General features: G+C 31.0%; 5 protein-coding genes, 1 long non-coding RNA gene and 1 other non-coding gene across 16 annotated transcripts; 5 read left to right on the top strand and 2 right to left on the bottom strand.

Annotated features, from left to right (window-relative positions):
- Positions 1-9,346: 9,346 nt before the first annotated feature.
- On the top strand, positions 9,347-419,407 carry Rbp6 (RNA-binding protein 6). 10 transcript variants are annotated; one of them, XR_016192063.1, is made up of 16 exons: positions 9,348-10,437; positions 43,468-43,508; positions 206,274-206,355; positions 240,907-240,966; positions 246,969-247,053; positions 278,566-278,607; positions 306,240-306,332; positions 330,982-331,030; positions 357,502-357,584; positions 371,426-371,510; positions 376,311-376,343; positions 380,415-380,498; positions 405,846-405,908; positions 405,943-406,103; positions 412,337-412,414; positions 412,562-419,407. XR_016192063.1 is itself a non-coding variant. In XM_089229288.1 (15 exons), exons 1-15 carry the CDS (start codon positions 10,376-10,378, stop codon positions 412,596-412,598), a joined length of 1,167 nt encoding a protein of 388 aa, XP_089085414.1. In that variant the 5' UTR covers positions 9,347-10,375; the 3' UTR covers positions 412,599-419,407. The 10 variants fall into 10 exon arrangements, 6 of the variants coding, with proteins under 6 accessions (XP_089085414.1, XP_089085415.1, XP_089085417.1 ...); XR_016192064.1 differs by having other exon boundaries at positions 412,337-412,409; XR_016192061.1 differs by having other exon boundaries at positions 405,943-406,099.
- On the bottom strand, positions 311,433-311,505 carry TRNAR-UCG (transfer RNA arginine (anticodon UCG)). The gene has a single exon. It is a non-coding gene; the product is annotated as a tRNA-Arg (tRNA).
- An 8,683-nt stretch (positions 419,408-428,090) lies between the features above and the next one.
- Positions 428,091-429,962, top strand: LOC107169135 (uncharacterized). Its single transcript, XM_015518784.2, has one exon. The coding sequence runs from the start codon at positions 428,339-428,341 to the stop codon at positions 429,692-429,694; it is 1,356 nt and encodes a 451-aa protein (XP_015374270.2). The 5' UTR covers positions 428,091-428,338; the 3' UTR covers positions 429,695-429,962.
- Positions 429,963-455,973: 26,011 nt separating this feature from the next.
- LOC149055142 (uncharacterized) lies at positions 455,974-457,197 on the top strand. Its single transcript, XM_089229795.1, has 2 exons — positions 455,974-456,590; positions 456,757-457,197. Exon 1 carries the CDS (start codon positions 456,274-456,276, stop codon positions 456,580-456,582), a length of 309 nt encoding a protein of 102 aa, XP_089085921.1. The 5' UTR covers positions 455,974-456,273; the 3' UTR covers positions 456,583-456,590; positions 456,757-457,197.
- A 3,036-nt stretch (positions 457,198-460,233) lies between these two features.
- On the top strand, positions 460,234-462,060 carry LOC149055143 (uncharacterized). Its single transcript, XR_016192172.1, has 2 exons — positions 460,234-460,448; positions 461,835-462,060. It is a non-coding gene; the product is annotated as an uncharacterized LOC149055143 (long non-coding RNA).
- A 3,380-nt stretch (positions 462,061-465,440) lies between these two features.
- LOC149055144 (uncharacterized) lies at positions 465,441-470,534 on the top strand. The gene is made up of 3 exons (XM_089229768.1): positions 465,441-465,928; positions 468,452-468,602; positions 469,838-470,534. The coding sequence occupies exons 1-3, from the start codon at positions 465,649-465,651 to the stop codon at positions 470,436-470,438; spliced, it is 1,032 nt and encodes a 343-aa protein (XP_089085894.1). The 5' UTR covers positions 465,441-465,648; the 3' UTR covers positions 470,439-470,534.
- Positions 470,535-493,201: 22,667 nt separating this feature from the next.
- LOC149055145 (uncharacterized) lies at positions 493,202-493,630 on the bottom strand. Its single transcript, XM_089229517.1, has one exon. The coding sequence runs from the start codon at positions 493,628-493,630 to the stop codon at positions 493,202-493,204; it is 429 nt and encodes a 142-aa protein (XP_089085643.1).
- Between the last annotated feature and the right edge of the window lie 67,862 nt (positions 493,631-561,492).

Raw genomic sequence — 561,492 nt, forward strand, 5'->3', positions numbered from 1 at the left:
AGCTTAAAATAATTTGCAAATTTTCGTGATATTTACGTATGACGTAAAAATTCAAACTTTTAATGTTTATAAAAAAAAATTGCTTCTATATATATCTTTTATTTTTCAACTGCTACTGTAATAATATGTTGGGAGCCTTGTTTTTAATTTTCAAATCTTAGATCTAAAAGGAAAAACTTTTATGAATTTCTATCTTAGATAATTTGAACATTGCCGTAATTTTTACGTATTTAGTCAAAATTTGAACATTAAATGCTTATAAAAAAAAATCGTGCCTATGCATTTTTAATATTTTTCAACTGCTATCGTAACAATGTGTTAGGAGCCTTGTATTAAATGTTCAAGTTTTTCTAGCAAACAAATACATTTTTATCAATATCAATTTAAAAATAACTTATAATGATCGAAAATTGCGTGTTTATAAATAATTCAACTTAAGTCGCATTTTGTTGAGAACTGATTGTGCGTAAGATTTCCCGTTTTTCCCTTAATTTTTAGTCTGTTTATCCCGATTATTTAGAAAAATAGTGAGAATTACTTTTGACTCCCCAAAGTACCAACTAGATTTACTTTCTGATCGAACAAGGTAGGTACTAAAGTCGAAAATCTATGCACTTTTATTACCCCAAAACGTGATGACAGACACAAAAAAAAACACACATCATGGTAAAATCAATACATTCCTCGCTCCGCTCAGAATCTGAAATAGGTATATATATCATCAATTTATTATGATAGTTCATGATGTTCAATAAATGGTATCGTAATAGTTTAATATTATATACGAGTATATACATTCTTATGACGTTTCAAATGAATTATTAATATTAAAATAATCCCACATTTTTCGTGTTTATATGATTTTCCTTTTTTCACCATTAAGAAAAACCTTTCGTATATGATACTTTCAATACTTCCCGCAAAAACTTATTTTAATTGCGAAATTATTTAATGAAGAAAACATGAAAACATTTCTGAGAAAAGGACGAAAACAATAGAGGGAATAATTTATAACTTATACACTTTATTACCAACCGTGAGACCAATATATGCTCCGTACTAACAAAAAAAAAAAATATATATATATAATATAATAAAATGGCTGAGTTATGTGGTGTTGGGATCGCGTTTACAAGCACGGCAATGATTTTTAGAAAACGATTTTTGGATTTAAAAAAAATAAAACATTCCTTTGACTACCGCTGCTGCAATCGTTACGACAGAAATGCAAAAAAAAAACATCTACCTTAAAATTACCATGCATACATATTAAATGTGTGTCGTGTATTGAAAAAATCCGTACCTATTATTTTTATAAAAATACAACCGCAAACACACGAGTTTTGAAATATGTACGGTATTATTCCGAGACGATCAATAATGTGAAATGGCCGACGATACGAGTATGTATAATATTTATAAAAATTATAATATTCATAAATTACCCGCAGCGTGTGCATGCACACTGTGCAGCTCTATAATAATGTTATTAAACTTATTGAACGATTTCAGCAAGACGCCATGCAGGAACCCCGTTACAGCGACAGTGGTCTGAAACAATAAAAAAAAATAATCTTAGTAGGTAAGCAGTCGAAAAGCAAAAATTTCGACAAAAATTAGTCTTTTGACCAACGGCTACATACATTATATTATTATAATGAAGGTACTACATAATAAATATTATTATATGATAGAAATATCATAACGTTATGGATACGATGATGGATATAAAAGTCATTAAAAATTAAAACCGTTTTTAATCAACTATATGGCGATAATACATATAGTTATGAATTATGATGATGATTTAATAATCAAATACCTATTTATACCACGGTGTAGATTTCCATTTTCCATTAATGTGTCACGCTGCAGTGTCGCTATAGTACAATATAATATATTATTATCTACCTTGACGTTTACCTTTGATGATGTATAATAATAGTAGCATGGAACAATAGTAGCTAGTAGATAGTATAAAAAATGAATAAATAAATTAATAGATAGTAGGTAGCCGACGATTATAATGTAGGCACTACAATATTCAGCAGGAGTGTGTTCAATGATCACTCTGATCGATTACTACGAAATGTCTGTCAAACGAATTCCATCTATTTGTTTTGCCCTGAGAACAACATAATATTATTATTATATCAAGTTGCGGCAGCGTTTAAATGTCTGATCGGATGTATACATTATAATATTATATTTTAACGTCCACCGTCTCTATACATATACATGCGATACTGCAGTAGTTGAATTGCAATCATCGGAGGTAGGTACTTGCGTGTTACATTATATCATATTATGGCATTATGCGCAAACAGACAAAAATCTGCAGCAGCTTTCGAATACGGTTTTCCATTTAAATACGAGTGATTGTTCCATGTTTTCAGCCGTTTATATGGTTCAACGATTTCATCCGTGTGATTTCTACACTTGCAAGAACACAATATTTTGTTTGAACAATAATATTATTACACGCTTATTATACCTATAATATATGACGATAATCATTAAGTTATTAATTATTTCCGTGCATCAACGATGATCGAGGAGACCAACAATAATTTACCTACAACTGAGTCTGCGTGTATCTTGTTTCCGTTAAAATATTAAATATTGAAAATTCACTTTAACCTATACCCTCGTTACACATGATATAAAAATTTATATAATATGGACTATTATAACATTTACAATTAATGGTTTTGTTTATGTCGTGAAATAAATTATTATTGTATATAATTTATTAAATATTATTATGCAATCATCAATATTACCATTTTATACTATTATGAACATGTAATGCATTTATGCATTATGTCTGTTTATAGTTTATACTATATCAATTATATTAATACTGGAAAAAAATTTTGTTCGATTCACGTCAGATCATTAGTTATTACTTATTAGTTTATTACCTATTGAGGGTGGATATTCAATAACTATTTCATAAACTATTTCGTTGGTAGCAATTAATTGAAACCGTCCGACTTGTATATATATTATCTTATACTGCAGTTCATGATTGCAATAACGAGTACCTACCTACGTTGTCGTTATAAATTATAATTCGTGAAATGTAAAGTCCTACAAACAACTACAATTATTTTACAAGCTGTTGAAAATACATTTTTTGTTTGCGCGAAAAAACAACTATTTGGGAAAAATAATCATATTCATCTTATTTTACCAAGCTATAAGTTGAAAACAAATGTATAATGTATCAAATCCATCGAGTCTGAGTCACCAATCGAATTATTAATATTGTAACAATTAATATTATTTCGGAATGGCATGTGTTTATAATAAACTTCATAATATATCAAAATATAATACACGTAAGGTCAAAAACGGTGTGTGTTTTATCTTGTGTATTATTACAAACTATCTCCTGTTATAAATGTGTACCAATATCTGCAGTGTCGTACTACCGTATATTAATATATAACACATTATACGCAGTCTATATCAATGTACGAGTATACGGGGTGTTCCTTATGTTTTTATCGCAGAAGACTTGATATTCTTTGGCTTAATCTAACCCTTACAGTTAACTAATCTGAACTTAATGTGTTAAAAAATTAATTAGAGATTATAATAATTATTAAAACTATTAAAATACTAAATACAAGCATTCTAGACCATTATAGTAATAGTGATCGAATTAATATATTTACTTTATGATAAAAGTATTTAAAATAATTTCACTCAATAAATATACTTTAAAACACTATCTATATGGGAATTATAACCTTCGCTCCAACTCATAAGGTTATAGAATGTACCTATATAGTTATTAATATTAGGTTAAGGAGCATCACGAGTGTAGTGCGATAAAAGAATTATTCTGTATATAGAGTGTAACAGATATTATTACAATATCACACAGATTGCTGATCGTAATATCATATAAAATATTGTGGTTAATCGTAAAAAAACCACTGTCTGCTTGTTAGCGAAGAAATCATACAAACAAGGATGTTTAAAGTTTACATTCACCTCAGACATGCCTACATGTAACACGGGAGTCATTTATTCTGTTCAAAAACAAAACTGTATGAACAATTCATTCGTTGTAATTTAAGGCGTTTTATACGCCGAAATAAACAACAACAGGTTATTTACAGTTTAAACATAAAAACATTTTATTGTTTATACTACTATTATAAGTTATAAGTTATAAGTAGTAAATATACTACAGGTGACATAATTATCAGCTGTAAATAAAATACAATTGTAGTATCTATATACATATATACGTTTTAGTATTTTTTCGAATAAAATAAATTATTAAAAAATATATATATATAGTAAACATTCGTTTGTTTATTTTAATTCCAATTGTATGGCTAAACATTTCATTTTTGACATGGTATAGGGAGAGTATAAATAAATAAATAATTTATTAATTATTAGTATAAAATATTGCGTAGAACTGATAATTTGGAAATATTGATTCAAAAAAATTTTTGATGAACAAGAAAAACATTTTTTTTAAACAGACATTTATTTTGTAATTAAACATTGCCATAACTAACGAAAAATACAATAAAAATCTCTACGGAGTTCACGGTCACAAAAATATGTTTACAAGAGAAATAAATAACCTCATAGCAAAACTTTTGAATCTTGTGCCATCGATAGTTCAATTTATGTTTCCGCATTCCGCTATAAATGTAATTTCGAACAAATTTGTTTACAACATTTATGTACAAACTTTCACGTTATTTGTTCTTTCTTTCCTCTTTGGGATGTAAATTCAATTTCTAAATTCAATGCATTTCTCGGGTTAACATCAAATTGCATGCTAAAATAATGATACCCTTATAAATTCATACTGCAGCCGAGTATACACGTAGATGCGTGGGATAAACTTGAAAATACTTTTTATTTTTGTTCAGTTTTTGTAGATTTTAGTTTTTTCATTTCATGGCTATATAGACTACACGATTATTAAGTGGAAAATAATAATAAAAAAATAAATAGTTTCCTTCGTAATATTATATCCATTCATGCGCGTGTATTATACACGAAAGCATATACGTATATAATATATTACGCACAGCGTGCTTTGATTAAAATACAACGAATAAACTTTTTAATTCAGTTATCGTGTGTCGCGAATAGTTTTGAAATTGTACATTTGTATATTTTATATTTGTGAACATTAAATCATATTGTTTAACATTTTTGATGCAAAAATGTAGTGTTTAAGTGATATTTTCAGTCGTGGAGATGAGATATGACATAAAATATAATCTAGCCGCTCGTGGAAACGATACAAATCCTATATTCCTATATCTAACTGAGAAGAAGGCTCATCGTTTAAGCTAATTTATTTTTATGGTAATACAATAATTAACATATTATACATATAATATATATAAAAATTTATTTTCGGGGGGAGGAAAACTTCCCTATTTTCCCACCCATCACCCATTCTTTCATCAGATATTTAGTCCATTTTATAATGTTCATCGTATAACCATATATATATAAATGTTACTAGATTGCAGGACGATAAAAAGGCGTACAATGTGCCTATTTTTGTTTATATTAATTAATAATTATATACAAATGCTGCAGTAGCGACGATATTAATTTTGTAGGAAAATGTTTCTACGTTTTTAATAATAATTAAACTTGATTAAATTAAATAATGAACGGTTTGATGTATCTAAATTTTTTTTCTCAAAACAATATTCAAGTAGGCGACTCGAGGTGTGTACGCATTATTATGTCGTGTGAAATGATTTTATCAATAATAGTCGATGATCTTGTATAGGTGAATAAGTAAGCATAATAAGGTTATAGGTTGTACACACGTATAAAAAATATAGTAATATAACCTAACCGTTGGAGACGTTGTATAGTATAATACGTGATAAGTTTCACAGTGTCCTGATGATTTATTTAATGATAGTAATAATTCACATCTACCGCAGGGTTTTACAATACATAATACATAGTACCTATATTATACCAATATAATAGAACATTATTTTGTAACAATAATACATCTCTGAATCGACAGCATATTATATACATTTATACTATACATACTCTCTAGTCTCTATGTACATACAGGTTAGGTATACATATGTATGTAGAAGCTTTTAGCTCGTAAAAAAAGTTTAGCCATATACGTTAACATAATATGCGCGTATGTGCCATGTACCTAAGTATATATCTATCACACCGACGTTACACGCCGCCATTTGATACAATAGTGTAATTTTTTTATTTATCTTTTTTTTTTAGTGGGAACTAGTTTACGAGTTTAGTTCGATTGTTAGAACGAATATAAAGTATTTTGAGGGAGAGGGTGGCACGGCGCGAGGGGAATGTCGAAGCTCTATAAAAGTGCACTTAACCCTCATAAATCCCGTCATAACCCGAGACTTCTGTCAAGACGTCTAGTAATAAAATTTCGGAATCTCTGATAAATGTTCGGTATGAACGGAAACCTTTTGTACTGATTGCTGAATCACTATTATATGCACAGATAGCAATTATTCAACCGGCGAAGTTAAGCGCAGCTAGAGATTATTATTTATTTGAATATTATACATCAACTTTTTGAATAGATGTGTTTTTTCATAATACTCAAATCACGAACAAATAAAATGTGTAACATTGTAACATATATATAAATTAAATTATTCTTTTGAGAGAAAATGAAAAACGTAATACAATATATAAAGTATACCATGCCTCATATACATATATCTACAATATTAGGCATATATACCTACTTGTATTATAAATCAGAAATAGAGCGTAAATCTATCATCCCCAATGCTGAAAATGGAAAATAATAATTCTAAGTATCGAAAAGACGATTCTTATATTATTATAATATTTATTCTGTAGTATAATAATATTGTACCGCGCGTACCACCAAAAATGCGGTATACTTGTGTGTACAAATAATAATATTATACAGCATACTTATTATATGCATTATGCAATATGCATATATAGTATATATAATAATATATATTACTATTTACTAGATTAATGAATATTAGTTCGAACTTGGAACTAATAAATTAAGACCTGCAGAGACGTCCAAAAAGTTGAAATTAATGATTCTCGACAAAAGTTTATGTGTGGGTATAGTTTATCAAAATTATAAGATCTGGCTGGGACAGACGATGTGTAAAAATATCACGACGGATAGGTACCTCCCACGTTTGGGTTTATGCTGCAAAGGTTACTGATAATTTCATTTTAAACAAAATTTTTAACATGATAAATATACAATCTGCACACATAATAATATATAAATAATAAAATAACTAATGAGTGTATGATGAAATGCAAAATATTGATTCAAGACAAAAGAGCGAGAAAGACCCAACCCAGTACAGAAAAAACAACTATAAAAGTGTGTATTAAATTGTTTTGCAACGAATAAAATTAAAAAATATCTTAGATTGTGAACATTCAACGATAATAGTTGAAACTGTTTTTTTTTTATTTCCTCTCAATGATAGGTATTGTAATATTAAAACTATTTCTCACGTTTAGATTATTAAAATAATAAATGCGTAAATTATTTCCATATCATTACTATAAACATGTTATATTTTATAGTTATACGAACCTATATTCATAGTTTTATTGGATTTTGAATATTTTACTAAAGTTTCTTCAAATATATTTTAGAAAAATAACTGATTGGAAATAAATTAGAAAGATCAAAATAATAATACAATATATATAAGTGATTATTTCTAAGAAGTGTGAAGTTACTTTAGTTTGTTTGATATTTTTTGTAATAATAATAATTATTACCTATTGCAAATATTCGTCTCCATATATTATACAAATTACACGAGAAATAATAAAATAACTGGAAATAAATACGTACCTATTTACGTTAGGTTTATTTTAAAATAACAATACATAGGTAAGTTATACTTAAAATATTATGAATATCTAATTATATATTGCTGAAAATATTTATAATTGCTTCAAAACACCACTTTAAAATTCCCGGTTAAAGATCAATAACTGCTTTTCGTCAAAATTCCAACTGCTGCGGTTAGATTATCAATTCTCGTAAATGTCTTTAATAACGTATAATATTTTTCCATAATCAAATTATTTGTTCGCCAAGTTGGTTCATCCACCGACACAATATATAATGAATATCTATACAGTATGCATGCACAACTATTAACTACCTATTGATCAGCGTTTAGTATACGATAAAATACGTAACACAAGTATTAATAATCACCAACGTTTACTTAATACTTAAGAGGTATCTATTATATTTAAGCTGTGCACGAAAATCACAATATTTAAAATTTGAAATAATTGTAACGCTTCATAATCATTTTTTCAGTATCGCGCACGGACGATAATATTTTCGGTTTTTTTTCACTGGCAGTTTTCGGAATAGTGCAAAACGCATCATTGACACTTTGTTTTTAAATCATTTTCTTCGCTGATTATTACCACCATCTGAAGTACGCAACATTACAATATTTAATATAATATTATAATCATGTGATAATATATACGTTCCTCTCTGGTAATCGGGGGTATTCGAGGCAGTTTTAATTGGTGGAGAAAAAAATCCTCTTATCTAACGACTTAAGTACTGCAATATGATCATCTAAAAATCCCAAGACGTTACATTGTACCCTATCTAAATTATTGCGATTGATTATCATGACATTTTATTAGGTATATTATCATATAATTTGAAGGAATCAAATAGTTGTATAATATGATAGACAATATTGCACGAATAAGTCACATTTTTTGTCAACTCGATTTTTTAATTTGAAATGTCTACTCGTGATTTTCAAAGGGTAAAATTGCAAATAAATATAAATAAATATAAAAAGTTGCACTTTTAGGGAGGGTGCTGGTCATTTGAGGGGTGGTGGTCCGAGTACCGACCAGCCCGGCGGACAGATAGGGTTCCATGTGCTATATTATTATAATATTATAATATAATATCGACTCGTGTGCCGTTTTGGTTGCATACTCATTAAGGCGGCGTTGGTGGCGGGACGGGCGACGGCGAATACGGAGGGTCTGGCGCACGCGCTCGCTCGCCCGTGCGCGTTTCCTGTGCGAACGCATCCGCCGCCGTCGCGCGCGCGCGCACCACACGACGACACGCACACTGATGCGGGCAAGCACGCACACGATGGCAAAAATACGCGGTCACACACGCACACACACGCTCCCCACGCTGACGGCGGCGGCGGCGGTGAAGCCCCTCCACCACCGCCTCCGTTCCTCATCACCCCGCGGTCATAGCGCGCGGCAACCAGCGGCGGCGGCGGCGGCGGCGACGGTCCCAGTCACTCGCCGCACCGTTCAGTCGAACATATCCGTTTAGCGCGAACGCTCGGGAGTATACCGTGTGCGCCAAAAAAGCACACCTCCCACCAGTAGTGGTTAGTCGTAGTTTGCAGGAACAAAAAATAAATAAATAAATAAATATATATATATATATATATATATAATATTATATACGTGTATATATTATATACATATATATATAATTATAATTATTATATATATATTATACACAGCAACAACAACAACCACCCAAAATCACGTAATAATATATATATATATATATATATCACCTTTAATAATCGCCGTGTTATCAAAAAAGAATTGACGTTTTTTTAATAAATAATCGAGTGTACAGCATTACGAGACGCCGGTCGTGTCAATCGCCGACGACACCACCGCTGCCGCAACCGCCACCGCCGTCACCGCTGCCGGGTTAACCACCACTGAAACGGACACCACGTGAACAACAAATTCGTATTAAATTTCGTGTTAAATAATATATATATATATATAAATATAAAATTGTGTGTGCGCGTGCTTATATCATTTCTCTGTCTCTGTCTCTCTGTTTCCGATTCTCGGCGTGTGTGTCTCTCTCGCTGTATTCATTATACGCGGGTGTCACTCTCGGGCAGAAGAGTCTTTCGTGCCGGTCGAGTCGTTCAAATTCACAACGAAAATAAGTTATTGATACAAATTGTTTATAATTTTTTTTTCGTTTGAAATCAATCCGTTTGCTATCCGCCGGTCGTTTCGCGCCATTCGCTTTCACTGTCGCCCGACCGATTAAAATCGAAACGCACGTGAACTGTGCAGCAGCAGTGAGCGTATATCTACTGCAAATCGTCCGAAGCTCGTCCGCGGCATATCATAATAATATCAACCGGCTGGTTCGCGTGCATTACACACCCGCCAACGACACACTTATCGCGCTTCACCCTTTCGTTCGGTCGTCACCAAAAGCTATCACACACACACACATACACACACCAGCGCGCACGCGTGAGTTATCATTGTTATCGCATAATATCGTCACGATATGGAATCGCAGAGCGCACAGGACGCAGTGACCGTGGCCGCGGAGGTGCCCAACGACCCTGGGTAAGTCTAGAGTTGTCATGATAAGTTACAATGTTATTATATGGATGTGTAAATGTAAACAATAGTATAGAAAGTACCGTAAGACGTATAGTATCATAAATAGTAGTACCTAGCCGTCGCCGGGTGGCGGGATCGGCGTCACGCGACACAACCAAATATATATATATACATATATATATATACATGTGCATATTATATATATATATATCATACACATGCGTAGGTGCTGTACCTGCGCGCGCGCACCCCTAATCCTTCTCTGCACTTTTTCCACGGACCTCCACGACGAATCACTCCCCTCCCCGTTCACACCCCCATACACCTGCAGGGTCACCGACGGGGTAACCGCCGCTGCGGTCGACGGCGGGCTTTCCGATTTCTTTGGAAATCCGTTTAAATACGTATACGCCGCGGCGTGCGCCACCAATCCTCTACGACGCCGACCCGCCACCTAACCATGGCACCCTCCTCGCCACCCGGCACAGCCCCCGCACGTACACCCGGCGATACTCGGCCTGCCGCCGCCGCCGCCACCTTCGCCACCGTTTACCCAGTTCTCCGGGTGCAGGTGGAGCGGGCGGTGACTCGCGTCTGTCGGGCGCGAGGGTATTGCACCGCCGCCGAGACAGTGCGTATACATATATAATATTCTCGTTACTCGATGAAGTGAGTCAAAATATACAAATGTGTTATCATTTTAATTTTTTTTTTCTGGGTGTTTTCGTTCTCCCTTTTTAGCGTTGCCAGAACATGACGGCGAAGAAAAATAAATAATAATAAACGGAAAAATGAAACGGAGCCCTGTCCAACTATGTTCGGGGGGTGTATCGATTTGCGGTCTGGTCGAAAGTATACACGAGTCGTCTCGCGCATAATTTAGAAATATCAAATAAAACTATACGATGACCGTGACCCGTGTATCACACACATCCACATCCGCACGCACGCTGTTTCGTAGTAATAATGAGCCTAATGGCGGAATGTATGTACGATATAATATGACGTGTATATATAGGTGACCATATTATTATGATGTATTATTTGCGTTGCAGAATGCGTCTTTGGTGTGATGATAATAACAATCATTATAATACCGTTTGAGAAATATTGCGAGGAAATTAACAACAATATGAGATCCTTAACGCGATAAAACTGGACAAAATACTTGACGTGCACACGTTTATATTTTTTTGCTCACTTCTTTCACATTTCCTACACGTTTTATTATGTATCGATATTCGCTGGCGTTTCGTTAGTTGTTTTCCTTTATACAGCGGACGGAATGAAGAAAATCCGATGATAATATTTCGATATACTAATATAACTGCCGAGTATTACGGCAAAAATGATAAAACGTATTGTAGGTACGCTTATTAAGGAGATCGAACATAAAATAATCCGACGATAAACGAATACACTAACTGTTATTGCAATTTGCAGTTGTCATATATCATATCATTGATTATTGGTGCGATCTTGCTAACGGCGTTATAGTTTCGTATAAGACATTTTAATGAACGTTTCTTCGCCGATCTAAACCTTCGTTATAACTATTATATACTAAACGTCTATATTACAACTGCCGAGCTGGAAAAGATACGTCGATGCACAATTCAAATTGGATACAAACACCGTGACGTTTTTAATCATGGTATTTGTTTGTTTGTACATTACCGTCGTCGTTTACGTAACCGAGAAAACTACAACATGATATAATGTATTATATTATATTGTTAATTGTTATACCATCCGTACTTGTATATTATTGTTAAGTGCACGAAAGTCAAGCAGGCTATGATTTTCTTTTTATTGGTATAGAAGTCGTCGTATTTCGAAACCGACTTCTCGGTGCATAGAATGCATTATAATATATATCATATTGAGTATTGGCCTTTGCAAATAAAAACAATGTTTGTCTTTCTAATTGGTACAAGGTAGGTACAACGCGTGGGGGTATGTTCTATACCTACATACGAGCGGAAATACCGAAAAATATGCATTATTACTTTTAGTTTTTTTCGTTAACGATTTAAAAATAAAGCGAATTGTAAATTGTAATGCTGCCAACGGTAACGAACCGTTTGTTTGGAATCTCAAAAAAAAAAAAAAAAAAATTGTCAGAATAACGAAGGGATTTTTGTTTACCCCACGTGTAGTCTTCAGGATAATAGTATTCATACATTATGTATATTCTTTAACATAGTAGCTACTTAAATACAATATTGTACCTACGTATATGATGACGAACAGACAATGCACACTGCAGCGTAATCAACCTTTAAGATAACATTAAATTTAAATTTGTATCCTCCTGTAATTTTTGGGTCTCTGATTTAAAGGGGGTAGGTTAAATATATGTACAACACTAGTTAAGCCGACATCTCGCTGATAACTGGTCCATCGGCTTTTAAAATAAATAGACGAGGAAAAAATGAGAGAATGCCTTGTCCTCCCAATTTCGCCACTGAATGCCACTGCCTTAAGCTCGAAGCCGGACTCGCAAAAACGTGACTGCGAGGACACGTACTAATTGGATAGACAACATGACGTTCTTTCCGGTTTCTGACAATTATACCCGCGTATTATGTGAAACAAACGTATACGGTATAGTATATAGTTTATACTAGGTACATCAGTTGTATATTTTTAATATAACGGAAAGAACTATATGGTTCATGTTAGGACTATATGGAGAATGGATCTGTGTTAGCATCGTGTGTGTTATACACTTGCAATGTAAATATTTGAATAATTAATTGAAGATATTAATAATAGATTTTAATATATTCTGGCCTGGCCGCTCGTGTTCGATACATCGTGAAATCGACTGCAAACGACAACCCTGCATTGTACTCGTCGCGTGCGATGCACCACAGATAGGGTCGTAAATAAGTATTTCAACGTGTTTTTTTTTACAAACAAGGGTTCATTGTTGGGCATTTCGTTTTATCAATAGCCGTGTGTATCCAACGACCATTTTATAAATATACTATACCGTAGTGCCTTATTTTATACCTATGTCTATATGCATATTTACAACTAGGTATGCGAAGACGTTAATTTAGTGAAACCATATTACTGTATAACGAATAGATAAATATTATAATACGCATAAAACATGTGCGATTAGATCATATACGACGATAGGTTGTTCTCCTTTCGTCAAAAAAACCGTATCGACGAACTATGACGGCATGCCAGGAGACTGGTAAGTGTGCGTGTGTTTGTGTAAGCGCCCACGTGAAATTTTGCGTCATAAAAATATAAAATAATCATGATGACCAAACCGTTTAAATGTGGAACAAAACAGCGTCCAACCGACAACGATTTCCGAAAAATTCTCGTAGGTAAATTGCAAATGCTGTTGAATTAAAAAGAAGAAAAAAGGAACTATGGACCATCGTGAATTACTTGATTAAACTATGAAATGTATATAATGCATGCGGCATGCTAAACGATTGGAGTATAAAAATAAAATAAATACATTTCCTCCGAAGTTCCTGTCAGATTTATTGGAGGATTTAAAATAACGACTTTTGATAGCAGTTAAAAGTTGAAACTTACCGAATTTATAAAAATACTTTGCTGGATATCGAAATTTTTACGTTGTTATAATATATGATGAATTTCGCATACCATGTATTTGAATATAGCACGTGTTTTACCAATCTACACATTATAATATTATACAATATATTGTGAAACAAGAATAGAGCTGATACACGAATATGCAGTATGCACGCACGGTTATTTGGTACGTTTAAAAAAAAAAATTTATTTGTGAGCCTTTAATTGACTAAAAAATACATTATAATCGTTAGGATGTTATAGCTATTAAGATAAATATTCATCATTATATTAACTTTTAACCCGTAGAATAATATACGTTGTTTTTATATATCTAGTCTTTTTTCTGTTAAATAAAATCCAAATTAATTCACGAGTTAGGTATATAACTATTTGAATTTTTGATATTTATTTCCAATAAGATAAAAAAACTCAATATTTAATTTTGATTAAAAAAAAAAATTATACGAAGTACACACTCGTTTTTCATTTATCTTTGACCATATAACAATTATTTCAACATTGTAGGTACCTACATTTTTACAATTATTAGCCAACATGATATATCTATGTATCCATGTATCCATGCATCATGTTTTTGATTGAACCACAGTTATATACAATAATTATTACTGTTATATAATATTATATATTATTATAATTATTATTATTATTGTTATTGTATATATATCTGTGGATTAGACATATTATTATTTAGTATCCGTTTATCCGACTATTGATATGCAAACTATCCAAATTAATATTACTTTTTACACGATTTTTGGGGATTGTCGGATGCTATAATTATTACCTACGTTTTGTTATTTATTATTTAAAAGTTGTGATGCAATTTTTTTTACAAAACTATTTTATTTCAATAATAATTAATATTGTATAATTTAGTTGATTATTTTATACTTATCAATTTAATTAAAAAGTTATAATTAAATTTCTTCGGAGCTTTATAAAGTTAATTCATAATTTAAATATTTATATTCACGAATTTATTATTGATGATTACGATTTATATGAATTTAACACATTTGAATAAAAATAATAAAAACAAATTAAAAGTTAAATCGCATTCATCAATGAAATCTTAAAATTGAATTTAATGTCTTATTTAGAATAACATACAGTATTGTATAATATCATTTACGTCGTTAAAGCGATTACGGACCAGATTGGGTATATGCATGAAAATGGAACAACAGTCGGCTAATATATTTCTGAATAATATTATTATATTAATTAAAGAAATATTTAATCTTTGAATCAATGAGTTCTCTAGTTCTGCGTATGATAACAATATAAGAAATTACGGCGAGGAGAAAAATAGAACACGCGCAAACCTTTCTGTTTGAAAATCCGTTATCGTAAGTCATAATAATAATATTAATTATTATAATACTATTATTATTATATTATTATGTATTAGTCTAACTTATACTTACACGTCAATGCGTCATCGTGAGTTTGTCTTGAACTTATTATGGAATTTGATCGCCAATCGAATTATTGGATTTGACCCCGCCGAACGAAATATAGCGTGCGTTGTAATCTATACTACTATATAAAATGAACTCGCTTTTTTTTGTTCGGGATAAACTCCGAAATTACTTATTCAATCGTCGTGCAATTTTTTAAAAATTAAATAGGACATCACAGAGAAAGTTTAAGGCAAAAAATTAGTCCGATTAAGTTAGTAAATAATTAGTTATTATTAATTAAAATAAACGTGTAAATTGTATACCTATATATATTATTGTACATATTGTATACTGCTAATAAGTAATTACCAAGGCAGGTATTGTGCGCTCGCATCGCCTGGCAAGTATATAAAAATTGTATTTTCATGTATCAACTATATTATTGATATCGCATAATGGAACGCCAGAACAATTCAAATCATTTACTTAGATATGGCATGTTATTTAGCCAATATATAGTGGATCAGTATGCCAAAACGTTTCAAAGCAAAGTGGTACTGGTAAATTGATGCATGACTGTATAGTCTAATTATTTGGGACGAAGCGTCAATGTCCCAAAAACTTCAGTTGAAGCTTAAGATAGAACGATACGAGACTTTCGTCATAATAATAGTCCTATGGGTGGCTGCACAGTGTTGTTCTCTGGAGACTTCCGTCAGATCTTGCCTGTGGTTACAAGAGGGACAAGCGCAAGCTGATGAAGTCAACGCGTCTTTGAAAAGATCCTACTTATGGCCTTATATAAAAATATTAGAACTTAAAACTAATACAAGAGTGCTATGTACAGATCAAGATAATATAAATTTTGTCAAAGATTTACTTTTAATAGGCAAAGGCGAATTTCAAGCAACGAATGATAAAATAAATATTAAAAGTTTCTGTAAATCAGTACTCACTATAACAAAATTGATTCAAAACGCGTGTACCCGAACATTCAAAATATATCTCCTAAATCATTGAAATGGTTTCAAGAAAGGGCTATTTTGTCACCAACAAATGAGCAAGTCGACAAATTAAATGATTTGATTCTATCTAGGTTTGACGCTCAATCACAATGTACTATTCAGTTGATACAGTTTTAGAAAAAGAGGATGCAGTCCATTTCCCAAGTGAATTTCTTAATTCTTTAACGCCTTCTGGAGTCCCACCACATACACTGATTTTAAAAATAGGGGTACCTAATATTTTAATAAGAAATTTGAGCCCACCCACACTTTGCAACGGTACAAGACTACAAATCAAAAAATTGAGAAGTTCATTACTCGAGTGCATAATATTAACAGGCTGTGGTAATGGAAAAACGGTTTTAATGCCAAGAATACCAATTATACCCTCAGATTTACCTTTTAAGTATAAACGTATTCAACTCCCCGTTAAATTAGCATTTGCAATGACTATAAATAAAGCACAGGGACAAACACTTAACGTTGCTGGAATTGACCTAAGCGTTCAATGTTTTTCTCACGGTCAACTATACGTTGCCATGTCACGTGTGACATCCAAATTTAATTTTTATATATACTGGCATAATTCATATCTTTTGTTCCATCCATAGTTATATCTACAAAATGTACATACACAATTCACATACATATACATTTACCGCTACATAAAAAAAAATTTTTTTTAACATTATAAAGAATCGGCTAAATTTATATAAAAGTGGTCTAGAATAAAAAGACATCCAGAAACATCCAGAAAATAAATAGCAATTTAATATCTGAGAAATCTTGCAATAGCGAAGCATTGCCTGGTCAGCTAGTTACTATAATATAATAATAATATATAGCTTCCACTGAGGCTTCCACTGAGTTACATACATAATAAAAAAGTTGACGAACGGTTTTATATACATTATAATAAATACACTTCCGAGTATCAACGAAGTGGCTGACGTATAATAATATTATTTATTACATATGTTCGTATAAAAGTGTAGATCACACATACTATTATTATATTATTATACGTCGATATGATGTTATAGGTAGCAATAATAATAAAGTCGTGGTCCACCTGGACTGGTTTGTCGTCACAACTTTTCGACGATTCATATTATTTTGACGTTCCTAATGCATATTGAACATGCAATTTTATATTTTTGTTTCAACATCAAACGTCAAAAGCTATCGTTAATGGTATTTTTCTATACATACAACATACATGTGCGTAAACATTCTTAAATAATAATCATCGCCGCGTCATGATTTTTACGCATCTATTTACCTATAAGTTATAACATATACAATTACAGCTGTATAAAATAATATAATGTTTTATAACATTATTAGGTATCTATACGTAATGTACGTATACTCGAGAAATCTAACGTTTTTTAATCAACTGGCACACACACACACACACCCGCGCGCGCGCGTAATATACATAATAGTATAGATTTTTTTTATCATACGTTGTACGTACTTCAAAACGCTGTGTAAACTTCTAATGACGTGTATAATATTATATATATATATATATATATATATGATTCACAACCCGGTGGCCTTCTGCGATTGATTATAATAATAATATAGTTCATGTGAGTATCTATAGGTGCACCATACGTCGTTGCGTTATCCTAGGACCGATTTTCAGATGCATTTCCCCTACTACATTAACTATACCTATACTATGTTGGGTCGAGAGTGGAATTCGAATGCAATTTTTCCGCGTGGACTATATTATTATACGACTCCGGCAGTATACCTAATACCTATACATAATAACACACCTAATATCTAATACGATTTTGTTACTTATTTTGTTCGATATATTAAATTATTGATAAGTAGTGTGAAATTCAGCCACCGCGTTGCACGATAAATCGGTGGATTGACGAGAGACGATATCACACTCAGCTGTAATAGACAATAGTGTATATGTATATTACGTAATATTTTATTTATTAATATACTCGTAGTTATGGTTTGGTAGTCAGAGTTCTAACAAAAAAAAAAAAAAAAAATATTAAACACGAAAAACCGGTGTAAGCCGCGTGTGTTTAATACTCCGAATGTGTATCATTAGCGTGCGTATACACGCGATCCGGATGGATATATAATATGTGACAACGGATACACTTATATATAGGCCTCAATGTGGGGACGCGCAGCAGAGGGAATAATAATATCATAAGCAAGAACTTAAACACAAATATTCACTACTGCCAATAATGATAAATAAAAATAATTTAATGACGGTGAGTGGTGGGAGGAAGATTCAAACGAAAAACTAAAAAAAAACTGCCAATGCTAATTAAACATCAATTGTGCCCGGAGCTTAATCCGTGACGGACAGTCGCGCGCACTTATCGCAAATAATAATAATAATAATAATAATAATAACATATACATATAATAGATAATATTAGCTGTATGTTTTATCGACAGTAACCTACATTCCTATTGTATTTTCCTATTGTAATTTCGGCTTCAACGTGGTCATATTATGACGTTTTCCGTTCGAGTCTGCAATATTATTATATTATATTATACATCATACAAAATAAATGAAATTATTTATGTCTTCTATGATTTTATTACGGGTATAGAGTACCTACGCTCTTCCCTATTTTATTGTGAAGAAATACGAAAAAAGTGATAAAGATTAAACGTTTACTGCAGTTGACGTTCACAACAAAATGTTTTCTTCCAATTATTTTATTATTATTATTATTTATTATTGTTTCCGACTAAAACACGACCAGGGATCACTATATTTTGTGTTAACATAATATCGTTAAACGTCTCGTTCTGCCATCTCGGATGTCTTAAACCGTCTTGATTTTTAGACGTTAATGTCGTTTATTCTTCCATCGTCGTCCCGAATTCAATTAGTTTAATCGAAGCACTCCCTTTTAATTGTTTGCATAATATTAAATATGCATTGAAACGTATTTTTCGATGGGACGAGTATAAAACTACCAATTTGGCGGTTTGGACTCAAATTAAACATGACGTTTTGAGGGTATATAAATCCCTTAGGAAAGACGGCAATGCGAGGGTAAACTGCTTTTAAAAATCTTGAGAGTCCTAATTCCTTCGAAAGGTTTGCAGGCCAACTAATTTTAAGCTGTCTTTATAATATCGTCTTCATTTCTCGATATATTTAACGTCATTTATATATTATTGTAGTTTTGCGTTTGATATAATATTATGATGTGCGCGTGGGATTCTTATGTTGTTATTGTAATAAAAAATTACTCGGAATCGTACGACAACACGAGCGCACAATTAGTTCTGTAACAACGAAAATCGATCATGTGACGTCTCGTTCTGAAGGCGAATTGAAAATATTGAGTTCAACGGATGGAAACTATTAAGAGCTCAGAAAAAAAGAAAACAATAAATTAAAGCAAACAAATAAATTTGCATGAATCACGATAATGGATATGGATATTCTTATAGTTTGATTATATTAAAAGAGAAAAATGAAACGATTGACGCTGCGTCTCATCATATATTCACTCGCTCCTCATATACCTATTCGTCCTGCTGCAACCTGGAACCCTGATTCCAATGAGACAAGAAATTCTAGAAGTGTTTGTCAAGTTTATAAACCCGAGTACTTTATAAGCTTTGACGAAATTTCATCTTAAAGATTTTTATATACAGGTACTATCGCGCCGTCTACATCTACGTATATGTGTTTATTATATTGAACTTGTAAACTATATTCTCATAGGGCAATGCTGGTCGATTTTGCAGGGAAAACACAGAAACGTAGTAAATAAAGAAAAAAAAAAATGAAATTCTTCCCTATTTCAAGTATTATTATTCTCGGAAAACAAAACCATCCATTTTCAAAACAAACAAATATAATATTTTTTTAACGTATAACATATTACGTATAACGTATTCATATTACATACTTTATACTTATATTTATTTATTTTTTATCGTAACAATATTACCTATATTATTACGAGCTCTGTGTATAAATATCACGTGGTTTTTTCCTAGCATTAAAGTTTTCTCAACAATTACATTTCGTATTTATTTATTTTATTTATTCTTCAAGAAGATATTATAGCGGGACGTTGATCTTACTCTGTTCCACGTACCTAAAGGGGTTAGTTACAGTTTTAAGCCGAGTTTCGATATCTTTTAAATTTAATTTTATGTAAAATTACAGTTTTTACATTTAAGCATTGTAAATAATAGTATTGTGAAAATCCACCGTGCGTTCCTGACCATAGTTAGCATAAAAACATAAACTATAGATATAAAATTAAATTATATAAATTTAAAGTAAATAAATAAAAAATGGTAAAAAAATAATAGAAAACGATATAATATGCATAAATAATCGTACATGATGTTCATGTGAAAATGTTTTTCTTTTTTTTAAATTACGTCTCTTTACACGACCCATACCGTGATCGGTTGATGTTCTTCAGAATTCAATAAAACGATTTTTTATCCCCATTACGTTGTGTAATATATGGTATCGTGTTTCGTTGACTCTCTCTCAGGACCGATATTTAGACCTTTGCGTCCTATAATAATAATAATAATAGTAATAATAATTTTAAACCACTTAATATTTTACTGGTAAATTACTTGGAAATGTAATAAAATATTATGTCAAGTCTAGGTAGAATTCCGGTATACGCGGATAGTAATATTATCAGGCCGAATCCGATGGCTTTGACGGAGATGATATAATATACACGCCATGCAAACACGAAACAGTAGTTATGGTATAGTTTAAATACGAACGATTAAATGTGTATATTAAACTTCTAAAATTACGCAATGCAGTTGAATTATTGTATTAATATAGCTAAGTACCTATGACAATTATATAAAAAAAAAAACTAACTAACGTTATTATATACATATATATAATATAAATATAATATAATATGTATATTTATTTTGTACATATAATATAATATATCAATGTACGTCCCATTACGTGATAATTATTACGCAATTTAAAACCAAAGGAATCTCAAGGGCTACACAACTTGATTGCGCAGATATATTTTAGCTATAATACCTTTGACGAAAATCCCTAGTATGATAACTCGTTTGCGCACACATTTTCCTTCTTACTTTAAGAGGCTTAGGATAATGATGAAGTTTTTTCTGGATTCATACATTGATCTTCGTAGTAATTTTACATCTTTATGTTCTAAGTTTGTTGTAAAATTCTCTAAGAATATTACTCTTAATGAGTGTCGGTTAATATTATAGTTTTGTTTAATTTATTAACAATAACATTCCGGCAGGACATTTTTTATTAGTACATCTAAAATTTGAATATCAACTCATTAGAACACGTATTTACTTAATTTTATAATCACCTATATTATACTGAATCATAATTACTGAAACTGTAAAAGTAATGAGGTATACGAAAAATCTAAAATGATATAATCTACACTATCGGTGATAAGATAATATTGCAATCAAATATGTAATAGTTATTATTGCAAACTGTAGCGATACACCTAAACATGTGTGTGAATGTGTCGTTGTGCGCAAACGAGTGATCCGTTTTCAGGTAAACGTCAAATTTCGTTGTGCCCAAGCGAGTTGTCGATTTTCAGGTCAAATATTTTGAATGTGCGCAAACGAGTTGCAGCAATCTCTAGTATCTTGGTGTAATGTATTTTATAATTTCATAGAAATATTTTGGAAATATATCGTAGGTATAGCAGGTTAGTCAGTAGTTGTATGTGTACTTGCTACGTTGGGCGATGACGCACTTTCGTTTATTATTATCATTGTTTAATGGTTCGCGTTCGTGAAACAACGACAGCGTAATAGGCAGTAACAACTTTAATTAAAGTAACGGAAACTGTTTCCATTAAAATATTATCATAGCCAGAAAGTGAAATGTTTCCATCTTATTGAAAACTTTTTTCGCGTTTTTTTTTACCCTCCTCCCCTCTATACAAACAAAATCGTATATCTTTACCGTTTTCTGGAACTCACTAAATTTGTTTTGCTCGATGGTAATTCATTTACTCGGATTTTGCTTTTCGTTTGAGTTTTCTGTATCTCATCTTGTACTATATAAAATTATAATATTAATAAATTAGTATATTCTCGTATATTATATTATTATTATTATTAATTTAAATAAATAAGCCTTGGCGTCTATGACCATTGGCATATAAGAAGTTTAAGGTTATTATATTATTGTATACGCCGCGATTCGGTAAACTCTGCACGAGAAACGCACTGACGACTCGCAATTATTATTAATGATTTCCCCCTTCGAAACACGTCAAACCTTTGATAATTCTATGCGGTGGTTGATATCAAGCGATCAGTATCAATTGATTGTTCATTATGACAAGTGTACGAGAGATTTAACACGATCGGTATCCAATATGCATGTGCGATTCGGTCACGTACGTGATTCGGTCGACTGCAGTACCTATATCATTACATAACTGTTACACTGCACTATACATGTATACATTATCCCGCTCGCACTTTATTGTTGCACTTATTAGAACCGAATAATGCATGTACCTAATAATCGTTGAGTTAAAGCATATCCGAATGACTGAAATGTATAGGACGTGATTCAACAAGCGCGATGATTGAAATGGGGATCATTTTCAATTTATGCAAATTTTGATTTTTGGAATTTTTTAGTATAATCTTAGTCCTAATCTACAATGATCATATATTTTACTACAATAATCGATTTTGAATATAAATATCTTCTATATACCTTCTATATTTGAGGAATTCTCTGTAGAGATGTAATTCTTTTTTTCAACGAGAACTAATATATTTTTACTACATAAATAACAATGCAGAGGATTTTTTGAAAATTGGTATGAATCTAAATCATAATTCAAATAGCTATCTATGTAATTAATATGTATTCAAGTATTTTTATGATAATATTATAGTATTACAAAATAGTTTTGTTATGTAATAATAGTGGAACCAGTACATATTATATCCTCATATATGCTTACTGAAATACTGAATCACTTTAATATATACCTATATTTGAATTCGCTTTCACGTTATGAGAAATGAAGAGAGTATAGCAGCAGCACACGTCAATATTATTAACACCGAAACGATGATATTGTTACAATGCGTAAGAATATTTTTGACCGTACATCGAAGGATTAAAAAATCAAACACCCGAACCTAATGATAAACTCCAATGATGTAGTGATAGTGTACAATATATTATAAGTATGCATTATGGTACCTATATATAATATACTACTACACGGGAGTCGAGCACGTTGTAGACATTCTTGTCACATTTTTTTTTTACCAACATTAATGTTAAATATTAAAATGTCTTATTTAGATAAATAACCTAACCTTGGGGCGCGCATAAAGGTAAATCGTTGGTATTTTATGTGTGCGCAATTGCTATAGGCACCGTACATAATGCATATAAATATATAAACAATATAATATATATATATATATATAAGATTACGTACATATTTTTTTTTTTTCAAAATTATTAAGGCTTCAACAACACAGGTTTTTAGCCTACTTTAGTTAAAATTTATACAAGAAAAAGAAAGGAAAATATATATACGTATACATTAAATTTTGGAATACATTTTACTACATTATTATAGGTAGTTATTATTTACAATGGGTATTTAGTGTTTATATTATGGAAAAATGTACTGATTGCAACTGTGTTTTCATCTTTGAAGGCTTGATAGAGTGATGCTGGATTTTGGAGTATCTTGCGTGCTTCAGTGAATTTGGGGCAGATGATTACGATATGTTCAATTGATAGAGTTACGTTGCAAGTATCGCATATGGATGCTGGTTCTTTTTTGATGAGATGTACATGGGTTAAGAAAGAGTGGCCTATTTTGGCTCGAACGTACATATTATATTGTCGTTATATGTACACTGCGCTACAGCAGACTGCAGTGATAGGTACCAAAGTAAATATAAGTAAAGTAATGAAATAGGTATACATTATTATGCATAACTGCTACAGATAATTTCTTGCGATCTCTAAAGTTGACTAGTTAGAAGAAAACAGATTTCATAAAACGACTTGCAAATGCTTGACCATATGCAATATCGTGCGTAGAGTAGTCTTCAGCACTGAAAATCGTGCTGTGCATACTTATAAAGTTATAAACAATATAATATATTATTATACTTACGATTTTTTTATCAAATATTACTGTCAACATAATACGTGTGAGGACTGAGAATGTGAAGTACATTAAATTGTGCTTCTGCCGCGGTTTTGGACAAACGTCATCTTGAGCGCGAAAGAAGGACTAGTGTAAAAGTTACACGTGTATGATCTCTATGTATTACTGTTTAATATTTTTATTATTTTTTTTTTTATAAGAAATATATATCTGTTCTAACTGCTCTCTGTTTAATATTAAAATTAAGACGGTACGCTATTTCTGTATTAAACATAATACTGAGTGGCCTGCAATCAAACTATTTTATTTAGCTCCTATCGTTCCTATTAGGTATTTTAGTTTTCACTTTAACATTTTTACCAACACATTTTATTATTACTTAAACAACAGATTTTTTCATCAACCAAAATAAATATACAAAATACTTAAATATTATATATTATATAGTAAAATAAATCATTTTTAAAGGCATAAATTATATATTATTCGTGACAATAATTAATAATAATGATTATCTAATTCCAATGCTATGATAGCAGTATATATGTACGGCATACTAATAAATAACAATATTAACAATAATTATTCTAATACTATTGTCTATTATACACTATTACACTAATAATAATAATAATAATAATACAATTTAAAAACAATAGAATTACTAAATTAGTGTTTTTGAGGTTTATGAGTGCCTTTTTAGATCAACTCTGATTGTCGTGCGGGCGACCTTGTGTGAGTCGACGATGTTTGGAAGATACAGATGAATGATAATGTTGTGCACTTAATGTCATGCACTTGTACTCCTTTTGATTTGGTTAATTATTGCACTTAAAACTTGTTCGCTAATATTTTTATTGTATTTTTTATATAGTGGTGATTGGGAAATAAGAAGTCATTGGAGATACCATGATTCTGATAAACCAGGAGACATTATAATCAAGGGGGATTTCAATCAAGTTTTTGATGTAATTATATACTTGGGTAATGCGTAGTTATTTAATTTTTAGTGAAAAATCAATACTACGAGTATCTCATTTACAAAGAACTAATTTTGAAAATGGTCCTGCAGCTTTGATTTGTTCGAGTTTTTTAATTTACGTTGTTGACTCGCATTGTCCTCCGTATTTTATTAAATCAATAACATTGTCCGTCTCGACGACATTGTTTTCCCAGAAAAATCAAATCTGATTAAACGTCATTCTCTCAGTTCGCTGTATCATTATAATATAATATACAATAATACGATGAGCAGAGCTGTCACAGGGCTCGTTTAAGTTGATTTAAAAAACTCCGTTAGTGAATATTACGGCATAATATATTGGTCCTGGAAAAGTCATAAATTTTTTAAATATTTATGCCAAAAATAGATAAATATATATATATATTTATTTTATATACGTATAGGTACTAGGTACACGATATAAAAAACCTCGACGATCGTTTGCGATTTTTACGATAAACGATAAACGATAAGTTATATTATACATGGCTATATATTATTATCATTGTTATAACTATATGAGCATTGTGCGACTTCTCGGAACGTGTATAAGTAAAAAAAAAATAAAAATAGTAAAAAAATATATCAGTCACGCTCACTTCTTTCTCAAATGTTCGAAAAATTTATTTTTTATAACGTACAATATATTATAAATTATAAATTATAAATTATAATACTTCATGTTTTCATAGTAATATGGTTTTATTTTTCCAACGACAGCTTTATGGCTATGTAGGTCTTAATTATTTTTTAAAACCCTTATCGATGCATTTTCTTACAATCAACACGTTTGTAGTAATTTTTGTTGCACCCTATCAAAAAAATATCATTGATCAGTTATTATACACTGCAGATATTGAGATATGTATACTTTGTTGTTTTTACCGGCTACGCAAGAAAAAAATCCTTCGTGCAAACTAAAACACTTTTGTACCCTCAATATACTTACCTGTGTACAAAATAATGTTTGTACTTATGTAAAAAAAATAATTTTCCCGAGAGGAAAAAGAGCGAAATTCCAAGAAAAACACATCCGAGCAACATATTGTTTTACAAAAATAGGTGTACATAATATTATATAGTAATACGACGTGTTATCGACACGTGCGAGTTCCTGTTTTGTTTTGTTTTCTTTTATGCCGTTATATGTTATCGAGACCCCCCTCCCCCTTCGACAAAATCGTTAAAAGTTTCTCAATTATACTGTTAGAAGTATAATATTTTTTATGCACAAACGGTACCTACTTCGAACCGCTATTGAAAATGCATGCACAGAGTTTCTCACCGCGTGTTTGTCCTTGTATTACACACCCCGTCCACCTATACTATACGTACATAATAGTCCACTACGTACGCTTATTAGTATAAGGTTAACGTGTTTATTAGTTTATGACTGCAGCCTAAGCTCTAAAAATATATATTTCAATAATTGTAAACCTATCTACTTACTGCAAATCAGCGATATTAAAATACTAGAATGAAGTTATAACAAACGTTTACATAAATAAAAAAATCAACTCTTTATCGGTAATAATGTTATTGCAAACACGAATTCTGCAATATTTAAATTTTATTCTGAGTTCAAATAAAACAAAATAATGTTTTATCGATTTTTATGATCATTGTGCTGACATCTAACTCAAAGCAGTAATTTTCCAAAACCACTATAAAAATATCAAACGTATTGAAGAAATGTCATTGATCAGGACATAATCGCACTGCAGCAGATTGAAGTAGGTACCAATATACTTATGTATATAATAATCAATTCATCGTTTAACAAACTCAAAAATGTTATAAAAACGATCAAAAAATGGAATACTGCACCTTCTAATTTCAACAGACATCGAAATCATCCGCACCAGAATCATACACTTTTCTATTTCTTACCTACTTATATTATTTGATTAGCAATAAGGAATCCAACCAATATGCAAATCTTGCCACACTTCATTAATCATTAAACACATAGTGGAGGAGTGCTCACAATATTCTACAATTCGCACCGACCTCAACGTGCCTGCACCATAGCAGAAGCACTGGGTGAAAGTCAAACTCCAAAAATAATAGCATTTTTAAGTACCATCACTAATATCGTTAAAAAATCGTAACTTTAAAATTCGTATATTATTATATATTATGTAACATCTAATCTTAAGAAAAATACCTATCATGTAAAAATTAATGTCAGGCTAATAACCTAAATTGTTGGAGCCTTATTTCTTTCAAATAATAATGATAAAAAATCAATTATTTAAAACAATATTATTAGTAATATAATTGAGTGCATGGCGATAGCTCCTAAATTTAATGTGTTAAGCACCCTTAACAGTTTATTGTACTCTCCGAGTCGCGACGACGCCAATGTTGCAGTCAAATACGCGCTTTTGACGGGCCGTAGTAGTACATATTGTCTGCGGTGCTCGAGAAAGGATTTTAAAAGGAATTCTTTTTTTCGCAAGCCAAGCCACTTACCTTGCAACTGAAATTTCATTGTTGTTTTAATATTATACTATATAAATTGATGATGTCGGAGAGACGCTCATTGCCGCCGCTGCCGCCGGTTAATGACTACGATATCACAATATTAAGTGTGTGGGTACTCCAACGCGTGTTACAGCACGCATAGCAGAATATTTTATAATAAAATATACTATCGGCACTCAGCTCGCGGCCGTGCATTATATTATCACATCCGCCAATCCTCGGGGCGTGCATTGGAAAACCCGTCAACTGAGTATTCCTATACTCTGGAATAAAGATCGAAAGATGGAAAAAAAACAACTGACGTTCTCAAGGGATTTTTTTTTAGTTAAACATCAAGAACCGTGCTTTATATAACCACTCTTACCTGTTTGGAAATGTGCACTCCGGGAAATGCGTGAATGACGTTTCCGTAGGTACATGAATATTCTTGTGCTCCAATCTCCGCTGGGACTAGGACTTGCGTTGCGGAACGTGTTCGGTGGGCAATTTTGTTTGCTGAAACTTACAATAGACATCGTGTGACGAAGTGTTCAGTGTAGTATTGTGCGCGAATAATACCGAGATAATTGCATACACAAACTTTATTTTGCTTCAAACTTCATATTTTGTTGTAGTAGGTATCTAATAAAAAAAATTATCTTTGACTGTAATGATATTATGGTATAGATACGTACATTTAGATATTTTATTATTATTGCATAGATTTGTCGTTGTTTTTCTCACCAATACTTACTATATGTAGCTAATAATTTAATTGACACGTATTCGTATATTATACTCTGTTAATTTATTCATATTATATTTAGCTGATTTAATATCATATATATATTTTCAAAATATAACCGTAAAAGAACGAATTTTCTACAAAATACACATCATATTATTATGAGAGGTTATTCTTTTTAGTCAAATCTATTTAATTAGTGGGCACCTAGCACATGTGCATCATATTATAATATACTATTTTATGTACCTAGCATTATGACGTTCAGTAGAACCATTTAGGCGAGGGGGAAAGCTAGTTAATTTTATCTTTGTACAAAAAAAAAATGAATAAAAAAACTAAAACGTTTAAAATAAAACTAACGAGGCCATGAACTTGGTTCTATTTTATAATAATTACTCCTATACGAAACAGTGTTCAAATTAATTACTAAACTGACTTATATAGGTATCCCATATTATGTATTTATATTAGATCTGTATTACACCAACGTATAATACAATATCGTTATTGTTTTATCGAATCTGTATTGTAATCGCGTCACAATATTTTTAGCGATTTTCGGGCGCTTGGGATTTAATAATAATAATATAATATGACGTTTCATACACATCGCTATATTTCACAGTAACTTATATATTATGTGTCCCGACGACACGCGGGACCATTATTCTCGAGACGAGCTATATTCGGAACAGTGCCTGTCCGCTGCAATCGCGGCACCCGGTGAGATTAATGTGTGGCGCGCGCGGCGGCACTGCACCAACCGCGTAGAGAACATCGCGCGCATCGTATATATATATATGTATATGACAGACGCGTTGATGAAGCGGCGTGTAATGGTCGACCGCGGGGGATGTGGCACGGGGAAAAATAAATCGGCCGCGAAGTCGTGCCGCGGTGCATTTATACTCATACACATTATATTATATTATATGTATCATATAACGTGCATGATGAGTCTGGTATATAGTCAAAGGTTCTCTGTTCGGCACCGGAGATCTGCGCGACTATAACATTCTATTAATGTTGTGTAAGTACGAGTTTTATTTTCGTCGTTAATATTAATAAGTATAGCCCGTCCGACGACGGTCCAGGCGCGTTGTTGTAGTGATGATGTACCTACCCTCGTAAATGAGTATATATTTATTATAATTATTTATTTATATACGTGCATTATTTACCTATTATCAAACGGATAGGTACTTATATTCTACACACTTATTACATCTGAAGTGTGATACGCGTCATATGTAGGTCGAGTATATATGTATGCATAATATTATGTTTGCCGACCGGCCTATAGTATAGTTATATTATGGTCGAGATCAAAATAGGAGAATGTGTACGGTGTAGAAGCGTCGCCCGAAATACGTCCGATTTTCAAAACTCTATTATAGATACCTTTGTATAATTGCCCAAATGCGTTCGCGTTGTTATAGCTGATATTTGTTTACGATATAATGTTATACTACCAGTACTTTAATTAAAAATCATTTCAAATTCATTCACAATTTCAATTATTTATGTATCTAATTTCCAAAACGTTAGATCGGTAAACGTAAACCTGAAAATAATACATTCTTTAAGCACAATATAGTATAATAATTCAAAACAATTGATTACTACAAAGTTATGATGTAACTATCAATAATAAAAGAATATTATAATTTTAAACTGATAAAATTAATGAAAATATTAAATTGCAATTTAAAAAATCACAAATTACAAGTACCTACAAATGTTTGAAAAGTAACCGTGAGTTCTCCTCATATCACGGTATACCCTAGGTATGAATTACTTTAATATGGGTAAAATATACCATTATATGGGCTATGCAATATAAAAATAATTATTAGTTTGGGACGCGCATACGAGCCAATATTCTTGTACGCAACCGGATAATCCCCCCAAAGTTTCAAACGAACATTTACAGTTTCCCTGAGTAATTCATTTTACAAATCACTTGTACATTTTTTGGTTTTCAAGTTGAAATTAGTTGAAATATTATCATAAATTAGTATAGGTACTTATGTGCAGTCAGTGCGTCAGAAATCACTGGTCGTGTAGTAATAACGTGCGAAAAACACATTTCGATTTATATAAACGTCGTTCGAAAACCCATAATAATATACAGTTAATGATAATAACACACCCTCCACAGTCCGGTGGCGAGCAGTTACATAATAATATACGCGCTGCTGCTGCAGCAGTATGTAATATATACGGTACCAATTCGGAAGTGCGCGTTTTTTTTTTAATGCCGCTGCCGTTGAATATAATCGTATATGTCTGTGTGTGCGTGTGCGTGTGCATGAGTCTGGCGAATGTACATAAAATAGTCGGTCTCAGCTGTCCGGTCGCGAACCTAATGGACGTAGTGCGCGCGGAAACGAGCCAATACGTCACATAAAAGTGAAAAATGTACCGCCGATGATATTCGCGAAAATACTAAGCCCCGACTGCGGGTCGAGATGAATGTATATAATATTATATAAAAATATATAAAAAAAACTCGTGCGCGTTCGAACGGAGTAGCTGGCTGTGCATCGTTATTGCGGCACGACGACGGATTTTTCTGCTGTTTTCCGCAAAACAAACGGACGGTTGTTATTACAATAGGTAATAATATGTATACACAGCAATGTATAAAGTATAAACTGCGCCGTATCAGTTGTATCGGTAGATGATAAAATAATTTAATATATTATATAACGATAATACGTTTATTATAGGGCCTGTCCCTCGAACCGATCGTCGGTCGCGTAATATTTTTATCGCTCGACGATCGTCTCCAGAGTAGGTACACACTACACGCACACACCAGCTCAACACGCGTGTACCACGTGACGGTATATTATATACACAGAGGGTACTCTTCTACACTTATATATATATATATATATATATATATATGTATATATGTGTGTGTGTGTGTGTGTGTATAAATAAATAATTTCAACTACGTTTTAAAGGACGTTTGGAAAGCGATTACAATGTATACGAGACGGATTTTTACCTAAGACTGTACACAGTATGATAATAATAATATAATATCACTGGGTGAGTGAGTGTATGTGTGCATACATATAGCAATGAAATACCGGCGATAAAATGTTTCGATATGAAGTCGGGGCGGTGGCCGTATAGTGCGTCCGAACGAAGGTATGATACAGAGACAACAAAACGTTTCAGTCGTATTTTATACACTTATATATGCCAACATACAATAATAATAGTAATAATAACACCAGCCATTTATTAATATACAGGGTGGGTCACCACGGTGTTTTTCTGCTTCTCAGCGTCGGCCGCGCACGGGAAAACGCGGAAACTCTATTGCCCACCCTGTACGGATATTATATATATAACGTAAAGTGTGTGTGTGTGTGTGTGCAATATTCGTGCGCGTATTAGTGTAATACGATGCGAACACAGTCGGCTGTGCAGGGCTGGTACCGGGCTCTTTTTATGGCCGTACTTTGTTTTATTATTTTCGTTATTCGTGCCGTGTGTCTGCAGTGTAGTTGGGTACCTATAAAATATAATATATATAATATATATATATATATATATATACCTTTGTGTAAGCGACTTCTATCTAAATGCTAGATAATATTATATATTATAATATTTGCGTGCCCGAACGAAAAAAATATTTTATATTATTATTTAATAATATAATATACGCGTATTATATGCAATATAAATGGACAATGTAATGCTATTATTTACCATTATATTACTTGCATACTCGCGGCTACAACAACGACTACCGTATAATATCGCCGTGAATTAAAATCGGTGACTTGAATTTTTCATCCCTCCGATTATATTTTGTTCCGAAACAATATATCGTTTCTAATAAATTATAATTTTAAGAGGACATCTAGACGTCACACCCGCATGTGTTGTCTCCGATTTATAAATGTACAACATGGCAAACATTAGCGTTCAGTAAATTCAATTTTGTGTTCATAGATTATAATATATTAGAGCGAATACTCCGACCTATTATCGAACTTAAATTTAAGAACATTCTCTATGTGCTCTTGTTGGTTTTTTACGATACGTACATGTCGTAGGTACATACTTTTTTAAGCTATTTTATTGTTATATTTTAATATTGGATTTACCTAAAAAATCAACAAGAGAACACAGATAATGCTTTTACCTTTAAGTTTGAAAGCTACAGATCTGATGTTTAAGTAATAACACGGAATTGATTTTATTTAACTACAATTCGTGCAGGTGTAGTGCTCTCTAAAATATTATTAAAAGAAATTCGTTATTTTACTATAATAGATACCTATAGGAGTTATTATTTAATTGATAATCATTTCGTTTCGTCAAATTTACAAAAAAATAATAAAATTATAATATAGTTGGTAAAGCTCACAATCTTAAATTCGGAGGCCTGATTAAAGAATGATTTAGCGTATGTTTTATTATGTTAACATTGTCAGTTGAAAGAGCGTCAATGAGGGAAAAATTTATATCAGAGGTGGAAAAGAGATTCTTTAGATGAGATCTTTGGATGGAGAGAGATGGACAGTTTGTAAGTAGGTGTTGGAAGTCACAGTATTCTCCACCACAGTTGGGTAGGGAACAATACGTGCTACTGTTGAGTCCCAATTTAAACGAGTGGTGTGGTAGGTAGGCTGTGGCCCGTGCGTAGTCTGGTGAATTTAGTTATGGCAACGCGGCTCACCTTTAGGGATTGAATGGTTGAATAGGGATGTTTTTTTAAAAAATGACCTATAACCAAAAGCATAAGACTCTAGTAGAGAATCCTATTCCAGTTTCCATAGCTCCTGTATTCCTGTATGGGTGTGCGATGTATGGTGACTAAATCAGTATAATAGGGACACCACAGAGGGCTTGAGTAATACTGTTTGGCGGTGGAGCCAGTTAACGAATCAGCATGTTCATTACCATTTATGCCTATATATGCCCTGGAGCCCATAGGAAGGAGATGGAGAATGACTTGATTTGGAGGAATAGCAGTAATGCACGGATTTTTAGAGTTATGGGGGAGCACTTAGAAAGGAAGTGGTTGCTGACGATTGTTAAAATGCTAGCTTGAGAATCAGAGACAGTAAGGAAATATAATATATATATATTATAATATTATGTAATAATATATTTAAAATACTTTAACCACCGATTGTATAGAACTATGTGTAATCGTAGATATAGTAATATAGATATACTGCCTATACTATAGCTCCCTCGATGTGCGTGTATTGCATAATTCTTTATTTACTTATCATAACATTTGATGAGAGAGTAAGTTACGGTCAGTGTGGCGTGCTAAGGGTGAAAATTAGAAGTTATAACCTACATCCTCCCATTGTCTAATAAAGGACTTGTCTATGTCTTTAGTATTACCATCGCAATTCGTTTAAATGTATTATAAATCGTATCATCTCTCTCTTCTTTTGAAAATTCTTGGGCACGCAATCTTGTATTGTTATTAGTAATAACACTAATAACTTATTACTTATTACAATACTATATGTTCGATATACGTTGGAGGTCTCCAGTTTAACAAAAATTATCGATCTCTGATGGAGGAGGGATTAGTAGGTATATATATCACATAGGTATTGGGAACGAACACCGTCTCCGTCTGGCATTCGCGTACGCGCCGATGAGCCTCTTGCTGCATATCTATAAACTGCCAGAGAAGTTTGATGGTCCCTTAAGTCTCATTTGCAGATATCTGATATTGTCACACGTAAATAGGCGTGCTTACCGTATGCACAGAACATTACGCTCGTGAAATCGCTCGGATACCGATCCGATTTTGTCGTGCGATAATACTATGATAATATACACAAATACATTATAAACGAATCCAATCGTTGGCATTCACTCGTATGTAACTGTGTGGGTAGTAGTTATGGTAGGTTTAATGTTTGGAATTTTGAAGGAAGCGAAAAACAAATGTCACTAAAATCAACCGCACTCGATCGTGTAGTTGACGTCGTTGAGCGATCTCTACAACGATAAACGATAATAAAATTGCTTGTTTACCATACGTACAGCATACACACACATGCGCTATATTATTAGGTACCTACGTAAAATATTTTGGACCGCCGCGACCGCCGTCGTGTAGAATGTAATTACGTATATTATGATGCTTTAATCCTTACAAATATCACATCGCACCCCCTATGGCCGGAACGAGCGAAATTGTAAACATCGCCACAACAACCAACAGAGGCCATTTATACATTTTATATGTTTTTAAACAGTGATTAGCTGGGCGTATTATATGTACCTAATATTTTTAATTTTCAGTTTATTTATATTTTTTGTCTTACGCTATTACCCAACGTGTCATAAGTATATATTTTACGAATATACCAACATTGATGGATAATATGCGAAGAAAATCAATTTTAAACTTAGAGTTTCTTATTGTTATAATAAAAACAATTTGCAAACAATAATAAGGTAATTTTGTAAAAAAAGATCATGACACTTTACCTGGCCGTAATCGTTTACAACGATGAATCTTTAATTTTACATAATGTAGTTGTTTCTATAAAAACAACTACATAAAAAAAGATTTTTCTCTTGGGTTGTTTCCGATTAATATTGGTTACCCAAACATCCGTTTATAAGAACGGTTTACTTATATATAAGTAGAAAAATATTGGAGTGATTGTTCAGCGTAATACCTGCAGTTGTTGGATCTAGGGTTAATACCAATATATACCTATCAACAATATTTTATATTTTTATACGTGAGGACATTGTCTCTGATGGCGACGATATATTGTTCACGGGTGTTCTTTTGGCCGAGAATCGTTCTACTATAGCTCAAAAACACGTATATTTTTAAAATATATTTGCAATAATGAACAATAAACATTGCATTAATTATTAATATTATGGTGTGTATCTCTCGCTTTCTAAATTAAATGATTGTTGAACACGTGTATTTATGTGTTATTAATAATTATTATCATCGAATTAATTACTGTAAGGTTAAACCGATCTATAAACCACTTCCAGTTATTATACTGTTAAAACCAATATAAATTATACCTAGGTATAATAGTAAAATAATAATTAATTGACGATGGTGATAGTGCGTATACGGCACAGTAGCGGTTTATGCTGGGAATAAAAATGTTTATACCATGGTTGAAGACGTTATACCGGCGTTATAGTTGTCTTAGTCTTAATCACTCAAAACCTTCTAGTGCGTTATATGTAAATATAATATGTTACATTTTTTCATTGTTTCTTATAAGTTATATTAGGTAGTTTTAAATTATAATAAACCTACTTTCAAAAATATTCACTATTGCAACTTGAAAGTTGATGTCTATAAATTATTTTTTTCATAGAATTGAAATAGGTATTTTATGAAAATTTAAAAACTCTAAAACGTATCCATATAATATTAATAATAATAATAATAATAATATTTGGAAGTGTGTCGACACCAATCATTACCGTAGTACCATCTATATCGTTGTTGTATTAACTATTAATTAGTAATAACTATAATGAGTAATTAATGAATAATGACTGTGTCATTGACAAAACACCACCAATTTTGCAGTTGTATTAAGTTCACTACTTCAAAGTGTTTGCCAATTAACATAATATCTTAGGAAACATGTTATTATTATAATAATATTTATCGCTTCAGTTACAAACAATTTATATTGCCGTTGTGATTCCTATAAGGGTTCGTTCACATTGTTTTGTTATAATATAACATATTAATTATTATATTATATTGTTGTGTTTACATATGCGTCGCGCATGCATTATGTAATAATTGTTTTTGCACACTAAACATGTGTGACTAAACGTTTTAGGTTATCCTCCCCCCAAACATATTATAATATAGACGCTGTTTAAGAGAAGGAAAACGTGCCGAATCTAGAATTCTGCGAAAACCAACTTATAACCACCCTCGGCGTGGAAAAATATTCAGATTTTTTCGGTAAAATAATTCGTTATAATACGGATTTATCGATGTTTGGGCGAACGCTCAGAAATTTGAACAGGTTCCTAATTATAACATGATTACTAACATTCGTGCTCCAGAGTTGTAATTTATGCAACATTATAATATTATATATATTTTGATTTTAACCATTTTCATTTGACTGCTCCGCGAGTGAAAAAACTGAGTATAGGTAGGTATATTATGAATTATGATGGGTAAACTTGGCTTGTTTCACGCATGTAAACAATATGTTTAAGTACAATATTTATTATTGTAGATAATAACAACCATAGTGTTACTATATACAGCGTAGACATAATGCGTTCTTGAACGCGTAGTACCTATATTATTCAAGTCAAAATTCAACATCAAAATCTGCGGGGAGATGGCCTACACGTTTGCGCGTCCGTATAAGGTATATTTTCTCCGTGTCGCGTTATGATGTCAGGTGTGGCTTTCCGTGGAAAACCTTAAACTTAGACATCGGATCTGATGGTTGATGGGGTGGGACTGGTTCCGATCTGCGGCGACTTCATGCTATACAGTCATGACAGTCTCGAAGTCTGTCTACTCGGCGTTGCAATTTGGTGATGAATTCTATCTGATGGACGACGGCGTGCGTTACGCATTTCAGAGAACGATCACAAGCTACATACACCTCCACACCGCGATGCATAATATCACATTGTGTAGTGACGTTACTATAGAAATTAATCAGGTATAATAGATTGTTAAATTCGAATATGGACCAGGGGCGTCATTTTTTTTTATTTTTTTTTTTTGGGGGGGGGGGGGTCATGGTGTGCGGTTGCACCCCTTACTTTTACGATGTTACAATTGGCCTGCGCCTTGCTGAAGCCTAAAATAATGCACGAGCCACGAATGCACAATTATTTATATGATTAAAATCAAATTGTAATAACCGGTCTATATAATGTATATGGAAATAATTGATTGCAGGATAATATACATATACGTATATATATCTATTTTCATTTGGCCTGGTGAAATTTCAAAATGGCCTCCCGATATGTACTGGAGGCGACACGATATTATAATATTACATCCGTCCACGACACGGGTGATGCGAGTCAACTTGAGCGTCTGTTCGTATATCGACGTTCCGAGTACGATGACTGGCACCTGCACATAATATTACACAAACACGGTGTTGTTATATTTTAAAATATCATAATGACATATTGACATAACTTCGTTCAGATTCGAAATCGCAGCACCGATCAGTGCAGTTCGCGATATTATTATGATGACACGGACACGACTATCTGCCGTAAAAACAAATTAACGTCTCAAAACAAATCGTACCGAGAGTGTTTTGCACGTGCAGAGAGCGGACCGACGACAATAATTTCGTGTTATGTATACTAAACTCACGTACCTTTAATATACTAATACTATAATATTACAATATTATGTAGGTAGAACCATGTGGTATTGAAGATGATTTAAAGATAACTCGCATTTAAGTGGAAATGAAAACACCCGTCGTCTTAGCCGTCAATTGAAAATATTATCGTACACAATTTTAACCACTATTATCTGCAGACCATATAATAATATTCTATATTATTATTTATTACTAATAATACGCCGTAGAATAGAAAAAAATATTATGAAATTTTTCATTTCAGACATTTACAACAAGACATTTACACCGTTAATAACATATAATAATATATTTAAAATTGCAATTTACTAATCCAATTTATCATTAAAAATCATAGAACTATTGCGGTCATTAACGGTTTATTTTCTCGGTAGCGTTTAATTAGATGATAAACAAATATTTTATCGCAACAAAAAAAAAAAGAAAAAGAAAAAAGTAATCATAATACAAACGCTCCATAACTTTGGGAAACAAACAATGAATTATTTATATAACCTTAAAAATATTTTTAAATCTACATTAATTATGGACAAAATAATATGATTTCTGAAAAATATTGCTAAAGTTTTATTGAAAGGTTACGTAGTTTTTAATAATTAATTATTAAACAAATAACAACTAAAATAAATGAATCAATACGGAATATGACTATTATTGTTATTGAATCAAAAATGTTCATTTAGGTTTTAATATAAGTCATACAAATTTAACTTGTTTCATATTATAAAACTTCGGAATTATTGTGAACATAAAAGGTGTAATCAACAACTTTTCTTACAGTTCTCGGAAATTGTATAAAAATAATAACAATAATAAATAGTATTGATTTTAGGTATAATAATAGTTACATTGTGTTATTGTAGTAAAATAAAATATCTACCTAATAAAGTAATAATATTATGTTGGCAATAATAAGATAATATTTTCTTATAAAAAACGGCCATTGTAGTTGATATTGATTCATTCTGATCTGTGAAAAAAAACTATCTTATAGTAAACCTAAATTTGCATAGTAGGTAGTATCATACCGTTTATTTAGTCTAACTCTCGATAATGATGACTTTCAGTTTTCAAGTTTACATATTTTAAGACGATGTTTTTGATTATCCGTTTATTATACGGGATAACATAACAAACATTTTAATTATTTACCGTTTGTTAATTAAATATAATTAATTATAATTCCTATTGTTTGTTTTACTATTTTTTTTATAATAATAATTTTTTATGAACAACATAAAATTGAATAATCATCGTACGTCTGTAATGCTTACAGTTGACATAGTTTTTATACAATTGAACTTACTGATTTATCGCGTTATTATAATATAATATGATATAAATAGCTAATTGACTATTTATATGTTTAAGTATATTTTGTGTTAAAATATTGAAAGGGTGGAGCCTGTCGTGGTGTCTGACAAGTCGATTGAAAAATATTATATTCCATACAATATAATATAAGATAAGCAAATTCCGTTTGGTATCTCCAACCCTCCATTCGCCACTCCATCCGAAACAATAATCTCATGCAAACAAAACGAGGTTTCTCACAAAACTGTTTGTTCATCTTATCGATTTTTTAGTATTGTTATTATTTTCTTTCGTGGTCTGAATAGCTTTTGGACAATGTCTTCGTTTTTTTCTTTTCTTCTTTTTTTTTTTTTTTTCAAAAGGAATCGCAAGGGGAGAGAAAAGAAGCGGTGAGAGACTGCGTCTGCAAGTGGTGGATTCGGGGGGGGGGGGGCTTCCCGCAATCGGCACGCTGCGCTTGAGCTAAGCGGTAGGGTGAGTGGGATTTGGATTGCCGTCCGCGGAAAAGCGTCGCGGATGTATACACTAAAAACGGATCTCGGCCTCCGCCAAAAAACTTTTTGACAATGCGATCAAATTATACATCGCGATATATAACGTATTCGTTCATATACCAAACATCAAAACTGTGTGCGCATATAGGTAGTTATATTTATTGTTACCATTATGCTTTAAGCACCTATATAATATATTATATGATGAATTTAATTTACGGATGTCCGCTCATTCTCGGTGGTTTCCGCATTAATCCCGCTTATCGTCTAGCCATCGACAATCGGTTTGCAAAACGGTAAAAGATAAAACTATGCTGTTTGCACGGGTCGACCACGTGAATAATCGCCATTTTATAATTGTGTCGTTAGTCGTTATTATATTATACGCCATGTCGTTGTTATTACTTGTTTTTTATGTTCGCGATTTTCGGTCGGTCTGTGATGATCGCGTGATCAAAATCATTGTTTGCGCTACGCTGCCGCTGCGATTACTATAATAATATTGTATACCTTATACAATAATATTATACACTATTGCTGTCGAATGGTTGCAGTGGCACGAGTTATAGAACAATCGCGATGCATCAACGCTTTACAGTCAGTCAACAATATAAATTAAATTGAAAAATATTTGCTTGCGATAAAAACTCAAATTACTGCATCATTATACTATTATACTCGCGCATTTATACGTTAACCGTTATTGATGTCTAAATACGACCCTGGCAACTTCAATCGTTTACAAACCCAAACCAAATAATATAAAATTACCGCGTTTAGGAATATGTGCTATAGTATCACACCGACACCGGTAGATGTCAAAATATGTAACTTTAAGTTTGTCTACAATGCCAATAATGTTATCAACATCGTCATACAAAAGTATTTGTCAATAACTCGTACGTCTTTGTAGTATAGGTGATTGCACATTAAACCCAAAGTGATGATGGTTACATCTATAATGTTATTAGTTTTTAGTTATATTAAACTTAAATCAAACTTGAAAAGTAGGCCACATAATATACTCTTATAACCAATGCCCTCAGATTTAATTGTTAATCTCTCGGAGCGGTATAACGAATATTACGTCATAATAACAAGAATACATCGGGATTCGTGACACGACACCCATGTTATGATGTCCGTCGACCCATCAGGGAAGCGGTGGCGTGAAAATCCCGTCCTGGTGTTGTGAACCAGTGGCGTGAGATAATAATTATATTATTCATGTGCTTTATAGTCGTTTTGTGATTTATTCTCCTTCCCTTCTCCAAACAATATATAAGTAGGTAATAATAATCATGACAGCAGCTGCAGCAGATATAGTACCGACGACCCTCTACTATTGGCGAATAATATTATTGTCGTCGTCGTTCTGCGGAGAACAATCGCAATACTCTGCAGCCCGCACTCGACATGACAATCATACAATCACTTTAATTTCTCGCACTGTCTCTCGATTTAATAATATATTGAAATATTGTGTTTCCTGAGATCAATTATGTTTAGAATTATGCGTTTAAAATTGTTCTTATAATAAATAATTAAACTATAATATATGAAACCGTATTCCGATTGGATACGGACATACGGTACGTCGGTACTATACCTGTGCATCTTATAGTATACATCTAACATATTGCAATATATTATCATAACTTATAAGTCATAAACGATAATTTAACGACCTTACTTGAGTCTCCAAACGTCGACGGCCATTTAAATTTGTTAATCTCATACTTGATGACATTTTTTTTTTTTTGGTCCTCTTCAATAAAGTTTCTATTTTATCATATATTATAAACATAGAACTCATTGAAAACCCGTTACAACACATTTAATTGTTGAGTATTCAAAAATAACAATTACATTTGCTGATGCTGTTCGACGAGTTAACATTTTTGGCATGAAGTTTGTGTACAGTCTTAGCTGTGCATTTTATAGTGCGCGCACAGTTTCAACGCTAATTGTTGGATGACGTCCAAATTATCAGAAGATGAAAATAGTTGACAAAATGAAGGAAAACGTTTCAGTTTACCTGCGGCAAGTCCGTATTAATAATTTAAGAATATGTACTTATTTCTTTCAAATCTCCACCAAAATATATTTTCACATTTCTGTCTAATCACTGATTATTATTTTGATGTGTAATTAAAAAAAAAAAAATGTTATTTATTGGCACTTAAATACACGCACATAATAAACTAATAAACAATACGTATACAGTGCGTTTGGCGTTTCCCCAAATACACTAGTAAGAAAAAAATACTCACACACCATGAAATGATTACTTTTGAAAACTAATGAAGCCCGATTATATACAACGTGACTAATCCAATTGTCTGAAATTTCTGAAATAACTCAAAAATGTTCTTTAGAATACATCTGTGAAACAGTTAACGCTCTGACGAGTTAATGAAAATATGTTTTTGAGAACAAAAAATAAAAAACAACGCATACTTAAATATTTTAATTATTTCGAATCCAAATATATACCTACTACGTAATGTTTCCAGTCGTTCGTATTTAAAGAACATATAAGCATTGAATCTATTTGAATCACTAATATGAAACAGTTGGTTACAGACTCAGCATACGAAAGTAATAATATATCCTTTAGTATTAGACCTATAATATCATTACCCTACTGTCGTAATTTTCTTGACAGCGAAATTAACTTATTTATTTAACTCTCGAGTTATCATATAGTTATATACTAGTGGCTTTTATAATTATTAACAGTAAAAACTAAAATACATATAACATACTATTACCATAATTCTATTTATCACATTTAATACATTTATTACTATATACCTAAGTATATTACTATACATTTATCATATTGATACAAATTACTTGCACTATTTTTCTGAAATTCTTCTAGTCATATCATTTTTGAAACTAAATTCCAATTTTTTATTTCGAATAACGCGACACCTCAAATAAATGTAAACAGTGTAAGACACAGAGCCTCGGTCCTGTCTCCCACTTTCCTTATAGAAAACCCTGTTTACAAATAACCTCGCAAGTAGTTCATGATCTGTCACTATGCATATTATATATTACTATAATGTCAAATGTGTACAATTAATGTGAGCCAAATATTGGCTACTAAATATTATTATAATTTTAAACTCTTAAAATGTGACCACCATGCACCATGAATGCAATTTTTTTGAAATACCTACTTATTTGACGGTACCTGCATGTACAGTACATATACTTTTGAAACATTATACAGACCGTCCGCTATACAGATATTATGCCAACGATACTATATAATAATGTTCATTTTTTTTTTTGTTGTTGAAAGCTCCCATTCGCTGTAGTACCTATATGCATATTATATTTAGTATTATAGTATGTATTAAAATATGCACTTTGAAACGTTTTTTTTTAAATTTCTAATGATAATTTTTATTTTTGTTCCAGGAAAATGTTCATTGGCGGTCTTAGTTGGCAGACTAGTCCAGGTAATTTAAAATACAATATAATAATATTATTGCCTACAGACAACCATCGTATACATTTACGCGTTGCATTACAACTGTAATGTATAATTATTATCGTTTATGTTTATTATATGTATATGTTATATTTTATATAGCCAAAACGAATACCATTGGCCGAATTGTATAATTTATTTTTATTTTTAAACAGAAGCACGTTCGTGCTTTACCTCTAATATTATGATGCGTTATTATAGACACAACATTTAATTACCGAACGAATGATTAATGCACGTCCGTCACGAGTCACGATTATTGTTATAATATTTTATGTGTCGTTGTTTAGCCTCCCCTCCTCATTAGATCAAAATGTTTGCATTTTACATAATCATTTGAGCCAAATTCATTAGAAAAAAAAAAATTCGAAAAAAATAAATTGGATTTCACGGTATAAATACAACGGTTTGATTAACTATTTAACACGGACATTAAGCACAGTGTGCTTAAAAATATAATCAATGGTTTGAAAATAAAATATTAGGTAGGCTTCCGCGAAAAATGCTGCACGAACTCTGAAAACAACGACAGAACATTGTAGTCAACGTTTTTGTTTAATTAGGATTCGAATTCTCCACTCCTTGCATAATTCGTTTTAAACAGTTTTTTGAAGCTATACACATAGTATATAAATATATAAATATATTTCGAAAATTTAAACAAAACTTCAAATAATTTATATTAACGATGAAAGAAAAAACAAAAATGAATAATATAACTGACGAGTTATTTTGATCATAAATGTTTAACGATACGTTGTATCAGTAGCGGATGTGTGTGAAAATGCTAACGAGGGATGACGTTCGAGTGGCAATCGTAAATTGGCCACCCAATACAAATAAAAGGGTCGGAAACACAAAATCAGACCTTCAGATTTGAGAGACGTTAAAAAAGGCTAGTCAGTATTGCAATAAAGTCGATACAGCACGTCCATCGGTGGTATATTCACTGCAAAGCGATTTTTATGTCAATAAAATGAAAATGCCTATATAAGCTATAATAGGACGTAATAGAAAATGACCCGATGGCACAGTTAATTCAAGTACCGTGAATCCCACAATAGTATATACCTACTATCATTATCGGATGTCATAAAATACATGTGGTTATTTATTCAGGTATTTCGACAAATACTTAAATATTATAGATAATTGAAATAATTAGAAATTGAATATTCCGAAGCTGGATGTTATTATTTTTTATAAATGTCTATGCACAAACATAATAATATGGATTATTTTAAACTATTATTTTATTTTTGTGGATTGATAAGCGTTCAAAGTTTTAATGAAACTGCGCCCTGAAAATGTTGTATGGTGCTGAAGTATGCTCATATGAAATTTCTGCACTTCGTTATCGGAGAGTTGTACTACATAGTCCACACAATAAAATTAATATTATATTATGCGGGGATAATAATTATTATATTCGTCGATCGACGCTCCTAAAACGGTTACCGCGATGTACCAATATGTGTTATATTGTATAGATTATACATTAATCGCGACAAACGATTTATAACGAGTGCGTGTATTTTTCACATTTAAAAAACTCTGTGCCCGATTCGTGGCACCGCTTCGGTCGTAGTTGGCTGGCGTTCAAGAAATTTTCATCAATACAACACACGGTAATACGACGGCGGTGTACATGGCGAGTGCGCCGCGCACGCGTGTTCGTCCCGCTCTCGTTATTATTTTTATTTTTTGTAAATTGTCTCTTTTGTGTCGTATATAGGAGAAAAATTGGAAAGAAAGAACAAAAAAAAAAAAAAATAAGCATATACGTACACAACCTAAAACAACAATATAAAATACAAGAAATCGAGGATGGGGGAACAAATAACTCATTACAATCGTAAAGCGGCGGACGTGTTCGGAATAAGGCACGTCGTCGACGGAGAGGAAACACATACTATCTCTATACGACATTATCCTATTCTCCGTATGACAAAAAAATATACACCGTATTGGTAAAGGTATACTCATATTATATACATCATATATACTCATATATACATCTACCTTTAGTGTAATATACGTAAACGACGACGACGACGATAATAATAATATATATTATTGTATTGAGTGTGCGTGTGTGCGCAGTCGTACCTATACCATGATTATGTCATGTGCCCAAAAACGATCGGACTGAATAGTGCATATTATTACGTATGATAATAATACTATTAGTATAATATTATATCATTTTGCGTTACGCACGACGAGGATCGACCGTGACACGGCCCCAGTCCGTCTGCGTGGGCGGGTTTCGCGTCGGAAAATTGGAATATTGCGGTTTGCCGCAGTCGAGAGCCGATGCGCAGTGTTATGCTACAATGCGATAATATAATATCATATCCTATACTACAAAACGAACCAGATGACGATTTATTCTCGATATTATGATAATTGTTGTCATTTTGCCGTACTGAAATCAATAAATCATGGCATTATTTTTAAACCGGAACTGTCGAAGCTCGAGATAAGGTCAGAGCGGCGATGGTCGCTTCTATGTGTTATAAAATGTACACGACTCTATCGTCTTAACTTATTGTACCGGTCCGATAACACCAACGCGACGTTCCGAGGACGTAGGGCTATGGCGTAGTGCGTGATGACTATCGACGATCGTAGAACGAATAATATGATAATAGTGTAATCATGCCCTAGTGGCACTCAAAACATTTCGCTTTACAACGTGTAAAATAGGAATGATAAAAATATAATCGACGAACGTCGTTAATATAATAATGGAGTGTTTGGACTGTGTAGAACAAATACATACAGCCGGAACGCGTATAATATAGTGTATGCCGTGTATGGTAATATTAATTGTTCTTTGGTAACATAAATGTTGTAAGTCACCAGAAAATATTATAGAGAGACAGACAGAGATTAGATATCTTATCAATCGTTAATATAAAACCATACCCGTATACCGGTGTTTTAATAATATGATCTGATAAATCGTTTCGATCGAATTATAATGTGCCTCCTAATTATCAAGATACACGCGCGTTTATGGTCTTTATACACGACGGCTGCAGGTAAATATGCCCTCCGAGCAAAAACCGCGATCGTGTACAATCGCACAATCATTTTTGATAAATTAATCGTTATAATATTATAACGCTTATCCCACCACATTCTAGCGCACAATGAAATACCAAGTCTGAGATAATCGAGCACGATAATCCTTCGTCGCTTAACATTGTTTAAATATTTGGTCTGACAGACGAGACGGATAAAACGTAAGAATTGTGTTAAAAAACACACAGTCTTGAGTCTATGATGCTAATACGAATCTCATAGGCCTCATCGCCGTAAAAACAAGCGTAATATTCGTCGGAAAACAAAATGTTCGTTTAATCTCCCCAATCGAGTGTTACGAGAGGGTGCGCAAAAAGTAAAACTAAACTGTATATGATTGCCTAATATATTAATATTTCGTCGTATAATGCTCGTACACGCATGTCATACGAAATGGCATTATTTTGTGTGGAATAAAAGAAACCGAGCTGCAGTCCTGTAGTGACGATACAGACGAGTCAATATTCGTCCGGAACAAATAGAGAGCTAGCGCATTCCGAGCGCCACCGTTTGGTGGTGGTGGGTGGGGGGTCGGGTATTGAAGGGGGGTGGGTTAACAGTACCGGATACAATAATTTTCCTCTGGATATACATTATACACGTGCGAGCGAGCGTATTGAAAAAGTCGTGTTTCGTTTAATCTCTCGAGACGTCGTCGCGCGTCGTCGGTTTAACGTCGGTGTCCGTGGTTGTATACTTGCCGTGGCCGTGTCGTATCTTTTTTGTAAATTTCGCTTCGTCATAGCTGGTATCGTTTTCTCGACGCGTTTCGAGCAGCGCGGAATTCAAAACAATATTAACGTCGTCATGGAGCGTTCGATTGGACGCCGCCGCGGGATGTTCGCTAAATAACCACAGCAGCAGCAGCTGTAGATCGGCACCCCGCGCTTATACGACTTGCAGGCGGCGAAAAATAGTGAACCGTCTATAATATGAAATAATGTAATATTATCGAAGATGCTCCTCTGCGCAGGCTCGTCCAAAGTCCGAATTTTTAGAGTCTGAAATGACGAAATCGATATCGAGAGTAGCTAGGCTAGCCCACAGGAGTGAAAAAAAAACGCAAATATAGTAAAAAAATAAAACAAAACATTTTAAGTATTTATATTTATTATTTATACGTTCTTCGCGGCAAAGTTAAAACTAAACCGTCAAAGTAATCATCCTGCTTACCTACCCATACCAATGATAAGCTCAACCGAAAATAAGTCATTCGAGACACAATATATAGTAATACGCGCTTTACAAACTTGTAAGACGCACTCTTCGCGGCGACTTACTGCTTTTTTTAGCTCGAAATTTTTCAAAATCGTTACCACAACTACTGTGCATAACATGGCCGTTTCGCGGTACAAACCGCATGGACAGGATAACATCGGATCTCCTAGCACAATATAATAAGTCATATATATATATATATACAACAAGAAAACGATAGTATATTTTCACTATGCATGAATAATACATATAACAATAATAATGTATAACTATGATATTCGAAGAAGTTACACAATATGATGCTATACACGAACACTATGCACAGTACAATAATTGTGTAAAAATGGCGTGCCTCTGCAGTGGTGTACAAAATGGTATAAAATGTATGGTATACTATGGGAAACAAATAGCAAGAATTTATCAACGAATCGATTACATCAGAATACTATAAGTGCACGCGTGTGTGTAAACTCTCGAGTGAACTAATTGATCGAACTCGCTTATTATAATCCGTAATAGGATAACGAGACTATTGCTTGACACGTAAGACGTAACGTACCTATATGTATTATAAATTTATAAATGTATATATACACACACAATACACATACACACAAAACATATTAATAGTAATTGTAATTATTATTGTTATATTAGAATATAAATAATATAATATTAATATCGTCTTTACTCCGTAATGTTTGCATTTAATTACTTGCAACAATAGCATTGAAACATATAATATAACACGGCAGTATACAGTGTACGTAACATAGGTACATAATATGTTTAATATTTATATATTATGTGCAGTAACTCAATAACCTATACGACTATTTACCTTAACGAATTATGTTAAATTATATTGTAAGTTGGTAGGTTATATTGTATGATATGCGCACGAGAGTATAATAGCAATCATTTTATATTATAACAAGACGGAACGGAATATTATGGAAAACGTAAATTATATTATTATTGTTATAATAATATCATAGAAGAAAACGTATCCAATACTATAATATAGACTGCAGTATGGTAGGTACCTATAGTCCAAGCGAATTGATAAACGAATAATAATTATTTTACCGACGTACCACGTCGTCGTTTGAGTGCAAAAAGCTTTTCATCCCCGACACGCATCGTAGCTATCAATATGCTAATATTACAAAATAAGTGTTCCGGAAAAATCGTTATTTTTACTTTTGTGAGAAACATTTTAGGTGGGTACGGTGGTATAATTTTTTACGACCCCTCTCCCCAACCCCATTTTAGCCATCTAGGCACTATGCATGCCGTTGAGTGTTTTGATTAAATACTGATAAGAACTTAATTTTACGATGGTTTTATTGGTACACGTGTGCAGCCATAATATTACATTCTATCGTTTTCTCCGGCTACTCCCGGAGCTTGACTTTGTGGAAATGCAAATGAGTCGAGTCAGTGAATTATTTTCCCGTTTTGTGCTGATTTCCTTTTTTTTTCATTCTTAATTCCAATCTAATTTTATGTAGCGAATAATTTATTTAAATTATTTCCTCCCCACCAAATTAGACTCAAACCATCGCTGAAATGGTTTTTTCTTCTTTTTTTTTGTAACAGCAGCAGGATAAAACAAATAGAATATCAAGTCGAATATCGATCTTACGTCGTTGAACAGACATTTGTACTTTTTAGGCTTGACGTCGGTCATGGTCGATTCGGGCCTTAGAATATTTATTGTATAAGTCTTTCCAAAGGTCACTATTATATAAACGTGGTAAGTTTATAATACATAATAATATCTACCCCTGCTCTGTGCCACTATGTTACTCTTTGTTGCAGAATCTAATATTGGGTATTTATTTAAACGGTTACGACCTACACGTTCCCATACATTATGCATTCTATTTTGTACGCTATAAATATTATATTTACAACAATTTTACACATTCAACGCCTATCACATTATTAATTAATTTAATTGATAATGCTCATCGAGGAGATTATCTCCTGAATGTGTCGACGTAATTCCAAAATTGTTGGTATTTAATTTAATTCATCGAGTGCACTCATGATATTACGTTATGATTCGTGCGATATATATATATATATGTATATAATATGCTATTTAAGTTTTGTAATATAATGTGATGATGATAGCGCAATAACTAAATAATATGTTTGTATATATATTGAAGTATATTGTTATGTACGTTGTAGCATGTTGAAAAATAAATAACATCAACTGCTATGAATAAATATGTCTGTACTTTTTATTAGGGGGCTTAAAAGTATTTTTTTAACTTAGATGTCTAAAACATTCATGAAATTCCGGTTTCTACAGCTCTCAACTGAAAACTGATAGTAAGGGATTATTTTCCGGTTCCGGTTACATTGTCTTGTCAGTTCTGCGCGTTATCGCATCTATACTCAAAATGATATACGCAATAGAGTCCAACCTGCGTTGGAAATATAGGGTCAAAAAGAACCTAACTTTCCAAACTTTTGAAAAGAAAAAACGGACGAAATCTAAAATGATTTATAATAAGCAGAAATATTTCAGAATTTTATTCCCCACAATAATAACACAATTGTATCGTATCTTACGTAAATATATGGTTACATTGGGAACAATTTGATAAACTCACAAAGATCTATTATCTTATATTTTCCTGTGTCATAAATTTTTCCATTTATATTTCATGTTACATATGATATATGCCATATTCTATTTTCTATATACCACTATAAATTATTAAATCGGTTGATTGTTCAACGTATAATTAGCAACTATAGCCATTTCAATTATATTAAAATTCAAATATTTGTTTTGATTTGTTATAACTAAAAATTCATTATATAACTTTAGTAACATTTGTATAAAATTATAGCCAACAAAATGGTATTGAATTTATTTTTAATTATTTATTCATCTATTATAATAAAATATTCATTTGATATGAAATTAATTACTGGTTATTCGTACCGCATAGTTTAACAAATGAAAGTTTTTGTTTCAAGTAGGTAAATTTATGAATTACGTAAATAATATTATCTATATAGACAATTTGAAAATGAATTCAAACTATCAATATTTATTTTAAGCCAAATTATGTATATTATAATTATATTGGTAATAATTTTAACTCAACAAATTTTCCGTATAATATTACAGTGTATACGGTGAGTACCTAAGTTCTATATATAAAAAAAAAACGTAGCATAATCATTTTCCGTATTTGATTTGAATTTTTTTTGAATTTTTTAAAAGAACATGTTTAAAAACCAATATATTTTATTTATAAAGAAAATATAAGATAGGTGGGTAAAGTGCACAATAGAGGTAATTAGACATAATAATTAAATATTTAACCTAGACATTTAGGTAAAAAGACGTTTTCGTACTAATAAATTAAATTGAGTTTAATTTTATTAATTTAAAACTTATTTATTGTTATAATATTTATAAATTTAGTATAAAATATATTTTATTATAAGGCAATATTGTTTGATAATTTATTTTTGATAATGTGTTTTTTGATTGAAATCTTAGATGTTAGATCATATACTATGGATGGAGCCATGGCCTGATAGTTGAAGCACATATAAGCGACAAGTCTCTCCTTGAGATTCATTATCTGCGCATTCGCGAGTATACTCGTAGCATATTTATTCTCATGTTTTTAATTCTCCCAGGGAACTCATGAGTGATAACTAAATAAATATGCGACGAGTAGACTCGCGCATGCGCAGATAACGAATCTCAAGGAGAGACTCGTCGCTAATATGTGCTTCAAATTGTTTACACAGGCGAGATAGACCATGGCTCCATCCATAGTATATGATCTAAGATTGAAATATATGGTATTTGTTTCTTACTTTTGTGATAATATTCACTAACAAGACAAAATTAATAACAACATTATTTATTTTTAATTAATATTCATTCTACTGCTTCTGTATAACGTAAGGTGTATTTAGGGTGCTTTTTAGTTGATAATGTACTTTCCCCGTGAAAAATCGTATCAAGGACAAATGCATTACACAAATAAAGGCCAAATGCAAATTACCATATTTTGCTCTAAATACTTGTTTTATACATATTGATTTTGTAAAAATTAAAAAGCTATAGTTAAAAGTTTATGTTAACTTTATGTAGGTTGAAAGGGTTAGACTTAATTTGTTTATTTCTCTGGAATTAATAAATTTATTTTAGTATATATAGTTATATAATATATATAGTATACTATTAGTTATTTAAAGCGAATTAAATTATTGAATTAAATACAATAAAGCACCATTAACTGTATTATACAAGCTGATAATGCACTTACCCCAAATCATGGGTTGAAAATTTTATTTTTTTTAATTGCCATACAGACAACTATTAATGAAATCTGACTGGTGTGTAAAAACATAGCTTTGACATATCAAATAAAATCACAAAATAAGTCAAACCTTTCAGTCTAGATTGTAAATGTTAGGTAGAAAAAATATAAATGGTTGAATTTATATTTTTTTTTACGACGCACTTACTCCGCCTAATAACCTATATATAATGAAACATCAATAAAATATTAAAATCATTTAATAATGTCACGTTCGGAACTCGTCGATTTTGGTTTGAACGATATAGACGGCTATTACGATTAGATGTGTAAAATATTGATATGCGTATATCACACACAACTATTCGTATTGCGTTATAATTGCGCAGTTAATGCAATACTAATGAATATTGAATAGGTTTATTGATGATATACTATATACATAATTCAACAGTCATATTTTCCGAATTATGGTTATCTACAATAAGGCAACACTAGTACCTAATTTGTCCCACGTTATTATCGTTCAACACATTTTAACTGAATAAAAAGCGTAGACGAAAATCTTGTAAAACGAAATAATGAGCCACGCGGTCGACATGCGTTTTATTGGAATTTATGATGTATATATTTAAAAAAAAAAAAAACATCGAGAAAATCTGTTATCGCGTTTTATAAAAATAATGAAAACGATTTAAACGAAAACGAATGAGATTAAAATTATTATAATGAATTTGTTCGTTAACCTAGAATATAAATTAAATGTTACTCTCAATTAAAATTGAATCATAAAATCAATTTACTTTATAATTGGTTTGTGTAAATATATGCAATCGGGTTGTTAAATAAAAGAAAGTTATTGATCTCTTTTTGTCTTGTTTTTAATTTTTAATTTTTTAATTTTACATTTACAATTATTATTTAAGGAATATATTTATTCTTAAAAAAATATACCATCAGCTTGTATGTGTTACGGAGTATTTTTTTAAAGTGAATTGTCAAAATTTTTTATTTGTGTTATAATAAATAATTATTATATAACGAACGATGTTAATTAATACCAATAAATCGCATTATGTGTGAATACATACATACCTATATTATACAGCTTCTATTTGTGTGTAGACAATACAAGTTGCCTATTTTTTTTCAGATTTCATTCATTATGTACAATATGAAAGCATTTTCACTAAGAATTAATATAACCATAATTTTACGTAATTTATGCACAGTATAGCTTATCATTATTATTTAGATTTCAACAATTTATAACAATAATCATCAACCAACGTTGAATTGTGGTAACGATTAAAATTACTTAAAAGGTAACCATATTATTGTAATATTAGGTATATTATATTAGGTTATTTGTTTCAAATCCATGATCATAGATAATATATAGTGTATAAATTATGATTAATAAATACGAATGTTTTCATATGAATTGTATCGCTATCACGTGAAGTGTTAAATAGGTGTTAACTACGTCTTATCACGTTTTATACATTTCGCCTAGCGTGATCGGTTTTGTTTCTAAATTTAACATCTGAAACTATGTAATTAATTACCTATGTTATAACTACTTTAGTCCTTTAGTGGATAACATTATTATTATGGATTATAAAATTTGTTGTCGAGCCACAATCCGTCACTGTAGATCACTGGTTCCCAAACTGGGGGGCGTGTACACATTGCTGGTGGGGAGTAGCAAGCAGTTATTACGAAGTACAATTTTTATTTTAAAACTTAGAGAAAAAATATTTGAACGGAAATCTTTATCTGTTAATCGAGTATCAATAACGGATAACCGATAAAGACTATAAATGTTTGGTCGCAGCGTGTAACTTAATCGTTTTATGTCACGTTATCTGTTTAATAATTCTTGCCTTATTCCGTATATTGTATAGAATATAGAATGTATAGATAGTTTATATGTAAAGTACTCCAAAAAAGGTGATCGATTTTTTACAATTTATTGGAGGGGGCGCGAGATTTTCGAAAATCGACAAAGTGGGCCGTAGAATAGGAGAGGTTGGGAACCACTGCTGTACATAGTTAGGTTAATACGCTCTACTACGTTTATACTAGAAACGACTGCAGAATATATGACCTTAAAATATTAAAAACAAGCAAAATAATTATTATAATATGCTCTTACAGATTGGAAAATGCGTGCAAAATCGTTGATCGTCTAACTTGAAGTCCGTATATAGATGCAGCATATGAAATGAATCTTCGAAATTATTATATATATATATATATATATATATATATATATATATATATATATAATAGGTGTCTTAATGGAATGTGCAAAAATATAATCAATTCTGATCCTATATAATATAATAGCTACATCACTATTATAATGTTATATGAGAGTAATATACCGACGACTAAGTCTGAAACCACGGTAATTAAACGCTATTAATGATTGCGTGTGTGGTGCTGAACACTGCATAATAATAATAATAATAATAATAATGATATACCGTTGGCGCTGTCACCCGACTGTAGCAGCGAGATCATAATATTTAATATTACATTATATTACTATAATATGTTGTGAGGATAACGTCGTCTCACGTTTTTCTAAAAAACAGTCTGTCGCACGCTTGTGTTACACGTCTGATTTTGTTTAAATCAATCGTCGTATAATATAATATTATGCAGTTCTCAAAAACATCTCGTCTCATTATTTTCTGTACACACAAAAAAAAAAAAAAAACGAAAAAAAATACTAAAAATCAAAACGTGACAATGCACTAAATTAATAATCATATTATCTCGGGGACGAATTTTCGTCGTCAAACGTCCGAAAAAAAATAATGAAAAAAAGTTAAGAACGATATCCGATCACCGATGTGCAACACACAATAGACTGTGTTTATTCAAAGATTATGTATATAAAAAAAAGTTTACTATTGTCGAGAAGAGACGGACGAGAGAGTAAAAGTATAAAAAAAAATAGAATAATAATAAATAAATAAATAAATAAAAAACAGTAATAAAATATTATTGAAATAAAAACCGTGTAGCAAGTAAAATTGTAATTTATGCTTGGGTATTATTTTTGTTTAATCATAATTAATTGAGCCTTCCGTTTGGGAACAAAAAACAACTACACAATAACGTTAATGCCCCATCATCGGAATGCGTCTGCATACATATATAGTGCAACAACATAACGTAAAATATTATATAATATATAATATATTATACGCGCGTATGGGAACAAATGCAAAAATATATGATGGCAAAAATGCAATTACTGGTTTCCTTTCGGTATTCACATACCTATTTTGTTGTTACGTATGCACAACCATCACCACACGGTTTTCGCGTTTGTGTGTTTGCTTTTTCGTTTGCCGTCTGACGCTCATGTTTTGGTAACAAATTTCGTGCGATTGTCTAATAATGCGTGTGGAAGCGACCGCCGCCGCTGCAGACTATATATGCATCGCGAGGTAGTAAATTTTACAGAAATGATGTGCTCGTAATGAGATTTTTTTCGCCGGTCATCAATGCCGCCGTGGACAGACGATTAATGTCAACTGTGTGTGTGGTGTATTGCACGGCATCGATGGCCGAATCGCGCAGTAGAACGAAGTGAACGCCGCCGCCATAATAGCTCGAAATGGTGTTGAATTTTTTATGCGTTTCGTGACCTACATAATATAGGTAACATTATTTATCATTCTTATATTATATTCTTGGTTTCAGAGCACATCACTCTACTTTTCGAACGATATAGTGTAATAATTATTGTAAAAGTAAAACGTATAATGACATTTACTCATATTTACATAATATTCAATACGAGTGCCTCTATATAATATGATTGATACGAGCTCTGATAATATACAACGGTTGACCTAAAATCCGCAGGCAAGCAGCACGAGTTATATTATTATACATTTATAATAATGTTTAGTGCTGATTCGAATCATATTCGTTGTATATCGGGATTTTAAGTAGTATTGTACCTATTATTTTTGTGTCCGTTTTTACGACTTGCCCATACAAGAGCAGATTAAACGAAAAAAAAATCATAACCTGATAAAATATTATATTAAAGCTTGCGCTGGCCATGTGTGCTCAGAGATCATAATATTATATTATATATGTACATATGTAATAATATATAACATGTACTTAATATTGTATATTTATATATATATATATATATATATGTCGATAAACAACATTATAGTGGAGCAAAACCATGAATGAGTGATTTATCGACCACGGCGGTTGCCATCCGACACATTATTATAATACAGGTGATATCAATGACTATAAATTAATATTATCAATGGTAATTATTACGCATTGCGATATATTGTATAAGTTGTAATGACATTATGTAATTGCGTTTAACATCATAACTGTCTGTTATCTTTTGATACTTCGAGTTTAGAAATTAATATATTAAACGACATTCCGTCCACGTAAAAAATGTACTAGATGTTCTTAAAAGTATTTATTTTTTTTTCATTCTTTCGATTACAATGCACAATTTTGTTGGCACAATAGAGAAACGACGATAAATCTAACTAAACAAAAGACAAACGCGCAAATCGTCTTTCTCGCTCACAGCTAGGGCTTATGATGGTATAATATCTATATATACGTAGGTACGAGTATATGCGTCAACTTCACGAAAACGTTTTTAATTATTTTATTTAACAACTTGAAACAGGAAAAAATCTTTGAGATTTACAATTTATTTTTGTGTCCGCCTTCCACTGCTGCTGCAGCGCGTAACAGTGTTGGAACGTCGAGCGAATATAAAACGATAAATCGGACATTTATGACTGCAGAAGAATCGCAACCGATTAGAAGAAAGACATTTTTCATTTTTTTTCTTCGAAAAATACATTTATTTCACGTATTTTTTCATGAAAATCACCAAGACGATTACTACAATAAGCCGATAATGCTGTAATGCGTTTACAACATTTATGTTTTTTGCACCATATTCGATCACGTAACGATTTAATTCAAGACTTTTTTTTTGCTGCACAAAATCGTTAGCGAAATTATCGGTGGAACGGACTTTGATTTTCATTCACTACGACTATTGACAGTTACAATCAAAGAAAATACAACGTGTGCGTGTGTGTGTGGCATACTCCATTAGCGTATACAAGATGAACAATCAGCGCCGACGATTATAATAATTAACAGACTACGAACGCACTAAACACACCGACAACACAATTCCCGGTAACGACCAGTCGTTTTTTAAAGCGAGAAAAAAAATATATAAATAATAAAATATACGATGGTACCTACGTTACGTGTTATACCTATATATTATACCTATGTATACATTATAATATATTACCTACCAGCTGCAGCGGTGCAGACGCATGGCCGCCCGGATCTCAAAATAATATGTTCTCCGACTAATTTTTGAACTTGGAATTTCCGCATGATAAACCGACGACATTAAATAACAACTATAATATTGTAATACTCACAATTTATCTATACAACGGGAAACGGAGTTTTGTGACGAACAAATCATTGAAACTCGCCACGATTTTATTCGTATTATAATATATAATATATAATTAAACGACGTCGAGCAAAACTAAAAACGTATACGTATATATATTATATTTATATACAGGGCGATTGAATAAAATTGATAAAACACTCATTATTTCAAAAAGTATTGACTTTTTTCTAAATATTTTTTTACATGGTTTCAAGTTGTTAAAAAACCAACGTTTTTATTAAAAAATTATATTTTTAAATATTTTTTATCCTTATCATTTTTTAGGTTTTTTACTTTTTTGAATGACAACATAGAGTTTTAATTTCATATTCCAAAGCAGAATATTTTTCTAAGTATTTTGATGCATAAAAATCGAATTTGAGGCTAGTAGTTTATGAGTTATAAGTATTTAAAGTTTAGACAAGCGGAGTAGTGGAGAAACATTTTGCGGGGCACCCCGTACTACTCCACTCTGCCAATCTAAACTTTAAATACTTATAACTCATAGACTATACTAGCCCCAAATTCGATTTTTATATATCAAAATACTTAGAAAAATATTCTGCTTTGGAATATGAAATTAAAACTCTGTTGTCATTCAAAAAAGTAAAATACATAAAAAATGATAAGGATAAAAAATATTTAAAAATACAATTTTTTAATGAAAACGTTGGTTTTTTAACAACTTGAAACTATGTAAAAAAATATTTTGAAAAAAGTCAATACTTTTTGAAATAATGAGTGTTGTTTGAAAAATCAATCACCCTATATAATATATAAATTAAAAGATTGCTCTGAACATAAAAAATATATATGTATATATGTATATATCGGGCGTGTTATAGGTTAGTTCAGTGCGCATAACGGGGCACTTGCATAACGATCCTACTCAAACCGTACATTCATGTATGTCATACCAACCCGATTTAAGTCGGAGCCCGTCGTTTGATCAATAATATATTATAAGGACTGTTCAAGAATAAAAATTCTCGAGAACGGTTTTTTCTTTTATCTTTACATACACAATATATATTGGGATTTTCATCAATATATACTCGATAACTCCGACTGGATATAATACCAATTGAATCGTTATACCATCCGAACACGTGTATTATTGTAGTATCATTATATTATTATTATATCCCTATAGAGTCGCTTGTACGCAAAACGAAAAAAAGGAATTTACGATTTCCGGGGATTTTAATTTTCTTGGGATGTTTTCTTTTCTTTTTTTTTGTCACAAACACTGTGACATATTATAGTGGTGCATGTGTACAATTTCTATTGTAACCCAAATGTTACCTACTCTCTACTCTCACTGGGTAAACCTAGAATATGATATTTTAGAGTCTAAAATTTAGACGCAAAACGAGGAGAAACGGTTTTACACCCTCACGCGTTGTACATAAATGACTTGAGAATGTTTATACTCAAACACTATAAAATAATATTATATTGCGCATAATATAAACGTCAACACTAAATAAGTACTATAAAATAAATTCGTAAAATATAAACGGCAAAATAAAATGAATCAATATTAGAACGTCGTATGATATTATAATACCTAATATTATCTAAGTAATAATCGTAATAAAAAGTACGAGAGAAATTTTTCATTAACAATATAATTATTTTTTTTTTAAATTTAATTCTTAATTGTTCGTTGTGTACGTTTGATATAAACACGTAGCATGTGCCATCTAAAATTGTGTTACATAGTATTATCTTAATCGATCGGAAATCTTATCAACATTTTAGCTTGGTATAGTGTTATAACGGTCTGTTTTAGAGTAATGATAACAGCGCTGTCAATCGTGAAATTAATTATAAAATAACACATCTATGTACATTAATGTTCAATAGATTAGAATATTTCATAATATTTAGAGGTCATAAAACATATAATATATACTTAAAACTTATAACCTATATGTAAAATAATAATAATAATAATAATAATTTTTTCGAAGCGTAAACTCTATGGATATTAGCTTACATTAAAATATTGTTTATATTAGACTATAATCTATGCATTCAAATTTATATTAAATAAATCATTCAATTATTTTCGTTTACATACGATTCAATTGCTTAGTATACATATTTTCCTGAATTTTCAGTTTCTAATAATTAAATATATACAAGGATGAATCAATACAAACAGTCGTATTAAGACGTGTGCAGCATTTTATTTTCAATTACACCAACTTTGAAAAAATAAACGTGCTATACTGTCAGCGCACCAATATGATAAACTATAACGTTTGAATGTATAAATGTTTAACGTGCTCATTTTGATCTTAGTATTTTTAAACAAAAACTTTGGCGACAGGAACCGTTTCCGCGTCATACTACAGACATGCATATGGCATGCAGCATGCACATAATATTATGCACGTGTGAACGAAATAATATAATATTTTATATAATGTCACGGATGTGCCGAACGCAGAAACAACAACGAAAATCCACGAGCCACCGTCTCCCGGAAGACTCTAATAACGTTTAATAACGATTTCCACTGACGACACGCATATTATTATATACATAAGCATAATAATATAATCATTGTCGTTTGCGGAACTGCACGTTTTATTTTACACGATTCCGATAACTCCCTTTCGTCCTCACCGCGATGCCGTTTTCCAACGTCATATAAAATAAAATTTTTTTTTTTAAAAGGCAACGATTAATAACCATTGTATATAGCACGTAGTATATATATATATAATATTTATATAATGCCATATAATATACGCTGCATCAGTCATCGGCAGGTTAGGCCTGCATCATAGAATTCTTTTACAACACATATTTTTGTAAACGTAAATACGACAACGTGTGTTGAGGGTAAATATGAAGAACTATTTATGAAAACGCACAGACGAATCAAAGCTTATAATATGTTAGCTGAACAAACATAATATGGCAAATGAAAATAACTTATATAGGTACCTACGGACAAATATAGTGCTTTCTATGTTTTTTCTTTTTAATAAAATTGCAGATTTAAACGATAAACAGTAAAAAAGCATTAACACGTTCAAAAAATAAAAATAAATGTGATAAATATAAATGGAATTCGTGACTATATGTTTAATTTATTATCCTTATTCTTTGATCTTTAATTGTATTATTTTTTATTTAAAAATAAATACATTTTCAACTATTTACTTTTTAACACTATTTTAGATGATATGAAAACACATAGGTACGTATTATGTGATTTACCTTGTGAGAATATTATGTGTCCACAAGGTAACCTATATTTGTAGGTACTCTTATAATATTTTTATTATCAGTTCCACTTAAATCACATCATGATTATTGTACTGTTGTATGAATAAGTAAATAAGTTACCTTATGTAAAAATAAATAGCTGTTATGTAAACTCGATTGATTAAAATTGCATTGAAATTAATTAATACCCGAAACATTAATAAAATATTAATTAATACATGATCTACATGAAAATGCGCACCTGAATCTTAAATATGTAGGTACTTAATTGTACTAACTTTGAAAATTTAATTTTTTACGTGCTGCAAAATATTGCAAAGTTTGTGTAGGACGAGGAGAAAATCAAATTAATAAAGTAGGTATTTATTCAAAATTATTAATATGCATTTTAATAGAACCTGCATATACCCTTGATGTGGATAAATCATACTTCAATATTTTATTAGCTGAAAAGTTTTCCTTGTAGGTTAATTTTTGTTTTCAATTAATTTAATATTAGTTTTAATGCTTCAACTAATTTTATGCATTAACACATTTCATAGTTAAATTTGAATAATATTGTGAATTTAAATTAAACTTGTAAACCTAATTATGTAATATTATATCAACAAATTAATATAAATAATTGAATAATGAGCGTATAATATAATTTTTGCGATTCGTAAAGTTGACGTCATTAGAAAACACATAAACCGAGACCATTCTAATTATTATTAGTATTCAATCGTAACTAATATTCAAACTCAATAATAATACCAAAAATAATATTGCATATTATTATACAATACCAGTATTTCGAAATTGTAATAAATTTATGACCATACATGATAATATTATGGGTCTTTAATTAATAATTTTGTTTATTTTATAGTTATCCTCGAACTATCAGCACTATCAGTTTCAAAAATAAAAATTTATAATTTAATCAAAACAATCCGAACGATTAACATCCGCTTTATTTCAAAACGGACACATTGTCGTCTCTACTGAGTGATAGATAAAATACGATAAATTAATAACAAACAACGAATGAAACGGCGTTTTGAATCTCGAAAAGTTTTTTATTATTCGATTTTCCTGTATAGGTATAATAAATTTATATTATTATTTATTCACAGCATTACAATCAACAATGTACATTGTGTACTGGTATTAAAGTATATGTAATTACAACTTGATGTAAGACAATCAAAACCGGTGGACATAATAATGATAAATGAATTACGAAAGTATACTCGTGAAACGGTCAAATAAATAATAAAAAAAATATAATATAATTAAAACATCAACATTGTACTACTCAGCAATCGTCGCATACAATCATAGTCTCCGTTGGCCGTGTCTGTATGTTTGCATGTTGAAAAACCATAAATCGACGGTTAAAACAAAGTTTGCTTGTACAGGTTAATTATAGACCTACTATATATAGATGAAGATATCTCCAATTTCTCTGGTGAGAGGTTAAAAAGATATCTGCGGAAGACTACATCAACAATACCGCGCGTTTGCTGTCGTTGATTTTCGTAATTTATTTATTTGTAATTTTATTTTTTCGTTCTGCTTCATTGTCGTCTAACGAGTGTACCATCGCGAATTTGTCAAAACCTCTTACTCTATAGCGTACGTATTTATAGGTTATATTGTGTGCAAGTCTCAGTTTGTTAGGACGAGCGTATTAATTGACCAATTGCCCGGAGTGACGTTTTAGGCAAATATATATTGTCAGGGTAGAAGTTTAGATTCAATTAATTTTGTTTTCATAATATTATTATTAAGCATTATTTCATTTATTATTTGTTATAATTTATCCCCGTTTCCCTCACAAATTCATAAAGTAGAAGTTGTACACTGTCATCATAGTTTTCATTTTTTCTTTTGATTAAGTTTTCTATAACTCTGAAAGTTCAATTATTATTATTATTATGAAGCTCACAATAGAAACCTACTAACCTCTTCAGCGTTTGTAAGTTCAGCTAAGTGAATATAATATTATTTATCTGCATGGACAAATATCAATACGATGTACATAACAAATGCAATTAGACGAATTGTTAAATCGGTAGCGTATACAATAATATATTCCATGAAGTGCAGTGTCTGGCATATTATATATGTTCCATTATAAAACGCTGCTGATGCACCGAATAATAATAGTAATATGCTAAATAATGGAAAACGCGTTAACTGCAGTCGGTCAGTCGTCCATAGACGACGTACCTATACACAATAGTACACGAATATACGAATAATAATACATATTATAACGATATTAAAATCGAGCTCGTGTTATACTATCATTTGCGTGTAACGTGTGAAAAATCTCGTGAACATAATATTATGTGCAATACATTTCACATTTTATACGCATTTTACCGGAAGACAATTACCGGAAAAACAGGAAAACGTTTGTAATATATACCTAGGTGCGATATGGTATTGCTGCTATATATACCTACCTATATTAAATATTAAAGTGTGCAATACTAATAATATTTAATATTTACAAAAGGTTTGACACGATAATGATCGTATACTGAAAAATGTATCATGTTATTTACATATATAGGTATAGAGCGTGGACTGCTGCAGCTGTAAATTAAACGTCAACCATTATCTACCGATATTAACCAACTGTCGTCGTCGCATTAGAAACGGTTTGAAAATAAAATTTTAATAGATGCGCTTCCGTGCCGTATTTTTGGACTTAGATCAAGTCGTAAAAAAAATGTTTATGTAATAATTGAATGAATAACATTTTTTAAAACGCTGCGTTGTTTGATCATTTTGTATACGTTTCGATTTAAGTTAAGTAAAAAATATCAAATAAGCATTATAAAAATTGTATAATTGGTACTTATAAAACATACAATATTGTATAGGAATATGATGTATTAAACTATTAAAATAATAAATCTATAAAATGTCGTTAATTGACAGGGATAATTAAAATAAAACGCTTATAGGTACTAGTATAACTGCTAATTGATTTATGTATATATGTATAGGTACTTACAATGGTTATATGTAATTTTGTTGATTGCAGTATGCAGTTATTAATTATTCAAGCTCACGTTTCGAAGTTGTTTAACAGTATATGTGGTATTATTTTCTGCCGTTTAAATCAAACGGTAAATTCTTTGACATTTACTAACTAAACAGTACCTAATTATTATTATTATATACTATGTCAACACGTGCGAATTTTATACACGCTTGATTTAATTTATTTTTTAATTATCTATAGAATATGCATAGCTTGGAAGGCCAAGCCAAATGCGAATAGTGCGTACAATAGAACGTTATTATTTTGCGTCACTAAATCTATAAAGAGACCAAAGATTATTGAATAATATATGATTGTGGGTTTCTCGTTCGAAATCGTTTCACAAGCAATTGATGCGTATATAGGTATACTATTAAAATATCCTTTCAGTAAAAAAAAATACGTAGTCTAGCTGACTTATTGATTACATTGACGCGTATTGTGTATTATTAATAAAATAATAAATATGTCGCAACAATACGATTGGTGCGGTAAATCAACCACATCAGTACACCACTAAAATCAATCGATCGTCACAAAGGTATATATATATATATATATATATATATATACAGGGTGATTCTTTTACCAAACAATAATTATTCAAAAAAGTATTGACTTTTTTTCAAAATATTTTTTCCATAGTTTCAAGTTGTTAAAAAACCGACGTTTTTATTGAAAAAATATATTTTTAAATAATTTATCCTTACCATTTTTTAAGTTTTTTACTTTTTTGAATGACAACATAGTGTTTTAATTTCATATTCCAAAGCAGAATATTTTTCTAAGTATTTTGATTCATAAAAATCGAATTTAGGACGAGTAGTTTATGATGAGTTATAAGTATTTAAAGTTTAGACAAGCGTAGTAGTGGAGAAACATTTTGCGGGGTAACCCCGTACCACTCCACTCCGCCTATCTAAACTTTAAATACTTATAACTCATAAACTACTAGCCCTAAATTCGAATTTTATGAATCAAAATACTTGGAAAAATATTCTGCTTTGGAATATGAAATTAAAACTATGTTGTCATTCAAAAAAGGAAAAAACTTAAGAAATGATAAGGATAAAAAATATTTAAAAATATAATTTTTTAATAAAAACGTTGATTTTTAACAACTTGAAACCATGTAAAAAAATATTTTGAAAAAGTAAATACTTTTTTAAATAATGAGTGTTGTTTAATAAAATAATCACCCTGTATAACACCACAATTGTATCACAGTCGCATTTCGATTGGCTACGTCGCGTCGTACTTTACAACATATTAACATTTCAAAAAGTAGCGTTTATTGAAATGATTTTCGTGGTGGGCTATAATGTATAGCAACTAACAATAATGATCTAACTCCTATAGAGGTTACTATATATTTAACAGTTAAGACTGTAATTTCGGGAGGAGTTGCAGCTTACTAGGTCACCCACCTATATACGCCACTGATTTCGAACATTCGACTCTGACAGTGATGACGTAGGTGCCTATACATACGGCTTAAAAGTGCATTTTAACATTGGTGCATCAATACAGTTGTACTATTTCACGTTTGATGTTGCAGTGGTCGAGCGTCGTTTTGACCGTAAATATATATATATAGTTATTATCATTCGCATTCGGAGAGGTGGAATCGGTGAAATTGCAGCAGTTATCAAGTCCTCGTGTTCCCCTCCTTCTCCCCTAGCCTAATCTCCCCTAGTCACCTCCCCTTGGAAATTAAAACGTTTGCAGCGGTCATTTATGCGCGTCGGGTAAACGTTTTCACGGTCCGGTCGTTTGCTCTCACCGTGCCGTATTGCAAGTCTGGTTTTTATGTTATCGTCTCCGTTTTCTTCTGGAACGAATTGGACGTCGGACGTTTCACGCGTCATTTTCCGTGCGTGGCTGCTGAATGCATACTTATACACGTCGTTACCGAAAGTGGTGGGTGCGATGCAGTTTGAAAACGACATATATATACATTTACTAATACTACCCACTTACAGTACTATTTTAGTATTATCGTTACATATATACACAATAAAAACCGTTGGTCTCGGTTTAATTAAACCGTAATGCACGTCAAGGTCAACAACGTAGATGTCGATAGGCAAATTTATGCAAAAAACATGCGGTACGCCCGACGAGAGTTTTGTGTGAACAGATATTCAGCGAAAGAATAAGTCGAACATATTAATATGATGCGCCTAATCTCATATTATAAGTCGAAAAGTTGAAATAAAATAATAAATTTGAAAATAACTATACTTTGCCATCCCGGTGTAGGTTAGTTATTTAATTTTTTACAAATATTTTATTATATTGAATATCTTGAGTACACTGTGCTAACGACGAACTTCCGCGGAATCGAGTCGCCACTGATATAAATACTCCGCGTTTGACTACGGAGAATTGGTACCATTTTGCTACCTCCAAAACTAAAATAAAATAAAATATTAGAACAAAGTCAATTAAAATAGATTATTGGATGTGACGCATCAATCACGAGATTTAAGCGAGATCAATGTTCCACAATGATAAATTAAACAAAACCGTGTAAATTATTGTACCTACATGCACCGGTTCTTCACAAAATTAAGGGTGACTATATTAAAGGCCAAGCCTGCTGTTGGTGATTCGAATTATTGTCGTCCTTTGATTCAGAAAAATTTTGATTTGTTCGACATTTTATAACATAGGTACCAATAATATATTATGTTTTATTGTGAACGTTTTCCCGATATACCTATACCTGTAATGTTTTATCTTTAGCGAGACCAAACAAAAAATAATAACCCTCCCCCCCGCGTCGATCAAGTCGAACACTCGATAATCTAATGCTTTGTGTTAGACTGAAGACAGACACGACGACGGAGTTGAAAAGCCTATTATAATGTAGTAAAGACAATCGCCACTGCTGCACTCGTCTTCGTCCGCAAACTGAAGACGACCGCACCACAATAATGAATAAATACAATTTTACTGCGTTATTATTATATTATTGTCTCATCGACGTTCTCGGTCGGTGTTTCTCGCTCGCCGCCTCATTATGTCGATAGGTACTTACGTCGTTTTTTTCGGGGACGGTGTATTTTATATTTTTATGCTTACGACGAAACCGCGACGGCCCGGATAATTCGCACCGTTATTTCATAATATAATATGATATACTGTCGGACAAAAATAGGTATTTTGCGGTTCATATATATTGTTATTGTTGCGCTCAGTCAGATCTATACAACACTCCAAACACAATATACATAAATAAACATTATTATATTGGGTGACGTGATCTACGGCGCTTGGAAACAACGAGTTTTCTTACACCTCTTGTTGCGATGTTTTGTTTGAAAAATATTGTTGCTTTTGTACACGTTTACATATTGTCTGTTCGCTCACAAAATCATGATTTTCCAACGCCAATACAATAATATTGCTTGTTATTAATTTTATTTATGTAACCGGCTGGTAGCCCTGGTATGATGATTCCATCATTACCTACCAATTCATTGATTTAGCTATACTACGTTCTACATAGTACCCATCTAATAATTTACATCCGACCCAATAGTGACGATGATGAAGGTTGGAACAATTCGTGTGGAGAGGGGGGAAGAGAGGTATGAATAAATGTTGTTTTTCAAATACGGTCATCTGCAATAATATAATATTACGAATATGCAGTGAGAATAATGTAGGCTATAATAATATTTGAAATAATATTAATCTATCGAGATGCGTCCAAAGCATAAATAATAATAATAATAATAGTAATAATAGTCATGAATCTATTACTATACGGTCGTAGTGCAGGCTCGTGCAATAATAAACTAAATCTGTATAATAATAAAAGAGCGCATTCTCTGGGCCGCGGCACTATCATCGGCCGCAGCATACGTTTATTCCTGATATTCTTTAAACGTAAAATACTCTTGCCCGAGCCGTGTATATATCTATCTATATATAATATATAAGTGTAATATTATTATGTCCTCGTGCCAAATATTATTCGTGCGTCTGGACCATAATTTATGTTAGCAGTGCGCCAAAAAGCGTATATATCGTTCGCCGGAAAACGGCTCTGCTGCAGCCGAGGAAATAACAATGTGTTTTTAAAAATCCGTTCGCATATCATTATACACACTGCAATGGACACACTGTCGCTGCAGCGGGCGGCGCCGTGTACGGTAAATACGCCGCCGTGTGCGATGGCGGCTGCAGCGGTGTCGTCGATTATTAATCACTCTCCGAAACTATATTTTCATTTCACTCGTTCGATTTCATCCTTCGCACGTCCTCTGCTCACCCACGACCCATCCGCCCCGCGCGGGGTTTGGCCACTTATTATATACGTATCACTCAGGAACAGCTCCGCCGCCGCCGACGACGATAATGATATTATTATTATCGTCTACTAAATACACAGTAGCTGCACTGGTTACGCGACGACACGCACGTCTTTATTGTTTTAATAATGATAAAATATTATGCGGTTTCGCGACAATCCGACGAATTCGTTTTGTCCGACGACTGCCGACTGTGAGTATGATAGGTATAGGTACCTACTACACCACAACGAGTGAAATGTTAAAAAAAAAATTATTATTATATTATTGCGTGTATAGGGTCAATATAGAATTTACGCAATAAGGCCATTGTATAGAAAATTTGTGTAATATATTTTGTCATTTCCCAGCATTAACTAAAATAATAATATATTATAAGCTAATAAGCCTTAAACATTTTTTATGAATGCATTTTTTCTGGTGCATCAAGTACATATTACATAAACAGCGAAGGTTATGTCATTTTGATTTAAAATTATTTCTTAATTATATACTAATAAAAGTCGACGGTGTCATGAGACACTAAAAAAAAAAAAATGTAAATGTTCACATGCACATGTTGAGTGACGGACGAGCAGTAATGGTTGTTAGATATAGTGTTAGCAAGTCGTAAAAATATGATTTCACGATTAGTGTCCCAATGGATCGTCAGAAACAGGTTTTTTCATACCTATACAAAATATCATAATATATGACACTATATTTTATAATTCAGCTATTTACTTTCAAAAGTTTGAGGAAAAATAACCTGATCGTAGCAGATCGTACACTAAATTTAAATAATGAGTAGACTACGCCTCCGCCACATCGAATTCGGTGCGGTCTATGTGAATATTAAACTGATGAAGAAAAAAAAAACAGTTCGACGGTAATAATTGCTGAATATAAACGAACAGATACTGAGGTACCTGTAGTTTTAAATTCAATATTATTATGGCATCATGATTGACAGGTATAAATATAATAATTTCAAAAATTATAACTCAATGCGGAGAAACAATTGGAAAAGTGGAGAATATTGATTTTATGCATGGAACTATCGAAAGGAGTAAATAGTTTTTTTATTTCTTTTGTCCACACATAATCTAGTTCTGAAGTGTACTAGTTCATATAGGTTGATAGACCTGTACCAGACGGGGTACGAAGGTGCCACAGATGACTCCCTCTAAAAAAAAAAGAACAAATTGCCTATTCCGAAAAACAGGACAACACTATTAAAAACAACATCGCTTCCAGGGAGTGTTCCGAATCTGATCGTTTTAATAAAACAAAAAGCATTAAAATATCTTTGTCCGCGGGTTATTCGTGTTGTACGCGACTCGCAGGGCAATGATAACAACCCGTGGTGACGACGATACGCACGTCATATCTCATATTATTATTATTATTATTATTATCACCACACGACTTGTAATTCATATGAGAATAGTAATAATAATAATGTAATATATCATTGTAATACCGCATTGTACGTACGCGACGACGATTAGTTGCGCCGTTCTAATTAACGCTTCAATTAGTCCAATACGGATACCGACCGATTGTCGTCATACACTATGATGTTGTTGAAAACCGATTACTGCAACACTTAAATGCACGTACGATACACTGCTGAGCGCGCAATGCATAATATCGCCGTCTGTGGTTATATAATAATGTTGCAAGAATGTCGCTTATTATTAATGCTTCCGTGTGCAGTTGCGTTTCCGAGCAAAATATTAACGTTGACATCGGACTGGAAAAACTTCGTGTAGTTAATAATAATAATAATAATAATATCTTCTGATATAATTCAAAATACTGCACGTGACGATTTAGAAAGAACAGAAGAAAAAACTTGTTTCGGCAATCGAACAAAACGATGGGTGGCAAAACAGTATACAGTGATATTTATCATCATCATTTATTATCATCATCATCACTGCAATCGTCATATTATTATTATGACAGCGGCGTTGACGTTGGACGAGCGATGGATATTATTATAATATATGTGTTGTGCGTGGTGCGTCTGACGGATTGTCAATCGGAGCCCGTGTTCCGACATGCACAACATCGCGAGCATTTATATAATATTATTATAATGTTTTGCATAACACGCGCACATCCGACGTCAAATTTTTTATTATATCATTGTTAAATCGCTGATATAATATTATAAAATATTAACGCAACGTGCCCGTCAGATTATTATTGAAACGTAGTGTGGCCTATAGTATAATATTTTTATTTTTATTATCACCATCATCATCATCGTGATGATATTGATGTATTTCTGTACAGTGTACACTTCGATTTGTTGCCACTCGGGGCAGCATCGGCGACGCGTCGCGTTAGGTCCCGGAAGTATTTCCGCCGGACCAGTGGAAAAAAAATAAAATAATAATAATAATGGCGATACGGCGTCGTGTTTATGCAATACGAGTGCTCCGCGTATGTACGTAGGTGATTAATGATCATTGATCACGTTTATTTTTTTTCCGCACGCACTTTACGCGTGCAATCTACTGATATACAACAATAATGTACATATATATATATATAATATTATGTACACGGCGTCGGAAATGCGCGTCTCGTAAATATAAATCATATTGTGACCCAGTCGAGAACTATTATACGGTCTGCAGCTGCTGCGTTGTTGCGTGGACGACGACTGTGGTCCGCGGCATGGAAAATCATGTTTTTTAATTTTTTCAATCCACCACAATTCGTTGTGAAAAACTGAAAAACTCGTTCATTCGGTTTCTCTTCAGTATCTCTCCACCACAACTGTCACCGGCTATCCTATAATATATTATAATATTATCATCATTATCATCATGCCGAGTATAATATGACTGAACGCGTCGGGCGTATATAGTTAATCGAAAGAAAAAAATATGATTTACGAAATTTGATGAGTGAAACACATCGTCGTCTCTATACATCGATCGATTCTGACCTAAAAGCTAACCTATATAGATTAGGTTAGGCGAGGTGTGCAGAAAACCGTGCCATCTCCAAACTTCTTCAAATAATCATTTGAAACCTATTTATGTATATCATGATGCCTATATATTATAATAATATATATGCAATACACTCGTGCAAAATGTGTATAATTAATATTCATCTCTGTGCTATATATGTATACATTATATTAAATATTAATTAATTTCACCTGGAAGTGCTTGGATGTATTCGGACACATATACAATAGGTAGGTGATCGTATTGAAATGCGCAAAAAGCGTAAAATTTAGTTGAGTAATTTGTTTTACCAGCAGAAATTTCAGCTATACAAATAATATAACATTAATGCTTAACATTATTGTAAGAATGATTCTATTAAAATATAATCACAGAGATTATTTACAACATTTCACTTAGTTGTACTTGATGAAGCAGCTAGTGTATATATACTTTCTTCATTGTACACCGAAATACGTCTATGAGGCTTAATGGAATTGGATCCGAGTTATACGAGCTTCAGGGAACTTTTGCCAGCGTAGGCAGAAGATTAAATATGTAATAAATTGATTTTCACTGTATATATATATATATTATATACATAGCGATATAGTATATGGGCATGTAATAGCCCCGGCACATCATAGCGTAACTAATTGGAAAAAAAAAAAAATTTTATTACGGCATAATATCGTGTAGCTTTATGGACATGTTCAATATATAACAGAGTACTGAGAAACAACAACGCAACAAAGAGAGGGCTATTAATAAATTGCATTAGACTAAAAAAAAAAAACCAACAACAACATATTTGGGTAATTATTTTAACTGATATCAATATATCGTTATTATTTGTACCTACGCTAATTATAATATGACGTGTTCGCTAAGTGCAACCCAGTAAAAACGTGCAAACAATTAACAACGCATAAAATAATCTCCCACGATTCGCTGCAACCGTGAAATGTGTTCTTTGTATCCTGATGATAATAATAATAATAATGTAATGCAATACATGGTGTTAGGTAAACGGTCACGCCTGCTCTCCAGCACTGAGACGTTGATGTACATCGCATAGTGACGTTATTTATGGGCCATTTATTGTGATTATGTTTTAATGTACGGGTGGAAGGAAAAATTAAACGATATAGAATAAATAATACGAAAATCGTCACTTAAATCGGCATGACTCCTACGCCACCTGACTGGAACGGCCCGATTAGTCGGGGACGTGCCTTAAATCGTATTATGGTTGATTTGATTGTGTCGTTTGGCTCGTTCGAACCGTAACGAGATCTCCACCGCAGGATTGTAGACGACAAAAATATGGTGGAGCAGTTTGTAAACGATGATTTACATAAAATCATTGACGATAACTATAATATCATCAGCGTGGATGGAAGTGTGGAGGGGAGGAGGATGCAATTTATTATACCTATACCTCGTCATATTAGGTAATTACGTTTTTCGACTCCACCTTATTGGGATTATTATACACCATAGTCGTCGTGATTGGCGTGTATGACACGTTTCAAAACAATTAAAGTATAAATCAATCAATTAACGAGTGATTTCTGCAAATAAGAAACATTATTACTGCGTGTTGTGCAGCGTTTACGAAACCGCAAGCTAGGTACATAATCGATGCACACTGCACGTGCTTCGATTGGAGGTACCTACCAATAAGTAATTTACGAATTAAGGTTCTTATAATATCATTGATGTAGTCTATATTTATACACATTGATTCTAAGAAATACTTCTGAGGAGTAAATCAATTATTAATTATATTATCGAATATTTTTTAGGAACTTGAAAAAATTAATTGATAAAATTTAGATATTATTATGAATACCGTGGTTACTGGATATTCGAGTTAAATTATTGCTGTAGATATAGATTCAAAGTATTCTTTAATGTTGCAAAATTATATAACGAATAACACAAAGTTTTTCTCCGAAATAATAAGGTTATCGATCTTTTTATTTTGTTATCAATAGCACAACGATCAGACATAAAGCTTTGAAAATATCCATGTCTTATTCATGAATTCCATTTTATAATCATTAATTAACTGATATTTTGAGAAGTCGTGTAACATTGAGTGTACGGATTTAAGTGTACTTTGATCTTTTTATTCAGCTGTTATGATTATTTTACCAATAAAATATTTAATAAATGTAGGATAGTATACTAATGAATCTAATATACGAGAAACAATTTACATAAATTCAACGGTTATGTGTTTGAAGTTAATTTAAAACTATTCTACTATACAATAATGATTTATTAATTTATATATTTTGTATATTAATTATTTAAACAAAATGTTTTTTGTAGTTTTTTAGTCCAACACTCTAACGTATAATCTGCATATCAAATTAATAAATGTTCGTAATTTTTGTTGTATTAATCGTTTTAGATGGGTGATAATAAATTACTGACAGAGAATAAAGTAACTGTTATTATTTGGACAAGTATCTAAGACTAAGGTATTTAAGATACTATTCAAGATTCTAAGACAATATTAATACTGTCAAAAGGCTTTAGTAAATAGATGGTTAAAAAAAATTCTGTTATTTATGTTATGACAAGCTTCGCAATATAAATGATATTGCATTAATAATTAAAAACAAAGAACAGACTAAGTACTGATAATGTTTAAAAATATTTGTTTTAAAGAAATTATTTAAAAGTAAAGTAAAATAATATAATTGATGAAAACTGAGAAATGTGCATTATTATTAAAATAACAGTTTACCGCATATAATAGTAAACTTTTTGATCTTTCGTATAATCTGTTTGAATACGAATCTCGTTCTATTGTAAATGGCATAATGTTATTTGTCAGATGGGCATTATTGTTTTCGTGCGCAGTGGTGCTATGCACTTTAAAAGCATCTATATGAATTTTGTTTCGAAACAACTACCACTCATTTCTATCCAAAATGTTTTCAGAAAACCCATTCCGAACTGCATCATTTGTTTGGTTTAAACGAATGGAACGCTGTCTCGGCAACCCTCACAGCCGAGTACTTCTATCGATACTATCATATTATAGTTTTGGGATAATCTAGAACGAATGCTTAAGCCCAGACCGTTGAAGTGTATATAATAATTAATGTTTCAAAATGTATATATTGTCTAGAACAATCGTGTGCCCGGGACAGCGAATTATATATTATTAATAAGCAAAGTTTGTACAGGGAATAACTACGTTGTTATTGAACTCTCGTTATTGAAATAATAAAAACGAATAACCGCGTTAATTTGGCTTGAGTGTAATTTAATAAATTATTATTTACAAGTATATATTAATTATTATTACCAATTATATATTTAAATATAGGCACTCGAATAAATTCGCTTTTATTAAAAAATATACAATAACAATGGTAACTAATATGCCTATACAGCGAATAATAATATTAGTAACGTGTACCGTGGCAGTAAACCGATGAACACTCCTTCTCCACCACCACTACCACGGTTGTATGTATATAGTTACCACCAAGAAAATGCGTTAAAGCGTTGTGACGTTCGCTTCATTTCTCTCTCTACCTTGTCATTGGTTGTTCTGACGTTTCGGATATGTCTTCGATCGTATACGTCAGATTTTGATTTGTCGTACAAAGTGCCTACGCTACTATAACAGAAAACGTGTGTTCGCATAACTATATTATAATAATAATTGTTCTCTCGATTTCTCACGTTTTACCGGTTGGGAGTGTCGCGCGTTATATTATAATATTTCTGTGAATTTTATTTTTATGAAATTTAGCGATTTATCCATCAATATACTCTAAGCTTGTGTACGATGATTGCGTGCAAATAAAAAAATAAAAAACATTTGATATATGCATCAATAAAAGTATTTTAAATATTTGTGAAAACAGCGTAAGAAAAATAAATTGAAATAGGATAATAATATGTTTACTAAATAAATGTTTTACGTAAGATTTTACAATTAAAATCGAATTCACACTTGTCTTGTGCGACTTTTAGACTGTGTAACCATTTTTGCTAACGATTTCTTTCGATTCAAACGGAGTTAAAATTAATAGATGGGTTCAAGTTAGTCTTCAATAAATCTCATAAAACTATAATATCATGTTGTTTTAGATTACAAATTATTCGCATTCATTCAATTATTCAAACATCTTACCACCTTTAAAACGTCAAATATTCTGCGACCTGATTTAACACGTAATAACACTATTAACTCTCATGCTATAATATGAATATAAAATCGTCGGTTGTGGCTCGTGTACACCCTCCCCCCAACACACACACACACACACACACACACACACACACACACACACACACACACACACACTCACACACACACACACACACACACACACACACACACACACACACACACACACACACACACACACACACACACACACACACACACACACACACACACACACACACACACACACACACACATCGCGCGAAAAAAACTTATAACCTCACCGTTTCTTCTGCCGCTCAAATTCTGCAGGCAAACGATACTATCACGTTTAGGTACCTACATTTCATTTCATTATATATATATAGGAATCGACTGAAATTGTTTGTTTGCCGAATTCGTGGCACGTTTGGTACAGCGTACACACTCCATATACACGCGTTTAATGCTTATATATATATACATAGCTCGTAGGTCGTAGTCCGCGAGAGGGGTCGTTGACGAAACGGGGGTTGATGGTTGGAGGTGGGTGGAAGGATAACACCGTTTTCGGGCACAATTAACGTGGCCCGGGCAACTGCCACCGCTTCTACTACCGGAAAACCCGTAACAGCTGAGCTTTAGCTGTATTATATGTACACACAAATATATAATATATATATACATATAGACACACACAAACATATATATTGTATGTGTGTTGGACGTTGGTATATATATATACATTGTTTTCAGCGCCTGGCAACCGTTCGCGCTCCAGTGTCGACCGAGCTATACACACGTATTTTATCCTTAACCCTTTCTAGCTCGCACCGACCGTTTTGTACATATAATAGTACCTATACGCTATGTACAGCAAACATCACGTCGAATGATAACGGCCGATACAACGGCGCACACGAAAAGGCGGTTTGATCGTGTTTTCCAGATAACGCGAGGGCAATAAACCTGTACTCGCTATGCCGTTGTATCGCCGGTCTACGACCGCGGTTACGTGCGTATAACCATTATGTTTTCGGCACCTATTTTTTTTGTCCGAAAGACGCCGCCACCGCAGCTGCAGTAGTCTTCATCACTCTCCGCTTTTGTAGAGGTTCTGACACGACATTTTTTATTTGTCGGAAACAATGCTATTTGATACGACCCTTATGAGCACGAATCCCCGCAAAGTCCCTGCATGATGCGATATTTTCCTTCATACATTTTTGAATTACTACCATTTATTTTCGGTTGCTGCAGATTGCAGACTATTCGGATATTGTGATATCTCGTTCAATGCGGCGAAGGTACCTATACTGTAGTCGTAGTATACCAATAACAGTTTAGGATGTGATGATGAAGTCTATGCGTTTCGCGGAGTAAAGCGAATATTTATAAAACACACATAATAGCCATGCGCTGCAACGTTTGGTTTCCCTCCCGGGTAATAGACTGCAGCAATAGTTATAAGATTGTTTTACCCATATGGCCATATATATATATATATGTGTGTGTGTTTAGTATATATCTTCATATCTACTTCCAAACAATGAAAAAAGATGTTCACTTCTATGCATGTATACGAGTACCTAATATTTCTTATTAAATACATTTTTATCGTAAAATTTTGGTTGTGAACCGTAGAAAGTAATTTCGAAACTGCGGAATACAATATTAAATAAAGTCTACAATAATAATTTTGAAGTTACCTATAAGATTATGTTTTATTACGTTTTTTTTATGACGCGTCGAAAAGGGTCGGCTTCGAGCGTCATAGGAAAAGGTTGCAGACGGAAGCCGATTTTGTTCGAGTGGCAGAAAATGTATAACAAATCTATCGGGTTTCCGCATTACGACGTCGTGCAGTCTCGATTGTTATTCAAAATTAATAATTCAACATCGTATACATGGATTGTTCACGCAGAGCTTAAGAGGATGCCACACTCGCATAATAAGTTGTATCCGTCTTATATAAATGTAATACGTTTGGCAGAAACAATTTTGAGTTGTTAGCTTTAATATTAAAATCAACTAACTGACCTGCAGGTATAATAATATAAAATCTGTTTGTGCGTCTGTTTTCCTTGAAATATTTTAATTGCAATATGTTAATATTAAAGTCGCTTGAATATTTAAACATCATTAAAACCGACGATGTAAAAACTGAAAATGTTTCTTACCCCCGTGTTTCATGATATAGGTGAATAATTAATACTTATAATAAAGCTGACAACACAAAATAATTGGTACTGCTGGACGTAGATTTGCTACGTTCTACGTTTTAACGTTTCTAAGACGAAGACAACGCGTCGTGTGAGTGTGACATGGACGATATACCCTTTTTGTAAAATATTATCTGACGACGAAGATGTTACTATTACATTAGACTGCTTAGACTTATCCAATAAGTATTAAGTTATACACTAATTTAGCAAAATGCCAAAATGTATGATACCGTACGTATCACGTATTTAACGTAGGTTAAATATTTTACGAAAATTATGACATTATCTCAATAATAATATTCTGATCCTAAAATTTGATAGTCAGTGGATATAAACTCAAATAAACGCCAAAAGTTCGATTTTCAGTATCAATATTTGATATAGTAATATAATACCTAATTAAAACTGAGTGTATCACATTTTGAGCCGTTGGTCGAGTCGCCTATATAATATTATAAAAACTGTTGTATACGATGACTTGTATACTGGTTACGACGACTATTAGGCGTCCCTTAATTTACACTTCGAGTACGCATATTATAATAACAAGCTATAAACGACACACGAACGCGTTTCCCTTGTAGATATGTGTACAGAAAGATTAATTCAATATTAAAAATAAAAAACCATACGCAGCCCTGACTTTATAATATAACTGTGTGTTTTATCGCGTCCGATGGGAGTTTATAATTGTATATTCCATCGGTGTCAACTATGTACAAGTTTAAATAAAAATTAATTATTAATGCGCGCAATATCATTAAAATTATACATACCAGTTAATACAAGTTGTATTTTAAATTACTTTTAAAAAATTGAAACCATATAGTGAATATATATTAGTCACATTGCGTTCTCTCTATGGACATATTTATCAACCGAACATCCAAACATAATAAAATGTAATAAAATGTATTTTAAAAAATTATTGTACTGTACTTTTATACGCATTTCACCCAATATAAATTAATAAACGCATAGTTGATTGAATTAGATTATAATAATTTATAAAAATTATTTACCATACTGCAGCAGTACAATGTTTGGTATAAACAAAGGATTTTTTTTTTTTATTTAACCATCATTATTTCTATCTATTCCATTAGAAAATAAGGCAACCGCAGAAATATCAAAGTAGGGTATATAATAATATTATTAACTTCATATATTATGTAATTTGATTTGCAGTTGATTTTGAGTTCAAAAAAATTAATTTATGAGGCAATTCTACGTCGTTTGGCTTTGATGTAGTACTGCATAGAGCTTAACGTAATTTATTATAATAGGTACTATGAAATTTCATAAATTAAAATGTTAATGTAAAAAAGATTATAGTTATTCAAACTTATTTATAAATAAAACAATGTATTAAATTAGCTATTTGGATTAAAATCTATATGTACCTGCATCCAGGCTTATTTTTTTATTTATAATCGTGCCGCAGGTACACGCTCGATTGTTTAAAATGTAAATCGTCAACTGAATTACATAATACGGCTGTCTTGTGAAATTTTGCGTATTTGTGGCGTGCAACTTTTGGTATAGGTATCTTTTTATAGCCACCGATTTGTTATTTAGGTGTGATGTGTATTTTATATAGACAGTATAAGCCTCAAGAAACTGGTATGTATGCCACAACAGCGCCACTGAATTTCCATCCCGAACCAAAACCATGACTCAAAACGTATATTTTCTCCCAAAAAAATCCGCTTGTCCTTTGGCCGTTGTTTACGCTGTGCAACACTCAAACTAGTGTCCTCTGCTGGGTACACCACTTACCATTATATCACTTACACTTACATCTAACCTGGTCCGTCGGAATTTTTAAATTTATACGCTTATACCGACCCGCCGACAAAAAAAAGTCACGCGCGCGCGTGTGTGCTTGTGCGTAGGCGTTTATCCGAGGCGCGCGATAACTGCGGTGGCGAGTAGGATTGAAGGGCGGAAGCGGCATAAGTGTGTGTGTGTGTGTGTGGGTTTGGTAGGGAGGGTAGTAGTCCGGCGATGGAGAAGGTTGAAGGGATAACGGGGCGGTTTGTGTAGAGTGCGTGAATGAGAGACGCCGACGGGGTGAGACGCGAGAGGGTAAGTACGAGTAGAGCGGCCGCCGTCGGGAGGTGGCGGGGTTATTGATTTTTGGGAACGCGCGTTGCCGCCGGGGTGTACGGCATGAATGGAAGCGCGCACTGTATCCCGAAAGGATATTTTTCCTACCCTGTATAAACCGCCACCGCCACCGTCAACACCTCCACCGTCACTACTTCCACCGCAGTCACCACCCCACTCACCCACACACACGCATGCACGCCGTATTGTTACGCGCGTATATATATAAGTATATACATATATACGAAGAGTTGTTTCACCGCCGCGATATAAGTGATCCGTATATATATCCTCGGGCCTTGTGGTGCACGTCACTGCAGTTAAATCGTTATCTACTTACAAGGGCGGTCAGGTCGGTGGCTAGAGGGGTAATGGTGGTGGTGGGGTGATGGGGGGTAAGTGGACGCGAAAAGGGTGTGCGAGTTTTTAAGGTCACATTCTTTGGCACGCCGATGCACCGCTACCAATGGCACCCAATAGTACATACGACGCGCACACATGATAAAACTGTACATAGGTAGCGCAGGCACATCTCGAGACACGTCACGTCTATAAAGTGTCTAAACCACCACGACGGATTGTCCCGCACTGAGATCGATAAAAATATTATTATAATGTCGTACAAGGATGAGAGGCCGGCGAGACTAAAAATACACGCGCTCTCCGCCGCAGTTGCAGTACGACAGTCGTCGGACAACAGTATACGGTCGTTGCACTAGGAAAATTACGAATGCAATGCATATTTTCAAATATACCTATGAAAACGTCTGATCGACGGTAGGATGTGTTTATAAAATTGTATGCGTGTGCAATATATAATGGCATAGACGCTAAATGGCCACCGTCGTCACGGTCGATTAGTCCTAACCCTCGCCATAATAATGAGTGACGTGAAATCATTGCGTTATGCATTTATTGAATTTTATTTAGGTGCCTATAATATTATTTTAGACTGTACATTCGTCGTTGTTTTTTACCGGCTTAAATCGGGAGCGGAAACATAATATTGTTGTTACGTGGACACGAATTGTTTTTACACGATTCAAAAAAAAAAAACCGTTCAAACTATAATAATAACTACACCGCCCGAGTACCCACCGGCGGTATTTTCGAACTTGCTGTGCACAAATAATGTTTTGATAATTGCAATGCGTGTATACGTGTAAGTTTGATAAAAATATATTTCAAATTGGTAAAACAACATGTTGTATCACTCAATAAAAATAATAAATATAATTCATTAAAATAATTCAATTTCGAAATAGATTATTTAATAGACAACCGAATAGATTTATTAGCTATTACATATTATTTTCATTTATATTACGTTTTTAAGTAATTAAAATTCCATACACATAACTTGATACAAGAGCACTATAAAAACTTAAAAATAATTAATTTTTCTGTACGAAATATACATATTCTATATGGGTATACCTTACTTTTCAATTTTTCATGTTTATAAATATATATTATACTCACTCTATGCTATTTTATATACTCGCCTAATTTAATTGGAAGTATTAGATTTTTGTTTTTTTTTTATTATTTCTAAATCATATTGAGAAGAGTCAAATTTCGGTTTTAGTGGATCAACAAGCAAAACTAATAAACTTAACGTACGATTTATTTAAATAATTTCAACAGATATAAAATGTATTAATACATACGCCCACAGAACATTTTTTATGAGAATTCAAAGACGTTTCATAAACAGTTTAATAGCTATAATAAGCTAGATAAAATTTTAATATAGTATATAGTATCCGGTAAATATGTTGGATATAATATTTAAAAATACCGAATTCTGTGAAAAAAATCGTTTAGGACTTAAATAATTGTACGTTAAATACAGTAGATTAAAATATAATCAAAATGGATGTCTGAAATGTATTTGTTAGACATATGTTGCTTATAATTAACTATAGACCAACAATAGTTTAACTAACAAATTTTAGTTTCCAAACACTATATATAAAGCAATTGAAAAACTAGTCCATGGACTAAAACAGAGCTATCTTAAGAAACAGTTTCATTCAGACATTAAAGAAGTATAGGAAAACTGTTTTTTGTGCTCTAGACTGGATGCTGCACAATTGTTTCATCACACCACTTTCCTAGTGAAAATGTTTTAAAAGTTTTCTAAAATATTTGAAACAAAAATAAATGTCATAGAGACATAGACAAAGTTTTGATAAACATAAATTATTATACTACTATTGTCTGTATAGTTTGTCCTGAATCGTACTGAATATAATAATCTTGGTGAAAATCAAGATACACTCATCTGTATAATATGGTACGCATACGTGAGCACTTGGCAATCTTTGTATATTACAGTGACAATATTTTACAAGTTGAACGCATAAAATACATTACTATGTTTTACTTACAATTTTCATAAGTACTTACTGTTTAACAACTTTTCCTCTGTTGTCTTACGAACTGCGAGTACAATTATACACGCATAATAATTCACAATTGTGTTCAATCGATATTAAATTAATATGGAAATTTTCCACATAATTGTACCTATCGGCCACGCTACTAAAGATGAGTGTAAGCACATTGTGGATTACTGCAGTTATCAATAATTGATTAACATAATTTGTTTGCTACGATGAAGTGTCGCGGTTTCGCTGTTTCGACGATTCGACCATAGCGACGAGAGTGATAACCATGCCGATGGCTACTGCAATAACTACCACGACGTTTTATTATAATGGCGTACACTTGTTTAATAGGTAGGTCAATATATACACGTCTTGGATAACATTATTATTTACTATTATAATTAGTACCTACTTCGAACGTAGCAAAAATTTGCGCCGTTGTCGTACGCACACATTACATATTTTATATTATTATATTGAACACCAATCGGCGTCCGCAATCTCATATAAATATATTTATATCATAATAATATGCACACGTCATATTACAATCAAAAGCTTATATCATAATATATATATATATATAATATTAAGAACGACTTACGCTTTGTCGCTTCTGAACGTATTAAAAAAAAAAATGCGTAATATTATATACGCGTTTAATTTATTTTATTTTTCCAAACGTTTACGGTGAAATTGTTTTCGTATGGATGTAAAAAATAAAAATAAAATAAAGCTCATCGCGAATAAGCTCTCTCGCTGGGTTACGATCGCTTACACGAATTCAATATTATATGTAGGGACTTAATTTGAGAAATAGATATTATAATACTGCCACCGCCGCCGCCACCGTTATACGTTTGAGGTTTGCGATAAGCTCTTTATCTGGAGACCGAGGACCTTGCGCTGCGAATGACTTATGCTGCTTACTACAATAATAATATAAGCAATGTTATACTATGTGTGTATAACACTCACTTACTAATTATTACTTTGCACACAGTGCTGACTGATAAAATTCCACAATAATAATACTTCAACACAATTATTACAATAATTATTAATGACATACCGCAGTAGATTAATTAATATAATACGACTGCAGTTACGCGCACAACCCAATAAATTCAATACCTACAAAATACACACCATAACTCGTTGTTTGCACTGCTCTGCGATGTTTTGGGAAAAGCGCTACGATTGTTGAAATACTAATAGGAACAATATTTTATTATTCAACTATAGTGATTAATAATAAATAAAACTAACAATTTGTTCGACTTTTAAACATACAAAACTATTCGAAATATTGAAGGTATACCTATTATTACATATCCATTTGAAAATTTAAGAAACTACATGGAGGAATTAAAAAATGAACAATTATTGAGAATTGTTTTCAAAAACCTTATTCTGGTAAGTTTTTTTTTTTAAATGAGATGAATTTGGTATAAAAATATAATATGCGTGCATGAGCATTTTAATACATCTAAATGTTTGTTATAAATGATAAATTTTTTACGTTTATAATATATTATTATTGTATTTATTTAACATTAATTTATGTTGTAGACAATTACTATAGTCTCAATTGTGTCTATGTATGCGTATAGGTATATGTAATACATTTTCTCCACGTTTTTCCTACAAACACATATCGCTATAATTAAAAAAAAAATATTGACGAATATTTAAAAATCAATTAGAATGTGTATAGTTTACCTATTGTATGGTAACTTTTGTGATTTGCATTATTTTCGTTTAAATGCTAAATGAAAAATTAAGTGGGGCGTGCGGAAACGTGGTCACGTGTTTCATACTTTAACATCACTATGCACATTTAACTACAGTTTTTACAAATGATCATATATAAAACATACTTTATTGAACAGAAGTTATATCTATTTTTATATCTATATTATTGGCCGTTGAAATGCTGAGATGCTAAACATCAATTGTACATAAGAGTATTTTTTTTTTTACGAATATATATATATTTACTAATTCAAACGCCCCAATCAAACCCTAAACCTGGTATATTGTTAATTGTTAGTTTAGGTAGTACACACATATTTTATAGAATCAATTTTTGGCTGCTTTGAATGTGAATCTGTGTAGTGGTTTATGTTATCCTTCCAACACCTAAAATACTCGTTACGCCTCTTACTGTGCAATTTTCATTTTCGCGTAAGTAGTACTTAAACATTTCGCCTTCAAAAAGCTCTAAACAGTCTAAACCTGTTTCCGGTCTATATAAATATTTATAATCAGGAATATGGTTATCGAGAATATAACATATTTTCTCGAGGGTGCATTCGACCGGGTGCGATGACAAATAAATCCGTCAAATAGTTCAATTCTGAGAATTTATGTTCTTTCTATCACTGCTCGAGTTTTTCTATTCAATGACATGCTGTTATTGAAAAAAAAAAAGAAGAAAAGATAGAAGATAGAACAAATGATGAGGGATATATACCATGCGTATTTCGGATTTAGAATAACGATAGTAATATTATATGTGATAAAATATACCTATTACCTACATAATATTAATATGTGCTGTTTCATTTATCTCCAGAGCTAAATCTTTTAGAGCTATTTTATAGCACTAGTCATCAAAAAAAAAAAAAAAAAATTAAAATTAAAATACAAAAAACATTTTTTTCTATAATATATTATGGTTGTTATAAGTTATAATACAATAATGTATACTGAAGCAATTAAGATTACGATGTGTACATTAAAATATACACTGTATACATATAAAAATACGTATGTTATCATTCGAGGAGGTACCTATAAAATATGTATTTGTATATATATATTATGTCTGTGTATAATATTATTTCGTGTGCACGTTGCCACGTTGCTCTTTTCCTGCAGTCGGCGACCTTTATCGTTTAACAAACATGCGCAAGTTATTAGATAATTTTTAACGAACACCATCGCAACCGCCTGGGATGGTTATGCCGCAGCGGTAGGTCGACCTTTGAGGGTTATCGCGACCGGCCGTGTACGCATTCGTTTAGCACCAACGTCCGTTTCCTCCAGTAAAATATTATAATATACAATACAACGTTTCCCTCGTCTGGTCTAGTCAAAATTATTTTTGAAATGTATTGTAGGGATAGAAAAAAAACCGACGACGATCGCAATAAATCATATCAATAATCATGTTGTAATGTGTCGCGTGACGTATTAATGTCGCTCGATTTCCGCCTGATCGCTAAATTATTATTATAATGCGACGAGACACAGCGACGCTCCCATAGAAATAACTATGACGTCTCTTGCGCCGTCACATACCTACGACTCTTCTTCTGTACATTTTATACCATTACGATAATAATACTGTAATGATTATTATTCCCCCCGTAGTGAAGGAATGCGCTCAGCGTTGGTCTAAATGTGAATGCTTATTTAAACATGTATAACTAAAATACATATATATATATATATATATATACACCTACTACTGCGACGGCAGAGGATAAAAATGTAAGTACAACATTTGAAGACGAGATTCCGTACATGTATTATTATATAATCATTATTGATTTGTCGTCTGAATATCAAAACAACAATGATTATTGTGATGGTCTCTCAGAGGTCAATTAAGATTTAAGACGTGGTTTTATACCATTAAAATGCATCGCGTTGTTGTTGATATCGATTAATTTTGTGGAATATTTAACGAGAAATTAAAAATCAAATTCCATATTTGAGATCGGCTACCGTTCAATTGATTGCAAACCCATGCTTACAAATCAACGCCAATAATAATATTATGTATATTGTATACAGTTATCATATAGTTGCACATCGTCGTTATAATAATGAATATGGCAGTCGGTAGTGGGCTATTACTGCAGGTTGACGGTTGTTTATAAATCATAATAATATTATAGTTATATATTTTATATTTAATCGTTTTGGTGAAAATATTCTCTAATGAGGTTATGAATTTGACAAACCATCTGGAAATCTACCGATTGATGATGAATAATTATGAATATTTATTATTAATAATATGTATATTGTATACGATTTAAACACAATCGAAATACTTTTCGAAAAATGTTTGAATTTGTTTTACGATCTGGCCAGGAGATAAAATATTTTACAATTGAATAAAATTAATCAATCAGAATAACTTTGTACATGGTTCCATTCTGTTTGATTTTTTTTCTTTTATTCGTGACAATAATTATTTCCTTTCCGATTTAAAATCCAACACAATAAGCTCACCAACACACATTGTGTTTCTCGGTAGTCATTATGTCCGTATATGATATAATATCCATTGATAAATGGACGGTGCGGTGATAACTCCGGAAAGAAATGGTTCAGGGATAGAATTTTTCAAACAACCGAATCGATAACAATTGTTATTTATATTATATTATTTGAACTCCAGTGTGGGGGTGAGAAAAACATATCGTGAAATCGAATAAAATTAATGATGTCCACATTACCATTTTTCACTATACAAGAAAAAGACGATCGACCGAAAGGAAAAAAAAATATGATTGGTGCTAAACACAAAGGAAATAATAACGTCATATTATTATATTACCTAAGACAGTATAGTTTAGCAATACCTACTAATGTATTCACGTGTGTGCCGTTACATATTATGTATAGATGTATAATAATATAATATATTATTATAAGAATGTTCTTTACCTTTGGTCACATTACACAATAGGGTAAAATACATATTATAATACTATGTAGGTACCTACGTTATTTTTACGACTGTTAATACGAACGAATAATATAACTCTCAATCGATGCGGAACACACACACACACATACAACAGTCGAATGCGTTTAGGTGTATAATATATGGCATAAACTTATAGCATGCGCTGACGTTTTGTAAAAGACAACGCTAATATTATGAGTTATGAACCGATCAAATGCCTTTGAAATGCAAAACTAAAAATATTCAAAACAGCACTTTCACATTGTCTACGGTAAAATATACTAATATTTATAATATAATATATAACTGCGGTTATATACACAGTTTTTATGTTTGAATGGGCACCTATATAATATGGTGCCTGCACGTGAAATAAAATTGGGTAATATAGGTATATATGTAAGTCTATACTGGCGCGGCGCCTCTATCGTTAATATTATAATATACTACTATAAATCTTGGGCAAATTGTAGAGACGATTTTTAACTTTTTCAAATTAGATTATGAGAAAAAAACCAACTTGTTATGTATTCAAATATCTATAAATCAGTCCATGGAGTGCAGTTAGTTTTGTTTGATTTAAATTGGTCAATTGATGTACGAATAACTTGGTTGGAAAACAAGTTAGTGATAAGTTACCAACAAAAAAAAAAAAAAAACTAAATCGTATACTTATATTATTATGTATTTATTGAGTTTTTTTCAAATTTTTTTTAAAATGCTGTACTTTGAGAATAAAGTTCATTATATATGACTGAATTTAAACGCGAATAACTTTTTAGATATTTTTAAAAACTTCTCAGGTCATCCAATAATTACGTTAATATTACAACCAGTTAAGTTACTTAGTTACTTTAAAGCATTATTAAGTAACTGGGGTTGAGTTAAAAGTTATCGAGGGAAGTAGCTTTTAGCTTTCTAACTAGTTAGTGCGTGGGTGGCCAGCCTCGTATAACATTATATTAAACATCTCGTCCGTGTTAGTTCGGATGGCGTGGTGTCGATTTTATATAGGGCACATTATTGTTGATATCCACGAGAACAAATCGTGTATCGAAAAATAATTTTTCATTTACCAGACACCTACTTTGAGCACATGATATTATTTTAGTCGTACGCCAGTTAAATATTATACGGATGTCGTTTTTTAATTAATTTTTTTTTATAAATCGTAGGTAATGCATGACAGTATTGAACGTTATCTATCGGTGTTATATCGGATTAGACACCACTAACCCGTATAGGCGAGATAATAGTTGATTCTGATAAGAACCATTCACGGTATCATTCACATTTCTCCGAACTCTTCAGACAAACCGGGTCAAACAGTAGTTGTATATGGCGCGATGACGTACAGCAGCAGACACGTTGTGTGCAGATTTTTACTGGACGCACAGCGTTTGGGTCTGCCGCCCATCGTATGCGATCGATACGACGACGTCCCAACGAGCACGATAACACGATAGAATAATAATAATAATATATATTGCTTATCGAATAATCCGAGTATGGACCACCGTGTAGCTGTCGATAACGATTTCGACGAATCTAATGATGGCGTTTCCATTTCCACACGTGTCGACAGTGTCGTTGAGTATTATTTTCCCGACATCTGTGCGCATATAACAGCCCCGCCGTTCTTAAACTATACTAATAATAATAATTATTATTATTATCGTAGGTGCCCGTTGGAAATCGGGGTGCGAAACGGTAAGGAACGACGTTATTAAATGTATATTATTATTATTTTTTATCATCAGTCATTACCATAGACCATAGTAGGTATAATCGAAAAATATTCTGGTCGTCCGACTACGGTATAATAAGCTTTTCATTATTATTATTATTTTTTAAACTTCTAATTCTAGACTATCTCAATGTTCTTATTAATTTTTTTTCCCCAAAAGTTATTTTTTTATTTTATGTACAGTTGTTTTCGAGGAAAACCCAACCCGTAGGGACTGACACTCCTTTGGCTGTGCTTTGCATATTTTATATGGCATTTCCCTTATCAAACTCGGAAAACTTTGGCTTTCTAGTAGATTAATTTTTTACGGTTAATTACGATTGTAAAAAATTTCATTGCCTGCGAATCGCATTTGCGTGCACAACAAAAATGTAAAACAGCTAATTTGAAGATAAATATGCAGCTTCCCTACAATGCGACAGGGATAACGGCGGATGATAAAAAGTACACATTTATATTATGAACAGTTAAGTGGAGCGCATAACATTAATAAATTAGTTTATGAAATAAAATGTTGCGTATTATGTATACAAAAAGTAAAAGTATACAAATACAAATGAGTATAAAGTGATAAAGAGCGATCATTTTCCGTTTAGATAAAATTAATAAACCTCTTATATTTATAGAACACAAGCGATTGTCTTAAATTGTATTTAAAGCATTTCAAAAACTAACTAAGTTGTATAATACTTGTATTATATTATGTAACCATTAAGGCATTTCACCATCAGACTATATTTATTAATAGGTTTTCACAATATATATATAATATTGTATCTTTACTCAACATCATTAAATAAAAATTGTTATAGTTTTAATGAAAACGAGTTTGGTAAAAATATTTTTTTATTTAGTTATCGAATATTAAAAAAAAATTGAACAATCGCTCAGTGTTTTTGTAATTTCTCCTAATGAGGTGTTATAGGTCATAACTCTTCGTTTAAGATATCAGATAAAATATTATGTTCGATTTCCGTGCAACTAGAAGTAATTGCACGAGCGCAAGGTAATTTCTAATGTAGATACCTATAACAGTAATAATGATATCCGGATGAGAGAAATACTGCTCATATATATGCATGCATGCAATAGACACTCGTATATCTAATATTATTATATGTTTGGTTTAAAACCGGAGTTCTGTGCAACACATAATATATTCATTAAATATTTATTGATAATCTAATAGCTGGACCGTATAGCCTTGTTAAAGTATAGCAATTCAAAACAGCTGTTTTATAGGAAATGTATAGCTGTATAATATACGTTCAAATTTATTCTTAAATATATATGAACTAGTCTTCGAGAAATATAACTTCCAGATTTGTGCATAATATTTAATACTCACACAGCAACGCCTTTTTATTCGCCAATTGATATGACACTATTACCTCACACTACACAGCCATTATTATAGCCAAATATATTTAGGTACTCAATTATTCTAAACAACTCAGTAGACAGTCTTTGATTTAATACAGTTGTACTGCATCACGTCGAACATTATGATATCTACAAGAAGTGTATTTATCATCAAATTAGTACGTCTTATACTCTTATTATAAATAATATATTATTTACAAACGGACTATATTATTGATTTACGAATTGGTTTATCGATGCACATTTACCGGATGTACACCGTAATATAAAATATTTAATTCTTGCAAAGTAGTTTATATGTTGAAATAATTGTAGGTAGTCTATCTAATTTTTTTTAATGAAACAGATTAATTGCATTTAATTGCATTTGTTAACTAATAAATAATATTAACTATCTACTAATTGAATTGTCTTTCACGTAATTTTAAAATGAGATTATTAGTAGATTTAGAGTTTTCCTAAAACAATGAACATTTTAAAGTAAAAATACTTAACGAATGGGAATTTAAAAAAAAAAAAAAAACCAGAAGAATAGTTTACAAAGAATATAATTTTTTTATGGGACACGGACTGAACATCGAATAACGAATAACATACAAAAGGAGATACGAATGTAATTTAAAATGCACAGATAAAAATGGTATCTGAAAAAAAGGTAAATATTTGTAAATCAAAAACTTTTACTGTTTCCGCTAATCTCGAGGGACGTAACGGACATCGTCCAAAAGAATCTTCTATACCGCAATCACGTGGCATACCTACATAGGACATCATAAAATCCAGAAAATAAGTATTAGGTATAGTGCTAAACCGCAGTTGAAAAATGAATATTATAATATTATGTCAGAAGGACTTACACAGGCTGTACAGTGTTTTTTGTTATGTATGATTCATTGATGGCTGATGCATGAGCAATAATATTTTGTGATGCGGATAATAGAATGTAGGGAATCAATAATTCATCTTAATCAGTTAAATAACGGATGATAGAAATATGCGTCTTGTTATATATGTACTGCAACTGAGCTGATCTTATACCGTTCAAATATGTTTGATACAAATCAATTGATATAAACGATTACATAATATACGCAAACATCGTATTATACAATAATGTATTATTTCATAAAAAGAATCATCGAATTTGATCAAATAATAATACAGTCAACGGTGGGAGGATATGCAATATTATATTATTTTGCTATATGATAAATAATAATATACGTTTGTCGTTTATATTTTAATGAAGAGGGTTTCGAATAATACGTTACAATGAAAAATGGAAATTGTCGATATTTAATGATATTGTAGGAATGAAATAATATATACTATATTTTGTAGAAAAAGAGTCATCAGTAAAATTGAATTTCAATCGAACTTTTCATCCTTTGTCAAACAATAATACATATACATGATGCAAAACACGCGGCTATGCCATAAATTCAAGCACGCAATAAATTAATTAACTAAACTCGATGAAAAGCGCATTGTATTGTAGACCGTAAATTTTCTCGTTGCTGAATTTCTCCTCCTCTGTACACACACACATATATATATATATGTAGACACTCGGGATTAACGCAATGTGTGCGTATTTGCAATAATATAATAAATACACAATACATCAAAAACATCGTAAACTGCACACGCGATGCGTTACATTTTTTTTACCGACTATTGTTTGCTTGTTTTTTTCTCGGTTGTCTGTAGGCTGCGTCAATTTTTTACGGTCGTTCTGAATGAATGGAGCACACAGCACATGACTATAATAATAATATCTATACGCTCGGGCAACGACGGCAAATGGGGTGTCTCTGTTTTCGAAAATAATATGCTAATGATTGGTCGTTCGGTATAAACATGTATTGATTTCAGTAATATTGGACCCTGAAGTGTGCGTGTGCGTTGTACACACATGATATTATTATCAAAATATTAACGTTTCGTAATAATAGTGTATTATAATGAGTATTTACGATGTATAGGGTGATTTGTTTGTATGTACTCGACCGTCTGCCGCGGTAGTTTTCTTGGCCGCGACCTCGTGCGGAAGGAAATGTTTTTTTTTTCATTTAAATATATTTACGTGTCGAAGTATTTATGACACCGCATAGATATTTCTGATTTTATACTTCACAATTATAATGGATATTGAACTAATCGTTTTCTTTATTAATTCAATCAATCAAAGTTTGTATGAGCAAACTATAGCAATTGGGCTGTCAGAAAAAGTCCAGATCCACTACTCCGTTCGTCAAAACTGAAACTGCTATTGTCTTTGAGTTATGAAAAGCCAAAGGTATCTATAAGTATTCAATATTAAAAGTATACAGTTCCTGATTGTGAAATAAAAAATATATTAAAAACCTTGAACTACATGATGGTACGATAAGAAGTTATGATTATGTACTAAAATTATAATTATTTTATATAATGTAAATCCGATTTAGTAAGAACTATATTTAAAGTAAAAACCATTTTTGTTTCAAGAACAAAACAAAAAAAATTAACTCGGAAAAACAGTGTAGCAAACTAAACGCATCATCCCGTATAATATTATGACGTGTATAAGTCAGCTGCAGTAACGCAAGACGGTTTGTTGAGTATCGCGTGCCGGCATCGGTATATATATATATATATTAATAAATAATAATGTATAATACAACATATACGTAAGAAATAAAAAAGTACCCCGCCGTCAGTACAGTGGCCTCGCGTGGATGGCACCACGCAAATACGACGACCATGACTGTATAATAACATTATAGACGACGACGACAATAACGAGACAAAAAAATAATTTATATTTTTTTAATAACGCGAGCAAATGGGGGTGTGGGGTCCGCTGGTCGATCGCACTCCGCTTGGTTGGCTTCCCCGAGACTATACTATTATACATAACGATATTATTGAAAATAATAATAATAGTATTGTAATCCCCGACGGCGCGGTGGAGTGTTTTAATTCAATAAAAATAACAGAATCGTTTTAAAATTAAAAGCCATCGCCATCACGATGTCTGACGTTGGCTTTCATATTCCGTCATTAATAAGATATTATACAATATTGTACAATTACGATGATGTATAGATTCGTCGCAGTATACATTACATAATATAATATTATTTTTAAACTATGGCATTAAACCGTTCTTCGAATTATGCTTTTTCCCATAGACTATATTATAATAGTCTATTTTTGAATAATTGTTAGGTATCCCCACTCACAACTACTACTATCGTTAAAAAAAAATTATGCAGACAGAAAATCAATAATTGCACGAAAAACATAATATTGTGAAGGCTGTAGAGTTGTTATTCTGAGCGTATGAAAATAATCACTCTGCACTCATCCATAGTGTTGTAGGTCGTAGGAGTAAAAGATAACACATAGTTTCCTTTTAAAAAAATCCGACAGACGTTTCGACACGGCTAACATGGAAAAATGTGTACATGATGTATATATACATATTATAACGGCGCGCAAAGGTGTGTGCATCGGCAATTTTCGTCGACAACAATAAATTCAATTTCCGGTCATTACGCCCATTGAATCGAAATACGTTTCCACCGGCCTAGTTTTTAAGGTTTCACGGTCGAACGCAAGGTTAAACAAAATAATAAAAAAAATGATTTGACGTAATTGCATCGCGATTTGCGGCGGTGTGCCATGACAGGTCTGTTCGCTACATATATACCTATACCCATCACACATGGTCGAAACACGACGGATAATCAATGATTTCCATCGTAAAGAAAACTAATCCACACAAAACGCATAGGTTTACGGTCGGAATAATACGCGTTATTCGATTCCATTTATTATTATATAAATGATAATCGAAAGGACGGCGGGCCACTTGCCATTTTTGGGTGTCGCCCTATATTTATAATATAATAATTTATTGTATAAGATTTTATGTATAACGTCATACATAGTGAACACGGTTATTGTTAAAGACAAACACACTTTCGAGAACGGTAATATGACTTTCTTTGGACCCTCAAATTCGCGGCTTGATTTTTGATATGTAAATGCCCACATTAAACGGTATAAATAATTCAATACACGGACTGACTGCGTTGTTATAATTATAATTATTATTATTATTGTCGTTGTCGGTAGTCGACAATCAGGCAGACATGGCATAATATTGTATAGGTACCTAACCTACCTCTATTTCAAGTGTGTATAGGTAATATGCGATTATAGAGTCATCATTTAATCCTGTCCCATAAATTTTTTTCGAATAGGTCTTCGTTAATAGTTTCATTAACTAGCGAACGATCGTACGGCATATAATATTTTAGACAGTAAAATTAATATTACGATGTGTACTGTACATTATGCCGTTAAATATATCCAATTAAGTCGGTTTTAATAAATGGCTGTTCAAGTCAGGGTTACACCATCATATGCAATGCCATGCTATTATTACAAGTCTACACGGAGGTCAATTATGTGTCTCGAGGAAAACAATATTCGCACAATTTTTTTCCGTTCAAATGAATATCATATCCCTATAATGTATATAGATAGGTACTCGTGTTATGTACTTTTGATTTAAATATTTTACAATAATTATTTAGTCGCCGGTCTTAAATATTTCTTGGCCGTTTGAAATTCCTATTATATATATATTTTTTTATTAGTCTGCCATTCTGCCCGTTCTTAATTTTAAGTTTTAGTTGTCATATTATCATCATGTTATGTATTATGCGAAATCGATCGAAGGCGTGCGCATTTGCTGTATATATAATATATTATATACATACGTGTGAACACTACGTCCGTTATGACAGCTAAAAGCACCGCTTCTCGTCCTCCTCTTCCTCTCCCTCACCACCGCTTCCCCATAATGCGTTATTCTGCCACACGCGTTAAAAAAAACACAACTCGCAAGTCGAGACAACGGACAACAACGCGTGGTAGATTTTTAGTGAACAAAAAAAAAAAAAATGAAATCAACGCGAAAATAATATATGTCGTCGTGCGAATAAATGTTGAAATGCATCACATTCGGAAAGTACGCAAACGGTCGTGTGTGTTTTTGTGTTTCAAATATCCGAGTCTATTATTTTATTTCGCGCAGGCATTCATTCACGTGGGTTCTGTAGTCGGTAATCCTCCTCGAATACAAAAACCCCACGGCATTAACGAAACCGAAGGAAACGGCCGCATGTACGCGCGCGTATACGATGAGACATTTAGGTTTTATGAAATTCGAGATGTGGGTAGGTATATAAGTAGTCGAGGTGTAAAACGAAGGAACTAGTGTAAGCCCTACGTGAGACAAATACTCGAATGTGAATTCAAGACTTACATATACATAATAGGTGTGTGTGTACAGCTGACGAAAAAATATCGGCTTAGAACGCGTTTGATGCGCGATCTTCGTCACATTGACTAAACGTCTGTGCGTTCAATTTTACGCTTCAATAATTTGTTTATTCCAGATGAATGTGCTTATAAACATTTTGAGAAAGTTCTCTGTGAATTTATTTTAATCCGCTAAATGTGTATTATATTTCTACGTCACAGCATCGTATTAATCTTTTTAATTGCAGTTTAATTATCATAAAATAATGTTTGAATTTCACGTCAAATATTTTATTTAGTATTATATATATATATAACCGAGTCTTTCAGAATAATGTTCAAAAGTTGAGTTATTTTTTATTTTTATTTTTATAACATTAAATCGTCATAAATATTCATATTTTATGATGATGTTTTGTTCTTGAGTAGTCTTGACCAACATGAGTAAATATTAAAAATAATAAATACACTATTTTATAAAAATATAGGTACCTTTACAAATTTCAGTTAAATAATAAACAACAGTTTCACAGTTCAAACATGTATTTTAATTAATAGCATACAAAATAACAATAGTATCTACATGAATATGAATTTATTTGTGAATAATGAATATGTATATTTTAATTTCCGAAATATCTAATTTGGTATTTATGTAATTTTTGAATTCCGCTTTCGATATTAACTCCATACCCTTTTAGACCAATAAAATCGTTCAAAATATCGACCACTTTATGTATATTGGGACAAAAGCAAATGCGCATTATTGATAAATTATTCATTAACTGTACGGTTTGAAATAACAGTCCCAACTTAAAATGTATAAATAAATCATAAAAGTACATAATTCGATATTCTGACGGTTTTGTTTTAATTTTTTATGCAAATAGCTTAAAAACGAAACGAACGATGACTGTCTCCGGTTGTAAAACTAAAAATATTCTATTTACCGTCCAATTACTATGTGCGCTCGTCAGTTTTGCTCAGCCGTGTCTTAATTTTGTCCTAATTAATTAACGCTTTAATTTTTTTTTTTAAAATAAATATATATCATTTTATGTTAACAACATGACAGCGATTAACATGTCTAAATTTTAATCAAAATAACGGTGTGGTATTTATAATAATTACCTAATAAAAATGTATATTTCCTGCTTTTAGCGAACATATATTAAGTAGTCAAAACAATCAGGCTCTGATCCAGAACCCATAAAGCTTGTCAAAAGAGAAAAAAAGACAGATGGTACCATAAAAATATACTTTTTTTAAAAATTAACATCAAATAAAATACTAAAATAACCATAATAGTTATTTCAAAAAAATATAAACTGTATTTTAATAATAATTGTGTTTTAGTGTGTAATATTTATGGCGGTTTAATAATAATTTATATGGAAAATATTATTTTATTTTAAATCAAAATTATTTTTGAGTACCGATGATTTAGGGTTTACACACATATGGAGGCCTCCCTCTTCGTGTAATTAATGTTATAAATCTTTTTTTATTCGTTAACATTTATGAAATTTACTAACTGTACAAAAAAAAAAAGAATATGACTATAAAGATCTCAATATATAAAAAATAATTTAAAAATGTATTATATTCCTTTATCTTTATTGAAAAAAATGAAACTATGATGTCTTCAATTATTAATCAAACATACCTACGTTAATTTCGAATAATAAATCTTTCAAGTACGTCTACGGCGATAGGATAATGACGGTTGCATCTGCCGTCGATTTATAACAATATAATATATATATAGCTGGTAGATAAAAGACAAATAATAGTTATAGTTTAATTTGAATGACTCTCCAATAATGTCATTCAGAAAATTCAATAAGTCTTAGCCAAACGTATGCGGTATAAGCTCATGAATAATTTCAGTTGATAAAATTATTATATTATTATATAATTATTTTTGAAATAAACGTAAAACAATTATTAGTATAATATATTATAATACGTTAAAACGTAGATTTTTCAATAATTGTACGTATTTTTTTCTCCATTATTTTTCTCTCGCCGCTCTTATATACACGACAATCGTCGAGTACTTTTATCGGTATTCGACATGATGCTTATGAGTGTTGTAAAACTATAAACAGAATACAAACAGAAGAGCAGTGCGCGTAGACGCGGGCTTTGCAGGATTTATCTCAAGATAAGGATCCTCAATAAGGAAAACACGAAAAGCGCTCGGTAACTGTATATCTCGTTCGGTATTTTTCCATTTAATGCAATTACGTGTGATTTCTGGAAGACCTAATAACGTGCGCATTGTTAAGGGTAAGGGCGTGTGAGCGTCTACTGTGTATGTGTGCCGGGAAATATTTGCGTAGGGTTTCGCAAACGCCTAAGCCCTCCGCCCGACATTGAAAAGTTGCGCCACTTCCTGCGACCACTTGAACTAAAAGGGGACGACGAAAAAACAAGTTCTTACACAACCTTACACGGTATAGGCAAAGTAGGTACCGGTAGAAAAAAAATGAATGAAACTACTGTAGTACTGTTGTATATTTTTCTTTTAAACATAAACGCCGAAGTCGCCTAAAATAAAACACCTTAAGATTTGCATTATAAAGGTGGAATACGAATCCAAGTTGTTCCGAACGGCGGACATGTCGACCCGAAACGTCGTGATTTAGTGGGCCCATACAAATTACTATTATTCCCCGACTCTTGTTCCGACCCTGGGAATCGCCATAGAAAACGGTCCCATTGTGATATGTACGTTCGTAAAATATATATTATTTTATGTATATTATTAATATGCGCTGAAACAGTTTCCTCGACGTAAACATTTTCGTAATTGCGTGCATTTTCTCGTTTATGTTTGTTTGCGACGTTGTAATGAGCATAATACTTGAGTTTTGTGTTTATATTGTACGTAAAATGATATTCTGCCACGTATGGAGAACTGTCATAATTTCGCCTCGAAGAAAAAATACACGTTTCCTTTTCAACGACCGTTTATGATAATAATATTATGCAGTCCACATTGCATATTCCGCCTTGACAAAAACAAATAAATAATGATTAATATTGTATACGAGGATTACGGTATACCGCATATTATAATAACCATCGATTGACAAATACGAAATATAAATGTTAAAAGTAATTTGCGTTCGATTTGGCTTCGTATTTGATGTATTTAATGGCGGAATTAAATTTTTCAACACAATAGCATCATTGTGTATAGTATATACGTATCGTAATTACTAACCATAGAATTCAAAAATGAAAGGATAAAAATATAATACAAATATGAACATAAACGACGTTTTTTCCTCGTCTAATTTTCAACCTAACCTTTTAATTAAACATCACTGTTGTCATTTTCTTGTGAAACGATGCGTTTCGCTTTGGTTGTACATAAAAAAAAATAATAATAATGAACGCATGGTAATCACTGGTACGACGAGAGCACATGTCATGTCAGCTGCCTCCCAACCACCGAATCATCATATAGCTGGTCCTGACGTGATTTTTTGTTATTATTTACAAGTCAGTGGAATGTTCATATATATACACACACACTAGTGCGCTATACCTACGTATAATATATCGTATGAAATGTGTTGCAATATGTACTTAGGATGAATATTATACGATACACGACTGTTATATAGGTATACCACCGTCGGCGATAGACACTTGACTTTCTAATATGTAATAAGACGTTATCAGATAGAGTATATTATAGTACTTATAAAACGATGATAAGGTGCACTAAAATACAAGATTACGCTATACGGGTGGTGGCCCGAAAACGATCGTAAATTGTCGCAAGGGTAGCGAAGTAGTATTGGTTCGAGGCCAGATTATCCGGGCGAGGTATTATTATTATACCACTACCACCAACAACGCCGCCGCCAATAACGCCACGGTAACCATGGTTACTTATCCGTGGCCCAAAAGTCTCCGACAGCATCTCCCTACGATACTATCTCCCGACCATCCATCTCCCCCCACTGCTCCTGGGCTTACGTATCACCCCAACCCCTCGTATCCTTTTCTCATATCATTACGTGGGTCCGTCTAACACTCAGAAAACCACTCGCAGCCCACGTGCTGATTTACGTCCTCTTCGAATTTACAATCGGAATTGGGTAGCATTTAATATAATATATTATACGCGCGCGCGCCCACACACACACACACACACACACACACACACACACATATATATATATATATAAGCCCATTTTAGTATTTGAGTGTTCGCGAATGTTCTTGTCTTGAGACAGTAAACGCGCTAATGTGATAATGTTAAATGTATATAGGTTTTACGACGAAGTGCATCGTCATTTGAAAAACGCATGAGATAGTGCACTGGTGCAGGGATAGTGCACTCCAACCTGAAACTTCTGCAACTTAACGTTTAATTTTTCAGTTTTGTTGGCAATTTTTAAATATATTTTAAACAGGCATTTAAACACTTAAATTTAAATACATTTAAAAACAGCAATTAATTCCAAACATATTTAGAAAATTTAAAATTTAAATACTTACCTATATAATTTGCTAATGAGGCGTTTTAGGAACGAAATTTGTCATGGTAAGTCTGGTCATCATTTGTCTACATACATTTCAGTGTTATTTTATTTTTTATTTTTTTAAATAAACTAGAAATAAAAACAGTTTTTAAAAATACCTACATTAAGTTAGCATATTTACTTAATACTTGGAATATTGTAATATATATGTGTTAAACGACGTGGTGCTTTGCAATAAATTATTTTATTGTTAATATTATACTTTGTTCACACACACGTATATTATGCACATCGATTACACCCCTATATAGTCTTTGATGTGAAGTAATAAATTTAAACGAAAATCACACCCGCACGAATATTATATATAGGTACGTTAATTTTTTATGTGTAAATAATTATTTTTGCATATATTAAAAAAAAACAACTACCTATTAATCTTTTAGATATCGTAAGAATAAAATACTTTTTAAGTAGGGAATTTTTCTATTTTGAAATAAATTTTACTAGAGTGAAAAAACATTCTTGAAAAGAATGGTATTTTTCAAAACTGTAAAGTTGTCGTTAATGTTAAATACAGCTAAATTGATAAAAAAAATAACAGTAAGAGTACAAAATAATTTAAATAAAAAAGAAGACTAATTATGAATAAATATAATACAAAACCTTCTGCTTATTATTTTTGTCTCACCAAAATAAAAAGTTTTGACGCGTAAATCAAAAAACAATATTGTTTATTTAGCTTTTAATAATATTTACACCGAATAAGAAAAACTGCAACAAAATAAACTACCTAATTAATTATCGAAATAGTTTAAGTGTTATCTGCTTTTGGATTTATTTATTCCTATGCACTTTAAGAGAAAAGTTACGAATACAAAAATTGATTTTTTAAATAAATTATAACACCACATGTTTCATGTGGAGCCTCTCGTACATTGGAATACCTGAAAACGAAATAGCAGACACAATAGCCTTCGAAGCCACCTCATCTCCACTTTCCATACTAATCAACACGACATCCTCATTTGAAACGTTCAACGACATTTATCAGAAAATAATGGAAGGACTTTAGAAAATATAACAATATTAATTAGATTGTTCATAAATTACAGCGATCCGCACAAAAATAATAAACTTTAATTTAGAGCTACCGTATTATTATTACGGTATGTGTATTATGATGCTATTTTGAAAACAATTAAAAAAAAAAAAAAAAATCAACTGGATTTAACTTAATTATAACTTTAATTATTTCAAAGAGGAATAGTTTTCTTCCGATATATTTATGTGTGTTCTACGTTTTATCCACTCTTTCGATGTAATTCGTAATCCTACTCAAGAATTTCCATTAGCCTGAGTCCTTTTTTGTAGTGGCGTATACACTGCCGATACTGTTGTTGTCATTATACGATGGAGGTAAAAGAGAAAATTGGGACGGAGGTGAATTTATCGGTTACATTATTTGAGTTTTTCGGAGAGCCTTTTTTTTTTTGCATTTGGATCAGATCCAAAGACCCAGCTAGGGACGGTGAAAAACAATATAATATTTTAATCAAATCCGGGAGCTGGAACAAAAACAATGCGGGATAAATCCCGGCGGGAATTTACGACTACGGGCGACAATAAAAACCGAGAAAAAATGCTCCGGGTTTGCGTTCTCAAAATAAACTTATTTTGGAGGCAGGGTTATAGAGTATGGTTCCCGTAGAGATTCGGTAATTTTATTTGGATTTCTTCCGCGAGCCCTCGAAATTCGTCTACACGACCGAAAACCATCACATAATTTATTTATGTTAAATGTTATAGTTATAGTTGTACGCATATCGTCTCGTCTCTCGTGGTCTTTATTTTTACGACCAAACTAATCGAAAATTTCAAGCCGATTAGAGCCGATGACGATTTAACTGTTTACCGAAACTCGTTTCGAATGCGAATAGTTGTCGATGGGGTGGTGGTGTGGCGACGGTGTGTGTATGTGAGGGGGGGGGGTCATTTTATGAACCACCTACTCGGGCAGACGTTGTCTACAATAAATCGATGCTATCCTAAACAATCTACACTGTCTATTCGCATTTAATTATAATAATATGTATAATAATAATAAATGTATAGCAATACTTGCGTGGTACATTTCAAAATGTTTTTTTTTTTTTTTACTTTTTACAGTTCTCATCCGTACCACACTGTCACAGCACAATTTCGTGTGCAGTTATTATTTTATTATATTTAAGTTGTTGTTAATACCATATCGTATACCAGTGCCTAAATTTTCTAAAGGTGAAATTATCAATGCTCAAGTACGGTGTTCTCATTGAGTAATAAATATTATAATAGTCTGCTTAAACTTTTAAAAACCAATGCAGAGGAAGCTGTTGCGTCTTGTTTTATTTTTATTCCATAACCTCCTGTCATCGCTCGTCATTACGGCCCTGGAAATTGGATACTTAAATATGTGTACCTAATTGTAGCGTATTTCCAATATTCCTATGTATTAATAACATTCTATATATTATGATGAATCGATTCGTAAAGCATTATGTCTTCAATCACAACCGCAAGTGTAAATTTTTTTTTTAATAAATAACGCTTAATAATTAAATTGCTTGTCCGTTTCTATTACTACTATACAGTGATTATTATTTTTTACGCTGTTGAACATTACAGTATCCATTACTCTATACTATTCCAACACTCGAATTGTATAATACTGCGTGTACTTACTTACTATATGTAGTTTATTGTAATTTTTAATGAACGCATTGGGGTACATTTAGATGTACCTATAAAAACTGTATTTATATAGCGTCGTAAAATAATTCTAATTAATTCATGTATAGTAATTCTTCATCAAGGTTAATAATAAAATATTCAGAAATCATATTTTATGGTGATAAAATCATCTCTTCATTGTTTAAAATCGAATAGATCGCTCTTCAATTTAATAAATAATTTAACCGTCATATTCCTCTATAGAATCACTTAAAGTGATTGGCGCACAGTGCGTGGTGTCCGTAATATAGTTAACCATAACTGATTGAATAGTATAAACGAATAACAAAATGAATGCGATTCAGCCTATAACTTTTGAAGTTGTCTTGGGGTTATATTTTTAATGCATAAATGGCCATTAAATATATATGTCTGTTATATGTGCTTATATCAAATTGATTTTGTAAAATGTTCAATAAGCATTATTTATCAAATATTATTTACGATTTACATACATATTGTGTTAATGCTTATAATTGTATTTATATTTGCTTACTATTAACTGTATCAATAATTAGGTAGCTATAATATTATAATGTTTAACTACATTTTAATTTTATCAATAGAAAATAAAATATTTGTATTGGTTGAAATAACAAAAGAATTGTAGAAAACAGTTGAACAGATTGTCTACCTACTCATTTATAACACGGAATGAAAAACAATTATTTATATTTGACTTGAAAAAATATTGTCGAATTTGAAATATAGTATTAAATAATTTTGCAGACGATATCTCCATGAAAATGTTTATACTTTAGACAGTTCAAAGATGAATTCTATAGAGACTATAGAGATTAAGAATAGAAACACCTGAAGAAAAACACAAATCTTATTTCCTTTCAAAACATTATTCACCTATGCCTATATTATAATATTTGTGTATACATCATTTACCATATACGAGTATAATACTGACATGGACATTTTATAACAATTAGGTACCCAACTGAATAGGCTCGACTGCTTTAGGTTCTAGATATAGTTGACTTTTGAAATTCTTACAATAAAAACAAATCACAGTAATAGTAATCCGTCTGTAAAATGTGTTACCTGAATCGGTATACGATTGGCATTTTTATGTCGCTGAAAACGAAATGGAACCCTCGAGGACTAGTCTAGAACGTAGGTACTCATGATTTTTCGAAAAAAATCTTCTCTCCTCGAGTCTTATTAGTTTCACATCCACATCAGAAGAAAAAAAACGGAAAACGCTCTTGTACGCATCTCTTGCAGACGATTACCATGACATAAAAACAGACGATTTAAGAGAATAAATTACGAAACCTTCGATGCATAAATAGCAGGTTCGGATCGATGCCAATTCGAGCCGGATAGAATATAAAAGCAAGAAATGCTTTGCGAAAATAGATTTGACTGATACAATGTATAAATAAATATACCTACAACCTACCTATTTGCAAAATATAATTTATGTGGTTCGGTATAGTGACATTTAACTTAGTAGGTAGGACGTTTTCGTAGTTGTGTTTAATGTGTAAATTATTCTATGTATCGACCGGGCAATATATTATATTATGTTTGAGTGCAGAATCGATCGTATTGAATATTCCACAAACATTAGTAATATTGTTCTAAACAACAATTAATATAATAATTGAAAACATTTTAACAAGTGGATTACATTTTGAGTGAAAAATATTTAATACATTACACGAATGCTGGTCACACTATTATTTTACTCCGAACTAATTTACATTATCGATCTTATCGGCGGAACCTTGACTATACGATTATGTAAACACAAAATATATGTTATAAGAATTTTTCTTTCGATGATATACGCATATTATCGTAATTGCTTACATTTAAAACCGTGCCCGTGATGTAAACAGTTTTATTAAGTATATTTCCAAGTAAATTTAAAGTAAAATAGATGTTTTTTTTGCGAACTGTTAGTTCATGTAGGTAGCAGGTAAAGAAAATAACACAAACCACTTATTTCCTTTTTTTTTTTAATATCTTAAAAACTTTTTGGCGTATTTCTAGTCACGAAGGCCTTTAATGTTTATTGGAATTTTTTCGTGATTGTTTTTATATAGGCTCTGCAACTATACAGTTTAATCAAACTTTTTCGTTATTTTCAGGATTTTTGTTTTTCAAAACACGCACCTTTACTTCGTAACTCCACGTTTGGGACCTTCATAAGCAAATTAAATAAATTTAAAAATTAAACTGTTTAAACATACTTTTATATTAGCAATGGCGTTAAAATGTTGAAACATGTAATTGGGTTTAGAATAATAAATAAAAAATTGGTTTATTGCATTTTGATTTGCCACGTTATTCACCTATATCTATGTGTATACTACCTATCTACTTGCATGCTATTATTATTAGTAGAAAACTGTTTGTTTGATCAAATAATAATATTATTGTATTCTTTAATGTCTATGTCTTGAAATATTTAAATTAAAGAAACATTGTGAGCTAAATAAACATTTTTCGGTGAAATTAATTTCAAACGGCAAAAGTGCAAATCTTTATAGCACAATACCGTAAATATATAGCGAAATAATTTTGTATACCACCTTATGTTAAGTTTTAAGCGTGGTGGTTATAATTAACCATAATATTATACCTACATAAGAATACTTTTATAGTATAATATTATTAACTATAGCATATACATATAAGAACTACGTACATGATAACATAATACCATAATATACAGTGTCTAAGAAAGATTAAAAAAAAAAAAAGATGCTAATTAAACGTATCACATAAATTGTTAATATTATATGATAAGTAAATAATTTAAGAAGTATACTCGTATTAGCGAATTTTCAAAAATCATGTTTATAAAAAAGTTATAACGATTAAAAAATTAATTTAACCAAAAAATATTGTATATTAAAAAATAAACTACTTGATTTAGATAAATCTTTTTAACATCAAAATTGTTCTTATAATCAGATTCACAGTTAATAAGTTATTTATCAGTATCAAAAAATAAAAAAATGTCTTAAAAATGTAGCGCAAGTGTCTATGAATTATACGGAAAAAAAATAATATTGAATACAACAAAAGTTATTCCATTATATGTCATGATCATCGTGAGACACTCTGTATGTATACGATAGTATATTTTTAAACGGTCATCGCCGCAGCACCTGTACCATAAAAGTTACCGCGATACCAGCGGTATACGCAGCTCAAAACGACACCATAATAATATACTGTTAATATTATTTCGGAAGACGAATCGCGTGTGACGCCGACCCGACGACAGCACATAATATTATACACACTCGCCGTTGACGTTGTACATAATAATATATGTTATAATCACAGCAGTGCGTGTTTTATTATCTAAGGTAAATAGTATAGTGCGAGGGCTGTATAATAATAAATTGTGTGTGCGCGATGAGAGGGACTACGCGTTATTCGGTGTATCAAAAACACTGCGAGCAGGTAGGTAAACGTGTGTTTTTTATTAATGGATTATCAAAACGTCGTATATACGGTTTGCATTGTGTCATTAATTTACGAGACAACGCGTGTACCGGTACACATTCATTTGTACAGTATTTATTGTTATTACTATTGTCGTACATATTATTATGGTACGTAGGTACAATGTGCCGCCACGTCCCCTCGGCCACCCACCGCCGCGCCGACGCCATCTCGAATAATCATCTCGAAGTTCCGCGTGTGTATCACATATTTTAATATTATGATTTTCAAGTCGCACATAATAATATATTTCACGCCGTCTGATGGGGGCCCTCAAGCCCGCCGCAAAATCTGCTGCAGAAAGAACGTTGTTATTATTATTATTTTTTTTTTCACGAATGACGTCACGTGTGTAACCAACATATTATTGTGTTTGATTAAAAAATAATAATAATAAAAATCCCTTTTATGCAAAATGTCACGTTGTCGTCGTCGCCACCGTCGCTTTGTTTTCGTTTTTAATCACGGCTGCTCGGCTGATGCGGCAATAGACGGTACTGCAGGTACCTGCGACTTGAATCGCGCGATTCGGTTGCTCTCCTCGTGATTTATACACTTAGCGTTAGCAAGACCTATACATATATATATTATATATAACAGTAATGTACAAACAGAATCCCTTGGTGAATTTTTTTACACCTCTTGCACATTCACCGACCTCGTGCATAAGTCGAGCTACTGCAGTATACCCTCTCCCCTGAGACCGAAGTCCGACTGCGCGATAGTTCGTTGTCTTAGTCGCTGTTATTTATTATCGTACAATAATGATAATTGTAATCTTTTGTGAAAGCACGACGACTTTTAAATTTATAAACGGTAAACGAACAATATTATTACTGCGGTAAATTAATGTGTATGCGACGGCGTGCCGAACGGGTCCCAACTGCCTAAGAATAATAAACATAATGCCTGTTCTGTATATATAAGAAAAAAAAATTGAAAAATATAACTGTTTTAATTTTTTAAATTTTTGTTTCCACGCCTTTTTAGATAACGATCAAATTTCTGTATAATCGATTTTGTGATAATCCAAAAACAGTACCGTACAATATCCTTATATCTATATACATAATAATATATATACAGTCATGCAATTGAAAACAAATTTTCATGTCACTTGAACAAGTCGCTTTTTTTAAATCACACGTTTTTATAACGATTTAGATTTTATTTCAAAAAATTGTGTGATTATCGGTTTCTAAATACACTCGTAATATTATGTAACGGATTTTATAACACAATAATATTAGCATTTATCCTGTTTAAGAGATGTCGTTATTATGACGTGTTAAAATATAATTTCAATTCATAAACAAACCAGTTTAGGACTCGACAATAATAATGAGTGGTGCGTGAGAACATATTATGTTAATCGAGGTTGTTGCTCCAGTTTATTGTGATGGTCTTCAATTATACGGTTTATGCGTTGATGTTTTATAATAACGTCTATTGATTCCAGTCGTAGTTATAATATTCTAGTGATGAATCGTACAAACGTAATGAATAATGATATAATACGTTGTAAATAAGTTATTTACTTATAACTGATAGTGTGCGTAAATTAACCAAAAGCAACACAAAAAATACGGTAGCCAAATAATAGAAATATTTATTTTTATGTTTTTAAACTACGCGCGTTTGTGTTCAACGTTGTTCGAATATAGTGGGACTTATGAGACAATATTTGAAATAAACTGATATTGACAGCATATATTTAATACTCTCTTGACTCTTATCGTGACTACGTCATGACGTGCTGAACTCGAGGCCAATTATTTAAATGTAAACGACATTATTTCCGTTGAACAACTAAACAAGAGAAATACTCCGTAGTCGAGGGGTGTATTGATTTAAGAGTAAATGTATCACCCGCTAAATGATTGGTCGAGACAGCGGTGCGGGCTGAAATATTACCGTCTATTTAGTCTTTATCAATATTAATTAACGATGGACGGGATGTGTTTCGTAAATAGGGTAAAAGTGTTTTAAACAAAATATTACGAAATACGCCCGTATTCGTTTAAAAATGTATAAAAAATTTTAAGATACGACGATTTTACATTTACAATAAAACGTAAAAACAAAACAAAAGACAATCGAATATATTTTATTAATCGAATATGCTTAGCAAAATAATAACGTAACAGTTCAAATTGTATAGTAAGTTTAGAATCATAAAAACTGTACTTTCATTTGTTCAATGGTAAAATTATTAAATTAAATTAAATAACAAACAAAAAAAAAGTAAAATTACTGATGTACTTACATTTTTTGTATGTTTTTAATCGAATGCGCCTAGTGGCTATTGTAAAACGCAAATTTTCATTTGGTCACATTTTAAAAATACGACAAGAAAACTAATTTTTGCACTCATCTGCGTGCTATAATATTTTCGTTGATCGCTCAATCGCTACCCTAACATTCGTTACCCTAATATATTATAAGGAGCTTATTCAATACACGACTTGAGTAATACTTGACGCGTTTTTGGTCGAATTATAATAATATTTACCATCGACTAAAATCAAGCCGTATTACTACAACAGTAATATTATATTCCCTCGAAGTTTCATATTATTATAGGTTGTTAAAGCCACAGCTGTTTTCCCGTACAATATTTTAAAGGAATAAAATACGATTTCGATACTTGTGAGTTGTGGCCGTTGTGGGACGCGAGCTATTGTACATAGCTGGTCATAGGTACCTAATATTATCATACTATTATTATACCGGCTATTGCGCGGAACGTCATTCATTATAATATTGTGCATCGATTCGTTTTTTATTTAGTACCGAGACCAGACAATGCGCAGTAGACCTATAGAGAGCGTGGGCAGTACCTACCTCGCTCGTACTGAATTGATATTTTAATGTTATAGTTGAAATAATAAAAATATTAAATAATAATTGACAATACGACTATATTGTGACATAATAATATTATACACACACACACACACACACACACACACACTCTCAGTAATAGTGGTGTTGTACCCGTATTACGGTACAACAACTACTTGAGTCGCGTGCACTCGCCCGCGCTGCTAACAACCGTCATTGCCGCCGCCTGCAGTGTCTTATGATTATAATCTTACAAATATATTATTATATAGCTACCGTTTTGCGAGCGTTGTGTGTCCGAAGCACAGGAGGCGGTCGCGGCTGCAGCAGGATGCACGTGGAAGCCAGACAACCAGACAATCGTCTGTTATTTTCCCAGACGATCCTATTACACGCGTCGGACTTTTTTTTTCCATACATATTATACACATCTACTGTAATGCATATCTACTATCTAGTGTATATTATATTATGTTTTTAAATAATAAAGACGGGTAATGTCATGCCCTAAAAGTTCAGACTTCGTACGCACTGAATTACGTATGTATACTTTAATAATTTTCAATAATAATTGAATTAAATTCAATTGGTGGATGCGAATGCGTCTGTTGAATTAGCACTCAACAGAGAAAGGTGGAGAGACTTACTTGTGGTAGCTCAGGCCCTTCAAGGACCGTTAAGCTGAAGAAAGAATAATAATAATAATAATAATAAATAACATTGTTTCAAACGAACATTTTACTAGGTATACGTTCGTTTTTAATAGGTCAAGTACTGAGTAGTAATTATTATTGGCGACGTACATTTAATGACTTTAATCCGTCTCGACGTTCGAATGATTACCATATAATATTTAATTGTCTGATTTGATACTCTATTGTTTTAATTTTTAATAACATACCATTATTTATTGCTATTTAATCAAAAAACTTATAACATTAGAAAGTAATTCCCGGAATCTATTATGAACAAAAATTTTGCAATCATTACGTTATGTTGAAATAAATTTAGTGTAAAATGTCATTCTGGGATCAAAAAAAAAGAAGAAGAGATAATCATACTCTCTGTCAACCAGAAATCGTAATATGAGAGTTTGCAAAAAAAAAGCGGACATCGAATAATAGCTTGCGGAGCTTTGGGAAATAATGCATACTTTGGAAATACATATATACTTAAATTATAGCCATCATAATGATTATATTTTATTGTGTCTATTATCGATTGACAATTATTATTATTGCGGATCGAAAGAAAGATACTACGGGTGTTATAATATATAGTGCTCTCATTCTCGAATCAAACACTTCGTGGAGGTCCTATAGGCGTTTGATAAAGATAATTATTTTTGTTGTTTTATCGGCGCTTGTGATAAAATCGACCGTTGAATTACGACGCCCGTTTTGTTATTCGATATTTGTTTAGTAACGCGAATCTTAAACGTCGTTCGACATGTGTTGTAAGGAGAAATTCATTTTGTTATATATATACAAATATCTTAATAATACACAGAAAATGCTATCTCAATTCTTTTCTCCGGTTTATTTTGCTCTACTCTACTTTACTCTCCTCGCGAACAACACAATGTCATTTGAACACGAATGCGCGTTTAATTTTAAGCATACATATGTTATAGGTCTCTAAACGAAAACTAGAGATTCTTCAAAGAACAAACATTACATTTTTGTCGTATGAAAACACAGTAAATATTTGTATAAAATTACTAGTGAAAATATATTTTTATTTACGCAACATTGCATTGTTGAGTACTGTGCTATCTTAATAATGCAAGTTGGATTTTTCATGTCAATAGAGCATTTTTTTAAGTACTTCTGAAAGGTCAATACACTACATTTTGTGTGTTAGCTAATATCAAATATGTAATCGCGAGGAGGAGAGCTAGAGATGTTCATCGTTCATCATCATAAGTGTTTCATATTATAATATTACAGTTTGAACAGTGGTTTATGCAATGACTGAAAACGTAAAATATTTTGAAAATTTGATTTATGAAAACCGCCGAGAAGTTTACGACACGTATTGCATTCTTTATATAGCTTTACATGATATAATGTATTATGCAACGGACAGGGACGAGAGATCTCATAATATTATTGTAATATATTTTAATAAGTTACAAAACGACTATTAAAACTTGAACATTTCAAGTGTAATATATAATTGCCTGAATCGTTAGGTTCACAAATCGTCCAGCCTTAACGCGCTAGAAATGACAACAATTTTAGGTACCTAAAAAGTATATAAACATAATTGATTAGGTACAGTAATACAATATCTAATAGTTCATCATATAATTTATTATTAGATTTTTATTATATTGGCTTGATTGACACACTGCTGTTATTAATTTTTACCTCAACAATAATACATGGCGTACAAAACATCTGAGTACACGAGCATAATAATAATAATAATGTGAATTGAGCCGAATATTGTTGCACGACATTTATTTTTTATTTTTATTAGGGTATAATACAATTATTTCAGGCACAGGTATCACAAAGTTCGAAAGGTCGAATGTCATAATATTATATTATTCGATTATATGCGGCCGGGTGCGATACATATATGTCTAAAGTTTGATATTTCGGTGAGCATTGTAAAACATGAGGAAAAATAAACTATACTGACTTGCCGTCCGTATGGGGGGGGGGGGGGTCTCGATCCCTCTAAAAAAAAAGGTCACTACCTTTTTTTATACCATATTTTTTTATAAATTATATTTTGTCAAAATAAATAATATGGGCCCTGCCGACGAGACACGATGTCGATACTTTTTGTATCCATGTAAAACATCAATGATAATTAAAAATACGACTCGATAATCAAATCAAATGTAATGGCAGTATCATGATATTACCTGAACGTTGAAATACGCAATGTGTATACTTATATTGGGCTACAACTCGTTTGTGTACATTTACCTTTTAGATTCTGATCGGAGCGAGGAGTGTATTGGTTCTACAATGAAGTTTAATTCTTTTTTATTCTGTAAACACTTTTTCCCTCTCTAAAATTGCTCAAAAGTATCAAGTGTAGTATCTTTTCTGAAAGGTAGTGTTCTTGACCTGGTACTTTAGAGAGGTCATTTTTTTTTATAAGCATTTAAAGGTCAAATTTTGACTAATTACGTAAACATACGGCAATGTTCAAATAATCTTAGTTATAAATTCATAAAAGTTTTTCTTTTTATACCTATCTAAAATTTGAAAATGTAATATAAGGCGCCTAATATATTTTTACAATAGCAGTTGAAAAATAAAAGAAATACATTGTCACAATTTTTTTACAAGCATTCAAAGTTTGAATTTTGAAAACATACGTAAAAATCACGAAAATTCGCAAATTATTTTAAGCTAGATATTCATAAAAAATTTTCTTTTTAAATCTAAGATTTGAAATTTTTTAATAATCTGTAATATATTCTAGACAGATAAACCGTCTCCGCTCTCACAGAATCGTTTTTCGTATACAATTTCGCTTTTTTTTTTACCTAACTCGTTTGCACAAAAAACACAACTCGATTTCTCACATATATTTTGGCTACCTGAGACGAAAATCGTTTACAGGTAAACGACTGATTTCGTTGTGCGAAAACGAGTCGACAATTTTATTTGCAGGAAAAAAATTTTGAATGTACGCAAACGAGTTGCAGTGCCTGTATTTAGATCTATTATTTATTATTATATCTGCAGATGACATGTTAGATTGATCGATTTTTAGTGGTCGCTAAATATTTGGGAAAACGCGAGTTGGGTCCCGAGATATTTGATCCCTTAAAAAAAACACGAGTTGGGTCCACGTATTATTTTATAATACTCGAATTGGGTCCGCGGTAATATTGTCAGTGCCGGTCGCACACGCCTTCTACCGGCACTGAATATATTGTATATTATTTTAATAAGGCGTTTTAATAATTATTATCATTATTGTATAGATGTGGCATATACGTTTTTAGTAAATAGTAATAATGTAGTATGTACTATAATAATAAGTTTTATGCTTACGGCTGTAAAGTTTAACTTGGTAAATGTTTATACAAACCAAAACACTCGTTCAATTTATGACTTATGAATATTATGACTTGAAAAAAAAATTAATATAATTTTTTACTGAGTCAAGTTTATTTTATTTTATATCTTAACTTTAATTTTAATTTATTTTAGTTAATTATTTTCATTAACTTGCCCACCTTTGCATAAAATATACCGGGACCCAACTCATATACTCCAAAAAATATACCGGGACCCAACTAATGTACTCCATAAAGTATATCGGGACCCAACTCGTGCTGTTTTTAAAATCTGGCACCCAACTCGAGTTTGTCCAAATATTTTCTCTGAACCATATATGGAAGTTTTTGAGAATCATAAAAATATTTTATTTTATATGCACCCACCTACATACACTTTGAGAAATGCAATTATTGTTTTTATAACAGAATATCATATTATTTAATTATACATAATTTTTATACTGTTTCTATACGCATGTACTTCTGAGATTGCAAAAATAATGATAATTGATAGCGATAATAACAATGATAGTATATTACAATACATTATGTACAAAATCGCAGAGTGACATAATATCGAGTTTTATGAGTATGTATACGATGTATTTCACAGCTGACTGCGATATACATTCCTACACAGTTGACAGCATTTTAAATCGTTATTTAATCTGAGTTAACGATGTCGTAACATTTTAATTATTTTGACGTAAGACTCATAGAGGTGGTATATAAAATTCATCTTTTAGACATGTATAATATGTTTTTCAACGTTAAAAATATGGTCATTTGCCGTCTTGAATCTCCAAGTCTTTAGCTATAAAATTTTAGAATCGCCATTGATCAAATAAATACGTCAAAGTTGTACATCCAATCACGTTGAATAATATTAAAGGCATTATTTTCTGCTCACACATAGGTGTGAAAATAGGTTAACAATATCGCTGATCATGCGCAGTCTCTTGTGTGTTTTCTCGAAAACTTTTTCGAAATCGACATCACTATATAGCATTCAGGTTCTGCCGACGATGGCATTCCATTGCGATTAAAATATAGTACTCATTACGCGGTCTCTTTTTGCACAGCAAAAATGATCATTGTCAAAGTAAAATATGATAATATTATATTGTCATCACAGAAATACTGCTGCTCCAGTTATCATAATATACCCACACCACCTTGATACTCGTATGATATTACGATACGTCGATACATCATGCGATATAATATTATTTATAATAAATAGTATTTATATATAAAAATGTCTAATGATGTGCAATACTGTATAATATTATGTTCGTCCAATGTCCAAAGGAGCCGAGGACTTTGTTTTGTTTATAATATATATATATATATATATATATTATTGCGTACAGTATTATAGTTAAAACATGTTGATTGATATTAATTTTACGTCGAAGATCCGAGGATAATGACGACAAATTATTTATGGTCACCGACATCGATGGTATACGCAGGCTACTATATGCTAGGTATACTCGTATACGCTGCACGTCATATTTTTATGTCATGCGCACGAACGCCGGAAGCCCGTGAGGTTTTCGATGGACTTAACCCGACCGTGTTGCATATATATATTTATAATACAATATCAGTAAGTGTCTATAAATAAATATACAATAACAGTGTACAAGTCAGAGTCATCACCCGTCAATCAAATGACCGTCGCACATGCCCGCCGACCAGGTATACACACTGCATGTGCGTTCGCCCTAATGCAATATCCAATTATAGCGTTGTCTGTCAATTTTTCAATCATTTTTTTGTTCACATTCGCCCGTATCGGTTTTCGCGTTCAAGTCGTAATGATATTAATCATTATCGTTATCTTCTGACGGTTTATTTTTTGTTTTCCACCACCGGTGCTCACACAAGGTGCATTATTTTTTTATCGTGAACTCCTCAGCCAAGATGATAGGAATCTCAGGAAATTATTAGAAAGAAAGAAACGTGAAGGCATCGCACGTAGATAATATTATTACCTACTGATGATATGGATATTATAAAATGTAACATATTATCGTGATTTTAATGTTTTAAACGTTATAAAATAATAAAGTGTGATTTGAAAATTATTTCTATAAATTATAACTATTAATTATACACATTCCAATATTGTCACCTGACACTTTATATATACTGCACACGATTGATACATTTACTTAACCATCACAGCGACCGAATTCACAGTTTTCATGTATTTTTTTAAACTATTAGGTATATTGGGAAACGGGACGTACACGCGCGGCATGGGCATGTATAAATTACGTCTTATAATATGTAGGTACTCATAATACCGTAAGAGGAGATTTTCTTTTTTTTCTCTCGGTTGCACACAATCGCACGTTTTCGTCGTCAATTAAAAACCAATCAAGGCCTCTAGCCACTAAATTCCATTTTATCTTGAATATTACTCGGCTGATCTCATACGCACGTATGTTTGTGTGTATCCCTTCGTGTGACGGTCATCGATCGTTTCTCGGGCGTCATTTGCGCACACGGTTTAATGGAGATTAATATACCATTTGAAGTTATAGGAGGGTAAGGATCGTCGGTGGCAAACCCAGCTGATGGGTCTTATCCTAAACGCTCCAGACGGAGAGGAATTTCAGGAAGGCTAAACTCATCGTTGACCCCAATTACCTACGGTGGTGGTGTAACAGACTGCGTGCAGCACATTATTATTATATGATAAATATTAGCTATACGTAGTTATTGTAATATTGTATGGCTTTGGTAAATACCAACGATGACCATATCCGATACGAATTGGCGGCTGTATATATGAGCCAGCAATTATAGACTCTGCGAGAAGATTATTCGCTTAGAAATGAAATAAATTGATTTTGTGTACAACGCAGGCGCATTTTCTGGTTAAAAAAAAAAATCGAATTTTTGAAAAACGACCTATCTAAAGTGTTTGATCCGTATATTAGATTTTCAATATATTTATAAAACCGTGGGTAAAATGTGTGAAAGTGCTGAACGAGCTTTTTTTACTGTCCCGAAATGTGTTAACCAACAAAAAACGCGTAAAAAAATACACATTATATTGTAAAACCACTAGATGTAATATACCTATAGCTCCCCCAGAATCTAAAACGCTCATGACACACGTGGTCAACGGTCGTTTCATGGGAGGGGTGGGTATGTATCATCATCCATTAACTACTGGCGAAAGGTTGAGTCACACACGTTTTAATATATTATAATATATTTAGAGCTGTAAAGTGACGAACGATGGTATCATATGAGATTGTATCGTTGTTATTAATAGTAAAACGTTTGGAGGTGACGAAATGCGCAAAATATCGATTTAGTTTCGCAAATCGAGTATCTATATCTCTGTACATGTATGTGTTATATACAGCGGGATCATACACAGCGTTACAAAATCGGTTAAGGGAATTTAATGTAATCGTCGTGATTTCCGATAAATTTGTAATATATGCGAGTCTTGAAACATTGTATTGCGTACAATATTTACCTATTCTATAATGCAATACCTACGTATATCATAGGTAATACCTAGCCTAAATATTTTGTACTTGCAGCAATTTCCAATCAATCCACTATATATATATATATTATATATATATTATATGCTCTTTAGCGGCGGTGCATCATGTGTTCGATGACTGTGACGCGAGTGCACCTATCATTTTTTTCGCCGACATATCATTTTGCAGGTATTTTCGCATAATAGGTATTTGGTTGGCAATATTTTCGTCTTCTCGTCGCTACCGCGGTGTTGCCTGTATCTATGTAGCATTATTGTTATTATTATTATTATTATTTTTAGCAGCCGAGTGTAACGGAGGTCTATTACCAGTCTTGAGACTGTTCGGCTCCGCTGTGGCTGCCGAAATCATTCATCGTGTAAATATAGAACAATAGTCTCCTCGCGTGTAATAGTTGCCTCCTGCCGCCTTCGAATCCGCGACGGATGTCAGAGAACGTATTATACACAACACACACACGCACATAGGTACGATGTATATTCCGTTTTTAATTTTATCTCGTCATCCGTCGTTCTCTATATACTCCACCGGTGTCCCGTTTTGATCTGGCACGCAGACCCGTTTTCGCGCTAATGCATAAAGGTACGCAAGCGCAGCGCTCTCGCTGTTTCTCCTTCACGCGCATACCCACACAAAACTTATCATCTAAAACGCATCTATCGTATGCACGTCATACGTGCACTCGTGTATATATGCGTCGAAAACAAAGAGCGCTGATTGTATGCGACGACGGTGTGGGCTGCAAGTCTAGAAATAGTCCATCAAAAACCGTGTCCAGTATACCTAATAGTGGCAGTCGCGAATATAATACAATGGTATATATGTATATAGTCCATCATCACCCGCGGCGGAAAATATGAACTAAAAAATAGAGATTTCGTTTCAATATGAATATAATAATAATGATATTTGTTATGTATAGAGTCGTAACGCATAATTAGTATTCGACATAATATGACTTATCAGCTCTCCCGGATCTATCCGTTTCTCTGCAGTGTTCTATAAAATATTATCGTATATATTGACACGAAAAAAATCTTACAGCGTTTGTTTTCTCACACCACCGTGCACAACCAGGACGATTGGATAAAACATTATATTATTCTATTTTTCTCTAATATTTATACACGCCCAGCACGTACGCTCCTAACACACACACACACACACACACACACACACACACACACACACACACACACACACACACACACACACACACACACACACACACACACACACACACACACACACACACACACACACACACACACACACACACACACACACACACACACACACACACACACACACACACACACACACACACACACACCACACGCATATATAATGTGTGTGTAAACAAGTACGTTTGCGATCAGAATCTATCGTTGGCATTTTAAATTGGCTACGAAAACATTTTGGCCGCGACTTTACGGCGTTTGCTATTTATACAGGTAGAAGGAGCGTCGCCGTGCGGAAAAAGGTCACGTGACTGCAGCAGTATACAGCGTTACTGTATATAGAATCTATAGTATAGAGATGGACTGTACAGCCCGTATGGTTGGTTATGTGTGTGTGTGTGTGTGTGTGTGTGTGTGTGTGTGTGTGTGTGTCTAGACCTAGCTGTGGTCTATGAAGTTGAGGTTGGTTTAAGGATTAAATGTTACTGTATACTGTTATGTTATTATTGTTTTGATTAAATTATCATAATAGTATAATAATTCATAATCTGATTACGATCATACCAAAAAGTATTAGTCTGTGGCGCGTCACGCGTCTAACTATTAATTTTAAATTTAATATTACGTGTTCGGCGAATAAAATCTGCTGACTAATAAAATACGAAATAAGTTCGTAGATCGTATATTCATTAATCATTAGATATTATTAAATATGGCAAAAAAGAAATTTTACTACAGTATAGCTATGTACGAAATGCATTAAATGGATTCAATGGCGGACAGTTATTTTAGCCATTTAATGGTGATCGACCTAGTAATGCGATAATTATTTTTGAAACTGATTTGAATACGTTATTATATAATAATATCTACTTGAGATCGGTCAGTCCACTTTTCACAAGTTCACCCCAAATAACAATTTTAAAGTTGGTTTGAATATTTTAAATTTCAGAATTATTTTCAAACGTAATTATTCGGTAGGTATCTCAAGTAGATATCATAATGAATTCAGATCAATTTTCTGAAATATTTTCGCATCATTAGGTCGATAAGTATAAGAATGTAGAATGGACAAAAAGTATAATATACAAATGAGAATAAAATAAATCGTTTACAATTCACGAGCACAACGCTGAAGGAGTGACTTGCAAATGCGAGTGAGGAAGCGCTCAGCTACTTCTTTTACACATCAATAATGATCATGTATTACGTATAAATTTACAAGACCCATATATGCATGCAATTTTAAAATTGCTTACTTCGAACACTAACCCTACATTAAACCCTTAATTGACGATTTTTCCAAGACAGACCAAACTAGAAAAGGTCGGCGATGATTTTAGCACTGAAAAACAGCCTCGAAGAATACTATATTCGTTCATCAAAAAGAGTAGGTACCTATATATTATAGCTAAGGGATGGGCATGAAATCCAAATATCTGAATTCCCCGAATATCCGGTTATCCAAATCCGGATTAGAATTTTAAATTCTTATCCAGATTTCCCCGACTATCCATATTATTCGGATTTATGGATTTGGTTTTTATTTTACAATTATATTTTTAACGTATGGTAAAATAATTTTATAAAAAAAATTTCATTATAATGAAAATTTCACAATAATTTATTTACTTAATAAGTTTAATGATATCACCGATACTTAAAATGCGTTCGAAATTTAGTATACCTATGGCCGAAAATTATGTTATAGAATTAAAATAGTATCAGTATATAAAAACGAGGGGGCTAGGTAAATTGAGTCCGAGATAAGTTTGGTACATTTTGAAAGCGGTAATTTGAGTCCCGGGGAAAAATAGGTAGTAGGTAAGTTGAGTCCTGGAAAAAATAAGGCAGTAGGTAATTTGAGTCACAGGGAAAAACGATTTATATGCATTTAAAATTTAAAAATGTGCACTATAAAATAAACTACCTTATTTTTTATGGGACTCAACTCACCTACTACCTATTTTTCCCCGGGACTCAATTTACCGAGTTAGGGTCATTTGGGTACCAATTTACCAACCCCGAAAAACGAGTCATTGAATTGAAAAAATTGAGTTGAATAATCAGGATAATCCGGATATGCCCACCTTTAATATAGCTGTACTATTGTAACAAAAATGCAGCTTCGGTAAATTAATAAAATTATGAGTACGTTTAGACAATACTATAAAATCTGTCAACATGTGACGATAAAATCGATATCCGGCCAATGAAACATGAACGTACATAATATTATTGTGTAATGGTCTGTCAGTAAATACCTATACGCGTAAGATGTAATATTACGCACTCTTTACAATACAATAATAATAATAATATTATGTATTATGTATTATGCATGGCCTCGCACAACCTGCGAAATAATTACCACGTTTAATCGTGCCTATATTATCATAATATTTGGTTATAAATATTAAAATGCATATTATACAAAGGAAGCGAATAATACCTACACATAATATATATATATATACACATATAATAAATATACACCATAATAATACAATTTATTAAAATATGTATTATGCACGTATATGCCTATTATATAGATATAATGATATATTGTGTCGATCCTCCAGACATGTTTACGCTTTTATAATATATACACGCAACGACTACCCTATTATAGGGGTCAGGACCCCTTAAGTTTGACAACCTAACGAGACTAGCTTAACATTTTATATTATACGCCTTATGGCAATCGCATACGCGCTTATATTATACACTATACATACCTACCGCGCACTTGTCTCTTTTGTACTTTTAGCCCGGTCGCACGGGTACGGATATCCGGTAGTGTACTGTACATCATTAGGACCGGACGGGCGTGTTTAACTGTCAATCTCAATCGGAGGACGCGTATATAAATATATTTACGCGTGATCTCGGCGAATCTTTGATGTATACGCATTGGGTATAAATTAGACTCGACCGAGCACGCACATTATAATATTATTATTATAATACGATGTAAATATTTTCGAGTGAAAATGTAAAAAGTTAGAAAAAAATTCAATCGAACAGTATAAACCGCCGCGGTCGCAGCATTTATACCCGCATGTGCTGTCTTCGTCTTACAACAAGTGTAACATAATTAATAACATAATAAATGTAACAACATAAATAATTTTACGCACAGCAGAACTCGGTTAGCTTTGTTGGTTTGAAAACCATAGGGTGAATTGATGTTATGAAATGTAAGTGTAGGTACCTATTGTTTATACGACCTTATCATGGACTTTTTATTATATTTTATTTTTGAAGCGAGTTAGAAGTATTTTAAATTTTTTACACAAGCTACTGCCGTATGACAATTATACTCTCTCTCTCTCAATATGTCCAGTCGATGATCTCCTTAAAATTCTCCGGGACACTATATGTCAACCAATGTCTTAATCATATTGGAAATAGCATCCTATATAATCGGTACACCTGCAGTATATATTTTTTTTAACTAAGAACGGTGTAGGTGGTGAACTTTTAGCCAATAATTTGATCATCGATGTTCATCCACGCGGTTCACTGAATGAAAATAATACGCATAGGCATCCACCCCAACGGGATACACACGCTTGTGTGTATAATAGCGTTGATTATAAAAATTAGTTCTTAAAAATCAATCATAATATTATGTCTTCGTTTAATAGAATAATAATAATATAATCGGTAGGTATAGTGCACGATGAACGCGTATAAATAAAACGGTTGTAAAATAGGAAAAGTTTTTTTTTTCATCATATTGTGTTTAGGCGGAGAACGTCTTTTCGATGTTTCCAGCAAGATATTATTATTGCTTAAATGGGCTTTAAATGTCTCGGGTGAAATAAAATTGGAGTCGTTTCCACGCGACGAAACTTTTAAAATCTAGGTGTTTAACACGTCGTAATGATATTGGTGGTTTGAATTCTTGTACGAAAGTTTCTACTCGGAAAAAAGTTATAATTTTCATCACTTTATACGAACAAGTTTTTGTAAAATAATGATTTTATATTTATTGTTTACGTGAGCCTGAGAAGGGAGCAGCAGCTTATACCATCTGCAACGCAATTGCCAATTTTTACTGTATTTAATCATTAACAACAAAATAAACAAAATATTTGAATTTCCGACAAAAGTATAAAATTCTGAAATGTATAAGAAAACTACAATATTTTTATTAGGTAATTGAAAAAAAAAAACGGTCATTCCCAATGCAGTTGCTGCTGCAGCAGTAATAATATAGAAAATATACCTACTCGCAAATAATGCAAGTTTTTGTATTCGAGTCATTTAACGCGCATGTATAACTTTGGTCCGAGAATCTTTATACAAATCGTACCTGTACATATTACATGTATATATGTATAGAAGATGGCGGGTGGAGAAATCTCGTCGAGCTGCAGTAATTATTATAACAAGCTCAGGCCACGGCTTTTCTATACGTCTCTCGAACCTTTGTTCTCGTCGACTCTAATTGCTATATCCATTAAGCTCCGGCGGCGGTGGCGGCGTAAAATCTCATCCGACAAACTGTCACTAAAATAGCGTAGTATATTATTAATAAGATATATATATATATACACACACATTGTGGCGTATGCGTATAGTGCGCAGCGCATGCGCGTTCGTTCGATCGTCCCCCCGAAGGACTTTTGTTGTTGAAGTATAATTAAAAACGTTGTTCTTCACATTATCCAGCGCATATACTGAATTCATATTATTATGCACGCACATAATATTATAACAATATAATGTACCTATATATTGTGACAGTATATAAAAGAATAATGACAGCCGGGCAGAGAGATATAATTTATAGAGTGATGGAGTGAGCGAGAGAGACGTCTCTTTAATCTGGTTCTAGGATCTTTTCGTGTATATTGCATTTTCTTCGCACACGCGACTTAATTACCGAATGCGATTACGAATTATACGCAGGAATGCAGGATAACGTTTTATAATAATATACATAATAATATATGTCATGTTGTATACATAAATATATATATATATATATATATGTATGTACCTATACTAAAGCGGGCTCGTGAGCATTCTCATCGACGTCATACCGTCATCGCAGTCTACGTATGTAACCGGGTTTAATATATACATAAGATAGTAAATTAAATAATATAATATAGTAATATTATTAATACGTATACAATGTAGTACCATTGTTTTGTGCGCGCGCGTATTGTTACCAGCAATTATCGGATGCTGTTGTCGCTGCCGCCTCGGCGTCGCATCGGGTCCGGTGCGAATAATCGAAGTATATTATATGTTTTGATAACACCTATATTTATATATATATATATATATATATATATATATATATATAGTATGTACCTATTATACTATATACAATAATAATAATATTATGTGTTATATAGGCGCGCGGGTAAGCACTGCCATAGTTATATATATATATATATAATATTATTATATTACATTATTAATGATATTGTTATGGGATCGCTAGTAATACAGCGATGATAATAATATAATAATGGTACGAGGAGAAAAAAATCGAAATTAATTTTTTGTCTTAGACACGCGGACAAGTGTGTGTAGATCGCGAGCTTGTTCCGAGTACTGAATGTTATAGTCTCATTAAAAATCGTGAGTGAGCAATATAATATAGTCATGCCAGTGTGTGCGATCTTCGCGTTATTCCGAGGACGATTACAATACCTAATGATATTGTTTAACACCCGTGTAACATAATATGACGCGTTCTCGACATCGTCTCCTAGGCCCGCGTATGTTTTATTATTATAATATTATTATTAAGTAACAACAACGATATTATTTATTTTTTTACCGGTCGCGATATAATCCGTTCTCTCTTCTCGGGCACCTCCTGTACACTGTACCATTGCATCACCTCTCCACTTCCCGCAATGTAGGACTGCACACGTTGATTGTACGTACTTACGTACGTTCGGATATGTACTGACGACCTTGGGTTTGACTCTATGTTTATATATTATGTAGAAATAATAATACCGCTAGTATGCGATGTGATCGAGTTGACAACAACTGTAACGGTAAAATGTGTACAATAATAAATTATGAAATGCAATTGCGGTACTGAAGTCTTTTCGGTCAAAACTACAATATTTTTTTTTTCAAATTTGATTCCCTTTAGGACGACGAAAAAAACTATTAAGTGGTATCACAAAAGCTTATCATTCTTACATATTATATTTGACGTTATTATATTAGATATCGAATAACAGATATACACTTTTTTCATGTGGTTAATATAAAAAGATGCAATTGATTAAAAAAAATATCCCATCGCAAAAAAGTATGTTTCCTACATCGAACAATTATTAATATTTTTAAAAAGGGTGTTTTGTGGACGTTCTCGACCACTATAGTAGTTATTAGAAGGTTGTTCATCTATAATGTCTGTTTAAATAACGAAAATCAAACCATTTATTTGGTTAATATATGCACGTATAAGAAACGCTGTTGACTTTCGAATAATTAAATCTGGAATTTATAATATATTAAAATTACAATATTATTTCTGTTCAATCAAAAAAAAAGTAATGTAAGTAATTATATTAATGCGCGCTGTGTAGATGTATACCGGCCCATGATATTATAAAGCGATCTGTCGTGCAGCGCACGGAAATCGATCGAAATATTAAAATATATCAAATATGAAACTATGATAATTTCTCACCGAATTTGGCCAAAATTATTGGGTCGCAACACAAACTGTTGATGTAATAACATTGACTATATATATTATGTGACATGTGTGTGGAATCTTTCAAGATTTTTCTTTATTCTACAGTGTGTATTCCGTTTTAAAATTATTGCTTGAAATATTGAAGTTACGATGTAAAGATTACGTTAAAATTATATTAAGTTTAAACTTGTTTAATACTTCCCCCTCACACCACACACCACCATCGCCATCGCCTAAAAATTATCTTATGTCCACGCCCGATTAGATTACCTGTATATATGTGTATATATTATGACAAAATATAAAATACATTTTAATTTTTATAAATTATTGTACTATTACTATTATATAATGTGCTGTATAACATGAATACTAACAATTTTTTTCGTTTGTTTTGTCTGTTGCAGGTCAGTACCTATAAACACGTATAATATATAATGCATAGGCAACGCACTACATTATATAGGCATAATAACGCATTATTGCGCGCGGCGACGATGGCGGCCAAGGTTCTGGTAACGTTTACTTGTAATATCTACATCACATAGAATAATGTTATATACTGAGTGTATATGAATAATATACGTCTCAAAGAAAACGGCAATAGGTACCTAAAATACGAGCCGCTGGTCTGTTATATTAAATTACGATACCTAGCTAATAGCTATATTATTACAATTTATTGTATACGCCGTGCAGTGTACGTCACTATTACAATATATATATATATACACACCGTGTACTGTAAATATATTCTTACATATTATATATTGTAAGTGTACTAGAATGTAATGTTTAAATATGTACAATGCGCCCTGCAGGCTAGGTATAAGGGAGTCATGTATTATAATATAATAATTATATAATATTGACTTGATAGAAAACGCAGGTACGACCGATCGCGCGTATAATATATGCTATAAATAATAATGAAAATAATAATAATAACAATAGGCGCCACGGTCATATACAAGACCCGTTAAAAATGTAAACATAAGCTATTTTACAACAATAATTCTGACCATTGCCAACCATTCCTGTGACATCAGCCACGATTCGCAACCGTCCGCCAAGGTATACCATGTCGCATGTTATAGACAAGCTTTGAAAGATTTACATTTTTGTCCTGCACAATAGCAGCGGAACTATACTGCAGCATAACCATTAACCGCGTGTTAGGTACATGTACATAAAATACAGTACAAATTATACATATAGCTGATGCCTATATTATGGATGAAGACCGCAAAACGTACGTTAATTTACTCCACGAACGTGACACTGTATACAACTCCTGCACACTCGCTATTTAAGTGGCAAAAGCTCGAAGTATCTTCTAACACGTTTCGTCGAGGCACACGCAGTGATTTTTCATTTTTCTCGTACTGTTTTTCGGAGTTTATCATTTGGAGTAGGCCCCCAAAAGAATGTCAATTTAAAAGTGCTTTGCAGGGTCTCACATATTATAGTAATATTGTATAATATCTTTACGCGTTAGTGGTTTCGCCTTTTCGCCGTTACACGCGTTATCTTTTATAATCACGTATAAGCCGCAGGAATGACGATCAGCCATTATAATTTTATTATTACTATTATTAATATTTAGGGCCGGGATGAGGGGTTGAAAAATCAATCCCGTTGCAGATTTCGATTAAATTCCGCCTTCGTGAAACCGTTTTATAATCATATTAATAATAATGTTGTGGAACGGTTATTATATTGAATTAAAAGGAAACGCGTTTCGCAAGCAATTTTCTCGAATAAATTCCATCAGTCGGGAAAATAAATACAATTTTGTAGTTCGACGTTCAACTCGTTCAAGTTAGAGTATACTAGACGCAGAATACGGAATTTGAAATACAATTTTAACTCCAGTAAATAGCAAAAAACACAAATGGGAGGAGTTGACTTCTATCGTTCTACCACATTTAGCGAACCTGATTTTAGGACGTAGTGAATGTCTAATTCATTCGAAAAATTCTGATGATAAATAATCTAGGAAAATCGCATATTCAAGCGAACGAAACATGTCACACATTGCGATTTAAATATTATCAATAAAATATTAGATAACGAAAAAATATCACGTCTAACAATCTAGTACAGTTTATTATTATCATTGTTATACGTACACGTATATAGTAAAAATGAAATAAATTCGCCGAGTTGGCGGTTCGAGGTTAGGTGTTACTCTCGATGTACGTTTAAAACGCAACTTGTAAAATGGTATGTGGGAGCGTTAAGCTTGATGGTGACGACGAGTGGTAAATAATTAATATCATAATGCAATAGATACGGAGACAAACTTTTTTTATATATAAGACCATAAATTAGCTATTTTTCATAAATGTATACTCGTGTTCTAGAAGTATTTATTTTTTAAACAAAATCATAATTATTACCTTCGAGATTATTATTATTGTTGATACCTTCTAATTACAGTTTCGATTAAAATAAGAATGTGTATATGACATAAAATTATGTTTTTAATTAAAAAATTATTATGCCTTAAACTTTTTCTTTTTTTTGTTTAGCTTACAAAAAAAAAAAAAAATGTTTTACATATTTATAAAGATACTTAATAATAGTTTTATATTTGCTTAATCTGCTTTACAATTATAAAGCTGTAATCAACAATTATTTATGTAAAAGTTCATAGAAATGTGGGGAAAAATGTAAAGTTCACTTTCCCCTTATTTTGTCATACTTATTCGGCCATTTACTAAGTATATTCATACTGCACTTTAGACAATTCATGCCGAAATTTTCCTTTATCAGGGAGAACATACACGGAAGTGCCCTTTATAATATAATGATTACAGGTAGGTAATAAGTAAAAACTTGGTATAAATATGCATTAAAATATATAGTGTGTAGCATAAAAAATAAACCCAATGTACTCAAGTATCACTGTAATAACTTTTGTTCGAATCAATATTTTTTTTATAATAATATATAATTTTAAATTTTATCTAAAAGTTACAGCCGAAGTAGTTAACTATTATATTTATTTCTGTCACTCGCTCTGTATAGTAATATAACTATCAATATACAGGTATGCTATTCACGTGTCGAATAAGATGTATATTTTTATTATTATTATTACCATAAATTTATACTCAAACAATCGTTTTGTTAATTACGGAGCACTTATGAGCGAAATCGTTTCTAGACACGAAAAACCCCGAATATGTATATATATATACACATATCATCTTGTAGAATAAAAAATAGAAATAATGTCAAAAGAAAAAAACATACTACCTAACTATTTCCGAGACGAACATTTCGAATAACTCAATTTCGGCGGCGTGTTATTTATTTATTATTATCACCGTGTGCTGTACACACGCACACACACGCGCACACGCGTATACATCTCACGCGCTTATTTACGTCGTCGGGTGAGGTGCAGGAGAGACGTGTGGCGGCGACGCGGCGGCGGTATTCATTAAATTACAAACACGACTCGTTAACGATGCGCCTCAGACGGTAAAAAGAGAAACGGTTACAAATAGGCATTTGAGGAGGCTTGCTCGTCGGCACGTTCCCAAAAAAAAAAAAAAAAAAAAGAAATAATAGAAAAAAACGATCCGCAATTTTTCACCGTCTGCAGCGTATTATTAGCGGTTTTCCACAAACCCGAGGTGATGTCACCTCTGCATAGCGCAAATCGCCTCCAGTGAATAATATAGATGTGTGTACCTTAACCTACGAGTGTGCCAGTGAATCGAAATAATCAAAGGTAACACGTGCAGCTCGACGACGACCTTCGATTTAAATCCTCTGTGATTTTGTGTTTTTTTTTTCTCCGACTACTATAATTAATACAATACAGCTAAGCGATTATTGTTTTGTTGCGATCGGTTTTAAGATAACACTAGACGAGCACTCGCGTATCGTCACCCGCTGCATTTTGAATCGATCCAGCCGCTGCGGGAGTTTCACGGTAATATCGGTTTTTCGTCCATGAAATTTGTGACGTCGTATTACGTCGATCTGTAGCAGTGGCATGTCATACATGTGTGCGATGTGTGCAAATGCCACGGAACCTCGGCTTGAGGGGGCCCATTATTGTTCAACGTTCCACAAAAATTTGTTATTTGGTAGGTATGACGTAATTTCATCTTATTTCTTATGTAATTAATAAAAATGGCAAGTACCTTGTGGATTTGCATAAGATTTTAGAATTTTAGAATACAAATTCTTACTTTAAATTTGAATTTATATATCTATACCTATATTATTTAATAAAAAAACGAGGGGGCCTTTTTTTTAGTTTGGCATACAGGCCCATCTTCGGGATAAACCGCCACTGATCTGTAGGGTACTCACTTATACTATACAAATGTACGATTATTAATTTTTGGTCCATGTTCATTCATGACTACATATCATAACACAAAAGAGTAAGCACACTACTACCACACGAGACTGCAGGTCAGTTTATAGTCGCCGCAGTTATAACAGTATCAAAATCAATTCACAAATTTCTCATGATTTTTTGGACGAAAGATATATCGATAGGTACGTACGTTTTGGGTATCTTTTCGTTATTATTACACGCATATATTAATTATTATATACATTTGAAAAATGTTTTTCTAAACGAAAACTGTCGTTATTGCTCGAAAAACAAAATAATAATAATAATGTTTTTTAAGCGAAGTCTGCGTATTTGCGAGCGTTAAAATCGTTAATGACTCCCTCGCACTTACCCTCATTAAAGTTAACTCTGCTTGAAGGTTTCGTTCTTAATCAGTATTTATTTAACACTATATATTATATTCATTTTAATCACCGAGTCCTGGGATGCATCATACTGTTAATTACACGGATGTCAGATTCCATTTCAGTGATGCTCATGCGGCAGATTAATACATTTATATATATTATATACACTACCTACTAGAATACCTACACGACCAATGTTGTCTATAGAGGTACCTCGTTATACTTCTATAATATGTGTTGATATCTTAGAGGTTTTTCGTGTAGGTTTATGTATTTACAGCATATCGTAAAATATATTATCGTCCCGGGGATGGATATTTTCTTATGCGTCGTTATCAAAGGCGGAATATAATAATATCTAAACGAGATCTGTGGAGTGCAGCATGCGGTGGTCTGCAGCTCGGAAGTTTCAAGATGGGCGGTGGGAAATATATATTTTAGACACTATTATTATTAAAATTGTCCCCTTAAACGAGCACTTTCATTATCCCTTGTATAAACGGTTTCGACGATCGTTCTCCGCCCTCCTGCGGCGTCTCCTGTGTCGAGGATAATGTCAACGCCAAAGAAGCGCTTCTGCAGTTTTACCAAGAAACACACACGCCCACAGATTTCTATTTGCATTATCGCAAATGGCGTAGAAGTAATAAGTGATTTTTCACATATTGTTATTACTTATTATTATTATTATTGTCTATTGTTACACATCATGCAATAATGCACCAATTAGCAAAGACTCGCGTTGTTCTGGGCCGGCGCTACAAAAAGCTACAGCAGATGATATATAGTGGAAGAGAATGCGATAATAAATTGCTGACTGAAAATACCAGATTAACCAAATTTTTTAAATTTTTTAAATTATATTTACAATACGTTCGAAAATTGGATAGGTACAATGAGAAAATTAAAAAATGTTATAACATTGTTCTTCAATAGAACTCATAAAAAAAAACAATTAAATAAGTATGGTGGTAGTAAAATGTGTTAAGTCGAGAATTTACAGACTTCGTGTCGTAGATGACCTGCACCCACAAAAACGTATGTTCCACACATAGATTAGACATACATCAATATGACATTAAGTATGAGTTTTGGTGAAGGGGTGAAATATCGCAGCTGTTTAAAATGGCTACGACGGTTTATACTACTATTTTGGTATATTTTAAAATTTTAATAATAAGTTTATATTATTCTATTATTGGTGGCGTCCGCAGACATGTACGAATTATTACTATTATTATTTACTGTAGTGTTCATCCGGACAGGACGACCCGGATTTGTAAATTGTAATCAACACGATCATCCATACTTGTACATGCGAGTGTGTGTTTGTGTGTGAATCTTTTGTAATAAAATATCACGCGCACAATAGGAAGGCGAACATATAGAAAAATTCCAAAGAGCTGGTGGTTTCGCCTACCCCTCCTCATCGTCATCTTCAAAAGTCGGATATGCGGCGTAGTTATAAACTCCTTTTATACACACACACACACATATATATTTGTATTATTATTTTCGAAAATAAGAAGGATAGAATAAAAACGAACGCGTCCAAGGTGAAAAAACAGATGCTGAATTATTTACGGGGAGTTGGTTCTTTTTGAAAGGAAAAAAATCTCGAGCACAATGGCTCGAGTCTGTCTCATAATGGGGATTTTTGTCGTAGGAAAGGACTCTTTTTGAAAATTAACACGAACAAACCGAGAGATGGCGTTGCCTCGACACTCCTCCATACCACTGGTTGCTAATTAAAAAAAAAAAGAGAGGAAAAAGTATGGTACCGTTTCGAACAAACGCCGTGGCCCATTAATAAATAACGAGTCGAACTGAATAGGGATCAAAGACGTTTAGTGTGATGTAGTTTTTTATTTATTCTTTTTTTTTTTTTTTTCATGATGAACTGGAGTATGGCCAACAGCCGGTTGTACGAAATCGTTTTATGAATTAGAATAACTGTACATTATTACAATATAATATTTCAGTTTTATATTTTTATCTTACCACCCGACTTATATAACAGACACACGGCCGAGATAAAATGCACCGGGTGTATGACCGAGTGCATGACGTAACCTAACCTTATATTGTGTCGTATATTCTTCAGTGTCGGATGTTCGAACACTTCGACCACAGCGACATCGACATTCGGTTGTAAATGATTGGTTCGTGGTAGAAATCGAAGCGAAACAACGTAATTAAAACACGCTTCGTTCTTTTGATTTTTAACTGAAATTTATTACAAGCAGTTGGTGAAATATTACATAATAGCGCATATATATGTAATATATATATATATATACCATATAATATATCGTTGTTTAATTCATGAGACCGTTTCAGAGTTTTAAATTACAGCAATTGACTTAATTAATGTACAACGAACAATTATCTCATTAAATTTTCGGCCCCCATTACAAATAATAATCTACATATTATATAACAATATATTTTATCCGTGTCTCTTACTTTTAAGTACAGCGTTTAAGTTATTTGTGTATGTTAATACAATTTTAAAATGAATACTTGACTGTCGGATCGTCTAGCGCATATTATTAGAATATCATGTCTAACAACAATATGCGTGTATTAAGCTGTATTGTTTTTTTTTTTCAAAACATCTGACACTTAGACAAAAATAATGACGTAGATTGGAGACACACGTGCCATTGATTAAAATATAATATAATATAATATTTTTATATATTATTTAATCGACGGTTGAAAAACCTTTTTATAATAATATAAAATTCGATAAAACCTACTCAGGTTTCATTTACCTTGGAATTTTACAATATTATATTATTTCCCAGAACTGATAATGGTATTAAATTTAAAAAATTATAAATTATTTTTATAATCTTGTAAAAAAAAAAAATATATTATATAATTACAAAAATAAGACATGAGACATAGTTTAATGATTTGATTGTTATAATACGATTTGGTTCTCATTACCCAGAAGTCAGTAAAATGTATTATGATTTAGTTTTTTAATAATATATAATATCATTATCATAACTAATAAATAGACAGAATAATGTTTAAAAGTGTTAAATGATGCTGGTACAGTGTGTACTTTGAACTGAAGATAGTGATTTCTTTCACATCCTTAATTAATTGCTTTTTTTTCGTCTTGTAATTTAATCCGTTAATTGCACCGAATTCGAATTTTTATTTCAATTAAAAAAAAAAAAAAAAAATACTATACGGATGTATTAATTATTTTTAAAAATTTTTTTTGAGGAATGTTTTTTCGTTCAATTATATTTAATGACTGTTCGCTTGAATATATTATATATTATTTTCCCAGTCGATTAAATACAAATATTATTGTAATAATTATAATAATCATAATTATTTGTGACAGTGAAAATCAATTAATCGTTTGCTGAACATTATAAAACGAACGATCCAACCGATGCGTCCAGAAATTATAATTAATAATAATAATTTAAAAAAAAACCGTTTGATTTGCATTCGTCACGGGATTTTAATTTCGAATATAATAATAATAAATAATACGCGTGTAAAACTGCATGACGTTCACTGCAGTGCACACAATAATAATATTATATATTATAATGGGACTTAATTTATAGCCGAATGAAGAGGACAAAAAAAAAATTGTCTACGCGTTAGCGATGCATGTCCCCCCCGGAGACCGTAAAACTAAAACAACGCGCGTGTGTGCGTTAAGTGTACCACTATTTTGTAGGCTCAGCGTGCGTTATAGATTCACTACAAATCGTAATATTTTTAAATTAAACGACTCGTGAACGACGACGACGATGACGTGTGACAATAATAATATGTGTCATTTATACGGATGATGGTTATAGATTTGTTTTTTTTTTTTTAAATAGTTTTTAGATTACAGTTTACTCGCATATTATTGATATGGGTGGTACATAGTATCAACATTCATAGCTTACACAATATATTGTACTCCGTTTTAAACAAATAGTATAATTTTTCACACCAAAACTCACGCGGAAGGTTTAAAAACTGCATGGTTTCCCCATTCCAAAATACGTCGGCGTAACGTCCTGTCAGTGTGAGGGGAGAAGCTCCCCACGTCCATTTCTCGAGGTTATGTCTTTTTACCATCACGTGCAGCTGTAATCATTATAATTTTTATGTACACTATACATTTCAGTCGTTCCTAGCAGAAAATTAGAAATATTCAAAACGTCAGGTTAGGATTTTTATTCGATTCCGAATTAAGATTCTGACGATGTATTTTTATTACTCGTGAAACAGGTAATACATTATATAGGTACGCGATTATATAGAAATCGCTCCGTGTATGCGTCTTCTCGAGTTTAGAAATAATTAAATATACAATATTGTTTTACAATTACCTATTTTGTTTTTGTTAGTAGATTCGTATCGTTATTATTAATGCGTCGTGGAATCAAAATACCAAAGTCGTTTCGTTTTAAAAAGAAAATGTCTTATTATCATATTATTATTATACAGCGGTTACCTAACCTAATAATTTAAACCGATAACGGCAGCCATCATATCGTCGGTCGATATCTCCTGCTCGATTGGCGGCGGCGTGAAACCTAATATAGTTCAAAATGATTTTCGTTGTCTACTACACCAGCCGCCAGCAATGTACACCAATAATTATTATACCATATAATACCTATGCCCTGTTATGATATTAAACGCGAATATAACGCACACAATATTCTTATGATTTTCGAACTCGATCATCGTCGTTGTGCGTCACCGATCGTATATATATAGGCGCAGGATTCAACTTTCGACGTCTTTGGGGACGATTCGGTTTTTCAATGGCTCAAAACACTCATTTCCGTGGACCGCGTTTACACCAATATTATTGTACTGTTTATACTACACCTATACGATCTACCCCGTCACAATATTACACGCTGCAAGTATATATTACACATTCTCACGATTTTCGGTGATTGTCGGGTTGGTCTTGAAGCGAGCAAATTGTATTCCCTGCAAGCCGTTCGCTTGCACGTGTCAGCGGCGGACGGGTTTCCGGAAGAAGGGTCCACGAACAAATTAGTCTTAATTACGCCATTCTCGCGGCGGGCTCGAAACAACAGTGCAACGATCGTGTGCGATGATGGAGGCGCTGCGCGCAACCGCTCAATAACAATATTATAACACATTATTATTATATAATAGCAGATATACGTTATATGATGTCATATAATATCATTTATTATAATATACGAACCGTATACGATGTATAATAGAAGCAGAGCTGCAGGTACCCATCCTAAAACAGTAACTGTAGTAAACCGCGCACCTATGTAAAAACATGATGGATAAAACATAAAATCTCGATTAACATTGCGGTTTCATTGTGCGCGCAGAATCTAAAACAACAAATCCAAACATAGGGTATAATATTATGGACGGAACGGTCGTATGTAATCCGAATTATAAATCATCGTATTTATACCTATCAAAATGTAAAACTTCAGACCGGCAGCCGTTGAAAATCCGACGAATCCGAATGGAAATCGAAGTGGGTTGTCAAGAGACCGCAGTAGGTTAGTATTATAGGTATAATACTTACGTATGAGAAAATATTTTGTGTTTTCAAAAATCGTGCTAATAATAATATCGCTGTGGAAAACGCGACGTATATCTAGACCGATTCGAGTGCATTGCGTAAATCGCATTCGCTTTGTACTATTATTATTTTTGTTGTTGTTTTTGCCTTCCGCTCGCGACGACAACGACAGAGATGACGATGACGACGACGATTGCTGACCGGAACCACTCTGCTGTTTTCTCATAACGCCGAACCAACGAACAATATGTAATAATATAACAACGACGCAACGTGACGTTTAAAAGTCGCCGTCGCCGTCGTCGCGATATTGTTCAAGCAGTTTGTTTTGTCGTGACTCGAGGCTCAGAGTCATATTATTATACAATGTAATATGTATTATATTGATGTTTTATTGTATAACTCATAATATGTGAATATATTCCATGGTCAGAATCGGCTGAATCTCTCCACGCGCCATTGCAGGCTAATTCACCGACTCCCGTATTCTTTTTCAGAAAATTCAAATGCAAAAACAATTGCAGCTATAACCGAGTTCGAATTTATAAACGAATAAATCATAAAATTGCGCTAGAAAGCAAAGACTTGCGCAGGGTTCTGGTGGAAAATGTCGACGAAATGCTAAAACTAAAACGATGACAAGAAAAAAAAAATTCTTGGAAATGTTATTCAATCGCAAGAATATCTACCACGGAAATAATATGCAGTACACTAATGATTGAATAAATATAAACGAAAAGAACATAAATCAATTTAAATGTTCTTGCATTTCTCTAAGGCTATATAAGCTCGTCAATGTGGCTTGTTAAAATACGTCAACATAGCCATAAGTATATCGATAAATATTTAGCGTGTAAATATTATAATAATACCCCGGATCTGTGTTTTATACTGATAAGCTTTTTTTAAATATTTATAAGTTTATTTGGTAAACAATTTTTTTGCAACATAATCTTGTTTTTTTGGGTTTTTAAGAGCAGACGCCAGAAGAATATATTTTATTATTTTCAAATATTATAGGTACCTAAACCTATTATACTCAACTACTCCGTACAGTCCAAACCCCCTTCCATTGTACATTTTAATGAAAAAAAAACAGACTTTATTACGACTCCATAATCCATTAATTCATCGATCGATACGAATTTAATTGATATAAATCAGAAAATTATTCTTATCGTTCCTCGATATTTAAAAAAAAAAGATAGCATTTGTAAATGTTTCGGGTAAAAAAAGTTTTAAAGAGGACCAAAAACAAACTGTTTCCCTCAGGATATTTTTATGTGATGGAATTTGATATAAATAATTATTATTTGTGGTATTTAAAAATAACTGACGTTCGTTATTATAATTTTTTGTTACCAAAAGCCAAAAGTTTGATGAACATTTTTTTTATACAATATGACGTGCTCGTACCTACGTATTTAAATATTATATAATAATACAAGTAATAATATTAAAATAACGGCTCGCGTATATATTGTTTAACCGGTGGCGGTTGTTTTTAATGTGCCCCCTCCCTCCCGCACAACGCAATAAATGAGCAAATCTCAAGGTTTCTGGGACACCAACTACGCAGCGCTCGTTTAAAAAAACGCGTGACAATAATTGCAAGTAGAAATGATACGGTTTAACGACAGAGCTGCTAATTGCTATAATATGTGTATATAATTTATTGTAATATACGTTTTAATGTGTATGTATCTTTAAAAAAAAATGTTCAATCGGTTAATATTATAACAGCCATTTGTTTTTATATTCCGTGTATAATATTATACCGAATAACTAGGTATTTAATACTTGATATTGACGTAAGTAAAATAATTAATCATTATAATAGAATACAATTTGAACGCAAAATAAATTTTTCCCAAAGGTTTTCATTTGACATTTTCTCGATCGTACTGCGACGTGAATATCACTGTTTATGAATTATGATGCTATATATAAGTTATTATTATACGAACCCTCGTAACGGCAAAAATATCAATATTATATAGGTATTATCATATATATTATATGCGTAAAGATATGTTAATTTTTCTCATTCTATACGTTTACTAAAAAATTAAACATATTCTGAAAATAAGGTAGTTAATAATAATAATAATAATAATAATAGAAATAACAATAAAAACTAACATATTATCATTTTGCGTTTCCCTAATATTTTTGTTCATAATACGGTCTTGAAGTGTTTATGCATGTCATTATATACCTACTACTATTATATTATGACCTATATGTATATATTGTAAAATAATAAATTGTTAATATATCGTATTGACTTTGACACGATATTATTCCAACTCGCGTACCTGCAGCCAGACAGTATGATTACCAACCTGGTGTAATTTATTAATGTTCAAAATATTCAAACGACAATCGAAGACGACAAGTCGCGTGCGAAGACGTATTATGATTATTATTATTATTATTACTACGATATACGCGACGGTTTACTTTATTTATGTGAGGATGTATCGTTAAAATATCGCCATCACCACAGCAATCCGTCATCGTCAACGCTACAGCTTTATATAATAATAATATACAGTGTGATCACGATATAAGGTACCACTGAATACCTCAGCTGGGTGAACTTGTATTTAAATACATGTTTTCAGACTTTCAAATTTTTATGTCTCTCGGTACGCTCATGCGCAATACAACTTACTTTTTTTTAAACGGCAACCCAAATTTGTATCTGCATATTCGGGTAGAGGATTTTTGTTTAAACATTTATTGTATAAAAAGTTTTTTTCTATTTTCAAAACTGACCAAGTTAGAGTAGGTCAAAATTTGGATTCCCAGCTGAGATATTCCGTGGTACCTAATATCGTGACCACACTGTACATACTATATAGGTGTAATGCTAAACCCGTAAGCCTGTCATGGATGTGACGAATGGAGTAGTCCGCACGGGGAACGGGTGGCGGAAAATCTTCTCCCTCCTTCTCCGCCGTTCGCGAACCACTCGCGAGGAGGGTGGACCGGTCGAGAAGGGATGATGTACCTACCACTACACACATACAGCGCGCATTAGCCTCAGAAAATCTTCAACGAGTGTACACGAAATCATAATATGAATAATAATATAATGTATATGATATAGTTCCGCGATCGATTTTCTAATTGCGCCCGTTCGGTTCGCCAGCAAACTAGATTGCTGTTGCGGTCGGATAACCACCGATGGTGTGGTCTGAAGGACTGGATGAGAATTTACGGGAAACCCTATTTGGTTAGCCCAATGTCTGGTATATAATATGGAAATGGAGAAAATAAGAAACGAAAAAAAAAATTATGTATAAATTGCGTCTTCTTCAGGTCGGTATACTAGATGATATGTTATTTTTTGCACTGAGCGTAAAACGACTTCCCTGCGCCACACCATCACCTCTTGTAGTCTCACTCACACTGTATATACTTAAATATATATATATAATATACACAGTCACCGCTGGTCCTCGTCCGTCGCAATGCCGACCGACCCCAACGCTCCACCCTCATGCCCATCAATTCCCCGCAAACGACGAAGATTTTCTCCCTAAACCCTATCGCCACCCACCAACACCCTCTCTCACACATATATATATATATATGTACGTTTTCCGCGGCCGGGCCATGTGGGCTTCGGGATGCGGGTTGGTCGGCGGTGGCTTCCCTGCTCTACTTTCCGTCGACGTTCGCTAATGTTTTGTCTCGCACTCGTGCATACACACACACACACACACACACACACTCGCTGCAACTCGGGAGAGCCCGGAGAGACCGTGGGTACGACGAACGCGTGTGTTTTCCTATCCATTACCGGCGCACTTCCGTTCAAACAATGGCCTTTGGATCGCCTCCAAATGGGTGTGCGCGCTCGCATATACGTCGACGACGAGGGAGCAGGACGGATAAAGCGCACGGCGGGACGGAGAGGCGCGTAGTGTCGGATGAGAGTCGGTGCACGGCGGGTGTGGGCCGTGGTGGAGGGCGGGTGCGTTATGTACATATATATTATATCATATATACAGAGCGTGCGATGAGCATATTATATCGATTGCGTCTGCTGCAGCGTATATATTATAAGTGGGGGGATAGGGTAACGCGAGACTGTTTGTAAATATCCAATGACAACGGACCCCGTGCAAAAACCGACCGTTGTCCGGTGCGTACCGTTGTAAAACGAACCGTCAAAACTTTCACTCCTCCTAACAGCGCAGTGGCGGCGACCTTTTAATTTACAAACCGACAGGTGTCAAACAATATGCTTTACTAATAATATATTGGGAAAAATGGAGAAAAAAAAACTTGGCTCTCCGTCACCGCTGCCGCCGCCATCGTCGTATCCGTATACGAAGAATTTAACCGACAGGATTTGTTTGTTTAACGAATCACGGGCGGTGCGCAGGCGCGTCGATGAACATGGTTCGCTCGCTAACCGATAATGGGCTTTTTAACGAACCACGTCCAAAAACGCCTGTAATATGGGCCACCGGAAGTGTACGCCACCGCTGCCGCGACGACTGCCGGAAAAGGAACAGGGGTAGTCGGTAAACCGAGATACAGTGTACACCTAAATGTATATCGTTGCTCATGCCCGTCAACCAACATTCAGCCGCTGCGTAGACATACCGAAAACCTTTTAACGGTCAAAATAATGGGTTCGTTGATTTCTCCGACCTTTGCGCTCGTGACTATTATTATTGCTATTATTTTGACCATTACGTAAACCGTACGTAATGGCACGGTATAAAGTATATAATAATTTACACTGTAAATAAATGACTTATCTCTCTTAACTGGCCCGCAGTCACCGCGCGATGTGCGTGTTTATAAGCCGTCGCGCATGCGCAGAGAGGCGCCGTAAATATTTTACGAAAAATCCGTTTATATTATTTATTGCCGTGTGAACGTCTGGCAAAAACAAACGGGAGTGGCTGAGCGGTGGCTATATATATATACACACAGTCGAGTATGGTTTTAAAAGTTATTAACCGTTTGAAACTTTGATATTTTAATCCATTAGGTACACCGCACTTGAAAATAATTGTCATGTACGCGTATATATCTACAATATATTATATGCATATTATACTTCTTACGGGTTACGGACTGAGAGTTTAAAAATATTTAGATTTATGCGTTAAAAGTTTGGGCTGAGGTCTCGAGATGGAACGGCGAGAATAAATAAAGGAAAAAGGAAATAGAAAAATTTGCGTCATCTCAGTTTTTGCCCTTATTTCAAACTTTAAATGGTTACAAATCGCTCGAATCGCACTCGTTTAAATTGGATTTCAGTTCCAAAATTCTCTGCAAAATGCTAAATGTTACAGTAAACTGGAAATAAGTACTTTTTTAATCTTTCAGCCGTGAAAAAATATATTAGAAAACAAAACTCTAACAATATATATTATTTTAAATGTCATTTTTCGATAACTTTTCAAGTTTTGTAAAGCACTATAATTGACAAATATATTTCATAAAGGACCTCTGCTGTGTCATGTATATAATAAACAACAAATATTCAGATTCTTTTTTTATCTTTAAAATCTCGTTATACTCAAATTCATTTTTTTTTTTTTTTTGAATATAATATTCGCATTAAGCTCAATATAATATAATGATTTTTAGTTCATTGAAACGCGAAATTTAAATAATTCTTCATAATAATAATAATTATTATTAAACTGTTATAATAGTTATATATCAATGTAGCTATAGGTTTTTATTTTTTAGCATATTTTTAAATAATTCCAATAACGTTATTTAACTCAATTCGTATTCTCGGGTTTTGTATTTTAGAAAACTGTTTCCTATCTTTTAAACCACACTTTATATAACGCATTTTAATTAAATCATCATTAATCGTTTGTATACAAAATAAATACAAGGTTTTTGTACTAGTTGCAGGCCGATATCAAAATATATGTATGTACTACCTATGCTAAAATCAATCAAAAAAAACCTTTCTGTAGAAAGTCGAATATCGATGAAAGTCGGTATGCATAATGCTATATAGTAAAATATATTAGATGACGGTTTTCCCATTTTATTTTTCATATAGTTTCCATTCAAATTCAATCTTTTGATGTATTTTGAAGATTCATTAATTAAAAAGTTACTGTTTTTTATCTACTTACACACAAACATTAATATTTGTGAATATTTTTTTTTTCGTTATTTTCCAGAATGTATCAAAATTATACTGAATATGAAAAAATAACACCAATTAATAGATACAAAAATGTACGCTATACATACGTGCATATGCATATACACTACGTACGGTAATTAACAGACTTCAGTTACGAGCACACAAAAAAAAAACTATCGGCTGTCTGGGATATTTAATTAGGATAGTAATTATAATTACTAATTTAATTTATCACGTTCATTTAAACGGAAAAGTCCACCTAATCAATTTATTTTTTAAATATGTAAGCCGCCGTTTATAATATTCAGTCTAAAATCAACAGTTTTTTTTTTCTACTAAGGATATCTGACGAATATTATATATATTACATATATTTATTATTTACTATAATATTATTCATTTTATTGCAAATACTGTAACAGTACGACTATTACAGTAACAAAATCGTTTAACACAGGTGTGACGTATAAATTATAGTGGCGGTGAATTATAATTATTATAATGCAGGGTGAACTATCAACTATATAGTTCTCTTATGGATCGTCATAAAAGTTAACTTTTTGACATTGTTCCTAAAACTAAATTGTAATAAATTACTGAAACAACAATTATGTTACCTATACATACCTGTACCTACTACCTATGTATAATCAAATTGAACGTTGCATATATGTATATACTCAATTGACAATAGTACATGCTAGGTAGGTACATTGCATATTATGTTATAAATTATATTATGTATATGCATAATATTAAGGAACTATATAACAACAATAACGACTGACACAATAATATATATTATCTATGCAAAACAAATTGTTATGATTATGACCGATTCACACCATTTAAGAATAGTATATAGTTAGTTCTCAGTGAGTCGTGACCACTGGCACTCAAGTACTCAACAAGGCATGGAACTCTCATATAACTAATAAAATTGACGTACTTTGGGAGTCTTAGTATACACTTTGAAGGACTTTATAGTAGAACCGAGCCCTATATTGTTAATTAAATAAATTATTTAAGATACGATAATATAATTAGCTACGGTAAATAATATATCGTCGAGTTAAAACTATAAAATACCTTCCTTGAATATTTTATATTTAACAGGAATCTATCCCTGGCCACGTTACCTATGTTTGTAGAATTGCGGATACAGTAATTTTCTGCTCTACATTTATAAATCATATCATATGCATAATGTTTTGTAATTATTTGAATATAGGAGGGAATAAATGCTTAATACATTTTGTTATGTTTAAAATGACAATAATAAAAATCAATATTGTAATAGTTTATACCAAGTGTAGTTGATATTCTTAAAGTAATTAGGTTAATATTGTTATTCAGACAATGTGCAATTATATTTTAATACCATCAGAGCTTTGACATGAGCTGTGTGTGTTTGTGAATGCATATATCCATTACCCATACTTTTACATATATATAGGTACCTACTTTGAAAAAAAGTATACACATCTTTTGATAAACTACTTATATAAAATATCATATTATACGTTAGGCAATTAAAAAAGCTAATGCATAAAATGTCTCGAGTGCGTCATTGTATAGACAGGTGCATTGAAAAATATACGTATTTGTATTATGTATAATGAATGCTTTGTATACAATTTTTGAAAAAAATAAAAAATAAAACTATTATTTTATCTCTAGCCTTGTTATTCGCCATGGTGAGAGAGGTTACCGCAGCAAAAAACTTAAAAAATAAACAAATGTATACCTATTATGTATTTAGTACCTAAACACATTTTTGTCCTGCGTGTCTGCCATGTGTTATAATATAACATATACTATTGCAGTGCACTACAATGAGGTTAACGTTTGGGTTGTAAGACAAGCCCGTAGTGTTAGAAATATAATATGTTTACCTAATATGTTTTTAAATATTGATGTAGTAAATATACCTTAATATTCCGTAGACGAACAACTTACGACTTAAAATGTTTCAAAAAGTTTTATCGCATAAAAATGTGGTTCGGACAAACTTAAGTTGACGATTTTGATGTATTAGTGCACATGTTCAGGCCTTTATCTCCATATTTCTCACTTCTCAACAAACTCTTACTTTATGGTATTATGTATTAATCTATCACCATCACCATAACAGCCACTAAAGCATCCATGTACATAATATTATACGGGTTTAGTGATTAGGTACGCATAATTTTTGATTGACATTCATATTTAATATTCATAAGATTAAATAGTTCTATAATTCGATAGTAATCGTACATACCTATATTAATAATAATTATTATAAATGAATTTCGGATAAAAAAAAAAAAAAACCCGAGTCTCATAAAAAATAAATCTAACCATAGCTCCCCAACAATTATAACACTCATATCGGCACATGTGAATTCATTTAATAATATGTTTAAATTTAAGTATATTAACTTTTATTTCCGGTTGTTTTATTTTTAAACGATTACAATTATATTATTACAATACAATAACGCGAACAACGTACAGAATGGGGTGGTGCAATGGTAGGAAACGCAAGAGGTTTTTGTGCAAATTATTATTATCTCATATTTTTTATTTTTTTATTTTTTGTTGCTCCGTCGCTTTTACGATTATTACTCCGATGGCAGCCGCAACGCCTGCATTGAATTGGCTCAATTTGTCCGAAAGGGTCTTGTACATAAGGATAGTAATGGCCGATATTTCTAGAGCGGGAATGGCATGCGCAGTGAACAATAACACACCTTTAACCGTGACCAGTGTTGGAGAGAAGAAGAGAGAGGAAAAAAACGAGAAATAGATAGTGATAGAGTGAGGGGTGGGAGTGAGAGAGAAAGAGAAATGTGGTTCTGTATAGAAACAGTCGAGTTTTGGCGATAGTGGCTGAAAAATATCGTATAATATATAATAACAATATCATATATACACGAAAATGAAGAAAATATGAGACAGAGAAATAAAAACGTCACGCACTTCGAAAGCAAAACGTCCCGCGACGTTCATCCGTTATGAACTCGTATGTATAGTATATGTTATAACAGAGCTGGTCGTGTTGTCGTCATTGTGGGTAAAATACCACGACTCACCCTGTATATATATATATATATATATAAAAACTGAAGAATTATAAGTCGACCCACCCCCAACCCTGTCTGAACACGAGGCGACGGCGGTGGTGATGGCTACGGATATAACGCGACTTGTGTTTTCGAGTGCACCCGCCACCGCCGCCGTTACAAATGCGTCGGTAGTATAAATGTCTTGAGCAGAGAGAATTTTCGGAAAACTATTGTATTGCACGCGCGCAGCCACTATATACGCCTTCGCCGCCGAGTCATAAATTATTCATGTGGGCCGCCGTTGGTTTTGGAGTAAAAAAAAAAAAAAAAAATAAAAATAAAAATACCATCTAGCTCTCCGTCTGTCGCCGCGGTGGTTGTTTATTTCCAACATGTTCATATATACAATATATAACAATATATACATACACGCGTGAAATAGAGAGAGTGAAATTGAGAAAGAGACTGCAGAGGAGAGGCGGCCTACTCGCTGTGTCTACTAAAAGAGTTGTATATTATACAACACATCCGAATTATTTGCAGAGGTAGGTATTCGACGTTTTTATAGGCCGCTTTGATATATGTATACACATATATAAATATATATGTCCGTGTTTCCCCTGGAGTTTTTCCTCGCGAGATTTACATTTTTATCCATCCCGAACGACTTAATGCACATCATTATATCACTGCAGTGTATTATTATGGCGTTTTTTGGATTCGACCAATATCATTAATACTGGTTTGCAGCTGGTTCCTTACTATTATGAGCATTCTTAGTCACAAGTCGTCTGTAAATATTAAGGATAGCGAGTACCTACTGGATAAAATGTATATATAGGTTCATCTAAACTTTAAATGATTACTGTTTTACTGTTTAATTCGCAATATTCGACAAAATACCTATTATACAAAAATATTGATTTAGTATATTATGTTAACGATTTCAGAAAAACGATCTCTACTTTAAACTATGAAATTAAAATATTTACATACATTACTATTGAAAATCGAATTGATACATGTAAGATTGACCGAAAAATATGATATGAAGATGAAAAAATAAGGTAATAAATATTATAATTGTTCAATATTATAATATTATACTGCTAATAAAAAAAATTTATCTTTTTTCATGAAATATAAATAGGTACATCTATATTTTAAAAATAGGCTGAAAATAACTGAAACACATAAAAACAAATTGTATTTCACGAAAAAAAAGTATCGGGTATATATGAGGTGATACGCGAATATTGATAATTTAATATGCTATACAGTTATAATGTGCAGCGAGATCATTGGCACCCACAGCAGCTGTTCCATGGATCATCACCTACGATTTTCATCACCTATCTATATAATATCTTAACAAAATATCAATGCACCTATGTATACTATTAGTGTGTGTAAAATTTTGAAATCATCGTCAAATTTCGCATTACGCAGTAACAGTAAGATAGTAGATATAGTAGATATTATATAGATCAGTGGTTCTCAAGCTTTTTTGATTCACGGCACATTCAACACAAATGTGATGGAATAAAGTACTGTTTTCAATATTTTTACCAGCACAATATAGCAAATATTAGACATTGTTCGTGGCACATTGGTCGAGAACCACTGATATAGATTAATTACGCCACGTTTAGTATTGTAATGATTATAGATAATTATAAAAAAACTGCAATACGTAGGAATACAATAACATAACACGGTACCTATAATATACGATGCAACGGGAGATGTGTAGGTGAGACGTTATGTAAGGACGGCAACCCAATCGCACAATATGGATAGTGGGTACCTACGTACCTATATACAAAACGGTCGGACTTTAGCGCACAACGGGCTTGGGGAATCGTAGGGATTAATGAAATTATTCATGTACACAGTGGATCAACATGCCAGTGTCTGGTCGAACAAATTACTATAGGTATTTAATATAACACGTTGGATGCGGTGATCTCTATGTAGATATGCGATTCGTGTCATCGTTTCCGACGATTACATTGTTTGAGGGAGGCGTATATAATATTATAATAATGTTAAATAAAATAAAATCCAATAACAATAAGTTATAATATTATACCGTTGCAGCGGTGTTGGCTATACATCCAAAAACCTAACCTGCTGCAGGGTTTTGGATTATTTTTAGTTTATAATTGTAATTCAAGAGATTTTCGTTCCGATAGCAGTTTTTTTCTAATTTTACATATTCAATAAATTAAGCAAAGATTCAAAAGTATTTAGTACAATAATTATTAATTTTATTAATAATGTTAAACGTTTAAATGGTACCTTACACTACCTATAAAAATATCATACTCAGTTTTACGCCTTGTAAAATATTATATACAAAAGCTATTAAGTATACTGACAAGATCCCACTTGCAGTGCTTGCTGCAAGCGTGGATCAAACCTAAAACGTTAATATATTAAATCTAAAACGGCGCTATCGCTTAATCTGCTAAGCTGCCGTTTACGCGTCTCGGACATAGTTTATACACTTAAAAAGACAGATGACTAGAGAAACAAATACGTACAAAAAAAAAAGAACAAGAAAGAAAAGAAAAAAGCGACTAATAAATAATAACGCTACTTTTTTTTTTTTTTAGGTGCTCGGAGGGTGAGGAGGTTTATAATTCCCAAAAGCCAAGTGCTCTTGTGTTCGTGCGTGTGCGTGCCCCTGACCTAAACCTCTGCAGAGAGGCTTAACCAGGGTATATATAATATATTTATATATTATATTATCATATAAATATATATGTTTATAAATATAGTGCATCACCGACGTCGCATTAATCTAGCGCCGCCGTTTAAATCCCACGTCTCGCGCTCGCCGCTCCCGTATGGGAGTTTAACTAATTAAAGAGCGACTCGACAACAATCCTTTCCACCGCGTTTTATTTAATTCGCCGTCCGGTCGACGGCTCGCTCTCTGTATATAGTCGGACAAACGTATAGTGTACCTGGAAAAAAAAGTGGGGATGAAAGTAGTTTCGCATGTGCCTTATTGTCACATTTACGCGTATCCACTTCCGAATTCGAACAATTCTGCACAGACACCGGGGATCGCGGCGTCTTCGATGAGTGTCGGGCAGGGGGGGGGGTTGGTGTACAAAAATGAAGGAGAAATGAAAAAAAAATATATATATAATGTATCGGATGCTGGGCCGTTGGTCGTCCATAGCTGGCATATTCCCGGTCGAGAAAATGGCACTGGACTAAATTTAACCATCGCACTAAATTTAGAGACGATGGCGGCGACGTCGTCGTCGCGTTAGAGGTAGGAAACGATTAGAGAAAATACAGCCGCCGCTCGTGACACATGACCGTCATAACCGATCTAATGAACAGAACGCTGAGCGCGGTGGCGGAGAAAACATCGTCCCTTCCCATTCGCCACACACCCGCCGAACAGACGGTTCGAACCCGCGTGTTATTTTTTCGTCGTCATAATGTCGTCATCGTGCAGCTTTTTATTTTTCGGTGGAAATATAATATTATTATTATTATAACGAAAAATGTACTCCGTATAATATTTTATTAAAACGCAAGCGATGGCGGCGTGCTCACCGAACGTACCGCCACCGCCTAGGATAAAAAGCTTAGCGTTTCTCTCCCCCCCCCCCCCCCCCCGTTTATAATATCATATCGAGTTATACTCCTCTTTTACCGTTTTCCGCTCTCCCTTTCGCTTACCCCTTTACCACTGCGTATACGAAAACCTCAATATTACGACTTATGTTGTATCATATTATATATACACACTAGCTACTGTTCGAAGTCGAGAAAATTTCATATGAATTCTCGATCGAATCCGAAATGATACATAATATAATAATATATAATATTTATTTAGGTTGCTCTCGCCGCTGTATAATAATGTACCTATACATCATTTTTATAATACGCATTGCAGCATACGTTTCACGAGAAAAACATTCAATTTATTTTCATATATATATATTATATTGTATAATATTATATCCTATCAGAAACGTGCACTTTTCCACATATGCAGTAATAATAATAATAATAATACATAAAAGTCTTTTAAGATTTCGTATAATGACGCTCACCGGATTTCCGATTTATTCTCACAATCGCGGTGACTCTCAAACACCCCGACTCCCGCCGACTACAATATTATACGCTCGGCACCACATCACACACGGCGTGTGAGCAAATTCCAGTCCTAAGTTTTTATTTTCATATTTTATTTTTTATTTATTTTTTTTTTTTTGGTACACTGACAAAAGAAAAGAGTAATTCTCCCCTAACCCGTGGTATAGCTTCCGGCGTTCGTTTTTAAAATTAGTACTGTAGTTTTGTTTCTCGTGTCAAGTGGACCGCTATCATCAATTACCAAAGATGACACAAAACGACGTCGTCATTAATCACGATTTTTGCTGTCGGGGAAGGGATGTCCGATCGTGCATTTGCTGCAGTTCGTTCCCGCCTCTCTCGCTCCCGCCGCCCGTCAACAAACGACGTGGGATTTTTTTGTGATGTTTTCATTGAAAAAAAAAACACGGCGAGGGTCGTATTACAAAACTCGTTTTTGAATAATATTATATTAAAAAAAGGACAATTTTTCATGGAAAATGAATAAATTGAATATTTGAGCATAATAAGGCGAAGTCTTATACTCCCTGTAAAGGTAGTAGGTACTGGTGAAAATTTAGACAACTATTGGCGAGAGTTTTGTTCTAAAATTATAGTAATAATTTAGGCAATACTGGTACCTATACAGAATAAACAATTGAGCTTCATTAAAAATCGACTCCGATTGTCCGAATGAAATAAAAAAGTTTATTCTAAAGACCCCAACTTTACGTCAATAGTAATGATTTTCAATCAAATTATATTGAATTGTTTTTTCCAACACGCTATAGTAGAAATACCTACTATATTGAGCAATTACGAACCACTGCCATCGCCTCTTTCAACAAAATGTACTTCGTAATCAAAACGACACGTTTGGATTTCCGAAACGAAGTAACGAATTCTCTATAAAGGTGTGACGATTCAGCGATTTTCCCCCATTCAGCGCTAAAATTTTTAGCTTGGCGTTATATATATATGTATACGAACAATAAACCGTTTCGAAATATTTACGTTCATTAATTAGTAAACATTATACATACCTAATCCAATCGATAAATAAACGCCTATTAAGTTTTAAAGCAACTATTTCTAAAATATCATACAATTGAGTCGTGATAACTCCTACCCCGATAACTCAAGAAACTTGTTTTTTTTTCTTTTATTGCCCTAGAAACTCTTATAAAACTAAATCAACTTTAGGTATCTTGTATAATATATACGTATATCTTGAAGCGAATTGTCATCCTCCTTCAACTTCGATTTATCAAAACTACTATACTAATAGGTACAGCAGTATTATTTTTTTCCTTATTTTACGGACAATCTACAATAAAAATGATACAATGTTAAGACCGTTTTAATCTTAAAACAGTTTTAAAATGAATAGAGAATATATTTGTTTGGAAAATTTTTATAGTTATTCATGGTTTTTATAAGAAATAAATAAATATTTTGAGTGAGTGATTAGACCAATTGTATTGGTATTATACATTGACCATATTAATATTGGCTGCGAGATAGTAGTTTTCGTATTTTTTTGACATATTTTATGATATTATTATTATAATTGTAATTTTTTGTTTTTACGTAAATTATTAAAAGTACCTATAGTTATTTCACACGTTCATTTCATATATTGTGAACTCACTTTACTGAATTTCATTGGTATTATGTATTATGAGATATTCGCTTAGGATGATTTCGTTATTTTGTCCATGGACACGATAGGGTAGATGTATTACGATATATCAAAATATACAATATATTGGTGCTATTTTATGATGGTTTTAAAAATGGCTGTTAGAAAATGGTCATTCTGTTGTTAGGTTTTGTGAATTAATAATAATATTATGATTATAATGTGGAACATAACACGCTATTATCATGTCCCAATACTTCTTGTCGACATCACATGTATAATTATATATAATATATTATATATAGGTACATAATATTTGATATTATAGCAGAAACATGAGTCCTCGTCCACCAAACGTTTGTCGTCAGCATAAGTGTGTAGGAGAATACGGTACACACACAAACACCTACACGTGACTAACATCTTAATTTAGAATTTATGGGGTTGTCGCGTGCATATAGTTTTGCGCCCAAGACATTTCCAAAACTATACACACCACACTTTTCTCCCCGTCCACGGCTGGTTATTCGTTAGCGTTGATTTAAGAGACGGCTTGTTGTTACGAGCGCCGTCATAATATATACATGCACATTGTACATATATATACACATAATGTTATTTATGCTTCGGGCCGAGGGTAAGGGAAGAGACATCGCGCGTTGTACAGGCGCCCCATAAATAAATATTTAGCTGTGTGTATATAGCGCGATTGTTTGGTGGTAATAGTAATAATAAACGGACGACATCCCTTAAAAGTTAAAACTCGCGACGACGAATCATCCAACCCGCAGCTCTTCCCCCGCCGTATCAGTAAAACACTTTTTGACTCTTCGTCCTTGTCCGCAGTGAACCCTTTTCCCGGAAACCTATTCAATTTTTCATTATTGTTACTATGCGTGTACGTCAACGCAGAAAAATACATTTTCTACAGCAGTTGATGCGGGTCAACGCCACTCTGTTATCGCAGTCTCTGGTCGTATCTTTCCGTTGTTGTATTATTTTCACCTATTCAATACGCCCACACTTTTGGGGATCTCAGTTCGACCTGCATTAACGTCATCTGTGCCGCTACATGGGCGCACTTATAAGCCACAATCGCGATTTGTGTTTTTGTTCGTATTGCTGGAAATGCATCGTCGCGTCGTCACGATAATATTTTATCGTGCGAATTCCACTGAACAAATTTATCGTTCAACGCGATATCCGCTGAACGTAAACGGGTACGCATAAATTCTTAAGAGTAAAATAATATACATATCACGATAAATCAAACAATATGATTATGTTGCTGAGATATATAAAAAATACATTGCAGCGGAAAGCTCGTTTAACTTTTGAAAGTTATACATTTTTGGTATTTGAAACAGTTTTTTTGTTAATCATTTTGAGATTCCGAGCCTGTTATGATTATTCGCTGACTAAAGTTGTTTTGCATTATAATAGAACTTACTATTAATATTATAACTGGAATGGCTTGCTATAACAACAGTTGTGAATGTCTCGCTAACAACAATTGTTGTTGTCGTAGTAGTAGTAGATGTAAATTACAATATATGTATAGTATTTGTGGTGCAATACCTCGTTCAGGATTAATTTCCATTTAAGTTGTGTAAATTTGCATTTTTGAAAGAAGATTTGTAAACTTGCTGTGCATCCAATTACAAAAATTAATTGCATATTCAAATCTGACGATACTTTTAATTTGCATATACAAATTAATTGCACTTTTCAGGGAGTAAAAACTTAGGCAATATAAGTCTGAATATTTCTTTTGTTTCAATAACGCTATCAAAAGGAAACGAATTAATAAAATCCCGACCAGCATGCCGTACCTACACAATAATCTTATTATTTGCATTCGATTTCGTTAACCTTTAATAATGAAAAATTAAATTAAACATTAGCAAAACGAAAATAGTCGAGTCGAGAGTCGTATTCTGCAAGTGATATTGCAATTACATTTTTACTGAAAATCGCTTATCATAACAATACTTATACAATATACATATATATATTCTTGTGGCTTAAGTCTAACACAATAATATCATAATAGGTATCCAGGAATACACATATATCGGTATGCCTAAACATATAATATAAAAATTCGTATTCATAATGTGAGGCCTCCAGACAAAAATGACATTTATTTAAATAATAATATCATATTTTCATATTGTATAGATACCTACACGAATGGAAACGTAGTTTATTTTTCCAAACGTAATTTCCCCATCGTGCGTTTCCCCGTGGATTTTCATTGCTTCGACAGCGTATGGATATTGTTGTACACAGTAGTGTATATACATGACGTACACATATAATATAGGTTATTATATTATCTATGTACATAATATAAATAATTTAATACATAAATACATACATACACATATATATAGTACATATTACATGTTTTACAGTTGCGGAGCAGCAGCACTTTAATTTTATCATTTCGAACGGAAAAGTTCCATAATATGCCAACTCTATACAATATAATAATAATAATAACAACAAAAACAACTAAAATAATAATAAGTGTAATACACGTGTAGTGTGCTCATAATATTATATTAATATAACGTATTAATTCTTCTATACTGAAATTCACTACATTTGCATGATGCGTAGGATGTACATGCGGGAAATCCGTCATTATTTATCCTCCGTCCTTCGCCGTCGCGTTATCCAGTAAAGTTAGATATATAATATATATATATCATATAGGCTCACGAAAAAACAACGCCTCGAGTGGCTCTACATTATAACGTCATAGGTATATTGTTATGTTATAATTATTATATAGCTCCGCCGAAAACCGTCCGCAACGAGTCCGTAAACTATTAAACCGCCGCGGTATAACGTGGTTTTTATACGTCCGCGTGAGGTACCTACTTACCTAAGTACGTCTATACATCTGGCCGGCGTATATAGCTGTTTAAAGTTGAGCTATTAAACGCACTCGGTCTTCTCGCCAAGTTTTGTGTAATATATATATAATATATATTATTATATATGTATATATATAGTGAGCAGCTCTAACGTCGCGTAGTCCCACTACGGTGTGCGGCTTTTCGGCCGTCGTTTTTATATTATACACACATACCTATATATATATATTTTTTAACGAAAGCATGCGCGCGGCGTTTATATTATAAAGTTTAGAGAGTTTTGGTTTTTTCTCATCTTAATGCCGCGATGTTCGAGAACTTTGCGGAGTAAAATGGAAGAAAAAATAAGAAACGGAATCCGAAGCACCGTAGTCCGTCCACCGCCCGCGCGCTCGTCCGCCGTAGCCCCGACGGTTTTGGCCTGGCGCTTAATGAACTTTCTGGTATATATCGACCAAAGCGCGGTGTAGTGGTTTTTAATCCGAGAATCTTACACTATCGTACATATTATTATATACATATATACATTATTATTATTATATGCACGTTTTACACTGCAACGGTCGAGTATACACTGTGAACCAAGTGTGTGTCTGTATTTTACGAAATTCGTCGGCTTATGCCACCACTACTTCTATTGCAGCTGGCAAATAAATATTATTACCTACCATAATAAATTATATACATAGTATAGTATACGATTGTATTATTCCGATGCAAATAAGCCTCATTGTTTTTGTCAACTAACTTGTAAAGTATATAATATATATGTATAATATATTTGTAGCAGACAGTGGTGTGCGTATATTGATTTTTTACTTAACGAGTATACACTGCATATTTATTGTTTTTTAGTGCACGAGATTTAGACTAATACATATACGTATTATTATATGATTATATTACGTCAACGTGGCGTGGCATATTAAAGTAATAAAAAACAATTCCTTGCAATCGACTGGTATTTATTATTATTATTATTTTTGTTCAAAATGACGTGCTTCGTATGAAATTAGTCCAGATAAAATAATATACGCTGAATAATTATTATTGTTTTTATATTTGCTCCAACGATTTGTTGGTTTACATTTATTTTTTTTTATGTTGTACATCGAAATACTGTGTTGCAGTGTGTACCTAATCATAAATCATTATTCGTGTATATTTACTCGATGCGGTAATATAATACGAAATGATGTATCTATATATTATACCAACCGCTATATCACAATATCGCGTTATATATTATATAAACTGTCCTTATTGCGTAATCATATATCTTTATGCCCTCGGATTAACACCGCAGTGACGCAGTTTCTGTTCGGTAGATATAATACATTAATACTCATGAATGTACGTTGAAAAGACGTGGCCATAAGACCTACCTCCGAATTCGTGTTGGTATTAAACGCCAAAAAACAGATTAGCTTTTATTATCCTGTTGTGTGTACTATCTAGCGCGCACTTACACAGCCCACTTTTACTTGCAGATTAATCGTTTTTCAACTGTGTCGTAACTAAAAAAAAAAAACGGATGAAAAACCAGAGATTTCGAGTGATATCAACACTACATACAGTAGTAGCTCCTGATTTTTATTATATTTGAACTGATATATACATATGCAATATATAAATAGGTATATATTATACTAACAATATTATGATATCTTAACCGCGCGATTACTGCATGCGTTATTGACACGATACGAAATCGCATGGTGTGCTGCATATATAGCTTCGAAAAAGCATAATGTTGTGTACACGAAGCGCGCACAAACAAAAACACGTGACGAGGGTGCGCGTGAACATGGGTGGTTGCGCTAAACTTTATAGGACGGTGTGTATAGGCCCCGACGACGGGTATAAAGCATCATAAACGTGGCTGGAGATCGGTGGCGGAGAACGCTAATTTTCCGGTCCCGAAGTTTCAACGCCCCTTGAACGCCACCGCCGCCACTCTTTGCAGGTGACAATATTATTAGCACCAACCGCCGCCGCCGCCGCCGTAGCTATATCTTGCGCACAAAGTAATTTAAATTTCATTAACTTCACATATACGACCTGAACGCTATTCGCGAATCGTACATATATACATTTTATATATATATGTCGTATTAAAGTTCAAAACGTTATCTTTTTACTGTGTATACTGTAAATAATAAATATAGTATAGGTATATATCACGATTATATCATATGCAGTGTAAAAAATATGTGGCAACGACATGATGGAATCGTTAGATTATTCTATGATATTGCTTATTCTTTGATATACCTTGATGAAAAATAATTATTACAATAAAATACTATTATTACTTCGTTAATATCGCATAAGTCCGCATTTTCAAATGACGTGTTGCGCACAACGGTTTTTTTCGATCCGCTTCGAAAATTCGTTCACTGCCTATCATATACAATTTAATAATAATGTTAATAACACATAAATAATATACATAATAACATTATGCTAATAAATGCTCGCTGAGCGTCATAAATCCCTTGTCCGTATTATATTCGCGGAACATTATACAATTTGAAAACCAATCACTTATGGACTATGAATGACTTCGAAGAAAGACCGAGTAAGTGAGAGAGAGAGAGAGAGATAGAGAGAGTGAGAGAGAGAGACGGAGTGAAATAGCTGTTTATTATTATTTTTTTTACGACCATATTACTATTATTTTATATTTTTTTTTTCACTCACCGACTGGCTGATTCTGCTACATTTCCGAAACCTATTTTGAATAGCCTCGTAGCTGGTTTTCTAGAAAATTATTTTAACGGGATTAAAATACCAAAGCCGAAGACGTAAACGAGACTTTAAGTCTAACCCTAACGGACGGCGAGGGGAGCTAAATAACGACAAATCGTTTCTGTTTATTTAATTTATATATTCGAATTTCACCGACTACGATGCCGTTCTCGTTTAACGCGTGTGCGCGGGTGTTCTTAAACTTTTACGGCTTTTAATTCGACGTGTATACTTACGGGCTTACGGCGAACGTTTTATGATTTCATAATAACTCGATCGGAGAGTATCATTAATGTACTTATAATACCTATGTGGCTATATTATTATATTATATCTAACGACCAAACGTCGTCGTGAAATAAAGCTTGCCACACGTTCACCCCTCATTAATTAAATTATTGTGACTCGACAAACTACGTGGCAATTCACAGCACTTTTGATATTTCATCTCAACACGTATATCCTCTAAATACAATGTCAATAATAACACCATCATTTATAACGCAGTAGTAGCAGTCTTTGAAAAAAATTTAGATACTAATGTACACTAAACTCGTGATTTGATTAACAAATAAAGATAATGTACAAAGTTGGTATGTAATATTTTTTTTTTTTTTTGAGATCGAATTTATAACTCGGACACTCGAGATTTATAAAGCTCGGTGGCGCCACTAATGATTGTTTAGTAATTTATAATATTAACAATACTAATGTGAAACATTAGCGGACAATACGTCGTAGGATGAGTTATTATTATCGAATAGAATATTATACAAATAAGCCAATTTATAGAAAGTTAAGTAGTGTAATAAAATATCAAACGTTTAGTGAAACAATATCATATAAAAACTCTGAACGTTTTGGATTTAAATGATTCGATAAATTAAATTGATATATTTATATATAAATAATATTGTCGACGATCGATTATCGTGTACATTATTCATCGTGTTTGTTTTTGAACGCGTTGTATACGATAAATAATAATGATAATATGTATTATACACGCGTCTCGTCCGATTGTTATTATATTCGAGTTCGGCTAGACTGCCGCCACCTCCACAGACGCCGCCGAATTCGAGCCCTGAGTGATGTCTTGTAATTTTTCAATAATATTTTCAACGAAAAGCAGAGACGAGCCGGACAAGACGGTGGTGGGAAAGAGTTGGCCATCGTCCGTGCCAAACCGCGAGTGGACGTTGAAAAATCGTCGGGGGAAAACAAATAAGGCGACTGAAGGAATCGCATAAAAATAAAATAACTCCACCGAGGACCGACCGACATCATTACTCACTGAATTGTATTGGTATAGCAATAATAATATCAACGGGTTCAGTGCGTGTATAACTTTATATTATGTTTTATACGCGAATTTAATTTCCGATACGTCAACAACAGTCGGATAGTTCACAATAATATTATATACATATTATCCAATCCACTATTCCTTTAACCATCTATCATTTGTAATCATATATAAATGTATAATTTTTGATCATCATTGGCGAGACGACTTGATGACTGTACTTGCTACACATTGGTATTATACAGAGCGATCGAACCCTAAAGCTTTAGTAGCTATAATATACAGAGGTTTAGTAGCTATATACGTTCCTGCAGCGACGCCACTGATCAGGACTTTTCCCTCTGAATTGTTCATGAAAAATGAGGAGGGGAGACGTTTTAATTTTACGAATTACTATGAGAACTGGTGTTGGTCGAAAGGAATATAATTGTGGAGGGAGCTTAATATATACAATATATATATATATATATATACTACCTATAGCGAATAGTAGCGACCCTTTCAGTGTGTATCACCATAAGGGGTGAAAGTTTGTTCGTCGAGTGTGACAGTCGAATACTTTACCCAAACGTATAGCGGCGATTAATTATCTTCGAATTCTCTCTCGATCGGCGTCAAAAGACATACCAGCTTTTATATTGTGTATACCCATTAGCTAGTAAGACGGAAAACTGCGTATTGGTATCCGGTGTTAAATTTTGATGGTATTATGAAATTTTGCTGGCGTGGTGCTTAAAATTCCGTAAAAGTTTCCAACTAGGTGATCCATCATAACCAGCTCCAAAAAATGTTCCCAAGGGTCACACGTGGGAGTCTTTAATAACATAATATATTATATATTATAATGTGCCCGACGCGGTTATCACTTAAAACTATGTCCGAGAAATGCACAGAGTAAACGACTTTATTTCAGTGTAATTTGGATATATCTGCTGGCAACGCGTGGCCGTGATTTTAAGCCATATATATTATATATATGTATACGCCTTAACCGCTTCAGTATAGTTATAGTTAGAACTGCTTGTAGTACTTCACCATGGACCATGAACTAGGGGACTACGGGCTCATTCAAATATACTAGACTGTGTAATTTAAAAATGTCTGTATTAAATTTTGACACGAATGACCGATTTTATACAATTTATTAATATGCACATCATTCATTAAATAATTGGAATACAACTATAAATTATTTAGCTAAAAAATATAAATAGTAAGGTACTCTGCAGTAAAGTGAATTTAAGACTCTTAAGTATTCGAGTACGAATAATGAAACACCAACTAATATATAGTAGTAAAACATTGTTGTAGTTTAAAATTATATATGAAACGCCGATTGCTAATATTACCGTCTGCATTTTATAATACAATATTTTATTTTAGGTGATTTATTTTCAACTCAAAATAAAACGTTCAATAAACTATAAATACCAATAATAATCATTGTTGTATTTATTTTAAATTTACAATATTAGCTCGCATATTTTATCATATTTTATTATAGGAATCAGCGTCATATTATACATTTTCGTTTCTACCTGCGACCGTGCGCCGCGTGCACATCGCGTAAGTTGTTGACGCTAGTTTATTTTCCACGGTATTCGTTAAAAAAAAAAAAAAAAAAAAGCGTATAAGAAAAGAAATAAAGAGAAAACGAGTAGAAAAAGCCTACATGTCACTAATAATGAAAGACAATCCATTGAGTGCGCGTAAGTCTGGACGGGGTCCAAACGAAGACGTTCGAGTATTGCGGCGGCGCGGCAGTTGCTCAATGTCGATGACGTGTATCGCCGACGACAAAATATTATTATAAATAAAAATTCCCCCGCGTTCGACAAAAAAAAAAAAAAAAAAAAAAACGCAATAGATCAAAAAGTTTACGGTCTAGAAATTACGGTTGTTAAAACGTGTTATACTACAACGGTACAATACTCGTTCGTGGCGGCGGCGGTGACTTCCCGTCATTGTTGTTGTGGGTTCGGAGGACCTTTTGACCCTTTGAACGCACTGCCGCGCGCCAATACACGTGCACGCCGCATACAACTTTACCGTCCTTATATATTATTATTTTATACGGATGTAAACGCAAGGCGCGTATTAAACGATACTGTATTTTTATATTATATTGTTATCATATTTTATCATTTATATTTTCCTCATCAAATGTCCAATTTTTCGCCGTCGATCATCGGACCTGCAACAGCTCTGTCGAATATAAATAACCGCAATACTGCCGGAGACAGAAAATGACAATTATTTCATATTATTATAATTATCGTCGTCGTCGTGTCAACGAATCTTGCTCCATTCGTTCGCTTTATTCGATCGTATAATACACATATAATATCGTTTTAAGTGTTATGTCACACGTTTAATTTCGTAGTGTGCTCGTTCGTCAGTCGTCACGCAAATGATCGCACACCCTCCAGACCTATACCCGTACCCAAACCGTGACAGAAGTAGACTGTGGTACAGATGTATAGTTGTTATACATATAGATGGTTTGCTGACAAATTTTAACGCGATTTAACTGTGTCCGTCATGATTATATCGTATACGATACACATATTATCATGTTGGTTTAATAACATTTAAGACATGTATACATGTATAACATGTAGTTTGGTGAATACCATACGGGATTAATAACAATCATATAATTTGCACCTTAAATATTATGTCCGTTTAATAATCAACCGATCAATTGAAATATTCGTAATATAATATTATGATGTATTATATTATATTGTATTATAATTATAAGTATATTACCTATGTGGACGGTGTTCACGTCAAAAGACACGCAGCATTCCTCGATTATGACACATATACATATATGATATTATTATTTAAGTCGTGTATGTTGCGTTTATTTGTGTGTCTATATATAGGCATATACCCACTGATAAAGTTAAGACATAACTTCGATTTCAATTAGGGTAAACTGACGCTTATCCGTTTTTCCCGGCTCGGAACTGTTCGTAATAACGTGTATGGGTTATATATGCTTATAATTGGATTTCACATTTATAGTCATCATCGTGCTGTCGGGAATTGAAAAATATTAATTTGAATTATCACAGAAATTTTAAATAATGTTGCAGTGTGGTATATAGTAATAATAATGGTAATAATTAGGGCTAGGAAAATGATGCACTGAAAACCTATATAATAAAGGCATTAAAAATTGCCAATAAGGCAATAATTCTACAAAAAAATGCATTTTAACCAGGAAAATGTTACTAAAAATGACTTTAAAATGTGAAAGTTTAGCTGGAAAACATTTTTAATATCAAAAATAATTTATATGTCCAAACAAATAAGTTTTTAGAACTACTAAATAATACAATTTAATAAAATATTGTTATCATTGTGTCTGAAGTCCAGACAGTCAACGTATTGCGTAACCACTACTCCCCACTCTTTAATCACTTTGACAACATTTTTTTTTTCAGAAATATTTTCTGATTTGGCGTTAATATTTCTCTACGATTTCTATACGATGTATAATATATCAATACATTTTATTAAAATAAATTAATAATTTAGATAAATATGTACGCAAATGTTCTAAAAATGTCGAATATGCGTATAATTAACACAAACCAAAAGTATAAAAGCTGATAAACTGACAATTTTCTAATTTAATTAGATTATACCTAAAAATTCTGATTTTTTTTTAAAATGAAATTAAGTTTCTTGTGTCCTGTGAATCTGGTCCTAATGCTTGGCAGATTCGTTTGGAGATGTGGTATTGGTTGCAGTCTTGGTTATATTGTTGGCATTTGGCGATGAAGATTTTTAGTATTATACAACCATATACTCTCATTATTGTTATTTGTTATTTCAGCGAATCGGTCAATGTACGATAATAAACTTTTATTTTTTTCTAATTTATATATACACGCACACACTCATAGTTATTAGTTTTCCTTTACAAACCGACGTAATTTAAGGCTCGAGAGGTCTGGTGGCAAACGTTAGTTATTGTTATTTCTGTCGGAGACGAAACGGCTGGGGTAGAAAAATAAGAATCTACAGATCGTGACTTGTGTGCTGAAACCATTTTTCTATAGAACGTAAAACGAAAAATTCCAGTAGCCACACCGGGGAGGCTGTGTGAACAAATCTCGTTTTGAATCCTCGCATTGTGTTCGGACCTTTAACAAATGGACTGGCATCGGGTCAAACGGAAAATAAACACGAACATACGACATGCAATTTAATGTGAACTGTCAATAATAGCTGAATATTGGGCTTATAACGATGAACGAAAAGCCACGTACATGCGAGTATTTTTTTTAAATACTCATTGGTATATTCTATACCTAACCAACCTTATAATTTCACACACGATATTATGTCGTACTGAAAATGTTAATGATGTGCGTTTATGCATTGAGATTATATTAGTAAATGTATATTATTTAATCGTTATCAAACTGATATCACATTTTATAACATATCGAATTAATAATATACATCGTTTTATTGTTGTTTAAAATTCATCATATTTGGTTTGAACTTTATATACCTACTTAATTTATACATAACTTACAACTTCAAAAGTATATTATGTTTTGAGTAATATTCGCTAGATAATATTAGGGGTGTTGATCGATGTTATACTGTTAGAAGTCTACATTATACGAATACAACCGTCAAAACATTAAAATGCCTTTAATATTTTTAATGAAATGTCTAGGTTACCCTTTAAGTTTTAAAAGGATTTGACAGGCTTATAAAAAAGTAAAATGGTTTAGTTTTATCAAACTTTTCTCTTCGTGAATAGAAATTGAATCCGGAAACATATAGTTTATAATAAATTCAACAACCATCGCAGACGCAACATTTATCCCTGATACTCATTATAAATATTTTAAGAGGGAGTAAAACATAATAGTCTCCGCATTAAAAGTGCAATTGTTTTCTGAATACATTATTTTTAACTTTTTATCATTTTATACACTATGAAAGGTGAGAAATAAGTTTCATTTTATAGCTTAGTTATATAAAAATCGTACGTTAAACAACAAGAGTTTAATTAAATTACATTGTAATACCTTACCAGAACATTAATTTTAATATTTAGATAATTATACTGTTTAAAATTTCTTTTAACATGTGAGTTGTATATTAATGTATATTATTAAATATTTAGATATAGGGCTTGCGATATACCTATATTCATATTGGTTTTATTGAACATTTTCTTAAATTTATAAATAATAGCATGCGAGCGTAATCGATAGGTGAAATAAATTATTATAATAGGAATACAATACGCCGCTCCCCCAATCGGTATATATCGAATCGAAAAATAAATAATATTTATGTTTCTGCATTGCCTATATACCCAAGGGAATCGTACGGTAAATTTACTATGTGCAAATTATTTTCTGTTCGTTTGTTTTAATTTGTCAGACGATAAATTATTTTTTCCACTATTACTTGTGACGATTTATTTTGTAATGTCATTTATGTAGTATAAAATACTGTATTGTATATTTTATTATACACAATATGCATTACATACGTTTATATTGCGTAATATATGTTGAATACCATTCAGAAAGTCGATAAAAATACCCACAAATATCTACCAATTCACTATAATTAAATATAATATGAACAATTCTATATGGATTTATAATGATCTGTAAAATATAAAATTACTTTGAACACCATATTCAAATAATACACAATAATAAGTTTTATATTATACTTCATACGTTACGTGCATCATATATTTCCAACTATACGTATAGTATACTATTACTATACTAGCCACTCTTCAAAAGTTCAATCATTTTTTTTTCATTTTTTTTATTCACAAGTGCCACATCTAATGCTAGGTAAATATAAATATATTATATTTTTTATTTTTATTTCTCTCAAATTATAAAATATGAAATCTAAAAAAACTATCGAAATAAATATTTAACGAATCGATTCTGCATTTTATAATTAAATTACGCCTTTAGGTTTGTTATTCCGGGATGAAAATATTATTTTTCTCTCTTATAATATTGACTTTTAAAGAGTTGTTATATCTCTAAACGGTTATTGACTAGTCGCGGCGGTCGGTTGTGACGCAAAATTGTTATTTGCATGGTCTTAGAATTATAATAAATGATAATTCATCTGTGCCGTATAGCCGCCTTTAAGATTTTCACTAGTTTAGTCATTTTGTTCGTGACTTGAATAATTCTACGATAATTATGTTAGAATTGTTCTACGTGCGCTCGCACTCGGTACACGTTTAATTGGACCTAAAACGCAACGGACACACAACTCCACACAGTAACATAATAATATTAATAATATATCACAGACTCTATTAAAGTGGACCGGAATACAATGAATTGTAAGAAAAACGACGTTTTTGACAACAATAAAAAATATAATTATCACCGAATCAACCGGATTTGAATATAATAATAATAATAATAATAATAATAATATAATGGTGGTTTTCCTCTCCCGCCGACCATTACTGTTCAGAAATCTAATTAAAACGACGCGAGCTGCCACCCGGTCGCATTGTTTTGATCTTGATCCGACGTATATATAATAAATTATTAATATCATCCGTGCGCTTTTGTGATGACGGGGTTAACCGACGAGGCGGGAATAAGAAGAGTTAAACCTTTTAAAAGTTTTGAAAGAGTTTTTAGACGACAGAATCTTGATGGGCCAACATAATACACGAGCCCTTTAGACATCATCACGCACCGCCACCGTATAAAGTTTCTTTGCAGGGGCGAGTTTCCATTGAACTCTGTCCAACTGTCGCAATTCGCCCGGTTATCAGTATCGGTACACATTTTATTTCGATGCCAAGGTTTTTGGAAAATGCACTTATTGTATTATATCATATAGTGACGACTGCAATTCGCTGTAATATTAACTGCTGCAGATGCAGGCCTGCAGTGAATACACATAAATAATTATATATTTACCTGAACAGGAGAAATATGAGTTACGCGGACGGCGATGACTCAACACAGATTTATGGTAAATCGATTTGATTTATGTACCATAAGCTGAAATTAATGTATGATATTATATTAGTAACTATAAATCTAGACGAGATAGAAAGGGCATATACATAATGTAGAGAATAGATAGAAAAAAAGCCAATAACGCTAACGTCTCAACGATAGTAAAGTTTGATGTTTATAATTCATTGCACAACGATTCGTCGTTAAAATCTAAAACAAATTTACTTATGCTGCATACTACATATATAATTTAATGTAGTTAAATTATTTTGGTATTCAAGTATACTGTTTACAATTATATATATATGTATATATGTATGTATTTATTATGTATATATGCTATATGTTATTATATTACTCAATGTGGGAAGAAATATGATATGATTTGCGTATAGTATAGCCGCCATATGTAATATTTTGAATTTATTAAATTTTAAAATGCATGAAATAATGATATTGCGAGTAAAACTTAACTGCAGCAAAACAATAAGCCAAAGTATAAAGGTTCAAAATATTATTTGGCTATGAATTTCTTGACGAACAGACGCAGCGCATACCTTTACATAAAATAAAATATTCATTCTATTTGATATGAAAACCTTAAGAAAAACCACAATTTTCTGAAGTATATTTTGGTTGTGTAAATATATTAAACGATCTAAATAAATATATATTATTAAAAATTAAAGCAACCATACCTACAGCTATGAATTTAGATCAAATTAGACGGTGAAAATATCTGTGTTACCTAAATACTGTATTCAGCACAACTAGTTATTTTTATTACTACCATTATTATTATTTATTATGTGTGCAGTAAACGTTCAATGGTCATCGTTGTTTTGATATGGATGAGGCACTCGCCAGGCAATTCACTATTTGCTTGAAATTTAAATTGAGTAAAAAGTGATCCCTTTCATTATTATATTTTATCCTGCAGGTACAAAAACAAGATATACTCCCACAATATGACTGACAAAAGTTGTGTACGTCTATATTATAATCAGATCGTTACGGGTCAATGATTAGGTACCTTTATCAATGATGCGTGGTATTAATAATAAACCAACGAAGATGAAAGACATTTTTGAATAATTACTGTCAATCGAAAAAGTGAATCAAAGTTCACCATCTCTGTCGATCTATATAGTCGAATCCAAAGATTTTGGGCCCACGCGACGAGTGTAAAAATATTATTATTCGTGGAGTGCGAGGGTACAACAGTACATAATATTTCAACTGATTTATCAAAGCAATGAAGATTTTTAAGGGGTAATAACTAGGCATTTAATATGGCATGTTCATTTCGCCAAAGTATATAATAAGATTATATTTTATTAGTGTATTTTTAAGACACTTTATCGATTACCCTGGCGATTAAAATGACAGTTGTGTAAAATTAAAAAATGGTATCGAAAAAAAAATACATTAAAAAAAAAGTTTCTTCCCGGGTGCTAATATTATAATATTATTGTATATCAAAGAGCACCGGGAGAGGTCGCAGGGCATTTGCTCTCCGATCCATCATAAATATTATTACATTTACTTTCGTTATTCCATATCCATATATCATACAATCTATATAATATCAAGGTAATTGGCGACGGATAACATGCCTTAACTGTAGTTATAATATAAGTATAGTTTTGGATGTTGCATTAAAGTCATACCTGGTTACCGTAACAGTTGTTATAAAATATAAAATATCGTTCCTAATAAAAACAGCCGTTAAATATTTACGATTATTATTATTTGGTATTTTCGTGTCATTTTACCATTCTAGATTATTATTCACATATTATATAGGCTTCCAATAATATAGTTCCGGTCGTTCCAGATGCCTCTCCTTTTGGAAAATGTCAAATAAACCAAAAATCAAAATATTGATTTTCTCAATTATCATTATTATTATTTTTTTTAAATTAATATGAGGGTGGTTGTTTATAGCATTATGATAATTGACTTCCAGTCCTTGGATTCCGTCTATCTACATAAAAAAAAGCTGGTTGTGCCACTGAACGACATAATAAATCCGACCCAACCATCGAAATCCAAAACTAAACTTTCATCAGACTGTCTTTTCCTTGCGCCATTACAAATTGAATACATAATATTAATCCAAAAATCGGACTATTTTTATAATAATTATAACAAACATATAATTCAATATGACATCCTATTAGTTAAACTAATATTATACAATAACTTGCTTCTTGGAACAGTTGGACCTATTTATCCATATGATTGTCTTTTGAAAAATAATATATCATACATAGGTAATATATTATACCACGAGTGATTTTTTTTAAAGCATACAATATACTCAGATTACTGTTTGAAACATGTTTGAAGTTTAGGAATATTCTCAAAGTAATATTTATCTGTAAATTAAAACACACGAAGCTCTCGACGTGACATCCATTTTTTTCCTTGTCAGGAATTCGCATTCGGTAACTCACTTTATTATTGGAGACTAAAACAAAATATATTATATTATACCTGATATGTTTTGTAATACTTTAACAGTGTTAGATACAATTTTTGATTATTATAGTTTACACTTTAATGATTTTGCACGATCAGAGAGGAATTGATTACAGATTACGAACAAAAACTAAACAAACAATTATGTCGTTCAAGTAGGTTTTGTTGTATTCCTGACGCCTAGTGGTGCACAATTATAAAAAAAACCTTAAAAATAACAATACAATAATAATAAGACATTAACACCTAATAATAATAATAATTAATAACATAAATATTAAATGTTATTATCGTTGATTGCTCCAAAATGCTAGACGACGACGAAGACTTATTAATGAATTAGTATATAGTTTGTTATAACCTACAATTATGCAGTAGTGTTGTATGCCATGATAATAACAGTAGCAGTGTTTAGTAGAGTATAACATTGTTCGCAGGTAATTACCGTGTCATAAAAGTAGTTTTATAGAAACTTTCCGAAGGGGAGGTGAAGGGAGGGTAGTCTTTGTCGTATAATTCTCGAGGATTTGTAATTATTAAACTTTAGCGGACGGCAGGTAATATGCAACAAACGGGCAACAAGCATACTTTGCTAGAAGCAGATTAGTCGAAGTAAGTAATAGAGTGTGAGTGGGTATATATACGTGTTGTATAGGTGTAGACATAAAATCATTATAAAACACGGGTAGGCATGTGCGCGTTCACGAGACGTAAAACCGCAATAGTGAGCGTTGGAAAAAAACGAAACAGGTGGAAAAAATAAATATAACACATATAAGTACTACTCTGTTATTCATTTTGGTCGCGGCGCCGGGTTTTGCATGTATGCGAGCGAGCGCGAACCTCCGAGCCTTGCCCGTCGACCCGCACGGCACTCTCACGGGGTTCCTATCTCTCGCTCTCGAGTGCCCTTGGACCCTCGACGCCGAAATGATTTATGTGCGTGATGCATTCGGCCGAACGCGGACGGCGTTGCGGGGCGCGGGTTTTCTGCACCCCGTCCGACTACCCCCTACCTCCCTCACCAACACCACACCCGACCGTCATTATTTTCGCGCAAAAGGTGATGGAGGCTCTGGCGGTGGGGTGTGCTGGTAGAGGTGTTGGAGGCGGTGGCGATGCCGGCGCATTATGTATGTATAACGGAGTGTGCCCACCATTATGTTATAACGTAGTTGTGTACAGAATTCTAGGGGCACCGTGGGTTATTATTATTATTATTTCTTTTCCCCTCGTGTATATTATTATTATTATTATTATTAAAATATATTTCTTTTCAATTCTCGCGCCGGAAGAATTTTCGCTTTTCATTCATCCGGATTGATAGAGTGTATAAGCATCATCCGAGAATTGAATGCGGTTTCGACCTTGTACGAACGGTGCGAATATAAAAAATAAAAAAAATAAAAAAATAGCAACCCTAATTAATTAAATCCCCTTTTCTCGGTACTCAGGATGGATTATATTAAAAACATTTATATACAGTCCTACGCACGTTCATATAACTCGCGTTGGTTTGTATAAGTATAACTCTGTACACGTGCCTTGTAGGTAAAGTAGGTATACCAGAAATAGATATCGCTCGTCGGGTGACCACTTACCACGTAGAATCGGAGCTGTTGTCTGACCTGCAAAATTCGTCCATTTAAAAATAATAAACCCATAAGAAACGCATATATTATAACCAACAAATAAACTGACAAGTTGCGCGCATCACACTGTATCCTTAAAGTAAAAATGTAATTGTATTATTTTTTATTCGTTTTAGAAGTAGTTGAAATCGTCAGACGACAATAACATGTAATACGGCTTCATAATAGAAATCTACGAGACACCATAAAATATCGATTCTATCGTTGGTATAGTTAAGATATATAATATGCTATAATTTACAAATTGCTGAAATATTAATCCACGCTTATCTAGTTAATCCTATCTAATTATCCTCTTCTCGTAATAACTAGGTGGCGTATATTATAATATTGTAAGCGTGTAACACGTTGAGCCATTCGCCGGCTGCTATAACCGTATACGGACGTCTAATATTATTGGATCGGAAACAATAAACTGCGAACAAGCGATGATAAATCGGGGTTTATATAATTCACTTACCTGTATATATATTTGTATATAAATAAATACTCGAACGTATACCGGGTATCGGGGACCGCTGGCGTTTAAATATAAATCTTGCGTTGGATCTATATTATAGCACGATCGATCGGCAGTTGCACACTTTAATAACGGTAAATGATTATTCTAAAGACTCGCTGAAATCTATTATGAAGCGCAGTTAATTATTGTATCGTAGGCACAAAACGCGTGTCCAAATGCCAATTCGATCGACACATCTCGGCCGACCATCCCAGACGCTCGTGTTCACTCAATGCACGGAAACTGCATCTTTACCGAGCGGTCGTGGATAAACTAATAATACTACAATAAATTTAAAAATGTGTTAAGTAATTCAACTGTAAAAAAATACCAAGCAACTGGGTGACCATTCACAAGGGTCATTTGCCAGTTCATCCAGTGTTCTACCGAATGGTCCAAAAAATGAGACTGGCTGATCATGATATTCTAATGTTACACATAGGTACATTTTATCTTTGGGCCTTGTACAATTATATTTTGCAAACTTTCACAGATTCGTAATTTGAACACTAGGTATATTATATATTTTATGTTCAAACATTTTTATGTATTTACGTAATAGCATTTGTTATAGAAATCCGATTTAAAAAAATATATATATATATATACGACATCTGTGCAAGGGAAATCGAAATAGGTTGATTCATATTATATTCAGTACAAAAATGTGGCGTGTTTTACATTATAGAGGACATGTAATATTATTTAGTCATTTGAGACCCTAAGGGCATCACGTATAATAATAGACCTATTGTGGTTTTCAGTATGCCAAACTTCCGGTCCCTAATAACGACAACATACACTGCACCCTGCAGCGAACGATTATTGCTTAAAGTTGGTGAACGACGTATGTAGCGGGAATAACATAATAAATTTAATAGTTGGTTGAAATCCGGGTAGTTTTTCTATATTTAGATTAAATTGCAAGGTGACAATAAAAGACGGGCTGAACTGAGAGCGCAATATAATATAATAATTGAGAATTAAGTATGTATACCTATTTAATACAACAACCGTAGTTGTAATTTAACTATTTTAATTTTAATTTTACCATGTCATCGTTATAATCAAATAATATTAATATACATCATTGAATTAAGAAATACTATTTGGCCATAAAGTTGCTTGGCAGTGGGGCGACTCGCACTTATTTTAGCCTATACGTTTATAATAATATTATGAATTTTATGATACTAATATCTCTCGATGACAGCAACTACTCGTAAATATAATAATACGATATTACTATTGAGACTATAAGACGCGTGCGCGAAGACGACGATGGGCTTTATTTCCTTTTTGACGTTGGCATACACGCCCTGTGGTTGGATTTATAATAGGTACGCGTATAGGTGCACTATAATATACCTATGTCTATTGATTGATGGATCGTGTCCGGATCTCCACTGCATCAATCTATCACTCACGAGTTTCCGGACTAGAGTTGGCCGTCTAGTTGTGTACTCAAAGGTGGGCCAACGCCCTTCTGTGTTTATACCGTGCGGCCGCCACAGCTCTATACGATGGTTTTTAGAAGCTCCACATGCTTATGTCATGCGTTTAATAAGGTTTTTCAGAACTTAAGCGAGAGCACTTCAGACGGTACCCACCTTTAAAAAAAAAAAAAAAAATTTTACATAAATAATAGTGTACATGCAGTATGTCTATACACCCTATTACTTAGGTATACACGTACAAAAGCGACGGCGATTACAGGACTGTATGCTAGTATAATAATACCTATAACACATAACAATACCTACACGTATGTATCCAAAGATGAAAAGCGATGATGTAACACAAGAACGAGAACGAGAGTGAAGAAAAAAAAATCATCGAGAGAAAAAGTGTTTGGCGCAAAATAAGTGCGCCATTACTTTTATCGCCCGGGTGTTTTGGAAGAAAAAAAAACAACAAGATTTAGTGAAAATTGTACGCCCGTAATTTATCTCGAAGACGGGCCGACTAAAATCGGATCGATAAGAATATGAAAAACGATTCTTTACCGGAAGCCTGCAGTGTATGTTAGTATGCGTTCGTATATTATATTCGAGCGGACTAGTGAAAAACATGTACTTTATGTTTTATATCCAACCCTCATCTCATCGCCCGATACAGAACACAAGAACACAGTCCAGCGGTATACACCATACGTCGTTCTGCGATTCATAGATAAGTTGGAAAGAAAAAAATAGATATAGATAGATAGATAGGTTAATGTTCGGAAAGATGGGATTGAACTGGTAAATAAAATTGCCGAATTGCGTCCATCCTAGGGGTCGGACGTGAATTCTATCCCGTGGACGAATTCTATCTAGTTAAAGACAAGATATTCGTTTTTGTGTATTAGGTACAGTGCATTCGGCAGTTAATTTTTTTATTTTCACAGGTCAAAATATATTATCTTGGTGTGATATATCATACATTTCTCCTGGATTTCTCTCACCGGTTCTTTTATTTTGAATTTTTTGCCTGAAAATCATATTGTACACAAAACGGATGGATGATACTATACATGTTCATAGCGTTAATAAATATTAGAAATTTATTTAAAAATAACTGTTTTTACGGTGCACTATTATAGACAGACAGTGTAATAGAACGCTGCAATTATTTTCGTGTATGTATTTACTACACGGTTGCACTGCAAGTTTTATGCGTTGCAATTCGTGCACAAGATTGCGTAATAACTGCACTGAAATCGCACGAATATAGCAAAATACGAACCTACCTAAATAATTATAACATACACGTGTCGCGCTCGTCGGGCAATAAAAATAAAAATTACGATCTAGTTTTATTATTGTTTTCCGGGGTATAATTATTTTACTCTGTAAACTGGCGACGCGGGATATTTCGATTACAAGCATCATAAAATAATGTTATTAAGGACTCATTATTTAGTATAATGATTAATAATAAAATATGTGCGGAGATGCTATTTATATAGGTACGTTTGATTCGATCGCAGGCACTATATCGCGCACGAGGCAGGGAAATGGTTCGAACTAAAAACGAAAACGAAATCGGAAAAACTCTGTTAATATCTTATAAATTATAATCTAATATGCTCAACACCAGTATAGTCGTAGGTTGGTAATATTTTATAAAACGACCATACGAGTAAACCCTCGCAATGATCAATAATAATTGCTCGATATCTTCGCATACGACTCGATTGAAACGATTTAAATTATTGTTGGCCGAGCGAATTATATTGGCATAGATATTATTATTATTTTGACGCGTGAGGACAGATTTATTTATCTCCCAATTGAGTGTTATGATGATACGTTCTTACATCATATGCGTGTGATAATATTAATAATAGTAAAAAGTCGCGTTCGCGACTCTCACGAGTTATAATAATTTTGTGTCTGCGGCTATAACGTGCAAACTTTTACAATTTCCGCTCTTGCTTATACATATGACTCACGTCATATATATATATATATGTGGAAAAACTTATATATTTTATACGTCGCGTCGTGGTCCGAAAACGTTTTTTCATTAAATAGTGACGGACGCTTTAAGGCTCGATAGTCGGTGATATTTATGTTATTTTTTGCAGCCAAATTCATAATAGATGGGTGAGCGCAAAAAAATACCGATAAAATAAAAACGAAATGTACGCTCATAATATGGAAAGACGTTCCACTTTAAAATGTTAAAAAAGAAAATGTTTGAAAAATTGAAAATTTATAAAAAAAAAACTAGCACCGCGCTCATTGGAGAATCAAGAGCTTATACCTACTACTGATTAAGAGTTAACAGTTTTATGGGAATGAGGAGGTAAAATTGTATATTTTATTTTTCGCTTCGAATATCATATAAATATTACAATAATAATTGGTTCTTATCTGTATTATTATGTTTTGATTTTATTATTATAATATATTATAGTAATAAAATAACAGCCAATAAATGTATTCATTTCGACGTAATAATGTAAATGCGATGCATAAACACATAAGGAGCTCAAAAAATATTTTTAAAAACCATTATTAAATCGAAACGAATATTCGTATAAATATATTATACTTAGATATAAAGTCATGGTATATGTGTGAGTATATAATATTGTGTATAGTAATTCCGTTTAAACTGATTTCGGCGAAGTTTCAAACTTTCGGCAGTTTATAAGTTAAATTCGACAGGCTTTTGTTTTTTAATTATACAATCGAGAGCAAACACACGACAAATTAAAATAACTTAAACACATACGATGTAGGTGTATTCGGAAACCGGAATAAACTCAGTGATATACGAGTCGGTTAGGTTAAATGGTGTTGTATAATATATTTAATAAAATATGAGTTTGGATGTTATTGATCCCGTTGAGATATTTGTAACCAAACCCCTACGTTTTTCTTCTTTCGTATCGTCTAACACGTGAATTTATTACCTATTAGCACGCAGAAATAATCGAATACCCATTGTCGCGAATTCACCCCCCCCCTTCTATCATTGATGCTATCTCTATCTATCCATCTACTTTTATTCGTGTATAATATAATCCGAATTTATGTATGCCCTGTCGCGAGCGATTTACCGTGTCTAGGAGAATCAATCGAACATCGGCGTGATTGATTTCCCACCCTCTCCGTATATAGTCACGTTTCTCTCACTCTCCGTTTGGCGGGTCAGCCGGCGCGCGTAGCGAAATGAATTTCCGCTTTGGAAATATTGAAAATGTCTGTTCAGTGTTCTTCGTGTACACACCCGACCAAGCGATATTATTACATTTTATAATACACCATGTTCACGTGACGCTGCCAGCCAACTGTATAATATCTTTATACAATAATATATTATAATATAAAAACGTGCTCTCCGGATACACCAAACTCGGTGTGCGACGTATAAGGTAATATCCTAGTATTGGCAAAGTCAGCACTCGGCAATATTGTTTGAATTTTTTTCCTTCATATCTCCGCTTGTGTCAAACGCCATTCTCCGTGCTCCGATCTACGCCTCACCTTAAAAGTTGTGATCTGCCGACACGCTGCGCGCATGATGTTTTTCAAAATGACAAATTCGTGTTTCCATATTTATGTTACAAACTTATTATTTGAATATAACTTCTTCAACCGCTATCAATCCGCAATAATACCTTCCGGTATTTATAAATACCGTGATAAACATTGAAATCTCATTTAATTGGTTGTACGTAGATCATTTTTGTACTGTGATGTTATTAACTATTGTTCTATAATCGTTCTATTATATTATGTATATGCATATTATATAACAGGGGTGGCCACTGACCTTTATCTTAGGAGCCGAAAATTTATGAAGCTATTTTGAAGTGAGCCACTTTTGTTAAGACAGGTAGGTATGTTTATATAAAACGAAAATATATTTTTGATTTTATAACAAATAAAGCAACATTCATTTTTTACACAACACAGAGCATAATTGTTCAGGTAGTAAGATAGTAGGTATTAAGAAATGGCCAAATGATTTTACTTTTGAGGAGTGTTTTTTATATGTATTATAATATGAATTAATTTTACTCTAAGCTTAGTTTCAACTTTCAAGAGTCACACGAGACTCACTCGGAAGCCGCATGCGGCTCGTGAGCCTCGTTGTGGCCACCCCTGTTATATAAGCAATGAGCTGAACAATAAGTATACGTATATTAGGTAGGTACTCAAATATAATTTATTGTGATGGGTCGTCTACGGCAGTGGCATTCACTATTTTGAATTTCGCCGAAGGAAAAAAATACATCACACGATATTAGTATTCTGCAGTTATCACGCCTGCACCGTGCATATCTAACTGTATCCGATACACGTCATACTTATATAGAGGTGTATTTTCGTGTTGTACTGTATTATAATATAATATTAAATCTTATACAATATAAACGCCAATTTGCTCAATATAGGTCGTAGGTACATGTTCGTTTCGAAAAGTTCTATTATTTCCCGACCCTCGTCTCTCATCTCATCTCCACTCGCAATGATCACCCAATATCGCTCATCTACTATTGGGTGACCGTAGTGAGGCTGCAAGTCTGTTACCTATACACAAACACACGCATGCACGATTCCCTCCTGGTTTTGTAGCTCGTTATGTAATGTTGTAATCGCGAGTACACGTGACTCGTCGACGTCACGCACCGACCGAACAATTAATATTATATAATATTATTATTATTGTTAACAGTATTGTTATTACTATACACGTTATTATATTCGCTATACATCATGTGTGCTTATAATGTGTACAATACAATAGAACTTAGTACTAAGTATGTATATTATACAAAACGTATACGTCATGTACGACGACGATATTATAAAATGTATAGGATCTAGACGGATGTGTGGAAACTCCATTTTCACCCCAAGACGGATGGCTGGCCACGCAAACAATGCGTGCAGATTTGTGCATGCGTATGTCGAGCTTATCGCAAGAGACCAGCGTGAACCGAACCGTTCACATGCCGTTATAGGTATATTATGACACATACAACATACAATGATGATGATGTTTGAAGAACGTGTTATTGTTAGGTACTATATTATTATTCACTTTTGGATTAAAGGAAAAGGACGCAGGTAGTTCAGTAATGTTCACACAGATCCTCCACTGTTGTCGGTGAAAATTATTTGTGGCGTGAGGGTTGGACGTTAAAAGTAGGTAGGTATATATATGCTATATACTATAGATTAGCCGATAATTATGTAATAACTGTCCGCCAGCGGTGACGGTGATCAAGATGATGTTTGCCTATTAGATTCACTTATTGATGTTATTTTCACCTCCAAAGAATGTAATATTTAAATACATAGTATTAGGTATATTGGAGGACCTTGGTAATTTAGCAGTATTCTAAAAAAAAACATGCTGTAAAATATTACTATTATTATTATTATTATCGTTATCGACGAATCGATTCAGTGTTGTAACTTGCAACTCTCATTGCACTCGTGTTAAATAATTATAAGTATAATGTATCGGCGGCTTTTGACTCCTTTGCCATAATATGGCCGTTGATGCTACACCGGCGTAAGAAACTGCAATATAATATACGTATGTGCTCGCTCGCAGGACTTGTGAAATAGCGGTACACACAATAAGGCGCAGACTCTAAGTGACAGTGTAGCAGAAGAGGGAGAAAAGAATTGGCAACAGTAAGTTTCCGCTCGTTTCTATATAGGTACCGATGGGCAATGGCGGTCGTACATCTCCACCACCATGGCCGTCGTTTACACTCTCACTATAAATTACACACACACACACACAATATATATATATATAAATCCTATTTTCACACGTGATTATAGCTATTATATTATAGTAAGATGTATAATGTATATGGGTGTACCAGGTTTCGTCGGCTCGATTTGTTTTTCACCGCCAAATGCGAAATCGCTAAGTCACGTGCGACACGTAGGTCAGGTGTAGATAATACATAGTACGTTTAAAATGAAGAGCGATGTACCTATACGTATTATGATGTGATTCAGCGTTCCGCAAGGCACATATAATATCCGTTTGATAAAGTTAATAATAAACGTTTTTAATTATTTCATCGATCGATTTGTGCAGTGTTTGCCAGAAATATTTATTTTTAATTACATCAATGCATTGATATTATAACAATGACGCTTTGATGAGGTTTTGCACTAATACACCACACTATAACATTCATACGCATACAATATGAGTGGACGGAGCGCGGAAATTGTTGATTAGATCGCTTTTTATGCGAAAATATTCGAATTTTCAACTTTTTGATATCGTTGGTCATGGTGAAAACTGTACACCATGTAACTGGGACTCACCGACAGTGTCTCGTCTTTTCTGTGTATAGTAAATCATCCCCTAAACCAAATTATAGGATTTCTTTGAATTCAATATCGCTATAAAGGTCATGAAGCTAAATAACCTTATGGCATATTTGTCAAATTATTATATTATAAACTAAACTCATTGACGGTAAACACGCTGACGCATCCTTTTATCTTTGGTAATATAATAATAATAATAATTATTATTATTTATTATCATAATATAAAATATCGATAACTACGGACGCCGCTGCCGTTTGATCAATAATAATACGAATTTAGTATATTATATTAATACTATAATAATACAGAAAATGATGAAAATGTCTGTCTGTTGATTTGATTATAGGCATCCAAATAAGCGTTACCCAGATAATCACAACAGATTAATGCCAATTTTTTATAGGTACTATTAGGTATGATGATTGCAGCGATGAAGTGCCAGCGTTATTCGCCCTACGTACGCGCAGCGTCGTCTGGTACATAAGTATAACAAAAGCTGTGCACAGCTGCTCGTGGTGAACACATCGACGCGAAACAAAAGTCCCCCTCCTTTTTCGTACCATAACCGAAACCCTCTGCCGTCACCACAAGCCGTCGAAAATAAAATGAAATATACACATCGAGCGTAACGTTTTAATTAGTATACGGTTTCTGGTATTTTATGCTAAACACACACAATTTAAATTTACCCATTCATTAAAACAATTATTATTATTATTATTATTATTAATCGAGTGTGTTTGACGAGCCGTTTTCGATTGCGATTTAATCGTAACTCGCGTATTTGCATTATACGCGTACATTATGTATACCTATATACACAATACATAGTTTAATAATATATTATATGTGGGCGTTCTAATTGTTTGGTTATCGTGATTTCGTCGTGCACACACATAATTTACCATCGAAAGCTGGTATATGATATGTGTGTTGTACTTACGGTATTCGTATCACATCCCGCGAGGGTTTTCGGTGCAGTATATCCGCGAAGGAAACCGGAGTACGTCGAAACTCCATTTCCACGATCGCATCGCACATACGATACTCACGTTAAAATATATTATGCGTGCGGAGTATCCACGTGCCTGCGGTTAAAGTCGTTTCGCGTCCGTTTATTTCTCTGTACCTACATAGAAGGTGCCCCATAGCTATTATAGTCACGTATATGGCTGGATATTTGGCAACCTTTTAAGAGTTGTGGAAGAGAGAGAGAGAGAGAGAGTGTGATATGGATGTTAACAGACAGACTGCAGGGCCGGAAATAACGAAAACATTTTGGCAGTATACGCTGCCTCTCCATGGGGGAAAAAAAAAAATTGTTTATGATTCCACACATCTGTGATTCCAAGCAGGTGGAAAGCTTCGCTCCGATTTGAATGCGAGCTTGGTCCTTGGTAAAATTGGTTTTTATTTCGTACTAAGCTCAGTATACATTTTGTAATGCTATGAGATCTTGGCGCTACGAAGTATACGTTCGATTCGATTATTTCTATAATAATATTTTTTTTTTCTGAATGTAAAAATTATTAACTTTATCTCTGTTACCCTACAGCTAGTATCTACCTCGTGGAATCATTCGTTATCTGATTGTGAGTTTTGTGAAAACGCATAGGTAATACATATTTTTTGTGACCCTGGAAATAGTTAGGACTTTACCAGTAAAATAACGAAATCGATGTGACTTATATCTTCGACTTGTGCACAGCCATTATTGTGTACAATATATCTACATCGTAACGGGATGTGTATTTTATTTATGATATTAATATATTCCGTGTGGCGTGATGACATAGTAATATAATTATGTACCCTTAGCTGCCACTAACGCTAAAATTAGATACACAAACCGGAACAGTAAAGTCACCGGAACGGTAGTTTTAAACCCTTTTTCGAAATGACACAAAAGGCGAAAACGGTATTATACGAATATGACGTGTAAATTATGATATAGGTGCATGATGGTGGTGGATCAATGCGTTTTCCTCCGGCAATGTCTCACTCGCTGTACATATCAGCCCTGTTCTGCAGCGGGGCCGGTGGTGTATAATATAATATATTGCAGTTCATTTGTATTTTATTCTATTTGGCTTTCCACAAAGGTTTGTCGAGTAGGTATACGCCGTCGGTACCGACGCTCTTTTTGTTTACGTGAAAATGTTCAAATCGCGTCGCAGTCAAACGGTTTTTTTTTCCTACAGGTACCACCTGGGAAAACCATGATGTTTTCGGGAGTTATTGTCCACCGACCGACCGGTGTTGTTTACATACATAGCGTGTCCGGTGAGACATATTTTTTTGGGATATAAAACATGTTTTCAGCGTCGTGCCGGGTATCAAGTGTAATTTGTTGTCTTTTTTTTTTCGAGGGAGTGTTATATAATATTTACGTTTTTGCGGTTCGCGTGAGTGCCATGACCGTCGCAGAGACGCGGCCGGCCGCGGTGTACGTAAAACTTGTGTGGAGTGGGTACCTAATGGATGAGACGGAGAGGAATGAAGAAAAAAAAATGGTAAGAATAATAAAAATAAAAATAGAGAACCTAGGGGGAAACGTGATGCAATTTAAAGCGCCGACGGTGTGTGGCCTAATGTGAGGTTGTTCGTACTCTCTATACGCGTCTCTAACGCACAACTATAGACGATCGTAAGACGAACATATTTACGTTTTATACGTTTTTCCCCTCCACATCGATGAAAACACAACGGTCAGCCAATTTTGTCCGAACATTTTCCGAAACCCATCGCGTATAACGTTATCACTTATCAATATTGATTACATAATGTCACGTCATTTTCACAGCAGTTTGCCTCTTCCCCTTTATATACGCGCGCGTCAAAGTGTGTTCGTGGTACCCTTCCTGACATTGATCTGTCGAAATGGATAATATTATTGTTTTCTAATATATATATATATATGATTCATAATTTTGATAATTTAAAATTTAAAGCAGTGGTGATTCTATTTTTTTCTTCGATTAACTATAAAAAGCGGGCAAGTCTACTTTACAGCAGGTTACAAGTGAGTTAGGTACTGTTATGGATAGTATTAAATTTGAATTATGTGAAACAATATCATTGTAGGTATAGAAACTAATAAAATATAAATTATCATATATTCAGTTGTTCGTGCTTGAATCACAACAAAATAAAAAAATTGTACCTTGAAAAATCTAGCGAACATCTCCTAATGTTGAACAAATTTGAATTTCAAACGCTTTAAAAATTCAATTTGACTTTCCATTAAACTATATCATTGTTAAATCATTATAAACAATAATTAACATCTCTCCGCTCAGAATCTAAAATTCTAGTTTTCGTGTTTATATAACGCCCAAGATGGAAATACTTTTAAAGCATTAAAATGTTAATATTTTTAAAAGTCTCATATATATAATTTACATTAATTTTTACTTGATGAATTAGCTAATGGAATACGGTATCGTATAAATCTATACCTCGGTGAAAGTGGGCCGAACGTGCGCTCCCTCGAATAAGGTCCCGCTCAATATATATATACCTAACATAACCAGAGGGTTTGTGCGACAGGGGGTGGGCCGTGTAACTAGCCAACAATTCATAAAGGCTTTTCATTTGTTTTTTCACCACACTTATTATTACATAACATGTATTACAGTGATCTCTCAAATCACCGTCACGAGTTAATTCTAATGGTGCGACGGTACGAGTGAACGCGTGCAGTTCAGATTTTGATTGACATCCATGTGTTTTATTACAAACGGTATACGTACGTGTGTGTCATCGTCGTTTGTCTTTTATAAAAAAATCCACACACACACACATACACACATATTTATATATTATCTTTGTATTGCACACCGTAGCCGGGGGCACACCTATATACACGGCATACACAAGTCGTCGGACAGAAACGCGATGCGTTACTATTAAAAACACAAAGTCGAGTGAGAAGTGTATTTTTTTTACATATTTGGCTCCCCGACGGTGTTATAGTGCACCTATACACGTGTATGCAGTGTGCGCGCGTACGTGCGCATTATGAGTTGATTGACAGCGAAGCCACTGTGCATATATATGATGTTGCACGTCACGTGGCTGCATGCAAGAGTGGAAAAAGAAAAGAAAAAAACCGTTTCTACGCGGTAACACGATAAGTACATCTCGATTTAGAATAAATAAAAAACGGAGATGTGTGCTAGTTGAGTGTGAGACATTGTCGGTTATTTTTCGTCACATCGTCCTCACGGATCATATTATTATTTATATATATATATATATATAGGTGTATAGCGTGTATCTGATGACATCAGACTCCATACGCATCCCGTGTACTGAAAAAAAATGGAGATCAAGGTGTGAAGTAGGACGTGCTTAATAGGTACCATAATATTATATAGTATATAGTAACAAAAGATACGAAATGAATTGGATAATGGAACGAATGATTACCTATTCGTATTTTGTTGTTTGAAATTGGTTATTAATTTAAGCGGGTAGTAATTTTTTTATAATTCTACATATCGTGTACAATATTTTACAATAGTTTTTTGGTTTTATGATAGTAATATTTGTCATATCGTAATGATATTTAGTGGTTCGATTGACTAACCGTAACTATGACAATATATATATAAAATACGCGGGGCCAAGCTATACTTTTTTCAAATATATATTATACAATTATATTTAGTTATATGGAGTTACGTATGAATACGAGGTCGCAAATGGTGAATAATATTCCCTCCGTAACGTAATGACTTTTTACAACGAACAATGGGCACGCTAATTAGAATTTTTTTTTCCTTCTTCCGAATACACATTTATTTCGAAACTGAGTTATCATGGAAGCAGCAAGGAAAAAATTACCGACTTAGTTTAACAATATAATTTTTAACATCGTGGTTAAAAGGACCGAAATGTCGGGTTGCTGCAAAAGTGCGCTCGCTGCAGAACACACACTTGTGCAGACAGACACAAACACACATTACTGTCATACTGTACTATTATAATAGTGGAATAAAAAAAAAAAAAGAGAGCGAGATTAAACTCATAATGCTCTTAACGTCTCTCATGCATAATATATAAATATATATATGTGTATGTGTGTGTGTGAGCTTGTATTAATTTATGTAGGTACAGCGGTGCAGCATCGGCTTAAATTATACAACTTAAATTTATTATACGCCGGTCTGCGTGCGTGTGCCACCAACAATAAAGTTATATAGTACAAAGTAATTTCAGAAGAACTTTCACGATAAGTTCCCAATACCGACCTTGCATGAAAAAAATGACATTGTTTCATTGTATAGTGGGCCAGTGTTGTCACATTTCTATATATTATACATTATGATGTACGTGCACGATGTAATGTATCCTCATTGTTATTTCCACTATTATTTATTATTAATACTATAATCATGATCATTATCATCAACAGCCTGGCTACATGGCTTTACTCGAAATATTTACATCATTAAAACTGTTTAGCGAGGAGATGAATTAAAAAAATGTTCTGCAGGCGATCGTTTATTTAAAATGTTTGCCAAAAGTTTTAATGTGTCGTGTATTTATCGAGTTTTGAAACTATTGTAAATCTTTGTATTAAATATTTGCAAAAATGCCTTAATCAGCGTTCAGCTTTGGACCTATATAATTTATTATATACCTATATACTAATATATATATATATATATATATATATACATTATACATGTATACATTGATTGATTACATTTTGTGAAACTTGTGTTAATTAAAACCCTTATCGATAAAAATAAAAATAATAATATTGATGGAATGAAAACAAAAGTTTCATAAATTAACAGTAAAACCGGGTATATGTCAATTGCGCCAGAAATCACAGGTAAGGAAAAAAAAATTATGGGATTCAAAAAGGTTATACATCAACTGCGCCGGACGATATTTAGGTCCAAAAAAGATTATACATTAATTGCGCCGGCAATACTGAAGTTGAAAAATAAGCTGATTACACACTTGGCGATCATCGTTTATTTATATGTATTTTAATTTTTATGATTTAATTTTATGAAATTTTTATATTTTTTAAATTACACTTTATTTTATATGTTTGATAATTATATTATAATCTAATAATAGTATAATAATATGATATTTTATAATATCTTCCTGGCACAATAGATATATATTATGTATACCAAATTAATTTGTGATAAATTTATTGACGTAAAAGACGTATACCTTTTTCGTTTGGGATAAATTCACCGGCGCAAAAGATGTATAAATTTCAGGTAGTCTAGAAAAATTGGCGCAATTGACAAACACCGGTAAAACCATGCATATATTTTATATTATTATGTGTCTGATATAACATATAATATTTTATCCAAACTTTCAGATCATTTAAGATGACATACAAGCGGATTTTAAATTCAACATTTTTTTTTTTAATTGTCTATTCGACTTCAATTTTAAAATGCATTATCATACTATAACTTCAACTCACAAAATATTAATTCCTGCAAAAATATTATTATATTATATTGATGGTATTTATAATTCACAATAGTCACAATCGACATATTTTAGCTGTAATAAAGTAAGTATACATTTTATGCGTGAATTATAATATTTGTACTAACAGTTACTTCTCATTTTAGCAGCAATACGCCGCAACAGCCATCTTAAACTGAAATTAGGTAAATTATTTATTCTTTTACGGATTATATAACTCGCGTGTATAATATATTATCATATTTTATTCGAGGGTGACAATATAGATCAAGTAGAAATTAAAAATTATACTATAGTTTCTTTTTTCTACGACCTCTCCACCCCTCTCCCCCACACACACACACACACTCACATATACCGATCGATTTTATTGTATTAATAAATTGTAGAACGTCGGTGGAGTCGTCGCCCCCAGACCTACACGCGTTATCAAATTGCGAAAGTACGCACTGCAGCGATGGGAAAACAGCAATAATTAATCATTCGACACTTTCGTTGGGTAGGTTTTTACAGCTGCCACGATATAGACCCGAAATGAATTCGTTTTAAAAACGTGCCCAAAGATTGATCGATGACAAAACGTGTAATATATATATATATATATACATACATACATCTATATTATGGACATTAGGCTGTATAATATATGTAGGTGTGCCGCGATAATATTAACACCGAAATAATACCTAATACAAAATATTAATATTTTATGTGATTTTTTATTGTTACAGCATCAACAAGGTTATTAGCCTACAATTAGACTATATCGTTATATTCACAAGAGATTTTTACAATGATGTTTAAAAAAAAAAAACTAAGTTAAATTAAGTTATATTTCAATTTTTTTTTTTAAATGTGATTATTATGTGTTATTTTTATAATAATAATAATAATAATAATATGCATAGGCTATGGGCAATTGTTTTATCATAATAATGGCAGTCATAACTTCAGAATTTTATTTCTTTTTCTGAAAGGCAGTATTATTATTATTATTGTTACATATCTACTAATATTTGTGCGCTCGACGTTTATAATTATTATTATCGATCAAGCACCGAGCTGGAGATCGACGACGACGTGTGAAATTATATGTATTGTTAAATCGTATTATATTGCGTGTAGACATATTTGAGTACACCGTTAATACTGTAAAATTACACAAACAGATTTTTCTAGGCTACCTGAAATTTATACATCTTTTGCGCCGGTGGATTTATCCCAAACGAAAAAGGTATACGTCTTTTACGCCAATAAATTTATCACAAATTAATTTGGTATACATAATATATATCTATTGTGCCAGGAAGATATTATAAAATATCATATTATTATACTATTATTAGATTATAATATAATTATCAAACATATAAAATAAAGTGTAATTTAAAAAATATAAAAATTTCATAAAATTAAATCATAAAAACTAAAATACATATATAAGTAAACGATGATCGCCTAGTGTGTAATCAGCTTATTTTTCAACTTCAGTATTGCCGGCGCAATTAATGTATAATCTTTTTTGGACCTAAATATCGTCCGGCGCAGTTGATGTATAACCTTTTTGAATCCCATAATTTTTTTTCCTTACCTGTGATTTCTGGCGCAATTGACATATAGGTACTCGATACTACCTACCGTTGTGGTGAGACTTTTCTCAGCGATATGTGTAATGGGTGTGAGATTAATTAATAAAAATATCAAAAAAAGTTGCGTGTTTTCATTGCGAATATAAATTATTCCTATATTAAGTGTCGACTGTCAGCATAGATTGCATAAATTCTAAATTGTATACAAATACTATTGTGTAGTGTTTGCAGGCGCTAATTTTGATGTACCGGTGATATGGAATATAATAATCATAATAATTTAAAATATTTTCGTCATCCGATTATCATATCAACGTATTATTATCGTAAAACGAATACGCCAGTACTATGATCCGTCAGTCAACTCATAATTATAAGCTGTAAATTAGAAACCCGTAGTGAGTGTACAACATTTAAAAAAGTATGATATTATATAACAAAAAAAAATGTACCCCGAGGTAGGTATCCGTACAAACTCTCTCTCTCACACACACACACCCATCCACACACCAATATACAGAAAATCTCGGGTAACGATTTAAATCTGTGATATATTTTTAAGCTCCGACTTACTGTTGTCGAAGTCCTCTCTCTCACTCTCTCGCTCTCTTCCTTTAGCAACACAAACTTCAGCAGTGAATTCGTGGAATACTAATGTGCCGAGCCCTGCGGCACGTCGATCGGCGAGCAAAGTTACAAAACTTTTTTTCCGTGGTGTATTTTTTCCCTTTCTCCCCACGCCGCTCATCACTGCCGTTCTTCTCTTAACGATCCATCGCTGCAGTGCTACACCGACTCGACTAAAAGACAATAACAGTATATTTCGCGTCCGCTCGGACCACCAGCTATATATATATATATATATAAAATATAATAATATAATGTAGTCCGCTCTTATATATACATACATAATATATATTGTTATTCACCGCGTGACCTTGCACAAACGGATCGCCGCGCTACACTCCACCCTCCCCCACCTTGTCGACTGGAGAAAAATACTGTCTCCGGGGGTCGCAATTCCGAATATATTTATAATGCTATATATCATATGTGATAATAATGTATAATACCTATACATATAAAATATATATTGTACATGTATTACGCGTGTACCAAACGCATGCGCACACACAAGCTCACCGACCGAAGTCCTGTAGCAGAAGCAACGAGCAAAAACAGAAATTTATTACAAGTGGAAAAGCTGGAAGTTTAAAGAATATAAAAGTTTCTCTTTAACCCATAAAAGAATGTATGGCGATTATTCTTATTTGCTTTTTTCTGCCGTTTCTCTTTCTCTCTCTTCGCCGCCACTACAAGTATATACGCGCTTTACCCCCACGCGCATGTATATAATATGTATGCGCTCCTACGAGGCCGGACCCGCCGAATGCGAAAAAACAAAATCCGTTTGTTTCCGTGGCATCGGTTATACAAAGTTTTCTCTTGCACTATACTTTTATTATCATTATTATTACTATTACTATTATTTCTTTTTAAAAACGCAATTTCATCATTTTATTTGCTGATTCTCTTTCGGTGCTCTCATCCGTCTCGTCCGAAACAATATAAAAATCCGTTCAAATCCCTAGATTACAATAAACGCTATATAGATTTTGCCCCGATACGGAAAGCCGTCTCTGTATAAAAATAATAATAATAATAATAATAATATATTATTTATACCGTGCAGGGACCGGTACCTTGTCGTTCTGCTTTCACGCAGGCTTGGTGGACTAGGGGTAACGTAGTTGGTGGATGAGAAGAAAAACGTTATATATGCCATCGACGAGAACAAGGATTTGATCGAAATTCTTCAGAGCCCACGTAATGCCTTTATTTCGCAATACACTTGCCGAGCGGAATCACTTAAAAACCCGAGAAACACATTTCCCCCCCCTCTCTCACTCTCTTATTTTTCCTACTTAATTCATTTATTTTATTTTATTACCTCTATTTTCGTACGTTTGCCTAGAGATCTGTTCACTGGAAGGCAATCGATGCTACTGACATCGATGTGACTCGATGATAAACGGGCGTACTGCTAAAATAATAATCCAAGATGACAAATAACGGAGTTTAGAGAAAATGTTTTTTTTTTTTTGAAAGAAAAAACCCTAAGCGCGTTTCACGCAGAGTGAATTGTGTTTAATGAGGTCGTAAATACATTTCACGTAGTCTTTTTTTTAACGTAAATCCATTTGTATCTTTTCAAACAGTTTCTGTTTTTTATGGTATTCGCAGTAGAAGTTACGTTTTTAAAAACCTAAGTTATCCAATCCGTGACCTATATAGGGTAATATATTTTTGAATAATTAACATTATGTTGATTAATTTAATTTAATTGAGTTTTATTTGAAATCATATAACTTTGTGTGTTTTTACCACGAAATAAAATTATTTAAAAAATATAAATGTCGTGTAATCTTCTCATAGTATGGCTGCAATAAGTTGATGTTAAAATGTTTGGTAGTTAAATAAAACAAATGTAAACACAAGTGATTTTTATCTCTCGAATATCGCTATAAACTCGTTACACTTCCTCAGTTTTCATTTTGATCTAGGTACATTGTGTTATATCTTTCGAATAGCGTAATAAGTAATCACTGTTTAAACTTCATAGCGTCGATGTTCTAAAAAGTAAAACTATATAATCCGTTTTTGAAAAAAAAAGAAACGTCTCACATATAAGATGGAGTTGTGACTTGGGATGTTAGAGAGTAGGGGTAAGGGCGAATGAAAAAACTGAAACGCGCTTAGAATATGGTCGGGAAATTAAAGTAGGAGAGGGAAAAAGAAACGCACCGCGAACCTAAAATAACCGGCTGGGGCCTGGTAAAAGTTATTACCTAAAGGTTAAGTTAAATACGGCGCTGCATTAACATTTTAAATTAAAAGGTTAATTGGGGTTTTATGGTTGCTCTATTTATATATATATATATATATATAAATACATGAGTTGCGTCGCGGTCAGAATTTTATATGTCTATATTGTGAAGTAATAAAAATAAGAAAAACCTTCTACTCCTCCCTACTTGTCCACTTCTCGCCAGATGTGATGGCGATCACGGTGGAAGAGAAAATTGTTTGCACCACAGTAGATGTTCACATAATATTTACATATTAAATGACAGATTTGTCGAAGGCAGTCGCGATCTGTTTGACTCGAAGAAAAATATATATTGCTTACTCGAAGTCAAAACGCGTTTCAGTCAATATTATGTACGAGACGCGTGTTTATCTTAAGGGTGACAATAAAACATTATTCTGAGAAGCTATTATAAGTGCGTTTGTATTGTCTTTTTGTACCCATATTGTATACGTACGTATATACTAGGTACACGAAAGTCAAACGCTATTTTACACAAAATAAACGGTGTTTTTTTTTTCATTTCTCCTTCTGTTTTCTTGGTTCTAAATTTATTTTTGGGTAACATGTGTCGGAAATTGTTGACATTTATGTAAACTTTAAAAGTCTCCCATAATACAAGACCAAACTTTCGGTAGTTTCGCATTAAGGGCCTTATTTTTATCCATGGTTTTAATCTGATGTCCGTGACTGAAAAATTTACACACCGCTAAACACATTGTTCGGATTTTAAATCAGACGCGATTTTTTTTGTTTTCCATAACGCACTCCTACACAAGCGCAAATATCGTAAAATGTTTAGCGCTCCAGCTTAGCATCATGTATAGTTTCGCCGATTTAACTCTATATGTTATAAAATATTGTGTTTGTAGAACTACACACGTGCGCGAAAAAATAATTCCAAAATATATATTTTTATTGCGGTCGTGTATAGACTGCGGCAGTGTGATGTATACCTACTGCATGCACACTTTCGTACATTAAAGACATTTGATATACATTATGTGATGTTTGGTTCACCGTACCGTCGTCCATACATTTACTCGATTACGACGCGCGGTAAAAACCGTTTACCTTATACCTATATATAATATAATATATACCTATCCAATATTTACAAGGTATAAAATCGTTCGTTTTGCGCGTCCACGTCACGTATATAACAATATAACAGCAGGCGTACATCGATGGTGGGGTGAGGGGGATCGATCGTTCGTCTTCTCCGAGCTTTCAGTTTTGGTGTGTGTGTGTGTGTGTGTTTGAGGGGGGGGGGGGTTAATCGATCGAGAGGCGCCGAAAGTGAAACCGAAACGGCGGCGATGTATTTCGTTTCCGACTTATACTATACACTGCACTGTAAATATATGGAACCCCGCCCAAACAACGCGCAGTTGTAAAATGTTTACGACGGGTAGAACATTATATATTATATATAAGTGTATAAAAGGCGTGGTCGGCGGAAGGGGTGCTGCGGTCGGAGGGGGTGAAAAACACGTACGCGCGTCTCTCTCCGGGCCGGTTTCGCCATAAATACTTGATGAACGGAAGTGCATTGACAAGTATCCGGTGGCGGCGTCGTCGACGCGGTGGTGGTGTACGTACGCACACGTATACAGTTTATCAAGTAATTTCCAGAGAGTTTGACGTCTCACTTTACGACAGTGAGTCGGACACACTGCGCCCGAAGGGAGGGGACAGATGGTTAATGTACTTCGGCCGACAATCCGCGCCCTGTACATACATCACGAGCGATCGCGCGCGCGCTTTTGATATCGGATTTTGACGCGACGACCGCTTCGTAGCGTTTCCGTGTTAAACTATGTACAGGACCAGTACGTTATATATATATATATAGGTTTACCGTTTTCTTATCTTAAGTCACACGTCTGAGCGCTTTCCGTTACTCTGCGGATAGAATAATAATAATAATATATTATCGTCGACTCACCTACCGAGTGTGATGCAGCACCGCGTTCACATGTATGTATTATACATTATATATCTTGTCACATTATATATACACATATATATATATATTGCAGGTACACGGGTATTATTGCTATTGTATGTGTATTATACATGTGTGATGTGTTGCAGATTCGGATTGAATATCATTCCTCGTTTGCGTTATATGACGGGATCGTGGATCCATAAATTATACTTATTTGTGTGTGTGTGTGTGTGTGTGTATAATATTATACCGACGCGTGAAACACGCAATATCGTTGTACGACATCGCGATATGGCGTTCGTGAATGAAAAACGAAGGGGTGAGGAACTGAAAAGTAAAAGTAAAATATACCTCAAGACATTGTTGTCGTATCACATAACGTAGCATACCGTATACAGATTAAATCGAATTCAACGAGAATATATAATATTATGTTATCTTTTTGTGTTTTATTTTTGATACCGTTCTCAAAACGGATCAGAACAAATACATTCGGATGTTTATGATACGTTTTTATGACCATAATAGAACATGCGATGTGTGATGCGCATTCGATAGGGCCGGACGTCTAAATGTATATGATACACGCAGTTAGTTTTTTTTAGTAATTATGTACTGCAGAAAGAAAAGATGACCCAAGCAGTTTTAATGAACCTTCGCATTTACGTCTAATGGATTTACATTCGTCGTATTTTTTTTACAGCGTGAGTTTCGTATTACTTAACGTCAAACTTTGCGAAAGAGATGAGTGTTTGAGGATAATAATTTAAAATAATAATAATATCATTATTATGGATGATTGTTTTACCCGAGCGAGGATGAAATTAAAAGGTATTGTTCACTGCAACAGTCATAACTTATGACTCATAAGTACGCGTCTTGTCATAATATTAAACAGAATTTCGTGCATTCAATTAAATATTATAACCATTTGCCATAAGGATTATAATATAGAACGATATATATTTTAGTATTTTTATCATACCCATTACAGGCTGCTGCAATTTGGAAAGCAGTTCTATTTTTTATTCTTTCAGAACCACAATTTCAATTTTGAAATGCTCATATACACGGATTACTATTATATGTCACGTTAATATTAAAAAAGAAAAAAAAGCTCGTATAGTAATTTATTTGGTGACTTTGAATAGAGTAATATCATTACTATATTATTCTCTCTGCAGCAGTTATACCTATAGTTATCGTCTGCGTGGAAATCCCTCGGAAAATCCTATAAGAGTTCAACGAAAAATAAAGCCGGCCGGTAAATCTTATTTTTGGCGGAAAATTTTCCTACCGACGAAATAATTTTTTACCCGACATTGCAACCGTGATCTTAAATTATTTCTTGCCGTAGATACGCATATATATTCTCTTTATTGTAATAACAATATATAACTACTTTATAATATAATATAGACACGTTGCTGATAATAAAAACAAAATGTTTGTTGTGTTATTATTATATATATGACGCGATAAGGTGCTTCACCCCATAAGAGTTTTAGCTTATCGCCGTCACGTAAAAAGTATGTCATATTATTATTATTATTATTATGTACACGATAATAATAAAATAATAATCTACATGTTGGTGTGTATAATGTTATACAGAAAATTGGATCGTAGCTCGAACGCGTACATTGTCTCTCACACACGACGTGTTTACCGAGATTGCAGCGCGTTTATAAATTGTACATAATACACATGAGATATACATATATTATACGCGTTGAAAACAAATTGACTGTCTCCTAACTGCTCCGGTGACAGGATAACAATGACTGCGCGGCAAACATCAGCTTAAATTTTAAAGCTCGGCAAACATCGTGAAAAGGTAGAGGTTTTTCACAAACAAAAGGTTAGCGGTTGGCGGGTGCGGGTCGTAAACATTACGGTGGCACGAGCAGAAAAAAGATAATAATAACGATTGCGAAAAATAAAATAACAATAAACGATAACAATGAAAGCTCCCGTGTACGGCTGTGCTGTGCCTAGGTAGGTATACAATATTATAATAGTAGCAGGTAGATATATAATGGGAAATATAATATCGCGTGGCGTATACATTATACTCTGCTGTAGCAGTATATAATAATATTGTATTATATATTATACGACGGGGCTCAGTAAAACCGCCCGTAATGTCTTGTAAATTCGTAAATACGTATAAATTTCAACGACCCACACCGAGCGCACACACGCCATATTATAATATTATTATCTTTGCACATACTACCCAGACACACGGGCACATAGACATGCATACAAACGTCGTACACGTATATGTGTGAGTGTGTGTGTGTGTGTGGGCTGTAGTTCTAAGAGGGTAACAGGAATTTAATGAACGGTCGGACCGGCCAAATATGTCTCCCTTTATTATTAATATACCCGAAATGCATAAGCTGTTAAATCAATTTAGGGTCAACTGCTGCTTTTGGTGCGGCTGTGGGTGATGTTAAGATATAACGGCAAGAAATTCATTTGTGCGGTTTGTATGCACAACGCCCCCGCAGCAAAAACTAATATTATGCAAAATTATACAGAGTGATTCGGCATACATACGATTTTAACTCGACTGCAGATATAATGATATACTGCATCCTTGGAATTTGATATCTCTACGTATCGCTAAACACACCACCCCTAACAATAAATACATTGTTTTTCATCGGTGTATTGTGAACGATATTTTAATAACGCGTTCGATTTATAATGTTTACCCGCGAGTGATAACGTTAAAGCAACCGAGACGATAATGATACGTGACAGCCGGTCCTGCTGCGGTGTGCAGATAGAACAGAATAATAATATAATTATTATGATATTTTGGTGAGAAATATCGTATATGTACATATATAATACGTAACTAACAAAAGCGAAGTGCTCGCCACCGCCGCAGTGGTCCTATAAAAGTTCATCGTCGATGAACATCGTCTCTGCTGAGATCGTATAAAATGCAAACAGTGGCGTCTTTGGAGTTTAGGTGCTCGCCCGATAGTGCAGCAGTTTATGATATGATAGAGATATTAGAAAAAAAAATCAGTTGAAGGACCGCTAATCAGTTCACGCTAATAGCTGCACGCATTGGTAAGATAACTTTCGACGTTATTTATTTTCCGTTTTAATAAAAATCATCGGACCGCATATTGCGTCTGTATACACTTCATAGCGTCGTTATACCTTCTATTACTTGTTATTTATGTCTTTCGTATTATTATTATACTCGAGTTTTTAAAACCCTTCTTGAATTTTTTTTAGTTAATAATAACGTATATTATTTATTTACGGTTATTATTCACCGTTTTTACGACGCTGCTGTGCGGCGGCATGCGTGACTTTCGATTTTATTGATACAATGCAAAATAGTGTTGCGATATTGACTTCGTATATTCTATAGGTAGTTTGATTTTCTAAGAATAATCGATTTTACTGTAAATAAATTCTCTTCTGTATCATTATTTATTTTTAAACGCATAATAATTCCTTGGTTGTTAACATTAATTTAAAAAAAAAAACTAAAAATATAGATCATTAAATGTCGTAGTTATGCGTTATAAAAACCTTAAGATTAAACAATATATTATCATATCATTATGTATATACTATATAATAGTATGTCATAACGTATAATAAATTGCCAAATTAAATTGGTTTGAAGTAAAATGAGTATAAAATACATACAGTGAAGCTCGGTTGAAGTGTACATAATAAGTTGAGTAAAAAACGGTTTTTTTTATTTGTTCCGTCAAAAATGCCAGTATCGCGTTTTTCCCCTCTGGTCCGGATGTGATGGTCAACGGTTTTGATGGTGGTCGGGGACGGTGGTAGATGTCTTTCAGACTCGACTGATCCGTTTTGAACTTTTCCCGTACACTTTTTAATATAATAAATAGGTCCGTTGTATTTGTCAAAAAGTTTGACGGCAAAATATATATTAGAATATTATACATTTTTTTTCACCGTACCCTCTTTTGTCAGCCAAGATTTAATATCGGCCGTTAGTTGATGGATGACGGTTGCGTGTTACTCGCGATCTACATTCAAGTTTGGTGGGGAGGGGGAAATACACATATATAGGCTTCTAAATGTTATACGTATATAAAACATTAAAGCACCGGTGCTTCGGGCTTGTGTGAACCTGCATCATAAAAACCATAATATTAATAGAAGAACACATGTTTTGAATTATTATTAGTCAATGGCGTTCTGGCGGCATGTCAAAAATCAAACTAAAGCACCTACTGTTGAATATTTCACCGTCAACGTCATTAATTAAACACGGTATAACATTATAGTAATAAAGCTCGAATAATTTTTTTTTAATATTATTATATATGATGCAATGTGACGGAAAAATTAAATTAATTTTAAGTAGTACAACTATTACGAAAGACTTAAAATCGAAAACAGCTTTACTCTTGACTTTATAATATTTAAATTAAATGTATAATTTTATTTTTTTATTTTCACGGTAGTCAATCGTTTAAAATATTTAAACTGCAATTTCGTTTACGAAAATATAAGATACAGTTAATGTAATAATACAGCATAAATATATTTTAATACGAAAAGATGTAAACTCCATTAAAATGCGTCCTTTGCTTGGCGCTCAAAAGTCACGGACTCTAAGACTTTGAAAAGTTATTTTTCTTTCGTTTCTGGGTAAGGTTGGTTTTGTGAAATATTAATTCAAACCGAACTGTTAAAATATCATTTATTATATAAGATATATTATTATTATACATCATGGACTTTTGATATCATATATTATTATATTATTATATTATTATACTCGAGAGTGACGTGCGATGACGTTTAATAATGATAATATCATTATGATGACACGGCGATATAGGAAAAAGAATCTCTCAGAATTCGATGGGGATGGTTCACCATTGGTGCATCGTTTTATGATGAAATATTATAACATTATATATTACATTATACTTAATAACGGACCATACACGTTTTCGATAACTTTTTAATAACGTAACGATATCCTGTAAAACGCAGAGAAGTTAGATTAAAATATTTTTATCATTGTATCGAACATAATATTATAATGTATGAAATGAAAAACTCGCACTTTGATGTCGTTATAGGCGCGTGTCTATACACCGTTGACATCGAAACGAGGTGTCGCCGACGAGCAGTGAAGCGTTTCGTCTCGGTGTATGAATTCCATCGATGGCGTTGGCGTGTAACCTACGTAAATAAGAGGCCAATCGCTTTTTATTTTGTTATTACTATTATTATTATTGTGTTATGTATAGGCGTCAAAATTCGCCTGTCGCACGAAACTTCCACTCCCTGCACCTTCACCAAGACGTGGAAGAGAAAAAGAAAGAAAAAATACGAACCCGTCCAATTAAAGCCAACATAATTTATACGACGGCGACACCGAGTCATTTATTAAAGGCGACGGCCTCCATGTAATTTCATTTTGCGCGAGCCATGTCGGTGTTCTCTTTTATTTTCACGTCTTTAGCTTAAAATGCCACCGTTTCTTATTGCTCACGTGTGTATTTATATAATATTATTTTATAATCCAGCATAGCATCCCGAATGGAGTAGCTGCAAATACTGTCCGCGGGCAAGACATCGTGATTTGCACGCCGTCGCGCGTCGTCTCGCGTTCTTGCGGCTGAGAAAATATTTTAAAATTTTAAAATATATTATTATTATTGTTTATACCATTTGAAATCGAAAACAAACATAAAGCGACTTTGTGGTTCGTTTAGAAGGCAGCACAGCGCATGTAAAAGAAAAAAACAGATAGAGAGAGATTGCTGATCATCGAATGAGGAGAGGGTGATGGAGAGGCTCGAACGATTCTGACGAGGCGGCGGCGGTGGCGGTCTGTTTGTTTGTTTTGCGCGCCGACGGCGGCAACGGAAAGTTTCTATCGCCTCGCCGCGCCGCCGTGGTTGCAGACGGACCGAAAAACAACAACATGGAAAATGATATCTACTCCGCCACCATCACCCTTCCACCCGAATCCGCGCTCTGCTGCTGTAACCCGGCCCACACGCCTTCCAGGACGGCATTTGGAATTTAAACGACGACGGTGGCAAAAAAAACACCCTCCCCTCCGACCGCACTCTTCCTAACAAACCCTCTTACCTCTCCTAGCACCACCAATTGATCGAGAGAAGAAATATTATTATATATATATATTTCGAGCGACGAGCGCGCGCGTGTGGGTTTAATGATGTTTCGGCAAAATTGGAACGTGGAAAAACTTTGTAAGCACAACACACGACCCCCTTCCCCCTCCCACACACTCACACACATACATAAATAAATTTCACACAGTGTTATAATATATATATTATATAAATCGAGCGTCGTTTTACACATAAATCATAATTGGAACTCTAATCCAATAAAAAATTAATATCAAACTCGCCGTGAAATATGTGGGGCATGTAAGCGTACGGGCGAGCCGTGTACATGATATGTATTATTGTACAGCGTGCCGAGAAAAAAAAATTACTTTATTACTACAAAATCTCGTTACCGTAAGTTACTGTGCGGGGGTATTTTTTCTCACTCATTCTCGAGCCGTTGTTTTTATATTTTATTCGTGGTCGGTCGTCGTCAATAATCCGATACCATTTGATTATAATTATTATTGTTATTACAATATTCATACGGTAACTATTCTTATACTCCCTCTTTCTTTCTCTTTACTCGTTTAATATTTCAAACGATATCAACTTTCGGGATTTAATTCACGGTTATCGATAGTAATTTCCGTAAACGCAGACTTGTATATAATTTTATTTGGAACGACATTGTGCGATTCTTTTGGTTCGAATAACAAACGCCGGATCTGATATGGCAATTAATATTTGTGTTAGTTATTATTGCGTTTATATTTTTTTATTTTAAACCACTATAATGTTATAGTAAACTAAACGTTCACCTGGTCTTCGAAAAATATGGAAATAAAAAATCAAACATATTGAGTTTCCATGTTTATAAAACTGTAGCCCAAAATCAAGGCGATTATAAGGATTATAAGAATATTTGCTCGTTCATTTCTTTCCAATATATTGGCGCATATCGCAATTAATATAATAAGTATTTTATTAAAGAAAAGATATATTATTAACCATTGTGTGCGATTTGTAAATTGATATTCAAATCTATAATTCATTTGACCAAAAATGACACAGATTTATTAGAAAAACTGTTGGTTTAGATGACAAAATAATTAGGGCACGATATCACAATAACAATAATAATTTTAATCACTGTTTTATAAGACACGTCGTGTTCTGTACGTCTGTATATTGTACACGTCCATCGGTACATGTCTTCGATGACATAATAATAATATTGTAATTTATTATGCTATTATTATCGCGATATTTGCGGATGAAGAATCGCGGCGATTTTCGTTCAAACATGTGCTTGCGCCCCGGAAATACTGATAAGGGATGATAAATGATCGAGAGGTATCCCGCGTGCGTTGACTACTGAAGAGGGGTAAAAAAAAATCCTTTCCGGAATTGAAAAATGTAACCCATCGGACGGGCGTCTAATTCGGAATAACTGCTACTACGCCATAATAATATACAGATAGGTACTGTACATATATATCATAAATGCCCCAGCAAGGATGAAGCTCCGGGAAGGGGAGGAGGCGCACAAACGTTGTATACGTCGTATGTGTCGCACATAAATATCGTCCCATCCCCCCACACTTCACCCGCTCCTGTTAATAAAAATTGCGATACCTTTATTCGTGTATATATATTATAATATGTATGTGTGTGTCCCCAGCGCGTTTATGATTTGTTACCAGTTAAGTCCATTTAAACGTATCAAAGCGCACGCGCAAAAGCTTTAACCCCGATTTATTATTATTATTATTATTATTATATTATAATATATACGAACGCGCCAGTACGAAATCATAAATATACTTTTTTTTCGGGTTTACGCGCGTGGAACAATAATTTCACCCAGACGACAAAAAAATATAATATAATAACGGTGATTTTTTTCTGATCTACCTTTTTATTTATTTCTACGTGATACTCTCTATTCCACCTCATCGTGAGTATAATAACTACATTATTTAATATACCTACCTTTCCATCTTTCCATCCCCTACACCACTCGACCACAGAAGCTGTTATACTAAACTGAACTACAACTACACCTATTTTATGTACGCATATACCTATACTATACTATGGAGTATAAACTACGACGTATATATAGCACAATAGCACTATATTATCCGGAATACGTTAACCGAAGACTGTTGGCTGCATGCTTACCAATAATCAATAGGTTTGAATAGACATTGTACTATTCATATTATTATATTATAAGCGTACTAAAATACTAAATACACTAATAAAATTATATTTTGTGTAAGTCAAAAGTCAAGGAAAAAACACCACCATGTGTTGATATTCTATATTTCATAATATTTAATTATAAAATTGCCGATTGGCGTTTATAAATAAATAATAATAATAATAGGTATCTAAATCACAGAATACAAAAGAAAATATAAAATCTAATTCTTATCCAAAAATCATTAATTCCTCCAAGTGTTCCAAATGAACAGTATCTCCAGGTGCAAGTGGCCAATGTGTACAGATGAGTAACACCACTCCCTAGACCTTCCCCGATCAATAAAAAAACTTACTAATATGGATTTTGTTTTAAAATTAAAATTCATATAAGGACTTAAGGTTATCATAATATTCAATGAAGATATTAATTGGATTGTTCAGTGATTGATTAGTATCAGTTTAAAATCGAGACTTCGAAGAAATTAACATGTACGGTATAAGGTACCAGCGAAACGTACTGAATCATATCAGACTCGGACTTAGATACGAGTCTGATACGTTACGTACCAACCAATATGTATTATATATTTATCGATACTTATGATATTCTTCTAGGAAATCTGGTATAATTCAAGGATCTTACGGTTTTCCGCACATAATATATATTGGAAATCGTTAGATCCTTGTCTTCTTGATACATACCATAATAGTGTATTACAATAGATATTCTAATAACATAAATAATAACCCTTCTCTTCATCTCTTGGAATACTATGACTGATTAAAATATGTAAATATAATTGTGCCACTTATGTACATTTCATAAAAACGAAAAAATGTACAACGCCGTAATAACACGAAGAGTAGTCGTTGACTACTTTTCGGTTTCGTCGAAGTAACCAGATTCGGGGAAAATAAACGGTCCAAAGTGAAATACATGCCATGTGAACTGTCTTGGGAAATCAACCGATAAAATATTATTATACATTCCATTTTAGAGCCACATTAAACTAAGGAAAAAACCAAAATAAAATATTTCAAACGAAAAGAGCCGTACGATGACATTAAACGTAAATAGTACGGACGTTAAAAAACTGAGTGCAAACACTACAATAGGAATATTAATAATTTATAATGAAATCAAAATATCTTTGATACACTAAATGTGTATCATGTACCATGATACTTTTTTTCAGTATCTTTCCCAACCCTGAATGACATGCGTATGCGTATGCGTTTATTTAGTTTATTAGTTATTTTTGCACGGTACAAGACGATAAAATGTATAAATAATTTAAAGCAATTTTTGGTGTCCCAGTTAATTTTTCCTGAAAATATAATTGGTCAAAATTATTATTTATTAGTAATCGGCATTCAAAAACAATTCAACTCACTTAATAAGACACTAGATACTTAAAACTGCTGGGACTACATCTAGCTAACGCTTCATTTTTTAAACCCTGACATCGTTGTGCTTTGGTCAGCGTCTGTTTTGTTTGAAAAATCTATATCTATAATAATATTATTTTATATAACGTTCGTTGAGTAATAATATTATTCATCCGACGACCGGTCACCCCGTGTTTTGCTTCTTGGAACACTTCGCACGATCGTGGTAATAATAACAATAATGGTATTATTTAGTCGTGGCCCAATTGTGCACGTGTATAATATTACATTATTTATCGACCGATACCTAAAAGTTCGCTCGTGGTGAAGTTATTCGAGTTCCGAAAAGTCAATTTTAACTACCTATCCAGATACCTAGTATTCCTGGAATTTTGAAGTAGCATTTTCATTGAAATCGATTTTCCAATTACGATTTCAGTTCGTTTAAATAATTATATTATTACTAGTGAACCCGACAGACAGACAGTTGTCCTGCGTGATATTACATGCGATTAAGATATTAAACCTAGTATGAAATGAAAGACAAATAATATAATTATTTCATTATTTTTTATTTTGAAATAACATTACTTTGTCTAAAAACAAATCGTTATAATCAATAATATTTGTTTAATTTTATTTTAATCCGAGTTGATGAACAATATTTTTAGTCAACTCCTGAGGAGTATAAATGAATAAACTTGACGGTCTTCCAATGCGAGAACTCGCCACATATACCTAATTAGCCATGTGAAAATACTGGATTTTCTATATCCAACCCACAAATCGACATTGTTTGACCTTGTGACTTAGAATAGTCATGAAAAATGCCAAGCGAATTGGAAATTGCAGATGTCTGAATGGAATGGATGAGTCTGAATGGATCAATGGGATTCGTGGCAGGAGAACAACTTTACCTTCAAATTTATCGTTCAAAATTGTAGCTTCAAGAAAATTACGTGAACACTGTAGATGTGGTCATTGACAGAAATAATTACATAACAGCCGATCTAGCTTTTGATATTTAAAAATATTTAATTTAGTTGAAACAAAAATTTGAATGTTTCCAATAATTATTCAAATGTCCATAATTATATGAATAGAATACACCTCGATAGTGGACAACATTATAACTTTTTTAAACTTTTTTTAAACTGATCCGTGTAATGCAATCACAAATTCAGTCACCAGTTTCCGTTTAGGATAATACCAATCATGATTTAAAGCCAAGATCGATGTGGTAAAAATAAAATTGTTTCGAGTGTATAGTTAGAGCGACAGTGTTGTTCCTTTACCGTTATAACACCCTCTATATAAAATTATCACACAGATTTAAACGAAAAAAAAACTCTTTATCGACTAAATGCTAATATGTACATTCTCCTTTCGTTTAGTATTTAGAAATTACACATTTTATAGAATTAATTCTGATCATTTAGTTTTGACCCATTATATTTAATCATTTGATCATTATTGAAGTGCCTACCTACAAGATCACTGAATAAAAATCTTAGCAAATACATTAGTTATATTATAGTTTTTTTTCGGACTCGTTGTTGGTATAACCAGAGAGTCGGGAATGAGACTAACTCATTGATATACACATAATACGATTGTATTTAATATAGACTATATATATTGTAGTGTGTTTGTGTAATACTCTTCGAGACCCATAAAATAAATTAAACAATAATTTCGATTTCCCATTGCGCATTGCCGCCGCAGTTATAGTGCATTCGAATGGCGTTCGCTGCGTATAACGAAACACAATTTGTCCGTATACGCGATAATCGATTTTTGTAAAATAAAAAAATATTAATAATATAAAATAAATATGATTTATCTGTCTAGCATTCGTCGATTAATTTTTTATATGCAATACAATATTTGTATACGGTCACGTGTAATAATGATATTGACACAATATTAATACTATTGTATAATAATTATTAATTATTAATAATTATAAGTCTGTAATGCAATTTGTATAATGGGTTGAATGCCAATCCATCCGAATCAAAATATTATGATAATCATTATAATTGTAATCTACGATTGTTGTTGTTTTTAAGTTTTCATCAGATGTTAAATATTAATAAATTATAGAAGCTTAATATGCAAGTATTAAAAACGTAAAATGTTATCCTCAAACTATTTGTGAAAGCGACTTCGCTACACATAGACACCTGAAAAATGTAAAATGTGAAAAATGTACGACACCTAAACAATAAAATATAATATATAATATATACTTTAATAAATAGTGCATATTAGGTATTTATATATTTATAACGCGCGACCTGCAACTATAATTCGATTTCACTAACTGGAAAATATTCTTGACTAAATTCTACTGATTCTGGGGTTGTCTATTGTGACTTCACCTCCCCCAAAAAAAATATTCGAGACATCAAGACAATAATAATATGTTGCTGTATATGATAATTGTGTAGAAATGACGTGAAATAATGACTGCGGGTACAGATATTAGTTTAATGGAAATTCCATTCGTGGAATATGAATTCGCAAACAAGTTACCTAGCACGAATAATTACTGAATAATATAATTTACCTATTTATTAGTTGATGAATGAGTGTGTGTTGTGCCTTGTGCGTGCTTCAAAATCGTTTAGTAACACGTCGTACTTGAATGCGAGAACTCAACATATTTTATGAGTCAGGTCATGACTAGACAAACAAGCATGGCAGCAAAATGTCGTACTGTTCATGAAGTGTGCGCCAGACATGTAAATCATGAAAAATATATAATGTAAAATACATTCTAAAATATTACTATCTTGAATTCTTGATCAACGCTCCAATACAATAATATATTTTATATTCCAAGTACTGTTGTATTTTATTCCAATCAGTCGCCGTTTTTTCCAAGTCTCTGGAGCACATGTGCAGTGACAGGGAAAATACGTAATTTTGCTGGTATTATGCCTGCTTAAGCTCCTCTCACACTGCGTTGATGGCAGCATATTTCTTTTGTCCAGCGAATCACTACCGCCGCCGCCGCCGCTACCGTTGCAACTTGCAACGTGTGAGTACCTTTATTTAGTCATGAGTCCGATATTCGTGTTCCGTTAGTGAGTTGGTCTATGTGCGTTATTCGTTTTTATCTTAGTCGTATTAAAATTAACTTCCATTTGCACCTCTAACAATTAAATCTCCACTGCGCCGGCCAGTCGTGCGACGCTGTGACATTTCACTGCAGCGGTAACACCGTACAGGTTTGCCGACGTTTGGCTGACATCAGACGAACCGGTCCAAATTTAAGACGCACGTGTAAAAAATCAAAAGCTTTTATGATAAATTCTTGGATGGTGTCACGAAGAATTAAGATAATATACTAAATTGTTTTATGTAATACGTGGATGGTGTCTATCATCCGTCGCCGTCGTCCTTGCGTCGAGCAAAATGTGCGATCTTCGTCAATCTACAACTTACTAACGGTACACACATAAATATTATATTTTATTCAGACCTCCACAATTGAAACTCGTGTGGATATGTTATGGACGTTATGGTGTACAAGTACAGGGCAAATATTCCAAAATGAAAGGCTTATAAGTTATAATCAATGCCTTCTCCCTCCCTTTCCTAACTATATCTTCCGAACCACAACCTATAAATTCTAAAAATATCATAAACTATTTATTTTGAAACTTTACTCCAAATTCAGAAACCTCTATTGCAACCACAAAAATCCCCTCGTTCACAACCTATTAATAAACTTTAATTCTGGAAACTCCCCCCACTCCCCACCAAAGAAAAGAGAAGCCTCAGGCTCAGTATCAAGACCTAATTTAATAAACACCGTAACCACATAAATTCACGCCAAAGTGCCGTCACCTGTAGAATTCCTATAATTTAAATATAATAATATAGTCAAAATAAACAACCATTTAAATACAGCTACTTTAACTATATATTTTACGTTACCAGTTATTATAATAGGGTAAATATTATAAAAGCATTGTAAAAATACTTGATGTACTGGAACAATTATATTAATAAATTAAAAAATAATAATATGGCTAAACTATTTATTTTATAGTATAAGTGGCCATTATTTTGTAATTTATAGTAATACAACTATTATAATACGTATTGCTATTTAAACCATAAGTGTAGTGTACTTAGCAACTTCAATAATTTTATAGCAGTCCCTAAGATATTTATTTTTGATAGTTGAAATGAATGTAAATTCTGTTAACTGAATTAAAAATGTTTTTCCATGGGTATTGATATAATAATAGTTCTTTTACCACGCCATTCAGTATATATATTTATAATGTAAATAAATAAATCATTTACACTTATTGTACAATATAATAGTATTATATAATAATTATTATTTTGATACGTATACCCACTGCATTGATTTTAGAATTTTTGTAGTTCAAAAATTCAAATTATTTGTATAAGCTTTACAAGAAAGTTATAAAATATGTGTAATACACGATATAGATCTTAATTATTGATATCGATTTACAACTGAGCCTTATGCAAAAGATTGATATTATTTATTAATAATATCGTTTCGATTAAACTTATTTGAAAAAAACAATCTAAACTGACACCAAACGATCGTGTTTTTTTGTGTTGCCCGAAGTTTTCGTTTTCGGCGATTTTGATTTCATGCATAAGTTCGTAGAGGAAACATTCTACGACATAATATTCGTTCCTTTGACGATCGTCTAGAAACCTAATACAGTTTCCATATTAAAATAACCATCTTGGTTGATGTGCGAGAACTGTGCATACTCGTATTATTTTTCTCGTAATATTATTTTGTCGTTGGTACTTTTTAGAACATCACTTTTTAAGTCTTATTTTTCGAAACGTTCCTTCAAATAATATTATTATTTGATTGGGTGCACAATGCAATCATCAAAATTCCGTGCATTGGAGAATTTTAAAATATTTTTTTATACAACAGTGATATAAAAATAATAAAACTCCTAAAAATATATCTTTCGTTATTATTCAAATCAAATATATTATAATATAAAACTAAAAGTTAGCTGAAAACTGTCTTTCAGGTGTAAGTATACATATTTCAATATGCGTCAATGCATCAAAATTATTTGGACGGTAATAATAATTAATATGGATAACACATCTATTTCTAAATTTATTAATCTTGTAATAATGTTTACATATAATGTATATCATTCTTTTCAAAATACCCCAATACCCCATAGGTAAATAATATTATGTTAAAAATCATCAAATAACCAGAATTTGAATTTGTTTGAAATAATTACTGATTACCATGAGGGGGGAAGGGATATCAATTATGTTAAACTTTGTCAAATAAAACGATTTCAAAAATGATTGGTTTCTCGGAAACATTGTGAACAGTACAATTTTTGTTTTTCGGGGGAAACATAAATAGGTAAATACTGTAGTTTGTATTGCTGCAGGCCGACCATGTAATCGATTTTAATTTCGGAAATGCATTATATTTAATAATATGTATGCAAGTTTTTTAACTAATACGTTTTTGCTAACATTTATAATTCTGGGAATATCAAACGGTCGAATGTGATGATGCTCTTGGAAAATAATATTTTATCCATATCCATAATAATATTATAATTTAATATAGTCTGTATTTTAGTGTTCTTGGTAAAACAAGAATATTAGATTAAATTGGAATAATATATCACTAAATACTTTGTCAGTGATACAATTATCCGATCATAAATAAATCGGACAACTGTCTTTTTTCCTGCTTGATCATTCGGCAGTTACAAAATAATCGAACGTAAACATCGACAATATTATTATACTTTGACGTGATATTCTCCATGCGCTGGAGGTGCGGTGTTTTAATTAGCTATGATGAGGGGATTAATATTTTATCCAAAGTTATTAAAGTTTATCGTGAGAAAAAAAGGCAAATGAATTTGACACTTAGACCTGTCACATCATGATCACGAAACTGTAAAGGTGATTTTTCTCGAATATTAATTACACATACATAGTTATTATAATTATGCTAGTATCAAATTCATTTTTTTTTTTGGTGGTGGTGTCGCAATTGTGACAAGATTTGGAAATCATTGCGTCGTATATGCGTCGTGCTGTTGTCTCTCAACTAAAGCTCCGATGCAGACAGGCTGACGTGCAGCGTGCGTATTCGGAGCGATACTTATATGAATAGACTGAGAGTGAGCGGTGATGATCAAGGGAAAGGCTTTTGTGGAGATACATAAATCGTGTGCAACTGTATGAATCTATAAGGGATGTAAAGTATTTATATACGTTTTCTATGTGAGGAAATGCTAACGTTTCTCTAGAGATTCCACCATCTTATATTCATATTTCTACCGACGGGTTTATCAGGGAATCAGTGTTACTTCTCCATTGCTCTACTACTGCCACTTTTGCCTAACGCATATTGTGCATGCGTACTCCTTGAGTATATACATTATTCTGTGTATTTCACTTAAAAAATAACATGAAAGGTTTCAAACAGATAACTCATCATTAAAATGGGAATTTTCGTGGGAGATTTAGGATAGGTATTAAATTTAGACATTTAATAAATGTACGTAAAAGGAAGAATATTTTTTCAGTATCTTAAATTTAGGGCGATGGTTTATTTTTATTCATTGCTATTTAGACAGTAAACATTTAAAAAAAGGGCAGCATATGGAACCGAGTCTCGCAATAAAACTTTAGAGCAATATATGTATATACCTATAATTAGAATAAATTGAGTTCCCAGTTGTTTTAAGGAATATACTATTTGAGTTTCATGAAATATGAGATAATATAATATTTATTGAGTCTCTGTTCAAATACTAACCTACTAAATCTATTAAACTTAAAAAAAATCATCTTTCTTACCATTTTTACAGACTTAATACAAATATTATGTTTTTTATGTTAATTTTGTAAAATTTGAATAATGTACTATAGTACTGGTATATAGAAATCGGCTGCTTAAAATATAATATAACTATTAATTAGAATAATATATAATGTATTATAATTTATAATATTATTATAATTACTCATTCATTACTTGCTTATAAATAAATAAGCATATGTTATGACTAAATTGAATTCTTTATATTTATAAAAATTTATGAGATTAACTTTGTATATATTCAAATTTTACTGTAGAATATATTTCTGTCCAAAATAATCATCGGACTTAATTGGACTTAATTGGTATATTTTTGTTTATAGTATATTACCAAGACTCAATGTTAATATTATTTTTTTCTTACTCTAGTATGGTTAATACAAATCGTTAAAAAGTTAATTTTTGTTAAGGGTTTTTGAGGAAATAACAATAAGAGATATAATTTGCAGGGTTGTTTGTTTTTCGGATATGTGTATTATGGCTGATATTATTTCCTAGTTTATGCGGGAAAAAGAAAGAAAAACAAGTGCAATCTTTTGAACTTTTCAAAAATGATAGCACCAAAAACATTGTCGTAAATCATAATTTTTTTGAGTCACTTAGCCTATATGAAGTGATACGTTGAAATATACAAAGTTCATTCGTTTTTGGAAAGGTTTGGGGAAACTAAACTTAACTAGATTCATACCTATTATTTAATCACATATTATGTGTAAAATTAATATAAATTGTAGTACCTACTACCTTTATTGTTTAGAAAGTCAGTGTTAATTACTATGATACTACCATTTGTATACTGATGTGGTTATTTATTAATTTGTTTCAGAATCATTGAGAGAGTATTTCAGTAAGTTTGGAGAGATAACTGAAGTGATGGTTATGAAAGATCCAACAACTCGCCGATCAAGGTAAAATTTAACTATTTGATTATTACTAGCAAATTTTTTTTATATTTATTTTAAATAGCTTTAATTATTGGAAACACACAAAGCAATTGCTTTTCTATTATTTACCGAAATAATAAACATATATAGTAATAATTTATTGTATAATTAACTGAAATATTCACATTGATGCACTATTATAACATAATGTTGTAGATATAGAAGTAATATAGATCTTATCAATTATCAAGTTGATCTGGTTAGGATCTATATTAAAATAAGTGGTCCCTGTTCCGTGTGATATTCATATTGGATTTAAATATTAAAATATTAGTATTTTGCGTATATTTTGTATATTATATCATTTAAACTAAATCAAAATGTCTACATTTGTATATTGTATTTATCATTATATTATATGGTTCATATTTGAAAAATTGTTTTTATATAGATTCATGAAAATCCCTGAGTATTTAAATTAAACGCATTATTCCCATACCATTTATACGCAATGTTCATGTAGATAGATATATATATACATACTACATTTAGTAATATAATGCAATATATATTTATATTAAGCAATCTATAAACTATTAATCGGATTCAAATATAAATCATAATACCTCGGAATATCGTTCGTGATTATAAATATATAATAATAACACTTTTTAGGAACATAAAACATTTTTTTTTAAAAATATTTTAATAGTATTACAACAATAATATTACGTGTTGCGATAGTCGTATATTTTGAATACATTTATATTTTTGTATAAATAGGTAGTTTAATTTTAAATTATAATAAAAAATCTTTTAAATTATACCTACTGTACAAAAAAAAAAAAATATGCATAGATTCATTAAATTAGATTCTTTTAAACAGCACACTTACATCTAATGTCGATTAAATAAAATATAGTTTTTTTTAAACAAAAGTTAGTTACCTTAAAATTTTTAGACTTGATTGTAATATATATGCAGTTTTATATTGATATAAGACAACGTATAATATTATATTATACCGTTCAACCATTTAAAATTGCACTTATTGTTCTTAAAAGTATTATACAATTTAATCTTCATGTAGGTTTTTTTATGTTATAGAAAGTACTACTTGTACAATAATCACTTGTATTGCACTTTTGGGACTCATCATAAATTAATTATATTCGAATATTTATTGTTAGGCATATTTCAACTGAATAATAATCATCTTGTTGTCGATGCGGGAAAGTTTTATCCTACATCTGAATACATAAAAATAGGTATTATTTTTTTTTCATCAAGGGAAAAGTTTATAATTCATTTAATAAAAAAGAATTGAAAATTCCAAGTTTGGAATAAAAAAAAAAATCCACCCATTTGAATGTTATTAATAACATGTATAGATTTAGAGTTGACAATTGCTTGAGTTTAAATTGAGTGTGGTGTAAATTGATGGGCTGTAAAAGAAAAAAATGTGTTGAAGTTGAAAGTTTTTTTTTTAGTTTCTCAGGGATTTACGTTTTTCAATTTAAACTCTAATGAATTGTATAACTTTCCTCATATATTTTTGGGAATATTTCTGAGCCATAAAAGTTAAACTTCAAATGGGAATGCCAAATTTATATAGTGAATATATTATTATTGCTTGGAAACAATTTTATGAGGGTCCATTTTATATTGCACAAAATCAAAAGTAATTCGTAAACTATCTGATGATAATTAATTTTTAATTGCTTTTAGTTGTTGTATTGAGTTTTGTTGTAGTAAAAGATAAGGAAATAGGTTATTTATTATTTTGTTTTATAGTATTTTTGGTACTCATTATAAATAATATATTTTATAGTTTAACAGTAAAGCTAGTTAAATAATTTTATGAACTATAAATATAAAAATAAATTTATAATTATGGTTTTGTACCATAATATTTTTTTTGGTCAATACAATACATACATTACTGAGAGTTAAAACATTTAGGTTGGCCTTTTTATATAGTATAAATTCTACTATTATACTACTATTATACTGTATAATATTAGGGTTCCACAAAACATAGCACTGGTAGTTACTATAAGATCAATCATATTACGTAAATATTAGAATAATTATATATTCAAGAATCATTTTATATTTTATCTATCTCTGAATTATTACAATATGACACATTTTCAAAATATAAAAAAGTACATAAATTATTACTTATACATTATGTATATCAGTTGATAATTGATTTGTAGACTATTATAGTGAAATAATGATGTGTATAAATAGTAATTAAATTTGTCTGCTTAGAGCAGTTTATAATTTTCATGACAAATATTCAAAAATATTTAAAAATACTTAATATTATTATAATACGAGTATATTTTCATGTTTATAATAAATGAAATCATTAGAATTAATTAATAGGAACGTATATTCTTTCTGCGAGACTAACAAGAGGATCGAAAGTGGATGAGGTAATGAAAAAAAGAGAAATTATAAACTGTTGAGTTGGTTTTATAATTAAATAAAAATTAACTGCGAGTTTTATATTAATTACGTCAACATTGCCACAAGTTTATTCTCTCAGGGGACACTATTCAAAGAAGGAGGCGGAGGATTAATAAGAATGAAATTAATATTTAAAAAAAAGAAATAGCAGTAAGTTGAGCGAGAAAAAATTGCTATAGCTATTTATCGTGAACGACGAGCTCTTCAAAATTGTTTATTTGATTTATAATCTATCCAAGCGATAGTTTTTGAAAATGTATCAATGTAGATCCTACAATTTCATGTTTGTCATTGCCATTTATTATGAAAATAATTCATTAGTCCAAGATAATTATAATGGTCTTATGGTCTTTGTAATAAAATATTTCAATGAAGTAGTATACTATGAGAATATAAACTGTGGTTATTTAACTATTAAAGCGTGTTTATTTAAATATTTAAAGCAATATGTTATCCTAAACTATAAAATTCTTAAATGAAACAATTGATAGGTATAATATACAATATTTTTTTTAGGTATGATTTATTAATTAAATTATATAATAACCATCCCTGGTAACTCTCTCGTCACTATAAGCGAAAATGGTGCAGAGACCAACTAAACCCTTAATGAAAATAGCAAAAAAATAAAAAAAGAATAATTGTATGAAATAAAATAATTAAAAGTTAAAAGCGACATCGGTGGGTGGCTTCTTCATTCAAAAATTTCAATTTTCTTTTTGCCAATTAGCTCATACTCTTATTGTGCCAATTATATACAGATTGTGTATATTATAAATAAAGAAAAAAATGTATATTATTATTTTATCTTTTCTATATAATTCTTAAACTCTTGTTCTTATTGTAAATCAGTAATTTACAGATTGCAAAATGTTCATCTTTAAAAAAAATAAATAATAAATAATAATATTTGATTTCAATCGTGGTATTTTTTTTAAGAAATGTATAAATGTATATTAATAGAAAAATAAAATTCCATCTATCAATATTTTAGATTCTGAGTGAAGTGATTTTTTTTTTTTTTAAATAACCCTCGGCAACTTGGCCATTGGGATAAGATACATACATTTTTTTTTTTTGAAAGGTGTTACATAATAATGATTGAAAAGGTTTAATAAATATCTATAATATTATATGAGTATAATTATAATAAGGTTTGTCTAAATTATATGAGTATAATTTTAATAAGGTTGTGTTTTGTCAAATGGTTAAATAAGTTTGTCCAGTCCTGTCTCCTGGAGGAACATGAATATGTCAGGTGATTGCAGAACAGGTCCCAGTATGTCGTATAAATCGCTGGATAGATGATTGTGATTTCTTGAATCGAGGTATGTAAGACATTCCGTGAGAATGTATTATATTGTTAGTTCGACCCCGCACGCCATACACGAGGGGGGCTCATCTCGGGATATTAGGTAGCCATGTGTTATTCTGGTGTGGCCTATTCTGTTGATGATATTGTGTTGATGATGGTTTCCTTTTTCCTATCACGATGATAGTTAGGCCAGTGAAAAACAGAGTGAAGTGATGAATGTATTGGTTTTACAATGCTTGCAATATTTTACTTTTTTTTGTGCCTTTCATCGTTGAACAATGGAAATACCTAAAAAATCGAAATTGAGTATGATTTTTGGGTAGAATATCAGTTGCCATGTGTTGAAAGTAGATATTACAATTACCTATACTTTTTAGAATTAACGCGAATAACATGAATATTTTTTTTTTGTGTTTGTTTTTTGTTGTAATTTAAAATAGAATATTAGCATCTAAAATAAATTATGGGTATTTTTAAAAAAATATTCATATTAATTTTTATAGACATCATATATATCGGAAAATATTTTGGTTCTTTTTGGTTTATTTATAGGTGTGCGAAACTTTTTTATTTAAGATTCTGAGTGGAGCGATAAATGTATTGATTTTACCATAATGTGTGTTTTTATTTTAATTTTTTTTTTGTGTCTGTTATCACATTTTGGGGCAGTAAAAGTGCTTTGATTTTTGACTTCAGTACCTCGTTCGATCAGAGAGTAAATCTAGTTGGAACTTTGAGGGGTCAAAAGTAAAAAATTTTTAATAATTTTCTAAATAATCGAGAAAAACAAACTAAAAATTAAGGGAAAAACGGGAAATTTTACGCACAATCAGTTTTTGACAAAATCGATTTTGGTTTTTGATGTAACTTTAAAACAAATGACCATAGATACATAATGTATAATATATCCTAGACAGATAAACAGTCTTCGCTCAGAATCGTTTTTCGTATATAATGGTATAATATCATTGGATTCAAATTTAATTCCATCCATTACAGTAACCCACTTGTAACCTACTGTACAGCAGAGTGACATCCACTTTCCCGCTTTTAGATTCTGAACGAATTGATGAATGTATTGATTTTACAATGATTTGTGTTTTTTGTTTTTGTGTTTGTGTACAGCATAACTAGTCGAAATAATGCTTCAATTTTAAACTTTGGGGGTGGTTTTTGATGTAAAAGTGAATATCCTTGGTGCATTATAGAGGTAAAAAGTAAACATTTTCCAACAGTTTTCAAAAAAATTGAGAAAAACAAAAAAAAAAAATGACAGAAAAACGGGAATTTTTACGCAAAACCAGTTTTTGACCAAATTGATTTATTTATATGGTTTTAATTCAAAAACTAATCACTGTAAATACTTGAAATTCACCAAATGTTTATGTTAGTGTTATCTATATACAGTTCAATTTTCAAAAATTTTTGTTAGTAAAAATTGTTTTGTTAAATAATAAAGTTTGAAATCTTAATTCAAGATCCCTTTATACATTTTTCTTATAGCCACCTAAAATTATCGAGAATTGATTTATTTATATTTATAGACATCTCAAGTTCAAATTTTAACAAATCTAATGATTACTTGGTTATATTTAAAAAAATATTATTTGTTGAGACAGCTTTTTTTAACATTGATATAATTATTAAATATACCATTGATGATTTCAAAATGTTTTCATTTATTTGAAACTAACAATTTTCTAATAAATTATAATATAATGCATTAATAGTTAATAGTTTACTCGTCTTCTGTAACTAATGCTTGTATTGAAGATGATGAGTTCTTGAATAGTGTATAACAATTAGTATAGAAATATAAACATTATACATAATTATAAATAGAAAAAAACAAAATTAAAATAAAATACATTTAATAATAGTAACATGTACAACTGAGAACATAGCATGTGTTTAAGATATGGTGTACTTATATTAATTATACATTAATGATTAATGTAATTTTAATATTTTAAACTTAAAATGGTAATAGTTTTTGAAGAGATTAATATTAATTATTAAATCTTTACAAAGAGTAATTGCAGTATTTAATGTGCTTTTAATATTAAAAGATTTATAACATCTAGGTATATTTATATTTACATTTTTTCTAAATCTAGTTTTAAGGTTATGGATACATATTGGTACAACACTCCTATGCTTATATTAAGTAATAATAATTTTTTTTTTAAATAACTTTTCAAAATTAAATGTATTTAACTCATTGTTTATAGTATTAGTAAATGTGTAATTAGGTAACTTTAATATAAATTTATTTATTTTATTTATAGTTGTTATTAGTTTTTTAGAGGATATTTATAAGCACAACTCCAAATCTCAATTCTATAAGTATTACTGACTGAACTAATGAGATATAAATTATTCTTAATTGTATTTTATTAAGTATAGATCTAAAATTACGAAAAATATAAGAACATTTACGGCATAATAATGATTTAGTAGTATTAAAAATAACATTTGCTTTAGTTTATACATATTCTATATTTTTATCATGAACAAGAATAACTGTATCATCAGCAAAGCAAATTATTTATGTTTCTGTATTAATATTAAGTAAATCATTTATATATAGGATAAATAATAATGAACCTCAGACTGTTCCTTGTGGATCACCGTGCTTGACTGGTAAAGATTGACTTAGTTTATCATTAATATTGTGACTATTTTATATCTGTCACTTAGATATGAGCTAATTAGATTATATGAAATACTTCGAATTTCAGCATAATTTAATTTCCTAAGTAATACTTGGTGATTCACACAATCAAATGCCTTCTTATAACATCCAGGAATATACTATTACTTTATTATTCTGGTCTATATGTTCATGTACATATTTATTCAGGAAAAAGTAAGCATTACTTGTAGATTTTCCCTTTAGAAATCCAAACTGTTATGTTAATTAGAGAAAAATGTGTTTTTGTCTAGAAATTATGTAATTCTATTTTTAATACATTTTTCAAAGATTTTTGACAAGCTTAAGGATAAGGGGATTGATCTATAGTTACTACACAATAATTTATCTCCTCGTTTATGTATAGGAGTAACCATACATTTTTTCAAAAAAGTTGAATATATACCTGAAGATGTAGATAAATTAAATACTATCATTAGTGGAAAGGATAAACTATCAGCAGTATTTTTAAGTATAAAATTAGTAATTCTATTTATCATTTATTATATTGTGTTTACTAAATGTATTTCATGTATTAATAAAATTGTTGTATTACATGTAACATCATGTATTATAATATAAATATTATGCATGTTTAAAAGATTATACCAATTAACTTTATTAATATTCTCATTTATGAGCTTTATATCTACTCTATTATTCTTTTCACTCTTCTTAATGCTATTAATATTGATAGAATTTAATTGATGACAAAATTGGATTATTGTTCCATAGTGACCCATTATATTACATTCCAATATAAATTAATGTATGCAATATATATCGATGTTTTTAATGAGTATTCGATCGATGCAAGATTTATTATGATCTTTCGCATTACTAACGCTTATACAAAATATGAGATATATTCAGAAATATAGGGCGACAGACCATGATAACACATGATCAAAGTTGTATTGTTTCTGTTATATATTTTGCATCCTGTAAAACTGAATGAAACTTAATATTATATTGTTATGTATTATGTTATATTATACCTATACACGAGCCAAAAGTTTTGTTCCATATAATTTAAATGATTTACTAAAAAGTTTCGTATTCATAATTTCAAAATTATTTTACGCGTTTGTTCGTGTGTAATTGTGTAAAAACTTTCGATTTCATACCTCTGCCACATTAGCGTCGTTTATATATTTAACTTTTCACATATTTTATTGCACAGTACGCCAAAGTATATTATTCTCTCAGAGATACTATATTGGAAACGACGTCTTGAAACTCGGAGGAAAATCAGTACAACAACACTATGGTAGGGTATTCCAGCAAGATTAAAAATAGTGGATTTCAAATAACTATATAGGATACCACAATTCAGTTCGAAATTCTCTTGTACCAATATAGCGTATCTTGTTAGTTTGGTTGAATGGTTTCCTGTTGAGAATACCTTTTATCAGATTTTCAGTGCATTCTTGTTCATACAATAGCATGACAAACAAAATGTTGGTCTTAGATAAAAACGATAGGTAATAAATAATAATAATGATAATAAAAATATAAATGTATAACATTATCATCTGACTTTTTTTTTTAAACATTGGAAAACAAGCAGGAAACATGTATTAAAATTATCCACATATTTATAAATAAACCTAATAGATATTTAACTATCTTTTATAATAAATAAATCATTTTAACAAGTATACATATATATATATATATATACAGGGTGATTTTTTTATCATGAACCACTCATTATTTCAAAAAGTATCAATGTTTTTTAAAATATTTTTTTACAAAGTTTCATATTGTTAAAAACACAACGTTTTTATGAAAAAATTATATTTTTAAATATTTTTTATCCTTATAATTTTTTAAGTTTTTTACTTTTTTGAATGGCAACCTACAGTTTTAATTTCATATTCCAAAGCAAAATATTTTTCTAAGTATTTTGATATGTAAAAATCGAATTTTGGACGAGTAGTTCATGAGTTATAAGTATTTAAAGTTTAGACAAGCGGAGTAGTGGACAAACATTTTGCGGGGTAACCCCGTACCACTCCACTCCGCCAATCTAAACTTTAAATACTTATAACTCATAAACTACTCTTCCAAAATTCGACTTTTACGTATCAAAATACTTAGAAAAATATTCTGCTTTGGGATATGAAATTAAAACTCTAGGTTGCCATTCAAAAAAGTAAAAAACTTAAAAAATTATAAGGTTAAAAAATATTAAAAAATATAATTTTTTCATAAAAACGTTGTTTTTTTAACAACATGAAACATGAAACTTTGTAAAAAAATATTTTCAAAAACATTGATACTTTTTGAAATAATGAGTGGTTCATGATAAAAAAATCGCCCTGTATAAATTATGAATCAGTTAGTATAACTACATTTAATAAATTGTTTTAAATTTTTACTGTATTTTAAATCTCAAATCCAGATTATCTGTGTTCCTTAATAGTATTTTTAAGTATATTTATTACTTGTGTTGATTATTTTACTCATTTTATCTTAAAATTAGATTTTAAATTACAATTTAAAATAAATACATAACTTAAAAATATGGTATGCGCTACGCAGTAATATCGACAAGAATTAAATTAATTAAATTTGTCCTATTTTAACCTTACTTATTAGTGTGTGAAATATTTTTCAAAAGATTTAATTCTTATACTTACTGACTAGCCTATAGCTAAGTACCTATATAGGTATATGATTTATAAAATATATTTCTCCCATCTGATATATGATTAGTTTCACGTAAATATAAAAATTTCTATGGTACTAATTATTCAGCTAAAACCAATCAAATTTTTACAATCAGAGAATTCTCAAATATCAATAACTAAATATTTATATCAATGATGTTCATGAATTTTTATAATATAATATTACATTTTATGCTAATTTTAATTCTTTTATCAACTACCCAATAATGATATAATATGTGTACCTAATAATATAGTTGAACGCATTTGAACAACTGATATGATATTACATACATGAGTGAGCTGTATTTATTTAAATACCTTATTTAAGGATTAGTTGACAAATCAATTGAATTACTCTGAATGTTTTATTAGTATATATATATAGGTGTGTGTGTGTGTGTGTGACATGTGTGTGTACATTTTATATTGTATACATTAAATTTAATCTGAACTAAGTTTTGCAAGGGTACGATCACGGCGAGTTGTCCTTTCGAGGTAGGGCGTCATCGTCGTCTTAGTCTATTCTGGAGTAGCTGCGAAATGGTTAGGACACTTTTTAATTAACTCCACAATTGTTGACCATTCTTGTATACCATGTGTATGTGACCTGTAGGTAAATAATTTTTCTATAGCTAAAAATTAGTATCTTATTATTCTACATCATTGAACATATTATTGTTATGTATGTTTATACCACAGTGCAGCAGGGATGACAATATACTTTTAATAATTTAATAAAAGCATTCTAAAAATATATATTATTTTATTATAATGTACAAACCAATTAATAAAATTCCTACAACAATATCATATATAAACCATTGTAAATAATTATGAGGATATTCTTGTAATAGTATCAAAATTAGAACATCAGCCAGTCTCATTGCCTCCACATTTGCCTGTCCCCGTTGCTATGTATTATATATATACGTATAGAAGCGGTCACTATACTTAAACTGTGTTTTAATATGAAATGATGAGTGAATAGAAACGGTTTCTTTTATGATAATAATGATTATTGTAATAATTTTCATAACTTTGAGTATTAGGTGCTCGGCAGTGGGCTTTGGTTCAGCAGCAGCAGGTGATTCGGGAAAGTTAGTCTAAACGAACCGTTTGTTGTGGAGTTGTATTACCGCTGAGAGAGCATCGCAGGATTATTATTATCATTATCTTTGTTGTTATTATTATTATTATTCGTTATACTCGCAAACAGTGTAGTGGTGTGCTGGTGTTTTGTTGTATTATAGTATGACCCTTTAGGCTGCTGTGGTGGCGGAATGCGATTTACGATCGTCGTCAAACGATTATACGCACTCTCACTCACGATGTAATATAGGTAGTATTATATTATAGAACAGGGGGTTGTTATATTGTTATTGTTTGTTTAACTCCAATTGAAATATTATACTGCAACGACCTTCACAAATATAATTAATACGATTAATATTAATCATTAGCCAAACCACTCAACCCAGTCCCTATAACTGTTTTATACATCGTTTTTTTTCTTCTAGTCATAGGTATAGTTTTTGGAATAAAATTACAACGCAGAGCTGCAATATTATAGTATATATTTATATAAACTATAAATATATAATATGAAAACGTTAAACAGGATTTTTCCTATACTTTGTAATTAATTAACATTTATGACCGTTGATAAATTAAGTGAATACTAACTATTTACTATGTGCTCTGACAGTCAACTTTGATTTACAATTTTTCAGTATCTTAAAAGTAAATAATTAAAATTTTAGCATAATATAATTTTCAGGCCTCACACATATTTGATTATTTCCATAAACCATTAAACATGTTTCACGTTTAAGTTTTGAAAAAGACCTAAGTTATATTGTTTAACTGCTTGTCAAAATTCTGTAATAAAGAAATATATCGTGTTTTACCAGTAATGGAAATTCACATACCAGCGCATTGCGTTTTATACATACCACGATAATAGAATGTGTATGGATCAAATAAATCAAGTCATCACGTTAAATAGCCAATAGTATTTGATACAAAATGCTTTTACCGTTAAATGAATAAATTATTAAATTATAATGCTCACTAAACAACCATGTATCGACTTGAATTATTTACTTTTTACTTCAGGACTTAAAGGTGTACGCGCTAGCTACTACCTTAGAGCTTCGTTATCAATTATATGGTTATTTTCGTTAGTACGTGGTATAATAATATATCAAGAACTAGCTTCAAGTTAAATAATATACATTGTGCTTTCCTTGACGTCGTTATTTTATTAACATAATATAACCCTGTTGGAACGGAGTCGTATTCTTGTGATATTCTAAGTAGATTAAATTATTAATGTTTGGATCAATACTCCGATAAAACAAGTATATTATGGTACCATAATAATACGGTGAATTGTAGTTTATAATAACCCTTGTAAACTAACAACTATTCTTGGAAATTATATCGCAGCATAGACCATAGTGAAATTCAATAACATTTTATAAAATATATGTTATTGAAATTAATTTCAAGTTTTAAATTGCAATACTTTCAGAGAACCAAAAATATTATTCTAGATGTTTGAAAAGCTATTTTTTATTATTGAAATATTTTAAGTTTATTTTTTTACTGCTTCATGTTTATATTATTTATTTAGATTTTAAATGATATATCACGCCGTATTACTATTTACCATACCCAAACCAAAATAAGTGATTTTTATAACGAATTTTGAGTTCAGAAGTTTGACTTATGATAGGAAGTACTCGTAATTTAAATCTCTAGGCACATAATAAGTGCACAGTGTTTAGTAAGTCTAAAACACGTTTAGATTCTCGTTTATGGTTTATTTAGAAAAACTCCACAAAATATAATAATATAATGTAATTATGATAGATTCTTTTGAACTGCTTCTAATATTAAAATGTGTATACATTACGGTCTTTAAGACTACATCTAATAATAAACTATTGTACACATATATTTTACTCTTATTAATTTATAGTAAAAATAACAATAACTAAGTCTTAAAAGACAATTAGTTGAGTGAGGCATAATGCTGACGGTTATATAAATTTCAAAAGACACTTCAATTGGAAGCGCTTTATATATACACTCATGTACTATACATACAATGAAATACAACATAAAATGTTAATGTTAATATATATAAAAGAATACTATTTATAATAATTATATTTTAGTTGATTTTATTATTCAATTTTTATTTTGACATTAGAACAATAAAATGCTATTAAAATGTTTTTAATAGTCGATCATTGGAAATAATGACATTATTTCGCGCTCATTTTAGACTTAAAAAATGATTCGAAAAACCCCTTTCCTTGATGCTACATTCCCAGCCCATTGTATTAGAGCCTGTTGTTTTTACACTCAACGCAACAAAAAAATATTTTAAATTGTCACAATTGCAAGCGTAGACGACACCAAAGGGGGTTTGTCTGACACGACATCCACTGTCCGCCACTGTTTCTAAAATGTTTTTTCACAGACCCACAATCGATGATGAGACTACGAAATTTTCTGTTGACCTTCGACGTAATGAGTTGACGTAATCGCGTTATATAAAAAAAAAATATAATAACAAAAATTGCAAAAATTGTAGAGGAAATGTGTAAGAATAAATATAGATGAGAAAGAACTACCTCCCATGCATCTTCTACGGTATTCTTGCAATATTAACCGAAGCGTGAAAACTTTATACGCCCTGAATGAAATGCAAATTACAAATGCACTTTTCGCTTCGAAACTCAAATCGGCTTAGACTTGAATTATTTAAAGGGGAAATGTATGACAGTTTTTCAGATGACACTCCAACCAGATTTATTTTCTTGTTTTCAATGAACACTACTCACGTAAATGTCAAAATAACTGCTTAAGCGTATAACTGAGTTCGGTATTTAAATTTATTTAATAAATATTTCTACATATTGTATTGTGTTCTTAAATTTTATCCATTTTTAACATACTCGTGATTTTTGATAAGTTGATAATAACATTAATTCATACAGTTGCAATGACTATTATGCTTTTAAAATAATTACAATCTGCTTCTTTTTACATTCAACTAAAAAAAAAGCGGGTGAGTCGTGGACATTACTCTGCTGTACATTAGGTTACAAGTGGGTTACTGTAATTGATAGAATTAAATTTGAATCCAATGAATATCATTGTATACGAAAAACGATTCTGAGCGGAGACGGTTTATCTGTCTAGGATATATTATAGATTATTATTACTTATTAAAATATTTGATTTTCCGTTGGACATTTTTTTTTTTTTATATAAACTTATAAGGAATCTTGAATAAAATTTTTAAACTTTTCTACCCAACAAATAAATTCTTATCGATATTAATTTAAATAAAAATTAATAATTATCAAACATTTTATATGACTATAAATAGATCAACTTAAGTCAAAATTGTTTGAAAATGATATGGTGGATAGAATATACTTATATAAACATTCGGTGAAAATTTCATGTATCGATGGTTATTTGTTTTAAAATTACATTTAAAAACCAAAATCGATTTTGTCGAAAATTGATTGTGCGTAAAATTTCCCGTTTTTCCGTAATTTTAGTTTGTTTATCCCAATTATTAAGAAAATTTTGACCCCTCAAAGTACCAACTAGATTCATTTTCTGATCGAACGAGGTGCTGAAGTCGAAAATCGAAGCCCGTTTACAGGCCCAAAACGTGATGACAGACAAAAAAATGTCTAGTCTTATTGAGATAATCAAATACTCAATCACATTCTATTGAAACTATAAGAATATGTGTGGACGTTTGTTAGATCAGAGCATTATCATGGTTTTTGTACTATGTTTATTTTCAGTTTCGTATTTCATTTTATGTAGGTACTTAAGTGTTTGATGTACATTTCAACAAAAATATAATTTTATCTAGAAATAGAAGTACTTTTAATTTCAATGTTTTTTTTTAAATTTATTACATTTCAGTATTTCACTGTACAGCCTTTGATGTAATATAATACTTTGTTGTTAAATAGTGTTTCATTGGAATAAATAATTAGACAACAATTAAATCCCAGCTCGACATATTCTCTGTAATAGAATACACATCAATCCGACAATTTAAGATGGTGGGCAATTGATTTAGTTCTCGATTTATAAGTCAATCTGATGTTGTTAAATCTATATTTGGCAGCAGAGGAGTAGTAGTGTTCATACAGATCCTCCTTTGCTATCGGTTTAAACAGAAAAAAAAATCTATATTTGAGGTTGGTATTCAATTTTTAAATTTTATGACAGTATCTTCATTACTTTTACATATTAATTACCTATTTGTTTTATAACGAATTGTTTTAATATTTTCGAAAATTAGATAATTTGTTTTCAAGTATTTTGCTCTATAGGTTATTTTTTCTTAAATTTTAGATTTCAAAGAACATAAAAATAATTTTTTTAAATTCCATATGTACAGATCATATACTCATGTGAGCAATTATTATGAGTAGAAAGATATTGTTAGTGCCACATATATCTCTCAGAAACACGTGTATTATATATTAATATTATATTGTGATTTTAATTTAAAAAAATGTTCAGCGGGTATTCTTCGAATGATCAATATTATAAGTACCTGCTATAATTTTTAATTTTTTTTTTTAAAAGTTATATATTTCATTAATGTAACTTTTTAAGATCATATACTATATATTCTTATCGTAATTATTGTGTTATATGCCTAGATCGTTTTTATAACTGTTAAAATATGAATTGTACAAGTATTAGTTATTCACAATGTTTTATAGAGAGCCGCATTGTTTATGTACCCATATCTCTATCTTAAAACAATATTATAATTTCGAGGAATACGTGTTTCATGCCCTAGGGATGGCTCTCTATATAATATATCATATATATTTATATTATATGTAGGACGTAGGTATTGTATACGCTCGCGTAGGGGGGGGGGAGTTCGTTCAAGGTATCTAAATAGTGTTTGATAGCAAGGTAAACTATGGGAGGGGGTACAGCGTCTAAACGACGACTACGACGAGATGGTTAAAGATTACACGATCGAGAATAAGACGTGCTGCAAGAGGGTCGCTACGGGACCCGACAGGACCACCATACTACTGCTTCACGATAATAGCTGGTATAACAATATTATAATAATATAATTGTTGCGCTCACCTGGCGGCGATGTTGTTGTGTTTATTATTTACGATCGCTAAGTCCGTGATAGTTTGTTCCACATTTTCCTCCCCACCAATTCCTTTTATCTCGTTATTCATCCTACCACCACCGTCCGTAGTTATATGTACACAATTAATATATACGTTTATTGCGTTGTGTCCCTGTGGCCGAATTTACGCATCGCCGCTGAACAATGGTACACACACATGTAGGTAGGTATATAATATAATAATATCAAACTGCTGCATTTGTAGTGATATATATATAGTCGGCAAAACGTATATACACATACACACACACACTCACTTATAATATGCATATATTATTTATTATAGTTATAAACTGTATATATTATAAGCGGACGAGGAGCTAAACCTACTCGGGAAGGGTGTGTGTCGTGATAGTTGGAAGAGAACATGGTGAAGGGTTTATGGGGAGCACGAATTGCCCTTCCACCGGCGGTTACGACGATGACACCTAGATATGATGCGTGGGGATGTCAGGATAGATAAAGCCAATGTTGGACATGTCAAAAAAACATAGGTTTAATGCATATTCATGCAGACGTTATAATGTTTGATTGGTGGCACAAAACTGCTACAACCACTTCCTACATGCTATTCCATAGCGTTCCTGTCACCAGTGGTGTGGAGCGCACTTCGATTATAATATAAAATATAATAATGGGTATAGGGATTTAGGTATAATATGTTTAATACGAAAATATAATGTACAACAGTCACAGTTTACTAATATATATTATTATAGTTATTTTATTTATTCTGAATTTTTTTTACATCAATCTATTATTATAATAACGAATAGTGTTGATCTATATTAAACAGATTAAAAACATACAGTAATCACGGCCGTTGATTGTTGAGAAAAAGGTTAGGTTATACGCTAAAATAATTAATATACATACAAGTTGAAAATAATATGAAAAATTGCTTTCATTGATCAATAATCTGGCACTAAACGCATTATATAAGTAAAATTTGAGAATTTAAAATATAATGTTACACATAAATAATCGGCCCCATTAAATGTTTATAAGTTGTTTAAGGAACTGCTTAGGTACACGCATTTGACTTGATTGTTGACGTGTTTCACATTTTGTATACCGATATGCAATGTACAAATCAAGTTTTGAGTTATGTTTCACAGGCTACGTGTGGAGAAAACTGGGCCTCACTTAGCTTGTTATTCACTATAATAATAATAATATAGAAATGCGAAAATATTTTTAATATTATTAATTATAATTATATAACCATTTTCCCTCTTATTGGTCTTAAACATGTTGAAATAATATAATATGCTTTTATTAAAATATAAAATATCTACAAAGTAAACCATGTGATTAGAATATAATTTGCCAAAAATATATTTATATACATGGTGATTCTTTTATCAAACAAAACTCATTATTTAAAAAAGTATTGACTTTTTTCAAAATATTTTTTTACATAGTTTCAATTTGTTAAAAAAAACTAACTTTTTATTAAAAAATTATATTTTTAAATATTTTTGATCCTTATCGTTTTTTAAGTTTTTACTTTTTTGAATGGCAACATAGAGTTTTAATTTCATATTCCAAAGCAGAATATTTTTCTAAGTATTTACTATTTTGATTCATAAAAATCGAATTTAGGGCTAGTAGTTTATGAGTTATAAGTATTTAAAGTTTTGATTGGCAGAGTGGAGTGGTACGTGGTTACCCCGCAAAATGTTAGTCCACTACTCCGCTTGTCTATACTTTAAATACTTATAACTCATTAACTACTTGTCCTAAATTCGATTTTTATGAATCAAAATACTTAGAAAAATATTCTGCTTTGGAATATGAAATTAAAACTCTATGTTGTCATTCAAAAAGATAAAAAACTTAAAAAACGATAAGGATAAAAAATATTTAAAAATATAATTTTTTAATAAAAACGTCAGTTTTTTAACAACTTGAAACTGTGTAAAAAAATATTTTGAAAAAAGACAATACTTTTTTAAACAATGAGTGTTGTTTAATAAAAGAATCACCCTGTATACCATAGACATATAAAATGATTTTTACTTAGTTTTAATACGATAATTAAATTAATAACATATCTTATAACACATTTTGTAACATATAAGTCAAACGCCTTTTTTAGCGTATTCAATACATTTTATAACTTGGGATATTTTTTTTTATAACCCATAATCTTTCCTAACTTTGAAAATAAATAGAGAATCATATGAAAACGATCCTAAGTAATATTATATTTTTGATAAATGCTGCGACAGTGTCGACTTAGTTGTATACGTTCTTTGATGATACTTGTGTCATCTTAAAACTTGGGTATTATATTTTCAAAGCAAATAATAACAGTTTATGTTTGTAATAAATCATTAGAATTCTATGATCTATCGTAAGATGCGATCACTAGAACATATTTTATATAGTAATTAACCAGTTTGCATTGTTTGTATATAATATAAATAATAATTAATTATATTCTACATTGTTATACATTTCGTAAAAATTTCGAATGAATGATGAATAATTATAATGTAGGTATCTGCTTTAATGCGTATAGGTAAAATATTTGTGTTTTTTCTTGTTTTTCAAGAACGTTGTAAGGAAATGACGTCAAATTTATTAAAATAATTTTATATTTTAACCTTATTTGATTTATAAACTAGACTTATTTTTTAATTATATAACCTTTTATTTTGCTTATGGTGTATAATACTTAAACTAACTAGTATTATTCCCATAAAATTTATCCTAGATTACATTCAAAGAAAATCATATAATTACCATAGATGAAGAATTTATGCATTTTTATATAATAATAATAACCATATGTACTCAAATAACAGTTTCTTAGAAATTATTCAAACGTTTTGTTTTAAATTACTTTTGTAGTATTCATTCAATTTAAGTCTAAGCCTTGTAGATTCATCTCTTTTCAAGTTAATAATATCAAGCATGACGTTGCCTAGCATGTACTTCAGCCATATAGATAGAAAACAATTTGTTCTTTAAGCTTAAAATTCAGTTTTTTAGATAGGGATTTAAAAATGTGTCGTTATATTTCGAATTAAATGTCATATACATGGACATACAATTATTGGAAGTGTATACTCCGAAAATAAAATGCATGGCATAATTTTATTTTTCAACTTTTTTCATACACAACTCAGTTGGCAAAAATGATTTAGTTCAAGTTTATTCCATTTAAACGGTTTATCAATAATTTTAATTTTCTATACATTTATAAAAACAGTTTGACACGCTAAACGCTTAAAAAACTAATGTGGATAGAGAAAAATAGGTATGTATTCTGCATTTGTGTACTGTATTTCTGTTGGTTAATACATTTTTACTTCTAGAGCTATATTAATGATACAGTTTGTTTGGATAAAAATCATAGTTTTGATTTAATGAATATATATATATATGTTTAAACTCTAATCAGAGCGATGCCTGTGTTTGTTTTAAAATTATGTGTTTCTAAAGACATTTTTTTTATACCAATGAAACTAACCCAGTCTTCATTAGTGAGGATAGTTTATGCTATAAAATTGAATCAATTCTGTACTTCAGTTAGTATTTACACTGTTCTAATAATTGAGTCTACATGTAAGTTAATATAGTTGATATTATAAGTTTTAATATTATAAAAAATATGATTTATCTGATAGTTTCATCAAAATCTAAGCGAACCTACTGAATTCCTGGAAGAAAAATAAATTGCTCAGGATTAGATAGGTAATGATAGAAATTTTCCATTTTCAATCGTTTATATTATAGGGATCGTTGAATTCAAAATTTAACGTATTCTTTACTGAGGTAACATACCACCTACTGAATAACGACAAATACTTAAAACCTGCAGCTACACATCATCTAAACAACTTCTCGGTTTTTAATATTAAAATATTCCTTCCATGTACTTTAAACTGTATTATTTATCTTAAATGTTGGAAATATTTAATGAAAAACATTGTCGGTATTGTGATGTATAAATATAAGCATGGATTGTATTAAAAAAATAAAATTAAGTTTACATAAATAAATTAGTGTAAGAAACCCATCTACCTATATAAATATTAATTTTAGATTCAGAGCGGAGCGAGGAATGTATTAGTTTTACAATAATGTTTATTTCTTTTTCTTTTTTATACTGTAAACATATTTTTTCCCTCTAAACTTGCTCAAAAGTATCAAGTGTAGCATGTATTCTGAAAAGTAATGTTCTAAAACTGAAACTTTAGTGAGGTCATTTTTCGATTTTTGAAACGGTTCTCGAAATGAAAGAGGTTAAATGAAAAAAATTTTGTTGTGTTGAACATTTTAGCAATTTTTGAGCTATTTGTAGACATTTTAATTTTGGGAGTTTTTTGTTGTAATTCAGTTAACAACATTCGAAAAACTTGAAATTTGGGTTGTTGCCTTACTTAGACATGATAAAATTTTCAAAACATTTGAGCGACTTTTGAGCTTTTTCTGTTTTTTCATTTTTATAATATTTTCTAATTATAATTACCTACATATATAAATTACCTCTTTATATAAATCGTTTTTAAGCTGTTCTCATAACGCTTTGTTTATCACCATAGAAACGAATAAAATTAAATAAAAAAGAGATTCCCTCGTTCGTTCAGAATCGTTTTTTATCGAATGAAATAATTGCATTCAAATCGAATAGGTACAGTAAAATTACACTATCCTGTCCGAGGGCCGAAGTGACGATGGACAAACATCCACCACCGAAATGCTGACCTACTTTTTTATTTATTTTATATGGATAAAAAAATTACTTTTATTTCTTAATTTTCACCAAGTTAAATGAAAATATCCAATTTCGATGTAAGTGATATATAAATTCAGATTCCTTGAAAATAAGAGGAAGAATATTAAAATAAACCTAACTGAATAAAACGAAAACAGTATAAATCACTGATTTTGAGGTGTAAGAACAGCGCGCTGAGATAAAATACCGTAGATCTTAAGATTTATGAGCCTCTTAACTTAAAAGTAATAATTATATAACTTTTGAAAACATTTGTTTTGGTGATGTTGTATACAATTTAAATGGGAATAGAAAGTTTTTTTTAATTTAAAATCATGAATTATGATTTACTGTAATATTCTACGTAAATATAAAAAATAAATTAAATATTTTTCTATTCATAATAAAGTGTATATTAAATTATTTCTATTATCCCTGTAAGATGTTGCATGGAATTGGATTTATAAGTAAATGCTTATAGTATGATTAATGTACCATTCATTTTAAAATTTTATAATATTATTGGCTATACTATTGTCATGTCATTAATGACTACACAATATTTTATGATTTTGTGGAATTACTTTCATTGGGTAGTTCGATAGTTTCACAAGTATTACACCATTAATGTTATTAAACTGAACATTATATAACTTTTATTATTAATGATTTCAATTTATATACTAAAATCAAATATATTTTTATACTATATAATAATATATAAATGCACAAATTTTATACATTGAGTAAAGAAAAAAAACGATAAAAAATTTCATATACTTAAGGATAATCTTGTTAGCAAAATACTGTACCTGAAGATTTTACTTAGTTAACTGTCGTAACAGTCTGTTATGTGTAACTCATATAAATATTTTTTCGATAAATTATAGGCTATAAAATCTTCAATAACAAATGTGTTAACAAAAACTCTGTAACAGATATATTTTTAATGTATGTTAGTTTAATGAAGTTAATTTAAATTCATGTTTTAATAACATATTGTGATAAATATTGCATTATGTTGTTTAATTATTCGACTTTTTGGTCAGTTTACACCATATATTTTAGTCTACCATTCTTTCTATCATCTGCTAGATGTTTTAGTTCAGTGTGTCAGTACACCAATTTTGTCATTTTTATTGAACCCAATCTATGGTGAATTTTATATAATGTGCCATTTGATAGTTTTTGATATATATAGTATATACATATATATAGTATATATATATATATTATATATAATCGGAATTAGTTTGGGAAAAAATTATCAATTAGTACGAATTGGTGTAATCCGGTTTTGGTGTAATTTGGTACAGATTGTAATGCGTAAAAAAAATCTTTTATCTATTTAAAATATAATCGATATCAATTTCCACTAAAATTTGAGAAAATTCAATAAAAAATTCAATATTTTAAGACAATAAATTAATTATAATGATACTGTAAGTTGTAACCAATAGCAACAACAGCTATACTTTATTTTAAGTTGTACCACATTACACACATGGAGGGTAATCTTATCAAAATCGGTTGATTAGTTTTAAAGTAGATTGTTCGTAAAAACATTATATTCGAGATTTTTTATATACATACGACATAATAAACATTTTATTTGTAATATAAATCGAAATCATTAATCTAGATAAAAACTATTCTATGTTAAAAGTGAGACTAAGTCACATACATTGATCAAAATCTTATGAAAATTGGTTGAATAGTTTCGGAGTGCATCACAGACACACCCGACGTACACACAATTTTTATATACATATTTATTATAAATTATACACAAATGTTTTTACTGTTCACATTAATGCGATGTTCTATACATATGAAGTTAACCCACCCGAGTACTGACTAATGAGTTTTATAACGAGGGTAACTAGCGTGATATTGAAAGTTTGTAATTGGGTAAAAATAATTATAAACTTTAGGTTCTATCCGAAGCGTATAGTCATTACACATGAGGGTTTTCGTCCGTTAATCATGTAATTTAAGGCAGTCCGCATAAACGCCATAATCATATTAAGGCATACTAATGTTTTATCGATTTAACGCTGGTTTTTATGACGACCCGAGTATTAATAATAAATATTAACTACCAGTTATTATCGTTAATATCGTTATTTCATATAATTATTATATTTTTACGATAAAAATTATAACCGTGATTTTAAACAACTTTTATGACTTACACACACACACATATATAGGTGTATAATAATCGTATACAATTGTGTACAATCCAAACAAATATACGAATATCGTAAGTCTTTACTAACAGTAAATACTAACGATTAGCTATTTATAATATCATCCTACACTTGTACATAATATTATGATACATACAGGTATTATAAATCATAATTAATTTCATGTTTCTGTACAATTTTGCGCCTTACCCTCGTTCAAGGCTCAAAAAAATTAGCGAAGATAATCGGTTTGTTGTAAACATTTTATTTAAAAAAAAATGGTTCAAAACGTTATTTTTCAATAAAAGCTCCGAACTTGCTACATAATAGCTTGTGAACCCCGTGTACGCTGCAGTCCCAATCGTTTCTGCCTTGCGTCAAGGTTTCATCTACAATTTAAAACATACTATTTTGCTTTGTAAGTGTGGGCTATGATAGAATTGAGAAAACAGTTGTTTTTAATTCGTTTTTACCACTGAAAACATAAGCGTTTGTTTAACTCGTTAAAAAGCTCCACGTGCGATATAATCTTATATAATAGCCTCCGTCGCGTTCTTCTCTCGCTCAATGATTACAAGTTTGACACCCGTGGTAAATCAACATCTGTTATATGATATACATGTACATAATAAAGTTATATAATATGTATATGTATATATATATATATATTTATACGTGTATACTCAAGCAAATAAACTAATTTTATAAAATTCATCCATCCAAGAGTAAAATCGTTGCTTGGGATTAATAATTTCAGCAATATAATCTAATTGCTATTACTATTATTGCTACTTTTGACACCTCTCGCCCCCAAAGTACCAACTAGATTCATTTCTAATCGAACGAGGTACTGAAGTCGAAAATCGAAGCACGTTTACTACCCTAAAACGTGATGAAATACAATCACATCACGGTAAAATCAATGCATTCCTCACTCCGCTCAGAATCTAAAATAGTTATTATAGAAAGCTAAATAACTAATTTAAACAGTATAATATTTTATTTTGCAAACTGATTGTACAATCAGCTAGCAACAATTATAATATCAGAAGCATGAATTCAGTCGATTAAAACGTTATTCTGAATCGATGAGTTTTCCTCTCTACCAAACAAACTTATTATCTAACGTTTTTCACAGTGCAGGATATTGTATGATAATATTATTCCTGTTAACCGCACCGACGGTCACCAACTACGACGTGATCCTCGGACCTATCTCAATTTTCTCCCCCACTGCCGACATTGTTCATGGAGTTAACTACGGTATGTCATCATAATGCTAACTGGTAGTGTGTCTTGGATGGTGTCAGCTACAGCAGTCAGCGAGGGTGGATTATTGTCGTAGCACAGTTGGTGGGCAAATTAAGCCAATTTGGCTCTCGGACGGGCGATCAGACTAATTTTCGGTGACAATACTCGGATCATCCCGTAATGAAATCCTTCGAATTTCGCAGACGTAGCGTAGTCCCACGGGCGTGAATATATGTTAGGAAGGGTGGTTGGAGTGAAGGGCTTTCGGTTCCGGTCGACTAATACTCTCGAACGGTTATGTCACTAAGTCCCCAAGTCCTGCATCGTCAATGTTGTTCATGGTCTACGACTATCGTTCGCCTTTTATTTACGATGGAGACCGTTAATATTTGATTTTGCCAATGTAACAGTGGTGGAATGGTATTCTATATCCACCAACCAGCATCTCGGCATTTTTCCGAGTGGATTTGGTTCATTAATTCTCGAAGCCTAGAGGAGAGGAGAAAACCAACGGCAGTCTTATATATATATCATACGGTGCATTATATAATATTATTATGATAATTATATATATATATATATATATAAATTATGGAAGTGCTGCACAGGTTCATTTCCGGTTCAGCAGCGCAATCAACTCTCGGGCCGCTGCTACCACCTATATACCACCGCCAGCGGCATCCAAGTCCAACGGCAGTCATCGCAAGGGTTCCTTTTGCGTGCGATATTACGTCCATCCAACCGACGAATCGGTTATTATTATTATTTCCCCATGTTTACCCTCCTGCAATAATTTTCCTAATCCTATAAATATATATATATATATATATATATATAATATACTGTCAAGTTCTGTGCACTACCTACCTACTTGAAGAGAGGCTGTGAATAGACCGAAACATCATCCACTGTAATTTTCTCCTATTTACGATTAATTTCCAATATCCGAGTTTGCCTTCTATGTTTTTCACGCGTTTACTATGGTCTACAACTCGCCGTCGGATACGCTTCTATATAACGCGTTTTTTTTTCTACCGTGTATACATAATAATCATATAAAAGTCTTAAATATTCAATATCACAAAATATAATATGTATATTTTCGTTAATTTTTAATATTAATACTAGCTCGTCCCCTCCCTGCTGATTTCATCAATACCTATATTATATGTATTATATATATATATATATATATAATATATTTAATTATCAAGCCCACATATACATTAATATATTGTATAAGACTACCAACGGTTAAAGATCATAACAATCTTATTACGAAATGTGAAAGTGTATTACTTAAATTATATTCAATTTTATTTTATCGATGTTAAATAATAAAGTGTAAAATGTATAATTCTTAATACCTGTCCTGTTCTATAACGATGTTTAAGTTTAAGTAAAACAAAACTATTGAACCATATTCAGTCTTACGACTAATTTATGAAATAATAAATTATTTAAAGAAGTGTCGATTATAATCAATCCGATCAAACATCCGTGAAAATACATAGGATATATTAACACTCCTATCTGCATACATACATAATATTACATATTATGCACTCATATATAGATATCTATTTACAAACATATATACCTACTTATAATTTTTTTTTTTTTAATCAATTATCCCGCGGCAACTTAGGCCATTGGGAAGGGGGTGGTACTGTAGGTTTATGGAACGGTAAGGTGTGTTACACGTGTGTGAGTGTTGGCAGAATTTTTATTGGGGCACTCGTAAGTTTCTGCCATGCCCCAGAGTGGGGGATGGCGGCTACTTATAATTATTATAGTTGTACACTTACATATTTCGTAATATAATTTTTAAGAGTTTTAACTGCTGGTAATCGGATACAATATATCATACAATAAATGTGTGCTTGATAATTAAATATATTTATTACTTATGCATATATGCCTGAAAACCTACGAAAACATACTACTATTATATATATTTTGTATATCGTTTGTGGCACTAATAAACTTACTTTATCGGTTGTCTTTAAAAGATATTTAACAAACTTTGGCAATTACAACTTCCTTTTTAATTACACATAAGTTGCATGTTTAGAGTTGAACTATGTTGTAATGCATCACATCGATTTCTTATAACTAAATAGCAACAAATAATTGCTTTCAGCCAAATGGTATATTGCAATTATATTTACAATGGAATGTGTTGTTTTGTGGAAATTTGGAATTATAACTATCTAGAAAATATAATATATATTTTTTTTAATTTAAAATTGTTTACATTTTTTTCTGATAAACATTTAATAAGAAATTATAAAATCCATACTTCCTTATACTTGTATCACATTAGTATCTATTTAATTAAGTAACGCAAAGACAAATATTGTTTAGGGGATTTGTTTTTGACTAGGTGTGCATTGTAAAGATTACGCACAACTTAATAACGGATGGTACAAAAATATTTGTTTTTTTTCCTCTTCTATATATTGCAATTGCAAGGGCTTGACATAAATTATTAATTCCAGTGTACGCATATTATTGTAACAGTGATGGTGAATAATATATGTATATATTGTATATATAATGAATGCGAATATCAAGTGACCAAAATGGGTCGGTAGAAAACGCCTATTTGGATTTTGAAGTACGGCGTAGGATGCGTGGGTGAGAAGAACTGTGATGAAGGGGCGAGAGTAGCTCAGACTGGTCGTTTTAAAGCATTAGCATTTGAAAGAGGAAGTCTGGAAATAGTGGTGCAGTGGTGGCGTACACGTATATACGCGCATATAACGCTGGCGCACGCATACGCATTTTGATGAAAACCCTGCAGTGCACCGGCAAGCTCTTCTACACCACACAAACACACACACACACACACACACACACACACACACACACACACACACACACACACACACACACACACACACACACACACACACACACACACACACACACACACACACACACACACACACACACACACACACACACACACACACACACACACACACACACACACACACACACACACACACACACACACACACACACACACACACACACACACACACACACACACACACACACACACACACACACACACACACATCTAAATTGTGTATATAGTGCACAAACTCTTATACCTTTATGTATTATAAAACGGATATATATTTATAGTCCACCGTTTCATGGAGTACTCGAAATTCTCACGGGCTTTCGTGAACAATTGCTACAAGTCAATTGAATTGTAAAAAAAGCCATTATGACGTAATATATTGAATAGAATATAGGGCAGATAAGGTGGATTTTTCGAGTATCATAGTTGTGTGAAGCCGAGGTGCTCACTGGGTATATCAATTGAATAAACTGGTCAATTTGACGTCGTTATACTGCTGCAATACTCTTGTTTCTAAAACAATGTATTATAATTTATAATATAAACGTGCTTAGTGTACGTTTTTGTCTTGCAAGGTACATGCAGATTTTGTCGATATCCCATTATCTATCTATATTCTATACTAAACCACCAATTATTATTTTTATCAATTCGTTTTGTTTTTAAATCGTTGAAAAAGTACTTCTAGAGTATTGTACTTGCATTGATGCCTGTCTATTTTCTCTCAATTTGACCCTCGTGTATTTTTACGAAACAAAAACATTATACTCCTAAATCTCTATTTTATGTAATAAATTCAACGCACTACCGCTCTACAAACTTGTACAAACTCTTTTTCTACTTTAATTATATGCAATTTTTTATCGCTTTATATTTTATACATACGTTCCATATTATATATTATATACTTTTACTGTAAATAAATAGTATAAAACCAATTGTATCGCAGAACAATGCAAAAGTCGATTACTTTGTTCTCAAAACTTAAATATTTTATCAAACAAACGATGAATTATTCATTTGGCGAAAGGACAAACTTTCGTGTTGCCCCTAGTGACCGATCAATGGCATTAATTCTGCTTAAGAAATTTTTAAATCGTCTTAAGAATTCACCATATCCCTTAGATTTATTTAAAATCTATGATATTAACTGTGCAGTGTACCTGTCCTACCTATACTAAAAGAACTTTAACAAAAGTATTATTTTATAAATTATTATTATATTAGCTGATACCCGTGCAATTCGTTGCCCGTTAAAAATACCAACTCAATATGACATAAAATTTGTATTTAATTCGGCGTTTAATACCCGGTGTTGCCAGTGATGTATAAAACTTCCCCTGAATTTATATCATCTTAATTTCCATAAAAGAGGTTTAACAAAGTCATTTAAAATAGGTACAGGACGAAAATTACTGCATTTAACTATAATAATTTTGAATTTTTGAAAGTAATTGATTCATGACAGTGGACAGTCGGACAGAAGTGTAGTGAAATTGCCTATATAAGGCGCCGTGTTACCATAATTGTATATTATGTATTTAATTTTTTTGAGCAATATTATCATACTGCAATATTATATCAGATTGATACAATGTATTATGTTTTCACATATAAATCTAAAATCAAAAACTAAATGTAGTATTAAAAAAACTCAAATGTACCTAATAGAAATATCTATTATTTCATGTCTTGGCATTTTTTTTTCGCGATGTCTACAAAATATGTACATTGCGCATATTATAATGAACACTACGCTTTTGATTATTTTTATGCTGTCTGCAATCAGACAGGGGAGAAGAGAATATAAATACAAACGTTATTTTGTGCTCGAATTAGACAACTTGTGTGTGGTGCCAAGTGCATAGTGCATACATATGATAAATACATTTCACACACATAGTATATGTAAAGATATAGATATAAATATAAAGTAAAATGTACTGAAGGCTCTTCTAAACAAGCGTTAAAGTAAGGGTGAAATGTGAAACGCTGAACTCAATTTTTGTATTACCATCTCCCTATCCTATCCAATGATGGTATAATGATTATCTGAATAATGCATTTTACAAGGGCATTCGGTGAATCCTTACGACTTACGAGTGAATAGAGAAAACGTAACCCATTGGTGAGGCCGTAGTTTTTTTGTTTACTTGAATGTCTATATATTACATCTATTCTATAATATATTGCGTTTGAACTTAGAACTTCTATCGTTTGTTCACCTCACTTGAGATGGGATAAAAAAAAAAATAAGAAGAAGGAAAATTGTGGTAATAAACTTGCAAAGAATTGGTATGACTCTCTGAAAATATTTTAAAATTTAAATGTCTGCATATTTTTATTTATTTTTTTCATATCTATTTTTATCGATTTTATTCAATTTGTAATGTATTTAAATCAATTGCAACGAGTCACATCTCTTCATATATAGGTTATATCGATGAAATTTGATTTTCCTTTTTTTCATGTATGTGTTATTGGATTTATAAAAATATTTTTATCAGAAATTAAAGTAGAATTGAAAATACATGGTTAATACAAAATTCCATTGATATAATGTATTTTTGATTTTTTGTATATTTTTTGTTATACATTTGAATGTAAAAATATATAATTATCAGAATATTATTGCACTTCACTAATAAATTTTATTTTATTCAAACGAAGTAATTTTTTGTTTCCTATACATCGAAAATTTAATATGGTTTTATTAAATAATGGATATATTCATATTATGTAATTTCTACTCGGATATATTATAAATTAATTTATAAATACAAAATGTAAAATCAATTAAACTTTTAACTTCTATGTAGTATTAAATATGTTTAATAATAAGCTATTTGTATCCTATGACAAAACATAGTTGAAAAAATGACTAGAAATTGTATAGTACTTAAGAAATTAATAAAAAACCTATCACCATTTGTATTCAAACGTCATAACATTATATATATAATATATATGTATATATAATATTGATGTCACTATTGACTTACGTATTTTATTTGTACCGTTTTATCATCATGCTTTGCATAGAAATTGTAAACCCATCCACTATTTAAATTAAAGAATAGGAATATTTTAAGAAAGTTGGGTATTCGTGAAAAATAAGAAAGTCACATGATTATTTAAAAAAAATTATATTTAAAAAAATCGATTAGTCTATACGTTGCTAAATCTCTTAAATTCTATTAAAAATAATGGTTATAATTTAAATATTCTAAATGAACTAAAAAAATAACATATAATAATTCATTACATACATGTAAATCATTTGCATTTTGAAACTATACATAGTTATAATACAACTATTGTTATTACTACAGCATTAAAATTTTAACCTCGTCAAATTATTATTTTTGTATATATTCGTACTCAACGATTATATATATATTTTCTTATTACCTAGTTATGATTATAAGTGAATACAAATTTTCTATTAATTTTAATATACATGTTCAACATTTTAAATACGGTGCTTATTAATTATTATACATTTTTATTTTACATAAATCGTCTTAAATCATAAACTTGGGAAAAATAATGAATATTTTTGTCTGCATAATTTACATTAGTAAGTAGATGAACAAAAATATCTCAAAACTTTATTTTATATAGCTATAGATTATTATTATGTCTAAGTCTAACACGGTGGGATGAATGCTTTATAAAACACGCACATATCATATTTTTTTTATACATTTACAAGGTATTTTGTTTACATACTTTATATGACGACGAAAGTTGTGGAAAAACGGTGTATAATAATAATAACAATAATATTTTCCCCTCCCGATCAACCAACGCGCATAATATTTTACAATATTTTCTAAAGATATTGATAAATCACAGTGGTTATATTATATCTTATATTATTCATCGTTGGTCACGAGCGTTGTCGTCTATAGAAACCCTCCAAACACGGGCACCGTATTAACGTATATTATATACATACCCACGAAATGCGTGTTATATAATATTATTATATATACCTTTAAACATTATATGCATATACTATGTACGTGAAATACCCATACGGCGTATTCGTATACATAATACGATGGAAGGGGCATGTCATCATTGGTGAATATGTGGATAGATCTCGGTGAGGTGGAGTGGTAGTGTGAAAAGGGTATACATGGGACGATTTATCAGCGAGATAGAATTCGAAGCTGAAAACCATTAGAATCAATCAAAAGTATACAGTTGTAGTGTGTGGTAGGAAGAAGTGGAGAATAGGAATACACACTCGCACTCACACGTGCAAAACCCTAAGTACGATTTTGGTGGTGGATTGATGGGGGGGAGCAGATTTGAAAGCGATCAAACACGTCTGTGGCAAAACTGTCTCCCCGCGAAAACGTCGAGCGATCGGTGGCGCATGCGCGCGTTCTTGACGTGGAGGTGAGCAGCACACATACACCCACAACATGCATACTCATGCACACAAATGTTATGCGTAACGATGGGTAGGTGTGGGTGGGAGACGCGTGCCTATACACTGAACTCGAAACGGACAGCCGACAATTATTCATCGCGTGGCGAAGGTTTAAGGGTGTTTCGAGCGCATTGCCACGCGCACGTCACCTGTCCCGCTAGCGCCAAACCAAATGTGTTTCTCTTGTCGTTCAAGTTCCGAGTGCATTAACACACACGCACTCGTGCTTGCACGTCGACACCGCAGGCATCACTCCGACCTGGGCCGACCGATCGCGTTTGCTAACGGATAGATGGAATGCCCATAAGCTGCGTGGTGGTGGAAAGGGTTGTTATTCGTTCGTTTACAGTGAGTCTGTGACTGTGACAACAGCAGTGGCGTGTGACGTATTGATTGTTCTATTTTACACCCCACTCACTCCTCTCTCCAGAACATAATAACATATTATTATTGTATTATACGCCTTTACCTCAACCAATCGATTTTCTATGGGCCTACCTACCTAGTACCTATACCTAATCATACCTACTTGTATCTATTATTTTATATTATACATATTATTTGCCACGATTACGTGATGTTTAACTTTCGTACACTCATAATCATTATATTGTTATATTGTATAGTATACTTATCATATGGATCCATATATTATATAATTAATGCGTATAATAATGTCATTAGATGGTGGCGATGGTTATATTATGATATATCGAGCTGGTTCCTAGGGATTAACCAACATGGCAACATATTACGTTGTATATTATATAATATGAAATTGTAAGGGGTAGTAAAGTATAGCTTATCCTCTCATTTCTATATCGTATTTGTAAATTGTAACCTATTCCAAGGTAGATTTGAGATTGAATATTTTTATTGTGTTTGTATTCTGATAATATAGCGTCATTATAATACTATAATACACTCTTAGGAAGAAGAAATGTACCTTTTAAAAAGAATATAATATGTAATTTTATTTACAGTTAATCATTGTAAACTTTACAATAACCAAGAATATTTAGCCTAACAATATATACTTAAAATTGTATGGTTTCTTTAATGAATATTTAATATCCTTCCCTTTTAATGTGCTGTCTTATATATATGAATACCTACCTACTCTGCGTCTATAATACGGTGATCTATTATATAAATAGTAATATTTTGTATTCGGTTTATTTTTATAGTACATAACTACCTGATTACGGTGACTTAAATGTAAATATAATTTATGTTATACGTTTATTACAATCCGTGTACTTATACCAAGGACGTGCGTTTACTTCTCCTCAATCGGCCGTCCTGAAATTGTATATTGAATGAAATATAAACTTTTTTCTGGTCTACGGTCTATGGTTAGGTTAAATGCGAGACGAAATTTGATCTCCTCCGTCGAGCAACCTACCAAGAATGTCTGAAAACTTTAAGAAACTTAGGTACAAAATCTCTTAGTCTTGTTAAATTGTGCGGTATAATAATATATACCTATGCCAGTATTTCAATATATTATATAATATAAATGCATGCATATGACATATCCTGTGGAAGGGAAGCCATAATTTAATTTTTTTTCATAACTTAACTCAAACGAAATTGAAACATATATATTTTGTGGTTTTATAATTATTTATGTACATTTAGGTATTTACAATTATTCATATCACTCTCAACTCGTGAGATTGAAAATTAAATAAATATGACTTTAAAAAATACAATTAATCAATTAATCAAATTAATCTAATTGCACACTACAATTGTGTCCAATATATTTAACATTTTCTAACCACAATCAAATTAATAAAGGATCGAAAATGTTAGCACATTATTTATGGAGTTGGAAATAATATTATAGTTTGTGTGACATAAACTGTTGTGTCATGTTATCAAATTCTTGATGTAATTTTAAATACATCATTATTTTTTATATATATTATATTAAATAATTTACTTAACACCTTTACCAAAAAACATCGATTCGCAGGAGATAGTTTTTATCCAACTGTGGTTGCAACCATTAATATGTCGATTTGTATAATAAAATCATAATACTATCAATGAATTGTAATTCAAGTGCAAAATGTTCTAACCTGTTATGAAGTTAAAATAATCAAATGATGAAAATACAATTTTGAACTCAATTAAAGATTTGTCTGGAAAAACCAACATCCCTGAATATGATATGTTGTATATCATTAGCTAACTTGAAAAACTTAATTTTATCTAGATTTAATAACGAAATATTTCTTTATTTAAATCTGCATTTTAAATTGTAATGATCTCAGCTTTGATTATTTATTTAATAAAATCGTTTTGTTAAAGTAATATTATAATATTATCGGTATTACATGAGTCTACATAAAAACACGAATAAAACTCACATTTTTTAACATTGTATTTTACGTTAAATACAGATGTTTACAAATCTATAGTGAATAATATAAGATCGGATAAAATTGATTGACTTTCATCTGAATGTTGTACACACCGATTATTAGTTCTACTGATGAGCGCATTATAAATTCATTTTTTTATTTTTTTGTCCAAGTAACCTTCGTTGTGGTTTTGGGTCTTGAACACGTATTCAAAAATCCCCCAAGGGTCATGAATCGAGTATAATTCGCTTTGTCCGCCGGTCTTCGTTCGACCATCGTCTGGGTCATTGTCTGAAATATTATTATTTACGCCAGTATAGAACATAATATAAGTACAAAAAAAAAAAAAAATAGCACACAGACCCCCAAAACACGTATACGCAAGTATAAAATATATTTTATATAATATACACTGTTTTGTATGCTGTGTCAGTGTGTCATATTGATGGTATTCTCATAAAATACTGTTTGGTGCGGTGTGTGTGTTTAATCTTGCGTTAAAAATATCGTCGAGTGCATGTACTAGAGGTGGTATATATAAGAACGCGCGTGTGTAGGGAAATTTCCTGGTCACAATCGATTTGCAAAAAAAAAAAAGTAAATAAATATATGTATGTATAATATATAACCCCTTTCCCATCGCCAATTTTTTTCTCTCCACGTGAAAAAAATATTTATGTATAAATAGAGTCGTAGGGTTGGTAGACGGAAAATGTATATATGTATAATAAATAATATAAAGTGGAAAAATTCCGCATCGGTACGCACGCCGATGAGGCATTGAGATCGCTCCGCCGAGCGTACGGATTTCCCGTCCCGTTCGATTCCCGGTGTGATGTGATCTAAATAATAAACGGGCCCACATTACCATAATATTGACCTAGGTGGCGGTGGCAGGAGGGATATATTCACTTGGTTCCGTGTACGCAATATGTGTGTATGACGAGCTGTATGTGATGTAAATAATATTATTATATATAAAATATATTCTGCGGGGGTGATTCAGCAGCACGCGTTTTTCCGCCGAGGGTTTTCGGTGGTGTATGATGGCGTTCGGGACAAAAATTAGACGAAAATTATTATTATTATAAATTATAATACGACGTTTGCAATATCATAGACATATATATATGAGTATACTACTACTATACAACTACGCTATACGCATATTATCTTAATGATTTACGTTTTAAGTTGTACGACTTTCCGGTTAAAACACAAAAATAAATTGTTTTCTCGTTTTTATTTTTAAATTTATATACCTAAATAAAAATCTTTAAATAAAACCATTGTTGTGAGCATAGTTGTGATTGTACGTTATAAATGGGGTTTCAGCCGTGTTGCTGTAGCTGATCAGACCGCTGGAAACGAAAACGAGCTGAAATATGTGTCAAGGTAGGAAACATATTAACGGAATAGGTTTTTGGAGTGTGTTTTGTGATTTTTACGACACCGGGAAATTCAATTAGCTATACCATTTATACGAAAAAATATACAAAACTGATCATTTTACATACCAAATGTAATCATTTATATTATAAACAGATAAAAATGATAATATATTATATGCGTGTATATACACATCATAATTCACTTATGTGTATATAAATGTATGTGTTATTTGTATTAGTATCGATTTTAGCTAATCGAATATTCCTGGCGTTTTGTTTTTAGTTAATTTTTGTGTTTTCAAAAATTTTTATTATTTTTATTTTTAATTTTTAGCTGGGATTTTGATTTGTTGGGGGCTAGGTAAATTGAGTCCGAGATAAGTTTGGTACATTTTGAAAGCGGTAAATTGAGTCCCGGGTAAAAATAGGTAGTAGGTAAGTGGAGTCCCAGAAAAAATAAGGCAGTAGGTAATTTGAGTCCCAGGGAAAAACGATTTATATGCATTTAAAATTTAAAAATGTGTACTATAAAATTTTTATTTGTGTTTTGTGGACAATTCATTGACTGCATGTATATGATTTTGTAAATAGCAACATGCATTTTTATTGCATAAAAAATAATTATATAATTAATAAAAATGCATGTTGCTATTTTCAAAATCATATACATGCAGTCAATGAATGTCCACAAATCACAAATAAAAATTTTATAATGCATATTTTTAAATTTTAAATGCATATAAATCGTTTTTCCCTGGGACTCAAATTACCTACTACCTTATTTTTTCTGGGACTCAACTTACTTACTACCTATTTTTACATGGGACTCAATTTACCGAGTTAGGGTCATTGGGACTCAATTTACCAACCCCGATTTGTTGGTGTACCGTTGCGTATTTAGAATATTAATTGTTTTATCTTCAACCTGCAGGTTGATATCGCTTTTGATGTATTTGAATATAATTAAATAAAATGGCTGCCATTTTGATTTGTTTTTTTGTTTTATTATTTTTGTTAAAATGTTACCAAATTACCAAGTTTTCTAATTATATTGTTTTTTACGTTGCTCTTGACATAAAAGTAATATATATATATATATATATATTTCGTGTGATCTAAATAAAATAATCTTGACAGTGCATGTTTTTTTAAAATCATTATTGGTTCTTTACATTTAATGATTATTATAATATATCGCATGTGCACTATGGGGTTTCTAAAAAATTAAATAAAACAGTTAAATAACTTTTATCACTCATATTTTGGTATTGATTTAGGTTTATTATGAATCCCAGAACAATAGAATTAATCAACTAAATTTTTTCAGTTTTTAGATTATTTATTATAAGTAGTATAATATGTGGCTGTGGTTTTCATAAGTATATTCGTATGTTTAAGATATTTTAGTTATTTTTTGTTAAATACTTTCAATGTTTTTTATTATTTTTAACCGTGGGCACATTAAAATAGAAAACTTTTATTTTCAATTATTATTTTCAGTGCTTATCACGTTAGGTAATATATCGTAAATTAAAAAAAAAGTACGTCGTCGTCTAAACATGCTTAGTCAAAGAATCAGGTTTAAGTTTTTGGATGGTGTTATTTTAATTTTGTATTGTAGTTTTACTTAAATATTCTTACATTAGTGCATAAGTCTAAGATATCGATAGGGAATTCTAAAGGTATAAATATAGGTATAAGTATTAAGTAAGAAAACACTATAAGCAGATTTTTGCTTATGAATTTATACATAACATCTATACATCAAGACACATCCTTTTTTGTTATAAGACAGTTTTTTTTCAATAGCAATTAGTATAAAGTATCTTGTCTAGTAGTTTTAAAAACTCTACGACGTTGTTTTCCTTGATTTCCTTTATCATGAGTATTATTTCTGTTAAAATGTATAATTCATTCATAAAACATCATTATTCTGTTATTCTTGCTGACATCGTTCTTTGAAAATCTAATCTTATGATTTTTTTTAAGGTATAGTTTATAATTTACACCCCACATTCTAATAGTATTACACATTCGTGTTTTATAATAATTTATATATATATATATATATAGTTTACATATTTTTCAATACCAAATGGGAAATCTTTAATAATCGCAAATTTAAAACAAAATGCATTAAATATTTAATATTGAATGTTTAGTTAGTATTGAAGATTAATTTTTGTTTTAATAAATTTTAAAATTTAAGTATACTAATTAATTTTGTCGATATAACTAGATATCATTTGAACGAAAAAAATTCGGTTAATCATTCGGCATATGATACTATTAATAACCTATAGCTATATCTTAGCTGCATTAACAATCACTGCTGTGGTGATCATTCGATTCTCGATGCGTACTAGTAACACGCTGTCCCGGACCTTATTTATTATTTAATCATGTGCCTATATACACGATTGTACCAGATACGATGTACTTATTAGATATATAATATTTTAATAAGAATATGGTAGAGTGAAAAATAATTATTTGTAAGTGTGTGTGATGAACCTTGTTATAATGGCAAAAGCGATAACGACGATAATAATAATAATAATAATAGTAATAATAATTACAGTACCTAGTATGACAATTTTTTGACCTTAGTTTTTGGTTATCATAAGAGCTGACGACAAAGGGGATCGTATATACATTTTCGATAACATACATTTATATACATATACACACACACACACACACACACACACACACACACACACACACACACACACACACACACACACACACACACACACACACACACACACACACACACACACACACACACACACACACACACACACACACACACACACATATTATATGAGGACGGTCGTTGTTGCCCCTGAGTGTTGGTGTTCCAGACCAATTGGTGGAAAGTAGAAGGGGCATTTTGCGGGCAGGGAGTAAGGAGTAAAAGGGATTTTGTGGTGGTGTTCGAATTTAATACCTCGCCAAGTTACCACGTAATCTAGTTCGGATGCGCGGGAACAGTTTCCGCGACGGTGGTAACGTTTTCACAAATAATACGTTCCATGCTAAAACCGAACATAAATCAACCGTTTCGCCCCGTTTACTGCATCCCTTCACGTGTGTTCTGCCGCCGTTGCACAAGTCTATCACACCTTCTCGCACCCCCTTAACCCACCTTCTACTATCTTCACCACCGCCCTCGTCTACTCCAGTGCTGCATCCTATCCGTTCCCTTTTTATATGATTTAAGGCCCAAACCCTTTATTGTATATGGTTTTGCATCATTTATATTATGTTATACATCTCACCGCCATTTGATTTGCCACATAGCCCTTTGCTTTTTACACTGACCTCACAGAAGCTCGTACCACTTGCTATGGTCGACACAGTGATCAGTGAAAAAGTAAACGGCTATTTAGAAAATTAAACGTTATCCGCTGTCCACTCAGTCTCAACTGTTTTAGTCATCATCTACAAAACATTAGACCATCAGTTAAATAGACGATATATAAAGTTGAGTGGTTAGGGTTGGAAATGGAATAATAAAATTGTTAGAAAATAAATTTGAATATTTGAATTATTGCATAATATACGATAGGTTCTATAATATTCACCAAGTTAATAAATTACAGTAACAGATTATGATATTTTAAAAATATCATATTAAATGTATTAGTATGCAAAGATATGGACTACCTGTACATTTTTAAAAATAATTTAATTGATAATATAACACATTAAAAACAATACACAATACAAAAAAAAAAAAATTTTTTTCATACATTGTTATCTACAAAATATGATTTATTGTCTGAATTAACATACTTAATGAATTAAATTAATTTGATTTGATTTTATGAAAATATGTTTCAATCTTAAGTCATCAATAAAATATTATAGGTGCAGCGTTATCTTAAGGTAATCTAATTACAGTAGGGTCTCGATAATCCGAACGAGATTGGGGAAAGGGGTCGTTCGGATTAGCGATTTGTTCGGATTACCTATGGCTTAAAAAAAAAACATCAATTTTATTTTTATTTAAAATATGAAATTTTATTTTTATTTGTATTAATCGTGTAAAAACTCGTTATTTCAAAAGACATTGAATACATAAAAATATTAATATTAATTATGAACTTTACCATTTAAAATATTGATTTTTTTTTGTACATTGGTTCCCGTTATGAATTGGTAGCCTTGTCCCACATAATTGAAAAACTTTATTACCGGAAAATATTATTTACAAATACATACATAATATGTACATATTATGTAGTATGTACATATTATGGCGATAAGATAATTCTCAAGCCCGTTCGGATTACCGCGTCTTTCGGATTAGCCTGTGTTCGGATAATCGAGACCCTACTGTATTGGCAGTTTAAAAATATAAAGAAAGTAATTTAAATAAGTCTGTATTGTTTGAAAAATTGAATATATGGTTATGGAACATAATACATCTTAATCTTTAGTATAAACTGTACCATAAACATATTTTTAAACACTTTATTATACAAAGAATATTTTTAAAATTAAACTGAAGTTGAGTACAAGATTCTATAGTTCATTCCAGCAACACTTTGGTTGTTTTTCTAAAACAAAAATTTAAATATTTAACATATTACATAATATAACATTTAATGGTAACATTATTTACATAAATATTAAGTATCATACACATAATATAAGGGCACATTTTTCCTAATAAAGTATAATTTTTATCAATTAAGTTTAATTGTTTGACGATAATAATACTAACAATTAAATTAAATTTTAGAATAAAAGTTTCTTCTAACAGAATCGTAGAAAGAAATGATTTTTCATGCTTTTCTCGTTTCCTTGTATTTACTTATATTATAACATATTCAAACTACTTATTTCATAGAATAACATTTTTGAATTTAACATTTTGGCCATTATAAATATTTAGTGTTGATGTAGATATAAATTATATTAATATTCCATTTAACTATATTTAAGCTTGTATTTTATAATGTTTATATACACATAATTTTATATACTTGTATACAAATATTATTTTTTATTATTAGAATAAATGAAGTTACATACTGTTAATAAAACTGGCATGGAACGCAAAACAAAACTTTGATAGATAATTCGTTTAGAATTTTATTTGAATAATATGTTAAATGAACTATATTATAGAGTAAGAAACCTGATTTAAATTTCACGAAAGAGTTAATCAAAGGAATGATAGTCTGTAATCACGGTGTGAAAGATTAAATATTCAAAGTAAATTACGTGAGGGAATGAAGGAATTATGGAAGATGTTTTAAATTTAATAATATGTAGATGTATGAAATTAAAACAATTGCGATGTAGTTTCTGCGATAAAATATTATAACTGAGATTAACTAGTGTACGTATAAATAATAAAGAGCTGCTGTATCGTAAGAAAATGTAATACTTAAAATTCAAAGTTGATGCGAAGGTATATAGAGTAAAGAGTTTATAAAATTAATACTATAACGCTATGACATTATGATTTATAGAGAGTGTATATTCGTACAAATAATATCAATATGACATGATAAAAAAAAAAAAAAAATGTAGAAATCAATTTAAAAGAGGTAAAATACAAGAGGCTAAATATTCGAAATTAAAAAAAAACTAATTATGATTTTATTATTATTATTTAGTATATTGTAAGGAATATAATTAGACAATTGGATACTTGCACAGAAATATAAGATAGTTAAGGAAGTTGTATTCTGTAAAAATGTAATTTATGTGTTGCTATAAATGTGTATATAATAATTATAGTAATTATAAATTATTAAAAATTACAAGTTTAAATATTTAATTGTATTTAAATCAAAATATTAGTATTAAACATCAGGCAGGTGTGGTGCAGATAGTGTTTTATGAAAGCGATTGCTTTTAAATTTACATTGCATGGGGTTAAACTGAGGAGGAGAGCTGAAGAAAATACAAACATTATACAGATTTTATAGATTTTTACTAACAATATACACGAACGACTTAAAAAAATTATAATTTTGTTTACAGGGGTTTCGGGTTCGTCACTTTCGCAGATCCGTCCAGTGTGGACAAAGTTCTGGCACAAGGATCACACGAGTTAGATGGCAAAAAAGTAAGTAAACACTCTGTTTCTTTTTATTAATCTATACTAATAATACTATACTATACTATTAAGATTTCAAAGAACCGTGAGCATAAATATAATACGAGCTCAATATTTTCAACTAATAGAAAATATTTATTTTTTTAATTTAATCGGTTAATTATTTGAATGTTTCCTTAAACTACATTGTATCCATTTAAAAAACAATATTATTGTTTTAAAATAATGTAGTAGATAATTATGTAATATAATACGTATACACATTGAATTGATGTATCTTGAGTTGAAATAAAAAAAAATATCACATTATTTTAAGATCAAAATCCATCAGATAAATTTTACATTATACATTCTGTGAAAGAACAAAATGAACATTGGTAATCCCATTTTATTTATTTTTGAATGCTTTTTTTTTGTACTTGCAAATTGCCTATTTAAAAATACAATATTTTCTCGATTGCTATCTCGGGAGGTTTTTATATTCAATATGACAAAATAATGATGTCGATGGAAACATTACGAAATAATATTTAAATAATTCTATACGAGCGACAGTATGTTTTGTTTTCCAATCGTTGTCTCTCGGTTTTTGATTGCGGGTTATAGTTAAGCTCGTTTGTTTCCATGAGTGTACCAAAATTCATAATATTAAATCAGCTATGCATGAGCTAATAACATTATATAATACCAGCTTTTATATTATAATAAAGAATATGTATTGCTTTATTTTGTGTCACTTTTATAAAGTATTTATAATTTATATACTCGTTGGTAGAGCTGGGTTAGCCATTTCGACGGAAATCGGATTATAACGCCACCGTGCCTCACTATATAATAAAATAGAATAAGATTTGTAAACCCAAAATCGAGACTGTAATTCGCGTTCGATATAAATGACGTTTATACTCATGTAAAAAGCTGATCATGATTTCGTGGTTTTAAATAAAAGTAGTGAGTATGTAAAACGCAACCACGCGACTAGCTGCTTTGAATTATTATTTTGTTAGATATCGACCAATGTTAAGTAAAAAAAAAAACAAAGTGAGTATACGAAATAAAACCTAGTAGGTGTATATTTATACAATAAACTGTACGTAGTCACGTGCAAAAACCTATATAGTATTACCGTCTTAGCGTTACTTCGATTGCAATTCAATAGCCTTGGTGGTTCAATAGTTGGTTCTAGCTACCCCTCGTCATGTCAGGTGGGCTGTGATGATGGACTAGTTGATGTGGGGCAGTTGTGAGGGGTAGAGAATGAGATTAGCTCGTTTAAGTAAAGACCCGGCTGGCAGTCGCCACTCTTTCACTGCGTTCGGGCATACAATACTTCACGCAACTCAACGTCACCGTGAGAATTTCTTCACGTGACGGACTGGCGACTTTCCGGCCGGTTTGATCCCCACCCGTCACCAAACCCTCAAGCTGTTTCTTTCATCGCTATTGTATATTATATTCTTCTTCTATTTCTTCTTCTTCTTCTTTTCTCCCGCTATAGTTTCAGCGATTACCACCCCTATCCCCCTAGGTTTTCCCGCTTGCGTTTTCAATCATCGTTCCTCTCTGCTCAGTTTTGGAAGCTGGTACTTGCCTTTTTTTACTCACGAGTGTTTTCACTTCACAGTCTATTACCAGCGTGGAATAATACCATTATTAAGTGCCACCGAAGATTTTTAATACGTTCGAGTACACAGTCGTCGAAGCGCCTTGTCGGTTATTTTTTAAAACCTACCTCCCTCCCTGGTTATTTATCAGACGAGTGCGTTGTTATGGCTGATTTATTAAGAGCTTTTAAATAAAATAATAAAATAATGAAATATAGATGTATTTTTAAGTACTATAAATTATTTTCTGGTGAGTATTTAGAACTCACAAAATATCATCTGTTGTGATATAAGTTCACTCACAACCCGGGGCTCCGTATGGCATTTGGCTATAAGTTACAAAATATAGTTATATCTTTTACTTAAGATTCATTTATTTTTTATTTTTTATATAATGTTTTTTTCGATCTGTTTCAAAGTAAATAATAAGAACAACTGAGGTAATAGACACATATTCATTTTAAATTATAAATTATAAATTATCTATACAGTACAATTGTATTGTATATATTCACTGAGATCGGATTAATTAATGTTATCAAAGAAACCTTTGCAAAACTTTTGTGAGAATTGTAAACTTTGTATGTTCTACTTTGAACTGCGCTATTAACCATGGATTGACAGTTCATTTGTAATCAGTGGCCAGCCTGAAATGGACACAAATAGATTGATTTTGAGGAGATCTTGTAGCATGTACAAGTGATTGAATGCCGTAGATAGAAAACATATATAGTGCATTTTACAGAATTTTATAAGGTATATATTATAGTAGGTTGGAATAATTGGTTTATTTTAGAACCCAATAACCAGAATTTAAGCTTTCTAACTAGTAGTACTTAGTACAAACTTTTATAACCACAACACAATAAATTAATTAATTTTTAATTACAAAAGTATTCACCCTTAACTTTGAAAAATAAATATATTTTAATTTGTTTTTAATAAATATATGTTGGATGATATCAATCCAATTACAAATATTAGACAATTCTGTAGGTAATTGGTACATATTCTATTAAAATAAGTACATATTAAATGAAAAATGAAGAATGAATACATCGGAGAACCGAATATGATTGGGGTAATTAGAACCAAGACACTTAACTGGCTAGGTGACACATACTAAGGTTTAACACTATTGTAAAATAAGTACTGAATTGTAAACCAAGATGGAAGATACTTTTAGGAAGACCTAAAAAATGATATTGTAATACAATATCAAAGGATCTTCTATGATTAGAGTGAAAAACTAAAGGAAAACTATGAGGAGGTATTAGTGGATAGAGAGATGTAAAAGGAAGTGTCTTTTGAATTGTTTTTGGCGATTAAATTATAATTGATTGTAGGTATTTTATGCTTACTGAGATAGTTATGATAATTTAACAATAGGTATTAATTTTAAATTTATATTTTGACAGTCAATATTTTTTAATTTAACACATTTTTTATTTGATACACAGAATAAACTTTATATTATGCGTTTAATATAAATTAATTTATAAGTTTTAATTGAATAGTAACAGTTTTAAGCAAATAGCTTTTTTTTTTTAGATAAAATTTTCATTTTTATTTTTTTGTGAAAAATAAATAAATTATTACTTACGAAATAATACACTATAAACATCAGAAAATTTTTAATTTGGCCAATTTAACTATTATACAGACGCCATTTATAGACACGTGTAGGACTATAATTCTTGATTGGATTAAGTGTTAGTATCTTTAAATTGAAATGCTACAGTATAATATGTGAGGAGATTAACGGGTAGCTGGGAGAGGCGAGTAGAGGGTGGATTGAAGTTGCTGCTGTTGTACGATTGTAGTGGATGACAAAACATTAGACGTTCGTAAATCTAATTGAAGCTGGTAGCTCCGTTCACCAATGAACAAAATGGTGTACGGATGGCATGAGCAGATTGATGTGGATGGGAAAAAAGAAAAGTCAAAGTGGCAAGATAGAGGGTAGAAAAAATATAGGGTCTTACTAAAGTCCGAGAGATCAATTAATTAAAAGAGACACACGGTGACTGTGACGGCAGTGGAAAAAAGTGTGGTGGTAGCGCGAGGAGCTTTTCGAGATATAGTAATTCATTTGGTATTTTTCAGCATGGACGGTAGGGACGTAAGAGATTATTCTATACGGTTGTGTGGTAGCAAGGTCGTATGACGTTGTTTGGAGTCACGGTCGATTATTACCACACTGGTGGTAGTAGTAGTGATGCCAACCCACCGCAGAAACGACAGTTTGATTAAAAAACCCACCCCTGTCCTTAGATACATGAACTTTTGTAGACTAACCTTTACTTTTTTCCTATCCCCTCGACCGCTGTTAGGGTTCTATACCTACCCAGTCACCAAATGTCACACAATCTGGTGCCGGCGATGAGAAAAATGACATTTGTTATCAACTACCTTATACCTATCTACGTTCCCTTTTCGTTAATAATAACTTATTATAGTGACTTTTATATCGGAAATTGATTTCGTTTCACCACCAATGGGCATTTAGACTCGGCCTACACGTTTTCATTTGTGAATATTGCAAGGAGAAAAAAATATTAACTGACTCTACGTCATTTTACCACTGTGTATTTTATTATTATTATTATCTATTTAATTAAATACAAATCCATTTCAAGATAAAACAAATATAAAAAATAGACTATTTCTTTTCAACTGTTCACCATGGACACATTGATTACGCTTGAGTAAACTACCAAGTTTTTACCCCTTACAATTATGTAAGGAATTTCCAAGTATTTTTTACGGACCATTTTCTAATCAAAAAGTATCATCGGTCGTCTTGATTCTCGGCCGTCGATATTATTTCTACTTTATTGTTTCAACCTGAATTATTAATTATAGTTAATTATAATGAATAATTTTGGAAGAGTGGTACAGTTTTCAGTAAAATACGAAAGCAATGGTCTTTTAATAACTTACTATTAACGATTGTTATTTTTTAAAGTTAAATGTTGATAATATGGATGTGGCGTGACTGAAACCCGTAATGTTTAAAAATAACATTTGCGGTTTCATGTAACTATATTGCAATGACCACGTTGAAGATTTGTATTGTACATACGATTTGTTTTGCAAATCTAATTTAAATATTTATGAACTAATTTCTGTGAGTTTTTTCCGGACGACGTGCATTCATATTAAAATACAGTTAACAATATAATATATATATATATTTTAACTGTAAATATACCCTTGGAAACATAGGCCATGGAGCTTAAAAGCAAAAATAATTAATTCCATAACAATATAATATTATGTAGATAACTAATACTTTTAATATTGTGTATAATTATAATCAAATACATTTTGGAACTTAGTAATGTACCATATTATATCAATATTTTTATTTGGAATACAATTGAGAATGCAATTTATACCCTACCTCATTCTCCCCCCCCCCATGAAAAAAATAACAATTTATGATTATAATAATATTTATAAATGTAGTTATTTACATTTACCGGAATAATGGTAAACTATATGATCGTAGTTGTTGCGATTGTCTACAACACATAAACTGCTTATTCTTCTTCAGTAATCAACCCTAAGGTTGGTTTTACAGCATTCTCCCTTGCTTCCTCCATTCTTCTCTGTTACTGGCCATTCTCTTCAGTTCTTTGTAGGTTCTCAATCCGGCATCTCAAATAATTTTTTTGATTAACATTGTTCTAGGACGTCCCCTGCCTCTCTTGCCTTCTATTTATCCTTCCAATATTCTGTGGTGTAGTTCCTCCTGGTGTCTTACAGTGTGTCCAATAATTCTCCATCTTCTTTCTTTAATTGATCTTAATAATCCTCTAGGTTCACTTATTTCATTGAGTACACTGTCATTGGTACGAAACTCAGTCCAGCACCACATTTTGAAGCTTTCTAAATATCTTTCTTTTGCTTTGTTTATCACCCAGGACTCTGACCCATATAGGGCCACGCTCCACACAAACACTTTAACTATTATTTTTCTTATATGGGTACTTATCTTTTTGGAGCATGGTAATTCCTTACGGTTCATAAATGTGGTTTTCGCTTGCGCTATCCTAGCTCTAATTTATTTAGTGGCCTTTCCATCCTGAGTGATTAGACTGCCTAGATATTTGTAGCTATTTACTTGTTCTATGGAGTTATTAAGACTGTATACAATTATCCGATCCAGATATATACAGGGTGATTCTTTTATCAAACAACACTCATTATTTCAAAAACTATTGAATTTTTTCAAATTTTTTTTTTTTCAAAATTTTGGAACCATCTTGTTCTAGAACTATATATTTTTTAAATATTTTCACCCTTATATTTTTCAGGCTAACTATTATCAACTTTTGATTTTCAAATGACAACCTATACTTAAAATTTGATAAACTAAAAAGGCTATTTTTTCAATGAATTTTCACGTTTAAATTTTCATTTTTCGTCAATTCGTTTACAAGATATAGCCTCCCAAAGTTAGGTGGTTTTGAGTGGTGTTTGTGTGTTATAGGTGTATGTTAGGTGGTATTTACACACAAACACCATATAAGTGTTGTTTGATAAAATAATCACCCTGTATATATTTTTTTTTGTATATATTATTAATATTAAATCATATGTTCTTCATGCATATAATTTCCGGTTGAGGAGGAAACATTATTAATGATAAAAACTATTATTCTACTCTGATACATACCATGATAATACAGAAGGGTGTCAGAAATTACCATATGTTTTTTTTTACTGTGTTCCTCAAACCTTTTTCTTTGGTGTACGATGTTATACGTCTGTTTAGCGACGTCACTTACAAAGGTTTTGGAGTTGGACGAACGTGTGTTAAATTGGGTCGTGAAATGCGCTATTTAGATAATGATCACCGTGTCGCCGAAGGGGTCAATTTTACACCACTGCTCAGACGTTTTCAAGCTTCTTCCGTGAAGATATCGTTTGTAATTAATAAACCCTAGATTGATCGTGTCCAAGACAGACATTTATCATTAAAATCGTAAACTATAGTGCCGCCCATTATTATTTCGTTGCCTTAACGTGTCGTTCAACTTGGAATGGCAACGATAGATACAATCTTCCGGATAACAATACTGCGTATATTATTATAATTTTCACAAAATAGTATTCAAAACCCAATAATATTTGCGTTAAATCAGAAACATACAATATAACTAGAACTAGCTAGGGCTAGCTAGGTATTTTTATTATTTTTAAAATACATTAGGTATTTAAAGTATAATTATGTTGGAAAACTGTAGTGAATACCATTTACCGGTTGCTATAATAAAGAATATTCTACTGACTTGCAATATTTTTTTAAACTCATTATTATGTTGCTCTTGTTAAAAACTTTCTGGAAAATAATAGCTCATACGAGATCAACTTCCATACCACTATTTAAACTATTTCGTAACTTATTGTCACTATTGTCAGCTTCACAAACAGAACTTTTTTGCATATATTTAGAAACGTGCGGGGATGTTTTGAACTTAAAATCATTAATGTATCAGGTTATTTCCGACTAAAATTTAGGCAGGTTTCACTTGATTATTATTATCAGACAATACTGCTATGGAAAAGTAAAACCAAACACATTTCATCTGTCAAACTGTCGAGCCAAAAACTTTCGACAGTATGAACATCGCGTTAAGTATAGCTGTATAACATGCTGTTTGTGGTTTTACCATCCCTTTAGTGCTGTAGAAAGTTTACTAATTTAAACGAGAAGAGACCACGACTTTATTTAAAATAATTTACCAGTATTCTTTTTTATTCTTATTGTTATGCTAATAGTCAATTTAAAATGAATATTAAAGTACAATTTATTTAAAAGAATAAACTCTGCCAGTGAGAGTATTATAAAATAGAATTACGGTTAAACTTTTCACAAATTATGAAAACATTGTTTTTATTCATTTAGAATCCGTCGAGTTCATACCAATTTATACTTTCAAGAACAGCAACTGAAAACGTTGTCAATAATTAAAAACGAAATATCATTAGGTACTTATTAATAATGTTTAATGAGGATTGTATGAGATACGTGAATACAGTTAATTGCGTTAGTGTGATCATTATAATAACGTATAATATATTATTATATTGTAAAACTAATAGTTACGTATTCAATTCTAAAATCTGCCCTAATGCAGTTAAAGGCATAGACAAATAGCATTTTTTTATCGTAATAACTTTGATATATTTTTCCTTTCCTCATGTTGTCGAACGAAACTCCTTACCTCATTCTCTTCCGCTTTGAACAAAAAACGATTTACCCACGAAACTCATTTTTCTATAACACATCCATAATACAAACGACTTACATATAACATATAATACGTAATAATAATAATACGATTCAAGAAAAAGAAAATATTGCCTCAACAATAATCTGAAGTCTTGAACACAATTGACCGATTTTCACATTTTCTATCAACGTGTAATATTTATTTATGTCTTATGAGAAGAATAAAGTGATAAAAGGAGAAGTTCTTATTTATATGTATACTTATAAGTTATAATAATAATATAGTTTCGCATGTGAATTTCGTAGATCCCAGTTGTTATTTATAATAAACTTGGCTACGCGCGTTGGATTCATCGTGCCGGGAAAATTTAGTATGTCTGCTTTACGCTTGGCGTTTCGCTGTCCAATGACGTGTGCCATTCCGCATCAATAGGTAGTAGACTGTGATTTCGCAGATATTTCGCGTATGCATTATTTACGTTCAAGAGAACACAATGGCTGAGAGTAAGATTTTGTAGCCTATAAAAATGCGATAAAATAACTGCCACGACATGCGATTTTCCGTGGAAAAATCACAACTTAGTCAACGACACTAGAATATTATGCATAATAAAATATTGTATATTACGTACACGAAATTCGATCCAATATCTCATTATTATTATTTCATAGCAATAAACACTTGTTGTATAATTTGCTTAACAAAATAGAATCGCGTATATTATTTATTCGTTGTATTTCTACTACCTACATTAAAACTAACGTAAAGATATCTAATTAATACTTTTTTGTAAAAATGTGCAATCAATTACACCGAAAAAAATGTTTGTTATATCAAAGGGTCATAACTAAAATTATAACCATAACTAAGTATAAGTGATAACTGGTAAGTATATTATGTGGTCTGTCATAATCGTATCGTTATTTGTTTTAATATTTTTGTTGATTGCGTCAAACTGTGGGTCTATAAAATCTTTTATTAGAATTTTTTTTTTCTACAGAATTACATTCTACAACAATATTTGATTCAAATAAAGTAGTATTATTACAATTTAAAGCAGTTAAAATATAGCTACAAGTGTTGATTTCTTATACTATTTACTATCAAGTCGCAAAAAGCTAATAAAACTGTTGAAACTTAGGTTCTCCTTGGATTTGAATGAAATAGTGCGATTTATATTTATATACAGTGAGTTACTAACAGATTATACTTACTGTAAGTCAAGCATAAAATTCAAGTTATATAACCCGAGTTTGATCGATTAAAAAAGTGTGTTTGATTTTGATTTTAATATTTCTGTATATTATTTTCGTTTTAAGTTGAAAAGACGTTATAGTCGTTTTTTTGGAGCCGTAATACCGCTTATAATTTGGAAATATTTCGTGGAATCAAACCTTAAATGAGTTATACACACAATCAATTTATCTTATTATTAATTATTATACATCTCTAAGGCCTGCTAAGCCGTTTTATTACAAAGAGCTAAACACTGATACTGAATAGATGCACTTGATAGCATTTAACTCGAGCTCCAATTAAATTTTAAGCAACTTAACAAAGTTGTCTTGTTTCATCATATTATTTTCTTCCCTTAAATGAAGACATTCCTAAATTTAATCTTAATCTCGTCTCATAACTTTTAATTGACTTAAGTAAGTGCCGTTTTCTATACGCTATAAACTGTTTGTAGTAAATATACATTATAAATCCTAACCACATGACTATCACCGCAAAAGTTATATTTCTGATGAATTATTTTTAGTGAAAATGTTTTATATTTGTGTTTACTCTCCAGCATTGCTATGTTAAATATTCCTCCAGCCATCTTCTATACTGTATTTTTGAAAATTAACGCATTTATAAATCGAAATCATTTTTTTCCATACGCCTTTGTAGTGTTTAAGAACATAATCAGTTTTGAAGGTAAAATTTGGTGTAGATAAATATTATAGTTACTAACCGTCGTTATAGTTGAAATCGTAAATTGGACCTTACACCCCAACTAAATTACTTAATTCTTGTGGTATGCATACATTTTACATTATAATATAGATAATAGATAATAATATTATTATATTGTACTGAATATTCGTTTTAGTGCTTGTGTTAATATCGTGATAAGGACGCAATGGGGATTCGTTCGTTGGACACCCAAAAATCGTTTGGGGTATAATGTTAAAGGTATGAAATAATCATGTTGTTACATTACCTTTGCAGGAGCTTAAATAGTATAATTCTAGATATTTAATCCGGACTCAAATGACCGAATGACATGCGATACAATGTTATATTTACATATACGTAACGTGTCTTAATATTAGGTAGGTATAATTTAGGCACTACATAGTTTCGGAGAGAGATAGATGCAAGAGTATTACATTTGTTAACCACACAATAATTATTGATGATGAAGGTAAAAAAAAATCGCCACCGCGGTTATTCATTTAGGGATACACGTGATCCTGTCGCTGATATAATTGGACGTTGTGATGGTGGGGAGATAGGTATTTTATATGTTGATTGTCGGAATAATTCGAAAAACTATCGGTACCACAGGAGAACACATAATATTTGTCCAAACAATTTTTATGGATTTAAAAATGTGTTATCGATAGACTAATAATAGTTATACGTTCGCTGTTAAGGATTACCTATGTTATACCAATATAAAATTATAATATTACAGTTCAACTTATGACAAATAGCAACTGGTCAGCAGGCTGATATAGAACTATAACAATAAAAAAAATTTAAAAAACTATAACGAAATTTAATCATTATTATTATTATGGTATTTGTTTCGAATAAAATAGCTATTGAACCCTGATCGGTCTCCGGCCGATACCTTGTTGAAAAATGGAAACATATCGTCCTTTCTTGTCTCATTACAGTATTGCTCAGGTAATTTTATATGCAATTATATACCAGTAAAATCTCACGTAGGTATGTGATTACGAAACCCGACTACGAAAATACCTAGCAGTCGTATAAAATATGAACGTGGTTAGAGCGGTGTGCATTTAATATATGTGACCAATGCGTTATTATTATTTTATGGGTCGTTTATTATTTTGATATAAAACCGAAATACACTAATATGGTAATATTACACTGGAATGCACCGCGTATTATATGTGCTCTCTTCTCGGCATTCGCATATAATAATAACATCCATATACCACATGTATATCATAATAACGGCTCGCGATATTTGTAATATAATTTGTGCTTTATATAATATAATATTATTATTATTGTACATGACTACCACTGCTACCGATACTGAAACATTATTTTGCAAACCGATACGAGCGAATTCGAATTTGAAATTTAATTTCCGCCTCATCCGTCACCCCTTCGCCGACAACGCTGCCTCCTACCGCTGTACCCTGTAGAGCAGCTATTATCCCATCTCATTTCACTGCGTTCTCCATCATACACACGCATGATATTAACTCATTTGTTTAAGCCAATATCTATTATTGCTGTTGTTATTGTTTTTGCTGTTGTCGTCGTTGTTATTATTGTCATGGATGTTGATTTACCGACACGATGCCGCTGCATGCATGGTAATAGCATTATAATAGATGCATTGGAATTTTGCCAGTTATATGGCTGTTATTGGATATAAAGTTTTTTTTAAAATATAAAACATTACTTCGGCGATAGATTATAATATAAACTATCCATTGGTTTAGTCGAAATTCGTTTGACAATTAATAATAATTTACGCATTGCCTGACTATACAACACCATCGACTGTCGAAATCGTTAAATCTGATTTTTAATATTCTCAATAATATATTGTATCCATTAGATATCACATAAGTACTTTATATTATAATAATATGTTAAATTCGTTTTGAATAATATACATAATTTAGGACCACCAATTAAATGTATTTTGAAATATTAGGTACTAAATTAATTATATGAATATATTTCCTAGATTTTGCTACAACAATATATTAAAATATTATAGACTAAAATTATTATCCACATTTTGAATCTATTGAATAGTAATTGCATAATAATTCTGTATTTATCCATATTATAGTTATATCTCTCATGTTAGTATTGTTTATTTTCATATGTTTTAAATTATTAACTACGTTATAATAATAGTTGATTCATTGTTTTTAAATTAAGTCTTATTACTTCCAATAGCATCGTCTTAATTGATTATTCGTTTGGACATCTAACTATCAAACTTGATAAATTTTAATATAAATATTCTATATAAATTATTATATCTATGAGTAAATTAAATTAATAGCTATAAAGGAAAGCAACGCTATTGTATCGATTCACAATTATTATGCTAAAATATCTTAAGCTATACGTTCATTACAATTTTTAATATTTTAAAGGTATTTTATAGCTTTAATTTTTATTTTCATTTATTATTGTGCACTGTATTGGAAAATGTAAATTAAAAAAATTTTTTTTAAATTTCAAAAAAATATCTTTTAACTGCATACGCTGTGATTGTAAAAAATCGAGTTGATTGAAGAAAAAAAGGTGCGACGTCAACATCATTATGCCCTGTAAACATTTAACGAAAAACATGGAATTTTGATCGTAATATTGACAAACCACACGAGCGTAAAGTCTTTGTTTGTCATTTGATGTATTTTATAACAAAGTACTCGTTATTTTACAATGGTTCAGTTTTAAAAAAAGTAAAGTTATCAACAGTATTATTTTAACAATATTTAAGAATTATTGTTGAAATTTACAACCACGTTGTATTATATTATATATTTTACTTTTTTATTAAAAATATCTTACTCTAGGTATATGATAATTAATAATTAAAATTATTTTTAAATGGATGAAAGAATCCCTCTTCATCAATCAACTTAATACCTAGGTATCACTCTAAACAAATGGCTAACCTGGGCAAATCATACAAAAAATAAACGTAAACAACTTAACTCCCGCCTCCATTTATTCCGACCTCTTCTAAAATCAAAAATAAAATATTAATTTACAAATCTATCATAAGACCAATATGGACCTATGGTATTCAAATATGGGGCCCAGCGAAACCAGCTAACATCCGTCCCATCCAAGTCTTCCAATCCATCTCATTAAGACTCTTAACCGGTGCTCCGTGGCATATCACAAATTCAGCTCTCCATAACGACCTAAAACTTCCAACAGTTAATGAACTTGCTAAAAGCTACTATAAAAAATTCCATTCCAAATTAATTAATCATTCTAACCCCTTTATCAAAAACATGTCTTTTCTTACACTACCTCTTAATATTCCTTGAAGGTTAAAATGAAATTGGGCTAGAGACCTTCTAATCTAATAAAAAAAAAAAAAGTAATTAAAAATAAAATAATAAAATAAATTTCAAAGCCCGAACTCAAATTTTCTGAGGTTCTGTCACTGGACAGTCTCCTCTTCATGTGTGACATGTCTTCTTTAAATCACTCATCATTGTTACTTATTGTTTTATGTGTAAACAGATTGTAATATATTTTTAATAAAAAAAAAAAAAAATGGATGAAATAATTTAACTAATATGTATCAACTTGCACAGAAAAAAAGTCATGGTAAATTGTATATAAATCGTATAATATTATGGTATTTGATTGATATTTTACACTCTATATTTTATTTTATACTTGTATAATAGTGTTTGGCATTAAAATAAAGTATGCTGAAATATCCGTTTTCATATTGTTATTCATCCATGAATAGTGAAGTATAATGGATATTTTAAATGAATCCATTCACGAAATTGAGTCAAGATTAATTGCCTACTCAAGTCAGTAAAAATCGTTCAACTTGTATATTATTATTATTATTTTCAGCAATATTCATAATACATAATAATTTCATTTTTCATTACATGTCCCTATTTCATAACGTCACGCTCACTGTCCAGTCCATAATATTATCTGCCAAGTGCCGGGCTGTCTCCAAACCGGTAACTGCAGTTTTTTCAACTCTACCCGCATAATGTATATCTACTATTAAATGTCTAAAAACGTCACCGTCTCTGCGATTTATATTATATATATTATAATAATATCCCGAATAGAATATTCACATAAAATAATATTTACCATCTTATATAATGTAAGTCATCCGAGTCTCGTATATTTCTCTCTCTCTTTCTTTTTCTCGCTGTCTATCTCACTCGCTCACTCGGTATGGGTTCGCCGTGTCTTAGCAATAAAACCCTTGATGGAAGATTTGGGGGTACGGTGAAACCGAGCCAGATGACGTAGACGGATGGTGACGACCAAAGGAATTTTAGTTATGCTAATAAGACTGGGATAAATTTCGTCCCTTTTACATAAAATATGGGAATGTTTGCGTCGTCGTCCTCGCACCGCCTCGTCTTTTACTCTGAGCGTACATTATAAGGCGGCCGTTGGGGATGACGACGGAAAAAATGAAATTAAAAAAAAAACATAAATAAATGCATCGACTATGATATATGTATATCGTAGACGGCCGGACAGACCGACAGACAAGTGAGCATCACGCCGTGTATCGTTCAAATTATGATACCGACATGAAATGCATACCACCGCCATTCGATCGAACTCCCTCTGGAGTCACTGCAGCTTGGGAGCGGTGGATTTACGCATAAATTAAAGATTAATTCATACGTGATTGGGCGTGAGGAGCCGTCAAAAATGCCACCACTGGGTAATGTTTTTATCCTGTTATAATGTTAAAATATAACATTGGCACTTTTGGCATTTGTCCGTTAAACAGTCGTTAACTAGGACAGAGAATTATAATTTATTCAAGAATCAATTAGTTATAGTGTGCATACTTGTGTTACCACGAAAAAAAATTATATACAATTTAGCCTTTTTTTAATTCAATACCGTATATAATTGAATTTATACACGTCATAAACACCCTGTGATTACTAAAAAAAAAGATAAATGTAAATCAAATTTTAGTAAGAAAAATCTATATTACTATAAGTCATGTTTTCAAAGTACATAAAAAAAATAAATAAAAAACTACGTCTGGAATTCTTGTCCATTAGAATTCATGGATGTAAAATAATTTGAGAACGTGCGTATTTGAATATAAACAGTAAAATACCGAAAAACGGCTTTACATTTTTTTACTGTGTTGTATGTTTAGTACTTATATATATAATAAAATATAAATATAATATGAATATAAATACATATTCATGTAATTCCTGAATTGAAATACTTGAAATTTTTTAAAATAAACAAAGAAAAATTGTTTTGTTTAAATATAATATTAATGATATATCTGATAACTTGTGATGAAAAGTTACCATTTTTTTAGTACAAAATACTCACTATTTTTTGTACAACTTTCCGTCAGCACCACAAGAGTAAACCGATTAATTCATCAAAAAAGTTTTTGAAAAAAAAAAAAACTATTATTTCGGACATTTAATCCCGTTTGCCATTAATTTATTGTCGACCGTGAAACGGTTTGAAAAGTGCAGTTATGTATTATATATAGAGATGCCTCGTCGGTTTTTAGTAAATTGAATTGCCGGCGGCGACGGTGACCGACAAAAAAAAAAGTATACGTCGTTTATTTGGTCCAACCGGCATTTTCTATACAATTTCAGTTAGGGTAAGCGAAACTTTTCGGCCCCGAATTCCGCGAGTTATGGTCTCGACCAGGGATCCGACATAAATAACGGGTATGCAATAATAGCCAGTGCAGCGGCAGCGTGATTGAAAAAAAGCAGCCGTTTTCCTTTGGGTCCCTTTCGTGTCATTTGTCACCCGAGCACGATATAGTGGCGGCGGCGGCGGTAGTGGCAGCGCAGCGGCCGTTACTTGAAACGCTTTTTAGGCGTCTAACTTTTGGGGAGCCAAAAGTAAAACTTTACATGAGCCCCCTGCGGAGGCACCGATCAATTTGCCTCCGAACCCTCTCCCAACCATGATTTCCCCTGACCTCCTTCACGTTCTCATCTCGTCCTTCCATCCACTTGACCAAGTTCAACGCGCATCGCTTTTCAAACCATAGCCGCGTCGCCGTTGCTATCCCCGTGCCGACGCGCCGGTGGTAAAAGGTTTTGTGCGTGGTTCGTTTCTCATTGTTCTCCGTTCTCTAATTTATGGTTCAGCCATTGAAATTGACGTTTAAAATAAAACGGGATACCTTAACGCGGGGGAGTGCAAAAAAATAAAAATAAAAAATACACGGATAAAGGAAAAAAACTGTCTCAAGTATAATAAAAACGGTCGAGAGCGTTAGTGCGAGAGTGATGGAGTAGAATAAAATAAAGAGTGAGAGAGAAAAGTATCGTTACTGTAAAACGTATTTGAAACATATTTAAACGGATAAATGCGTCGCAACAAAAAAACCTTTTAACCTTTCCAAAGCGGTACAAAGAGGTGCCCGGTAGTAGTGTGCTTTTACGTTCGAATGTGTAGTGCTAGCAATTATCTAGGTAGAAAAATATGTATTACCCAAATAATGGTTTGTGCACTATACTTCCAGATGAGAAGCGTTCGAACCATTGTATGTTTTCAACCATGGAATTGTGTATTAGCGAGTTTTCTTTTCTTTTAATGCAAATAACGTGTTCTCTATCTCTGGTAGGCTTTGAATTTACTACATACCTCGTTTAAAAATTTCCAATTGAATGTTCTTATAGTCGTTTTCGAAAAAACAATAACAACCTATATCAGTGTAAGCAATATACGATACGTAGGTTCAAAAGATGATTAAAAATCTATTTAAAAATAAAATAGACAACTCGGTTTTAAATTTAAAAAAGTAAATAGGTTCTCTGTAAAACTAAAATGATAACGATTTTAAATAAATGGTCATGAATTTTTTTGTGAGAAAATAGTTTGAAAGCAGATAATGTACATTATGATACTATTTGTTTTAGTACCACAAGTAGATCTGCGTTAAAAAGTGTAAAACTATAGTGTATACGTGTACTACGTGTACTTATCTAATTATTTTTGTGTTCTGTCACTAGGGTATTGTGCGTTCAATCATTTGCAACTTTTATTAAAGTAAAAAGTATTTTATTAAATTACTATTGCATTATAACAATCAATAATTTTATAGGTACTTATTAAACAGTTATTTTCGTATTCGGCCTATTATTTTTTAATGTAATCTGTAGATTCTTGTTTATTGCCTCGTTGTGCGCATATACGATTTTATACACTATTAATCTCTAATAACTTTTTAGGGAAATAATAATTCAAATATCACAAAACTACAATTCTAGCTGTTTTATTTCGTGATTATCAATTATGCAGTATTAGAATAAAATAGGTGTTTTAGATGATTAATTACACAAAAAAAAGACTTGACGAATCGTATGAACTACGAAATTACATTAACAATGTCAAAAAAACATGTGAATAAAAGCATATGGCTGAAAAACTATATAATTCATTGCATTTAGATTGTTGTTTATTAAATGTATTCAAATTATGTTTTTGAATTAATTATTCAACTTGTATGGTCCAAAAACCCCAGCGTTAACCATGAATATACATTTTTTTTCTGTTTCAGTTTTATTGAAAATATGATAAATTGTTGATACTGTTATGTTGAAGCATTTCAATTTTTAAATAGCAGTCACTATACGTGCCGTTTAAAAATTAAAAATAATCTATATGTTACACACATAACGCACATTTTTTTTAAACCAGCTCGTGCCAGGTGCATTGATAATTACTAGGTGGATGTAGGATGTGTAATCACAACTTATTTTTGTAAAACATTTTCTTTGGCCTGCTGAAAACTAAGTTGATGCGTTGATATTTGTTTTAAATCTGATATCGAATCTGTATTTTGAATTATAATTGTTTTCATTTATAACTTATTATATATATATAACTTATATATATATATATATATATATATATATATATATATATATATAACTTATTATAAGTTATTAATTAATTTATAACTACCAAAAGACAATCAATTACAGTAATATAATTCATTGTATAAAAGAAAAAAAAAATTCAAATACTATAGTTCCAAATCATTTATATTTTAAATCTCATCGCTTATCCACTAAAATAATCATTTTAGAATAGCCTGTAAGTATTTTGGCACTAACAATTATTATAAAATTGAAAAGATGTACTTGGATTATGACTTATACTGATATTCTCATACGCGCAAACATTATGTTTCAAACGTTTTGATAATTTTATGTCACGTTCGACGGGTTAACATTTTACAATATTACTATAATAAATGTTGGTTATATGTTTTAGATTAAATTTTTTTTTATTGATGAAAATTTGTTATTTTTTGAATACTAGATACCATTTTAAATTTTTTAATTATATCTCAGATCTCTTTCAGCAGGTTCTTTGTAGAAAGTTTTTTTTTTTTAACTGTTTAGTAAAAGATGTCATTGTTTAAACGTAATTGTATTTTTAAAACGACTGCAATCAACTAACAATAATCATATCATGATTAATAATCATTGTAATGTATTGTGTGGCATCCAATTGTCGTCGATATGTTGTGTGAAATGCGGGAATGCGCATGAGTGTTATCCAAGCAATTAATTGGTTCAATAGTTTTTCAAAATTAATTCACGATTACCGCGAGGGAAACCGACATCACCACCATAACGATCTACATAGAATAGAGATTGCTAGTACGGTCGGAGAGTGTGTAATAATTTCGCGAATTCGGGAGACGGAGAGATGCGGATCAGTGGCGACATGGTACGGTGGGGATAGTGGTTGTTAAAGTTTTACCGAAATGGTAGAGGGGGTGAAAAGCACAGGAAAATCCTACGATTAAATCGCTCGCGCGCTCGTCTAGTTTGTTACGCAATCATTAGTGGAATAATAAATCACCCCCGACGACTGGCTTCTAGCCACCCATCCCCTAGCAGAGCGTATAACCACCTTCCCGCCCAACCGTTTCACACCACGATTCCGGTACTCTCCCGTCCACCATCTATGCCTGGTCTCGTGACCTAGGTCCCGAGACCTGTCCGCCGCAAGCTCTTCCATCAGAATAACCCGCGTATCCACTTCTTAATTGCTTGATAAACGATTCTCCTGCTGTAATGGTTGTGATGCTGGAGTTTAGTGGTGGTTGGAACGTATGGTAGAAGGGTAAAAAGGATAGGGAGGTTTGGTGGCTCTAATTCGTTGTCTACTCCGTTGCCCCCCGCTTCACTCACCCCTGCTACATGGGTCGATGCGGCGACAACGACGCTATTTACTATTTTATGCGCGTTTTCGTCCCACGTCATCCCGAGCTACAAAATTCCATGAACAATTATTTTGTCGTTAGGGTCGACCGAAAAACAATATTATATTATATGCCATACAACCGCAGACGTGCGTGATACACGCTGCAGTGAAAAAACTGTGATTTGTATTGTTGTTGTTTTAAACGAACGGACCTCATGTTGAACGGATCATTGTTTTATATACAATGCATGGCTATCGTTATACGGTTTAAATAATTATCATACTACCGCGTATTTCTCGAACGAACCGACCCCATAATTGTTGTGAAAATTTTGAGCAAGTGTTGAGCTTCTGAACAAGAAGATATGTTAGTTCTAGTGGTCGCACGAGATTATCTGCAATCCCTAAATGTGGTTAAACTCTCTTCCCCCGAAAATCCCACTAACATTGCGATTGCTTTCTCCCAAAATGTTTAAATTTTACTTCGGTGTAAAAAAATATTTTAAATACTTATTGAATAATTTTTCTGCCTAATGTTTATTGTATATTATATTTGTGTATATATATTTTTTTCTCTTTCTCCTTAAGCACCTATTACAATACAAATGTATGTACAGTGGCATGCTCAAGAGAGAGGGGTGTTAGGGATTATATCCTCTTTATGGTATTTTTTTTTCCGACACACAGAAAACAACTTATTAGTTATTAGAGCTGTTTTAGAAAAAAGTTATTGTAAAATGTATTATTATATTTATAGCATCCCCTCCCGTTGAAAAATTCTGGGCACTCCACTGTGAATGAATAATAATATATAATGTTGTACAATGGATATAATATTAAGACGTTGTTCTCATATCTTTCTTTACAAACAGTATTATATAAACCAAACATTTTTTTGAATGTATTTACTGTCATAAATATACATAGTTAGATAACACCAAATTATAACTACTTCCATTCTTGTATATAACACCATTTATCTGGTACAATATTACTTTAAACAATTAATTTCAATTTTTTAAGATTTACACACACACGCACACATATATATATATATATATATATTAAATATTAAGACACAATTAAAGTTAGACAGTATTATTATAGTTAAGTGTATATACTATAAATAATTTATAGTCTAATGAATAATATAGATAAATGTACAATGGTTGTGGCTGATTAGTTGCCTGCATCATGACTTGCGATATAAAATAAAATAAATAAAAATAACTATTATAGTTGGTAAATATTGAAAAGGAGTGCTAGTTAGATTATATGCAGGGTGAAATCAAATTGTCGGGAAAGAATGATAATATAAAAGGTGTAAAAATATTAGCTCAAGATGTAAAAACGTCATTGTTAATGTGGTGATATAGATGGGTGAAGAGTGAGTTAGTCGTATTTTCATGAAAAAAAAACTTTCTGTTCGGGGATGGGAAATCTGAAGTGTTTACGTTTGCGTCAGGTGTTCCCTCGACCCTCGATGATAGTGACGTGGTGGTGGAAGTATCAACTGAGTTTGAATGTAAATTCAAGCGGAAAACAGTGTTTTGATTCTCCGGTAACGTCTGCGTTGACGAAAGTGAATGATTATTTTCCTCGTATACTTTGAAGCCTTTTGTCGGTATTTACAGTTTTTAACAAGGGCCTCGTTTTTATTTTTATTATTTATCCTCAAACGGGCTTTAAAATTTGATGGAAATCGAAGTTATAATACACCATATTCTACTCGATTAACGTACAGTTGGTAGATTTACATAACGTACATAGCTGGCTGCTATAATCCATCCAATATTAAAAGCTACGTTGGCATTACATCTTAATAATAGTTCACCAAGATATCATATTAAAACATTAGCAAAAAATTTCCACTGCTCTCTTCCAAACTCATCAGGCGCAATTCACTATAACCTACTTACTCACCCAACTCATCGTCGATTAAAACGAGGTCGTCCCCACGACCTCCTACACTAAGCCACCTCTCAACATCCAAATCTTCACCCTACACATGTGCTTCTTCCAGATCACTCTTCGACTTCAGATACTTAAATTTATACTACTGTAAATATGTATATATCAGAATATTATTTTAATCTTAAAATTACCAATTGTTAATATTATCCTTAGTACTTTAAAAATATTTTAATATTTTAATTATCATGTTATAATATTAAAACTATTATGTAAACTGTAAAATATCCATAGATTTAGATAGCTTTAGGCTATATAAAAATAATAAAAAATAAAAATAAAATAATAGTTCACATTTTATATTTTATAAGTCATCTGATATGAGCTGTAAAACAACATTATTAATATCGTATATATATAAACTCATATATTTTGTATAAATGAATTGTCAATGTGCTTTTTTGCATAATCATTGACCCCGAGCACGTGTATTTGTATGGAGATAAACGGAACAAAAAATTTTGTCCCTGTTATTCATTATTAGTTAATATACTTTCAGTTTATTATTTACTCTATAGGTGGTATTACGAGTATTAGTTTTTATAAGCAATACGCAATTTAAGAGTTAATTCTTATTATTTACAAACTGATTAAGTATATACCTACACCCCAGACCACAGTCTTATTATATATTGTTATAAATTATAATGCTTAATGAATACGAAATTAAAACCATGCTTTGTACCGGTGCGTATCACTGCACATCACGTTCGAAGACTGATAAAGTTTGATAAAGTTTGTGCATAAATATAAATATATATGTTTATGTGGAATACCACGTCTTTGAGTATAGTAAATTCTTCATCTGAGAGTTTAAAGATATTAACAACACGCATGTACGATTCAGATGTAAATCATATTTCTTCATAATACAATGATTATCTTATTGAACTTTTAAAATCAACTTTCGTTATAATTATTTTACAATAGGTACGTATATTTTTGAACAACGATAAAAATATTATACGGAAAAAACACTATCTATTCTGTAATCTAACCTTTGCTACCTATGTACGTATAATGATTGATTAAAAAAAAATAAAAAATATATAACATAAATATTTAATTGTGAAGGCAAATAAAATTCATACATTTTAATAAACATGTATACTACTAATGCTTACGAATTTAAAATATTTAAATGATTTAAACTAAAGTTGGGCACTTACATTAATCTAAATGCTCGTCAATCGCCAATGCAATCTCGGAATATCTGTGAAACATAATTCAAACGTCAAAACTGCTGAGCAAGTGGAAAATGAATTAGTGTTTGAATCAAAATTGTAACTAAATAAATGCATGTTTTTTTATGTAATGTTGGTTGTAGCGATTAGTTTAAGTCCCTAAGAAAATGTTTTGTTTTTTTGAATCGCCTTTCCTAAAAAGAGAATCTTTTACTCAATGATATTGTTTCATCAATATAATAATATAATTAAAAAATTAAAAAATTAACTTAATTTTCCTATCCGTAAAATTATGTAAATGTTCATTATATATATATATATGTATATACAAGGTGTAACAGAAAGAACTGACTAAAAATAAAATAAAAATATACTAATCAAACCTATGACAAAAATTGTTAATATTATATAATGATTAAATAATTTAAGATATATTCTCATTCAGCAAATTCCCAAAAATCATATTTTTTTTAAAGTTATTAGTTACCAAATTAATTTTATCAAAAAAATATTGATATTTTAAAAAATTATAAAAAATAAACTACTTGACTTAGATAAATCTTTTTACCATCAAAATTATTTTTATAATCAGATTCACAAATTAGCTATTTTGAATTTATCTAAAAAAAAATTAAATCAAATTTTAAATTTTTTATATTCAATACTAAAAAATTAAAATTAAAATAAATCAATTTTACATATAGCCCTAGCGTCTTTTAATGATAAATAAAAAAAAGTTAAAAATATTAATTTTAATTTCTGTTACACCTTGTACATATATATATATATATATGTATTAAGGTATGGAGTGCATGCATTTTGTAAGAGTTCATTATCTTATTATGAAAAACATATTTTCTGAATTTTTGAGAATTTCGAACTTTGTCGTCAATCGAACTCACACACATCTCTCACATACGTATTGTCCACTACCAATATCATATTATCGTGGTTTTAAAATACCAAGGTGCTAAGGTATTCCATGCATGCGTGCATCCAAATTGCCTATGTGTTTTGCCTTGTAATCAATATGGTGGCAGTAGTACTGGAAATTCCTTTTATTTCAATATATAACAGCGGTTCATTTAACTTTGCTTTCGGAGTATAGATCCTTTTACGTGGCGTTCAAACATGTTCACGTATAATTGTGTATGTGCGTGTTCTTATTATTACGGTTTTTTTGACTATTATATTAAATGGTTGATTTTTTTTTTGTAATTTTTGGTTCAACTTAAAGCATCTCCCTCCTTTTCTACCATATTTCTTTTCAAGTGGTTCGCCCAAGATCTGATGACAACGACGCGGTTGATTCTTCTCGATAAGCCACGTGTCACCACCAAATAATTTAAATCACTCGTGCTTAAGCAACAATGATCAGAGTTAATTCGTACCAAGGAGTAGAACAAAATATTGATTGACACTCTTCTATTACCTTGTGTCTAAATTCAACTTAAATTAAATAAATAAAAATTGTACGTGCTTTTTTGATTTAGATTCTAGATGAATGAAACTTCATAAAATCTTCCTTTTTATCGCGCACGAAGTTTTATAATAAAGTATTTTAGTAGGGAAATTTAACTTTTCTTGCGTTGGTCTTAACTTGAATGTGATAAGAATTAATAATTCACTTTAAATGCCAAGGACCTATTGAATATTCGTTTTTCAATCCATATGAACAAAATAAATGATATCGTCTTTGACAAAGACTAAGGAATTGGATCGAAAATAACGTGATCGATATTCGATAGTATCAGTTTTCTGAGAGCTCAGGTCAGGTGTATGTTTAAGTATGATAAAGGAGAATGTTGGTCGTTGTCGATTTATGGTTACATTTTTTTTCCAAAAGAAAACGAATATAACTTTCTAAGTCTCCGAGAAATTGGCACCAAACACTTTCTTCTGACGGTTTTATTCCCTATTTATTGAGGCATTTAACGTCGGGTTTATAGCCGGATTTACTAAGATTGTTCCATGAAATACTATTTCTACATTCTGAATCAACATATTTTAATATAAAAGTTACGATTATAATTTTTCAAAACAACTGTATAGCTATAAATGGCGAGTATAATAAAGCAATTTTCATTATAAAAGTAATCTTTTCCAAATAACAATAAATATATTTTACATCCTTACCAGATTTGTTTTATATTTTATGTGGATTTGTGTAGACCTTTATGTTTATTAATAATAATTATAATAATTAAAAATAAATAATTAACTAACAATACACAATAATTATCATTGTTCCTAGCTAAACATAAAGTATAATGATAAATTAAATTAATAATAAATTTACAATTTACAATAAACTATAATTTAATAAAAACTTTAATAGAATTGGTATTAAAAAATTTGAAAAAATGTAATATGTTTACCAGTAACGATACTAAATTGATCTGTTAAAACTTCATCGTTATTATTAATACTCGAAACCCGTTTTCCATTGTTTACACAAGTTGGAACCATAAATTCGGATAATTAATGTAGGAACGCATGGTGGTGTTATGGTGGCTCAAGGTGATGTTGGCATTAATTTAATTAATTACCGGTAATATTGCGTGCATTATTCAAATTGTTTTATCAAGCTGTGATAAATAATAACAATAATCTATGTGTGCTTTTTTACGGTTTACTAGACGCGCGCAACCAAAATAAAAACGATAATCGATATTTGCGTATCATTAAAATGAAATCCAAAATGTCATATATATATATATATATATATATATATGTATAATCCATATAGCCATACGTGTGATGATCAAACGAAGTTGATTTAAGAGCTCTAGAAATAAAACATTAAAAAAACATCCAATTATTATTATTATTTTTATTTTTTTTGAGTTTTCACTCGTCGTGTTTTTACAAGCAATTTGATTTAGTGGACCTATACAGCGTCCGTATATTATGTTTTGTTTAGTCCACCATTTGACTGTAGCCGTTCGACGGTCGTGTCAATGTAATAATGCGGCAGCTATTGCGTTGTTATTAATTCGTATACTACAGTTGGCTTACTTTAGAACGCGTAAAATTATTTAATATACCCTATAATATGAACCCGTCAGTTATAAGCTGAATAAAATTAGACTGTTAAAATAAAAACTTTTACAATAATATCATTGTTAAACAAAACCAGCGTCCTTTTTGCCATCACTATCACCGTTAATGATAATAATTTACACTCATAATTAAGCGTAGGTAATGTTTAATGTCAAAATAATATTTTAAACACATATTTTTTGGCCCACAATAATTATTACCCCTGAGCTTAACATACTTAGGTCACCATCATCAAAAAGGAAGTGTCCTCGACGACGGTGTTAGGTATATTATGAAAAGCTCATATCCGATGTCGTGCGATATTTTCTCATTTTTCGGAGCAAACTTTCGGCAGAGCACACATTGTGGTGCGTTTTGACTACCTCTCCCTTCGTTTGCCAAACACCACTATCCTATATAATATATATAATATAATACAAAACACACACACACACACACACACACACACACACACGCTTACATCCAACACACCCGTATAATACTCATACCTACCTTAAAACGATCCACTGGCAAAACGCTTTAAGGTCATATTTCATTTTGAATTATTATATACCACTAGCAGCAGTAAAGATATGGTGTGTGTGTGTGTGTGTGTGTGTGTGTGTGTGAGAGAGAGAGAGAGAGAGAGCTCACGCACTGGTAACCGGGTTTTAATACGGTCACTGCAGGTACCATTGCTGCTACAGTTGATGGAAGAAGAGGGGGAAAGGTTATATCTCGGCTAACCATTCACGATATTACTATTTCGGACTTAAAAGGAAACTTTAGTGAATTGCTTATTTTTTATTTATTTTTTTTTTTTTGTATTATTTATATCTAACTGAAAATCAAAATTTATTATATAATAATTCACTATTTTTAACCTTTCTAAATCATAATACTGAAATATTTTTTTTATTTTTTAAGACACTTAATATTGATAAAGTCCAATAGAAATTTTAAAGTTCTGTTTTCACATCCAATGAAGATTAATAATACATAAGTATATTTTTTAAATTACTTGCTATGAAGTCAATTCACAGTTATCCTATAGTTTATTTTCTAGTTATTTGTACTGCATAATTTATGGAAATAATAAATTTTCATGATATATCACTTATTGCTTAAAACTATGCTTGTATAAATTTAAATAATAGGATTATAAAAATGATTATAAAAATGATTACATTATTTATGAGATCACGTATAGGTACTGAAGATATTAACTTAATCCTTTAACTCGTTTTTAATTAAATATAATATGTTATATTCACAATTACTCTAACATTTATTTTTAATTTTATCATTTAAAATGCTTGTTTAAATCTTTATGATAAATAACCGCATTTTAATAACATTAAGAAACTGTTATGATACATTATTTAAAATAGTTTAAATATTTCTTTATGTTGAATGATAAACACAATATTTTACAAAAGTAAATGTTAAATAATTGAAGATAAAAATATGATTTGTTTTTTCATTGTTTATTATATAAGTAATTTTAATTAAATTGGGTTTTATGGTACATAGGTACATCCTAAAAGGCAATTTTCTATTTCCATATATTAAAAATGTTTTTGTTTGTTCTTAAGATTGGTCGCATAGTTGGTTATTTGGAAATTTCTAAATCCTTTCAGTATTTTTTAAAATATAACGCAGCCATGTTGTCATAAACTCTTAAGAAAATAGCTTAAAATATATCTTATTTGTATTCCAATATATTCAATATAATATTTAGATAAATTATTAAATTATTAAAAAACTTTAATTGCAGTAGATAGATTAACAAATAAATATTGTTCTCAGGATAAATGTTAAGAATAAGACACCTACTTTTAATAAAAAAAACTTGATTGTTTTAATTTATTCTGTAAAACAAAAACTTTCTTGACAATAAAAAAATATAATTTATTTCAAAGATTCCAAACCTTATATTATTTAGACTAATTAAAATAATTAAAAGATTTATTTTATGAAATAATAATATGTATTTAAAGTATAATATTATACTTGCTGAGATTAATTTTTTTTTTGCTTAACCTAAAAATCATTAAAATTTAAGTATTTAAATTCAAACTTATAAAAAGTTTTTATGTGTAGTATACCCAACGTCATACTTTATAATATAAAATATAATTTCGTCACTATTCGTATTTTTTATTTTATTTTCTAAAATAAAACTAATGTTGTTTAAACTTTTAACAAACCCAAAGTAACATCTTGAAAAAATGATTCATCTTATAAGGCAGTATATGAAAAAGTTAAGCAGTAGAGCATAAAAACATTTTGGGAAAGTGTTTAAGACATAAAAAAAAAACCTTTAACGTTATAATATCATAACGAAAATATATTGTCCATAACTTTGAAAGTCGTAATAGATCAAAATGTCAAATATTATTCATTCAATGATAGAAAAAAAGATTACTTTAAAAAGCAACATCAAAACCATATATTTTACAGAAAATTGATATTCCAAAAGAGTTATTAATTTTCTCACCATGTGCCTATAGTTGTCCTAATTTGTGCCTGATTCTGAACAATGCAACTATAATACTGATCCATTAAGTAAAATATATGCACTTTTTTGTTAGTTGAAAAATGTGTACTCAGTTCTGAAAGTTAGCACTGTATTTTTATTTTTATTTTTTACTGTACAATAGCTGTGAAAATTTCTAAAAATGATATTCATTTACGTATGTCTAGGTGTATAAGATTAGGTTAGGTTAAGATAAAAAGTTTACAAATTTTAATAAAATATACATTTTATGTACGATATATACTAAAATATTTTCTCTAATATATTGATATAATTAAATGTGTAGGTATGTATTATAATATGATAGATATGTACAATAATTAACGGTATTATACTGTTATGTATACCTAGCCGTATCCGAATATCGAAATTTTTTTATTCACACAACAAGGCGTAGGGAAAAAGAATGATAATCTATTAAGCCTTATTATTTTGAAGAGGAAACGTGACATTTGCAAACATGTGTGGCTGTACGATAAATTAGTGAACTGTTTTTATATGTAGTATTCCAGTGACCCGGGTAATGAGACACTGGAGCTGTAATGGCATTGGCGCTGGCGGTGTATAATATAACGAAAAAATGTATACACCCACACACACACACACATACATATATATATATATATATATATATATCAACATGCATATTATGCATATATACTAGACGAGGCCTTTTGTTCGAGTATACGGCATAGCCTTTACAGTGTGCATAACTAGACGTGCACACTTGACAATACTGCCGACTCGACAAATTTGCTCTCTCTCTCTGTTCGGTTTGAGCTGTGGAACAATTGAGGAGTGCATGCACACTGTCATGTTTCAGAGTAGAGGGTGTTGCCATAGCCACAGGTCGAGTACTCTCTGTCGTCGCCTTTTTATACATACATATATATACATGTCTCCATAAAGTAGGGCGGAACTTGACGTTTTCGCTTTAAAAAAAAAATTCCAATGAGTTATGCATAAAAAAATCTCTGAAATTCCACGCGTATTAGAGGATAGGTAGGTACTGAGAAAAATCCACTTGGCGCCCAAAGACACAGCTTTCAAGTGCCCACTCGTGTAGACATCGAGGGAAATTTTCTTTTGTCAGTTATTTCGACGTAGCCCACTTGAATGAGTCATTTCAAATAAGTTCATTATGCTCTCTACCCCAGACGGTTTTTATTTTTAGGAACTATACCGTAATAAAGGCCACCAAAGCCTTTTCTCTTTTCGTGTAAAATTATTCTTTTAGATATCATCCGTGCATTTATAATTGATTTTTTTTTGCGCGTATCACCTATAATACAATAAAATATTATGTTTAATCGTATATAAATACACTATACAACATTAAATTAAATATAGGAGCTTTCTTTTACTAAATTTGAAAATAACAGGATAGAAATAAATAATTTTACGTCATGTATAATGCTGTTTAAAATCATTAATATTATAATATTTTAACATTATAGAACAAATTCTAAAACTTAATGATAAATACGGTTTGAATAATAAATTACAAATAAATATAAATTAACAAAAAAATTAAATTATGTAGATATTTTGAGTTTGAACAATAATTTATAATTTTAACCTTATATTTAGATGTTTCCCAAAATACATAAAATCTATTCTTATTAAATAGTTATTATTTGGCGTTCACCAGAAACAACTAAAACACATTTGTGATTATACATGTCTTTAAGCGCTTTTAACTACCAACACTTTTAACGATTATAAATCACGAAATATTTTGGTCAAAATTAGACATATAAAAATTAAAAATATAGTATATCGTTCTTATCATAGTTACAGCTACACACAATTCCAATAAAAAAAAACACAATCATATAACTATTAACATTGATAATAAATAATATACCTTGTACATTAAGTTATTAAGAGTAAATTAACAATATTTTCAGTTTAGCTTAATAATATTTCTATGGTTCTTTGTATTATGTTAGGTAATTAACTACGCAACAAAATGTAGATTTAAACTTTAATTTATATATTTTATAATTTAAAAATTAATAAAATACATTTAGGATATTATAAGATTGTAGTATTTTCTTTATAATAATAGAATAAAAATTGAAAATAATGAACGACTTGCATAATACAATTTACAATCGAAAATAAAGAGCTCGTCATTATAATGAATATTCTATTTAGTCCCTAAATTATGTGTACATGATTAATGATAATTGGAAAATTGAAAAATATTACATATTTTTATAACGGGTAAAATTAATAATTAATTAATGTATATAAATGTGCATAATCTGAAATAAACAAACCATTATGTACATGTTATAATCTTTCTAGTTTTGCTTGTTTGTGCATTATGATACCTAACAATAATTATGCTTCATTTTGGAAAATGTTAAATGCTTTATTCCATACAAACTGAATTAAAATGACTGAAATGTCTGCATACACTAGTGTTCGAATTGTTTCCGATCGCGAATTGTCCTGATCCTTTTGTGCACTTTTCGTTTTGGTCGGATACGGATTTCTTTTTTTTTTTTTATCGTTTTAATCCCGCGGGCGCGTTTCCGATGCACCACGCCCGGATGTCAGTTATTTACTTCCGGTTGGGTTCAACATAAAGGACGCAATCAAGTCACGGTGAACAACACCCCCAACGCCCAGCCTCGCACTAAATTGTTAAAGGTCTTTCGAGTCATTACAAAAAGAAAGAAAAAAAAAGCGATCGTTTACGGCCGCCACCGCTGATCGAATATGAGAAAAACGACGACAGTGACTGTTTCTACCAATGAGATTGCGTCAGATAATCACCGATAGTCTTTCCAAAGACGTTCGTATTAATTCCACATCGGCTTCCGTAATCGGATATATTCTAGAAAGTTGTTATCAGTGATGAACACCGGTGAAAAGTTGCTGTCATTCACAGGAGTCACGTTTTCCCAGCCCCTTTGTGTACGCCAGTTTTCCAATTATTAAACTAGTCTTTTTGTGATGGTTTTAACTATTTATCTCTGCGTTTTTCAAATCCTCTTCTCCTTGTTCTTATATACTAGCCTTGGAAGACGCCTATGGAAACTACGGTGACTTTCGCATGCTCTCGAGTTGTTCAAACGCAATATTTATAAAAAGGTTATAAAGGGAAATCCAAGGCGGTGCCGCGGTGGCGTAAAACTTAATCTTCTCGGTTTGTCGTGCACCTATAATTATTATTTCTTAATTTTAACCCAACGGTACCAATGTCTCTCGAACCGAAGTGATCTCTTACGAATTCTTACGGGATTTTCATTTTAGCTACTCAAATTTATTCTTACGCAATTAGCATTCTCTATTGGACACAAATAAGTTATTTGCTCGTTATAAATATTTATTGGTTTTGATCGGAACAACGATTTTAAGCATATAATGATTTTGATTTTGCTCAATACGATTTCAAGTTTAAATTCGACTTTTTTAGATTTTTATTATTATTATCATTATTGACTTTAAATGTGGGTATTAATAATTAATATACTTATAGCTTTTTGTGGCTATATACTTAACCTTTAATATATTAGATACAGATATGAACAAACTATTTATTTTTTAACTATTTTTTATACGAGTTACTAAATAATATGTGATTTATTGAATGGGTACGAATTATTATATTATATTGTATTGTAATGACTACTGAATACGAATACCTGACTAAGATTTTAGTTTTTAACTGCTTAATTGTGAATTACAACATTTTGTATTATATCTATGTATTTATTAATAAATTCCTTAATTTTTTTTTACAGATCGATCCGAAAGTGGCATTTCCGCGACGAGCACATCCAAAGGTAAGTGAAAAATTATCATTATTTTCTTTAGTTTATTGTCTTTTATTATATCATATTAAAAAAAAATTAGTTGAACATTTTTTCGGATAAAACTAAAAATAAAATTATAAGAGTGATATTTAAGTATGTTAGTGAAACAAAAAACCATTTATTTTCCTCTCTAATTTATAGTTATTGAAAAAATTTTATTAACTCATCTCTATCATATAAACGAAACGTTTTGCGTAAAATTGCTTCCGCAATCATGTTTTTATGCCCGCAATGTGACTACCTACCTATTCAAATTCATTTGGTATTGAATAAGTGAAGATTCAAATGACGTATTCGTATAAAGATACTACTGACGTTATTAAAATGAATATATTATAATATAAAAATTACCACCTTTAAAATTTTTGTTTTTTTCATTAGCTTTTAATATAAACTATTGTAACTCAAAAAATGTTTAAAAAAAAAAGAATGGCTATAAAATCTATAAAATCTTAAATCAATCAAATAAGTTATATAAATTATAAATAATACAATTAAGGTTTAATAACCTTATAATATTATTTTTAAAGTTATAGGTTATCTAATTTACATTAATTTTCAATTTTTAAAATCGTATATATTGTTGAGAGTACATAAACACAGTAGAATGCTTACAATAAATTATAAATTAATACAAAACTTTAAGACACGAAACAGTGAGGACTTATAACTTATAATGAATACAATAGTAAACTATATGTGGCTAGCGTTTTAACTAACAATTTAACGGAGAAATAGTCACCCACTAATGATGAAGTGTCGTCGCTATATTCGTTTAATCAAGTAAATATTTTTAACATTTTAATTATTTGAGTTTGAGAATGAGTTAGACTAAAATATTGATATAGACATATTATTATTATAAAAATACCATATAATAATCGCATAGACAATTTCGGCGTAATAATGGCATTTGCCAGTCCATAAAGTGAAACCAAAATATTTATTATAAATCTTTTAAAGTGTAGTGTTATTTATTTTCACCCACATTAATATTATTTCTTATTGTTTTATAATGTGAATCGATAATATTGGGTAACCTATGGCAATACGTAATACGGTTAGAAATTCACCAGAAACATAACAATATATGTATTTTAAATAGGTTTATAGTGAGTATACAAAATCTTTATCTTAATCCAACTGTACTTTGGCTATGCATCATAATATTACGCACATTCCCTTACATAATGTATAACAAAAACGTACGAAAAACCTGTACAAAGGGTTACTTACACTTGACGAGCTAAGAGATATGTAGTTTGGAAAGAAAAAGTATGAATTATTTAACCAACGTGATCTTCCTACTGAATACATCGTATATATACATATATATTATTATTTATATTTTCCTATTAGTCGTATTTTCTTAGACAAGAATAATGCAGTGTACATATATTCTAGTTATATAGGTTAGTACTTAATAATTTGGCATGTAAAAATAATATATGAATTAAATCATGTCGTTTGCTATACTTATGTACAATGATAAATTTTTTCCATTTTTTTATCTACACAATAATTAATAGTTAAGAAAAATATTGTTTATCCCCCCACTATACTCGTATAAATAATGTTGAATGTTTATGGTGCAGATATTGAATGTTATATAATATATTATATTTGATAGGTACTTCGGTGTAGTTGGAAAATAATACTATAATACTCGCCGTGTTGTACTGTAAACTACGATACGTTAGTATCTATTTCTACTTACGTAAAAATCTAATTACTGTGGTTGGTGTAATGTATCGTTTTGTGAATAATATTAAAATAAAATGCATTTTCCTAAATAAATTGTCCTAATAAGAACTAGCTAATTTAGCGCGTGAATAATTTATCCATGTACTAATATACTTTTAATGGTCTTGCATTTCCCTATAAACATATAACACTGCTACAGTTATTATTTTATGACTGCAATGTGTCGTGGCGTATTCAAAAACAATGAAATTCGTAATGTAGACAAAATTAAAGGAAAAAGAGTTTAAATAAATGCACTTATATGTATAATATTGAATATGAATATTTTTTTTTGCTCTTTACAAAGACAATAGAACGATATTCGAATGTCGTTCGTGTGCATTTTGCAAAAGGGGTTTCTGCTCAAGGGAGCTAGTAGTCACCGAGGTTCGTCATGCACATATTGCCAATATTCCGAAATGCTGCTGGGCGTACATACATAATACTGTAGGTGGATTTCTTGGATACCTCGTTTTTATTGAAAAGTTCAAAAGCCGGATGACTCGTTGTGTTCTAGTTTAAAAGAACTAATAAAAATAAACCAGAAATTTCATACAAATAAAAAGCGCGCGTGTGTGTGCGTCAAATCCACACAATGGTTAAAAATAAAAATAAAACACCAACAGTTTTCCATTTGTATATACGTTCTAAATGTAATTTATCCTCAATTTCACGCAAGAGGTTATTCAAATATGGTATTATTTTTTTTTACGTCTAATATCGGATGTTTTATTCACAATGACCATATTGCTGGGAATTTTTATTGTCGACGTAGCTTGCGCCTTCATCCATCCAGCACCTCCGTTTAGCGGTTTTATCATATATATATATATATAGTACATACAACACTGCAGTATACATATTATATATATATATATTTTTCTAGTCTGCGTCTTTCAATTTATTTCTTCGGCACAGCAACCAAAGTGGAAATTGCTTGTTAATAAATTAAACCCTTAGTAATTCTTTTTTTGTGCACGCCTCCGCGCCGTACAGTTCGAATTTCGCTTCTTTTCTTTTATTTTCTTTTATTTATTTATTTTTATTTTATTTTATTATTTTTTTTTTTTTTGGCGGGCCAAGACACGAAAACGGAAATTATTACCGAGCAATATAAATTCCATCGGAACATTACACGACCGTCGCTGATAATAAATCACCGGTTGTTGTCAAGACGAGATACAATTAATATGATATTTTTTCCTCTTCGTTGCCGTCGTCTTCTTCTAAAATTAATACTGGCGAATAATGTTATGACGGGGATACGAACAAAAATAATCCGACTGCCACACGACCTCACGGGTGCTGCCGCCGCCGCCGTCACCGCTAACTCGTTTCTAACACGCCTTTGGTTCGAGTGAATCATTGTTCAGCCAGGCACTATATACATTGTTTAATTTAATGGGACATTGTAGTTTTGAACTTTAGCTTAATATGACAGCTATTAAGTTTCGTTTTATTGACCTTTGTAAAACCATCCTATAACCTTTATAATATTATATCGGGACCAGTCTCGCATTTCGTCTGTATCTCATATTTAAACTGCAAGTACAAGTTACATACACATTATTCACACACTTTACATTATATAGGTACGACTTCTATAAAACCCGCATAATATAATATAATGAACATACTCGTATTGTATTAATAAATAGCCATGCAAAATATATTAATCGTACATTTAATTTTCCTCGTAATATTTATATTATTATAATATGTGAATTAGTAAATTGCTTATTTGTGAGAATGGTTAGTTAGTTATTAGCTCAAAATTTCTGGTTGAAAATTTTTTTTTTATCGTTTATTTAAATATATACAATCTGAAATGTTGTTTTACAATAAGTGCATGTGATGGACTGGTTGAAAATTATTTATTTATTTTAATTAAAACTAAATTATAGTTTGAGGTATTTTTTTTTTTTAAATCCAAAATAAACAATGTATAATATACCTTCTGATGTTGATTGTGACAAATTTTTAATTCAGATCAATCTGATACGGTGATTTTCGTTTCAGGATATATCAATCAATGATTATAAGCTTTCTTCATCCTCAGTCTAAAATATTAATACTTATTTCGTTATTTCAAAGGTTGTAGTTTAAAAAAAACAATTACCTATTATAAATAATATGATAACATATGGAAAATGTCTTCTTTCTCGCTGAAAATAGATACGCATTAAACGCATTGTACCATCACAGGTACCTATGCAATCTCGACAATCTTTAGTTTTTTTTGAATTTTACATCGGCGTCCTTATAGTAATTATATTATTTCAACAGACCTTTTTCATCAGCTGATATATAGTTAAATTTATAAAAATACAAACTTTGCAGCAATAGTTCTCTGCTAGGGCTTCGTTCCTGTGTAATTTAACACTTCCCGTGTAGCCGACAACCTGCAACCTTATACAGTGTTGAGAATATCTGATAGGATTTAAATTTATGATGTAACCTAACTATAATAATTTTAGTTATCACATCACAAGTATTTCAACATAAAAGTATAGCTATGTCATTCCATACAATTTAAAAAAGTAATTTTGTTTCATGCATATTTTATCATTTTTATTTTTATGATATTATTTTGTTGGTTTAACACAAACTGCTTAATTTTAGTGAAATGTGTTCTAAATTATACCTACTATATTTACATTAAGAATTTCTTTTTGGAAGAATAGGAGAATTTTCTGTGTAAACATCCAAATTATTCAACGAATATGATTCGAAATGTCATACAATTTTATAATTAAATTTTAGTCTTTTATAATATAAACAAGAATGTTTTTAAAGTCCTTTGATGTCATTTAAAGCTTTATCATTGGTAAACGACCATTACTTTGAAATTTCACTCTGTGTCTATTTTGTCGATCTTTGAGTACTAAATCCTTTTCATGTCAGTCTAATTGGAACTATTGAAGTATGTTGAGAAAAATACCTACAGTGTATTAAGATGGCCAACCTGAATGAAAGTTGTTTTCATTTTAATTAATGTAGATACTTACAAATTCTTTTCACATTGGCCACATCTTAAAAGCAAATAAGTTGATTTGAAATACATTTTAAAAGCTATATTTTAGTAGATTATAATTATGTTTTTAAAATAACACTTCAATTCAATTTTATTTTTGTTGAATTCCGTTAATATTGAAACAAAATAATAATATTCTGTTATAAAGTGTCGTTATTGGGTGGCTTCTTTTTTTCACGCGTCACACATGACAAAATTGTACATCCGCATACATGCTTATTGTACCTAAACTTAATTTACAGATTGTGTGTTTTAAAATAAAGTTATAAAAAATAAAAATATGGTACTACCTCTATCATAATCGTTCATTAGTCATCACTAAGTACTATACGTAAATATGGATAACATTTCTTTATTATAGAAGGTACTAAGTTGTAGAATTAAAAATTATCTCTAATATTATAATAGTTGTACCTATTAGCTACTTATCAATATATTAATTTATAAAGTACCTATATAATATATTAACACATAGTCATAAAATCAATGGATTCTTCGCTGCTTCCTTTACTAAAATTAAAAAAATAATATTAATAAAATATCTTTGTTAGGTTTTAGTACATGTTATAAAAAGTTTCTAGTATACCCACTTACAAGCCAAAGACCATTCCTCTCTTTTGATCGTTGCGTCGTGCGTCAGTCAGTTAAATCCCAAAATATTATAACGATAAGGCTGGTGGCGGGGTTGTGCTGTTAGTTTTCACGACGGGGATGGATGGTGAAAGCTCACGATTATCAGGAATGTGATTATGAAGAATATGTTTTTTTTTTTACTTTAGAAAAATCTGTACTCGTCGTAAACAAATTTCACTGATGATGAAGACGCGTTGATACATAATCAACGTGTCCTCTTCTCGAACGAAACCGCGATGCATCTACTTGGTTAACTATACCTATTATCTTTTTCGTTCTGCAGTGCAATAGTGGCGGGAGGTGTCTACACGTAGACATTAGTATTGTTATCATTCGTTTAGCTACCTCGAGCCGCACGCAAGCGTGTTTTGTCTACGTTTTATAATAATTAAAAACTCGTGCGCTACTGTTTGATGATAATAATAATAATACATGTTATATATACATCTACGAGAATTATGAACACATGCGCAAACACCGACGACCCGAATGCGTTTATTATGCACACAATAAATACTGAGCGCGCGTGTATTAAAAATCATACACACGCATTGTGTTATCGTTGGCGTATTGTACATACGCTTTAGACGAACAACGAACGACTCGAAGTTTATAAACTTTCGACATTCCCTGCTCTACACACACCCGTCCATTCGCACAAACACACCCATTACCCCCACCCACCCACACATACGCGTATATATTATGTACACGCGCTGCTGCGACTGATGGGATGACGGTGGTAGCGAAATGGTTTTTGCGGGGGAGGTGAGGGTGCAGGTCTGGGGATGGAATAAATTGCTCGTAAGTCATACTGTGTTCCTGTACGAGACATTTCATTATTATAATATAAATTATTATAAGCACACAAGCGCGCGAGCGCGACTTTATCGTTGTGTTTGCGCTCACATCGTCGTCAGAGTTCTTTGTGCGCTCTGTATGTGTACGTCACCCGCGACCGAAAACTTTGTTCCGGTTTATCTGATACGCGACTAGGTAACTCATACCCCGCCGCGCACGCAAAACAATAATAATAATGATTATTATAATATTATAGATGTATTATAATTTATAATAATATAACATCGCGTATCTCGGGTGATGTAGACGTAACGTTTTGGGCCCGACATCGTGTATATAATGTAGGCACAATCTACATAATATAATTTAACATATTAAGTTCTATATATTACTTATATGCAATATATGCATATTATTATAATATATGATTATTATATCACTGGCCTACGCGCCGTTAAATTCAATATTATTCTTCTCGGTTCGTGAGTCAAAGCCAGTTTAATCCGAAGGATTGTTATTGCGCATTAATCGCTTGCGTTCGTCTAACATAATTATACCCACCTGCGCTCCTCTATATATGCTCGGCGCGTGTTCAGTGCACCCTTGACTTTATATATTATGTATAATAATATAATAATAATAATCATTTAATATTTTGTTACCCGCATTCCACCGTTCTTCTTTGAGAATTCGATATCCCACCGTCGGATGCTGATGTCACGTTTTTTATTCATATATAGACCATACAGTCATCGTCTATCTATCAGAAGTACAAATTAGCGTCCGGACTTATACCCCGTCGTTGATTATGCACTACAATAAACAGCATTGTTCGGTTTTAAAAAAAAATACATTAAAGTCACCATAACATTTGTTTACGAAGTAATATATTATTATTTCATTTTTAGAGTAATTTTTCATATGATTCTATAAAAAACGATACATTTGCATATCATACACGTGTGTGCAATATTTATATGTTCAAGAGAAATACATGTTCGTCGACCGAATTTGTATATTATATGACTGTGGCGGAAAATCAAAACGCCCGTGACATTTCGTATTTTATATGCGTGTTGTGTAAACTCCCGGAATCTATAATTCTTTGACTTCTTAGATTTATTCCGTACATTTCCACTGAACCACCACCATTGTCCAACCAATAATTCACAAAAAGTTACTTGAGTCAATGAAATCCGACTTGCTTATTCGAAGTCATTTACAAACAATGTTAACGACCGATATCGCTAATGACGCTGGCCAAGAAAGTTTCAGTTCAGCGAACACTGTTCTTACTCTTTACTTTTGACTTTGGAGTTTTTGTTCGGATTTACGATAATTTATAAAATAGTTGCGTATTTTCTTGATTTTTTTTAATGGTTTTACCAACTAACCGTAGAGATATATTTCTCAAGTATTAAGTAAGTTATAAAAAATATTTTATATAGAAACCATTCAAACGTAATTATTTCCTTTAAGTTTATACAACAGTACAACACTATAGCTACACCAAATTATTATGTTGCTTTAATTGCCCTGAAATGAAATGTTTTGTAGTTGAGAGCGGTTGGTGTTCTTACATAGAAATGAATTCTCACTTATGCATGTACAGAGTCGACACATTTATTAATTTGTTTCTAAACAATTTTTATTTTTTATTTTAATTAAGCCTCAACAACAAAGGTTATTGGCTATAAACATTAATATTTTTTAACACAAGTATAAAGCATTAATAATAATTATATATACATAACAATAATAATAATATAAAAAAATGAGATTGAAATATCTCTAGATTATATTAGTTGGTATATTTTAGTTAATTTTAAATAATTAATTAATTTTTCTATGTTGTTTGGCTGTAGACTTAGAGCTTCTTCCAGGTTGTCTTCTATAATTTTTATTATTATTCATCTACAGAAATCGATTAGGGTTTTAACGTAGGATAAATAATTATATTATATTCCTGTAGTTAAAACTTAAAACCCATTTAATAATAACACCTACAGTGAAAAGGTTTTTGTTCGTAGATCCAAGTTTATTGTAATAAAAAATATACAATATAATATATGAATTAAAATCCGTCATGCTATGTAATTATTTTAAACACCAGAATCCTTAACATTATGACCATTTAGTATATTATATTTTACAGTTTAATAAACTCAACAATTCAACATGGTATACTTAACTATGGTTTGATTGTATTTCAATTTCACACTAAACATCAATTTGATAATTGATATTCCTTGCAAAAGTTTGTTGAAATATATTGATAGACATTCACTTATTTAAATTTTTTAGAAATTAAACTAATATATTATTGTGTATCTTATCAAACAAAATATATTTTTTATTGTTATAATTTTCAATAAAGACTCTTATCTATACTATTATTTTAAATATGCGATAAAAAAGTTTAATTTTAACTAATTTATTTCACGTATTATTATTATTTGACTTAATTCAACTTAACTAAGTAATACTTAAATAAAGTTTAATAAATTCTCTAGGTAAAATTATGCAAAACAAAATTATAGCTTATTAAGATATGAAATTGCTGTATAACACGTGACCTAAAAATATATTAGAAAATGCGTTTAAATTAGTGTTATACGGTTCAATAAAAACTTTTGTTTGTTTTCACATCGTAATCTGTATTAATTAATGAGGATGAATTATATTTTAAAATACATAGTTAGATATGATAAAATTTTATTTATTACATTTTGTTCAAACAATTTTTTTTATCAAGAAGGTTTTTTTTAGATTCGTTATTTAATATTTAATATTATAAAAAAAATTATTTTTTAAACAAAATTTAATTTGACCATTGAAATTTGGTTTTAGTTTAAAGTTCAAGTTGTATGGTTGTTTATTCATTTTTTTTGTTTTAGGAAACTATCACATGTGGTCAAGACCATTTAATGAAAGTTTTTGGATATCTCACAATTTACATAATCCCATTAATGTTAATTTGGTATTTTATTGGGTATTTCTTGTCTAGATAGGTTTAAGTATTTGACAATATATAACTATAATGACTTACTTAAAACGAATTTAATATATGTATATTTAAAACTAATTAGTAATTTATTTTTAACCTTTTAGACGATATTTTTTCTGATAAAATTCTTGTTATTTCTATAAAAATCGTAAATTTCTACATATTATATGATACAACAAAATCCATTAGGAATATTCAAAAACATTTTGTTGGTGAACTGTTGGATCGTGTCAAAAATTGAAAGTATTTTAGAATTGCTACCACCATGAATATATTATTTAAGACTCCTACTCTGCCCTTAACCCAGGATCAGTTAATCAACGATAATTTTAATGGAACTCGAAGTTCCTCTTAACCCTCTCCCCAACTTCACTAGACTGTAAACATAAGATTTATTCCATAATCATCGAAAATACCCTTTTCGTAAAATTCATTTTAAATGTATCGATTTACACTAATTTCAGTACGCGAAATCCACGACAATAACGTAAATAAAAAATAATGTTATTTCAGGGAGACGTAAATTGACTTTGAATGTACATAGCGTGTCAAACTGTAACCAAACGCAAACTTAAAAATTACTCATTGTAGTGAAGTTTACAAACGTAAATCGCTGATTCGATATTTTTTAAAAAACTTATTCATTTCATTGTAATTCGAATTCAATTTTTTGTTTTTAACAAAATGGCATTTAATCTGTTGTACGAAATTATAAAATATCTATTTTATGCAGTTCTATACTTTTTTACGCTTACTTGAATTATCTTACACCTGTTCTCGTTTTATAGGTACTGTTATTATTGTTGTTATTACGTAAATGCCAATAGTATTAACACCCCAAAACATTTGTGGTGATCAATTTAAAAAAAAATGTTTAATATGAAAAAATAATATAAAGTTTAGTTGTTTATAATCATCTAGTAACAATTTATAGTAAATAAGTACGTATTATTTGAAACTCAACTAACAATAAAAGGTGCAATTAATGTACAATAGTACTTTAATAATATAATGTTTGATCATTCCATAAAATCACGCATTATGAATGTAACATTAATTTTGAACTCAGTAAAAATACAAAAAAAAATGGACGACGCTGAAATCTTACACAAAATATAGTTTTGAACAATTTTCAATTATATCAAGTTTGAAATAATTAATTCTCTAATAACTGCAGCACGCGTAATACTTTTGTTTCTCTCTTATAACAATAATAATAATGAAAAAAAAAAAAAACAAAAAAATAATAACAATAATAATATTAATAATAGGAATCTTTGTCATTTATATGGGTAGAAATTAATTTCCAGCAAGCTTTCCGTGATTTCGTACATTCTTTTTTGTTTCCGGTCGGTTCACCCTTCAACACACGCCTACACGCGATATTATTATTACCCACCCGAGGCGACCCGTATACGATTCGTATTCGGGCACTCTGATTTAGAACACCGCCGCCATGATGTAACCATAAGGCGCGTTCCAGAATAAATGACCAACACGAAATCCCGAGTAGGTAGTTTAATTAAATTCTGACGTAAAGCATATTATTTTATTTTACTGGACGACACAATATAGCCGTAATAAGCACTGTGTCTACGGACACGCGCGCTCTCAATCGATCTCAGCCAATCTCCCGATAATATTAACTATACTATAATAAGACTATAAAATATTTATAGTAATATTATTATTATTATATTAAGTATTGCTGCCATTTTGAAAGTAGGTATTCCAAGTACATTAAATTATAAATAATATTATTGTATACACTTGCAGTGTTCACAAACGCGTCGAACATTGATTCTGGTATGTCTGACCGCAACTTGAACAAGAAATTATGGCTTTAAAAGCTAAGCCCATGATTCAAGGATGTAAACTTTATCTATTATTACTAAAAGAAATGCAATTTTTACTAAAATATGTACCTAGTCTAAAAAATTAACAATATCTATACCTATAATAATCAGGTATTCCATGTTATTACACATTATAATGCACATTTTAATGTATTTAAGTAAAATATTTTATATTTGCGTGTAAAAAACTATAGACCATAGTTTATATAATATAATAAGTACCACGTGATGACCGATACCTATACCGTTATGAAGTCGTTAATATTCTGTACAACTGTGTAAAAATAAAAATAGGTGATTAACATAATTACTATATTATTGTTATAATTATTACCATAATAATAATAAAATTACCTACCACCTTAATATTTCACTCAGATTACACCTTCATAGAAATAAAATAAATTAATAGACCACATACATTCATAATACATAACTATTTATTAACGGTAAATGTCTTATATGGATAGACAAGCGTGTGCTTTAAACAATGAGTGTCCGAAAATATACGAGGCCTGAAAAATAAGTCCATACACTTAGTCTTTACCCCTAAATCCCAACCACTACGCGATAAAATGCGTCGTGTTTATACAACGAAAATGTATTCATCATCGTTCGACAGTTGATATTAAAACCGCCACGCCATGTTTCACCGACGGTTTTTCGATTTCAGCGTATCGGTTAGGTTAGCGCATCGTGTTTCTTAGTAGTGTTATTCGTATTTGTATTAATATTATTATTTATTATTATTATTATTATTATTATTATTATTATTATGGTAGTTTTTCGTTGTTCGTCTAATACTGTTTGTATACGAGACATGCCGTTCATTATAATATACTCTATATATTATTTTTAAAAAAAATTACAATATTACAGAATTATAGAGAAAGGGACCTATAAATAATAGCGATGTCTATTCAACGATTAATGATAAATTGATAACATAGTAATATATTATATACCATAATATATGTATGTATGCGCATAGACGCGTTGCCGAGTAGACGTAGGTACACGTCACACACGAATCCGATGGCCCAGACGAAAAACATCCCGGCGGCGGTGTCGCGTAGCCTAGGGGATTTCGCAACAAATTAGGCACATCAACATTAATTACGTTTGCGTCCGGGGCCCGTTACGCGCCCGTCAAATTCCGAATTCAAACTAGATTATTCCGTGCCACCCCGACCCAGCCTTCATCCTCACCCACAACCCATTGCGACGCACTATCCACCACCCGCCAGTTCACTAGCGCTTTAATTACTCTACGGAACGCACTCGTTCTACCCCTGTCACTAGTCTACTTCCACAATTGTGGTATATTATTATATTACCATCGCGAACCCCGCAGTGGCTTAAAATTGAAGGCTAGAAAATTTTAAATCGTTTTCACTGTTCTGTGGAAGTATGAGGTAAATATGTGCGTAAGGCGTATCTATATACTGTAATTTACATGATGGCATGCTCATATTATATTATAGGTAATCAAATGTGCCATTACGTTTGCTTGGAAATTACATTTTTGCTTTTTAAATATTGTATTATAAAGTTATTAATCATTATATCTAATTTAAAATACTATATAATGTATAGCAATAATAATAAAAAAATGTTTGAATTGTATACATTTATTATTTTAGTGGCATAAGTCATATTAATATAATAGTTTAATGCAAAAAGTATTATGTGAGCATGTGGAAATTTACACATAATGTTGTATAATTCATTCTATATAAATGTAACACTTACATTCTTAAATTAGAAAAATTTCGAATTTATTGAAGAATATTTCTATTTGATACGACGACGTTAAAATATAGGTAGGTACACACTGAGTGAACATTTTAATACCTATTTGTCAACAACGTCCATACATTGTTCGTGGTTATTCGCACTGGAATTGTTTTATAAAAATTATTAACACTATATTATGTACCTCCGATACAGAACACATTAAAATGCATTAATAAAAATAATGTTATAACGTAACTGCTAACTGCAGTTTTGTAAATAACGACGCTCTGTAATTATTTACAGTTTTAATTTTATGATAGCAATTTTGGTATATTATTATACCACAATAAATTGGATTGGGTGGGTCGTTTTAAAAATGTATATTAATCATAACTCGTTTTGGGGTTTATGAATACAGTTTCGGACTCACCCGTATTATATTATATTATACGTTACATGAGGAAATGTGCATTTTTTTCGTGTCGCATTATACATAAACCAGCCGGGTTGGAAGCCAAGCAAAAAGGTCGATCAACTGGACCGTAAACGAACACAAAGGTCCGTTTGGATAACTTTACGCGTGTCCAAGTTTTATGTTATTTTGTTTATTTATTTATTTTTTTTACCACCCCGTCAGCTCTTCTGCCAATCGGATATCGAGAAATACGTACATGCATAAAAGCGCCACGTATGCGTAAAAAATAACGTAGATCAAAAAGAATGGATATTTTTTTTTCTGGTGAAACTATTTTCCAAATTCATCGAACATAGCATTATATATATTATCCATCAACTAAATTAAAAAATAGTTCTTTCAAAATAGTTGTGTTCGTTCAATATTGTTTTGTACATGCAAATCTTTTGTGTTTAGATCATTTGACTGCGTTAATTTACAAAATATAAAATATCAGTGTGCAACCAGCTTTTAATTTACAAAATTTAAAGTATAATAAAAATGTACAATTATAACATATAGACTTTGAAACCTTTGAAAGTATGGTTAGGCCTTCAGACAGGGTAGTTAATGGAGCGTAATTAGAAGTAGTACCTACTGGTTTTTTGTGTTCTTACATTTCGTTTAATAGCTACAACAATCTTATATAATATTATACAATATTATACATCCAAACCCATCTATTGTCTTCTTCCAACGATCGAACCAAATAAGTACCTACTTCAAACGACCAACTTGGTTTTCATAACAATCAAAAAATCAAACATCTAGACATCTAGTCCATAAAATATTCTACTCACTGAAAAGTTCATTTTATGTGCAGTGGTGTAATCTTAGACATGGCTCGAGCCTTTGATAAAATGTGGCACCTATCTAAGCCTAAATTTTGGACTAAAATCTATGTATCCGATTTATAAAACATCATATACTATCAAATGTTAAAATCTTACTACAACGGATAGCTTCATATTACAAAACTCCTGACTGGTACCTGTTTAATATTATAATTCCTCACTTGTGCTAATTGTAAAATAATTATTATAGACAGATGATAGATTTTAAAATAATAAAGAAAATTAAATTCGGGGTTATTCGAAATCTTACAAACATACGTCGTGACGGTTGTTATTATTATTACAATATATACAGAACTTTTTTTAACTGTTATTAAAATACTTAAATATTATTATTATTGACATGTGACAATTATTGAACCAGCCCTATATATTGTATACTAGTATACTACACCAACACTGCTCTTTATTAATATCCTGGAAATATTCATTTCCTAGTTCTAACGTATTTGAATGATTCAACGAGCCTTATGTAGGTGTGTACCACTTTTATATCAATATATATATACACAATTTACATGTGTATATGCGTATGTATATGTATGTTTGTGTATATAAAATATATTATATTTGTTATTGCATGCGGTGGTTTAGAAAGTACTGATATTAAAGTCTCGGGCAATTGAGCATTTGAAGACTTATATTATTGTAAATATAGGACATAAGTACATTGGTATGTAGAAGTATATATGTTTTCCTTTTATACGCCGATAAGGACGCAAACCCAAACTCACACAAATAATTCAAATATACTGCATAGTGCATATAGTATATAAGTTGTCGGCACATGAAAATATTATTTTGTAAATATTATTAAATACGTAGGTAAATAAGGAAAATGTTATCATTATTATTATTATTATTATTATAACATTTACTTTTAAAATATTACATAAAATGTTATTATTTATATAATTTTACTTTATCGTTTTAATCTCGCGAAGTATCTTATATTAAGATATTATAGAGAAATACTTTGAAAATAAATCATAGTGTTATAAACCTATATTAAAAACGCAAATGTAAAAATTTAAGCACCTTACTCGTAATAATTGGTCAGATAATGTTTTAGATTATAAATACTTTTATGAACATTTCAACTGCATGTGGCTTGTGGCTGATCCAAACGGTTTCATACTTTTAATTAAGTATATATAGTTCTATATTCCATTAATTTTTACATCCGCTAAAGGATGCAAGAAACCTTAGTCAAAAAATGAACTATGAAATGTTCAATATGCTAAATAATACATAATGAAATATAATAGTTTGGCATTGGATTTATTCAGCTGAGGTAAATATTAGAAAAATAATATATGTATATCTTATATTATGGTATAATATATTATTATATAAGAATAATGAGCGCAATAATAACATGTATATGAGTACAATGGAAATAATATAAATGTAAGAGCGCGTGATACAGATTAGGGGTTTTTCTAAACCAATTTGTTTTTATATCGCAAAATGTATATAATTTGTATTTAATTATTTAATTTTTGAAACTTTTAACATTAATATTTAGTAGCTTTAAAATATATATTATAAACCATATAAATCAATGGAATACAAATTATTATAAAATGTAACATCTAATAAGCTAAAAGTTTTTAAACGAAAATAATAACATACAGAAACACAAAATTACAAACCTAACTAAAAAAATATAATACACTTTTTGAAAAAAAAAAAAACCGGCAACAGTACATTTGTATACACTTAATAATATTAGACGCCACCGCCGCCTACTCCTTTCCAACCACCGAGTAAAGCCGGCGAACGTGCAGTTGTTTTTTCGAAATGCAAATCTCCAGCCTGTTGGGGTGAATGGAGGAGTGTAAGGAATGCGCAAGAAGCAAGCGGTTTATTATTGTAATTTTTTTTTTTAATCTCAAACGGCGGATGATGCGCCTAGCTGTACCGGCATCTGTTTTTCGTTAGATATTCCCCGACGGGGTTTTCGCACGCATATAAATGACTTATTAAACGATTTGCTCGCCATGGCTGACACAAGTCACGGTAACTTATAGGTAACTCGTGTATGTATAAAATATTATTATTTAGAGAAGATGTATGGTGTATTTGTTGATACAACGAAAGGGCTACACGGTCAGGGTTGACTCGCTGGTTCAAAGGTCTTACAGAATTATATAATAACACGCAGTGATCTGCTCAAATTAGTGAACCGTGGGACGTTGCGGTGGTGTAGATATATTAATATTATGTTAAAGTGCTACCGATATACGAATTTAGATGGGGAATATAATATTTAGATATGACAAGTAAATTATTTCCGGTCGACCACGTTCAGAAACTCATCGCGGGGATTATTTCGCTACAAACAAATTACAAATATTCATATAATATGTAAGCCTCGGCGGAGGTGTAAACAACAATTTATAATACAGTACGTTCATTTCTCAAGTATTCATGTATAATGTTATAAAATAATATAGAGTATTGCAGTTAGTAATATACAAAAAATACTGAATAATTATTCATTTTATTTTCATTTTATTTTTTATAATACAATATTATAATAATTATTATAGTATGTGATTTTCTCCGGAAAACGCTACTGTAGGGAAATTTTAAAATTAACCACTTTAGCAAAGTAGGTACATGCTTTATTATATTATGCTTCAGTATTCGATTTTCAATACTGCAGACGGCGCAAGTGGAACTTGCCTCGTTTTTTTTCGATATTTTCAGCACCACAGACTCAAAAGTGGTTTTGTAGAAAATCTATAAAAAATAAAATCTCCCCTCGGTTGAAAAAAAAACCCTCTTGAAATAAAAAAAGGAGGGAAAATGTAATCGTGGGCTCCCTCCGCCAATTAAATATTGCCACGAATATCGGTCGTACCGCCGTGACAACATCCACGATGGAAATGTTACCTATAATATTATATATTATTATTATATGTACACACCACCGATCCCGAGCGTATAAGACCGATGGTGGTTAGGGTGTGGCTGCTGGATGGGTCTCCATCACCCACTCTTACGCGTCAAGCGTATACCTATAGTATAAGCACGTGGATAGGTATATATTATATTTATATTGGTATTAAAATACTATACATGAGCTTCGATACTCTCGTGAATTCGCGATAATAATTAATAGTTCCCTCTATACAAGATATAATAATATAGATACGTGCGTGTATCGCAATGGTAATACTTATGATATGTATATATTATTATAATCACTATTATTGTGGATAACTCGTGCGACACCGTCATCATCGCGATAATAATTCTCGCGGAGGAACTGATATCGCGTTCAACCGTCATCGTCGGTGTGTTGTACCCACCCACCCACCCATTCAACCCCTCTATACGACTTTTAGTGAAAAGTTCTTCTCTCCCGGCAGAATATCATAATAATTCGCTCTATCGCGGCGATCGTGTATTACTGCGGCAAACGCGGCGATCGCGTGATGTAAGCTCCGTCGAATATGATAATAACAACAATAATAATAATTTTGGTGGGTTTGGTGTGTGGTAATATTATTATAAATTATTTTCTTTGATGCATAAAATATTAATGCGAGTCGTCGTCCAGCGCGTCGCCGTTGCAGCTGAAAGTGCACGCTCAGACATCGATCGAGCTGCGGTATGAAATAAAAATATTCACTTATGCCGTACATAATAATGTAAAATATTACCCTATGTACGTACATAACTTACCGGTGTGTATAATTTGTAACCACTAACGTATCATATTATATTATAATATCATAGTACTGTTGTGTGTCACTACAAATGACTGTACATCTACTATATACGTTAGAACAGATATTATTGCTATAACTGTCCACTCCTTACTCGGTAGACCGACATAAAATATGTATTGCATATAATAACAACAATAATGTTATCATCGATTGCACGATAATACGTATTGTGATTGTGTAGTGAGTGCGCGCCGCCGTAAACTTGCAAACAGTTCTGCATTTCACTTTGATTTTGTTGTAACGTCGAAATTGCGTTTGAATAATACATTATTATTACAACATTTACAACTATAGTTGTACTCGTATATAGTTGTATTTTTAAATTCTATTAGTCGTATCAACAGTTGCAATTTTGTAGATATTATATTAACGTTCTCTTAATTTTTAATATTTATAAAGCAGAACTTATTAACAAGTTATAACACTAATCATTTAAGAACACACACACACACACTGTGCTAATGGCCTAGTTTTCGGAAGTAAATTATTTCTATAAAAAGATAATTAAATCACGAATTACGAATTATTAAAAAATTATAAATTTTATAACTCTTCACGTTTGCCTTTCTTTAACATGCAACAATAAATAATTACTTTGATTGTTCATACATAAGAACTGTTTATTTTTATTTCTTCATTAATAGTGTTATTTCTATATTATTTATTTAAACAACAAATTAATTATTTATTCAAAATAATCTGGGAATGTATATTTAACGTTTGAAAATATTTTAATAAAAATATGTTGAATATTTGTTTTTAAATTGATTTCGAGATTACCAAACTAACAGATAAGAATATTATTTGTAATTAACTTTTTAAACTTTCTTTGTTCAAGCATTTATAATTTGTATATATATATATATATATATATTTGTATATATTTCAATTTTATTTATTTTCCTCATTCCTTTCGCAATTGTTTGAAACTAATGAGTTCCTTTTGTTATATATATATTTATATATATATAACACCAATGATATTTCGTACGCTGAAATGAACGTTTACTTTCCATTTATATAAACCCTTTTAATAATCATTAAACTTTTTCTTCTCGGAAGAGCTCAATATTATAAACACAGCAAAATAATATTTAAATTTCAAACGATTTTTATTTTATTTGTTGTAATTATAATTATTATTATCATTGTGCTGACTTTGACTGAAAAACTGAAATATTAATGAAATTTCGTACAAAGTGGATTACATATTTTCGAAGTAAATAAAAATCTATTTTTTTGATGAAATTCAATTCGATATCGCGTATCATAAATTATAATATGAAATAGACTAATTATTATGACAGTGAAAAATAAAATGTATTGCAATTACAATTTTTTTTTACGTCATGTTTGGGTGTAAATAGCAAATAATGTAAATATATTATGTAATACGGGCATAGCCGTTTTCGACCAAAAACGTACCCTTCCCTTTTCGGCCGATTCACTTTTCGACCAAATTTAAAAAAAGTCTATTCCCTTTTCGACCAAAATTGTACCCTTTCCTTTTCGGCCGATTCACTTTTCGACCAAATTTAAAAAAAACGCCAATTCCCTTTTCGACTAAAATCGTACCCTTCCCTTTTCGGCCGATTCACTTTTCGACCAAATTTAAAAAACATCGATTCCCTTTTCGACCAAAACAAAAAGTTTTGTAATATGATATGTAAAATAAAGAAAATAATTGGTAATATGTCATAATGCATATAATATTTTATAACAAATTAATGACAACAATTATATATACATATATAGGTTTTAATAATTTTCAATATGTACCTATAACATAAAATATAATACCTATATTAAACTTTTTGTATTGTATAATTTTGTTAATATAACATAAAATATAATACCTAGGTAGGTATATTAAACTTTTTGTATTGTATAATTTTGTTGTTGTATTTTTTATAAAATATTATACGCATTATGACATATTAACATAACATAGAAATAATGCTAATATATAGGTATTCTATTTTACAAAAATTATATACCAATTATTTTCTTTATTTTACATATCATATTACAAAACTTTTTGTTTTGATCGAAAAGGGAATCGATGTTTTTTAAATTTGGTCGAAAAGTGAATCGGCCGAAAAGGGAAGGGTACGATTTTAGTCGAAAAGGGAATTGGCGTTTTTTTAAAATTTGGTCGAAAAGTGAATCGGCCGAAAAGGGAAGGGTACAATTTTGGTCGAAAAGGGAATAGACTTTTTTTAAATTTGGTCGAAAAGTGAATCGGCCGAAAAGGGAAGGGTACGTTTTTGGTCGAAAACGGTCTCGCCCTGTAATACGTGTAACCACTGTAAAACCTCAATAGGCACCATGTGTAGTTGGAAATATGAATGTAATTGTTTTCACGCGATTCAAAATTCACTTTAACTTTTACCTAACCTCCATGGGTACAATTCAAATTGCACGTACTTTTCCCAAACATTATGCATATAACCCGACCGTATATATGATGTTCTTATTAATCTATAATTGGCCATTAAAACAATCACATCCCATAAATTAGAGAAGGATAACAAAAGTGCCACGTTTTATTCCAAATTCCTTTGCCGGCATATAACACACATGAAATATTTGCGGAATGATTTCGCGAAAATGAATAATATAAATTAAAAAAAAACCCGTTAAATTTAATACTATGTTTTTTTAGGTAAAAATCTCGAAACGATTATCTAAAAAAAATAATAATAGCATTAATGTTGTTGATTCGATGGAAATGAACGCGTCGTATTATAGGTATATAATAATATTTTGTATAAGTGTACGTATATTGTAGTTAATTAACGTGAACAAAATTAGTAATTGAATCAGTAATATAGGTGCAGCCTACCTATATTGGTGTATATAATGTTATAACTGACGATATAATAACACTATCGGTTTATGTATAAGTATACAGCTATACTTCTACTATAAATAAAATGCCACTCGCTGAAAAAATATATATACGACGTGCCACACACATTGGCATTTCGTATTTGTTACTCTCACTCGATTTTTTCTTCTTCTTTTATTTAAGGGAGAAGTAAAAAAAAATGCGTTTATTTTCCACCCCTCGACTGCAGTAATATATATAGTGACAACCATTGCTTAATCTGGGCATTACGATTGGACGTGGCCAAATGCTTGTATAGTATATAACTGCAGCAGCAGTAAAACCATTACACTTATACCTATCCAGTATCAATATAACATATATACTCGTATGTGCGCTATACATAGTTGTAAACTTGTAACCTAACCTGCAGCACATATACAGTGACATCCAACAATAATAACACATATACAGTGAATACGATTGTTTCAATTGGATTTTATGACTTACATAACGCCGTACTTTATATGCCTAACCATATATACATAATATTATACTCATGTATAATATAATATGAAAAATATAAGTTGAACTCGTGCGCGTTTTTTTTTTTTTTATTCCAACGTACCTATATAACCACGACACGTTAAAGTCGTAATGTCTTCTCTCACAGAACAGATATTGTACAGTAGAAATGAAATAAAACATATTATATTATAAGATTCACACGACGTTGTAGGTGGCGATTATATATTTATATATATTATTATGCGTTAAAAAGCGGTCTACTGGGTAAATATGGTGACGGACGGACACATTCATATACTGCATATGAAGGTTGAAGAGTGATTCACCAAGCATGCTCGCCCCCATTTTTTCTTTAATAATGAATAATTATTAAAAATCTTATTTTTGGAATTTTTAAATATACTCAAATACCATATTTTCAAATTCTTGAGATTTTTTGTAACACTTAAGAAGTGTTCTGCATATGGTGATACAAATTTTTGTTTTTAAATGAGAACCCCTCCCCCTATTTTACTGCAAATTATTCAGTGGATAATTTTTTTGAGAATTTTGATGTATTGAAATAAAAATTTTACTGAGTAGTTTTTGAAAGGATAAATATTAAATACTGATGACATGCGGTGACGTAAATCTTTCTGTTTCTCATCGGGGTTGAAAAAAATAATCAAAGCACAGCGACCCATTATATTCCCTTTCTACAGTATTACTGGCCCATTACCATCGTATATTTTCTTTCACAATTCATTCAAGTTGGTATTATTAATTATGCGTCGTAACTATTTAATATTATTCGCGAGCTTAAACAAATTATTTCAAGTACATTTTTTAAACGAATAGCAGGTTTTTTAATTTTATTTTAAAGTTCGCATTCGAAAGTTGTATTTTGCAGTAGGTTGGCATGAAATAATAATGCCACATCGTTCAATTTGATAAGAACGTAGTAGAGATGATTCCGATTTTTTTCTTATTCACTGGTTCAGCCGGTAAGCATATTTTACGAGACTTAAATATGGAGCCCTAAAACCTTTATATTCGTATTTATTTATTTATATATAAATAATAATAATAAAAACCTTCGTTATATACGTTTTAAAAAGAATATCGCAGATTATTTCCGAGTGCATTAGCATGAAATTCACAGGAAAAAAGCGTTTATAGAATATTATTCGCCTATATAAATAAAAAGCTGTCATTAAATTTTTAAGCCCGCGGCTCGTTTAAATTGTATCGAAAATAAATTGCGAAAAAAAAACAAAAATCCATCATTTTATCATCGTTATTCTCATTACCGGAAAAATATAAACTTATCGACATAACGTCACTTTTACGGTAGAGATAATATATCATAAACATGTTGAGATGATAAAATATTTTTAGTACATAGAATGCAATAAACAAATCATTGTGTGGGTGACACGATGTTGTTTTTAGTTATGTTTTCTTTCGTTCGAATTTAAATTCGTCCTCATTTGTAATATTTTATTTTCCTCTTGAGCTAAAACCATATCCCTATAACATTGTACAATAATATATAAATCTCAAAACGATTGATGTTTTATTATTAACATCGCGATATAAACTCAAATTTAAACTCTTCGTCAGCACATTTTTTTTTTAAGTGGTAAAACTTTTGCAATAATTTTTCCTTATGGTTTTTTTTAGCAGATTTTCATGCATAATGCAATAAATTTGCTGTGTACAACCATTGTACGATGGGCAAATCAATTTTTTTTTTTCTTGGTCTTATTGAGTACCTACTTAATATTTACGCCTGAGGCGCTATATAACTATATAATAATACATTTTATAAACCATTATTATGAACAAGTTTACCAAGTGAACACGCGCGTAAGAATGAGGCATTATAGTTACATTAGACACTTATATAAATATAATTATTATTTGATGTCGTTATACGCTTTATGCTTCGGGAAGGGATTTTCCTTCTTGTCGTGTTTTTTTTTTTTTCATAAAATATAATATCACGCGACCACGCGTCACTGACGTGTTTAGGATTTACCCGTTGATTTATAGTTAAGTAATTCACGAGTTTTCGGACGGCTTAATGACTCGCAGAATCGAGCCGAGTCCTCGATCGGTTAGGTTACAGTGGTATGGGGTGCAATTTGGTGGAAGAGCGGTGACCACAGGGTGAGCGAAACGACAGCGGGAAGAAAAAAAACATTATTAAAAACTAATTATTCAATTGTTCCGTACGTAATTTTTTTTTTTTTTACTCAAAAGATTTTTTTTCTACCTAACAGATTCATTAAAAAAATGAGTTGTTCCTAAAGTTATTAATTGAAAAGCTCGTAGCGGCGGCAACGATGGTTTGGTGGCTAAAAAGGAAGAAAAAACTTTTGAGCCTATTATTTGGATTATTTATTACGGTCGTCGTCGTCGTCGCCACCGCCGCCGCGCCGCCGACGATGCGTTCGCCACCCCTAGCCAGCCAGGCGGGCGGCCGAGGGTGCGTGTACACAGAGTGCGTGCGCCGCCGTTGCCATGGGCACACGCGGAAGTCGTCGCCGCATAGTCGTCGTCGTCGTCGTCGTCAGCGTCAGCGTCCTCGCCGTCAGCGTAAGCGTAAGCGTCGTCGTACACACAGCGCATTATTATACAGCCACTGCGCGCGTATTACTATCTCTCTCTCACTCTTTATAATATATAACATAACATAGTAATCGCCGCCCGCGCCGCCACCGTAGCGCGCGCCGCGCGACTCGCCGACGGTCAGGTGCCGCTGCCGCTGACGCTACTGCCGCGCTGCCGCTTCGCGTTTTCACCACCCCCGCGACAGCGTCGCCACCGACGACGGTGGCACCACCAGGCCAGCCCGCTAGGTGGCACCCCATTCGAGCGCGTTTCAAAGCACAGGACGGTACGGCAGCGCTCGCGGTCCCTTCGTCGTCCCGTCGGGTCTGTTGTTGTTATCGTTCGCCGTCGTCACCGCAGTCGTTCGTGTCCGTCGCACCAAAACACCACCGTTTTGACGCGATTTAATCACCGCAGCCGTCGTAAATTTTTTTCCTCTCAATTATACCGTGGTACAGTGGTCGACGTATTTCATAATTATTGTTAGAATTATAATTACAATTTAATTAAACCTGTCGTCAACGTGCTATACGCGATAACATAATAAATAACTACAGCTGCAGCTATATTATAATACCTACTTCTGCTATACCGTTGCTACCGCTTGCTATATACCACGTCTACGGTACAAGTTGCAGCTATAAGTCGCCGCCGCTGTCGCTGACGCTATATAGCGTGCTATAACATTATTATTACCCACGAGTTATCAACATCCACGTAAACACGGAACCCTGTCCGTTCGGTGGGTCCCCCCTTTTCCCCGTAGCCGTCTACGCAGCTCCTCCTCCTCCACCACCTCCGCCGCAACACCATCACCATCACCATCCGGTTCACCACCATCCTACTCATCACCAACACCACCAACACCAACAACAACACCAGCAACACCAACAGTCCGTGGTCACTGTTTGCCATCAGACTCCTAAAAACATGGTATGTAACAATAATGACAATAATATTCGTACGACGACATAATATTTTAAACGACAACCAAATAATGGTTATGTAATCACGAAAGTCATCCGTTGTCGTCGTCGTCGTCGTCGTCGTCGGGTAGTTTACTGTGTCTTATGTAATAATAATTGTACTAATGTTCAAGCGTCGGTGTGGATGTTTTTTAATTACATTTTTTACATTTTTCATAGGTTAGATTAGCCTAACCTAATGGTAATACAGTATGATTTTTTCATTAAATCTTTGATAAGTGAAGTAATTTTTCTTTTTTAGAATTTCAAAAAATGAATTTAATTTTTTACCCGTTTTTACCGCGCAAAATCACTTCCCGCACAGATAGCAGCACGGATCACTGCGAAAACTACGACTATTTGTTTTTTTTTTTGGTTTTTCCCCTTTTTCGGTCCCCGGACAATTTGATATAATTTATAGCTCCGTCCACCGACCCCAATCCACCGTTACAACCACCTCCCACTCCAACAGAACCGCCGGCACACCGTTTCGTTTCCCGGTCGGAGTTCCGCATATACAGCCCATAGGGTCGAACCCAGAGCGTTTCGGGATATCCGATATAAATGCGAAATGTTTTCCACCCACCCCTTTCATCATCACCCATTACACAACACCCCTTAACCTTCCGCCACCCACCCTCTACGCGAAGCGCGCCCATCACTTTACCCCCCCCCCCCCCAAACTATCCCAAAACAACGTTACTGAATCACCCACCACCAAGCGATATTGTGGTCGGCACGCGTAATCACGGGACCATTATAATACAAGATTCCTCTCTGTAGTATATATATATATTCTATTAAATTACATGCGTGCTGATTAATTATAATTATTATTGTCATGCCTCATGCCGTATTCGAACAAAATATTGTATCCGCTTATATTATAATAACGACAATAATATAATATGGTACCTACAATTTACACCGATCTAATGTAGGTATTACTATTACAATAATAAAAATATAATATCTGTATAATTTTATATAACTGTATAATTGGTATCGGTATTTTCAATTTTTTTTTTTTTTTAATTTTTGATTTCATAAATATTATATTAATATAACATGAGTGGATAACTTTTAGTTATTAATTTTATATATTATCGTGTCGTAATTATTATGTAATGCATCGTATAATTGTAGTAATACATATATTTATTTTGTATTACATATTGCAATTATTGGTAAGAAGTTCACAAAATAATAATAATTTTAGGTTGTATTATATGCTACGCGTTTACAAAAATCATATTTTATTTGAAATTCAAACATCGTTTTGTATAAACCATGTTATTTTATTATTAGGTTTGTAACTTACATAATATACTGTACAACACGCATTCATAACGATAACAATAAGTATAAATGTATACGCTCTATAGTTATAGAGAGTGCAGTCGTTTTGAAATACTGACGGACGCGCGCTTTAAATGCCGTAGATGGCGTAGATTTATTTATGACTGCGTCCCTCTCTCGGGTGGCTGGATAAAATATTTAAACGGAATCGTATTTCCGAGAAATGATTTAAAAACCCTCGAGAGCTAATGAATATTATATTATAATAAAGTTTAGCCGAAATCTCGTCGTTTTTTTTTCCACAACACCGTTAATATTATTATTATATATAATATATACCTACTTGGTCGAGGGGATCGGTTTGGATTACATTTTTGAAATATAAACGATCGGCTCCGTTAAAACCAACTCTGCATAGAGATAAACACATGGCTGATTGGTGTTGGAGTGATTTTCAATGCTGTCAAAACTGTACACGTACCCTTTACGGTGGCAATTACGGAACATATTTGTTTAACGTTTTGGAAATAAAATATTACTTGATAAAATATATATTATTATCTGGGCGTGCGTGCGTAAACGTGCGTGCATAATCGTGTTATAAGTAGATTTTTTTTATAATGGTTTACATTATAATACGTATACGTTTAAAACTTTTTACATGCCTGTTTAGGATAGCCTAAACTAATTGTACAAACATAATCATATTATCTACACGAATAACGAATTATTGTTATAGATATATTTTATTTTTTTAATAAATCAATATAATATATAATATACAATATTTTCTGTAATAGAATTATAATAAATCAAAATATACTATAATTATTTTATATTTGACAAATCTCAACATTCTCAACGTTATAATAATGGTATTATTCACAGGCAGGTACTGATGAGTTGTATGTATCTAATTACAATAAAAAAAAAGGATTTAACAATTCGTAAATAAGTTAGTGTAAAATACATTATTATTTCATTTTTCACAGAAATACTAATAGATGGTTATTTTGAAGTAACCAAGTATTAATAACAAACCATACCCTTAGGCCGCTTATAAGTTGTCTCGTGTGCATAACGTTGTGTATATTATATTATATTGTGGGTTCAGTGTTCGGATTTAGATTCGTTACGACTTATACGGAATTCTGTTTAAGTTTAGAATTAGATAAATACTCTTAAGTGTATTTACTATTATATTCTTAGTGAATTTACCACCAATTATAAACTATATTTTAATTCCACTTACACTAAATATATTATTTCAAAATAATACAACTATATGATTTATATTACAAAACATTTATAATTATTTTTTAAGTGACCACATAATATGATTGTACATTTGTTTAATACATTTAAACGAATATTTTAATACATTTTTGTGAAAGGATATCAGAAGTTTTTAAATTAAATAAAGGATAAACATTTCGTAAAAAAATATCGTTATTCACAATTTAACTTTAACTTTGTTCATGAAATGTAAAAAATCACATTAAATATTACGTAATAATTTTCAGATGGTGACTCGAACGAAAAAAATCTTTGTTGGTGGATTGTCGGCGCCAACAACGTTGGAAGACGTCAAAAACTACTTTGAGCAATTTGGACCGGTAAGTTTTTCCGTTTGTTTATTTGATTAATATATAGAAAAAAAAATATAATAATAATTGTGAGCTTAGAAAATAAATGTATCCAACCTAACTGATTAAATTAAATACATTGACATATAAATAGTATTCATATTTGTATCTAAACTTACTATTAAATGATAGTTGGAGATAAAGATTCCCTGCTCGCCATTATTATTACATTCTGCTCATTACCTGCGTCCTTCTTTCTAAGATTAATGTACGATAGGCGAAAATCATTACGATATTGTGCATAGTTTCGATTTTAATAATTTGTTAAGCGTCAATTATAGTTCTTAGATCGATTTTTTGAAGTATTCTATTTGTAGGTAAACTATAACTTTAACAATACCGATATTATGTACTTACGTCATTGTACAATATGTTTTAAATAATATTTACAGACATTTCGATGATAATTTACTACGCATTCATATTATAACTTGGTAGCTATTGAAATAGAACATAAAAATTTAACAAAATAAAAAGCAGTTACCTCGGTCGTAAATTAAACGAAAAACCCGTCATAAATGTGTTATGCTGGGCGGAAAGGGAAGGACTACAGCAGTATAGAAGCACCATTATCTGATTCGCGGTATAGTGGTCTCCTGCAAAAAAGGTCGGAGAGCTTTTTCTCAAAGTTATAATATATTATACGTATGTATGTACCTACGAATAATCTAATGCATGCGTAGGTATATAGGTAGGTGCGTATCATATGTAAAGTAATAATGATAATATATGGTCGGGTAAACCCACCTGCAACCCGAATGACGACGACAACGCCGCCAAATCCCAACGATAGAGATAATCATAATATTATATTGTATAAAATTAATAACTGCGATATATTATGAAAATCCTAACGCGAGTTATAATAACATACATTTCGTATTTTCGGGGCGCAAAAAAACATGCACGGTATATACCTGCAATATTATTATACAGCGCGTTATTATATTATGATATTACAATATACCACCACCGCCGTCGTGAAACGTTTTAGTGGAAAAAAAAACGAAATCCACCGCACATGCCGGTGACTATAATGTATCACAATGATATAGTTTTAGGTGGGCGACAAAATATTATAATGATAATAAAAAAAACGAAAATCTAAATCGATACGCCCCCTCCCACTCCCAGTACGACTGTAGTTTTACTAAATTATTATTATTGTCATACCTATATAGTTTATATTTGTATGATATTTTGTCATGCCTGCAGAGTGGACCCCGCGCTTAAGTTATTTAAGCCACGGGAATTTTAAGATTAGTCTTTTAAATCAGACAAATCACAAATATCATACAATAATTTATTAATAATAAATAATACTTTCATAATATATTATCTATTGTTATTCGTACTGAAAATAATTTAGAGTTTCGTAATGATCTACATTTTCCTTTTTTTTTATTCAAACATAACTCCTATTTTATCGGATCTAGAAACTAAATATCCTGAACCTCGCCGTTGAAAATTCCTAAGCCCGCTGCTACGTCCATATATATTCTACCTATCCGCGTATGCGCATGCGGTATATACCTACTTACCTACACTTACATCACAGCTGTATGAAATACTTACATATATATTTGCAGAATACGTGTTTGTGCGCTGGTGTATTCGAGCACCTGGAACGCATTATAGAACGGTTTTCTTGGTCGTGTCCCGCACTAACCGTTTTTTATTGCCGCTCGGGTTTTTGGACACGCCACCGTCTCGGCCGAGAGGAAGATAATCCTCGGCAGCGGCGGTGGCCCTCGGAGGAATTGCCGTGCCGGTCGGGGGTCGTAAAATAGGTCGGCTGAATCGCTGGAGCGGTGGCCGGGGGATTGGCAGACGGCGGTGTGGGTGGGACTAGAGGCGAGAGGAGCAGGGAGAGAATATTTATATATATGTACCTACTCTATAGGTGTGTACTACATGTACATAATATATACTACACACACATAGAGAGAGAGAGAGAGATAGGTAGAAATGCATAAGCCCAAACGAGAAACTGTTATAAATCGATTATTATGTGGCGTCAGCTGAATGAGAGTGGCAAGAAAGATAGGTGTATATGTACGTGCAGTACAAAAGTATAGCTATATCATTCAGTGGAAGGGGATCAAAAATCCCGGACGGTAATTTCTATGCACTGGGGAAATTACGGACGGAGAAAAATTATTTTAAATGACTTTTCCCGCGTTTTCTCTAGTTGTTTGTACTATTATATACTATATTCTTATTCCATCTATAGTAAATAAATATATATATATATATAAAATCTACTATACATAGATATATTATATGTACATAATATATCTATGGTCCATTGTACCTAATACATTTTTGAAAAAAAAACCTCCTATGTTTTTCGATGCAGTCACTCTTGGTTCATTTTCCAAAACGGTCGACATTCGAAACGTGTATTCCCAGAAATTTCTCTCACTTCGGGTCACAGCGATCGTAACAATAACGCAATTTATATTATGATTGATGCGCTTTTTTCCGACCGTATCATTGGAGACGTAATTTTTTTTAACAATCGGCAACACAAAATATTACATTTTACACAAATATCAAAATCAACTATTAGCAAAGCATAAGCATATACACTCGTTATTTTATTCGATTTTACTCTTAAGACAGTCTACAGTAACAATTTTGAAGGGTCAAATGGTTTCAAATGGTGATTCCTTTATCCAAGTCATGTCATTACATCCAGTAATAATTCGCATCGCTGAGATAAGTGACCGTATAAACTCACTTTTTACTATATATGTATATAAATATATAATTCAAAAAAATCTAAGTAGCTATGTGCAATTTACTACCTAATTATAGTTGCTTAGTTCGCACACTTTTTATACAGCTCACGGCATATATATTATATTTTTTTCGACATGTTAAATATTATGTTTTTACTTTTTTATGAATAGATTTTTATTTCTTATAAATAATATTATTTATCACACAATAATAATATGTGCATGGAATTTCAAGAGAATAGTTTAATATTAAATTTTATGTGATTTAATGAATTATATTTCAAAAAATTAAACGGAAACCTGTGAAAACGGAATATTTTTTTTGGTCCCAATGGTATCCGTTTTAGATAAACTTTAAACAAAAATATCTTATTTTTTGCATAGTTTTGATTTAATTTAATCAGTTAAAATACTGTGTAATGTACTTATTATACCATATTACATTGTGTATATTAATAAATTAATAATTTTTTTTTAAGGTGGTATAAGTCTATGGTTTAAACATTAAACGTTATCGTGCCGAGACAATTAATTAATAACTGTGGCATATAAATCGGTCTCTGCAGATTGCATTCCTATATACGTATTAACCTACTGCATGCCTCACGATGTATTACAATGTATGCATATATAAATATTTATATGTTGGGTCGTTCAGCTGCAGGAGTGGGTGACACACAATATTATGTAAACGGTAGAAATATTATGCTCTGCAGCATTAGCAACAGCAGTTTTACCGTATTATACAATATATAATAAGAATAAGAATAAGAATATAAGAATATATAATTTATAAGAGACATACAGTGCACCTGCAGTACAGCTTTAGTTATTATTGTAGATACCTACTACGACTGCAGTTGTAGACTTCACAATGTGATGTGCATTGTATAATCATTATTATTATTATATTATGACGGTCGGCTGCGTCTGCAGCATTGGCAAACGGGTGCGGGGCGTGGGTGGGTTTTCCGCAGTACCTACCTACACGTTGAGCATCAGTTAATTGAAAAGTTTTCGCTCGCTGGTCGTCGTCGTATATATTATTATATAGTTATATACACGTATAATGTGTATATAATATAATATGCATGCGCCCGTGTCTATGTGTATATAGCATTGAGCTCGCGTTCCTGAGGACTAAATAATTATATCTGTCGGACGGATTGCTTTTCTCGACCGTCAATCGTGAGGCCACTGCAGTAGTCTGCTGTGTGGTGGACGGTGAGGGAGAGGGGTTGTGCAGCGAAATCACCGTGGAGGCGGACGGGTCTCGACTTCGGGGACTATGCGAGTCTATATACGGAAAGCACACTCGGAAAGGTTTATATTATTATAGAGTTTCATTTGTCACGTCCGGAAATCGGAGCGGCGGGCGTCAAAAAGTTCATACAGCATCTACTTATATATATATAATATTATATTATATACCCGCGGCTCGTCCAGCACACCCGTTCCGGAAAATACCGCCTGCTGAAGTTTTGTGTATAATTCGACGATTATGTTGAATAATATATAATAATATATTTTGCGCATTTGAACTCAGTCGTCACAGTGGGAGGTTCAATTTTTTTCGCATCCAAATCGTACATTTTTATTATCATGCAAATACTACTATGAAACTAGGTGTTATCGAGATTATTCGAAAAACAACTCAGTTTTTCTCGCGACGATAATATTCATCACCCTTATCGTTATGTATTATGCTTAATATGTATTATATTATAATCGATTTTGAAAAATTCAACCCGTTGTACAATTAGTAATTACCTGTACGCATGCGGGTTTCCAATTTACATTGGTTAAGTTCGTCGCGTGGATCAACCAATAATTACACTAGTTAAATTATACTAAAAAAACGAATTGCAATCAAAATATTTCAATACTGTTTTTCATCTACTATGGTCTATGATCTACGATATAAAAAAATTATTGTATCAGTTGAATTTCAAACGTTTAAATAATTTTGTTGGTAATCATCCAACTTACTGTACTCCTGAACTATTTTCATATTTATTATTTATAAAATTATTATAACAATCAATTTTAGGTTTGAGTGTTGTGACGTTTAACAGTGAATGATAATAATAATAATATGCTAACGACACGATCAATCCGATAACAATAATATGAGCGGTGCCGATAACAATAACCAGCAGAGGTCTAATTTTAGCTAGAATATTATTGTTGTCCCCACGGCGTCGTCCGTCATGGACTGGTGGGTGAGTGCGGGAGTGGCGGGGCGTATAACGACCAAGTTGAACCTCGTTTGTCATATTCATAAACAGTATAATATCGATAAAAATCGGAAAAAATTTCCAATCAGTGTCCCTGGTGGGGGTCGAACCCACGACCCCTGGATCCGAAGTCCAGTACGCTTTCCACTGCGCCACAGGGACTACACATTTATCGATATTTATTGATTTTATATTTAAAATAGACAAAATTAAATCAATATTGTCGTGTGAAATTGAATTATGCTGCATTATTTTATTAGTCACAAGTCCACCGATTTTAATATGGCCATTTATAATCTTTATTGAAGCAAACGCTACAATATGACTATACAATATTAGACCAAACAAGTAGGTATCGACGAATAATATTTACATGTAATAATAATAATGCTTGGCGGTCATTTTTGATATTTCGTTAACCTCAAAGCTCCGAAAATCGAATAGTACCTATACTTAATTTTTATTCTGCAATGGTCAACGAATGTTAGATACGGGATACCTATCAATTGTGTTCTTTTAGAGGTCCGTTTGACACGCGTTTATAACTATTGTCTATTTACTATTATATTAGTTATAACCCAGAAACCGTCTTTTTCAAATCACAACCAACAACATAAAAAAATGGGCAAACAAAACCGGATTCAACTGCTCCCCTGAAAAGTTTATAATATATATTTTATAATTTGTATTTTATTATATCACAAAAAAATAATAAAAACTCAAAACACATACCCAGTGGTCGGGACGCTACAGATTTTTTTAGCACGTTAACGTTATGGCTACTTCACACTAAAAAAAAAGCTCGCTTCAGCTATCGTTACTTTAATTTTAAATGTAGTGCACTACTTCTAACGCTATTGTCTAAACGTAGCGCGCTACTTTTTCGCTAAATTTGTAAAAAATTGTATTATCAAAAACTACCTAGTGGTTGTATTTTATACTGATCTGACATTTATTCACTGGACGTTTGGATGGGATTTAACTACGTGAGGCAGGCGTGGATCCATAGAACATATTTACGGAGCGAGCAATTTCTTGGCTAAACTTAGAGCATAAGTTTAAATACTTAGTACTATTTTTTACATAAATACATTTTACATTTTAACATATATATCATTATATCAATAGACGATATAGCATATGGAAGGGAAAAACTTCAATCATCATTATTATAATATAAATAAACAAATTTAATCGTAATAGATATTTTGATAGTCGTCAAAAATATTATAGGTACCGATCAAATAATGAAAATTTTCGCTACGCTAACCGTACATTTTTAGCACGCTATAGTATTTCGCTATATTATAAGGCGACGCTATACGTCAATCGCTACAAATAAAGTATCGTACTATTATACTGTAGCGTCGCTACAATTAGCGTGCTACATACCTATTACGAATGGTATAGGTATATTTAATACTTTTTATTGTTTTATCAATTTCGTTCGTATGTTAAAATGTGCAAAAATAATTTGTGTTTGTCTCCTGCTCCTTGTCATCGAAAAATTCGACCTAATCATCGTAACGTTTACTGTCTATCGTGTGCTCGTTGTATATAAAAGAATACATTAGGTAGCATAGCAACACCCTCCTGAATAAACGTCCTCATCATACTATCTATTATTTGTTGTAGGATTTAACTGCTGAATACATTTTCAGTTTTTACTCAGTATAATAGTGTAGCCGTGGCGCTAAATTAATATATCATTAAATTACAGTAAATCATATTTCAGATTTTTCGCTATTTAAAATTATTGATAATTTAATGTTTTAGTTACGTTTCGATGGTCTGTTAAAACTTAAAATCAAATTAATTAATCCGTTTTTAAATTCTATACCTACTAAAATTTTATCGTTGCATCTGTTATGACTTATGACGTAAAGTTTATACATTCTTAAATAAATAATCAAATTTTATTATTCATACTATCGTCCTATCTCCTATAATAGTGTAATGTTGTACACTTATACTGAACTATACTATATATTGTAATATTATCAAATGTCTATATTTTTTTACTACTAACCTAGAGGGCGCCACAATTTTTATATCGTTATTTTCTGTCAGTATAAAACTATGATTATTGCTGGGACTGGTTAGAGTATAAAATATATTGTTGAATACCTAGGTTTAGAGTAATCTATCTTTGTGATAACGAGTCTGTTTTCGTTTTTGTTTTGAGAACTACCCGATAATACTTATAAGTACCACATTGAAATACATTCTATATAGATTTTTTTCGTGATATTTGCAGTTGGTATGTCCAGAAATGTCATTTTATTTAATGACTTATGTATATAATACGTTGTAATATGCTATTTATGCCTTTAATAAAATGCACCATATTATAATAATATAGCTGCTATTATAAAAATAATCAAAATGTACAGAAATGAGAATTGGTGCACAATATTATTGTTACAATTATTTTTTAGAACTATTATAAGAGTTTTCGCATGTTAAATTAATTCATTAAATCTAGATATGTATTTTACATATTAAGGGAACATAATTCTATTATGTAAATAACTGCTATTTTAAGTGTTTTGAAAATGTGCGTTTTAAATGGAAATTGTTTATATTTGAATGTTAATTCTAAACTTCCATTAAATTAATGTTTAATTTTATTTTATTTGTCGGAGTAAACGTTAAATTAATCTAATTGCTAAAATCGTAGACATTCGTGAGCATTTTGGCATCTTTAATAATAATTATGAATTTAGTCTTGTGTATAATACTGTGCTGCAGTTTTATTTCAATCTATTACTTGGTGAATAAAGTATAAAATATAGGTGGATAGAACTCAGGTAGTCAGTATTATAATAGCACAATAGAATTTACAATTGTAGAATAAAGTATGATATAAAATGTTCTATGGACTGGTAAAATGGTCTACAGACTACAATAACAGGTTATACAGCTGTAGCTATAATATAAAATTATAATATGTTTATTGTAGGTTTTAGTTCTATAATATTTTGATACTATATCGGAAGTAGATTTTTTTCCTATTTTTCAAGTAGAAGTACACTAATGTAACCATAATTTGACTGATCATTTATTAAATGTTTCCACGTGATATTATTTATGGATTCGTATTCCAGAGTCAATTTACAATCATTTAGACAATTATACGCACGGTTTAATTATGAAAAACTCAGTGGTAATTCGCTAATCTTTGCGTCGATAACTGCAATACTATCTAGTAATCATAGATCGTACATTGTTAAAAATTTGAAAAATTATACCTAACCTTTATATTATTATTATTAATTATTATCATTCTTGAATGCAAACGGTTCATGCTATTCTGTACACACTCGCATTATTTTATAAAATCCGCATATAATTATACATATTATACTCGATGATCGTCGTTCTAGTATCGTTTTATATTATTATTATCACCATGATCATACTATTATTTTCTGACACATCGTTGCCCACCGTATTTCAGAAAAAATAATAATATATTCATATATTATAATATCGGTATGTAGATATTATAATAAATCAACGCGAATGCCAACCAAGGGCCCGACGGCTTTTATGGGTAATAGGTATCATCTATATACACGAAGATTTCTCTCATCGCATCATAAACGACTTTCAAGAAGAATGTTTTAGAGATTCACAAAACAGCATCACGAATACCTTTCCATCACATCGGTGGTTGTGATGTATACGGATCGTTGCGTATAATAATAGTATACGGGCGCCGTGTGTAGGTATTTTTGTTATAATGTGAGTGTGCGAAAAATGCTTCCACGCGTTCGGGGTAGACCATAAATCATATAATGTGTATAGGTTAGGTTAGGTATCTGGTATATATATATATATATATATATATATATATATATATATATATATACACACATTACTGGGTACTTTGGCGTTCTTACAGGTGAGGAGGTGTGAGCTAAAGCGACGACTACTAATATCTCGAAGAAATCGTGCAAACAACTTGAGAATTTCGTAGATAGATATTTATGGTTTTCGAAAAGCGATTTTTCTATATATTATTAAACCTACCGCTAAATCATACATTTTTTTGTTTACTTTTCTGCATTGTTTAGATATTTCCGATTCCTCCGATCAAATTACATTGTTTTATCTATAAGCTGTTATGCCTCTACGCATGCGTTCTGAATCTTTACTGTATTATATAATGGAAATATTATTACGTTATATTCATTTTAAAAGGTACATTTAATTCGTTACATCATTTTACTTTGCAATATTATATTATATCTAATGCTTACATTTCTCGGCTATTCAATAATGTACAGCCTGAATGAATGTTTTCCGTGGTGTATAATAGGTACCTATATAATATACACTGTCGGTCGCTAGCTGAGTCATCGATTTCTTGGGTGGCGCGTGCGATGACCGCTATTTTTCAACGCGCGAAACCAACACTTTTAAAGTTTTTACCGGAACCAGGCGATAACCGGACACGCAGGTGAGTTATGGCGCTTAACCGTTACCACATGTAAAGTTACAAATAGCCAGAGCACCCTATGGCGCGCGCACGCGCACACACATACATTTGAGCGTTCGACCCTTACACGGTACAGACACCGGCGAACATTAAACCGGAAACGGGAATATATTTTCCTGTTTAATCCTCACACACATCGCATACCCATAGCCCATAATATAGGTACTATCTGCTGCCGTCTGTGTACATACATACCACTATTCTAGGTCCAGGAGCGGGGGGGGGGGTTGTAAACGAGCATACTTGCAACCTCTAGCTGCGTAATCTTATATAATGATATATGTATACAGAGCGAACCTCAACCATTCCGTTTGCGTATTACGTTAAACGCTGAAGTGGTAAAACGATACGCGTAACGTGCAAGTTACCTATATAATAATATACATAGGTATAGCCGTATTATATAGTTAGGCATCGTATAATATTGCGGATCAGACTTACGCGTGTTTAAACCTATTTATTTTATCTCGCCTACTCGAATGTATAAATCGAGTAAATACTACTCGATGACTTTTCAATTAGCAGAGAATATCGTGGTTACTCACTCATCACAAGTAGGTATTTTAAGTATAGACATTGCTGCAATAGTACCTACCTATGATCGGTGATTGCTTTACCGGACTGCTTGGACTTGTATAACCTCAAAGGGTTTCCTAACACAATCATTCAGAAGTAATGTAATAGTCATGTGACATGATGTACATATATTTAGTATTGTTGTGCATTATTATTGCTTTAACGCATATTCATTCTTAAATAAGTAGTATATAATATATTTTATACATTGCATATTGTATTGAATCTGCAATGTTTATAATAAAATTATTGTAGCCAATATCAGTATTGTGTGTTTGGCTAGGTTGCATTTATTACAATTATTTATATTAATTCAAAGTAAAAAATTATATTATTAATTATTATCCATGTAGGTATATATTTAATTTTAACATTGGAGATTCTCATCGTTATATAACTGCTTCTAGGTATTATATTCAATATAATAAACACAAACACACATATCATATAATAAATAAATTCATAACAAAAAGATAATATTAAAAAAGAGACATTTTTGAATTATTAACTGTTGAGATAAAACATTTGACTTAAAAAAAATGTATAAAAAAAATGTAAAATATTATATTTTCTTTTTTATGTATTCTAAAGATAATATTGGTGATACTAATAATTTAATCCTCAAGTACTGAAATAATTCATTTTTTTTACAGTAAGTCATTCAACTGTTCACTGCAATGTCATATTTATCTCATTATTTTCTGAAGTATTATTTTTAACCATAACCAATTCGTTAATAAATATTTGAGTCTGTTGAAAATAATCGTGCTTATACCATGGTAGGTACACACAAAAAGTTGGTTTGAAGGATAAAAAAAAATGAAAATGATGTAAAATACAAATAATTTAATCCGTATATTCCATATTTTGTTCTTATTATCTTAACAATCATTATTGTTGATTATTATTGTTATCATTATTATCGCCAACGAATACCTACTTTGCACTTACTACGATATACAGTAAAAAATGTCATATTAAAAAAAACTCTGTAGTGTCGTATAAATTGGTTTTGGATTGTTGGTTTAATTTTATTACGCACTAAATACAATAATATACGAGTAATATGGTACTAACGGATGTATAGCGGTAGTGTAATGGTAATGGTAATGGTACATGAGATAGTAAATGTTGATGCCCTGAGAAGGTCAAAATATTCGGGCCATTCCAATTATTCCCGGTTTCGAATATTCAATGTTAAACCTAATTTCCCAGAGTTCTATAAACTACCATTTCTCGCTCCCCCAGAACGACGCGTTCACGCTAAACTTTCCCTGTTCTTGCGCCAATGTTTATTGCACATAACATGTATCCACCCTTGCGAGCCTTACGATATAATTTCCGTAGTGTGTTTCGCGTAACCGAGTCGGGCCCGCAAGGACTTTGGCCGTTCCGGCCCGAAACTTCTCATCTAAATAGTAATATAGTAATTCTCGTACTGTTTGCCGGAAGTCGTGATCATTTTGAGGTAAATGACAATTTTGTACCTGTAGGCATCGCCGGGACAAAAGTGAAACAATAATAAACATTTTTAGTACACACTATATTTCGCACCAGTGAGTAAACTTGAAAACAAAGCATAATAATAAAGTTCATAGTTGTGACAAATGTGTATGTATATGCAATCAAAGCGTAGATCCCTATTTTTTTTTCAACCACTTCTTAAAATTCGGCGAGTTATGGAAATATTAATAATAATTTATTATATGATAGCGACGGACGAGCCGTGTGTATAGTTGTTTAATTGTTACCTTTATTTTAAATTCCAATAATAAATTGAATAAATGATGCTGTTTTAAAATCACATAATAATAACAATAATAATACAATTTTTACATCATACCTTACTATACATAGTGGATTTGCTTGAGTGCATTATTTATATTTTATGTGCGCGTGTGTAAAACGAAACATGACCTCGTGAGATTATAGTCAGTGGTGGAGAAGCTCTATGAAGACAAACTTTGATTGTTGTTCGACGGTCAGAGAGATGATAAAAACTTGGTTTCTTTAAAAGCTTTTTCTAATATTTTGAACTCAGACGGTGGATCGGAAAATACAAAATGTTAGTTTTAGTTTTATATAAGTCATCAAATGTCACTAGAAAATCATCTTTTGTATAAGAGCATAATATAGAGAAAAAAACACGCGGAGAAATAAAAATAATTGTTAAAATATTATAAAGAAAACAGTGGTAGGTATTGTGTTTCAATGCGCATAGTATTCTTAAAAGAATAATGATAATTTTTTATTTTTATTTGTCACATTTAAAAGTGGGTTCCAATAAATAGTATTGTGGTGCTGTGTGGTGCGGTGTGGTGCGGTCGTACGTTCAACTGCGGAAACACTCTGAGTGTACGTACCGGCCAGTGTTGTTAGCTTCTGGATGGGTAACCACTCGAATTTTAGTTACAAATCTTGCCACATATACTACATGTATTTTGAACAAACCGCCCCCCCCCCTAAAAACAGTTAATGACTATAGTTACTGTTGCTTATGAATATAAAAAATAAATAAATAGTATTATATATATTCATAACTTCATAAGTATTCAATATTTTACTTAATATTTTAAATTTATATATATTTTGTAAGCATTAATTGAATATTATCTTTATTTGAGTAAAGGTAAATGTAATAATTAACACAAGGTCTGTACAATGCTAGTTTCATACTTAGGTAGTAACGGTTTTTTTTAGCGTTTTGAACAAATTGAACAGATAACCTAAACTGACATAACCTTAAAAATTCCGTATAGCTACTAATAAATTTGCATAAAATATGTTTGAAAATATATAAATTTTTGTGTTTCGGGCGTATAGTTTATTTATGTGAAAATAAAGCAATAAATGTATATTCGAGGTGTGAAACATATTTTACTTAACGACTTCGCGTAATCAACGTGGGACTGTACTAATATGTTAATACAAAATTATGCATGAGCAAATAGGATTGTAATGGTCGGGGGAAACCCAAACATAGTTTTACTTCGGTGTTTTTTTTTTTATCATTATTATTATTATTATTGCTCTTTGGAGCTGTTGCTTTGGGGATTATTAAGTTCATTTGAACAGCGACAATTCACCGAAATTTATTCGATTGTATTGTTTACGCCAATGTAGAATATAAAACATTCAGGGGAAGTGTGTTTTATGCAAACGAGTACTTTTTTGTTTTGTTTTATATTTACGCCAGGTTTTAACCACTACTTGTCCACTGAAAATGAATTGTTGTTTTAAGTCTTTATCCGCATTTGTTTTCATAGGCGAAACACACAATGCGTTTCCCGTCATTTTTATTTAAATTTTCAAACTTTATCCGTCCATCTACAATACACCATCATGGAGTAAAATATATATAGTGGTGGAGTGAAAGAGGATTTCGATTCCGTGTGAGTTAGTTCTAGTGCACTCAAGAGTCAAATAGTTCGTAGAGTTAATTTATAGTTCTCATTATGTATTTAAAATTAAGTTTCATTGTATTTAACTAATCCGGTTTAATATAATTATTACTTGAATTTAAACGTTTTTCCATTGGGCCTATTTAAATTTAAGAATGTGGGATTAAAGTTTGAGTTTTAATTGTAAATAATTTCATTATTACCATGAACATCTTTCCTTATCGACTTTGCCATTCGTCAAATGAAATTGTATCCTTAGACAGGGTTTAAGTTATTTTAATCTCGTTATAGTATGAAATCACTTTGACTTGGTGACAGGATATTATGATTAAAAAATTTTAAATTGTTAAATAGAGTTTATAATTATGTAAATACATTTTATTTGGTGTGTCTAGTATTTATTTGAACTCAGGTATAATATATTTTGACTATTTTGAAACATACAGTACAGTATGTATTATTATTGTATATGCGCGTATTATAGAATCAATGCCATTCGATGGTACATGAATACATATGAATATTATATCGTATTAAGTACCTACTAATTTTGGTTATATGATACGGTTTATAATTTTCCAATCATTGTTAACAATTTATGTTAAATATAGCGTATGTATTATTCTTTAATATTGTCAATATTAGAACATTATATTATTTTTATTATAATATGGTGGAGTTGGCCGTTTGGCGTAGAAGGTTGAAACAAAGTCGATAATGTTGGTAACGTCTTATCGTACGTTGATCTTTAGATTGAAACTACAGAGAAAGTTTATGACTTTATAAACCTATTGGATAAATATATTTAAAAAAAAAAAACCATACAAATTTGTGCTATCGGGAAGATATTTATCGACTGCCTGCAAAGAACGTCCATTTTAGTTTTTTCTTGGCAATTTTCTTAGAAGTATATGAGTAATGTTCGTGATGGAATCGAAATTCTGACTTTGACAGGGTTCGCAGTATCTATTTGATCGTTTAAACGTTTGTGTTGTTGTTGTCTTCAGAAAGTCTTCTTCGCGCCGCGCTGCCGTGAGTAATATTCGGCCAACTGAATAGTCTTGTAGCGAATAAATAGACAGTGGGCGCAATGGAGAGGTTAGGGGTATTGAAACTGGTAGACAGCCACAAGCGATGATGAGCCAGTGGAAACCGTATAGTCGTCGAAGGGGTTAGCTGAGATAAAAGAATAAACGGCATTCACTCGGTCTGACACTAATGAGGAGGGCAAAACTTTGTCGGCAGTGTTGGTGGTGGCAGTGTAGTCTGTCACGGAATTGCGTCGGAAAATTGCAAAGCGTATATAAGGGCTATGAGATGAGATGACAACGGGGAGAGTACTAGGGGGTGCACCATCATCGTGCGAAACGCGTCGTTGTCGTTGTCAAGTCGGCTGAGTGCATCGTCAGCAGGAAAAGCTGCAGTGGCAGTAGTGGTAGCAGCAGCTGTATACGTATATATAGTAGTTATAGTAGTAGTAGTGACATGGCTACCATCACTTTATATAGATGTACTACACCCCTGTCCATAATAATAACATTGCACTTTAGACTTGCGTATCTCTCTTGTTCGGCCCCGCATCGACTTTATCGTCGCGAATCCTACCGCTGCTTTCGCTACCACTCCACTTATCTTTGCTCTACGTCTAATCAACTCGATGAAACACACGCACACATTATTATAATATGCAATATATGCACATGGACGGTACACTCACACGTGCACCCTCCATAAGAGCCAAGAGCCTTCAGTTTTTCATTTCATACCTATATTTTTTTCATCATATATATATTTTTTTTTTTATAACTCTTGACAATATATACAGCTACTCGCTTGAGGTGTATATTTCACTTATGAGAGTTGCACGAGTGTAATTCAAAAACCGCAATTTTGTCACGAAACGATTATAATTATTTTTAATTTTTAAATTTCAAAGTGCTAACATATTCCTACTCCACGGAACTAAATTACTACGTATAACCAACTAACACTTATTGGAGATTTTTTATTATTATTGCCACCCGATAGTGAAATATGCATGTACCTCGGCTATTTTAATTACTTAAATCCGGCGTGATAATAAGATATTTAGTCATATTAATTTTTCCGTTGAAAATGTTTGTAAAAAATAGGCTTATTTTAAAACGTGATATATATTTTGGCCACGGTTTGGTGTAAAGAATTAATTATTTACTGAAAATTATGTGATTTTAATTTAAACGCATTTTAAATAAGCACCAATTTGCAATAAAAATCAAAATCATATAGCAGTATAATGGGAAACATAAGGGAAATTATTGTATTTGTATCTAATTTCCTATTATGCTATGGTTGGTGAGGCGTCCGGCGAATATAAAACCGGGACAATATATTTGGTTGTGTCAGAAGTGTAATTAATTAAACCCGAAAGGCCAGGAGTCGAAAATAAGCATAGATTAGCATAGTAATGACGAGGTTTTATCCCCTGTATAGAGCCATGTCCACCACAAAAGGGCTACCTCTGACAATGATCTCGGTCCTAAAAGCAAAAGGACATAACACCCTCTCTTTACTTTAACATTATGACGTGTTGGTGGTTAAATCTTCCGTCCAAAAGATAAGTGATTATGAAAGGAGAACGCGTGCATGTTAATATAGCTTGTATAAATAAATGGCGTAAGTCTTGATCGTTGGCTGCCTGTCGTTATAGTGATGTATAGTACTCCACCACCCTCTTTTTCGCACAGTATATAAACATAGAAATTAATGCCAGAATAGTTTGTGGTGTCGAATATAAGTAGTTTGAGGTTAATAATTGAAGCCAACCAGCTAATTCTCATCAATACGACAAAATGCGAGAAATAGGCGAGATAGATATCTAAAATAAATACACGAGAGTTGTATCGGTCGATTTACTTTAGAAACAAAAATGTCCTAACAATTTAAAAACGTATGTTTGAGTGAATTGATTATAGGAATTAATCAAAAAAATATCAAAAGACTTCGTGAAAGATTAATTATTGAGATAAACGATGCACATGACTTTAGGAGTATACATAAAATAACTATTTCCCAAAATAAATTGTAGTATAGCCAGTATAGGTAGTATTATAAATTGCTTGGAATACAAACACGCGAGCATTCCTAAATCAATTTCTTGGCGTTCCAAGGAAAATAAGCGAGCTTGCAATGAGTGGAGGCGGAATGTACCAAGTTTTATTAAAAACTCTAGATTTTATGTTAAAAATTGTATTTTGGAATAAATTGCTTTTGAACGGCACTGGTTGAGAATATATATACTACACTGTGCAGTATGTAGCGGCTGCGGCAATAGGAGAAGCAGCTGGACCATAATGCGTGTCGTGAAATGTGATTTTTCCGGAGAGAGGGGAAACGTGAAGAAAAAACTTCCGAGTGTAAAAAACCGTGAAAATCCTCGGCGCATAGTCCGGGCGGGTGGGCGAGGCCGCAAGGGTAAACGCAGTGAGCGTGCGGATTGAAATCAGTTACAGTCGAGCGTAATATATTCAGACGGCGTCTGAAGAGTTTGCAGAGAAATGTGACGGACAGAAACGTAATTAATGATGCCCGGACGACAACGACGACGATGGAATCATTACTAATAGGTACTAGAAAGGGTGTGCGTGTGTGGTAGTCGAGTACGGAGAAGGGTTGTTTAGATGGTTGAGCGGCTGTTGTCAGTTGCAGTGGTTAGACAAAACACGAAACCGTGTCCGGTTGAAATGCCGCACTTGTGCGAGAGCCCGTGACGAAATATTCGGCGCGAGGAAACACGAAAAAAGAACGAAACATGGAAATTTCTCCCGAGGGTAATATTGTGTGGGTTGGCGTAGTAGAGACTGTCGTTGACCGGTGGGCTTTTTTAAGCCTACGAGTTTACACGGAATCCATGCTGGTGCAAAATAAAAAATAAAACAATACATAACATTGTAATATATTTTAAACAATTCAGGGGTCGAATGGTAACGATAAGGCTTCCTTGTATACGCGTACATAAACGAAATGTCGTTGTTTCTAAATACAATTCAGGTCAACCGAACATCATTATAATAATGTGTAGGTGATGTTTACAGTTCAACGCAACGTGGCAATGACCGTCTGCAATAGCATCAAATAATATTGTCGTGTGCTCCTGCATGTGCGTCGTACTAAAATAATTATATTAATTTTATTTAAACGAATATTCAGAAAAATATTTTTCATTTTTCTTTCACTTTATTGACGCGTGTCTTGAATTTTCCGTGTACCAATAACACTAAACAACATAATATTAAGTATATAATTAACAAACTTAAAATAATATCAATATTTTTTCTGCTGCTTAAATTTAAAATGTGTAATATATTATACAGTCGTTGGCTAAACAAAACACTTAATTAAACATTTGAAAACCTTCTACGTAATACGTAATTGGAAGTGATTTGAGTTTGGCGATTATTTGCATGAGCCGATAGTAATTTTTGATGATAGTATACAATTATATGTGAAAAAGAGTGAAACATTGTCAACTTTGTTTTATAGAATTCCCAAACGCATTTGGTAATTGGAGATTTCTATTGCTTTTGTTTTTGTTTTGCCTTTTTTTTCGGAAAAGGATATCGCTTTGGGAAAACATCTAAAGGTATATTATAGTTTGGTGATAACTTGTTGGCAGAAATGAAATACAATAGGAATAGCAAATATAAGCCAGTTAAAAATAACTATATATTAGGCTCCCTTGGTAGTAAATCGACACGCAATAGTTGCTGTTGGCCTCTAAAAAGTCGTATCAAAAGTCCAACTCAGCATAACATTTATTTCTGGACTATACTTATGATAGCTAAATTTATTATTATTTATTTATTTTATTCGTTCAAACAACCATATTTGTTTATATAATAAACCTATCCATGAATGAAGTTTTTTCTTCTGTGTAACTTTCGAAAACTCATTACCTAGATTAAATCCTTTTGACACAACCACCCGCAAAATTATCCTAAAGACACCTAACTAATAATTCTGAATACATAGAAGTAAATGTGCAAACATTTAATTAATAATACTATTTACTACAAAAATTTATTGTCCAGGTTAACTAATTGTATTATATTTTTTTAATTATTTGTCTGATTCGTGAATTTTATAATTATTACTATGTATTACTATAATACTTAACATTCTAAATCAGAGGTCGGCAACCTTTTTAACTACATGGGCCATAATTTGTTTCAGTTTTTTTTTATGGAGGGCCGCATACAACATTAAAATATTAAAAAATATAATTTTAACATATAATACTAATATATTTACAGATAACATTAATTATATTATTATGTGTTTAACATTGCGGTTGTCCTTATTAACTAATTTTTAATTAAAAATATTAGTAGAGAAAATTTAAAAGTTTAAAAATAATAATTAATTAATTCTTGAGTGCATTTTAATATATAAATATTAAATTACTAGTGTGATTTTTGAGATTAAATTTTTCATGCCAATTCGTTTATAACCGCTTTTATTAGGATGTTGATATCCTTAAAACAGCATTCAAATGTTCATCGCTTAATTATTAACAATATTTATTTTTTCGAAATTTAAGTATTAAGAATGTCTGCTCACAAATATATGTGCTAACAAAAGCAGTAATCATTTTTTTAGCAAAACTTTTAATGCCTTTAAAATTTATATTCGAAAGACTTGAAAAAAATATTTTTAGGTCATGATTTTCTTTAAAAGCATTTTTAAGAATATCGTTGTTTTGCAATTATATGACTTCCATCTGTAAATTAGATTCAACATCGTCAATGTCAACAGAGAAAGAGTTTTGAAACAATTTTATTTTATTCTCTTGTACATAAAAATCAGAAAATCGTATCGAAAATTCTTTTTGTAGGTTTTCAATTATATTTAAAAGATTAATTTTTGTAGTTTCCTAATGTAGAGTTGACTTGGTTGATTCTAATACAATTTACAACATACAAAATGATCCAAGTGCTGTTCATTAATATGTTTGTGTAATAATTTTAATTTCACTTGAAATGATTTTATATTTAAATACATATCTAGCAACAATATGTCTTTACCTTGCAGTTTCGCATTCAGTTTATTAAATACAGTTGTTATATCAGTTAAAAATGCCAGATTAAGAACCCATTTTTCATTTAATAATTCTGGTACATTTTTACCCTTTTTTGACATAAAAAATTTTTATTTCATTTCATAAAAAACCGTTTCAAACCATATCTTTAGAATCTAAATGATAAAGTCCAATATCCAACAAATATCAAAGTAAATAATTAAATAATCTTACCAAAAGTAAAACTGTTTGTAATGCATTTATTATTTAATTTTTTTTTTTTGTGTGTGTTAAAAATATATAATTTTAGTAGGTACATTTAACCAAAAATATTTTCATAATATAGCCTAGACTAATAAATAATTCATCATAAAAAAAAAAACCATACTGTGTTAAAAATGTCTTTTTTATGTTATTTTTTATGCAGTTTGTTTTAATGATGATTTGAAAACTCGTTGTAAAATGAGTATGTAACATATTGCTTTTGCTCAGAAATCTTCCCCCTCTGTATGCATAATTAGTCTACATGTATGCAAATGACGAGCTTCATTTGTATTTTCGTTAGGATTCACATATACTTGAGTACGTCGTTAAGTCTGTTAGCGTAGTCCGAAAGAAACGACTGTTTGGCCTGACGCAAGATAGGGAAAGTGCTGAATTTCAAATTTTGAACGATTTCATGTCTGACAAAAACTGTTTATGTGTATATATGTGTTTATTCTAAACATGTCTAAAGGGTCGGACGATAAACCATGTGAGGGTAATATAGCGCACGTTTATTTAATTGCCGATATAACTTTGTGTGTCCCAAACAACCCTCACCTCCATAATGTCCTTACAAAGAAGTTAACTGTAAATATTGATAGCTCTTTCCCAAATTTCTATAGTGATCATAATCTGTAAGGGTATCCCTAAACAAAACATATTAAATACGTATAGTTCAGGAATTAATGGCGTCGACACAAGTACTTAGTCCCCAAGTGTCAGTATGGTTTTCTTATATATATGTCTAGTGAGAGGGGGGGGGGGGGTCCAAACTTAGTATTCACCAACTTTTGTTGCTCCTATCACCATCCTTTGGTCTAGCCACAATTTTCACACCGTTTTAGAATTTGGCTTGGTACCAGCAACAGATGAGTTAGGAATTAAAATTTGTGGTGGAAAAAAATTCATTGTTGATAAAGTTTTCACACTTATAAGAGTTTTTCAGACACCGGTTTTTTTCGTTATTTTTTCATACTCATTTAAACGAGTCTTGTAGTTTGACCTATAGAGAAGATTAAGCTGTTTAAGTAAGAACAGAGGTGGTAAAATACTGATACCACGGAGCACAATAAAATCGGCTCAATGGCACGGAAACTGAATGATAACGTTTTCGGGGCACGGCGAGTTACTGGCGTCAGGAACTTTGGAGACCGGATTTCCTTTGTTTTCCGGTAGAAAAATAATGTAGAAAAAAAACAAGAGGAAAATATATAAGTATAATCATTGTTTAGTGAATATAAGAGGGACGAAAAATGTGTTCACAGCACGGAAGAGATAATTTCTAGTTTTATAAAAATTTTGCAAAGGCTATCATGGTGTCCTTGGAGAATCTTTAAAATGTTCAATTATTATATTATATAACAAAATATAATCTTGTGCGTTTTCAATTGAAAGTAATCACTACCTACCCACTTTTAATAAATTTACACATTATTCTCGAGGGGTGGTACATTTCCGACCGGAGGTTACTAAGTGCAAGATACGGAATTTACCAAGTAATATTTAGAGTTGAATGTGAATTTACTGAACTTGATGAAATGAGAAATGTTGACCCTCTAAGGTAGGTATGTTAAGTTGGGGAAATATAATTTCTTCTTTATGTTTCCGTTCATTAATATGTATTTTTATAATATAGGAATTAAAGGAAATTGAGTTTGAAAGTACATTATATATATTATAATTTATAATACGCGTAACTAATGGAATTTAGTCTATATTTAAATATATTTGACGGAACGTCTATATAATAAGATAAATAATTATTAATTTAAATCGCATTCAATAATTATTTTTATGAAATAATTTTTTTTTTTCATTCGTTTTTTAGCCACTGTATTTTTCTTATTGTGTGTTGATTTATGGTTTGTATTTGAAATTATTAATTAATTAAAAATACAATTTTCATACATTATAAACTGAACCTATTACTTTATTATTATTGAGTATCTCATTACAATTACAATATACTATACATTTTTGTTCATAAAGGTAATTTTCATATTGTATCCATTACTCACACGTATCCATTTATAATTTAAAAATTATTTCAAACTAAGTGATATGTTTCGCTATGTCTTACGAAAACTTTCTCCATTGAAATATATTTTATATCTATATTATATTTATATACAATGTTTAATTTGTGAATTTTTATCTCACAATAATTATATTATTTCAACTCTTACAGTATATATTACGGAAAATATTTATCAATTCAAAAGGTTATTTTAAGAAAATACCTAAAATATAGTAAGTTATTTGGTTTAAATACATTTAATATATCTTTCCAAAATTATTTAGTGTTGATTGTTGACGTTTATTATTGACTGTTAAAATGTTAAAATACATTTAACGGTTTGACACATTTTATAAAACTTTTTCTATAGGTAATACCTAATAATATGTATTAATATTGCTAATCAGTAGGTAATTGGATATAATTAGTTTCTTGTAGTATTCCTTAATCAGATATTAAGTTACCACGAGTCCATGAAACAATTGAATAACGCATCCAAGTAAAGTTTTGATATTCGAAGTGACTTTTGTATGTGTTATTTCTTAAATAATTTAGATTTTAACTTCCAACGAAATGCAAAGTTATACGGTTGTCCCTTCTCTGTATATATATATATATGTATGCATATAAATATTATTTTTAAAGTTCCTAAATCGCGCTGGAAGTCACGATTTACATCCTCTTAAGAAAATTAAACCAATAAATTTTAAAAGTTAAACAACTTTTCTCTAGTACCTATCGTCCGTAAGCGTATTAGTGTGAATTATGAAAATAAAAAAAATGAATGCCCCTCGGCATTAAACGAGGACCGTACTTTAAATGAAAATAATTTCTTTGTAATAAATAACTCGTTATCAAAAGCACCTCTAGCAATTGGATTTTATAAATAATAATCGCATAGTGTAGTTCTCTGATTACCTATCTGTAGAATAAAAAGTAAGCTGATCATTTTAAAACTATTTATTTTGCTATGCATACACAAATTGATCTATCGATTATGTCTAGCGATTTTTTATTTATACAGTTATATGCAATATAATTGTTTGAAGAAGATCTTTTTTTACGTTTGAAAATGAAGTGTATTATATAATACCTATATTATATAAAATAAAAAATTGGCTGTCGAATAAATAATGTGTCAGTAGTTTAAACGTCATCGTTCGGCCAACGAAGCAAAAATCGTGTACTGACGGTGGGACGGAGCCGAAAATCGAACGGTTGAATGAATTTAGTCACACATTCAAAGTTTACCAAAATAAACATTTATTATAAAGTTTTATATTTTTTTCTTCCATTCTACCGAAAAGTCGGGTCAGCAGAGACTTTTGGCGCCATCGTCCACCACAGATTCTATGCCGCACACTCGAATTCACTCACAAGGCCACAAAGCTGTATGCATTTTTCTCCTCTTGTATAATATATATATATATTTTTCTTCTTTTTGATTACAGCAACGATGTTGGATGTATTTTTTTCCCCCACTATCTCTTCGCAATTCTCGGGCATGATGCTTTTTGGAAGTTTTTGACTCGTTTCACTTAACCTTTTAGTGAAGGCCAAAAGTTACTATATAATATAATAATATATTATATAGATGTTTATGGTATCTCTACACTATTTGGCATTTAATTCTCGCTTCCTTCTCAAACTTTTAAGCGTTATTTTTGGCGTCCTATTCTTGAAAATAGATACAGCCTGACAACCTCTGCAGCCAGTCGGAACTGCTGCAGCGTTCTTCCCTGTATAAAATTGTTGTAAAAGCTGTTGCGGATAGTTGGTAATTCGTCAAGTAAAATAAAATTTAGCGTGATATAATATTATATTATTATCATGTGGATGATTTTATGTCATCGAACTTTGTAAAATGTTTTATTTTATTTTCCTATTCCTCCCCGCCCTGTTCATTAGTAAACTTGGTGGCCGTTTGGCTGTGATTTATTTGTTGAGGCACTTTTGTAACCTTATTTGTCTACCGTTTATTTAGGATGCCATCCATTAACCAATTACTGTGGACGGCTCTCTAGTGAGCGATTTATTATCTTCATAATATTAGAGCTGCTGTTAAGTCATGCATGGATCAGTTTCTGGACAAGTACAAATATACATTTTTTGCATTAATACACTGTATTACAAATTTAATCGAAAATACAACCTAAAACGTGACTACATTGAGTATTTTTGAAAATAATTAAGTTCGAAATTAAAACGGAAATTGTATGAATATTACATTTAAGATTTAAACAATATAGATAGTCAGTCGTTTATGTTTGATAATATTGGCAATAAACTGATTTAGTATTATCTTCAACGTTAATTCTATCGAATGATATTTTATACTTTCTAGAGCGTTGGGTTATACAACCCAAATCGTGACTATATTTCTTCTGAATATATAGTGTGTTTTTTTAGATAAATGTTATATAAAAATAATAATATAGTCCGTGTTGATTTTTACGTATGACACACCTACGCAATTAGCAATTTTATAATAATAATTATAATAATATATATTTTATAATTTATATTAAATATAATATTATGCATATTAATGCACTAATAAACATATAAAAATTACGGTGGTAAAAAAGACTTAGTTTTTCATTACAATTCTCGGTCTAAGCCACTGTGAATTGTCGTATTATATTATTAAAAGATATTTGTATGCCCTGAAACACCAAGAATATATTGTAATATTAACCTATCAGATTTTGTAAATGCTAATACTTACAATATCACTGATACTTTTGTTTCGCTTAAGATTGCATCATGAGATTTATAATATTTTTCTCCGTGTTTAATTTTATCCCTATTTGTGTTTCAGATTGAAGACGCGATGTTAATGTTCGACAAACAAACAAATCGACACAGAGGTAAGTTTGGTTTATTTCCCAGATCTTATTATTATATCGTATGCAGGCAGGCAGGGAAAAGAAAAATTGCTATCCGTTAAGCGTTCGTATACATATATATTTTGTTTTTTGAGAGAGGAATCCAAGAAATGATTTTTTTTTATCACCGCAAAGGTTTTGGACAAAAAAAAAAAATAATAGAATAAATGGGAAGGAAAAACGTCTTCCGACAAATTTGTTGTACGTTTGATTTATCGTCAGATTTACACAACCACGTCCGATTATTGGCCAACAAGAGCAGAAATACGGTGAGAGAAAAAATATAATATTTTCCACTGTGGGATAAGATGAGGTGGTTGAATCATCGTGTGTGATAGTGCAGACGTAAGGTGAGGAAAGAAAAAACGAATATACACCCACACACACACATACACACTACGTACACTTGCGCGTGCGACATTTTCCGTTTTGAAGGCTGTGGTTGAATAATGAGCATAGTAGGGGTGCCGCCGTAAGGATGCCTATTAAGGGATGTTATACGAAGCGTCTCTTAGGGCGGTACCAGCTTCTATAAGAATTATGACGGGATCTTCACGCGCGATACTCATCGCTTTATATAAAATACCTAGTAGGGAAAAAAATAGAAGTAGAATAAAATCCCTGTATATGACGTTAGATTATTTTTCACCCTCGCGGAGCCCGATCTCCTGCTCGATTAAGGCCAAGTTGGAACACTGCACGCCAAATAGCATTTAATTATACAATAATATGCACCGGCTATTTGTCATGAGCCGACGACGTGCAGCTTTACAGATGAACTTGAAAGCAAAAAATAAACATAGACAATTTAGTGGCACTATGAAACATTTGCGACTTAACGTTATGAACTAATTATATTACTTACGCTATAGCTACTTTTAACGACGCGGTTTTGAATTTGTTCAATTGTTGATTTATAATGATAATTATATATTTTTCACGAAAAGCAGTATTATTTTTTGAAATTTATTAGATTTTAAATTGAAAGTAAAGTTATAGAGCGACCGTAAACGTATTTAATATGGAATTGTCTAAAATGTGTGTGTGCTTTTCAGTTTTCTTTATTTCCCGTTTTAAAAGCTTGGAAATATGATATCGAGTGTTTCGATAAACTAACTTAGTCAACTCTCGATATGTAAAAAATGTCAATTTAAACTTTGATGTTGTTTTCTTAAAAGTATTCGTTTATTTTGCTTTACCATTTGATTTAAAGTTTTGACTTATTGTGAGTCACCCCTCTCTTGTAAACTTTAAGCTCAGCCAACAATAAGTTGGTTAAAACAAATTCAATTTATTCAATATCAGCTAAAATCTTTTGATTTGTTCTGATTTTTTAAATACAATTTCCCCTTGTGAGAATTATGAGAACATTTTTACTGTCTTTTATTTGTTTTTTTTTATCAATTTTTAAGTTCTTTAAATGTTATTTTTCGGTACAAGAATGAAATATTATGAATATTTCTCCTCTTTTTTTTGTGATTCTCTATAAATTATGTTGATTATATATTTTAGCGTAGGCTCTTGGGATGAAAACGTAGTGGCCCGGGTGTGTTGGCGATAAATAACTGATTGAAAGAAAGGAACTCGATCGGAGTTAATGGCTTTTTTAAGGAAAAAGCAATATTCTCGGCCGTATAATTCTTAGGGTGCGTTGGTTATTATCTTATTTCTGCGCCTTAGTCAATCCTGAGCCAATTTAATTCTCAACACTTGTGTATCTTTATTTTTTATTTACTTCTTATTTTTTTATATTTATATTTATGTAGAAAATGAAAAATAAAGGTGAATTTTAAAATACAAAAAAAAACATTTATGCGTACGATATATTATTAAAATATGAATTTAAACGGTTATGGTTTTATTTATAAGCTACCTATGTAGACCCGAGTTGAGAAAAAACACGCTGATATAAGTATATAAGTGATCGTACCTATGCTGCGTGTGTGAATGGATTTGGTTGGCAGTAGCAATGCGCTTCGAATTTAATTGGAATGAGTACTTTTCCATTTTCACTATTTGTTTTTGTCTGTGGATCGTAAATACGAAAACGAAGATTTGTGTAAGTGAAAATGCAGGAAGGATTTTTGTTTAAAAAAAAAAAGCACAGAAATGGTGAGTGAGTGTGATAGAGATGAGTGGGAGAGGAAATACTTAAGAAACTCACCGAGATTTCGCTAGATTTAAGGTTTAATTTCAGCCCTGTTTTCGGGATTAAACCATCTCGGTGCTTCACTCCGGAAAATTAGCTCGTCCCCTCCTTAATCTCGTATCATCGTATTAGTTCAAATACACATTTACCCCGATAGGAGGCTTTAAATTATTCTGGCACGAAACGACGTTTTATATCTAATAATACAGCCGTGACATGTTTTCTTTATGTTTTTTTTCGTTTATCGTAAATAATTATGGTTATTATTATTAAAATACCAAGTTTTAAATAGTTATCTATTATAATGTCTGTATATGGCGTTTTATATTACTATGATGGTCGTCTTTATTTTTGAAATATGGATAACAATAATTATTTAATCATATTTGACAGAAATGTGTTTGTGGAACAAAATTAAATTAATATAAAAATTGCTACGGGGGATGACCAAAGAAGTTTTGAGCGAAATAATATAATGGTCACACGATACATAACAATGCACATAATAAACGCGACGAATATAATAAGTAATAATAATAATAAAAATATAATATAAATGCATTTTTATTTTTTAATATAAAAGATACTTTTTACGTATATATATATGGCTAGGACAATCCGCGCGATACCAAAACGTTAGTGAGTGCGATACGGCCGGGGTCGGTCATTAGTCTTCTGCTGTCAACAGGGCTGGGGTCTCCGCTTCGCTTCCACCGCTGCCTTACCACCGTTCTCCTTCGATTTTTTTGAACCATAAACTGTACTGGTGGTAGAGCGAGAAACAGTCATGACCAGTGAGAGAGAGAGAAGGTGTGCAAACCCCTAAAACATTGGTCGTTTTTGGTAAAAACCATAGAAATCGATACGGTGGTGTGTGTGTGCGTACATAAACGTTAGCTCTAAGAGTGCGTATATACACACAAAAAGGTGCTGAAAGATTGTGCTGAATTTCTTTTTCCGGGAAACACCTTCACGTTTCTCGCTACCGATTCCGGGAAAGCACATCGATGAAACGTCGGGTAAATGGTGGAAAAATGGATTGTTATACCTCTATTTTAGTATATATACATATACATATATACGCTATTACACTCAAATATCAATATTTTATTAATTAAGTATGATGGAAATATTTATCTACCTAGTATTAATATGTTTGTTGAATGTATCATAACGTATTATAAACAACCGACGGTAATAAAAAATCCTGGAAATTGCAATAATTTTGACCATGTGTGTGATCGCTTCGATTTATTTTTATTTTTTGACTTGTAAACGCAATAGTTTTAATACTTGTGTGTATAGTCCTAGAAAGGTAATGGTACGTACTGACTGCTTGTCACCCAGGAGTTCCTACAACAAACTATATTTAAAACCATATATTGTCTAGCATTTATAGTCAACTGAAATGTTGTCCCATGATATTTTAATTCAATAACAATCCTATTCTTTGGGTTATTAATACAGAGATTCATTCCCGTGTGATACACTATAGTTCTATGTCTAGTTGAAAAATGGCCTTGCACTTAAATTTTACTACTCTTAATATGATTGCAAGCATATCCAAATTGTATTTATTTTTTATTAGATAAAAATTGTTTTTCCTTTATGTCAGTGTTTGAATTAAGATATTTTACTTTGATGTTTCTACTAACATTAATTTGTTTCAAAAGCACTGAAAATTACAATATATAATTGAATAATTATTTTTTTAAATAATTTTTATCTTGTATATACTAAACTTATACAAAATATAGAACGACCCTATAATATACGTAAAGGAGCTCTGAAATAAACTTTATTTGTTATTAGGTTATACAATTTTAAATTAACTATGTGTTTATTTAACAGTTTTCCATTAAAAATCAATAATTCTATAATTTTACAATTGTATAGTTTTTTTTTGTCCTCATTTATTATTTAGTGATATGATAGAAATTGAAAATGATTTATTTTTGAATATAACAAAACAAGTATTGTCTGCGAAAACATAATTTCAGTAGGTACCTTTAAATGACACTATTATATATCTATTGGTGAGATCAATATAATTTATTTATACTAATTAAATTTGTTTATTATCATCGTCAAATGAACCATCAAGGTTACTTACTATTGACTTGTGGCAGTGACAATATCAATTTGCTAAACATACTATTGTAACTACCGTATTATTATTAGTATTTTTTGTATTTGCACCGCATGTGAGTGTGAGGGGTGGATTCATAGTAGATTAAAATGGAGTGGCCCTTTCAACATAAATTTGTTCAACAAGACCCCGAGCTTCTCGTTCAGTCCGTATTTTATATTATTACATGGAAAGCGCACCGTAAAACCCTTCCCAACCCCGCAGATCAATTATCTATCGGAGATTTATGTTTTTCTTCTCTTTATTTCCTCTATTCTTGTCCTTTTATATCCGAGTGAATATCCGTAATTCATCCTGTTACAGGTACGTCGGATGGATTTTAAAAGTAACGGTGTGGGGGGGGGGGCGACAGTGGGAGTATTGATATTGTGAGGTGGTATTGGCGGTTGTGAGAAGTAAAGAGAGGGTTGGATTGACGGTGCGGAGACGAAAAATAAGATAAATGCACATCGGACTATCGGAGCAGACGAAAGGGCAACGATTGAAAACGATTGTCTTAAACACAAAGCGTCGTTTCAATTGCAAAAAGGAAGCCCTCGACGATAATTTGACAGGTTACGTCTGGGCCAGGCATACAAAACGCGAAAGATTTTCGTATTCCTCCCATTAATCAATCCTCGATCCTCAATGTATACTCGACAGATATTTCGACGGGCGACCAGTGTTATTTCCGTGATTAATATCTCCATCGGTTGCCTCTCCCTTTCCAGTACCTACACTTACCATTACACCTAACACATAAAACGTTCTTGTACTGATTTTCTTATCCACCGCGTACGTGTCTCACAGTTTTTCCAGTTATCGGTGAATAAAAAAAAATGCTCATGCCATCCAATCTTTGTTGCCATCGAGTTGTAAGTATATAATTTAGTATTGTACATTTTTTTTTTTTTTTTTTATCATTATTTTGTTTTTAAGAAAATCTAGCTTTTCAAAATAATCAGCTGGATTGTATATATATAAAAAAAAATTAAACCTATTTTGTTGAATATAATTTGAATAATATTTTCGGTATTTATAATAATATATTTTAATTATCTATTCTTCTGTTAGTAGGTATACAGAATCGTAGAATTCCAGTATAAATTGTATTATAAAAATATGAATTTATTTTATACCTTATGAAGTATAAATATAGGTAGGTAGTTAGGATGAATTTTACACTTAAAAAGGTTTTTTATATAGTTCGTTAGCTTTTCCAATAAAGTGTACGTCGATTTTTGAATACCTTAGTGCAATATATTTTTTGCGCTATGTATAATTTTATAAAAACGTGTTTAATATGATTTAATCATGGAATTTTGTTGGTGCAAACAAATATTTTAATTGATTCGTTCACACCAAAGTTAATTATCCACACTTAATGGAGTTTGCTTTGCCTCGTTAGTAACTCGAAAACGCAATAATTACGATAGAATCTCAACTTTATAATAATTACAGTATACAATATGCACGAATACTGAATAGTTCATATTATTTTAATAAAGTGATTTAATATTATTATTAATACTTCTGATATAATTTAACAATGAATTATAAATTTAATACAGACATTTTTCTTAAAACTTGATTAAATAAATCAATGAATGTATTCACACGTTTCTAATGATACAAAGATCTGTACCTATTTTTATTGGTTAATATTTAGTTGTTCTTTATATGTTAAAACTTCAGTTATAATATGAAACATGAACATAATTTACCACTTGAAATGTAAATAATAAATAATCACTGAGGCTTCACGGTTTTAAAAGGGTTAAGACCTTATGAATTGTTAATAAGCCATTTTCGTTTTAGTGTTTAAAATTATAATAATAATAAAACTGTATAACAAGATACAGTCGTCGTAAAAGTTATCTTTTTTTTTTCAAATAAATTGATAATTTGAATTCCTCCGTAGGAATTTCTTTTTATCGTATTTATTCAGTATTTTCGTAACAGATTGACACGTTGTGGAAAAGAATAAGAAAACATTTTTTCTGTCTTGAACAACTTTTTATTAAAACCTATACCGTATTTCCTAATATCGCTATCTAGAATGAGATTGTTCTATGAAAATGAACATGGTTGTATGGTGTTAAAAATCTCATCAACAGATAAATTTTTTCGCGACAAAAATATTATATTTAAACCTATTTGAAATGTTCAATTATTGTGTAGAAAAATATGTTTAACTCATAAAATCTTTCTTTTTAACAAAAATCACGAGTATACTTGTAAATTGTAATCAATAAAACTATTTTAATCTAGTTTCAAAATAGTTAATAAAAACAACTAGATATTGCATTTTCCAAGTTCAAAAGTCATGTCGGTTATGAATCGCGTGACGCCTATTATTACCGCGACTTAAAAGTATGAGTTTATAACGACCATCGTGTATATAGGTGCTTACTTATACATCATGGGTTTAATTTTTGGCTATTTATTTGTTTTTCGAAACAGTCATTATTATTGTCATTTCACAAATTATTATAGTTAGTTCTCTTTCTCTCTCTCTCTCTCTATATATATATATATATATACTAAACAGAGGTAGTTTACGAAAACCCGGACAATAATAATAGTTACATGTACAACATTTTACGACTTGCGATTATTTTATAGTTGTGGTGGCGATGGCGTGGAATTAATTGTTTTTTCTATATATCTGTATGTACATGATTTCGCACTGTTGACTGTTCTGTTATTATACGCGTACGTATTAAGTTTAATATATCCGTATACATGATTTATTATATACACTGTCCATGTTTGGTCGGCAGGACAATAAGTTTTGCAATATCTTATATAATATATTAAATATATATACCATGTAAGGTCGTTAATGCAATTTAATGACACGTACTGTTGAAATTGGGCAATTAATAGGGAGGGGTCATTGGTTGGGAAATGGGTTTGGGGTTGAAAAAGAATTCGGCTACATCGCGACTATATACCTACCTGCGATGTATACAATTATTAATACCGGGGGACGGGCACATAAACGTCGCCTATAGTCTACCGAGGCGTACGTCACACACAAGGCGCACACCCGCTGCTACTTATTAATGTTTCTCGTCTACCACCGGTTTACCGACCCCATCGCTCACGTACCTCAGTTCCGCAACCTTGTGTCGATCGTCTTGCGAAGGGGAAGAAGGGAAAAGTCTCTGCTGTTGCTAATAACCTTAAAATCGCGTGGAGAACAACAAGGAGAAAGTCAAACAACGAAATAGTTGTTGGATAATTTCACGTGGGCAAACGAAACAAGAGTTTACAGCGTATTATAATATTCCTTTGCGCTTTTGTCTAATGTCAACACAGTCGAAACCGCTCTGGGCACCTCTGTCGGCCGCGTCGCGCAGCGTGCTGATGCAGGTCGATGACCGTATACAATTATTATTATTATTATTATTATAAGCCGTACAATACCCATAGTAATGTCTTTAATATTATTGTCCAGTGCAGCTCTCCTAAACCTACTCTGAGCCCCGCTGAGTGTATATAATAATATATAATGTTGTAATACCTGTTATTATTTTATACTTCAAAAAGATTGTTTTTGGACCCATTTTCGCTGAAAGTAACGCAAAAGTACAATCAAGCGAATATACTGAACGCAATGACATATTATCATATAATTCTTATACTTGTGACTGATTGGTCGTGGCGAAATATATAATAATTATATACCAATATTATTATATAATACATATATATATATATAATAACTTTATATCTTATAATTATATACATTCCCCGCAAAATCATAACATCATAATATTTAATATAACAATATAATAGACGTGATTCGAATTTACGGAAAACCCTGAGTTCGGCTGAATGCATAATAATATTATGAAACGTGGTAATTTTCGATAAATCAATGTAATAATAGCGCGGGACACTGCACATTTGATAATAATACATACAACAGTATATCTAACACGTCGTCGTACATAATATATTACAAATGAACATGTTATATTATACTATATAGTTTCCAAAACTAGTGCATTAATATTATATTAATATCACAGATTATAGAAAATATAATATAATCTGATATTATATTGATTATATTATTATAGTCTTCAATGGAATATTTTGATTGGTCGCGAACATAATAATGTTATTAAGCTTAAGTTTTATTAAGCTCATTTTAAAACTAATGCGTTTGTTTTCTTTCATAGAAAAATAGTGTTATTACATCGCACGTTCTATATTATAAACCATGTTGTAAATAGTCCTTATCGTCAATAATCATGTGACGTTCGGGAAAAAGTTCGGGCGAATGGCCAGTTTGATAAAACACATTATAAAGTCCCTTAAAGGGAGATAGTAATAATAAAGCGAAAGAGAGAAAAAGAAAATCACCGCCAAGAAATTGTTTTAATTAGGTTAGAGCGGTGGTGGCAAATAAATAGCAGCTATCTACACACACCCCTGCCCACGGAAACCCCCAGCTGCGATAATTTCATTTTCGGCTCTTTAATTTATATACTTTTTGGCCATTATTACTTAATTTCTTTTTTTTCCTTTCTTTTTTTTACTTCATCCCACTACACCAGAAATAAAGTTCACCATTCCGGCAGTAGGTACTTAGTCTGATATTTTTTTCTGTATAATATGTATATTATATATATATATATATATATATATATGTATATATTAATTCATTCTACTTATTTATTCCAGACAAGACTCGGTGAAGTTTGTTTTTATTTGTTTTTTTCCAAGCCCAAGTCCAACGGTGCGGACGAATTTAATTAATGTGTACGTCGTATTTGCAGCATTGTTTGAACAACGCGCGCACATAATATTATTACACACTATTGTAAATATATCTGAGCAAAGAGTTTGTGGAAATATTGAGCTAATTACGAAGCGCGTGCGTGAATAACAGACAGTGTGCTTCCGCTATTCAAATGCTATAGCGAGTACGAGAAGTCGTCGTCGCCACCACCGCCGCCTCCGACATTGTTCATAGTATAGGTACCTAGACGCCATTTTTAGCCATCTGTTTTTTAGAGATAACTGTCTGGCTGCGTGCGTGCATTAATAACAATTAAACACAATGGAAACCCATCACTGTAGCGGTAAAATGAATATGTGTGCGAGTGCTTTAATGTCTGCATGTGTGTGTATGTGATGTCTGCGTGTAGAAATCCGTCGGCAGTGGTGACAGAACGTATACGTAAAGTGTACAGACGCCGATTCACACACATGCTCACACACAGAAACTACTCTGTTTTGGAACACGCGTTCTCCATTATCACAGACGCTTCTTGTTTTCGTAGATACGACAAAAAGCGTATTCGTATACACACACACACAGACATTAGTCCATTAGAGGTTGTTGACATAACGCGGGATCGTTACAACTTGGCACACACACACACACACACACACACACACATACACACATACACACATACATACATACATACATACATAAAGATAAGATTCCTCTTCGTCAGGAGGTGGTGACGCGTGTGCACCTAAATCCGTTTATATAACTTTTTTTTTACTTTCCAACATGTCGACATATTATTATAATATGGTTGTTTTCCTATTTTTTTCATACTCCCTTACCACCCCTTTATCGCACACTCGATTTTTTTGCCTCGCGGTACAATATTAAATATTGTCGCTCGGTCTTCAGTAAGCGACAGAAACGCTTACGAGACGGACGATTCAAAAAACGAAAAAATATTGCGAAATCGTCGTTTTTCAATATTACGAGCAATACTTTTGTCTTGGACACATAGTAACAGAGAGGGAGAAACAAGCTATAACGCGTCGGGCACATAACAAAAGAAATGTGCGGGAGCGGCGAAACGAAATAATAATAATAATAATAATAGTTATAGTAATAATAATAAAAGAAACAAACCTAAAGCCATTATTTAGAATCGCCCGGGCGCGAGCTCTTGTGTATTCTGGTTATTTTTTACGCACTTGTGTGTTTTGTGTGTGTGCGTGCGTTTTCGGTGTTTTTAGCAGCTGCTCGCCCGCTACCCCTTTACGGTCTACCCCCTCATCGGTCGTCTGGACTCCGAAAACCATCGTCCCTTATAACTACTGCCGTGCACACCGCTTTTCTGGTCAAATGGATTTGCGGCCGTTAGGGAAAACGGTATATATATAACATTGAAGGCGGTACCTCCACTCGCGTGTGTGTTGGGTAGGTATAAATATTGTGCATATAATGCGTGTTTATACATATATATATATATATATATATAGTTTTAGTTGGGAATCGTAGATAAATCACGACCTCGTTGCACGTGTTCAATGAGCGCGCACACCTGACTGGTAATATATGTATGTGTTATTTACTATAATAATATTATATTAATAATATAATATAAATATAAATATAATATTAATTATATAATATAATATAATGCACGGTGCTGACAAATCTATAGCTTAAATTATATAAGATCGTTATAATCGGTTTTTTTCCGGCTTTCGTACGTTAATGATTTTATGCAGATATAGCTCCAGCTGTTACTATTCACACAGTTCGGTTAAGATAGATTTGAAAAGTCTTCTAGTGGTCATGTATTTTGGGTATCTTCATGCCTATATTTTACTACGACTATGATGTCTATACAATGATATTATAATATTAACATTGTTTATGCATTCCGTTAATCATACTGTCGTCGCGGTTGCTCATTCCTGGTGTTTATCAAACTGGGACAGACTACCGTACATATCCGTAACGTTCGATGAAAGATTTCAAGTGGATGACGGCGACAAAAACCATAATTATAGATACGTTTTTTTTTATATCAAACGCTTACTTTTTTTTGTATATCTATACAATTATATACAATATGATACATAATACGGTTTTGTAATACTCTAATAGTATTACACGAAATTTTGTCTATTTTGCCGGCCTAGCTGGCGATTACACGCATTTCAGACTAATGACACGCACTCGGGCGATACAACTGTCGTGTTTGTGGAGAGTGGTCCTCATCATCCATGCGATATAATATATACATTGCATAGTCAAAAGTAACAGCCGAATGATAGATACACGGAAAAACCATTTGGCCGATGGAAGAAATTGACAGATGTTGGTACGCGTAATCCATTTCACTGTATTGTTGTGTGCACTTTATACACATTGCGCGCACCACCACCACTATAGTCCGCACCGACATACACAGATCGATTTACATACATCGCTATTGACGGTTTGACGTCATAGTCGACATCCCGTATGCATTTCTACGCAAATTTATAGGATTGCAGTGTACGACTGAACATCTTTGGCGCTCGAGGAAATAACGAATTTCACGCCGGGGATATTATTTTAATGACGCCGAGCCCGACCGGCAACTACCGCACATGTTGTGTATATATTATACTATTATGCAAAATAATAAAATATTCTGATGTAATGTCGTGCTCGAGTCGCGGCGAGCAGAGCGAATCCGCGGTATACTGCACTCAAAGAGAACCGCCGTCAAATGAGACGATACTCTCGCGCGGAAATATTATGTTAGGGAAAAATAATAACAATAATAATAATAAATGTAACGAATACAACATAATACCATGTAGGTACCGTTCATGTTTTCCCGGGCGGCGGGGGTGTGTGAGTATAAAGTGTGTGCAGTGTCAGAAATGAAATTGTGCATCTATATAATAATATAATATTATTATTATATATATATATACGCGATACAAATATAGGGAGGTTATATTACATAGAGTTATGAGAAATGAGGCGCTGTGTTGGACGAACGGGCACACTCATCTCGTCGGGGTGAATGGGGGAGGCTGCACGTCATGCAGGGAGGGACGGGCGTGGTCGGAGAATAAGATGTGTGCTCGGTGGTGTGGGTCGTGGGTTGTTTGAGCCGCAGCTCCCCGTGCGAGCGGAGACAAAGATCACAGAGACATCGGGCCAAAACGATTTACGGCCCGTGGGAGAAGACAGGAATGGATAGAATGAGAGAGGCAGCAACCACCACACTGCCGCTCTTGCTGGTGGATTACATTTGGCAACGGGACAAGACGCGCAAGGGGATCGGCCCGTTTTGCCATCAAATTCGTGGAAAATTGCCAACCGCGTAATATGAAAGGCGAAATTACCGGAAAATCCCATTTTCCGCGTTTGCCGTATATAAACAGCGCGAGGTAAAGGTTTTTCTCTCTTTTTTTTTTTAGTCGCTCATGCGTCCCGCTACGCTTTTCCTCTAAAATATCGGATAACAATAAATCTTAATGTCATTAAATCGCATTATTATTGTCATTATGTGTTATTGAACACCGTAACGACGCGAGACATTTACCATCGGCCTGTTGTAATTTAGTATTAAAATATTTTTCGGTTTAGGCGGTGTATAACAATCCTGTAACATTGTATAATAATATTATATTATTATAATATCGTGCTGTCGAATCGCGATTCATGGACCCGAGTCTGTCTGGACCGGTCTGTGGTAACTATAACTTTATAGCATAACCTCTTCCGCAGTCAATGCGTTCCTAGGTATACGCGTTGCATGTAATATATTATTATAATATTGCGCATTAAACGGCTATTACCGCGGTCGGTTTCTCGTCTATACACGTCCCGCAGAGGATGGTTAGTCGAGATAAACGTGCGGCCAAATATTTGCGCACTTTAAGACGTCGTTGGGTGCAATAACAAGAAGCGCGCACCGCTATTATACGAACGATAAGACTATATATATGTATAGGACATGGGTACAATACAATATATTTACAAGGGAAAGACCGTCCGAACGACCGGTCTGTTCGATTAAACAGGAACGCGCGGTATAACGGAGCAGGATAACTTTACTATACCAAGTGTCGTGGTAGTTATTGTTATTAAAAGCATAATAATTATTGCAATGAAATATCATCAAACCGCGCTCTATCGTTTAAACCTTGTTCGGGCGCCGTTTATAATTTTTATTGTTTCCGCGACACGCTGCAATAATGATACAACTATTTAAAATATTATGGTTTGTCGCCTGATTCATTCCTGCAGCCATATTAATATGTTTTTATAGTTTGTTATACACGCGTTTGGTTACGGCTTACGACGACGAGTACCATATACAGTATACCTTATAGTTCGTGGCACATAAAATATTTATTTTTCGAATTATTTAAAATCTGAAGCCAGTTTACAGTAGCAGCTACCGTGTACGTGAATAATTTAAAAGAACCGTTGTCCAGAAACTGTTTATGTTGATAAATACTTGTGCATGTAATGACCGACTAATTCAAAAACGAGCTCGTCGGGTGCAGAGGTAGTAGTTTAAACGTCATATCCGTCCGTAAAATATCATAATAATATTTTATACTGAATTAATATTAAATAACAGTGTTCTTGAGTTAAAATGTGAAATATGAAATGTAAAAATATAAAAATGAAATATAACTTGAATTCAAAAGCTATTTTTATTAAATCGTTACTGGTTCATGTTGTACGAGCATTATTAATTTGTATATAGCGCCGTTCAAACGTCGCCAACTGCTGTGCCACTAATGAATAGGAACAAAATTCAAACTATCCTATGGGTTGAGGTGGTATGGTGTTGTGTTTAATACAATAAACACACGGTTAGGTGTCAGTGAGAGGGCGAAGAGAAATTTGATAGTCGTGTGTTTAGTAGTTGTTGTGGCATTCGGAACTGGCGTGGCAGAGGGTGAGAAAAGGCCAAACCGATATATTGTTGTAGGTAGTTTTTAAGGGTGTATAAATAATGTGTGTGTTGAAAACGTCAATAAGCTCGGGAGCGGCCGTTTCTTTGCCGAGAACTCAGTTAGCAGAAGCGACGTCGTCCGCGGTATAGTGGTGATAGAAGGGGGGAGGGGTCAATATTATTTCATGTGCATGCTTAAACTCAATTTCACCCGAGTCGTAATATGGGCGTTGCCACACTGCCGAAACCATTACTTATTTTAATCCCGGTTGAAAAATCGGTAATCGTTTTTCACCCGCGGTGCATATAGATATACTACTATCTCTATAGGTACGTGTATAATATGGATTTCGCCGGATACCGCTGTCAGATATTACTTTCATCGATTGTATATTTAATAAAGTTTCTTTTACGATATTTAATAATTATTATTATTCGCCGTACGCGTGCTAAGCCATAAATAAATAACAGCCCTGCAACAAAACAGAATGAGACGATTTCTTGGTGCCGCAGTATACAGTGTTCTACAGAGTCAAACTCTGTATTAGCAAATCCATCAGTCTCCGTCTCGTCGCACCGCTATAGTAGTGCGGCCTTTTCTGAACCGTCATCATAGTTTTTTCGTTTAACTTTCAAAACGATTTCCACTGAAAAAAGCATGCCCGTGGATCGGACGAAAAGTTTTTGTCGTGGTCTCGCTGTTTAAAATATGAGAATTTGTGTTTACTTGTTTTTCGTTGGCACATCGATCGTTTTTTTTTTTTTTTTGACGACGGTCCCATGGTAAACCCTACCGGACTTCATGTTTACGTATGTTGTACATACTGCCAAAAATGATGTATATTTTGCGTAAATTTGCTTATGAATACAGTATTTTTTGTCTGGAAAGCGTAACGAAAAAAATGACGTCAAAAGTATTTCATTGTATTTTTGGTATTTCATTAAATGTTATCTATCGTCCACACCGGACACACTTTTAGTTGTCAAAACTCTTCGAAAACGTTGTATATATTCAGGAGAAAAAATGCCGTTTTGTGGAAGAAAAATACAAAATGCACCCTTTTTACCAAAAAGATGTCTATCTATCTTTATATATATATATATATGGTTTTATTTATATAGGGGAAGAGAAAAAAATGAGAGAAAGAGGGACAAAGGCAGTGAGGTTCGAATGACGACAGCTGGAAGTATCATTTCATTCCAAAAATAAATTGAATTATGTCAATTTAACGTCATTTGCAGACAATACAGACTTTTTGTAATATCTCAATGACATTTCATGATATAATTGCAATTCGGAATCTACCGTAAAACGTAATCTTATTAGATAAAAAAAAATATTTGTTTTCTTTTTGTTAAACTCATTCATGCGTATTTAATTAGTTTTTTTTCCGGTAGATAATATACTTCTCGCGTAAAACGATTGCATATTAATGAATATTTCCAATATAGTTATAACTAATAGCTAATATCATAATATTATGACCTGAATCGCAATAATTCCAGTACCTTTATTATCTTGCTACTACTATTACTTATTAGTAATCAACTTTTATTCAATCTATAAATGAATAAATGTTGAATAAAACCAGAATACAGGGATAGGATAGATCAGCAAATATATTTTAATAACTATTAATGGAAATACTATAAAGGTTTATTTCTGAGTCAAATATAATAGATATAAAAGCAAAATATACGTTATTGTGTTTATGAAGTCATGATATTTTATGAACAGTTGGTTTAAAACTTAATGCCCGAGATTATATCATCTATAATAAAAGGGCGGTAAGCGGGAGTGCTGCTAAAAAATTTAAACGTTTATTTGACCTACATCCAGGGAAAGTTATACCACGAGTGAGAATCATCCAGATAAATATAAATAAGTTATGAGAAAACCGTCAAGTTCGTCCATTTCTTTCATTAATACAATAATTTTAGTGTTTTTCCGATTTTTATTAAATTTCCAATTTTCTCCAATTATTACTATTACAATTCAATATTATGATGGCATGAGTGTTTTTATTTATAAGAAAAACTATAAGGTTTACAAAATATGTCTAATTAAAATTGAACTATACCGATAATTATAAAATCTATAAGAACGTTTATCTTGAAACTGAATAAGACACGTTGGTATAGTCGTTACAATATTATATATAAAGGTCAGAGATGATTTCCCTCACCGCTAAATATTCAAGTAAATATAATACGCAGTGAATTAATATTATTATTAATTGGTAACCTGGGAATATTAATTATTCTATATAATATCAATTAGTGTTAATTGGTGAATGAAAGATATATGATAGGGTTGCAAAAAGTACACAAAAATTCTCGTGATTCCCTTTTTAGTTTTATGTAATCATCCATAATATTTACTTAAAAGTTAAAACTAATTATTATTAAAAAACTAAAATAATGGACGAATCTAGTGAGATATGTTGTTTAATTTATAAATATTATTTATTCTTTAAGTTTTTCTAAATTAATTTAAAGATATTGAAATGCATTTCAATGCATTTAAAGTGTATTTTGTTTTTATTATTTAAATTTTAATTCATCATATAAAACAAGCAATTAATTAAACATTATCTATCTCTTTATCTAAAATACTGTTATTTATTCTCACTATCCCACTGTATGTATAATTGTTGGGGTATATTTAACGTAAACTTTGTACAACTATAGTAGTATAGTTTACGGTTTAAGGCTTTATAAATCTGAAGATAATAAATAAAAAAATAAAGGTGAAATATAAATGTAACGTAATATTATGTAGATTGCAATTACCTACGTATATTCAAACAAAATATCAGTCGAATACTTTAATAAATGGATATTTACATAATCTGCACTGATATAATGACCATTATCCACAGAATGTTGAATTATACGGATGCGCCTTCTTAATTTTTTTTTTACATATTATCTAATTAAAATAACAAAGCTTGTCGGCTGTTTGTAAGAAACCCTACTTTAGACTTACAGGTGCATGGGTTAGTACAATGTCGGTAATACGCGGACATACAAAAGGATCAGAGTAATGAGTGTCGGATGAGACACTTATATCGGAACAATAGAACAGCTTGGTAAAGAGGATGATAGTTATTACTCACCATGGATGGTAAGTGGATGAGTTGGAGGGGTTGAGCTCTGACGACGTAGGGTTGGAATATCTATCGTCCGGTCAGCTTTAACTCTCGGTGGTCTCGCGTCGTAGGTATACCTATAACATTATTGAGATTCGCTAAATGAAATCGTAACAATAAATACAAAAACGCAGATCGTTTTATCCGAATAAGAAAAAACGTACTTAGACTAAAAATAAACGTAAACTAAAGTATAGAAAACGATTGGAAGAAATTCTTTTGGATGGATTTTAGTCGATTTGGGGAAAGTGTTTTAGTACTTTTATACAACCCTACTGCCAATGTGTTCTATATAAGATCGTCGGCGAAGCGTTCAATGTGTTATTTTACGTTATTTTTTTTTTCTCTCGATCAATAAATTGTAGTTGTTGTTGTTGTTCGGCCCTGGTGTTGTTTTTTTTTTATTTTTTGTTATTGTTATTTTTGTCGTCACTATTTCACGTGTTATAAAATGTATAATAAAGTTAGATACGCGATTTTTAGTGACTTAAATTGACTACGTTCTAATCGGTTAATTGTTGTTTGCAAAGTTCGTATATGTTAGATAATTATTTTAAACATTGATTTCACATTTGTAACTGATTTGTTATAAAACTTCTCAAGAATTAAATTAAATATATTTTCCCAAACTCTTAATATTCTGTGCAGCTATTTTCTGTAAAATGTCTTTAACAATAATAAATGTGAAACAAAACATCGGTTTGTTTATAAAGAACCGAAAACCGATTAATTTAAATTTTTAAACAACTACATTAGTTAATATAAAATTTATTTTGAAGTATTTGGGTTGAATTAGTTATACGATATAAGTAAGTATTATTGTCTACACAATCATAGTGATGAATTCATAGAGAGTCGTACGTCTGGCTCGTATTACCACTATTACCTAATTATTCGGTTTCGTTCTTAATTTAAAAATCGACTACACGAAATAAAATGCAATACTGTTTGGTTCCCAAAAGATGAGACAGATAGAATAAAGAAACAAACCGAGTCATAAAAAATTGCATGCTTAAAAGGAAATCAGAAAAAGAAAACATTCGGATGACCTCCTGTCTCGCAGCTGGGTGGGGACTGATGCCGTGATGCGTTCGAGTATGTAACGGAACTCAACATAATATCCTACTACATACGAATGAACGTAATTCCTGGAATTCGTTTAAATGGTTTTGCGGAATTCCAGATCCGGGGCCAACCTAACATTAATTTATATACGACGTGCGCGCCGGTTTCGACGAATATACGCAGTTGCATGGATGCGACGTTTCTCGGTCAGAAGAAAAAAACCTACACACGATCCATATAGTTTAACGGTGCGCGTGAGACGACTGCCGTTCGGTTATCGTTGGGGAGGTATTTTATTTTCATTTTTATTTTACCTGGACCACTGCAGAATATTCGTTGCCGATTTTTTTATGGTTAATGCCATGTCGAGATGACACGCAGATAAAACAACCGTAAAATCAAATTCGATATTCGAATCGGATCGATGGTCGCGCCAACAGACGGATTAATAAAACCACGCGGGTGTCGTGTGCATAAAAAATCGGTCGGGCCCGCTAACTTTAATTCCGACTTTGTAGCCACGCGCATCCCTGAATATTTAATTCGGTTTATGCTCTTATACAGTGTTTATTTCTGTGTGTTTTTTTTTTTACGACTGAAAATTCCGTGTCACACCAGGAACGTTTTATTTCAATACATATATATATATATGTATAATACCTCTCGCGTGTATATTATTATTTCCTCTCGTATTTATATAAACCTTACAGACTCTATAAAACACAAAACCCCACGTTCCTTGTCATCTTCACCAGAAAAGCCAATAAAAACCTCTGTCGCCCGCTGCGTCCCTTCCGCACAGAACTCCTAAAGTCGCTCTCTTAACGCTTCGTCGTGCAACTGACATCCACAACTTTGATTCTTACCCCTAAATAATTGCCCTCACACCGCATTTTCATCCCTTATCTTTTTGATGGCATTATAAAAATGAAAAAAAAAACCATAAAATATAAATTCATAAATCAACAATTCACCGCGATTGTACTCTAATAGACTCATCGCATTGAAAATTATAAATTCGTTGTACCGAGATAATATAATATTTTTCATTTATATCGTATAATTTTATCATTTATCATCGATCAATATGTTTGGTGGGGGTTTACCATCTCACTTCTATTTCAGTGTTCATCTTTCATCCTTTCACACATTTTTTCCAAATAACGCATCATATTATTTTATATAATATGTGAATTTGTAATTTCAAATCATAACAAAGCCAATCATAAACAATCGTGTTATTATATCATGAGTTTTTCATAAAATTAATAAATTACAATAATGTTTCCTACAACTGCATTATGGTTTGTAGTAAGTAAAACTTTAAATTTATTTAAGAAAAGTTTTTTTTTAAAGTATAAATTGTAAATCTATAACACGTTCTTTGATATAGCTCTATTTTTTTAGCGTCATAATAACTCCACGAGTTTAAATCTGTCAATTTAATAATTGGATACGTTCTTGTAACACGTATGTGGTTGTTACTTTAAAGTATTTTGTTTTACATTTATGTTTTTGTCACGATTTCACACTTTTCGCAAAGCCGTGTTCGCCGAGCGTTTATTGCGACGAAATCGTTGTATATATCGTTCTTTTCGTTCGGTTTAATGGGATATTGTGCACGAACACTGGTATTATCGCCAAAAAGATCGATTCCGCACTTTTAAAAACGTTTTAAATTGTTTTGATATGCACGTCGTGTTTTGTGAACATTGCGATGAATGCAACAAATAAGTGAAACGTAATAATTTTAACATTCGTGTAGGTATACTTGATACTTGTACATAATATAAATATATATATACATCGTCAATGGTTGATTTCGAATTTGGTGCATCTACAGCAGCTCCACATTATAATATTATAAATAAATATGTTTGTATTATAATAGTGTGCGTTATGGGTGCGCGTGAACTTTCAGATGATAATATAACACGTCTTATATGCATCCCGCGTTTCTTTAAAAAGGTTCTAAGACACCATTTCGAGTATAAAAACACTGACATTCAACACACACATTGTACACATATACCCTCGAGAGCAATATAATATAGGCGTGTTGTACGTCTCGCGCCCCGTTACCCCTCTTCGACGGAATATCTCTAATTGGGCCATCCGAATGTAAAACACGGACTCGGCACGCCAAGCACTCATCCGGCCGTTATTTAAATTGCCCGACAGTGTACACACACGCGTGCGCTTAACGGCGATTCCCGTAGGGTATATGTTGGCATGGGGAATGGCATTTGCGATGACTGTGCGGTCGTTAAGGATATATATATAATATTAAATATATATATATATAATATGTATATAATTATATATTATAGTTATGTACGCTTACTTGAAAGCCGATGTTAGTAGCTGTATGCTATATACATATATAACACTCACACGCTCGCAATTTATACAGCCGCGATGTTTTATTTAAAAGGTTGCGATTAAAAACACGGCCGTCGACAACTACTACGGTACATATATATATATATATATATACATATGGTTACTACCACGTTTACAACGCCATCAACTATACCCATAGAATAATAATAATAATATATCAGTACCTATATACGTTTAATAAACGTGTACAGCGCGGTCGGGGTAGTAGAAATAATAATTATCACGCACACTCGTCCGGCACGAAACGACGCGGCCGCCACCCCCTAAATAAGCACCCCGGACTTTTCCGAAAAATTCGGTCCGCGTGCTGCCAAACGACGATCGGTGTTTGGTGGGGTGGTGGTTGGGGGGTCGGAAAGTGGGTGTCCGGTGGAAGTAGCGGAGAGCGTGCTATCGTCGTTTCCTGGGGACCCGAACGTTCGTGCGTAACACGTTCGCGTTTACGAAATCTTTATACCGTGACCGACGTATAGTATACGCGTAATATATTATAGGTATATATCATATTAATTTGTAATATGTGCAGTGTGCACCTGTGCGGTGTATTATAATATATTATTTAGTAGTGTACATTATTGCGAGTTACGACCGTACGCGAACCCCTTAGAAACTTATGCGAACAATCGGTACCTATTATTATTATTAACGTTATTATTTTGGGTATCTGTTTCCGTCGTCGTGTGCCCGTATAAAATTCGGTAGGGTATCTCGTGATTGGGTGGGAGGGGGGACGATTAGATTGGGTCGGGGGCGTTTATATTCGCTCGGAAACCCATATCGTATTCGCCGTGAAATCGAAAACCTCCGGAGCGCAACTCATCATATATTATTATTATAACGATGAAATATCATCGTGATGCGTTTTTCACGATTTATCGAATTTTAATATGCATATATTTTACGAACGTGGTTCTATCGTTACTAAAATCCAAATTATTTATGTGATTGGTATGATACGTAAAATAAAAACCTCACATGGCTCTCTGTTTTAGATTAAAAAAATATGATCATTCTGTTTATTGAATTGTTGATCCTCTCATCGACCGATGAGAAACCATGCTCAGTCAGATACGGTTATTTTTCACAAACGGTGCAATATATAGAAATAAATGTGTGTTCATTATATTTATATACATCGTGCTATATAATGCAGAATAATAGAAGAACTTTGAGAAAATTATTTTCCTCCTTCTCGGTGGCTCTATTGAAATTTCGTAGTTTCGTGTTTTGTTTTTGGTCTTTGTCGTCCACTTATTATACCGCTTTCCGCTGCTACCAGCGTCCATCATTGGCTAACACCACAGCCACCTTCACTATAAATAGGTACTTTACTACCACTACCCCTTCTAAGTGCTAAACGCTCTCATTAAAACTGCGAGCGTAGTTGCGTCCATTGTCCCAGACGGTTAATTCTTCGACTTTTATTACCACGACCTCGACCCATGTACCTTATACTTATATATATGCGCAAGTAGTTTATTTTCATCAGTTCAGACGATTAATTGGCGTCATTTACCTCCCGCATTGAATCTCTCGAATAATCTCCGTCCGGTCCGTTTCATCTCCACCCCGCCCCCGTAAACCTACCCTGTCCACTTGCACTTAACTGAACACAATGACGGACCGCTGCCACTTTTTCAAATACCACCAAAGACGCTTAAATTCGGAGTGCGACGGACATCAGACTGTGTTTTATGAATACGCATAGGTACCTATATAATTACTGTATTGTGATAAAAAGTTGCCACCCGTTGCTGGTTTCTGAACTGGAAGAAAAAAGGTACCTATATAACGCGCTTACCCGTATAATATAATGCAGGTGATTTTTTTTTATAATCGCCAGGCATTTCTTGCTTAGTTTATGTAATAATCGTTTCGTCAGTCGATTTTGTGCGTCTATATAGTGTCGAACGCTCGTTGCCATTAACGTATTTGCAAACAAATTAAAACAAAAACGCATACAAATTTACCGAAAACATCTTTGCATACGTCTAATGTTAAAATATATATATTTGTTCTAGTAGATAATTCTTCACTTGGAATGCCTATCTAGAGTCGGTGCCCATATATAAAATTATAATTAATAACATGTAAAAAGTAAACATAATTATTCTTTTATTAAAATAATACTGTCGTTTCTTACTGGTGGACTAGTAGATATCATAATATTTAGTATCATATTATATAATATAATAGTATATTTATTTAAGATTTTTTCACATGCATCAAAATTATCGAAAATCGTTTATTATTTCGTGTTTTACCTCGTTGATTTAATAAAAATCCGTATTATAATATTATCTCATTAGATATTTAAATTTTAAATATTTTTATTGAGTCATGTGTAAAATAATTGTACATGGAAATAGTATTTGTTATAAACTTATAAATTATTACCAAGTCAGCAATTAATAATGTATATCAGGTATATATTTGTACATGAAAGATAACGGTGTAATGTAGCATAATACATTATAATATTATTTCAAGTTATGCGTGTGATATAATTTATCACACATGTTTGACCTATACAGATATTATTGTTAGGCATAAAATATAATTCGATCGGGTTTGTTTTCAGAATGAACATTTTTGTCTATATTTATAGGTAGGTACATGGCTGTATAGTGTATATATATATATATATATATATATATATATATATATATATATATATATATATATATATATATATATATAAATAAGTACATAATATTATGTTATACTTTTAAAACTTAATACCGTAAATTATGTACTTATGGTTAAAAACTTCTTAATTGCTTTAGTATTGTTAGTTAATAAATTAAAAGAGAGTAATGAAGTTCTTAGCCATGGAATCAACGCTTGGTTGAGCCCTGTGTTTCTAGTGCATAATTTCCCGTTCACGTTCCACGGAAAAAATTCTTGCGTCGGTAATGGGTAAAGTATAATATTGAAAGAAACTTACACTTCATATATATTTTTTTTTTGCACCGTTCGAAAGCCCCTAAGAATGGTTTCAATGAGTGTTTAATATCCTTTAGAGCGAAACTTTTAACTAGTGCCTCGTATGACGTCTGGATCAATTTTAATCCGAAACGAATTGCGTCAAAAACCAAATAAAATGAAAATCCTTTGAGTTTTTCTTTTCATTTATTCTTTTAATAAAATCCTTTGAGACTATCGCAACAAATCGTTTGTCGGAAAACTCTTTACAAATGCAAGCCTGAAATATTACATACAACGCGCTTTTTCATGTGTAAAAATAAACATTTTATGTGTAATGAAATTTTTTTAAATGTGATCCCTTTATCTTTATTCACAGTTCAATAATTACGATTATGAAATTGTATGATACTACATTATATTAATGGAATACGTTTCAGACAACGGTGGAGATATATATTTTTTCCTCCCTTGTGATTTGAATATCTTTTTAATTTCCACTTTACCTGCAGAACGACTTTAAATTCACTGTTCTATAGCTATATTGCTATATAGATTTATTTGAAGGTAATATATTTTTATATTTATATCTTGTAAACTCACGTATGTTTGTTTTATCCGGCAATCGTATTTTCTTCAGCCATTATTGCCATTAATATGGAAACATATAATATAATACGTTAAACGATCGAAAGAGTAGCATTAACCTCAAAGGTTTGTCTGTACATTCGCTGTATAATAATAATTTGTTAAACGGAAACGGTAAAATATAACAAACCAAAGAAAACGACACGTTCACGGTATTATAATTATAATAACATATTGTGCAGATAAAAATCAATGTGATTGCAACATCGAGTGATATGTGGACCCGTTACCAAATCAGTGTGTGAGTGTGTGTGTGTGTGTTGTGGGAGGGGTGCTCATTTGACAATTGACATAAAGGTACATTAGTGTTCCAACTAAATATTCGAATGATTTTGTGTATAATTTATAACACAATATTATAATCGTGCTTCGAATGTATCATAACAGTATGCTTTTTTTTTAAAACCGGGTAGAATCATGACAGTATGCTATACTTACACGTTTGATCACTCTAAATTTTTGTAAAACAACAATAGAAACAAATTAGCGTTTTCTCTTAGACGTCTATTCAAATAAAATATATAATATGTGTGCTGTAAGTGATATAGGGGTATGAGCATTAAACACGAAAAATTGTAAGAGGAGGGTGTGGCAGGCAGTACGTAAAACCTAATTGCATTTGGAACCGATCCAAGTATACGAAGAAACGCGGGTGCGAGAACTCCATGCTCCGTGACTGACTAATAACAAGTTTTGTCTATTGGTTAACGAGGTTATGGTGCAAAACGAGATTAGCTAAATAAGTTTAATTATTGCCGAAACTTGGTCGCCGTATTTGCGTACGTTTGTTCTGCATAACGATGGCGTCGATGCGTTTAGACGGCTTTGCGATTCATAGCACAAACCGCTATTCCAAGATATTAATAATAATGAGTAATGAGACACTGAATACGTTAGTTAAATTTGATAATCAAAATCATTAAAACCTGAAAGATATCTTGTATTTTATGTGAAATAATGCAATATTGCATCATAAATTTGGTCGAAGCGTCAATTTAAGTGGGTATCTATTTTTATTAATTTTTTTATCAGATTAATTAATGTTTTGTACTTATCTCAACATAATAAAATATTTTAATAAAAGTATTATTTAGTATAAACATGTAACGCGGAACTTAATAAGTTTAATTTTTATAACCAATAACGGTATTTTATTTTTAATGTGTTGTAAATAATTGTGGCCCATAATAAAGTACAATATTTTATCAGCAATAGTTATTTTAATACTTTTAACGGCGTGAGAGGTGTGAATATAAAGTCGTCGTCGTGTTCAAATTGTATTATTTTATATACCACCGGAGTCTCGATCGAACTTCAACCATCGTAGTAATTACAAAAAAATAGTTTTATTCACTATTGTTTTTATTTACAATATATTTTTAGTTTTGAAAACATTTTTGTGTAAATATTTCATTAGTTGAAGTAATAAAATTACATTAATACGTCGTCCAAGGTAGGTACGAAAATAACATACCGCATTCCGTACATAATAATTATATCGTACTATTAAGCATAGCAACCGCGTGTTTTTTACTAAACATATAATAGCACCGCGTCCCAATGCCGCTGCACCGCGTACGCAGCTCTTAACGCGGATAATATAAGCCACTTAGCTAATTTGCATCGAACGCGAAGGGTCGCAGTATTCGTGACTTAATTTATATAGTGTATAACGACAATTCAATTAACCACTTTATCGTCAAGTCAATGTAGTGGGAATACAACGAGAAACCGAGATTACTGCCATTCGTATATATTATTATAATATGATATGCTTCGGTGCTGTAAAATTGGAATAATTAATTAATATCGATTATTGTAATTAATATTATTACTGCTTACGATTAATACTGTAGTGTAGCGCGCAACTTTTGAGGTATTGCAGTGATTCACCCGAATCCGATCCAATTGTCCGTCGTCCACGTTATATGTTAGTGTGAGTACTTGTATGGAAATGTAATAATATTAAAGCTCCCCCTTTTTATGGTTAGTTTTTTTACCTTTCAAAATATTTGTACAGAGTATTATGTACGAAGGCTTTCTTTTCCTTTACAGTGTTATTGATATGCTAAAATTACAAATTAATAACGTCCATTACAGTCTTGGTGTATTTATGAACCACGCGTACTGAACATTCTTGTTATTATTTACATTTACCTCACCTACCACCCTGTATTCTAATTTACTGTTAGTCAACCATTATTAATGCTCATTCAACGTGTTACCTATGTATGCAATAAACATGACGTAAAAAATATTATGTGTTTACTAAGTATATCAATTTTTTTTTACAGGTTTTGGTTTCGTGACTTTCCATTCGGAAGACGTAGTAGATAAAGTCTGCGAAATACATTTCCACGAAATCAACAGTAAAATGGTGAGTTGTCTATTTATACTACAATGTCATAATAATAATATTAAAAATACAAATTTAATCCCTCATTTTATTTTTGCTTCTTCTTGTTTTTTTTTTCTATCATTCTATCAGCATACTGAACGAGGCAATCTTATTAGATGTAAAAATGTTTGATTAGTACAGTATAGGAACTTTATTGACTTACATACTTCTACGCATTTATATTATTGTATAAGTAACATGCAACTATCTGGATTTAAATTAATTATATTACATAACTGCTGTTCGACAATAAATTCATAATATATTTAAATACATATTAAATATGAGTACATTTTTTTTATTCAGATAAAATATATTATCTTCTCAAAGCCGTATAATATCTGTAATATAATTTAATGTAATGGAAATATTATAATAATACCGTAGATTGTCTTTTTCATTATCATCCGCATTTCTAATATTGTATCTTATCATCATATCTTAATTTTACCCGGGTGGAAGGTATTAAATAGCACATTAGCGCAGAAACAAAACGCTGATTACATACGCATTAGGATGGCATAATATAATACAGGGCGACTCATTTTCTACGTCACTGATGAACGATATAATAACACCCTAATATTAGGGCATGTGATGATCAGTTTGCACGACGATGTTTTATCATAAAACTCGTTTTTTGAGATTTCGATATTTTACGTAATAAAATCATAAAAAAGTGTTAATATTAGGTAATTCAAATTATACAAAATTTCCATGTGTGGATTGGTACCATTAAATTATGTATAAATTTGTTAACAAAATGTCATGTCACTTGTATATTATATAATCGCAGGTTATTATAGCTTTGCTCAGTATCTAAAATAACCGAGTATAGGTACACGATATACATCACTATACGTTGCGCGCCGCTTTTTATTCATTATATACTACATACATATTTCAGACTTAATTGCGCATTCGGAGAATTGAATACATAGGTATGACAAAATACCTACAGAGTGTAATTTGTTAGTAGGTTTTTTTTCGTATTTTCCGGTTTCCGTTCTCTTTGAATGAATATTATTCCACGAAGAACCCGACAAGCGTGTATTGTACTTGGTTGTGTATAGTCAATACGTAGGTGGAATATAATTTACCGTTCATAATAATACGTTTGCTTTTGTACCACTGGGATGTTAAAGTAAAAAATATCTTCTTGGGTGCAGAATATTGAGTCGTCGTAGTGGGTATCTTCATCCACAGTATAGTACACCTGAGTTTTGAAATAATTGTTCTCGTGGTTCCACGCGGAAAAGATAAAACGAACTGCATATTGCATAGCGTCTGTTGAATAATAAAATTGCACTTTTCCAAACACCAGAACCCTCGACAATAATGTTTGGCGACAACACGTCATGTTCTATTGTTCTCTCTATAGACGTCTATGATGCATGTATACATAAGCACATGTCCGCAGAAATAAAATTTTTTATTTTCCATAAAAAAAACCTCAAATAACAATGTATGCGCACGCACGATCCGATTAAATATATTTTCTATTAGCCATCATTCGTAACGTTACGGGGGAACAGTTATCTTTACATTACAGAGAATTCGTACATATATGATATAATATATAAATGTATATATACGCACGGTCTCTCCTATCTACATCGGTAGTCGTCTTTCAGACAAATACGAGAGCCATTTCGAATTATAATATGACATAATGTAATCCATTTTGAAAATTGTTTCATGTCCGGTACCACACAAATCCTATACCATTATATAACGCATATATATACATGTATTGCATCTAAATATCCGATTGATGTGTGACGGCTGTGGTAGTGGTGGTTTTGATAGAACTCCGATACGCACTACCAATGCAAAGTAGTCTTTCTCCTATACCCCGTTATTGACTTTGGGTTAAATAGAGGCAATACAGACGGAATGAAATGCAATTGAGAGAAGTTTAAAATCATTTTTTTGTGATCGCGTATAATATATAACATGATGGAGAAAAATCTTGTGCATATTTTTTAATGTAATATTATATTATATACATAAAACTACTTGAACCTGATGTCAGAGCACTGGTTAGTGGTTACAGTTTTTCTCTATATGTTTTCTTTCAAAACTAAATTCTCCATACATTGTCGTCGATGGAGAATGCTCCCCATTTCTGGTGAAACCGTTCATCGCGTGTGTGGTGCATCTGGAGTTGAAAGAAAGTATCAAAAAATTAAAGCCAATGTACAATATTTTCCGTAACGAGTTATTAATGTGTAAGAGCATTAACCACGAAGATCGAGTACGGTCGCCACCGGATGGCTGTAATCTTCAGGAAAGGATTGTAACAACCCTTCGTGGTATTAGTGGAAAGCTAGTCGGTGAAGTTGTTGTCGTTTTTTGTTTTCGTTTTTTTTTAGTTTTTAGTTTGTTTTTTCCCCTGCCACCCCGTCACCCCGAGTCTCAGTGGAATAATTGTTTTAATCTCTACAAAACGGCATCCGTTTAAAGTGGCGTGAGGGGCAGTGACGACGCATGGCTGGACGTGGTACAGGGGGTGTTATGCATATTACACTCACACACACATACATACTCATGCATACCGTTGTGTCCAGGCTGGGCTAATGTGCGCTATTAATTGTTTTCCGGTAATTAATGTAATGTCTGGGCTTTAATGTTTTTCGAAGGGTTAATTTAATTTTACACCGCCGACGCCACCGATATGGTTGACTAGGTGCGCATTGCTGCAGGCCGATTGGATGAGGATCGTTGAACAAGTGGGGACGCGGAGAGACCTTATCGACGCGCCCCGATCGAGTTGAAATTAATTAATCTTCCCCGTTTGACACAACTCCCGACCATGTCTGATGCATATATAGGCATTTTATGTGCGCACATAAATATGCACGCGTATATTATACTCAAGCGAGACAATATAGCGTATGCAAAAATAAAAATAACTAAATTATTATTGTTTTTTTTTTTTTTGTTGTTTGTGCTAATGACTATAACCCTGTTTGGAGGGAATAAATATGATATACTATTATACTATAAAATATACATCGGGGGTGATGTATAGGTGTGTGAGTGTGAGTGTGTTGGCTTGTAATATTAAATGTACTGTTGACCTCGTATCCATTAGGCTGGGTGTCTTGTCTTCTATGAAATATATGGACCGCTCTAGTTATTTATAATCCAAGTAACTCTCATACATTTGAAACTTAAAAATTGTTGATTAATCTGGAAATAACGAATGTTTTTCAATGAATTAAAATAAGAACAACTTACGCACAGTTAAAACAAAAATAATTGACAGTGCTGAGATGAATTTTACGGCGAATCTAAATAATTGTAATACTCCTCACACTAATCGTCATCTATGATCATTTAGATAGATAGTACCTATTATGCAGTAAATTTTTTTATTTTTTTATGAATGTATCAAATGAAGTTAAAAAATATACACACGCTTAAAAGAAAATGACGACTTTAGAGACTGTATTTAGATGAACTGATTTTAAAATAATTATATAGACAATATACTGTCGATAGATAAATAATATTGTAATATTTTATTCCGTCCTTTGAACAATAGAATTCAATCATCAATCATGATCGTTTCTATATATTTCTGTTTTCGTTCAAACATTATCTTAATAATTTCTAGAAATCAACTGGAAAACTCCGAAAACTAGAAATAACGAAAATGAATGGTTTTAAAGAGGATCGATTTCTCAATGTAATAAATTATATCTTGATTAGATTTTGATTGAAAAACCACTTTTATAAAATATTCGTGACTAACTATAAGCATTATCAAATATAATTTAATTTAATTTTGGTACCTATTTATTTTTTATTTTCATTATAATAATGTTATTATATATTATGTGCTAGTATTGAGTTAAAAAAAAACTATGTCATTACGAATGATATTACTTATTTACAGAATATACACACATTTAATAGTAGTATTGGGATATCTCAAGTTGTTGTGTGCTATGGTAATGGAACAGTGCGTCGCGTGTTATAAGGTCCGCATATTATTGTACGACTGTTGTGGTATTGCAAAGGATTCGTGAACCGTAATATATGATATATATATCAATATATTACACGAATAATTGAACGGCTGTAGTAAAGTCGCCCATATCGTTTCAGAAGCACCGGAAGAGCCTTTATTAATAATGCATACGAGAGTTGCAAAACTCATTTAGAGGGGTAGATGGATATTGTTAGGATGGTTGCGTATAGTATTATGCATATAACATGTTGTATACATTCGAATGCAAAACTATAATTTTGGTAGGTATATATGTATTAATAAAATAATTATTCTAAAAAAGTATAAAATTTGTTCCAAATACCTGACCCAATCGATATCTGATTTGCAGTTTGTTTAGCAGATTTTGTTCGAACGTTTTTTTTGTCATAATCGACATTTATAAAAATGTTCAGTTACAAAAAATTGCCTAGTAAAATAATACATATATATTTTCAAAAATAATACGCAATCGGGCGGTCCGTTTCAGATTTGAAAATGATCGGCGCGAGTGACTAATAAAATGTTCCCATAAATATTGTACTCGGAAAATATAAATCTTAGCTGTTCTATAATAATGAACCGTGCTTGGCTGTCCATTTAGTTCCACTACGTAATAATAATAATAAAAATAATAGTAATAATTGTAAACGACTATGGAACGTCGTTCAATGGATACGATAAGCGTCTTTATCGCACTCGGTCCTTTGTTTTTCTCATTTGCTTGCGTTGTGATAGTCATAATATATACAATAGCACACGAGCTGTGAAAACAAAACGGGACGAACATAATGGGTTGCACGTGTGTTTATGTGTGGGTGTAAGGGGATTGAGGGAAAGAGTTCAGAATTAAGGATACAGGTCTCTATGTCCGCAGTAGTTAAGCTCCATGTCCCCGGCATCCCCACTTTGAACTTTCGTAAAAAAACCCGGGGCGATCGTTTGTACTCTGTTTGTACCGGTTTGTACCGCAAAAATCGTCGTTTGTACCGAAAGCTGTAAAAAGTTACAAACGTTTTAAGTTGGGGGTGCTGGAGACATGCCAGCACCCCCACTTTGAGCTTTCGTAAAAAAAACCCGGGCGATCGTTTGTACTCTGTTTGTACCGGTTTGTACCGCAAAAATCGTCGTTTGTACCGAAAGCTGTAAAAAGTTACAAACGTTTTAAGTTGGGGGTGCTGGAGACATGCCAGCACCCCCACTTTGAGCTTTCGAAAAAAAAACCAGATCCATCGTTTGTACTCTGTTTGTACCGGTTTGTACCGCAAAAATCGTCGTTTGTACCGAAAGCTGCAAAAAGTTATTAACGTTTTAAGTTGGGGGTGCTGGAGACATGCCAGCACTCCCCACTTTGAGCTTTCGTAAAAAAAACATGGGCAGATCGTTTGTACTCTGTTTATACCGCAAAAGTCGTCGTTTGTACCGAAAGCTGTAAAAAGTCATAAAAGTTTCGGACACGACTACGGCATCCCCACTTTGAGGGTAGGCATAAAAATTCGGCCAAAATATAAGGATTGAGTGACTGTAAACTTAAAATACACTTATAGAATTATATTTGAAACAAAAATATAACAAAACCATTTAAAACCCATTGAAAAATAAACATTTTAAATTATTTGTTGCAAAATAAAAATAACAAATAATATATACAGGGTGCTTCTTTTAAGGGGGTACATTAATTATCTCGAAAAGTATTTACTTTTTTCAAAATATTTTTTACGTGGTTTATAGTTGTTAAAAAACCAACGTTTTTATTAAAAAATTATATTTTTAAATATTTTTTATCCTTATCATTTTTTAAGTTTTACTATATTTCAAAGCAGAATATATTTCTAAGTATTTTGATTCCTAAAAGTCGAATTTAGGACGAGTAGTTTATGAGTAATATGTAGGCTTAGGGACTTATAGCATTTGCATACTTTGTTTAATTATTGTTAAATATAGCAGAGTGCGAAATCAATTTATTTCTCGGTGCCACGATATCAGATCTAAAATTTGAATGTGCATATTTTTGCATATTTGATAAATTTTGCAGGAAAGTGCTTATTTTAACATTTTTATGCTTATTTTGCATATTTTGGCAATTTTTTTAAATTTCAAATTGAAAACTATAGATAGTTAACATGTTGAGTGCGGCACGAGTTGAACCGGGCGACTTAAAATGTACAAAAGGCAAAGCAGTCGTAAAGAAGTTAAACGACGTTTTAGGAAAAAATCCTGGTTACAAATCTTTATTAAAAATTTCAAAAATTTTAAGCGGTGAAGTTGAAGATATGGAAGGATTGCCTGAAGACTTGACAAGTAATGATCTGGTTTATTTTATGTATGCTCCAATGTCGTCTGTAGATGTCGAAAGAAGTTTTTCCGTCTATAAAAATTTACTATCAAGTAATCGTCGTAGATTCACGTTTGAAATCATCAGGAAATATCTTATTGTGCAATGCAATTTTCAAGGTAAAGAAATTAATAAAATAATAAGAATTAAAACATTTAAATATTTAAACATTATTTTATTTTTACTTTAGGATCGGAAGACACGGAAGAACACTAAAATTTAAACCAATGATCTTATAAAAATTCAATTTATTATATCATTTTCAATTCAAGTAATAATATTCTTATATAATATAAATTCTAATAAAATAAATATTTAATTTTATCACATATTTGTTATACCTATTTTTTGGGGGCCATATCTTAATACATAGGTATACGGTTATTTTTAGGTGCATATTTTAGAGCATATTTGGTCATTTTTTGGTGCATATTTGCATGCATATTTAGGTATTTTTTAGAGCTACAAGTCCCTAAGCCTATATATAAGTAATATATATACATATATATATATATATATATATATCTAACATAAAAATTAAAAATATTAATTTTTTCTAATAAATGATAAAAACATAAAGGTATCTAAAACTAGCATCTAATCGCTGTAAATTAACATTTTAAAATATTCTTTTGTAAATAAAACATAGCATTAAATTCCGTATTTTAACCCTTTCCCGCCCAATTTTTTTTTTTCAAATCTTTCGGAAAAAGTAATTTAATTCTTATCATAATAAATACAATAAAAACACGAGTAATATTAATCATATGTTAAAAACAGTGGTACCATTTGATAGAACATAAAATTGTTTATATTTAATGGGTCCATTTGGAGTCTTCGAACTATTGGTATTGGAATAACGTTTAAGAATACAATACGTAATCCAAATGGACCCAATGGGCTGGAAAGGGTAAGAAATAATAAGTTAATAAGTAACAAACAATAGTGATTTAATAAAATTGTTTTGATTTCATATAATATTATTTAAAGTTTTGAAAACCATTATCAAATAAAAAAAACGTTGTTACTTTGCTGTACAGAAGTTGTCGAGTGACAATGTATGTATTATTATTAAACTTGAATACAGTGTTAATAATTAAGTCACTTTTATTAATACGGTAATTTCGAAGTTTTATTAATATTCTTATTTCGAATGTTCATTTGAAGAATTTTGGAAATATTTGAACTTCAAACAATAATTAATCAAATTGCGCATATTATGTATTTTAATAATTGTTTAATGGCTGTAAGCGACCAACTTATGAAAACCTTTGTACCTATTACATTTTCAAGTATTTTAACTCAGCAATACAATATATATCAATATATTTTATAACAAAAAAATTGAATATTTCAAATACCTATAAATAGCTAAAAAAAATACAGAAATATTTTGAAAAGAAAATTATGTAAAGCTCATTTTTAAGCTAGGGATTCGAAATAGGTAATTTATTTTATTGATACGTTTTTTTTTTTTGCTTTGTTAAATTTTCATTCAGATTCTGGAGATTCTGTATGAATCTGCATAAGTTTGTCTTAGGTAAAGTCATTCAAAAATTATTAAAATAAATACGTGAAATTTATTTGTGTTTGAAGTTCAAATATTGACGAAATTTTATAATATATGAGAATTTGAAATTTAAATTTTACTAACAATCGTCAAAATTAAATTATTTATAAGAGAAACTTAATTATTAACAATGTAAAGGTAATAAAATTAAATACACTAATAATTTTTCTTCAGATAAGTACAATGCCGGTGTAGCAGCCTCTTAAAGAATTTAAAAATAAAATAAGATTATCAGTAGACTATACATAGTTAGGACTGTCACTGCACATCAGACTAGCAAACTAGTTCTTATCTGAACCTGTCAAAGAAAACCGATAATACGCAATTGTAATTACCATACACAAAGTACCGTATACAATACATAGAAAGGTACTGATCAAAGGTTCGTATTTTTTGACCAGTTCGGCAGGACTATTGTATTCGTTGGAACTCGTGACAATATCGTATAGCCAATCGAATACGATTGTTGTATATCAATATGTATATATATTATTTGTTATTTTTATTTTGCAACAAATAATTTAAAATGTTTATTTTTCAATGGGTTTTAAATGGTTTTGTTATAGTTTTGTGTCAAATATAATTCTATAAGTGAATTTTAAGTTTACAGTCACTCAATCCTCATTAAAATATAATACATTTTAAAACCAAGTACATTTGTTTTAATAATTGGGATATTACCAATTTCGTTTCATATTTTATTAATATCTTATAATTTTAGAGCCCCTTTTAAAAAAAAATTACGAAAAACAAATATTAAAATCGGAGGGGTTGCAAGACCAATGAACCTTCTACTCAAAGCTATATATCAATGGTGTTTAGAAAAACATTTTTCGAATTAACAAAAAATCAAAAAGTAACTAAGATCACAATAAATGTTGCGATAAGTGCGTAGGCTGAGTGGTGAAAGAGTCATATTTTGGCCGATTTTTTATGCCTACCCTCAAAGTGGGGATGCTGTAGTCGTGTCCGAAACTTTTATGACTTTTTACAGCTTTCGGTACAAACGACGACTTTTGCGGTATAAACAGAGTACAAACGATCTGCCCATGTTTTTTTTACGAAAGCTCAAAGTGGGGAGTGCTGGCATGTCTCCAGCACCCCCAACTTAAAACGTTTGTAACTTTTTACAGCTTTCGGTACAAACGACGATTTTTGCGGTACAAACCGGTACAAACAGAGTACAAACGATCGCCCGGGTTTTTTTTACGAAAGCTCAAAGTGGGGGTGCTGGCATGTCTCCAGCACCCCCAACTTAAAACGTTTGTAACTTTTTACAGCTTTCGGTACAAACGACGATTTTTGCGGTACAAACCGGTACAAACAGAGTACAAACGATCGCCCGGGTTTTTTTTACGAAAGCTCAAAGTGGGGGTGCTGGCATGTCTCCAGCACCCCCAACTTAAAACGTTTGTAACTTTTTACAGCTTTCGGTACAAACGACGATTTTTGCGGTACAAACCGGTACAAACAGAGTACAAACGATCGCCCCGGGTTTTTTTACGAAAGCTCAAAGTGGGGGTGCTGGCATGTCTCCAGCACCCCCAACTTAAAACGTTTGTAACTTTTTACAGCTTTTGGTACAAACGATGATTTTTGCGGTACAAACCGGTACAAACAGAGTACAAACGATCGCCCCGGGTTTTTTTACGAAAGTTCAAAGTGGGGATGCCGGGGACATGGACCTCAGTAGTTATCCGTATTTGAATAATATCTCAGAAATCGTGCTAAGTACCTATTAATATATATAACTATTAACTACTTATATATTTTGACGATTCTGTGCTTTTGAATTTTGTTTATCTATTCACATTTTTTAGGATAATGGAATTCGCATAGAATTTGATGAGTTGTGATGCTATGCATACAATGAATGTTGCAATATAGTTTTAGGGTCGATTGTACGAAGGGCCAAACATAAACTCCTACACGAATAATTTTTTTACCTGAATCATCATTAAATGTAAACTCCTACACCGAAAACCATTTAACATTTTTTTCTGAAAATCAAAGATACTATAATCTCCTACATGGACATTTTTGGAATTGAAAAGCTTAAAAAGCTAAAATTGATAATAATATAAAAATAATAAGTATATAAAATACAAGCACTAATAATAAATATGAATTTATACATAAACAAATACGAGGAGAAATTTTACGTTTAGAGTTAACCTCAAAAAATAAACGTAAATGATTATGACTATTGTTTTATTACATTTTTATCTATTTTTTTCAAACTATTTTTGTTTTAGGTTTTTACTTTTGTATAGTATTATGTATTTATGTTGCAGGAGTTAACACTATTTCTTATATCAGTTAACACTATATTTTATAGGAGTTCACATTATCTTTTACAGAAGTTAACACTATCTTTTTTAGGAGATTACATTACATTTGTAGGAGTTTACCATTCCCCACACGAAGTGGTACCGTAAAACAGGAGTGGCTTAATGAAAAAAAAATGGCATCCTAATACGATGTAGCCCATCGAACATTCATTATATTTTCTCTTAATGCACAAATATGTATGGTATATGATACGTCAAGAGAAATATAGAGGGAGTGAGAGACAAAGAAAGAGATTTCTTGAATAATGTGCTCATGTCACGTTCACGTATGATAGATGGCAGAGCCATATTATACGTATATTATATACAGTATGGGTACCTATGCCGTATACATATTATGGTTTGCTTGAATCGCGGTAGGTCTGTTATTAAAAGCTACCCGCAATAAAACATTTACTTTTAAAACCTCATTCCGACTGGAGGTTTTTATTTTATTTTATATTTTTTCGTTTTCATTTTACCGTTTCAGTGCGTCGGTTAACTTTCTTTTGAAATTATGATTTTCCCTTACTCCCACTCGTCACACTCGACGTCATTGCGTGTGTCCTCGATCCCAAAACGACCCTTCGCACTAGACACTATAGTATATAAGAACGTTTGCTCGTGTTGTACACTCTGAACCGCTTTGATATCGTGACGGTCGTTCGTATGTATAATGTGTTGAAGTGTGAGTGAATGTGTGTGTGCGTGTGTTTGTATTGCCAGAGCATCGGACGCGACGAGCACGCTTAACCATACATATTGTAGAGTAAACCGTACACTGCAGTATACCCTATTATAGGAAATAATCGGCTAGATCTAGAAGCACAATATAATATATTACTATGTGCATGGATGATAATATAATATTATTATTTGTAGACGCCCGATTGGTGGGTATAGTGGTTAAACAGAACGTGTAACGTTATTATTATCATCATCGCCACAATCATTCGCGTATTATAATGAATTATAGTCTGACAGTACTGTTATATATACGTGCATCTTTGTCGTGGGAGTATAGTAATAGTAAATATTTACTAATAAATATCTGGTACATATAATCATACAGGGTGATCCATGTTCCACTGGTTGCATGGAATTTTACAAGTAAATATACTTGCGTTTATAAGCGGCAAAATGTTACGATCGATTAATGTAGGTAATTAATATAGGTAAATTGTATACCTAGTTTAAATTTTAAATAGTGTCACATATCGCTACATTTTTTGCGAATAGCGATCATACCTATAGCGACCTGGAAAAAATTATTAAATATAATATATAGTAATATATAATTTGAAGGTTTTTTTTCTGCCAAAATGTAGTGTCATAATAATACTTCAAACCGTATAAAATCATTTTTACCCTTCAAAAACATAGATGCGTGACAATTTGTAGTATTGACTTAAAAACTTAGTGTTGCCTCACAAACGGAATCACCCAGTATACCTATAATAATATCATTTCAACAGTGTATATCAACACTATTATAAATTAATAATTATCTAGTGGTCACGTGGTAATGCCCTACTATTCGCAGTAGTGATGAAAGTAGACCAGGGGGTGGTGGTGTTAGCCAATGGGAATATATTTTACACTACAAACACGGGGAAGATAATCCGCAGTAAATTTAATTTGCTTCTACGATTCGAACATCGATGACGACGTGGTAGTCGTTGCCACCGAGTTAATAATGTCAATACTGTCTAGGTTTGGTTTCTCTTTCCCAACTGCCATCGTTCTGCTATTCTGCACGCTTCTCACTCAAGCACAATATATTATTTCAGATTCTCAGCGAACGACTCCTTGCCCATCCTACTCGTCGTGAGTGAATAATATTAATACCATTAAAAATAACGACGATCGTTATCGAGTCTGGTTTTACGGTGATCTCGACATTTTCATTCCATCGCATTCTGTCACGACATTAACAATTATAAGATATTATAAAGTCAATAATAATAAATAATAATAAACGCGAGACTTACACGAGCAGTACGATTAATGTATTAGACACTGATAGATGCGTTGCACACCATAGTAATATACAATATTACCTATATTTCATACGATTTTTTTTCCACTCTATAAGTCTATTAGCATTTATACGGGAAATCGTTTGGTATTCGTTGGCAGTCGTGCAAGGCGATGACTGTTACGGGCGGCATGCAGACGAATAATAACGAAAAATCGTCGCATCGATGATGAAAATAATAATATAATTACACAAATATCACTTCAAGTCAACCCATATTCAGTGCGTCATGATTATTTTTTTTTTTTTACTTCTATAAAATTACGTTAACGTTTGAACTTTACGGTGCTTGATGGGGATATATTATACGTAATCGCACGATGCTCGAAAATCCATTCACCGACCGTAAAAATGGTAATTGCAGTAACCCGTTTGTCGATAAATGCGCTCTGTGCTTGTATTATATATTATTATATGTCCTTTCTGGACGATATGTGAAAAATCAAAGGATTATGCATCATATAAATCGCAGCCGTTCTATAATAGTGTGATAACAAACACCGGTGAATTACTAATAATATGCAGTTATATACTGTGATAATCATATAGGTATATATTATGATCTATGCCATAAAATAACAATTGACAGCGCAGAATATTTGTGCACATGAATAATTATAATTAAAATGATAGGTGCTTAAATAATAATTAATAATCAATGCGTTATTAAAAGCGCTGCATTTATTTTAGCCGTAAATTGAAACAAACAATGCAAATTTAAATTCAATATTTTGTGTTAGAGATTTCAAACGTTATATGATATTTGTTATAATAATATTTCTAAAATTATATTGTTGCTACTTTTTTTCTAAAGTTGTATTGACAAACAGTCAAAGGCTTAACTTTATATCCATTTTGCTTGTACACTTTAAATCGATATATATAGTATGTTTTTATTGTTATTAATCATTCAGTCGTTCGTCATCGGTTACAGTGATCGGTCCCCTAAAAGCATCCATAATATCTTTCAAAATCACTCACTTCACGTGTATTCCCGTTCAGGGACAGGCAAGAACACATCATCACTCATTAATATACACTCAAAGTACTCTAGACGTAAATCATTTCAAATAAATGTATAGTTGGAATAATAATATATTACTCATATGCTTGGATATCGTAGTTATACGTCATAATATACATTAACATTTCGCATTGAAAATAATTTCATTTTACATTTTATGAATTACAATTCAATAAAAATATCCCAATGATGCCTAAGGTTATAATAAATATATATATATATTTGTTACGGGCAAAGTATACAATTTGGCATTTTATACATTGTCCGGACATTGGTAATATAATAATAAATATTGATATAATATGCATTTGGTATTACTCAAATAAATCGCATTGATTCTGCTGAGATGGATGATTTAGAACATAACATACTCCTCATGCAAACCCACGCATAGTGATGCTGGGTTGGGGAAAAAGACTACAGCTATACGGGGAAACAAATCTGTTTAGCTTATTTTCTAGTTTTAATTTTACTAATATGTTAACGACATGACAATTGAGTTTTAATTTTTCGTTCGTGTCCGCAGGTGGAGTGTAAAAAGGCGCAACCGAAGGAAGTGATGCTGCCGGCCAACCTGGCGAAAACGCGAGCAGCTGGCCGCGGGACTTACGGTGAGTTTATTGTTATGAAAAAACCTGGAGTGGGCTTGTGTGCCGCCAGTGGCGGGTCGCGCGTGTGCCATCACCACCATCATCACCATCGTCTGGTGGGTGGTTCACCGTCTGGCGCGCATCACCACCAACACCACGGTGTCGTCGGGGGCGCGGCTGGCGCTGTGTTGGGGGGTGGTGGCAGTGGCGTTGGCGTTGGCTTTGGCGGGGGAGGCGTGGGTGGCGGGGGCGGTGGTGGCGCGATGGTCGCGGCCACGCCAGCCACCGCGGCCATCGGCTACCGTTTCGCTCCGTACCCGCTGCCACAACAGTCGGTGGCCGCCGCCGCGGTGGCCGCCAGCCAGCAACAACAACAGCAGCAGCAGCAACTCCTCCTCCACCATAACCACCACCACCAGCACCAACAGCAGCAACACCAACAGCAATTGCACCAGCAACAGCACCACTTTCAGCAACAGCAACACCTTCACCACCACCTCCAGCAGCATCAGCCGGCGGCCGCGTCGCTCGTTCAGTTACCGATGATTGGAGCGATGCAGCAGGCGGCCGCGTGCAAACGTCTGCTGGCCGCCGCGGCCGCCGGCGTCCGATTGCCTGTATGCAACCCGCAGCCACAACAGCCACCCCCGCAGACGGTTGCGTTTAATTTCCCCGATGGTCTAGCGTTCGCCGTTCAGGGTGTGCCCGGCGCCGCCGATATTCCCGCCCTTTATCAGACCGCCACCATACCGATAACGTTTTAAACGAATGCGCTCCCCCACCCTTACCTGATTGTGAAATCAAAAATGTATACAAAGCCCACAACCCTTTTTTCGCTGCAAAAAACGACCCCTTTATTTTCCTCGATATAGTGAATTTGATCCACAGATATCCTTTTTGACTGAAGCACCAAACCAAACTCCCTAAGCCGATTACAACCTCAAATAAAAATGTAAATATTAAACGACGATCAAAACTGGTTTTCGTTATTATTGTGAGCTGTGTCCTACTTACAATATATATATATATATAGATATAGATATATATAGATACATATTTATAATAATAATAAAAGAAGATTATTATGTGTGCGATGGTATTATAATATTTTGTGCCAAATATGTGTTAATCCGGGAGAGCTTTGGGACTCTTGTAGCGAAAAAATACAAATATTTTTTCTTGCGGCCTATGTTTTACCGGTATCAAAATGGATGTGCTAGAACCGTAAGTTGACTATGTCTGATGTGGCCTGCTCTTGGTATTTGTTAATAAGTAATTGTTTTTTTTTAATTTTTTTGCTATTGTCAATATTAACCTAATTCCAGTAGCGTAGGTATTTATGTAATAATATCGTCGTTGTTGAATATTGTTTTCAACAATCGATTACATATAACATGTAATCATAATCAGTGGCGCACAGAAGTATTTTACGAACAGTACAGTTGAAAATAGTTAGTCACCCACCCTCTCAATTTTTTATTTAAAAAATATTTTTACTTATTAATATAACTATAGTTCAATGAGATTAATAATTATAAATTATAGTTTATGTTATACATTTATAAACTTCTCTGTGACACCTGCAGTAATATACAAACAACGCTTTGAGAACACATAATGCAGTTACAGCACTTGCTAACCTGCCTGGGCGCCACTGATTCATAATGACGAATCATTTACAAGTTTAGAATAGACAATTAATTATATATCCATCCAATATTAGAATATTATATTGTACCTATAAAAATTTATTATATTATATTATATTAAAACATTATACATAATATATTATATCTGTAGTATAGACAATATATATTATACATATTATTATTATCTTTTCGTGACGTTTTATGTATAAAAAAAAACAGTTATTGTAATTTAATTAATTATAATTTTGTAAACACTTAGTCAGTAGCTAGTGGTTTGACATCCCGTTTAGCTGTAACTCGTTTTTACGTTGAATTTTTGAATTTCCATTATAACAGTTATCAAAATATAACATATTTATATCGTACACACTCTAAAGAGTAAATATTCGATTCATTCTTCCAAAAAATTCTACCATATCACTTGATTACTTTTTATCAGTACCTATGTTTATCTATGTATTTAATAGTACCTAATATGTGTTTACCTATTTTTAAATACTGAAATCCTTTACATATCAAGTATTTTGAAAATTACCATTACCTAACGATTCACGCAACAATGTATCATAATATCATATGATAGTAAAATCGCACAATAGTCTAATATATTAAATTAGTGAGAGACTCGTTGTTTACGATGTAGGTAATATTATACGACGTTCTAAAATTGAACTGTTAAGTCTTCCACGCCACCGCACTTTTTCTATCTATTTGATAATAATTACAATATAATTATTTCGATAATTCGATACAATCTCAGATTATATAATATGATCTATTATTTTAAATTGTTTGAAATTATCTCCTCTTATCAAAATTGACTGATATTGATGAAATCGAAAAACAAAATAGATCGAAAAACTTGACGATTCGGGTTAAAAAGATTAAAAACTAACATTTTAAATGCGCACCTACAACTTTGTACCTACCACACATTATCTACATAGTGAGATGTAAGTAGTTGAATGTTCTACTATCTCGGCTCACGTTTTAATCTCAGCATGAATACGATGTATTATATTGTACTACCCACGTTATCGTTTGATTGTCTATTTTAAACAATTCGTTCCCACAGTATTATTTTTTGTATCAATATATATATAAGTCTCCCGTTTAAGTATTTATTTGTGTTATTTTTTTTTAGGCATTTATCATTATTTATTATTGTACATCTCGTTCAGTGAACAAAAAAAAAATAAATAAATGGTTATAGAACGATTTTTCTAAAATATGGATGTGAATAAAATGCATAGGTTTTGTGGCTTATATAAGACTCATGTGTGCCAATTTTTGTCGGTAATACGACAACCCATACACTACCCAAGCGCCTACTACTTATTCGGGTTTTCTTATTCTTATGTGTGTGTTTGTGTACAAGATATATAACGTGATTTTTATTAAAAAAAAATAAAATAAAAAAATCTCGCATAACGGACCAAACAGTTTGATGGGATTTTTTCATCATATTGTTCGACATTAATCGGCTTACGTTCTTCGAGGCATTATAAGCTCTTGCCAAAGTTCTGATCGGTATTCTTTAGACGCTTTAAAAAATATATAAACTATATTTTCCCCTTTGCCTACCCACTCGCCTCCCTAATAGATCGCGTAGGATGGATGTTATAGTTTCGCTTCACTGACAGCCCCGACTATGGGCCGGGCGCATCCGAACCATTAGTTTAGAGAGATTTCATAGCGACCGCAAAGCTAAATAAAAACGGAAAAAAAAAATTAGATTTTATTACTCCAGGTGCCAGAGGAGTAGATCTGCATGCGTATGGTATAATATGTAATATGTACCTATCACGTATTGACTGTGCACCCAAAAAATATATTAAGGATAATTTAATGAATTCAACGAAATATTGTTTTCATTCCCACCCCCTCACTTAAACGAGTGGCTGAAGCTTAATAATATAATATTGATGTTAATTTTTCTACTAGGAAAATATCAGTCTCCTACAAGATTCATAAATCTTATTTAAACTTAACATCAATAAAACAGTTCGTTTCTCTACGAAAATTTACCTTTAAAATGGAAAACGGTTGATGATAAATTTGTTTTTCGACCCAAGAATTTTGTGTGCAGGTGATAAAATAAAATAAAATTAGCATCTGTATATAAAATGAACCTTATTTTTTTTTTGAACATCACTTAATAAGCCACAAACTACGCATTTTACAACGATCCATTACGATGATAATATTGTTAAATCGATAGTCACAAACGAGTGTTGGTAATTTATATAATAAACAATGGTACATGATTTATATTATAAATAGCGTTATATTACTACCTACCTATATTACATTGTATTAGACAGAGGACGTTATAATTTTTTTATGCAGTTCTTCTGGATTAGTTTTGATTATGTTTAGTGGACATTTTCACTGTAATTATTACAACATACGTTCTATGATTAAATTATATTGTTTGTGTTTATAGATAGTGTTATTGATTATATTGTATTGCATCCCTATAAAAACGAGTCGAATCGAAAACTGCAGTATGTGTAATGGTTTCCAGTTCGACTGTACCTTAGTTACCAATTAATAAAACATTATATACATTGAAACGTGTCCATACGACCTCCGGTCATATTACAATCTTAACACGTATAGCTTTGTCATCCCGTTTTTATATTTATATTTATTTATTTTTTATTTATATACATTTAACTTCAGAATATTTTAAAAATTATTTTTTTTCTATTTTAGATATTTTATAATATTTTTCGTTCTTCGCAGAACATTAGACTTAGGTTTTTTCAACTATTATTACGTTCTTCAAAATTTAGTTAAAACTATAATTATTATTATACATACATATATACATATATGTAATACATAGTGTCTATTATAGTTTAGCTTAGTCCTGAAAGCTCTCACTCAAAATTAATTTATACGATTTCGAAACATAACTACCGCCGCGTGATCCTCCATAATACCGTCCCAAAAATTTGATTACAAAACCAAACGTTTCAAATGCACACGTTTAAATGGATCGATAAATTTTGCGATGAATGTTGTATTGACGAAACGAGTTATTTAATGTTCTTCACATAATATAATAATTGTATTGAATAATTGTGTAATGTTAAACCGATAATAATCGTATAGTTTATATTTTATTAAAATACTAATATGCGTGATTTTTTTTGATTTTTTTTAGATTTTATGTGGCCATTGGGGACCTTGCCTGACGGTGAGTACTGTTATTACTTTCAATAGATTTATACAAAGCAAATATGTACTTTTTTGTGTTTTCATCTCGCGTGTGCCATAATATCATAATATATTATTATTATTGTTAATATCATATCCTTGCAGTCTCTTTTTTACACCTGAATATAATTAATCGAACAAAGTTTAACGGGTGGTGGGGTTAGGGGTTGCTGTCCGATTTCAGCGTCATTAGTAACGTAATACGTCAAGGCTGATGTGTAACGTCGTTACAAAATAATAAACATTACCTCTACCCTCTGTACGCACAGAAACCATGACACAATAGAAAACCTATATATGATACATAGGCGAAGAGCCGATTGGTCGGATGATGATGGAGTTCCCGGTTGAGGAATGGTCGTAGGGGAAGGAAGTGTGTTTAGACAATGACAAATGGTCTCTCTCGCCCCTTACCAGCCATGAGTGGTGGGGATGGGAGAAGGGTGGTAAAATGAGGGACAAGCAGACTGGGTAAGGGGTGAATTGGTGTGGCTGGCTGACACTCACTGTTGAGTTCGCATAACAAATTATTCTAAGACACGACTAATTCCTTTATCGTGTCCGGCGTTCCCGTCGTCGTCGCAGTTCTCATTAATCCGTTCGATATGTATCGCGTCAAAACGATTCATTTTAATCATAATAATTTACAAACAAAATTATATTAATTTCGTCTGTCAGAACTATCTATATAATAGTATTTAGTGTAAATTGTACATACAATTTGAACTTTTAATTTTTGTTCAACGACAAAACGTTGTACGAAAATTCTATTTTGTGTCAAACAATCGCCGTGGTCCTTATCAGCCGATAAATAATTTATAAGCAAAAAATAAATGATATTTCATATACAACATAAAATTAATATTGTATATTCTTCTGTTTTGGGAGAAAACATTTGGGAAAAACCGAATACACACGTATTATTTGAAATTGTGAATTTATCCGCAGCCATTTTAATTACGGATAATAACTGCGTCAGCCGCTGGCTCGTTCTTTTTTCCTTTTTTTTAATTTATTTTTTTACTTTTTATTTAATCCCCTTGTCACTCCAAAGCACTAGAAGGGATATGGTGAAGCTTTTCTGGTATGCCCGACAAATGGATTCGTGTACGTCCAAACAGTCATCGCGACAGTGCCAAGACAGATGATCGTCCCCTCGAGCCGCGCACTGTCGCGTTTGCGTTGCGCGCTTATGCGGAGGGATGGAATGGGAAAAAACATTTGACATTCATCCCTCTTTTTATACCGAATTTCCGCTCATTCTGAGAAATACTCGAGATCCGACCGGGGACGACGGAATCACCATAATGAATTCGCGATATCAATCTTCGGTATACAAAATACCCCGCGAGTGCATTTGCTCGGTACGGGACTGGGTAGTAGCACTCGTCAGCGACCGACGAAATCGTGCGAAAAGTATTATTTATGATGCTCACGTTATATTATTATTGCTGTTCCTCTGTACACTGCATGTCGTATATATATGTGTGTGTGTGTGTGTGTGTGTGTGTGTGTGTGTGTGTTTACATTAGTCATACTACGCATACCACATAATATAGTGTGCATGATAAATGTATAATTGTATACATTTCGAGGCGGCGAAATAGTATTATCCTTCCGTAGAAAAACAGGACCGATAAACACCCAAAAATCGTTACTCATTTAAATAGATATTCCACTGAACTTTGATTTGTTCTCACCACGCAACAAACGTGAAAAGTATATACCTAAATATACTATATTATATAGTTTCGCGTTTCAATCGTTCATTAGGAACATCACGAGTTCGGGACCAAATATTTAGAGTTTTTTTATTTACCAAAATCTATTTTACCATTATTATTTTTTATCTTTTTGATTACACAACGTATTTTGTGAATTAAACGCTTTTTTAAACTAATGTAAAGAAATCATTATAATGGAACACTTTATTTAGCCAAATTCATTATCTTATATTTAAATTACTACCATCTATTCATTTATTCGTGTGTTCGGTACTTATATATATAGGTATTAAATTATTTTAATAATATTATAATGTTCGTTAATTTCATCTGTATTCAGATTTATAAATTATTATAAGTCGTTTAAAATGAGGAATTAAGCACGGGACGAATTACAAAGTTTGTTAGTATATTTTTTTTCATATTTAATATATTTTATAATAATATTCAAATTATGCAGCGTTATTATATATCATTATTTTGTTTTTATAAAAATCGGCTTTTATAATCTGACAATTATTTAAACGATGCGCAATTAAGAAATGTTTAATTCATTGAGATATTAATATCTCATTTGAACGTAAAAGGAATAAGATGAGATGTAATCATATTCATAAAACGTATAGTTTTGAGGTTTTCTGCAGGAGATGAAACATGAAACAACAATAAATTATCCAATTCGTACAACAAACATTATACATTTCAAGTACCTATATATATATTTCAAGAATATAAATTGAATGAAACAGTTCTCGATATTATGATTATTTTATAACGACATAAAATAATACAAAATTACAATTAACTCGTATAAGGACATTTTAACGAGTATTTATAATCTCTTTTTAAATTGAGTTTGTTGTGCTACTGTATCGGATTAAATTATTAAAAATTATGAATGTTTAAAAACAAACAGACACGCGTATTGATAATATTTTTTATTTTTGTTAGATATTAAAATAAATTTCAAAACTATGCTAATCCCCAAATAGATACTGTTTAAATAAAATACAATTTTGTGAAAGACTGTTCTTAAATAAATTTTAAAATAAAACCAATAATTATTATATATGTAAAACATACAATTATTACATACGTATAAAAGAATAGGTATTATACATCATTGATACATAAGAACACAAAAATTTTTATCACTATATAAATTGCTTCTGATAATGAATACTATTTTTAAAATATTTTTTTCACTAAATCTCAAGTTTTTTTAAATAAGTAAGATAGCTATACTTAGATAAAATTACTAAATTGTAAGTCTTTGGACTAGAGTGGGAAACTTGAGTGACATGTATTGGTCGTGGATTTTTATAATGTATACACAATGAGATGAATACAGTGAAATGTCATCCCTTTACACGTTTTCATTCAAGCGTTTTGCTCCCCTATACTTGATTTTTTTTTAAATGCTACCACTACCCTTAACAATCTGGGGGTCTCTGTAATCGATTATACGTTGCAACTATTAAAATCAGGCGTATAGTATTAAGTGCATATGCACTTAAAATAATATTTAAAAGTTTTTTGTATCGCATGAGTTCTGCAAGAACTCGTGAGTTATGATCTTAATATTTAATCTATTCATTATGTAGATGTAAATATTAAGTCTAATCATTTTCTTAATGTCTCTTAATATTATAATAATATGTAAAATATGGCTTATATTACGTGGCTTTCAAAAAATCTTTCCGTAAAAATTAAATTAATACAGTTTACGCGTACAATTTACGCAGTTTAATACATAAATGACCAAAACGACTTTTTGTTCTGAATTTCATTATTACAAACAACGATAATTTAATCAGTTCTAATTTGTCGTATTTGTATTATGCCTTGCGTTTTCGGTGCCCGAATTATTATTACTATCCAATTCATTTTGTGCAGCAGACACGGTACTTAAAATGTAAAAATAAAATAAATATTTACATATCTTTATGAATCCTAGAGATATTTATCATCATTTTGAGCGCTCACACGTGTCGGGACAACCACCCTGCATGTGTACAATATATTTTATTATTTTTATATAATATGCCGGCTGCCGACAGTATAAAAATCTAGTCGTTTCGTCGTTACTTCCGGACGTGCCACGATATAATATAATATGCAATCATGACGTTCGTCCCCGTACGATATAGATACGCTATACGTAGTCGCGCGTATACGCTCATTTCCGTTTTCAACGCGCGTTTATATTATTATTATCATCATCATTGTTATTTTTATTGTTATTATTATTGCTATCGTTTTACTTTGAACAGTTTTCCCGTGTACCTATGTAATATACTAATCACGAATGTGTATTTGTGTTTCAGGTTTTCCGGCGGCTGCGTACGCGGCTTACGCCTCTAGCCGAGGTTTTTCGGGTTACCCTAGTTTCGGACTCTCGTATCCAGCAGGTAATAACCATGCACAGGTCACTGTGCTCCCTTTTCCCGCACTGCTTGACCATCACCACAACCATCACAACACCCATCCTTTCTATATGCATGCCATGCCTCTGTGAACATAATTATTATTATTACTATTATTATTATTATTATTATTATTATTATTATTATTATTATTATATTATATTATTATTATTATTATTATTATTATTATTAATGACGACACCAATGCTCCGGGTCGAATTCGCAAAACCGAAAGTGTCATCCGTTCTGTCGGTTTCCATCGTTAAGATTTGTGCATAAGATATTTAAATTTTCAAACATAATGTCATATTGCATAATATACTCGTTGCACTATTTGCCGGACGCCTACAACGATGACTTTTTCCCTATACTCAACCCCGCGGAGTGATATCGCATCCCTCTTCAATCTATAATATTATACTAGGTATTACCTACGTATAATATCCACGTGTGTGTTTGTTTGTTTTATATTTTTCAGTGTTTGTGTGTGCGTGTGTTTGTGTTTATTGTTTGTTTCTCGGCCCCCATATCGCCATCCGCTATCGTGTGTATTGCTCGTCGTCTGGATTTCTTATATTTTTTTTTCGTTTTATTAATAATCATACTTATAAGTACTTACTCACCCTTAAGTTTTTTTTTTATCCGTAAAACAATGATGATATCATACAATTTATGAGACGTGGTTTGCGAAAGTTCGGCCCTGACGCTTGGCCGGAATATATTGCTCTCTTATCAAACATTTTGCTATTTAAACGTAAAAAAAAATACATACATAAAATGTATCACTTAAATATTACTATAAACTATCATGTGTCTATGCGCTTACTTATTATTTATTTTATTGTAATAACAATTATTTATTTTATTATGCGTTTAAAATCGGCTACCGCTAACATGATAATAATATACAAAATGTTCATGTATATATCATATATTATATACATTTACATATTTTGAGTCGTCCATAATACGTCTCGCTTTCGGTTTGTTGGTGATTTTTTGGTTTTTTTATTTTTATTATTATTCCAGGGGGGTGGGTTTATTAATTTAACGTTTCGTCGATCATCAGTATACGCATGGGACGTTATAATATCATATTATACATTGTATAATTGTTATTATTTTAATCGATTAAAAAAAAAAATCTTCGAATCAGTTTCTCACCCGATACGTATTACAATATTATATACTATACAATATTATTACCTACCTTTATCGCATATATATATATTTATCTCGTCGATATTACGTGACAATGTCGTTGTCTGTCTTAAACTGTCCATAATTTTATAATGTGTTACTCATGAAGACGACGACGATGAAGGTGACGGCGAATCGATATTAGTATATTACATAGTACATTCTAATAGAAAGGATAATATTATTCTTCACGGTATTCAAGCCGAAGGTTTTTCACGCGAGTTAAATAAATTCTAGTCATTTTTTTTTTTTAATAATAATATAACATAATATACATATTATAGTGACAGATTAGGATAATATTATAATATATAATTCCGGTAGTAAATTAAATATTATTATTATTCAAATTTGCGCGTTAGTTTAGGTTTACGTATAATAATATATAAAATATAATAATAATATAATATACGATATTAATTAAACGTACGTTTCTCGATTCAGGACTATAATATATATTATAATATTAATTATTATTATCATCGACTTTATAGCTTTAGACATTTTAAATTACGATGTTTATTAGGTTAATGCAATTATTATAATATATTATATTGTATGTTTAACAAACAAACTTAGGTTTAGCAAAACGCAATAAATAGTAGTAAATATTATATAATATTATTAATAGGACAAGTGTAAATTTACGAAAAAAAAAAAAAAAAAAAACACTGTTATTGAAACTCTTATTATTGAAAACGATATATGTTCATCGCTACGATGGTTTCTATTTATTATCATAATATTGTTTGCTTCGTTCTATTTATTTTTATTTTTAATATAATATAATTGTTTGTTTTTTTTAATCTGTTATTATTATAATTTTTTTTTCTATTCTCCGACGATGTACCTTTTTTTTGATTCTTCAAATGTGTTACAAAATAAAGTTCATGGCCGTTTGCCTATTATAATATACATATACATATTATATTATATATCGGTTTATAACCTATAAATGTCACGACTAAAATAATTAATCAAAAATTCTGTGATAAATCGCTATATACCGTTGTACATTATTTGCGTGTATTATAATATTATTATAATTCGTGTAGTAATAATCTTTTGGTTTTGTTTTATTTTGGATATATTTTTTTTATGAACCATTCTTTTTGTCTACAATTTTGTCATTAATATTTTGTTGTTACCGCGTCGAATTTTTACCCGTTAACGTTTGTCATCGCTTCGATATAGTAACACTTTTGATAGTGCCAAGTCAACTATATAAGTTTTTTTTATAAGTTTTTTTTTGTTTTTAACGATCGTTGCAATTCATGTATACTACTACTATTCTAGTGTGTGTCTGTACAACTATTTCTTGTACACAATAAAAAATGTTATTATGTATATTGCTATGAAACGGGTTAGTCAATTAATTAATAATGTCAGTCCGATAGTTCACAGTAGCATGGTACAATGTGTTTCACTACGATAAAATACATTTTATACATATTATAACGGAAAAAAAAATATACGAAAACAATAATTAATATAATATAGCATATTGTGTTATATATTATGTTTAATAGAATTGTTACACTGTTCTTTGGCCCGAGGGTCCGACTAGTCTAATTTTTTTCTTCGTTCTGTCAGAGAAGGTTCCCAGTAAAATAAATGGTTAGATGTTTTTAATGTTAAATATTAGGAAATAATATTATTTAGATTTAAGAAACTTATTTAAAACACAATATTCAGAAATATTATGTAAATGTTTATATTATACCTACTATAAACGGATGATGATGACCCAATTATACTACGTGGGATTCTCGTTGTTAAATATAATTATCCTATACTTTATGTTTGTAATTTTAAAAGTTAATTATTACTGTATTGTAATACTATAAAATAATGATAATTATTGTTTTATAACAATGTATAATATGGGCAATTTAATGTCTAATAATAAAAAATCTATTATGTTACATACAATGATTATTCTATCAAATAAATTTAAATAAATTATTGATAATATACAAATCACAAATGTTTTAATTTATGTAGGAGTACATTTTTGATTTATATCGACCAGATATACGTTCTTTAAAATTGATATATAGAGAATTATATTTCTTTAATTTTATTATATTTTTTTTTCGTTATTATTATTTCAATTTTTTCTTTCTCTCTACCGTAATACATTCCAAAGACTCATCCATTCAAAGAAGGTTTTGCATAATTCATTATTTTTTTTTTTTTTTTTAACTCCCAATCCTGGTGCTTATAAACAATTTGTTTCGATTGACGGCGTCGTCTGAAACCAACGACCGCAAAGTATACCGTACCGATTTGCATTATTTTCGTTTTTATATCATATAATACCCTTTATCTATAGATATATATCTCCCTCTCTCTCTCTCTCTCTCTCTTTCTATAAATATGTATGTATCATATATTTATGTATATAGACATACACTCAAATAATAACAATAATTTTTCAAATAATATGTTACAGTAATAATATCATAATATTATTATATTTGGCGGAGCTACTTATTATCGTATAGTTATTATAATATAATTAGTTTTTTGCCTGAGTTGTCGAATATAAAATCCAAATTAGATTTCCTCATTAGCGTAGAAGACGTGCGTAGGTACTCTTATATTATATATATGGACGTTGCTGTGTTTTATCGTAACGTACCTTCGTTGATTTGAGTTGATATTTTTTGTTGTTTTTAGATGTTATTAATTTTTGTTGTCTATATGCATTTGTTTAAAAAGTTTCAATACAATGATCACATTTTTCAAATTTTTTGTTTGTACGTTTTGTATTTTTTAACATTTTGTAGGGGTCGCCATTATCGGGACCAGACCTCGGTGCGGTATTACTCCAGCCCAATGTCATAACGGTAAACTATTCATCATTACATTTTTTATTCGATTATGTCGTTTACCAAACCATAATGTACAAAACGATAATAGTATTAGACGGTCATGCATTATTTTAATATTGTTATTATACGACCACGACACGATAGTGATATGCTCAGACGAAACGCTATATAGGCATAATAGGTGTATATAATAAATAATATAAAACTATAGCTGTACTTGCCGGGAAAGACATCCGGAGGATTAGACGATCTTGTTTTTAGTATCCCGCACCTGTGCTTTGCGTAGGATAATATTATCATTATTATTTATTATTATTATTATTATTACACATTTATGTTAACCCTTAAACGATATTAGTATATATCATTATATTATATAGGCGTAATAGTAATGCGTACGTCGTATTATATTATTACTGTAACATTATAATGAACAAATGTACCTATGATATCGTCTATACCAAACCATGATAATAATCTTATAAGCAAATCAAAGTTTTGAATACTTAACCAACTTAATTTCAGTATTACTATTGTTATTATTATTATTATAACTATATACGTTCTTTTGGATGGTAAAAACGTAATATTTTGTTTAGTCGACATATTAACATTTTTGCAACGGCCAAAACGAAATTCGATTGATACGAGGAAGTTGCAGTATAATATACTATACAAAATTGAAAATATTATATTATATCATATTGTTATGGGTGACGTCCGTCCGGTAGAGATTCCCAATAAAACCGATGTAGATGGATGAGTCTTTTGGATATTTCATTTCTTTTCTCTTTTTCCTCATATATATATATATATACACACACACACAGGATTTTTACGTATTTATTTATCTCTACTATTATTATCTTTTTTTTTATTTATTCATTTTACCAATATAACGACGCAGCTCGTTTTGGAAACGTAATTTTTTTTTTTGTTTCGATTCTTTTTTCCCGTTGTATTTGGTCTATATAAGTCATATATCTTATCCCAACTATAAACGTATAATATACGGGTTGACCCCGAACCGTACGTAAAACCGTATATGAAATGAGTATACGAATACGGTACGCATATGGAAAAAAGACAATATTTATATACAAAAACAAATGGAAGAGCGACGTAATAAAGGTGTGTGTATGCTATATCCAACCGACGGTGGTGTGCGTGGCATATCGAAGAAAACGCAGATGTTTCCTGACGATTTCTTCACCGATAGACACGAGTAAATATTCAATATTAAAATTTATACACAATATAAGTATATACTACGTATCATACTATTATTATTATTATTATTTATTTTTTTTTATTTTTTTATTTATTTTTTTAGTGGTATGAAATAATCGTCCCGTACCCAAAATTTGATTGTTTCCGTCCAATATTTAATAATAACACCTGCAGTAGAAGTCTGGCGAATAACTTTTGCGCGTTACAAATTTTATCAGTATTTCAATCTTCCTCTTTGAATAATTGAAAAGTTAAAGCTTAATCGAATTTCCGAGCCCGGAGACGTAGCTTACAAATGTAAAACTCATTGCAAATATTCCTCACTGAGTTCTTGGCCAGGTTTACACAGTATATATTATTCATATTCATATTTTATATTTGATATTTATTATTACTACTATTATTGATTATACATATCGTAGTGATTTTAGCCTAGTGGTATAATAGACTTAGTTATTATCCCGTTCGAATCAAACAAATATAATGATATTTTGTATTTATCTTGTATAGTTATTATATTACAAAGTGGCTTAAAATAGTAAAGAAAGACTTAAACGCAGTAATAATACCTAAATCCAATCGCGTGTTTACTAACCACGATATGGGTAATATAGTTTTGTGGTCGCGGTAACAATATTATTATAATAATATTATATTATTATTATTATTATTATTATATTCGTTAATGTAGTGAGCGGACTGTGATTTAATAATTTATAATTATTTTCGTTGTCGTTAAGATTTCTTATCTAGGATAAGCCAACTACACCACTGCTCGTTCCGATCCAACTGATGACATTTTATATTTTTGTAATAATATAATACTATTATGGTAAAGCGATTACCGTACATACCACAGGGAAGTCTGAACACAATATACATTACATTGCTGTTGAACGATGTATTATTGTGTTTCCCGGCGCTTTCCGTTTTTTCATTGTACGATATCGGTTTATTTCTACACTATTATTCATACAGTTGGACGTGTACAACAACGATATTTATATATATATTATTATATAATATTATTGTGTGTATTATAGTATACAAGTATTTACTTAGACCGTATAGTTACTTATATTATATTAGTACCTATATTATACATATTTTTACTTACTATTATTATTATTTTATATCATATTATTTTATTTAGTAAAATTAAATAATATTTAGTACATTAGAAAATGTAAGTGTACGACACACGCTAGTTTATTTAGACAAGTATTTTAACAATCGTAACTATTATTACAATATATATATATATATACAGCCATCTATAATTATTATTATAGTCCGTATATATATACAGCATTGAAACGTCCCCATTATCTATTACTATTTGTATTAGTTTATTTTATTATTACCATATTACTTATCTATTATTGATTATTATTATTTTCGAGTATATTATTAAGTATGTGATTAAACATTAAACTCAGAGTATCGTATTTTAATCTTAGATTATCAGTATTTCGACTACGCATAGCATAATAATATATATGTATTGTATATCTGCGTAAGTACCTACCTATTATACGTATGATACATTGTATTATTGTAGGTAGTTCATATACGACGCGTGTAGGTCCGACCGTGTAGGTGTCTTTGGACTATATAGTATGTTATATTATCGAATGTTGATTATAATATATTTATATACATATACCAAGCAACAATTTTTGTAGGTACGTAGTGTGGTTATTTAGACAACAGTGACTCGACTATGGAGGTTTGTTTGCTGTTTATGTCAGTAACAATTGATTAAAAACAATATAATTATGTTAATATAATCATTTATTGTCCGCCTTTACGGTCTACGACAGAAATGTTAAAATCGTTTACCAGCGAGGGCTTTAACATTCGCTACAATCATACAACATGGTCTTATGAAACGGGGATTTTTTTTTTATTAATTTCATTCCAGTGATGATCTATAGCTTTTTTTTTTCTTTTACACTGGTTGATAATTTTCCGTTTAGGCTTCCCGAAGTAAAAGATAAAGCTGCATACCACGGTATGTTTATTTATTCTGCACATTATTTTCAGTTAATTTATTTCGCCAGATGGCAACGATGACAAACAAATTCCGGAACACCCGGATGATTGATTATCAGTTTCTCTGCTCGCACGCTCTGCCTGGTCTCTACCGTTCAACACCCGGCGACCAATAAATGAGGAGGCGGGGCCTTCCACACACCTCCTGCCTCTCTCACTTGGTAGTAAAAAAAATCATCATCAAATCCGTGGTCATGCATTAATGTAACAGTCCGGCGACCTCGGTCGGAAAGCTTTATCCGGAAGTAATCATAAAAAATCCGATATCCGCTTCTCTCGAACAAAAAAAAAAAAATAAAATATTGCCGATCACACACACTCTCTCTCTCTCTCATACACACACACCTATACACCTACATAATAATAGAGAGGAAAAATCCTATCTCGTTCGATGTTCAGTTGATAAATGATAGTTTATATTATATACTGAGCCGGAGGGAAAAAAATATATATAATATATATATAAAAAAAGTAATTGCGATTCCGTGGTTTTATGCGTTTTACGAGCAGCGGAGAGTGGCTGGCGGGTATTGTTATGGTTTTTATGTGCCGACGTTCGTTAATGTCCACATTATTGCTAGATAAAGGGTTCCTCTGTAAAGCCCCCGCAGCAGGTCGGTTATCCAAATGCCAGTCACATTAAAAAAAAAAAATCTAAAACGAAAAAAAATATAAAACTAAAACAGAAAACGAAAAATAAAAATGAAATAAAATAAAACAAAAACGACAAACAACCGAACCTCTCGGCCCACGCACTCCGCGGAGAGCTTTAGCAGTCAGATTCTTTTTTACTTTATTTCCAGACGTTTTCCGAATTCCGCGCGTCTATATGTATATAATAATAATAATAATAATAATAATAATAATAATAATGATAATATAATGCGGGCCATCCGAGCACATGTTGGATGATTATGGTGACCTCAGCGAATAGTTTTATCGTCAGAAATATTTTTTTTTGTTTTTATTTGTTGTACATGTATTTCGCCGCGTATTATATTATTATGATAGAATAATATATTATTATATTCGCGATAGGGTTATTTGGTCGGCGGCGGGTGGGGTAGGTACCCATACTTATATAATAATAATATAAACATACACACGATGGTCGTTATTATTATATCGTTAAACTACGTTTGTATATAAGCAACTATACACGCTGTGTGTGTGTGTGTGTGTGTGTGTGTACATCGTTTTTGATTATATCAACGCGCCCACCCTCGAAACAACGTAGCACAAACTGTAACCGAGTCACCCCCTCCTACTCTCCCCGGCACCAGGATTAGCACGTTACACTTGCGGCGTTGATTCGTTTGTTGTTTGTCGCTGTTCCGTAGTGTGATTCGAGTTTTTAAGCCGTCGTGCTTCCAACGAACAGATACGATAATAATATAGTTTTCCAAAATCCATCGTCGACACTCGTACGGTGTATATTAATTAAATTGTTTAAAATAGACGGTCGGTAACACTGTAGACTTATAATCGTCCTCCGTCTGACCCGTACCTTCGCGGCCTACTTTGCGGTGCGGTCTGTTGATTTAAACGCAGAACCATAAATTGATATGACGTTACAATACACGCATATTCTGTATAGGATCGATGGAGTTTGAGGCTATAAGAAACGGTTATAAAACAGACACGATGGCCGAACAGCAGAAATCGAGTGTACGTAAACTTTTCGGCCGAGTCGGATTGCCGCGGTGTTTCCTAAAGTTTTCCCGTTTGTTTTCGTTCCGCGCTCCGAGACCGAAACAGCGGCAACGTCCTATATACGCATATCATATACAACGACGATAATAACAATCACAATAAAAACATTTGTGTTTTGTACATAACATCATAAGACTTCTTCTCTGTACATGGGCTGTTAGACGCACTCGGCGGTCTCGACGACTAGTCCGCGAAGCCATCCATACCGAAAGCCTGTGCATTATACGACTTCCCTCCTCCCCTTCCACCCAACACTTCGCCCGAAGAACGGTGGTTAACGCTTTCTGAAATCCAATCGATAGTACACTGCGCAGATCATAACAATATATTACAAATATCGCCTAGGACGAGCACACATATTCGCCGACGGTGGCGACGCGCGGAGTAGCTGCAGTCGGATGGTCGCGTTCGCGGGTGGGTGGGTATATATTTATGGTATAGGTATGTGGCAAAAGATATTATTTTCCAATCTCGAAAACCGGCACACCCGAATTTATCGCGTTGCCCGCTCGTGGTAAAACAATAACTTTTGCAGGGCGTGCATAAGTCACACACATTTTATACGCCATATATTACATACGTGCGCGGGCTCGGTGATATATGGCCGGAGAGGAGTTATCGTTTTTGCTCATTGTCACGAACGCGTCGCACAATAATCGGACGCCGCGGTATGTGCGATGTATAGTAATAATAATATATAAGTCGTCGAATTTCTTCTTTTGCAAACACTGCAATAATAATAATAATAATACCCGAACCGTATCGCCACACCAGCCGGGCGACCGCCGTTTGTTTTCGCCAACTCCAACGGAAAAGTTTTCGGAAACAATGATGACGTCTCCACCGCCTCGTCCGTCGTTCCTTTGCGAAACGAATGCCTCCGAGACCGCCTATAGACCGATAAAACTATGTGCTCACCATTATACACCTACTATACTACACTCGGTGCAGCAGTGCTGCGTTATCGCAATACGGTGCAGTGTGTGTTATTATCTATACCGTCGTCGTCGCTATTATGTTATGAATAATACAATAATACGACAATCATTGAAGGAAACCGAACGGAGCCGAAACTTTCGACCACGCGACTCTCGCGGGTCGTTATTCGCAATAGTTCAATAGTTATAATGGTTGTTATTATAATCGTATAATAATAATTAATTGGTATTATGTTAAGCTATTAACCTCGTTTCCATGGCGCGATGGCATATATGATTAATATATTATTGTACGATAAAGTGCCGCCAGTCGTCCTCAAAGAACATCTCTGCGTTCATCCTCGCTTGCTCATACATTATAATATACATAACTCTATTACTTACATCACAACCACTCTTATTAAATACTTTGTGGAAATCGGTAATTCCACTTTTAAATAATATACATATTTACATAAGTCCTGCGAAGAACTACGTTTTCCAAGAAAAAAATCCTTGTTTTACACTTCTCATAAACCCTAATATTATTATGCGACATTTCTATGGCTCTATAAAATGCAAATATCTGATTTCATTATTTCTACACCGTTTATATAATATCATTCATATTATTACTTAATTCAATAAATTACTGTAATTTCGCTGTCATGTTTTCGAAGTGAAAATTGGTGCATAATAAAATTATTATTATAAACACGCAGTCCTCATATCGCCAAACCATGTGAATTATAGATCCCCTGATATTATAATATCCTTTTGCAGCGTACATATTATATGACGAGACCCACAATCTTTACTACTATATATATTATTTAATGTTATTTTCGTAGATACGCCTCTTTACGTAGTAGGTAGGTACTTTAAATTTATGTATACGTACATTCAAACATATAATTCATGTTAATAACGCCCTAAAAAAATAGGAAATATTACATTTAAAAAGTTATTTAAAGCGATAAAAAAATGCGTTTGGGGTGGTAATGGAATCTGAATACCTACAGAATTACATATTATGTGAAATGTCTAGATGTATCAACATTTTTATTTTAAATTGGTTTTTTTTTTATGAACAATTTAAATTGTATAATATATATAATATATCGAAGCGGCAACTTTATTTTGATTCATACCTAATATGTTTTTTTTTTTTTTTTTTAATTAATGAAAAGGCTTCAACAGCTTAGGTTATTAGCCTACAGAAAGTTACAACAATGTAAAATTATAAATGTTTACAACTTCTAATATGTTTTATATACTTAACATTTGTATGTTGCACCAATAATTAAATTTATTTTACGTAATATAGGTAGGTATCTTATTAATATGAAATTTTGTCATAAAAACTTCACAATTATCTATTAATTAAATGTTTATGAGGAGAGACCATTGTTAATATAAAAATTCGTTGGGAAAAAAAATTATAAAATAACATATTAAATTATACTATATATAGGGTGTAACAGAAAGATATGACAGATTTACATGTAAATCTTACACAAATCTGTCATATCTTTCTGTTACACCCTGTATATACCATTCTTTTCAAACAAGATTTTTGTATTATTATTATTATTATTTTTTATTAAAGAAATAACCCCCGGCAACTTGGTCATTGGGATAAGATACATTTTTTTAAATGTTTTTTTGAAAGGTGTTACATAATATTATAATAATAGAAAACAATAACAAAAAATGTCTAAATTATATGAGTGTAATTATAATAAGGTTGTGTTTTTTCAAATGGTTAAATAGGTTTGTCCAGTCCTGTCTCCTGGAGGAACACGGATATGTCAGGTTTTTGTATTATTATTATCATGGTCATGGTGATATTTTCATAATTTACTCTGATTGAAAAATGATTCACGAAATCCACGAATTCAAAACTTATAAAATTCTTATACGGAAATTGCTTCTGTTGTCTTCCTGTCTGTTTATCTCTTTCTCTCTCTCTACGCAAAGTATATTTTTATAATGTACAATGCATGTCCCCCATCATCCGTATAGATGTGAATTCAGATGTATTGTTCTCTTTCTGTGTGTCCTGCGGAAGTCGAAGCGTGACTTCTATTATAATAATATTATATCCGCGTATGCGTGCATGCGAATAATGCGCGTCGCCGGAATATGCAACGTTATTAATAATAGTTATAATTATTATTGTAATATATTAACCTCCTAGCTGTCTCGCGGTCGTAGACGTATATAATATTGTTATAGGAATGATAATAATAATAACAATAACAATAATAATAATTAATACTACTACTAATACTACATTACTACTGTTACTAAGCGGTTCGCGCTGACGATTGATTTTCTCCGGATAATAATCATTAACCATACCTACTATTATTATACTATTCAAATTCCGAACACCATTATCACAGCACGGTCGAAACGTTATAAAATTTTCACAAACTCTATAACCGTATTCAGATGAATTGATTTGACTTATTCGCTGTCCTCGTTCTCTGCGCACCACTGGCCCTTTATTAATATTTCGCATGATGTGATTTACGATTTTCCCGCAATCTTCAAATGGCCGTTATATTTTTATGGGGTAAAGGCGGATATTTATAGGTAGGTAATACTTCGTGATGATATTAGGACGCACATTTTGATGGATGTATAATCGATGAATGACTACCAGAATAGAGGGGTTCGGGGGACATGTCCGCCCTTATTTATCTATTAAATTATCCTGCCACCCCGCAACATTTTCACGTAATTCGTGTTCGTTTATATATACTTTTTTTTATCTTTTTGTCGCAATCGTTGTGTTATTATTGTTCCAACTCGCAGGCTAAACATGAATTTTTGGTCCCTCTATTATATAAAATGGTGTTTTTAACTATAAATGCGATCATCGGATGGATCGTGGTGGGTAGGGAGAGTGACCAGAGTGTGAAAACTCGATGCGTGCGAATAACCAACACTCCGCACTGGGGTTTTAGGGAAATAAAATAATATAATATATGTTGTTATATTTATATTTTATAGCCTAACGACCAAATATTTATATCGTGAACAGAAAATGACTTTACTATTTAAACTACTGTTTCATTTATTTATTTTGTTATGGCACGCTTACACTTATTTTCAATCGATTTCTAACCATAATTCATTCGTAAACAGTAACCATCATTTTTTATGTAAGACCTATGTGAACGCAAATAATATTCGGGTCTATAGTTGTGGCAGTAATAAAAACACGACTCCCCCCCCTCCCTCCTGATAAAGTGTTCGTTTGTTTCGTCAATACAAATAAATGGGTTATACACGTTTGATATTATTTATTTTATGTTTGCACACACATAATGGTTCATTCTCAGAATCATTAGCCAACGATGAATAATATTTTAAATTAAACATTTTCGATTTTGATTTCGAAATTCGTGTTGGTTTCCTTATGTGAACAAATCGGCCCTGCTGTGTACTATTAATATTACATATTATCTACGATTAACAAATTAAATTTGATGTGTATAGTTATATGAGTAGAATGTGAAATAATTGTTATGTTTGTTTTGTGTACCTAATGAGACAAATATTTAAATGAAAAAAAAAGGCTGAGTTAAGCATATAGTATGTACACACTGCGAAAAGTTCAAAAAATGAAAACGATGAATTCCTAAAACCCGCTTGGGCGATATATATATTATATAAGAAGGATTCTGTTTATCGAATTTCCGTGTATATATATATATATACGTATTATGTAACTGGATCGGACTTCGCCGCCGTGTAAATAATTTCGTTCACGCGCCTCGGAAATAGCATACATATATAATATATACATATTGTGTTATTGTAGTCGACGTTTGCGATGTTTTCAGACAAATTGGGTAGACGCGCTCTCTCGCTTTACACACTCACGGCCCGTCCACCGCCCCCTCTTGACGAGCCGTGGAGGAAATTCATAATCTCGCACAGGCAGAAGCTTTTGTTTTTATTGTTATTATTTTTCTACCGATATATGCTGTATGTATACACATATAGATATATAAATACGTGTAACCTAACCTTTTTTTTTCGTCAGCGTCGAAAAACCGTTGGTGAATTATGGAGAGATACAGAGATGTACAGAGAGAGAAAGAGAGATGAAACGAAGCGAACGGACGAAAAAAAACTCCAGTCAAATATAATAACATGAAGCAATTAACAAAATGGAATTGTTAAAAATTAATTATTTATTCGGATGGTTAGGGAACCATCGGAGCGTGGCCAAAATTCGCAAAAACGCTTCGGTTGGTCCGGTGGAGGGGGGGGGACGGCAACGAAGTCGACGGAAAAAAATATGACTGAACTCCGACGGCGGCGGTTCTCTTAATCCGCATTTGAAATTATAATAATTTGCAATTAGTACTGATGCCGGTCGTGCAAAGTCGGCATTATAAATACGGCACGCGATTTTCGAACTTAACGAAAGAAACAAAAAAAAATATTAAATTTAATATTATACAATAAAGAAAAAATATGACAGATAAATCTTATAACGCGCACTAAGTCGTTCTCTTGAAATGATAACTGAAAACGCCTCGCTATTATACCAATAACTACGTTCAACGAGTGTCTAATTTTCTACGTTGATTATATCAACCGCGCATCGTTGTTATTTCATTATTTTATTTATAATACCTTCATTTGCACTTGTTCCACCCACATAACGGCGCTATCATGTCCAAGGAAATCGTTTTTACGATGAGATTGAGACATATAATGATGACAAAAAATTGTTGTTTCTAATATTGTTTGTGCACCACTGCCATAATCGTCTTAAAAATCACTAAATAAAACTGGTATATTTAGTAGGTGTCATTCCAGAATGTCGTAAAAGTGTTAAAACCATCTCCCTTTAAAATTTTTCATCTCACGAGCCCACGCATATCTTACGACGATCCCCTTTGACCAGTACGCTATACTTTATTGTATACATCTTCTACATTCTACATTTCCGAATTACTGATATTATTGTAATCATTACGTACAGCTGCCAGATAAGAGGGATCACTCGACGGTTTGTACGATCTTATACTATTATGTTACTCGAAAAGCTTTTATTTATTTTTCACAACTATATTATGGCGTCCACGCCGTTGTAGAATCGCAATGAAACAATTGTTTCTCCCTATTCTTCTTCAAGCTGCTGACGTCGGAATAAACAATTTTTGTTCGTTTCTCGTCCGTAGTACATATAAACACACACACACACACACACACACACATATATATATATATATATATATATATTATTGTTTTTTCTCGAATATAGCATTAAGTGAGCGGCAGTGACATGACACTGGCACGTCGTGAAAATTTAATCTCCCCGTAAACATATAGGTACGGCACGAATAAAACATGTCCGACTGTAGCAAACGCCGTCAACGTAACTATTATATATACACACATAAACGAGCGATTTATATACATATTTCAACGGTTGCTGTCAGAATATAATAAACTACGCGTGTTATCACATATACAGGTCGGTTGTTACCAATATAATTGTATATACAATATTTAAATGTTATTATATTCCGATGCCGACGCCGCAAACCCGAAGAGCGCGGATGACGACTGATATCGCAACAAAAGTGCAGGGCAGGTAGTCAGGTGTCTAATATATATAAAATATATATTTACACGAGTGTCGCCGCGGTATCCGAAATAATAATAATAATAATAATCCGTGTCGAAAGTCCCTACTGTTATAAAACATTAACGAAACGCGACTTTGTTAAAAAATCAAAACCCGTATTCGATCGTCGTCGCAAGAATGAATAATTCACTAGGTATAGCGTTTGCGCGAAATGCGAACTCGACGTCGCCGCCGCCGCCGCTACGATGACGCGAAAACGAAACGTCAAGAATTTTTAAAACGTGACCTCCGAAACCGTCGACTGGGGAGACCGGCGAATGACTTTAACGTGTAGAATTAGTGAACGCTGCAGCTATATCGTTGTAATATAGTCGTCGTCGTTGTGATTGTTGTTGTCGTTGTCGTCGTTGTTATTATTACTATTATATTATGTGCCGCGTGTAATATCAACGTAATTATTTTTCACCGCATCGCCGACACAGCAATTTGAATTTATATTGCGTTTTAAAGTATTTCGCGAAGGGATGCGCTCTGCAATTTACGTATATATACACGTACGCCATGACGTCGAGTCGCCGAAACGATCGTTTTAAACTCAAGTCGGGACGCGTCCCGGGTAATGTCGTTGATTTATGGAAGAAATAAATTTATAATTATAGTCCTCATATTATAATATATGACGTGTAATAACAATAACTGTGGTGTACACCGCTCTGCAGCAGTCACGACGCCGACGATATTAATTTGTGGACAACAGAAAAATTCAATCGTTTTTTTTTTCCTCGTCTATCTAGAAACACGCGTCATTCGCCTATAGCGCGGTCTTCGCTATATACGTTCCTGCAGCGTACTATTATTATGTATACATATTAATGCACCGGCTATATAATATATACCGTGTTGGGTAGTAACCGCGAATTCGTAACTAAGGGTATAGGGGGTTGATAAGTAAAAATAGACATTGCCCTTGTTCCACCCCCGCGCCCTGCCGCCATCAAATAACCGTAGTAACTTATAAATACGTTATGGCCTTAAAATTCCACCCCGGCCGATTGTTGTCTATATTTGTTGAACGCCTACTATATACAGGATGATTCTTTTATCAAACAACACTCATTGTTTAAAAAAGTATTGTCTTTTTACAAGTTGTTAAAAAACCAACGTTTTTATTAAAAAATTATATTTTTAAATATTTTTTATCCTTATCATTTTTTAAGTTTTTTACTTTTTTGAACGACAACATAGGCTTTTAATTTCATATTCCAAAGCAGAATGTTTTTCTAAGTATTTTGATTCATAAAAATCGAATTTAGGACGAGTAATTTATGAGTTATAAGTATTTAAAGTTTAGACAAGCGGAGTAGTGGAGAAACATTTTACGGGGTAACCCCGTACCACTCCACTCTGCAGAGTAGGGATTGGCATGCCAATCTAAACTTTAAATACTTATAACACATAAACTACTCGTCCTAAATTCGATTTTTATGAATCAAAATACTTAAAAAAATATTTTTCTTTGGAATATGAAACTAAAACTCTATGTTGTCATTCAAAAAAGTAAAAACTTAAAAAATGATAAAGATAAAAATATTTAAAAATATTATTTTTTTTAATAAAAACGTTGTTTTTTTAATAACTTGAAACTATGTAAAAAATATTTTGAAAAAGTCAATACTTTTTTAAATAATGAGTGTTGTTTGATAAAAGAATCGCCCTGTATATATTATGCTCGCTATACGCGGTTTAAAGGATAATTTAACGCAATAATATTATTATATACTGTATATAACATGAAGTCGCTTACATTATTATCGAATAAAACTTGTTTGGTTGCTTGGTGAAGCGGTGACGGTCGAGTTTCCGCAGGTAAATCGATTGCATTTTATATTATAACGAGCTTTTTCCCGCTCGAAACGAACATTATCAATCCGCTGACGAATGAGATCGCGAGACGGATTTATACGTTAAACGCCTTCTGTAAGATATTTTGCGTTCGACCTTTAAGAGGACGTTTCACCCGCATGTGTTGTCTCCGTCTTACAAGTGCGTAACATTACAAAAACTTTTACGCGCGGGAAAGAACCGAGAAAGATACAGTTATAACTAAGAAACGAAATTTTCATCACATAAAAAGGAGAATTTTGTCTGTGCAATATCGTTTTTATTTTTTCGATATCAGAACTACAAAAAAAGTTATTCATGCTTAAAAAACGCAAAATTAATGTATTATAAAACAATAAGAATTTTTGTTGTATAAGTGATATCGAAAAAATAAAAACGATATTGCACAGACAAAATTCACCTTTTTATGTGGTGAAAATTTCGTTTCTTAGTTATAACTGTATCTTTCTCTGTTCTTTCCCGCGCAAAACAGTTTTTGCAATGTTACGCACTTGTAAGACGGAGACAACACATGCGGGTGAAACGTCCTCTTAAGCGAATGTGCAGCGCGTAACCCTGTGCAGAATTATGCATTTGCTATTATTCACTAGTGCCCATGGTGTATGGGTGGTGGGAGGGGGAGGGGGGTGTAAGGACGGCTTTCAGGGGAACGAAATATTTTACTCTGTTACTTTTTTCACTCGCGTACGTCGTTATACCATGCAATCATAATATTATATTATATTGCTCGTAATGCGCGCCGTGTATACCTACCGAAATGTATATGACCGCTTACGCTTAGTTTGACGGCTATGACCCTACGGCTGTAAATTTTCTGCGGTGTTTATATATGTATATATAACACAATAATAATAATATGATAGGCTTGCCGTGTGTGTAAAAATTAAACTATTGTTGTATACCTGCGCTCGGCGGACGGGGGCGGTGGTGGGGTCAGTGAAGCCGGCGCGGAGATGAGGGCGCGTTTTAATAATTACCATAATGGACGGTTCGTGCGTGGCAACCGCGGTGCATACTGCTCCGTCGTGCCCGGAAGTGGTAGGGTAGATCGCGGGAAGCTGCGGGGCCGTAAAGAAAGGATTACCGCGTGCGACGGGTATATACGTATATATATTATACATATAAATATATACCTGCATGCGTCGTGTTATAATTATATATTATATAGTTGTGTGGCGTCGAGCTTTTCACCGTTCGCACGCCGTTATATCCGGTCGGGTCGGAAGGAGGATGACAAATGAACACGCACACACGCGAGTCGATTTATATTATTATTATTATTATTATTATAAACGTATAGTGTATAATATTATACGCTTATAATGTTTATTATTTATGTATAGCGAGGGTCGTTGTGCAATAGCAGCGGTGTCCGTGTGCGCGTCCCCCGTTGACCGCGTGTATAAAAGACGAACGATCGCTGCACGCCGCGCACTTCCGTTTCGCCGGCTCGTTTTTATTTTCTTTTTCTTTCTCGATGTTCATTCCGCATAACATAAATCGATAACGTCGTAAATGATAATAATAATAACAAATAACAATGCCCCGTGTTCGGGCTGCCAACAAAAATGTCATCACGGCCACGTGCAGCACCATACTATTATTAATAGTATAATAAAATTATATTATGATAATATTATCATAACGAAGCATAATGTTATATAATATTTAGCATAGTTATAATTATTATACTATTATCATACACTAATAGTAAAGCTCATCCGCGGTCGCAAATTGGCTATTTTTGTAAAATACAGAAATATTATTATGGAGGGGGGAGGGGGGTAATTTCATATCTGAACACTTATCACCATTCTGTAAGACTTACAGTGCGTAATTATAGCTGTGAGTTAGTTTCGGCTTTTTCTATTCGGTTGCTTAAAAAAAAACAAATGGTTTAACCGCGCAATGTCTGTATATATAGTTACATCTGTCTGTTCGACCCGATGCGTTTATCCCGCGGACGCGACGCGTGCCATATAATAAAGTGTATATATATATATATATATATATATATATATATATATATATATATATATATATATATTATATGAGTACGCGAGCCCATTACAACACATGTATATACATGCGTTTTTACAACACGACTACTGTAAAAATTCTTCCGGCACTTAACCCCTCACCCCACGACCATATATATATATATTTGACACACACACATTATAACACACAAACACACACACACGAGCGCGTGCGAGTGCATATATATATATATATATATGCATTATTATATCATATGAAATACGTGCGCAATGGATTCGTCGCTCGGGTGGAATACGAAATTATTGCTTTGCTAACCCCGAACACGAAACTTGGAGCACTTTGCGTGGCGCTCGGCCCAAGTGATACTACGCGTAAAATGACATATTGTGTAACGTCGCGATAATATTATTAATATTATGTTATCATAGATCGATGTGTTTAATATCGTACCTATAGTATAATATGCATGTTACGGCCTCGAATTTTTTGTGCATAATCAGGAGCGAACGACCTTTATTATAAAGGCCATATATCATGCTGCATGGTGAGAGAGGAGGCGCAATGGGTGACGAATGACGATAGCACCGTCGCAGATATCTGCAGGAGACGGTGGATGAATGTGAAGAGATGGTGTGGGACCAACGATTATATTATATATATATATATAGATGGATACATTTGGAAAGCGTCACTATACACTAAACGTATTATTTTCGACTCGGTTATCCGATTCCGTCGGTATCTAATGCGTTTTAAATAATAATATATATATATATATATATTCAAGTCTATACGCCGTTATTGATTTTTTTTTTTTATCATAACTATATAATGATTGTGATAATATGATATTCGATGTAAGTTGTTAAATAGTTATTTTTGTTATAAATCACGACTGGACCGATCGTAAAGGTACGATACGGTCTACGTGATTGGTTCAACTCGGAAACTGATAAAATGCTGTATTACATTTTTTCAAGACATTAAGTTTGTGGAAGTCTCGGACGAATTTTTTTTCACAGTCGACTACTGTTTTACCTTACGGTCAAAAATACAACCATCCTAGCTAACCTCTTCAATAAGCACCAAAACTAGATATGACCACTGCTGGTTTTTAAACACTTTATAAAGTACCATGTCTTGAAACTTTTTAAGCAGTCATTCTACCAGAAAAATAGATATTATGGAAAAAAACTTTTTTATTGTTTAACCTATATCAATTGCTTAAAGCGTTACATTTCTCTATTCACAAATAAACAAAATATTTAACAACACATTTATCACCGATTTCGTTAAACGTGTTTGTATAAATATAAACGAAAACCAATAAGCTTATCTTTAAAAAAAAAAAAAAAAACGAAAAATACTTTTAACCCTTTTAAAAACTAATAAAATATTTCAAATTCTCAGTATAATAAATTGTATAATGTCGCTTTCGTGAAAAGTCTTATACGTTACAGTAAATGCTTCTTGATATTCACACATAGGTGCATACATTACACATACACATTAATACTCGAATACTGATTTTTTTTTTTTGTTCAAAGTGTGTACGAAACGACACGGAAAGTTGTTTTATTTCATTATTGTTTCCGGCATATCGCAGGTGTTTCTACACGACTAATATATTATTTTTTCTCCTTAATATTATAATATGTGCAGAAGTACACTTATTATATTATTATTTTTTATTTATTAAATGTGTATATCGTATATAAATGCCTCATATTATATTATTAGTATGTATATATTACCGTGTTTGCATATTGTTATAGTATATTATTTTTCCCATGTATAGTATTACATTATATAGGAATGTGTGTAGTCGTATAACATTATTACTATATCTATTGTTTTTGTTATGTTTTTGCAATAGAATGTTTTGTTGTTTTAGACGCGCGTTTCGTAATTTTCCGTATCATTCATACAAGTATAAATATTATTATTGAAACAAAAGAACATTTCCTACATACCTATTATTATAATATCAGTGTAGGTATTTTATTACATATTATATAAACAAATGCTTATAAATATACAGAATGTCTCAGACGTACAAACCATCCGCTCACAGTATATATATATATTTTATGATAAAATATTTTTCTCCCATCACTAATCACCTCTGCCTAAAGCTTAAAATCTACGTAAAACTACACTGAACAGTCAGTAACTAGAATGGGAGTTTATAATTTAATTTTTAAAAAATTTACACGGATTGAGTCCTTATTATGCGTTATATTTATATATTTAATATAATTAATGAACAGTTAAGCGATGTTACACGTAAACCAATATTTTAATTTGTTTTATATCTCAAGTGGTAGGTAACACGAAGTCTTAATAACAAAAAATAACCCCTACCGATATTTCAGTATACGTAATTATACCAAAAAAATATTTTAATTAGCAAAAACAAATATTGTTCTAGCACAAACGAAACATGTCGCTTTAGTGCATAATTTTGTGGGTATGTGTTACGTTCTCATTTTCAGTAGTGCGTATGTTGACAATACCTAAAATTAAAAAATGTTTTTATGTACCTACCTATTATGTCTACACCTTTTTTTTTTGGCTGCCAATTCATGTTTTAATATCATCAATATGATAACGTACCGCATGTCGTATTGTGGTTGTAACTTTCAGTTGATCTCTGACAAACGATCATATTTTAATATTTACTCCAAACAATAATAACATCCTTTCCATATCCTTTTAGGTAGCTGTAAAAAATGTAAAGGTATTTTAAACCTAGATCGGTACCTTATAGACGTTCAAATATAATTTTAAAAAAAACCCACATAATGCATTATGTATACATAAACAAAAACCGGGGCCACAGTATTATTATTATTATTATTATTATAATTATTGTTATTATTTTATACTTTTGCGCAAGTTTACTTAATCGACCATTACGCGGTATTGCTGGTACAACAAAATATACAACATTATCTTCAATTTAAAATCAACGTGTCATTTTCGTGGTCGCGTTGTAATAATAATAATAATAATATTATTATTATTATTATGACTTTTAGGTATGATAATAATCATAATCATAATGGTAATATAATATACGGTTTGAAACAAACAATACGTGTGCCTATAATGAGGCAGTAGCCGTAAAATAAAATAATATATTTTATTTAAATATCAGTGGCTAGGCGAAATGTTATCAGACCTTTTTTTGTGGCATTTTTCATACGTTAACAGTATAAGATACAGATAGATATATTTTTGCACGTCTTCGTCCCGCGATACTAAGATACAATTTAAATCACGACGATGCATCTGACTGATCGATCGCGTGTATGGTGCACATAATATTATTATAATATACTATAACACTTTTTATACTTACTACCTACGAAATCGCGTTTATATAAACTATTAATCATAATAATATTATGTGTATCCATATAATATACTTCATTTATCACAAAAGACAAAACACATACAATAATATATTAAAATAAATAAATTTAATGATAATAATAATAATAATAATATGAAAAGTACGAATAGTACCCTTCGCTCGATATTTTTACTTTTAGACGATAACTTTCAGCGTTCCCAGCGTTGCACGTTGTATCAACGAGAACAGTAGTTTTTTTCCTTGAAGAATTCTCTATTTTTATTATTTTTTTTTAACATATTATGCAACGTTCGATGAGGATATTATAATAAAGCGTATGGGAAATGTTTTAACGGAAAAAAAGGAAAACTCCACAAAACAGTTTTTTTTTTTTTTTATCACGCTATAATATAATTTATTTTTGCTTGGCTTATCAGTGGCAGTCTGCTGTTTTTCACCTATTTTTTCTCCCATTTATATTATATAATATAATTATATAAATATCTTTCCATTGGCATCACGATGATGAATGCTTGTGTTGTTATGTGTGTATGTGTGTGCGTTATATTCAGACGCGGTATCATGATATGTTATTTGGTATGTTTTATGTAGGAACCTATTAAAATATTTTGAAGTGCCTTCAATATTTCATATTTTGCCTTCATATTTTAGGTGCCTATGATATAATTGTCACTTACTTACTTGAATGTGTGCCGTAAATTTCGCATAATACTATTATATATAATGCGAACAAACAATAATAATAATAATAATACACACGTACACTAATACTTACACCTATATGTATAATATTATACACTAATATATTTTAATTTGTGTTTTTTTTTTTTGATTAATTTTTCCCAATTACATAAACTTAAGTTTTTGTATAAAAAATTTTTTCAACATTAATTTTAGCCTAATATAATATATTAAGTATGTTGTATAGGTTATTATTGGAATAAGAAATTCAAATTTTTTTTAAACACACACATCCACACACAAGGTGGCTGTCGAACCAATGACATTATCGAAATTTACCATACCTAAAATATATATACTTACTTAATGATATATGTTAAAATGATTTGACTTGACGTTTGGTCGAACCACGGTTCAACGTGCTTTTGAAGCACTCATAATTTTAAAGTAACGACAATTTACAGCAACATTGTGTGCAGCTGGTTAATTGGATCATCCTGTACATGTTTATATACCTAATGTACTATATTTCAGTACGTGATTTAATTGAAAAATCATACGCACTGCACAGGTAAACTATTATATTACATGCGTACAATACTGATGCACGTTGAATAACCGTTGGCGGGAATTTAATCGAATACAATACGCGATGTACAATATTTTAGCCAAAATCGTGACGTCTTACGAAGAACAATATTCAGAACACAGATTTTAAAATTATCCAACCTTTCGGTTTTTCGTGAAAAAAAAAATTATACGCTTTCAATCTTACTTTGGCACTTTGATGGTTTTGCAAAATTAAAACTTCCTAAACAAACGTAAGTAAAACGTGCGTTTTAAAAATTCAAGGATGATTACTTAAAACACCTTCACTAAAATTGATATCGTGGATTATTGACTGATTTGATTCTGATATCCCCCACCCCCGGTAAAATATCTTTTGTGGAAGTTTGTCTCTCGGTGACTAATGAGTCATTAGTTGGATTAGTCATTAGTAATGACATTTTACCGTGACTCTAAAACATACCGAAATCAGCTAGTTGATTATTTTGCTTACCAGTGACTCGTGGTCACTTTAATTTAATTTTACCGGGTGGGGGTGGGTGGGGGGTGTACGACTGCATCACCAAATCTCACCGGTGCTGAATGATTTTTCAATCGTACACGTCGTAAATATTATATATGATATATATTACACTGCTGCAGTATGTGATGGATCGTATGTATAATATATTATTATACTGTACACTAGATGTGACACGTGATTTAATCGGAAAATCGGCTTAATTATCTATTTTAAAAAGTAAACGTAACCGCCGCGAAGACATCGTTACAATAACATCGTATTCGAGCTTTGCGTAAACAAAAAACATATTTAAGAAACAATAAATAAATTATACCTTGACAACAAACAATACCTATGTATGACGTTTTACCCGATCTCGTCACAAATCAGAATAATACCTATAGTTGTCCATAACAACTCGTGCGGATATCCGATTGAATCGCGTGTAGTGATAACACGATGTTTTTCTTTTGATGTCATATAAAACATTACGTAGGTATATACAAAATATATTTTATTGTGTAGTATGGTGACGATTCGTCATTATCTCTGATTTAGTCGGTCGATATGTTTACGATACTATAATATAATGATGATATTGTCGTTGTCGTTGTTGTTATTATTGTTAATAATATCATAATAAACACTAAACATAATATTATATGCCTACTAACCAAATAATTGTTGTATTATGTTTATCAAATGACCGTGCGTGTGTATTTTTCAAGTGATGAGCAATTACCACCATCAGGCAGCCGCGGTCGCCGCACAAGGTTTCGGGCCACCAGCGTCGCCGCACACCGGCGGCCCCGGCAACCCGCGGGCCGCCGCGTTCCCGCCGGCCACGTCGCCCGGCCCCGGCGCCCCGTCCACCATGGACATGTACAGCTCGAACCCGGCCGATTACGTGCAAGCAGCGTCACCGCAACCGTCCGCGTTCCCCGCGATCGCCGTCTCACGTGCGCCCATTAATTACAATCCTGTAGGTATATAGTCCGATTTGCGTAAGGGTTTGTAACGATATAAAATTTATTTTTGATTTTTATTATTTTGTTATTTTTATTTGATTTTTTTTTTTTACATTTCCCTCTTACTTGACACCAACACAACTAAAAATACTGTACATACCATATTATGCTCGACGTGTGAGTATATGAAGAGACGGACTGCGCTTTCCTCGGCACGCCCCCCCCCCACTCCCTCCAGACTACGCCATAATGAAAAGTGAGTGTCCAGTTTATCTCGGTGCTCGTAAACCACTACAAAAATATAAGAATAAAGTTGCCGAGTTCTGAAATGAACCGAACGGGCCGTGTTTTTATGGATGAGATACAATATAGAGCCTCGTCGACGCCAACAAGCATTTTTTAGCATAAAAATCATCAATACCTATGTTTAATATTCCTCCGGGCAGTTATTCACACGCCATCATTTATAATATACCCTTTATTAGTATAATATTATCAAACTCTTACTGATTGTCGATGATGGCACGAGGTATCTCTCTCTCTTTCTCTATCTTATTATGTACGCGTAGTCCGTCTTTTTTAATAACTCTGTGTTACTGCTATTACACTTTTAAGACACGATATCGTTTTTTATTTATATCGTGTATACTGAAACTTGACTGACAAACACACACACACATAACACACACACACGTACACGCATACACACAACACCCATTCGCACAGAAACCGGATATGTGTATATTTGTGTGCCCAATAACACTGTGTAGCTGCTGCCGTGTGACCGCCGACGGGGTTAGGTATCTCGTATAAAATATGCCATCCAATGGCCTGCTGAATTAATTGTTGTCGTTTTTATTATTTTTATTATTGTATTATGTGTGTGTGTGTGTGTGTGTGTACGCTATTTATATTATAGACGCCCCGCACGATTCGCACTTTCCTCAGGCACATTTCCCGCACGCCTCAAACTATTGTATTATTGTGTGTGATTATTTTTTGTACAATAAAATGTATTAAAATAAGCAATATAGGTAATATAATATATGTAATACATATTTTATCGTCGCATATTCATCGTTTAAGATATTTATGAAGTGGGTTGTCGCGTTTTCTAGTTTTTTCGTTTATATTAGATAAGTATATATCGTGCATTAGGTTATTCACATTCCACCTGATGGCTTATAATACTACTGAAAAACTGCAGTAGAAGAGACCACTTTGTGCATTTGTTTACGCGCCCCGACAGACAACATCACTTTCATAAGGTTTTTTGTTGGTTTATGTTTTATTTATTTTGCTTTACTTGTCTTGTTGTCCAAATCGCATTTAACACACAGTTAGGCAGCGTTTTTTTAATGTATTAATAATTATGAAATTGTAATTAACACTCAACCGCAACCTCAGTTTTTGACGATTGTAGTATATACGTTATAGCAGAATGTGTAGGAAGAACATATAAGATTTAAACAGCTAGTGAGTGTCTAAAAATAGAACCATTTTTGCATACGATTTTTTTTTTTTTTGCAAGTGAAATAAAAACTACCAATTGAACACAATAATATCATCTGCCACTCGATGCTGCAAGCGTATTGTATAAAGTATATATTAGACCGGTTTGGTAGTCTACCGGTTTCAACCGTTTGTAACGGTCGGATCGGGTCATCTTAACTGCCCAAACTGGAAATCATCTTTAAATTAACGTAATATTCGTTCACTAGTGTCAAAATTTGAAACTTCAAGCCCAACCCTTATAATATCACCCTCTCGATAACTCAGTCTGTTCAAATCCCTTTGAATGCTACAGCAATACGTGCTATGTCATACCCCACTAAACGCACACAGATATGTAATAAGCGCCCAACTAAGGTCTCTACCCCTGTAACCCCCTCACCATCGTGGCAGGTCTGCCGGGTAGTGTACGTTGATCATGTGTGTGCGCTCGTGTTATATTTAGTCTCGTCGGATTCCGCGCGCGCGATACATTATTCAACTTCCATCATCGCTGCCTTCGGTAGACACGATAATTAATCACTTCACCGGCGGGGTTGAGTGGTATGCTTGGTCTCCTCAAATCTTCCTAGTCTATCATATCCCTTCCCCTGGGATTCTGAAATATTATAAATTAAAACACTGCTAGTAACGTATGCTGTCGTCGTTGTTTCGACCGTTCACCTGCAAACTTTCTGACGTGTTTCGAATCGCGTCTCCGCAACAAACTATTATAAATATTTGCTCGTATTATGCACTTGCCTACCATACCCGTTGTAGTTAATACACCTCACTAAGTATACGCATGCAACACTTCTTATCCTATGCATAAAAATGCATATTTGAAACGACATATTATGTTTCAGACTATCCATCGATCGTAGGCTTGAAAAAAATTCTAGGAATAAAATTCCAATAATATGTTTTAATGTTGATGTTATTTTCCACTTTCCTCTCCCGGACTCTCGTAATAGCTCGTGCACGTATAATAATAATAATGATAATAATAATAATAATAATAATGATATAAATAAGAATAACAAGAATAATATACATTTGGTTCAACGAAGACTTTTATTATTTTCTATTCTTGTTACATTTTTACAGTTGACAACAAATAGTTTTTTCATTTAAAAAAAGTATAGCTTCGATCAAATAGCAAAAAAAACAAAATACTAGCATTTTTTTATTTTTTTTTTGATATCTTAAAAAGCTCATATATTATCCTTTTCCTTCGGCCATTATATACATCAATAAAAATATGTACATACACTCGTTATGTCACGAACAGCCCACCCATTTATATAGCATCAATTCTAGAACTCTATCCCGAATGTAATCGAGATCTGTTATCGAAAACTTTACTTTTTTATAGAAAAAAAAAATACGAGACAGGTCACAACTTATTATTATTGTCGTGTAAACTATAGAGTTGCTGATGTTGCTAAAATATTATATCCGTCTGCAGTGTTGTATTCTGGTTCGAATTGATAACATAAATAATGAAAAAAAAAAGTAGACACTAGTCAGAAATATATTTCTTTGTAAGTCTATATAATATGGAACTACAAACCCTTAGTTGGTGTAGTCTATCAAAATTTTTTTTTAGAACAAAGCAAGCTGTTAAAAATATATACTTAACATTTACAAGTTTTAAAACGGAAAATCGACTTGTGAAACTTGTGGCCATATAATTTTCGTAATTAATTTCTTACTGTATTATAATAATATAATACATTATTATGCGTTTATAGTGACGTTTATAATATATTCATTAGATATTTTAACTGTGTAGTTTTATTGTTTTTATATACTTATGATATCATATAAGTTTTTTTTTGGTTTATTCTCACTAGGTTAGGAGTTTTACATTGTTAGAAGGAAATTAAAATTGAAAGACATTTTAAGACCGAATTTTCATATTATTATAATTGATAAAAATATTGACCAATAAAATTGAATTCTCTGTGATAACAGGTCATGTCAGTCTATATAAAATCATTATATTTGCCTTTTGTTCTTCGCCGGTTGCCATATCAGCTATTGTGTGGGCAATCAATATTTTTTTATAACTTTATGCAATTTATTTCAAATTAAAATACGTAAATTATTATTAATTATATCCTGTCATACATATAAATGTATGCTGTGGTTTTACTATACATTGATATTATTTACAATGTATATTATATTGCAGTATAGTATCATAGTGCATTGCATATTATACAAGATATACCATCCAAGCACCTATTTATTCGTTATTAAACACGTAAAATAGAAATGTAATAACAATATATTATTCAATATAATGGAATTCCTTTGAGTCAAGCTTATAATATATGAATAGATCAATTCGATTGATTTTTCGCCGTCAATAGCAAACAAATAAATCATATATAATAATTCTCACCAAATTACAAACAAACATTTTTCTTGGCGCATGACTACAGTTATAACCCTTCTCTTTACGTATAGTTTCTTTGAACAATGCTAAATCATTGCTGTAATTTATTTTATACGCCCGTCTGAGTGGTTTCCTTATAAAATAATTCCCTAATAAAACCTTAACAAACTATCTAGTTTTTTTTCTAAATACTTATAGAACTACAACTGACACATATTCAAACCAGTAATAGATTTTGTAAATATTATTTTTTAGCCTCCTACTACCAACTAAAGCACACACATGCAAAATTGTTTATTTAATAAATTAATTCATTTTTACTACGATTCGTGCAACGTCGAAATGGCATTTTAAAATATTATAATAATATGGATTCATTTCCCATTCGTTAATTGAGAATAGCCCGTGCTACTTCGAAACACGCCCGTGTAGTGAAATTGCCTATACAACGTGCCGGCTAACAGATTTGAATGATATTATTAACATTATTATTATTTTTACAAAAATATTGCAATATACTATATTGTTGTTTTATAAACAAAAACTCATTTACTATAGCTGTGCGTTTCAGAGAATGGCCTACTGGTGGATTTTCCTATCTGTTTATTCAAATCCATCATATTATTTTTGTCAAGCAGTACAATTTATTATGAATAATGTAGGTAGTAAATATTATTTCGAGGAAGAAAATAAATATGAATTTTCAACTAAAAAAATTAAAGGGATAATTAACATGATAAATTGGTTCAAAAATTTGATTTTTTGATAGTATGCTTGAAAATGTACCAATTGGTAATTATTTTCTCCACGTTTAAGGAAAAGTAATTCATGCCTCATATAACTAGTCACAACTTTAAGCTGTCACTGATCTAGACATTCACTCCAAAAAAGTACCTATTGATATATAATATATATTTTATTAAATCTGACACAGTAAAATATTTATTAAGCTGAAAAATTATCTGTGTCAAATTGAATCGCAATTAAGCGTTCACTTGTTTCGATAATTTATTTCGATTTTTTTGTAAAAACTGTCTTTAACCCCACATCTTTGAGGTAATAGTCGTTGCCGTCGTCGTTGTCGTCGTCGTTCATCGCCCTGTCACCGAATAATTAAAACCCGATGTTAAATATTGAGTAATAGAATAGTAATATACACTCAAAATAAACTTGTACTTGAATAAGGTGCACAGCCTTCCGAGATGAATGTACATCGAACCATGTTCATTCTAAGATTCTTATTGTCGTCGTCATATCGTTTTTTTCCCCACTACAGAATTTACAAATAAAAAAGTTTGGAAATCATCGATTATATTATAATATAAAAATTTATTTTTTAAAATATTATCGAATTTTAATTGCACGGATTTATTTCTGGCAATGAACTGTATAATATACATAGATTGCTGTATATCGTAGGTATTGTTTTTCTGAGCTGTAGTTTTGACGGATCGTGTTTTTTTCCGTGTACACCATTACTATTATCATAAACTTACTGAATTCAACTGCAATTATTAGATTTAGTATTAGTTATAATATTGTAATTTTTTTAATTAATGTTTATTGCATCTTATATAATATATTGTAGTAAGTCTATAGTAAACAAAAATTGTAATTCATAACTATAATAACTGTATATTATACTAACCGGAAAAGTAGTTTTTTCTTTGTATATCAACAATTAATTTAATATAAGAAATGTGTTAAACAACGGAAGCTATTACATTATAACTGACTAGCAGACACAACTGTTTTTTATACTTATTTCATTAGTCTGATGGGTCAAACTTTCAGATAACTTCATAACTATGTTATTATTATGTTATATTTAAATGTAAACACTTGATTAAAAACTGACACTATAATACTATAAATTACTACGCGAATGTTTTTAATAATACGATCTCTACGTTTATGAGACTGAATCATCCCGACTTCGTGCTTAAATGAAGGCTGTCATCATTTGGAGTAACCGTCATCTGATGATTTTAAATGATGTTTTTCGAGGATATTGCAATATTACTATTAATACGTAATCATATCACAAGTTTAAAGTTCCCATACTTTATTTAAAATATAATATTGTAGATAATATCATAACAGACCTCGAAAATGTCATGTAACGTCGTGTTATCAGTGGTCGATCGTCTTTATATTTTTGGCTTCTGTATAAACAGCACACACACACAATACCTATATACATACATACATACATACATACATACATACATACATACATACATATATATATATATATATATACAAACACATAACGCCCTTTTTGTAAAAAGTAATTTTTTTATAATTCTAATTTTGTTTTAAATTTTACTAACCGGTTTTGTTTTTTTTTTTTCAGGGACCTTTGATTCCGGCCGCTTTTACCAATGGGTACCACTGAATAATGCAAGAGTCAACAAATTTCTTCCATCGTAAGGTCATTGTTGTTCATTGATAAAAATTTCATCATCCAGTCATTGTTTTTTTTTTTTTTTTAAATTCAAAAAGAATTTATAATAAATAATAATTGTGTATTTATTACAACTGTTTGTCATTCTGAATTTATTTTATTATCTTATTACAGGTTGACCGATATTAGTCGCCCCTATGCGTGTGATTGACTCAATAACTCACAACTATCACCAGAGATATAAATAAACGTCTCACTCACTCTCACTTACACCAAAGGTTTTCTTTCTCAATAATGCTATTAATAATAATAATCGTTTCTATATTATATAATAATTATAATGATTAAAAATTTAAAAAAAAACATGTTTTATTATATTAATAATGTTTATATTATGATAACAAATAAAAAAAAATTAATATATAAGATAACTACATTAAAGAAAAAATTATTATTATTATTATTATATTCGTTTTTTTTTTTAGGGTTTTTATTATTATATAAATGGAATTACCCAAAATATGTAAATTTAATAATAATAACTTAATACTTATATTATATAATAATAACTATACCTAAACTAATTATAGTCTCTGAACGATAAATCAAACAAGGAAATCGGAAAAAAAAATTGTCGCGTGTTGCTCATTATAATTATAAGGGCGCAGCCGTTTAATAATTGTAGAATAGAAAAAAAAAAACAAATCAAGACCATCTAATTAAGATCTCATAATGAATCACACACACACAATATGTAGGTAGTAGTAATAACAAATAACACTTCCGAAGATCGTCACTAGATATATCGTACATCGTAAACTATAATCATAATACTCATTTGAATAATACTATTGTCATAATATGGTATATTATAATACAATCACATTCCCGCGAATGAGGGAAATTTAAAATCTTAAACCTGATGTGATTCGACACTTGACGATTAGCTCTTCTGTTATCAAACACTGCGAAAATAATACAAAATTAACATCGTTTTGATATGTAGAGACGCAACTCGCGGAGAAATTCACCGTGTTTTTGTTATTATTATCTGATCAATTTTCATTGCCGTGAAAACTGGTTCAAAACTATATTTATTATATCTGTACAAATTTTTGACTTTCTCGTCTTTTGCTATAACAAGAAAAAAAAATCTATTTGAAAAATACGCGCCGCGAAGTAGAAAACAAATTTTTAAAACAGAAAAGTTCATCGATCAAGCACACTGCTGAACGATTTAATCGTAAATTGTTTATAAGTTTAATTTTTAGATGATCATATTAATAGTATAATAATTATTATTAACGTATTTATTATTTATTTACTATGATAATATATATATATATTGGGAAAAAATAATTACTTATCGAACCGACGGGTAATTTTTTTTATTATTATAATGGTTAAAATTATAATAATGACACAATGACGGTCACTCGTCATGAGAGTAATTTTTTTTCGTTTTTTTTTTTATGAACTATAATATAATGGGCCACAATAATATGTTTAATTCACTTTTCTCTCAAATAAAATACCGCCACCGCCTCCATCACCAATACCTCCACATTCACTACCACCGATTCGATGTGTAAATTATTTACGGTTTTAAATTTTATTTAATTTTTGCTATTTCGTCATATTTATTTATTTACGGTGATAATCAAATTTTTTGTTTTATATAATTATCATTATTTTTTGTTTTGTTTTGTTTTGTTTTTTTTTTAAACGAACAATTATTATAATAAACCAATAGACTATAATATATTATAATTATTATTATTATTACAATATGTTTGTTACGTATTTTTAAAATTATTCTTTGTCATTGATTTTTTTTTTTTCGTTTTTTCGTTTTCTTTTTTTTAATTTGTTATCAAAATATTGAATTTAATATAATTGTTGTTAAAATATTATTGTTATTACGGTTTTAAACGTATCTTTAAATTAATAATAATATAATTCGTCAATAGTTTAATTTAACATTATATATATACATATTATAATTTTTCTTCTTTTGTTTTGACTTATCTTAAATATGATTAAGTGTAATTTGTCTTTTTTTTAATACCCCCATTTCCCCCAATCCCTCGCTGCCCCATTCGAATAAATATAAATTATATTGTATTATAATATTATACAACACAATGTATTTATAATATATATGAATAATTACAATAATAATAGCTATATATAATAATATAAACGTTCTGTTTCTTTAAGCATAACACCAATAATTAGGTCCATATTTTAATTTAACGTATAGTCATTTTTACCGTGATCTAACGCATATATATTTATATTTAATGTTTTTGTATCGATCGTGTTCAAATGACGTTATGTTAAATATTTTACCTTTAACATATAAAATACAATATTTCCGGAGCGGGGAAAAAAATTACTTATGTAATTTTCACGACGCGCAGTCTTATGAAAGATCGAATTTGCGTCGTTCTTTATTGTCTATGCAACCACCATTAAGATTGTACCGACTGTGATGGGGTTGAATATGTTGATAATTGTCGAGAGGTTGAGGAATCGTGAAAAAAAAAAAATTGAAAAGTATTGTGATCGTGTAATCGGCTAAAATTTACGCAGCCAAGTACGATAATATTATGGCCACATAATATTATAATATACGACAAGTACACTCGTTTTCCACATAACAACCTGATGCACACGTGCGGTTAATTGCCACTGCAACAAATACGGCGTACGTAATATGATATGAAATTGTGCAGTGCACAATATGTCTTGTATAGTCGCCGCTACGTCGTGACGCGCATTCATTGCATTCAACCACTTGCGGCGCCACACAGGCAAGAAACCGACGACGTGTGCGTTGGGCATAAAATGCGGCGTGGTGTCTATAATCGAACTCAGGTTTTCGACCAATCAATGGCCAAAGGGGGTGGCTTTATCGTCCGATATGAAAGCTTAAAAAACAAAATAAAAATATTTAAACTCGACCTTGCAAATAAAGTCATGCCATGGAAATCACATTTGATAGGTCTATCCCACGAAGGCTTACTACATGTTTACATGTTGAGAGATACACGTCCGTATAGTATCGATGTATTGGTCTTAAACTACATCGACATCATACAAATCTCTACCACCACTACCCTCGAATGAGTACTCACACGAGCGCCGTGATTTTTGAATGAAATTTGTTGCCTGTCAAAAAAAATATTATCAAACCACCACGACTCCGAAAATTTTCATGAACCTCCCTCGCCTGTTATTTAATTAAGCGATAGTGTGCCATATCTTGTATCTACAAAAACAATATTACGAAAAATAATACCAATTATAAAAACAAGTGAAAGAAAAACCTTAGATCGCATCATGATCTGAGCATTCATCAGTTATTATATCTTTAATGGATGGCAGGCAGGAGGATTAAGGCCACCCCTTAGTCCAGCACATCGGGTGTTTTTGGTATCCAAAACGTTTTGAAACGACATTTTTATGCATGACATCATCTCTCCGCATTTAATAATTAAGCCTATAGTCAAAAGAGGTAATTGCTATCTTTCCACTTACTTTCGTTCACATATTATGTCATCCACCTAAAAAATTGTCGCAAAAAAAAAAATCAATCTTCCCTTAGAGCCAATACTATAATGTATCTTAAATTATGTGATCAGATCTAAACATTCATTTTTGTCAAATGAGAATTATTGAAAATCGAGACTTTCAGTTACGTTTTTGATTTTTGATTACATCATTCGAAATACACGTTTTACACGTAGGTGGCTTATTCTAATCCTCTTCGATAATTGATAAAACTGTTTTCAATACTATCCCATTTATATATGTATTGCAGAAACATAATTTTTAATTTGTCATTTAATACATGAGTGTCATCGTTATATTCATAACGGTGGTGTTAACATTTTAGTTAGATTCCACGAGGATGTTTGAAAATCTGACAATTCGCCTGTTCAATTCCCGGAAACGATGATGACGTTTGTTTTTTTTTTATAGATTTGATGTAATATTTCCATAAAATATTTTTATCAATTTGACGATTTAAAAATATAATGTTTATATTACATTTTAAATAAGATTTAAAACTGTTTTTCATCAACTGCTATTATACAGATAATATAATAATTCATATAGTTTGGATGGTTTCATATAACTTACTGCACAAGTAATGATTTATCATTTGATGCAGATAATAATTTAAATCGTTTCATTGTTTCCAATTTCTTACAACCATAATTATTTTTATCTCCGAGATATTTCACAATTTAGATTAAAAGACAAACACAAATCCCGTGACTTAAAATAATAAACTGGCGGCAATAAAACGAAATGTCATGTGATCATTTGAGTTAACTCTGAATCTGAATTCTGTGTATTACCATTGAAGAGTTTTGGTTTAATTTGTGATAGGTACGCCCTTCAGATAGTTTCCCATTTATTCATTCATACTGATATTCGTTGCTTTATATAATATCAATATACTTACCGATGCCACATCGCAAAAATCCCATCTTCAAAACATTCCTACATTTGATCGGAACATCTCGATTTATTCTATAATAAACGAACCGAAAAACGTTTGTATCATTTTGATATCATTAAAAAACATGATGGATGGTCTGCAAAAACAAAATATTATGTACCCCGCTAAAATTAAACAATAAAAAAAGTCATGTACTTTGTAAATAGAATAAAAGTGTAGTATTACGAACAAACAAATAATAATCATAACAACATTATTAATTACAAATATGTACTTATATTATTAACGATAAACTATATTAAAATAATATTGTGTACATATTTTCGTATCCAATTAATTTATAATAAATTTAAAATCTACTTTCGTAGAAGAATTTTGAAATATTTATTTATGTATAAATATATAATTTATTTATATATAAATTATTATTATTTATTACCTATTACATTTGTCGCTATGATTAAATAAAAATAAAATATAACATAATATAGCTATTTATAATAATAAGTTTAAATAATAATTTTTAAATACATATTAGATATATTATTATTAGGTTATAACCTATTCTAGGCACACAAACACGCGCGCATTTGTAGCATTGTGGTTCATTATAAAAAATAAATCGCTCTTGTATTGCTCTATTATAAATTATAATATACGATTGCTTTTGAAATATTAATTTATACACTTTCAAGTGATTTCGTTTATAATTATAATGGTTTTTTTCTTTTTTATTTATAACATGTGATATTCATTATTAACATTACGTAAGACTAATAAAATATGTATAAAATTAAATAATCGATATACCTTTGTATTTATCCCGTAAGTGATTCGTAAACGTATTCCCCTTTTTTGTTTTGTTTTGTTTTTTTTTTTTTTTTTTTGGTTAATGGGCCCCCGGAGAGAAATATACAACAACAATGTTTGTTTTTTATTGTAATAATAATATTATAATAGGTAAATATTACTAAATAAATAATAATAATAATTTATAGCCATTTTATTAGTATTATATGAATCATGCCGTTAGGGTTTAGACATTACATTGTAGAATTTCATGAAATGTAGCCAAGTTATTGTTTTCTTTTTGATTTGAAATTATTAAGTTATTATGTACATGATACACGTTTGTCAGCATAATTTAATATTATAATATTTACTTTACAAAAGGATAAAAGAAGCTCAATTTTTTTTTTAACACTTACGATATTTTAAATTTTGTCTTGAAACTTAAAAACTAAATACGTTTGTATCGTAAATTCTATCCCACTCCATCTATCCAATATCTACCATCTCTCTCTCTCTTTATCTATATGCATATATATATATTTTATTGTATACATAAATTTAGACGTAAATAAGTAAGTCGCACACCTATGCCATATGGTATAATATACATGTTATATCCGATTTCGACCCCATGATGAAATATGAATATATATATACATATATAATAATAATAATTATGTGAAACTTGATAATAATATTGACGGGATTTTTATATAATCTCTGTCTAGTAACAGTGGCAATTCAATACCATATCAATGCTAAACATTTGAAATTAATGTTTAGCAATTTATTATGGCAATAATTAGCGTATAGTAGTGTACACGATTTTTTTTTTTATATAATCTATATATATATATTTATATGTATAATTATATAAATTTTAAATTTTATATAATATATATATATATACATTTTATATATACATAATATTATATTCTTATGGTATGGTACCAAAAATAAATAAATAAAATATTTATAATATTATACTATGTTATGTTGCAATAAAACGCTGTGATTCTGGTGTGAAATCCAATACTGATGTGTGGGCGCGAAAGTGTGATTTTCAAGTAATTTTAAATACATTATGAACGCTGGTAAATGAACAACAATATGAAATTAATATAAATAATGCGTTGATGGTTATTGTAAAAAAAATTACCTGTTTTTTTTTACTATCGATACATTTTACAACTTATTATTGTACATCGAACCGATTTATAGTATACTATATTATAATAATAAATTATTACTATACATCTGTAACTTTATTATTGACTATTATTATTATTATTATTATTATGAATATAAAAATTATATTACCTATCGTAATTTTAATATATTATTGTAATTATTATACATTTTTTTTTTGTCCATCATACAATGTATGTAACCGCAGTGTTAGCGAAATTGTTATTGTACAACGATTTGTGTTGATTGTCGAGGTCGGGTTGAGTGTATATAAAAATGAAAAACAAAATTGACATTTTGCGTTTTTTTTTTTTTTTGTATATCATAATGAAGACCTTGGTAATCTAACAATGCCTATGTATAATATACAAACCACATAAACGTGTGTGGGACATTGCAATTTTTGAGTTAATATTTATCAATTAATCAATTCAAATTTATAACCATACTAGTTAATGACCTATATATTAAAACTCTTAAACTATACTTTCGTTATAAGAAACTAAATTGTGTTATTATATTACTATGGTTATTATTATTATTATAATAATATATTAGATTATTAATTGTTTTTTTTCTTTCGATGTCATATAATAATATTATAATACCTATAGAATAAATACTACCTGTATACCTACCTATTGTAGTGCTATTAAAATGATATGTATATATATATATATATATATAATACATAGAACCATTTATTTGAACGTTTATATTATGACCTAATGCAATTATAAAATAATATAAAATTATGTATAATAATATACACTATACATAATGACAATGATATTTTGCATTTAAAAATAATAATTTAATTTACAATATGCATATTGAATGATATTCTGAAGACGCGTTCGCCATCAAAGAAGACAAAGGACAATATATTATATTATTATGTATGATATTTTTGAGCGCGTGCGTTTCTTTTTACAGTTACCTTCGCAAATCAAATAAATAAATTTAAATTCATATAATTCACAAACTCGCAAGAGTACATCGTGCCATAATGTTATGACATTATATCACACATAACCAACACGTGCGCTTAGGTAAAACGTTAAGACGAGGGATAATAATACATAATCCATGTATATACATATAGGTATTAAAACAACAATGACGTCGTACAACCTCGGGATTTTCCGGAAAGCCGCAAGACGGACGACCGAAATCTGTGTGTGACCGCGCAGCAATAATTGCCTACTTCATACAATAAATTATACATACGTTTCATATTATATTATTATTATAATGTTGCTATCAAACGCGACATTTTAAAATGACATTGTAATATATATATATATATATATATATATAGGCGTGTAATAGTATGCATACAAATACACAATATTACGATATGATGAAATTATAATACATTCGACTCGTCCCCGACCTCGTAAATCAGACAAATCTCGGGTGCCACACATTCGATCAGTTTCCGTTTAAGTATACTTACCTTCATACACACACACGCGCGCACGTCGTCCTACATTCTACCAGTGCGTTCGATAAATTTGACGATATCCGCGTGACGACCCTGCACCGTGTGGTGGCCATGATTATAAAGTAGTGAATAATTTTGGAAAAATTTCGTGAGAAAACAAAATACGACAGCGACAAGAAACAAAACAAAACAACTTCAAAAGATAATTCCATAAAATGTGATGCTCTTTGGGCACGTCACATACGTGTGCGCGTCCGTTTGTATATTATCATTGTTATAGTTATGCTCACGCGCAACATATTACCGAAATCCGCCATGTGCAATAAAAAAAAATTTAATATACGGTAGGTAACCATTTGTAGAAAACTGTGTGTATGTGTAATGTGAATTATAATAATATTTATACACATTATTATTATTTAATGAAATTATGTTGTACGAATAACAAACACCAGACGGATCGCCGGTGGAGCTTCATTAATTATTATTATTATATTATTCGAAAGCAGTGCTTAATAACATAGTTCTTATTATAAAGTTAAAATCTCAATAACATTATATATATATATATATATATAATATGGTATAATAAATAATTTTGTACAAAATGTATTATGTATATATATATATATATATATATATATATATAATTTATACATATATAATATATATTATCTACTATGAAGTTGCTTACGTTTAAGTTCATATACAATATATTATTATATAATCATTATCAATGACCGATAACTATGATTAAAAATAAAAATATTGTTTCACGGTTAAAAATGCATTTGTGGTTTTATTGTTGTTTTCACAGATATTAACATTTTCCTGCTAACATTGTCTGAGAGTTGAATAATTAATAAATCACAAAATCATTATTAAATAAATCTGCATGCAGTTGCGTGTATTTTCTGAGGCCCAACCGCTGACCTTAATTATTTAAATTTTTATAAAGACAATTATACAATTTTGTTTATGATATAATTATATCTTTGTACCTATTGGCTTTGTTAATCTGAAAATACATTCATTTAATTATGGAATTAATTCAATTTTAATAAAAACCATTAAATATAACCAATATTTTAAAATAATATTTTGTCTCTAATAACCTACCTCTTTTAATGTAGTGGTACAAAAAAGTTTTATCAAATCTAATCATTTAAAGTTTATTGCATCAACATGTTCCCATTTAATCGTGGAAGTAATTAATTCGATTGCCGGAATAGAACTTTCTTGGTGCTTACCGTTAATATTTACCTTTTTGTTTTATAATAGATAAGTTTAAGTTAAACAAAATTAACTAAAATTGTAAAAGACAATATTCTCTGTAAGTTATAACTTATAATATCATTTAAAATTCCTTACATATATTTTACAATATTATGACCTTAATAAGGCGTAATAGTGAAGTAATTTAAACGATATTTCAATGAAAATTAAAAACAATAAAATGTACATATAATTAAATTAATTTACCAATGATACCTATATATTGATTACAAATATGAGATTATCGTGAAACTTTTATAAAAATATCTCAAAAGTATACACACATTAAATAATAATAATACACCACCTAATATATTAATTACACTATCTAGTAAAATAATTGCTGAACACGAGTTTAAAATAAAAATATTATTAAATAGAAGATAATGGAAATTTATGTACACTACACGTTTAACACATTCAAATGTACAACAATAATTTTGGCCAGAATTTCTTTACATATTACATAACCAATTTTAGTTTTAAAAACTATTATCTTAATCTTTCAAAATTTATTAAAATGTGTTCAATTAAAAATTAATTTTTTTCAAATGGCATTTAATAGAGCTTCTTTATTCACACATTTTATCAGACTTATTTTAGTTTAGAAGTAAAGCATTTAATACGATGTTAAGCTGAGAATCAATTCTGTGTATGCCAACAAGTTAATTTAACTCAGTAATAAAGATTAAACTAAGAAAAGAGGAATTCATCTTTAGGTTAAATAAACACAAATGCATTATAGATTTTTGAAAAACAGCTTAATCATACACATCACACAATATTATGATATCACCTTAAATTCAAATTTTTTGTGTTTAAACAAAAGTTATAATATTTGTATTATATTTTATTAAGGTATATAAATATAGTATACATCATATTATAAAATTTAATTATGACAAGTTAAATTAATTTACATTATTTGCTCATTGTTAACTTTTTAGGTAGGTAAATAGTAAATTTATAAATTAATAAAATTATACCTACTAAAATTTGGAGAGTATAAATTCATATATCAAATTCATCAAGCACGCTGAACAAAAATTGTTTTTCGATCTTTTACCAAAATACTTCTTTCAATGATGGTAAGTACTGAAAATACTTCATAAAGACTAATGCGATTAATTTACATTTATTATCGTATACAGTAGGTAGGTCATATAATATTATTACATTAATGGAGTACGAAAGTATAATATCGATAAAATCACAATAATTGATCGCTGACGACTTTAAATAAAAAATATAACTATGAATTTAAAATCTAAACGTATGCTAATCATAATTATTTTATTTCCGAAAGGCGATAACCAATGAATGAATTTGATAACTCGTAACGACAAATTTATAACATTTGTAACAGGAGACAAACATTAATATCTTTGAATAAGTCGACAAAAATCTTACGTTGAAACAATTCCAAAAAAACTTATGACGTATTTGGTCAAATATGCAAATTTTTTCTATAATATAAATTGTGAATTAAAAATGCTTTAATGTTAAAATTAAAATTGTTATAATATAATATTTAATATGTTAAAGTCGTTCATTGTTATTTCAGAAAAAATAGTCACCTGCTGCAATCACCATCGTATTATATTTTTCAATTAGATTTGTTCCTAATTATAATTGATTGCATTTACTCTGGAAACAATTTATTGATTTTTATTTAGACAAAAATAGTACCTATCCTTTTTAGATTGTATTAGTTTTTATTGAAATTCGGTAGATAATACAAACAAAATGTTCAATTCAAAACTATTATCGTGAAAGAAATCATAATAAGTGCACACTTAAAAACAATAATTGATCATATAATCATAATATTTAGTACATTCTATAAGGTTTCCAATGTCAGAATTTGAGTGATCCCACGTCTTTACAATTATAATATTATTCTACAGTTTCATTAAAAATATTATCGATATTCCAATGATCGTATCCAAGATTTTGGACGTTTGTCAAAGAATTATGATACCGACTGGCGTGTGGTGTAAACACTGCAAGTGGTCTGTAACCGAAAACAAAATATTGTCTTAAAATAGATATTTTACAATGTACATATTAAGTATCACGTAGAATGTATTTTAAAACCGGAACTAAAACTTATGTTGTGGGTAGAGTGTAAAACTGTTAGCCTACAATAATTTCAGTGTAGCCACCACAATGAATGGCATAGCAATAAATTATAAATCTTAACTAGATATAATATACTAAAAAAGCTGGTTGGTACCTATAAACGTGGTTTTTTCCCGCCGTTCATAGAACACCGGTAAAAATTTAAAACCGTCATCGCTGTTTTAAAATTCTCTCCATTCTACCAGTTAACGATCACGTAAAAAAAATGTATTTTATTTTCCACTTACACGTTTAACGGTTTATAATAATAGTTCTTAGACACTTCATCGACTTCTACAATAGACATCGTCAGCGGCGGTGTCTCCAGACGTCTTACTGTGCCAGCAATCGGAGGGATGTTTCGTGTCGATGACATTTTTCCCGCACAAAATATAACTTCATAACATCGTTTATGACGGTTATTGTTTTTTTTTTCCGACGATTGCGACCTGACAATGTTTGATTATTATTCACAGGTGTTAATATTTGCGAGGCCGTTACGTGCCGCCACGCCGTATAAACGCGTGCGATATTTTGCAAAATTGTTTTCAAAAATATTTGTACATGCTGCAGTGCGACACTATCTTGTTGAATTTTCAAAACAACGACAGGCCGGACGATATCGCACGACCGCCACCGTATCAGATGTCGCGGCGTTATCTGCGTGGAAATGATAAGAAAAAAAAAAGACCACCAAATTGTGCCCATAAATAACCGGTCGGACATGTCAGCCGGGACACAATACGTTGGGACGCGGTCCGATCAGAAGCGAATTATAACACTTTGAGCAGTAACGACAACGCCACTCAGCCAGCAGCGACTCTCACTGAGCAGCCGAGCGAGACTTGCGACGAAGACGCGCACTGTGGTCGTAAACGATAATATTAGTATCGAACGTACAGCGGACCAGATCATCGACGGTGACGCCATGACGACGCGCAATCACTGTGGCCACCGTGCGTTCACGTGCGCACTGCTGGCCATCGCGGCCACCTCATCGGTGTCTGTGGCTGGAAAACCTCACCAGAGTTTCACGCCGGACGATTACACGAGAGCTATGTTCGCGCAGTACTTCCCCGCGGCCGATTCCTCGAAGATGGTCGAACTCACTCCAACCGAACTCGCTGAACCGACTTCTTTCCGGTCGAGCAGGTCCGACAACCGCAAGATCACCAAATCAACGTCATTGGTCAACCACGGCCACTCGGATGATCCGCAGCCCGAAAACCACGGCGTCGACGTCCAGGCGGAGGTGGCTGCGGCGGCTGTACCGTGCAAGGCGATCGTCGCCGACAGGTCGCAAATCAACGACACATCGTCGGCGAACACCGTCGAGAAGCTGTCCGCGTTTTACGAACAGCTGAAGAGCCAACAGGAAGCGCTGGCACGTCAACAGTTCCAGCAGCAACTGTACGAGCAGCAACAGCGCAGGCAGGAACAGTTCAGGCTCGTCCAGGAGCAAATCCAACAGCAGTACTATCAACAGCAACAGCACGCCATGCTCATGTTGGACCAAATGCGCAAAAACCCTGCGTTTGTAGGCCAGTTGGCGGCGTTCGTCGACCACAAGGCCAAGTCCTTGGCCCAAAATGGGATCCCGGAAGCCGCGGCACTACCGGTAGCTGTACCGGAAGTCCCGGAAGTCACAGTAAGCGTGGAGGCCAAGAGGCCACCAACGCACCAGGAAAAGGAAAAAACCATTGAGAAACACATGGCCGTTGAACAGGACAACGACTCGGATGACTCTGGTGGCAAACGTGTGGACGCTAGACAGGTGGCCAGTCAGAAAGTCTTCTCCTCCGACCGCAAACAACATCCGGTAACATACGACGAATATAACGACAATAGCGAAGACGATACGCCGGCCTCGTTTGAAGACGAAGAGACCCATCCGATGTCGAAGAAGTTTTACACTATGGCCAACGAGTAAGACGTGGACACTTTAATATTATTATGACTCATATAAATTAACGTAAACCTTTTATCTATTAAACTATTTAAATACGTATTATCATTCCTATTACTGATATATGAATAAATGATTAAATTATTATTTTCATTAAATATTAACAGTGATATTTAAAACCATTCGATTTTGACTGCTATTTTTGTTAAGCTAATTATGTTATAACTATTATTTTTAAACATATTTTCCTACTCAATTTTACTCAAATATTTAAATATAATGACAAAATAAAATTATTGAATTATTTTGTTTACTTTAACTATAATAAAATTACGGACATTTATTGTATATTTTTATTTAATATAAAATAATATGTTATAATATAAGCTTCTGTGCTAATAAGGGTTTTGTGTTTTTGCGAAAGATTATAGATTAATTAAAATTACATATTTAATTTTGTTTTTTATTATGATGAAGGAATTTTAAATATTCCATTGAAATATAACTTACTATAAAATGTGGAATTACTAATATGAAAATACCAAAATTTGTTTTTATATTATATTACGGTATACTTACATATTATTGTTGAGTTGAAACGTATAGAAATTCTTGGTAACGAAACACTCCCCGAGAGTCAAGAAAACAAATAAAAAAAAAACCTATATATTTTAGTATTATGTAATATTACTTTATAATTTTAATGTGAATTATATTTTAAAATATTATTTATTATAATATATCAACTATGTTATGCCAAAATAATATATATTAATCTGTAAATAAAATAAATTTGTATCGATGAAAATATTATAATATGGTGTAGCTATTATTTTTGAACTAAGTTGCAGATAACAGACCTTATTTCGTGTATGATGTTTATGGCATACAGCGATTTCAACACTTATTTGCACTTTACGAGTCGTATAAACACTAAAAAATAATATATTTATATATAATATTATGATACATATTCCATTCTTTGATTCCACGTACATATCGTATTTATATTTTGTTCAAGAATTATAATATCTAATTGAAATACGCAATTGTATATACATGTAACATACTGCTTAATTTCAACTTCTTTATAATCTATTTTCGTGAAATTTTAAAAGAAAGGTAGTTGCATATTTTAATTAAACGAACTCAAACAACAAACAAAAACTAAAAAAAAAAACAATCAATACTAGTGTGGATAAACTGCCTGTGTCGATTGGTGTAACGTTTAATATGGTTATTTTAATAGAATGGATTATTATTAATTCATAGAATTCATAACCATATTATTTTTTTCATAAGTTTTGCAATAGACGTTACAATATAAATAGTATACTTTCCTGGGAATATTACATTATATTTTATTAATTTTACTGACAAAGTTAACTATACAACAAATTGCCAAACAATCGTAATTATAACAGCTTGTAGTATTACCTATTCATTAAAGAGTGATAAATATAAACGGTTATATGCAAATGTATACCTAAATAACTAATTTGTTCTAAATAAGAATCTTAAGTCAATATAATATAATGAAAATGCATACTGATGTGCAATTAATATGCTGTTTATTTTTAAAAATCTGTATAAGCTATAAAGCATTACAATTATTATTTGTTTAATTTGTATGCACATACAATTCCAACAGTGTTATGTAATAATAAACCTATCTACCTATTATATTATTTATTTTAAATGTTTTAATATCTATGCACCAGGAAAAATATATCGTTTAGGCAATTACTAAAAAATTGTAATAGCTATCGAACGGGAGACTAGCCCGTCGCAGCTATACTTAAATGTGTGATTGGTTATTTTTATCAATAAACGATTGGGGCCGGAGGAGAAGTACTGGCACCATGGTTCCTCCACTGGTTCTCGATAAAAACGGGGAGAAAAAAAAAGGCAATTACTAAAATAAAGTAATATCATAAAAAATACGACAGTACAATTATTTTCTGATACCTATCTATTTTATCACTTTATATCGAGTAACGTATTCTGGTTGTTATTTATTTTTTATTCATGTTATGCGTATTCTACTGCTAAATTTTTTTAAAAAAATGTAATAATTGTATTTCAGCATTTTATAAGCACGTGATCTATCATTTACCATTGTCTTCGTGACAATCGTTTTCGCATAAACGTTCAATAAATAGTGCACATTTGCAGAACTACTCATACCATCTACACGGAGGAATTAAACTCATAATTCGTTAATGAGGTCGTCAATGTAATCGTATATTTCCTCGTGACATTGTTCGAATCGAAAAAAAAATCTCAAGTTCCGCTTATGACTTATATTGTTTACACATTATCGTTGGTCAGTCGAAGTAGTGTTTACAGTTCCTCGCAGAGCTATGCGAAACATTCGCAGTCGACCATTGATTTGTGTACATAACAATATAATATCATTAGGTAGGTATGTTATTATTAATAACATCGACCTGGTCTACTTTTGGCGGCTAATTATTATACAACACAATAGTTACCCTTTATACTCAATATCGTATTTTTACCGTTTCGTAATTCGCGCCAGTGTTGAATGTTTAGCTTGGGGAACCGAACGAAAGGTTGCGAAACGATTTCCCGTCGGTCAGCACATTTATTTTGTTTACGCAGTCGCGCGACCGTATTTCCGTGTATATATCACAGGTGGCCGGACACACGGAACCTATACCGACATCGATCGCCGGACAGGTCAATTGTCCGCCGTGAACATCAAGTGACGTAACCTAATACAACATGAAGTTGGTCATTGTCGTGGCGTTGCTTGGGTTGGCGGCCACAGCCGTCGGCGCCTCGTCGGCGCGCGTGAAGAAGGACGTCGGGTCGAAGAACAGCAACGAACAGTGCGTGTACGCGGACGTGTCCAAGACCGGCAAGAAGACGATCGTCTGCGGTGATCCGGCGCCACCCACGCTGGCCTCCATCTTGACTAATCAGCTACAGAGACAGTCGACGACCGCCGAGGCCAGAGTCCCGTCGGAAAAGTGTTTGGACCTTCTGCACAAAACCAAACCCGCGCCGGTGTCCTTGTACTTACAACCGCAGGCCGTCCACCAACAGCCGCACTACGAACAGCTGCACGTGATTCACCATCAGGTGCCTCAGGTGCCCCAGGTGCAGTACTTGCAGCAGCCACAGCAGCCAATGGTACACTATCAGCCGACGGTCGTCTACCAAAAACCGATTGCACAAGTGCTACCTTCCAAGTCTCTGTGTTCGTTGAACAGTGGTTGCTCAGACGCCGGTTACACGGGTGGTAATTACATGAGCGGCAGTTATTTGGGCGGCGGTTATTCGGGCGGCGGTTATTCGGGCGGTGGTTACCGTATGGCCGACGGATCTTACCCAGTACTGACGAGGGCAGTAGACGATGTCGACGAGATGGTGGGCCCCGACGGATTATACGAAGATGATAACTTGCAACCGACACCTCAGAACTACATGGAGGCGGGACCGTACGAAGACGCTTCGGTTCGCAAAGGGTTCGGTGGCAGCCGCCCAAGAACAGTGGCGATGCGACCCACGCCGCTGTTCGTGCCAGCAATGTTGAGATCAGCTGACTCGTACGAATACGAGGCCGGCGCTGGTCCTGAATGGCAGCCGCAGCAGCGGTTCGTATCGGAACCTGGGTTACAGTTACCAGGCACGTACCCGCAGCAATCGTTGGTCGGCCGGTCGATGGCTACAGCGTTGGCGGAGGGTCCGTTTGACAGACGGCAGCTAGCATTAAACGGTTACATGCCTGTTCGGGCTGAGGCGATTATGCCAACACCGGACCGGTACAACTATGGCGGATACTCAAGAACAGCTGGACAACAACCGCAGCTACAGCAGCAAATGCTACAACAACAACAACTGCAACAGCAGCAACTACAACAACAACGACTGGAGCAGCAGCAACTACAGCAACAACAACTGCAACAGGAGCAATTACTGCAACAACAACAACAACAGCAACAGCCGCAGAAAGAAGTCGAACCGGTCCAGCAGCTATCCGGTGGTGAGGTCGAAGGAGTGAATGTAGCGGTGACCGCAAAAGCCGATCCAAAAGATCTAAAATCGGCTGAGCGCAAGAAAAACGTCAAAAATTAAACTCTGCGATATGGTTAATCAGTAGGTATAAAATATTTAAAAATTGTTTTCCGTGTAAATATTTTCCGCTCAACTAACTGGTTCACTAATTTTTATTGTGTCCGACTAGTCGTTAATGACCGAACAGCGGCTATGCCTTTTTTAAGATATTTATTTTACCATGTGATTTCAACATTGTTTTTTTTCTCATGCACACGGTGTTTCGATACTATAATAATTATTATTTTATAATATAGTATAATAAAATATCGTTTTATATGAAAAAAAATGTTATTATAATAATTATTAGTGATGACTATTTTTATTTTTTATTATTGTACCTATACCTATTACTGAACGTGTGTATAATTATTTTAGTTTACTCTCATCTGTATATGACAAATAAGGCTCAATAATTTATACATGATTTATCGAATCAACTGTAACACATTTTTTTTTGTATGCATAATTTTGGTCACTTATAAATAGAATATCTTAAACTCTAACACACGTATAGTTTAAAAACAATAAACTCAAAAATATTTCAGTGAATATTCCAAAAAACAAAAATACAGGTGGAACAAATAAAATATTATACCAACTGTGTTATAGGTATTTTATGCATAGTTAATTGTACATGGTGATATCTACAGGAAATAAATTAATAAATATGTATTCTAAATAGTATGACAAATACGACTTATAAAATTGATCTTTATATTTTACGAATGTTTAGCAGTTTATTATTTTGTTTTAAGTCGTTATAGTTTTTGTGTACGACACATATTTTACTTTTGGTAAGCGAAAACAGTTTTCGACCTCTCTCAACAGACTATAAATATATTATAATATTTATATTTTGAAAAAATCATTAAAATATGCGGCTACATTACTTATTTAAGCACTAACTAACTTTAGTTGTCATTCCAATTCGTCAAAAAAATAATATTGGTCAATTTTTTTATTCACGAACTGTGTTAACATAACATGTAAGGTACAATAATTAATTATAATTTATATTTAACCAGTCTATATCGATAAAGTTTATGTGCATCGTGTAAACAAACGTTTTTTAACAATTTTATTTGATCGGGACTGTGACATGGACTAGAGTAAATACCTACTATGAGCCATAGTACATTTTTAGCCCTTGACTAAAAATTAATAATAATTTTACACTGTGATGGCCAGACACCTTGTGACGCCTTTCAACTTGTAGCATAGCAAATGACCGAGTTATATCGTCGGGAGTGGTCCCAAACTCTCAAAACTCATCTACTCTGCCACACTGTCTGTAAACTACTACAAAAAAGTTCGTCATGGTAACGCCTTGAGAACTTAAATTGCATGGTAAAATATTATTATACTATACAAATGAACAAACATCAGCAATTATAATTCACATGCACTATTAAGCTGCAGTCGATGGCTTCACGGCCTTCACGGTGTTTTTCAATATAAACTGTGATTAACAAACGTTTATATCGCATTCGCTGTGTCATATTGACACTATAATTCGGCCAACCAAGATTTTGATTAATATTCGTATGACGAATACCAGAAAACACAATATAATAGAGTGCGATCTATTGGTAACGTGTAGAATTATTCTGAGTGTTTGCGAAGTAACAACCCTGACAGCGCTCCAGTATAAGTTTTTGTTTAAATTTTCATATGTTCTACTATCATATCCCATTTGATTTTAATGGTCGACATAAAATCATATGAATCTTATGTTTCAAATTTTAAAAAGCTAATATATTTTTAGAGTTTATTGAGTAGAAACACTGTATCTTTTGATAAAGTAAAAGGTGTATTTAATTGAAAATGTATAGTTTCCATAACTATTAGGTGGACCCCTAAGTTCTCTTTTGCTAAAAAAAAACATTCTTATGTATAAGGGCAAATACGTAATACTGGTCATTTTTAATTTGATAAAAAATCTCTTTTTAATATTCTCACGAACTTGAAACTTAGTCACCACTAACGATGTTGCAAATATGTTAATGCTTCGATTTTCTATAGAACTCTATAATACCGCAATTATTATTTTTGAAACTATTGGATTTTTCACTTGGAAGTTAGATCGGTATTCTTCACATTCAGCCCATATAATGGCAACCTACCTTATTACATATCCAAGTATCTAACATAATTGATTAAGCACATTTTTTCTTTAGACTGCTTTTAAAAAAATGTAATATTTTTCGTCGTACATGATTAATATTACTCGTATTATACATACTATTTTATGTCTAGACGAGTGCACGAACGGTCGAGTTTCACACACAGCTCTCGTAATATCATCTCTAATCATCGTTTCTTGAACATCCCTCTGCCTAAATTTAATGTAAAACGATGTTAGGAAACATACTATTATACTCTTTTTACCATTGGTTTGTAATATGCGTAAATTAATATTATATATTATCGAGCATTTCGTTGTTTCTAAGCTCGCACACAACTCTTTCAATCTTCCTCTCCCGGCCCAGCAACAAACACCAATGCGACCACTCGACTTGATTATACAGCATAATACGACACTTGACTGCAGTCCACACAATACGCTGTATAATATATGCGTCGTGTACATCACATACATAATAGTTGGTGCGGCGCAAACGCTGCCTGGAGCAAAACGACCGGGACGGACGTAATTCGATTTTGGCGGAATAACTGTATATTATGTAATATATATGCAGCACGTCAAAGGGTATACGAATCTCCGGGGACGAAAAAGGGTTACGACAGCCGTGATACAACGATAGTAATGTTGTAGACAGCAGCAATCGTACGTATATTATACAAAAAAAAAAAAGGAAGTGTTTGAATTTATCTGCAGCCGTTGGTATACAGGTGCACCCGGAAGACTTGTTTTACGCACATGGAAGTAACTTGTGTTGCAGCATACGGCAAAAAACAAAGAAATGTCATCAGTTGAATCTCAATGCTAGCCTGTAAACTAGGTATTTTCTAATCTTTTCGCTGATTAACGACGGTGGCCTGCATGATTTACCAAGTTTCTTGCTACCACGCACTTGATAATCATAATATTATTGACATGACCCTCCCCCCCCCTCACCGCAATATAAATGGATATTAGAGCACGCGATTCACCTATCGATTTATCTGCTTATTTTATCATCGTGTTAACTATGCACTATCGGTTATTATAACAACTTTATAATGTAACAAATGTGTAACCACATCATTCGAGTGTTAAAATAGGGGTACCAAAATTTAAGCAGGCCAATTCTTTTTCATCGTAGCAAGTAGTTAAAGGGTTGTGTATTTAATATTTTAACGAGTAAAGATATTGTTGAAAGTTGGAAATAGTGTTACTCGTATACCAATAATATACATACCCGTTATGCTATATCTACACATTATGGTTTTCATTGTAATATATTTTTCCCTAAAAAGAGACCACTATATGGCCCTACGGGGTGCCGTTTATGAGCAACTTCCGCTTCCCGTCATTTAAACTCAACCAATTTACCTATTGTATAACACTGTAAATCCAAATTTTAAATAAAAACTTTGTTAAAAAAAAAAAAAATTGTTTTTACTTTTATACAATTCTTTATCATAGAGCTTGTAAATTCTATGACAGAATAATACAGGGGGGGGGGGAAATTATACCCTGAACTTTTCCCTTCCTTGTTGCAGATTGTATTCGTATCCTTACGAAACCTAATATATATCGGAACAAAACATGGAAACACTTTACTGCACTCAACTCGATGATTAGTATTTAAAAGACGATTATCGATTAAGGCGGATCAAAAATTCTGGGTTGTCACAATCTTTTCCCAATACACCACCATCGCTATCTCACCTCTACGAGGGACCATAGTGCTTATATTTTCCGGTAATATAATCATTTTTAACAGAATGCTTACGTAAAATTGAAGTAAGCAGTGGGATTAGTAATTTCCTAAATTGCAATAATAAATCAAAACATTAATATAATGTATAATATTATGATCATTACATTTTTATTAAATTATAAATCATAGTTTTCCAAAAGTAATGGGAGTATAATAATATGTTTAATTTCCAATTGTCAATTGGTATATGTGGCCTGTATATCCGGATATAGTTAGGGATCTGTTGTTTCCCTAGTATATTTTCATCTAAAATATCTATGATATCTATACTATAAATATATAATACCCGTACACACACATTGCATATGTCATTAACAATTGTAAGAATATATTTTTGAAAATAGTGGCAAGACTAGATATTTATATTTTTCTAATGCACTACTAGGTAAATTGGTATATGAATTATGAGGACCTCGACATATCATTCTAACTACAAACGAGGTTAAACACGATAACTGTAAAAAATATATATATATTTATAATTCTGATGAATTTATTAGGAAACAAACACATGACAATATTATATCTGTAATAACTTGCAACTAATATATAAATATATAATGAATACGTTTTAATTAACTGTTTAAATTTACTGATAAATAAAGACTTAAAAATTAAAAATGTTAATTAATATTTAAAATTTCAATGTCCAGAGAAAGATTCCTTCTATATTTATCAATGACTTTAGTTTAAATAAAATATTGCTGGTAAGAAATTGAATCTTTTAAAGTTTAATAGTAATAAAATTATAATTATTTATACATCTGATAAAATAATTTGTATAAATACTCACTATATATAGAAAATGTGAAAGTTACGAGTATATATACCCATATTGTTTATAACTTTTTAGACGCTTAAATGTTTAAAAGACTGTCAAATTCAGTTTATTTCAGTTAAAACGCCAACATATGTGAGTATACAGCATATATTTTGAAGATAAATTTAGTTTGTACCTTCAACTTTATTTCACGTAGCTATACACTCACGTATATATCTTTTTAATTATTTTCAACGTGACCTGCGCGTTTTGACACTAAACAAATGTTTAATTAATGTTCAGACCAAATTGAATCACAAGTAAAAGTTGTCTAAGTTGACTACATTTTATGTTTTAATTATTTCCTTTTTATACGAGTAAGTTGTATAAACTAGATACTGAAATATTTTGAATTACTTTTTCACTTAACCTGCAATATAGCTCATTATACAATGCGTGATACTTCAAAAAAAAAAAAAAAAAAAATACATTAATGTCGCATTGCATTAGGTATAGTTGGTAATGAATGTTAGTTAATCTAACAAGATATTGTTGGTTTAATATAGTATAGCTACTTTTTAGGATTATGAGTGTAATTTAATATTATCTGAATTTATACCAAGGAGAATGGGGGCAAATTCACAAAGGTCTGCGCGACATAAGTTTTATCAGCCTAACTTAATAGGAGACATATTTTATAAGAATCAAATCAATTTACAATATTTTTAATTTGTATGTATGACGTAAATGAATCACACCCTTGTCTGTGGTTATATTATTTAAAGTGGTTAATTTATAACCAACAGATTATAGATCACAATAGGTGCATAACCTACTTTAATCATGTATATTTTTAGATCGATAGTTGTATAACTATCGATTCAATATTATGGTGTAGATTTTAGTTTATTTTGAATATACTTTTACTGTGAAATATCTTATTTCGTTTGAACATTATATTATATTATCTGGCTGAGGATTAAATATAATATCATCGTTGATTATTAGAAATAAGGAATATACACCAAGACAAAATAAATTCAAAATAAAACATTGTCAATGGGATAATGCATTTATGTACAATGTATAATATAATTAGGGTAATAAGTAATAACTAATAGTATTGTAATATAAGAACAGTCTGGCACACGCAATTTTACATCGCCTAATCAATACACAAAATATGTAGAAAACGAATAAATAATTTAGATTACATTTAAAAACACAACTCATGTCGTGCGCCATAGGCGCCATAGGTTTAATTAGAATACCTAAGTTTTAAGCGACAATCAGAACATCTCAATAATTGATTTTTAGCTGTTATTATTTATTAAACCTGTAACAAATTACAATATGACTACAATGGTGAATCCGTCGTATACGCGTGTTCCACATAAGTCATGACCGGTATGCCTTTGTGGAACTTAACGAAATCCGAAATGACTGTGGTGGCGGCTTCGGGCGCGGCCGTCGCCGTCATGTCATGCCGTAGTTGTTGACCTGCGACCGGAAGATTTCCAACTAGCACTCGCCGGTCGTCAATCTCTTCTGCAGCTCCTCTGTCTTCAACCCGTTCGACTTGTCGGCCGTCGAGTTGCAGCTGGTCGTCGACGTTTTCTACTTGCTGCGAGTCGTCTACACTTTCTACTTGTTGCGAGTCGTCGACGCTTTCTATTTGCTGCGAGTCGTCGACGCTTTCTATTTGCTGCGAGCCGTCGGCGCTTTCTATTTTCTGCGAGTCGTCGACGCTTTCTACTTGCTGTGAGTCGTAGGTGTTTGGTTCTACTTGCAGGTCGTAGCCTTGTTCGGCTTGCCGACCACTGACTTGTTGGTCGTAGTCTTGTTCGGCTTGCCGACCATCGACTTGTTGGTCGTAGTCCTGTTCGGCTTGCGGATCGTCGACCGCATGGTCGTAAACATCTTGTTCGGCTTCCCGTTCTTCGATCAATTGGTTTCCGGACTGTTTTCTCACTGCGACCGGACGATCGCCAAATCGTTGCTGCAGCAGTCGGGCCGACTGTTCGCGAAACCATTCCGGCCAGAGAAAGTCTTGACGGGAGTCTTGGATCCGTCGCATCCGATCGACGGCACGTTGACGGGCTAAGGCGTTCCAGGCCACCTGGTCGTAACCGTCGTCGAGCTGCACCGTGGGAAAACCGCCACCGCCAGACTCGTCGTCTCTGGCCGGGAATTCGCGCCGGCCAAACCGGTTTCCCGAAGCCCGCCGAACGGACCTCCCGGAATTGTGTGCAACACCGCGCCAACCGTCCACCGAGCCCATGAGCTGTTTGAGTATGCGGGACGCGTGAGAGCTCGGTGGAGGTGGTGGTGCGTCCCTGTGTCCCGGGTACATTGCCTCCACCACGGTATTGAACTTGTCCACCGTCCCGTCCACCGGCTCAAACCGGCATTTTAACGTGACGGGCACGTTGACGTACGTGGGAAGCTCGATCGTCTCGCCATGGAGCAACGACGTGTCCACACGCATACCGTTTGCTGACGCAGCGTCGGCTGCATACGATGTAGGCGCCGCTGACCGGTGGAGGTCTGCCTTTTTTTCGTACTGCTTGTACACGCCGCGTTTCGGCTTGTCGTCTACCGGAAACCGGAAGTAACCTACATCGCCGTCGCCGCCGCCGCCGCCGCCGCCATCACCGTCATCGTCGTCCGCGTCCGTTTCGCTGTCGACATCGTCATCGTTTCCGTCACCGCCGGTAAAGTCTTCGTGTCCAGGCCCACTGTTGCCTTTGTTCCTGAGGACGTCCTCGTCGTACCGCCGGTGACTAGCCGCCCGACACGGCCGCCAGTCTTTAGATCCAGCCGTGACAGCGGCGTCGGCACAGCACGTCCACACCAGCGCCGTCCACACTGCGGCCAGCATGACGGCGCGGCCGCAGCACGTTGTCCCCGTTCGTCGGAATTCGGTCGGCATATTTGCGGGTAGCGCTGAACAGTAGAACGGTATAACGTTGGTAGGTATTGTGTTATTATGTGGTACAGAGAGAGTAACGTCACCGGTACGTAATGATTAGCGTTTGACGTTAGTCGCACATCGCGCCACGAGTTTTATACATACGTCAAAACAACTATTGTTGTGTTTTTTGTCCACTTCGGACGGCTAAAACGAACCAGGAAACGACTGCGGTGCTGCAGTCTTGCCGGCTCGCCAAAACAATAACAGTGACAATATGCAAAGTCGTATTTGGCGCGGCGGCACCTAAGTGCAAACAACAAACCATATCGCATGCAAACGTCAACGCACTCGCGAACATGGCCCTACACGAGCCGTTTATAAATATTATGCATACCTACTTTTGTTATTTTCATTCGTATAATTATTCCTCGCCGGAATCCTCTCAAATTTCCAAGTGTGCGCATCACGCACGCCAGCCGAGTTTGTTGTATTTTGTTTTTGTTTTCGCCGAAAAACCAAAATAATATTATAATTTAATGTTTTGTTATATTATCATAACATAGAATGAATGAGTTCGTGAATATTAAATTTAAAAAAAAAACCAATTTTGTTTTCGACTTTTTTTTTAAAATTGCTGAAATGTCAAACGATCGTACTCATAATACCCCAAAATATGCACAGAAATATTACCGAAATAAAAACGGTTTTAAAAAAAACATAAAAAATTATAGAGATATAGCTTCTTACAACCAAATTGATAAATATTTAATTTTAAAATAATAGGTATTTTATTTTTTTTATCACATGTCTTATTAATGTATATTGTATACGTATAATATTATATATTTTTAATCACAGCTCATGTTGACTTGCACATTTTCATATATTGTTAATTGGATTAATAATATTTAAATGATCATAATTATTATAATTTATAAGTATGATCATCGTTTTAGATTCTTGGACTAGCGAAAGAACAATATGAATCTATTGATTTTATAATGTATTTTTATTTTATTTTCTCAATCAATTTTAAAATAGCCTAGAAAGCATAAAGAATATTTGTTAAAATTTTAAAATTATTATTATTATTATTATTTTTTTTTTTTTTATTAATTATCCCGCGGCAACTTAGGCCATTGGGAAGGGGGTGGTACTGTAGGATTATGGAACGGTAGGTGTGTTACACGTGGGTGAGTTTTGGCAGAATTTTTATTGGGGCACCCGTAGGTTACTGCCAATGCCCCGGAGTGGGGGATAGCGGCACTTGTTCTCCGGACACCGTGACTTGCCCGGAGAAAAATGTCACCCGACGGTCGAGGATCGAACACGGTCCGGCTGAGCTACTGACGCATTAGACCACCTCGTCCCCCTAAAATAATATTGTTTTAGTAATCATCATAATTATCAAAAATGTAACCTAATCTAACCTATGCCAAGCTCTGCTAAAAAATTAAATATAAATAAAATACAAATATTTCAATCAAAAAAATTTCGACTCATCACTCCCCTCCATACAAATCAAAACTTACTCTTCATAATGATCTGAAGGTCCTTTTTATCAAAGACGTAACCAAACAACACTACAAAAAATGTCTATACCACTTACCTCAACATACCGACCCCCTCCTCCTCATCTAAAATCTCACATCCCATTCAATTCCAAGCAATCCCCCCCGAAGGCTAAAACGACAATAGCCAGGGAACCTTCTCTAATTTTAACAATAATTTATTCTAAATTGTAATAAAATTAAACATGTCAAAGCGGCGAAGCGCTATCAATGAATAACATCTTCAAGTACACCTATCTTACCTTACCATGTAAATCCCACGCATCTACTTATTGTAACTATATGTAATAGGGGGCGTAACACGTTTCCACCAAAAGTAGACCTTTCCCTTTTCCACCAATACCCGTTTCCAGCAAAGTTATATCTTTCCCTTTTGCACCAATATCCGATACCACCAAACGAGATCTACTTAATGGGTCGGCGTAAAAGTAACACCGCCTACACTAATAATTAAACCACGGTTAATTTATCAAAATAATTTGTATATTAATATGCTTATATTAAAATCTTCAATACAGTAATAAGTTTATTGTAAAATACTAATGTTGGATTGAAAAAAAATGATATATTAGTGTATTTAGTTATGTATACATTGTATCTACTTATATGTATATAATTGGTTGATATTTTTTTTTCAATCGTAGAATATAGTAGTATACAATTGTTTTTGTAAAAACGTGGTAAATAATTTTATTTGGTGGAAACGTATATTGGTGGAAAAGGGAAAGATATACTTTTGGTGAAACGGACATCGCCCGTAATAGGTTGTTGATTTATATAAAAAAAAAAAAATGTCATTAATTGACTCAAATATGTTTACTACATATTATTATTAGTTCGTATTCGATGATGAATAATAATATAAAAATTATAGATATAGCTTCACTCAGAATATACAATATAATTTATCAACTGAAATAATTCATAGTTAAGAACTTATATTACGGTTTTTATTTAAAATTAGTTCTTAGTAAGTATACATTGTGGTAATATTGTATACAAAATCTATGTAAAACGTGTCGAGTGTAGACCTTAATAACAGTTGAAATCACGGTGAAATGGATTAAAAAATCAATAATATAATATTATGTATTTTGTGTTCTTTCACCACAAAGTTGTGTTCTAATTAGCAAGAGAAAAAAAAAGACAATTAGTGTAATGGCAAAATATTATTCCTTCTCTTTCATCCCATACAATTATCTCAACAAGAGTCTGATATCATAATCCTTGGTGTTCGTTTTAACAAAAAAATATATTTAATACCCGATTAAATATAATGTTTTTAAAAACAGTAGTATTTCTGTTCCATTTACTGAAAATCTTTAATGACTATAATGTTGAAATCTATATTTTTTAGCAGCAGATTAAAATAGTCTGAAGTATAATTTTGTATCTAATTTATGTACCTAGTTATAATAACTAATAGATTACTTTATTAGCGCTACAACTAAGCACCAATGATAAAGGAAGATTGAAAATTGCGTTAATAATTATTTTTATTTTTATTTTGAGATAAAATAATATTTCTAAAGTTCAATTTTAATTTACTTATTATAACTAGGTATATGTTACATTTTAGGCGATCGCAGAACCGTTCAATTCATTGATCAATGACTCTGTCTTAAACAGTGATTAAATGCTTATAGAAATTACTCATTATTAAATTTATTTATTGATACAACTATACTATTTTTATTAAACTCTGAATTTTGAGGTAATCAATTTATAATTTTGTGCTTAATATTATAATATTAAAAAAATTAGAAGACACTGTAAAAAAATCAAACTAATAAGATATTTTATTTTTAAAGTCATTATACACAAATTTGAAATTATATAATTATATTTGAAAATTAATACACATCTAGTTCACTTACATACATATTGACATATGTGAATTTTAAATTAAATTATTGACCAGAGCGCGTATTAAACATGGTAATATTAATTATATACTAAGGACGTCTAACTTAAATTTAAATTCCTAGTAATCGATAATACTTTATATAATTCTATAATATTATTGTTTGTTTTTTCAGCGTTTCTTACTCTTATTATTATGTAAGTATTACAAGAATATACAACATAAAAACAAATACCTACTTAAAAATAATATATTCTGGGTCAAATACTTTAGATAAATACACTAAAAATACTACATATATTAGAAAAAAAAACATATAATAATCACTTCGAGTGCCGACGGTGTAGTGGTTTTTTCTTTTCCACGGTTATCTACGAATAAGCGAAAAATCACGAAACTGGCGGTTATGATAAAATAACATGATGTGACCACCGATGTAAATAATAATAATAATAATACTTTGTAATGACGAAAACACTTTAAACTATTTTAAATTTGTTCATTAAAATAATATAATATAGTTCAGTTCATAATGCGCGACGGACAAAGATTTAACAAACTTTCATAAAATATTCGCAATAGTCTAAAATTGAAATTTTCTAAAATTATTATAATAATTATAATCTCGTGCAACTGTCGTTCATACTACTCCAAAAACAAACCAGTATTGCGGGCGTATATGCGTTCAAACCTTACAAAAATATATAATTAGTGCATTTAGTCGTAATATTGTTTGACAAACATAGTGTTTCCAACAACTGCAAACGTCATTATCAACTTAATTAATGTACAAGTATGAAGCGGCAAACTTAGCGGATTTTATCTTCTAATTAAAAATCATAACTGTATAACAATAAAGCAGTAAAAACTTTTATAATTCAAACCGAGTTTCCACTATAGCAATTATGATACTATGTGATAAACAAACGAATCTTAGTTTTCACAACCTAACGAATTTTACTTATTCGGGAAAAGCTGCAAATTCCAGCAGTTATAATAATAATATGAGTAAACATTAATTTTTTTTTTGAATTTAAATAGTTGGACATAATATACCACATAATGGTTTCGACGTAATGTTTTTGTAATATTATACTGCAATGTAATATTTATTTTATTTTAACAGAGCACGCACTTGTTGGGTATTTCGAAAATATTTTAAAATTTAAGATTAAGGTGTCTGCCATTACTATTTTTCACACTTATCATTACCGGTGAACTAACTACTGACTTTTGGTTTTTAATTAGCGAAATTATTTTATCATATTCGGAATCCTATGAAACCTGACTTATTGGGAAATATTTTTCTACAATATATAATATATAGTCAAGCATAAGTAGCGGTTTTAATTTCACTGACTACTACTTTTCACTTCTCACAACTATGAATAATATTAGATATGAATACTAAACTAAATATTGTTAGATTAGAACTTGTGTTTAATACCTATAATAATGTTTTGTTTAAGTAAAGAAAAGAAAAATGTAAGGTATGAATAAAATAACTTGGCATATAATATAAGGTAGGTACACATAAATGTATAAATAATAAATGAATAATAATAAATTGTCTGGAGAAATAGGATAAAGTACTCACAATAAGTTTTTTTTGTTTTGCAATAAATCTCTCGTCGTCGTTTAATATATTTCGTTAATATTTAAAATCCAGTTGTATTTTTTAATATCGTTTAAAATAACGAGATATTGAAACAAATTTTCAGAAGAAATTAAGAACATTAAGTATAATTGATATGTATTAATAAAATTTAATAATATTGAGATGCGAAATATAGTAAAATCGAAATTCTAATAATAGTAGTCTTCCAAGCGTTTTCAAAAATGTATTATTGCCGGAGGGCAATCAAACCGATACGAAACAATTTAATAATTTGTCCACCATATCTTATCATCGATACCGTATTTTATATTCATCAAATTAAAATATTAGTCGTCGCTTATAACTTTATGGAAATTAAATATATTTTAATCAGAAAATAATATAAACAAGATTTTCTTCAATAATAAATATGGAAAATCGTATTTAATAGAATACTGGCATGTACTGGGAAACTAGCTTCCAAATATATTAAATTAATTAATGTCTAGTTAAACGCTAACATTATTATATATTAATAATAAAATAAATAAATGATATTGTATCCAAATATACCGTTCAACAATATTATATTGATGTCTACTTCAACAGTGGAATTGTGTGTATATTATGATATAGTAGTGATCGGCTATTACATAATATGTATATAGATATTATATAACCAGTTTTCAATAAAAGTTACCACTTTCACACTTAACGAGATAAAATAATGACTGACATATGTTAGATGTGCATTTAAATTGGTTTATTATAATGAAATGGCGGAAAATCAATGTCTATTACAATGTCAATTTTTAGGTAACTATAAACCATAATAATATCAAACTAATCAAATGGCTTGTTAATAGAAGATGTTAATAAAAATGAAAGTTTCTTTATTTATTAAATAATATTTAACAAATTTTGTTCTCTATAGACTAGAACTCATTAGATTCTCAACAGTGGTTTTTGCTTACAATGCGAAAGTGAGACGAAATCTAAGGAGAAAATAATTCATAAGTCATAAGTCCTAAACATAACTATCGACACTGTTATGTGTAAAAACTAACTCTAGGCCACTCACCAGCACTACAGTTCATCCAACTTACAACTTTACAACCAATTTCATTATAAAATATTACAGACCGTAAAGTGGTTATCGCCATCATATTATTACTAGTCAACAAATCGCCGTTGACCCAGTCACGTCACTCTAGCATCGAAAAATACTCCTCGCCCAAACTGAGCTGCACCAGAGGTAGTATTTTATATTACGAAAACGGTACATCAATCATGTAAAACACGCGATAATTAACTTTCGACTGTCTTATTATATTAAATATTATAATACATACACAATGCGATCCATTTAACTGCAGGCCACATTAATTTTACAATATAATTAAATATATATTTAATTTAATATAATACAATTTTAATAATATGTAATGTTAACATTAAATTTTGATATTAAAATCATAAGATCGCACCACCCTACAAAATTTGAGATGTTTATAAACATATTTGTATTAATCTTAAAATATTATAAGATAAAAAAAATCGTTAAAAGTTTAAACAAGTGAAGAATTAATATAAAAACACAACTTTTGTGAGGTTTATCATTCCATTTTACTTGAATTATTTAAATTATATTGAATATTTGATATTTATTTTGTTAGAAAAGTATTCACATGTAAGTATGTAACTAAAAATATCTCCCTACATAGGTCGATATTAGAATAATTAAAAATATCTCCTCCCCCCAAGAATCAAGATAGGTACATTATGTGTAAATGTGTTATACCAAATAAATTGTTAATACACATTTTTAGACATTTTTAGACATTATTTTTGTTTTTTAAAACACGAATTCATTGAAAACTATTTATAAGTGAAATGGTTCATGCCGTACATTCTGCCTATGCGTTCGTATTAATAATATAATAACCAACAAGGGCGTAGCCAAAAGTGGCAGGGAACAATTTCCCAACGTTATATATTTTACATTAACTGTTACTTATGAGATTACGATATTAATTCGTTATCCGTAATTTGCTTGCCATTACAGTAAGACAATGTGAATTCTATAATATTTTAAAGGCCTTGTAATTTGTCACTAGGACTATACAGTTAGGTGTTTGACTACAATAGCATTACAATTATGCATAATATATGAATACCAGCGAATACTTCATAGTTAAATAATATTTTTTAATCGTCGTGAAAACTTCTTTGAAAGTTGTTTATTTTTTTAATACCTAGTTTTATAAAGTTGAACGCCTGTTCTCGTGCGTCAGACTGATACAAACTTGCGATTTGCAAATAATAATCAATATTATATTAAGTTTTTAATTTATAACTCCCGGTAGATACTAATAATAGCGGGAATAGCGCTCAAGTATTATATATATAAAAAAAAAAACCCGAAATCACGAACATCTAAACCGACGTATCGATCGCTTTACGTTAAAACAGCCACCGTGGCAGCTGCTGTTATTATAACATCATAATGTGTCATAAGATATACGTAGTCCGTACTCTAGTAATTAGTAATTTCCGGCGGAGACGTAAAATAATATTGCGGGCAAGAGGTTTCTCAGAAGCTAAATCGTTAGGTAACAATAAATACTTACGAGTGTATAACACTTGACAAAAGCTGATTAACTCTGTCTGCAGTCTCACCGCAAAACTAAAACACCAGCAAGTCGACACGCGTCCCGTACAGAAATCTGAATTTAGCTCAGCTGACAAAATGTTGAATATTAATATAACACATTAATGCTGTTATGCATTATCAAACTGCTGTAGATCCGCAACGAGAGTGGACCGCTTCAAAATGTACAGAGACCTATCACCTGGGTTATCATTCCATGCAATCAAATATAGGCGATAGGTATGCCACTAAATACAACGGACCTTATTGCATCACGACAGCTGGTTTATCAAAGCGACGTCAAGTGCACTGTTTTAGTAAACTATTATAGTGCGTATTGATGCACACTGAAGCCGCCGCTCAACCGAACGCGGCAAACTATGTATGATATATTATATTATACTGAGTGGTGTTCAAAACTATTTGACCAGTTTATGTGATCATAATATATTTTCTTACTTTGAGACGATCAAAAAAAAAAAAGTGAGTATAGTATTAAGTGGTAATGTAAAACCTGCATGTAAAAAAACTGATAATTAATAATAAGTAATTATTAACCGATTTTTGTGACAACGCAAAATGATTCAGATTTCATGATATAATTTTTTAATAACTGAAATAATATCGCAACCCTTGTGTTAAAGACCACTGTAGTAAACAATTATGAGAACAATGCCCGCATTTTTCAACAACATGACAATGTTTTTTTTTTTTTTATACAAAAACTTTATATTATGGAGTTAAAAAATTATTACCATAGTTGGCTTATCGTTGACTTTATTATACAAGCTACCATATAATACGTTATAATTTATCTTAAATCTCAACACATCCTTCTGTTGACACGAACAAAATGCTTATAAATAGTAAAAAATGGATATTTGTTCGACGCATGCTTATGCGAAAAGTTTACATAACAACGGAGTTTATATTTATGATCATATTGCAATGGATACCTATATTTTGTGCCTTAGATGTGTATTTGGTATTCAATAATTCGTATTGATGATGAAAAACAAACTTAAAATAATAGTTTCTATCGGTAGTGACGGAATGGGAATGGTGTGATAAATCCCCATCATAAAATATCGTAAGCTCTATCATATAAATGCGCCATTAGTGTATACATTTGAACCTGAACACCTATCTTTTACGATATTTTGATCGTACTTCGTTAACGATGAAAAAGTTTGTTTTTTTTTTATTCATAAACGTCCTTATACCTATAATTATAGACTACGGAGTTTAGGTATAGTTTTACAAAACTTGGGAACTTGGGGGTCAAAACTCACAAATCACGTAAAATATATAAATGTACGCCTCTGTGTTTATTTTAGTAACCAAATATACTATTTAATATTAGGTAGCCACTGTAAATATTAGGTACCATATTAGTAGTTGGTAGTTAGTTTTATTTCGGATACCCGTAATTTTATATTAATTATTTATATTCATAAGTTATGAACCTATTATTAAGATTATAAAAACGTATAGATTTAACATTTAACATTTTATGGTACCGATGGAACTTGAAATAATTTTTATGCAATCCATTATGACAAGGAACATAAATTTAAAATGAGAGTTTGCTGATGTGTTTCTTCAATCAAATGTGACAAGTATTCTATAAAAGGTGATTCACTATCCCCATTTTCATTCAATAATGAATTTACTCAAATTTTGATTTTTTAATATTTTCAATGACCATATTTTTAAATTCTTAAATTTGTCCACACTACTTAAAAAATATCTTGTGGTACTACGAATTTTTGTATTTTCTTATTTGAATAGAGGATAATGTTTTATTGAAATTTTTTAATACCTAATTAAAAATTTAAATAAAAGTTTGTTGAATATAAAAATGTTTGTTTAAAATACAAAAGGTCTTTAAAAATAATATTATAACAATATAAAATGGACGTAAATTGGATCTAGTATTTATTATAATATTAGAGCCATTTTTACAAAAGATGAATTTTGATAAATTAATATTAATGATAAAGATTATCAAACCACCGTTATAACTCTAATATTTTAAATAACTCAAAAACTACACATATGAATTTTGATTCTGATACGTAAAATCTTAGGAAAAGTCATCCACTGTATAGTTTACAAAACAGGTGTTCTCATTTTTTAATAACTACTTTTTTAGCATACATGGTGAATTACTCTGTATTTACTAATTAGTAATTGTGTATTATTCAAACCAAAACTAAGAGAATGTAGCTTACAATTTGGTGAGGAGATACTCTAACGTAAAAGCTAACAGTAAAATCAACTTCATCTGGCAGATTTATTTCTTTTATTACAACAAAGGACAACTCTCGTGGGAACATAACACTGTTTGCAGCCAAAGAAAATCCCTTCACGTCCATATGCTTTTAGTTACTACCAATACTTTTTCAACCAAAAGTGAAAAAGCTACATATTCACTGTTTTGTAACTACGATTATCAAATGTTGACCACATGTCAATAAATTTATCAAGACATTTTTATGACATCTTAATAGACCTTTCAATATGACCGCCATATTATCATTGCTTCAAAACTATATATTTAATCAATCAATACATTTATTTTGTGATATAATTTGGTGCATTTAAAATTTGACATTTTTATTTATGAGTGAGAGTTGACAACAAAATTGATACCTAGGTATAATTTGATTAACTATATTTTATTGGAAATTAAAGTACAAATATCTATAAATTTTTGTTTTATTAGTTCTTAAAAACATTTGAATTACTTATTCTTGTAAAAACTATGTTTGATAAGAATCCAAATGCCCGACAATCTGGTAAAATTTTTACAATAGTTTTTACTAATTAATAAAAAATTGGTTAATTTTTTTAACTAAATACGTTAAACTAGATTTACTATCTCTTTACATTTATTTAAACAACAGTAGTGAGCTTTAAACAAATTAAAACATTAACATTGTTTACAAATAATATTATGTTCATTGCATTTCTATAAAATTAAAATTTTATAAATGTGATTATAAATGTTTTGACCTACATAATTTTAAATAATTTATACTATGATTTTAAGTGAAAAAAATTTATTACTCGTTCTTAATTTTTAATTTAAAATGTTTAAATGCAATAAGATCAGAAAAACTTGATATAGATGACCGAAGTTTTTTGAAATAATTATAGATATATCATGTTTTTATAATAAATCTAATACTTGAGGTTTTATAGGCTTCATGTATTTGGAATAGTAATAAAATAAAAGTTAGTGAATATTGGACAAAAAAAGATTTTTGGTCACTTTTTCTTATTTATTCCTCATAGTTTAAAAATTATATCAAGTTATTTGTTATTTTTTTTTTATTGATCATTATAGCTTCGGCGACATAGGCCATTAGCTTTTGAAGTTTATACAATTATAAACATATACAATTTACAAAAAAATAGTTGTAAATATATATATATATATATATATATAACTTTTTTTTGTTGGTATATTAGTGGTTTAATTTAATTTTATTATCATATTATGTTTTTTCCTAAATTTAATATCTTGAGAAATGATATGATGTTTTCTGGTTGGCAGCCAGGACCGATAATCTCATATCAAGTTAGATATAAAATATGTGTATCTATTGATTATATCGTGATGCAATATATTATATTTTTTTTTTTTTTAGTACTCTTCACTAAAATATAGAATTAAAAATATTTGTGTATAGTATACAAAAAACTATCGTCTTAAAACAATAGAACATTATATTTGAGCTATAACTAATAATTATTGTTTCAAATCTGTATATTGTATTGTGGACTTTTCATGATTCACCAATGTATTTTAATATATATTGATACAATCAATTAAAATACTTTTAAACTTAACAGAATAAAAAAGTGAGCTATTTTTATCAGAATAGCTAGCCTGTAGTAATCACTAATCTGGTGAATTTAGTTTTCGACTCTAGTTCAGCTTTTTATTACATTGGATTCATTATTTTATCACTTGCTATTGTGTTTTTTAGATTCGTCATATTTTTACCAAATGAAAGCTTCTGTATATTATCATACTGAATTATAGAAAAAAAAATATTTCGGCATCAAATAAAATACATTTTTTTTAACTGTACACATATTTTTCCTTGGTTACGTTTCATACAGTTGTGCAAGAATGTCGAATGTACCTACATACTTTCTATACATAATAATATAATATACAAATAATATCATAACCGTATACACAGAGATATTAGAATGAATAATATAAATAATATTCGTTATTTTAATATAATATGAACTTTATTTGTGTGTGATAAAAATAAACAAAGCAGATAATATTGTTATGAAAGAAATTTGTATAATTTCATACGAATTTCTTTCATAAAGTTGGTGATAATATTTAAATTAACATCGCCGCAGATTTAAATGATTTTTTAAATGATATACATATAGAGAGGTATTAGAACATGACGTAAATACAGTCTGCTACAGATATTTAACTCACATGATAATTATTTCCATGATTTGCTTACATTATAATTAAGCCATTTCAATCACAGATAAATTAAATCATTCAACGTACTTCTATAATTGGTTACCTTGCAATTATTGATAATTAGAAAATATTATAAACATCAAACATTTTTATTAAAAAGAAATTTCCTACTATCGTGAATGTAAATGTGTTGTTTGATGTTGTGTCTTAATAATTATAATATTAATAATATTTTGTTACTATCTTTTCTAAATTAAAATTAGTTTTTAACATGTTTTATGAATAATATAATAAAAAATAAATTTAAATTTATACAATTTAAATTCATCAAGTATATTAGGGAAATATAATCATAGCGAACTGAGTAAAATTTAAAAATCATTCTTTTAGCAATTGTCTACGTTAAATAGTAGGTACTTATTGCATATTCTAGTTTCTTATTTCTGTAACCTTCACATCAAACATCAATATTTTTCTATTGAGAATCTTTGTTGCTCACTTTATGTCATTTCGGACAGCGAAAACTCTTGCTTGGATTTTATTTTTTTATAACACTCAAGCATAACCGTTGAAAATACTATTAAAACATTTTTGACAGTTGGTTGTATCATGATGTGTAATATACAACAACAAACAGTTGGGAAATGTCAATTTATCGTGTGGGCTGACCAATCAGCAATACATGACAAAAAAAAAAAAAAAAATAAGAATCGAAGTCGATGATGTTAATTATTCATATATCATATGTGAAACAGTGAAATACGCTGTTTACATACACTATTCAAATAAAATATTTTTGTTGAATCAATTACTTTGGTTGGACACTTTTTTGTTTTGTTCTATTTTTTTTTTTGTGTGTGTCTTGATGTTTTTTACGTAGTAGATTTAAGCGATAAGCGTCGGACAGTCTGTGTGTATAAAACGTAAAAACTATCAAAATATGAATTTTACATGTATTTAATTCATGCGTTTGTGCTATAAAACTACTTAATATACACTTTAAAAAAGGTTGTGTATACTGTATGGGAATTTAGATATACATTACTAGATTGTTGTAAAACACGAAAGAGGTTTTTTTAAAAAGTACTTGGAGAATAGTAATAAAATTACTACGTTTTCGGTGAACTCTTTTGAATTATGCACAGTACATTTTTTTTAAGAACCTATTCGTATTCATACAGAAAATAAATTATATAATAATTCACTGGGGAATAGCATTTCGTCAAAATGAAACCATCATAAAATGATGCATCGGTAACCGCGTAATATCAAACTTTGAATTTGAACTTTTTATCAAAACTATATTATATTATGAAGTCTAAGTACATTTAATCAATTTCCATATCCAAATAAAATCATAATAGAGTTTTTAAAATTAAATAATAATAATATTATGTTCGTTAAAACATACAGTATGCACCTACTTTATACATATACATACGTCATACATCGTACATTCTAGAAACTCGGATACAATTAATTATTAAATTTTAATCAAAATTAATGTGGTTACATACCAATCTTTAGTTTAGCATATATGTATCATTAAATAACTGCTGAACGATTAAAATATTATGTTATTATAATGTTATGTTTATGACTGATTAATATTCCACGGAAAAGCAAGATTTTTTTTTAATAACATATAGGTACCCATGTAGTAGTATACTCTTTAATAGTCATCAATACTCATTAATACTTAATAATAATCATCCATAACTATTAATTATTCTGAGAGATTTATGTCTTTGAGATCATCGTTTGAACAAGAATAACTGTAATTCTAGCACGGGCGCACGGCAACACGTAGGTAAGTATCATTTTACATAATGTTTGTTACAGCACTCGTGCAGATATATAAAATGTCTATATTTAATTAAAATTAGTTAGCAAACATTGTTAGGGATAAAAATAGACGACCCATTAAAAAAAATGTTAAAGAACAAGTTTAAAGTAAAAATATAAAAATAATGAAATTTTTAAAAATATTATTATTAAAAAAATAAAAAATATTGTAATTTTACAATGCTATGAAATATAACTTTGAAACAGCTGTTATCTCACCTAGTAAAATCCACTATATCTACTCTTTATTTCTTCCAACAACTATTTTTTTAATTTTCGATGTTTAATTTTGGAAAAATTATATCTAAATAATCATTATAATACTTACCCTTATCGTACAATATAAGAGCTACGCCTAACGTAATATGTTGTAGTTATTGGTTTTACATAATTCAAAGTTAAATCACAATATTGCCGTGTTTTCGATTTTTTTTAAATCCTAAATACTCGATTTATAGTATAAACTATTAGTTTATGTAAATATTTAAAATATTCATTAATAATTTTCATTAGGTATTCAAATGATTGTGTAAGTTTTGAAGTTTGGTTAGTGGGTGAGTTTATTATTACCTTGTTTAACCTAACAGAAACAAACCCCGAAGGACATTCATACACTAAATATATTGTTATAGTAAATATATCCAAATACAGCAGGTAATCAAAGTTTGGAAACTAAATGTATTTTTACGAATATTTAATCTCATAATTCATGTAATTATACAACATAGTAGTCTTCGTACTTGATTTTTGAATGGTCCGTTACTGTTTAGTGTTGTACATGCCACGATATAAGATCAGTTCGAAATGAATTTCAATTATTTTAATCGGGCATGTTATTAAGTTATCGTTCATTTTATAATAATAAAGATATTGATGATATTTTTAAGAAACAAATATATTTTACAGTATTGTACATTCGTGTATTAAAAGTCGAGACTATAAAAATGTTCATTTGAAAATCTATTCATCTCTGTATTGTATCAGTCAAGTTTAGTAAAGAATAAGAAAAACAGAAGTTTTCTTCTTATACTGCAAGAATTAAGATGGAATTTTCGGAAAAATGTTTCAAAGCAACTGAAATAACAGGAAATAATGCTTTAGACAGACGGTGTTATTTCAGTGAAATTAAAAAGTTTTTTTTTTGTGACGTTAGATTTTTGCTCACGAAAGACCTGTAATCATTATAAGTATATTGAATATTAAATTAAATTTTACTTTATATATCAAATAATACTAGAGTATCCAGATAAATATTGTAATGAACTTCGGGTAAGTATTTAATATTAAAGATTTTATTTATTTTTTAACCTTGAAAAATGAAATTAGTTTTAAGTAGAACTTAAGTGCATTATTATTATTTAAAAAACTATACTGTGATTCAATTTAATAGGGTTTTTAACGTTTTGCAAATTTTTAACCAATAGCGTAAAACCTTATTTCGCTCATATTGTATGAACTTTAACTACATTCATCATTACAGCAATAGAGGATGCAAGGGTAGTTTGTTTTAAATTAAATTTCTTTTTATTTACAATCGATTAATCGTGTTTGATGCATCAACAGCAACAGCAGCAGTACATTGTTTAAAAAAAAAGTTTTTCCTAACGAAAAAAATGAAACTATGTCAAGATAAATACATGATAAAAAGTGTGATCGTATTTAATATTTATACAAGTGCAGTATAATATGCCTGTCAACTCATATGAAATGCAGGTACACGTTGCATTCAGTTTGTAAACACAATATAGAAAAACTATATAAATACAAAACATTGGTCATCACTGATCAAATAATACAACCATTATTATCACTGTTCTATTATTTATTTTATTTTAATTAAAAGAAAAAAATATTAAATAATGATATTTAACCAACTTTTCAACTAACCTATAATATAAACACTGTTATGTGCGATTTATTTAAGTATGTGTATGTATTTAAAGTATTATAGATATAAGCATGCATGTATCTATTACTCAAAAAAGTGCATTTGTTAAATAATCTATATATTTTTAATTTAAATTTAAATTTAATTCCAGTATTACGTTCGATAGTTTTATTCAATCACGTTGTTTACGGTGTTCAATTATCACATATCCACTCTAAAATCATAGAAACGATATTAGTAACTTCCGATATCCAATGTCTGAAGTTGACGTTATTTAAACATCTAAATAGATCATACCGTACCAATCAAATAAAACTAACTTTTAGATTCTGATTTAGGACCGATGATAAATGTATTAGGTACTCTAGGAAATAAAAAATAAAAAATTATCAGTACTTGTTTTAATAATTGGGAAGACGGAAATTTTATTGATACGCTAAACCAGTGTTTAAAAAAAAATGGAATCAGTTTTTGTAGTAGGTAAATTGTAATCCATAAAAAAGTGTAATTGTAGAAACTCTAAAATATGTTCGCTAATTAATATTTATATTAATATTTATTATGGACATGATATAATTCAAATAAATCAAATTATTATGGCTTGTCTATGATATTTGTAGGAAGGCATTTGAAAATGTCGACTGATTTAGAGTTTTTTTTTTCGCATGATATAAATTGTTTGTAATAAAGATTTTTAATTTATATTAATTCCAATCAAAATATTGCAGGATTAGCATGAAGTACATTAAGTACTCCGCTCATCTAATCTTTAAATACTTACAAATATTTAACTATTTATCTGAAATATTTATAGATTTTTATATAATATTGAAATAAAAAATATATATGTTGTCATTCAAAAGAGTAAAAAATTGCCTAAAATTATAACCGCAAAAAAATATATAAAATATAATTATTTTTTCTTCTTAAAATTGTTGTTGTCTAATGACTTAAAATCACATAAAAGAATATGTTTTCTGAAATAATAAATACCTCCCGTAAAATATATCACCACACTGTAAAAGTTTGTTTAAGAATGTAACGAAGTATACATTTTTAGCACATCACGATGTAATTTCAAACAATATTCAAGTATATTATAATATGTATATCATATTTTCATTGTCAAAAGTTTGAGGTACACAGGAATTCCAAAGAAACAGAAATGAGGTGCATAACACTACATTAGCATTGTAGCACCGTTCTAGTTGTTTATATCATCTGAACTCGAAATGTAGTGATCCATCAAAATTATAAATGGTGAAATAACACTACTATAGTTATATTACGTCGTTTTACATTATAATGTCTCGTCTTATGACGCTATGGAATTGCCGTGGTTTCTTCGACGCAAATAATCAATGTTCACGTAAAATGAAATTATTTACAACATTATAATGTTGTCTTTAAACTATCGTCGTTAATGCACACTGCACGTATTATTACCTTACGTACGTACGAATAATGCATAATATAGTGTTGAGTGTGGGGGGAAGTGGGCGAGAAAATCACAGAAATCGCATTTTAAATATTATTTTCAACCAAATATTTTAAATCGCAAAATCATCTACAACTGTGGCTTGTGGATGATTTTTTCGACACTGTTGAAAGTTGTGTAATATTTACTATCAATCCAATGTAAAACCGTGTCCTGTGTCAATATTAATGTCATATTATATTATTGTTATTATCAGTAAACCAAAAATTCCTGTCACGCATACTGAGATCGTAGATTTACATTATGTTTTTATCGAATTATTGTTCTTCGTCATACCCAGTTGGAACATCATTATTTTTCTGTCCAAAAATGTTGACACTTCCTAAAATGTTTGAAAACTACCAATAGGCACTTACTCAATTTTTCAAAACTCTTATTTTATAATATGGGAGGATTTGGATTAAATTTGGCGTACTATGGTGTTTGTAATACGGTAAAAAAAGGTCATTTGGCCCTAAAAAAAAAACATATTATACACCATTTCAGAATTGTGTAAGATAATTAAAATAAAAAATTCAGTTTTGTTTAATTTTTGACAATTCACAATAATTTATGACTCCTGATTAATGATATAAATTCTAAGACATGTGTAGCTTAACAAGTGATTGTGAGGTCTGTGATTGTATATTTATCTTATTTATTATCATGGCATTATAATACGTCCATATTACAAATAATAGAGTACCTGCAGGTGTAGTAAGTTGTTTTAATAGTATCAATAGTCACTGACAACATTTTGATTGCAGTTTTAATTAAAATAAACGTTGTAAGAGGAATAACGGCCTACAATAAGGTTATGTGCCCTGTACTAGCATCACGACAACACACACCCACACACACACAAAGTATAGGTACCTAATATTAATTTGTAAACGTATTGTACCTGCTCTACAAAAAATTGATATATTTTAAATATCTATACGTAGGTATCTCATAACAATATAAGAAAAATTTTTTCTATGAAATAACTAAATGTTTTTCTGAATACGACGAACAACATTATATTTTTAAAGTTTTTCCGAAAACCATTATTTCGTATAGTATGTTCATAAAAAAAAAAAAGTCCACGGAGGAATCTGAGTCCCTGATCACTCTCCCCCCCCCCTCCTCACCGGTATATGCACCATAATATGATGTGTATGTCCGTGTAAAGGTACATACTTGATTTATCGAGTGCGCGACGGTTAAATATTATATTGTTATGGTTTGTATCGAATTACGATGAACGAGCGTCGAGTACAAATAAAATGGCCCTTCCGCATTCGTAAGACATATTATTATTATTATTATTATTTTGTTGTTGATGATAATAATAATAATTTGACGCGTAGTAGCAGTATTAATATTGTTAAAACAGCAGTGCCGGCGATCGCGCACAAATGACGCGTTATAATATTATTTTACGACGTGTTTCGATCGAGTAAAACATAAAAATATAATATAATAATATACCTGCCACGCACGTTCGACCGGGGCCATAATAATATTATCGCAGAGCACGTTATTATTATTATTATTATTATTATCGTTATTATCATTATTATTGTCTGTCGAAGTGTATCTCTCCGTCTTTTAATAAATACTATCTCAGAATAGTGTCTCGCCGTCTACCGTTCGATATCGTCGCGAGTTTGTCGTCGTCACCTACAACCGCCATGCGGCCGACCCGTTGCCTTTTCGCGATCGTCGCTCCGGCCCTGTTCATTACAATATTATTTTCGTCCACGACCTCCGCCACCACGGGCATCCGGCCACGGGCACTGGACCGGCCAGCCCAGAGGGACGTGATGCGGCACCTGCGCGCCGGCGCGCCACCGGTCCCGGTGGTCAGGCTCGGCGATAGGAACGACGCGGCCGTCAAGACGTACCTGACGAGACTGCGGGACAAGTACTCGAGCGTCCTGGACAGGCCCTGGGACAACAAGTACGCCAACCACAGAAACGTCAAACAGTGGTCGCGATAATTGTTCGAGTAAGAATAATCATTGTCATTTTTAACACGCCATCACATCCATCGTGACAGTGCAACAGTTAATGATGACGTCGACGATAATAATTGTTAATTCTATGTTACGCTAATACCGCGATATTATTATGTTATATATATATATATATATAATAATATGTATTGCCTGCAGGTCAGATGTACCCCGACTGCGATCATTTCTTGATTTCCGAGTACCATCGACAAAGAGCTTTTGATACGAAGAACCAGCTATAACCATGAAACTTACCCACGAAAATCGATCATAATTTTGTTGGTTATTATGATAATATTTTATAGTATAATAAGTATATTTTTTTATTTTTGCGATTTCAACAATATTGTTGGTGGTTGAAAAAATATGTCAAATAGAATAATGGTTTTCCAAAATTTAATTTTTTTCTACTGTCGCTTTGTACATAAACAATGAAAAAATTTGAGAACCTCTGCAGATCACTGTTAAAGATAAATACAATTTTGTGTTTTCTAGATAAAATTTATTATTTCGTCTAAAACATACATCATGCCTAATATAATATTGTCAATAATTAAATAATATGTAAAATAAACGTTTTACGCTTGTTTAATTCATAAACCTTTTGTTTCTTTTGGATTATTTTAACGTCCTGCAAAACACTTGACAGTAAAGTAAACCACATTAAGCAAAACAACCATAAGAACGACTGTTGTAAAAATGTTGGTGTCCTAACATAATACTATAGACGGTTGGTTTATTAGATTATTAGACTTAAAATTAGATCAAAATCGAACATTTCCATTTTTTATAAAATAAAAAGTTTAATATTTATTTTATGTTACACATACATAATATATAAAAGTATTAAAAATATAAACTTTACAAAAATTAAATTATGTACCTACCTAAAATAAATTTTTTTTTTTTTTTCATTTATGGTTAGGGCTTCGACAACTGAGGTCATTAGCCTGTGGAACTGTAGGGGAAGGTACTGTAAGGTTTTAACTCGTGGGTTTTTGGCAGAATTTTGAATGGGCACCCGTGGGTTTCTGCCATGCCCGGTTGGGGGCTGGTGGCCTCTCTCTCCAGACATCGCGAAATGCCCAAATAGCGATGCCGCCCGTGACTGAGATTCGAACCGGCGACTGCGTGCGTCGCAACCGACGCCTTAGTCCGCTCGGCCACTCCACCCCCTTAAAATAAATTCAATAATACATACCTACATATAATTTTTGTCACTAATTATTTGTTTAGTGGTCATAGAGTTTGATTGAGACGAAATCTACCATTTATATATTTGTTCAAAGACAAAGACAAGACAAAATATATCAAATAAATAATTACGATTAAAAGTTATATTTTTTAACACTGATAGTAACTTCTTCTATATGAAGATTGGATGTAACATAATGTACTTAGTACAATAGTAGTAATAGTACATGCGTTCAGACAGTATGTGCAGTATTCAAGCTTAGTAATTGTACCGATCAAATAATTATTGATAAAAATGATATATTATTACTAATATAATATTACATAATTTCTATAAAACTAATATTTTTGATACTTTTCTATGATAAATTAAGTACTTAATTTTTTTATCAGACCGAAAAGTGAATCAGCCAAAAAAGGAAGAGTGCAATGATGATCAAAAACATTTGCGCCCCTGCACAGAAATATAATATTATACATAGTTAATTGTATAATTTAAGTTCTAGAAATTACTCATTATGTATAAAATCAAAAAACTAATAAATTTTGCTGTCTGTTGATGTTTTTAAGTTTAATAAAAAAAATAAAATATTATGAAATAATTGGTGATAATTTCGTCTGGATAATAGTATTATAATATTACATCAAACGCACGTGCATAGTTCTCGGTGTATTCGATTATAGGCACATAACAGTTGCTGGTATTTTGGTTTTGTATAACATACAACATCCACATGTATATATGTAAGTATAAAAGTATGAAGAAATATACATATATTGATGTGTAATATAAACGTTCAGTTTGTTTTTGTTGTGACTTTTTACAATTCAGTTTAATAAATAGCATATAAATATTGAAATATGTATTATAATATGCTAATGCAAGCGTATTATGTGTAATAGAAAATTAATGTTTACGTGCAGTGTACATGGTAAATATAATTATGTTTTTATATTTTATAAAAAAATTGTAAACAAAACGCTGCACATTTATTAATAGCAAACGTATACGTAAAAAAAAAAAAAAAAAACAATGTATATTACCTATTCGGTAGTGTTGTACTAGTATACCTACCATTTGAATTCATGATTATTCATTCGAGTGAAATTGAACACGAAAACAGTTTTCGATTAAAAAACAGTTGTTACAAATGTAAGAAGTTATGACAACATCATATACATTTTTTATATACTATACAGTACTCTGTTGAACGCGTTGTGCATTTTGTTCATATTTCTGGCGTACGGACAGTTGTTAATATTTTTATTTAGTTCTGATGATTTGAATCGATTAGGTAGACTGACTATAAAAATGTGTGATTTGCTACAATGAAGTATTTTTAATCTAAAAATGTCTTTCTTCGTATACTAACATATTGTTTGCAGTGCATCAACCATAGTCTACTTTTGGTCAGATTTTCAGAACCACTGTTTACTTAACAATAAAAAGGAAGTGTTATTTTATCAAATCATAGTGGAAGGTGGAAGATTTTTTTCTTTCACGAGTGAATTACGTTGTCAGCCTCCACAATTTTACAATACATTATTTCGATTCAGCACGATGAATACATCATTTAAACCGATTCCATTGGCAATTATTAATAAATTCTGGTGCTGTTACATTTTAAAACGTATATTTTTAGTTATGTTTTGAAATTACAGAATATTGCAGGAATTCATGATATATATTTTACTAAATATGAAATGATTTATGTTTCGAAGATGAATTACAACAGCCATACAATATTGTATGATATGATAACCCAAAATTTCCAAATATACGATTTTATTTAAATATTTGATAATAGTTTGTGCATTCTTTGGAGTTTTTTTATATTGTTGAAGAGAGTGGAAAATGTCAATATTTTAAAAGCAATTTCTTTGAGCAGTTTTTTCAATTCGGTTAAACGGATAGAAAATTACATTTTGTTTACTCACTAACATTTTAAAAACAATTTAACTTAATTTTAGATGATTCTACTTTAAAAACTGTCAATCTTTTGTTTTGTAATAAAAACTTTTCTTTCAGTCAACATCATATTGTGTTTGTTTTTCCAATATATTATATTTTATATTTGTGTGATAAATAAAGCTAAATGTAAATTTTTTTGATATTTATATAAATGTGCTTATCACATCCATTATAGTGACTTACTAATTGACAAAGAACACTTGAAACCTACTATAAAGCACAGCAAGTTCTCCAGTTATTGTTGTATTAAAGAAACAGTTGTTACGATTTTCAATGTTAAAATAATTTGTGTCAAATAAAATAATCTGATCATCCATTTTGTCTTCTACGAACGTCAAACATCGTATTTTGAACTGGAAAATAAAATATTTAAAAAATACTAAATAATCTGTTGCGTTCGATTGATATATTATATAATATTTTAGTAAATATTGATTTTAATAAAGTTTGAACAATTGTATTTATCATATTCCACTCAACACTGTTTGTACAAATTTGTCAACTTACTTTAATACCAATAACGTCACCATTATGATATTTTTGTCACAATTTGATCCATTTGTGAATAATGAACATGCACAAATGTGCGATGTTATATTTTTTTTTCCGTGCGTCAAACGTGCATTAAAATACAACATTTTATTTCTACTCATCATGTTCACTACCGTTTATTGCTCTATTATAAGTAAGTAAAATTATAATGTTATATAAAATATAGATAATAACAGAAAAATAAAATACAATGTTAATGAAAATATTCGAAGTCATCAAATGATATTTGTAAACATGATTGATTTTTACACATTTAAAAAACTTAAAATCTATAATATTTTATTTTTAAATTTTTATTGGTAAAAACATTTAAATAAATAGCCTAACGTATTTAACTCAAAACGTAAAAAAATTGAGTTAGTAATTATAATTTTTCATATCAAAATAAGTGTTATAAAATTTATATCTAATAATAAACCTACAATAATATGACCTATCGGCTAATACAATATACTACCTATATGTCAATATGAATAATGGGTTACACCATTTTGTTCCCAACTCAAAAGTATTTAAAATAAATAATGCTCATAATTTTACTATTTATTTGAATAATATCCTGAATAATAATTATTAACTTATATGCATACTTATACATTACATTGTAATAATGAATCTAGAAAATAATTTATCCTATTTGTTACTTATCGCATGATTTGTATTCTGACCAATGTAATATTTTCTGAAAGATACAGTTAAAAAACATTAAGAATTAAATCATTTATTTATTTCAAGGATATTTGTATTTCGATAAGATTGTTAACGAACAAAAGGCATTTGATTTAGGTTTTGTTATATCTTTATTCAAAACAATTCTATCCGTGAAATATTCACAATTTAAATGAGCCTGGGTTAATTAAGTATTTTATATGCAAAAGGAATTTAAGATATTATGGCTGAATCTTCTAATTTGATTCACAATATAAAAAAAAATCAAATCCAAATTTCGTGTACAGTTTTGACTTTTAATAATCAAGCACCTATCTATAAAATAAAAATAAAATAACACCAGAATTTGTTTAATAAATTTATATATATAATATATACGTTTTATTTTCAAATCAATGCATTTTATAATAGGTACTAACTATATAATTCATTAAAACATAATATAATTGTTTTATGTAAATTTTTAGTATCATGCATATATTTACTATTATATATATGATTTGCTTTGTACTAACAAGGCACACTAATGATTGCCTTGGCTTAGTACGGTTAAAACGGTTATAAGTTAAAACGGTGATTGAAGAGAGGGTGGATTTGAGTTAGAATCAAATCTCTAGCACCCTAAATTATTGTATGAAGAAGCAACACATTTTTTTTGACTTTGTCTCAAATTCATTTTTTTTTCTTGTACTAACGACCATTAACGATTGGGACATTGGATATAATATGCTTTGGGTGACATGGACCAAATATAATCAAATTAGTTTTCACGTATATACCTATCTATACAATAATTTATCAGTCCCTCTAAAACCAATAATTAGTTAAAACGGTTTTTTATTTTCCGCAGATGTACCTAAAATTAATAAGTGTCACCATGGAATGCACCGAGTCACGTCATCTTGCATGTACCAGAACGCTATAGTGCACTTGGATACGTCAGACGATGACACTACAATGCAGAAAGATCAAATGGATCTAAATAACTCGTACGAATAGTAAACACATTATTAAAATAACTGCAGATCCGTTGTTAGATTATATGAAATAAATAAAAAGCTTTGTTTTTATTATTATTATTATTTTTATTATTACTATTATTGTTATAACGTAGCAATTTCTTTTTCTTTTCACTCTATTTTGTTTCTTTTTTTTATTATAATAATAATAATAACATAAAAAGATGGTGTGCGTGTGCAATATAGTGACTGTAGGTGGCACGCATTTTTCTCATTACCTGCGCACATTACTCGACCATCAAATGGCTTAACAGATTGTTGAAAAACCCTTTTCTTTCGCTAGCAGCCTGTAATTTACACACAAACGCGGCCGTTAAAAAGTGCCCACGCCACTAAGAGCTGAGTGCTGACGATAAAAAAAACTGGTGTCATGGTAAAAATTTTTTTAATATTTAATCCCCTAAGACCGTTCATTAAACACTACCAGTGATTTCACGATTAAAAAAAAAAAGTAGAAGCCGATTTTATATACAATTATATAGGTGGTTATAATTTTTATGGATGAATCCGGAATATCGTGATTGGTTAAATATGATATCTGTTTTTTATTAGACATGTATTTTAACTACAATATTGTAAATTATCCATTAAAAAAAATTATAACACTCTTAAATTTAATTTAATACGATTTATCGTATTAAAATACGAATTATCTTGTTTACATTTAACATTTATACACACATGCTATATAAAATGTAAAACATAATTTTATAATACAACGATATAGTGTTATTTTTATTTGAAGTACGTAATCAATCAATATCATTTAAATTTTTAAAGTTATGAACATATCAATAAAAAATCATATTTATCAAACTAATATGTCAACATTATATTATTTTGATTTATAGACAACTTATATTTGATATGTTTAGTTGATACGGCACATACAATTCTGGTTATCCTAAATTCCTAATTGAAAACTATTTATCAAATGTTTTGTCAGTGTAAAAGACAACAACTGCATTTTAAGACATTTTTATTTAGAAAATTCATTAGATATAGTAAATAACTTAAGTTAAGTATTCATAGGAATAATTAATAAATATCAGTATCAAATGACTTATAGTAATATCAGTTTTAAAAATACATTTAATATTTTCGAATTAAAATTTTTTTTTTTTAATCATATTATATTATTATATACCTACACAACCTTTAAATTTAATATTATTTTACATAAGCGTATGTTATGGAGGTGACATGGCTTGAGTGTTAGAAAATAAGAAGCCACCAATTAGAGGCACATAAGGTTAGGATGTTAGGCTAGGATTTTAATGTGCTAGTAAGTTCTTAAAATAGAAGATTAAGAGGAGGTAAAAATATATACAATTTTAGATGAGTAGATCACGACACCAGTACGTTTAATACGCCTTCTGGGGTCATCTGAAATAGCGTTGGTGGATAGCTCGGAAATCAGGAGATTACGATGGCTGTGTGTGCGGTTAAAGAGTGTGTGCTTTTGTAGAAAGTTTTTGCTACTTTTGGACTGTTGGAATGGCTAGATCTCTATGTAGGGTTTCGTTAGATATATAGTAGGGGGCTTTAGTTATTTGGCAGAGACATTTTGATTGGAAGATTTGGATTTTGTTTAAGTTGGACTTTTCACCGCTACCCAGAGTTGGATACTGTATGTCCAGATTTGGTCACCGTCTTCAATGGTGTTGCAGCAATGATGCCTTCATTTAGACGTGCAAACTTGTGTAAGACCTGCGTGTCTGTGCATATGTGAAAATAATCAAAAGCCCAATCGTTCGACGAATACCTCCAACACACTATATAAAAAAAAATATATATATATATATAAATTGAATATTGATAGAATAATATTCAGCACGGTTCATTCGATTGCTAATATTTTAATTTTAAAATTTTGGTTTATTAATAATAATATGTTCCCAAATTTTGACACGAATCAGAACTAGTTCTATACTTTTTAGGATAACATCGTAAACTCATATTTTTACGATTCATACTCGTAAGTGCTACCCAAACACTTCTAGTGAATTTATGATAAATATGCAGAAGGAAATTTAGGTTAAAAATTTGACGAATATTAAAAAAATTGTATTGTGTGTAATTATAACAAACATTGTTGAAACAAAAATTGACATTTATCATAGTAAACTTAAATATTATATTAATAATATAAGTTTGAAATTAAGTTGGAGAAATGTAATTAACAAAAGAGAAAACAGTTACTAAGGTAGGTACTTACGAAAAAATAAAGGCCTAAAATAATAGGTCTTGCGAAAAATGTTTCTTAAATTAACAGAAAAACTGATTTAATCAATTTTTAACAATATTTAGAGGTAGCTTAAATGAAAAATACATAAATTATGATAATAGAAATATATTCTTAAATTCATAATATATTATTATATATTATAAAGGTAATAAAATGATACAAAATTAATAATAGGTAGGTAGTGACTTATATATATATATTTTTTTAAATCAGTAACATACTAATTTTTAAGTTATTAATAATAGGTAAGGTAACAAAATACCTAAATTTAAAAATGGATACAGTTAAATTGTAATTATTAATAAAATATGTATCATGATAAAATATTTCATACGATTGTTTTTATAAAAACTACTATATTGCTGCTCTTACAAATTATATTTTTACGGAGTTGTATATTTTAGGAACAAAACAGAAAAACAAAATAAAAATAGGGGAAAGATACCCCATATCCATTTTACTACAAATAATATCTCTATTATTTTATTATTTTTTTTTTACTTTTAATTGCAATATGCAATAATATTATAAAACTTCAAAAATGACCGTAAAGTGTTAATTAAGTATAAGTAATTATTTTTAGTACAGTTAAAGGAATATCCATCTAACGTTTAGATTAATTTTCGATAGTAATATATTTATTGAATTTAGAGCGCAATTATAAAAATATAAAAATAATTATATTTGTATTATTTTATGATAACTAAATTGTATTAAGTACACGATAAAATTTTGAATTGATATTCAAGCTAAAATTTATTAAAATTCACATCCATGTTCTGATATTTATTATTTTTTTATATGTAGGCATACTGTGGTCGGTAGTGTGCCGTACTATTGGTAACACTGCCTTAGTGTTTATTATGTTATTACACAGACATCTATAATTATTATAGAAGTCTGTGTGTTATTATGTTTTATACCGATAGTGTATCAGTAGTTGAAGACTTGTAGTAGTTGTAGTAACTTATGTCTTATGTATTATGAATATTATGATACTCGTTTATGATTAATAAATGTTATTATAATTATATGAATATTCTTTCATACAATTAATTATGCCCAGAAAGAAGAGGCATTCCTACATATATATATACTATATATACTTAATACTGTTATTAAGTTCAAATAATAATTTCAATACTCGAACATGCTAATATTATTTTTACATTTTTAATTTAGACTATATTTTCGCTCTTTTATTAGGCCGGTGTCACACTTGCGGAATATCCGCAGCGGACGTTCCGCGGCAGAATTTCCGCAATATCGAAATTCATATATTTAATTACTACTGCACACATTACAGCGGAATTTCCGCACGGAAAAAAAAAACCGCTACACGTCGCGATTATTCCGCGGGATTTATTTCCGTGACGGATACCAAAATAAATCCAAACATGTTCTTTTGGGTTACCCATGTCATATTTGTAGCGGATATTCCTAGCGGAATCATATTTTATTTTATTCATCATTTGATTATTAATTCTTCAACGAGCACCATCATCATGTTAGACGTTGAATTATTAATTTCTGAAGTGCAGTTAAATCCATGTTTATGGGATTTAAGCGACAAGGAATACAGTAATCGGGAAGTAAAAAAAAAAACATGGAACCAAATAGCAAAAAATATATTTTCCGATTGGGAAACAATACATATCGGTGAACGAAAAGAAAAACGTAAGTACTTAAATCATTTTAATTTGAAATATCATATGAAATATACTATTTATAAACATGGAATTAGTACCTAATTTATTAGTCAAATTTTTAACACCATCACAATTCACAATAAATCTTTACTCTAAATAATAATATATAAGTTTTAACTTTTAACAGCTATAAATATTATAATAATAATACTATGATATTATTAAATTATATATTGTATTAACTTATAAGTATTAGTAGGATGCTTCCCAATTTAAAAATAATTAAATTCTGTTATTTTGCCACGGAACACTTCCGGCATCACTTAAGAAGTATTGGGCGAATTGATCTCTAACCTGTTGTCCAACTAAACTTCTAGATGCAGTTCCTCGTGGTTCAATAGGTAACATGTTATCAGCATTTAAAGTGTCTTCAAACTCAAAACCGTCTCTCCGTCGTATATAATTATGGAGAACTGTGGCTGCTTGAACTATAATACTTACGAAATCAGGATTTACTGCAATACACCCATAAAAAATTTCAAATTTTCTACATAGAATTCCAAAAGCGCACTCAACATTTCTTCTAGCTCTACAAAGTCTATAATTAAAAATTCGCTTGGAATAATTTAAATCACGGCTTGAATAAGGTCTTAATAAATGCTGATGAATTCCAAAAGCTTCATCTCCAATTAATACATAGGGTAATGCAGGGCCATCAGTATTTGGTAGGTTAGTCGGAGGTGGTAAATTTAACGAATTGTTGTAGAGCTGTTTTCCAAAAGTAGATTGTTTAAAAATGTTTGTATCTCCTTCACGGCCATAAGATCCTACATCCACAATTGTAAAACAGTAATTAGCATCAACAACTGCCATTAGGACAATTGAAAAAAACTTTTTATAGCAAAAATAATTTGTGCCACTATGTTGGGGAGAAACTATGCGTATATGCTTCCCATCTACTGCACCAATACAATTTGGAAAATTTGTTTTTTCGAAAAAAACATTTGAAATTTCGATCCATTTAGTGATTGTCGGTATGGGCATTTCAATGGGTTGTAAAACATTCCATAGTTGAATACATGTCGTTTTTACTATTTGACTGATAGTAGTTCTACCCATTTTAAATTGATGCTGTAAAGATGAAAAACGAGATCCGGTAACTAAGTATCTATAAAAAAAAATAAATTATTATAAATAAAATTATAAATAAATTATTTAATACTAGTAATAAGGTAGATTTCAAGTCCGCTTGAAAAATATTTTTACCTATCATTTAATGTTAAAATTGTTATGACAATGTGATTTCTTATAATTATATTAATTTATTCATATTTATATTATGTTATTAACCCTTCGTTAGGCGTGGTCTACAATTGTAGACCAGCTATAAATATTGACAATTTTAGTATTTATAAAAAACTTGTAGTGTCTTATACATTATAGTAGCTATTGTTTATCTTTACTCATAAGCGTGCGCACGGGGGAGGCAGAGGAGGCGGCTGCCTCCCCTGCGAGATTTTCCTCTACACCAAAATATAATATTATACCTACCAATTGGGGAAAATCGGGTGGGGGGGATGGGAGTCTGGACCTCCTTAGCTAAGGTATTGCCTCCCCTGCCAAGAATACCTACGCACGCTTATGTCTTTACTACTGCGTATTCAGTATCATCGTGATCGTCGAAAAGCGTTGGGTGGCAATACAAATCAACAATATTACGAGTGGTCTACAACTGTAGGCCATGCGACTTAATACGTCATATTTTTTTTATAAATTTGCATATTTAAATTTTTTTTGAATTGGGTACAGTTGTTTTTAATAATTTTAAATTTAACGAAACATAAACTGTAAGTAAATATATATATATATATATACGTAAACATTTTAATGAGTACCTATATAGATTTTCAATGCATTTTTTTAAGGTATAGGTATAATTATAATAATTATTATTTTTACATGTTGTTTCATATGAACTATAAAATCCGTTAATTATACTTTATATCAATATTATGGAATTTAGTTAACAAGAGGAAATGATTAACAAGAAAAATAAGCACCAAAACTCATATACACTATAATTTCCTATAAATAAATTACAGTTATAATACCTATATTTGTTGTTCGACGATAACTTGTACATTTTAATTTTGTTTTGGGTCTTTTGCAAACATGTCGATTTAAGATATTTTAAGTTTCAGGCCGATTGAAAGGTGATTGGGTAACTAGTTCTAAAATTAAAAATGCCATGAATGAAATTATCATAATTTCACTACTAAAAAGATAATTATATTTTCTTTAATTATTTATTGATAATTTTTGATATTTCAATGCTTATACGATTCTTTATATGCATATACGTAAATACTAACCTTTTTAATATAAAGGAAAACAATTAAAACTAATTGAATTTGTCATAAATTAAAGCGGTCTTCAAGTGTAGACCACGCGCCTAACGAAGGGTTAACATCTTTCTTATATGTATATAAAAATCCATGTCACAATACAATTATAATATTATAATATTATAATATTACTGTTTTATCTATAGTTGATGATTTACAAAAAAAATGGAAGAATGTCAAAGATTATTACAAAAAAGAAAAAAAAGAACTTCCTTCCGGATCAGCTGCTGTAAAGAAAAAAAAATATGTTTATTTTGAAATGCTCGGGTTTTTAGATAAAACTATTGAACGTAAAAGGTAATACCGTATTATAATTAGTAATATTAGAGCTAGGATTAATATGCATTGGTTTTTTTTAATTTATTTATTTTTTATAATTAATAATGTGCTAGATCCTAGATAAGTAGATAATATCTCAGTTAAGTGTATTTTACCACTATAGGTTTATTTAACTGTATTCGATTCTGAACAGAGTGATGAATGTATTGATTTTACAATGATGTGTGTTTGTTTAGGTATTAATGTTACACCAACTAGACAGAAAATCAGAAATTGAGTCTTTGACAATACATTTACTCAAACATACTAAACTGAAGTTTATATAAAAAAAAAATCTTACTCAAGAATTTATATAAGAAAAGAATATACTTCCTACAAAAAAAAGATCTAACAATAAAATTAATATTTCAGTTTAAAAAAATTTATAAATATTAAATTAATAGTATTTGATTAATTTTTGATAATTTAAAAAATAAAATAAAATATACTATATACATGATTAATTACAAAATAATAAAACACGTAAAAAAAGTTGAAATGTTTTTAAATATACTTGAAAATTTAATACAAGGATCCTTATGAGTTGTTCTTAGTGTAGTTAAAATAATCAAAAATCGTTAGTCACGAGTTTTTTTTATAAGCGTTAAAATTTAGTATAATATATATAGTTAAAATTTTTACGAAATATGTCAAAATCGCCAAAATTTGCAAGTAACTTTGAAGTTGAAAAATCATAAAATTTTTGTGTTTATATCTAAGAATAAAAAATTCAACACTAAGTTTTCCATAAGTTTTCCTTCAAGTAGCTATAGAGAAAACTCGTAGCGTCATTATAGGAAAAATGTTATGAGCGTTTAAATTTTAAATTTTTACGAAATCGTGTAACCATAACCGATATGACTTCAAACGGTTTTAAATATTTGTTATTATTCAAAAAGTATAAGTCGTAGATATTTGAAAATTTCACCAGATATTTATATTGGCATTTTCTTTACATGATTTAATTTTCAAAATGTTTTTTGGGCTATTTATAGACAACTTTATTTTCGATTTTTCTGATAATTTTTTTTTTTTTGAAGTGTCGATAAAATTTTTTTGGCTGAGTCAAAATACTTGAAAATTTAATACCTATCATTATATTCAAATTTAACACTTCTATAATATTAATATATATTAGTGATCCATACGGCACCTAATGTACAGCAAAGCGCGATACCCACTTACCCGCTTTTTTTATTTATTTTTTTTAACAGTACCATGAGCAACGTAATTTCAAATGAAAGTGTTATTGATAACCTACGAGATAACGTTATCGATAATGAAATAATCGAATCCGAAGTTTTGGAAAATGAGGTATTAACCAAGAAGACGTCAACTACAAGTCAACTTCGTAAACAAAAAATGACTGATTTTCAAAAAAGTGTGGTTGAGGTATTATCTAAAAGAAAAATGGTTAAGGACGACGAAGATTTGGATGAAGATAAATTATTTTTACTATCCCTTCTACCAACATTAAAAAAAATGCCCAGTGATAAAAAATTCGATTTCAAAATTCAAATAATGCAAATGCTAAAAAACAGTAATTTTCCAACTAATTTTAATCTACATTCAACTAATGATGCAATGAACCAGTATCCATATCCTATTCAAACCAATGTCTCTAATAACTACAGTCAAAGTACTTTCCAAAACCAGATACCTATTCATCACCAAACACCATACATTTCCAACACCGTCCCTAATATATATCATAAAATAACACCAAATTCTTCCAATCAGAATGATCTTAACTTATTTTCTCCTAGTCCACAAGATATTTCAAATCAATCAACTGGTTACATTGATATTGATTGATATTGACTGCTAAGATTGTTAAACTAAATATTTTATTTTGCTATAATTTTTTGTGTATTTAAGTTTTAAATTTATGTTGTTTGATAAAACACTAAAAAAAGGAATTATAATTTTATTTTATTCATATTATAAAATAATTTATTAATTAAACAAAATGTTGTTTTTTATTACCATATAATTTTAAAAATGATATGTGTTATTTTTTGGTGTGTGAGTACCTACACGATAAGTAGTCAATTTAATACTTCAATATTTCATCAAGAGGTAAAAATTAAAAATTATGAATAGTTTTCAAAATCGTCTGGAAAAACAAAAAAATAATGAAAAACGGGAATTTTTAGGCAAAAATTTAATACAATATTCCTCATAAGTTTGTCTATTTTTATCAAAAAAAAAATATCTCCCGGAAAGTCAAAAACAATTTTTATGAGCGTTTGAACTTCAATTTTTTACAACTTGATGTTCCATGTAGCAATTTTCTTATTCTGTTGTAATTCAAAAACGAATAATATTACCTATAGATTTATAAAATTTACACCATGTGTTTATTTTATCAATTCCTGTACTTGATAAAATGTTTAAAATATTTTGACTCGTTTTGAACTTTATACGGACATTCTTAATTTTTAATTAATTTATTTATTTTTTTGTCTATAAATAGAAATAAAATTACTTGCAAACTTTTTTAAATAAAAATCATAATATTACCTTAATGTAACTGTCAGCCGTTCTTCAATGCTAATAGTTTCTCTGAAGGTGGAGCTCGTTTCAGATATATGTGGTCTCAATAAAATCACCAACTCGTCAAATGATTTAATCGACATACGATAGTAATTAAAAAGCGATCCGGATATTTCCTCAAGTCAGAGTATAAGCAGCGGAACTCACCCAAAGTTATTCTCTGAGCATTGAGTGGGTGGACCCAATGAAGACGTTGTCGCTCAACTGTGTCAGCAGCAAGCGCAACACATACCAACTCGACGTCGTCTAAAAGTTCTAATAGTTCCATATTATATTATTTTAACACGACAAACGGCTTATTCTGTATGACAAATGAAATCAAACTGAACTATTAAAGCTACTACTGAGCTGTAGTATTAAGTTTACATTTTTGCGCCAATTCCGCTACGGAAAAAACGCAAGTGTGACACCAGCCTATACAACGCGGAAATTCTGCCGCGGAACGTCCGCTGCGGATATTCCGCAAGTGTGACACCGGCCTTAACGTTTCTTTCAAAAACAACTCAGTCACGCAATACGGTCTTTACATTTATTTACTTATATATTGTATATTTAGATATTTTTCAATTGCCAATAATCACTTATCGTATAATTAATTTTTTTTTTTTGCAAATATGTAAGTGGTTGTACGAATAACACGATCTGGTCTTTTCAACCAACTCAAAAATAAAATTGTTCAAGAGGTACGCACATTTATCAATACCTTGTAATCACTGGTATTATTGTGCATTCGAACTGTTATTATTATAGCCTATGGGTGTGGTTTTCACTGCTGTGACTCAAAAGTAATATTATATAATATTATAGAAACGGTTTTGCCTTTCAATATTCGTATACTTATTATGTATCTTACTGACCAATGTGATATTACAAAACGTATACATAAAATCAAATTTTTCGGTACAAGTTCTTTATAATTTGTATGCGAATTTCTAGAGCGACGAGTTCGAACAACAAGAGCTTTTCGAGAATATTGAGTTCGGTTCATTGACGTCGCGTAATCGGGCGTCACCCAAGTGTGTCCCGTTAATCATATCGTACCTTTTTTATAGCCCGATTGCGTCCGTGATAATATCGCAAATAATTTTGGTATATCCCATGTGTGTCCCATCTACTATTCATAACTAGTCTTTGACAACCACGTGCAGTATGTTTATGCAGCTAACAATTTTGTTTAAATATATTTGATTAAAATTTTATATTAATTTTACTTATACAGGGTGATATTTTTATCATTAACCACTCGTTATTTCAAAAAGTATCAATGTTTTTGAAAATATTTTTTTACAAAGTTTCATGTTGTTAAAAAAGAACGTTTTTATTAAAGAAATATGTTTTTTAATATTTTTTATCATTATAATTTTTTAAGTTTTTTACTTTTTTGAATGACAACCTAGAGTTTTAATTTCATATTCCAAAGCAGAATATTTTTCTTAGTATTGATACGTAAAAATTGAATTTTGGACGAGTAGTTTATGAGTTATAAGTATTTTAATTTTGGACAAGCGGAGTAGTGGACAAACATTTTGCGGGGTACCCCGTAACACTCCACTCCGGCAATCTAAACTTTAAATACTTATAACTCATAAACTACTCGTCCAAAATTCGATTTTTACGTATTAAAATACTTAGAAAAATATTCTGATTTGGAATACGAAATTAAATCTCTAGGTTGTCTTTCAAAAAAGTAAAAAAAACTTTAAAAATTATAAGGATAAAAAATATTAAAAAACATAATTTTTAATAAAAACGTTGTTTTTTTAACAACATGAAACTTTGTAAAAAAAATATTTTCAAAAACATTGATACTTTTTGAAATAATGAGTGGTTCATGATAAAAAAATCATCCTGTATATATACTTTAAAGATGTCGATGTCGTTGCCGTCGAGTATGATCAGCCAACACGGTAAGGAACTTAATATTACTATGGGATATAAAATGAGATTTCATAAAATGTTAAATGGTGATGTAAAACGATGGTGCTGTGTAAACAAAACGTGTAAAGCTTACATGAAAACAGATATGAGTGAAAAGACAATTATTGATAGTAATTTAAACCATAATCATGGAATAGAATCTGAAGGAAAAATGATGATACAAGTAATAGTAGTACAAGTAAAACGAAAAGCTCAAGTAGAACTTTGTGAACGTCCACTCAAATTAATGATGGATGTACACCTAAATAATTATATGAACTTAATAATATTAAACTTTTATAATAAATATAATTAAATGACCAAATATTTTTGGGTGTAAGCCAGTTCACCTCCTCGTGGTGCACCCTGGGTAACTCTAAACAAACTTGGGCCACATCAAAGTAGTGACCTTTTTCTCTAGGGACGCACTCGAGTGAGACCTTATTCCGGACGCATTCGGAACATTAAATAAGGGACATTTTGAGACGCACTCTGGAATTGACCACGTAATGATTATTACGTCGTAACCTATGAAGATTATAAACGCATCATGGCACACATTAGGTATCTACGATTTACTACTATAGGTACCTAGTAGACATAAGTACAGTGGAAACACTCAGAAAACAACAAATAATAATTATTATTATAGGCGTGTTGTGATCTGTAAATGTGCTTTAACATAATGTTCCATTCAATAAATATTAGAAACACCAGGTATGATAAGACAGCCATTATTATAATATTATAACTATGAACTTATTTAATACCTACAAATATAAACGGGTAATAAATGAAAATTTGACAAATTGAATGATATTATTTTTAAATTATTGTAAACCATGACTAAAATAAATTATCACACAATCATATTGTAAACAATTGGAAAGTAATCTTATATAGAAAATATACCTTTAGAATCGACAATAGCCATTTTAATTTTTAATTTTGAAAAACAAAGCAAACGTGTATTTAAATTGCATTATATCATAATAATATAATGTAATAAGAATTTACCACTTTAAAGGTTTTACAAGGTATCGCTAACAACTTAACAAGATTGTAAAATTTAAAATATATATTAATTATAAATTCAATATTATCTCAAGTATAATTCATAAAACAACAGCTTATATTTGAAATTCACCTGGTAAATAATGGTAAAATATTAAATTATTTAATGAAAAAAAATATAATAATAAAATAGAAAAGCAAGTTCTGTTTTATAGTTAATACTGTAAATATTTTACAGTCATTCTTTTATTATGATGATTTTTATTTTTTTATACATACAATAGAGAAGCAGGTATATATAAAACTTTGAGATTATAAGACAAATAATAGTACAAAACAGCGATAGCTAGGGATCTTATTTTTTATTTACGAGCGAAATGCATTGAATATAAAATATCAGCTCGAAGTTTAGATCCGTTTACATACCCGATCGGTGGTAAGTTTCCAGACTCGGCGCATAATACAAGCGGAATTATTGTTTCACTTAAACGCGGTAATTAATGAACTCGGCCCCGTCATCCAGTGCAGTGTTTACAGTGACGAAAGCGTATCTCATACGTAACCAACGCCGTGTCTGCAGCAACTTGTGTGTACGGTGTGTCAACATGACATTTAAACGGCACAAATGTGAGCTGGCGAGATCTGAATATATTAAAAACGTTTGGTTTATATAATATACGCATTGCCACTAAAACACCAGCTCCTCCCTCTCCTCTCACGGTAAACTACTTTATACATGCCTAGTATGCACTCGCAAAAGTATATTATTACATGGAAAACTTCTGAAAATCCGCGTGTTTGTTAAAATTGTCTATATACTCGTACATTATACATAAGTAACTACGTTTCAAGTATCCGTCAGCTAACCAAAAGCGCGTACTATAAAATAAATAATTATAGTTTATTTGGCCAGAATACTGCAGCTTGAACATTCTTAAAACAATAATAAGATTTATGAAAGTATGAAGTACTGCGATTAGTGCGATTATTGTGATAATGATTAATAATATTAATTATAATAAAATGTTGGTAAATTCACTACCGATGTGCCTAACGAAGTAATGACTCATATTTTGTTGTTAAATGGAAGAATCGAATGTTCGACGTAATATTTGATTATTCCCTCAATCACATATGCACTTGTCAATTTTATTTGCTTGAGCGAAACATATTTTTTGATATAGGTAAATTACAATTATCTACCTTTATAAGAGAATAATAAACATATGTATAATACACAATATGCCAACAGACCTAACACAATATACAAAAAGTAAATCCAGCGGTGAAGTGAGTCCCTGGTTCCGCTATGAAATGTCTTAAGTCGCGACTTATAGTTTTAAAATTACAACACTCTAAGACTCTGAGAGTCAGCCAAATCGGCCTGCTTAATAATGCGCTGAGTGCATACTCTTTAACACCAGTGCCAAGTATTTCGGTTTAATGGACGTGTATATCGCGCACCACGGGGTTAAAACAGATTTTCCACTACATATAAATGCTTCAACACAACATCAACAATGATATGATAACACGCATAACGTTTTGCAACCGACTGCAGCCTCAAAGCAGTATCGAATCATGTGTGAACGAATATGTTTGTGCTCTTACAATATTATTATAATTAATAAATACGTAGTCTGAACTTGTATGTCGTATAATAATAATACGACGTGTAAGAGAATCGAGATGTACGAATTTTCGAACTAAAATCCGTTTCTATTGGTACGTCGACATGGCGCAGTGAGTCGTTAAATTAGATACTTTAGTATACATGGTATTAAAACCATGTAATCGTTACAGTATAAGTCCCTGATGGGTCACCGTCTGTGTAATTTTTTTTTTTTTTGCGTATCGTTCTCACTCGATTCCAACTATGCTTTGAACAGGATTAAAGGTCTGAAAAAAATCAAATTAATAAAAATAAACTTTTTAGCAAACCTAAAATACGAACAAATTGCACTGTATGTTCGGATTGTCGCTCGAGCTTAGTATTCTATAAACATAGTTGTAACTTGTAGTTCTAGACCAAGTCGTTCGTTAATTAATTACAAGACATTTTAATAAAATAAATTTGAATATTATACATATAGACTTTTATAAAATTCCGGTATTTTAATTAGAAAACGATTTGACTTAGAACTCCAAGTTACAGCACTATATATATACAACTATAATACAATTATAAACAATGTATATATTATTCATATAGAATACTAAACTTAAGTGACAATCCCAACATACTGCATAATTTGTTCGTATTTAAGGTTTCCTAAAAAGTTTATTATTTTTAATTTAATAATATTGTGCAGATATTATATACCTATATAATGTATATATTATCTGTAACACACGATTTTGCTTAATACGTTTAAAATTTTTTTATGAATTATTGTAAATTTTAATATATTTATAACGGAAATATACCGAGTAATCTACTGATCTATTCAATGTATTATACTATGCTAATTCAACAAGAATGATATATATATATATATCATATATATGATATCTATCATTGTATAATGTACATATAGGCTCTATTCTATGATATAAGCTAGAAGCCCGGATCTGGTATCAAAAACTGGAATTATATATAAATTTATTTGTTTGGACATTTTCTTGTTAATTATCGTTCAGATATCTAGTTACTATTAAAAAATTATAAAGTTATAATAGATAAATAAAGTTCACTTACTATAGTTTTTAAATAAAATAAAAAGCAAATAGTACATATTATCATTCCTAATAAATATAATATAGTATATTATGTATTCATAAGATGAACATAATTAGAATTATTGTAAGGATAATGAAATGCTTAATTTAAATAGGTAAATGAAGATGGGCTGATCATCAACCTACAAGTTATTTTATATATGCTGGCGTAGTTGGTACACTATTAATTATAAGACAAAAGACAATAGTACAAACTATGTTAATTATTATTCTATAATGCTTTGGAAATGTTCAATTAAACACCATAATATTATTATACACTCTTTAAATTGAATTAAATAGTATAATAGCTGATTAATGTCCTCATTTAGACTGACATAATAATTATTTGGACCCGTCGATTATGTAGTTAACACGTAGAATATCTGAATATTATGTTGTCTAATCGAAATACGTGACCTACATTGTTGGTACATTATTATTATTTATCAATACAAGTTTTATGTTACCCGTATCTATGTTAAAAAATCATAGTATTCCGAATATTTGTCATTATAAAATGATTATATCTTGTACAAATAATATGTGGTAATTTTTTGGGACAATAAATGTTTTAAATATTCACACATCATAATATTATGTATATAATTTGGAGGCTTATAATTTATGCACAAAGTAAACAATGGTAAAAAAATTGTTTATTTCCTAAAATTCAATTGGAAATTATTGTATTTATATGAATAATATTTTCAATAATATCCATGCAGGGTCAGATAGTATTTAACAAAAATAATTTTGGCAAATTTAAAACGTCTATATGTATAAATACAATAGTGTATTTAATACTATACTATAATAATGAAAATATAAAGATTAAAGAACTATCTAAATTATTTCATATAATATATATCCGAAACAGATAGTGTTTTCTTTCCTTTTTTGATACTTTATTGGACTTTCGAAAAAATAACAATATCAATAATAAATAACTAAACGTTTTCGTACGCGGTCCGAAAAATTGAAAAGCCAAATCGGTTTACAAGCGTATTTGTATCGATATTATTAGTTCTTTTTCGTAAACATAAATGTATATATATATAGTATAAAACGTGTATGATATATATCACACAATCTTACACACCCACACACATATATACACGTTTCGTCCATATATAAATGAATCACCAACAATAAGTTCGCGGGAAAATATGCCATGCGGACCACCAACATCTATTTTTCTCGACAATTTTTTTTTTATTTCTTTTCTTCTAACCGTTTTTGATTGAATGTCGTTCGTTCGTGATGTGGGTACCTTTCGGGTGCCTCAAGCCTTTCCAGCCGCCGCCGACACTTCTCCGGGTTAAACGACGACGTGTCGAACGTGAAACGGTTTTGTAATCGCTACTCCTCACCGACCACCACACATCTGTATTTTCGTATTACGTCCACGACTGTACAACCCGCGTATTATACACACACAACGGCTTAACCACATATTATTTAACTATACTGTAGAGCGATGATGATTATATCGAGAATCGCAGCCGTCGTTGATATAAAAAAGAAATTTTTCTGATTTTTTTTAAAAATCTTATGCAAAATAGAGTTTTATTTTTTTCCTCCGTACTGTAGGCCACAGATACTTCAATGATCATCATATTATTATTGGACCGATATATATAATATTATCTACCTCATTTTCACCGCAGCCGTCGCCAACCTCTCGTCTGGTATCCTATAATTTCGCTATAAGCTAATAATGCGATATATTTTATCAAATTTTTGCCTTGCATTTTGATCGATAGATAGAATCAACTGAAACCACATTAAATGTAGTAATAAACAACTTTCTCATTGAAATTATATAATATCATACCTTATATCGCATCATAAAGTATTAATATCTCCCAAAGTTGCGATTTAATTAATTAAATTTCGTGTCTATACCATGTGCGAGCACATTGCGTGGTTTGTTTTTCAGAAACATACCCACTACCCACTCACAAAATACTATAAGTATTTTCGGTGTATTCATATCGTGCCAATAGCGTTCTGCACGTTTTTCAAGCTTTGAATATTTTGAACATAAATACATGATAGGTGAAACGTTATAATATAACTAGGTGAATACCATCAACTGCACTCGTAAAAACAAACGCTTACAAATTCAAAAAAATAATTAATAATATTATGATTAAAATAAATGATAAATACTTACATAGTTTTAGGTTTTTTAAATATAAGTTCAGAACACTTTATTTTATCTCTATTATCCGTTGTATCTGTCCCTTCGTGGTCCGCCAGTTAGTTACCAAGAAGTATGTTTTGATTGTGTATATTAATAGGTATTAATTTATTGTCCGAGATATTACTGTACATACATTTTATATGGAATTATAAGGCGTTGTGTTGCATTATAATACATTTAGAAATAGGAAATTTGTGTGAGCTTACCTAACTTGTTTCTCAATCAAAATCATACAGTTATATTATAATAGCACAAGTAGGTACACTGCAATTGATAATATTATAATAAACATTACAAAAACTATTTAAAAAAAAAAAAAACAAAAATGTTATGAAAAATAACGAGCGCTTCAAATACAAAATGAAAAATATAAAATTGACAAACGTTTATATACGTTTACACGCTGACGTGTGGGCTGGTGACAATAGCCGTGAAAGGCTGAAACAATCACTCGCACCTGGGACAACGGTGTATATTCATAATACGGTAATAATATAATATAGGTATATACCGAGGTAGGTGTACGCACAGGTTTGCGTATACGTTTTCCAGTAATTGTTTCAAGGGTCCGGCCCAGTCCGTATGTCTAAAACGAAACACGAACATCATTACTTTTAATATTATTATTATTATTATTTTAATATTATTATATTGTATTATTTATATCCGTTTTATCGCTCGATCGTTATGACATAATAATATTGTGGCATTCGTTTTATATGTTTTTTTTCACTTTTTACTCGCTAAAATTTGAATTGAATAAAAAAGACCGGCCACGTTATTTAACTTCAAAGTGATGAGTTACGGTCGGTTATTGTTTTTATACATCTGCGTAGACAATGCAAAATATAAAAATCATTGAAAAAATATTTGCGCGAAATGTCGATATAATGGAGTTGTGCGGTTGTCAGGAGTTTATTTCCAAAAACGGAAACGAACGATTTGAATACGAATAAAATATATTACTATGTATGTCATTTTGTGTGTCAACGTTAAACTTTGAAGTATAATATGGAATAATACAATATATTAAACACACCATGAACGACTTAAGCATTTAATGAGCTACACAGTTTTGAGTTACATAGTTTAAATATTATATAGTTTTTCATTTGTTTATGGTAATAATTACTTATGGTTACTTACTTACTTTATGGTGATAGCTTATGGTTTTAATAATTTTACGACACTGAAAAACATGATTATAGTTATTAATTAATAAAATATTCCAGTTTTCCATATAATATGATATAGTAAAATTCTTATTGATTGTTTTTTAAATTTAAATTTACTCTCATAAAATCCATAACTCAGGTTTAACTTAAAAGAGATATTATTATATATAAGTTATAAGTTATATACATTACAGCAATATATTATTATTTTATAAATAAATAAATTAAATTGAGTACCTAACAAGAATTATTCTTACGTATAGGTGAGTTCGATAATCATCATTTTTTTGTGTTGTTTATAATAACCTAAAATATATTGTCCAAGAACTTTTTACACTTGAATATAATAAATATCATATTACATAATTTATATAATTTGAAATTGATTTTGGTGTCATTAATAGATTGTGAGCAAGTGTTAAGGCTCATAATGTTACACTAGCTCGAAATTTCTTCAACACTAAATTGATCTAGACATATTATTTATGTATTAAAAGAATACTCTTGTTCATATAAAAATAAATTTCAAAATCGGTCAAATGGAAGGTGGTACTAATGATATTATATTGACACAGCAATCTGTAGTATGCCGACAACCGAGTTCCTATACCGTCTATCTATGTAAATAACAATAATTTTCCTTTTAGTTTTTCATTTACGGATTCTTCGAACAGGCGATCCTCGAATTGTCCCACGTTCAAAATATAGGTTACGATGAATTTCTTGCGTACTTATTTTTTTATTCTAAGTCCAAAAATATATCTACATTTATATACTAAAAAAAAAAATTATTAATTCTTACTGTTTTGAAAAAACGCCGTTTTGTGGCCAGCAAAACATGTATTATAAATCTGTGTTTTTTTTTTTGTTTTTGATTACATAGAAATTATTAGTTTAGAAAAGATACAGTAACATTTAAAGTTTCAACAAAATTATAACAAAATACATACAAATTCTTTTAAAATTACTAAAATTAGATGAAAATTATTAATAACATTTATTTAATGGTACAAATGAAATATAATTTATAATTATATGGATTAAAATTGTATAGTTGAACATTAAAAAAAAAAAAACTCATACCGAAAACGCTTTGAGCCAATAATTATATCGACACCTCTTAAATGGAAACCATCAATATGGTCTTATTTTTATAAGCTTTATATGATTTTAAATTTTTACTTCAAACTTTCGATAAAATTGGCTACAAATTATAATTAAAAACATAAATAATAAATAAAATCAACAATTTTCAAATCTGAAACAATTGACTACCATAATGAATACTCCTCTTTTTATGTTAATCCCTCAAGCCTCGGAAAATATTGATAAAATAACATAATATTATTTAAACATGTACTAACTAACCTACGAGTTATTAAATAATATCGTATCAAAAACTAACACAATATGATCATGATAATATTAAGATAGATACATCGTAATATTATATTTTATGTGAACGATGATACCTATTATAATATACCGCTTAGTAAATCAATTCATTAATAATATTAACACATTGATGGACAGTACTGCTATAGCAGTAATTTTTAAATTTGATGTACGTATATCACTACTGCTGTTGCAGTAGTTCAATATTCGTTTATTAAAACTCACTACTGCTATAGCAGTACTATTTTCAATGGTTTTATACGGTAGAAATTGGGCACACACATAAATATCTATATTAAATCTATACTATCAACAAAAAATGATGATATTTTTATATTCTCAAATTTTTACAATCTATCGTAAAACACGACTTTTGCAATTAGTTGCTCTAATTACGTTACGATTTTTTAATTATTTTATTAACTGAGTAACGTGTACCTATACTGCGTGTTGACAGGCAGAATCATAATATACATTATACATATTACATAATACGTGATGTAAATAATTAACGAGAAGTTTGAAAATCCGACAATTATTGTAATACAACATATAATTTGGACCAGGAGTAAAACGTCAGGCTTAGTGCTTTTTCCAGCACACGGATTATAAATGCGTAATAATTGAAGAAATAATTAATGATTTTTGTCGACTTTGGTAATATATATATAACATTTTTGATGTGTTTTGTGTTTCCCTCTCCGTTTTATTGCGTGTACATTATATTATATGGTAAATGAAATGTAACAAAAACTGCAGCTGACAATTAATGTAGTTTACTAACTATGTATAATACAATTGTTTCTAATTTTTATTTCAAATATTAAGCTAATAACAATATCCTTATTATAATAAAACATTAAAATAAAAATGATTAAAACAATTTACAAGTATACAAGCAATTTCATAAGTTTTTTGATAAATTACATAATATATTCATCAGTTATATATTATGTAAATAATTTTACACGAATAAATATTTTTATTACAACTATTTGAACTATTATTCTTCGTCCTCTTGTCTGAACACGTTCGGAAGGGGCACTGACAATAACGGTTAAAATCTCACATCAACACGTCGTATAATATGTTTGGCAGTACTACGAGATATTAATATGTACTATATTAATATCGACAGCTGACTCGTTTGGACGATCATAGTGCATGTTTACAGTCGACCATTCCAAGTCGATGAGGTTATCGACGTAGCACACGTGTTTCCGGTGACGTGAATCCGGGAGCTGCAAATGATCGTAAAACAATACTACTTAAATCAACGCAAACAATATATAGATATAATTTTAACTTACTCATAGTCATATTATAAAACTGGCGTGTAGAAGAGAGGGTGAAAAGTCCCACGTGGGTCTCTGAGTAATTACCTACCTACTAATTTTCCCAACTCCTAAAAATCAATACCTTATTGCGTTGTCTATAGCGTCATCAGCGAATACAGACATACGAACTTGTCAAATATTCTTTGGATAATGCGGGCACGATAGAATGGGTTGGTCATGAATCAAATGTTTTCACCAAATAAACGGATGAAAAACGGTTCTCAATGGTAACTATTTTTTGTTTTCTCTTTAAAATATGGATAAAAATGATGTTTTCTTGAGTTTTTGATGGCTGCACAGGTTCGAACTTATATATTTATATCTTAAGAGGTGGTTGTTTTAAGGTAAACGCTCGTTTTTTCGAAAAGTGCAAACATTTTTAAGAATATTTGTTTTACATTATTTTAAGTCATTGAAAACCAAAACTTATAAAACAATTAAATTTTCATTATTTTTATTTATTTCAAATTCACAAGAAGTATATTTGTGAATTTTAAGTATATAAATTGAATTTTAAATAAGCAGTTAATTAGGTAGATGTAATTAATAATTAAAAGTTAATAATTATTTATATTTTTCTCATTCGAAAACGGTAATATTGTGATGACTTAAGAGTTCATAACATTTAAAAACAATATGTTTTCAAACGTTAATAATATACCTACTCTTTTCCAGATGTGTCGAAATGTTCACCGTTGAAGAAAATCATCCGACGCATACAACAGTAAAGTTGTACAAGCTGTACGGTGCCTTCATTTTATCCGAACCCAACACACGGTGACACACATTTTCTCCGTGGTAACTATATGCGCAAATATAAACGACGAACTCATACACACACATATTTTCTTCGGGAAATCATCTCCACGAGGCGTGTTCACGGTATACTGCACACCAATGTTACGCATGTTTACAGACGCACATACAAAGTACTCGTCTGAACACTAATAATACATATAACATATATAATGTTATTTATATATATATATATAAATATATTATTATATATGTTATAAATAAACACGTAGGTGCCTATATGAATACTCGTGCGCTAGTCTCGAGCACTTCATTGCGATAAATTCGTGTTTAACTAAACTATAGTACCTATAATATTGTTATATATGATATATTTATATATATTATATACCCAACACATGTATATAAAACATGTACATTATTTATGTTTTATTATAGGTCATTAAGCTGATAACGATATAGGTTCTAATAAATTTATGAATACAAATAATATTTTATATCCGTCATCCGTGTATGTTACACATGGGTAAGCGAAGATATATTCAAATTTTAGAAAGGAGGGAGGATTTTATCATACTTAAATACGAAAATAAATTCTCATAAGTCATAGTTATACACCGCCTCGCACCTACTGTATGAATGTTTCGAATATTTTAGTACAATTTTCAATAAATATTATTATAATTATTGTTATAACAGTAGCTCACAAATGTGCTCCCTTTATATTATGTATATTCCTATTGAATAAGTAGGTATCAAGCCGTTCGTATTATTTAGTATAGTATGTTAAAGTTATTTAGTGAAATGTTTTTATTTCTAGGATGAAAAGAGTCGGTCATCCAAAAAAATAAGAAATATAAAATATAATTAAATATACATTCAATTATTTAAAATAGATATGAAAAAAATAATAAAACTAGAAAAAAAAATTAAAATCCTTTGTGGATACTTTGGAAATTATCGAAGGGAGTTAAACCTTTGAGTAGCCTCTTCCCCTGATTTCTTTATATGCAACCGAAAACATTTCATAATTTTCCCGTATTCAAGTCAGTATTTTGAACTATAATTTACTATAACTGAATTATAACTATATATTTGAACATGAAATGTGTGTGTTTTTGGCCATATGACCAATTGGCCATATGGCCAATCAAGCTGCATGCGAGAATTTATAGCCACGACCTCCTATAGCACTGCAATACGAGTAAAGCTTCCAATCACTGCTGACTAAATAATATTATACATAACATACATAATATAATATTTTTTAGCTGATACGTGAGAAAGAAGTACACGTCATACCATTTTTTTTAATATCAAGTAAACATTGATAATGTTTTCGTCGATTTTTTTATAGTAGCATTTTCAAGAACACTAGAATGAAGGAACGATGTTAATATTATTTTTCTTTTTTATCGTTTAACACGGACATTTTTACCAATAAACGTTTGGAAATCTCTAACAAAACATATTCGAAATCGAAACTAGTTCAAACTTTTTTTAGTGTATTCACGTATAACAAGGTAAGGATTATTGAGTTACGCATTTGACAAGGTTCAAGTAGGTTTTTACGATAACAGCTAGGTCAAATTCTTAGCCATTCAATTTGACTGTAATCGTTTCTGTTTTATATTTTAAGGCAATTCCTATTCGAAATATCATACATATCATTTCATATTTTATTTGTAATAAAAATGTCAATACCACAAACCTTTTACTATCAATAATGCATTTTATATCGTAATTTTATAAATAATAAATCAATACGTACAAACTGTAATGCTAATAAGTCCATTTTTATGGTCACATAAATATTGCTCACAAAATGGTATAATGTATATATACTACGTAATAATACACATACAAAATATATAATGTATACAATATACGTATTAAGCTAAACAAAAGTAGAAAATGTACACTTATAAATAATTTTGTTCCTCCATAATGTATAACATAAATGGTAAATAACAGACCAATTTGTCAAATCGTTATTTTATACAATTATTTATCGTTGGCCATTGCTTTAAAATGTATATTACACTAATCCTGTAGTCTGACGGGCAATGATGGATGCCAAGACTCCGTATCGACTGTATATATCAGTAAGCTCTAATTTTATAACAAAATTAAAATTTCGGCAGTCTAATAATTTTAATCCAACCATAGGAACTTAACATCCGAATTAGCAGAAACCCTAAAATAACGTGCGATGGTACTTAACGAATTTTATTTATATTATATTTGCTTAAACGAGTGAAGCAATTATTATGCAAATGTTTCCTCAGTGATAGTCAAAAGATGTGGCATTAAAAAAAAAAAAAATGCTTAGCACTTAATATATTTTTCCATGATAAAATTATAAAAGTTCTTAATTTGTCACTCACCGCGCAACCAAGTTTTCAAATTCCATGACCGTATTGGGTACAGTCTTAGAGCTTAACATTTTCACAACCAGTCGACGAGTGCCGGACTTAAACGATTTAGATTCTAGAGAATTAAAAAATATATCATCGAAATAATCAATTTAAAGCTTAAAGATTAAAACTGAAAGATGAATGATATGAGGGAGGTCTAGTAAATTAATAAAATACCCTAATACAATATTATAAGAATAATAGTTTAACCATGATGATCACTTTATCAGTTGTCTTGCATAATAATTATGATTATGAATATCCGGATTTCTTAATTTAAAATGTTTTCTATACATTAATTATCGTTCATACAATACAATGATTCTGATTTCAAAAATAAATAGTATGAAATTAATATAGAATATGAAACAGTAGCCTTCTGGCCTGTTTCGTTGAAAGTGAATGACAACACTCTGGTTAATGATATCACTTTCTCTGTTTATTTTCACATAAATATTTATAATATTCTATACAGGATACGGGACCGATTCGCTAACGCGGCAGCCAGGCTTGAGAGCGGGCTGCCGGATACGACGAATTGTCACGACGAGCTGGAAAGCTCTGTCCTATCCACAGGTTAGGGTCATATAATACATGCAACATACAATCAGGGTATGGGGCCGACCACGGTTAGTGTCTAGCTATGAAGCGACTGCTATCGTGGATCTGACCCGGGAAGGCAAGCTCTCAAAAGCGGCCGTTGGTGAATTGGGAGAACAACCTTGTATTGCGTTGCCTGTAGTTCGTATGAGGAACGTGGACCGTCTGATGATCTTATCTGGCCCGTTGACTGTGGCGTCGATTCGTACGGAAAGGGTGAGACGTTTCCCGTAAAGGGTTGCTCACGGTCCGCACGGGAAATGCTCGTTCGGGATTCTCGCCGACGTTTCTTCGGACTTGGGCTGGTCGTCGTGTCACTTCGGTGTTCCTTCTTCTCTTCTTTTCTTCGTACTGGCTGACAATATGTTCCGACAGAAGAAATTATGTTGATTGAAGAAGAAAGGTGACTATGGTCGGAAAACGACCGGTATATAACCCGTGCGCCGTACCGACTAGTAAACTATCGTGTGTGCCGCCGTGATGTTTGTGTTTCCCGTCGGTACGGATTTGTGTGCTGTTAACTGGGTTTTTCGGTTAAAGTCATGGGGAGGGTCTCATTATATTAGTCCTGATCTTCCCTATCCATGGCAGTATTTGTAAAGTTGTTAGCGTAGTTGAAGAAACTTATATTTTGTAAAATAGCTCTGACTATTGTGATTTCTTGTATGGCGTGTTCTGATTGGTTGATATTGTGTAGTCCTAATAAAGACTGTTTTAGTGAATGATGTACTGTTACAAATATTTGTTTTTTTTTTTTTAATTTAAATAAATAATTTAATCACATCAAAATATTATATATGTTTGTACTTATTAGTTATAAATATAGTTTAATGTTTAAAGACTTTATAGTGTATAAAGTAAAACCTTATAAAGGTTAATGTATGATGTAATATTATTATTGATAAAAATGAATAGATTTTATTGTTATGAACAAAGAAAAAATACAATATTCTTAAAAATATTTTCTATACAAAATGTATCAGTATCATATACGTCATATTATAATATTATGTTTTCAATAAAACTGTTTCAGACTAAATAACTATTTAAAATATTTCACAAAAAACTTTTCTTAAATGATATAACTAATCATAGTTCAATTTCACAAATATAAATACAGATACCTAAATATACATATAGACAATTTAGATAAGAATTAAAAAGCTTAAAGAAATTTTCAATAAATTATGATTAATATTGTATAATTTTTTTCTTTAACGATCGTTACTCTATAACCACAGATTATATATTTATATTATATATTATATTATAGGTATATTTATATTATATATTTTATATAATCTGTGCTAAACTGTCTAACTGTTGATTAAAGCACAATGAACAAAGATCGTTTTACATTTGCAAATTAATACAGTGTTATGTCATTACATTTCATAATATAACACAGGAAAATAGTGTTTATATTCACTTAAGTTACATTTAATTTATGTATGTATTTAACTACATATAGATTTATTATAATATGTAATGCGCATTTTTTTTTTTTACATATTTATAAATATTTTATTAATAGTCCTTATCGCTTATTTTTATTTATTTTTTTACCTTATTACATAACGTAGTTAAAAAAGTAGTTTACATTGCTAATAGATTCAGCTGATAAGCATATTTTAAAAACGCATGACAACCATTAATTACAATTTTATGAAATTTACATTTAAAACTGTATATAATTGGAATACGTTTTACAACAGTGAAAGCGAAAAAAAATCATCTTTTATGCTGCAAACAATATTGTATTAAAATATTATTTTTGAATCGACGTATTTTTAATTATTGATAGTATAATTATGAAGAATTTCAAAACCTATTTTTATTTAACATTTTATCTCCAACGCATAAATTATTATCTATTTAACTTTATACACAATGCCAATAAAATATTATACTAATATAATAATATGAACACAAAGTGAGATATCAGAGATTATTATGACAACATATTTACGAAGAAAAGAATTTGGGTGCCGTCGGCGCGTCGGGCATTTTACGCCGAGAGCGTATTAAATATTTTGTTTTAATTATATTTAACTTTGACATCCAGCATTATTTTTCAAAAAATCACAGTGCCATCATCGACTTGATCTTTTTTGGGACGTATTCCGCTATATTTAGCGATTCAAAATGTCACTAACACTATAGTTAGCTATTATTAATTTTACTGGGCAACATTATTATAATAATATAAATATATAATGGTGACGAAAACACTTTGAGCTAATTCGAATTCACTTTGCACTATAGTTATCATTCGTTAGAAATTTCAATAACACTTATTATTTTTGAAAACTCCAGGTTTTTGAGCTTAAATAATAATAATTACCTATCCGTATTTCGGATGTACGCGCATAAATGAAATGAATTAAAATGACAAATTGTTAACCGACACGAAACGGTAGCGTGTTAAATATGCGTTATATTAAATCTAAATATGAAAAATACAAAAATCATAATTAACTTATACTATAGTATGAAGAAAAAAATGTATAAAACAACACTTATTGTGTTGAATTGTGTATAATAATACGTTAGCAAATTGATGGTATTCTTGCATTGTGCCAAAACTTTGATGCCTAAGTTATTCAATTAATCACATAATAACACTTTTAAAACCATCATTTCTCATATTATTTTGAATCTCATTAACGTTAAAAAATGCTTAAACTTATGACCGTTGCATAATTATGGACCTTTTAAAATGTTAAATTTACGGTATCTATGAAAAATTAACTTTAATTTGTTTTGTCGTTTATTAATTATATAGGTTATAGCTAATATAGCGTTTAATATAAAACGTATTATTGGTATAGTTTAAAACTTTTTTTTCTGCGTAACTTTTTTGCACGATTATTAAAAAAAAATCTTTCAATTATTTATTTGAGCTCTTATAGTTTTCACTATAGATGGCCGAATCGAACATTTTGTCGGAATATACAGAGTGTACGCAGCTCTGATGTCAGAGGCTATTTTCATTCACTTCGACTTTTTATTGTTTTTTAAATAAGATTGACTGAATTACTGTATCGAGTTCAATCTCCGTCTAGCACACTTAAGGAGAGTCGACGCTGTTCTTAAAAAAATATGATACAACACCATAATAAATACCTTTACCTATAACCACAAAACTTTTGACGCTATTAGGCAATATTTTACACCATCTATCTGCCGTGGATCCAATAATATACGCGAACCCATTTCTATACCTTGAGATTTTTTTTATCAACAAGACAAAAGTGAAAAGTCACAACGTTTTATCATGCCGGTTGGCCTAAATCTCTCAGCGCATGTGAATTTTTAATACAATTCGAAAAGGTTTGCGGTGGACACTTCGATTTTCGGGGTGACCGAGCCCATATAGTATAATATAATATTATAAATTATAATATATATATACAGCAGTTTGAGAAGCGGCGTAGCGTTTTATGTAAATTGACCAATAACGATATAACGGTATCAATCAGGAATGTGCGTCTACTGGTTATAGGTGGAACTACATTTTGCAGGGCTTTGTGTCGAAATCACGTTCGTCTGTACCCTTTGCGCCCGGGGAATCGTGGCGCGTATTTCAGCCACTCGCTATTTCGATAGCTCTGCAAACAGTAATCAAATCCTTCTGCGTACACTCAAAACCATGGTAAAATTAATTTATATTCCAATGCACGCCAACGGACGGATGCCGTTAAAAGTAGAATTAATTCAATCAAAACTTTTGATCGACTACTACCTGTATATAATATGCTACGGCCGGCGGAGAGGCCTAATAAATAAATAAACAGAAGACTTCACACGGTTGGTGAAACAATTTCTTTAATATAATATTATAATAACTGGTCGGGAAATAATATTTTACGTACACACAGAAAATCGTCGCACAACACGCTGCGGCGCGTAAACATCAAACAAGTAAATATGTATCTTACGTATATATATAGGTACGACTGAGAAGAGTGCGAGCAAGTTTACATAATGATCGTTAAATTGGTTGTGGCTACACGTAAAAACATGTAGGTACCTACTCTGTGAAAATGTTGGAAATACGAGATGCAGGTAAATGTGTGTTCGGGAACGATTAAGTATCGTTGTTAACACATTGTTTTTACATTTTCGTCGTGTTTAATTGCGTGTTCAAGTAATATATCGTTAAACATAAATAATTTTTTTTAATAAAATATTGTAACCTAAATAATCTCAATTTATATATTATTATGACGTTTCATTGCATTATCTTGTCAAAACAGTTTTAATTCAATTATAAATTCGTGTCTCTAGAATCTTATCTTTGGACTTTATTTATATTAAATATCCACTTATAAATGTAACTATACCCTATAGTACTCAAATAAGAATTATGTTGACAAATTTACTAAGAATCCGAAATTGAATTTCATTAATTTACTTTGAAGGAACATTTAAATTTAAACTTCAATTTCACTATTTTCTCGCCATGCAAGTTATAAATAATATAAAATACATTATGAGATGTAAAAAACATACAGATCGCGTGTGTATGCATAAGCAATGGTTAAGTTTCGAGGAACATATTTAACTAGGTATCTTACCGTCATAAAATAATGTGAATACCTATACTGTAGTTATATGCATTTAAAATATAATATTAATAAGTTGTGATACGACAAATAATTTAGTCGAACAGCATAATTTGATGTATTAATTATCAGTTCGCAGAGAGTCAAAAACATTATTTAGACATTCATATAAAATAAAATAGCATTTTTAATACTCCAAAACAATTAGCAATAATCTAGCAAGAAATACAAATAATTGCGATATAAAATGATAATATATTATATGAATAATTTAAACATGATTAAAATGTAAAAACAAAACGAAATAACTATTTTTCGCATTTTTAAATATATTATTAAAGCTCCTAAAGGAAATTTGTGTTTCAATAATATTTTCGACCCATACTAACCAAATAGAGAATTAGTATTATAAACGAGTACCTGCTACAAATGCTACAATAGTTAATATTTACGAGTATTCTCGTGAATAATCCCATGATTCAAAAAAATAAAATTATTTCTACAAAATATTAGCATAAAAAGTAACAAATTGCCATATTAATTTTTTTATTATGTAAATTTAATAACAATACCAATCATGTATAGGTACACAATTTCAGTATAATTTAAACAAATGTACAAATTATATTTAAATTTGTATAGATATACTAAACCTACACTATTATATGGTAAGTTATAAATAACTAAATCTGACATTATTTCTAAAATGTAGGTGATTTTCGTACATAAAATCCAAATAACTTTAATTAAATTCTAACTATAATATAATGTTTACCAAAAATCTGCATCAATCTCAATAGATACATATTATACACACATAAATACTAAACATCTTATGTTTAATAAATCCTTGATTAAATACTCAACCAGAAGTATGTCCATCGACCATCAACTGATAACTATATTATAAGAAAATTGGAAAAAAAACCAACATCAACAAAATTTCAAACCAACCATAATATTTTGATGAGAAAATGTATTTAATTAATCTTAGTATTATACGTTTTATACAATTTAATTAAATCTCCAATGAAAACCATTTACATATTATATAGGAATTAACGATTGTCTATCGTATAAATACTTCTACAATATTATAATCAATCTCTAAAAAATAAATATTTTTATATTAAATTAGGCAATTTGAACTGCGTACCTAAACTCAAAACGATAAATTATTAAAATAAACGGATTAATTGCCATTCATGACGAAAAACTAGTGGTTAAGTTATTACTTTGAACACACTGGTGGTAGTACCCTATTACACCGTCATAATGATTGCGCTATCGTAGAGTTGGTGGGTGTGTGGGTCCGTTTGAAGGGTGTATACTTTAATGGCGATGCGGGATTCGTATTTCATAGGTGTGTGGTGGCCAAATATCCCAAACTGCAGTATTACGGCTTATCTGTTTATTTTAAAATCAACGCTTTTGCCTTAAACAGAGACATCAATTTCGATTTAAGCGTTAAGCGTAATGATTTTAAGGCGATACAGGCGGTTTCGACAAAACGTTAATTTAAAAAAAAAATATAGTGGTTAATACATAATTAAATTTATATTATTCACTAGCGATTTATAATTTTACTTACTACTGCAGACTATCTACTTTTGCTTGTCGTGAGATATCGATATGTTTAGCGACCAAATTTAGCTCAAACTACAATATTATATTACTATATAGCTGAATTACCCGTCGTTGCCGGGTTTATTAATTGTTGTCATCTAGTAAGGTTGAATATTGTCTTGTTAAATTAAATTTAAATAAGATTGTTTAAAAAAAATATGTCATATTATTATATTAATTGTTTATCAAACTGATTTTTTTCGTTAATATAATATTTCTCTATAAACTACATTAGCTGTAATTCCTGTTGGTGCCAAAATAACTAAACTCGCGGGCGTACTGACTCTGGATCATGTCACATACAATTGGCCATGTGAAAAACAATCTTCTCTTATATCTGCAAATTTCAAGGTTTGCCCCTGTGATTTGTTTATTATCATGGCAAAATATACTTTTACAGGAGACTGCATTCTCTTGAATTGGAAAAGATAATCTGATGGTATCATTGGTATGCGAAGAATAAGAACTGATTCACCTTTTGCAGATTCGGTCATAATAATAGCTTCAATCAAATTTTTTTTTAGACCAATATTCCGTAGACGTGTCCTATTGCAACATTTTGGTGGACTAAGATTTCTGAGAAGCATTATAGAACAACCAATTTTTAATATTAATAAATGTACTGGAAATCTAGGAGGGTTGAGTGAATTGAGAAATTCAACTGGATAATTAATTGCATCATCTACTTCCAATACTGAATTCACTGATCTATATTCCATATTTTTTGCTTTGAAAGAATCCAATAATATTTCGTTTAAGTCTCCTGCTGTATCATTTTTTGATGTTAATATAATAGCCCTCTCACATAACCAGTCCATTGATTCATCTTTGATGTTTTCGATGCCTAGATATAATTTGTCTGTAAGTTCCTTTATAGTTTTTACAACAGTACCTAATATGGCCAGCAAAGTTATTTTTTATTTTATATTTATTTCTTATTTATCCACACATAATATGAAGCAACTTGTGGGTAAACCAATGTTCTTGCAATATCATTGGTTTGACATATCAGGAAAAAAGCCTGAAGAGTAGTTGTAAGTGGATTTTCTATTCTTTCTGTGACATTATCTGCTGTAAAGAAAATACGCTATCAATTTTCTAGGTGAACATCAAGGTGAGTAAAAGCTGAATACCTATTGCGTATATGAAAACCTTAAATTTTCCAAACTGCTTAAGAACTACTGATATACCTGTCGCTTTTTTTGATGATTTCTGATAAAATTTAATTTTTCAGTCTCTATTTTTATGTACATATCTACTAAATATTGATTTAACAATGGTCCATAACGAAGCAAATGATTATTTAGTTCTTTTCTAACCATAATTCTGTATGAATAAAAGTCAGAAGCTGATACAGTTTTATTCTTAAGGGGAATTTCTTTATTTGCATCCTTTTGAGTATCATTCTGTAAAACATCTATCGAGTATCAATATTCTCCATAATAAAAAATTAGAGGGTATGAAGTGCGTTGTAGGATCTGTGTAATTCACTTATCCGTTGTAGTTGATTATCGTGGCTTTGAATGATAATATCTCTTTTTTCAAATTGCTGCCCAACTATTACTAAAGCTACTTTATTAGCCGTTGCTGCATTGGAACAGCATTTGTGTCCATTAGAAGGTTTTCTATCTGCGTTAATCACCGCCTTAAAATTAGTAGAATGTTGACTTGTATTCTCTAATGTGGTTTTAAATTCTCGAATATACTTATTTTCAGTATGCAGCATATTGTAGCTGTTTGACTAATGCTCGTTTAACTTCTGGATAAAGTAGGATTTTCCAGTTCTCGAACATAATCCTCAAAAGTGGAAAAGTTGTCACCATATGAATTGTAAGACATATTAACAAAAGTATTCCAATTATCAGAGACATACGCAACAATTGTATTTCGGATCTCCTGGCATCTTTCTTGAGTCTTATATAAATGAAAGGAAATTGAACGGAAAAGGCAGGCACCATCACCGATAATTGGTACAACTATTTGAGATGTCAACATTTCATTCAGAGTAATTTTTTCAATAGATGAAATTTTTTATAAATGAAAGTGAAAAAAATAACTGAATAATAAATAATATCTTATGTCCATATTATATTGCAAATGACTTAAAAAACCTTTATTATTAGATATTGCTTGATAGATGGCACTACTGTTGTATACTTACAACCACTTAATTTTACCTTTAGGAGTTGAATTTCCAAAAATCCTTTCTTAAAGCATGGTTAAATTATAATATTAATTCATCCTTAAAATTTCAAGCAGATCTACCCTGTGGTTTGGGCTCTACGGTGATCTCTCCGGAGGACAAATTCCTTTATATATATACTAGATAGATTATTGTACTTATCATATAATACCAATATAGTTATGTCGTGAAAAACTTACAGAATAACAGATGTATATTACGTGCGCATAACAACGAATAAAAATAGACAATCAGTGGGAAAATTTTAGCTGCAGTTAGGGTTGCCAACGGTCCTTCATCGGGGAGGATTGTCTTACATTTGTTTGATTCGTCCTACGTCCAACAATACAATAAACTTTTTGTAATACGACAATCCTATACATTTTAATATTTATATAAGTATTATTAATATTTTCACATTTCTTATCTAGATATAATGATAACTGAAAATCCCTCTTCAACCAGAATTTATATTATATCCTTGCAGTTTGCTTGTCGTAATTCTATTTTGGAGGTTTGTAAATTATCATTTTTGTTAACATTTAGTATCAAATAGATACAATTTTTTACTGCTTAAGACGAATTTACTTTTATTAATAACAGTAAGAAAAACGTATGCAGATGAAGAACCTTGTTTAAAATATAATGTCAAAGATATATATGACCCATATAAACTTTTAACTAAAAAAAATTTTTAAATGTTCATGGTCTTAACATTTGTGTCAATATTTGAGATTATGCTAATTATAAATTATTATTATGTTGCCATAATTTATTTTATTGTACTTTCTGCCTGAGTAAAAAATAGTACAAGTAATAATTTCATATAAAAATATATTGTTTATATGAATGATTAATTATTGTATATATTATATATTTTATCGAGTAAAACTGATTTTTCCATGCCTCTTATGAAAATACGAGACTGTCTAAAGAGTTTTAATTTATTTGAACTGAAAAATTAATGAAACTTATTTTTTATTATGATAAATTATACACGATTATGCAGAGCAGTAAACCAAACTAATAAACCACTCCAACAACTTATATTGCATAATATAATGCATATGACGTATTTGATATCTAAAGAAGTCTTTCAATAAATTTTAGAACGTATTGATTATAATTCACAAGTTATCTGCATTATGATATATAAACTTGTCCATTTTCTAACTATCAGAACATAATTTTATATCTAAACAAAATTGAATTGTACAATAACATATACTAATAATGTAAAAATGTAACACTTTAGTTAAAGCTAATAACCAATGTAGTTGGTGCTTAACCAATAAATATTTATATGTATAAACACGGAAATTATTAGTTTTGTTTACAAAATATTATTTGTCAGATTACCTAGGTATAGTAAGTTTTCTATTACTACCGCTTGATAATGTTTTTTATAATCATCTAGTCGAAAAATAAAGCCAGATAACTTCAAAAGATTTGACTAAATTTTTATCGAAAATACAAAGGAACCCACCAAAGTCAATCAATCATAATAATGTACAGCCAAACGCTTAATAATATAATACAACATGTAGATTACCTCGGAAAAGTGGAATTTAAATTGATTTATATTGACACAATTACCGTATTCACATATTCAAAGGTTAATTTTATTAATCGTTACCTTAGAAACTTAGAACAATATAGGTAGCGTTATATTATTATATATTATTAACGGCCAGCTTTATGTTACAATATTATGGTATGTGGCGGTATTGGTAACACACCGAATTTGTATGGCACGCCTTTTGACCACGAAACAGTCAAATTACTAATACAATATTAATAATTTATAATTATTATAATACCAAGGTTATGGACGTTTATCGGATGTTCTATTTCTCCTAATTGTATACAATGGAGAGCGAATAATGATTAACTTCATTTTCAGTATAGATAACCTTTAGTAAATGATTATGGATCTCATTTCAGATTGAAACTAATAGTTTCTGTATTATCCACGCTAATAGCTTTAAAAACTATTATAATATGAGCTATATTTTATTTTAATCAGGATAAGTAATATATTTAGTTTATTAGTACGAATATTGTATACAATAAGTATATCCTTTGTGAAATAAGGAAAAATAGTAAAGAATAAAACAAAATATATGCAAGGTTACACGATTAAGAACTATTGGTTACAATTGTCTTTATATTATATTTAATCGCAGGTATTATCTATTAGTTCATATAATACACGTGTCAATCGTATACCGAATTGGTGGATAGAATTCACACTACATTTCTCATTTCAGGGAACAAAGCGTCAATACGCATACGTCGCGCCAACAACGGCACATTAGAACATTGCACAATATTATGGCGATGATAATATGGCATAGATCATATTAATATAACGTCTAACGATATACACTGAGAATTTACTCTACACCAGAACCTTTGTTCTACTTGTCCGCTTTTTTTATATATACAATTGATTAAAATAATTTTTGAAAACCTTTTTACTACTCGGTAGGTGATAATGATATGATTTTGTAGTGTTAAATACGTATGGCATGATACCTACACATTATACATGAACTGTTGAATAAAATATATCGTATACCTTTCGTTTTAAATTATTACCATATTAAGCGTCATTGCACTGATTGGCTGGCCCTTGTGTAGCTATGCGCGACTGTACTAGTTGTGTGTTCCCCAAAACTATTAAATCATTGGGGAATTTATTATTCTAGAAATCCTAAATGATTAACGTGGCTACGTCCATTGCATAATGCAATACTGTAATATAAGGAGATTAAGTCACCACTTTTTTTTAGACTCCCGACCTGGGTTTTTCATCATAAAAATATTCTAACAATATAATATGAAGTGTCTATTCCAGTGGTTCCCAATAAGTGGTCCACGGACCTCAGGAGTCCACGTGTTGATGTTATGGGGTCCGTGGTTATGTAGTACTGAAGTGATATTTTTATTTTATTTTAGTAGAATTTTTAAACACGTATTGGTTTGAAATTCCTGGTATTTTACTCGATCACTATTGAAACTCGATTATTGTTAAAAATGTCGATAATTAATGTATTATATATTATGTAAATTATTATTTTCATTTTTATTATTAAACAAAATTGAAAAGTAAGTAATCACAAAAAGGGGTCCCCGTTCAATTTAACCTTTATAGCTAGAGGTCCATGGCTCAATACTAATTGGGAACCACTGGCCTATTCATTATTATAATTTTCAAATTATCATGCGAGCACGGTTAGTGAACACGTTGTATTCTATATTATTATAATTATGCATTAATATTGTTTTATAGTGTACTCCGCGGTATGCTCGTAGATGGGTTAGACCGCCATCGGGCTCAATCAAAATCCTAATCTTAAAGACGGTGACTATACATGAATAGGTGAGGTGTGTGGGGTTGCAGCAGCTGTACCGCAGATTTTCATCCCTTGGACTGGAACTTCAACCCCTCTCCACCGCAACATCTTCTGCTGTCAGAAACTTGTCTACCAGTACTGCCGCTAGTTGTGGTAGTTGCAGACGTTGCAGTGGTATTATTTTACTGTCAAGATTCTGACTAGGTACAATAGTATTTAGTGTGACCATATTCGAGTTCCGTTACCCCGACGGGATGCTTTTCTTATAGATTTATTTATTTTTTCTGGTTTGTATTTGGACAACACCTGGAAAAAAATTTTATTGAAAATTACCTATTATACATAAATATTTTTGTTTTGGAATGCAGAGATGAGTTGACCAAAGGGAATTATTGGTTGGAAAATCATGGATGTACACGCAATTCATATTTAAAATATCTAAAAGTGTATCTCTGGTCTCAAGTCAAAAATTTAATTTCCAAAGAATTGAAAAATTACCATATATCAAGAAACAGCGATTACTTTGGTTTGCTTATGTTGGACTGAGGTGAGAGATAGCTACAAATAAAAGTCCCGGTATACACTGGAGCACAAATTGTATAAACGACCATCTTTGATTGCAATGATATTACAATGAGTGTCGTCGTTGGCTCTCATATACGGTTAGACACGACGGTAAGTTAGATGAATACAGACTAAGGTTTACGAAAAATAATCCTATTTTTGGACTTCAATATTATTGTTACAACTTACAATTATTATAATTTATAACTCATGAATCGGATACTGTGGCAATAGACGCAATACGGCAATAATACAGTAATAATCAGCCAATAACTCGTCAGCGGCGTTTGCCTCGTATCTCGCAGTATACTAACTCGATGTTGTACGTTTGTGATTTTTCTGGCCAATATAATAAGTTTTACTATCCCGAAACGGTGTGGCGCTCAAAACAATAAAATCAAACCAATTAAAACCGCTTTACGGAGTACGTTATAACCGTCTGCTGATTCGATTGTTAAACGGACCACCGTGCGCTGATATGTGTAATAAATATACCTACCACACACACTAACTGGCTTATTGCACTGCTGTTGGAGAGAAAGATTTAACGGTGATTCATTGTAAACATTTCCAAATTCGCCGATGTTACACACCGCCACCACCACTACCACCACCACCACCACTCGATAAAAGGTTCTGACCATAATTCTACGGTTAAATACTCGTAGTACCTATCTAATACAATATAATAATGTTGTTAAGTACCTATATATCGATGAGAGAGATAATATTGTATTTTGTCGTACACCTTTTTGTTAAAGAACTGAATTAAAAAATGCTTTTTGGTTCCTGTTAATTTTTGTGCAGTTCACTTAAAATAAAATGAAATAAAACATTATATTTATACATAGGTACCTTTAAAGAATATTGTGTGTAATGTTTGAAGGATAATTTAACTAGTTATTTATTGTTAAATCGATTTGAATGTTTGTGACATGTTATTAAATGATAGCGAAAACAACCGGTTGGTAACATCTCAATTGAATCTAATTATACTTGTATCATTTTATTGTATACATTTTATCAAGTTTGTATAATGCATAGTCAACAGTCTCAATTGCAGTTATGTTGACGTACACAAAGACTGTAAATTTTCGAGGAAAACATCACAATAACTATAATAGTATAATATAAATATTTAACATAAATACAATTTCTTGGAAAAATATAATGTTTAGAGGATTTCCGTATACTTTTTGATTTCATAATTCCATAAGTTTCAAACAATAACATTATTTTTTATTTACATTAGGTACTTAAGATTTTACCTATTTGGTAATAAAAAGAAAGCTTTCACGTTATTAAAATATAAAATATCTTCTAGACTTAGAATAATATAGCTCTAAATACTGAAATATAATATCAATGATTAAGAATCCGTTTAATATTTTTTTTCAAGATGGGGAGAGGATTCTTATTTTACTGAAAATATTAATCTTATTAACAATTATTATTATTATTACTATTATTATACTTTTATAGGTGATGAATAATTAAACATTCATATCCAAACATAATTTTTTTTTGTAAAAAATTATTATTTTTAATTTGTATTATGTAGGCCAAAATATACTGTGAGACTTAAAATAATAATAATTTTAAACATTCAACATTCAACATATTTATTCTATACAAATCTTAAAATAAAATTCATAATATCATTATATTAATATAACGCAGTGTTGTATAGAAATATATCTATTTTGTCTATTCATTGCGCCATATGTAACACATTTTGATGTCAAAATTTTAGAAATTTTAGAAACATAATAACTTAGGGATTAATTATTATGACACTCAAAAACCATTAAATTAGCCACTTAAAAAAATAAGGATGTACTTATACGATGATATAGACTTGATTCATGTATGGGATAAAATAATATTATTAAATATAAACAATAATTATTTACCTACCAGCCATCAAATAAAAAGTTTTGAAGAGCCCTTAATGTTTTATGCACGTACTCTTAAATTGTATAGTCAAAATTCAAACGACACATTATTTGTACCATTTTACTATGTCATATATTCGTATATACATACGTGCAATCAAAGGATTTGAGATTTTGCCTTGACGTTGAAACGAACCACAGCGTAATAAATTGCAGAGCCAATAAACATTTTCATTTGTGTGGGCCGCTAATCATGCCTCTACTTCCGTATTACTTTTTGAAAAAAAAAAACAAACAAAAAGCAGTCGTTATACGGTTGTGTGTAGGTAACCTACTACCTACACGTGTCGTATTATATACGTATTATTGTACGCGAAAAATAAAAACCTAAAAATCTGTGACTGGACTAATAGTTGAATAGTCAAACGTAAGCGGGAAATTGTCTTATACTTTCCGGACAGTTTAACACAAAGCTCGATTACACAATTTTAAATGTAGATACGTTTAACCCTTTTATTACGCCGTTTATAAATTCAAAGGGTCCAGCAGCGGTGGGACGAGCTTTATGCTTATTTCTTGGCGAACCGACGAGATTTCGGTGGGAAGATAAATATCACGCCTTATTCCCGGGCGGGATGCACTCCGATAACATGAAAAATAATTAATTTTTGTGTTTCAAACGCCGAAAACGAGTGGACGATTTTGTTTTGAATTGATAGCGATCAGCTTTGACTGTATAACAACGTGAGTTTTTTTTTACGATTTCCAATGAATTCGTGGTTTATTTTTTATTATATAGTTCTTTTAATTGAGATTATAATCCATACACATATAATATAATATAATTATTCCAAAGACAATATAGTAACCCATATATAATTAGCGTGTTCGATATATTTGCTTGACGACAATACCGCCGTGGTCAAGAGAACGACATACTGAACTTTGGAATCTTAAGATATGTAACTATTATGTTATCCTCATAATATAGAAAATATTCCAAAAACCAATAAAAAAATATCAGTTATGATAATAATTGAAAAGTAGTTTTGAAACGCCCTTATACAAAAAATAATGATTGAAAATATTATCTTAGACATTACTTCGTTGTGATCTTCGTAACCATAATATTGATATAATATTGCTTGTGATATGTCATAGAAACAATTTCAAAATAATATTATTTCTTAATTATTTTTAATCGATGTTTAAGCTTTAAAGTAGATTTCCACCATCATAATTTAATATATAGACCTTCGTGAACTTGGCTTAACTATATACGTCACGTGTGACAGTCATAATAATAATAAACATTGGTTTGGAGTACGCTCGACTATTTTGATTTTGAGAAACCACGATTAGCTATACGTGAAAACAAACACGACGAGACCATATTATATATTAATATATTTTATCGTTAAATGTATTATAAATATTAAATATTAAATATAATCATTCTGTTAGGACGAAAAACTAATACTCACAACATTTTTAACCGACAAAACAATATGTACATAGTAAAAAAATGGGTAGGTACCTTGTCTAATAGATAAATAACAAGGTAATATTATTGTTAATAATATTGATAGCATTAAAATATTGTATACATTTATTCATCCATCCATCCATCTACGTATAGATAAATAGAATATTTTATAAAAATATCGATATTCATTTCCTGATTTCATTAAATATACTATCGATTTGTTTATAAATACAGTTTAAAATAATAATATTTATTTACACTCGTTTGCTACATAGTAAGTTGTAGATGGTAATAAGAAATCGGTAAATTCGCAAAATAACTGCGCTCTAGAACTACGAAAATAGTGCTGCCATTCATTATTTCAATAGTCAGTTGTTTAATTGTTTATAATCGATCACAAATTATGATACCTATTATAAAATTATATCATAATATACATGCCACAATACGTATGTACGAATTTTATGTACAAACAATTTATAATACCCGAATATCATAAACATTTTGCGTGACAACATTGAAAACTTGCTGTGTGTTTGGTGTAATGTTGTTTTGGAAAAAAATGTATTGCACGATATCGCCAAAAAAAAAACTCACTTCTACCGATGTGCGGCTAAGCAACAACAACTATAGAGTATAAACCTTATAAAACATTAATAATCGTTAAACTCGTATTGCGATATAAACGAAAGGAAATTGCAGGCCACGAAAACGATATACCGTATTGGTTAGATTGTATTATACGTATTATTCGATACCTATTTATATGGGTATAGCTATAAATGTAAATTATTACCTTCTGTGCAGCCGGACTTCCGCACGTATCTGAGGTATGACTATCAATCGGACGTAACGGATCTTACGTTATCAACATAAAATTATTATCACTCTCACTATACCCTCATCATTTAACATCTATGACTGGTCACTGGAATATAGTTTTAAAATTGATTGACTCTCAGTCTCAATAAAACAGGAAATTCTCATTATATACGTTCTTGATAATCAAACATTATATTATAGGTAACATCTATCAATTAATGTTCTTTGAATTGTACATATATATATATATTATGACACGCTCGCATTGCGCACTACAAACATCTACGGTTGGTGTGCACTACCCTTCTAGCTGGCAACTTATAACTCCATCTCTTGGACTTGTTTACCAATACTTATTACAATATACCAACCTATCCTTCACTGTTTAGTTGTATTTATGTTACTCACATTCCTCGGTAATGGCCTATCACCACTCACCGCGGTATATACCGGTGTAATACCTATTATCATTATTTCTTAACGAAAAGCAACTCAATATCACTACAACTGCAGGACCGATGACTTGTGAGTTTTTTATTCTCTCTCTCCCACTCATCCCCTACCTCTCTAACACAGACTCCGCGTTAGGATCGCATCACGTGGGTGGTTCAGCATCGGCGGCGGTTGTGTTTACCGGAAGGCCCGTCCCGACGTCCATCACAATCGTTGGATGGAATTTCCTGGGCGTTTCAGGGGCCGGGGTGTTGAATGGTGGACAAAAGGTACATCGACGAGTGAATTTATAGCGACCGTATAGAAGATGTGTCACGCATCTCACTATTGGGCTTTCACAAATCTAAGCCATAAGTATCGATCGTATACATATATATATATATGTGTGTGTATATATATTTTATATATAAATCCTCTCCCCGCAGTCGGCTCAACCGCCTGCCACCGTATACTATATCTGAAAATACAATCTTTTTACAGCGATTTTACCCCGCCCGTTACCTTTTTCCCGTTTCTTTTCTATTTCTTCCGTTCTCTTTCATCGCCATGCCGACAGTGCATCCTTCTCCTGCACTCTGCACACCACTATACCGTCGCCGTCCCTATCGCGATTCAGCCACCGCCACCGCCGTTGGACTTCTTGAATTCCAAAGATAAATGAACTTTGAATCCACCCGCGAACCATAGGCGCGCGTATACGTGTATGAGTAAGAGGTGTAGGAGGAGGAAGAGGAGGCACAATTAACGTGCGGCCGTTCCTGATTTATCGGTCGGCTGAATCGGTTGGATTGGTCGTCAATTTCAACGCGTGGCTTTTCCCACTCGCACGTCCGCCCGTCCGTCCGTTTGCATTGCACTCTTAACTCTGGCTCGTATCCTGCAACCCCTCCGTCATCCTCCGACCCAACCCATAACATCTCCCGCACCCTGCAACCTCGCCGTCAGATTGCCCGGTCCCGACGCCCATATAACAAGTGTTGCACCGCGATCTGTATCACACCTTTGGGGGTTTTCTTGGCACACGTTATTTCAAAATCCGCCCGATCGTTTATCAGCTGAAGCCGTTTCATATATATATATATATATATATACGTAAGTACGTATATGATTATAATAACCGATCTCGATCGCGTGTAGTGCGCGAGAATTCGCCTCCGACGATCGATAAAATAAAACGTCCGATTATATACCTCCCGTCCAGAAAATACTGTAATTTGTGAATCGAGTTTATGTTATGATAATATGATTATCGAAATCGCAGAAGATCTATGTTCGCCGCGCCATTTCACTGGGCTGTTACTATTACGTGTATTATTGTTATTATTATAAATTAATGATTATGGAGGGTAAACTCGATTACGGTATTATGGTGCGTGGTCAGCTTACGTAATATTACGACCGAGTCAATCGTATCCATCGGCCATTCGTAGAATAATATCGCGATAATAGAAAATTAGTATTTCGTTTGAGCAATTTTTTATAAACATTACAAAAATAAATAGCTATTATACTCTTATTACGTTTTTTGGTATTTTAAAATTTTTATCGAACGCGTCAGGGAATCTAAATTATTATTTTTACTAAATCGACTAAGACACATTCTGATATGCTATCAGACTTATATTTTATTTTTATTTTTCTTATTAGCTTCTGGTTTAACTACGTATGATAGCTCAACGATTATCAAAATTACAAAATATAACTGATAATTAAGGTATGCCGTATGCATTAGAAAATAATATTTGTGAACATTGTGATTTAAATGATGATAAAGGGGTTCTATATAAAATAATAATGGTTCGGAAATCATGAAAATGTACAGTTACAGATAACATATACAACAATTAAAATTATTATAATAATGTTAATGAGGTAATAAAAATTGGACTATGGAATAATTTATTTGTTTAGAATAGCTGTAACTCCTTACAGCTATTCTAAACGTGATTACAAGATTAATTAATGAAGAAAGTGTAGAAATAAATTTAACCGACGACTTATCGCTAGTGTGGGTATTATAGGAAATGGGATGGTATTGGAATCGGCGACGGAGGCATAAGAAACTTTGAGAAGGTAAGGAAAGGGAGTTTTAAGATGATGAGACGAGAATACAGTATTCGGATTTTGCGGTTTTGAATGAGACGTTTTGCTGCGTTTGAGAAGTACTTTAAATGATGGGCATCCTTCGTAATTGGAAGTATGATCGCCCATGAAAAGGGCGCATTTGACTGCACTGTCTTTTTCCTAAGTGCAAGTGTCTGAGGCGTAGTCACCCCTAAAATTCACAAAACGCGAAGGAAAGATATTGATATTAGTATATCAAGTTATTCTATGATCCACTTTCGGACTTTCCAATCTTTGACAAACATTTATCACGCAGAACGCGTGTGTATAATAGGTATAATTAAATAAATCGACCATTGATCTTTTTTGGCCATCGTCGCATTTATTAGTACTCGAAATGTATAATATGATATTTTTGCTTGGCATTAAACTGTTATGTAATGTTCGCATGATTGTTGCTGTCGCGAGTTTCGAAAAGTTAGACGTCCCAATGTTTTTCGGCGGTCTCAAGAATACGCAACTAAACAATATGTTTAAGTACAATAATTATCTTTTACAATTTCATACAATATTAAGTATTGTAATTTTATTAGATACTACGAGCTTATAACTTTTCAGAGCATGTAGAAAATTAGATAATATATAATATGACTAATAACGATCAACTTGTCTAAAGCAGATTCGCGAACCACTTTCTTGTGAATGATGGCATTCGATGTTTTTGAAATTAGATTACGAATGTAGATTAAGGGATTACGTTTAGTTTCATAAACTTAGACTCACGATGTAATTGTAATGAATATAAAGGTAGGTACGTTACAAAATTCATAAAATCGATTACTACAATGTAAATGAACAGGTTAGAAAATGTTTCTAGCATACGGTTGGTGAATTTCAGAACGGATAGGTCGGGAATGGTTAATTTTACATACGCGTTCGTCTAAAATATATATTACAGTGTAGATTCGTAATTCACAAAGTTACCTCACATTAAATATCTAATTATTTATAGCTAGCAACTAACTTGTACAGTATGAAATTTGAATTGAATTAATTTAATCCGATATTTTCTCACTAAAACTCAAATATTGTAGTTTATAATTATCGCAATATTATATGATAGCAGTAATTGTAATAATTACTTACCAAAACGAATTTAGGTATAGTAATAAATTAGAATGTGTGTATTATTGTGTGCTTTAATATGACAATCAAAATATTTCGAGTGCAAGTACCTACTATTTTCAATAAAAAAAAAAATACAACAATATATTAATATAATTTTTTTACAATTATTGGTACACTTAAATATAATAAATATGTGTGCGTTGAGATTTTACAACGGCGAGTTTAAGAACGAATGTTAAAAATAAAAATCAGCACGTGAAAATTAATGGAAGTAAATATTTTCGAATGAACAATGGTTAGAAGATGTTATAATCTCGGGACAAAACAAATAAAGTAAAGCACTCTTACTTAGATTTTTCTCTCTCGAAAATAACATTAAACTAATTGTCTCATTCAATTTAATGACGTGGCGTAATAATAGATAATGGAAAAATTGATTTAAGAGAGATTTTCATCTGTCAGTTGTTTACGTATGACAATCTAGAGCTCTACGCACCTTGGTGAGAAATTAACTCGCACATAAAGCTATAATAGTCTGTCTAGGTTTTGTGTATAACAGAATTTCAAGAACGAAGACTGTCGGGAATAATGAATTCTACTGAAACTCGTATCGTTTACTAGTATTATTATTATTGAGTATAATATATAATATATTATTTATTTACAACATAACGTATCTAAAACCGATAGTATTATGTAAATATCGTCAAGTAAGTAAACATATATAGGTACATACAATGTGTAGTAGGTAATTAATTCTGTCGTGATCGGGAAAATGATTTCATATTGGTAACTGAAAATAAAACAACGATTCATAATATTATATCATCACTCTAGGTTCTTGAAATCGAATTTTTCATAGCTAAGAAATAATTTATAACACCAAGTATTCCAATAATTTTATAAAAATAGTATTATTATCTACAAAAATCGTTTAACTTTTAACTGAAATATGTCTTAAATCAATACAGTACTCGATAAAAGTTAATATATGAGTAATGAGTATACACTATACAATATATCGTTGTTGAGCTAATGCCTAACGCCTAAGATAAAAAAAAAGTTGGAAACCGACAACCAACGATATAGTTTTATACGTATTCACTAATTCACTAGGATCGAAATTCGTGATATTTAACATAACTATGCGAGGTAACTACGTTTTTACTTTTTCTTAAACATATTTTAATTTTTTTTTTTTGGCATAATTTAATAACAAAACTATCATTGAAAATAACAATTAATTTGTATTACATTAGAAACAAATAATTCGTTCAAGACTTGTCAAGTCATCAATGTTCAATCTCACAATCAGAGGATCAGCATTCAGTATTAAAATATTCTACATCGAGTTTAAGAAAATCTAGTCATTTTACCAATTGAAGTTCTTTTCATTTAATAGAACTATCGTAAAGAAAAGTTCAATTGAAAGGGAAATTATTTCACAACGTGCATGAAAATGAAAACTACCATGACCTTTACGGTGATCTTTTATTTAAAATCATATAAAAACCATATAAGGTTAGGTTAAACTTCAATTTTATTCGTAGAGAATAAAAATTTAAAAAACAAGTTGACTATTAATATTATTATTTTAAAGAGATGTTAAACAAAGGTTAATGTCCGCTAAGAACTCTTGGTTGAAATATTATTATTTTTATGTGTACCGAACTAAATTTGTTCATAATATTATTGTTTTTTTTTTAAATAAATTGATATTATAATGTTTGGTTGATATTCATGTTTTCTACAGTTATGACTTCATAGACATACGACTGAAATGAAATAATATTTATTAATTATAAATACAATAAATGCAGCATATTACCTATTTTGTTTGTCTTTTTTAAAATCATTTAATCCGTTAAAATCTAAATATGTTGAACGACGTGGGATTAGGATTATAATGTGGTTTAACAAGGTTGTTTCAGAATATTATAGATTCTATGTTGTTATGATCCCAACACAGTTTCATCCTTAAGTTTTTGTTCAAACCTCTTCAGGCGTAATAAATGTCATTTAAGCAATTTAGATTTAATAATATGCTTAAATACACTATAGATTCTGAGCAGAGTGATGAATGTATTGATTTTACAATGATGTGTGTTTTTTTATTTTGTTTTTTTTTTTGTGTGTGTGTGTACACATTAAGTTATCGAAATAATGCTTCGATTTTCAACTTCAGTAGCTTTTCCGATTGGAAAGTGAATCTAGTTGGTGCATTGGGGAGGTAATATTTTGGATTTCCAGTACTTACTTAAAGCGCTAAGATAAAAATTAAAATAAGGAACAAGAATTTGTACGCAAAATATATTTTTGAGAAAATCGATTTTAGATATTGGCGTAACTTTAAAACAAATTACAGTTGACACGTGAAATATTCACGTACACGCATTTCCTATACATGGAAAAATTTTCAAAATATTTCAACAATTTTTAAGTTATTTATAGACATTTGAATTTTTTAGTTTTTTTAGTTTTACATTCTATAAATGTCGATAACATTTTATTCATTGGGTCAAAAAACTTGAAAATTTAAAATAAAGTTCCATGTAAGTATTTAATTCTGTAATAGAAAAATCTAAAAACTATACATGCGTAGTTTTTTTTTCATAGTTATTTTAACAATTTTAGTTATATTTCTATAATTTAAAAATATAATCTGCGGGTACCTTAAATTTCTAGAGTAAAATTTACATTCTAATTATTATGATAGGTAATGTTGTTAATGACTGAGTGAGTCGGGTACCTACATAATGAATTTGATTTGATTAATTTGGAATTTATTTTATAGGCACCTACTTTTCTTTTTTTTTTTTTTTTGAAAAAATAACAATTTAATTAATATAGTATAAAATATCGTATCCGATCAGAATGGTTTTTCGTATACAATGATATTATATCATTGAATTTAAATTTAATACCACTAATTTTTGTAACCAACTTGTAAACCACTGAACAAGGTAAAACAGAGCAAAACCCAATTATCCGATTTTTAGGTTTAACTTCTATTTATAAATTTCCGTTAGATATCAACAGTTAAAAAAAATATATACTTCTAAACAAATAAGGGTCGAGTCTATTAGCAAGAAAACAATGAAATAAAGATTTATCTATGAGCTGTATCTTAACCAATTAAAAATACACAACCACCCGCATAAATATGAAAATAACAAATTAGAACAAAAGTATTATTTTACTTGTATATATGTTGTTTCACAACAAAATAATTGCACCAAAATCGAGAAATATCATCACTGAGTTAATAATAAAACAAATTTAAATACACCACTATAATTCCAGACGAATCGTTTGTAACGTGTCGGAGACCTAGTTCAAAAGTTTATATTTTAATGATTTATTTCTTTAAAAATAACATTTAAAATGTATACACATTTACTAGTTAGGTGTTACGCATTTTGTTTATCGATGCTTTTAAACGAAGAATCTGAGCTACCTCTGAATATGGTATATTTATTTATTTATTATTAATAAACGGGTAAGAACCCTTTAAAACATTTTGATAATAGTACAGCGTAAAAATAAATTACAATGTAAAACTTACAGTAGATAATATAAGTAAACTTAATAAGCTATGTAACATTTTATCAAACAATATAAACATGGAAAAAAATCAGAAATATATAATACAGCGAATACACTGCAATTTGATAAATTTAAATTAACATGTTATATTATGTAACATACGTATCAACGTGCACCATAAATCATAATTAAACACACCATATTGATCAGTTTCATAGATATTGTATCTGGTGAACTTGGAGATTGCTTATTAAAATTTCTCAGAATCGATGACATTAGTATCCGCCTAAAGGCTATGTTAGGTGGATACCAGTATACCACTGCCAATGGCTGCAATGAGTATTCATCTATCTGTCAATGGCTCGTTCCATATTGATAAACTTGTCTAAACCCATGATATCAACAATAATTATAATTTTATAAAAATTGTTCTACGAATATTTAATATAACTAAGCCCACTAGACAGTTCTCCGAACACTCAATTCGGCAATAAACAAAGACAAAATGCATTATTTTAATTGACTGTACACTGTACAGTGTTCACGAAATAATATTAATTATTGATAAAATTATTTTCAGAAAAGCGTTTGACTGTGCTTCTCTTAGCGATCGTTATCGACAGGTTTTTAATATGTATCTATGATTCCCAGTATTCGTTCTGGTTCGGTAAAATTTTGTTCACGAGTGATATTGTGATGAGATAAATTGACAAAATAAAAATAATAATATTTAAAATCAATAAAATGCAATTCAAAACTATTGCAGCGACTTTCATAGACGATGGAAATAACGTTTAGATTTTCTCTTAAACTCCAAATTTCAACGAACACACTCCCTGGTAACCCGTGCCGTAGACTTAAAAGGCAATGGTATAGGGATATTATTCTTCAGTAAGCGAGCTGAATAAGTGCTGGATGTTGATACCAGTTAACACCTTTAAAAAGTTGAAAATTATCATTGTTATTACTGTCGCTTTATAGGGCGTTACCACTGGGTATCCTCCCTAATCACACGATTCATGTTATTTACTTTTATTTGTCACCTATCAAACCTACTCACTGTACAAAGAATATTAATTATAGATTGTATATTTACTTCAATACGAATAAAAATAAAAATGAAAAAAGATTTTCTCTAAATTTCGAGGGTTAGGCTCATTACTAAAGTGGGGAGTATGTGCGGATGTATGTATATTATATACAATATATTATAAGTGCCTTTTTTGATTTATTATTCGTAAAAACTCTGCGTGGGATGTCATCAGAGGTAACGTGTCGTTGGATATTTCTATATATTATGTTCTATTATTTCGTGATGTGTTGTCTGTAACTTCCAGCCGAGCACTGACTCGTCAGTCGATTCTACGTTGACAAAGAACGTTTTCACAACACAATAAATTAATAGCATTAATTGCGTGAATGTGTATATAGAAGATTATATGGTATTGTATTAATTGTATCCGACAAAATTATACAAAAACAATTTTTTGAGTTATACATACCAACTAAATACGTGTTATAACAATGTTTTATGTGTATGATAGCTGGTAACGAGATTATCTAATGTCCTAATTTCTTGGGCCTCTTCGTTTCGTTAGGGGTCGGTATACAGGGTGTCCTGCAAGGATTTCCCCATTGCGATATCTCACGAAATAATGGAGATATCAAAATTCTGTTTCATAATAAGATTCATAGGGATAAGAACTACAATTACTTCATTTTAAAATTTATTTGATGACATGTTTGATAACATTATGGCGTTAAATAATTCGCAATTTTTCTCGGAACTAAAAAAAATATTAAAAATCAGGAAATTAATGAAAATAAAATTTTGAAACGTCAATATTTTCAGAAAAATAAACTCTACAAAATGGCTATCTTAATTTTTTTTTTGGAAGTAATTAAATATAAAAGTATATTTTTTAACTTTTTTACCAAAACATTAAAATAAATTAAAACATGAAACAATTGTAGTTCTTAACCCTGCGAGTTTTATTACCAAACCAGAATTTCGATATCACCATTATTTCGAGAGATATTGCAATGGGTAAATCCTCATGGGACACCCTGTACACGGTGCACTATTATATAATATATTATTATTAAATAGGTAATGTACCGGCTAGGCGGCCAATCGTACAAATGATTGTGAATCGGTTGTCTGGGGGATACCGGCTGAAGAGCGCCGAGGAGTTCTGACGGCAAATCGCCATATTTATATAGCTGATGACGTGTGCATGCCTCATCGCAGAACTCTCGCGTTCATCCGACTACGATAATTATAATGATATATTATACAGCTTGTACCCTCGACAATAATTTAATATCCCTGCACGGTGTATACGTACGGAAAATAATCTGTTTCTGCTGCTGCGATTTCATACGTCGTGAGTATATTGTGCAGCGCATTAAACTGCTAAAAGCGTGGATACGATTAAGTCCGATCTCGACCGTGATAACATTCTCGCCGATGTCCAACGAATTCGTAAAAAAAATATAATATTTTACTGTGTTAATAAAAGTAATTTTTTTCCGCCACGAAACGCTTAAAAATATTATAATGAAAACCAATGGGATAAAATCAATAGAACGTAGAATATTTAAGGAATGTGTAATGTCTACGTAAAGTGGCACGCGATGTAATATTCAGTTAATTTATTTATGAAGGTACACATAAAAATAATACGCCATAATATAACATATTATTATGATGTTTTTACTAAGTGTTTTTACATTTTCAAACACTCGATCTACCGTGTAATACTACAAGTAATTTTATGAAACACAAGACCAAGAAAATAAATTTATTATAAAACAGTAAGCACTAATAAATTATATTTAGATAATCTGATTCACATTTCTCGATAAAAAAAAAAAAATGTTTCTTATAACTTGTTATATCAGTTTCAAATATTTGGTGATAGCATAAATTATTTTAGATATATATTATGGTATCTAATCATCAAATTATGCCGGTGTAATTATGAAAATTATATAATTTGTGATTCATATAATATAATTCATTTAATTATTCAGGTTTTGAGAGATTAATAATAAAGCGAATGCAAATTGCTCTGTAACGAAGAATACAATATTTGTTGGTTTTCGAAAACATATTTATATGATATATACTCATAATTTTGGTCCACTTACATGGTTTGAATTTGTTAAACGCATATAACAGTTTACAATCCAATAGATGCATGTATTACAAAAACAATATTTTTCATATTACAAACGAAAAAAAAACCCCTGTTGATAAACAATTCATTATTACTCTAGAAGTGTATCTCTGTCATCATCATTGTTATTAGCAACAACAGCAGCTGTATCATTATAGCAAAAGAAGCTTATTCGTAATCAAGTAAATTTGTTCATCTCGTCTAAACCCTCAACATAATAAATACATTTACTTTATTCACAAAAACTAATTCATCACTGTTTCTTTCTTTTTTTTTTTATTGAAAATAAACAAAACGACTTCAATTTTATTGTTTAACTGTTCAGAGAATAATAACAATATATACACACACATATATATATATACGTATACCCACCGGACACCGACCAATACTGCCGGTGGACAATGATGGATGCATATTATACGGTATAATAAACGTAATTTTGTCGTATTATATTTAGGGAAATCGCCGTGACAGGATTACTTCACAGGCCCGAACATTTTTACTGATTGCGTCGCATTGACACGAAATCAACTGGCGTATTGATTATCACCAGACATTTAGACCCTATCACTGGGGATGGAGACTAGGGGAAGGGGTAGTCGGTATATAATCGTTGGACTTTTGCGCGGCTAAAATGTGAACGGACGATGCCGCCGCCGCTCCGTCAGACGTGTCCTTTACAAATGGCGCACGGTTAATTTCGATATTAGTTTAATTAAAATGCTCGTTAACCACACGCGCGCGGTTTGGCACAAATTATCTCGTGAATTATTAGTGGGTATGTAGATGTGTACCTGTGTAGGTACCACACTGCGTGTTTCCGGAATGTACATCGATGCGATCGCGCGGCAGGACGGTTTTTGAAACGCTCTCGCAGGACATGACACAGTCAATGCTAATTGAAAACCATTCTCTACATGAGCGGGTCCAAAAACGTCAAAAGTTCTATTGTTACATATTGGAACATCGGTACATTTATTTATTCAAACCGCTCTGATAAAACTATGTGTTAAACTGCAGAGCAGCAGCCATCGATGGTCTTTAATATTAAACGAATAATATATAATTCTAAACTTTAAAAAATGTAGGTTGGTTAAAGTTAACGTTTCCAAAAAATTCATAAAAATAACAATTTTTTTTTTTTTTTGTTATTTTTAAGCTGTTCACGCTTAACCTTGTATCTACTTGGTAACAATTTTACACGCGGATATTGACATTATTGCATAAACCGTCAAAGTAATTAAGAATATTCTGTATAATCGTCAATTTTTTATCACTAAATATGTATATATGTTATATTGCTTTGAAATTCGAATTGTGTTCCTGATAAAGCTGTACAGAAAGAAGACCTAAATCTAGAAAAAATTGATTTATACTTTACGCAAGAGTGCCATGTTGACATTTGGATACTATCTTAAAAACTGAGAAGATCATTAATAATTTCACTTGAAAAGTTTCCATTCATCACTTTTTTTGTGTTTGTGAAACAAAAAGAAACTGCGAGTTTTTATAAAAAAATTATACCCTATTATATCAAATAAAATAAATTATAATTTCAACTACATTAAATGTATTTATTTTTATCATATAATTAAAACAATATTTATAGTACGAATACATACGAAAATATGAGCTCACAAAAAATAATATAAATTTATGCGAAAAAACTCTACCAATTGAATTAGTTTATAACAATTTTCGAGTAGTTAACATATATTTCATAATTATAATACATTCATCTTCTAAATGATACGATTTGAAGTAAAAATAATTGAAAGGAAAACTTATTACATTAATACTTTTAAAATAATATGTACCAATTTATTTACTTATATTATAATAAATGATTTTGAATTTCATTGACATTTCATAACTGTTGTAAAAAATTGCTCACATTTTATAAAATCAAGGCGTTTACTATTTTGTATAATTGTATCACATTTTTTCAAAATATTTTGTGTTTTATGGTCTTTTTTTTACTATTGTATTTAATATTGTTGGTATTTATTGTTAAAATTCTATTTTAATAAATACGCACAGATTCATAGACATTTTTTAATATAACAAAAGTGCGTATTACATATTTTATCTATTAATTTATAGTTAAAATAATAATTTGAATAGTATTATTGTATTTTGTTATTTGCAATTTGTAATTACAAATTAGACAAGATATGTATGGAATAAAATTATTTTGCAGCTTAGCTAGATTTATCACATTAAAGAAGATCTTTCAGAACTCATAAATAATGCACAAGTTAATCTCAAATTAACTAGCGAGTTGATATCAAAATGGTTTATGCATTCATATGCGGTAATATTTTTTTCGTTAAATTAATTATTATACGAGTTTAAAAGCAATTAGCAAATTAACTCTTAGATAATTTTTTCCATAATCACAACAACAAACGTACAACGATATGGCTAATATAAAAAAAAAAATAAATCATATCCACATTAATGCAAATTATAATCGAGGTTACGATTTTTATAATATTATTATCTATATATACAGTTGCGTAATTTATAACACTGTCGTTTACAATTTTATCGAGTACTTTTAAATCACAAAATAAAAATATAGAAACCATAAAAATAATTCGTTGTTAATATTCCTATCACACCGACACCATTCAGAAAAATTTTTACGGATAGCTGAAAAGACGCTGGCCAGTGGCCTGTATGGCTGTATATCGACTTACTCTAGTCATCTCGAATCAATATTTCTGATTCATGTAGCTGACATAACTGGTCACCTCTCATATTTCATTTCTGTAATAATTGTATTAAGTCATAAATATTAATAATTGTAAATAAACTTATTAAATTAATATGAATGTGAATAAAAAAAAAAATTAGAAAGGTCTAAAAAAACAATTCAAATCATAAATAACGTTTTTTATTGATATAAGTATATAATAGTAGGTACTATTAGATTAATATGTTAGTATTATTATATTACAATGTTTACGCGACGTCTATTTTTTTGTTTTCTTATACATTTTAACGGAGAAAAAAAGCACGTGTAGGTATATGAATAACATTTCCAGATCTCGCCAATGCAAATAACTGCTAAATCCACATGATGAACGTAGGGTACCCTTAAGGATCATAAATTACGAGGGGATGGAAAAAAAGTATAATGCACATTTTGGTCTCAGTAAATCCGTGTCTCTATATACATAGTAATTGTACAGTAACGCTCTACCTACAGAGAAAATGGCTTCAATTAAAACTAGCCCCTAAATCATAATTACAATGGTTTAGTTTATGTACGCACTTCCCTTGAGAAGCCAAGATAAAAAAAAAAAAAAGATAACCGTGTAAATTATTTTGACAGCATTGCTTAAACACAAATTAAATTATGTGTAAATCAGTGAATATATCTATTTTTACGAGTTAAACATTATTTATTTCCCCTTCGAAAGACTATATTGTTATAAAAAGACGCAAATTTGGAAAGTAAAAAAGTAAATTATAATCTAAATAGTTTCAACAGCAGTGATTTCAAATCTAACAGCATTTTACATTTTTGAAATGATTCATTTAATTTTAATTTTATGTTTTAAATTATTATTGTTATAGTCTCACTAATTTTAAAAATAAAATAAAATACACCATTATTAGTTATATGGTAGAAATAAGTAATTTATTCAGCCGTTTCAAAAATGTTCCAATTTTATCGTTCGATGATTAATTCTTATTGAATTTAAATGATGTGTTCAGTTAAAATCAAACAACTAAGAATGAAAATAAAATAAAATTCTTAAAAGTTTTTAAAACAAATTTTCACACTGCTGAACAATTGGATATTTATAGACTTTCAAATCGTCTAGTGACTGTACCTCTACCGACAAGCAATTCGGTGAAATATAACTAAAAAATTTAATTATTGTATTTATAAGTATAATAATATAGAGAAGTGTTATCAATTTTCTTGTTTTAACGATTGATTGAAATGGTGTAAATATTATTTTAGTCATGAATATTTAACCTATATTTTAGAAATATTAAACTGAAAATCATAATTGTTTGTGTATAAATTATATTGTTTTTTATTAAAAAATTAAATTATTAATTTAATATTACAGACGCATGTTTTATGTTTGTGAAATATATTTTTTGGTCTGATGTACAATGTTAATTTTTTTAAGTACTTAACGTTAAAAAGGAATATAACTCAAATATAAGCAATTTTATTTTCAAGTTTTATAGCATATTATTATATAATAGAATAACTTTACATCAAGTGTGCTTATTTTTATCCAGTTTCACAAACAAATTAAACATTTTAATTTAAAAACACTCCCTACTGTTATAATATTATACATATATAATTACAATGTTTTGTGTGAATACTAATAATTATTGTGCTATTTATGTGCATTATGTGTAATATACATATTATTTTAATATATTGTATTAAAAGGACATGATACCCGCATATGTTGTCTCCGTCTTACAAGTGCGTAACATGGCAAACTTTACGCTCAGCTGATCACATTTAGCTCGGTTGGTTTAAAAATTAGAGTGAATTGACCTCTTATAAAATTTAAAGATAAGAATATTATTTAGACAACCTCATTAGTTTTTTTACAATATTTTTATCTTGAAGCGAGTTATAACTATTTTTAGATATGCAATTATTTACAATTTTATAATACACATTGTTTTTATAAAAAATACTCTAATCAGTATAATATAACTATAGTTTGATGTTCAAAAAAAAAAAAAAACAGTACAAGAGGAGCGGTACATATTTTAAATATATTAAACTCAAATTAGTTTTAATTTCATAAAGAATTATACCGTTGTTCCGTATAATAGGTGTCTACTGCAGTAGTTGCAACGTTATATACATAAGTTTAAAGTTTTCACATACCCTCATCTAATATACTTCATCAAATTATGTATATATTGTTACTGCTTTATGTTATTTTTAATCATCTCATTTATCTTTTATAACCTAATTATTATTATTAAATACTCTGTAATTGTATGCAATTAATTTAATATCTACGTTAAGTAATATATTGTATTGTTTCTTAAACTGTAATCTATGTCCAATGACCATAGCAGCCGCAGACTTGTTCCATGTAAAAAAAAAAACTTAAAGTTAAATGATACGAAGGAACAAAGTAAATATAATGTCTTCTATGATAATCGCATATTATGGAGATTCACAACTTGAACGTAAATGACCAGTTTAGAGTGTTTACACTAATATACATTTATGTATTTAAATCGATTGTAATAGACATGATATTGTACGAGACATTGTTTATGATATCATCATTTTTACAGATTGAAAATTGAAATATGGCTATTATTAGTATTACGTTCTAAATATTGACATTTATGCGTTGGGTAGACACGAGTTCCGCGTATTAAAATGACATTTAGATAAAATTCAACAGAGAATAACTGCTATACCTAGTAAATATTCTATGTATATAAAATTAATTGTCCTGGGTGATTCATCATCGCCAAGCCGGAACCACTGTAGCTATGAGTATACATTTGGACAGTAGTTTTGTTTCTTAGTGTAGACACCCACTAAAAATGGATTTTTAAAAATTCAACCCCTACATGCAGTGGTTAAAAGGGGTAAAAGGGGGTGAAAATGAAAATAATAACCTAGTCGGAACCACTGAAGCTATGAGTATGAACTTTGAACAGTAGTTTTATTTTGTTATGAAGACACCCACGAAGAAAAGATTTTTCAAAATTCAATCCCTCCAGGGATTAAAAGGGTTATATAATATAAAGAAGAAAAATTGTCCGTTTGTTATGTCTTATGTGTAATCTCTGGAACTATTTAACTGATTTAAAATTTTTTTTTTACTATCTAAAAGCTAAACAGTTCCATGAATCTATAGGGTAAAATTTATCTTGGAAAGTGGCCCTTAATTTTTTTTATTGCAAATTTGATATTATTTATTGAAATAATAAATATAATCATAAAAATAAATATAAATATAGTTTTGTTTATTATAGGGTTGCTATTGGTCAAACAATCGAGTATGGAAGAATAAAAAATTAGCAATTTGTTATTGTGTACCAATTTTAAAAATTGTATCACTTTTATAAAGCTAAAAATGCGATAAAATATTATGATTGAATATACTTTTAGTCCTGTATTTTAAATGACTGTGTTAAAAATCTTTTATGGAGATTAAAATATGGTTAATCTATGATAATAGGTCACAGAAAGTTTTGATCTTGACTATAAAAGACGAATTAAACAAACATTTTGAATGATATAAATTTGGTATTTTTAACGGGCAACAAAGTGCATGGGGATCAGTTAGTAATATATAAACGAAATGTGTTATCGAGGTACTACACCTACCTAAGAAAATAAGATTCGAGCATAAATTAAATTATAATTAATATTATTTTTGACTGATTATTCTTATTATTACACTTGTATTGTCTCCGTGATGATTATTTGCTTTAAAAGTGATGATATTGGTTTTATCACTAGGTATTCACTATTATACAATACCGATATAATATAATGTATACAATATACTTGTATATATATATATATATATGCATATGAATATTTTTATATAATATGTTATGAGTATTATTGCGGAATAATAAAACAATGGCGTAACGCCATCATACCTTGCTAAATGTTAAGACCGAAAAGGCAAACGAATATCGTATTTTACATTATTACAGTAGTTGTATGCACCGTAGTTATATATCATATCGTATAATATTTTTTGGCGAGTGTACAAAAGCGAAGTTAGTATACATAATAATATGTAAGGCAATATATAATATAGCAACGATACTCCATTAAATTTAAAATTAATGATACTTTGCGACCAGCAAAATGGGATCCTATACCAATTTAATTGATTCATCAAGGCCAAAAACTCGTCGACGATCAGACTCGTTATAATTGTTAATAATTTGTTCACCCTTTCGGTCGCCCCACCCCGTGCTATTACACGGTTCACATGCTTTTTAAACAAAAATTAAATTTCACAACGAGTTTTCGCAATCATTCGAAACGTTGATATCACATTATTATTATATACAATACGTTATATTATAAAACACCTATAAAACTATATGCCGAATACGCTCACAAATACAATACATAACAATATTTTTCATATCGTGGTATACTAGATTAAAAAATTAAACAAAAACGGACGAACTGAAACGTTTGAAAAAAATAACATTAGGCGTATAACCAGGTATAATATATAATACACACACACACACACGTATGAGTGTGTAGTGCATGCCACTGTATACACCACGTGCATTGTCGGATGAGCTTTGAGCTTGGCAGACCGGAAAATTAAATTTATGACACCTGCATTGTTAACAATAAACCTCTTTTGCTTGGATGAAGAAAATGGGAAATGCACGTTTCCAAAAATGATTAACACATTGCCTATGCGTTTAAATGGCCGCAATCAATATGATATTGTGAATGTCATCTCCATGGATTAAAAAGTAATATGCGTCGTCATGGGTCAACGGTTTAACGAGTTAAAAATGTCATACATTGTTAAGACGTACGTATAGAGTTTTAAAAATGTTATTTGGTACTACAATAGTTGAATTTAAGAGTTATTTTTTATCTGCACAGTGTAATTTGTAAACAAATTACTAGTAATAACAATTTGACAAAATTAATATTATCAACGGATTAAAACAAACCATGTGTGTAGATTATATATTTTTATTTACACTTAAATAACACATTTATAAATAATTTTTTTAGTTAAAGAATATATTTTTACCTACCTACATGTAAAATATATAGGTCTTAAGTATGTTTAAATAATAAATGTACTAGTACACTGCACCCAAAATTATACACTCTTATGTAAAAAAAAAACGTATAGTTAAATTATTTATAGTTATGAATTTATGATATTACAAATAGGTAATAAGAGCTGAGGTATTATACATTATTAAATAATGAACTAAATTAACAAATAAAAATCACTTTTTGTCTACTTAATTTTTCATGAGCTACAAATAACTCTCATAATTTAGTTATATATTTTATATAACTAAATTACATATTAAATCTTTTCTTACATTTTCCTCCAAGTTGAGTGGAACTGTGGAATGTTAAAATAAATTTTATGATGCAAATTCATTGTCGATAATATTGTAATTTGTAGGTTAAAGAACGTGAGTGATTTCAAAATCGTCGTTACATAATCACCCGGAATTTAATCAATCTCGAATATAATTTATTATTTTGGCACCCCGTGAACCGCAAGCCGTGACTAAAAAAAAAAATTTTTAAAAATATGTATAAATATATTGAAGTCTGTGACGTTGCATCCTCGACAGTTATATAATATAAGAGAACAATGAATTATTAAAATTTAAAAGTATTCAAAGAATAATAATAAAAAAAAAGTATTCTGACACCGATGTCAGGTGTGGGTCACTTAACGCGGCGACTGTATAGCAATCAAGTGATAGAGTGCCGGCAGTCCGCAACCGTCTGTTACGCTGATGGCTGATTAATAATAATAATATAATAATTCATAATATTTATATTTTATTTCTGAACCGCATACAATTATCTATCAATATTTCACAAATTATGAATGAGATAAAATATGCACCATGGGATGTATATATTACTATCATTTTTAATTTGGTTCTATTTTACATAATATACCTTACAAAATTTAAAATTTTTCTACCCATGAATTAATGAATTACAGAAATAGCCTGATATATATTATTGTACAATAATATAGGTAATCTTGTTAAAATGTATTTAACTTAAGTTTTCAATACCACCAATAAAAAAATTAGTTAGACTTAGTTATAGGATGTATTTCATAAGTTTTTTTTTTCTAGATAGGGTTTGGAGAGTAGGATATTAATTATTATTACCTAATATTATATCAAATGAATATTGAATATTCCAACAACAAAAATTCTTGAGTGGGTTACCAGAGAGCCAGGGATGGTATACAAGAATTATTAACCCCCTTCCTCATTTATTACAGGGTATAAGTAACTGATCAAAAACAAACGGTGACGGGAAAGACATTTCTCGCAAATACGATTTAGCTGGCATAGTGTAATGTTATGTGTACAATACATAATAATACACAAAGATGGTAAATTATGTCATAACACCTGGGATTTTCCTTGTTTACCGCCATTGTTATCCGGAATCTGGATTATAATAATTATAATATTAAATAGTAAATACTAGGGTTCTTCAAAGATATCGTTATTTCGATTTAAATAAAGTTTTTTTCGAGAAACTGTATCGATGATCGTAATTATACCTATTGCACAATAATCGATAATTGAAATACATCGATGACCGACATTAAATTTAAATCTTTAATATAGCTCAAGAAATTTTATGCCAAAGCATCGTAATATTTCAGCATAATCCATTTTTTAAATAATTTTTTTATTGTTCACCAGTCATTGTTTAGAATAATATATTTAAAGATATATCGATATATCATTACTAGGGCTTAGATTTTAGAGCAACTGCTTTTTTATAAATATATGAGATCTAATTATTATACATAAATTCGTTTCATGTCATTCTCATTCCAAATAAACCAATTTATTTTGGCTTCTTTTGGCTTTTTTGTGTAAATGCTTTTTTTACTTTTTTATTGCTTTTATCAGTTATTCTAGGTGTGAAATTTGTATATTATGTTTATTATGCTATAAATAGTAATAAAACAATATTATTTAATTAATCAGTAAATACGGAATACGCAGTACGGACTAAATGGTTATATTGAATGGTTTCCTATATATGTATAAAAACATTCTGTCAGACAATAGAGTCAGCTTCACTAATAAAAATCTTGCCAAATACCTAGTATAGTGAATTCTTTTTTAATTTAAATTAATTTTTCATTCAGTTTTCCAACTAATTCGTGTTAATTTTTGATCATGCTTTATTTTTAATTTAATTTTTAAATAAATATACTTCATTTTTGCTTTTTTAAAACAATTTTTTGCTTTTTTGTTATTTATTATGCTTTAAAATCCGAGCCCTTATCATTGCTTAATTTTTTTTCGATAGCACAATATAATAATAATAATAATAGCGAATATCACATAAAACAAAACGATATTGATATAAAAAAATATATCTTTGGAGAAGCCTAATAAATACTATATGCAATCATTTATTACTCTACTATCAATGTCGGTTCAAAGAGCTGCAATAAAATAAAGTTTTTCTGCTCGACCATTAAATATAAATGTATAATATAAAAGATCCACTCAAATTGGATTTTTAAAGAATTTTTATGGTATCGAAGACGTGATTAAATTAAATACTTTAAATATTACCAAAATACTGTTTGTATTTCTTTTTTAAAATTTAAATTAAAATTAGTAATATATGACAAATAAGCAAATATTTGAAAATTCCAAAGATTATCCATATGATCAAATAGCTATATTTTAGATTATTAAGATTGCCAGTAACTTGTAAAATACTAAAACATATAGTATTATTAAAAAATCTGAAAACGGAGGGAACGTGAAAAAATAATCAAAATCATCAATTTTAAATATCGCTTTATAAGAATATTTAGTGTTGGTAAAAAAAAATTTGTTTGGGATTCTTTGCATTTTGTATTAATTTCCATTTATAAAACTAACATGTAATTGAAACATATAAGAATATAATCACTTTTATAATTTTAACACTTCAATAATTATCAATAATGTATAAAATCGTGTAGGGTAACATGAGATTATCAAATCGAAATAATTACTACTCTGTATTTTTAATGCTCTGTACATAAAATATGATGACGTCTAATGATGAATTTTAAGCATATCTATGGTGACTTCATTAAAAATTATTATATACATACTTTATTGCTCTTTAAATCATTGCAAGTTATCATCGAGAATAATATTAATGGAATCTTATAAAAACATTATAGCTACTTACTAGTTACTTGACATTATAGTGTTTATCCATACTATACTTAATTAAAAGGGCATTCAGTTTTCAATATAATATAATAATATACTAAAATCTTTCTTAACTCTTTAATAGTCAATTGATATGACGTTTTCGTATAAACCATTTGTAATACATATTTCAACCAGACAGTATGATGATTGAATGATTTTTTTCTTTCTAAAATGTTTGTGATATACTATCGTTCGTAATTGTTCAAAACAACCCATACGACTGCTGCACCTTATGAATTCAATGTATTACCAGCCACGGATGATTAGGACCATTTTAATTTCACAATTTCACTGTACAATAATGTTAGTGTTATAACTTTAAAAGTTATGACATTATTATTAGGTATTATTATTATTTCTATGCGCATATACAGTGTGGACCATTGAGTGTTTCCGTTTTTCCCATTGGGTTGAACTCGGTAAATCATGGGTGGCCCATCTAAAACATCTAAAAAATACAATTCTTACTCTATCCCTCCAACCACCATTTATCATTAACTATACGGATAGATAACATTATTATTATCATAAATAATGAGTCGTGTACTCGCCTTCTCTCGCTTCCCTTCACACCACTCACCAAACCCGACGCGACACGCGTGCCGACGGGTTCCCTATATTATGACGATAATATTAATAACAATAATGTATACGTACTGCCCGCACGTCTGCCCAGTCATCGCCACCTCCACCGCATGCCTTCACAAATCCTGTCGAATAGCAAACGAGTGTCCGGGACAAAGGGTTTGAAGTCGTAAATATAATATGCGTACCCACTCGACCATCGGCTTTTCGCCCCGAAGGGTGTGAGAATATATGCATATAGTATATTATTATCATTATTGTTTATTATATTATATGAGTTACCGGCAGAAAATTGTCTTTTAACGTCGGAAAGCCGTTGTGTTTTTGCAAAAGTTGAAGCGAGATTTGTGTTAATCCTGCAAGTTCATCGTGGATCTAAGTACTCAATATAATATTTTACCTGCAGTGATTTGCGTTGTGCACGTCCCAAATCTGTTTTATACACATACGACGTATGCTATAAGTATCGCGCGTTGAACGATTCTCAACAGTTATATTATGTTCACATACATTTTTTTTATACTAATTTTGTCATCAGAGTGAAAGTAAAGTGCAAGTTATTAAAAAGTTTTTATTAACAGACCCCAATAATCATTTTATTATTTAAAATACTGATCAAATATACCAAACGTATTTATGTCATAAGTTAGTTTGGTATGCTTTTTCTTGATACTTACAACTGTTATAATAGTAATAGTTATAATATACCTATTAAATTTATGACCTAAGGACTTTTCGACAAAATTCAACTTATAAACACAGTATAATAAAATACAATAGAGTGGTGAATATCTGTGATTTCCTGTTTTCTGATAAATTTGAAGAACATAATCCATCTCTGTATTTAATAATGTCTAACTAACACATTGAAAATACAATGTTCACTCCAATTCATGACCCTCATTGACCGTGGTATACTATATACACACCATTTATTATTGTATAAAATGTTGAAGGCTATCAATTTACATTGATTAAACTTGTTTAATGCATTAATATCTGTTCAAAAAATAAAAAATTCTAACGGTTATTCTTTATTTTTACAGGTCATAAACTCATAAATAGCTAAAGCTGCAGCTCCAAATACAAGATGTAAAAAGAATTTATAATTACTGCTGAAAACCCTTCAAAGCCAGAGGCCGATAAAATGTATTTGAATAAAATAGGATATTAATTTACAATTATTAAAATCAAAAATTTTTACGTCTCCAAAAAAAGGGCATGAAACGTCGATTGCAAAGAGTATTTCAAGTTGCCGTTTATATTCAATTTTTGTTATAATAGGTACGGTAAAAAATCATTAACACAAAAAGCACTTAAATGGTCGACAATTCTATAGAAGTAACTTAGAGATAACCATCTTTGAAATATATTCAAGAAGAACGGTCGATGGTCCTCAAGATCGCCGCTGTTAATAATAATTATACCATACTACGGCGCATATATACATATATAATATATGTAGTCGACAATTTATTTTTACAAAGTGGTTCGAAACAAAAAGTATTACCCACACCTTACCTATGCGATACTCTTGGTGAATCAAAAATTAGGAACAAGACACGAAATTTCTGCTATTTAGCAGAATATATTATTATTATGCTACTAATGGGGGGAATTTTCGATAATGATCTCCAAGAAATGTTTGAATAGATTGCGATCTAAATAATATTATGTATATATTTACTAAAAACAAATACATAAATGTGCCTAATTGACCGAATTCTATACTATTAAATACATATGTATTAGTTTTATAATTCGTTCGTAATATTTTGTGCTTTTATACTCACTATACAACTCATCACCAACAGCTGTAGCACACACGACACACGTTACATAATATGTGTATAGTATATCAGTATATTATATATGGTAAGAAAATGTAAACGATTTTCTACAGAAGATGATCACGGCTGTATAACAGAATTAATTAACAGTAATGATAAATTGTCATAAAAAAGTTAAGAATTATTTGTTGAATACAATAGTAATTATAATGATTGAAATGATAAAAAAAAAAGTTATACTTAATAATAGAAATTAAAAACAGTGTCAAGTAGATTTGTAGGAATACGTGTGCTAAATTTAGTAGGTTTGAATCGGTAAACATTTTTTATAATACTCGCATTCAACAGACACGGGGAATACATTACAGCTACCTATTTATATGATTCATAAATGTCGAAAAACAGGTACCTTATAACTATATGAAAATATTATTATATGGCTGCCAGGTTCAGGATTTAAAAATTTCATTCTAGATATGGTTATTTATAAACTTTATTAAAAATGTCTTGTTTTGGTATGCAGTATAAAATATATGCACACACATATTTACAGCGTGCATATGCAAACGAACCATACGAAGAACTATATCATACTTAATTCTTAAAACAATACAAGTGTTTTAGACGTTTAAGATATTTAATAAATAGTGTTGTAAATTAGATAGAGAGGACTTTCAATGGTTCAAACTAAGGTGCTAAATTTATGCAGTTAAAGGAATAATTGTATAATGCACCAAATTGTTCAAAGGTGACAAGTATTATTGATATTTGAATAATATGTATTTCATAATATTATTTGAAAAGATAAATTGTCGGCTTGTATATTATTTTCTACGCTTATGTCTTCTTAATGTTCTCAATAATAGATACCACACTATATTTTGGGTAATTTAAACTAGTATGTCATATTATAATAATAAATATTATAAAAGAAGATTAGTATTAATCAATGACGTTATATTATATAATATATATTATATGGGAAAATATTAAAAAATAGAAATGAAAAACAAATGTATGGAAATGTATGGAAATGTATGGATGTAATATGCAGTGTACTTTATAGGCATCCTTTAATTCGGTCCTGATTAGAACTACATAATATAATGTCAAGTTATTTTTTAACGAAAACTCAAATCTTAATATGGTTTTCATTATAATAATTAAGAAAGTTAATCGTAATTTTTAGTTATTAAAAACCGTAAAAGAAATATTCTATACAGTTGTTTCGATTTTTTTTTTATTCAATACACTCGCCATTGTGTTAACTTCTATAAAGTGAATAATATTCATAGCCTTTCTAAATAAGTCTGCAAACTATTTACTCGATGTAAAAAACAAAACGTTACAAACAACGTTTACCAGCTTTTTTGAATATAAAAACATATATATTGTATACTATTATTTTCAGCACACAGAAATTTCAAAGGGATGTGACAGTAACGGGTACATGGACCACCGTTACGGTGTCCGAAACCTTTCAGTGGGTTTTATTATTTATGTTTAAAACACATGCCCAGTGTTTGGAACGATTAACACTCGATTCGGTTTGTATTTGTTTTGTCTCTTTTATTTTTGCCATACAAAAACACCAACGTGATTTTCATTGGCCAACTCAAATGCAAAAGTTTCAAATATATAACAGTCATCTCTGGAATTTCAAAACCAGTAAAATTTATGATGTGGCACACAATTTTTTTTACTATTCTTGATATTTTGTGATCACAAGAAGATACTTTGCAGTGCAATACGTCATTTTAAACACTTAAATTTAAAAAGCTAATTAATGATTTTAACTTACTCGTAACTTTTTAGTATAAATGTTTCCTTTACACATGATTTTTCAAGTTTTTAAACAAATGTTTATTTTTTGTAAGCATTTCTGAATAAATTGAATTATTAAACATAAAAGGAGGTGAGCATGTATCATGTTGTATAAAATAACGAGTCGAGAAATTGCGATTTGATTCAAAAACATTATTTCATAACAATTATTCAGTATAATAATAGTTATGTTGATTTAAAATACTTTACATACTATTTATGCAGTTCGTATTATAATATTAACCTAAATTAAAATAAAATATAACTCTCATAATTATAATTTTTTGCATGCAATAAGTTGATTACCGCTTTATGATATTTTCAGAAGATTAATAACAAACCACCTATTATACTATAAAACTCTCTATTGCTAAACTAATCGTCGAGGACCGCAATTCTTTTATACAATTTTTCAAGATTTTTTATTTGAATTTAGTTTAGGTATATGTATCTAATGAATAGTCAGTATTAATATAGTTAATATTATGTTTGATCATAATACTATACATATTTAACAAGTCATAAATAGTAATGTATTTTTATGATGATAATTTTTTTTTAAACATTTTATTACCTGAAAGTTTGATTTACATTAAATTCCTCACATTTAATAGGAAATCTAAGAACATTTTTTGTAATTTAATTATAAACTGTTATTTTATTGTCATTTTGATAAAAAGACATCGTAAAACCATAAAATAAAATATTTGAAAACACGTCATACTCTCTGTAGTTCATCGCTGTTAGATTCAACTAAATTTTGTTTTTTATAATTTAGGCGTAGATTCGTTAAAGTTATATTATGATTAAATAGAATATGCCCAATTGACATTGTAAATTATAGAGTAATGTTCAAAAAATAAGAAGATTCAGGCCTTGAATTATTTTTTTTTTTAACTTAGTCACTACTATCGTGTATCACTACTTATATCACATTAATAAATAAGTAAATAAGTGATCATTGGAGGAAGGTGGTTATCAAGTTCTCGATAAATGAGTGTCTCTTGCTTAATATGATGAAACGATAAGTTAATAATTTTAAGTGATTAAATAACTATGTTTTTTTAAAATAATTTAGCGTGGAACAAGTAATTGGAGGTAATTTCTTTTTGTGTATTGATTAAATAGGTTGAACTTCTCATTCACCACCTTTATTGGACATTTTAAACATAATGCAGGTAGTTTATCAAAATTACTGTCTTATTTAATTATTTGTATGTGAATTTTTTTGATCTAACGATTATTTACTAGTCTGATGTTTTTATTGTTATATTATTTCTAGTTGTTTAAATTTAACTTATTTGATTTAACAGTTCTTAAAGAAAACACTTCTATAGCATAACACATGATATCTATCAACTATTATTTTTACATATATTTTTCAAACGGGAAAACGTTAATAACTTGTAATACATTTAATTAGCGAAGGTTTGTCAAATTATATGTTCTAAATGTACTGAATTCTGCACGATATCAAAAGATTCTAATTATAAATGAAAATAAGTACATTTTATTAAACATAAATTTCAGAGAAATGAGATTTCAATTATTTAAATTCGCTTGTTAAGTACCACATTCATATTTTTTTTATACCAATCCAAGAAATATAATACTAATTACTATCAAGCAGACCTTAAACGTTTTATTGACATATACCATTATTACACATGATCAAAAAAAATATATATAAAACTAAATAATCATCTCCTATATTAACCATTTAATTTGACTGAAAATATTTCATTTTATACCAATTTATATGTCTGGAACTTCATAAAATAAATTTTAATTTACATACTATTCGGTTACCTATTCAATACTTGGTAACGATGTTAAATTTTCTCATAAATTATAAATAAATATCTCAATGCAAATTAAAATTATTTTTATATTGTAATACAAATACTTTGATGCATTAATTAAAAACAAATATGCTATATAATAATATTTTTATATAAAAACTGAAAATAACCCAGTACCTACATAACCATGGCAATATCTTTGTTTACAAACTAATATTAAATTATATCAGTATACGTTTACTAAAAAAAAAAAAAAAAATAGTTAATACCAATTTATACTCAATACATATTATTCATATTTCAAATAAACTAACTGAACATTAACCGCTAGAAATGACAGACAGCGAGAAAAATACAAGTTCCTATTACACCAGTTTTAAAAAAAATTTTACATAATTGCATTTAATCTTTAAATTATTTATATCTAGATAAATCAAAATTAGCTATCTTACCGATTTACACGACCATCGAACCACAGATCTTGAACCAAAATTTGACAAAAACAGATTTAATATCTACAAAGTCACATGGTCTAGAGGATCAAAATGAAGAAGTGGATAATTTTTTTGAATCAGTATCGAACTTAACGAAAATGTTAGATGCAAAAAATAACGATAAAACCAGTAAAAATGATAACCATATACTAAATGATGTTCCATTGACAAAGGATATGGTTATAAGGTTTGAAAAAATTACTAAAAAATATTACCATGCTCATATAGTAAATTGTAAGTGTATCTATCGCATCCACATAGTGAAATCGCTAATTTCATAAACTGGATATCCATATAGTAAAATTTGTACAGATCGTGAATTTTGATAAAAATACATTGTATGGACATTAATTTAAATGGACAATACCTTCCTATATTATGTAATTTTTATAATTATTATAAAACAAAATTGTTATGTTATATTATAATAAATAATTATAATATCATATCATGATATCATAATTTATTACTAAAATATAACTATACTTTTCTATATAATTTTATGAACTAAAATATTAACAAACAATTAATTGATTGACTTGAATAATAATTAATGAATTATAGGTAGACACCTATACAGTTTTCTTCCTTATTAATCGACTCTTACAAATCGTATTATTTTATTTTTAAAACAAGCACCCCTAATTATTGAAAAAGAGTTTTTTCCTTACATGAACAAGTTTGTCTTCCTGAAATATTTTTAATAATTTATCCCGCAATCATACCAAAAATTCAACATTTTTATTAACTTGATCAGTAGTGAGAAATTCAGTTGTTTATTTTTTCAAACATTCACTACCTAAACTGAACCATCTTTTAAGTAAACCATATTTTGTTTCAAGCTTATGCAATTCTTTTTTTTAAATTATTATTTAAGTCAATCAAGTAATTATTTTGTTCATAGAACAATATAGAAAAGTATAGTTATAGTTTAGTTATAAATTATAGTATTATGATATGATATAATTATTTATTCCAAAATAACATAACAATCTTGTTTCACAAAAATTACATAAAGTACACAATATAAGGTAAGTATTGTCCGTTTCATGAAATAGATGTCCATATAATGAATTTTCGTCAAAATTCATAATCTGTGGATGCGATATATCTATACTTATATTCAATTAAATTATAATTAAAATCACAACATACCCAATAAAATAATTTTCAATCAAAATCAGATCTAAAATAGAGATGAGCTGAACAATGGATTGATTAATTAATTTATTTTGTTTTTGGAGGGGGAGAGATTTATAATGTATAATTATCTATTAACATATACCTAACCTTAAAATAATTGTTTACAATATAATACGAAAAAAAAACATTATAATTGCATTCTATTTTCTGTTTTTTATCATAATCAATACTAACAGTGCCATCGACAATATTATAATCGATTTGAAGAACGATTTCAAAGTGGAGTCGACGAATTTTCTGCGGCCAGAGGTACAGAAACCCCACATTGACGACAGCCAAACGAATACTACAGCTTTAAGAAGTGTAGTGATAAATGAAAATCAGTCCGAAAAAGTTATAACAACCACAGTATTATATGATCTAGAGGATCAACGAGAAGAAGACGTGGAGTTGGAATCAGAGAATTTTAAATCAATTTTGATTTCAACAACACCGTTACATGTAAATAATAACACGGAAAACATACCGAATGATGAGAAACTCACAAATAACGAAGTTATAAGGTTAGAAAAAAATTACGATTTATCACAAATTATATCTTTTTTTTCAATTAGCTACGACGAATTTAAATAGAATTGAGGATAAAATAGAGATTTGATAAGTGGTTCTTTAATTTTTTTAAAGCAGTTATTTATGAAATGAATATTTTGTTTACTAATGCCTGAACTTGACGTTATTTAAAATTGGTTCTTAACAGACAATATACAACGATAAATTAATCTATTAAAAGACTAATAAATAAAAATGATTGCTTTCTACAAGTCATATGATACCTGTAGCTAATATTATTATTATTAATATTATCCATACATACAGTACCATCGACAATGTTTTAATCGATATGACAAACGACGTCAAAATGGAGTTAACAACTATTGTTCCACAACCAAAAGAACACAGAGAGAACCCACAGAGAACACACAGAGAAGGCGTTCGAATGAATACTACAGCTTTAAGAAGAGAAATGCATATAAAAAAAAGACTTCAAAATAATAAACACAAATAACAATTTTAATTTTCCTTTTTGTGATATCTTGCATGCATATAAATAATTATACCTAAGCAGTTTTACAAAAAAAAAAAATGTAAGTATAGGCGATACATATCATATCATTGGAGGTATGTTTTACGAAAGTATTATATTATTATGTGACTATGTAAGAAAAGAATATGTTGGATTGAATCTATAATGTTAATGATTATTAATATCGCCAAAATTGAAACACACATTACTGACAAAGTACCGTTGATGTATAAGTATGTAGTACTGCCTACCTATTATACACAATTTCAAATACATACCTAAATCAAATAACATTTTTATGAAAATATAAATTTCGATATTTGATAATTTACTTGGTTTAGTAATATTGTTTAAAGCATACATTTTATATCTATAATTATCCATATTTTTTTTATGTAAACTTTAAAAAAAATATTGATTACTACATGATCTAATAAGTTCAAATTCAGTTTTAGATATTTAAAAGTGTTGAGTGAAACTGTAAGCGTACTTTTAATACCCCCCTCCCACCACGCAAAAATTTTCATAAAAAAATATGATAATAGAAAAAGAAACAATCTATTATTATGACGTGGAAAGATATGGGAAATATTGAATAACAGTAGGTAAGTAGAAATTTCAATTAGGTTAATTTGACATTGTAGGTATAATATGACGGTTAAATACCTAATAATATGATACTCGTACACTAGAAAAAGTATTAATAATATTTTTTGGAAAACCAACAATTATATTAATTTTCGTATCCAAATTAACGAATTTTGTATAATTACAGGCAATAAAGAGAATAAACCTTTTTTCAGTGAAAACCATTGAATATAATATAAAATTGTAGAAACGTGAAAATATTTTTTTGTCGATAAAAAGTAGTGCTAAATGATACTGTTTATTTTACTGACAAAATATTAGTTAAGTGTTATTTTTTTTTTCAGAAATAGCTAATTATTTTGAGTCGTTTTTTCTTGTTTGTATATGATTAGGTAGGATGTGATTAAAACCTAAATAAATATAACTATAAGATGGTAAAAATTATTCAGAAACATCCATTTAAAAATAATTTCTTTTTTATTTAGATAATATGCCAAAAGTAATGTATTTTTGAATAAATCAATGACAATTTTAACAAGTAATTACATTTAGAACTATTATTTTAAAGAAACTGAATATATCATTTTGAAAATAGTGTACGATAAGACTATAATTTAAAACACTACTAAAATACTTGACATATTATAAGAGAGACATAAATTATACCTAAATGAATAACATACTACTGATTAATTGAAATTAACAAGCGAGTAGTGTGCACAATATGTGGTAGTGAATTTTCAAAAGATAATACTTTTTGATAAATCTTTTACTATAGTTTTCAAAATACGTACACAAAATAAACTCAATTATTATGATGATATTATAATAGTTGTAAATTTATGAAATTTTGAAATTCTAATATTAATATTTTTGAATTATATAATAATATACCCTCTGCAACATGTGCCGTTGGGCTCACAGAGAAAATATCTAATATTACTTATTAGTGATTACTACCTAGTATTACTAGTATTTTTTTGTTTTTTGATTTTACATTATATTTTTATAAAAAATAATTGATAAAACTGCAAAATTTCAGCAATAATAATGTCGCTGTAAACTTATTTACAACTTGTTTATTTGTTTGCATGACCTGAATAGAAAAATATTACACTTTAAATTGTACATTATATATTTAATTGTGTATCAAATATGTCTAAATACCATATTTTTATGATGACTTAAATTATTTATTTATACTTGCTAAATAAAAATGAAATATTTACCACATAATTCCTTTAAAAGTTTTGAATTTAAACAATCAAGCAATTAGTTATCTGTAGTTTTCAAAGTAATTTATAGGTATAGTTATGTATTAATGTTATTACATCGCATGTTTAAAAACATAGACAGTATAAATAGGTATGTTTGTTCAAAAATCATCTGCTCCTATTCGGGTATCCGAAGAAATCCTTTTTTTATTTTTATTTGTATCAATTTTTTTTTATATTTTTGCCCTTTGAGTTCAGGATAGTAAAATATAATATAAGTTTACAAAGACGTAGTAAAATATAGTGCACTAATATTAAGTAAATAGCAAACTTACAGAATTAAACGAGTTAAACTGATTAATCAGTTAATAATATTACCACTGATATTAACACTAAACTATTGTTAGATTTACACTCTGAAACAACAACGCCTGCAACGTGGGCAGGTGGTTCGGGTAATTGTGTTTACTAAACACGTTTGCAACGGGCAGTTAAATAATAGAAGCGTACCTACAAAAATCGCCGGGCAGATTAGTGTAATATTACTCGACACGAGTAATGTTCATTAAAATGAAAAATGAATCGTCCAAGGTCGGGTAAAGCACTCTAAAGATAACAACAACTACAGTGGCGACAGTGACAGTGGAGGCGGTGGGTCCAATTACGTACGGAAACGATGAAAGTTTATTATAGCATTGATTGTAGTATATTATAAATGACATGAAACACAATAACGATTTTCAAACAAATATTACGAATCCGACAACAATTGCAACAAAAACGTCTAAAACTTAATTTTTTTGTAGCAGAGGACGCAGAAATGATTTATCGATTTGAAAATTATAGGTGTTTGGGATAGTTTCAATATCACCTAATATTGTAAATTTTTTGCAAAATTGATAGCCAGCAATAGCCATAATAATTATTGACTTTGCGCAACCGACATTGGTTCGAAATTGTGTTTCACCTTCGATATGAGCAATATCGTGGTACGGTAAATCAGTCGAGGAAGTGCCAGAAATAGAATTGCGCGTTTACAACTGCTGACGGAGGTGGAAAATCGAAGCGGTAGACGTAATAACCTGCAGAGATATAAATCATCCAGTTCATCTCGGGCATCGGCTGACGTCACGAGTTACCAAAATCCATTTAAAAATCTGTATAGCAACTTGCAACAATATACCTAACATAAAAATGAGCAATTTTTAGTTTTCAATTTTTTATAAACACCTGATAATAAGTCTTTTTTTAATAGGTGTCTTATCCTTCGATACATCTAAGTTGGTATTTACTTTACAAAATAGTATGATAGTTAAAAAAAAAATATATATATATATATAGTTTATGAAACCCTGAAAGAAAAAGATTGAAATCGTAACGATCGCCGATGCCCAAGATTAATTGGACCGAGTTATACGTCCTTTTTACTATAGATACTATACTATGCATTGAAATATATCGCGTGAAAAATAGTAAAATATTATTATGCTCATGTTATCTATTTATTAGGATTTCATCATTTGAAATCTCAAAGTCGTGTAAAAGAAACAAACAAAATGATTTATGTATAGTGTGCATGGAAAAATAGCTTACCACGGACGTGATGTCAAACCATAATAACGACAATAATTGGCTCGTTTTTTTGTGTAGTATTATAATGATGATAGTGATAATAATAATCCGCAAAAGTGTTCCGATCGAACATTTCGTCTGATTTAAGCACGACCGTCGTCTTTGGCGATGGCGGCGTGGTACAGTGGCGACGGCGGTGGCGGTGGCGACGAGTTGAATTCCAAATTTCCGGTCTAACAGGTAAAAGGGATATCAAATACTGTACTGCAGTGTCGTAACATCTAGTGTTTGGGTATATATTATTACTATATATAATATGCTTTACTGCAGTGTGTATACGTAGGTAAACGTGTGGACCCATAGATGATGCAACGTGTGGTTGAAGAACGATAATGAAAATTCCTAAACAAACGCGTGCACCTCACCGCTCTCTTATTAATTTATATTGATAAAATATCGGTACAGTGTAATGTGTGGTTTCAGAGGAAGATAATAATATATTGTGTATACATTTATATTATGAAATCGAAGGGTGAGCGGCGGCGGCTACTATTTAAACAGGCCGACAACCCCGAGGACATATATTATCATTTACTACGCCACCGACAAGCTTGGTCGTTATTTATACAATTAAAACACGTCTGGATCGCGAGACTACCCTCCGCCGCTTGCTTACAACGTATGTTTGTATGTATGTATGTATGTATGTATGTATATGTATGTATGTGTATGTGTCTGTGTGTATGTCTGTGCAATCATTATGCGCATGCGCTAGTATGCGAAGGGTTTTATACGCGCATGTGTGTCTGCGTACAGGGTTATGTTATCTCGTCTTCGGTGTTGCCACCTCCGGCGTCAGTATATATACATTTATATCTATATATATCTATATATATATTATATACGTATATACTTTAGGTAAATGTGAGACCGCAATCAAGCAGATTAGGCTCAGATGGTCGGATTAAGACGGTAAAGGGGCTTTTATTGGACTCGGTTGCGTCTACTATACTCACTGGCTCCATAGCTGTGGATCAATCGGCCCCGGACGCTATATTACGGTATATACTACGTAATATTTGAACATAATATTAAGCATATATATTTATTTATAATACATTATACAGGGTAACATGTTTTGACGTATATTTTAAATCGTTATTTTATTTTTTAAATAATAATATGTTTCTTCATGTTTCTTTGATTAATTGCAGTTATTTTGTTCATAAAATTATTAAGCTATTCTGTTTTTCGATTATTTGGTTCCCAGCAATTTTTATTATTGCCTAAAATACCTAAAAGAAAATTTTACGATATATTTTGATATGTAAACATACCTTCACAATCCGAAATGAGAATATCGTATCTATTATACGTAACAAAGAAAAAAAATATCTGAGTAAATATACAATAATAAAAACGACAACAATTGCACGTACTCGTCGAGCATACCAATTAAAAACGATCTCATACTCATTTCAAAAATTCTTATAAAAGTATATTATACATGTATATATGACTTTGTTCTTTGTAAAAGATTCATATAGTTTTTGGTCGCAAGAAATAACAATTTATAAAAAGTTATTGAACTATCACACATGCTAACTGCTGTTTGAGTACGTGATCCTAATAATGTTGTCTTTCTTCTTAGAAAATTTCATTAAATTTTGTTGAGCGTCATCGAACATCTAGTACGCTAAAAATATCGATTTCTATACCTGATATTCTTATAAAATTGATATATTGATTAATTCAATTATATCAAATTTAAATTCGAATTATTTATTACATAAACACAACATTTTATCATGCATTTAATATTTTATAGTTTGTGTTCAGAGCAGATGTATGGAATTATATTTTACTGTGGCTAAGACCATTTTGTAGACTGTTTATCTATTATATATTTATAAGTAAAATGTCTTAAATTAGTTATAATACTTCCTTCCATATACCTATAAACTATGAACAGCGTTTAGAGAGAGAAATCGGGCTATAATATAGAGAGAGAAAAAATAAATAAAGTAATAAAATACCGTTTGTTTACTGGCAAATAAAATATTGTGGACCAATAAAATCTCGTAGATCGTTGTGTTTTATTGAAAACGTCATAAATTATGATAACTGATTACCATGGACTAAGATATAGTAGACTGTAAACGACATGGTCGATGGAGGACGGCCACCAAAAGGTTCCTTGAACTGGACACCGAATGTTTCCAGCACTAACGGTGGTATTATTTGGTATCACATTTTTTGTCTTAGTCCATGTTTATACAGATGGTGTTGTTAACTATCGGTTATAATTGCGACTCTCTCCCAATTGTCTCGTATATGGTGTTATAATCATCATTATTCCTACAAATATTATGTTCATCGTGGTTATTGAGGAAACACCCACTGAATACGGAAAATATTTCATCGTTGCGACAAATCACCAAAAGAAGATTCGATAAATGGCCGATGGAACCAATATAAAACACTACAAACGATCACCATCGAAATTCTATACGTCATGCACAGTACACGCCCATTACTAAATTAATAGAACGAGCAAAGTGTATTTTACTCGCATGTGGAATCTCCGCGTAACATTTCATCGAAAAATGCCCTCAAGCCAAGCAGACAGATAGATATTTATGAGTTTATTTGCAAAGTTTTATGACACTGCGCTCACACACATACACACATGCACACATGTACACGCGCACGCGTGCGCTTGCATAACTTCGTTTTGCTATAAGATCTGAAGCGTATTGTGTGGCCGTGCGTCAACGCCGACGCCACAGGGCCGTTACCTGATATGTCTCATTATACAGACAAACTTTATTCGGCACCGAACACGATGCAGTTTATTCTAAATCAAATTTCTTAAGTTTTTCTGCTTTCTGCACAAAACACGTCCCACTCGTGGCTTCAGGGATACGAAGTCCTTAAAAATATTTTTCCATCATTTCACATTCAAACTACAAACGATCCTAATATCTATTTCTTTTGCTTTGAAAGTCTGCACAAGATAATGAGGGTCTTCAATTGTGCACCATAATGACATGGTATATATTATATTATGTGTAGGTATATAATATGAATAAACGACAAACTGTTATGGACAAGTCGTTAAATATGAATTCTCAATAATAATATATTTTTTTTTTTATTCGATCTATTTGTGTATAAATGTCTATCAAATTTTTATAATCGACAAATATTTATTATTTTGAAAACATGAAAAAAAAAAATTATAAACCAAAAATTATATCAACTATATAGTTACACTATGTGTGCATATTATTATTTAACTGAGTTTTGATTAAAAAAATAATAAATACATTTAAAAAAAATGTCTAATACGTGTGATGTTTTTTTTTTTACAAATTATTTAGAAATTATAAATACGAATGAAATAGCGAAAGATTAGCGTTCAATTTCTTGGATAATTTACTATATTATATTAAACCAGTTTCAATGAATCATAAAAAGTATAAAGAACCTTTTTTATTCGTGAACTAAAATTCTGTTTTTTTTTTTAATTTAACTTTAACAATTAGTTTCAACAATCACAATTAAAATTACAATTATGAATTACAAAATACAAATACAGTAAATACTGTTACAAATCCAATAGAAATAGTACAATATAAAATTAGATTAAAAAGCCTGAATGGTTAAAGAAAGATAATATATTTAATATGACGTTTGAAAGTATACAAATAGAATCAAAAGGGATGTTGGAGGTACTAAAAGTAGATAATAGGTGGTCACGATGTGTGGATACGCTGGAACAGATGAAGAGTAGATAGTTAATATCACAGACCATTGGGTCATTGTGTAGTGTACAGAGAGGGGAATCGTTAAGTGTCAGTTTAAAGGAATGAGAAGGAAGACGTGTCTGTCCAAACCGGTTAGGAAGAACGATGTTATGCATTTACGAGAAAGATCGAACGTACGTTTCCCCAGCCCCCCACATATCACTTTTACCAAATTTCCTTTTGCCAACATTTAGACTTTGCAGAAATTTTCTTTTATCAATATTTAGTGCGTCATTGGTTTGTATTTGTTTGACCAAACTCAGGGTGCTTTTGATGTCGGCATGCCTTGGAAAATCGGTTTTCTGTGTACGGGACTGGAGAAACGTTTTCTTAAAAACTCTCCCCCTCCTTACCACTGTAAATAATAGACTCTGCAGAAATGTTCTTTTATCAATATTTAGTGCGTCATTGGTTTGTATTTGATTGACCACACTCAGATTTTTTTGATGTCGACACGCCCCGGAAAATGAGTTTTTAACAACAATATTTATATAATATCGATATATCTATAAGTATATAATATATTATATTGTTGAAACCTGGTAAAAATTAATACAATTTTTATTTTTATAATATTCCTACTGATTTGTGTTTATTTAATGTAATATATATTTGAGAAAAAAACATTTAAAAAAAAAAACTTAATTGTAAATTCAAATAACTCCGTTCAGAACCTAAAATTAATTTATTAATAATCTTTTTCAATTATTTTTTTAAATATCAATTTAACTTTATTTTTTTGAGTACTAAAGTTTTAAATTTTGGTATCAATGTGACATTTAAATAATAATTCTATAATAGTATTTCTTCAATTTTTCGGGGTAATCAACCCTTATATCTTCCCTTATGAATTTCCGGATGATCATCCCCTAAATTTTCTGGATAATCATCCCTTATATTTTCCGGACAATTTTCACCTATATCATCCGCATAACCATCCCCTATATCTTCTATATAATCATCCCCTATATCATCCGAAAAATTATCCCCTAAAATTAACAGATAATCATCCCTTATATTTTCCAGATAATCATCCCTTATATATTCGGATTATATTCCGCTAAATTTTCCGTTTTATCTTACCCTATATCTTCCAGATAAACATCCCCCCATATCATCCAAAAATCATCCCCTAATTTTCCTCCCCTTTATTTCCCAGATAATCATCCCTTATATTGTCCAGATAATCATCCCCTCAATTTTCGGTTAATCATTCCCTAAAATTTCCGTTTTATCTTCCCCTATATCATCCGAAAAATAATCCCCTAAATTGCCCTCCCCTATATTGTCCAGATAATCATCCCCTAAAATTTCCAGATAATCATCTCCTATATTTTCGGATTATCATCTCCTAAATTTTCCAGAAAATTATCCCTCATTTTTTCTGGATAATCATCTCCTTTATATATATCTCAGAATTGATCGCATCGTGCACATTACTCTCATAAAACTGCAACGACCTAGTAACGATATGTAAAAACAAATAAATCTGGTCTTTAATTATGACATTATTATATTATGTAACTCATTATAATAGTAATATATTTGAAAAATTTGGAGCGCTAGTGAATCTTGGCTCAGAGCTGTTTAATTTAATTTGACTTTCTAGTGGACAATTTTTTTTGATAAAGGTAGACAAACATTATATAACAAATCTTGAATTAAATTTTCAAATCTTAGATTTAAAAAGAAAAACTTTAATTAATTTCTATCTAAGATAATTTGAATTTGAAATGCTTATAAAAAAATCATGCTTATGTATTTTTAATATTTTTCAACGGCTATTTTTATAATGTGTTAGAACCCTTCATTAAATTTTCAAGCTATTCTACCCAATAAATACATTTTTTATCGATATTAATAGAATAAAAAACAAAATATACAGTTGAAAAATTTAAATATCAGTTAACAAATCAAAACAAATTAAAATATTTTGAGAATTGTATTAAATATAGAAAATGCCTATATTAATATTCAGTGAAAATTCTGCTGAAAATATCTGCGGTTTTTTGTTTTAGAGTTACACCAAAATAAAAAAATTCAGTGAAAATCCTATGTTTTAACAATTTTAATTTCAAATGATTATAACAATTTAATTTTAATTTCCAGTAGACATTCCTTTTGTGATAAAGATTTACAAACTTGTAAGGAATCTTGTATTAAATTTTCAAACCTTAGATTTAAAAAGAAAATTTTATATGAATTTCTAGCCTAAAATAATTTGGGAATTTTTGTGATTTTTACGTATTTTGTCGAAATTCAAATTTTGAATACTTATAAAAAAAAAAAATTGTGACTGAATTTATTTTATTTTCAACTGCTATTGTAACAATATGTTAAGAGCCTTGTATTCAATTTTCAAGCTTTTCCACCAAACGAATACATTTTGATCGATGTCAATTTTAAAAAAACTAATAATGATCGAAAATTGCAAATACATATGAAAAGTTCAACTTAAGCCGAAAATTTTTCAAAATTGCATGGAGGATAGAATATACTTATATAACCAATCAGTGAAAATTTCATGTATCTATGGACATTTGTTTTAAAGTTACATCAAAAATCAAAATCGTTTTTGTCGAAAACTGATTGTGCGTAAAATTTTCCGTTTTCCCCTTAATTTTTAGTTTGTTTATCCCGATAATTTATAAAATAATTTATTTTTGACTCCCCAAAGTACCATCTAGATTCACTTCCGCTTCACTCAGAATCTAAAATGACGGAAAAACGGGAATTTTTAAGCCAAAGTTTTCGACCGAATCGGTTTATTTGGTTGTAATGCAAAAACTAATCATTGTAAATACTTGAAATTTTCACCAAATGTTTATATTAATTATTAGTGTTTTTTGAGTTATTTATAGACAACTGAAATTTTCGATTTTTATGAGAATTTTTTTTTAAGTGTCGGTAAAATAATTTTGGATCACCAACTTGAAAATTTAACACAATATTATTGAGTTGTTGAACTTATGAATTGTTCTTATTGTAGCTAAAAAAAATGAAAAATCGTTAGTCACAATTTTTTTTATAAGCATTTATAATTCAAATTTTTACGAAATCTGTTGAAAATTAAAGTTTTGCAAGTAATTTTGAACTTGAAAAATCATAAAATTTTTTGTGTTTATAACTGAGGATTAAAAATACAACACTAAGTTTCAAGTACCTATACAGAAAACTCGAAGCATCATTATAGGAAAAATTTTAAGTGCGTTTGAATTTTAAATTTTTACGAAATAGCGTAACGATAACGATTTATCCTCAAACGATTTTAAATATTTGTTATTATTCAAAAAGTATAAGTAGTAGATACTTGAAAATTTTACCAGTTATTTAGATTGGCATTTTATTTACATGATTTAATTTTCAAAATATTTTGAATTTTTTTGAGATATTTATAGACAACTGAAATTTTCAATTTTTCTGGACATTTTTTTTTGAAATGTCGAAAAAATTTCTGTTATCCTAAGCCAGATAACTATGGTCATAAGCTGTTTGTTAAGAGGAGGTGGCATGGATGTTAGTTTGGAACACATATTGCATGTGAGGCAAGGACTTTGTTGCTAAAAATCCCGAGTGGTCACCCATCCGGGAACTAAATATATTGTTTGAAAAGTGTTATAAACATATTTTTATATAGTACAATATTACGGAAAGTTTCATATTACTAAATCAACAAAATTTAATAAAATGTTTTTCTACACAGTAATGTACCGATATTGCCTATACAATGAGCCGTTTTAAGAATTAGTGATCAAGTGAATGGTGGTGGCAAGTATTTTTTCTCCCATGCCTAAGCAATCTATTATTATTAATTGCAGTGTGCTATTCAAATGTGATGATTAGTAATTAGATCTTAATTATTAAGTTCAATTAACTTTAAAAAATTGGAATTTCATATAATATAATACAATTAGGGTTTAAATGTAATCCAAATATCAATATAGTATGACAGAATAACTGGCGTATGGTTAGCTTATAATTATTACAATCTGTACTTATTTTATTTACATGTTTTTTTCTTTTTATCAACGATTGCACTTATATCGTTTTAATAAAAAAATCTGCAACTTGTATTTTTGTGCTCATTTAATACGTATAAGAACGGTACAGAGATGCATATATTATTATGTACATTTTAAATTTAAAATACTATATTCTGTGTGGATTCTCGTGAAGTTTTTGAATATTTTTAACAGATCTCAATAATGTATTTGATTTACTGATTTTTTTTTTAAATTTAAAATAAAATACTAGATTATTTTATGGCTTAAAATCATTTAATATTTCTTCGCATGGATAATTTGAATTTGAACACCATGCGTGATTATATCTCTATTTTATAATTATTGCGATCTGATTTTCGTTACAAATTTATAATTTTTTTTTATCAATTTGGACTTATTACAAATGGACATATTAAGAACTCTATGATATATAATTTTACAAACTGCACGAAGAGTTTTAAAATAATGTAGTAATAAAGAACCATAGAATGAATTATATTGTCATTGTTGACAAAGAACAATACATTTTCAATACCAACGCACATTGTATTAGAACAAATAATTACCTAAAGTAGTTAAGACGTCGCGCGTCACACCATATTAGAGTGTTTTAAATTTTAAATTTACTTCTGGATCCCTTAAAAGAGTTTATACGATATCCGATACCTTAAGCCGCATTCTCATTTGGACGTTTATCATAAATGGGTGGGGACTTACAATATTGTGTGTACTGTTTTTCTATATTGTTCTGCTTGTATACGTTCAAATATGCGTGCGCGTTAATTTAATATACCGTCAGCGGAATATAAATATGAGGAAGGAAAAAATAATAATAAGTACTTGTTCGGTTCAACACGCAGTCGGTACTATACATATTTTATTTTTTATACTTAGGTATGTAGTATACATGTATAGTCAAAATGGAAAACACTGTGTAAATTTTTTTTTTCATTCGCGCACAGAAGATTCACCCCCTTTTCTCGGACCCCGGGACACTTCACAGTCATGTGCAAGAGTGCAGTGGTGTGTAGGTGGGTGGATAGCTGACGATTTTTTGCGTGCCTAGATACGCGGAAACGATTCACAGACGGACTTACCTTCGTCTAAATATGTACGTGGGGCACTCGTTAGAGCACTCGAACACCGCCTGACGGTGTCTATTTGTCACCGCACATTCCAAGTATTATGTATTCAGATTTCCACCTCCTTTCCGGAAAGAACATAATATTATATATATATATATATATATATATATAATATACTCACAGTGACGTTTTCCACTTCCAAAAAAAAAAAAAAGAGTCTTCAGACAATAGTACGTACACCTACCAACGACGTACCGGAGTGCTTGTTTTGTTTTCGATGGCATTTGAAAAAAAAACGTGCCGTGTACGCGTATACAATTATGTGGCAGATTTTTTATTTTTAAACAATGCTACAGACGGTCTGGAATAAACGCATCGCGTTTTAAGTTTCATACGCAGTGTACGTGTATTTTATTATACCTACTCGATTAGTTCTATATACACATCAAACCGCTATGTAGGGTAATAACGAGTTTACTGTTTTACTATTAAGTATATATTAATATTATGTTAATAGAATTTATGTATCGAACGATTATTTAACGTAACAATTGTAAAATTTAATCGGAATAATATATTTTATTAATTTCTACGTGAAGCTCATCAATGCTAAATTACGTTTTGTTTTTAAATGTTATGTCATTTAAAATATGACTGCCAAGTATGAGAGAAGCGATTCGATTGCATCGTGTATACAACTTTTCCTGGTAGGACATTGAAGGTTTATAGTTCGTACATACTATATTGAAATTAGTTGATTTTTTAATGTTTTCGCATAATATTGTAATGAATGTCATCTGTAAAAAATTTAAAGTATTCCCGGATTTACAACTCCCCCATTTTATCATGAGAAGGATATTGTTTTATTTGTTAAAATTTGTATTGTACCAATACTAGAAACAGGAAAATGTCATCAGCTATTTATCTCGGTGATTAACTATAGTGAGATTAAATTTTTAATAACATGGAATATTTGTTTCGCTAGTACTTCGTTTAAAATAATTAAATATTTATGCTTAATTTGTTTTAAAACATTGCATTTTTAATTATGAGATTCTCGTAATCAAATCTCGATTAAATAATTACAAATATACGTTTTGCTTTACACGTTATTTATGTAATTTCATATATATATATTAATATAATATTATAGACAATTTATGTATTTTATTACATATTATTGAACTTACCAAAGTTGTCTGGATACCAAAAAAAGTTGAAATTGAGGAACAAATAAAACTTAAAGCAAGATGATGTCACTTTTTAACCTTTTAGCACATTAGCCATTTCCATATTAATTATTTTTAGCGTTTTCCTAAAACCTTTTATAGTATAATTTATAAAAATTGTTTTTTATACGTTTATGATTTCTTTTTTTTTTTTAAACGACGGTAAATCAAGCAAGTTCTATCTAATATTTTTATACAGTTTTCGATCCAACCCATATTTACTAAGAAAACCGTTTAGAACTTATGAAAAAATAAAAAAGTTTAAATTTTCTCAATGTTTCAATCTAAATGTACCTAACCAATTTATATTCATACAAGATAGGTACAACATATATTTGAAACAATGTGTGAATTTTTAAAGTTTTAAATCAAAAACGTTTTGTCATGAAATATTTGAATCTAAATATTCGTACTTTTGTTAACACGAATCAATATCAAAAAAATCAAAGTTATTGATTCTCATCGTGATAAATTTCTTTTCGTGAAACAATCAAGGTAACATAATAATATGCATACAAATATTTCCTATATGGACTATAATGTACTATATGCACATCGTAAAGTGATCGACTAGAATTTCAATCAAAAACGTTACAGCCTGTAATACGCATAATAGGATACCTCCAAAAAGTGAAATACGAATTTTATAACAATATATAATGTGGGGGTAAATGAGAGAAGGGAGCTCCACAAAACGACACACGACTTTGATACCTAAAAATATGATACATTTTTACCTTCGCGATTGTAGAAACATTAAGTACTTAATAGTTTATACGTTAAAAATAGATGTCTGTCTCCGTTTGAGACCATGAAAGTTTTGTTCGACAGTGTTCCTATCAAGTTATTTGTAAAAATAAAAATCACTATCAAAACATTCACTTACTCTGTCGTATAATTGCGCGTACTTATCTATATATGCCAGTTTGCGCAAATAAAATTTAATGTGAGCAAAAACCTATTTTTATAGCAACCCAACAATTAAGTTATACCACATAGCTAGATAAAAAAAAAGCCCGTGATTATAAAATACACTCATAAAAAAAACGTACATCTGACTAATAATATTCTCAGTATTTTGTGGTATTTATATATTATGTCATGCGGTGAAATATTTATTAAGTTTTTTTTTTTGATTTTTCGAACTATTAATAAAATAATTATGTTTGTCTAAAAAAGAATGTCCGTAATTAGAGTAAGGTGGAATTTTTGATATTTGAACTATTTCTACAAGGAACTTGTGAATAAAATATGTAAAATAATGTGCGTCCTAATTTTACAAACTTTGGAAAAACTGTTTGTTCGTTCTAAACTACCGTATCGCCTAAATTACTTCACAGAGTAGTATTATAATTTACGCACTTGCCGTATTCTAAAATATTTGAATTTTTCAGTTAACTAGTCTTAAGCAAAAAAAAAAAATTTAAAATTAAACAAGACAAACCCACATTTTTAAATTATTAACAATTCTTAAATGTATCGTGTCTATATGGATACGTTTTTTTCAGTGCACATGAACAGTGAAAATAAGTTATATAAAAATCAGAGTTTTACTTATGCACTTTACAAATAATATAATGAATGTTTAAATTTTCATCTAGAGAATGTCTCTCTAATAGTTGGACTGGCTTAGTGAGAATCATGTAAACTCAGTTTTTAAACATTTAATATTGCACTTTTTTTTGTAAATAGTTGTACACCGGATCGACTGTAGCACTAATATTTGGAACTATATTATATTCTCATTCTTAATAAATATTATTTATGTATATGGCCAAATTGAATTTACACCAGTCAATCCAACGAAAAATTATCTAAACACAAAAGTGTAATTTCAAGTTTTTAAAAACTGATTCGACACATTCTCACTAAGTCCGCCCAATCGTATGTAACCTATGATATTATTATCATTATACATGGTACTTGACTTTAATAATTTTTTAGCAATGTCCAAAGATACGATTAATTATTTTGTAAATCGCACAACTACATTAAATCATACGTATTATGATATTATATTGACACTTGACTCACGCGTAGGTCGAATATCGACAAAATCGAACACAAACGATATTTTCACTTTAAAAAGCATCACGGGACATAGGTCATACTGTATTAAATTGATCGATAGACAGTGAGTATAATACAGTCCCCGAGCATAGAAAATGTTAAATTATACGAAACAAATAGGGAGAAGCTTGTAACTACAACAACTATTGTATATATATAATATTTATGATTGTAAGCGCAGAACAAATATACGATTGAATAATATTTACCTTTTAATGTTTGTACGAAAAAATATATTTTATTGTTTTTTATTTTGTTAGATATAAGGAGGTCTATGTTTACATGTTAAGGTAAATCTTATTCACAGAAGAACCAAAATGGCAAAGAAAACAAAAAATAATACACCGAATTCATTAAATTATTATAATTTTTTTTTATTATTATTATAAAATGTATAGGTAATATCGATTAGTCAATGTTTATTTAATTTATTCCAAAAACGTAACTTAACGATATAACCCGATGAATTTGATTTCCGTTATATTATATGGTTATATAGTTGTATGGCCATCATAAAAGCAAAATATAAAGTATTGCTGTCAAACGAACGAATAAAATAAAGAATAGACTAGTACGTACATGGTGTGTCTTTGTTTTACACCAAGGTGAAAGATTTTTTTTTTAAACCCAAGTTTTAAGATAGTGAAATATTTAAAATAACTTCTTTGAATGAAATTCAGAGTAATAACTATTTAACTCCCAGGATTAAGACTTCTTTGAAATTGTTTTCATTCTAATCCAACCAATTCGTTATTTTTTTGACACGTTTTGAATAAAATTAAACTCTATAGATACAATTTTTATTAAATTGGATTGTAATCAGATTAATTTCAAGAAACATCATGAATTAATAATATTATAGTATCATAGTTACAATTTATAATGCTCATTCATGTATTTTTTTTTAATATTATGTGATATATTCCATTTTTTTTTCGAGAAATTAAACTTATAAAAAATATAATTACAGACTATCGTCAAATTATTGATAATTATTCAATTGAGGTTGTACGGTATTTTTTTCTAAAATAAAAATATTACTTACATTATTAAGATGATGAACGCTCATACTTTCAATACACAAATAAATCAAACATTTATTAAATATATGAATAGAATGTACTTCTTTATAATGAACTAGACTACTTTTTAAAGTAGATAAGTGAATGTATTTAAAAAAAATTGGGATTATTTAATAACTGGATGCTTTTTTATAATTTCGTATCTGAATTATTTTTTTTAGGGTGTATTACAATAAATAAATTTCATCAATAATTATATTATTAAATTCAAATTTACAATTGTTGAGAATATTTTAGAAATATTATTATGGCCTTATGGGTCTTATCATATTGGTATTATGGTCTATCTCTTATACCAAACTAATCAGAGGTAGTGATGGAAAGAAAGGTTGTCGATACTTTTCTTTAAACAAACACTTTTTTTTTGTTGATAAAGGCTGCATCGTATTATCTGAATCTACCCTGAAACGACGTAACCTCTGTTTCTGTATAAACTATTTAATTTCCTTTTTTTATTTAAAGATCTTTACAGAATTTAAATTATGATATGTATATTGTTATAACTTTATAAGCAAAGCAATTTGTTTGTATTAGAACGTAGAAATCATTTTTATGACTGAACAACCACAATCATACGCGTCATGTTTACTTTTCATCATTGTTAACTTCACCAACGAAATCTCGTAATAGTGCATATGTCCAACAAGTCCATGTAGAATAATATTTTTGGAAGGTTTTCAGGAGGTTTTGCCAATTTTTACGTACCTACTATTGTAAAACGACAAAAAAACGTATATTATATATATTGTACATGTGATAGAAATAGTTATTAAAATAACCACTAAGGAACTAAAAACATAACGTTCATAAAAAAAAAAAACAGGTGTAAAAATAAAAAATAAAACATCAAGACAATTTAGGTATACAATGGGGTGCCCGTCGCAATCACTTCCTCTCGCAACAGAAAGTACCTTTACCCACCCAACCAACCACCCATCTACCCACCAATCTACACGGTAAATCTGGCTACTATTCTTCTTTTCTCTTCGCCGTATCCACATGAAAGCACGCACGCACTCGTTTACGCGGGTCGAATTACACGCGGGACCTTTGAGTTACGACCTCCTAAAACGCGCGCGCCAGCCTTTGCGGAGACCAACCTCCCGCCCGCCGAGACTCGGCGGCGTTACTGTTGTAATTGTTGCCAACTTTTGACGCCGGTGTGCTAATGAATAACGACTGTAAATCTTTTCCTTATACCCACCCGCACCGACCTCTACCTACACCACCACACCGCTTCCACACCTGATCGGTAACACCGCCACCCAGAGGACTGCGGACCTCCACCACGCACACTTCTCACCCCGCACTCATACTCCTCCGTATATTAAACATGTCTATATGCCGACTGGTAGTGGCAGTAGTGGTGCGACCTTAACCACAGTGTTTTTTTCGTCTTTATTTTTATATATTTATACACCTGCAGTAACTTTTACGACAGTAAAACTTTTTTTTTAAATTCATTTTTTTTTTCATTTTTGTATGAAACTTTGAAAAAATATATACGTGATGATAATAAGTTATAGGTGTGGGGGTGAAAACGTACAGGTGAAAAGAAAGAAAAATATTAAAATAAAAATAAGAAATCATGTTTTCTAATTTATATTATATATTTGTATAGTAAGCTTACCGAAAGGAAGTATAATAAATCCACGTGGCAACCGATATAATACTGCAATTTTTTGAGTGAAAATGTATTTAATTTACACTGGATCGAGAACGGTGATATTGTGCATTAAATACAAATATTTTCATAATTGTATATCATGCAAGATGTAACACATAACTACGGATCGATGAATCAATCGTAAAAATTAAGATAAAAGTTGCGGCTTATTTCCAGATAGTGAAACGTCAATTACGACTGTATTACACACGGATGTAAACAAATAATAAAAACAATACTTGTTATTTATCAGTTAATAGTCATTATTATAATTGTTTAAACTTTTGTATTATTTCATTCGTTTGGACGATTTCCTTCCACCTACTTTTGATGTGACAGATATACACTAAGCAAGGATTCTGGCATATGCAAATTTAAATTACACTTGTGTCGCTTGCAAGGATTCTCATGATTATCAAGGGAAATTATCACAACTTTGTTACTTCTTCAGTTTTCTTGTTTCATTAAGTACTTGTATGTATATATACGTATTGTTCAAGTATAATACACTATATGTATATAATAATGTATAAATAAAAACGTTATATGTATACACATATTATAATATAATAATATAATATAATATGAATTTCAAAGCTCTAGGCATTATCGCGAAGTTTACATATGAATAATTAATGAAGCACTACAAATTATTTAAATTCTTATTATAGTTATATTTTATAATTCTTATTTTTTTATTAAATATAATATGAGGTAGGTGAAAATTACAAAATACATTTAGAACATAAAATATATACAAAAGTATTTTTTGACGGGCAAAAACTGTTCATATAAAATCCATTAAAAACCACGGATCAAAGTAATGAAAAATATTAATGCGATTATTCTTCTTTTTATATAATATAAACGAAAAACAAAAATTGAATAAAGGCGGAAGTGAATATCGGCTGATGTATATAAAATATACATATTATAACTGTATTATAATTTATATAATTTTTTTTTTTTTTTGCTAAGTTCTATTGTCAAAATTACCGTTATGTGTATAATGATATACATAATATATTGATTTTTGTCGGTCAGCTCAAACAATAACTTTGTATTATTGTTATTATTTTTTTTTTTTTTTTTTTATGGGTGAAACAGATGTGGTGGTGGGCCAGTAAGTAGTTAGGTACAACTAATGTATATTTTACATAGTATCCCTCGCTTATGTGTATATTGAAACGATATGACTTCCCCCATGTGTAGTTTTTTTGTTCTTTTATAATAACCCCTGTTATGTCGAATATCTGCTACCCTTCACTTTAAATCAGTATTCGTTTAAAGATGACCCAGGGTTTGATGTAATTTTAAACATAAAAAATATAATTTGTGTGACCACATATTTTACAAAAAATACTTTTTTATGTGCATTCAAAACCAAAAGAGAAAGCTTAATATTATGCCTATTACGTACATAAATATTAAATATTAACATTGTATATATGTATATAAATATTAAATATTAACATTGTATATATGTATATAAATAAATATTAATTTTACAGTAAAGGTTTAAATGGGGGTTTTTATTTTATTTTGAAAAACACTTTTTACATTACGAAGACGGCTGGTGAAATTCTGTGTGCAATGTGTGTGGTTAAAAGAATAAAAATTTCAAGAAATAACCATGTAAGAAGTGTATAATTATATCTTATTTTCGTATCAAGTCCGTTTGGTTCAAGCACGTTTTTTTGTTTTTATATCTTATTTAAATTTTAAATAAAGTACAAAAGATATTTAACTCTATAAACCCAGGACAGTGACCTTTTGCCTATACTTTATTATATCTTCACTGCTGATATACCTACATCAAACCAAACTCATCTCGCCTCATTTTCTAACTACACAACAATACTTAAGTCAAATAAATTTTCTGATATCGCATCTCAAAATTTACAATTACATTTAAATAAAATAGAATATTGGTACAAAAATTGGTACAAAAATTGGAAGGTTAAAATCAATGACCGAAAATCCGCACATGTGAATTTTTCACCAAACAAAAGGGAGTGCCCCCCCCCCCCAATAAAGTTCTATAACAAACCTATTCCTCTTTACCAGTCAACCAAATACCTAGGTATAACTTTTGATAAAAGATTAACCTGGTCAAACCATACCAAACAAAAACGAAAACAACTTAACTCCCGTATCTATCTACTTAGACTTCTACTAAAATCAAACTTGAGTCTCAAAAACAAACTGCTCCAATACAAATTAATCATCAGGCCAGTAGGTCATACGGCATCCAAATTTGGGACCTAGCAAAACCCGCAAACATTCGCCCTATACCTAAGCCTTCTAGTTCTAGTCAATTATCCTTAGACTTATCACTGGTGCTCAATATTACATAACAAATTCAGCCCTCCATAATGACCTAAAAATACAATCAGTAAACGAGATTGCGAAAAGCCACTACAAAAGTTTCCATTCAAAATTAACAAACCACATAAATATTTTCATTCAAAATATGTCCTCTCTTACATTACCATAAATTCACCGTCAATTAAAAGGAAATTGGTCTAGATATCTAGAGAAATAGGGGGAAAAAGGTTTTTCTGAGGTTCTGATAATTAACGGTCTCCTCTTCATGTAATCCATGTTTGTATATTTTCTATGTTATCCTTATTACTTATTGTTTTTTATTGTAAACAGATTGAATATATAATTTAAAAAAATAAAAAACTCTACAAATTACTTATATGAGAAATTGATAAAAGTGTACTATACATTAATAAAACAAGTTTTAACTTTTAAGTCATGAACAATATAATATATAATTATTATGAGTATTAAATGTAAAATATTAAAATATTAAAATATGTCAAGTTACAACCATTTGTTCGTGTCTTATTTTCCACACCAATTCAACATTTGTAGTATAAATATATATATATATATATATATATATATATATATATATATATATATATATATATACAAATACTTGGAGGTTTCCACTTACATATGTGCCCAACAATATTTGTATTGGGTGATAAAATAAAAATAAGTATTAAATATACCTACGTTGTAAAATGTTTATTTTATTGTACCTATTTGTTGCTGGTACAATAGTTAAATCTTAAATATTATTAATTTATAGGTAATATACTAATAAGTAATAAATAATAATTGTTTAATTATGTAATATTTAAAGAAACAAAATTACAGTTTTTGGTTTCAATACCGATGATATATAAGTATATTCGATATATATAATCAATCAACATTTGTTTTTAATGAAAATAAAAATTAATCATATATAGTATGATAATATCAAAGTAAGAATAAAAAAAAAAATTGGGAATTACTTAGGACTTAAGTAATACAAAAAATCCATTTTAAAATGAGTGTCTTAATTAAATAAATATATTAGCTAATAAAAATAATCAACACCGTTGATAGTTTTATTAGATTATCCATAAATTTAGTTCTTATAATAGTCAAATATTATTTATTTTTTCGAATAATCATTTGAATATAACTCGCTACTAACTTGAATACCAGTAAACGATTAGTATACAATTATTCATATAACTTACAAAATGCCATTACTTTAGACAATTTTATAATAAACAGAAGATAGGTACTTGCCACAATACCTACCATATACACCATACTGTGTAATTTCATTATATCGAACGTCGTATATTATACGGTTAAATGGTGTTAAGCATTTATATTTTATTTGCAATGTATATAAACTGAAAATACTTACAGCGTTTCAGACGCAGAAGTATACAGGGTGTTTTCTGTTTTCGAGGAAAATAGGATAATATAATATCGTGTATAGACGGGGGGGTGGGGGGTTATACGGTCGTAACTGATAATGCATTACAATATTGTACTGTTCAAGATGTCTTTTCACGATTGAAATATTTTAATTATGTTTTACTTCGACCAATATTGTATTGCCGCTGCAATTAGTGATACCTATAATGATAATAATAATAATATATAATAACATTCAGCACAACCGTATAAGACGATTGGCTTAAAACAATTTTGAACACATCACCCTGTACATTTCAAATTCGGTTCGTATTATAGGTGTATATACGGCGGTAATAATGGGCTGCTGCAAGTCCCTACAGCTATTATGTGAAAGTGTAATTTCTCAACGACGATAATTTTTACGATTATATACAATATATATATATATATATATTTGCGTGGCGTGCATTTGTGAGGGGGGTGCAAATCGTAGAAAATCTTTCTTTAGTAAAAAAAAAAAAAGCGGCTGTTATTCTTGCGTATATAACCTAACCTCAGCTCCTAAGCCCTCAGCCTCGGAGGAAGAGATATCCTTGCTCACAGATCGCAGTGCGAAAAGGAATCGAATAAAAGGCTCTATTCGTCGGTCAGCCGTTCGTTTGCAATTTAACGGGTGTACGGAGTGTTGTGTGTGTGTTGTTCGTATGTGTGGTATATGTATACACTTTGGTAAAACGTTATTGCACCCCGCAATTCTCGGCTCCCTTTAATAACGAATTTGGTAAATCCCAATGGACGAGACTGTTTTATTGTACTGCCGCTGCTGGGTGATTTTTTTCCGTACCTAATGTATATATATATATATATTAAAGTACTGCATATGTGTATAATGTATATGTATAAATATATATATATATATATATATATATAGAAAACACACACACTGTACTATATATGTATATATATATAGAGAGAGAGTGTGAGGTACCTATCTCGATACGAGACGACCACCAGGTCGCCGGTAAATTGTTTCAGAGTGATTCTTCTGGTGTCGATGCGCGTTAGTGATGGTTACGTATAGTTGAGGTGGTGTATGGCGAAACGGTCAGACGCATACGATTTAGGAACCGTTTCCGACAGCGAATACGCAGTTGAACGTTTAAACGATACCTATGCGTATGTATGTTATACGCGCCAGCGTGCTTAATTATTTAGAGAATAGTCCCGGAACTTGATACGGGTCGCAAACCTAAAAAAAAAAATAAACCGAAAAGTTCAAAAAAATTTAATAAAACTGTATTGACAACAATCATTTACCATTGAAAGATTATATATATATATATATATATATTTTTTTTTTTATTAGAAATAAGCCTCAGCAGCGGTGGCCATTGGCTGACATTGTTTTTATATAATTCTTTACATAGGTATAGTTTTGTTTTTACATATTATTTTATATTATTTGTTTACAATAATATATTTTGTATAGACTTAGTTGCATTATTAAGCGTTTTTATTGTTATTATTATTTTACATATTCATTTAGCAATGTTTAATAGAACAAACAAATAGACTTAACAATTATTTAAAATGAAAATGAAGTTCATTCGACAGTAATATTGTTATGTGCTTGCCAACATTTACTCTACTTTAACATTTTTTCTAGAATTTAAAATTTAAGTTGATGACGATAATTATTATGTTAAGTCTACTTTTTTTCTCTGTATCTGTGTAAGACGATAGGCTATCAAACTTTGATATCGATTTATATTTGTAAATATTTTATGTTTTATTTTTTATCCGTGTATATAACACGGTAGGGAGCTAAAAGAAAAAACCAAATAGTGGACTTTCATATTTTTCGAAATGCTTTCACTAAACTATCCTCATATCCATAGTTGGTTATGCATATTATTTTTCTTGTACATGGCATTATGGGAATTTTACTTTTTACATAAAACTTGTAACTATATTTATTTCATGAAATAAATTCAAAATAAAAATATATGTAAATATAAAAAATACTAGTTTATATATATTATACAGGGTATCCCGTGAGGATTTACCCATTGCAATATCTCCCGAAATAATGGTGATATCGAAATCCTGGTTTTGTAATAAGACTCACAGGGATAAGAGTTACAATTATTTCATATTTTAATTGATTTTAATGTTTTGGTAAAAAAGTTAAAAATTATATTTTTTTAATTTAATTATTTCCAAAAAAAATAAAGGTAGCCATTTTGTAGAGTTTATTTTTCTGAAGATATTTACGTTTCAAAATTTTAATTTCCTGATTTTTAATATTTTTTTTAGTTTCGAGAAAAATTGCGAATAATTTAACACCGTAATGTCATCAAACAGGTGACCCGCCACGCCGCGCGCATTCCCATACAACCGAATGAATTATACCTTTCGTGTTCCTAATAGTTATAAATTATAATCATATTTTATTTCTTCAAAACTAGAAAAAATATTAAAATTCAGGAAATTAATGAAAATAAAATTTTGAAACGTCAATATTTTCAGAAAAATAAACTCTATAAAATGGCTATCTTTAATATTTTTGGAAATGATTAAATAAAAAAATATTTTTTTACAAAAAACATTATAATAAATTAAAAAATGAAATAATTGTAGTTCTTATCCCTGTGAATCTTATTATAATACCAGAATTTCGATATCTCCATTATTTCGTGAGATATCGCAATGGGTAAATCCTCGCGGGACACCCTGTATACATAATATATATGATATATTATGCATACAATATTATATCTTATATTTATATTCGTGAAGTGCCCAATACTGTTCAGTTATAATAATTCGTTTAATTTTCATGCATAATCTATATTTAATTAAAATAATTATATCCATGACACCGTATTATGCCTACATTGGTATCAGAATTTATACAATTTGCAAAAAAGTAAATTAAATTTTAAAATGGTCAAAACAAAACAAATCCATCTAAATTCGAAAGTTCTGCAATCTTAAATTATTTTTTTGCATTAAGTTTTGTACAAAAAGAAAAATACTCAAGCATTTTAAATCATAATACGTTTTATGTATGCCCCTGTTTCACTAATAAATTACTCAGTTAAACAAAAATAATGCAGTGGGAGTATGCAATGCAAAAGTTTAAGACTTCAAATGCCATTAGGTAAATTATAATCATTAAAAAACTTGATATTTTAATTCTACATTATTCATAAATGGAAACAATTATTTTAATATATTTACACTGAATTATATATATATATTTATTTAGTATTCATATAAATTACGCTCTAAAACTATTTATAATCAGTTATATGAAACTTTTACCAATTATAAAGTGTTATTAGTAAATACCATATTACTTAAAGCATATGTGAGTAATAACTCTTTTAACAATATGATACTCAAAATTATAGTATTTATAACTATGGTAACTGTAGTCTGTATTTTTCCTTGATTTGCTCATGCTCATCTTTAAATTGTGTACAATTTTTTATCAATTTTTTTTCTTTTGGATTTTTAACACAATAAATATACCTACTTTGATATTATTATTAATTGTAATTACATGTATACTATAGACATAAAAGTCATATAAATAAATACATACATACTTGTATATCACATAGTGATACTTGAGAACTTGAGATATAGAATAAAATGAAGTCTTAAATTCTAACTTGTATCAATTAGAACTTTAAAACTCATAAATATTTAAATTATTTATAGAGTAACCTAGTTGAAACACAAATATAAATTAACATTTCAAATTCATTCTTGAAAAATCATTCGATATAGGTATTTAAATATTTGAAATACATGTTCAAAATACCCTGTTTACCTTTTTATTGAAAACTAAAATAAAAAACAATGAAAATATTTAATTTCCTATAGAGAAATTATTATTATTATTATTATTATTTTTGAACCCAACTCACGTTTTCTTATTCAAATATATGAATGGCTTTTAAACGTTTAAAATTATTTGACTAACAAATTCGATACCAAATATTCTAATATTCTAAGAGCTTTGTTGTTTTTTTTTGTTACTATTCCGGAGTTGAAGAAACGTTTGACTACTGCACGCATTTAGCACAAAACCTCACTTGATAACAGGTTTCTGTAAATACCACTTTAAAAATATAGTATTATAACCTATAATAAGGTAGATCAAATATTTTTAATTTTATTTACGCTGTACTAAATGGCTTTTTAGATGGTATGTCCTATCACTCGGATTCTTACTATGGAATTTCAGCATACATGAATTGGTGTAGTTATCATTGTTGGTATTGAATATAACAGCGTGTTAAAATGTAAAAAACGTATAACTAAATAAGTACTTACTGGTAAACGAGGATGAGTAATTTAATACTGCACAAGTTGTTTTATAGGTATAGATGACAATATGGAATTTTGCTCGAGAATGTGAAATGAAATGTATATTCTATCGATACTTAAAACGTTTTTCAGTGTACATCCTGCTGAAATAGTCTGTGTACACTATACCATCCACGAGCACCCTTGGCATTATATTATTATGGTGTGGTAAAAATATTTTATCACAATTTTAATATACGGCCTCCGACATCATTTAAACTCCGTCCCAGAGTGTTAGTATCTATTTTTTGACAAATATATATTAGTGGAAATTTTTTCAGCCACACCGCCCACACCATGATGGTTTTCATATGGGTCTTATTATGCACCTTAACATACAATACAAGACATAACAAATTGTTTTATAACGATTTCTGTCAATGGTGATATTAAAAAAATCATTAAAACTGTATATTTCTACTGTATAATGTTATCAGATTCTGTAATTCAGTCGAACAAATAATGTTTCAATTTTAATTAATTTATTCCCAGCTCATCAGCAGTATATTTGGTTATTTCTAGGTATACTCAGTGCAATAAATATGAGAACTAAAAAATTAATACTTTCATGCAAGTAAAAATACATTTGAGTGCTATAGACATTGCTACTGGTAGCGTACTTGGCTTTCTCGGGAATAGGATATCTCACGCTTAAGATTCAACAGCTGAAGATACAATTTGTTGAGTACTTACGTATTATATTACTTCTTTTGGAAACTATTATTAACTCGGCTTTCTATATTTTTCAGCCGTTAAAAAAAAAAATAATACTTTGAATAATTTATAATAAATATTCCATGGGTATTTCATTGTGAGGTGTAAAATATAAATAAGAAATAGAAAAATGAGAATATAATATACCAAATTTAAATGCAAAAAATAATTACTTCAATAAAAATTCTGTATGACAAACATCACACAAACATAAATATGTATATTTATATAATGTATACGTCATATAAAAATTATTTAAAAAATGTGATGATATTTTGTAGTAGAATTTATACTAATTATTAATTAATATCTATGGACAAATCACACTTTTGAAATAAAAGTATAATATTATGAATATAGTAAAATTTGGGATTTATTATTAAATTAGAAATTCAAATAAGAATATAGGATAGGTTTTATGTGAAACATATATTAGAACAGTGTTAGAAATATTTTATTGGTAATTATTTTTAGCTGGTATAATATTATTACTTTTATTTTTAAACTGATGTGGTCCACGGAATTCGCAAGCACAAACTACTTAGTAGAAACACTGCAACATATCTCCGACGCTCGTCAGCCGCCATTTTGGGGCTAATCACGCGACTCGTTCGACTCACCCTTAGTCGCGCCTTACCCGATCAGAGGGGAGGTGTGAGATCGAGAGCCGCCTGCACACGTGTGCATTCGAAACGACGTCGAGAGACTGTGATGACTTGACCCTGTGACGTTCTATACGGGTAACAAGCACCGATACGATGTCCACCGACCACCATAACGAGTGACTGATTGCAACTATGCTCATATTAGTATTTCGTTGTTATAAAATCTAATGATATCCATTGTACATTTAGTTTCACATGTTTCGGTGTCTGTGTTTTATTCTCACCTATCACACACCAGTTTTGTTCGAACAACGACAATATCATCAAAGACTGGACATCAGACACAACTCGTATCAATACAATATAGCATATACATAATATAACATAGTGATTGGATTAAAATAATTCATAATACAAATATAAATTACTCTAATGATACGTTTGAATGTTTGATCTGTGTGAAAGC

The sequence above is a fragment of the Diuraphis noxia genome, unplaced genomic scaffold, assembly GCF_037042655.1.
Source record: "Diuraphis noxia isolate RWA-SAM2 unplaced genomic scaffold, SU_Dnox_SAM2 contig0005, whole genome shotgun sequence".
Lineage (NCBI taxonomy): Eukaryota > Metazoa > Arthropoda > Insecta > Hemiptera > Aphididae > Diuraphis > Diuraphis noxia.

Excerpts from the sequence above, each read along its gene's own strand:
- LOC149055145 (XM_089229517.1), bottom strand. The coding sequence starts at position 493,630 with ATGGAATATAGATCAGTGAATTCAGTATTGGAAGTAGATGATGCAATT.
- LOC149055144 (XM_089229768.1), top strand. The coding sequence starts at position 465,649 with ATGTTCTTTTGGGTTACCCATGTCATATTTGTAGCGGATATTCCTAGC. Across the intron at positions 465,929-468,451 it reads CGGTGAACGAAAAGAAAAAC|TTGATGATTTACAAAAAAAA; the intron begins GTAAGTACTTAA and ends TTTTATCTATAG. Across the intron at positions 468,603-469,837 it reads AAAACTATTGAACGTAAAAG|TACCATGAGCAACGTAATTT; the intron begins GTAATACCGTAT and ends TTTTTTTAACAG.
- Rbp6 (XM_089229288.1), top strand. The coding sequence starts at position 10,376 with ATGGAATCGCAGAGCGCACAGGACGCAGTGACCGTGGCCGCGGAGGTG. Across the intron at positions 10,438-43,467 it reads GAGGTGCCCAACGACCCTGG|GAAAATGTTCATTGGCGGTC; the intron begins GTAAGTCTAGAG and ends TTTTTGTTCCAG. Across the intron at positions 357,585-371,425 it reads ACGAAATCAACAGTAAAATG|GTGGAGTGTAAAAAGGCGCA; the intron begins GTGAGTTGTCTA and ends TCGTGTCCGCAG.
- LOC149055142 (XM_089229795.1), top strand. The coding sequence starts at position 456,274 with ATGCGGCCGACCCGTTGCCTTTTCGCGATCGTCGCTCCGGCCCTGTTC.
- LOC107169135 (XM_015518784.2), top strand. The coding sequence starts at position 428,339 with ATGAAGTTGGTCATTGTCGTGGCGTTGCTTGGGTTGGCGGCCACAGCC.